Consider the following 518,087-nt stretch of genomic DNA (forward strand, 5'->3'; position numbering starts at 1 on the left):
TAATGTGAACGGGGTATAAGGAAATCATCCGAACTTCGACAGCATATTGTTAAAGGGCTCGAACAATACAATAATCAGTCGAAGTATTGCGGATGTTTTCGTTCAGTGTAGAGCATGTGTATAAGAGTCACGTCAAATGAAAAACAGTGCAACTCACATCACGGTTTGCGAAAGATTCCTTCCCTTTCACTTGGCAACAGAGGACTTTTGCATCAACTTCAAATGACTTCTAGCGAAAATGCAAATTTTCGGCTGTAATAAATCATTATACCAGTGATTTTGTCGAATTATCAACAAAAAATATTATAAACTCTCATCACTGATCATTACCAAACGTATCCAATGACAATTTAAAGCCCACTGCGTGTTTATGATCAGTTCTTCGATTATGTCTTATATTTTTTGCAATACCTTTCGTGGAGCTTTCATAGCATCGTAATGTTTGTTTATTTTGCACGATAGGTAGCTGTTGACAGTTATTAAAACAAAAAGTCACATTCCCTACATTATTTGTGGAAATAATAAATAAATAAAAGTAACGTTTTTTTTTATGCCGTATGCATAAGGTACACTGAGGCAAAATATCTTAAGTATTTCATGTCTTATGAATCTGGACAATTTTGATTTCATAAGATATTTATGAATTTCATAGGTATGAGATATTCATTTCATAAGTACGACTTATAAATGATTATCGTAATACATGAGGTACTACGAGAGGTTCTTATACACCTTTCCTATTATAATACCCAAGGGTTTATAGAAGTGGGAACAAATCACGGAGTCAACCATCTGAACGCTCAGAATTCGATTCTGGTCTGCTATATCTTATATTACTTTTTTAAGTTTCATAAACAAGCGGTGCCGGTGCTGTAGAGGTAAGCGTGATTACCTCTCACCCCAGCAGGCCTGGGTTCAATCCCAGTCGGTGCCGCCGGGATGTTCTGAGGCATAACATCTCTGATCACGCCTTCCTTCGGAAGGGAAGTAAAGCCGTTGGTCCCCGTTGGCCGTTGGTAATCACCACCGGCGCTGGTGAAATTTCGTAAGTAGTTCTTATAGGATTCTAACGTTCCTTTGTCTAAGAAATTAGAACATGAATAAAACAACAATTAATATATAAAATGTTGGCTGAAACCCTTACCCAGCAGAGACATGCAATTTAGCCGCTATTTGCCTAATTTTTGCCCACACCCTCCCCTTGACTACACTGAAACAAATTGACATGTACCGTTTATTGGATCCATCTTATAACATAGCAATGTCAGCAGATTTATTCATTCTATGTGATGATTGATAGATTCCATTAAATTATCACTTAAAAATTATGACTGCGATATGGAATGATTTCTATCGTAATTTCACATACTTAGTACTTGATAATACTTTGCTTCGAGCGTGGTTAGCGATAGATAAATTGTATATGAATATTGTCTGATATATTTCATGGTGAAAAACTAGTGATATGTAAAGGGTGGGAACAGACATCTAGAAACTAATGGAAAATCATATAAGTTTGCACTATGAGACAATTCAGTAAAATATACCTGTTCTCATGATGAATATTGCTCACTAAAAGATATATCTTATAAGATAACTATGTTTATTTTATTGGAGTTGCTTTTAACGATTTTTGACGTTTGTTGATATGTCGCGTGTAAACAGACATGTAGAAACTATTGGACAGTCATTCAACTTTGCAGTATAGGAAAACATGTATATCTCATTGTAATAGCTTCCTTTGATTTTTGACTTTTATAGATTGTAAACAGATCTATCCCAATCATTATATAGTCATAGATTTGCCTTTTAAGAAATCCAACAGCAAACATTTGTTTTGGCATGGTTTTCTGGGATGAATATCGCTCCCAATAAAATGATTGTTCTTCATAAATTATTGAAACAATTTTCAATGATGTTATCGTACACTCATTAAAATGATTAGTCGAACTAAATATAGCTGGCAACAATGATACTGTATTGAATAATCCTTGTTTGTTATTGTTCCATAAGATAAAGGGTTCCGGAAAAATATGTATTGAGATTGAAAAAAATGATTCTACTGCAATATTTGCTTTGCTAAGATTCTATGTACGCCTTCTACATACGGCTAATTCTTGAACCAGTTCCATGAACTCATATAATGTAGTCGTTGTTTTATTGCACACAGGAGCATTAAGAAAGATTTGAATACACGACACCACCGAAACGGAGCATAAATTTGTCAGTGCTGTTTTTCTTCACTAGCAAAACGAGCATAACGTTGCACTACATTCCATGTCGGGAGTGCTGTTCTTACTTCATGCTAATTGAACGAGCTCAATACTGAAGTCAGCCGTGGCCCAGTGGAATCGAGCGCAGACACCGAAAGCATCACACCTCAACAGTTTTTGATCGAATCCCAAATCAGCTACAATAAGAAAAGACACAACTGTGAAAGCTTCCACTGCCTGATGTTTATTTTTCGATTTATTTTTAGAAATCGATTAAATATATGTGTCAAGAGAAGAAGTAAATTTCATTTGATTTTTACATAAACTTTACTTCGATTGATTAATGGCACATAGGGTTAATTACCCCATTTCCGGTCTATTAAGCACAACCTGCACTTAGTCTTTCTTAATCTAGCGCAGTTTAGCACCAAAAGGAATGTTATTACTACTGATGGCTTCCAAATTTATTTACCTTTCCGTACGTACCGTAAGATTTGATAAAGAAAAACCAATCGTTGAGATATTGTCAAAAGTCTAACACTGCTTCTTGACGCCAAACTCGGCCACATTCTAAACTCGGTCTAACGCATTCAACCCGGGGGCAACTTGACAAGTCCAGTACATTTCCAGTGTACTCCGAAAATTTGGTGCTGATGGTTCTGTCAAACTCACAAATTTCAGAAGTGTTATCTGAATAGGGCGAATGCAGATATGTAAATAAAGTAAATAAAATACTGAACATAAAAACAGATAGCCTCATCTGTTTCTTGAAACTTCAAGTTGGTGGGGAACAATGTTAATTAAACGGACGGGTGTAACAAAAGACAATCACTGAAATTTATTCGTTTTAGAAGCTCATTATGAATATCTTTTGTTGAGAGACGCTTATTTTAATTTATTTTATTTATTTCTTCATGTTTGAATGAATATACGAAATGTTAGTGTTCACACAGCAAACATGCTACTCACCGCGAATAAGAATCAATTTTGTATTTTTTTCACCCCTCAATAGAAAGATGGGGAAGTAAACTGTTTTTAATAATACGGCTTTTTATTGCAAGTCTTCACCGCACAAGTATGCTCAGAAACATTATTCTCGAGACTGATAATATTCAAGAGCAAAATATAATAGAATTAACCAATGTGTTTTTATTTCTATTTGATTATATAAGAAAAACTTCCATCAATCTGTTCCAATTTATTTGGATTTATTTCATTTCACCACGAAAATCATAAATCGCTCTTTTCACATGGCATTCTTGCTTGTTGCTTGACATCCACACATGGTGAAACAAAAAGTTGCCTTCCCATAGAGAAATACCATTGCGGCGGTGAAGGGCAGTCCCTTTGTTTACGTTGTGTGGCGACATCTACTATTTGCAAGTGGGTACGTGAAACTGAGATTATCTGTCACCTTGCCGGGGAGTTGAACGCATTGAAACGCCAATGAATTCACTTCGGCCTATCGGATGAAGATAAAAATTGATTTGGTAGGAGCGCTTCTTTTGTTTTTGGGAATTATGGGTGCAAACTTTCATATCACGCGTTCTCATTGACTTCGTTCGGTAGCTTATTAACTAAAGAATCGCAACAAACGCATAATTGACTTGTTAACTCTGAAATCATGTATTTATTTGAAGTTTTCTGGTCGATAGGCCCAAAATGGGCGACTAAGCCGAAGTAGTTCTCTACCCTATATTATATTGTGGTGAAAAGTGAAGCTTTTGCTTATGTGTTTCAAATCCATTTCAGTTAATTATTATAATTTGACCGATTTTCATTTATCATATGACGATCATATAAAAGTTACCAAATTATCAGCATTGTAAATGTATCAGATATTCATATAGAATTTACCTCACATATTTTCAATCATATCATTTTCATTGGATTATCTTATAGCGCAAATTTATTAGACTTCCACATAGCAGGAATATGTCATATTGGTTCAGTGTAGTTTTTGCACCATGCTGCCGGTGGGCGGGCTATTTGTACCATAGAGCTCCTTCTCGAAACGAGTGTATTGTTAATGGACCTACGGACCTTTGAATTGTCTACGATTCAAAGTTGGCTTCTGTGATAATAAGTAGGGGAAATGGGTGTAATGTCGACCTAAATGCCCCTAATTTGGGCCCATACATAAATTCAGCAATCGACTAAATTTTCAATAGCGACCAAAATATCCATGAGTTCCATGAGTACCGTCCTAATGACGCGTTCATCTAGATGAAACTGATAAATAGTAGATTTTTAGTCATGGGCCCAATCTTAGATCCATAGGCCAACATTAGAGCAATTTCCCCTATCACATAAAATGTAAAACAGGTAGCATCATCTTCATCGAAATGTAAGCATTATTAACAATAATCATAACAATCGACTCGCATAAGTGATGATTCATTCGAGGATTCATTATATATATAACATATACATAAACATTTAAATACATATACAAAAGGGAAGGAGGGTCCAACAGGGCACCCGATTGAAGTTATTTGGACGGGGAGAGTGGGAATACCAACTCCCTGTTGATAACATTTCGTGGATAAAGGTCGGGCTTCTCCCTACTCAATGAGGCATCTTCCTGTTTGGGGGCTCGTCTTTTTGACCAATTGTGCGATCATGTTGCCGGAAGGAGATTCTTAATTTTATGCTTCATAATGGAGTGTTGGAGACTGAAGGCCGGCGTTGCTGGCTCATGCCGCGATAGATTGGCGACATGGGTAGGCGATGGGGATTACTAAGCTTCCACTCTCTGGTGAACCACTGTATGAGAGAACCAAAGATCTAGTCTGGCACACACCAAGTTGTTTTTACAGTTGTCGGTAAACATTTTACTGACTTTCAAACAGCTGAACATTCGGTAATCAGTTCGGTAAAAGTTTGGTTTACTGAACGATCAGTAAACTTGCAATGTATACTCAACTGTCAAAAAATACCGACTAGCTCATCACTCAATACCGAAGTTCGGTAAAATTTACAAAATAATCGGTAAAAATAGAAAGCTCGTCATCTGCCAAAAATTACAGTTCTTTCGATAGTTTTTACTGAAAAACCGTGAAATATAGGGAATTGTTCCGTTCAAATCATGCACAATATATTGTTTATATCTTTTATTAAATGCAATTCGTCAATCTGTTTATCCAACGAGTCAGCGGTCGCCAGCCATTTTATTTGAGTGCTAAAAAATGAAAACATTTAGATAATATAAATGGTACTTAATGAAAAGATCCCTTACTTCCGCATCGGGCCGCTAGCACATCTAATCTCATCGAACACGTCTTCCATTTCAATGGTTTACAAGTTTTTTTTTCTGCTAATATGCGCACGATTTTCTTAAAATTTATTTACACTTGAATTTTACACCGCTTAACATGTGAAATTGACGAAGATTTGACAGGCGTGATTTTAACTGAAGCGTTCAGTAATAATTACTGAACTCCTGTATTGTTTACATTTTTCGTCAGTATTTATAAATTGTTCACTGGAAATCGGTAAAACTTTTACTGAACAGTTTAGATTAAATGACATTTCATGGCTTACAAACTACATCGGTAAAATAGAAGCAAATTTTCAGTAATATTTTCATGGGAATTACCGAAAACTTGTATTTATTTGACAGACAGAAGAAAATTAAAGCAATTTTACAGATCACTCAATAGAAATTAAATTTTACAGATCAAAACCGTAAAAAAAATTACCGAACATCAAAACTAGAATTTGGTGTGCAGTGATAGTATCACATTTGTTACTCCTTTATTTGAGAGCCGCTTCGTAGTACGCTTACGTATAGGCACTGACATTGGGTGCGCCGCAAATCACTCTTATTTTATTTTCTTTTATGTTATTTATTTTCACACATATAGATTTATTTGGTTTGCAATGGAATTATGCTACTGAAATATTTCAGAATATGTCCAACAGTGCTCCTTCTAAATGCGTGACAAGCTTTCATTGTTGTTTTCATTGAAGTATTACTCAGGGAACAACCATTTTTGTGCATGGTATTGTAACTAATCTTATTTATGATTTATTTTGATTTGGGATAAATGTTTGTACTATGGCTCCACTGTGGTGTGCTTCTATTGTGAATTGTGACATACCCATACGTATTTTTGTGGTGCGACATAGTGGGAACGTGTGAGCGTAGTTGGAACATATACCTTAGACTGATGCAAAATTTGACTTTTTCGCTCCACAGTGCTTAAATGGTTTCAAATCGGGTCCTGATTAGCCTCCCAAAGTTATAACTCATTTGGTTAGAAACAGACTTCGCACAAGCCATTTGAAGTTTACATGTAAATTACTATGGGAAATCTCAACTTTTTGTTGATTGCCTTCTAGTCTTTTTTCATATTGAGCTGCGAAACAGTTTGATAGCCATTATTAAAGAAAATTTTCTTAGCTACAACTTTGCTCAAGATCGTTTCTATGTAAAACGAGACAGGAAAAAGTTATTAATTATTTAAGAGATTGGTAAACTTATGACATGATCAAGCAGCTGCTCTGTAGGGAACACTGTATTTTGCAGTGTGACATAGTAGCCAAGATTTTGGTGTCCTATTCAACGCCCCAGAAACACCAATGTTGCCTGCTGAGCAGTTGATTGAGCATGATCATAAGACATCAGTGCATTGAACCATTGATAACTTTCGATCCTTGCATTTAATCAAAAAGTAAAGTTGTAACTGGGAAAATTTCCTACAAGTACAGTTGAAATCTTTTGAAGCAGACCGATATGGTGAATTATTAGATAGACATGAACAAAAATCTTGGTTTTACCATAGTAATTCCCATATAAACTTCAAATGGTTTGTGCCATCTCAGTTTCTCACCAAAGGGGTTCAAATTTTGAGAGGTTAGTCAGGATCCGATTTGGAATCGTTTAAGTATTGTGGAGCGAAAAAGTCAAATTTTGCATCAGTCTAAAGGGCGAACACGAAATTATTGCGACACCGAAAATGTCATGCCAATTTTTTTATAATGTTTAGAATCAAACCAAAATTTTAGGGTAGTTTTATACATATATTTACTTCAAAAATCAAAAGAAAAGTTAATCGATGGAGCCTTGAGTGTAAAATTGAACGCATTTTCGCTTGATGCCCTCCATCAAAGTCTTTACAGTGTCATCCGGTACCAGTTTCTCAGTTTTTTTTTCCATTTTCTTAACATGTCCTTCTCGTATTTGACTGTCTTCTTGCTCTTCCGAAGTTCCCGTTTCATTATTGCCCAGTACTGCTCCACCGGGCGCAGCTCCGGACATTTTGGCGGATTCATGTCCTTTGGAACAAAATGGACAGAATTGGCCTCATACCACTCCAGGACACTTTTAGAATAGTTGCATGATGCCAAATCTGCCCGCATAAACGCGAACCATAAATTGACCTTACCTAAAATGGTTAAAAATTGTTTATAATCCCTGCTAAACTTTAACTGAAATGGTTATGGAACTTTACATGAACGTTTAATGATAAAGTTTCAACCTTATGTATTATGGTTTTTTGGAAATGGACCTTACAAATAATGGGTTGTTAAGAACCATTACCATTCCAAATTCTTGTTTTCTCCATACATTTTCAGAAAGAGAACTATATAAGAACGTTTTTACTTATGATTTGAGAACATTAATGGTAATGGTTATGGTAGTCAGTAAGGTCCATTAATGGTTTTGTATTATCGCTCAACTTTACGTGGAATATATCGTGAATTGGTAATCAGTAAATTACAGGCAACCAATTCGCGATATATTCCACATAAAGTTGATCGATGTTACAAAATCATTCGTGGACCTTACTGACTACCATAACCATTACCATTAAAGTTCTCAAACCATAAGTTAAAAGGTTCTAATATAGTTCTCTTTCCGAAAATGTATGGAGAAAACAAGAATTTGGAACGGTAATGGTTCTTAACAACCCATTATTTGTAAGGTCCAGTTCCAAAAAACCATAATACATAAGGTTGAAACTTTATCATTAAACGTTCATGTAAAGTTCCATAACCATTTCAGTTGAAGTTCAGCAGGGATTATAAACAATTTTTAACCATTTTAGGTAAGGTCAATTTATGGTTCGCGTTTATGCGGGTGGCCAAAATAGCGGAGCTTCGTCGTGCTGCTGCAAGAACGGCAAAAGGCGCTTCTCGTGGCACTCAGATTTGTAGATCTCGCCATTTACTGTGCCCTTTGTCACGAAAGGCTCACTCCTCAGTCCGCAAGAGCAGATGGCCTGCCAAATGAGATATTTGGAGGCGAACTTCGATATTTTCTTCTTCTTAAATTTGTCGTCCACATCGAACTTGCTCTTGCCGGTGAAAAACTCAAACCCCGGAATTTGCTTAAAATCGGCTTTTATATACGTTTCGTCGTCCATCACACAGCAGCCATATTTTGTCAGCATCTTCTCGTAGAGCTTCCGTGCCCGAGTTTTAGCCGTCGATTGTTGCCGCTCATCGCGGTTTGGGAAGTTTTGTACCTTGTATGTATGTAGTCCAGCTCTCTTCTTTGCATTCTGGACGTAGCTCTGCGACCTGCCGATCTTTTTAGCCAAATCACGGCTTGAGACGTTGGGATTTGCTTTAATCATCCGCTTCACCTTTCCCTCCGTCTTTTTGTTCTCCGGTCCCGGTTTTCTTCCAGCTCCTTTGCCGTGGTCCAACGTCAACCGCTCCTGGAACCGCTTCAACACTCTGGAGACGGTTGAATCATAGAGGTAACTCTAAGACCACTGGGTCCCGAAGAAAATCATTATTATTTTTGGCTCACTCAGTACCAGAACAACGGTCCCAAGCAGTCCCAAGCTATTTCACTCACCCCTGCATGTTCTGCATGAATCCACACACCCCTGATGTTATCTGTCAAACTTTCATAGCGAATCAAAACAAACATAGTGTAGTAATAGAATTTCAACTAGAATAGGGTACGTTAATCGTTTGCTTGGGACCAATAGGCTACTAAAGTGGTGAGCCAATTTAAAATCGTTAGTTTCGTATTGATTGTTGGTTGAATGGTGAATGTTCAGCATTTTTCCCAACTGCCGGTGCGACAGGTCAGGAAATTCCAGGTGTTTGGAAAGAATTTGTTCTCTCAACTCGCGTTGGTTCACCTCCATTTTCGTTGAATCGAAAAACACGATTTCGAGTTTGACAGCATGTACACAATACACATAAATGAGAAAGTGTGCAAAATTTGGTTGATTTTTACCCAATGGTAAAAAAGTTATGCCCTGAGTGGTGCGAAGTGAAATTTTCTTCATGTTGGTAGTGTTGAAATAAACGTTTCATCACCGTCGGTTGGTAGAGAGAAGTGTCAAACGGCTTTTTGTGCAGAGCCGATTCGTGACTTTGTGATTGTTTGGTAACATTGTTCATAGCTGGAGTTTTTACGGAGTGGAATAAAATTCAGAATGAAGTGTTTTGCTCACTTTTGCAATTATAAAGATGTACACGACGAAAAGCGAAGCCTATTCAGGTTTCCCAAGGATTCAGCAGTACGAAATATACAAAATATACTTTTCATTTCAGGGAAGTCAAGAAAGAATAAAACCCTGACACATCCTCTACCTGACTTGCAATCAAACATAGTAATTTTTATTTGTATAAATTGTTGCAAATCAGATGCAAATTTTATGTGGCCGACGATATCTATGGAAGTGCTGTCGAAATTCCCTGCGACCTCCAATGGCAACGATTTGACTTCCCTCCAAATCGTGTGAAACTCGCTGGCAGCAACTAAAATATCCACTGAAACCTCTTCTGTCGCGGGAAAAATCTGTTGAAATTTCCTGGAACTTTTGTACTATCATCACAAATCTCGTTAGAACGTTCTCCGAAGTCACAGTCGTTCCTGAGCGAAAAAAAATCGGAGGGGTTTTTTTCAGCGCAGGAGTCTACTTTGGTCCAAAATACGCAATAATACTGTTATTTTTAATTGTTTGAGTCGTTTCGAATCACGTTTTTAAAAAGATCAAAAACATTACTGAAAAATATTTATTTTTTATTTTGAACGATAACAATACTTCTATCTATTTCAACGAACCACAATGATAAAAAAGTGGTTCGATTTGACAGCTCGAAAGTGGTTCGATTTTGAGGTCCGTCTTCGCACCACTCAGGTTATGCCCTGTTGAATGTGTCGCAATAATTTTGTGTTCGCCCTTTAATATACCTCTATACAATTTAAAAATCAGCTAGGATACTAACTTCAAAGGGAAGCATTTTAATCACTTGAAGGTGTCACCTGGGATGAAAAAAGACATAATAAATATAGGTCAAGGTCAAAAGTACTTGAAACTTGTCAAGTCATACAACTCTCGAGCTGAATGCATTTTGAGAACATTTTCGGGTTTAACAATTTTTTTACATTTTATTTTTATTCAATCAAAGTGTTTTGTTACTTTACACGTAAAAAGTTTACGATTTTAAAGGTTAGGAGGGAATGCTATACTACACTTATAAAAATTCAATGATTATTTTTATGTGAACCACACATGAATTTTCGCAATGTGATAAACAAATGATATATATATATACATATATGTGTCGGACAAATAGTTCTTATGTGTAGACATAAAATTTATGTGCAACAACATACTGTTCATTTGACTTATAAATTTCATGTATACTTCTCAGTGGATTCTGTTTATGTGTGGACACATGATAATCATGTATAATTTTACATAGAAATTCGCCAATAAAAATGTGTCGAATTGTATGAGTGTAAGATCAATATGAAGCTTTATTGCGATAATTTATTAGCTAGATAAAGTTCTGAAGATAATAGATTAATAGTTCCGCTAGAGTGTGAAAATTTACTAGAGAAGCAAACCAATAGTTGAATAAAGAAGAGTTGCATTATTACACATCATCGCCTGGAAATGCTTTCGGCAACGTGGGAATTTAGGTAGTGATAAACGTCGCTAGAATTATTCCAAAGCCGCAGAAAGTATACGAGCAAGTCAATCGCGCACTCTTTTGCCTGTGTATTTGAGGACATACCTTAAATCCCCTCATCCATCAATGTATAAGCTAGTGATCGCATTAATGGCTCTTCGCTCAATTTCAACTTCTGTTCAATTTTCACACTGCCGCACAGTGGGGCAGCGAAGCCATTCACATGGCCAAAACCTCTAGCTTTCTACAGCGATACAATGTTCTACAAAGTTGCTCAATATTAAAAGCGCCATCTTTTGAAAGTTTCATATTAGTTCGAGTCTATCTTTTGAACGGAGCATCCTAGCCGAATGGTTTTTACGGCAAAGTTGTGTAATTTGAAGTATTGAGAATATTGTGGCAGACATCGAAACTCTATGACTCACATTAAGCGAGATATCGGGCAATTAAGAAAACTAACCTCCAAAATTGCGTTTTTCCTTTTTTTTCACCTATACACGTCAAATGTATGAGTTTTATACTCTGCTAATTATCAAAATGGTTTGACTCATCCAATAAATACCCATTATTTTATATATCATGCTTTATTATAAAGTTATTAACTTTATAATTTATAAAGTTTATAGTTATGCTTAAAAATGTCAATTACTCAAAATATAGCAAAAAGTAGCAGCCATTTTTTTTACAGTGAATAGTGTAGACCTCAGGCAACTGCAGGCATTTTCATATAACATCACTTGAATATTGCATATGGTAAATTCTTTAAATTTTGTTGAAATTTTGCTTTGTGTGTAAAATAAAAATATTTTTAAATTACCGAACAAGGGGCCGTCACTTTGTATGTACGGTAATCCATTGACATAGAATAATAGGGTTAAGATCTAATTTCCGTCATACTAAGCATAAAGGTCCAAACGCAATGTGGGCGGCTTTTCCGCTGCCGCTGCCGTTCCGCTTCCGCTGTCTTTGCGCTTGGGCCTTAACCCATAATTCTCTTTTACGAACGGGTTTGATAAACAATTCATGTTTCTATCAAAGATGACTTCTTAAACTATTTACTTTTCCATACGTATCGCTGGATTTTTTTCTGTCGATCTTTTTTTCCGTACACGAAACGAAAATCAATTATTTTATTCATGTGTTTCATTTATACATTTTTGCAAAATATCATCCTTATAGGGAAAATGGCTCTAATGTTGGCCTATGGATCTAAGATTGGGCCCATCGCTAAAAATCTGCTATTTATCAATTGTATCTAGATGAACGCGTCATTGGGACGGTACTAATGGATATTTTTGGTTGCTATTGAAAATTTAGTCAATTGTTGAATTTATGTATGGGCCCAAATTAGGGACACTTAGGCCGACATTACATACATTTCCCCTACATTCCATAAGACAAACCACATATGTCCTATGAGAATGCATAAAAGGTATGTGTGACTGCTCATACATTTCATTTGACACATGATCTTCATTAACTTTTTGCAAGGCGTCTGCTAATTAGTTGACTTATACATTTTATGAATAATCAGCAATAGAAATTTACCAAAAGGTATAAGGAGATTTCTATCCGTGTACTGAGTACCAATGCTACCGACGCCAGGGAGAGACAGAAAATCCCGGCTGCGCCGACTGGGGTTGAGAAGCAGTCACGCTTACCACTACACCACCGGCGTCGCTATCGCTGGATTTGATAAAAAGTCATAAATTGTTGAGATATTGTTAAAAATCTAACACTGATCCTTGATTCCAATGCCGTCATACGAGTTTCAATTTCGTCCAAACACATTGAAGCGTCGTTGGATACGCTTCGGCATACGGATGAAGGCATTAACAATGGATTCGCTAGGAGCGTCTCTTTTGTGTCTGAGAAGAATTAATGTAAATATTCATATTATGCATTCTTATAGACCGTGTTTGAACTAAACTATCGTACCAAACGTATGATTGATTCGTTCACGTCGAAATCATTTATATAGGTATTTGATGTTTCTGCTCGTTATGACGGAAATGGTCACTTATGCTTAAGTAGTTCTCTACCCTATCACCATAACACGTGTACTGCTTTCAAACTACAATGTGATTTTCCTGTCCTGTGTCCTTGTCATGCTTAGAAGTACTGCATAATGCTGATTAAGGAATTGTTAGTACTAGCAGTGTTGAATTGAAGCTGATTTAATACTGGGCTACTTGTAATCATCGATTGCAAATATGGCTTTCGGATATATCTGCGTTGAACATTACACATGTCGGGTAAATTACATTTTATATTGTCGCATTGGAACTTAGGAGCAATACATCATTCTTATATAAGTAATTTCGGTAAAACCTTATTGCTGTGATTATATCTTATAGTTTACTACCGCCTATGTGGTAATTTGTCGAAGTAGTATCATACCCAATAATATAGTCAATTTATATAGAATAGACAGAAAAAATCGAACAAATTTACATTTTTGACAACTTTAGGATTATACTGCGTTCCGATTTGATTTTTTTATACTAAAACATACTATTTACAATGAGTCATTGACAAGAGTTTGCAGAATGGTGTTCGTTCTATAGCTAAATTGCTACATATCTAAAATATGACTAATATTATTGAAAAGTTACACTACATACGTGGAATTTATTTGTTCGTAATGTTTGTGCTTTGAATAGACGGGTTTTAGCTACGCTTTCTAGAATATACAAAAACTGATGGATTTTCGTATAAATGCATGATATATATTGCGATCATTGATCTACTGCTGTGATTGTTGCGTACATTTTAATGCTTACGTTCTGATTATATGTGTATACTGATCGCTGTCTAAGCGAAAAAGTTTTATCAAAAATACTTATACTGCAAGTTTTACAAAAAAAAAGTATCTAAGGGACTGTTCATAAACTACGTAGACAGTTTTTAGGATTCTTGACCCCCCCCCCTCCCCCTACGTAGACAATTGTTCATACAAAAAATTTAAAATTTGTATGGGCCGTGGATAATTGTCACCCCCCCCCCCCCTAAACTGTCTACGTAGTTTATGAACAGCCCCTAATTGTCTGATAAAATGTGCTCTTTCTGTTGCGTTTTGTGTGCTGAATCAGTCAATGAGTTCTTTTTTATTTATTTAAATAAGTATACAAAAGGATGTTTCTATTTCCATGTGTGGGTAATGTTGAGACTAATAGGCGTTATTATTATAAGTTTGAGCTTACTGCTTTTCGATTGGATGTCAAATGTATTTGCTTCTAACGTTTAATGCAAATTGGTTATTCTATAGGTAGGGAAATATGTGCATCTTTTCAATTGATGCGTCAAATCAATGACTAGACCAGCCTTAACTGTGGATTTAGTTCCGTGAAATTGAACAGAATGTTGTTAAAAATTTCGTAAGGATAAAATTGGTAGAATATATACATGGCCGCTATCATGGCTGATTGTAGAAGCCAAATCAGCCATGAAAACTAAAAAAAACTAGATAAAAATCGACCCCAACATTTCAAAAGAACGAAACTGCTGTTGTAAACAATAACTAATCGCCGATTTCTCGCAATAAAAAAATCGCAAACTAACAAAATCACCAGATGGATGAATGTTTACTTTATCATAGTTATAGCTTGTTTGTGATATCGTTGAATGAAAACAATGTTTACAAAAACAGTTTCGCATATCATATGAAATTGGTACTGAAATGTTAAAAAATGATGAGGATAATTTGCACGTAAAGGTCAATGTTGATTTATCTTTTTCTGTAATATTTAGAAGACTGCAAGTCTTAAACCGGTGAACGGTGATGATCATGCACAACAAATTTTAAACCTCAGAGGCAAGTAGGTTTGGTAAGTTTTGTAGGGGCGGCAGCACTAAACCGAAGTGCGCTAGTCGGACTAACGATTTTCGACGTCATTAGCGACATTAGATGCATAGGGTGATCAGTGATGCCAGCGAGAAATGTCACTTTGATTTTCAGTCAGTATCTTGTCAAAGAACTTATATTTCTAAACGCAATGATATTTGTTCGCACTCGAAAATGCTACTTTTATCTACATCAATATATTTATAGCGCACGTTTACGTCAAATCATTTTGTTGTCTCCGACGCACTTATTCCTTACGAAGCAAAAAATAAGTGTTCCGAAGTCAACAAAATGATTTGACGTAAACGTGTACTTTTATCACACTTTAGTTGCAACCAACAATACAAGATTTTGTTTTTACGCGGTTGTTTTTGGTACACGATTTTCACGAAATAATGCAGTAGGGCAAAATGCGCCCCCTCTTTTTTTATATTTTAGCTGTTAGTTGATAATATGAGGTGTAAAAATTACAACCATATGGTGAACTTTAAACGTACCGTAATTCAAACGCAAATTGATCGCTTCATAATGTAACATATAGAAAAAAATGTTGAAATTCATAAAACTGGAAAACGATTTTAGTAGAATATCATTCAAGAATACTTATTTCTTAAAACAGCTGGTATCTCTTAACACTACCAAAATTAACAATTTGATTGATGCAAGATGTTAGGTACATCCTTCATATTTCGGCTCGATTGAATGGCATGGCAGTTATTTTCAACATTACTATTTGGGACTGTAAGTGGGGAATAATGCGCTCCCGGAATTGTAGTGTGGAAAGCATAATTATCAGGCGTGATCCTTTGAATTTCAATAAAGAAAGAAAAAAAAATGCATGCTCCCGTGGCATGAAATAAGTAAGTGCATTTTGCCCCGCAGTATTTCGAAAACAGTGTTTACCAATTTAAACAAGAATTTAGCAATAGTCTAGTCCCATCCATATGTTGGAGGATGGGATTGCATTTAAATATCAATTCACTTTGGCATGGACATTTTACACCCATCATCCCTACGATTGCTGGATTGCCCCCCCCCCCCCAATTCCTGTGCTTGACATTGCAGCTTTCTATGGAGAAGGAGATGAGAAAGATGGAGTCTTCCAAGAGGATGAGCCAGGAGTTCCCGACAAACTCAATACGACTCATGATGAGATGGTCGAGTAATATCGCCTCCTGAGCCTCACTCCTAATGCAAAAGAGGCCCTTGTATATCAGCCGTTTATATGAGTTGGGAATTCGTCATAGTGACTTCCAGAAGCACGAGCATGGTGTGACGCCGAGCCAGTATTGAGCTGACGCACCGTCCACACAAAGTAGGATCATATCTGAACTCTCACCCTTCCAGGTTCTGTGGACATGCTGTACACGGCTATCATCTCTCTGGAAAAAGAAATGTTCCTGGCCACGGAGGAATCAATGGAGAAAGCTGTTAGGAAGATCTCCCTTCTTGTGGACAATATAAACACTACTGCCCAATAACATTCAGAGGCCTTCGAACTACGAGGAAAATAAATAGAAAGCTTTGTTGCCCAAGTCAACTATGCTTCCAAAGGAACATATGAGACCCAAAAACAACTAGGAGTTACACTTCTCCAGTTTAACGATCTGTTATTGCGTGCTCCGGCTTCTGATAGAGAGGCAAAATACGCCCCCTCAGTCACATCTATTAGTTCACCTGTGCACCGCCGCCCTCAAAGCTGTCGTAGTGCTCCCATTGAGATAAGAACAATTTCGCCTCTTACCAGGGTTTCACAAAGGAAAAGCCCGAGTGGACAGAAAACTGAGTTCTGTATGAAAGAATCAGGCATTTACTCTCACCCCGATTTCGAGCTTGCGGTGATGAATGGCCGAGTCACCTCTTTGACTCCGATTCGGTGCAAACTGGAATCCTTGTATCATCTTTCTGGACTGAAATTCAAGCTTGTTGAGGACATCTAGAGAGCCAGCGCTGAATCTCTCTCTGCTGCCATAGATACCACTCTTCACTTGTTCGAGAAAAAAAAAATCAAAGATGGATGTTCCAGGACGAAGGAGCTTCTTCAATACTCATTTTCTTCAATACGCAGACAACGAGATCTCATACACATTTAAAAAAAATCCCACCGATCTCGACTGAGATTGAACACAGATCCATTGGGGTGAGAAAGCAGTTACGCTTACCCCAACACCACCGGCGCCGGCGTGCAGACTCATGCAAACACAAGAGTAAGAGCAGAAATTTTTCGCGATTTTCTTTGATACAGCTTGTCCCATTCGCTAAAACAGCAGGCTGAGAAAAATGCTGTTTAAGATTTTTTTTTTCTCCATGGGCTCTTTTGGATGGGACAACATAGTTTTGGTATTTAACGCGACATTTTCTGAACAAAGTAGTAAACTTGTCATGTTGGGGACATGAATGTAATACCGGCCTAAATGCCCCTAATTTGGGCCCATACATACATTCAGCAATCGACTAAATTTTCAATAGCGACCAAAAATATCCATTAGTACCGTCCCAATAATGCGTTCATCTAGATAAAATTAATGAATAGTAGATTTTTAGCGATGCGCCCAATCTTAGATCCATAGGCCAACATTAGAGCCATTTCCCCTATATTGTAAAGTGATGGTTCTTGACAATTGATTCCAATGTATTACTCATTTTCGCCAAAAAATGCTAATGGGACTGTTATGTCGCACAGGGCAGTGAAATATGCTTCGGCTCAAATCACATCACTTCCAGATCCAGATCCATAGGCCAACATTAGAGCCAATTTCCCCTACCTAATGCTTATCGAAATCATAAATCAGCGCCGTTTTGACGTCGCACCGTATCGATGCCCACACCATGGGTATTTGCGTATTTGTCTATCATAGGATAAACGATGTATTAACTTGCTTGTGGTATCAGCAGATTATTAAATCCAATAAACAAATTTCTATATTTTTTTTATCAATTGCGGAAATGTAACCCCAGTCATAGTAACGAGTAAGGTCAAACTAATTTTAGCACCGTAAAAGCAATTAGCTGATACATCTATTCTTCGATACTGGATGCAGTGCTTGGCTACGCTGACAATGATGATCTTCTCTTCCGTATAGATGAACACATGCAGATCGTGCGATGTACATTCTTTTTAGCAGTAAATGTAAGATCGCTTAGATCCGCTTATTCAACCACAAGCAACGATCACTTTCCGTACGTCTACTGCCTGCGAGTGTCTCATATTTTTATTATTATTTACGAGTCAATTATCCAACCAATCCAGTCGTAGTCGTAAGAATGTGTAGGTAAAGCGAATAAAACATAAAAAGTAGTTGAAAACAACCCACTCCAAGTCGTTATTTCATTACTGTAAGTATGCACGCAAATTCTCAAATCATCGCACACATTTCCCCAGTTCTGTCTGTTTTGTGTAAACATGCACCGGAGAAAAAAATCAACACCAGGAGGGGAAATTAGAAGATGATCTTGTACAGAAGCCAATTTACTTAATCGAAACGAAAACGAAAGTAAGCATTCTTCTTTCCCTTGTTTCGTGATGTACGATTTATGCAGGTATAGAAAGGCCTCTCACGTCAGGGTTTACAGAAGAATAACGGGAAACATGCATGAGTCACCCAATTTTCGTGTGCCTCTAATGACGTTGGTCTATCTTATCATTTGTAGCGCTTAGAGCATACGGGCAAATTCATCTTTTGTAACGGTTTATAATGCATTCAAAGTGGATAAACGCTCGAAGAGCTTATTGAAACATAAATGCTTTGCCAGTTGCTTGAATCTGTTCTCTGCAGAGATTTAAATGATATCAAATATAGTTAGCTGGGCAAAAGTTGGACCTTAGTTGAAAAATTAAAATATTTCAAAACTTTATGCACTTCAATTAATTCGTAGCTATAATGATTTTTTTCCGAAAGTGTTCAAAACGATTCAGCAATATGGCAATGGCTCACAAACTTTTACCTATAATTCTTTGAAAATAAGACCATTTTTTGTGATTTTTTAGAGGAAAATCTGGCTCCAAAAGACCTTTCAAACAAGTGCTAAAACATTGAGTTTTATTTTGTGCGGGCTTCGAAACCTCAAAACGAACTTTTGCCCACCTTACTCTATTTTTTTTTTGGCCTTAGTTCTAGTAATTGATTTGAGTTTTTTTTTTGCAATGGCATACAATCCGGTGAATTCGGGAATGTCAAAGACGGTTGCGGTTCGCATTATTTTAGTTATATACTACAGTCATTTCTTTTTCTTGCACTTCGACTTCGCTACACATTTACATGTTCTTATCTTCAAAATTTCTTCCAACACACAACACACTCTTGAACATACTGGACGATATGACATATTCTATAAAGTATGACATGTTAAAATACATTTCCAATCAGTTTTCATTTTTTCCATTCTTGTAATCTTACTTGTCTTGCCTTTGAAACACGGGCTCTTATCATAAGAAAAGTGTCGAAACCTTATCTTTTGTTCACACTTCACACACGACTTTCGTTTCTTCCTTCATTGAAAATGAAGTTCGGTAGTAAATTTAAGGCACTTTATTTCACAGCCATATCGGCACATGTATCATCTTTTTTTTCTCTTCATTGCACGACCTAACTATAGTTGTCCCGTTTCAGTAAACGTCGGGCAGCTTTGATCAATGGTGTCAAGGTTCGCAGCTCCATGCAGTCCTGCAGGAACGGATGTTGTAGCAGTTCGTCCGCGGATGCTCGCTGATCCACTTCCACCTGCAGGCAGCAATCGAGGAAATCCTTCAGATTGTCTGACAATTTATCCCAACTCTTGACGTCGGGTCTCCCATTGGCGGCAATCAGATAAAGCGCTCGCAGAGGAGCTTGGTTTAGGTATGGCGGTTGCCCTTCAATCATTTCTATGGCCATTATTCCCAGTGACCAAATATCAACCTTTTTCCCATATTGCTTGCGTGTTACAACTTCCGGTGCCATCCAATAAGGAGTACCCACCATAGTTTGACGCTTCTCGTCCCCTTCTATGTTGGCACAAAATCCAAAATCAGTAACTTTGACTGAGCCGTCCAGCGCGAGGAGCACGTTGTCTGATTTGATATCTCTATGGATGATTCCTTTCGAATGAAGAAAACTGACCGCTTGCAGAACCTCACGACAAACTGCTGCAATCTGACGATCCTTCATCACTGTCTCTGTCACCACATCCGTCAACGGTCCGCCGTCCATATATTCCAGAATGACCCACAGATGATCTTCTGCTTCAAGGTAGTAAGCCTCGAGAAAGTTTACTAAATTTCTATGATTGAAATCCTTCAGTACATTGATTTCATTGAGGATGGATTCTTTGGACGATTGGTTTTTCATATCTATAGTCTTGATCGCGACTTTTTGAGACGTTTGACGATCAAGCGCTATAAATACTACTCCGGATGCACCTTTACCTACTTCAACAGTTTTCTCGTACCGTTGCAGAGGGTCATTCATGTTGCAAATCCGTTTCAGCTCTTTGTAAACTTGCATATCTGTTTTGGGCATACGGGCATTCTGTTCCTTTGGCCGCAATATAAGTTCGTTCTCAGCGTCCAAGTCGACTTTATTGACCAACTCGTAGGCGCTTTTATGATTATCCAATGCCGTGTTATTACTATGTATAATCATAGTCTCTTTGTTTCCACTTTCCATCAGGTTAAGGTTTTGAATTCCCTTGGAGAGCCTTGGATAGTTTGTGGGCTTGGGCATAACCTGTGGCTTCGGTGGTAGGGTCATTGCCTTCTTGGGCAATGGAGGTGGTGGCGTACTAACTTCTGTAAAATTTTCTTCACTACTTTCGATTGAATCCTCGCTTTTGTGAGCATTTTTCATATCCAGAAACTGGTTGATTGATTCAGTTTCTTCATGGATGGCATCCTCAGTGATAAATGGCTTGAATGGTTCTGCCTGTTCTTTCTTCTTGATGGAGTAGTTGTAAAATTTAACTGCCTGGTATGCCGCCTCAGGATTTTTACTCTGTTCATCATGTGTGATGGATGCATCCATGATCCTGATCCATGCTTTCGGCAGCCCTTCCAAATCACCGGTAAGTTTATTCTTGCTGACATGAAGTCCATGCACCACATTGGTGGGCAACCCAATCTCCGATATTTTGTTCCGGTCATTATCTTTGGCAGTTTTCCTGCCGAATAAGCTTTTCATCATTGTTGTGAAGTAGCGAGTGGATCTGCGATCCTAATATCACTGACTGTTCTTTAATGTTTTGCGAATGAAAAAATCCGGTTAGCACCTAACGACTTTCGCACGAAATTAGTGTAAAGCGAACCACTCAAAAACTTCCGACATCAGCGAGACACAATGAAACAGGAGTGGCCCTTTCGTTCTTCTTCTTCACACACTTTCTTCACAGCAATGGAAACTTCCGTATCTTTGCAGGCGCTAATCGGACGCACTGGCCACGAAGCATGTTAACGCGTTTAACAATTGGTTACTAACGAAACTGGTTTTACCATAATATCAACAATCAATTTGGTTAGACACAAGGACGAAACGGAAAAGGCAAAATATTCGTAGATACATAAGGATACTCCAGACTAGTGCTTGCTCTTTGGACGAATGACGAATCACCACACGATATGGAATGCACCACTACTATCATGCGTCAATTTTAATTTTGGTGACACTCATACACTCAAACCTTGTTCGATGTTTTTTTTTCTCTGACAGCTGGAGAAGGGTACACAGTAGAAAAATATTGCTGAAATTCTTCATCAATATGTCAAAAAGGTGAAAATGCTTTTGTAAAGAATTAATTTTGCCGTAGATTTCCCGCGAATGAAAGCTCAATATGCAAATTAACTGTACCAATTATGTTTCTCTATCAGCTGGTATGGTTAGTTTGTATGGCTACCAGCTGGTATGGTTGAAGCCATTGTTTTCAAAAGCAGTTTCGCTCTTTCATTCTAATGAAAGGTTGACATCGAATTGTTGTTTACGTCTATTCTAATTGGAATTTTACGTTCACAACACTGAGGTAGAAAACCAAGTTCATTTGATTAGCCAAATAATCAAATAATTGCAGAACAGAAACCACCATCAAGATAGCGCTATAACATCCCGCATAAACAATAACCATAAGAAGCGCCTAACCACCAATTCGGGATATCATTCCAACTTTATGTGGTATGTTCGAACCATCTATGATATCGTTAGTGTATGGTACCAGTTTATTAGGGATGTTATAACTCTGTAGTCTGAACGTACTATAATAGTACCACAAACGAAGTGACAGACGACTAACTGGCGAAGAAATCCATTAAAATAATGTGGTTCGCTGTAATAGAGTTTTCTTAGAAGTTTGTGCCATCATCCACCAGATGGGATAGTATTTTTGTTTTGGTTTTGCTCAAAGTTGATTTTGTGTACAATGATTCTTTGACAGTGTGCAAAGAGTGTATCATTTTGTCATTTTTTTATGCATTTAATAGTACGTTCAGACTACAGAGTTATAACATAGAGGTAACTCTAAGACTAGTAGGTCCCGAAGAAAATCATTATTATTTTTGGCTCACTCAGTACCAGAACAACGGTCCCAAGCAGTCCCAAGCTATTTCACTCACCCCTGCATGTTCTGCATAAATCCACACACCCCTGATGTTATCTGTCAAACTTTCATAGCGAATCAAAACAAACATAGTGTAGTAATAGAATTTCAACTAGAATAGGGTACGTTAATCGTTTGCTTGGGACCAATAGGCTACTCAAGCAGTGAATCAATTTAAAATCGTTAGTTTCCACCCTCTGGTTATAACATGTTATAGTGCTATCTTGATGGTGGTTTCTGTGTTGCAATTATTTGACAACCGTTATAACATGTTATAACTCTCCAGGCTGTACAGCGTTTTATACAGCGTCCAGACTGGAGAGTTATAACATGTTATAAAGGTTGTCAAATAATTGCAACACAGAAACCACCATCAAGATAGCGCTATAACATGTTATAACCATAGAGGTAACTCTAAGACCACTGGGTCCCGAAGAAAATCATTATTATTTTTGGCTCACTCAGTACCAGAACAACGGTCCCAAGCAGTCCCAAGCTATTTCACTCACCCCTGCATGTTCTGCATGAATCCACACACCCCTGATGTTATCTGTCAAACTTTCATAGCGAATCAAAACAAACATAGTGTAGTAATAGAATTTCAACTAGAATAGGGTACGTTAATCGTTTGCTTTGGACCAATAGGCTACTAAAGTGGTGAGCCAATTTAAAATCGTTAGTTTCGTATTGATTGTTGTTATAACCATAGAGGTAACTCTAAGACTAGAAGGTCCCGAAATAACGTGCTCAACTTTTTGGCTCAGCTCTGGTACTCTCTTCGGTCCCAAGCTTATCGATTCACCCCTCGAAACATAGGAAAAACCAATAACCCCTCATTTTATCTGTCAAACTTTCATAGCGAATCAAAACAAACATTGCGTAGTACTAGAATTTCGACTAGAATAGGGTACGTTAATCGTTTGCTTGGGACCAATAGGCTACTAAAGTGGTGAGCCAATTTAAAATAGTTAGTTTCGTATTGATTGTTGTTATAACTCTGTAGTCTGAACGTACTATAAGACTACAGAGTTGAGCACGCTATTTCGGGACCTTCTAGTCTTAGAGTTACCTCTATGGTAGTACGGTAGTACTAAGATTTCGACTAGAATAGGGTACGTTAATCGATTTGTTCAGGTATGGGAGCTACCTCCCTAGCGTCGGTAGTATTGGTACTCAGTACGGAAAACAAGATCGACGGAAAAACAAATAAAAAAAAGACAACTGCAGCATACTTACTTACCTCAAGTCTCAATATTTTCGGAAATCTTGTACTTCTTTCCCAAAATTCACAGTTTAAAACAATATTTACGTGGAACGCGGAATAGAGCTGAATTAACACGAGAACAGTTTTGTGTTATTATTTACATTTTTGTCCGGATGAAAACGAGGGAATGGTTGGTAGTTATTTTTGCATTCATACGTTACGCCCGGAGATTGGACACAACAAAACAACATGAAATCCTGAATGAAAACTAACTATTGTTGAATAAATAAAAGAATTTTTTTTTACTTTAGATGCAATTGTAAAGTGACTTATTAAAAACAAAAATAATCTTATTTTGAATTTATATGAATAAGTATTATCGAAACAATAAAATGCAATTTAATTACATTCGGAATTGTTTAAACAAACTACAACTAAAGTTTTTTTTAGTTCAATGCAAACAATTTTCTGTCCGTGTATGAGGCTGGCGACGTGTGGCCATGGATCGAGTAGAGTGGAGACGACTTCACCGGACAGCAGAGGACATCAAGCTCTTAGTTTAATTGGGAAGGTAAATACTAGAGTCGGTGTATAATGAGTCACGCCAAGAGTGAAGCCAAGCCTACCTATTGAACTGTCAAACCGGCTACCTATCGTGCAAAGTAAATAAACATTACGATGCTATGAAAGGTCCACGAAAGGTATTGCAATAAAATATAAAATATAATCGAAGAAATGAGCATAAACACGCAGTGAGCGTTAAATTGTCATGGGATACGCTCGGTAATGATTAGTAATGAGAATTTCTACTATTTTTTGTTAAGATAATTTGACAAAATCACTGATATAATGATTTACTACAGTCGCAATATTTTTTCTCTCGCTAGAAGTCATTTGAAGTTGATGTAGAAGTCCTCTGTTGCCAAGTGAAAAGCAAAGGAATCCTTCGAAAACCGTGATGCGAGTTCAACTGTTTTTCTCTTGGCGTGACTCATTATACACCGACTCTAGTAAATACATATTTTAACCGCTTAAATGGATCGTGATTTCTCGATGAACATTTCAAATGGTCCTATCTGCTTTGATCGATTCTCTTCATCGACTTTCTCTTTTCATAACCACTGCTATGCAAACAGATTTCGCGCTAATTCTACCACATAGTTTGATAAAGGAGGTTCTTATCTAGCGTCCAAAACGTCAAATACAACAGGGAAAGGTTTTGCAGCTGAGTTATTAACGAAAGAGAAAGTCGATGAAGAGAATCGATCAAAGCAGATAGGACCATTTGAAATGTTCATCGAGATTTGCACAATTTTATTAATGTCAATCGCTGTGAATAGTTTTGGAAGCAATTTTATTAAAGCTCAATTAGTGAAAATAGGTTTTAATTTTCCATCAAAGTTTCGTAGTTTAGTTTGCATGGGTCCCTAGGGAAGTACAACTTGATCTGAAGTAATATTTGGTGTTAAAATTGCTCAAATTAATAATTATTATAGTTTTTAATATAAATATTAATGATATTAACTGTCAAACGGAAAGCTACAAAGTAAACAATTTTAACAGTGTAGCTATAACGAATACACTCAATCACGGTATATATAAACAAGGTAATATACTCTCGGTTGTAAACATCAAGTTTGAATGTCGACTAATGACGTCATTGCTATCTTTCAATAGTTTGCAGGGGAATAACTCAAATTGTACAGTGTAAATACATTGCAGACACAGCAAATCACTTTATTTTGTTCAGCAAAAGGCTCTCCTACGCTCTCAAAGGATAGGAATAACATCACTATACAAATGTCATTTACCGGAATATCTTACCTTATATAGCGTACACTGTGCACTTAATGACGTTTCACCGTTGTTGTTATGTTTACTGATGCAGCTTTCTGTTTGTCGTCATTTTTGCGTAATTTTTCGTTTTTGGTTTCGGCATTGGCCGTTCGTCCATTACAAAATCCGGCAGCAAATCTCACTAGGCTCATGGCAAATCGACCAAAAACGACCATGGTTATCATATTGATATCATGTACCAAGGAATGTCGAATTTAGAAGGACAAGGAGTGGATTTCGGTGGTGACGACCAGCAAGATCAAGTGTTGTGTTTCACGATGCACGGAGGCTTAGGCGTGTCGATTTTTTTTTTTAAATTTCGTTTCGGGTAAAAGACAGACTACAGTTATCCCACCCAGATAACACACCCGCCCCATTTTTCAACTTCGATTATTTTTCCTTGTTTAACATGTGCATCTGCGTGTTCATAAATAAATAGGGAATAATAATTGAGAACTTGAGAAATCAGGTAATGCTTGCCATTCTGTATCCTCGACAGAGATACACTTGCCGATAGATTTCCGAGTCCGGGAAAAAATTTGACATTCAATTGGAATCAATCAACACAGATCCACAGCATTTGATAAATAGTTGGACAAATAATTCAAACAAATGTATACCGTTCTTTGAAGTATGATTGGATTCTTTCTAACACTTCCGTTTCAAATTAATCTATTGACTCGGATTTCGAATTGTTCGTTTTGCTGGATGGCATGAATTGATCCAAGCCTGCATCACGAATGGTGTTGGCCAGCTTCAGAATTAGTTTTTTCTCCCCTCTGAGAAAAGTAAATTTTTCCGGGTTTTCTGCGTAAATCCCGTATATTTCACGCATTCAAGTTCTTTTTATCAAAGAACCAAATTCTCAAATTAAAAAAAAAACTATTAGAATAATAGTGAAGGGAATTACTTGCCTCTCGTGTGAAATCCATTTTTCATTAAACGAATGTCAAATGTACACTTAAAACCAAAAATAGTCAAAAACAAAAAAAAACTGTCAGACTAAGTATGACATTCACAAATATCACAAATATTAAAATATTTAATATTTCCACCATCGGTATTGATGCTTATACTTGGAGCTGGCCTTCCCCTAGATGGGTCCATAGAATGAACATTTGTTTTCATTTTGAGGAAAGTAAAAACATATGACATCCGCAGGCTAAGTAACATGCTGTGGTTGTCAGTAAACATAAGATCACCAGTCACCGCTCACTGCATACTTATTCTCATTATTTCTGTAATTTATTACCACAAAACCCAACATTATAATTCAACATCACATGCTTTTGATATTTGTTGCTATAATTGGCAAGTTCTTAGAAAAATAGTGATAACAACGCTTGGACGCTCATTCCTAGTTGAACACTCAGTCGGTTAACAACGTCCCGGTCTCAGTCGCGCGGCATCTAATTTTTTTCGGTGTTTTTTCCGCCCGAGCGGTTTTTTCACCCCCCCATTGGGTGCCCCAAGTGACCAGTGTGCAACAGAGGAAGTGGAATTCCATGGGCCGAGCCCCTTGGAGTTGCCATCCAGCTTTAATCCACCCCGGTAATCCATCCGGTCGTCAAGTCATTTTATCATCATCGTGCCGACCCACCAACACCAATCATCACCACCAGCAGCAGCAAACGGACCATCTAGCTGCAACGGCTGATAGGTTGTTTACAACCGGCATAAGTATTAGACAATACATTTTGCAAGTCCATTGCCTCCCTATTGTAGTTTAATTTTGCCTCGTGGCGCGTGACTCTGTCTCTCACCCCTGGTAGGGGAGTATGGGTCATAGTGAGACAACTTTTTGCAAGTAGATATAAGTTTTTTTTTGTTTCGATTTTTTTTTTTCTTTTTGATTTGTTCGTACGTCGGGCAAAAAATTTAATTACTAGTAATTAAAATTAATTAATTAGTGAAGGTTTTAAATTTTTTTTTTCCTTCTTAAGTGGTTGCGCACCGCTTTTGCGCAACACTTATGGCATCTTCCGATGCCTACGTTACGCGAACCAGATACTATGAACCGTCTTCGAAAGGACCATGGGTTGTCTTTTTTCGGCCCAAAAATAAACCTTTGAAAACTCTCGACATAACGAGAGATTTGCTGCGTAAGTATCCGGGAATCTTGGTACACAAAGAAAGATTCAACAAACTGCGTGTAGAAGCACCGACTTATGATGTGGCAAATAAAATTGCTGATCACGAGTTGTTTAGTGTTGAGTACAACATCTACATCCCTTCTCGAGATGTGGAGATAGAAGGCGTGGTCTCCGACGCGAGTCTGACTGTCGAGGACTTGAAACATGCCTCGGGAACTTTTAAAAACTCGACATTCGCTACCGCGCTAGTGAAGATACTGGATGTAAGGCAACTGCATTCAGCATCTTTGCTAGACGGTAAAAAAGTTTATAAACATTCAGACTCGTTCCGGGTGACTTTCGCAGGTTCAGTTCTCCCAAACTTTGTTAAAATTGATGGTGCTTTTTTTCCGGTGCGGTTGTTTGTACAGAGGGTATATAATTGTACCAACTGCAAAAGGCTGGGACACTCGGCCAGCCATTGCGGCAACAAAACTCGTTGTGGCAAATGTGGTGAAAACCACAAAGAGGATTCTTGCCACAAAGAATCAGTAAAATGCGCTTACTGTGGCGAGAATCCTCACCCCTTGCAGGAGTGCCCGATGTACAAACAGCACTCCGATAAAGTGCAGCGTTCAATCTCTGGACGCTCCAAGCAGACATATGCTCAAATGTTGAAGGCTGCATCAGCCGTCCAAGATGCAAACCAATTTTCGGTTTTGTCAGTTGAAGAATCGGACTCTGACTCATCCGATGAAGGTGATTCTACGGTGGTACACGCACCTTCAAAAATAGACGGTTCCTCAAAAAGAAAATGCCCCTCCCCGAAAGTGCGCCGTAAGAAAACTAAAGTCACCTCCAGACGATTGCCAAATTTCCAGGGTAATGGGGATGAAAAAACAAAACCGAAGGCTCCTGTTGATCCAATCCCTGGATGCAGCAAGAATTTTCCGCCATTGCCCAACAAAGATAAAAAAAATAAAAAAGCTGCTCCTCAAACTTCCCAAAAGAAATCCAAGTCCGAACGAGGTTTGCTAGCTTTTTCGGACATTGTGGAATTCATATTAAACATGTTCAACATACAAGACCCTCTAAGAAGCTTAGTTTCTGCCTTGCTTCCAACGTTAGAATCATATCTTAAGCAATTGACTGTTTCATGGCCCCTCCTTGCATCAATCATATCTTTCGATGGATAATTCGTCGAACGAGGTTGAAGATATGATCACTGTGCTACAGTGGAACTGCCGTAGTCTAGTGCCTAAACTAGACTCGTTCAAATTTTTACTTCACAATTCTGATTGTGATATATTTGCTCTCTGTGAAACATGGCTTTCTTCCGATAAAGAACTCAACTTCCACGATTTTAACATTATACGCCTGGATAGAGACGATTCTTATGGAGGAGTACTTTTAGGGATCAAAAAGTGCTACCCTTTCTACAAAATTTCCCTTCCTGCTCTATCCGGCGTCGAAATCGTTGCTTGCCAAATAAATGTGAAGAACAAAGATCTTTGCATAGCTTCAGTATACGTTCCACCAAGAACCTCCATTAGCCGTAGTCAACTCTGGAATCTAGTTTCGATTCTTCCATCCCCAGTATTAATTCTGGGTGATATGAACTCCCATGGTACTGGGTGGGGCGATCTATATGACGACAATAGAGCGGCTATTTTTTACGATTTATGTGACGATTTCAATTTGACTATTTTGAACACTGGTGAAGCGACACGTATAGCAAAACCTCCGGCTCGAGAAAGCCGACTCGACCTATCTTTGTGTTCAAGATCGCTATCATTGGATTGTCAGTGGAAGGTTATCAATGATCCCCATGGTAGCGATCATTTGCCAATCATCATTTCAATAAAGTGTGGCCCTCACTCTGCAGAACCATCTCGGGTTCCATTTGATCTTACAAGGAACATCGACTGGCAGAAATATGCAACGGCGGTGACAATCGGTGTCGAATCAATAGATGCGCTTCCACCATTGGAAGAATATCGATTCCTAGCCGATTTGATTTACAAAAGCTCACTGGAAGCACAAAAAAGAAAAGTTCCAAGTGCACCCTTTAAAAGGAGACCAGCCACACCTGGTTGGGACGAAGAATGCACAAAATTGTATGTAGAAAAATCTGATGCTTTCAAAGCTTTTCGTAGACACAAAACCTCCACTTACTTCGAGGAATATTCAAAGCTTGAGACAAAGCTGAAACAATTAATCAAAGCAAAAAAACGCGGTTATTGGCGCAATTTCGTCGAGGGACTCTCACGAGAAACCTCAATGAACACCTTGTGGAGGGTGGCTCGCAACATGCGTAACCGCTCATCTTTCAATGAGAGTGAAGAATACTCCAACCGATGGATATTCGATTTCGCTAAAAAGGTCTGTCCGGACTCAGTTCCAGCACAAAATATTCTTCGAGAAGCGTCTCCTAGCGGCGGCTCTCTGGATAGACCATTCTCATTGCTGGATTTCTCTATGGCTCTTCTTTCATCGAACAACTCCTCACCGGGAAGCGATATGATTAAATTCAATCTTCTGAAAAATCTCCCAGATATCGCTAAAAGACGCTTGCTAGATTTATTCAATTCCTTGCTAGAAAACAACATTGTACCGCCTGAATGGAGACAGGTCAAAGTAATAGCCATTAAAAAACCTGGCAAATCAGCGTCTGACCATAACTCATACCGTCCGATTGCTATGCTTTCGTGCATTAGGAAATTGTTGGAGAAAATGATCCTTCGGAGACTCGATCACTGGGTCGAATCAAATAAATTGCTATCAAATACACAGTTTGGGTTCCGCAAGAGCAAAGGAACAAACGATTGTCTAGCGCTGCTTTCCACAGATATTCAACTGGCCTTTGCACACAAGGAGCAATTGGCTTCAGTATTCTTGGACATTAAGGGGGCTTTTGATTCAGTTTCCATTGAAATTCTGTCAGACAATCTGCACAGATGTGGACTTTCTGGAATTTTAAATAATTTCTTGTACAATTTGTTGTCAGAAAAGCAAATGAACTTTTCTCTTGGAAAACTGACAACTTCCAGAATTAGTTACATGGGCCTGCCCCAAGGCTCATGTCTCAGCCCTCTTCTTTATAACTTTTATGTCAAAGATATCGACAACTGTTTGGCAGAACAATGCACGCTAAGACAACTTGCAGATGACGGTGTGGTTTCCGTAAGAGGTCCACATGCCGTGGACTTGCAAGGACCATTGCAAAATTCCTTAGATAACTTGTCTTCTTGGGCTATGAATCTAGGGATCGAATTCTCGCCGCAGAAAACTGAACTGGTAGTGTTTACTCGAAAGCGGTACCCAGCCCAAATGCATCTTAATCTTTTGGGCAGAAACATTACTCAATCATTGTCTTTCAAGTACCTTGGGGTCTGGTTTGATTCAAAGTGCACTTGGAATGCCCATATTACGTATTTGAAGCAAAAATGTCAGCAGAGGATCAACTTTCTCCGTTCAATTTGCGGCACATGGTGGGGTGCTCATCCGGGAGACCTCATAACGCTTTATAAAACAACTATTCTCTCTGTTCTAGAGTACGGCTCTTTCTGCTTTCTCTCGGCAAGAAAAAGTCACCTAATAAAATTGGAACGAATTCAATATCGTTGTCTGCGTATTGCTCTAGGCTGTATGCACTCAACGCATAACATGAGTCTCGAGGTTCTGGCAGGAGTAACACCCCTCCAGAACCGTTTCTGGGAGCTCTCTCTCAGAATACTAATCAAATGCGGAGTGACGAACACACTTATAATTGAAAATTTTGAAGAAATTCTTGGGCTGAACACACAATCTCGATTTATGAGAATCTACCAGCATTACATATCATCAGATATGTGTCTTCCTTGTTATACTCCAGACCGTGTTCACTTCACCAATCACAGTTCCTCAATTGAATATGATCTGACCATGAAACAAGCAACTCATGGGATTCCCGATCAACTTCGACCTATTATTATCCCACGTATTTTTACTGAAAAGTACCAACAAGTCAATTGCATGAAAAGATATTTTACAGACGGGTCCCGTCTCAATGGATCCACTGGCTTCGGTGTCTTCAATGAAAACTCTAGCGCCTTCCGCAAACTTCAGGAACCTTGTTCCGTTTTTGTTGCTGAGCTGGCAGCAATCAACTTCGCATTGGGGATGATTTCCAATTTGCCCACAGACCATTACTTCATCTTCTCGGATAGTCTCAGTTCGATTGAGGCTATTCGGTCGATGAAACAAGGTAGGCACTCATCTTATTTCCTTTCAAAGGTAAGGGAGCAGATGTGTGTGCTGCTCGAAAGATCATATATGATTACCTTTGTATGGGTCCCCTCACATTGCTCAATCCCAGGCAATGAGAAGGCGGACTCTCTCGCAAAGGTGGGCGCGCAGGAAGGCGAATTGTATGACAGGCAAATTTCACACGATGAATTTTATCATTTAGTGCGTCAGAGTACCTTTTCGAGTTGGCAAACCGATTGGGACACTGGAAATCTTGGACGGTGGTTACATTCAATTATTCCTAATGTTTCTTCGAGAGCGTGGTTTAAAGGCTTGGGCTTAAGTCGTGACTTCATTCGCGTGATGAGTAGACTTATGTCCAACCACTACTCGCTAGATGCTCATCTCAATAGAATAAACCTCGTGGACAGCAACATCTGTCGGTGTGGAAACGGTTACGATGACATCGAACACGCAGTTTGGCAATGTACGGATAATGACGCCGCCAGAGAGCGACTTTTGAATACCCTCGAGGCCCAAGGAAGACAACCCTATGTTCCTATCAGAGACGTGTTGGCAACCCGTGATCTCTGCTATATGCAGTCCGTTTATGTTTTTCTTCAAATGTCTAGTATAAGAATTTAATTCCTTTTGTCTTTTGTCTCTCTTTATTAGTTTTTGTTTGTCTTGTCCCCCCGTCTCGATGAGTCTCATCGTCGCCCACTGGTCACCCACCATAGCCGGTCGAACTCCGGACGAAGCTAGAACAGCACTACCGTTCATACTGGCGACAACGTTCTGTTGAGACAACGAAACCCTACCCCAAGCTCCTCCCCTGATCCTATCCTTCGAAAATGTACCCTTCTAACCTCGAGTAAGCCGCGAGTAATCGGCCCAACTCCTACTAGACATAGAATTAAGTGAATTTTGTTACACACAGTGAACAATGAATTATCGGCTCCGTAAAGCTAACGCGATTGAGCCTCCCAAATAAACGAACTAGATAAAAAAAAAAACGCTTGGACGTATAACCCAACTAACAATTTCAGCTGCAGATTAGCTTATACAGCTAAAACTTGGCTTATACAGCTAATGTTTGCCTGTAACTAAAATTGTTTGTTGGGAATTCATGATACAGCAAGGCCTCTAGTGCTCGGCTTTGGAATGTTTTGACATCAGCTTGTTTTGAAAGAGCTCCTCTTGCAATGCTGAAAGTGTCACCACGATTCGTACTGATTAAATCTAGAGTCGGTGTATAATGAGTCACGCCAAGAGTGAAGCCAAGTCTACCTATTGAACTGTCAAACCGGCTACCTATCGTGCAAAGTACACAAACATTACGATGCTATGAAAGATCCACGAAAGGTATTGCAATAAAATATAATCGAAGAAATGATCATAGACACGCACCGAGGGGGGCGACTCTATCTACGATGCAGAAAAGATTGTGTTTTGATGTGACTAGCTGCACGCACGCTGAGTAGATAGAAGGAAGATTTATGTCGATTTTGAAGATTTCCTACAAAAAGATTAAGCACGATGCAAGTAGATGCGAGAAATTAAAGATGATTTTTCGAAGATTGATTTGCTAGTGTGAGATTTTTTGAGCATCTAGAATTGAGATTTAGATGTGTCGCCCCCCTCGACACGCACCGACTCTAATTTAATCAATTTAATCAAGCTGAACATTGCATAAGGTCCTAAGTAATATTGACAGATTATCTTCGTCGTCTTTCTCTTTGTATTCCCACGGCCATGTAAATATATTCTCAGGTATTTTCGGCACACAGATCGATAAAAGAAGCTTTTATCTAGCATCTAATACGACAAACACAACGAGAAACAGTTATGTGCTCAAGTTATTAACGAAAGAGAAAGTCGACGAAGAGAATCGATCAATGTTACTTAGGACCTAATGCAATGTTCAGTTTGATTTAAAAATAATAATAATACTAGATGGAAGACGAGAGAAGAAAATTTGATTTCAAGAGCAAATTTTCATTATGTCGTAAGTAACATTCGCACCGATCCGAGAAAAATAAAGTTTTGTTTTGATGACCGAAAAGTTATTCCTATTTCCAATTAAACACATATAATCTCATAGTGATAGCAATGTTTAACATATTTAGCCGGGTTTTAATCATACAAAGGCAAATCGCTAGCTTTCATGCTAAGAAATACTGGTTTTTGAGTCAAAAGTTATTATACGTCGTTTGGTGGCCCCTATTGTTACTTAAGTCAAAGTGTATTTACCAGGATATTCGGGAGAATTATCAATTACGTCTCCTTACGTGCAGCCCATTCATCATTTTAGGACCACCGAAATCATCTTAACAACAAACAGTTCGATTTATTCACTTTAATAATGAGAAAGCGAAACGACGAAAGTACACTTTTCACGGGTTTCTCAGTGCTGTTACTTAAGGCAAACGGCATCTCCATAGAAATTGGGTGACTTAAGTAACATCGAAAACTATTTTGATCGGAAGGTGATTACGTCAAAAAGCAATTTGACTGGTAAATAAATTTAAAAATGGGATGTGATCCTATATTCAGACAGTATATAGTGTAATAGCAGGAGCATCGATTGACACTGATAGCTCGACTTTGTTTACCTTTGTTACATTCGACGTAATGAAAATTTACTCTTGATTTACAAAATTCGTGAAAAAGTTTGCGGGGGTAGGGGGTTAGAAGGAAAGGGGTTTAAGTGACTTTGATAGATTCTCTTCATCGACTTTCTCTTTCGCTTATAATTCAGCTGCAAACGCATTCCTTGATTCGTATGCCATTCTGGATGCTAGAACCTGTGGCTATCAAAAGAGAAAGTCGATGAAGAGAATCGATCAAAGTCACTTACATCCCTTTCCTTCTAATCCCCTCAATTGGTAAAATAAAGGGAAACGGGCACGGCCCAAGTACCGTATGCGTGAAAATGTTTGCACCATCGTACAAATAAGATTCCCGTTTTACCTGTGCATACAATGCCTTGGTTTTCTTTGCATGCACGTAACCTATAGCTCATACCGTAGTAGGCTGTGTATAAAAGAAAATGATTTACTTAGTTTGAAAGTTGCACCATGACGAAGCGGCAGCGTATTCGTGATTTGTGCCACGCGCAAATGTCGCAAAAAGTCATTTCAATCGTCGTTGGAGTGTTCCGGTGGACCGTCAAAAGGGTTTTAGACCGAGAAAAGAAAGGACCACTATCGGCGAAGGTGGCCGCAGGTCGTCCGAGGTCAGCTCGGGTTCCGAGGGTTATCGCTGCTATCAAAAGAACATTTCGGGTGAATCCAGTGCGTTCAATAAAAAAAATGGCAAAGGAACACGGGATCAGTGACTTTACGGCACGAAAGATCGTAAAGGAAGATTGCGGGGCGAAGTCGAGGGCACGGAAAAAAAAACTCACATGATTACCAACCGCATCCGGGAGCTACGAGTCGAACGATGCAAGAAAATCTTGAACTTCCTTACGCGAAAAAATCCGGTAATCCTGTTCACCAACGAGAGCCAAATGTTGCATTTCAACAAGATGGGGCTCCGTGCCACACCTCGAACCGCACTCAGAAGTGGTTGCAGGAACATCTTCCGTTCTGGGCGAAGGATATGTGGCCGCCATCCAGCCCCGATCTTAATCCGCTGGATTACTCAATATGGCGCGTCATGAAGGCCAAGGCTTGTTCTAAACGCCACCCGAGTACAGCAAGCCTCAGACAAACATTGACCCGTACCTGGAGAGAAATGGATCCAGACTACATTATTAGAACCTGCCGTGCATTCCGGAAGCGTGTGGAGGCAGTAATTGCAGCAAGTGGAAACTCGATCGATCACTAACATAGTTTAAGACTGTGAGAAACATCCCTTCTACATATGAATAAATAAAAAAACTCAAAAACGGAATTTTTGAGAATTTTTTTTAATTTTGACATTGCTCAATGGTGCAAACTAGAGTCGGTGTATAATGAGTCACGCCAAGAGTGAAGCCAAGTCTACCTATTGAACTGTCAAACCGGCTACCTATCGTGCAAAGTAAACAAACATTACGATGCTATGAAAGGTCCACGAAAGGTATTGCAATAAAATATAAAATAAAATTTAAGAAATGATCATAAACACGCAGTGAGCATTAAATTGTCATGGGATACGTTTGCTAATGATCAGTAATGAGAATTTCTACTATTGTTTGATAAGATAATTTGACAAAATCACTGATATAATGATTCACTACAGCCGCAATTTTTTGTTAGCTAGCTAGAAGTCATTTGAAGTTGATTTAGAAGTCCTCTGTTGCCAAGTGAAAAGAAAGGGAATCCTTCGAAAACCGTGATGCGAGTTCAACTGTTTTTCTCTTGGCGTGACTCATTATACACCGACTCTAGTGCAAACATTATCACGCTTACGGTAGATGTTCCCGGTAAGTTTAAGTTCAACTATGGCCCTTTTAATATTTTAATGTAATTTTTAATTTTTTATGGTTCTTGGCTCCGTGGAGTGCTTTTGGACATTTGAGCCTAAACTATTGAAAAAAAAAAGTTTAAGTTCGTTTTCGTCGACAAATTTTCCCGAAATATGGCAGTAGATAAGCAGTTGTGGCCGCAAAATTATAGACTGTCGCCATAAAGAAGATGATGAATTTGATCAGATTATATCTTACATTAAGCCACACAAACAAAATGTGACGCTTTGGCCAGGTTTGGCAAGCTGTCACTATAGCTGGGAGGTATTTTAGTGTTACCGTGAAAACGGAGTGGATTTTACCGCAAAGGACATTAATCCAATCACCTCTAATTCTGCCCAGTTGAATTTTTTTGAGCAATTATTAAGCTGAAGTTGAAGAAAACAGGCAAAGCTTCTCAAGATGGCGCAGATTTGCCGCTGAGGCATGCAGAGGTTGACCAGAAGAGTGTCAGCAGTGTTGTAAATGGTCACCGTTGTCGACACATTTTATGTAATAATCGGCCGCCTTTGCATCCGACACTTGCAAAACAAGCTATCAAAGTTCAGTACCAAACAAAAATAGCATTCGACACTGCCGCCGAAGACCGTCACGTATTTATGTATTTAGTTTTTCTGATAATAAGAGCTGCTAATGCTGTACTTGTGTTAATTCTGAAAATAACAAGCAACGATGTAATAGTATTTCTGATCATAAATGGTTTAATTTACACATAACTGAAGAATTAGAACAAAATCACACATTGTAATATGACAGTTATTTGGTAATTTTCTTTTTGCTCGAATGTTGTTCTACCGTTTGTGTTGCGTGAGAGAGGGGACGGTAGAGCATGAGTATACTAGCATGAGTGTACAGTCTGTTGTGCACGAAAACGTAGCGCGTGTAATAAAGTAAGCCGTTTCAACCCCTGAATGTGAGTAATTTTTTTTTTACGAAAGTGCAACAAAAAAGCTACAATTTTACCACTTAAAATTATTCTTACGTCAAACATACCCTGAGATAGTTGATTTCATGCTGGTTCTAAGTGGACCATGCTTTAAGCACCGACAAACCGACATGAATGATCATACAAAGTACCATCAAATTTCTGATCAAAGCGCAAAACTGACATCTGCCGTGTTCGCTAAAAATGTGTATGTGTAAAAATGTATATATAAAATTTCTATGGTTTTGACAGATGGGATCGATGCACATTTGAATCCGCCGTTATGGATTCTCGATGAAGAGTTAAGTTTAAGTTTCATGTCGGTTTATCGGTGCTTTAAGTATACAGTGAGCGGTGAATGGCGAACTTTTTACGTTATAGTAATGCTTTTCTGAATTTTATTGAAAATACACAACTCAAGCTGAACATTTCATTAGGTCCTAATTAACATTGATTGATTATCTTTTGACTTTCTCTTTCGTTAACAACTTGACCACAAATAATCGTTTCTTGTTGTGTTTGTCGTATTATATGCTAGATAAAAGCTTCATTTAACGATCTGGGTGCTGAAACTACCTGTAAGTATCTTTGCATGGCCGTGGGGATACAAAGAGAAAGTCGGCGAAGGTAATCTGTCAATTAGGACCTAATACAATGTTCAGCTTGAATTGATCAATACCCAACAAACAATTTGAGTTGATCAACTGCTGAACAAGCTATTTTTTAGCTGAAGAAGCTTGTTTTTGCCTGATTAAGCTCTTATTCAACATTCAATGTTTGTTGGGTAAAGAATATGCAATTATGCATGCCTTAACATATTCACATGGGACCATCCATATTAAGTAGTGCCATACGCAGAGAATTTATTATTTCAAGCTCCACGAGCTTATGGGTCCTGCCGTTGTGGGGATTCATCGTCCTCAGGAGCCCATATATCTCTCGTACGAATCATCATGATACTTGATTTCAGAGAGTAATCCCCTAACCAGGGTTCCCATAAGATACCGGTTGACATATGGGACTTGGGGTTGTCAGAGTAGTAGATTCCGTTTAAGTTCGATTCCGCGCAACTAAAATAAAGTTAAAGTGATCAGTCATCATGTTCAAGTTGATTATACAGCCGCCTCATACCTATTGAACCACCATCCACTGCCATACGTTAGGGCACACGAAAATGATCCATTCGATTTGTCGCTAGATTGATCGTAAGTACTGAAATCTTGATCATTGTGGTAACCCATCGCATCTGATGCGTTTCCCTGGTAATCGGAGATCATTAAATTGAAGTTGAATTTTTCCGTATCTATTCTGAACGTCTTATACTCGGCAAATGCAAAATTCCCCTCAAAATCGAACAGTTCAATTCTCAACTCCACATTGTCGTCGTATGTAAGCCTGAAATTGATCATATGTGTGAAAATAAATCGCAAGCAGACAAGCATATATTTACATGTGTATGAAATTGTTCCCAAACCAGAATTCGTAGCTCAAATCACCGAAACCGTTTTTGTACTCGTTCCAGGATCTGTTGAAGTTTTCCTGCAAATCGTGGAGCTCACGTCGTTGAATAACTGTCCAGGCGGGGCCGTCTGTCGCAAAATTACAATACCGTCTGTTCAAATCCCGGTTAGCCTCGTTCAGTTCGATTGTCCCGAACGTGTAAACTCCATTTTCCCTTATGGTTAACTGGTGGCACCCTTGTTTCTCGGGTTGATGAAACTCCACTGAAAAAAAGCTGGTTAGCAGTGTAAAAAGGCAGAGTTAATCCATAGTAAACTAACGTTACCTTCTAGCTCATTCTCGTCTAAGTCTATTTTTGAAATGCTGAATTCCTTTTCTGTCGTAGTTACAATTATATCACCGCTGCCTAGTTCAGTAGTTATGTCCAAAATATCTCCAATGCTCGAGGGTTCAATATTCCCTTGGCACTGTATATTGTTTCTCTTCTCTATTTTATCATCCACATTGATTACTAATCGTTCGATTCGCTTCAGTAGAATATCCGCGCTGTTAGTGAATGTAGTGATTTCATGATCCGTTCTCTTGCAGCAGCTCAAGATCTGTTCGAATTGATTCGCTTCTAGATCATATATTCTTGTCGTGCGTTCATCCACCGATCTTATCGTGTTTGATAGACTTTCCAGTGATCGTGTATGCTTCCGATTGGCTGCCAAATCCTTCAACTTTTTTGTGGCAAGTTTATCTAGAAAGTCGTCCAACTCGTCATCCAATTCCTGAACCTCTTTCTTCGGTTTTCCGTTCCCGTTCCCATTCTTTTTAGGACAATTGGAAGAGTTCAGTTCTAAGCGATTCAACTGCTTCTGCAGACTGCTAATTTTAGTCATCACTGCATTCTGATCAACCGGCTCACGATCGTTGCGCCGAGATCTGTAGCTACTCGATAGAGCGTACACAGTTTTTGTAATATCATGAAGCTTCTCATTTATGACATCCACTTTATCGAAAATATGCTGTATTTTGAAATCTAAATTTGATAGTCGTGTTTCCAAAGGATGAGGGGTGCTATCTTGGCTCCTATAGTGGAAAATACTCAACAATTGTTTGCAAGAAAAACCACACCAAACTCACTTTCTTATTAAATCCAGCTTGTGATCAACCGACTTCATGTGGTCGGTCCACGCGCCAATGTGATGCTGGAAAACATCCCAAATCTGTGACTTCTCCTGAAGCGTTTTAACATTGCTATCAATACTGGTCATCGTCGTCAAAACGTTCAACATTCGCTGCTCTAGATTTATGAGATAGTGCGTATTAAATTTCTCCAACTGTGCTTTAACATCTTGCAGCTGCTTTTTGAGATCATCTCTTGATAAATTATCTCCCAACGAATCAGTAACGGATGCGCCGTATGTGCCGAATATCATACATGGCAAAAATGCTAAAAGTAAACTCTGGAATTCACAGTAAAGTAAGTGATAAAATACACAGAAACATTCAATAGATTAAACACAATCAATCACAAATGCTCGCCCAAACTCAACGTCTAGTTGTCTGTGTTTGGAACCGGCAAAAATAGCATGCTAAATATAGACACCAAAGAAATTGTCTCGGAAATTGTTTTATGCAGTATTCCGGTGACGAATGTCATTGCCATGGTCCTTCTTTATTTTTATCTCTTAGTTTGCACATTTTTAATGTATAGTTCAATCAATCACATAAAAGCCAACAACGGCATATTCACTCAATTAACTTTTCAAGCAAATAATCCAAATGTTCATATAGGAATTACTTACTCGAATGAATCCACAACGCAGCATCATGATTTATGTGAACTGAAACCTCCACGCTCCAGAATATAGATCCCATCGACGAGAGTGCTACACAGAGACGAAGCGATGTGCTCAGCTTCAACGATACAACCCGACTAATGCGTGTACGCAAAAACCCTCACATGTGGCGGCATGTGCGGAATGAGAATGTTGCAGGATTCCATGCTTCATCGCATACGCATGAGCAAAGTAGCGTGCGCCCATGTAAATATTGTCCATTGCAACATTTGTATGATACATCTCGTGTACCTACATATCGCTGTTGACCCGTTTTGCATCGCGAGTATTCCGGTATTGTTAATACATAGTTGAAAGGTCGCGTCACGGAACAAAGCTGATAATCTATATGACGGGATTATGGAAATGTTTACATGTGGTCAACATTTGCTAACAGATTTTTTTTCCTTGATTTGTTTTCCGTACTGAGTACCAATGCTACCGACGCCTGGAAGGCAGGTCCCACACCTGGACCCTACCTATCGACCCATCAAACTCATAGACCGGGGACCAACGACTTTACTTCCCTTTCGAAGGAAGGCGTAATCAGAGATTGTATGTCTCAGAAAATCCCGGTGGCGCCGACTGGAATTGAATCCAGGCCTTTTGGGGTGAGAGATAATCACGCTTACCACTACACCACCGGCGCCGCTATTCTAACAAATGCTTATGCCTTGTTCAGACTACAGAGTTGTAACGTCATGTTGTAACAATTAGCCAAATACATCCGTAGACCATAGGTCCACCGTTGTATAATTGGCAATGCAAACGTGTACTGAATGGGAATTGTGGGTTCGAATCCCACCGGTGCCCTTAGATTTTTTCGCAAATTTTCTCACACGCACGTCTCTTGCCGATGATATGTGCTAACCTCTCAGTATCTTCTAACTGTCGCATATAACACATAAAAATTGACTTTCAGTCGCTAACCTAAATCGAGTAATAATTATCGACATGAAAAATGTCATCAAGGTAGCCCTAATAAAAAATAACCATAAACGAACGATAACCCAAATCATCGAACTATTCCACAAATGGTTTGTATGATACCCAGAACACGTCGTTAAGCAAACTAACCATACATTTTTTTATTAGGGAGACTGATAACATGTTTATAACTATAACACAAAAAATAAACGTTACTAGAATTAAAAAAAACCATTGGTAGAACTAAAAGTTTGCATTGGTTCTTTTTGGTAGAAAGCGGTTAGCTTTCAAAACAAAAGTTAGCCAACTGTTAATTCAAAAGTTACCCATTCCCTGCTTTTGAAAGTTGAAACTTTCAAAATGAATTGTAGTACTGTCAAATGAAAAGCACGAATTCAAAACAAACTTTTGGCATGAAAGTTGGGATTAGTTGAAATAACGTTCACTGTTTCAAAACAAATAAAACTATTCTCAATTTAAACATCAGAATTATCAACATAACAGTTTTATTTTTCATTTTAATTCTAATGAATATCAAATTCAATGTCTTAATTATTCAATTGTAAGCTATAAAAGTATATTTTTCAATTATTATATATCTTTTGATTTATGAATAACCATATATTATTCTTTGATCTCGTGGACACTTCAAATTCCTATATTTGTTTTCTTCAACTGAACATCTTTTTCGGGATATTATGCTCAGGTACTTGGCTACACCTTCCGACTCGAGATCGTTCAACGAGAAGATTGAGCATCACCAGCTGAGACACGACTCTCCAACGACTCGGTTACTCAGTAGATCGTTTTGGTGATGGTAACAATCACCAGATGCGATGATGGAAGCGCTGTGGAGACAGTAGAAAACGTATTTAGGGCAAAAATTATAAATTCAGTACATTACATTACATACCAATACACGGCTGGACTTGGTGATTGCCTTCTACTGTATTTACATTTGGCACACTCTTCCGTATGATTGGGCATTGGTGAGATCTTCCTCATCTCGAACCAGATGATTCCACAGATGGTCAAATCGTGAGAACACTCCTTTATCCTCTCGATTCCCTTCTTGTCCGGTTAGGCGACTGCCGGGAATAACCAGTGGAAGCAAAACAAAACTTTTACGGGCGTATTTCATCTCCATACAAATAATTAAACACTCCGTGAATGATTGTTTTTCACCTCCCGGTTTGCGCGTTTTTCTGTGAGTAAATAACGTTATTCTAAAGCTATCCAGAAATGAGTAAAAATCTACCGCAGAAGAAGTTATTTTGACAGTTAAACAATTTTTGATTTGAAAATTTGCACTTTTACAACCACAAGTTAAAATCAAAACATCTACTTTTGAATTGAAAATTCCCTTGTTATTTTAAACATTTTCATTGTTGAAGTAACGAATTTTTGGGTACTATTAAATTGAAAGGTCAATATTTTTATTGATACAATTTTCGTTTTTTGTGTGTAGTTAAGTGGTTTATAGTACGTTCAGACTACAGAGTTATAACATGTCATAGCGCTATCTTGATGGTGGTTTCTGTGTTGCAATTATTTGACAACCGTTATAACATGTTATAATCAACAATCAATACGAAACTAACGATTTTAAATTGGCTCACCACTTTAGTAGCCTATTGGTCCCAAGCAAACGATTAACGTACCCTATTCTAGTTGAAATTCTATTACTACACTATGTTTGTTTTGATTCGCTATGAAAGTTTGACAGATAACATCAGGGGTGTGTGGATTCATGCAGAACATGCAGGGGTGAGTGAAATAGCTTGGGACTGCTTGGGACCGTTGTTCTGGTACTGAGTGAGCCAAAAATAATAATGATTTTCTTCGGGACCCAGTGGTCTTAGAGTTACCTCTATGTTATAACTCTCCAGTCTGAACAAGGCATTACATGTTGATGGGTTAATCACAGACAAACAGACATAACTCTCGCAAGTTGTTCATCGAACAAGCATTTAACGGACAATTTAAAAGTATCGTAGTTGGTAGTACCGCCACCATATAGTCAATTCCCTTGCGTTTGACGTTTACACACTACTGCCATCTGTTCAGCGTAGTGCCCACCACAGTGTACTCAACAGATGGCGGTAATGTTTTAGCGACGATGTTTTACAGTGAGAAATATTCAATGTGTTATGTCTGTTTGTCTGTGGGCTAATGTTGCAAGTATTATTATTATTTATCTTTATTAGGGAGGCTTTCAAGGATGTTGCAAGTATTTTCCGTGATTCAAAGCTTATTTTTAAGTGATTTGATGTCTTCGGAGCACTTATTCTTTATGAAGCAAGAAATAAGTACTCCGAAGACAACAAAACGGTTTAACATTAACATGCAATTTTATCACACTTTTTGTATTTTTTTAGCAGTTCAGTTTTATTTAATGGAAAGTCAGTTGTCGTAAGGTCGCCAGTCACCGCTCATTGCATACTTATTCTCATTATTTCTGTAATTTATTACAACGTAAACCAATATTATCGTTCAACATCATATGCTTTCGATTTCTGTTGGTACCGTGGACCCCATTAATCTGACCGTTTTTAATCTGAAAACTTTTCAGTTTAGTAACTACTTCCTCACCTCAATGGTTCAATCGTTCAATCCCAGCCGAGGTCGGTGGGATTTTTCTGAGGCATAAAAATCTCTGGTCACGTCTTCCTTCGGAAGGGAAGTAAAGCCGTTGGTCTCGGCCCATGTGTGTTGAAGGGATGCGATCAATCAATGCGAAAGGGAATGAAAAAGAAGAAGAAAGGGTTACTAGAAGTTCAAACTGAAAATGAACCCCGTTAATATGCATGAAGTGTTGTTTAGATTAGCGGGGGCCACGGTATAATTGGTATGTTTTTAGAAACATAATTAAAAATGCGCTTTTTTCAGTTTGAATCTGGACGCACAATTTATTTTATATCAGCGCCCCTAGTGGTTAGTTCTGGAATGTTCTGACAGCAGTTTGTCTTGAAAGAGCTCCTTTTGCCGTGCTGAATGTGTCATCACGATTCGTGCTGGTTTAAACAAGTTTTTTTTTTCCAGGTACGAGGCCAGATGGAAAACGATTGAAGAAAGTGTATTTTGCGGGAGTAGACAAGCAGTTGTGGCCGCCAAAAACTTAGACTTCCGCCTTAAAGAAGACGATGGATTCGACGGAAAAACAGATTGTGTATACCGTTTATTAAGACACACAAAGAACGTGTAAACAGCTTATAATCCCATATCAGTCCCATATGGAAAAAGTAGGCATTTAGAAAATGGCCATCGAAGTTAAGAAGTGTGATACTCATGTAAATATTTGAAAAATAATAGTAAATTTATTAAAAAAAAAGCATGTTAAAATCAGTTGCATTGAAGCCTCGATTGAAGCTTGCATTTCATTTTATATCAGCGAAAAATATGGTTACTCGAAAAGCAGAACTGTAACTTTACCTCTGAACGATTGAATTTAAAAATGGGAATGATATGCGATTATTTTGCTTGATGGGAAATTCTGACTTTATGTTGTTTTCACATTTTTCATGATCAAAGCCGGAATTTAATCACATATTATGAAATTAGTTGCCAATTGATAGTGGATTGTGTTGTTATCTCAAAAGTCTAGTCGAAATTATCCACGAACCCCTCATTTTATCTGTCAAACTTTCATAGCGAAACAAGACAAACATAATGTAGTACTAGAATTTCGACTGGAATGGGGTACGTTAATCAATTTGCTTGGGACCAATAGGCTAGTCAAGTCACCGATTGGTAATACCAACAATCAATTCTAAACTAACTATTTTAAATTGGCTCACTACTAGACAAGCCTATTGGTTCCAAGCAAATCGATTAACGTACCCTGAGTACTGCGGACTCACTCAAGGTGCTTGTCACTTGGGAGCCAGTGTGAACTGTCAAGCGGGAGCCAAACATTCAGAAGCAGCAAATGCAGTTACTGTTCTTATCTACCGTCAAGCATTGTAATCTCATAAAAATGTTCTATACTTTTTCATAACACATTCTTAATTTTAAGATAAAAACCAACAGGCTTAGTGATGAAAGTATAAAAACCAGCATAGTTTTTATGAGGCAGCTGAGTTTTCAATTACAGTAAAACATACATTGGCGAAACATGTATGTGAACAAACTTTGATAGAGTCATGGGGGCTCGAGCACTCCTGGCTCAGAGCTTTTGGCGGGAATCAACTGAGAAAGAGCAAATCAATTTTAAACTTGAGAAAATTTTCAAGCAGTTTTCCATTGGCTTGCAAAATAAAATTGGTCGACTCCGCAGTACCCAGAACGTACCTTATTCTAGTATAAATTCCATTACTACACTATGTTTGTTTTGATTCCTTAGAAAGTTTCACAGATAAAATGAGGGGTTCGTGGATTTTCCTATGTTTCGAGGCGTGCATCGATTAGCTTGAGACCGAAGAAAGTACCAGAGCTGAGCCAAAAAGTTGAGCACGTTTATTCGGGACCTTCTAGTCTTAGACTTACCTCTATGGTAATACCGTGCTTTAACTGGCAGGAAGAGGAAGGATTCCGTCAATCTAGTTGGGAAAGATTAAGGCACAGACAAACAGACATAACACATTTGATATTTCTCACTGTAAAACATCGTCGCTAAAACATTACCGCCATCTGTTGAGTACACTGTGGTGGGCACTACACTGAACAGATGGCGGTAGTGTGTAAACGTCAAACGCAAGGGAATTGACTATGCGCGCTACATGTGGCGGTACTACCTACTATGATACTTTTAAATTGTCCGTTAAATGCTTGTTCGATGAACAACTTGCGAGTGTTATGTCTGTTTGTCTGTGATTAAGGTACACCAGAGCAATTTGAAACGCGTGCGGAAGTTGAAACTGTAGGTGTATCTCTTAGCGAAAGTGAAAAATCACCTAGATCAGTGTTTCTCAAACTTTTTTCGTTTGCGAAACTATTTCTCATTCATTCAGGGCTAAATTTGATAATGATGAATATAAATGATATAATTTTTGAGATCCAAAAGCCATTTCTGGCCCGCGAGCTGCCTGTTGGGCAGCGCTGTTGTAAGGCCAAAATGTCCTTAAAAATTTCAAAATTACTTTAAAACGCGAAAAATCCTGCATGATTGTTCATAATCCAAAAGCAGAATAGCATTGAAATGGCATAAAAATGCCAAAATTGTGCTCAACCGAAAATTAAGTCCAAACATGGTTTTAAATGTGCGAAAATGAACTAAAACACAAAAAGAGTCATCCAAATGTCATGCTAGTATTAAAATTAATTAAAATTTGCAACACCAAAATAGTCTAAAAAATAAATTATTTGTTCCCTCTAAAATAGTTTTACAGTTCAAAGAACAATATTCTATTTGTAAAACAACTGTATACTTATATCAAGATGGTAAAAATAACTACCTCTTTAAATTATTCGTTAAATTCAATTGATAATATCCAAGTTAAAATAAAATTATACTATCAACTGAACCATGTAAATTTAGAGCGCCACAAGAAGCTCGGAGCGCTTATTTTCTTCCTTTCAACATTACGTTGGACGATGAAAATATTGTGGAAGAGTTAATTGAAGTACCGTTAAACGGGGTAACATTGATTGCTTTTTAAAGTACATTCTTAATAATTTCTTCAGCAATGAATGTTTTTCAAATTTTATATTTTTAAAACAAGTACTGAGGATCCAAGAGTAAATTCGTTAGTAATATGTTTAACGGAAATTAAAGCATTTGTACTATTTTTTAGTTTTGTGACCGAACTTCAGTTTTTTGATTTGAGGTTACTTTGATAATGCTCGATGAATGTAGAAAAAAATGTGTGAAACTCAATCAATTTAGTTCTTTAAATATGAAACTTTGAATGAGTATATAATCAGAAAACATCATAAGCAATAAGAATACAACATTGAATTTGTGATGGCTATATCGGAAATATATTTCATAAGTGATCCCTAATAAAAATAACCATAAAAGATAGCTTAACAACGTGTTCGAGGTATCATCCAAACCATTTGTGGGATAGTTTACCCCTCCGGGTTACAGTTCGTTTATGGTATTTGTTTATTAGGGATGGTTTGAGTGCTTTTTCAAACAGCCGAAAACCACGAAAAAAATGTATTTTAATATTTATCTAGTTCGTTTATTTGGAAGGCTCAATCGCGTTAGCTTTACGGAGCTGATAATTCATTGTTCACTGTGTGTAACAAAATTCACTTAATTCTATGTCTAGTAGGAGTTGGGCCGATTACTCGCGGCTTACTCGAGGTTAGAAGGGTACATTTTCGAAGGATAGGATCAGGGGAGGAGCTTGGGGTAGGGTTTCGTTGTCTCATCAGAGCGTTGTCGCCAGTATGAACGGTAGTGCTGTTCTAGCTTCGTCCGGAGTTCGACCGGCTATGGTGACCAGTGGGCGACGATGAGACTCATCGAGACGGGGGGACAAGACAAACAAAAACTAATAAAGAGAGACAAAATACAAAAGGAATTAAATTCTTATACTAGACATTTGAAGAAAAACATAAACGGACTGCATATAGCAGAGATCACGGGTTGCCAACACGTCTCTGATAGGAACATAGGGTTGTCTTCCTTGGGCCTCAAGGGTATTCAAAAGTCGCTCTCTGGCGGCGTCATTATCCGTACATTGCCAAACTGCGTGTTCGATGTCATCGTAACCGTTTCCACACCGACAGATGTTGCTGTCCACTTGTATTTTAATGTATTTTAATATGTTTGTAAAATATGTAACACATATTATATGAAAACTATATACGATATCAACGGAAATACCTTAAGCTACAATATGGAACCAATGTTTCTAATTTGGAAAAAGCGCAGCGAGTAAATTTAATCTTTACATTACACTATCAAAGTTACCCGCATTATCAAACATACCCCGTTTTACGGTACCTATAAGTTTTTTTTTAAATCGGGATCCAACCGAGGATCCAACTAGACTTGGAAAAATCATTTCAACTTTCGGATTTGGCTATTGAACAGTTTGTCAGTAAGTAGGAACATACATATTCATCTCGTATACTTTAGTATGGTTTTCAGATAACAATATTTATTTTTAGAAAATGGCTACGATACCGCTTCATTGAAACTTATTGAACGAAAGAAAGTGGAGGCTTTGCTTCTGCAGCCATTACTAGCGGACAGAACGAAATCCATTGATGGACTGAATAAATGACGAATGTCTCAAGTAAATCCATTTATAAGAAAATTCTTTCTCTTTCAATGGAATAATAATGTTTTCTTCAATAATTTACTGGGTCTACGACCGGTTATGCAATCCCTAAAAGAAAATAATCTGCCCAATACTTCAGCAACAAACGAATCGTTATTGCGAACTCCACTTGGAGTACGATCGAGAAATGAATGGACGTCCCAAAATCTAATCTGCCGATCCAAAAAGGGAAACAAATATTGGAGAACTTCAGACATTTTGAAACCGATGGTTAATTCGGTAACATGTGCAGGTACAGGCAGGTCCATTAAATTCGTATCGCAATTCTCTAATAGCGAATTCGTTTATTAGGTTTTGCACCGTCGGGGTCAATCTGATGACAGTTCAGTGGTACTGTTTACGTGGACTTAGTCGATTTTTTCTTGGGTGGATTTTCTCGATAATTTTTCAGACTGCAGTGAGATGTAAACCACACTTCTGCAATGTCCACGACCAACATCATTTCAACGCGCTGTTCCTCGACAATTTTCAAGTTAAAATTCGGAAATTTTAGAATATTGTTTTTCGAAAAAAAAACGACTAAGGCTGTGAACCATTTGCCGAGTTAAATTTAACTCGTGGTTAAAAGTGACATTTCGAAAGTTATTTTCTATGTTCGAAAATCCCCGTGCTGTCGATCGACCGGTTTTCGAGCCACAGTTGTCAAAATTTAACTTCTTGTCTGTCAGAAGTAACCACGCTCGGATAGCAGGGTTAATCGATAACTTTCCATCTGTCAAATTTTAACCAAAAGTTACAATAATTCGCCAAATGGTTCAGAGCCTAAGTGCTTTTAAACTGTACCACTGAACTGTCAAAAAGGTTCAGCCGATTAACACTGAGTTCATTTGTGACGTCACGCTGCAGAACCTAATTATCGGGGTTGGAACCAGTTCCAACCCAGTGCGAAACCGAACTTTTTGTCAGTGCGAACCTCAACCTGAGCTAGGTTTTAAAAACAAACGAGCAAACTGACGTTCGTCAGAAAACAAGCAGACCCAATCTTGATACCCGCCCGCATAAACGCGAACCATAACTTGACCTTACCGATAATAATTATAATTTGTTTATAATCCCTCCTAAACTTTAACTGAAATGATTATGGAACTTTACATGAACGTTTGTGTGATAAAGTTTTAACCTTATGTATTATTGTTTTTTGAAAGCGGACCTCACAAATAATGGGTTGTTAAGAACCATTACCATTCAAAATTCTTGTTTTCTCCATACATTTTCGAAAAGAGAACTATATTAGAACGTTTTTACTTATGGTTTGAGAACATTAATGGTTATGGTTATGATAGTCAGTAAGGTCCATTAATGGTTTTGTATTATCGTTCAACTTTACGTGGAATATATCGTGAATTGGTAATCAGTAATTTACAGGCAACCAATTCGCGATATATTCCACATAAAGTTGATCGATGTTACAAAACTATTCATGGACCTTACTGACTATCATAACCATAACCATTAATGTTCTCAAACCATAAGTTAAAAGGTTCTAATATAGTCCTCCTCCCGAAAATATATGGAGAAAACAAGAATTTTGAATGGTAATGGTTCTTAACAACTCATTATTTGTAAGGTCCGCTTCCAAAAATCCATAATACATAAGGTTAAAACTTTATCATTAAACGTTCTTGTAAAGTTCCATAACCATTTCAGTTGATGTTTAGCAGAGATTATAAACAATTTTTAACCATTTTTGGTAAGGTCAATTTATGGTTCGCGTTTATGCGGGCGATCCAGGTTGGAACTGAATAATAAACGAATTCACTATAAGCAAGGTTCGCTATATCAGAAAGGGACAATATTTTGCATTAGACAGAAATTGATGAGTAATGTCTATGAAATTGAGCCAATGATTTTGATCGATGATAAGGAGCGATCCATTTATTATGTCACACTAAATTGAGGAAAAATTAACCCCCCCTCCCCCTTTCATGACGTTTTTCCCTTTTTCCTATACCTAATACATTCCCGAAAAAAAAATTACTACAATAAAGCAACGCAATTACTATGACTTTAACTGTTTAATTTCAAGTACATTAAAATTTATTGTTAAATTATTGTACGGGAGAAAAAATAAATTTCGATTTTTAACGTTACAATCTTCAATGCCCAAACAATGAAAACTAGTGTTCGAGAAAAATCAGTTTTTTTTATTGTTAAGATGCTTAACAACCCCCCTTTTTTACTGTAAATTTCTCATATACCTACCATGATTTAACGCAGTTTATGCGAGAGAATGTATTTTTCGCTTCTTTATTTAATTTATGGTAAACATTATTGTTTTCAAATAAAAATTAAAATTGTCTCAGGAAGGTCTTTTTTTTTATTATTTAAAAAGTACTTACAATTTCGATGTTCATTAAGATGAACTCGTGCTCACGCAGTCTAGCTGCCAAGCAGATCACATGCGCAGTAGAAATCCGCCGGGACGAAGCTCTTCACCAGCACGAAGCTCCAAAGAGAATCCGGATGTTCTTTTTCCTATCATTTTAGTAAACACTGATCGAATTCCACTCCGTTATTCGGACTTAGTGTAATTTTGACGAAAATTTGAATAGAACAAATGTATAAATTTTGAAAAACTATAAAATGCATAACATTTTATCTATATTCGTTTTGTAATATTTTTGAGTGCTCATTGCTGTGTGTTTGAAGCTATATATTTTGACATTTGCTATTGCGATCTTTTTCGATATTCTGTCGATATATCTCAGCTGTCAAATCCAGTTGTCGGTCTTTTCGTTCATGTGTGCTTTTCGCTTCAGCATTTTGTGAAATCCGTAAATTACTGTTTAATTATAAGATTATTGATTAAATCCAGTGAATTTACCCACGTAACATCGAAAAAATGGTAGGTGAAAGAATTTTAATCAAATATATCGGTTGTACGGTTCAATAAACTTGCTATTTGTGTATGAAACTGAGTGAAAAAAGTGTATGCCGGAAACATGCTGTTTCACACCCATGACCAAATGTTAGCTTTATGTGCCGTTTCTTGTATCCAGGGCTATTTGTGGTAAAATTTCTTCATGTAAATTAAATAGTACTTGTTTTAATGCAATATAATCACGTTAGATGGTATAATGGACATCGATTCGACAGAAAGTACAATTTCTTCTGGAAATTTCAATCAAACGGTGTGGGCGCATACTTGTCATCATTCTTCGGGCACTCACACAATCTCATTTTGTTTCCTACATACGCAGTATTATACGCCAGAATGATTCACCGATCTCTGCCGGCAAATCCGTTGGTTTAATATGTTTTAATTTATGTTCGTTTTCTTTATTTTCTTGTAGCAACCACAAATTGTACTGCTGAAAGAAGGTACTGATACCTCACAGGGAAAGCCTCAGCTCATATCCAACATCAATGCCTGCCAGTCGGTCGTGGATGCAGTAAGTACCTATCGATAGATTCCTTGAAGGAGAAAAGGAGAAAGTGGGGCAAGATGGCCACTCTAATGAAACTCGAGTAATATTCCACAATTTTTGCCAAAAAAATAATTCTTTATAAATGAAGATTCAAGGGTTGACCTTGCTTGAAAAACAATCATTCAAACTTGTTTAAATTCGTTAAAATTCAAAAGAAATTTCAATTCTATAGGCAAATTTTTCTATTTATGGGGTTTGATGGTTAGTCATATAGGACAAAAAGAGCACCAATATAATTGTAGGCATAAATAGCCTTTTTGTCGAAAATAAAATAACTACTATTAAGTCCCTATAGGGTAAAGTTATTTTTTTTTAACCTTGGTTCATTAGAATAACACATTCTTTCAATAAGTTTCGTGACATTTTACTTGAAGCTGGAATTTTTCCTAGCGGTGCCCGTTGTGTAGTAGTAAGCGTGATTGCCTCTTATCCCATACAGCCTGGGATCAGCCCCAGACGGCGCCGTCGGGATTTTCTGAGGCATAAAATCTCTGATCACGCATTTCTTCGGAAGGGAAATGAAGCCGTTGGTCCCCGGTCCATGAGTTGTTGGGTCGATGGGTATAGGGTTCAGGTGTGTGACATGCCTCCCTGACGTCGGTAGCATAGACCTTTTTGACGTTTAATCGGCGCACACTACTGCACCATTTAAATCGAACGAGTGCGAGCAAGAGGGAAACAGATTAGTGGGAAAACAAACCGTGCATTCATCCATGTGTGCTAGATAGAGAAAGGCGATTAAACGTCAAAAAGGTCTATTGGTACTCAGTACGGAAAACAAATTAAGGAAAAAAGAGAATTTTTCCTATGTTTTTAAATCTTTTGTCATAAATTAGTCTCAACTGGGCTTTATTTTAAACTTTAATGACCACCTTGACCAGTTTCGTTGTTTGTTGGGTATGGAATGAATTTAGAATGAATTTTGAATTGATGATTCTCATCTTGCCCCATTAAATATCAGATTTTCTAATCCTCATAAAAAATTGATTAAAAGCAAATTTGGAAATGGCACCTGCACGCAATATTGAACAAGGGTAACATTATGCTATTGTACTATGCGAGCAGATTTTTGAGGAAAAGCGAGGAAAATTCAACACGGCGATGAGTAAAATTTGTCTCATGGTTTCCTGTGGAAAAATCTGCCGGAAAATGAGGAAATTGACGAAAATTTTATTCAGTCTCGGAGTAGTACCAATAGGTACCAAACCAATAGACACAGTGAATTCAATCTTTACTTTTCTCAAATTCGGGAATTTTTCCCTGGAAAATCCTGGGAAAACATGAGGCAAATTTACTCATCGCTGAGTTCCTGCACTTTTGGCGATTATGAGTGAACTGAACTCAAATTTGAGTCGTTCTCATTCGCCGTGTACGCAATCTATCAGTGCCCTACGTTTTTTGCGATTTTGAGTGAAAACCCACTCAGTTGTGAGTAGATCTCATTGGCCGTGCACTATGTTAACCGATATGTAGGGTAGAGCACTACTTCGTCGTAATCGCCCATTTCCGTTCTGTTTCGGACGGAACTCAGCGGTCAAAATAAAAAATGGACTGTATAGTTTTTTTGTTTTTTACATCCGTACTCTACGGTAACTTTAATATACTGATCCTTTCTCTGCTGCCCTGCTCCAACCGGAAGACGCGTAACAAGAAAATCAAGTTAGGGAACTGTCAAAATTGCGCTTGAGGGATAGGACATCGACCTACTCTACACTGAATCAAAAATACAGGTTTAGAATTTTCACTTAACATCCTCCCCCAGGAGCCGGATGGCTCAACTTATCCGTTTGGCTGGTCCGTTCTGCATCTTCTATGGGTAGAACAGCAATTTGCGTTGTAGATCGCTTGTACGTGCCATTGTTAGTTCGTACGGTTACTACCCGAACAACGCCATCATTTCCAGGGTGAGTTTTGATAATACGCCCCAGTTTCCAAGTTTGCGGTGGCAAATTATCATCTTTCATTATCACCAACAGTCCTTCACGAAGCAACGTGGGAGTTTTGTTCCATTTGCTGCGTTTCTGTAGTCCGGTTATATACTCACATGACCATCTTCGCCAAAACGATTGCTTTCGTTTTTGGATCAATTGGTAACGAGACAACGTATTTTCCTTGAGACCATCGTAGAACGGTTCGGCTATAGCTGTCAATTCTCGGCCAACCAGGAAATGACCAGGACTTAACGCCTCATAATCCATCGGATCGTCGCTTTGTGGTATTATTGGCCTTGAATTTAGGATGGATTCAATCTGAATCAGCAATGTTGTCATCTCTTCATAGGTGAAGTACGATTCGTTCATCACCTTATACAGATGACTCTTCATACTTTTTACTCCGGCTTCCCAAAGTCCACCTTGGTGCGGAGCCTTCGGTGGATTGAAACTCCACGAGATTCCACGAGGCTGACAAAAATCTTCAAGCTTGTTCTCCAGCAATTGAGATTTCAGCAACTCTCGCAATTCGGCCAATTGTCGCTCAGCGCCGACAAAATTGGTTCCATTATCAGAAAACATCTCACTGACGTTCCCACGGCGTCCAACGAAGCGGTGCAATGCCCCCAAGAATCCCTCTGCAGATAAGGAACTCACAAGCTCAAAATGTATCGCCTTAGTAGTCATACAGACGAAAACACTAACGTACGACTTGATCGGTGTCTTCGACCGACCTTGCTTCAACAAAAAAGGGCCTGCGTAGTCTACTCCCGTTCTAGCGAAAGGCTGAGCAGCGGTGACGCGTGCAATCGGCAAATCACCCATAAACTGCTGTACATCCTTCGGCTTTAGTCTGAAGCATTTGATGCACTTCCCTAGGACGCGTTTGATCGTACGCTTCGCATTTACTGGCCAAAATTGTTGCCTGATTTTAGCCAATAATCCATTTAGACCGACATGTAGTTCTTCACGGTGGATTGCTTCGATGACAATATCAGTAAAGTTGTTCTTCTCCGGCAATATCAATGGATGTTTCTGATCGAGCGGTAGTATGGCATTCCTGATTCGACCACCCACACGCAGCAATCTCTCCGTCTTATCAAAAACAGGATTCAAATTTCGTAACTTACCCTTCACCGGTTCACCTTTCAAGACGCTTCTAATTTCATCGCGATACACTGCATTTTGTACAATCTTCACCATAGTGTACAGTGAGTCACGAAAATCTGCAATGTTCAATCTTCCACGACGAAATTCTGATTCGTTTCGCTTTGCACGACAATTACGGATAAACCGGGTTACGTAACCGAACACTCTTTGTAGTCGGCGAAAGTTACTACTGTTCTGAATCACTTCGTACAATCCTTCATCGGGCACTGTAACTACAGTCACTGAAATCGTCTCTTCACTCAAGTCTTCGGTTTCTTCATTTACTGTTTCATCAACTACACTTGATCGAAGAAATTCCGGTCCATTCCACCACAAGTCACTTTTCGTTAATTCCAAAGGTAGTACACCTCTCGACACCAAGTCCGCTGGATTTGCTTTCGTTCCAACATGTAACCAATCAGCATCGATGGTCAGTTCGCGAATCTCCGCAATCCGATTGCGGATGAACACTGGTTGGTTAGGCTTCGATTTCCTAATCCAACAAATCACTATACTCGAATCGGACCTTAGCACGACACGCGAAATGTCGATACTCAAGGTTTCGCGCACTGTTTTCATTTGTCTAGCTAGTAGTACAGCTGCACACAGCTCCAATCTCGGCGTGGTTAATTCTTCCGGTGGTGCTCCTTTCTTCTCCTTACGGTTCAGCTCCTTAAGCGGTGCAACTCTCGATTTGCCGCACAGTAGCTTTACTTCAACGATGCCATCAACGGTCACGCTACGCAAGTACACACAGCAACCATATGCTGCTTGCGAAGCGTCCGAAAACCCGTGCAACTCGAACACCGACGGATTATCAACGGTAACGCGACGAGGTATCTTCATGTTGTTTATTGCACACAACTCGGATCTTAATTTGTTCCACACCCTGAACTCTTCAATGGGAATCGGCTCATCCCAATCGATTTTCTTCCTCCATAGTTGTTGCATTACTATCTTCGCTAACACTATTGCTGGACCCAACACACCGAGAGGGTCAAAGAGTCTTGCGATATCGGAAAGCACTTGTCTCTTGGTTTGCGGTGCCGCACACTCCACCATCGGTTTCACTCGAAATACAAAGTTATCACTCACTGGGTCCCACAAGAGTCCGAGGGTTTTTATCACACCGTTCACATCACTTTCTTCGAAGCGCAGTTGCTTCTCACGGTCTTCTGACGGAACTCCTTCAAGAATCGCAGGATCGTTTGCACACCATTTATGTAGTTTGAAGCCTCCTCTTCCCAGTAAAACTTGTAAATCTTCACGCAGCTTCCGTGCCTTCTCTAGCGAATCTGCTCCGGTAAGTGCATCATCTACATAGAACGACTTCAAAACAACCTCACAAGCATCCGGAAAATCATTCTGTTCATCCTTCGCCAGTTGTACCAACGATCGCGTGGCCAAGAATCCAGCTGGACCAACACCGTATGTTACTCGGAGCAACTCCAAATCCAATATTGGTTGCGTCCGGTCATCCCGAAATAGACATCTCAAGTATTTCGTATGAGCAGCATGCATCACAACTTGCCTATACATCTGCTTAGCATCTCCAGTGAAAGCGTACTTCGGCAATCTCCACCGCAACACGATGTCAAACAATGGGCTCTGCACGACAGGTGCTTCCATCAACACATCGTTAAGCGATAAGCTCGTTGTGGTTTTTGCGGATGCATCGAACACCACTCGTAATTTCGTCGACGAACTATCTGGCTTCAACACACAATGGTGCGGAAGGTAATATGCTCCATTGACCTTAATCTCATCTTCATTCAAAATCTTCGCGTGTCCGAGATCTAGGTACTCATGTACGAAATCGGAATACATCTTCTTCATTTCTGGATTTCTATCCAGTCGGTTTTCCAGTGCTTTGAAGCGTTTCTCTGCTTGGTTACGAGATTCTCCTAGGCTACCCACACCTTCACGAAAAGGTAATTGTACCACGAACCTCCCGTCTTCCGCTCGAGCATAAGTAGCTTTGAAGTGACGCTCGCAATCATCGTTCTCTAACGGATCGTACGTTTGATCTTCAATCGTCCAAAAACGCCTCATCAATTCTTCCAATCGTGTCATAGGCCCATCCACAGATTCAGCTTGGTAACCCTGAACGCTAACAACATTTGGAACGTTGTATACTGGTCCGGCAACCAACCATCCCAACAAACTTTCTTGCAACAACGGAAGATCTGTTGACATAAGAATCTTCCCATCCTGAAGCAACTCATAGAATTTCTCGGCTCCGATCAGCAAATCAATGCGACTCGGATTGAAAAACTTTGGATCCGCTAGCTTCAACTTTTTCGGTATCGGCCAACTAGTTGCGTCTAGTTTCAACGATGGTAATGCTCCAGTCACTCGAGGCACCACCAGGCAATCCAGGGAGAAACTGCATTCTGTCGTTCTGGATTTCACAATGGCATTAATGTTGAACCTCACAATTGTCTTAGCTCCGTTAACGCCAACAACTGGAACGTTCACGCATTCCTTGCGCAAACCCAGCAAATCACACGTTCTTTCTGACACGAAACTCGCCATCGCACCAGAATCAAGCAACGCACGGCACCTGTGCGCTACACCTCTACTATCGAAAATATCAACCATTGCAGTCGCCAACAGTACTTGCTTCACCGAACGATTCGGAACAACAGGAACTTCACACTTAGCCACAATTTGTTCTCCACCTGATGAACCGGAACCTTCAGTTACTGATCTTGTCTCAGCATTGCCCGTCGCCGTCTCAGTAGACTCCTTCTTCACTTCGTAGTGCATGAGCGGATGGTGTTTCCTTTTACACAAACACAGTTTGCTGCTATCGATCTTACAGTTTGCTGTACGATGTCCTCGTTTCAGGCAAGCAAAACATAATCCAATTTGTTTCGCTTTCGTGTATCGATTGTTGACATTCAACCCTTTGAACGTGTCGCACATCTCGATCAGGTGATCGGCATTGCACACCAGACAACAGGTTTCTTGATGAACTGTAGCTGTGTGCACCTTGTTGGTGACAGCAGGAATCCGAGGATTAAGCGCGACATTCTTTGTTTTTCCTTGTCCCAACGACTGTTCACACCGCTCTAGCATATAACAATGCTGTCGAAGAAAATCCATGGTTTTTCTGTACTCTGGCAGCTCACCATGCTCTACTGTCGCTTCCCAAGCCTTGCGAGTGTCAATATCGAGCTTGGAAATAACCAAGTTTACAATCAATGCCTCTGATAATTTGTCATGCATTTTCAGATTGTGGAACTCGAGTGATTCCAGTCGCTTTTCAACGACATCAAGCAAACTTGTCAGTTCTGCATGAGAACCCTTAACCATCGACTTTAACGATAGCAACTGTCCAATATGAGCTTGGACGACCATGCGCAAATTCTCGAACCTTTTTGCGAGTATTCTCCAAGCTCCCTCATAGTTATTATCGTTCAACGTCTGTTGATCAATGGCTCCTTTAGCTTTCCCTATTAGAGCCTTGTCGAGAAAGTGCAACTTCGTGGCAGGAGAATCCCGGTGCATTTGTTCACTACATCTGTGAACCGATCTCTAAACTTATACCAGGTTTCATAGCTACCATCAAAGGTTGGTAGCGGAGTTTGTTGGAGTAAAAGAGATGGCAATAATTGAACTGGAGCTGTCGTTCCACTGCCGCCAAGTCTGCTAATAGAGTTAGCCTTTGCACTTTTCAGTTGTTTAGCCGCGACTAGATCAGCTACAGATTTTTGCTCATCTTCATGCTGCTGTATCATTTCCGACAAAGAAATACGCACAAACTGATACAGCTCCTCGAAATCTATAAACTTGGGCTCAAACGTTTCCCTTTTCGTCGGATCAACTAGGTAGATCCGATTGAGGAATCCGTTGAAATCATCATATGCTGTGTCCACGGTTTTAACATATAGTTTAAGGGCATGAATGTTAAACTTACCGTGATCAGCATCGGCAGCATCAATAGCTTGTCGTATTCTATCAACCTTACCTCGGGTTGACGTCAAACACTCGTCCAAAGCAGCCACCGTATCAGCCATAATGATTTCTCGTAGCCGAGCTTCTTTTTCTTCTTTTTGCTCGCGCACACTACGGATCGGTGTCGGAACTGCCCCTCTGGGAGTGAAAAACAAAGGAGAACCAAGTGGAGAGGCAACGGGCGAGGAGAACAAAAGCTTCTTCAATTTCCCGGAACGCAGCTGCATACCACTAAAAACTTCCTTATTCTTTTTTTGTTTTCGTTTTCTATGCTTCACTCAATCACCGGATCACCGGTGTCGAATTGTCAATCACTAGTCGCATGGCACTTTCCAACAAGCTAAATTTCCGTGCGACACTTTTTCTTCTTCCCTTTTCAGCAGGGATCACTCAATTTTCTCGGAAGCCGTTTCAAAATGGCTACCACAACGAATTCACGGAACGAAAATCAACTTTCGGCTCTTCCAGGCCTTTCAAAATCGCACCGCGTGGTTCGTCAATTGATAAATTTTGAATAGCCGTCTCAAGATGGCTGCCACAGCGAAAATCCACTACGCAATCGGCTCTTCTAAGCCGTTTCACATGCGCACCGCGTTATTTTCATCGACCGCACCACCCAGACGCCATTTCAATTCAACTTCGGCCGCTTATCGGATGGAACAATTTTTCAGCCTGCCCCTATGACTGGCTCAAAACACACTTTTCCAGCTTCTTCAAGAGCCAGAAATCTTTTATTCCACCGATTTACGATCGATCACTACTATTCCACTATTTTCCGCACGATTCATCATCCGGGACGAATGGACCAAATGTTTCGGACGGAACTCAGCGGTCAAAATAAAAAATGGACTGTATAGTTTTTTTGTTTTTTACATCCGTACTCTACGGTAACTTTAATATACTGATCCTTTCTCTGCTGCCCTGCTCCAACCGGAAGACGCGTAACAAGAAAATCAAGTTAGGGAACTGTCAAAATTGCGCTTGAGGGATAGGACATCGACCTACTCTACACTGAATCAAAAATACAGGTTTAGAATTTTCACTTAACATCCTCCCCCAGGAGCCGGATGGCTCAACTTATCCGTTTGGCTGGTCCGTTCTGCATCTTCTATGGGTAGAACAGCAATTTGCGTTGTAGATCGCTTGTACGTGCCATTGTTAGTTCGTACGGTTACTACCCGAACAACGCCATCATTTCCAGGGTGAGTTTTGATAATACGCCCCAGTTTCCAAGTTTGCGGTGGCAAATTATCATCTTTCATTATCACCAACAGTCCTTCACGAAGCAACGTGGGAGTTTTGTTCCATTTGCTGCGTTTCTGTAGTCCGGTTATATACTCACATGACCATCTTCGCCAAAACGATTGCTTTCGTTTTTGGATCAATTGGTAACGAGACAACGTATTTTCCTTGAGACCATCGTAGAACGGTTCGGCTATAGCTGTCAATTCTCGGCCAACCAGGAAATGACCAGGACTTAACGCCTCATAATCCATCGGATCGTCGCTTTGTGGTATTATTGGCCTTGAATTTAGGATGGATTCAATCTGAATCAGCAATGTTGTCATCTCTTCATAGGTGAAGTACGATTCGTTCATCACCTTATACAGATGACTCTTCATACTTTTTACTCCGGCTTCCCAAAGTCCACCTTGGTGCGGAGCCTTCGGTGGATTGAAACTCCACGAGATTCCACGAGGCTGACAAAAATCTTCAAGCTTGTTCTCCAGCAATTGAGATTTCAGCAACTCTCGCAATTCGGCCAATTGTCGCTCAGCGCCGACAAAATTGGTTCCATTATCAGAAAACATCTCACTGACGTTCCCACGGCGTCCAACGAAGCGGTGCAATGCCCCCAAGAATCCCTCTGCAGATAAGGAACTCACAAGCTCAAAATGTATCGCCTTAGTAGTCATACAGACGAAAACACTAACGTACGACTTGATCGGTGTCTTCGACCGACCTTGCTTCAACAAAAAAGGGCCTGCGTAGTCTACTCCCGTTCTAGCGAAAGGCTGAGCAGCGGTGACGCGTGCAATCGGCAAATCACCCATAAACTGCTGTACATCCTTCGGCTTTAGTCTGAAGCATTTGATGCACTTCCCTAGGACGCGTTTGATCGTACGCTTCGCATTTACTGGCCAAAATTGTTGCCTGATTTTAGCCAATAATCCATTTAGACCGACATGTAGTTCTTCACGGTGGATTGCTTCGATGACAATATCAGTAAAGTTGTTCTTCTCCGGCAATATCAATGGATGTTTCTGATCGAGCGGTAGTATGGCATTCCTGATTCGACCACCCACACGCAGCAATCTCTCCGTCTTATCAAAAACAGGATTCAAATTTCGTAACTTACCCTTCACCGGTTCACCTTTCAAGACGCTTCTAATTTCATCGCGATACACTGCATTTTGTACAATCTTCACCATAGTGTACAGTGAGTCACGAAAATCTGCAATGTTCAATCTTCCACGACGAAATTCTGATTCGTTTCGCTTTGCACGACAATTACGGATAAACCGGGTTACGTAACCGAACACTCTTTGTAGTCGGCGAAAGTTACTACTGTTCTGAATCACTTCGTACAATCCTTCATCGGGCACTGTAACTACAGTCACTGAAATCGTCTCTTCACTCAAGTCTTCGGTTTCTTCATTTACTGTTTCATCAACTACACTTGATCGAAGAAATTCCGGTCCATTCCACCACAAGTCACTTTTCGTTAATTCCAAAGGTAGTACACCTCTCGACACCAAGTCCGCTGGATTTGCTTTCGTTCCAACATGTAACCAATCAGCATCGATGGTCAGTTCGCGAATCTCCGCAATCCGATTGCGGATGAACACTGGTTGGTTAGGCTTCGATTTCCTAATCCAACAAATCACTATACTCGAATCGGACCTTAGCACGACACGCGAAATGTCGATACTCAAGGTTTCGCGCACTGTTTTCATTTGTCTAGCTAGTAGTACAGCTGCACACAGCTCCAATCTCGGCGTGGTTAATTCTTCCGGTGGTGCTCCTTTCTTCTCCTTACGGTTCAGCTCCTTAAGCGGTGCAACTCTCGATTTGCCGCACAGTAGCTTTACTTCAACGATGCCATCAACGGTCACGCTACGCAAGTACACACAGCAACCATATGCTGCTTGCGAAGCGTCCGAAAACCCGTGCAACTCGAACACCGACGGATTATCAACGGTAACGCGACGAGGTATCTTCATGTTGTTTATTGCACACAACTCGGATCTTAATTTGTTCCACACCCTGAACTCTTCAATGGGAATCGGCTCATCCCAATCGATTTTCTTCCTCCATAGTTGTTGCATTACTATCTTCGCTAACACTATTGCTGGACCCAACACACCGAGAGGGTCAAAGAGTCTTGCGATATCGGAAAGCACTTGTCTCTTGGTTTGCGGTGCCGCACACTCCACCATCGGTTTCACTCGAAATACAAAGTTATCACTCACTGGGTCCCACAAGAGTCCGAGGGTTTTTATCACACCGTTCACATCACTTTCTTCGAAGCGCAGTTGCTTCTCACGGTCTTCTGACGGAACTCCTTCAAGAATCGCAGGATCGTTTGCACACCATTTATGTAGTTTGAAGCCTCCTCTTCCCAGTAAAACTTGTAAATCTTCACGCAGCTTCCGTGCCTTCTCTAGCGAATCTGCTCCGGTAAGTGCATCATCTACATAGAACGACTTCAAAACAACCTCACAAGCATCCGGAAAATCATTCTGTTCATCCTTCGCCAGTTGTACCAACGATCGCGTGGCCAAGAATCCAGCTGGACCAACACCGTATGTTACTCGGAGCAACTCCAAATCCAATATTGGTTGCGTCCGGTCATCCCGAAATAGACATCTCAAGTATTTCGTATGAGCAGCATGCATCACAACTTGCCTATACATCTGCTTAGCATCTCCAGTGAAAGCGTACTTCGGCAATCTCCACCGCAACACGATGTCAAACAATGGGCTCTGCACGACAGGTGCTTCCATCAACACATCGTTAAGCGATAAGCTCGTTGTGGTTTTTGCGGATGCATCGAACACCACTCGTAATTTCGTCGACGAACTATCTGGCTTCAACACACAATGGTGCGGAAGGTAATATGCTCCATTGACCTTAATCTCATCTTCATTCAAAATCTTCGCGTGTCCGAGATCTAGGTACTCATGTACGAAATCGGAATACATCTTCTTCATTTCTGGATTTCTATCCAGTCGGTTTTCCAGTGCTTTGAAGCGTTTCTCTGCTTGGTTACGAGATTCTCCTAGGCTACCCACACCTTCACGAAAAGGTAATTGTACCACGAACCTCCCGTCTTCCGCTCGAGCATAAGTAGCTTTGAAGTGACGCTCGCAATCATCGTTCTCTAACGGATCGTACGTTTGATCTTCAATCGTCCAAAAACGCCTCATCAATTCTTCCAATCGTGTCATAGGCCCATCCACAGATTCAGCTTGGTAACCCTGAACGCTAACAACATTTGGAACGTTGTATACTGGTCCGGCAACCAACCATCCCAACAAACTTTCTTGCAACAACGGAAGATCTGTTGACATAAGAATCTTCCCATCCTGAAGCAACTCATAGAATTTCTCGGCTCCGATCAGCAAATCAATGCGACTCGGATTGAAAAACTTTGGATCCGCTAGCTTCAACTTTTTCGGTATCGGCCAACTAGTTGCGTCTAGTTTCAACGATGGTAATGCTCCAGTCACTCGAGGCACCACCAGGCAATCCAGGGAGAAACTGCATTCTGTCGTTCTGGATTTCACAATGGCATTAATGTTGAACCTCACAATTGTCTTAGCTCCGTTAACGCCAACAACTGGAACGTTCACGCATTCCTTGCGCAAACCCAGCAAATCACACGTTCTTTCTGACACGAAACTCGCCATCGCACCAGAATCAAGCAACGCACGGCACCTGTGCGCTACACCTCTACTATCGAAAATATCAACCATTGCAGTCGCCAACAGTACTTGCTTCACCGAACGATTCGGAACAACAGGAACTTCACACTTAGCCACAATTTGTTCTCCACCTGATGAACCGGAACCTTCAGTTACTGATCTTGTCTCAGCATTGCCCGTCGCCGTCTCAGTAGACTCCTTCTTCACTTCGTAGTGCATGAGCGGATGGTGTTTCCTTTTACACAAACACAGTTTGCTGCTATCGATCTTACAGTTTGCTGTACGATGTCCTCGTTTCAGGCAAGCAAAACATAATCCAATTTGTTTCGCTTTCGTGTATCGATTGTTGACATTCAACCCTTTGAACGTGTCGCACATCTCGATCAGGTGATCGGCATTGCACACCAGACAACAGGTTTCTTGATGAACTGTAGCTGTGTGCACCTTGTTGGTGACAGCAGGAATCCGAGGATTAAGCGCGACATTCTTTGTTTTTCCTTGTCCCAACGACTGTTCACACCGCTCTAGCATATAACAATGCTGTCGAAGAAAATCCATGGTTTTTCTGTACTCTGGCAGCTCACCATGCTCTACTGTCGCTTCCCAAGCCTTGCGAGTGTCAATATCGAGCTTGGAAATAACCAAGTTTACAATCAATGCCTCTGATAATTTGTCATGCATTTTCAGATTGTGGAACTCGAGTGATTCCAGTCGCTTTTCAACGACATCAAGCAAACTTGTCAGTTCTGCATGAGAACCCTTAACCATCGACTTTAACGATAGCAACTGTCCAATATGAGCTTGGACGACCATGCGCAAATTCTCGAACCTTTTTGCGAGTATTCTCCAAGCTCCCTCATAGTTATTATCGTTCAACGTCTGTTGATCAATGGCTCCTTTAGCTTTCCCTATTAGAGCCTTGTCGAGAAAGTGCAACTTCGTGGCAGGAGAATCCCGGTGCATTTGTTCACTACATCTGTGAACCGATCTCTAAACTTATACCAGGTTTCATAGCTACCATCAAAGGTTGGTAGCGGAGTTTGTTGGAGTAAAAGAGATGGCAATAATTGAACTGGAGCTGTCGTTCCACTGCCGCCAAGTCTGCTAATAGAGTTAGCCTTTGCACTTTTCAGTTGTTTAGCCGCGACTAGATCAGCTACAGATTTTTGCTCATCTTCATGCTGCTGTATCATTTCCGACAAAGAAATACGCACAAACTGATACAGCTCCTCGAAATCTATAAACTTGGGCTCAAACGTTTCCCTTTTCGTCGGATCAACTAGGTAGATCCGATTGAGGAATCCGTTGAAATCATCATATGCTGTGTCCACGGTTTTAACATATAGTTTAAGGGCATGAATGTTAAACTTACCGTGATCAGCATCGGCAGCATCAATAGCTTGTCGTATTCTATCAACCTTACCTCGGGTTGACGTCAAACACTCGTCCAAAGCAGCCACCGTATCAGCCATAATGATTTCTCGTAGCCGAGCTTCTTTTTCTTCTTTTTGCTCGCGCACACTACGGATCGGTGTCGGAACTGCCCCTCTGGGAGTGAAAAACAAAGGAGAACCAAGTGGAGAGGCAACGGGCGAGGAGAACAAAAGCTTCTTCAATTTCCCGGAACGCAGCTGCATACCACTAAAAACTTCCTTATTCTTTTTTTGTTTTCGTTTTCTATGCTTCACTCAATCACCGGATCACCGGTGTCGAATTGTCAATCACTAGTCGCATGGCACTTTCCAACAAGCTAAATTTCCGTGCGACACTTTTTCTTCTTCCCTTTTCAGCAGGGATCACTCAATTTTCTCGGAAGCCGTTTCAAAATGGCTACCACAACGAATTCACGGAACGAAAATCAACTTTCGGCTCTTCCAGGCCTTTCAAAATCGCACCGCGTGGTTCGTCAATTGATAAATTTTGAATAGCCGTCTCAAGATGGCTGCCACAGCGAAAATCCACTACGCAATCGGCTCTTCTAAGCCGTTTCACATGCGCACCGCGTTATTTTCATCGACCGCACCACCCAGACGCCATTTCAATTCAACTTCGGCCGCTTATCGGATGGAACAATTTTTCAGCCTGCCCCTATGACTGGCTCAAAACACACTTTTCCAGCTTCTTCAAGAGCCAGAAATCTTTTATTCCACCGATTTACGATCGATCACTACTATTCCACTATTTTCCGCACGATTCATCATCCGGGACGAATGGACCAAATGTTTCGGACGGAACTCAGCGGTCAAAATAAAAAATGGACTGTATAGTTTTTTTGTTTTTTACATCCGTACTCTACGGTAACTTTAATATACTGATCCTTTCTCTGCTGCCCTGCTCCAACCGGAAGACGCGTAACAAGAAAATCAAGTTAGGGAACTGTCAAAATTGCGCTTGAGGGATAGGACATCGACCTACTCTACACTGAATCAAAAATACAGGTTTAGAATTTTCACTTAACACGTTCCATCGATCAGAAAAGATCATATAATATCAATGATTTCACCGTGCAGAAATAAAAAAAAGGTTTGTTTCGATGCGTTGGTTCATTACTTTCCCTTATTTAACGTCGGTCTCTGTTCCGCAATCTAGTGCCAATCACCGACGGACATCGATTGTCATCCATTTGACGGTAATCGAATGTGCTGGAAGGCAGCTTCCACCTGCGTAGGATATCGCACCCATTCATCAACACACATGGGCCGGGACCAACGGCTTTACTTCCCTTCCGAAGGAAGACGTGACCAGAGATTTTTGTGCCTCAGAAAAATCCCACCGACCTCGACTGGGATTGAACCCAGACCCATTGGGGTGAGAAAGCAGTCACGCTTACCACTACACCACCGGCGCCGGCTAACGTTGGTTCATTAGCAACAACATAAATCCTGTTAGCGCATTGTATGAATATTTACGCTCATTGTTCTCAACAGTGTTGTAAATTTTCATATCATTCGATTGAAGATGAACCACTACAACCATTCAATCAATTCTGTGTAAACGAATTCTCACAAGACCATAATTTGAAGAGCCCCTTTCTCATTCGAAGCTCATTGTCACTGTCAATTGAGTCACTCATGGTGGTAAGCTCCAACCCGTATTATCCTCGGATTAAATCCCGATCAAGAATGTCCGGCTGGTATGATGTCGACATCAGAGTTAATCAACATAACTCTGAGCAAACATTTATCAGATCATACAAACAGGGACGGTATTAAAAGTTAATCCGAGTTGGAGCTTACCGCCATCAGTATCATTTGATATACGACAGTGGAGTATGGAAGAAATCCAGGAAAATGGTCCCGAACAGACATGTCGACCCGATGTCGGATCAATGTAAGGCTAATTTAAGGTCGATGTCGACCCAATGTCGTGTTAATGTCGGGTCAATTTTGGGTTTATGTCGGGTCAACATCGGGTTGGGGTTTGATAGAAGTCAGGTTGGTGTCGGGTTGGCTTAACTTTTTCGCCGGAATGTCGACCAGAGCTCCGTTTGTGTATAGGTTACACTCAATCGAATGATATATCAAGAGCCACATGTGAAAAGGGCATACAAGCTTTTTGTAAACAAACCTTTGTGGGCCCTTTTCTCACCAACCGAGGGTCGCTTATGCAAACCAACAATATCATCGGGAAGGGGCAAGTTTCCCCTACCCAGTGATGTTGATGGTTTGCGTTGGTGTCATATGGGTGGCGAGAAAAGGGCATAAGAAGATTTGTTTACAAAAAGCTTGTATGCCCTTTTCACATGTTGTTCTTGATATAGCGTTTCTCAAATGAGAATGATCCATGCCTTCGTCAAATGACTAAGCAACTGATATCACCCATTCGGAGGAGGTCCCCTTTGATAGCGAATAGCTACTTTTCTCATTTCCATCAAAAATGTTCAAATGATTTTGAGAATTTACAGCACTGCCCGTAAAAAAAAGAACCACAGAGGCACAATGAAATGTATTGTAACCATACAATAGAATTTATTGTATTTACAATAAATCATATTGTCTACAACGATAAAATAACCATAGAATGTATTGTTTTCACTATAGAATCTATGGTAAATGGGTAAATCTACAATAGAACAAGGGGGTTGTTATGTATCTTAACCATAGGAAAAATTACTTTTTCCCGAACAAAGATAAACCATTTACCATTAATTGTATTGTTGTTCTATTGTTGAAAATTATTACCATATGGGACGTATTGTAAATCGATTGTTATGACAATATGGTAAAATTTCTTGTACAATATGTGTACAATAAGATCGATTGTTGGCAATAGATTTTGATGTAATTGTATTTTATTCTATGGTAATTGTATTGTTATTTTTTTCCGGGTGGTTCTCAAAACGTAAGAAGCGCTCCTAGCGAATCCCCTTTTTCTACGTTTATCCGTAGGACGAAGAAAATCTAATGGCGTTTCAATGCGTTTGGACGGAATTGAAACTCGTAGAACGAATTTAGAATCAAGAAGCAGTATTAGATTTTAAACAATATCTCAGTGTTCACTCGGCTGTCGACAAAAGCAGGCCACTCTCGATGTGTGCTACGCGATCGTCTGTTTTCTCGGCAGCAACCATTGTGTGGTCCTCCTCATTGTTCTTCATCAGCAGTTCTTTCGGTCGATGCGTCGTCGACTTTGGAAAGCAACCGTTTCGTGATGAGTGTGTGAGTGCTGACCACGTTTTGCGTCCATTGCTACAATGGACTCGCTCTGACCCTCGTTGGCGTATAACAATTTGCCATACAATGAAACTACTGGAAGCGGCTCCAGTTCTGATGGAGGAGGCTTTTTGGATAGCGGAAGATAAAGTGTTTATTGTGTTGTACCTTTTGACTATAGCTTTAAGATGTATTGTATAGTGACCATGAATCCTCGGCTCTGTTAAGTTAATTCGGTTGAGCCTTATCAAATAAATTAATATACAAAAAAAAAAAAAACAATATCTCAACAATTTGTGACTCTTTATCAAATCCAATATCACCAATATGGTGAATAAATTTAGAAGTCATCTGTGACAGAAATATTCCATTTTTCGTTCAAACTCGTTCAGAAAAGAGAGGTAAAGCGCGGGTTGTGCTTAGTAGGACGGAAATTACCCTATTTGTTTTTCAGATGTTTTTCCGTAAGCAGCATAAGAATTAACTAGTGAAGTGGTTTACACACATTTCTACCAAATTTACTTTCAAAAGTTGTGGTTTAAAAACAATATTCATCTTGCCATTCGTATGGCTCTCTCACCCCGCATTCCCCTACGTTTTTCGCTGCAATTAATATTGTTAATAATGAAATATACTTCATTAATTAATCTTTTCTCCCCTCAGGTCCGTACCACTCTAGGTCCTCGTGGAATGGACAAACTGATCGTCGAAAACAACGGTAAGGCAACGATCTCCAACGATGGCGCTACGATCATGAAATTGCTGGACATCGTACATCCGGCAGCTAAAACGTTAGTCGATATCGCCAAGTCTCAGGATGTTGAGGTTGGGGATGGAACCACCAGTGTTGTGATGTTGGCTGGTGAATTCCTCAAGCAACTTAAACCATTTGTTGAGGAAGGTGTTCATCCGAGGATTATCATTAAGGCAGTGCGAAAAACTCTGACCCTGTGTGTCGCTAGAATCAACGAGCTGGCATTCAAGATTGAAAAGCACGACAATGAAAAGCACCGTGCGTTGCTGGAGAAGTGTGCTGCCACGGCGATGAATTCGAAGCTTATCCACCAGCAGAAGGATTTCTTCTCCAAAATGGTTGTTGATGCCGTGACTACGTTAGATGTCCTACTTCCGCTGAACATGATCGGTATCAAGAAAGTTACCGGTGGTGCCTTGGAAGAATCTATGCTCATTGATGGTGTATCATTCAAGAAGACCTTCTCGTACGCAGGATTCGAAATGCAACCAAAGTCCTACGAAAATGTAAAAATTGCCCTCCTGAATATCGAACTCGAATTGAAGGCTGAGCGCGACAATGCTGAAGTTCGTGTGGATAATGTCCAGGAATATCAGAAGATTGTCGACGCTGAATGGCAAATTCTGTACGACAAATTGGAGAAAATTCACAAATCCGGCGCTCAGGTCGTTCTGTCCAAATTGCCAATTGGTGATGTTGCCACGCAATACTTTGCCGATAGGGATATGTTCTGCGCTGGACGCGTTCAGGAGGAGGATCTCAAGCGTACGTTGAAAGCATGCGGTGGAGCTGTTATGACCACTGTTCAGGATATTGATGATAAGGTGCTTGGAAACTGTGACCACTTTGAGGAACGTCAAATCGGAGGCGAACGTTTCAACATCTTCCAAGGTTGTCCGAATGCCAAAACGTGCACTCTGATTCTGCGTGGTGGAGCCGAACAGTTTTTGGAAGAGACCGAACGATCCCTACACGATGCAATTATGATCGTTAGGCGTACTATTCGAAACGATTCCGTAGTAGCCGGTAAGTTGAATTTGTTCTTTCATGTTCATATGACAATGGATGAACTCGTTTAAATTAAGGCACATTCAAACAAGTTCTTCAACTCTGGGAACTAGTACAGAGTTTTGGGTAGGCTAGAAGAGAGTTAACGAATATGATACATCAAGTGACACTTGAATACATTGTTGTAGGGCTTGTAGAAGATCACTTTTTCAAGTCGGTCGTCTTCTAAAAATAGCTTTTTTATTACTAAATCCGACAAAAATGTAGTGGCTTAGCAAAGTTGCAATCACAATGGGGCTAAACGGAAACCGTGAAATACGCAAAAAATAATATAAAGGGTTCAATTTAGACTTGAAAGTAGGTACCATGCATATTCGAGAGAACCCGCGACTGCTCCTAAAATGTGTATATTTTTTATTCTTTATAAGTATCTGTTACTAATGAATGAATAATTTTTACTGATTATTGTAGTAGAATTACTCATACATACGTATAATTTTAGTTATTTTATAAGTAGGTAGTCCTGTTTTCCTTAAAAAAAAATGCGTACTTTATATTTATAAAAGGTTTTTTTGCGGTTACCTTGTAGTAGGATTAATGTCGCTTTTTGTCGAATTTGGCAACTCCTGTAAATACGCTGAACTTTGATCACGAAACCAAGCCAACCCAATCAAGAATACGGAGTTAACTTTTGAAGAAATGTTTAGCTTTCGACAAATTACACATAGACAGAATTGACCTTAAGTAAGGGTTTAGTAAATATATTGGGTATTTCGTTATTATCATATTTTTTTCGCATCAATTGGACGTAAGATTCGGCGACAATAGATGCCCTTTATTGGTTGCAGAATCAAGTAAAAATTGACAGCTGAGCATGCCTTGGAAAATTGCTGAATTGTTTTCAAGAACATTTATTAGAAACATGTGGCTTGGTAGATTGATTCATTTGCTTACTAAGTAGCTTTAAACACAATTTTGATACAGAGATTAGTACTATATTTTAGAAGATATAATTAATCCAATCTCTGGAATCTGCACCAAAGACGACTTTAATCTTCAATCTATCATTTTCGAGTTTGCACTCGATGAGAACGTTTTTAAATTGTTTAACAGCATGAAAAGCCTAAAAAACATGAATAGGGTAGAGCGCTACTTCGTCGTAATGGTCCATTTCCGTTCTATCGAGCAGAAAACATCAGTATAATCAATGATTTCACCGTGCACAAATCAGTGATACGTTAGTGCCTATGCGTTAGTTCACAAGCTACAACACAAAGCCTATTAGAGCGTATTGTGTGAATATTTACAATCATTGTTCTCAAAACAAAAGAAGCGCTCCTAACGAACTCGCTTTTTCTACCTTCATCCGTAGGACAAAGAAAATCCAATGGCGTTTCAATGCGTTTGGACGGAATTGAAACTCGTAGGACAAATTTGGAATCAAGAAGCAGTGTTAGATTTTTAACAATATCTCAACAATGTTTGGCTCTCTATCAAATTTGGAATCAAGAAGCAGTGTTAGATTTTTAACAATATCTCAACAATGTTTGGCTCTCTATCAAATTCCACGGTACTTATGGATAGGGGAATATATTTAGAAGTAATCTTTGATAGAAACATTTCATTTATTGTTAAAAACCCGTTCAAGAAAGATATACAACGTGGGTTGTGCATAGTAGGACGGATATTAAAAAAAAACCTATCTTAATCACAGAAACCTATTAATCAGTGGCGTCACCCTAACCTCAATCTACCTGTTCAACAACTCCCAAAACGTAAACAAACAAAACAATATTGGTTCCAATAGATACAAATCAGTGAAACTAGAAGATCCCATGCTTTTTGAAAGTGAATTGAATGTAAACATGACCCTAAATAACGTTTTCAAAGTTGTTGAACAGGTAAAAAGTGAGGTTACGCGACGCCACTGCTATTAATAAGTATGACTGAATTAGAAACATTGGTTCCGTATTGTAGCTTAGGGCATTTCCCTTGATATTGCATACAATTTTAATATAGTTGTGTTACATGTTCGTTAACCATATTGAAAAACAAATGCAGGGCTGTTACAACAGACGCGGATTTCGCGATTTTCGCGGATTTGTCGCGGATGTGAACTTTCAGTCGCAAAAATGATGTCGCGAAAATCGCGAAGGGACTGATGTGCTGTCACAAAAATTGTGGAATTCACTGTAACCTTTCCGTCTCGAATTATTTTGCTGTCATCAATTTTGTTGTTCATTTGGCTCTTATTTTTTTACCGGTTCAAACCAAACACCCTGCAAATAATCGAGAAATGATCTCAATTCCATAAGTCATACCGGATTTACACGGAAATACTCTGGGTCTGTCTAATGTGAGACATTTTCATGTTTTTTATTTCCAATATGAACATAACATTTTTCGTTGCCAAATCATAAACGAATCGTATATATGCGAGTAATTGCCATGTATACCGGATATTCTAGGTTCTCCAAATCGTCCTGGAGTTCAGTTGGTTTGTTCTACTATATCAACCAAGACTGCAATAATTGCTGTAGTATCGAAATATGTCCAAACAGATTCAAAGTGTCTATGTGGATCGTTCCCGACCTATTGCTACGTATACAATATGTCATAGGTCCTGACATCATTATGGAGATCAGATTTTTTTTCTCTACTAGATCACCCAAGACTAATGCAATATCTGTAGTATCGAAATATGTCCAAACAAATTTGCAGTGTCTATGTGGATCATGCCAACCTATTTCCGTGTATGCCAAATGTTCTAGGATTTCCAAATCGATTTTTCGATACTACAGATACTATCCCAGTCTTTGTTGATCTAGTAAAACAAATCATCTGAACTGCAGGACGATGTGGAGAACCTAGATCATCTGGTATACGTGGAAATAAATTATACATTATCCATATAGACACTGTGCATCTGTCTGGAAATAATCAATACTAAAAACAATCTACCAGTTACACCAAATCGACGATCAAATGCATTGTTTACAAAAGCTGATACGATCCTACGAAAAATTAATCGAGATATATCAATACAACTTACCTGAACAGGCGAAAAGCAGTATTAAAAGTTCTTAAAATCTTCCTGGAGTTTATATCTTGAAGTTCTATAAGCCAAAAAAACATTTTCTGGGATACAAAGATGTGTGTGTGTATTCAATCTAACCCCCACTGGCCGGCAGTGTTATTATGGAAGAACTCTCTCTACAATGTCGCATTTATGGTCATTGTAGACAGCTTTTGTCCGGGAGTTAGAAGGTGATAGCTCTATTGCAGATTCAGCAACCCATTTCAGAATGTCTGGAGAGTCACGCCCATTCCGAGGTTACTTTCACTTACAATAAGCCCCGCATGTATGCATCACCGTTATCAAATGGATATTGGTATTACATACACGCTTCCAGATTCGAAAATATATTTTTTCAAACCTGGCATGTAGGGTAGAGAACTACTTCGGCCTAATCGCCCATTTTGGGCCTATCGAGCAGAAAACTTCAAATAAATCCATGATTTCAGAGTTAACAAGTCAATTATGCGTTTGGTACGATACTTTAGTTAATAAGCTTCCGAACGAAGTCAATGAGAACGCGTGATATGAAGGTTTGCACCCATTATTCCCAAAAACAAAAGAAGCGCTCCGACCGAATCAATTTTTATCTTCATCCGATAGGCCGAAGTGAATTCATTGGCGTTTCAATGTGTTAGGCCGAGTTTGGCGTCAAGAAGCAGTGTTAGACTTTTGACAATATCTCAACGATTGGTTTCTCTTTATCAAATCTTACGGTACATACGGAAAGGTAAATCAATTTGGAAACCATCAGTAATAATAACATTCCGTTTGGTGCTAAACTGCGCTAGATTGAGAAAGACTAAGTGCGAGTTGTGCTTAATAGGCCAGAAATGGGGTAGTTAACCCTATTTAGTTTAATTTTGATATATTTTTTTTTTAATAATTGGAAAGCTATCACCATATTCTGCTCTTCCGCCGTCGTTGATTACTTCTTTTGGAATCCCTTGGACTAACATGTTATAACTGCTCAGTCTGGACAGCGCTTTACTTGCCTTCTAACTTAGATCACGTGTATTAAAAAAATAAGTATAGGAAAATAAAATTCTCATTCAATGATTTATTATTATAAATACTTAGAAATTACTTAGATTCTGTGTGCTTATTTCATGAAAGCAGGACGTGCGTTTCAACTTGGTATTCGACATAGATCTCATCTCATGTTTTTTTTTCTGCAAATCAATTCTTATGAAAAATAATATTGACAAAACAAAATAAAACGAAGCAGACTGGAACCGAACCATGGACGTTGAGATTACGGGGTCTGTGTGTTGACCACTCGTCTTTCAACGCTTGGGAAAATGAAATGGTTAAAGGCGTATTAGACCTACCTCATGTTAGACAATCATTCATAAGTTTTGTCTTAAGAAATTCATATGTGTCGTTCATAAGTTGAGCCTTATGAAATTATTATGTTTATCGTAACCCTCAGTGTATGTCAAAAGAACAAATTAAAAACCGACCAAAACATAATATAAATAATGCATATATAGCATACCTATTAGCAAAACATTGTAACCATAGTATGTAGTCTACTTTTGCTTGACGTAATAAATAAATAAGCCATTTAGTTGAATTATATATGTTATAGGTAATGTTTCCTGTAATTGAAGATACTTTTCCCACAAATAACATCTAAAGTTTGCTCTTGGTCACGTTCATTGAATATTTTTGTTCTTTTTTGCTGAAATTATAAACCGGAAAATGTTTGAGATTTTAATCGGGGAAACCGGGAATTTCCAAATGAAAATTCACTGGCCAGCCTGAGTAAAGCTGTTGGTTGGCGGATTTAGATTTAATTAGGAACGCTTATTATTGCTGTGGGAAATAAACTTCTTCGTTCCCCTAGCAACGGTCTATACATCCTACATGTAGTTTAACCAATGCTCTTAATACTTCACGAAAACAATTCCTTTAACACCGTGAGCCCTTTCTTTTGATATTTTCCTTAGTATTCCATAAGCGAGATCGTATGCGTAATAAATAGGAAATATTAACAATAGTTCCCAAATTACTTCCAAATAAAAACAGCAAATATCAATTCCTATTGTTTTGCTTATTTCCCTTCCAGGTGGTGGTGCGATTGAAATGGAGCTGTCGAAAATGCTACGTGATTATTCGCGCACAATCGCTGGCAAGGAGCAACTGCTTATCGGAGCTCTCGCCAAGGCACTTGAGATCATCCCTCGCCAACTTTGCGATAATGCCGGTTTCGATGCAACCAACATCTTGAACAAACTGCGCCAGAAGCATGCACAAGGTAAGATTATTTTCAATATGAGCTGTGTGTATTGCTTCGGTCAACGGCATAAACAATCATTAACATCTGCTTGACCATGATTTTATTGTAAAGTATTAAAACACCGTATTGATCTCTTCCTACAGGATGTCAGTGGTACGGTGTTGACATTTTGAAAGAACACATCGCCGACAACTTTGAGGCTTTCGTCTGGGAACCATCGGTAATCAAGATCAATGCCCTCACTGCTGCCTGCGAAGCGTGCTGCATGATCCTTTCGGTAGACGAGACCATCAAGAGCCCTAAATCTGCCGGCGGCGAAATGCCGCAGGCTCCTATGGGACGCGGCATGGGACGTCCCTTCTAAGAGGGAACAACAAACTAAATAAATAAGTCCATAGCCTTTAACTTGAACACTCGTAACCATTTTCGTATCTAACATCTCCTTTTTAGTCTACCTATCAGATAAAAATAAAGATCGTTCATTGTAAGGCCAGGTCCTTTGCAATGTCATTCCTTTAACCATCATTATCGTTTCATGCTTCATGCATCTACCTTGTTTCATTCATACACAAGTGCATTGCATAAGCATACTTAACGCTCACTTATAAAAAAAACGGCTTTGCAAAATAACTGTACGAATTGTATTACCACACTCAAAAGAAGAAATCAATAATAAAAAGACGAAGCCGCGCATTTGGTTGCACATTTTCTCAACAAAACAGTGTTTCTTTTCTTCTCGTACCGTTGCCGCACCGTCTGCGTAGCTCATACGCCCCATGACGTCCTACTTTCGGTCCTCCTTATTTGCTTGATTTGCATGCGACTTGTATCCGTTTCGTTAATTGACGCTGTTTTGGTTAGTTTGTTTGAATTTCTCTGATAGCGATGAAGAAAACCAAAAGCTAGCAAAAACGTAAAGACCAAAATAAATATGTATACCTACAGCTAGGTGGTACCTATCTACAAAATGTTAACGACTTTTATTTCCATATTCTATTATTTTTCTGGTTTTCTTCATGGCAGTCCACCACACCGCAATATACGTAGGTATGTCAAACGATGATCCCTCGATACACAGGCGTCTCACGAACTCTTAAGGTATGTGTGGACGTTTTATGTACTCATGACTATTATAATACATGTGCACAAGCAAAGACGCTCCGGTCAAACCAGACGATAAACAAAACGTGAAAAGTTAAAACGCAATAAGCGAAGCCAAACAGGCGTCTACCTTCGAGGTGGGTAGCTATTTCTGGCTATACGATGTGCTGTGGGATATTCCAGGGTGCTGGTAGAGATAAAGCTTCGATTTCGTTAAACATCATATCTTGGGTGAATCTATATTCCACAGGATATACTTATCTTCAGTAAAAATATTTAATTTTTATTATTAAGTTGCAATAATACTCGTACACAGTTTGGTCATGTGCGATTTCAGACATGCGCGTGTTTTTAAGGTTTCGTTGACCTTGCTATCAATGTTTTCGCTTGCTTCTACTTGCGTGATTTGCCTTGCCGATAAGGAAAAAAAATGTGTGCTTTGAAGCAAACAAATGAAAATGAGAATATGTTTTTGTTTTAACATTTTGGGGTAGTTAAAGTTAAATTTTGTAGACTACATGACGGCACTACCCGTTCTACCAATCTCTACAATACCAAGCGTATCCATGAAATTACTGCCAATAATGGGTGTTGTGTTCGATTAAACAACCGTGTACTAGCACTGGTGGATCCTTCGAGGGAAGGGAAAAAGGAAGAAGAAGAGGAGAGTGTGTGTGACGCAACGCGAATAAGGCGAATAAAGACGCATTTTGTATTCCGCGATTGCCGGCGCCGGTGGTGTAGTGGTAAGCGTGACTGCTTTCTCACCCCAATGGGTCTGGGTTCAATCCCAGCCGAGGTCGGTGGGATTTTTCTGAGGCATAAAAATCTCTGGTCACGTCTTCCTTCGGAAAGGAAGTATAAAGCCGTTGGTCCCGACCCATGTGTGTTTGAATGGGTGCGATATCCTACGCAGGTGTGGAAGCTGCCTTCCTGCACATTCGATTGCCGTCAATGGATGGCAATCGATGTCCGTCGGTGATTGGCACTAGATTGCGGAACAGAGACCGACGTTAAATAAAGGAAAGGTAGTAAAGTTATTCCGCGATTAAATTCGTAGTATTATTGAGAATATCTCGGACTTAACATTGGCGATCGAGGATCGGGTTTCGAGGACATGTATGTGATACGTTCGGTGATTGAATTCGCGATCGAAAATAAGTGATTCCTCTAAGTGAAAGAGGGCAGCGAGCAAGTTTTGAGGAAGGAGAATTGCGCAGCAAAAAGCAAAACAGCAACGAAACGAGTCGAAGATGAATCCAGTAGGAGTTGGATTGCCACCGTTTGATCCAGACGATACGACTAACGTCAGTTCCCGGAGGAAAAAGTGGAAGCGTTCATTCAAGATATTTTTGGATGTTAATCCAGTATTTTACTCCTTTAAATTTGTCGAACCTCTTAACGGAATCCCTTTATGAAGAGCTTTGAGTGGGTTGGTATATTTCCTTTTAATTCCGTTATAATTGCTTATCTTTTGACAGATACGCGTATTTCGTCTACTACTTGCAGACTTCATCAGTGCCAAGTACTCAACACCACTGAAGAATCCATCTTTAATCTACGAGTTATATACTAATCAATAGGTACTAAAAATCAGCAGGTATCCACTGCCATGTCAAAATTTACCTAAACAGGTACCTAAATTCAGTCTCCAACAGGTAGAGGCATGCTACGATGTGTTGTTTTAGGTAGCATGCTAAAGAGTCTCGAGTATCCGTTTCCTTGATCTCTATTAAGCAATGTTGATGGATTATGTTTAAATATTTCTAGACTTTCGGCTACGTCTAGTTTCCAAGGTGAAGATACAGTCCGCAGGATATTAATGTTTTCCTTAGTCAAATTGTGCCCCTTTTTAACGATATGTTCTGCAACCTTGGATTTAAATTCATAATGAAGCCCTTTATCCATCTCTTTGTTAGCCTTTTTTACCTCTGCGATGTGTTCCTTAAACCTTGTTTCCAAAGTCCTTTTCGTCTGACCAATGTAGATTTTATTGCAATCTGGACAAGAGATTTTGTAGACTCCGGCTTTCCCTAAGACATTTATTGAATCCTTAGTTGATCCTAACAGTGACTTCAGCTGATTTATCCTACTGCTGAATACTAAATCGAGGCCAAAACTTCTAAACTTTGAAATCAATGGTTTGGTAATGTTTTTGTCGAAATTCACCGCTACCCGTTTTAAACCCTCAGTTACTGGAGTAAGAGTTGTCGAAATACGCCTAAAATGATCCCTTGTTCTTTTATCGATTACTGCTTGAATTGTTTTTTCTTGATACCCATTAAGTCTAGCGATTTCAAAAATGTGAGCTACACTGATAGGCAAAATAAAGTGCCCACCCCATCATTTTTTGAATTTCTCTCATTTATTTGGTTCAAATTAAAGTAAATACACTGTAGTATTTTTTATATCTTATTCTTTATATTCTTTTTAAGTTTCACTTATAGAATACCAGATAAAAAGAAGAGACTGACTCGAAGAAAAAAAAATCAAAATGGGTGTAAAAAAGAACAGTGACAAAAAAAAGTGCCCACTGCATTTTAACTCCAGAAAACATAAAATAAAGTAAAAGAATACCAGCCTAATAGTTAATGTGTCCTCCTTTGGCCTTCAGGACCAGCTGCAGGCGCTTCGGCATGCTCTCCACTAGATTCTTCAGGTGCTGTGGATCTAGTTCTTCCCAGGCGCGCTCCAGGGCTTCAAAATAGTTATTTTTATTGGTAACACCAGTTTTGTCAACCCTGGCATCGAGAATCGCCCACAAATTCTCGATGGGGTTGAGGTCCGGGCTTTGTGGAGGCCATTCCAGTGGTTTAATTCGACATGACCGGAAGAAAGACTTAGTCTTCTTGGCAGTATGCTTCGGATCGTTGTCCTGCTGGAATACGAATTTCTCCTCAAGGCCCGTCTGGATCAGCGAAACTTCCAGATTTTCCCGCAGGATGTCGATGTAGGAATCTGCCGTCATTATCCCGTCGATTTTCACCAGGCTTCCCACTCCACCCCACGAAAAGCACCCCCAGACCATCACATTTCCTCCTCCATGCTTCACCGTGCCTTGTATGTGGCGCTCCTGAAGCTCCTCACCCGATCTACACCACACACGAACCCGTCGCTTCCGGTTGAACAGTTCGAATTTTGATTCGTCCGTCCAGAGAACCGTTTTCCAGAACTCTAGGGGCTTATCAGCATGCTCCTTAGCAAACTTAAGCCGTTTGACTTTGTTTGCCTTGCTGATAAATGGGCGCTTCCGAGCAACTTTGCTGTTCAACCCCTGTGCTACGAGACGGCGACGAACAGTTCGACTGGAAACTGTTAGCTGAAGAGCCTCCTGGATCTCGCGGACAGTTACCTTCGGGTTCTTCTTCACTTCACGCATGATCTTGGTGTCCGTTCTCGCATCCGTTTTGCGCATCCTGCCTCTGCCAGGGCGATCCACCACTGATCCGAACGATTTCATTTTCTGCAGAATTTTCCCGACCGCTGTTTTGCTGATATTGTACTTCCTAGCGACAGACCGGTGCGATTCACCGTTTTGCACATCACGAACAACCAATTTTCGGATACACACGGGAATTGCTTTCGAAATCACTACGTCCTCCATTTTTTTCAACTGATTCAAATGCGATCACGTGTACAAATGCACCAGTTCCACCCGTTTGCTTCAATACATGTCAAACTTTCAAAACAAAAACAATCGAGGGGTTTTCCGATGGAAACTTATCGAAAACATACCGATTTTTGAAGTGGGCACTTTTTTTTGTCACTGTTTTCTTTTTCAATCCAAATTGATTTTCTTTTACTTCAAGTAAAACTTTATATTTTCAGTATTCCATAGGTGTAACTTTAAAAGAATAATAAAGGTAAGACATCGAAACAGACTACGGTGTGTTTATTTGAATTTGAACCAAATAAATGAGAGAAATTTCAAAAATGATGGGGTGGGCACTTTATTTTGCCTATCAGTGTATTTCCTTTGATTTGCCTGTATCACTAAGAGGAAGAGTTTGCATCCTGTGAACCATGTGGTGAAAAGCGGCCATTTTGTGTTGATGGGAATGGTTTGAAGTGCTTGGTATTACTCTCTTTGTGTTTGTTGGTTTCCTATAGATTTCGAAATTGAACGAAGACGTTTCCCTGATGATGAGAAGATCTAAGAAGGGGAGTTTACCGTCTCTCTCTTCTTCGTGAGTAAATTTGATGTCCTTGTGAACGTTGCTTATGGCCTCCAAAGTTTTTGATAAATCTTCCCTTTTGACAATGCTAAAGATGTCATCCACGTACCTATACCAACATTTGGGCAACAAATTCCTATCCTCCAGAGTATTTTCTAGGTTAGCCATGAACAATTCACATAAAAATGGAGAAAGCGGATTGCCCATAGGAGCGCCTTTGGTTTGTTTGTAGAAATTTTCTCTGAAAATGAAATAATTTTCCTCCATACGAAGACGAGTAAGCTTGAGATATGACCGAACTTTGTTTTTCCAAGTAGAATCCTCACGTTGCTTCAGAAGCCAGTCCTCTAAAAGGCTGATGGCTTCCTTTACTGGTACACTCGGAAAAAGTGCTGTGACATCAAATGAAACCATGACTTCATCTTCCCGAATCTCTCCTGATGCCTGAAGCTGACTTGCGAATTCCTGTGTGCTGTTAACTGAGCGAGTGGAAAAGGGTTTAGGCATATTTTACGATCGTTTATGGCCGCCACAATCTAGCTGATTTTCTGGTAGGGAACATAAGATTTGAAGTTTGGGTTGTGTCGTTTGACGTTTGAACGATCAAATTTGATCGTTTACACGTCAAACGACACAACCCAAACGTCAAATCATATGTTCCCTACCAAAAACTCAGCCAGATTGTGGCGGCCATAATTGTTCGTGAAATGCTGGATAATGTGGCACTTCCGTCGAGAAAGAAATCGTACTTGCTACATTATGCCGGCGAAAGTGTGCAGGATATATACGACAGTCTTGTTGGTGATGGAAACCAAGAAGTACCTGTAGGTTCGGATGCCTACAAGGAGGCTATAAAAGTGTTGGATGACCACTTTCTGCCTATGAAGTGCTTGCCGCAGGAGCGCCATATCTTCCGAAATTTGCAACAGGAACCCAATGAAAAAATTTCGAGGTTTGTGCTTTACTTAAGGGAGCAAGGAAACTTGTGTGAGTACGGTGATTGCCTTGAGGAGAACATCAAGGAGCAAATTTTCGAAAAAGGAGCATCAGATGAACTTCGAGCTAAAATACTAACGAAGCCAGGAATGACCTTGGCAGAGATAATAAAGGAAGGACGGTCTCTCGAGACAATCGAAAAAGTTCGTCAGCAGCTGAAGCATTCGGCTGATATCAACAAGGTTTCAATTTCCAAAAACGGGTGTTTTCGTTGTGGCCGCGTAGAACACTATGCCAACGATGAATGCTGTCCTGCTAAAGACAAAAGATGCGAAAAATGCGGACTGATGGGACATTTCAAGCGTTGCTGTAAGATCGTGAGAGTGAAAACCATCGCAGCAAGCAAAGGAATCGGCGAGTCCGTCAGGTTGGTGAGGAAGCATCCGGTGGAACCGAGAGCGTTTATGATTCGGATGACAGTAGCAACGATGCAGTGGAGCCTCAAAATGATGTGAAGTATATTTTTGCAGCGGATACGGATGATAGATGATACCCAAGGAGAAAAAGTAGTTTGCAGCGTAGGCGGAGTGAAGATCAAGTGGATCGTCGATTCAGGGGCTGGAGTAAATGTGATTGACAGCAAAACATGGTCGTATTTGAAGCAACAGAAGGTTGACGTCCTCTTCCAAACCAAAAAAACCAAGCGAACCCTAAAAGCGTACGGAAACAACAATTTGCAAGTAATCGGAGAATTCACGGCTGACATTGCAACCAAACATTGTAGTGTAGTTGCTGAGGTCGTAGTAGTAAACGACTAAGGAGCAAGCCTGCTGATTCGTGATACAGCCACCGAACTAGGGATCCTCAATTAGGTTTTGCACCGTCGGGGTTAACCTCAATCTGATGACAGTTCAGTGGTACTGTTTACGTGGACTTAGTCGTTTTTTTCTTGGGTAGATTTTCTCGATAATTTTTCAGACTGCAGTGAGATGTAAACCACACTTCTGCATTGTCCACGAGCAACATCCTTTCACCGCGCTGTTCCTCGACAATTTTCAAGTTAAAATTCGGAAATTTTAGAATTTGTTTTTTCGAAAAAACGACTAAGTGCTTGTAAACAGTACCACTGAACTGTCAAAAAGGTTCAGCCTATTAACACTGAGTTCATTTGTGACGTCACGCTGCAGAACCTAATATCAACACGGACGTTTAGAAGGTGAATGCCGAAGAAAACAAAATAGGCAAAATAACGGGATTTGAGGTTTCACTCGAGGATTCACTTCAGATCAATGGTGCCGTAAAAGCAGTTCAACATACGAAGTGCCATGTCCCAATTCCGCTTCAAGAAAAGGTGCCAAGGGAAATCGATCATTTACTGGACCAAGATATCATTGAACCAGCTCCCAGAGATTCACCATGGATATCTCGTCGTGTCGTCAGCCCGAAAGCAGGTGATGCTTCTAGTGTCCGGCTGTGTGTGGACATGCGTGCTGCAAATAAAGCTATAGTACCACAACACCACCCTCTGCCAACATTCGACGATATTGTACCTGATTTGAACAATTTATTGCAAATGGTTTTCCAAAATCGATTTGGTCAAAGCGTTTCATCAGGTAGTATTGGCGGAGAAATCAAGATTCATCACCACGTTTGCTACGCACCAGGCATACTATCGCTATAAAAGGTTGACTTTCGGAATGAACTGTGCGTCGGAGGTGCTCCAAAGCATTATCGAGCGTATTCTAAAAGGAATCAGGGGTGTACGAGTATTCATTGATGACATTCTAGTGTCAGGAACAACAAAGCATCAGCATGATATTACACTCCGACAAATCATGGAACGATTGGAGGAGTACGGAATAACGGTGAACCCTAAAAAGTATCAGCTGGGAAAATCTGAAGCTACCTTTATGGGACATATTCTTTCATCGGAAGGAATCAAGCCAACATTGGACAAAGTGGAAACGATAAGAAAACTCCGAGAACCTGAAACTGTTGAAGAGGTGCGTAGCTTTCTGGGAACAATCACCTATCTTGGTAGATTCATACCGGATGTCGGGGACCGTCCCGACCGATTGATGGTGACTTCTACTTGCCCTTGAACTTTTCATTCCAGTCCGTATCCTTCCTTGCTCCAACCAAATCCCGAGCCAAATCCTTCGTCATCCGTAGGCCAATCCCTTATTCTCGCATGCAGAACACAACACGTCTTATCCACAAAATACTGTTTATTACAAGAACACTACATTGATTTTATTAACAACAACACTACATTTATTCTTACTAAAACTAAACAATAATTTCGTACGGGGTTCGCCCCCGGTCGGCTACTCGCGACGGTGTACCTTTTAGACTAATTAATTTCCTCTATTTACATTTCTATCGCATAATTCTACTTCCCACATTCTTCGGCGAGAAACTCTCTCCTTCTCTGTGCAGTTCGTGCGTAGTAGTGAGTGACCACGGCGAATCGGTTCACTACCACTAGCCACCACACTCAACCGATTTTTAGCACCGTGGAGTACCTAAACTTAGTCAGTGCGGTTGGCTGCATCCGTAGTTTGCTGCTCGCAGACATTCTCACCCACCCTGAAGTTACCGGGAAAACTTCTGAAAATAAAGAAAAGAAAAGAACTCCTTTCGACGCACTGGACCACCGATTCAATTTTGATCTGAGGTTTGGTTTTGCTCTGGTGACGGTAGTAAACACAATTTTGCTACCGGACGTTTCATCGAACCGGTTGATGTTCGTACTGTAACCACTCTAGTGACTCCATCATCACCTGGGTGAAGTTCTTGTATACGACCCATCTTCCATTGTGTGGGTGGTTGATTTGTGTCAACAATAACAACAAGTCTGCCGATTTGCATTTCTGCTGCTGGCTGCCAATTTTTTTGTTCGTGATTGAAGCTGCGTTAAATATTCACGACGCCAACGTATCCAGAAATCTTGGAGCTGCCGCTGGACTAATTGCCATCTGGATAGACGATTCATCTGAACATCGCTCAAATTTGGATCTGGCATAGCATGTAGTGAACCTCCCGTCAGGAAGTGTGCCGGTGTTAATGGCTCAAGATCAAGAGGATCATCCGATAATGATGTTAATGGCCTTGAGTTCATGCATCCCTCCACCTGTGCTAAGAGAGTGACGAAATCTTCTTGCGACACTGGATTTCCACCGAGAACTCGTAGAAGGTGGTACTTCGCAGAACGTACCGCTGCCTCCCATAATCCTCCGAAATGTGGGGCGCTCGGGGGGTTAAAATGCCAAAAAATTCCTTCATCCGCACATTCCTTAGACACCTTCTCACGATGTGTTTTATCTTTCAGCATCGCGAATAGCTCCTGGATCTGGTTTCTTGCTCCTACAAAATTCGTCCCGTTGTCCGAATAGACATCTGTGCATCGTCCTCGGCGGGCAAAGAATCTCCGCAAAGCCTGTAGAAACCGTTCCGTCGACAAATCTGACACGAGTTCCATATGAACCGCTTTCGTTGCCATGCACACGAAGATCGAAACGTAGGCTTTGGTTGGTTGTCGTCCACGTCCTGCTCGAATGTATACTGGTCCGAAGAAATCGACCCCAGTCTTGGAAAACGGTCTCGAAACCGTAACTCTAGCAGCCGGTAACTCGCCCATTTGCTGCTGGATGATCGACGGTCTCGCTCGAAAACAACGCTGACACTGACGAACAACCTTCCGCGCAAGATTTCTACCGCCTAGTGGCCAATATCGTTGCCGAACCGTACCCAAAAGTAGTTGGGGTCCAGCGTGGAGATGTTTGTGGTGATGATAGCGTAGAACTAATTCCGTGAATGGATGTCTAGCCGGTAAAACCATCGGATGTTTCATCTGCTGTGATTCCTCAGAGTGCGCTAGTCTACCACCAACTCGCAGGATGCCGTTTTCGTCGATTCGAGGGTTAAACCATCGCAAGGGCGAATTTCGACGAACAGAAGAACCTGACGACAGATGCTTGATCTCCTCCGAGAATGACTCCGCTTGCACCTTCCGGATGATCGCCCATTCGGCTAGTTTCAGCTCGCTAGCGGATAGAAAACCTGTCCGTCTTTGTTCTTCTGGACACCGTAAGTTGTCCATGAAGCGTAGCCAGTAAGCTGTTGTACGAATTAGCCTAGTAAACGATGAGAACTTCACTAAGTAATCCGAAACGAACTCCTTTTCCATCGACGAAGCGCAAACCACCACATTGCGTCGTCGTTCTAATTCTCCTTCTGGTGGGTTTCCAGCTCCTTTCGGCCATTCTTCAGGAGGATCCTCTAACCAGGTAGGCCCATGCCACCATAAGTTGTTCTCGACAATGTCCTTCGGAGCGATTCCGCGTGAAATTAGGTCAGCAGGATTGGTGATTCCCGAAACATGTCGCCAATTGTTTCCCTCTGTCAGCGCTTGAATTTTGGCGACCCTGTTCGCCACGAAAGTGGTCCACGTACCTGGAGGAGAACGAATCCAGTGGAGAACACAGGTTGAGTCCGACCAGAAGTGAACGCTGCCGTCTGCCTTCAGAGATTCCACTACCCTTTCCCAAAGCTGAGCCGCTAGAAGCGCACCACATAGCTCCAACCGTGGTAGCGATTGCACCTTGAGAGGTGCTACCTTCGATTTAGAAATCAGAAGGTGCACCGAAATCGAACCATCTTGTCGTTCACTCCGAACGTAGATTGTCGCACCGTAAGCGAGAATTGATGCATCTGAGAAGCAGTGGTATTGCACGGACACCGCTCTTGGTGCTACGACACACCGTTGTATGCGAAGCATATTCAGTGCGGGAATTTGCTTATGAAATGCTCGCCATTCCTCACCAACCGTTCCAGGTAGTGGGTCGTCCCATTGCAGACATTGCCCGTGTTCGCCTTTCAAACACCAGAGTCTTTGCATGAATATTTTTGCTGCTGTGATCGTCGCACCGAGCAGTCCCAGTGGATCGAACAATTTCGCAATGAAGCAGAGCACTTGTCGCTTCGTTAGGATCTGGCCATCCGTTAGTGGTGGTATTGTGAACGAGAACTTGAAACAGTCCACGTTGGGAAGCCAGGTCAAACCCAATGTTTTCACCTCTGCATCCTGGTCCCAGTCGATCCCATTAGAATCCGGTAGCGCCAAATTCTCCTTGGGAATGTCTTCAAGAACAGCTGGACAGTTGGAGGCCCATTTTCGCAACTTGAATCCTCCACTGTTCATCATTGCGTCGATTTGTCGCCTCAATTCGACCGCAGATTCGACGTCGTCCGCTCCAGATATAACGTCGTCCATATACACGTCCTTTTCTACCGCTGGTGCAGCCAAGGGAAACTGCTCTCGTTCGTCACTTGCCAGCTGCTTCAACGTACGAGTCGCCAGGTACGGTGCTGATTTGGTGCCATATGTCACCGTCAGCAGTTCATACGCTACAACGCTTCCATCCGTTCCCAACCAAAGAACGCATTGAAGAGGAGTGTCGATCAAGTTCGTCCAAATCTGTCGGAACATCTTCTCAACGTCGGCTACAACCATCACCTGACGTGTACGACTGCGGAGAACAATCGACCGTAAATCCTGTTGTACCACAGGTCCAGCATAGAGCGCATCGTTCAGTGAAATCCCAGAAGACGTCTTGCACGAAGCATCGAAGACCACCCTGACTTTGGTCGTGGTGCTTGACTCCTTGATTACAGGATGATGTGGCAGGAAACATCGTTTAACTGTCCCCTCCTCTTTATCGTCCACTCTTCTCATGTGACCGAGCTCGAGATATTCGGTCATGAAGTTGAAGTACTGCTTCTGAAGGTCTGGATCCTTTTCCAATCGTCGTTCCACAGCTCGAAGACGTCGTAGCGCGATGTCTCTCGATTCGCCTAGTTCCGCTAAAACATTGTCGTTCTTAGGGAGAGTAACGGTGTATCGGCCTTCCGAATTCCGTTCGACAGTGCGCTCGAATTGCTCTTCGCAGCGCGTCTCGTCCGGAGATAACTTGTTGACGGCTCCCACTTCCTCGCAGGACCAAAACCGTGTCATTAGCTCCTCCAGATTGCTCGATACCGACATGTTGCATGAATATCTCACACCATGATTTGATGTAGCGACCTCGCCTGTCACTATCCATCCGAAAACTGACTCGGTGAGTACTGGCAGACCGGTTCCCAGCGGAATCTCCCTTCCGGATGGGAAGAAGCTGAAGAAAGCTTGGATGCCCATGACCAAGTCGACCTTTCTCGAGCGGAAGAATTCAGGATCTGCAAGTTCGATGTCTGCCGGTATGTCCCATCCATTTGCCTGCACTGTAGAAGTGGGCAGACAAGCTGTGACCTTCGGCAAGACGAGAAAATCCATCGGTCTAGAGTACGACGAGACTCGAGACTTGACGACGGCTTGAATCTTTCGTGTGACCCTCGTTCCGGATTGTCCGATGCCCAATATCGAAATATCCACCTTCTGGCTAGCAACCTTCATCAACTGACTCAGACCTTCAGAGATGAAGTTGCATTCCGACCCGGAATCTAATAGCGCGCGTGCCGGATAGCGAGAACCCTGGTTGTCCTCGATTACAACTACTGCCGTAGCCAGAAGTACCTGCGATGTCAGAAGCTGCGCCGTGTTTGACGATGCTGTCTCGACCGATGCTGCATTCGCTGCCTTGGGATCAAAACTCGAGTCGTTCCGGTTGCCAGTTTTACCCGAATTGGCCTTCTCGGGTGATCCATTCCTACTGCTTCTTCCTTCGCCCTTGAAGCACAGCAGTGTGTGGTGTCGAGCCTTGCAGTTGCGACACGAAAACTTCGACGAGCAATCTCGAGCTAGATGTCCTCGTTTGAGACAGTTTCGGCAGAGTGACTGTGCTCGTAGAAACGACTCCCTGCTGGACAGCGACATTTTCAGGAAGGCTGGACATGTATGTAGTCCATGAACCTCCGTACACGATGGGCACTTAGCGGTGTTCCACTGTACGGCGTTGTGGCTAACCTTCGGTGAAAACGACTTCCGTCTGGGTTGTTGTGGCTCGTTTTTGGGTTCTGCCTTCGCTGGTAGAGACTCCAGGATTTGAATTCTCCGATGTAGGAACTCCTGCAAGTCCTGTAGAGTGTCTTGCTCCTTAGCGGACGTGTGTTCCTCCCAGAAACGTCGAGTGACTGGATCCAGACGAGAACTCAGCAATTCTACCAGCAGCAAATCCTTGTATTCGGCTGGTTCGATTACTTGATCCAATATCTGAATCGCACGGTCGAATCCATCAGCCAATCTGTGGAGATCTGTAACCGATTCCTTGGCAAGTGAAGGTAGTTTGACCAGCGCTTGTACCTGTTTCCTCTTTAGTAGCTTACTGTTGTTGAAACGTTTTAGCAACGACTCCCAAGCAATTTTATAATTGACGCTAGTTATCTTTAGCGGATCGACTAGCGCCCTAGCTTCGCCTGCTAAGCAACCTTTCAAATAGTGAAATTTCTCCACATCCGGAAGTTCTGGCTTCTCATGGATCAAGGACGTGTAGAGATCCCTGAAGCTCAGCCAGTCATCGATGTCTCCGTCGAAAGTCTGCAGCTTGATTTGCGGCAGGCGTACACGGTCCATTGTACCATGTGTACTGGCGGCGTCCGCACTCCGTGTTGACTGATTTAGTGCTGATTCTTCCTGGAACTTCATGGCCTTCTCCATCAAGAACGATTTCGCATCGTAGTAGCGATTCTCGAACTCAAATTGCTCATTTTCGACACCTTCTTGCTCTTCGTAGTCCTCATGCGATTCGATTTCCCAAGAAGTCTCACTAATTTGCTCCCACAACAAATCTATACGTTCGAGGCGGACATTGACCTGACTAGCTGTTGTACCCTCTTTATAATACCTAACGAACTGACTAATGTTGTTTAACGACGCTCGAAGACCCTTGAGTTTTGACTTCAACACCTTCAAGGAGTCGGTTGACCTGGTAATCTTCGTTGACATGGTTGTTGTTGGAGAATCACGGTACGGAAACGAAGAACCAAGAGCCAGTCGTAAGTTGATAGGTACTAGTGATGCGTTGCTCCACGAGATGTTTGGCGAAACGTTGAAAGATCCGAGAATCGAAAGGAATCGGCGATGTAGTATGCAAATTGTCTGCTTCGGCTGGACATATACTGTTCAACTCACCTGTGAGAAGAACCAGTGGTGCTACCGAAGCCAGATAGCAGTAAATTCCAAAACTGTACACCTCAAAACGTTTGATCAGGAATCTCGGTATTCCAATTCGAGCCAGTGAAGAGCGAAGGAGTGGAAAAGCGAATGTAGTAACCAATATTTGAGCTTCGGCTGAACATATACCGTTCGGCTTACCTGTGCAAACGACAGTTTGTGCTGACAGCCGAATCCAAATTGCCTCAAATCACGATAACTATCCTTTCGAACCACGAAGATGTAAAGCCTTACGGTAACAAGTCGGTAGATCGTATCGAAATCCAGTGCAGCGAAGGAGAAATGTACCAATGTAGTATCACAAGAGAGCCTGCTTTGGCAGGACATATACTTATTCTCACCTGGAGAACTACAGATGGTGCTGAACGTCACGCAGTGTGCAAAGTAGCAGTCCGAAAACAAAACAAAACCTCAGGGCTTGCGTTCGTGAATGAATTGACTCCAATAGTCCACATAGCATCGAAAGGTTGAATATTTATTAGGTGTAGGATCAATAAATTCCAGCTTCAGCCGGGCATATACTGTATTTATGTATTTACCTGGTCAAGATGACCGTTGCACGATGCCCGAGCCTGAAATCGTGATGTGATGCCGTCTATTGTCTGGTCATAAGGAAGTAGCACCAGAATCGTCGTCGACCGTCCTCAATCGCCTCCGAATTCCTCGAATGGTGCCCGAAACCAAGTTCTTCGAGAACTGATTCACCACTTCGACGTCCGTAAGTACTCGTCGATTCGCCAACAATAACACAAGTCGAAATGTGGGTGTTAGTTGAGAAATTTTGTCACTTCGGCGGACATATACCAGTTCTTACATACCTGAGTGGTAGCAGAACAACGCTCTGGTTGTCCTACAATCCTGATGGTTGTCGAAAGTGTCCGAGTAGAGCCAATATCCACTTATGAAAACTGGTTGCACTAGCTGGAGACGATTCTGTTGAAGGACGATGGCGACCTTCCTCTCTGTTCCACAGCTAGTCGATGATTTTCAGCGATGGTGGGTTTCCCGATGTAGGATAATAGGTGATGTTGTTTGGTTGCAACAGATCCTTTCACGTAATTGACGATGGCGATCGAATCCTTTGATCCACTTCAAGGATGGCGATTGGTCTTTTGTGGCATACGAGGCTGGCGGTTTGGTGCTCGTACGATGGCGCACTTCGATCGTACCTTGGTCAAATCGTAGAGATTTGGCCGATCCAAAGTCCACCGGCAGTAGAAATCCGGCTCGAAGGACCAATTTATGTCGGGGACCGTCCCGACCGATTGATGGTGACTTCTACTTGCCCTTGAACTTTTCATTCCAGTCCGTATCCTTCCTTGCTCCAACCAAATCCCGAGCCAAATCCTTCGTCATCCGTAGGCCAATCCCTTATTCTCGCATGCAGAACACAACACGTCTTATCCACAAAATACTGTTTATTACAAGAACACTACATTGATTTTATTAACAACAACACTACATTTATTCTTACTAAAACTAAACAATAATTTCGTACGGGGTTCGCCCCCGGTCGGCTACTCGCGACGGTGTACCTTTTAGACTAATTAATTTCCTCTATTTACATTTCTATCGCATAATTCTACTTCCCACATTCTTCGGCGAGAAACTCTCTCCTTCTCTGTGCAGTTCGTGCGTAGTAGTGAGTGACCACGGCGAATCGGTTCACTACCACTAGCCACCACACTCAACCGATTTTTAGCACCGTGGAGTACCTAAACTTAGTCAGTGCGGTTGGCTGCATCCGTAGTTTGCTGCTCGCAGACACCGGATCTGTCAACATTAACTACTCCAATTCGTGAGGTTTTGCGGAAGGACTCTAAGTTCTTATGGGGTATGCAGCAAAAGATCGCGTTTCAGAAAATTAAAGACATATTAATGAAACCGAAGTCGCTGGGATACTACCACAGACGAAGTGACAGACGACTAACTGGCGAAGAAATCCATTAAAATAATGTGGTTCACTGTAATAGAATTTTCTTGGAACCTTGTGCCATCATCATCCAGTTGGGTTAGTTTTTTTGTTTTGATTTGAACAAAGTTGATTTTGTGTATAATGTGCAAAGATAGTGTGTTATTTTGTCATCTTTTTATGCATTTCAGTTTTAAGTAGAGTGAAAGAGATAGAAACAAAACATTCTAATACATTTGGTGAAAATGCTAGTACAATCCAGTAGTAGCATAGAGGTAACTCTAAGACCACTGGGTCCCGAAGAAAATCATTAATATTTTTGGCTCACTCAGTACCAGAACAACGGTCCCAAGCAGTCCCAAGCTATTTCACTCACCCCTGCATGTTCTGCATGAATCCACACACCCCTGATGTTATCTGTCAAACTTTCATAGCGAATCAAAACAAACATAGTGTAGTAATAGAATTTCAACTAGAATAGGGTACGTTAATCGTTTGCTTGGGACCAATAGGCTACTAAAGTGGTGAGCCAATTTAAAATCGTTAGTTTCGTATTGATTGTTGACACTACTACCAACAATCAATACGAAACTAACGATTTTAAATTGGCTCACCACTTTAGTAGCCTATTGGTCCCAAGCAAACGATTAACGTACCCTATTCTAGTTGAAATTCTATTACTACACTATGTTTGTTTTTAATCGCTATGAAAGTTTGACAGATAACATCAGGGGTGTGTGGATTCATGCAGAACATGCAGGGGTGAGTGAAATAGCTTGGGACTGCTTGGGACCGTTGTTCTGGTACTGAGTGAGCCAAAAATAATAATGATTTTCTTCGGGACCCAGTGGTCTTAGAGTTACCTCTATGGTAGTGTTGCCATGTGGTACAATCCAGTAGTAGTGGTGTTGCCATGTGGTACACTAAAAATTGAAATAGCAGGTTAGTCACCAAAGTTTTCGAGCCGCTCCGTCTGTCACTTCGTTTGTGATACTACTTTCCACACGACAAGACGGTCTTGATTGCGGACGCCAGTCCAACGGGCCTTGGAGGTGTTCTTTTGCAAGAGAAAGGTGGTGTAAAAAAGGTGATATGTTATATCAGCAAAGGGTTGTCTGATGCTGAAAAATCGTATGCTCTAAACGAGAAGGAGGCCTTGGCGTTGGTCTGGGCAAGTGAACTACTACATATCTACCTCAGAGGAATGGAGTTTTTGCTGTTAACGGACCATGAGCCGCTCAAAGTAATTTTTGTACCGGGGCACATTTCTTGTCCGAGGATCGAAAGATGGGCAATGAGGCTGCAGTCGTTCCGTTTCCAAATTGTCCACATACCTGGAAAAGTTAACACTTACGATTGTGTTGGAGAAGAAACTATATTAAACATCATGGAAACTGCGAAACCTGTAGTTTTGCCCATTGAAGAGCTGTCCAAGCACACGGAGAATGACTCAACATTAGCAGAGGTCAGAGAAGCAATTCGTACGGGTCAATGGAGTGATGCAGTTAAGAAATATACTCCCTTCAAGGATGAGTTCTACTGTTGTGGTGAAATGGTTCTACGAGGTGAGCGTTTGGTGGTACCACTAAGCCTTCATAAACGTGTTTTACGCCTGGCCCATATTGGTCATCCGGGGATTGAGCGTACAAAACAGCGTCTACGGTCAAAAGTGTGGTGGCCGTCGATGGATAAGGATGTGGAGAATGCTGTAAAAACTGTCAAATTGTCAAAGTTCAACTCTAAGGCATACTACGATGGGAAAAAAGCAGCAAGAAATTCAAATCTTGAAATCGGTGATCTAGTCCTAATGAATAACTTGAACCCTGCTAATAAGTTGGCGGTTAATTTTCATCCGGAACCTGCAAGAATTGTCCAAAAGCAAGGAAATTCTGTTCTTGTTGAAACACCTACAGGCGAGAAATATCGGCGTAACTCAACTCATCTGAAGAAGATCCAGGGTCATGATGGAATTGAAGTTGAAGCTGAAGCGGATCAAGCTGTTGAAAAGGATAACGACGAGGCGTTTGAGTGGACTACTCCTCCAGAACAACAACGTGAATCACCAAGACCAGGAAGCAACTTGGGGAGTCCCAACAATTCTACAGGTTTTCCAACAGAGGAGCCAACCTCCTTAAAGCTGAGGCGCAGAATTAGAAGGCCACTGAGATTTGAAGATTAAATACTCGATGTAAACCGAATTCCGGAGTAATGAATCAACTTGCAGAAAAGGGAAATTGTTGTGTTCGATTAAACAACCGTGTATTAGCACTGGTGGATCCCTCGAGGGAAGGGAAAAAAGGAAGAAGAAGAAGAAGAAGAAGAAGAAGAAGAATAGGATGAGGAGGAGAGTGTATGTGACGCAACGCGAATAAAGACGCATTTTGTATTTCGCGATTAAATTCGTAGTTTTATTGAGAATATCTCGGACTTAACAATGGGGATGAACGGTGTTTACTACCTACATAACGTAAGGTCGCCATTCACCGCTCATGCTCCCTTCAACGCTCACTACATACGTATTATAATTATTTACATACAATTACAAATACTAATAGTATAATAACAATGAATACCAGTAATATAATTGATCATCATTTGATACAATGAGTACCTAAGTTAAGAGAAAATAAATTTACATTGAGTGATGACGGGAGACTACGTCAGCGGTGGATGGCGACCTTACGCTACATACTATCTATTTGTGCATCATCTTATGAAAAGAATCCTAAAATCAAGTTCAAAAGAGTTTGTTTAAGTCCTACGAGAATATATAAAGGACTTAGATTACAGTTGATGCGTTTTCCAGTCATTCAAATCTAATTTGTTTTTCGACGCATCATTTGAGATAGCAACGTTTTTTCTTGTTGGCGTCATTTCTGTTTGATATAAGGTAGGTATTAAAACCATTTTTGTAAACGGAAATGGAAAATTGAAAAAATATAGTTTCATTGGCAACAGCATTTTAACGTAGATTATTGAACCGGTGACATACACTGACCCCAAAATTATGGATTACCAGAGATGTAGTTAGGGTTGGCAGCGCCCTGGCTAGCCGTTAACATTTTTATTTGGCTTAAGCGCCGTAGGGATATTCTGAGGTACAAAATCTCTCATCAAATCTTTCTTCGGCGAGGGAAATAAAGCCGCTGGTCCCCGGTTCATGAGTTGATGGGTCGATAGGTAGGGTCCAGATGAGGGAGCTGCCTCCCTGGCGGCGGTAGCATTGTACGAAAATTAAGATGTATTTTGAACGGATACATGGAGGCAAAGAGGAGAAGTCCAACCTACACCTAGGACCATCCTCTTGGAAGATAAAGGATGCCCGAATTGATTTAGAGTGCCTCACATTTGTTTCAATTTAAGCATTTTTTTTACAAAAACATCAAAATGCTAGGCGTTTTCCCGGAAAAGCACAAACAGGTCATGCACAAATGGTGTATTATTTCCAACCTATCAGTAAGGAAGTTGGCGACAATACATTTCACAGTGGTCCAGAATGCAGATTTAGGTGGAATGATATGTTTTGAGCCTGAAATTGAAACTTTAGACTAAAAGTCTCTTCTAGAAAGTTGTTCCTTATAGTTAGGCCCCCATTTTTATGACAATGAATTCTAGGGTGGTTCTTATTATCATTAAAATCTATCTTTTTTGTTTGAATAAATTAAGGTATACATTCTTTGGCAAAGCTATAGTTGAGCTAATTTCAAGCAACTTTGTATAAAAAAACTTTTTTGTATCTCTTTAATTGACCGATTTAGAGCTATTTTCTTGAATTGAGTTAGGGTGTCTCTAAAAAAAAACAGTTGTTTTGCTCTAATTTTCTTACATAAAATTTCTCAGCAAAGGTGTCTTGAAATAACTTTTAGATCTTTAGAAGGCGCAAATTTTTGCTGCACAAAGCTTCCCAACTAACAATTTTCACAATGTAAACGCTTTACTCATTTCATTTATACAGTCTCAAGCTGTATTCAAACGTTATACGATATGAGGAAACCTTTACTCAACCTCTATACAAGCAAATCTGGCGAACTTAGTCAGCTGCTTATGGCTGTTGGAACGGTCGGGAGAAGCTCTTATTTCATATCCATTAACGCTTCTATACAGCTGTTATCCTGCTGTTTAGTTGTGTGTGAACTTGAAAGGCGCTTATTCAACCTTTTCCCGGTTATCCAATAATCACTACACGGCTTTCTCTTGAAGCCGGGTTAAATACTGTTTACGCTTTTTTATGAAGGAATTTATTGAGTTTATTTAGCTGTGAATCAAATTAATCGAAATTAGTTACAAATCATCACCAAATTATTTACCCTGCTCCAGAACCTGGAATCGAACTCGAGACGACCTCATTGGCAAACCTTGACACTACCAACTGTGCTACGCCAACACTTTGAACTTATGTAAACAAATCAACATTCCCTTCTACAACAAAATCGCTGAGTAGAGGCTTTATAATAGTGCACATGAATCACTTTTCTCGACTAGTTATAAAAGAGCAGAGTAAAAGCTGTAAAACTGCACACGTCTAAAAACAAACCTAGTAGACTGTGAAAATGCTTCCAAAGTTGCTCTAACACAGTTTATAAGCTGAGTACAGGTTGTTTAATTGTTGAAAAAGCACTTTTGATGTTTATGTTATTCAGCAAGAGTGGTTGGTTGTGTAGAAGCCATCAAATGAGTAATATATTTACTTTGTTAGCTTTGTTTTGCAGCTACAAGTTGAAAGTAGATTAGTGAGTGTATAGAAGTGACATAAGCGTTTATTGGCTGATGTTATTCAGTGCGACTGACAAATTGAACAATGGTTGTGAGAAAGTTGAGTAAACGTTCTCCAAAAATATTTTGCTAGCTTTTGCTTGTAGCTGTATCTGCAGCTTTTTTTCAGCTACTTTACAGCACAACGCTGGAAAAGTTGGCTTACAAAGCTGAAAATGTTAGTTGGGTTGTCAATATCTTTCACCGATCAAGAGTTATTGACGTTTTTCTACTAAAAAAAAACCCCCTTTCAAATGTTAATATCTCTGGTTGGGGCAAACAAAAAAAAAGTTTTTTTACGGCATTTGAAATGGCGTATTCTCAATAATATGAAAAAATATAGGTATGTAATTTTTTTAACTCGTATAAAATCAATTTGAATTTATTCATAATTTTTACTATATTTGGGTGTTCGAGATTTGACCAAAAAGCTGAGAATATCGAAGAGTAATGTTCAACGTGCCAAGCCAAGAAACGGGCTGAAAACGTTCAAGAAGCAGAAGAAGCCGAAACGGAGTCATAAACAAGCCGCATCAGTCCAACCGAGGGCTCGGAAGCTATAAGATAGCCTGCGGTGTGGAAAATTGGCATGTGTTATCATGTGCGACGAAACATACGTCAAATTTGACTACGAGACGCTTCCGGGAGACCAATACTACACAGTCCGTGAAGGCCAGGAAGTTGACGAAGCCGATAAGTCCGATTTGGTGTCAATGCACTACTCGAAAGACACGGTAGCTTGGTATAAAGCAAACTAAGTGAAATACGTGCCAAAAGAGATGAATCATACGAGTTATCTCGAGGCCCGGTCAATCGAATCTTTTTAAATCTAGACTTTAAGGCAGCGAATTCAATCGAACAATTTGAAAAAGACTGGACAAAAGTGGCCAACATTATCGCCAAGGAATCTGTGCTGAAAATCATGCGTAGCGTCAGATCAAAAGCTCGGTCCTTGACATGCGATTAAAGAAAACGAGGATTATTTTCATCCCATTGAAAAAGAATACTAAAGAGCACATATACTGCCAATAATCGCATATCAGTCCCATAAGAATTTTCGTCAATTTTGAGATAACAATACTCTCCACTATCAATTGGCCATTACTTTCATATTATGTGATAAAACTACGGACTTTGATCATGAAAAATGTGAAAACAACATCAAGTCAGTTTGTCCCATCAAGCAAAGTAATCAGTCCCATCCTTAAATTAAATTTTCCAGTTCTTCTTTTTTAGTTGTCATATTTTTCATTGAGATAATAAAAATATGCAATATTCAATGCACCTGATTTTAACCTGAAAAAATATTAATAAATTTACTATGATTTTCCAAACATTTACATGGGAATCGCACTTCGTAACTTTGACTGCCATTTTCTATTTGAGTTCTTTAACATAACGTTGTTTTATTCCAATAATAAACTGTTTTTATACTTTCTGTGACACCCTGTATCAGTAAATCTGTTTGAAAGCTCTTTGGAGACTCAACTCAATACAATGCTTGGTCGATTATTTCACCCACCCGAGCTGTTAATGATATAAATTATATGCAACAGAATGCAACCTACTTGTGTATTGGCGATCTTATTTTATTTTATCTTTCCTACGGTGCTCAAAAAAATTACGTTTAAGGTGTTCGGGTCATATTGATCCGGATTTGACCCAACGATATCTGAGGCATTCTCTAACCAAATTTTAAATTCTTTGCACACAAACTCATCTTAAATTTTGTGATTCCTGCCACAAATCTAGGTTTGGCCGGAATTAACCACTTAGAATCGGTGTCAGAATGATCAAGGTTTGGACATTTTTGTACGGGTGTGTTTTTCATAATCAGGTTCCGGAGGCACCGTAAATGTGGCCAACTAATAATTTTCATAGAACCAATTCGTACGACACCTCAAAATTAGCAGAATTTCATGAAGAATTCATCAGAGGCCATGTCCGGGGAAACATTGGCTATCCGATGGTTTCGAAACAGGCTCCGGGAACCCTGGAAAGGTGGTCAATTCATAATTTTCATAGGAGCAAATCGTGCGACACCTCAAAATTCGCAGAATTTCATTAATCAGAGACTATGCAAACTATCTAACGCAACATTGGTTACCAGGTGGTCCCGGAATAGCTTCCGGAGACTCCGTAAATGTGACTTCTGTGACTAATTTATCACTTCCATAGAACCAAGCTTGTGGTACCTCAAAATTTGGAGAATTTTATGAAGAATTCGTCAGATAATATGTCAACCATCTAATTCAACACCGTCAATGGGAACTTACATGAAATGCATTTGATTACCGTAGAGTGGGAGTTTTTAAGATACGTTGCCACCATTATCGTTGCTTCACATGAAAGGAGGTTTTTGAAGATATTAATAAAATGATCATTGATATATATAATGGAAAAATCTTACTGCATATTTTATAATTACTTCAAATCCTGGTTCTCAAAAATATTTAAATGAATTGAAAATTTCAGAATAACTGTGTAAGAAGGATTATTAGCGGCATAAAAAGCAGTGGCGAAACGTCATTCCGCGAAATTTTTGTCGGCAAAATAACCTTCGTAACAGCAGGGCGGTCAAATTTTGATGATTTTTTAAATTAATTTGAAGTGGCAGGAGATCTGAGGAGAAGTTCTATTGACCTCCTTTGAAAATTATGGGCGTTTGTACTGCAACAACATGACGTTTGTGGTGTATATAGAATAATGAAGAATTTGAGGCTGGATGAGGGCTACAGAGGCTACAGATGGTAGTTGATGAATACAGATCGCCAAAATTTTATCGAATGATTTTTATATTGCAGGAGGAGTTCAAGGAGGGTGTAAAGGATGACTTTTGAACATATATCAACATTGTGGGAGATTGATCTGCATCTTTAGAAATTTCATGATTTTTTTTTTATAGATCTCCTCCCAATTGTTAGGAGGCTGATCTGCAACAGCAGGACGTTAAAAGGGTCTATAGAAAATTGCTGATTTTTTGGATTACTAGCAAACAATTATTATAGTTTGATGTGTAACAGCAGGACGTTTGAGGCGTCTATAGAAATTTGAAGATTTTTTTAAAACGATTTTGAAGTAGCAGTGACTATTGATCCCTTTTGAAATTTTGGTAGATCATCTTTTCGTGGTACGTTATGAGATATAAGATCTACCACCGATTCCTAGTCCTGACTACTTCAAACTAGGGGAACAGGATTTTTCAGTGATCAAAGGAACACATTTTTTTTTTTAATCCTTGTCGGGTGTTTTCATCACTGCGACCATTTTTCTGATGTATCGTGATATAGGGGAAATAGCTCTAATGTTGGCTTATGGATCTAAGATTGGACCCATCGCTAAAAATCTGCTTTTTATCAATTTTATCTAGATGAATTTTTGGATTTTTAGGACAGTATGAATGAATATTTTTTGTCGCTATTGAAAATTTACTCGATTACTGAATTTATGTATGGGCCCAAATTAAGGGAATTACATCCATTTCTTCTATTCCCCATTTTGTTTTTGTTTTTTTAGCTATATCAAGATGCCGTATCACTATTATTAGGAGTGATCGCCATTGTTTGACTAATAGCATTATCTCTGCTGCCATACTGGGAGTTGTTCTCCAATTGTCAAAGGGTTCTATCAGCCCCTTGTGGAAGAACTTATGCCTTTTATTGAAAATTGCCGGACAGTGACATAGCAAATGTTCCAAGTCTTCCTTTTCTATGCCACAGAAGCGACATACATCATATTGAAGTTTTCCAATCAGCTTTAAGTGATAACGGATCGGACAATGACCTGTTCTAAGACCTGTACATATACTAAGATCTTTCTTAGAAAGTTCCAGGATTTTGTGGGTCACAGAAATGTTTGGATTAATGAATCGCTTTGACTGCCTAGCAATGGAAGTGTTCTTCCAGTTTTCCTCCACTTTTGAAGATTCCCACGCTTTTAGCTCCATTTTCTTGTCCTATGAACTTATGAGAAGATCCGAGTCTTGCTAGTGCATCAGCTCTTTCATGTAGCAGGAGGATGACTATTAAACTAATACCATAATTTTGAGAAGCTAAGTTAAGTTTTCTTTATAAGGAAGGCCTCAGGTTGAAACACCTTCGATAGTTTTGGGAAGTTGATCTGCTCCAAAAGGGCGTTTGAGGTGTTTTTAGAAACTCCATGACTTGTATCAGATGGGCGCTTAGGAACACTACAGATCTCCTCAATAATTTTTTTGGAGGTTGAACCGTAACAGCAGGGCGGTTAGGGTGTCGATAGAAACTTAATGATTTTTTGGATGATTTTGAGGTATCAGGTGGACGTTCTAAGTGACTATTGATCTTTTTTGAAGACTTTAAGAGATTGAATTGCAATGACAGGGGGTTTGGGATGTCTATATAATTGTTTCGATAACTTAAACGATATTCTCTATACACACTTAGAAATTGTTCCCGGCTCCGGTAAAACTTTGACCCTATTTTAAAGCCTATTTTTCTAAAAAAAAAGTTGAACATTATGGTGGGTCACCGCTATATGGGAAACGCAAACTTATCAAGGGATAACAACTGTGCAAAATTTGGAGATGATTGGTTGTAACCCGGCTTTTCGCATTGCGTTTGAAGTTAGTATGGGAAAACCTACTTTTTTGCACTTTCATCCCTAGAGACCACAATTTTGCTTGAACCATGCCACTAACTATGTACAAATATAGTCCAGGAAATGTCTAACAAAGTTTTCCTAAGGATTTACGGTGCTAGAATGTATACAGCTGTTCATATATGTATGAATTAAATGCCAAAAATCACTTTTCCTGCCAACGCTGCCGGTGTACCAATGGCAGGCAGATTCCAAACTGATATAATTTCGGGCTTTCTTATCTTATCAATTTGGTACACAGCAAAAAAATAATTTTAATATCACATCAAAGTGGAGGCACTTCAATCGTGTCAAAAATATGGTGCAATATTACTTGCCAAAAAATACAAAATTATCAGTGCATGAACTGACATTACGCTGATTTTACTGCATTTGTTTATTTTTGTGGCCATAATAATTAAATGAGATCTTCGACATGATTAAAGTGCATCATATTGGATGTAATATTAAAATTTAGTTCTTGCTGTGTATGTCCAGATGAATTATTCAAAAACAATTGCTCATATGCGTAGATGATGATTGAGGGAGGGGCTTACTATACCCCTACCCCCCTCACTCATATCAATGGAAGTAAAGTTTGAAACTGAAATACCTCCGGGGTTTCTTATCTTATCGATTATATACATCGATATGATCAGATTAATTATTCAAAAACAATTTCTCAAGCTTATAAGCGTAGTTAGAGAGGGGAGAGGGGGTCTACTATACCCCCGCGATCTCACTCATATCAATGGCAGTAAAGCTTCAAACTGAAATAACATCGGTATTTCTCATCTTGTTGACTCGAGAAGATGGGAAACTCCGAGTTATTTCAGTCTGTAACTTCACTTTCTTTGATTTAAGTGAGGGGGCGGAGGGGATTCTGTAAGCCCCCTCTAATCTAGCTACGCCTATTAGATTGAGAAAATATTTTTGAAAAACACATCTGAACATACCAACTTTACAAACTTGACTTGAGAAACACCGTAGTTATATCAGTTTGAGACTTTACTTTGATATGATATGATATGAGTGAGGGGGACGGGAGGGTGTAGTAAGCCCCCTCCAACAACAGATATGAGTTAGAGCTATTTTTTTTTAAATAATTCATCTTAATGTTGTGACATGTGCATACCACATGTCATTGCTATTTCTCCTTCATGCACTTTTAGCAGATGACACTTGTGAGAATATGCTGCATAGCTAAATCACACCCGGCATCGAACCTTCAGTTCAATGCTTGTTCAAACCTACTCAGCATTTATGACAAACTCTTGATACATGCTGTTACCATGTGTACAGTCATGGCTTTCGGATACTCTTCCCTTCCCTTTTTAGCATGGACACTGATCGCAGTTTATATACTCGGTGCATCAAGTGTCTCAAATTAAGACTCTGTATGAAATTTATGAAATAGAATAAATTAATTACATTTCAACCAGCAAACGCGTCGTGTCATGTGTAGAGAAGATATCACGGTCATGAGTCCACGGAACAGAACTTCACAATGCACCACCAACTCGATAAGATAAGAAACTCGGAAATTATCTCCGATTGAAATCTGATTTTCATTGGTACACCGGCAGTATTGGCAGGAAAAATGATTTTCGGCCTTTAACTCGAAACATCGATCTTTGAACAGCCTTAACTTTTTTTAGAGACATTTTAGCACCGTACCTCCTTGGGTAAAGTTTGTTAGGCATTTTCTGGATTATACTTTAACATGTTTAGTTGCATGGTTCAAGCAAAATTGTGGTCCCAAGGAATTAAAATGAAAAAAGTAGGTTTTCCCATACTAATCCCAACTAACAATTTTAGCTGCAGATCAGCTTATACAACCAAAAATTGGCTTGTACAGCTAATTTTTGTCTGTATAAGGTAGTCTGCAGCTAAAATTGTTTGTTGGGATTTCCATACAAATTTCAAACGCAAGGTTTTTTTTTTTTTTCTTTGGTTTGTTTTTTCCGTCGATCTTGTTTTCCGTGCTGAGCACCAATGCTACCGACGTGCCAGGAAGGCAGCTCCCACACCTGGACCCTACCTATCGACCCATCAACTCATGAACCGGGGACCAACGGCTTTACTTCCCATCCGAAGGAAGGCGTGATCAGAGATGTTATGCCTCAGAACATCCCGGCGGCGCCGACTGGGATTGAACCCAGGCCTGCTGGGGTGAGAGGTAATCACGCTTACCACTACACCACCGGCGTCGTTCGAAAAGCTGGGTTACAACCAATCGTGCTCAAATTTTGCACAGTTGCTTGGGACTCCAAAAAAAAAAAAACATTGTTCTGAAATAATGATCATGATGAACCACCCATTACTTTTAGCCCTATTCAAATATTAGAATCTTGTAGAAATTGTAGTGGAGCTTTTCTTGTTTTGAAGCTTTAAAACTAATGAATTGAAATGTCAAAAAATTTCCGAACTGGTTAGCTGTTAAAAGATTGGAAAACAAAATAATATTCCATTGATTTGAAGGATTTTGACGTACATACTATTTCACTAACACTATCACAAAAAGCGTAGTTGATAACAAAACTGTTGATACAACGAAATCGTTCGTTTGATCCACGAATACATTTGTTTCTTTCTGCGACGCAATAGATTCGTATCACACTCACCTCTAGTTTTATTTCGTATTGGGAACGAGTGATTCATAATATAAATATGAAGAGTTGGGAGGCAATGCAATAGTTATGTCAACATGAAGCTTTAGTGCGATAATTTATTAGCTAGAAATAGTGTTGAAGAGGATAAATTGATAATGACGTTAGAGCACGGCAGTGTGAAAATTGAACAGAAGTTGAAATTGAGCGAAGGGCCATTAATGCTACAATACTAATCAAGTGCGCACTCCAGACAGCATATAAGCAAGCCAAACATGCACTCTTTTGCCTGTGGATTTGAGGAAATACTTCAAAACCCCTCACTTATCAAGTGAGCTAGGCAAAGGAGTGCACATTGAAAGTTCTGAATTGGGTTGTTAGTGGAATACTCACCAAGTAATCAACAAGCCCGCTAATTCGCCTTTTTGCAATATAAGGCTGATACACGGCTAACATAGGGCATGCCAAGCTTTATATTAGACGCATATTAGCTTTATATTGAAAAAAGGCGAATTAGCGGGCTTGTTGGTTACTTGGGTCACAAAAGCAAAAAAGGTGATTATTTTCCTATTAAATTCCACTTAGTATTTTGTATCCCACAACTGGGAAAGACCTTGAAGAAGACTGCACATTGTACTCGAAATACGTATCTGTCACGGATACAAAGTACTAAGTCGAATTAAATGGAAAATAATCCCCTTTTTTGCGCACGCACATAGGTTTTTTTTACCGAGATTGGCACCACCGACTAGCTCGGCATTTTATTTTACTGGATCTCAGCTAATAAACAGAAATTTTGCCGAGATCTCAGTACAAATACATGCCGAGCTGCTCGGCGATGCCAATCTCGGCAAAAGATCTAGGTGTGTATGTAACTGTGTACTTTTTCGAAAAGAATATGGATGTGATATTTTTACACTAGACCACTTTATTCATTCATAAGCTCCACGATCCTGGTTGGTGAGTCCTCCAATATGTCATCGTGCTTTGTTCAGCCCTCTCTTTCTTTCAGTGGGTTGCAGAAGTTCTAATATCAACTCTTTTCAATATGTTTAGGTGGTCTCCACGCGTCGAGGGGAACGGAATAGGGGCAGGGGTATTAGGAAGGGGGAGTCACGTGGAGGCCGTGGAGGATTTATGGGAAAGGGAAAAGTGGACTTGGGAAGGGGTGTTTTATTGCTTTTAATTGGAAAGGATTCGTGCCAAGGCACATTTGTGGGATTGAGGTGGTTGTTTGGGGGTTTGTTGTATATTTTTTCTTTGTTTGTTTTTTTGCAGAGTAGAGTTGCTTTTTTTCTACTCTGATCTTTTCGTTGAATGGAATAGTTTTTTTTTCCATTCGTGGCATGATTTTTTTTTCTTTACAAAAAAATAAGGGATCACAATATTTGTTTTGTTACAACTTGATAAAACAAATTAACTGCACCTGACTATTTTAGACCAATTGAAAAATTTACCAGCAATTGAAAATTAGATTCTGAAGGAATTACAAACTTGTTAGGTATTGTTTTCTTACAAGCGTTACAATTTTTTCGATGAGTTTGAAATCGTATTCCAAATGGGACATTTTATAGGAAGCTTTGAGATATATCAGGACTACAGTAATTTATGATTGTTGATACAGTACATGGCGATTTTGTGTCTTCTTGTAAGGAATTGGTTCAATTTTACTTATTTGTTCGTTTACAAAAGTCTAGTACAGAATAATCGTTGAAGTGGTTGGTTAATTTAAAAATTCACCAAGCACAAGTTTAATCGTTACTGCTTTTTACCAGTACTAGCGATTCTTCTTCCTTTTTTTTGTGAATCCATCCAACAATTAAAAAAATTCCTCCTCATTACATGTATGCCTCTCGAAAAAAGCAGTAACATTAAATGAATAGGGATCACAGAACAATTACGAACATTTCTACCTTTTTGTCTCGTTTCTATAGTTTATAATCTAATATTTATTACGCTTATGATTCTAAAAGATTTCCTCCTTCGTTTATCATTACAATCTCATTTTTCATGCGTGTTTGCCTTTCCATTTGCCTATTAGTCTTTACCCATTAAAGCAAAGCAACACTCACGCGCAGCACACTTTTTCCACTAAATTCTGCCTTGGTTAAATTCTCCACCTTTGTAGGGGACCATTCTACGCTTCTGTAATATACAGAAAAAAATAATTGAAATGCGATATCTCGTATGTGCGTGTGAGTTTACATGACTTCCACATTCTAGTTGAAAAACGAACAGCACAAACTGTAGGTGCCATCACTCACGGCTTGTATCCTGCTGCTGCTTTTGCTTTGTCTGCCTTATTCTTCTTCTTCTTCTTCTTCTTCTTCGCTCCTTTTCATTTTACATTGTTTTTCATGTTATCGTACAGCTTACTTTTAGTGTGTAATTCATTTCAAAATAATGAGAAAAAATATTTTAGCAGTATCGGCTGTATGTTTTCATATATCGCAGATTAATGTTTTTCCATTTTCGTTTCTTCTTTGCTTCTTGTGTTCCGTGTGTGGAAATAGCATACTTCCAGAACAATGTGTGAGTGTTTCTGAATTTCTGCATGTTGCTGGGTCATATCCGAGAGTTCATTGTGTGATCAATATTTTTTTTTTTGTGTGATTCTAAAATATTTTACGTAGAATTTGAAATATTGAGCAATAAACTAATTTATTCAGGCAAGTTGAAGTGTTTTTTGTTATTTTTTTTATTTTTTATAGCTTTTTATGTTAATTATAGGAATACAAATTAAAATGTAATGTGTGAGCCAGGTTTTGGAAGTACTTTAAAACAGGAATGAGAACAAAGTTTTATCACTGGTGCCGAGTGCAGCTAGGCCTAGCTTTGAATTTGCGATATCCTCGCAACTGTCGAGTACTCAGAATTGAGGTAAAATTTAAGATGGATGTTCTCATTGACCAGGTAGAATACAACCTTCTGTTTTAGTTTTCTTATCCGGAAGGTCGACAAAAGGTTCATGGAAGATTTTCGAAGGAGGACAAGCAATGAGCATCGTCCTACTTTCCAACTGTTGTCAGTTGTTTTGAAGGGTAGAAAATCATAATGCAAAGTAAGTTATAGTACCAATAAACCAGAGTTGTCTTTTGTTTTCATTTTGCCTAAATCAGGAATATTTGGGAGAAAATATAGAAAGTAACTAAAAGCGTATTTTTTGCACCAAACTTGCCTGAATAAATAAGCCCATTTAGTAATGGTTTATACCTGTAAACTGAAGGTTGCGATACTTCGTACCGCATAATTTACTTATTGTTCTTTTTGTTTTAACGAATAAACACTCAACATTAGATGTTTGCCGGAAATAAAACGATAAGTTTTCCTCTTTTTCAAACCATTTACTGGATCGAAAATGTACCTAAATTTGGTATGTCGGCTTCTCTGCATTTGTCGCATGAATAGGGGGGAAATAGCATTGCTGCAAGTGTGTGAGAATTACTATCCTGTAGTTTACGTGTTCAAAGTCTGGTAATATCTGTGATTATGTTTGAATTTCTTTACGCTGCTTAGTTGCTATACAATATTTACTTCTTTTGCTCAATTATTTTGCTATGGTAGATTAATTTTGACGCTTTTGTGACCCAAACTTTAAGCTAATTAAGCAAAAATAAAAGTACTCCAAATAAATTCTCTACGGCTTCACTCGAGTGCACGTGTTTATTGATTGTTTGTCAGCAGCGTTCAACAATAGGCAGCTGTATATATCGGTCAATGGCTTTTACACTTGCATTCGCAGTGCAGGCCCGGCTACACATACGGTTGCATATTGTCATGCTGTTCACGATTTCAATACTACACGCATCATAGGTGAAATTTAATATAAGAAAAAAAAAATAATAATTAGGAGAGATATGAGATCAAACGAATTTTTGCAGCTGTGTAGTAAAAATCTGATTGAAAATACTAATTTATAGATAAACGTAAAATCTAGATTGCAAATATTAACTTTTTGTTATGTTGTCACAAAAATAGCTCTCGCTGTGATAGAAATACGTGTGTACTTATTTTGATCGGATTGGAAACGAAAGATCAATCAACTGAACAATGTGCTTTGTTTTTGATAACAGTGAGAGTATCAAGTTTATACAATTTCATTCCGAATCGGCGTTATTGCACTGGGGCTAAAGACTATTCTGTTTTAGATTTGCTGCAATTTGGAATCAATTCCTGACAATTTCGAAATGTTGCGATCAAGAATGAATTTGTATGCACCAAAAATTGCTGTCAGTAAAAGTAAAATAAGAAAATAAAATTCCTTCCATCACCAATTTGGTGGCCACCAGTCGACTGGTGTTCCTTATCATTGATAGCTGATGACCTCCAGCTAAGTAGTGATGTCCTGTTTTTAAAAATTCAAGGGCGGAGTTGTCTTGTCATTCACAAATCTTAATTATCTGCGCTTGATGTAGGGTTTTTCGTCTACTCTCCGTTTGTAAAAGTTACTAGAAGGCACACTCTCTTCTACCATATTACGGGTTTTTAAACTGTGCTATTTACAAGAGATTAACTCCTCCAAAATGGTCAACTAAGGTAGGAATTGTTAAATGCACGTAAACAGTGTGAAAATAAGGATTCAACCGAAGAAAATCATCTTTTGTTGGCAAAGTTTTTAAACTCCGCCCCCTGAGAGATGGCCCGATGTCGCATTGATGTGTGTTGCCGGCAAACTATCTCTCCTGCAAATCGGAGTCCAGCTTCGGCCGAGTAAACGTGAAAGCTTGTCCACGTGTATGTCAACATCGTCGACGAACTTTCGACTAACCCTCATCGTAAGCTTCCAATGTTTTGAAGTTGTTTGTTATCAGTAGTGATAAGTCTTTCGATTCTCGTTTTGTTTATATATTGTCACACACACTTGTTCATTCTCTCCAATTCTCGATTTCGCTAATCATCGTTTCTTGCAACTCTTGTCGATTACCCTCTTTGCCTAACTGTCTCATATTGGTGTGTTGTTTCTCTAACACGTATTTTTTGTTTTCTTGTTTGTTTCATCCGTCAATGTTTGATTTGCTTTGCTGGTTATTATTGTAAAACATACATTTAATAGTTCGATTTTGTACTGTATTTGTTATTTTTCTCCGTGTATCCTTTTCTCCGTTGCTTCAAAGTAAACTGCGCAGTTTACGAATTCACGCATGGTTGCCCTATCGATGAAAACTCAATCACAATGTGCAATTAGAGAGAGTGGTTGTAAGTTTTTCGCATTTTGTGTGTGTTCTATGTCAATGTGTTGTGCACGATTCCATGCCAAATGCGGAATGAAGTGTGAAATATGCGATGATTTGACAAATTCAACATTCGGTTTCTGGAACCGAATAGTGAATTTCTAACATCATCACACCAAGTTTTAAAATATAATCCAAATTGAATGTTTTCAGCAAACCAATAGGCTACGTATCGTGTTCCTCTCAAATTGCACATGAGCTGGAGTTTTGTTTTGAAAAATAAATCTTCGATAGCTTCGACAGCGCGTTTTTGGTCTTTGAGATATCGTACATTCTAACTGTTTGTATTTTAATTAGTCATCGCCTCTTTAAGAAACGAACCTCAATCCATTTTCCTTATACTCAGTGAGGCTTCGTACACATATATATTAAATTGAAAACAATGAAAATGACTATATGAATAATGCAAAAGTAACAATTTTCCTGCAACATTTTGTGGCATTGCGACGGTCGACTCAGGGCTAGGACCGCTGCTCACTATCCTGATCTTCTTACTACAATACGAGAAAGTGTGATGAAATGAAACTCAAATTTGGATTTTTTTTTTGATTGACGAATCGAGTGCTTGATTGTATGAAAGTCTTGAAAAATACTTATTTTTGCTTGGAATGGAATGAATATGTTTGTCCACTACGGATCCCTTCAGTGCAATCGTAGCAATGCCGGAAAATGAGGCTTACAAAAAATAATAAATTTAGGATACTAATTTGCAATGGCCGATGAATTGACCAGAAAATGTCACGCTTCAAATTAAAAATAAAACATTTAAAAAAGGTTATACATAAACTAGATTTGATAATCAGAGTTTAGTTCATAAGTTTTCACTCACTGTAGTCGTCCCATTCAGGTTCGTGACTGCTTGCGATCGTTGGTCTGTATGAAGTTTGTTTTTTTTTTGCGATTGGTATACAAGTTTGATTTTCTTCTAATAGGTGGTATGATTTGAAAGAGCAAAAATATATGCTGACTCTGATGGAGACTGATTGATTGATTGAGAAAGATCTATCCTTCATATACAACGCAATAGTCATTGTAGCTTTTTATGTGGTGAATTTTGGTACGACGACGCATATTTGATGGGATCGGATGATGTGATCTTGGCAGCACAAAACGCAATGGTTCGGCAGATTGAATGCACGTTCCGTTTAAGCTTGCACATTGAGTACCATTTTGAGGTTGTGCGTGAAATCAACCCTACGATTGGCTTTGGCCGCAGCCGCAGCACAGGACATTGCTGGTTTCACAGCAGATTTTACCTTGAGCCTAGACGATGACATTGCATTTGAGGAAACTGCCGACGGAGCCTTACTGTTGTAGGCATTTCTAGCATTGACGACGGATGCTGAGGTTGGCTTGTTGATGGATGATTTCGAAGTGTTTAAAGCTGATGATATCGTGATATTGGATGAAGTAGACGACGAAGACGTCCAGTGAACTGGTGGTTTTGGTAAAGCGGTGGGTGCTGGTGCGTCGTAGCACTTGCTACCAGCAAAATGGGAAAAATTTGGTGGCGAACCAGAAAGCGTACCGGGATACGATCCGGTCGAATTGTTGAAATTTGTGCCACCAACACCACCACCACCACCACCACCTGGACTTGATCGTTGACCATTAAAGCTATGATGCCGTCCACTTGGCGAGCTGGAGCTGTAGTAGCTTCCACCTTTACTGCTAACTGGCGACGTGGACTGTTGCACTATCGGTATAGCATTCGATGTTGAAATACTCCTGAAGTAGGTCGAGCTCGGTGACTTTTGTCCCCGACCTCCATTGCCTCCGGTACTGTTAGCAGAATTGTTTCGCTTACCACCGCTACCACCACCACCACCACTCAGCTGCTGTGGACTGTGATTGTTGAAGTACCGTTCAGCATAACTGCCGTTTCTGCCATTCCGGTTGTGCGAGTTCGTCATCTTGGACTTTCACTTTTCTCCCGTTTTTCCTCAGCTCTGAACACTCACTCTGACGTATCAGTCAAATGTTTACGGGTACGAATCCTTGTTTAAAACTATTATCACACTTTATCATTAATTTGTTAAATATAAACTATATTTACTTTGTATTCTTCAATTATACTGCTTCAGTTGATGATAACTGTTTCCTTTTAGTGCAATTTTTCTCGTTTTGATATTGTTTTATTATAAAAATATCTCGATACTAAAAGAAAATGCAGGATACACAACATAACCGAGTGCAGATACACGAATTTATACGTGGTTTTCGTTCCACTTGGCTTCACTGATTAACACTTCAACTTCGTTGTTCGCCTTGAAGTGTTTCACGTATTTATTTTTCTTTCGCTCCAAGCAAACACCAGTAGATCTCTCGTCACAGTGTCTCTTCTGGTACCTTTCACTTTCAACTTCAGGGATGGATATTCAACTTTTCACAAATACTTTCCACAGAGGCTTCCTTTGCACTGGTGCAGGAAACCCTATCACAGAAATTGTATGGAATCGGTAAATACCTCCCTTGAGCACTGCAGCTATCCAAGAACACAATCGTCTTCCCTGTTATATTGACGCTAAAGGTCTGTTTCTTTGTTCTCGCCAACACACTGCTCACATCTATATATGTACATGTGTGCAAATCCGCGCGGGATCGTGACTTGTGTGCGTCAACAGTATAGGTTACACTAAGCGTTCTTCTCCGCAGGTTTGTCCACTGTTTCCACAGCACAAATTTACGTGATGCAAAATCTGTAGGAAACACTTTCAAAACTCGTAGCAAGTGCGTGTGTATTTGTGAGGGGGCCGTTGTCGCGCTCTAGAAAGACGAAAGGAATAAAAAAACAACGTTAAACTCGTTTTGTATATTGAGGTTTGATTGAAGGCTACAGTGAAAAAAAAAAAAACGTTCGAATCTACGTTGGTGTGCGTGAGCTGCTGGCATGTTTTGCTCGGAGGGGATAGTCTACCGTCCATGTTAAACCATCTACGTTGTTTCACGAACCCCCTGGTGTGTTCGAATTTAGCAGCGATATGGTGACGTAAAAGAAACAAGATGGCGTCCACGCTGCTGAACGATTTTCTACAAACAAGTAGCCTCCGTTTTCAAATTTTAGAATAGCTTTCAAAGCTATTGCTCAATTCAAGGGAAAACGCAAAAAAAATTTGGAATTACCTTTCAAAAAATGCGAGCAAAGAAACATGCACTGAAACGACAAGATCAGAATGGCGTTTTCCTTTTGCGCTTCGGGCTATCACACTCGCTCTGACTGGATTTTCCAATTTTGTTTTAATTTGAACATCAAATTACGTAGATATTACTATTTTATCTCCTCTTCGTCAATCACATTCAATTTTAACACAATCAGAACTTCTAGAATTACTGTTTTTCGCCTCTAATGTTGAGATGTTAAAAACTACACTTATGGAGTTAAGACTTTTTCTTAGACGTGACTCCTCGAGATGCATTTAAAAAATCGTTTACCAGACCAACAACAAGCAAACTTTCTAAAATATTTCCAAATTCACGGTTTTCACTAGATCTCCTAGACACTCACTGACTCTTTTCCAATCTTTTCCTACTGAACTGGACGAGGGAGGCCTCACGATCTCTCCACTCTCGCTCTCGTTACTGTGATCTGTTCACATTGACTCTCTTCTTGCAACTGGCAAGGTTGTGAACGGACGAGCTCAATCGACCCGTTCTGCTGGTGGGGATCTGTTTTTCGTCTACCTACTGCTTGGGATTGCCCGATTCGAGTTGGTGAGTAAATTTCAACACCAGATGGTGCATAAGTGGTATAAATGATAACGTTTGATTTGGATTTCCAGTCACTCCTGTTAGCTTTTTAGATTTACTTAATTAGCAATTAACAATCCACGAAAATGTATGAATCAAATTAACCTACTAAACGCCAATTATCGACCGTTAATGCTATGCTACAACTGTACAATTCAATATCTTCAATGGGATATACTCACCAACATCTTGTTACGGCAGGCGTTAGCAGGCGTTAGACGATGGGCGTATGAACGGGCGAAAAAGCTCGCTCGCGCCCCACCAAACCCGTACATGGAGCAGCGAGAGCTTTGCAATTTATTGATGAAAATGAAAATTACATCTGTCATTCATTCAGTTCGCAGAAAACACAAAGAGAGGTAATGGTCGTTCGCTTTCGTCGACATTTTTTCAAAAAATGGCTATTTATTCTATTCCAAACTGGGCAATCCTTGTCGCAAAGTGTAACTAAAGTGTTCTGCTTTCGTTTGAAGTTGCTTAAAGCCGTGGAAAAGTTCTGTTAAGGTGTGAAAATTGCATTCGAAAAATTCCGATTCAAGCTGTGGAAAATAGTGATCCGCACCTACAAGTTTTGTCAGTGGATCAATATATTGTGTTTCCCCTATGTACATAAGCTGCTGGCGAGCTCTGTGTTGCAGCCTTACATGCCTCTATACATAAAAGCTGTCTTAATAGCTGTTCTGCTGTATGGTTATGTAGCGTGTAATCACATCGATGACGACAACATTATGTTTGTGTGAGCGTATGGAAAATTAAGCACGGTACAAATTAAGTCACATTGTTTTTATAAAACCCAAATACCCATCACGAGAAAAAGAAGACAAAAACATATTCACTTCCTTGCTCTAGTATTTTCCGAAGTTTCTGTTTACCGAATGCATGCGAAAGTGAAAATCACGAAATTTGTTTAGCGCTTAGAAGAAGAATGATCGTCTAGCATGAAGACCGTGAATGGTTGAAATACGAATGCAATGGAGAGAAGAAATTTCAATGGTAGATTTAAGGCCGCAAGTTCCAAGGAAATCGTGTGATGAATCAGAAACGTATAGGAAGAGAGAGGATACAAAACAGTAAGTTACTTGAATTTGTTGTTCACCATGCTGTTTCTTTGTTGAGTGAAGGTATCCTGGCAAGCGTCTGACAATAAAATGGTCGGATGGAATATAGCCGCTGAGCTTTGTTCATTGGAATAATGTTTTACTTTTACGGTCACTGAATTGAGGGTTGTTGTCGAGTAGAAGAATATTTTAACCTTGAGTCTTACCAAACTATTTGGGGTGCTTTATTTTTCAACAATTCCAACATTTTAAGAAAAATTTGAAACCAAGACTTACAGTTTCAAATGCATGGGTTTTCCTCGGCATTTATCGTAATATTATAGTCATTTCAAGAGGTATAATCAACGTTTCCCGATTTCGCCATTATAAAATGTTCAGCAGTTTTGTTCGTTGATTCCATGCACATTAATTCTGCTTTTAGTAAGCCTGACATTTTTGAATTTCGGAACTGTTTTTTTTTAATTTTATTTTAACAATCTGTAAAAAAATCACACATTTAAATATTAACCCTGAACTTTTACAGGCTGGGTTCTGTTGACACCATTTGATAATACTAAATAAAATAAGTACATTTTGTTGATTTATTAGCAACCCAACAAACTATAAAAATAGCACTTAAGGCAACTATTGTAAAACGGTTTACACTGTTTGACGACAAATAAAATAAAATAAAACATTGAATGCTGAATTCAGGCAAAATTATGCTTCTTGAGTTATAAAAATGGCTTATTCAGCTTTTAATCAGTCCAAATTTTTCACTTGAAGTTTCAACATTTTTTCTGCAATTTAAAAACCCAATTAAATTTACTGACTCCAGTAAAATAATCTAAGTGTGTGTGGTGAAATTATTGTTAATTTATAAACGGGGTTTTTCCCTGGATGCAGCCCAGAAAACTGATCAAATGAATTCTTTACCATTTTGATTGTTTTACGGAAAACTTATAAGAACAAATAAGATAGGGGAATTTATGAAGTCTCGTCAATTTAAGCAGCGTCCGCATTTCTATGGCGATTATCCCTGCGTAGTGAATAAATATGAATGTGTTCGTGTGATTCCTTTTACTTGCTGCTGGCAACTCTCGTTGTGCGAGATATATACTGCCGCTCATGGCAAGTTTGTCCCATAGCACAAATAAGCAAACCGAGAAAAACGCGTTTTAAGTTTGCTTTGTACCATTACTTTTTATGTGATAGGACAACCAGTTTGGCTGTTTTCCAAACTTTCTCAGAACAAAGTTGCTGTGCTCATCCAGTATTATTAAAATATAGGTCATTAGTTACCATTTCCACTAATGAACTCAGTTTTGACAAAAACGCAAATAAGACCGACTTGCGATAGTGGCAGTTTAGGCCATCAAAACGTTGTCTCTCTTTGTACAATCATCGAAAAAAATAATAAAAAAATTAATGAGAATTCAAAGCATTTTATCATTACAATCCCGTACCTTATCAGATAAGATTTGGAAATGTGCATCATAAAGACGTTTTTCAAGATGGCCGTGATGGCTGTAGCTGAACGGAGAATGACGGTAAATAAAGGAAAGGAGTACTATTCCATTACGGGTTGGTTTGGTAATTCAGTGCGCAGTACCTAGTCAGTGAGCAGATGGTCATGGGTTCAATTCCATGTCGTTCACTTGAAATGTTTGTACCTTTTATAAAATGCCAATAACGTTTATCAAACGGATCTTACACAGCAGAAAGACTGTAATATTCATCAATGTAATTAATGATGATGTATCAAATAATGATGTACATAATAGCAAAAAGCAGATAAATAAAATACCAAAAAATGTTCGTGTATTCTGTGTTCATTGTAATAAACGCCTACATCACTCGTACTTGTACCACAAACAATTTGTGCACTTGGTTAATGTGAATGTGAATTATGTTTCACTGCGACTAGAAAATCATCTCGTGATGGTTTTGTACCAAAATATCAATTCTAGAAAAGCTTGCTTGTATTGTAAGAGCTGCCATTCTATTTGTTGCAAGAAAACATACTGTGGATGTAAGGAACCGACTCTTTCATTCGATGTTCATGCCATTTGTTTTGCGTGTATGGGCACCACTTTAAAATCCACAAAAACGAAACGGGAGATCGCGGAAGTGGGCTCCCGCAAATAACAGATCACATTGGCTCTCGTCATTGTCTCCACCAGACTATGAAAATAGTGACTATACTCAAATTTGCTTCCATTTTTCAAAAAAGCACTACACAACATCATCGTTAATGTTTGATAAATGTCTGTTGAATGGCAGCAAAACAATAGGGTGTACGTTTGTCTAAAAAAAAATTAAATAGTGTTTTTGATCTAATTTCCGTCCTACTAAGCACAACCTGTGTTTTAAAAATGAAATATTTCTGTCAAAAAAGACTTCTAAATTTATTCACCTTTCCATACGTACCTTTGTCAGTGTTCACTCGGCTGTCGACAAAAGCAGGCCACTCTCGATGTGTGCTACGCGATCGTCTCTTTACTCGGCAGCAACCATTGTGTGGTCCTCCTCATTGTTCTTCATCAGCAGTTCTTTCGGTCGATGCGTCGTCGACTTTGGAAAGCAACCGTTTCGTGATGAGTGTGTGAGTGCTGACCACGTTTTGCGTCCATTGTTGCAATGGACGCGCTCTGACCCTCGTTGGCGTACAACAATTTGCCATACAATGAAACTACTGGAAGCGGCTCCAGTTCTGATGGAGGAGGCTTTTTGGATAGCGGAAGATAAAGTGTTTATTGTGTTGTACCTTTTGACTATAGCTTTAAGATGTATTGTATAGTGACCATGAATCCTCGGCTCTGTTAAGTTAATTCGGTTGAGCCTTATCAAATAAATTACTATACAAAAAAAAAAAAAAAAATACGTTCCTTTGGATTTCATAAAGAATCACAAATTGTTGAGATATTGTTTAAAATCTAATACTGCTTCTTGATTCTAAATTCTTCCAACGAGTTTAGATTTTCTTCGTCCTACGAATAAACGTAGAAAAAAGGGATTCGCTAAAATTCGGTGAAATCATTGATATTATTGTTCTTTTCTGACCGATAGAACGGAAATGGGCGATTACGACGAACTAGCAACTGCACCGTTAGAAAAATCAACATTATACACGCAGAAAATTTTTTTTTAAACGTAATAATATTTGACGTAAAATCAATAAGAATTTCATTTTGTTTTGGCTGCAAAAAGAAATTATTATTGTTTCAACAATCCAGTATTGTTGTTCCGTAAAACCCATGGATTGTTAAATCAAAAAAATTTTTTTTCGGATTTACAAGAGCTTTTATGGTTATGACGTAAGCTGTCAAATTTGACAGCTGGGTCAACAACACATGTTTGTTTTTAAAAGAGATTTATTGTTGATTCCATCATATTTATTTTATGAAGTATGACAATTCACGCAGTCGAAATAAAAATATGTTTATTGATTCAATTATAATATGGCGATTATTTTTATGTTTTGTTTTCTTTTTGCAACAGAATTTCAGGACTATCTGAGACATAAAATCACTGATCTCGCCATCCTTCGGAAGGGAAGTAAAGCCGTAGGTTCCCGGTTCATGAATTGATATGTCGATAAGTCGGGTCCAGGTGTGGGAGCTGCCTGCCTGGCGACGGTAGCATTGGTACTCAGTACGGAAAACAAGATCGATGGAAAAACAAATCAAGGAAAAAATAAAATAAAAGCTGTTTATATTTAGCAACTGCAGTATACTTACTTACCACAAATCTTAATATTTTCGGAAATATTGCACTTATTTCCCGAAATTCACAGTTTAAAACAATTTAATATTGTGGAACGCGGAAAAGAGCTGAATTCAGTTTTGTGTTATTGTTTACATTTTTGTCCGGGTGGAAACGAGGGAATGGCCGGTAGTTATTTTTGCATTCATGCGTTGCGCCCGGGAGTGAACACAACATATATGCAACTAATCATTATACATAATAACCATCCGATATCCGCAACCTATGACCTAGCAGCAATGCTACCCTGAGACCTCACTTACTCAAGCGGTACATCGAAAACTCACGTGAAGCTTCTGAGAAAATGAATGACACTCATTGCTTACGAATCACCCGCACAAACCACACTTAGTTTTGTTTGCTGAATTACGGTAATTTTGGCACTTTTGAGCAGCTTTGCAAAAGGTTTAACTGAGATCTCAGCAAAAGTGACGTTTGGTTACTGAGTCTACTCGGTGCTTCCAAATTTACCGAATCAGTGCAAAACCAAGCATTTTGTCAGTGCGAACCATAATTTAAGGTAGGATTTAAAAACAAACAGACAGACAGACCCAATCTTGATACCAAATCCAAGTTGGAACTGCATAATAAACGAATTCGTTATAAGTGTGTAGATGCTGTTGATTTACGTGGGTATGTAGATGTAGATTCACGATAAATTGATATTTGAACACATTGCTCATCAAAATGTTCAAGATCAGCAGAGCAATATATTGCTTATAGTAGGATTAATGTTCCTAATGTCCGCTTAACATTCCGAACAATGGTAAAATGTGTAACGGTAAATTAGCAATGTTTGAAAAATCATTGCTCAGCAATTTATCGATAGCTTTTAAATCTATTGATGCTGAATAAATGTTTAAAGTATGTAGTTTCAAATGGCGTCAATAGATTTGAAATTCGCCAATAAATGGCTGAGCTTTGATTTTTCAAACATTGCAAGTTTGCCGTTACACATTTTACCGGAGGCATCGTATTGCGATAGTTAAGTATCCCTAATATTGGGCTCATACATATATTTCGAAGGAAAGCATTTTTTGACAATGTTTCACTAGCATGCATGTAGAGTAGAGAACTACTTCGGCCTAAGCGCCCATTTTGGGCCTATCAAGCAGAAAACATCAAATAAATCAATGATTTCGGCGTTAACAGGTAAATTATGCGATTGGTACGATACTTTTCCTAGCTGCACACTTGTCATTTAACAGTTGTGGTTACTTGTATGCACCTTATTTCAGTCACAATCAAGTTGCAGCAACCTATTTTGATAGATGTGTGTTGCTTGGGTTACTTCAAATGCTAGCGAACTAAGTCAATAAGAACGCGTGATAAGAATGTTTGCACCCAATATTCTCAAAAACAAATGAAACGATCGAATCAATCTTTATCTTCATCCGATAGGCCGAAGTGAATTCATTGGCGTTTCATTGGCGTAAGGCGAGTTTAGAATCCGTAGGCCGAGTTTGGCGTCAAGCAGCAGTGTTAGACTTTTAACAATATCTCAACAATTTGTTTCTCTTTATCAAATATTACGGTACGTACGGAAAGGTAAATAAATTTGGAAGCCATCAGTGATAATAATATTCCGTTTGGTGCTAAACTACGCTAGATTAAGAAAGACTTAGTGCGGATTGTGCTTAATACGCCGGAAATGGGGTAGTTAACCCTATATGTATACATCATATCTCGAAGCATCCTTCAACTGGATTCTCGATCAGTATTCTTGGGAATAACAACTGCGTTCATAGAGTAGGGAAACGATGAGAATGACATTGAAAATGAAAACAATGTCATTCTCATCGTTTCCATCGAAATAACATTCGCGCGATTACGCACTGCTGTGATGCAGTTCAGTGCAGATGAGAATTTTAAGGAGAGTGTTTATGGAGGCTGGATGGATCTTGCAGAATATCTGGACTCCAGAACGATTTGGAGATCATTGAGCATCTGATATGTATGACAGTAGGTTATGAATGATCCACTTTGACACTTTGAATCCATGTTGATATATTTTAATGCAACATGTAGAAAAAAAAAATCGAACTCCAAGACGATTTGGGGAACCTAGAACATCTCATATATGTACATGACAATAGGTCATGCGTGGCCCACATAGGCACTATGAACGTATTTGGACATATTTCGTTGATCTTGAAGAACAAATATCTGAAAGCCATGACGATTTGGAGAACATTGAACATCTTATATTCATGCATGATCCACTTTGATACTATGAATGTATATATACACATTTCGATGTAGCAGACATAGTCTAAGCCATGGTTCATATTGTACAACAAATTATCCGGACTCCAGGACTATTTGGAGAACATAGAACATCTGATATACAGGACAATAGGTCATGCATGATCCACATAGGCACTTTGATCGTATTTGGACAAATTTCGATGCAGCAGATATTATTCTAGTCTGGGTTGATATTGCAGAACAAATATCTGGGCTCCATGACGATTTGGAGAACATTAAAAATCTGATATTCATGACAGTATATGGACATATTTCGATACAGCAGATATTACCTAAGCCTTGGTTGATCTTGTACAACAAATTATTCGGACTCCAGAACGATTTGGAGAACATGGGACATATGATATACAGGACCATAGGTCATGCATGATCCACATAGGCACTATGAATCTGTTTGGACATATTTCGATGCAGCAGACATTATCCGAATCTGGGTAGATCTTGCAGAATAAATATCTGGACTCCATGGCAATTTGGAGAACATTTAACATTTGATTTACATGATAATAGGTCATGCATGATCCACATATACACAATGTAATCTGTTTTGTCTTTATCGTTGGTGTCTTTATGTGTTTGGATTCGCTGTTCTGAATTCTACTGGTGAATTAACAATCCTTTCCACGTAAACTTGCAACTTGCATGAAATGTCGATATAGTTATTCCTGATCGATCTTTTGACATTTGTTATTACAGGTTTTAATTTCATAATCATGGTGATTCTTTAGTCTTTGTCAATAATTGAGCCAGTGTTTAAAATGTAGAGCTTCTGCTATAACTGTTGACAGAATATCACTTTGTCGAAACGTTGTTTCCTGGATACAAATTTGCTCTCCTTTCAGTACGAATTCATAAACTTTTCTGATCCGTTGGACATTTTTTAAATTATTCAAATCTCTTGTACATATTACAAAATGTTTCAGTCATCCTAAATGTCATGAAAGGCTAGCTTAAAATTTCGAGTCCCTAAGCTCTGAAATTCAATCCGTGCTATTCAAACCACAAATGACAAACCATGGTGTACAATCAGCTTCTACAAACTTTTAACTGGCAAGTAACAGTCCCATATAAAAGGACATATGTACTACTATAACGAACGGTGATTGACTGGGAAGTGACAAAAGACAACCCAACAGGAAGTCAGCAAAGTTCATGTTCATGGAGTAAGGAAGATAGCCGGACGATACAACCACCACTACCTGCCTGCAATGGTGGTGCAGACGTGTCAACTCAACCAAACATTTCGTAAGCTTGGGATTTTTTTCCAATGCAATGCTTCATCATCGTGTCGAACCACTTAACCCGTATCGAGTGGACGGTGATGACGATTGCCGCGAATGAAGTTGCAAATGCTCATACAAAGGTACCTACCTCTATCGGCGCGCATCCACTCGTCTGTCGATGTGATGAGGCATTTTTTTTTTTTATATATTTGGTTGATTCCGCGTGTTGAAACTCCATCATGTACGAACTATGCTGTAACAATGTCTAGCAGTAACACACGCGCTCGCGTTTGGCTAGCAATTCCCGGCCTCCAACCGAACTGTGAACAAGTCTAGTCAACTCGCCATGTGTTATGGCAACGGTTATATACCGATGTTTCGGCAACAAAGCAAAAAATCTTTTATTTCATCTCCACGCTTAATTTTATGCTGGCTGTTGATTGTCATTGAAAATGTTGTGTTTTTGCTTGCTTCTTTGTTTCGTTCATCTGTGTGCTGCTCGGTGGAAGTATTTTTTTATCATTGAAATATTTTATAAAGCGGGAAACGTCTGAATGTTTCATTATTATTTAAACCTGTCTGGTACTTATTTTGCTAGCGTATGAGTGCACCTTCTACACATTGAACACTTCTACAGTACAGCTCGAAGTGAAACCTCTACCAAGGTTATGTGAGGAGCTGCACCCGCTCAACACCTTTGTTTCAATCGCCTCCGAGGAGTGGTATAACAGCAACAGCAACAGCCGACCAACAGTAGGTACATCAACAGCAGCGAGAACTTAGCTTGCTTCCACCGTCCGACCGCTCGCTTAGGTAGGTAGGTACCGACAGGCAAAACCGTATCGTATAAATCGGTTGTTGGTCATTGGCGGTTGCTACTTGTTGAAGAATCAGTTTAATGCGAGGAGAGCAATTGTGATGTAAATTTCAATAGCATCAGAAGCTTCCATCCGTGTTAAATAGAACAGGCTTTGAAGCATTATTGAAATTAACTGTGTGGGAAATTATACTACATTTCAAATAAATATAGCAACTCCATATGCAGTGGAGCGTTGCTCTCGAATTAAACTATCCAGAAGGACTCACTAATCTGATAATTGTATGCCTTAAACTGTTCGTCTGTGCAAAGCTTGAAATGGAGTACGCTTTCGAACTGAATAGGTATTTTTTATCAGCTGTTGAAGTCGTCATGCTCTTACCTAACTGGAGGCGAGCGATTTGGAATGTTGAAGAACAGTAGTCTCAATCATTCCGAGCTGTTTGAGTATCTGAAAAGCAACTTCATTCTACAAACTGGAGTTTTTTTTTCGAATATTGTTATGAGAAATCATTTTTGACCCATTATTTTTTTTTTGTAAATGTAAATGCTTAGGTAATAACAAAACATATCAGATTTCTCCACCAAGGGAAGACCTGGATGGAGACAGTCATAAACTTTTGGAATATGCCGAAATTTAGGCGGTACAATAGGTTGAAATTACATCTGAGGCCAGGGACGTAGTGAGGGTTGGCGGTGCCCCTGGAAAATCAAGAAAATTACGCTCCATTTCAAATAGCCATTTTTACAATTGTGGGTCATTTGTGACTTATGTTGACGAAAGTGTTAGTATTGTTAATATTGTACATAAATTAATTTACAATATTTGATTTACATCAATTAATTTGTATTGTTACATATACAAGTTTGTGATATGTCAAATCAAATAGATCGATTCAGCAATAAAATCTGTTTTTATCAGTTGCAATAAGGTTGATTCACATTTGTATTTGTTGTCAGTTAAAATCAATTCAAAATTGCTCCTTACGTGCCTTAGCTGAAGCAAACTGATCCACAATAACATCTAAATCAAGTTCAGGAGGATTCCTTCTCTATCGAAAGAATAGCCAAGCCAAGTCTTGGCTCATTTAGGAACGAAGATAGTTTTTTTTTTATTATTTGAAGCTACGTTCACACGATGCCACTACTGGAAACGTAAAAAAATAATCGCCGTTTCAATGATAGGATACACTTTTTCGATACAATATCCAAGGATACAGTTCAAGATGTGTACACACTATTTTTATATCGCTGGAAACCAGCAAGATTTTGCTGGATTTTGCCGAGCTGTAAAACCAGCAATTCTTCCAGCAAAATATTTTTGCTGAACGACCAGCAAATTGACCCTACAGAAAAGTGACAGCTGTTTACTGGAAATTCAGCAACACGTACTGGATATTCAGCAAATTAGAGTGGCAATGATGTTGCTGAAAGACCAGTTATTTGAATTGGAATTGGTTTTCAAACTGATATAAAACTCAATTGTATTTGGTATTTGATTACACGCATGAACATTTCACATATCAATCACATTGATTATTCACTTTTAGGCGTTGAATTAATTTCAAAGTGATTCATTTTATTGGATTTATTGACGGTTTTTAAACTCATTTGATGTTCAACCCGGCAATATTTGCAGCTACAGATATACAGAGAATCGGTGTTATCCATATAAATATTGAGTTCACTATACATTTGCGAATATTCTAATTATATTTTACCTGTAATTCATGATTAGTTGCTCTCTTCAATAGAAAAACAGAATACGCGGGAGAGTGAACGGTGATGATTTTGACGTCTCATACAAGTTACTGAGCATCCAGCAAAATATCTCAAATTACTGAACATGCAGCAAGATATAGTTTTGCTGGAAGCCATTCAGCAATGTGTTTTGCTGGAACTCGATCCCAAAATTTGGTGTGTAAGGGAGTCAAAGAGCTCAGGTCAGGCAACAGCTCATTAATCTGTGTTTTAAAAACTTCTACCTCAGATACAAGCTCTACTACATCAATACCAGTAGAATACTTTAGTCCAAAGTCTGCCGCGACCTTCTTTAATGTATAGCCATAGATGCGAGTCCGTGTCCTGTCAAAAAATAAAATTCAAAAGCTATATCCGCCGTTGCTCCTCGCTGCTCCATCTGTTGGAATACGGAGCTAACTTCCTGCTTAAATCTGTCTTCACTCGATAGAGGAGCTTGATTATCTGTGGTTCCATGTTCATCGATCTTTTTCATTTTCCCCTGACGTGAAAATTGAAAGTTGTTGTCGATGCCAAGTACAATGGATTTTTCCTTCACATACTGTATTGTACGATCAGCTCCACCGTTTTTCATTTCCTCAAATGTCTGTAAAACTCCGAAAAGTTTACTGGCCACGTGATGGTTTTTTGCTGCAGTGATTTGTTCACTTAGACGATATAATTCAAGATTCTCTCTCATAGTTCGGAAGACAAAGAAACTTAAAATCAATTTGTTTTAAAAGAACTTGAGCACCGTACACCGTGGCACTATTATACTTTGTCAACTCAGTTAAGTCGGTTAGAACGGAAAACATGGAACAAAGACGAACATCTTGTATCGGAATGCCCTTTCAACGATACTCCCTAAGACTCTTTAAGAACACTCCATCACGTAGTTGAGTTACTAAAATATGTGAACATTTCTTGTACAGTTCCGAAGAAGGTTATTGTTGTAGGTGCAGTACTGGCTGCATGAACTTCGACAAGATTTTGACTATGGGCAGCGCAAGGAACATAACGGGCTAAATTGTTAATTTGGTAAATTTTGGCTTGTTCTTCATTCTTTTTCCGCGCCATATTAGCACCGTTGTCAAAACTTTGCCCACGGGATTCAGCTATGTTGATTCCGTTGTTTTGCAGTTTATGTAAAATATCGTTCAAAAGTCCTGATCCAGTTTTCTCGGCCGTGTTGATAAAATCAATGAAGCATTCTCTGATCTGGCATTTACCATCGGAAGCGGATTCAGGAAACGGATTATCTGACTCATTTGCTCCATATGTCCTTGATCAGGAGTGCAATAAAAATAATTCAAAAGTATTTGACTCGCTTGACTTTTTGCAAGTTATTATTTTTAGGCGAACTACCCATTATGTTGATAAGTTCGTTTTGTATATCTGGGGAAAAATAGCTTAGCGTTTTATTATGCTATCTTGTAAGCGGTCACCGTAGTCGACACGTTTTCTGTGATAATCGACTGCCTTTGCTTCCGACACTTACAAAACAAGCTATCAAATAACAGTACCATATTAAAATGTCGTATTTTATTTTTTTTTTCTCATTATTAGAGCTGCTGATGTTGTGCTTGTGTAAATTCTGAAAATAGCAAGCAACAATGTCCTAGTAATAGCATTTCTGATCAGAAATGGTTTAATTTACACATAATTGAAGGATCAGAACTAAATCACAGATGTCATATGATAATAAAGTAATGAAATTGGATTGCAAAAAATGTTATCTTCCATTTAATTCCACTTAATTAATTTTGGTATTCATGACAGATACGTATTTCGACTACAATGTTCAGTCTTCATCAGTGTCATTCCCACCAAAGAACTTATCAAAATCTAACCGCCTTAAGTACTAATCCCCTAAGTAAAAAAGTCAAGATCACAGGGGTTAGGGGGTTAGATTTTTATAAGTTCTTTAGTGGGAATGCCACTGATGAAGACTGCACATTGTAGTCGAATTACGTATCTGTCATGAATTCCAAAATTAATTAAATGGAATTAAATGGAAGATAACCTCTTTCGCTGTTTTATGTCATATGATAGTTATTTGATAATTTTCTTTTTGCTCGAATATTGTTCTACCGTTTGTGTTGTGTAAGAGAGACGACGGTAGAGCATGAGAGTACGAATACAAACAGACTGTCGCGCACGAAAACAAAGCGAGTGTAGTAAAAAACGTCAACCGTTTCAACCCCTGCATGTGATCTACAAGTTGAGTATGATAATGACTGATCCACCCCAATGTGGTCATAAAAACTCCTTTATCAGATTCTTTGCCTCGCAACGGTAAATTATTGCGAGCACAAATCAGAATAACATCAACCACAATTTTCAAAATGTTGCGCTATTTCTCCGTTTCTTTTTGAATTCAACCGTTTTTTCCGAGTAACATCCTGTTCTCAACATCTTTCCACAGAAAGAAACATTCTCTGTGGCTCGATGGATTCTCATGCGTTCTCATATAGGGCGCTTGATGCAATGACAGTAGTAGAACATTGACTTTGAGCATCGATGGGCATAAAAAAGACGGGAAAGTTAAAGGAGGCAAGGAGCGTACCCAAGGTGACTACATATAGGTGTTCTAATGTGTCAAATTCATGATTCAGCCATGTTGGATTTTTGTATGAGACAGCGACCGAGTTTGTTTACAATTTGCACTAAAACCGCACTTTTCCTCCCCGCGACCTCCTCGCCGACAAAGCTGTATCACCATGTTCATTTCTGTGCTATTAATTTTTGAAAGTGAATTTGTGGAAAAGTTTATCACTATAAAATCTTGGATTTCACCACCCCCTCACTACGCCCCTGTCTGAGGCTATCAAGTCTGCTTACCCTAATGCTCGTGGATATTTTTTTATATCTCTAACTATTTACGGCTGATGTCGTCTCACAGTAGAAGTATAATACAGTGCGCAGGGGATATTGTCCAGTTATGGACACTTTACTTTGAGTGCATCACCAAGGGGCTGCCTTTACTGCGTTATAAATAAAAATCGTGTTTTTGGCAATCCTCTGGCACTGTCATTGGTTCTTGAAGCCGCTGCCTATGCTAATGGTGGCGCTGTTATCGACATGAGTTTAAGCTACGTACATATACTTGGAATCTTGAACTGATTCCGGAGCTATGGTTATAATAGGTTCGGGTGAGTACGTATTTGGTATAAACCAACATTCCTTGCAGTCGCAATCGCATTATGCTGGTTGCTCAAATTTGTAGATGATACAAGTCCTAGACCATTGTATGAGAGTAGTGCCACCTCCGTCCGTTAACAGGTAAACCGGGGGTTTCGGCCCCTTAAACGGAGTTATTACCCTCTACAACAGTCAAGAATTATCCTGGCCACGCCCACGCAACACTTACTTAAGAGAGATGCAGAGAACTCTACGACTTCTCATAATTGATACAGGAATTTGGGGGCTTGTTAGTGGGACAGGTAAAGCCACAGGATACGTTTGGTTAACGTTGCGGGCTGAATACGGTAGCAATAAATCATTTATAATCCGTTAGATCTCACCAATTTCGTGTCTGAAATACCACTGATCTGTTCTAGAACACAGCATCTTTTAACAAACGTGAAATTGCTGAAATCTCTTCCGGGTGGCAACAATTGGTCAGCCAGTTGTAGTAAAAAATGAACACAGATAGTTGCAACATTTTTTTTTTCTTGGTTTGTTTTCCATCGATCTTGTTTTCCGTGCTGAGCACCAATGCTACCGACGCCAGGGAGGCAGCTCCCACACCTGGACCCTACCTATCGACCCATGAACTCATGAACCGGGGACCAACGGCTTTACTTCCCTTCCGAAGGAAGGCGTGGTCAGAGATGTTATGCCTCAAGAACATCCCGGCGGCGCCGACTGGGATTGAACCCAGGCCTGCTGGGGTGAGAGGTAATCACGCTTACCACTACACCACCGGTACCGCTATAGTTGCAACGTTGAAGATGCTCTTATATACGTGATGTTTGGTACTGCAGCGATGAAATGTTAGATGGCGGGCCAATCAACCCAAAGAGATGGATTCTGCTGTGCATCACAACAACCTCTCTCCTCGTGCTATTGTTCCCGTAGACTAGGTTTTTTTTCGAGTAACCACCACGAGAGTAGCCGGGGCCTCCCTTAGCTCAGTCGGTAAAGGCGTAGCTACAAAGCAAGACCATGCTGGAGGTGGCTGGGTTCGATTCCCGGTCCGGTCTAGGAATTTTTCGGGTAGGAAAATTTCTCGATTTCCCTGGGCATAGAAGTATGATTGGACTTGCCACACAATTATACCAATGCAAAAATGGTACAGGCATCGAAAGCTCTCAATTAATAACTGTGGAAGTGCATCTAGAACACTAAGTTGAGAGCACGCAATAAGCTAATATGCGATATGCAATAAGCTTGAAATGCGAAGAAGAAGAAGAAGAACCACGAGAGTAGCCACTTGGTTAAAACTTTGACAGTCGACTCTATCTAACAGAGCTTACCTTCAGAACAGAAAATCAGCCTCGCAAACTTTCGAAGCAATTGGATAGAATTTCTAGTTGAAGAACACTATTTAAATTACCCATATTGCATATTTTTCAGCACCTAAATCCTTACACAAACTCACTATATGGAGAATTTCACGTCCGGTTGTATTGGTGCGATATGTGAGAGAGTGTTAGTGAAAATCTATGGAAAATACATAAGACATCGCTGCCGAACTCATTTTGACAGATCTAATTTCATATTTTTTTAAGGTTAGCCAAAAGAAAATAATATACAACTATAAACGGCGATGCACCCGCTAGTGTGTGCGCGTTAAACGTCACTAATATCTCCCTTTTTATGGCACAGACCTGTTGGTCCATAGAGATTGCTGACATTTATCGTACGCACACTATGTCACGTATACGTATACGCAAAATGTTTTCATCGGGAAGAAAACTTCATAGCAATCTCTATATTGCAGTCACTAATCTCTATAACAGGTATACCTCGATATAACGTAACTGTCACTTTTGACCGTCATGGTCGATATCTCTCAAATATCAATTCAATCATATAAATCAACATTACCAATGGATGGAGGTTTCTCTCGACTTTACGATGGAATCATTACGTTATTTGATTGAATTATAATTTGCGAGAAATCGGCGATGGAAATCAAAAGTGACAGCTACGTTATATCGAAGTATACCTGTATATGCGCGGTCATCTGTGTATGCATGGGAAGACGAAACGAAATAGATAAGTTTGTTAACAATAATTCTCATGCATTTTCACGCACTTACACTTACAACGCCAAAAATTAATTCCCCGGTAAAACTCATGAACTCCACTCAATCGTCAATTGATATCATGCTCATTAGACTGAACTTATTTGGTAAGAAACTGACATGGAAATTACTATGGGAAAACCAAACTTTTTGTTCATTGTCTTCAAGCCTTTTTTTATACTGCAAAAGTTCTATTGTTGTTCTTGTGGGAAGTTTTCTCAGCTTTGTAGAAGATCGTTTTTCAGCCAAACGTCATTTAAAATAGCTATTAATTGTTTAAGAGGTTGATAATCTGTGCCATAATGTCAGCTGTTTTGTGGGCAACACTGTATTCTGCCGTGTAACATAGTTGCCATGATTGGTGTGCTCCATTCTAAGCGCCGGAAGCACCAATGTTGCCTGCTGAACAGTTGATTGAGCATAATCATAAAACATCAGTGACTTGCATCATTGATAACTTTTGTTCCTTACATTTAATCGAAAAGTAGCTGAGAAAATTTCCTACCATTTTTTAATGCAGAGAAATATGGTGAATTTTGAGATCGATATGAACAAAAAAAATATTCCCATTGTCATATCCATATAAACTTCAAATGGTTTGTGCCAGGTTTGTTCTTACTAAATAAGGTCAAATTGTGGACTAGATGCGCTTCCACAATTATTGATTGAGACCGTTTTATGCCAACCAATACATGCATTTGTATATTGTGTGGCGAGCACAATGATACGCTATGTCCAGGAAAGTCAAGAAAATTTCCAACCCAAAAGATTCCCTCGACCGGACCTGGAATCGAACCCGCCGCCTCTGAGTTGGTAATACGATAGAGGTAAGTCTAAGACGAGAAGGTCCCGAATAAACGTGCTCAACTTTTTGGCTCAGCTCTGGTACTCTCATCGGTCCCAAGCTAATCGATGCCCCCCTCGAAACGTAGGAAAATCCACGAGCCCATCATTTTATCTGTCAAACTTTCATAGCGAATCAAAACAAACATAGTTTAGTGCTAGAATTTCGACTAGAATAGGGTACGTTAATCGATTTGCTTGGGAACAATAGGCTAGTCAAGTTAGTTTCCACCGTGCCTTTAGAGGAAAGTGAACACAATTGATCCCCTCTTTTAATATTGCATATACCTTGTCGGAAAAATGTAAAAATGGATGAGGTTTGGGCACAGGCTCAAATTAAAATATATTAGGAAACTTTATGAAAACTTTGAAGCCTCAAAACTTATATAAATAATCAAAAAAGTATGTTTTTTTGTTCAGAGAACTCTCCAAAACCGCATACTAATAGTATATTACTTGAGAGCTTTAGAAGCTTGAAACAATTTTGTATTCGAAAATTGCCTGGTAAACACAATGATAGTATATGTCCAGGAAAGTCAAGAATTTTTCCAACCAGGAGAGAATTTCGACCAAACTGAGAGTAGAGCATGTCACTATTATTAGTATGGTCTGCTTACATCGTTGTCTTTTCCTTTTTCTGTTTAATGGAAGGTATTAAAACCACAATTTTTATAGGTGTTTTTACTATAGTAATTTTGACTGGTCCAGTGGAAAATGTACCCAACCTGAAAAATAAATGTTAGCATGGAGCAAAAACTGCTGCTGAGTGCTTATAAACTACATCTTATCTATAGCTTGAGGCACACTTTGCAACTTACAGTACTGGCCATGAGTATATATAACATATTTTCTTACGTGCGTTAAGAAGTTCATATTGTCCTAATGTGTACCAAAATTGTTAAGATTTAGTCCATTTGGTATATATTCAAGATTCATCGATACAGTTGAGAGCTTTATTGCTTGAGTGTGTGTACAGTTTTACCATTTCTAATGAAATGTATTTTTAAGTGCCTTGGTATTGTTTTATGTTTAACGAACCAAATAAGCTGAAATTTCTCTCAGTGCAAACATAAATTTTTTATCCAAATAGTACTCACTTTGATCACAACAAGTTGCAGCTTCTTTTGCGTTCGTGACATAACCACTGTGACCTAGAGGGGGCTACATTAATTCTAGGTGGAGTTGGGCTGTAGCCAGAGAGATGTCTTCCTCACCTGAATCTTATTGAACCCTTCAACAAATGGGCCGGACCAACGGTTTTAATTCCCTTCCGTAGGATGATGTGACCAGAGATTTTTTCGGCACCGAAAAATCCTAATGACCTCGGCTGGGATTGAACCCCGAAACACTGGGGTCATGCAATCACGGTTACCTCTCACCCATCGGCACCGTCAGTCATTAACATTAAATGTACATGAAATATCGTTAATTACGTGTGCGCTAAGTATCGCAGTAATGTACATGAATTTTTCAAACGGTGCAGTAAATATAGCCTTATTTTCCCAACAGATTTTTATGGGACAATGCACTTAGAAGCATTAATTACATATTTACAGAGTAGCCTAAAATAATAGGTTGTGAATTCAGCTAAGGTTTTAGCAATTATCATGCACATCTAAAAATGCAACAGTTATATGTTTTTTTACGAGTAAAAATGATCGATGTTATGTTTCTCTGGCTGATACTGTACATCCATGAAATTCCCATCAGTTTCCTTCGCACATCAGTAGCTATGGAGTACATTTTAATTATAGAGATTCGAAATCAAACTACCCATGCAGAGAGAACGCAATCGTTTAATAACTGTAGCTAGCTACATACTATATTCTCATAAAATCACCCTTAGGGAAACTTCTTCGCTAGGGTCTACCATAACGAATTCCGAAGGAAAGTGTGTGCTTCTGCGCCTAACGTGCCCACACCATCAAAGGGGAAAAATCAGTTTCAGTCATGAAAAATAACCTCAGCTACGAAGCACCATGAATGCAACCTTTTCCCTTCCCTCTACGTCGGCGTCGGCTACATTCTACAGCAGAATTCAAACAAGGGAAACTTGTAGAATTTTAGTTTGTAACGTTGACGGACAACAACGCAGTTGTCGGTTCCGATTCCGTTGGAAGCCAAATTAATGTTCCCTTTTTTATACGGTAAATGTGAAACCGGAGTGGCATCTATCCACTTTGGTGAAATGACCAGTTTCGTAGAGTTAGTACAATAGCGAAGCCCCGCATAATCGTAATCATAAACGTGATGTCAATAGGGGGACAGTGTTGCTATCACTGTGTTGCTGGAGCATGGGACCATAAAAAGCTCGCGGCTCCTAAAGATTCGATGCCTTTGGGTATAGACAGACAGAGCTGTGTTAATGCAAGTACGGTGGATGAAAACTTGTGAAGTTCTCGGCAAGAGTTTGTCTCATTGACTTTGTCAGCAGTTTCATTTGAAGCGGCAAGCGATGAAGGTTAGCTAATAAATAACTAAGCATTCTTCGAATATGACCCAGCAGTGTGTTTAGAAATGGAAGTGACTAATGGCGGTAAGCTGCAACTCGGATTAAATTTTAATGTTTGGATGATCTACAAAATGTTTGCTTAGAGTCGTGTCTGATGTCAACATCAAGGCAGCCGGACATTTTTGATCGGGTTTTAATTCGAGGATAATACGGGGCCTCAGATGGCCTAGTCAGATAAGGCATGGTCGGAGGCGACGGGTTCGATTCCAGCACGGGGCTAGAACATTTTACGGGTTGGAAATGTTCTTGACTTTCCTGGGCATAAAGTATCATTGTGTTTGCCACACAATAGGGTAAACGCTTCTATAGTTGCGCTACGTTAGAAACGTTAGCTTCCTATAGTTGTGTATTGAGTCTACATGCACATGAGTCTAACTGTGGAAATGCTTCAAAGAACACTAAGTTTAGAGTAAGTGTAAGCATCAAAGTCAGGATGTTGAAGAAAGGCTTCGAGTGGCATGAATAGTTTGCAATTTTCGTTCTTAAACCACTGCATAGTGGGATTTCCAAGAAGAATAATTCAATATCAATTGAACGAAATATCGAAACTGACAGTAACTTCGATAATGCATGGAATTCTGGTTACAAATAATCATGTTAACTTAAACGCCAATGATAATGGCTTAGTGTTTATCTCCTCGGCCATCAAATTACAATATATTATTTCAAAATACAGTATGTCTCTAAATTGATCGAGGACAACTTTTTGAAACATATTTTAGTAAAACGCTCGATTTTCAACTTTTTACCTAGTGGACGAACTTTGATAAAATTACCGGCTAATGATTGATCTTTACTACGACTAAAAATGAGCAAAACTTCAAGAAGTTATGTTCATTTTATTTCAAGAAAATAAGTTTTTTCAAGAAAAAGGCATTTTTCTTCAATTGCTCTAACTTTATGTAAACTCAACCAAATATGTCCAATACTGAGCCAATAATTGATAAATGTCCGCTGCGTCAGCTGCCAAAAATCCAGAGACGTATCTTGTTAACTTGGAGTTTTAGAGCCCTTTTTCTAAAATTTAATTACAGCTGTACGTTAAATTTTGAGTTACACTGTATGTCAAAAAGGTGCAAATGTATAACCTTGTTCTGTTTAAAATAAATGTGAACACTTTGAATAAAAATGACAAATATTTAAGAAAAAAAGAACGTCATTATCACGAACATTCAGACAAATAGAGACTTTTTATTCTAAAACATCCAGAGTTTTTGAAAAACCTCTTGGCAACCCTGGTTCAAGATTGACTCTGCTAAGTTTGCAGTCCGAGTGCAGACGAGTTCGAGTTCGAGGTCGTGTAAAAAAATGAAGAATGAAAGAACAGATGTAGGTTACGACAATCTAGAATATACAATACGGATACAACGTAACATTTAAAAGTTATGCGCTCTTTTCGGCGTCCGTTTGGGGGTTTCGCTTTAATTTTGGGCCTATTAAGCACAACCCATAGATTACCTATCCTTTTTTTATGAATTTTAACACAGCATGGAATGTTTTTGCAATAACTAGATGATTTCTAAATTTATTTACCATCCCATACGTATACGTAGCACGCTTGTCATAAACCGGTTGAGTTAATTTATATAGGACTCATTTTAGTCACAAACAAGTTACTGCTACTTTGTTTGACAGATGTGTGCTACTTGGGCTATATTCGTCCGCTCGATTGCAGCCCTTTTCAAATGTTACGCGAGACATATAATTCTAGCGTTCAGAATCATATGGGCCTAACTGCTATGATTGTTTCTCTTCATCGATTTTCTCTTCGCATTACCACAGTTAAGTGAACCAATTTACCGAAATTGTTTCAGTGCAGTGTACTAAAAGGATGTATTACATAGCTAGCAAAACTGCCGAGTTATTAACAAAAGAGAAAATCGATGAAGAGAAAAGATCACCGCAGTTAAGCCCTTATGATTCTGCACGCTAGAACTGATGAAATTTTATATAGGGTTGAGTACTACCTCCTCATATGAGACTCATTTCCGTCATAGGGGTCAACAACAATGAATACAATCAGCTACAATACAATACAATTTTACTCAGTCACTAAGTAACGGCCTTTGACGTGCAGAATTTTATATTTTTCTACCAATTGAATCGAGCCATCTGTTGGTGCCTCATTATCGTAAAACACCTGAACCATCAATTCAATAAGGTTGATGGACATTTCCTGAGCTAAGATAGATAATGTGCTTTTTCTGAGAAATCCATACTGCAAACAACAGAATGTTCGTTGCACGTTTTACACTCACTACCTACTATTTACTGCAAGATGCATTATTCAAACTAAATGTTCATCACCGAAAATCCAATTGTGCCAGGATACCAATCGCATACAGAAAATCTCAACAAAGAAACACGCCCATATGGGAGAGCAAGTGATTCAGAGGAAAACGATCGCATCATCGCCGTCGGTCTATAACGGTAGGAGGGACGTGATTTGCATGCTTGTTTTTTGTTATCCGGTAAACACAAAGATTATTCGGAATCCTCGGGACACCGTCCTATAAGTATGTTATACTGATGGGAGTGTGGAATTCGATGCTCACAACAAAAACAAATCGTCAGCAGAACTTTAGTAGTTTTTTTTTTTATTCTGTGTATGAATGACTGACTTGTGCAGATTGTCCTATATATATATATATTTATTTGTCGTAATTTGTGTTTGGTTTCGGGAGGTGTGATTCATATAGTTGACCATAAGCGCAGCTACAACAGCAGCTTTTTGCATTTTACACGATACTATTTTAATCCACATAAAGGGTGATACGGTCAAAATTTGGTCAAGGGAAAACGCGTGTAAATCGGTGAAATCGTTTATTTAAAAAATCAAATTAAATTTCTTTTTCAAGTTCAATTAGTATAAAATTCAGGAAAAATATTCAGTTAGGCTTCCGCTTTCCCAAATCCGAATTGCCGGGCCTTACGCTTGACCCCTGCCATCAGATTTTGTACAGCCACCTTGTCCACCTTCTTCGCCGCAGAAAGCCAGTTTGCCTTGAACTGCTGCTCTCCCTTAGCAGTTTTTTTGGTCTTCTTTAGGTTCCGCTTGACAATAGCCCAGTATTTCTCAATTGGGCGGAGCTCTGGCGTGTTGGGAGGGTTCTTGTCCTTGGGAACCACCTGCACGTTGTTGGCGGCGTACCACTCCATGGCCTTTTTACCGTAATGGCAAGATGCCAAATCCAGCCAAAACAGTACGGAACAACCGTGTTTCTTCAGGAAAGGCAGCAGACGTTTATTCAAACACTCTTTCACGTAAATTTCTTGGTTGACAGTCCCGGAAGCTATGAAAATGCTGCTTTTCAAGCCACAGGAACAGATGGCTTGCCAAACCAGATATTTCTTTGCGGACTTTGACAGTTTCATGTGCTTGAAAACATCTGCTACCTTTCCCCTTCCTTTTGCCGTATAAAACTCCTGTCCCGGAAGCTGCTTGTAGTCGGCTTTGACGTAGGTTTCGTCGTCCATTACCACGCAGTCAAACTTCGTCAGCATCGTCGTGTACAGCCTCCGGGATCGCGCTTTGGCCGTCGTATTTTGTTTATCATCGCGATTTGGAGTCACTACCTTCTTGTAAGTCGATAGTCCGGCTCGTTTTTTGGCTCGATGCACGGTTGTAGACGATACACCCAGCTTATTTGCGGCATCTCGGAGAGAGAGGTTAGGGTTTCGCTTGAAACTACCGGCAACTCTCTTTGTCGTCTCAGCGGCTTCCGGTTTTCGATTTCCCCCCGATCCAGACTTCCTGGCTGTCGACAAACGTTCCCCAAACACTTTAATTACATTTGTAACGGTTGATTTGGCAACTTTTAGCGATTTGGCAACTTTAAGCGATTTTGCCAACTTTGCGTGCGAGTAGCTCGGATTTTCGCGATGCGCGAGCAAAATTTTGATACGCTGCTCTTCTTGCTTGGAAGGCATTTTGACAACTGAAGAGTGAATTCCAAAATCAAAATAGGAGCAACATTCTACACACACACACCTTCAAAATGAGGGGTGTTCAGGTTTTTTAAATGCAAAATTGAAAGAAATACGTCAAGTTGATATTGACCAAATTTTGACCGTATCACCCTTTAGTTTGACTAACAACCAATGTTTAGCTTAAATTAATATTTTCACATCTTTGTCAAAGAACATCGCCTTAGGCTTGAAGTAAACGATATGTTAGCAAACATCAACCTACTGGATTGTGAAATGATGGTTTTCTTTTTATGTTTTTATGTTTGTGGGTAGTAGTTTCGATTGTTCATTTGCGATTCACAGTCCGGTAGTACATAAGGAATGGTAGCCATTTACTCTTTTCACTTGGAAAATTTATCCCGGTATTTTGCAATTCATGAGTTCATCGCATTTTTTGTACATATATTCATCGTTTTTTAAATTAAATAACAAATTTCCCTTTTCTCTTTCTCTTTGTTTATCTGTTTATTTTTTTTGTAGACTAAAGACTTAACCAGATGGCGTTCTATCAAAGTTGTGTGTCTCTCTTATTGCACTTCTGACTCTATATATATCTGTCTCGTTCTTCTGTTTCCCGGCAAGGCAATATTGCAAAAAAAAAGTGTTGCATTGCGTAACACGTGTGCCTGTTATAAGTGTACGCGAGCAGGGCTGCAGCTGAAATGCAGTGCACAAGCAATGAACTGCAGCTAGAGGAGCCTATACTATAGGAAGTAATAGTCACATCGCAATTTGTGTGTTTTCTCTTTGATAAGAACTTACAGTCATACGTTTACACATTACCTCGCATATGTATATGAGTAGGGCAGAACAGAACAAGCGAACAAACAAACAATCAAAGAACACAAAGTCTGATATGGTAGAAGTTCGAACACTCTGTGTGCGTTTCAATATATTTACTTTAGTAGTCGTGAATAAGGCATTATATTAACCACATATGGAAATGAGCACTGATTAACCTTTTATCGTCTTCGGTTTGCTTTCGATTCAGTTCGTCGGTATTTACATTGCGCTGTTACAATATGTGTGTCCCACATGGTTTATGCTATCAGCTTACGAAAGGGGCTGCATTTAATTTTTGAACAGGGAAACAAAAATTCGGGCAATGTGTGTCAACTCGTAGATAAACATGCTTAGCTGTCATTTTTTTTTTAAAGCGTGGTAAGTAGGATTGTTTACTAGAATCGGTAAACTAGAATCCAGGCTTTGCACTCCATTTTTTTGGTCACAGAACAATTATACTATGGCTATACTATGGTTACTGTAGGAATATTTCAGTGCAAGTTTTCTTTTTCTTCATCTCTACTGGAAATAATGTCTGTGTTCAACATTGTGTTCTTTTTGCGCTTTCAAAATCGGTATATGCAAGAATACCTAGAACCTCTGAAGAGTACTGAGATTTGTGTCAACGTATCTTTGAAGTAATTGTTAGAATCTTTTTTTTATTGAAAGTCGTGATGTTTCAATAACATTTTGGATGAATATCCTAGAGCAGTACATTTTTTTACTATAGTCACTTAAACACATTCTAGGTCATGCTTGGCTTGTCTATGGATGAGATTTGAACTTGTTTGCATCTAGCGTGAAAAGCATGGATACTGGACCTGTCCCACAGCAGTAGTAATTAAACAATGTTAACTGCAAGAGCAGTTTTAAAGAAATTTAGAAAAGACTGTCTCAATCTATTGTGTATATAATATGTATGAAATTTTTTTGAAGATGATTTTGAAATTTAGGGTCATGGCTGTACGTTCTCATTGATTATAGTATCTTCCTATTATTATATAAGAACATACCACAATAGGTACGTATAGTCATGACTGGTTTATCTACCCTATTTTAATTGAATTCCGTTTACTGCTTCGGAAATATCCAGTTTTTTTTTTGGAAAGGATACCAATACATTCATTTTTCATGAAACTATGATGTTTTGTTGGATCGACCTCTCTAACTTTCAAAATCTTTAAAAAAAAGGAGCAAATGCTTCACAGTTCTACCACCGATTGGTGATCAACAAATAGTTATATGACTTAATCGCTGGTATGGAGTTTTCATTTGGCGTAGATTTCGCGTGATTTGGTAGCTCTTAACCATTGTTATCATTGTGTTTTTGAACTATCAATTCACTTTTTATTTAAGTGGTCATAACAACCATTAAACATTTGTTGTTCCGCAAGTTTCTGACCGATATTGTAAAGATTGAATTAATATTTAGAAGTACATGTAAACATATTTTTGAAAATGATTAAATTAAATTAAATTTTTAATCGATTTTATTTTCTAGATTCTTATAACTATTATTAAATCTCATCTTTCTTTTTCAGCTAATTTATGAAAGATATTTCGTTGCAAAAAAAATCATAGGACTTTAAGTAGGTTTCTGTAATTTTCGAAATAGATGATCCTCTGGAACTTCCTAGAAATTTTACTTACACTTTAATACCCGATTCAATTTTCAATTCTCTGTCAATCCACACACTTAGTTTTTTATACCGAGCTCAGCTGGGCAAATCTCGGCAAAAAAAGTTTTACTGAGATCTCAGCAAACATTTCATTTTTTGCTGAGATTCAGCTAAGCATTATCCGAGACTCAGCAATCAAATGTCACTTTTGCTGAGATCTCAGTGAAACTTTTTTTGCCGAGATTTGCAGAGCCGAGCTCGGTAGAAAAAACTAAGTGTGCAGGTTATCTGGATTATCTTAGGTTTTCAGAGTTACTGAGGTCAGAAATGAAGCATTGTCTTGAATCCCACCAGCTGGTCTCTAGAAAATCCGGAAAAAATAGCAAGTTTTGAAGCTGGCCCTAGAGCTCCGAGATTGGTTTGAAAACACTTGTAGTTGTGATATTAGATTTAATTTGAGATTGTGATATGAATATCTAATAAATAACAGTTCCAGATCAACATTTAAAGTGGTCATGGTCCCAATTTTTTTAAACACTTTTAGTTGAGAATGGTGTGGACTTGTGCCCTGAATATAGACTCTGGAAATGAATGGATTAGTTCTGTAAAAATCCTGAAATATTCGTACTACCAGCATGACAAATTCAAATTCTTACGTTAAAAAATTAACAGTTTTTTTAGGATCAGTTTCTATAGCAAAATTCCAAAACCATAAGTAATTGAACAGTTCTGGTTTCCCGGAAAATTTAAAAATCTCAGATTTAATATAAATATTGGTTAAGATTCTGCTGACTGTTAAATAAAGGTATGTATATTTTGTTGAAATTTCAGGCTTAGAACAAATTTTAAGATCCATAGCCAAGATTTCCAGATTCTGTCCCATTCTACGAAAACATTTAAGAATCTCAGACTTGTAGATATGTTTACGAACTGGTACTTTTCATGATTCTGAATGGGCACTAACATTTTCTACTGCAAGTTTTTCGACTTAAGTCACATTTTTCTTAATTTGGAAAACGATACAAGGGGGTAGTACATTTTGAACGTCCAAAAAGTAAGGCATTTTCGTTAATTTTTTTAAGCAATAAAACACTCAGAGAGGGCAAATATGTTATAACCCATTTATTAGTCATCCTTCGAACTACAATCTGTATTTTTTTGGACTCGAATGGCGTCTCCCCGTAGCCGGTGCACCAGTTCGCGCGGGCGTCCTCGCGCGGAAGTCGGAAAACGGCGTGGGAAACTACTCCTTTCCATGTGATCCTGGAACATAAATCGAACAAAAATCCTGATTAGTAATGAAATTTGGGTTAGAAATACGTATTCCGTTTTTTTTAAATTAATTTTTTCAAAAGTTGTGGCCTTAGGAAAAAAAAGTACATTTTTTCACCCTAAAAATGCTTACAAAATCGTGGATTAAAAATCAATTTTTGACAAAATCGAAAATGTGGATACGTATTTCTAAGCAGAATTTAATTTTGAACAAGAAAACCTAGGTGATATCCAAATTTGATGATAACTGGTTTGAGTTATTTCCAACGCCAGTTTGAAAAACCCCGTTTCGAGATAAACGCGTTTAAAGATAAAAATGCTCTCTCAGCGCGCCGGTACATGTTTTAGGAAATCGCTTCGTAGAGCGGTAAGGAATATTCTGGCGGACTTGGAGTCTTTTCTAAATTAAAGTATACATCTCAATGAACATTTTTTTGGCTTAAAATGCATTTTTTTTGAAAACTCAAATTGTACTCCCCCCTTAAGGCAAGAGAACATGCGCCTTGATAAAAAAATTGTTTGCAATAATAGCCAAGAAAAAACGTCCACGGCAAACAACCGAGAGCATGTGGCTCGACGATAGTGTTTACGAACGAGAAATTAATTCCGCGTACTAGGTGGATCGGACAGTCTCTATCACATTTCCGCTTCGGAAGCTTGATGAGGGTAGCACCGAATCAGTACTGGAGAGTGCCCGTCTAGCGTACTGGGAGGTGTGGGCTCGATTCCCTCCGGAAGGCAGTGATTTTTTTTTCTTGATTTTTGCAAACAATATTTTATCAAAACACACACACTTAGATTTTTTTGCCGAGATGGGCACCACCGAGCAGCTCGGCATTTTATTTTGCTGGAAATTCAGCAAAAAATATGTTTGTTAGCTGAGATCTCGGCAAAATTCCCGTTTGTTAGCTGAATCTCGGCAAGTTTTTCACTGAGATCCAGCAAAATAAAATGCCGAGCTGCTCGGTGGTGCCCATCTCGGCGAAAAAATCTAAGTGTGCATGTTCGTTTTCAAATATTAAAATTTTCGTGTTCCTACTTTGAAAAATTTCACAGTTCTCACAGGCCTTGCAAAACTGCTTAGAATTATTTTCAAAGATTAAGGCTGAAAAGCTTTTGGGATGGATTGAGTAATTTCCTTTTCATTCCTTTAAAATTGCCATTATTTTGACAGATACGATTATTTCGTCCATTAGATGTAGACTTCGTCAGTGCCCAGTACTCAAGCACACCTACTTACACTCAAAGTCTTTAATGCTGTATCCAAAATTGTTGAATGTATTCCTATTTTTTTAAAAAGGGAATTTGATAATTTTTTTATGGCATGGATTTGGCATCTTGGTGTGGTTAACCAAATGTCGTGCAGATTCAAAATCAGTATTTCTGTAACAACCCTGTTAATTTATGTTGTATTTGATTGATTACACTTAGGAGTTGAATTAAATCAGAACAAAATTAAAATGGCTGAATTTGTGCACAAATGTGAATGATTAAAAATAACAAACAATAATCTAAAATTTCATGCAAATCAGAGAATATTGACCCACATTTTTTTTGTTTGCTTTTGGCTTGGACTGCTTCATATAAGAATTAAACGATTTGCCTTATTTATCAACTGCGGTAACCCTTGAAGCTTTTGTTTGGCAGTTTTTTTTTAGTATTGCTGCATTCCTGTTGAAATTATCCTGCTTTGCATAAACAAATAAAGTCAGTTGCTACACATATATTTGTAGTAATTTTAATCTTAAATTTTGAACCTCCCTTACGATTTTATAAATTAATTTTAAACCTCTTCTGCCTGAATTATGGTTTGGTTTATGGTATAATTCTGCATGTTTTCTTTCGAAAGGCCTTCAAGTCAATATGAAGAAATAATTTCTACAATTATTTTGCTCTGAAACAATTTATCTTTTCTAGAACAGTTTTTGCTAAAATCAATTAGGCGGATGCAAATATTTTTTAAATTTTATGTCCGACATCATCCAACAACTCATTTAATTATAAATCAATAAATTAATAATATCTATTTTGTTGCTGTTTATAAAAGGGTAAATTATTTTTTGTAACTTCAATATTTTGAAATTTTTGACAAAAATTGGGTGACATATATTAAAACAAAAATCAGCATCAGCCTTATTTAAATTTTCGCACGAGCAAATTCTGTCAAATATAAAAAAAATACTGATCAGATTAAATTTCATTAAGAAGAAATTTTCGTTTGGAAGTTTAAAGCATATTTTCAATTTTACTGAAAATCATTGGATGAATTGTTTCAACATAACATGGTTATACAACCAAATAATGCAAATGTTACATAAACAGTGTATCTTTTCAATCATTGGCACGCCGCATTTGTTGAAAAATATATTTATTTTTGTCGCAGCTCTTCGAATTTACCCTGTCAAAAAGCGTTGTGCAGTAAAATTTGATGCAGCTAAAATTGACAAAAACTCTTTTTCCAGCACCTTAAAATTATTGTTGCTGTCCGTCTTTATTGTTGTTGTCCGTTGACGATGCACCTCCAGTCACTAAGCCAACGTACGTACTGCTAACGCTTTGTTTTTCGTTTCGTTGTTGGTTTTCTTCTTTCTGTTCTTGTTGTACTGGCTGCTTCTGGGCCTTTCGCTTGGGGCACCAATTTCTCCGGTTCCCATCCTGCTTACATAAGATACGCATACTTTTGTTCCCTTGATAGAATACACACTTAGATTGTTTTGCCTAGATGGGCACCAACGAGCAGCTCGGCAATCTGTTTTGCTGGATCTCAGTGAAAAATTTGCCGAGATTCATTTAACAAACGGGAATTTCGCCGAGATCTCGGCTAACAAACATAAATTTTGCTGAGATCTCAGTATAAATAAATGCAAGGCCTGCTCGATGGTGCCAATCTCGGCAAAAAACCAAAGTGTGTATGTTCTCCTTCCGATTGAGGAAATGCAACGAGATGCGAATATCCTTTTTTATGTTCATATATACAGCCCGTACACTTGTTACATATCGAGGCCCAAACGTTAACCTCGCAGCCGACATGCTTACCTGCATAATGGAAAAATTAATTGCTCCTAGGAATGCAACAATGTAAGAAACATCGATTCCTCTGACTTGAAATTTATTACGGTATGTAGTAATCTGAACGAGATCCGCGTCCAGTGTTTCATGAAATTTACAATTTCACCAATGGTGGATATCGCACTTCCTTTTCCGAAGCTAAAATTGATCGTCAGCTTTTTTTCATCCGACGAGGAACACGCAATAGCCTTTAACTCCAACAAGAGCTGTAATTAAATAATTCTAATAATTACAAGTTTATCTACTCTAACTACTCCCTGCAGACTACTACTATTAAATCCATTCAGTCGTGCTTTTGTAATTCAAGTCCGTTAACTACATTTCAAGTACCATTTATTAAATTCGGCAAAATAATTTTCATTGCTTGCATTACAATTTTAAATGCATTAATCACGTTAAGTACTTTTGCGTTCATATTTAACTCTAACGCTCCGACCCAATGAATTGCGTGCCCCTCGTGGACATCTCCAGTTGTTTATTTTCAAATGCATCGACAAAAGCGATCGAAAAACACTGCTGCTTCTGTGGACAGCTAAATGCACACTGGTTTATCGGTCACCTTTTAATTATGTAAGTACAATTTAAGGTAATTTATTAACAATTTCAAAGAGAATTTTGCCAGTTTTGAATTTTCAATTGAACTTATCAGATTTTTATTGAAAATTCATCAATTATTTATAAGATTTTGCTGTTTTATTTTATGGTTCAACTGTTGATAAATAGATTTTCTATTGCAACTTTTTAATTGTTTATTTAAACTTTTCCATAATTTATGGACATTTTCCATTATTTCATTGCTTCTCAGCAAGCGGGTTTATTTGTAAAACTTAGAAACGTCGGAGAGTTGAAGCAACAAAACGTTCTTACTGCGTAAATTGACTGTAAGAGCCTCATACAACCCAAAACAGACCCTTTTATAGAAATTTAGAAAACAAATAAATCTTTTCTCAGAGAAGCTCCATACTCTTCCATACATCTTCCTTCTCTTTGGAATCGGATTATTGTTCAAGCCCCTTTTTTGAAAATGTTTTATAATGTTTTATGAAACCCATTCACTTTTCCAGTGGTCTTATTGCACCAAAGTATACTTTACCCATCCATCTTGAAGATGAATGAGAAATATGTTTATGCACCACGAGAAAAATTAATGTAAGGGATCTCATGTGGGATGAATACAATATTTTTCATTTAAAATTAATTCATAGATTGTTTCTTGAAAAATACGATGTTTTTAAAATTAACATACAACGTTGACTTATAGAGATATTTAGCTAGTTCATCTCTTAATACAATGTTGAGAATGTATGATTTTTCCTAAAAGATACGATTCAAATGGAATGCTAACCAATTGAACCATCAACTTATATTTCCATCTACATCAATCGAAGGGAAACTGTCCTATTAGTACTCTATGTTGTTGTCTGTGAAAGGGATTTATAGGTTTGTTCATTGCACTATCCTCTGTGAACATCTAACGGAAAACAGATTATGCGTAATTTCCGATGTATGTCACCGCAAAAAACTGCGATCACCGTCACAAATAAGCGAATAATAAGAAACTATCACAATCCTGAGAGACTTCCCAGTTTGATAAACTCATTTTTTTACACATTTCTAAACTTAGACAATATCCAAAACCTGACATATGGAACATGTTCTAAGTCACTGAATTTAGACTTCTTGAAGTCAGGGTTTATAATTTGTAGTACGGGAAATGGATGTAATGTCGGCCTAAATGCAATCGACAAAATTTTCAATAGCGACCAAAAATATTCATGAGCACCGTTCCAATGACGCGTTCATCTAGATAAAATTGATAAATAGCAGATATTCAGCGATGGGCCCAATCTTAGATCCATAGGCCAACATTAGAGCCGTTTATAGAGCCCCTATTTGAAAATTTTTGGTGCTATAGATCTCAATGGTCGAACATTCAATCGTGTGGGAAATAAATTGCACAGAAGAAGTGTTGTTGGTGTTTTCATTATTGTTTGTGCAGTTTGTTCCGTAATTGATTAAACTATTCTATTCTGCAGACATTAGGTAGTTCAAAATTGTTAATAATGATATTATTTATCAAAGTGGTTGCTACTAGTCAAGGACAGCAGAATGCTAATCAGTGCTTCATTTCCATATCACATTAAAAATTAATAATATCTGTGAGGGTAGGTGCATTCCTTACCTAGTACTATTCAGTTATACATATTTATTCCTGTTTAACACCATAATTCGCTCGAGTTGCATGATTTGCTTTCACACCTAGGCATAGACAATCTAGCAGAGTTTTGTATATACATGTATTATTTAATCGATTACCAAAAAAAAAAAAACAACAAAGCAATGTACCTCTGTATCAAAAGAAAAAAAAATGGAAAATCGAATAAACAGTGTTCATCTTGAATTTGGGCGTTTTAAATAAATTCCGTTTGCATCACTAATCAAATTCGCTGTATTTGCAACTGGTAAAAAGGTTCCTTCCACTTCTTTACATGTTCGTAATAACTTGCGTCACGCAGATAGGAGCTGCCTTGTCCTTGCTGGTTGTCGCAGCCTTAGAAGGGAAAAAGAAAATGATCCCACCTGAACGCCCACAACAAGTTGAGTGCATCACTACTGAGCTGACTTCCACGAGGACAAATGGCTCTAATCCGCTAGGCTTGCGTGCTTTTCTCCGGTAGCTATTCCTTTGCTTTTGTGGTTTTATCTTAGTTTTTGGTCGTGAATGTGCCATTTTATATCAGTGTTCCACGCACACCGACAACCTGGGTAACAGCATTCTCTGAATTACTGTATGCAATCGCTTGACCTCCATCAGTAAGTAACGGTTGAGTATAATTGACGATACGTATTTTTGTTTTTAATTCCTAGATCCTAATATCACTAGTCCACTGTTTTTCATCTTGTTTTTTGCAGGTGCATTGCAAAAGAAAACTGCTGCAGAGCTTTTCGTATCCGCACATCCGAATCACTCTAACTATCTATTTCTAACATTTGCACTGTAAAAACTCAAATGTTTCAAGCTGAAACAGCATATCATCTTTAACTCCAGCGAATCCTGCCTGCATCCTTGTTCGATATCACAGTTGCATTGCAAGATGCCAGTTTTAGCTCTTATGTAGTTGAGAACAGAGGGAATACACCTTTATTTGTAATGTTGTTTGGTGGTGTTTGGTGTTACGGTAGATTTCAATCATCTATGCATTTTTATCGCTCGCGGTGACAGGTTGGTATATCATCGTTTACTAGTTGTCTAATTTGTCTTTATAATAACTGATTGCTCATGGATGATAATTTTAAATAGTGAATGACTGACTGATAGCTAAAATATAATGTTTTAATTATTGTACTTTATGCACTTGTGTTCATCACATAACGTATCATGTTCTTACAGTTATACCCGCAACTTTTGACAGTAGTTTGGTTTTTTACGCAAAGCAAGAAAGTTGACCAGGTACAGTGCTACGAGTTATGAGGCTGCTGCTGATTATTACAGATTTTACATTTTTTTTTAGCATATTTGATTTTATTAGATCACACGCTTTCTATGAATTTATTAACTCTTTTCTTCCCAAATTTTGGCTCACTTTTTGCGATGGTATGCAATGGTAAACTTAAGGCTGGTGAAAAATCAGAAAAAAATCTATACTGAGTGCAAATCCGTTTGAAAGCGTAAAGATTGAATTTAGAATCAGCGAATGAACCACTATTTGCATGACACTTTTACTGTTATCTGAATCAAAATAATAATTTTCTATTCCCTTATAAAGACCAATTTAAGACAGCCCAAAGAATACATTTTTCAAATTGACCAAATGATCCATACAATACAGCTATTCTATGGATGTTTTAGCTTTTATAAACAAAAGTAAATTTGATGTTTACAGCTAGAAAACAAATGAGATAATCTCTCTTCAAATCGCTTATTCACTTTCACGAAACGATTTTTTCCCATGCCAGATCTAGTGCAGATTTTGCTAAAATTTTGAACTTTTTTCTCGCTAAAGATTTTCCCATTTTCGCCAAAATTAGGCCAGCTGAAACTGGAATTCAGAAGCCAACTCTGGTTCAAACTTAGGAGAACAATATTAAGTTTGTTATTACGTTTCCTCATTCGGTATTTCTATGATCACAATGTCGAACTATTTTTGAAATCGAGCTCACGTAAAATCTGTCAAGCCCGAGGTGTCAAACATTATGACAAACGGGAACTTGAATAATGAGAGAGAGAAGGATTAGTATTTTCCATTTAATTCCACTACTTTAGTGGAATTAAATGGAAAATACTAATCCTTCTCTCTCTCATTATACAGGTATTCCACTAAGACGCCCACATTCATCAGGAACTTGAATATTTATCTAAGTGTGAAATCCCTAGTCTGGGATCACATGGAAAACCCCACATTCAAAAATAAAGCCACTTTATTTTCCACACATTAATTTCATCAATGAAATCAAAATTTCATCTTAATATTTCTATTCTTATTATGTTTCCTTCAAAAATATTATGCTGAAATCCAGCTACTGCATCATGGCTTCTTCCCGAAATACTTCCTCGAAGATGTGTTACAAGTAAGGAATCAAATATATCTCCAGATGATAAAATGACAAGCGATCAACGAGCCGAAAGATAACGCTTTGTCAGAAATGGAAAGCAATAATGATATATTTCATGAAAAACAGCTCCTTCAACACAGCTCGTTCGGGCTGGTAAAAGGAAACGACCAAATTGTTGGCAAGCTGCTTCACGAAGTAAAGCCGAGGATGATACACATGTGTTAAAGTTATGTCTTTTCCCGATTCCGATCAAGCTATGTCCTCAACTATGTATATTGCAACAAAACAGGCAAGCAATATATCATTATCCTTCTACCACTCCGATCGAGCTGTGTTGCAGAGAGAGTTTGTCGTGGTAGTCGTAGCAAGCGTTTTATCTGTATTTTAATTTATCTCTAAACGTATATAAGACTTAAATTTTGAAATATTGTACATCACGAGAATTTTAATAGAATTATAAATTGCGTAAATACCTGTAAGCTCAACAATTTGATGAAGTCTGGATAAAAAATTAGGTCCGTTTCCAGTCTTCCGAAATGGAATTAAAACAGTTTCCATGATATGGATTTTAAAAATTATTATAAAATATTTTGTTAAGCTGGACATCCTGAAAATTCGCTTTAATTAGTGATCTTAATAAATAAGTTCAATTCCTGTTGTTTCCTCCGGGATTTGGATTTGTTCAATGTTTGAATTCTAAATTGTTTTATTTCTATTTTTATTTATTTATATCTATTACTCTGTGAATGAGTCAAATTTCCCTCGACTTTTCAGGAAAGACTTCTTGAATATGGGGAAAATCGAAAGATATTTCACTCAGTTTATCAGTAACTCCTAGACTGAGTAACATTTTTGTCGATTTTCCTCATATTAGAGCAGTTTTTCCAGGAAAAGCGAGGACAATTTTGCTCATTCATTGAGTAATCCACTTTTTGCAATGTTCGAATTTGACTCAGTTACTGAGTTATTCTCATTGGTCGTGGCGTTGTTCAGATATAAGGCCTATTGGATGGTGAGCAGTTCAGTTTTGAATTCGCCTTCCAGGTGACATAAGTGTGCAATTCGACATCTTATTGCTTGCTTTAAATTGACAGCACGACTAGATATAAATTTACTATCTTGAGTAAAGCTGTTCTGAATGACAAGCTCTATCGTATGGTGGGCATCTCAGTTAAAAATACACATAATTCAAATGGATTGCTAAATTCGACATCTCGACAACATAGAAGGTTGCTGCTTTCAGTAAACTTGTTCAAATGAACAATATGCCCACTGGTCACCATAGCCGGTCGAACTCCAGACGAAACTAGAACCGCACTACCATTCATACTGGCGACAACGCTCTGATGAGACAACGAAACCTTACCCCCAAACTCCTCCCCTGATCCTATCCTTCGACAATGTACCTCTCTAACCTCGAGTAAGCCGCGAGTATTCGGCCCAACTCCTACTAGACATAGAATTAAGTGAATTTTGTTACAAACAAAGAACAATGAACTATCGGCTCCGTAAAGCTAACGCGATTGAGCCTCCCAAATAAACGAACTAGTTAAAAAAAAAAAAAATGAACAATACCTATTGAACAGAAACGCGCAATGAAAATTTCTGTCGAAACAGCAGCACGGTTTTTGAGGGATCTTTTGGCAATGTCATATCCCGTGTCCTTAGTTTAGTGCATGTCGTATTACTCCATCACTATTAAGAAATGATGAAGTATTCGGTTTTGATACAGTTTGAGGAATCGATTCTAATTGAAAGTTCCGCTATTTATACCCTTCGGAGTGTTGGAACACCCTCTAAAGGGCGCGCCCCTTTGTCAGTCAAAATTGGATTCCTTAGCAACAAAAATAGCAATGACCGATATTGACCATGCATCAGAACCCTAGTCTTAACCACTTCAAATTATGGAACAACGAATAGAAGATTAGGAATCACATAGATGAAGACTAACTAACTCATTTTTTCCTTGTTTTGAGATCATCCTCTGTGGACAAAGCCGAGTCTTATCACTATCAAAAAGGCATAACAAGTAACAAGAACTAAGATGTGTTCCTTTGATTACTGAAAAATCCTGTTTCCCTAGTTTGAAGTAGTCAAGGCTAGAATCGGTGGTAGATCTTACATCCCGTAACGTACCTCGAAAAGGTGATCTACCCACGTTACAGGGTGATCATACCCAAGTTTACTCCTAATAGCTACGTTATATTTACATATTTTAACCAAATGCATGTTTTGGCACAATGTCACCCGCCATAGGGTTTTACATTGGTCTATTTTCTATCATTGAGATATCAATTTTAATCAAATATTTTCATGACAGTTGTAAATAAATCATTGTTGAATATATTCACATGCCTAATATATTATTCCTTGGTAAAATCTGAATGTTGTAAGGTAGGGAATGACAAATTTTGTTTTTTTGGACCAATGTCTCTACCACTTACGGTACCATAATTTTTGCAAATATAAATAAAGCTTTATACCTTGGCTACTCAACTGGAAATACCGGAGAACCGGAAATTAACCGGGAATCGAAGCCATCCGGGAAAAAACTGAAAAATTACAGGGAATTTGGTTGCAATCTCAAAATATGTGTGTATTTTAACCAGCATTCAAGAGATTTCAATATGGCTTCAGGCATGGATTTCCGGTCTCCATTGAATATTCCTAAGAATTTCCTTGCAGTTCATCTCGGAATTGTCTTTGAAGTCTTAATAGAACTAGGAATTCTCTGGATTTTTTCAGGGAATTCCCTTGAAATTCAGCTTAACATTTTCAAATCATCCTTCCGAAATACCCTTTAAATTCCGTTAAATTCTTCTAAAAATTTGTTAATGGTTCTCTTTACAATTTCTTTGCATTTCTCTTCTGAATTCTTTAAAAACAACGAATTTTCCTACAACTGCTGTTAAGTCAGACTGCATTACTTATGGTCCAATTTAAAGATTTTCTAAAAGTTTTATCATGCTCTTGTAGATCATGATTTAGGCTTGAAGAATGTTTTAAAACCTCGATGGAACTTGTGATGCTACTTGGGGTTTTTTACCATATTTGTTTCTAAAAAACCGGGAAAACTAAGTAAGGCAACCGGCAAAAAACCCGGAATTCACCCTGTTTGTGTAAACGTGGATAGATCAGTTTGTTTGTGAGTTTAAAATGTAACACCATGAAAGAGAAGGTCCATTAAATATGTCACGCAAATTTGGCCCATTCTGAACCTCCTCCCTCCTTTGTCACATTTTTTGTATGGACCTTATTTTTTATTGTATAACTCGTCACAGTTAACAATACTCCCAAACCACCCCCCCCCCCTTCCCCTAGAAGTGTGACATAATTAATGGACGATCGTAAACATTCAAATTAATTTTTAAATAATTGAATTATAGCGTTCACTATTTGATAGATTTTTATTTGAATACAGATAAAAGACAACATCAAAAGAGATTTAATTGATCAACATCAAAATGTTATATGGTTTCAGATCCTTATATTGAATGATATAGCAACTAAACTTTGAATTTTAAATATTTAATTCTCAATTGAATGTCTAATTATTTAACAACGTTGAATATTGCATTGAATGTTTGATGAATTACTTTAATACATTAATAGTTTGGTAATTATTATTGAATGGAGGAAGAAAAATAATATCGTAGTCCTACAGTTCTTTTTTTTTGTGCCAGTTATGATTAATGCCCAATATAATCATATTTCGAATTAGGTTTCAGTCATGAGACTAGATAATGGATCACAAGAGCAGCTGCTTAAAACGTGAATAAGACTGTTGATAGCTGAAAAAACTAAAAAAAAATCAACCAATATTTAAATGATTTGCATGCAGATGAGCTAACGTTATGTGAGGAAGTGATTTGGAATCGATCCCAAGGGGTGGAGCAAAATGGATTATCTAAAAAAACATGTTGACGCTACAGCAAACTTGTGCGACTTACTTTGCAGGAAGTCTTTTCTATACAACCAAAGAGTCAAGTGTAACCATGCTCGCCAGAAATAGCCGACCCACCATTAATTTATTCAAAACATGAAATATATGCCTACGTTTTTCTCTTGAAAGAACAGAACACTGTTGAAGCCCATGTTGCCACATGAGCATACTGCAACGCTATAACCCCTTATGCTCAAGTGTATTCATCTTCGCACAAAAGGCATAACGATGTGTTATTGTTTCCAAACAAATCCTTGTCATCGTTTGCTGCTGGCGTTCTATATGAAGATTTCTCTAAAGTGTACCGTACCGGATGGCAGTGTTTGTGGGTTGAAGCATGACGCATGAGCACAACCACGGGACCACCGCCATGCGCGTTAGCAAGGCCACTGCCTTGTGGTGTCCCGGTAGCAGCAGCATAAGACCTCACATTTCGTAGCACTGTATCTCTGCTGGGCAGAACGCGAGCGGACATAGCTGGAGTGAATAAGCATATTTCTTCTCTTTTTCCCCGTTTGAGCCAGCTGTTTGTTACTCCGCAGAGGCTTATATTTTCCGAATGTTTTTATTTACGCTCTTGTTGATAAACAGTTCAATGTAATATAACGAACGATGTTTGCGTACGGTCGATAGGAGAAACATGCAGACGAAGAAAGAAAACGCAAATCTATCTTCGGTGTCTACTTTGTGCGTCGGTTTTAAGGTTAACTCTATGCGTTTTCTTATATAATAATTACAGAAAAGCTTACCGCACTCATACGGCAGACACATTGCACATTGAAATCGAAAGTTCAGGCGGTGAAATTAACATTTTCCCATCGTTTCTCTCCATCTTCTTCTCCGGTTTTCTTCTGTAGACTTTTTGGCCAGCGCCATCTTCGCCCCGAATCAGCCCACAGTGTGTAAATGCGTATCGATTCGTGAAGCAGACAGTGCAGCAGTAGCAGCGTGAAGCAGAAACGAAGTTCCCAACTAGTTTGGTTTGGACCGATACGGCGCTGGACAGAGTAGTACCAAGCAGCGGCATCATCGTTTTCGACTTGCCCTCCCCTTGTTCCGGAAGCAAACAAACAAAGCTGGAGCGTTAAATTACTGCAGTAGAAACACGCCAAGTTTTCAGCGTTGAACGTTGTGTCGCTTGCAAACACCATCGTTACATGCGTCCAGCCCTGTACGGACGGGCGCAGCATAGAATAGCATAAAAGAAAACGGAACACGTTGCCGCACACATTTTCCTCGTCTCTCGTGGTTTCCCACATTTTCCCTTTTGCGTCGTTATTCAATCTATCACGTGTTTGCTTCGAGTTTTCTTCTATTGTGAATGTACAAATTTGTAGCGTCCATGAACACTACTCTGCTGTGACGCCGCCGAGCTCTACAGTTATCGTTGTGTAGTGAAGTATCCGTATGAATGTAGGTAATGCAGGCCTCGAGAAATATAGGTTTACCTCATGAATGAATTAAACAACTGTATGCCGCTAAAGCGCAATAATCAAACCGTGTTGTGAACCGAGTCGCGCAAATGTGTGTGATCTATTCTTAAGGCCTTTTCAATCAGGCAAAGTGTTACGTGAAAACAGAACAGACCATTTTCAATATGCAATAAAAGCTGACGGTACCGTTGATTGCGAAGAAAGAAACATCTTCGACGAACATAAGCCCTTGTGCCAGCCCGGTGTAAAATAAACACAGAAAGAAAAATCAAAGGAGCTTGGAAAATAAACAATACAAAGAGAGAAAATATTCAGATCGTTCCAACCGTCGCCATTCATTTTCCTCGCTTGGGGGGAAAAACTGCAACGAAGAAAAGATTCGGTATTGCTATTTGAATAAAAATCAGTGCCGCAGCGAGGTAAAACAAAGACGAACTGCACACCGTGTGCTATAGCTGTGTGTAGCAACGATACTTTTTAGAGTGAGCAAAACAAAACGAAAGGGATATAGACGGGAGAAATAGCGGTACATTCAACGATGAATCCAGGCCATTCAGGAACGACGAGGCGACCCTACTCACGCGGAGCCGCCCCAAGGAATCGCTCTCGTATGCCGTTCTCGCCTCACCATTCACATCATTCCAATCGCAACCATGGCGGCCACAGCCAGTCCTGGTACAACAAGGACATGGAGAATAGCTTCAACTATGGGTGAGTGTTTTGGAATCAAAAGCATGACCGCGCCTGGAGAGCTTCCCATCGCTCTCTTCGCCATGGTGTCGTAGACTTAAAGTAGATTAATATGGAGAGGAATGAAGAGATTCGTACTAAATGAGGGAAGAAATCATACCTTTCCAGGCGGTCGTTGATTGACATGTTTGTTTTTTTTTTGGGGAAGACTGTCCAATGCTGCATGATAAAAAAAATGCTTGAAAACATTACAGGAATCTTCCGCAGTTCTAATAGTTTATTTCAGTATGGTACACCGGGGCAAGTGGGGCCTAACAATTTGATAGTTCAGCTTTCTGCGATTGTGTAATCTACAATAATCTATATTTTTTAATTTACAATGCACAGTAATTATCTACTAACATCGCTGCACAAGTTTACGTACATTGAAAGCTAATTATTAACTTTAAAATAATCTTGAAAAATGTTAACTTTACAAAAATGCGCAATAGGTCTCACGTTTCTCGTACACCGGGGAAAGTGGGACCTATTTTGGATTTGTAAAAACTTACCAAACATATAAATAAAAACTGTCGCATATAACAAATAAAAATTGACTTTCAGTCGCTAACCTAAATCGAAAAAAAAAGTCATATAAATAAATAGTAGTAGATCAACAATATATACATATAAATAATATGCTCCAAAAAACTCAATCGATTCAAATCAGGTCCTGATAATCCTCCTAAAATTTGAGGTCATTTGGATGAGAACTCATACTGCACTGGTCCTTTGAAGTTTATTTGGGAATTACTACTTATTGTCATAGACACCATAATGATTTACGGAACAGTTTGCTATTTGTACTGCCTATAATCGCATGTCAGTTCCATATGGGTTTTCGTCAATTTTAAGATAATAACGCTATTCACAATAAATTAATATCTACTTTCATATTATATACGTGATCAAACTACGGACTTTGATCATGAAAAGCGTGAAAACAACAGCAAGTCAGTTTGTCCCATCAAGTAATGTAATCGCATATCAATCTCTTCCTGAAATTGGGATTTAAATTGATGGGCAGATCAAGCTGAAGTATTTAAAAAAATAACCTGAGGAGTTTTTGGAGATCTGTGAACATCTGAAGACCGTTTTAATAATTTCTGAGCAACTTGGCATATGAGAGAATATCTGGAAGATGTGACTTGAAATGGTGAGCCGTTCCAATTTTTCAGAACGATACCTGATCAAACTGAAGTCTAAAACAAATATATTGTGGTTTTTTTTTTAGATCTATGATCATATTTTTAATAATTTCTGAGCAACCTACTATTTGAGAGAATATCTAAGATATGTAATATGAAATCTTGGGCAAATGCAGATCTTCAGACTGACTGAGCTGAAGTCTTGAACAAATATTTTGAGGAATTTTTGGAGATCTATGATCACCTGGAGATCTTTGGAATAATTTCTGAACAATTTGGTATTTGAGAGAATCACTGGGAGATGTGATTTTAAATGTTGGGCAGTCTAATTCAAATATCTTGAGATTCGGAGATCAATGATCATATGAAGTTTTTTGAATAATTTGTTGGGCAGTTGAATGATGCCTGTTTTGCGATGCCTGGTCAAACTGAAGTATTGAACAAACTGAAATCACTCTGTATTCTGTAGATTTGAAGACATACTTCAAATCTCCGCATACATCGTACGGGTTAGGCAAAGGGTGTGCGTTTGACTTTGTACTGTCGCATTAATGGCCCTTCGCTCATTTTCAACTTCTATTCAATTTGCATACTGCCGTACTCTAACGGAACTCTCCTAAAGACCATTCTCTAGCTAATAAATTATCACACTAAAGCTTCATGTTAGATAGCATTTCCAAACAACTCTGAAAATCGCAAACTTCGCGTATGAAGTAACACTTTGAATGTCATAAATATTGTTGATATCCCCATCATTTGAATGCAGTCTTTAGTTATATGTAACATTAAACTAGTTAAACGCTGCTTTATTTGCAATTATTTGGGAAATAGTTTGTTTGGTGGTATCACATGATCATCATAAGTATACTACCCATAATAGCATATCAGCCCCATATGGATAGGAAACCAAGCAAAGATGGGAAGTTTTTGAACAGAACAGACTACAAATGTACGCAATAAGTTCTAAAGAAGTGATAACTTTGATTTCTATAACTTTGTTTTAATGGGTTCAACTAAAAAAAAACTGCTAAATTTTGTAGCTTTTTTCGTGTTTCTTCTAAATACTTGATCACCAGCTAAACAAACTCTTTCTCAAATAAGTTGATTCGCTAGTAAAAATTTACATGTTGAGTTAAACTTGAGTTCTGGCGATGGGGATAAAAACAAACATCATTTTATTGTATCCAATGTAAGTGTTAGCACTAAACTTTTAACCTTCAGGCGTGTTTGAATCTAGAAATTTATGATAAAATTAGTTCTATTCACCGTTCGGGTGTGCCTTGGGTGCCTGGACCCCTGCAGAATGATTCAGGCCCTCTCCATATGTTGTATGGTGATTCTAATACCGACAATTTAAATTTCATTAAACTTCAAACAGATCTAGAGGGAGCCTAGATCATTTGAGACGAGACCTGCCAGCCCAGGCACTTCCATTAGATATGCCAATGCAATTGCCCCGGTGTACCTTATCGTAAATATTGGTAGACAGACAAAATAGAAGTAAATACTTCATATTTATAGCATTTCCTAAAATTCCCATTAAACATTTCTAACAAATTTTATAAGTATTTTGTATTTTTCCTTCCCAAATTTTCAAAAGATCCTCAAATTTATTTAATTTTAATTTTATTTTTTACGATCTAAAATGTTTAAAACTCAGGTATTGAGATCTACTATCCCCAATAATCTTGGCATTTCTAACAAACAACTTTCCTTAATCGTAATCAATGACGCATATGTAAGATGTAGCAATCTTACATTTATGCGTCATTGATTCCGGTTACGACAGCCATCTGCGCACTTTTCCTGTTCATGAAAGGTATGATTTCTTCCTCACAAAACGTATTTTGTATGTAAAAACCACATAAAACCAAATATTACCTTAGAAAAAAAAAAAACAACGTAAGGCTTAAACCAATTCTTGCCAAGCTCACTCCACCAGAGACGATTATCCAGTGATATCCTCCAAACCACTCAAACTCTAAAGCCAGCTCTGATCCACACAGTGGTTTTGGTTCACGTTGTGTTAGTGTAATGCCATTGACTATGCTATGCATTAATATTGGAATACGGAATTATACGAAAAAAAAAAAACCCTATCAAAGCGCAACACCATTAATAATTTACAAATGCATCCTAGTAATTGTTTGGAAAATGGAATATTTCTCATCAGTGTTATTTTCTCTTGTGTAGTCTTGAATTCACCCATATTTGCAGCCAACATCCTCTTTCAAATAATACAAAGTGGACGAATGGTTCCAGCTTGATTGTTAAAACCTTTCGCCGTAACATGCAACCTTATTTGTATCATATATATAGATTAAATGGTCCTTTTATTTCTCATTTCATACACTTCACACATCTTGGTTCCTAATTGAACGCCTCTGTTTCGGATTAGAAATGTTCACATCAGATACTGTGTGTTTAATTTCTCATGATATGCAAAACGAACCCCTTAAATGCACAGACATTATAGTTTGGCTCTTTAAAAATGTCTGTTTTTATTTTGATACTAGTTTTGTTTTTACATTTAAAACTTTCACCCTGCTCTATGTTTTACTGTTTTCCTGCTTTATAAAACAAAATATTTCTCTTTTTAACTTTCAATTCTTTTATTTTCATCTAATTATCTACTTCTGTCTTTTTGTTCGTCTAGTTTAAATAGTTCCAGAATCCAATCGCTTTTAAGGATAATTCTATAAGTTTATCTAATTGATGCCTCTGCTCTATCTAGCATTGTGAAATGTTTGTGTGATAGCGGGTACGATTAGCAGGATCATATTTTGGCAGGCTAAGTTACACGTTCTGTCGCTTTTCACTCATCTTTCAACTTCAATAATACACAGTTCGGCCCTGATAATGCTTGAATAGAATCATCTGGTGTTTGTAGTACAAATATTGTCAAATTCATGTTGCCACACGTATGTACAGTATATGCAAAATCTAGTAGAAGATTTTGAGAACTGCAATGTTTCGTTCAGCCTGGCGTGATGTGTTTAGTCAACTATTTAATTTTTATCCCAGGAAATCAAGGTCACAAATAAATATGTGATCGACACCACACAGGAATAGTTTAAAGTTGTCAGAGACATTTATAGTAGAGCACGATTGACTTTTTATAGTGTATGTTTAAGGACATATAGGAAATGGATGAAATGTTGGTCTAAATGCCCCTAATTTGGGCCCATACATAAATTCAACAATCGACTAAATTTTCAATAGCGACCAAAATACCATCTAGATAAAATTGATAAAGAGCCGATTTTTAGCGATGGGCCCAATCTTAGATCCATAGGCCACCATTAGAACCATTTCCCCTACAAGGTGGAAATTTTTTGTGATAGTTGCCATGAATATATAGATAACAAGAAATAGGTTTAGCATTGTTTCAATCTACTATTTTAGTTTACGAGTAAAACTAGGTAACACTAATCGAAGTATTTATATATAACAAATCTTCGTTCATACTTGATGGGTTGTTTCTCTGTTCAACGTCAAATTTACTTCTCTTTTTCTGCGAGTCTTGTGGCCAATGCGTAAAATTATTGACTGCTTAGGCTGAGTGTGAAAGCACTGCACTATTCAATCCATTGCTCTGTGCAGACCGTTTGTACCAAACGGTAAAGGACGAGGCAATGAAAGAGTCAACAAAAATATTCAGTCGCTCACGAACAGGCGACTCACACCGCTTGCCTTCGCTCACACAGTATGTGATTGAGGCATTTTTCCATAGAAAATGTACACTCAGTAATTCAAAATAAGTATTGGGTACCATCCCGGAAGAATAAACATGCGGACTGAGCTACTGACTGAGTGCTCGGCTGTCAGTGACTCGTTTACCTCTCAATCATTCAGACTCTCACGAGGCAGTGAATGATGAGGCAGATAACAGTTCATATTCATATAAAAATTACTCATTGAACCTGACTGTTTTGCGCACTGCTTGTGACTCTCTGTCGTCATTAGTGAGATCCTATTAGCACGGAGAGTCAGGTCACACAACGTGACTTTTGTCCATGACTCGCAGAATAGGTGAAATATAGGGTGGATATCTCGTATTTGACAGATGCTAAATTGAGCACACCTGTGCCAATAGGGACCTTGGTTTATTGTAAACAGACGTGCAACATTTAGCTTGAATGCGTTCGCTTGTAGTGCTACAACAAAGTCAACTCGATTACGTAGTGTAATAATCGAGCTTTACAAGCAAGGAAATCCTCGGGTTTGTGTCGCTAAGATGTTGAGAATACCAATACGGATGTACAAAAAACATTATGATAAGCTTAAAAATTTGTCACACACACACACACATCCTTGGATCGTCCAGTCTGGACAAGTTCTGAAACGCTATATCTGTAGAGGAACGACTTTCTAAACGGTTGAACGCGTGTTTGGCAGCCAAAAGAGGACATTTCTAGACATCCATGGAAATTTTACGAAGCACGTTAATGTATCTATTTCCCAAAATATATTGTAGATCAATGTATTAGTAATACAATTTTCAAAATTATGACTACGACATTGACGACGGATAATTTTTCTTCAATCTGTATTTAATAAATCCATACGTTTCTAACCATTTCTCTTATAAAATTTTTATTAGCTCCCATTCTGTCGGTTATTGACCGATTTTGATGAAACAGCTTCCAATCGAACAGGAGATGCTTTTAATTTTTGATTTTGTGTATAGTGTTTGCTCGTATTAAAATCAAACCCTTTGACCCAGCAATTTAATTTAATAATATTAAAGTAAGACGGAAGCAATTTTTGTATGACTCAAAACTATCTTTTCAAAATTGGTTAAATAATGGTGAAATGGAAGCAATATCATATTTTTATTAAGGAAAAGGTTCACCCAAACGGGAAATGTAAGACTCTATTTCAGATTTGCATACACGGTATAAGGACTTCATCGCATGAAAAGAGTGGTCGTCGGACGGATTTTTATTTTTTTCTATTTTATTTTTATGTTAGTAAAAATTTAAAAATACACTGAGGCTTGAAAATCATCTTATTAAGGTTTTATATGAAAATATTCATTCTGATAAAACTTTCTGGTACACTACAGTCCACTTTAAGAACTGACATAACATTTGTTGCAGAGGATGTAAGAAATAAACACTTACATTTGATGTTCATGCCATTTGTGTTGCGTGTTGGGTACGCAAAGGTTAATACAATCACTGGACATCTCATAGGCTGCCCCATAGGATGCGTATATTATACTGCTTAAGCTAACTAAATGTGAAAACTGAAGTCTATTGGTGAGATTTCGTCAAATAATTCACTTTTTTTTAAATTCCGTAGGCTAGTTCATCTCTGTAAAAGGTGGGAAGCCTTAGAAAGAGGTCCCCCAGCCACAATGCTAGAATATCATACTACTTAAACATTTCATAATCTACTCAGCTAAGGGTATAAACAGCTAGTACAATACTGCCTATAATCGCATATCAGACCCATATGGATTTTCGTCAATTTCACGATAACAACGTTTTCTACTATCGATTGTTATCTACTTTCATATTACGTGATAAAATTTCGTACTTTGATAGTGAAAAAAGTGAAAACATCATCAAGTCAGTTTGTCCCATCAAGCAAAGTAATCGCATATCAGTCTAATCCTTAAATCCTTCAGTCCAGAGGTGAAGTTACAGTTCTGATTTTCGAGTTGCCACATTTGTCGCTGATATAACAAAACATGCAAGCTTTAATGCAACTGATTTTAACTAGAAAAAAAAATTAATATATTTACTATGACTTAAATTATTTACATGGAAATCGCACTTCATAACTTTGACTGCCATTTTATCAATGCCTAATTTTTCCATATGGGACTGATATGCGATTATGGGCCTAATAACACAGTAGACAGCATACGAAAGAGACAGAGGTACAAATTAAAAAAATAATTACCGACAATCTATATTAGTAGCTTTTGAGATCTTCAAATGAATTTTTTTTTTATGGCGTGTTTGGTATAGACTTTGAATGCAATGTATCACTTGTCTGGGACTTTAATTTTCAAATGATAGCGCAGAACGAAATTTGATATCAAATCCAAGCCTGAAATGTAGAAGAAATATTTTTTTTTTTTTTTATATCTTTATTAAGGAGACTTTCAGCCGTTGGCTAATGAGTTCTATTTTTTTTTTTTTTTTTTTTTTTATCTAAACCCGAATCTTTTTAAAGACCACCCCGTAGCATACGGGTTCCACATTCCGTTCGCAGATCCTTAAACTGCGATAAATGAATAAATCAGTGGACTACTGCCGCTAGTTTTCCTGGATCAACTTCTAGCAACACCATAAGGGCTGCTGCTGAAGTACGGTGACGGAATTGGCTGCACAGGAAGCTCCACTATTAACTCTTGAGCTAGACGAGGTGGGCGTCGTAGTCATGCTGGATCCCAGTACTCTACTTCACCGGCTGCGTTGACTAGGCGCTGCTATCGTCACGACCGCTGAAAATACTGCCGCCCACAGCTTGTCGTCCGTAATTGAAAGAAGCACCTTTGGTTTACACTGTCACCCTGCTGCAACTGCCGGAAAATTTCGTCTTGCTGCTATGATAAACTAATTACTCGCACATTGCTTACCTTACAATAATTCAAAAATGCATGTATTGCTGGCATTAAACAGTAAACAACCACTGAAAATGACAGCTGATGATTCAAGTTCACGATTGCAGGAACGAAAATCACATTTATGGGTTTATGGCATCGTATTTTATGCAGCGTTACGAATTTGACCAGTGCCAAACAGGCGTGAACTAAGTTCACAGATTTGGGATTAAGTTGTTGAAAATACGATCTACTTGATCACGTTTACGGGAACTGAGTCTGAATTCATATGAACAAGCAGTTCAGGTTCTCATGATATTTTGTTCACGAATATTGGAACGGTTTTTTGTGCGTGCACTCATACAGTAGTGTGATTGATAACACTCGTCGTCATCGTTTGTCAGCCCAGGGAAGACGAGAAATTTACTACCCGAAAAATTCCTAGACCGGGCCGGGAATCGAACCCAACCACCTCAAGCATGGTCTTGCTTTATAGCTGCGCCTTCACTGACTGAGCTAAGAGAGGCCGTTACAGCAGCAACTCGATCATACTTGGTGTTATGTGATATGGCTCGGTGGCCTAAAAGCAACTGTTTTTGCTTACTGAGTAGATTATCATGGATTTAATCTCATGCCATTATGTGTCAAACATGTCAATATCACTTTCAGAGAGTCACAATCAGTGGTTTTATGATAGTGAGCGTTCAATCAGAGAGAGAAAGCGATCTAAATCAGGTCTCCCTTAGCGCAGTCGTCAAAGGCGCAGCTACAAAGCAAGACCATGCTGGAGGCGGCAGGGTTTGATTCCCTGTCCAGTCCAGGAATTTTTCGGGTTAGAAAGCTCTCATCGAAAGCTCTCCATTAATAACTGTAGAAATGCATCTTGAACAGTAAGTTGCGTGCTCTCAAATAAGCTAATAGGCCATAAGCAATAAGCTTGAAATGCAAAGAAGAAGAAGATATAAATCAGAATAGCTTTGACAAAATCTTCACATTCGGTCCGCGTGTTGTTCTATTCTCGTTCATCTCTATCAAACAAACACTTGGAATCATGTTTGCGGATTTCGGTAACATTTTCTGAGATCAATATACAGCGAGTGTTGGAGAACAGCCAACAATTTCAAGTTTCTCATTAAATCACTCATGCTTAACTTAAAACAATAATAAGAATAAATAAAAAGACTTATTTTAAAACATTGCTAAAGATCGTTTCTTTGTTGTTGTATATAATTAACAATTTTTAATGCTTGTTAAATGAGTTAAATATTTCTGATTTTATAAAAATGTGGAAACCGCGTAAAAACCTTGATTGATCGGTCAGTGATAAATTCACATGCTTAAACATTTTAAAATGTCTGAGATCTATAATTTTAGCGTGCTTCGATAAATTTACACATTTTTATTAATTTTCTGGATTTACACCAATAATTGATACAACCATGCTTGGCACACACAGTTGTACACACCAACTGCTCATTTGTTAATAACTTTTCACTCAGTTGTTGAAATTTGTTTTTATTTAAAGTAATTGATAGTTTAGGATCATAGTTTACTATAAATATGCAAAGAGTAGGTAAATCTTAACATTTGAATCAACGCCAATGATTTTTTACTATGTTACGTCAACTGTGTGCGAAGTTATTAGCAAATGAGCAGTTGGTGTGTACAACTGTGTATGCCAAGCATGGATACAACTGAATACTTTTGGCCCAAATCAGATAATGCTATTGTAAAAACGTTAAAACGTACATTAAAAACGAAACTAACTCAACGGGTGAGTCACTTTTACTCATCCGTATGGGAAATTTATTGTAACGTGGGTCACTCAGCGCATGAGTAACATACGCTTCAAGATTTTTTTTTCCATACGAATGAGTAAAAGTGACTCACTCTGTGAGTAAGATTCGTGTAAAAAAAAACCGGCTCCAGTTTAAAATTGAAACTTATGGCCAGCCAGGTGATATGCACTTGGCCCTTGACTTAAAAACGTTGGACAGGCCTCTAAATTGAACAATTGCGAGCGGTCTGCATCAGGGCGTTACAATATCAGCTTTTATCGACAAAATCGATGTGACAAAGAGACTGCTAGCTTTCTTTTTCTGTTGAAGTCGAGCATCTTCGCAGCATTCCTCCGTCGGCGTCTACAAACAAATTTCAAGCTTCGGTGAAGCGGACGATTGAAAGAGCGCTCGACTTTGATAGTTTCGTTTTTCATGAAACACATCAACCGAGGTTTCATGACGTTCATGTGAAAAAACTTGAAGATTACATGTAAGATGTTCGATTTATTTCCCAACAACATTATTACCTAAAAAAAAAAATTACGAAACAGGACATAGCGCATATGAAATAAATTAAAAAAACGGTGATATTTCGTTTCAACTCGAAAATCGACGTTACTTTCACTGAAAGGGATGAGCAAGCGTGTTTCTTTTTCATTTTCGTTTCGTGCTGATAGTCTAGCTAGGCATTATAGAAATAATGCGTTAAACACATTAGATGAAATAAACAAAACTCGAGTTCATTTTAGAGCTTCAAAAATGTAGATGTTTGTATGGATACAAACTATGGGGAAAATTCATTTCCATGTGCTAGATAAAGAAAGTCGATTAAACGGCAAAAGACTCTAGAGTGCAGTTTGTAACATTTCTCCTTTCATCCAAGTGATCATAGCAGCATGAACGTGGAGAGTGTAGGGCCTTTAGGCCGAATGACATTAGGCCAAATGGGTAACTAGGCCGAATGGGTCGTTATACCGAATGGGTCATTATACTGAATTTGAATAGTAAACTATTGAACTTAAAGAATTCATGAGAACAATTTTCATTACTCTCGGACTTTGCAAAATTTTCAAGATAGCTATCTCTCTGCTGATATATTGGAAACATTATTATATATTTATCTAAAACAATGGCCTGGATTGAAGATCTTTAAAAATAGTTTAAAATAAAACATTCGGCAAAAACAGATGAAATCTGCAGTACTTGAAAAAATTCTCATCATTTTGCGACTAAAATTACGACCTTACGTTGAAAAGCGAGCAACATTTAATATTTTTGCCTAATAACCCATTCGATGTCTCGAACAGTCAATTAAAAAATAAGGCTTAAAAATATAAACATTTAGAGATAGAAAAAAACATGTTTCTGTCTTGAGATGCACCTCATTAAAACTTTGCCGAATATTTTCAAAAATAAGAAAATTAGTTTTTGATTAATAATTTATTTGAGAACCATCCTATGTTTTAGAATAACCATAAGCAGGAGCTTTTTGAGCCATAAATAGTCACTAAATGTTTAAAACTTAAGACAAAACCACTGGGACTTTTGTCTTACTTAAATCCCATTCTGCACCACTGTGCATTTGAAAATCCACAAACTGCCATATTATTTATTTTTATCTAGGGTAGGTGTACCAGTTATGGCTATACGTTCCTATTATGCTGTGTACCGATTATGGCCTATGGTATTCCACGTATAGCCATAATTGGTACATCTACCCTAGTTCGTTTATTTGAAAGGCTCATAAACTGCCATATTGTGATCAACAGAGAAAGACAATATGCAAAATACCACGTTATGAATGTTCAGGTTTAAGGTTTGAAATAAGAGGTTTTAAAATAAAATCAAAACTAGCTCCGTATTTCCACATGCTGTGTGTCCATCTCTGAAAACATTATCCCCAACCGATAGCAATAGAATTCTGTGAACAACATTTGAAACCAATGTTCCAGTGTAGGTATAATTGGAAAACAATTCCTTTTGTTACTTGGCTTCAAATGTTGTCCTTTCGCTTACATATATCAATAAATCTGGTGTAATTTTTTCTATAGTTATGTGGTTGATAGCCATTTGTGATATAAATAATGCTCCACGCAAGGTAGACAGTAATCGTTTGAATGGGTTCAGAATGTTTGCACATCTTCAACTAACATTCATGCTTTCCTTCGAACCACCCCGCATTTAAGGTGTACGGTTGCGTAGTCGCGAGTCGATTGATATTATCTTGCCGTTTCGCTCTAGTCATTCATTCATGTTTTATATCACAAATAGCTTTCCGATTCGATCGAACGTTTCCAATCTCTTCATATAACAGTTTTGTAGGCAACGAATATTATACATAAGCTTATTGTAACTGTAATTTATTTTCTAATTAATATATGATTGTTTTTTGATTTTTCTTCCGCATGCTTTTTGTCCGTTGTGGTAAATAAATTGCAAAAAAAAAAATGTTCAAAATACACACGTACTACTACTTTTTCTTCTACTGCTACTACCACTACCACTACCACTACTACTACCACTATGCAGTGATAATAACGGGAGTAGTCCTAAAGAATCCTTCACATACTCACCAAAATCCCCACCAATGCAATTACATTCCCCTCCAATCACCAATCGTCCAATCTTAATGCCTTACGGTGCTACTGAAGATGGTAGTGTTAATAATAGATCTCAACAAATTCTTAGAGCTGGACCAAGCCATAATGACCGGCGAAATAACATGAGTATGCAGGATAGAAACCGGCATACCAATAGTGCATCTACTTTGGATCGTCATTCGGTATGTATATTCACATAAATACAGATTTTTTTTTTCAACAATGCTTCCCAATCCCTTGCAGAATCATTTCGAAGGACCTTCGAATTCATCCAGAGGGTCAGACCTACATCTGGATGCAAGGTCTGTCCTGTCGTTGGATTCGATGCGAAATAGTCGTGAGAATAACAGGGAACGCATCAGTCCGCCATATCATCAGGGTAACAGTTCGCATACGAACAACCACCAAACACCAAGTCCGTCGTACAACTCCGACGGAAGCAACGGAATCAAATCGGATAGTCCATCACGCAAAAGACGTCGTGTTTCAAGAATGCCTAGTCAATCTCCACCGGCCATTTGGGATCATCGAAGATCACCTCGGAACAATAACAACCATCACAGCAACCATCACAGTCATCCTCCACAGCAGCAGCTGCAGCTACAGCAACCACCCCATCTGAGTCAACACCATCAAAACCAACACAACCATTTGCACTTGCCTCAGCATCAGCCCGGTCTGGTGCCATTGCAACAGGGAAGTCCACCGATCCGTAGACCAAGATTCCGTGAACAGCCACGTCCTTGGGAGGCAATGCCACAGGTTTTCCAACAACCGTCACCACCTCAGCCACAGCATCAGCATCCCTCACTGATGGTTGACATCAATCAAGTTCCTGTTAGCCTTCCATTGGGTCACCATGAGCAACTGTGGACGTACTCAGCTGGACCACACATCTCGATTTGCTCAGGTCACCCAGCCGCACCGCACATACCACCTTGCCAAGTAATTTTTTCAAACAATGTTATCTTGTGCGTTACTAAATAATTGTTTTCTCCAAAGGTTCATGGAGTCTATTCACAACCGTTTGCTCAAACCTGTAACATTGGAGGACACTTCGGAGCCTTCGCATCTACACCTGCTGCTCTTGCAGTACCGCATCCGCATCCACATCCACATCCACATGCACATCCACATCCACATACACATCCACATCCACATCCACATCCTCATCCGCATCCCCATCCGCATCCACAGCCACATCAGCCTCATTACCAGCATCCTCACTTAGCTCAACAGGTGAGTTTTGAAAAAAACGGGCTTATATTTAACTTACATGAATGATATCTTATTGTCTCCCTTTACCATGACAGCGACCCGATGGGCTATCCCTTGACGGGCTGGATCATACTGGTGCTTCTCCGTTGCATGTGTCTCCACTTGCCGCAGCACATATCCATTCCTCGCCACAAATGACTCAGATATCGCCACCAACTCCAATCTATATTTCAACGGAAGTAAGTATATTAGATAGCAAAGGAATTGGGCGTTTCAGATGTTTCATATTATTTTCCAAATATCGACCGTGTTGAATATTCTCCAGGGACGCACGGGCCAATTCGAGCTGCTGCATAGAACGGCTCGCCGCGCTATCACCGCTCCACGCCGGAACTTTACCCGCTTCCATTGGCCAGCTCCACCGCCACCGTCCCATCCACATGCCCATCCGGCTCATCGCCATCCAAGTCTGCAGCATCAAACGCTAGCTCCACAGCCAACGCAGGTATCCCTGTCGGCTACACCGTCCGCATACTCCGGCATTCTGCTAAATTTCTTGTAAGTCAATCTGCTTCTATACCGTATTCATTAGCATAAAAATCAAATTGCAATTCTTATCTCACAGAGCCATGTTCCCGCTGTCGATGTATGAACAGCCGGACCTCAACTCACCCGACTCTAACGAAACGGAGAACTACGAAGCGTTACTTAGCTTAGCAGAACGCCTGGGTGAGGCGAAACCACGTGGTCTCGCACGGCCGGAAATCGATCAGCTGCCTAGTTACAAATTCAACGCGGAAACACATACAGGTTTGGTCTCAAAATTTGAACTGTTTGGAGCTTTTCGATGGATTTAATTATACCGAAATTTGTTTTATCGTTTTAGGGGATCAAACATCCTGCGTGGTGTGCATGTGTGACTTCGAATCTCGTCAAATGTTGCGAGTGCTACCGTGTTCGCATGAATTCCACGCGAAATGCGTTGATAAGTGGCTGCGGGTAAGTGACCGTGTCGGTACTTTGTTCCATTATATCGTCGTTTCGGATTCCTCCACCGAAATCATCTTCATCAACTTGCATGCAAAAACGGGTGGGAATCTAGCACCAGTGACTTCATTCAAGGTTTAGTCTCATGTAACACAAATTCATAGAATTATGTTGAGTAATCAGCTTTACAACCAAAACCAGTCATTTAAAGGTTACATAAACTGTCATCGAACATATGTGTGGTAGAGTCAGTGTATAATGAGTCACGCCAAGAGTGAAGCCAAGTCTACCTATTGAACTGTCAAACCGGCTACCTATCGTGCAAAGTAAACAAACATTACGATGCTTTGAAAGGTCCACGAAAGGTATTGCAATAAAATATAAAATATAATCGAAGAAATGATCATAAACACGCAGTGAGCATTCAATTGTCATGGGATACGTTTGGTAACGATCAGTTATGAGAATTTCTACTATTTTTTATTGAGATGATTGGACAAAATCACTGATATAATGATTTACAACAGCCGCTATTTTTTTGCTCGCTAGAAGTCATTTGAAGCTGATGTAGCAGTCCTCTGTTGCCAAGTGAAAAGAAATGGAATCTTTCGAAAACCGTGATGCGAGTTCAACTGTTTTTCTCTTGGCGTGACTCATTATATATACCGACTCTAGTGTGTGGCTTGAGTAGTCAACTCTCACTTAGGGTCGGGTGGGGCAAAAGTGCCACCTTAACAATTTTACGTTCTATATATGCCAAATAGTGGATATTTATAGGAGTTTCTACACCGTATTGCAACTTCATATTATTGCCTTCATACAGCAGAAATGTAATGCAAATTATATCTCGTCAAAAGATGTTTACGATTTTTTCAAAAAGTCATCTCAAATCTTTTTTGAAACTGCAATGGGGCAAGAGACCGAACTAAGAACCCTCCCTCAGGATCGATTCCAGGGAAATGGCCATATCTTGGTTGATTCTGAGCCAATTTTAGCTTTTGGTGCGTCATTCGCTTTAAAAATGGTTCTTTTTTCGGCGTATGAACAAAAAACACAAATTTGTTACGGACACCCTGAGAAAACTTATCACAAATTTAGCAATTTAGACATGCTTTCCGGAAACCCGGAATATCTCCGATATCCGGTAACCATGGTCACTTCCATTGCCACACCATGAAATTTGATTAGTTTTTCAGTCGAATGCTTCTTGAAGATTAAAAATCTAACAACATTCAACGAAGTTACAACAGTCCAAAGTTGCACAAAATTTTGCTAGTACCCTATAATTCGCACAACCCCTGTATTGCATTATGGATTTTGACCAAGTCAGAAACTGGCCACTTTCCGGGGTTCTTAAAACATTACCAGATGTGGCCACTTTAAATGACTACTTTTGAACTAGATTTTGAATTCTGAGGTGTTACATGATGGGATTTATTCGTTTTAGGACAGATTTAGTCTCATGGCCCATACAAACCGGATCGTGTCTTGGTCATATCTCCCGAACTAGTTGACCTGTTCGAAAAATTTTAAGAAAGTTTTTTATATGATCTTAGTATCCATTTGGTGGTATCCTATTCGGTTCAATGGTCAATAAATCCGTGGCGGTTTATTTGGCGACTGTTGCGTCCAAATAGATTCTGTGGTTGCCGAGAAGCATTACATAGTTTCCAAAAAATACCAAACCAGGTCTATCCATAAGTGGATATCGGAAGACACCAAATAACAGTGAAACGAACCATAGCAACACAAAGGTACCCAGCGTTCATTTTCCGTTCAGGCAAACCCACCTCGAATTCTTTCTTATGAATAGCACGGGCGTTCATTCTACTTGACTGCAAGTGCGGATCTCAAATTGAGCCCGTTCAAATGCATCACTGGACGATGGAGTCGTGGTGGAAGGGAGAGAGCTGCATACAATACTGCACTGACAGACTGAAACAGACAGGTTGGAAGACCTTCTCTCGACATCCAACAACGGGTCCGGAACATCTGTGAAGAGCACAGGCAGCGATAGGCAGGCCCGTGTTAGAGAGATCAAGGGCTTCCAAAGTCTTTTCAACGATGCTTCCCAGGACTAAAGAGAATCCTGTGGTCTAAGTCCCATTGACGGATGAGGAGTGGGAGGTCCAATGTGGCAGGTAGAATGCGCAGCAACATAATAAGCAGGCCAACTGTGGAATATGAATATGTACTGATGCTATTTAATATTATACGAGAAAGCACTTGTAACCGGTAGGTGGATTAATCAAGGTTTTCACTTTCACTTTGGGAGCCTCAGATGGCCTAGTCAGTAAAGGCACGGTATTACGAATCCCAGAAATCATTCGGGTTAGACATTTTCTCGATTTCTCATTTTCTCGATATCGTTGTGCTTGCCACACAATATTCAGATTCATTCCTTGGTATTGACATAGAAAGCTTTCAATTAATTTTTGAATAGGTTCTATGTCCATTTGTTCATCAAACAATTTACCAACTTAACCCGCCCTCACCCTGACCGGTGCGGTATTTTCGCGATAATGCTACGTACAATATTTCAGGGAGTAGCCTACTAAGCACAACCGAGCCGTTTTTCGAGCGGATTTTTTTTCACAAGATGGAATTTTTTCGTTGCAGATGACTTCTACCTTTCCGTACGTATCGTAATATTTAATGAAGGAAGAGTAGCTAATTGTTGCAATATTGGTAAAAAATCTGACACAGCTTTTTGACTCCAAACTGATTCTGAATTCGGCTTAATGCATTAAAACGCCATTGAATCGACATTGAATTCACTTCGGCCTATCGGAATTGTTTTTGAGAATAATGGGTGCAAACATTCATATCACGCGTTTTTATTGACTTCGTTCGTTAGTTTTTGAACTAAAGAATCGTACCAAACGCATAATTGACTTGTTAACGCCGAAATCATGGATTTATTTGATGTTTTCTTCTCGATAGGCCCAAAATGGACGATTAGGCCAAAGCAGTTCTCTCACCGACAATAAAATATCTGACCAAAGCACACTACTGACATCTAGCTCTGTGTTCGCGGGACATATTTAGCTAAGCCATGAACTCGCATGCAAAAGTTATAAATTGGTTCGTGCCTGATCTATTCTGGACAAATTATTTATATCTAGATCAAAAAATCCTATGGTTTTGACAGTTTGGATCACTGTATATTTAAATCGGCCGTTTACTATTTTCAGAAATAAGTCAGAATTAAGGATCATGTCGGTTTGTCGGTGGTTCTCTACCCTATGCATTAAGTATGTCACGTGATTGTTTTTGGAATATCAACCCCCTTCCTCCCATTTGTTTCGTTTTTCCTATTTCTAATGCATTGCGGGAACATGCATTGCAAGCGTGATTAGGGATGCTTCCTAATTCAATATTTAAACTTTTAATGGTAGTTTTCAACATTATAACATTATAGTATTATAACAATATAATACAAATCCATCGCTTAATTCGCGGTAGAAAGCGAATCAAGTCAATCGATTTTTTGATCGACAAATGGACATATGACCTTTTCAAAAAGGACTCCATGATCGGCGTTCTACCGGTATGATCGGAACATCAAGTCATAAATCTTATTCTAGAACCATCCATCTTAGTAAGCAACATTTCTTGCAAGTTGCTAGCTTACGTGAAAAGGAAGTTTACATGGATGCATTTGTGCATGCATGGATGTTTACTCACCATTTAAAATTCAGGGTTTTTTTCTGTGAACCCTTCAAAGGATGAGAGCACCCTCCAGAGGCGTGCCCCTTTGTCAGTCAAAATTGGATTCCTTAGCAACAAAATAATGCATTGACACCGATAATAACCATGCATCAGAACCCTAGTCTTTACCACTTCAAACTAGGAAACAACGAATAGAAGATTAGGAATCACATAGATGAAGACTATAGTGAATGCCCATAGAACGCTGTTTTATATTTTAGAAATCGGACAACTGGTTCTGGATAAATGGCCGGGACACGTTCCGGTGAATACGAGTCGTGAGTCTATAATTTGCCGGAATCGTGTTAAACCCATAATGTTACACCTCCAATCATATTGAGCGTCCAGGACCAAATTAACCACATCTGGACATGCTCCGTATAACCCTTGGGAAGTGTCCAGTTTCTAACTTGGATCAACATTTATCATAAAACAAGTGCAATTGTGGTTATATCAAGAACCCAAGATCACATTTTGACATTTTGAAACATGTTCGGGGAACACCTTGGGTCGTTTCCAATTCCTTTCAAGGGACAAAACCCATCATGCCACACATAACATCAATACGTAAGAAGGGTCAGATCTCACCATTAGTGGATAAATTCAGGTTTTTTAAATTGTGAAACTTTAGTGAGATCGCTGCGGTGTTATAGCTAGATTTCGATTTTCGAAACACATAGTTTTTGTAAATAAATGTTATCTGCTTTCAGTCTTTTAGCGAGTAAAACGACGTTTTTCCTCTACTCCCAACGTTTCAATGGTATATTCCATCTTTTTCAAGGGATCTACAAAGAATTGTTACATAGCTTAAGATGTTTCACAATTTACAAGTTTGGTGACTTACAGAAAATAACGTTTTTTGTCAGGTGGTCTGTGATTAACAGTGCTTATCGTCACTTGATCGAAATCTTGCATCAATTTAGTCATTTAGTTGTCGGAGTCTAAAAACACATATTCTATAGTCATAATTACTATCAAACAGGAAAAACGAAAAAAACGGAAGAGCTATCGGTCACTATACTTTCTTTGCGCTAGTCACTTTGGTTTTAAACCGTCATTTTGTATCGTTCTAGTCAAGTGGGTAACATTTGTGGGTCTGTTGGGTGTAAGTTGGTTGGTATTTGTCAATCTATTTGTTTGGTTTGTTTTCGTTTTATAGATCCCTTGAAAAAGATGGAATATACCATTGAAACGTTGGGAGTAGAGGAAAAACATCGTTTTACTCGCTAAAAGACTGAAAGCCGATAAAATTTATTTACAAACAGTCCACCAGTCCGCAGGTTTTATTATAAGCAAATATTTAAGTCCATCCTCCAAAGGCTTACACAAACAAGATACAAAAAGTATTTCTTCTAGCGGTGATGTGATGTAAATTTCGGTGTGCAATTCCAAAGGTTTTAAAGCACCAAATCCGTTAAAGGCTAGGCACATTGAATACTATCCTAGCTATTCCCGGTGCACTTCTAGATTCTTTGTGAAATAAGTAATTACATTTTATTTTTGCTTTTTTTTTTAATAATGTACCATCGGGGCAGGACGTACAATGACAATAATTAAAAAGAAACCAATTATAATGTTGGAATTTATTTCGCATTTTGTACCACTTTAGACTCCTGAAATTAAACAATTTAAAGAATTTAAGAATCTACTTATTTGAAAGTGACAGCAGCAGCTTTAGAACAGTACTGAATAGCTATACTATTGAATTCGAGCTCTAGAAAAGTATAAGAAGCTCAATATTTCAGTTTCATATCCAATGTTACTGTTTGCTTATTTTTAGCACAGGAGTCTAATCAAAATCTGCAATACTTTATGTTATAGACCATTGCTGTATTAAAACAGATAAATTTAGCTTTGTTAGTATAATCCAACATCATCACAATAGAGAACATAGTATTGCGCATTTCACCAAGTTGGACTAAGAAGTGCGTTTTTTATAATTAAAAAGTGTGATAAAAGTTCTCTGAAGACCTGATGATAATTTAAAACTACATGTGCACTTTTATTACACTTTTTCATTATTGGAGTAGTCCAATTTTCGATGCAAGCAGCAATATAAGCTTAGAAACTTCAATCCACAAATCGCATTTTAATCCAACTTTATTTCCTACTATTCCAGTCGAATCGAACTTGCCCTATCTGCCGCGGCAACGCATCGGAATACTTTGAGAGTAGCGAAGAACAGTAGACACAGTTTGATCGGTAGCAGCCAGGGTGGAACCGCCAACGCCGTTAGTAATATCCGAAGCTTTACCCTCCGTGTTAGAAAGATTGTAATCCTTTTAACGACTTCTGTTCCGGTAGATAACAATAGAATGATGCCGTCGCTTGCGTACTGTGACATGGATGCAAAACATCTAAGTAGTAAGAGAAGGAAAATATCAAATCAAAGCAGCTAATCTATCATTAAAACAGGACATAAATGATAGGCGGCTGAATTGTGGAACAAAATATAACAATATTACGTATACGTTTTCTTCGTTTCGCGTAAAGTTTTTGGCTATCACACGAGTTAATCGAAGCATTTCAGAAATCTACTGACTAAGAATGCACCTAATCAACAAATTACACGTTAATGGTCTACTGTGAGAAGCGTTTATGCACTCGTACATGGTTTACGACAGTATGTGTTAGAAGTTTAACATGCAACGCAAGGTCACTCGCGGGCATACAAATAGGAAATATTTTAAGGAGCATTATGAATTTGAAAAATATTTGGAGAAAAAAAAAATAACGTCGAAACATCGTCGTCTAAAGCATGATGCACCAGCCTCGAAGACATTCTCAAGTAGCAATAAAGCAATTTTATACCCTGAGAACCATATTTTTAGAGCAAAGAAGTAGTGTTAAGTGGTTCTTACAAGTAAACATTTATTCATCTTTCCTTCCTAGTAATAGAAATTCTAAATTTTTCTATTTTCGAAGAACGCTACAGAAAAGCAACTACTACAACTAATCGCAAAATATATCGTGTGAGAAATGATACAACGCATACTGTTAGCTTTATTTTTGTAACCATTCAATGTATAGTCCATGTGACAACGTAAGCAAACAAACAAACAAACAAACAAAAAAGTAAACAAACAGATATATCGGTGTGATTGAAGCGTTAGTAGTCATTTCACTATCAACTTTTCTAGCGTGCATACTACATACCTACCTACTAGTAGGTTTTCAAACTTTTTCCAACCTTGCTGTGGTATTCCAATTGGTGGAAATTTTCCTCCGCTCAACCGTATAGACCGAACCCATGAGGAAATGAATGTTTTGGAAACAATGGGTATCTGCTGTTGAAGCAATGAAGGTACAATTCATCCAAAGATCTTGAAAGGTGCTTCATTGTTGTTCCAGTAGATTTTAGTAATTGACAAAGTGCTTTCCGTATTACTTTTTTCCCCGGTAGATTTGAGAATTAATTGCTTGTTTATTTTTATACAGGATTTTTTTTCACGTGGTATAGAATTTTGAACCTTATGCAATAAAGGAGCTTAGTGTTTCCTAGGATTAAAGTTGAGAAGTTTGTTAATTTTTTATTTTGTTTTTGTTTGTGTGGTCGATTTAATGCAAGTTGCGTTAAATCTATTTGAACATGGCAGTCAGATTATTCTTCTAGACAAGCATAAATTTTTTAAAAACTAGTGATTTAAACAATCTTTTTCGAGTGCACACACTAAAGATAAAATTGAAATTCTGACACTCGCTTCGCTTGCATTCAGTTAATAGATATAAATTCTATACGTTGACATACTTTTAGCTTCGAAGTGAGGGTTATTGACCAATATGTACGTATAAGAGGTGTGCTATTCCCCTAATGTGATAAAATTGCTGAACATGAATTATATATGTGTAACCGAATTTTGTGATGTTTGAAAACTGACAAAAAAAAAGGATAACAAGTAGTAATCGTAGTTTTGAACTATATATCGGTCCAATACAATCTCTCCTAGCGTTTCTACTTACAAACACAAGTCTCATACTATCGAACCAACGACTGAGCCCTCTTACATCTAAACTGTCATGAAAACCTTCTTTAGCTTTGAAATGTCTCCTCTCGCGTAGTACCACGCACTATTATCGATGGTTAGATTGGAAGAATTCCAGCAGTAATGGAAAAAAAAGTCAAATCAATACCAATATATGCAGCTAACAACAACCAGAAACGTTTTCGAAATTTGATCCAGGAAACGTGTCTTCCTACTTTGTTTTCGGTCTTCAACGATTGTACTGTTTAATTACTAAACTGTGTCAAACTTCGGAAGCGTATCCACCGGAACTCACTTTTAATAGCAGTATCAGAAGAAAACATATTACAAAGCATTGTGTGCCATTTTTTACTTCGATAGTTACAGGAAATTCATACCAGCTCTGAAATTTGAACAAACAACGCACTAATCAAAACAACAAAAGGTTATAACTTTTTTTTCAGCGATGTAGCTATTGAAATAGAAAAAAAGAAAAATGGATGACTTAAACATATATAAATGTGAAGTTAATTTGTCTAGATTTCTTATAAGTGGTAATTCTCTGAAGTAATACAGGAATATAGATTTCTAATGTCAAAAAATATTTGCTTATTGGGAACTAACGTAACACAAGATAAACAAAAAAAATCAGGTTTAATAAAATTGCATAACCTAGAAACGATTTGGTTTCATTACAAGTATACACAACTCAGCAACAGCGCGCGAACCGACATCGAACGCACTCTGTGAAACGGTCAAATTCAAACCAGGATGAAGAAGTGAATCATTGTTCCGAATCCTCGTTACATATCAGTAAGTAAATTCGATTGATTTATTGTTTCCATTACTGGATTAATTTGAAAGGCTTTAACTTTTTGTGATAATTATTAACCGACAAGAAATTGTCAAATTTCGATAGGGAAATTTTTCGCATTAATTGCATTCCGTGTTTTGTTACACCATCTTTAACAGTGAATAATGGATTGCAAAAGTTCATATTTAGTAGACTTATGTAGGTACAACTATTGTTTGCATAAAAAAATCTCCAGCTTAGTCTCGTTAGCAGAATAGTGTATTGATAAAATCTGTTTTAACTATGTATTTTGTGATCAAAAGGCAGATAAAACTATGTTACCATAGATACATGTGATGTAAAAGTTGTGATAAGTTTGGCATCTAATAGGAAATGAAGATTGAAATCCGCTTGTTGGTCTACCGTCAATTTTTTTAAAGTAAGCTATTTGACAAATAATTTCTCGACCAACATTAGAAGATTGATTTGCTGGTGTAAAATTTGTTGAGCATCTAGAATTGAGATTTAGATGTGTCGTCCTACTTGGGTTACTCCGTGGATGATCGACGATAATTTTACTTGGTTTACGAGTATACTGATAGACTAAATAAAATATTCATTCATAAAAAATAAAATAAAAATAAAAAAAATAAAATCAACTTGCGATCAGGCATGCGATAAAGAATCCACTTACGAAATTGCGATCTATTTGACAGTTCCCGTATTTTACTGATCATCCAGCAAACAAACATGTATGCTTGATTCACAGTAAATCTTAATTTTGCTGGACTCTGTTCAGCAATTCGTTTTGCTGGAAGGCTGATTCAAAATTTGGTGTGTACGGCTACGAAAGCCCTATATCTGAGCATTGTGTAAGCTGTACACCAGCATTCTATTGCAAAAAGAGAAATTAGTGGGCTTGTTGGTGACTTGCTGATTGTAACAGTCACAAAAAGTGTTGAGCATTTCCGCACCAACTGACGAATTGACCAGACTCGACCTCCTCCGATTTCAATTAAAGTTTGCTGTTAACTGTTCGATATTGGCAATCATTCATCAGCACTAGAACTGACAACTAAAAAGCGGTGAGTGTGTGAATGATCGGGTGTTCATTATAAGCAGCCAACCCTGATAACATTTGTGTGGTTAGTAACGTGCTCAGGTTATCATCCAAAGTATTTGAGGAATAGCTCCATCATTTGGGTTATCGATCGTTTATGGTATTTCTTTTATTAGGGAAGTTTCAGTCCAGACCTGGATTTAATTGATTTCTTGGGCAGTCAGTCGTCTATTACTTCGTTTGTGATACTCTGTATCTGTACATTTGTCGATGGAATAATAGGTCTGTTCCTGTACTTACTTTTTTTTTGCTTTTGATATAAGTTACTGTAAGGAAATAATATGGTGTAGAAAGTACAGGAACATAATTTTACTTTTTGCTGTACATAATCTTACAGAAAAGCAAGCCCGGGAACAAACCTATTAGACCTTGTATCGACATAATAAGTAGTGCTAGACCAGAGTCGATGCTTTTAGGCAAGAGGCGATGTTTTAAACGCCTATAAGAGTTCCTCAACGTGTGAAGCTACTGTCAAGGAAGGTATTAAAAGAGTGAAGTAAATAAATGTTATTGAAGAGCCGTTGAATCTTTATGTTCAGTATTGAAAATAATTCAATCGCTTTGCATAAAAATATTATTACACTTCATTTAGCAATATAGCTATATTGAAAAGTGTTTAGGTTGAAATTGTTTCAGGTCAAGGTTATTATCCCCAGAAGCATTGTTACCGACATGACAGTTTCCAATTCTAAATCAAAATCATTCGATGTTAACGGAGAAAAATGTGGCAGCCGCTAACACTGTTGAAAAATCAGTCAGATACCGTTCTGCATGTTTGGCAATGTTTCTCGTTGCATGCCTCTTAAGAAAGATGCATAAATGTCGTAGCATTTTAGGGTGACCAGCCAAGTAGAAAATTACATTATTAGGGAGAGGGGATCCAATGTTGATGTTTTATTAAACGTAAACAAACGTTAATCTTTTTTTTTTTTCATGAAGCACCTACTTTGATCTCCGTCCTCTTTGTAGTGTATTATCTACCTGTCTGGTCACCCTAAAATGCATCTTCACATCTCTCGTAGTCACCTTGAAAAAAGGCTTGAAGATGCAGATTAAAAAAATCACGTTGATGTATGGAGAGAAGCTTTGAAACGCTTAAAAATATTAAAAAGGTTTGTTTGAAAAAAAGAAGCTTTTTAAAATTTCAATCCCATACCTCACCGTTCAAAATTTTTTTAGAAGTGAAGCAGTGAAAATGGAGCAGCTATGTAATAGTCTAGATGGCGAAAGCTATCAGCAGCTAATTAGTGAAGTATATCACTCTAACAAATAGTTTATTGGTATCAATAGATACAGAATTATCATTTTCATAATGTTTTTTTAATATTCTTCCTGGACGAAATAATTTATATGGGGCATTCATTCGTTTCTATTGAAATGGGTAAGGTTTACTCAGTTGAATAATGGCATCAATCCTGATGAATGTGGGCGTCTTAGTGGAATACCTATATAATGAGAGAGAGAAGGATTAGTATTTTCCATTTAATTCCACTACTTTATTTGCTTATCCTTGACAGATACGCGTATTTCGTCTACAATGTGCAGACTTCTTTAGTGTCTTGTACTAATACTCGACAGTCGAGTATTAGTACAAGACACTGAAGAAGTCTGCACATTGTAGACGAAATACGCGTATCTGTCAAGGATAAGCAAATAAAGTGGTGGAATTAAATGGAAAATACTAATCCTTCTCTCTCTCATTATAATGTCATCATCTGAGTAACCGTTACCCAGTTTCTTCCATAGGCACGGTTACTCAAATTTGAGTAAAAGCATGTTTACCCATTTTTGGGAAACTTCTCTGCTGGCTGGACTGAGTGATTTTTGACTCCAAAATGAGTAACCTCAAAATACTACTGCATCAGTTGTTGCCGCATTTTGCACACCTTTTCTGTGTAAGTTTGCAAAAATCCGCATATCTCCTTTGACATGCACTAAACAATGATATGAACAAATGCTTTTCTAAATAATTATGTTAATTATTACCATACCATCCACTCCCTTGAAAATTCCATGTGCCAACAGTAGTCCTCTTCCCAAAATTGTTTTTGTCTCACTGCATGCTCAAACATCGTCTGTTCACTTTAAAGTTGTGCGCCATTTTGAACATAGGAAAAGTTGCTATCAGAATAATTTACCCAGAATCTGAGTCATGAGCCAGTTTACTCATTTTTTGACAACTTCATACATTATGCAAAAATTTAATGTGGTCTACCCAGTCACTGAGTAGCCTCAAAATAGCGTGTAGTAAGATCAATCAGAAATAAGGTTTCCAAATTTCCACATTTACCTTAATTCTGCGATCAGTGCGGCTAGCACAAGCCGTTACTTGTTTCTGATGTTGTATGCGTGTGAGTAAGTATTAAATGGAAACTGAAACGATTTTTCTCATGCTTGATTACACATTAACAAGATTGCATATGACTAAAGTTAGGAGAACGGGGCCGAATATTTACGGCTTACCATTCAAAACACAGGTGTTTACACCTTCTTATCATCACCGAAATCCTTCAATTTCTGAAACGTAACATGAATTTGCAATTTAATTTCCAGTTAGCACGATTTGTGGTGATCTTTCTCATAATGTTTGCAGGAAAATAGTTTTATTCTTCAAAGGTTGGGTTTGATTTTGACTCGACCGCGATTCCACAAGTGAAGTAGAGGAAGTCCATAATTTTCCGCTGGTTTAAAAAAGCCACACGTTCAGTATATGGTTGATTTACCAGTCATAGCCTATCATTGTGTGTTCCAATTATGATCTATGGAACTCCCATGCACCATAATTGGAACACATCATATTAGGAACGTATGCCATGACTGGTACATCTACCCTACTTAAAATAGCATTTCTGCACATAAAATCCCAGAATTAGAAATGGGAAAGTAATAAAACAACATGGGGCCATTTTATCATCCCAGGGGTGGATTATGGACTGCTTTCCCCTACATATCTATATTTGACCCTATCACTCTTGCCGTGTATCTCGTTAATTCTTGCAACCAAATATTGAGCTGATGTTGTTCAGACACTGTCAGCGCAAAGCAATTTCCGAATAATGTCAAGTGAAATAATTTTATCTGCCTCTTATCATAAAATGTCTGCTCGTTTAGTCACAAATCTAATTCTATGTTTTACAAGGTGTTTTTTTTTGTTTGTTCTACACTTACCTCTAATCACAGAAATAATACCCAATATAATGTGAGAGTCGTGCTTTCTGGACCAGATTAGTTAGTACATAATCAAATTTATTTTAACGAGATTTTCGATAAACCCAAGCTTGCAATGTGATATACGCCTCAAATATTAGTTAATTTTATAACAAATCTTTCGGTTATGGTGTGTAGCTTTAGGAATTCAAATTTATTCGTTTTATCCACCATTTTCATTCAGCTAAGTATTTCCAGTTATGTCTTTAGTTAAGAATTGATTATCAATATGTTCAAATTGTCCAAGTAACGCATGGATGCACATTTAAGTTCTAATCAAATATCGAGACATTTTTACTCCTATAGAAAGCATAAGCGTGGTCCGACAAATTTTCCACAACAAAAGCCATATCCTCTGCCGATTATGTTCATAATTACCACTTGATCTCGTTTCGTTACAAAAAAAATCATAATTCCTACGCTAGACGTTTCTTTCAGGCGAAAACATGTCGTTAACTTTCTGTTCGAGATAGTTGTTATTTGATTGTTTTAAATCTGGTAACTTTGCGCTGAACGTTCTTGGCAATGGTTTCTAACTGTGTATTATAGATTTAGTTTTATGAGGGCAATTTACCGAAGCTTATGTTGGATTTTATATTTTGCTAACAAGTTTACCATAGGCACAATAGACTTATATATTGGAAAACTTGCACAACCGTGTCTTTACAAACTAAACTAAAACCATAGTATGTTAGGTTTCCGCTATCCCATACATTCCACCGCAGTTGAAATTTGACTACGGCTTTTCAAACTAAAATGCTTCACCTATTGCTGTCAAAATGTAAACAAATTTTAGTGTAATGGTTTCTAATTACTTCATGCATTTCACTCCTGAATGTGATACCAAAATAAATTAAAAAATTCAATACATAGTAGACTATATAACGAACCCGTCACTCAGAATGTGTACTTTCGCAATAGATGAGAGCTTGTTAAAACTTATCCTCGAAGAGAGAAGCAGTAAAGTATATTTTTAATATTGTGAGTAGTTGGTTTGCCTTGTTTATATTGATACACGTTTTACTGTAATCACCATGAAAACTACTGTTTGCCATTGATACAGATAGGAAAACTTCAGTGTTGTTGCCACTGTACATACAATCCTAAGTGTTTTAGCCCGATAGAATTTTCATATAAATGATAATATACAAAAAATAACAAAACAACAATAACAGCGCTAATGTAAGCTAAAAAGAAGAAAAAAAAAAGACAAATGAATCGATCGAAAAACAACGGATTGTATATAAGCTAAATCCAAACGCAATAAGACATTTTAGATACTAATAACAAAGTTTTACAACAACAACAAAATAAACGTAACTTCTAGATCCAAGTAACAAGCAAGATGATGCAAAAGTAACGACTATTTTGGGTGTGCCTTTTTATACATTGAACAATTTTGAATGTGGCCACATAATTGTATTGAATTGATTAACCATTAACATTTAGAAACTTTGTACTATTCCTTACTCTGCATTAAATCAACTTGGTTTCATTTGATTATGATTTGCCTAACCTGTGTAATGGAGCCGCTATTTTGTTTTCTCTAGTTCTATTATTATTAATATATATATATATATATATATATATATATATATATATATATATATATACACACACACACATCCATGCAAGTGCATTGTGCCACGTTCAATGTACACGATATTCTTCTACTATATTATTCAATGGCGTGCAGGCGTGAATAAAGGCAAAAACAGGTTCAATGGTGTAACACGCATGCATGTGGTTTATTCACGTTGTACAGCAGATCAGTACGAACTAAAACGAACCCAATAAAACCAAACAATAACAAAGAATAATCTAGTGAAAACATAATTTTTATTATATTTTAACAGTATCAACTATAATTATACACAATAAACGATTATTGTAATAAAATAAGCTTTTTGTACCTTTTCCATATAGTAACAATGTGTTGGTTACATTAAATAATCGAGAAATTCATGGTAGTACTCTGTTACCTGTCATATTTTGCATTCTTCTATCTACTTTTACATTTGCTGCGGCTAAACCAAAGAAAAACAATCCAAACCTTCATCAAACGTTGCTACTGTAGGTTTCAGCCAATGCAAATATTTCTATTGTTAATAATAACATCTTGTTTCTCCTCTGTGTGTTCTATTGTGTAAACTATAGCTTCCTTAGCACTGGTGATCGTTTAAAGTGTGATTCTGAAAGAAAACTTCATTATTGTTCGATTTTTAATTCTTTGCTACTGAAGTTTCAGTTCTCCCTGTTTTATTTTCTGTTCCCTTCAGCATGGTGTTTTAATTCTCGCTTTACCTTCGATAAAACTATGGAGCACTGCTGTGCAAGGTCATGTTTCCATTCTGTGTGTGTGTTTTATGGCGATGAAAATATAAGTTGATTACCGTTTAAAATTGATTCCATTAATTTGATATCAATATCCGAATGCCGTTAACAATCTACTTCTTATTCCTGACTTTCGACACTTCTTATGTGAGCGTTTTTCCTGTAATCAGCTTAGTGTTCTTGTAGAACTTCTATAGTTATCATAAAGGGTGTTAGAATCAAAATTTGGTCGACTTAAACTTGACGCATTTCTTTTAATCGAGCATTAATAAAACCTGAACACCCCTCATTTTGTAGCTGTGTGTGCAGAATGATGCCTCTATTTTGATTTTGAAATTTGCTCTTCAGTAATCAAAATGGCGTCCAAGCAAGAGGAGCAACGCATCGCGAAAAACCAAATTAGACGACTAAACCTACGTCAAGGCAGACTTCAAACAGCTTCCTGGGCATGAGTTAAGAGGCTGAATTTATAAAAAGACGGCATGTAAAAATTGGAACAATCGATTGTCTGTCAAAGTAATAGGAAAAGTCATTCCAATCGAGCAGAAGACCTGTCAAATGGATAAGACGTCGCCTCTTTATAAATTCAGGCTCTTTAGGCAGGAGTTGTATGCAGCAACTGGAAGGGTAAAGATGACAGACATTGTCAAGCATATGAAACTGTCGAAGCTTGCTAATAAATATCTGGTACCTGTGGATTGAAAAGCTACATTTTTAAACGGGACCGTCAACCAGGAAATTTACGTGAACGAGTGTCCATGGAGTGGTATGCTGCCAACAACGTGCAGGTTGTGCCCAAAGACAAGAACCCTCCCAACGCACCAGAAGAGCTCCGCTCAATCGAAAAATATTGGGCCATCGTCAACTGTTGAGCCAAAAAACTGTTGAAAAGGAGAAGCAGTTTAACCCGTAAAGTACCAGGATGAACGAATTTTTTTCAACAAACTCGTTCTCTGCAATGCCTCATTCTTGGGACATATAAATATGTCTGTGTTTTTTTTTATACTTTTTTAACCAGTTTGACCAAATGTTTTAAATTTTCACGCGAATCGGTTGTCTGGTGCAGAAAATGATATCAGATAGTAAGATAGTGATTAGTAAGACTGAATTTAGATATTTCCATAACGAATGGCTACGATATTATCGGTACCCGTAGTCCCGGAAATCGATTCTGTAGGACATAGTAATATCAGTAATATGGTAATATCTCAGGCAAAAGTATCTTGTGGCATGCCAAATCATGTCAAATAGGTAGAATCAAGTGAATGAAGATGATTTGAGATGATTTTGGCCAGTTTGGCATCGGTTCCGGAACGCGGATCTATGAATTCCGGCGAACGGTTTGTTGGAATATAATTTCATTGAGGTTATGATATCATATTATGCCAAAATGACAAGCTATGATCACTGAAATCAGGTTGTATCTGATGACATATGGACACATTGGCATCGGTTCCGGGAAATCCGTGGAATCCGGCTTAATACCACACAGTAACATTCACGGTATAATAATCATGTTGCATAACAAATCATAATAAGATAAGGTCAATAAAGATTATTTGTGGTTATTCCTTTGGCATATGGTCACATTGGCATCGGTTGCGGGATTCCGGAAATTCATTTCATAGATTCCGCAATACGATACGGTAAGGGGGGATCTTATAATCCGGTTCTTTAGGCCAAATTCATATTTGAAGCAAATTAATCATACTGCATATCAAATCATAGGATATGGGCATGAACGATTATTTCAGATAATTTCATTGTCATATTGACACATTGGCCTCTGTTTCAAGGCTTACATTATCTGGTTCCGTAAATTCTGGATTATGACTAGAAATGATATATTTGAAACTACTATATCGCACGGTATGTAAAATCATGCATGTTCCACAAATAACTCTGAAAATCGCTAACTTCGCGTATGAAGTAACATATAAACACTTTGAATGTAACAACTCAAGGCGGGAGTAGCCGTCAACAATGCTGATGATGGTACAGCACGCAACAACCACCCTACTGCCTGAGATGACCAAGTTGGTCATGACGAGAGGAGCAACACAATAGTTGGGTAAAGAAGAAATGCGTTATAACACACCGTCCACTGGAAATGCTCTCGCAACGAGGGGCTTTAAGTGGACCCTACACGATTGCTTTTATTGACAATAATCGTATTGTCAATACATTCTATATTGACGTCAATACATTGAGATTGACAATATTTCTGAATTCACATCATCAATATTATTGTCAATAATTCCCCTTCGCGTCGCTAGAACTATTCCACAGCCGCAGTCAGTTTATGAGCAAAAGGAGGACGCACACTTTTTGCCTGTAGACTTGAAGACATACTTCAAGTCTCCGCGTACATCGTACGGGTTAGGCAAAAGATGTGCGTCTGACTTTAAAAACTGTCGCATTAATGGCCCTTCGCTCATTTTCAACATCTATTCAATTTTCATACTGCCGTACTCTAACGGAACTATCCACCTACCCTCTTCAAAAGATCATTCTCTAGCTAATAAATTATCACACTAAAGCTTCATGTTAGCATTTCCAACCAATTCTGAAAATCGCTAACTTCGCGTATGAAGTAACGTAAAAACACTTTGAATGTTAGTAAACTGGTTTTGCTCCGATGAGTGGCATCTACCCAGATTCTGGGTAAATGGCTCTGATATCAATTTTTCCTAAGTTCAAAATGGCGCACATTGTTAACAGGCGATTGTTGTGCAGTGAGGTTTTTAGAAGTGAAGCAGCTACGTAAAAGTCTGGATGACGAAAGCTCAGCTAGTTGGTGAGGCATGCAACTCTAATATAAATAATTCGTTGGTATCATGAAGTAATGAAGTTGGGTTGTTAGCGGAATGCGTAAATAAAACAGCAAAAAGGGATGGAAGATAACCCTTTTTGCTGTTTTATTTAAGCATTCCGCTAACAACCCAATTTCATTACTTCATTATGATGGCCAGTGTTGGCAAAATCAGAAATCAATTGATATTTTTCCGCTCTCATGCGCTCGCAATATCACGCGTGATATTGGAACAAAATATCATGCTTGATATTGATTTTACAAGCTCCTTTGATATTGCGAGACTATTCACAACGCGCAAAAATCAAGCTGAGAGTTGACTCAACACAAAAATGATTCCATTGCCCATCGTTTTTTAGAAAGAGAAAGCATAGTTTGCTATCTCTTTATAATCTTCACCGATGGCAGACGCGAAGGGACTGCTCCAAGCCGTTATGGAAGTTTCGATTGCATTCGGGAGTAAAGAAAAAATCATTAAACTCAATCTCACCACAGTTTGGTGAGATTTGCAGTTGGTGAGTTTTGTTAGCTTGATGTTTCGAGCTGCGATATCACAGCTTGCAAAATCAACCACAGTAGTTTGCTTGTTGATTTTTGTCTACGAAAATCGAGCGTGATCTTGAGGCGTTGGTGAGATTTGATTTTTTGATATTTTCCCAACACTTATGATGGCTACCAAGCCTTTGGGATTTTCCTTATTAAAGAGTTGTATAGATTTTTCTCCTTTAGTTTACTTAAATCTTTGGTTTTTATAAGTTAGGTAGGTTCCGATTCAACACATTGTAGTTTCATTTTTATACCTGTGATCTTGAGTTTTTTTTTACCTAGGAATGAGTACTTAAGGGGGTTAGATTTTGATAAGTTCTTTAGTGGGAATGACACTAATGAAGACTGCACATTGTAGTCGAAATACGTATCTGTCATGGATACCAAAATTAATTAAGTGGAATTAAATGGAAGATAACCCTTTTTGCTGTTTTATCGTTGGTATCAATAAATACAGAATTATAATTGTCATGATGAGTTTCTAATATTCTTCCTAGACGAAATAATTTATATATAAAGCATTCATGGGGCATTCATTCGTTTCTATCGAAATGGGTAAGGTTTACTCAGTTGACAAATGTCATCATCTAAGTAACCGTTACCCAGTTTCCGCCATAGGCATGTTTACTCAAATTTGAGTAAAAGTATGTTTACCCATTTTTGGGTAACTTCCCTTTTGGCAGAATTGAGTGATTTTCGACTCAAAAATGAGGAGCCTCAAAATAGCGTATTGAGTTCTCCAAGCAGGATCTCACGAACACTACACTAATAACATAATTTTACACACACTAGCGTATACTGTCATGTGCACGGTAAGAATCAATCATCCATTTATGAGTAAAAGTGAACCCATTGTCAATAAAAGCGGCACCACTAATTTATGAGTAAATCATTATGCCAATTAAGTAGTATTTGTTAGCTACTGTTAGCTGAAACTCATTGTTGTTAAAATAATTTACTCATTAATGAGTAAAGCCACCTTTATCAAAAATGGGTTAACACAAAAGGGTACTTGACTGTTACCGTGCAAGCGTAGGGTTTGTTTTCGTTATGTTGTTCTTACAGCAAACAAAAAATTTCTCACAGCTAACAAAAAATTTCATCTCACTAACACACGCAAATCGCACCAATACGAACCCGCCTGGAGAGGACTATATACTTCACAAACACTACGACATATCATTTGTAGCCTGTATTGAGATTTTCACGTCCGGTTGTGTTGGTGTGAGAGCGTGTTAGTGAATATCCGAGGAAAATACATAACAAATCGATATCAAATTCATTTTGACAGGTCTACTTTCATACATTTTTTATGTTAGCCAGAGGAAAATAATAAACAACTTTACACGGCGTTGCTTCCGCTAGTGTGCGTGCGTTAAACGTCACTAATCTCTATATATAACTCGTCACTAATCTCTATAACAGTGGTCGCACGAGTCCTGGAGTTTAACATTTTTTCCTTAACATTTGATACTTTTTGCGATAACCATTTTGACGACACACAAAAACAAACTGGCAAGCGGCAAAAATGTCATGACATTTCTAAACTGTTTTCTGCCAGCGACAGAACATTTTCGCACAAAGAAGCAGACAAGACCGGCGGCGCGCGCGACATAAATTTATGTCGTGTAGAATTTTGCTGATTTCTGGCTAATTACTGCATTTATTTGATGTTTATTGCATGGAATTAAAAGATAAGAATGAAGACTGACCACTCATAAGCATTGATGTTAAAATTATGTGTAAATAAGGGAGTTGGTAATTTACTGTCACACGCAAGCCTGCAGCTAAAATTTCATTACAATAAACTGTTTGGAAAAATCAGGCTGCGAGATTTTATTTATTCTCTATCTCCGCTGTTCGCTTGGAATGTAGTTATAAACGGCCGCCCGTGTGCTGGCTGTTTTGTTTCGCTCTGGACGATGGTTTTTCAAAAAATGTACTGTTGCCACCTCTGCTCTATAACTCCATAACTGCATTCCATCCGAGGGGTTTCTACCCAATGTGGTACAGAGAGAGGTGAAGCAGATCGTGAAATATTGTTGTATTAGTAAACCAAAAAATCAACGTAAACGCAAGTAGTGACGTCACTAATTGCTTGTATCGTACAAGGGTTTTACTCACACAACTTAACCGATTGCTTCACCACGGTAATGCAGCTCATTGGTTTCTACCAGCGCTAACTACCGGTCAGTAGCCTCTTAGGTCAGTAGCCAGAAGTACCAATCGAACTGTCAAGCGGGCTACCAAACAAGCAAAGTAAATAAATATTATTGTTCCCACAGCCTGTGAACTACAAGTATTGCATTCAATACTGACAATATTTTAGTAATTTTAGCTGAAAAACATTTCTTCGCTTTATTTAACACATTGTGGTATTTATATGTTATACCAAGCACTTGTTTGAACATTTTTCAGGTTCTATAATTGTTTTTGTCTCCCAGAAGCTCCGTTATCGACATGAAATTTTTCACTTCTGAATGAAAGTCATCCGATGCTAACGCAAAACAAATCTGGTTGCCGTTTACTTTTACGAAAAATAAATCACAAACAGTGCTGCTTGTTCGCAACATTTTCTCTTGGAGGGACTCTTATTAGAACATCGACTCTGGTCAGTGCCAGTCACCCGCATAAACGCGAACCATATCTTGACCTTTCCGAAAATGGTTAAAAATTGTAAAATCCCTTTAACTGAAATGGTTAGGGAACTTTACATGAAAGTTTATGTGATAAAGTTTTAACCTTATGTATAATAGTTTTTTGGAAGTGAACCTTACACAGCAAAAAAAAAATGTAATATCGATCAATGTAATTCAAGCTGATGTATGAAATAATGATGTAATAGCAAAAAGCAGATACGATATTACATCAATGGATGTAATTTTGTTCGCAAAATCGATGTACATCGTACAACGTTGTATTACACAACCGATGGATTGACCTGGTTGCAGCAGTTTGGATGTAATATTCAACATCTTTTTTTTTTTCTGTGTACAAATAATGGGTTGTTAAGAACCATAACCATTCAAAAATCTTGTTTTCTCCATATTTTCGGACGAGTATGTACGAGTTATAGAACCATCGCGGCTCGGATTTCAGGTTCGAAACGAAGCATTTTGAATCGCTTCATATGGACGCATCATCGAATGGTTTCGGTGGTATTCTTGTACAGCGTCAAACGTACGATAATCAGTTTCATCCGACTATGTTTTTCTCGCGTATAAGGCTCGCGATGTAATTGTACCGGTAAATAAACTTGCGAAAGTAACTCATCAACCCTTAGAACCGTTGAAGCGTTTTATCACCGACAAACCGACATTTTACCATGACATTTCTGATCAAAGCACAAAACTGTCATCTGCCGTCGTATTAACGGAAATTTTTTATCCTAGCCACGAACACGCGTAGAAAATGTATGAGTTGGTTCTAGTCTAATCTATTCCGGACAAATTATTTTTATCTAGATAAAACAAAACTTTGGTTGTGACAGATGGGATCGCTGCACATTTGAATCGGCCGTTATGGATTCTCGATCAAGAGTTAAGTTTCAGTTTCATGTCGGTTTGTCGGTGGTTTTAGCGTTATTACACACTACTTTTTTTCTTTTTCTAGGACTGAAATATCTATCCATATTTGACTATACAGTGTGGGTCTGATTTTGGCGCCATCTAATTTTTCCAAGTAACCGAGCACTTTCGGGCAGGAACATTTTCTTTTTGCGTTTCCGTTCGTTTTTGAAGGTGCGTGTACGATTGTACGACTTTTCCCCGAAAACCAGTCCCCCGAAAACACTTTCCCCGAAAAACATTTCCCCGAATGTAACTTTTCCCCGAAAAACATTTCCCCGAAATACAATTCCCCGATTGGAACAGTTCTCCGAAAATAATTTCCCCGAATGTACCATTTCCCCGAATCTGCAAATCTTCGCTGGTTAACTACTTGTTCCGAACAATACCACAATAAACATATTAATGTGTGTCGAATAAAGACAATAGGTCGTATGAATAAAAGCGTTTACTTTACTTTTCTTACGGGAAAGTAAAGTAAACTCTTTTTATTCATACGGCCCAATAGTTTGACTTTCGTTAAAACAAAATGTAAAGGTCAAGATCCATAAATCGGTGTAATCGGTGTAATCCGGTTCTATAACATTCCCCAGAAAACCATTCCTCAGAAAACCATTCCCCAGAATGCACCATTCCCCAGAAGAAAAAAAAACATTCCCCAGAAAAGCATTCCCCAGAATGTACCATTCCCCAGAATGTACCATTCCCCAGAAAAGATGATGAAATTAGTAATTTTCACTTTTCTTTTTTTTTACTATTGATAATACACTATGTTTACTTTTATGGAACTATGTATTTATCAATTCAAAACCATTTATTAGTTCTTTATAAAATGACAACCTTCAAGTTGTCGAGCACTTCGTTCATCATTTAATAAGTCAAAGGGTCTATTATGCAATCCAATTCAACCAGTCGGAAACTATTAAACCTTATCGAAGAATTCAGTGCTAACATTTGAAAACGGCACAAAAGCCATTTGTAAACAAATGGTTTGTGGGCCCTTTACTCACTACTTGGAGTACACCCACGCGACACAACAGCAACATCGGGTAGGGGAAATTTTCCCCTTCCTGACGATGCTGTTGGTTTGCGTGGGCGTTCTTCGGGTAGCGAGTAAAGGGCCCACAAACCATTTGTTTACAAATGGCTTTTGCGCCGTTTTCAAATGTTAGCACTGAATTGTTCGACCTGAGTTGAAGAATTTCTCGTGATGGATTAAAAAATCGGTGCATGGAACGTTGAACTACCGATTACAAATTTATAACATTATTCCACTCGTTATTATCCCAAATGGTCATTACCCCGAATCCCTTACGAAAAGCTATTGATTATATATTTTCCTTATTTATTAAAAGAAGGGGATATTCCCTTCTTTCTCATACATCCAAAGAATTAATTATTTTCTCTTTTATATATTCAAAGAAGGGAGTATTCCCTTCTTTATCGTGTATCCAAAGAATTAATTATTTCCTTTTCTTATATTTTCAAAGAAGGGAATATTTCCCCCTTTATCATATATTTAGCAAATTAATGATGTTTTCTTTTATATATTCAAAGAAGGGAATATTCCCTTCTTTATCGTATATCCAAAAAAATAATTATTTCCTTTTCTTATATTTTCGAAGAAGGGAATATTCCCTTCTTTATCATATACTTAACGAATTAATGATGTTCTCTTATATATATTCAAAAAAGGAAATACTCCCTTCTTTATCATATACTTAACGAATTAATGATGTTCTCTTATATATATTCAAAGAAGGGAATATTCCCTTCTTTATCATATATTTAACGAATTAATTATGTTCTGTTTCAAATATTAAAAGAAGAGCATATTCCCTTCTTTATCGTATATCGCGGTATATTATATATATTTACAAAGTTTTTCTAGCGAAGTCTTCATTATGAAATTATTCGATAGGAACCACTTTGTTCGTACACTTAACACACTGGTCAAACAAATACGAATGCAAAGTTTTAACGAAGGCCGTCGCCAAATGTCATAACAAGTCATAACCACAAACTTTATCTAGGGTGTTGAACGACGTTGTACTGTTTATCAATATTCAGCAGAGATATTTTTCTGAATTTCATATAGATAAGTTGTAACAAACCCTAGGATCATATTTAAATAGATCGTACAGTGTAAATTGTATCTTTCGGGGAAATAGTTTTCGGGAAAACGTTCCTTTCGGGGAACTGGTTTTCGGGGAAACGTACACGTACAATCGCGTGTACCACCGATTTTGGAAAGTTAACCTAAGTAGCCAACAAACCCGCTAATCACCCTTTTTCCAATATAAAACTGATACAAGTCTCTAGGGGCACGCAATAACCCTTAGCTCTGACGCAGGAAACAGCTGTAATTAAATCAGTCCCATGACAACTACATTACATTAATTACATAGTGCATAATATTAACTACTTTTTTGTACATTAATTTACAGTCAAAATTTCGTTTGGTCTTAAATTTCAATGCATACTTTATTAATTCTACGTGGTAAAGGATTTTAAAAGCGATCAACTAATTGAATAATGTATGCTTGCTCTTGTTCTCGCCAGTCGGAGTCCCCGGCATCACCCAAATTACCGGCATATTCGCGCATGACATGCCGGATGGTTTTCATCGAAGCATTTCTCAAATTCAAAATTTGCAGAATGCGCTGTTTAACCACATCGGTTGAGCTGACTTCCAGTACGATATAGTCAATCAACTGTAGGGTGAACAATCCTCCAGAAAGTCGTTTTACGTAAATGACATCCTCATCTTCCTCCTCCTCGCCAGTGGTCTAGAAAGATAAAGGATTTCTCGTGAAACACGAAAATCATTACAGCTACATAAAACCAAACATACAATTTGTTGATCGATTTCACGGTCGACGACTTCTACCTTCTCCAAGTATTTGAAATGAAGTTCCATGAGTCTTTCTACCTTCTCGAACTCATTTTCGGTGAATTTAGTCAGCAGTCGTTGTCTTTGACCGCCTTTACAATTTCGCAGCATGCTAGCCACAATCGATACAACATGTTCTTCGTGTTCGTCAGTGCTCAATATACGCTTCTTGTTACGTTTCGGGGTCTTCATAAACAATGGAAAAATGGTTCGCAAACCTAGGATGTCAACAAACTTGTTGCAATTGTCTCGCCCATCTGGTCCGGACATGGCATGATCAAGAACCTTGAGAGATCCGTTTCGGGAGAGTTTCTTCTCGCGCAACATTAGGTTCATCAGCTGAAGTCCTTCTCCTTTGAGAAACTTTTCGCGATTTTCTGCTGCCATTAGAGCCGAGCAAAGGCTGTTGAACAGATTTTCCATAAACTCTTGCTCTTCAGTCGAAGATGGATCATGTCGCTTGTAGGCCTACAATAAAGAACACCAATTTGTGAATTATTATCCTATTATTTAAACATTTTCGACCTACCGCCAATTGCTGCAGAAGCACATCGATTCCATCCAAATTCCCCAACAGGATCCTATTTTCATTGGTATCTTGTAATAGAATGGACATAATTTCGCTGCAGTACAACTTGTTCACATCAAAAGGCATCTTCATCCGCAAACGTTTCAGGATCCACTGTAGCAAACCTTGTTCAGCTATTTCCTTTGCGATTTCAGACTTGATCTCCATCAAATTCTCAAAGATGGCCAAAGTATTGTGAACACCATCAGCTTCCTCCTTAACGGTCTCATCTATTCGTTCGAGATTTTGAACTAACAGACCGGCAGCCTGTTGGTTCCGCAATGCTTCAATCAATGTTTCAGCTCCCTCCAAGCTTTCATGCAATATATCCACATCTGTCAGCTCTTGAAGCAAATCTACAACCGCAACACTAACGTCCGTATTCTGATGCGATAAAAGTTCTAATAAACTCGAAACACCATTCAATTCGACCAGCAAGGAGTAAAGATCCGGGACGGTAGCCACGGCATGAAGTTCCTGTATGACATCGTTCAGCTCGATTTCACTTTCCATAAACTTTTCAGGATTATCAGGAAATTTGATACGCATTTCCTGATTCTTCAGAACTCGCTTCTCGAAAAGCAAAAGAATCTTCTTCAAACTCGTATCGTCCAGCACTTCTCCTTCAGCTTCTTCTGATTCAACATATTTGAGGATGTCAATTCGTTCCTGTTCGCTGATCTGCGGTTCCTTCTGAGATACTTGTGGTTTTGCTTTAACGTTCGGAGTATTGTGATCTTTCCTCACCTTTGGTGGAGGTTCTGCTGTTGCCACAGTTCTGTGTTCCGGAGAATAATCTTCGTCGTCATCAAAATCTGAAGGGCGTTTCGGCGTCTGCTCAGGCTAAATAGATAAAATGATTTATTCGACTGGTAAGTGCGATTTACATTAGCTTTCATTACCTTGAATGAAAGAAGCTCTCCTATATCCATGACTGCACGATTTCAACCGGAATAATTGAAAATATTATGAGAATATCCGGTAAAATACAGAATCGATTTCCAAGTTGACGCCACACCACAACGGCACAACATAACGTAAACAAAAATATGATAATTTATGACTTTTTGTGTCCAGCATTGGGCGATCTTATATAAGATTGATTTGAGCGAGGGGTTTCTATACACAGAAACAAAATCCATTGGCAACAATACTATTGCGCATTTCACAAATATATTGATGCTTTAAATTGGGTTCTTTAAGCGTATTGAGGTAAATGCATAATCGTAATCTGCATTAAAAATGGAACCCAAACCCAAAATTTCATCAATTTTGGTACACTGGAACTATTTTAAATAAGCACGATTACATTTGCAAAAATCACCTTATTAGCGCCCCTCTGTGTCACTTTGTATGGGAGCGAGCTGTCAGTTTGTTAGTTTAGTGACAAACAGTGAAGTAATTATTTTGCTTTAAATCTTGATTTAAAAATCGAGATGAAAGTGTGTGGGTTCGAAAAAAATATCGCTGTGCTCAGAAAACGAAGCGTTTTCAGATGATTTATAATAAACGATACATTTTTCAAAATTAAAGAACCCAATTAAATATTGTCGCGCTTATGTTAAATTCTCATTTGGTTAAGGCCCTCGCACATTAGATCCGGATCGGACGCGTTGCGGCAAAATGACAGCTAAATCTATTGTCTAACTGTCAAACTTACGTCAACGCAACGCAAACGGATCTAATATGCGTGGCCCTTTACGGTCGAAGCGCGCCCGAAAATAAATGATTAAAATAAAACAACGAAATTACAATGATTTTTACTGTTGAATTTCGTGTACATTAATATTTATTGTTAAATTATTGCACGGGAGAAAAAATAAATTTCGATTTTTAACGATGCAATGCTCAAACAATGAAAATTAGTGTGATGAGATCAAATTTGTTCCAGAAAAATCACTTTTTTTTATTGTTAAGATGCTTAACAACCCCCCTTTTTTACTGTAAATTCCTCAAATACCATGTTTTTCATTGTTGTGAACCATGAATTTCGTTATGATATTATGGTAATGGACAAAAATGTCCAATATTTCGACAGTAAATATCATTGTTACAATGACAATGAAAATCATTGTATTTTTATTGGATTTTTTTTACGGGCACAGCTCATAAGCGCGATGCAACCCCGCCTATAAGGATTATACACAGGTGTGTAACTTTGATAGTATTTAATGGCAGCGGCTTGAGGAGCGAATCCTGGATAAAGAGCCGCCGTGTGTTAAATCAATGGGCGCAGTCGCACGGCCATAAACAGAAAACAGGTGGTATAATCGTATAATCTCTTTTGGAGAAATTATCCTGCCACACACAATATACATGATATATATGTGTCGGACACATAGTTCTTATCACTCCGGTGGCAGAAACGTCATCCACCAACATTTTGCTTGAAGCCAAAGGTTTTGGCTCTTTGGTTTGATTATCTGTCAATCTAAAACAGATGATGAAAGTGTTCGCAACAGCGAATAGATTGGTACCACTGCCGTGTATCGATTACACCGCCACCGCTAACCACTCCACGTTTCCGATGTTGGCCGCAGAAATCAGCACAGCAGAAATATTTCCCTATCCTTTTTTCCCTTCCTTGCATTTTGTTTTACTAACCCCGAGAACGCCGCGGGCAAACGGCTTCCCTTACTAACACTAGCAATAAGAACAGAAATAAGTGTAAACATCCAATAAGAATCTAGCTTTTATGACATTGTACACGTTCATTCCGTTTTGCGTAGTAGATTGTTAGACCAATCATCATCGTCATTTAATTTCTCTTTGATTCAAAAAAGTATAAAACCAAGCGAATCACGCATTCACATTGTCAGTCGTTTCCGAATTGCCAAGCAATATAGAGATAAAGTGAAGAAGCTGAAGTTATCCTATCCAAGAAAGAAAATTCCAGTTTTCCCGTCGATTCGATATCGATGCAAGGGGTCCCTGTTACCGTCCTAGTTTTGTCGGTGTTCCTGCTCAGCGGAGTTCCTGTTCCCTCTACTTCCGAAATGGAGAGTTGCTGTTCCCACCGTTGCTTGTTGCCGTCGCTGCTCTAAAAAGAGTTTTACTTTCGCGGTGTTCTTTTAAGAACTACCGATTCCGAGTAAGCGATGTCGGCTCGCAGCTGGTGCAGCTGGAATTTGTCGTCATCTGTTGGCAAGGCCCAACGAGCAGCCGTTTCAGATTCAAGTCAAACATCACGTTGGCAGTCGAGCCAACATAGTGGTCCGTTCCGAACCGGATAAAAGTGCGAAACATACAGTCCACGAGTGAATTGTTTTCCCGTGTCACGGTGGTCAATACGGAAGAAGAAGAACAGTGTACAAAGTGAATTGCTAGAACGCAAAAAGAACAAGTTGTGAAGTTTGCTGGATTCCCAGTATCCAAAAAGTGATGTTCCTGTGAAGCAGTAAAGTACGAAGTGTTCCTAACTGGTATCATTTTCCTCGAGAGTTACTCTTCCGAAGTAACAACATCCTTCCTTCGTGATGCCAGTGGATTATACCCCAACCAAACCTGTGAAGTTGACCATGGAGGACATCAAGCCACTCATCCACCAACGTGGTCAGGTAAAGGCCAAGGTCACTGCGATTGCAAGTGCCTTGGAAAGAGCCGAAGACGATCCAACTCAGGTGAGTCTACCCATTCTCAAAGTTTATGCGAAGAAGCTCGAAGCTCATTACAATGAGTACAATAACTTGCACAAGGAAGTTCTTTGTTCCATCCCTCCTAACAAAACTAATGATCAGGATGAAAAGCTGAATGAGTTTGACAAGCTTCACACCGAATCTTTGATTCGGTTGGAGCTTCTGATAGAAATGTTGTCAGTTTCCAAGATTTCCCCTGTTACATCCAATACACCAACTAGTGCTACATACGTAATCGTGCAGCAACAACCGCTCAGAGCTCCAATCCCTACCTTTGACGGGCGCTATGAGAATTGGCCCCGTTTTAAGTCCATGTTCGAAGATATAATTGGTCGAAGCTCTGATTCCGATGCAATCAAACTGCATCATCTAGAAAAAGCACTAGTTGGTGGAGCCTCTGGTATACTTGATTCCAAAACTCTTGCTGACAACAATTACAAGCATGCTTGGGAAATTCTTACTGATCGTTATGAAAATCCCAGAATTATCATTGATACTCACATTGATGAGCTTCTAACAATGAAGAAGATGTCAAAAGAATCCCATAAGGATCTTCGAGCTCTGGTAGATACGTGCACGCGTCACGTTGAGGGTTTAAGGTTCATGAAACAACCAGTTGAGGGTACAACGGGATTAATAATCAACAAAATTTTGACATCCTGTCTCGATGCTGCCACTCGTAAGCAGTGGGAACGATCCCTTTCTCATGATGAGTTGCCGAATCTCAATAAGACACTGACCTTTCTGAAGGAACAGTGCCGTATCCTTGAACGCTGTGAAGCCGATACTCATACAACCGTGAAAGCGCACCCAATGAAACCATCCCAACAATATGTTAAACCTACCAGCGTTAAGGTTCATGCGTCAACATCCAGTACTAACAATGAACCATGTCAGTTGTGTGGCAAGGGCCATTTCAACTATCAATGTCCCGACTTCTCAAAGTTATCAGTGGCTGATCGAGCTGCCACGGTAAGAGAAGCCCACCTATGTTTCAATTGTCTGCGTCGTGGACATCGGTCCATGAACTGTTTGTCGAAGAAAAGTTGTAGTAAGTGCAACAAGCGTCACCATTCCCTTTTGCATGATGATGCAACCAAAACCGTTTGACCATTTCATTAAGGGACTCAATAGAAACTGCGTTAACTTGTTGTGGACTCACAAACGCAACTGATTCATCCCGAATCTCACCTGAGACCACCCAACCCAGTTCGGTTTCTCGCAATTCTGGAAGACCGTCACCAAGTAAGCGATGTCGGCTCGCAGCTGGTGCAGCTGGAATTTGTCGTCATCTGTTGGCAAGGCCCAACGAGCAGCCGTTTCAGATTCAAGTCAAACATCACGTTGGCAGTCGAGCCAACATAGTGATGGATTTAGCAGAACGCTCGCTTTGGGATTGTGTAACAACTGGAAGATAAGCAGGCCCATTATCACCCTTACTCTGATTGGACGAATTACCTCAGAGATTCGGGATGAATCAGTTGCGTTTGTGAGTCCACAACAAGTTAACGCAGTTTCTATTGAGTCCCTTAATGAAATGGTCAAACGGTTTTGGGAAATCGAGGAGGTAAATAACACTTCTCAGCGCACTGTAGAAGAAGAAGAATGTGAAAAAATCTTTCTTCAAACTCATCGTCGTGATTCATCCGGTAGATATGTCGTAAAGCTACCATTCCGAGATAATGTATCTCAACTGAACGACAACCGCTCTTTGGCTCTGCGTCGTTTCTTCTTCCTTGAAAGACGTCTTCTCAGAGATCAGGAGCTACATGCGCAGTATTCTGACTTCATTAAAGAATATGAGTCACTAGGACATTGCAGAGAGGTTCGAGAGTCCAATGATCCCCCTGGTATGATTAAATATTACATTCCGCACCATGCTGTTATCAGACCGTCGAGTTCTACTACCAAACTCAGAGTTGTTTTCGACGCGTCAGCGAAACCTCCTTCTGGAACCTCCCTAAATGATGTTTTGCAGGTCGGAGCAGTTGTCCAAAGCAGCCTTGAGACTGTGATTTTAAGATTCCGTAAGCACACGTACGTGTTCACTGCTGACATTGCCAAAATGTTCAGACAGGTTTTTGTTGACCCCCTCCAGGCGGCTTTCCTTCGAATTTTCTGGCGTTCGAAGCCTTCGGACGCTCTCAGAGTTTTGGAGTTACTTACTGTAACATACGGCACTTCCTGTGCTCCATTTCTTGCTACCAGAACTTTGCTTCAGCTTTGTGTTGATGAAGGAGATGAGTTCCCTTTGGCAGCACATGCTATCCGGGAAGACTGCTATGTTGATGACATTCTTTCCGGTACAGACAGTATTCAAAGGGCAGTCGAATGTCGGCAGCAAATTCAGGAAATGCTGAAAAGGGCTAGATTTCCAGTGCACAAATGGTGTGCCAACCATCCGGATATTTTGGAAGGAGTTCCCGAGTCCGAACGTGAAACTTTAGTCCAGCTGAATGAAATGTCAGCCAACGAAGTAATCAAAACCCTTGGTCTTCTCTGGAATCCGCACGATGATGAATTTCTTTTCTCAATCCATCCGAATCTGTCAGATGCAACACCTGTCACCAAACGAAAGATGTTCTCAGAAATCGCAAAGCTATTTGATCCAATCGGCCTCGTTTCACCCGTTATCGTACTTGCAAAGCATCTGATGCAGACAACTTGGAGTCTGAAGATTGGGTGGGACACACCTCTCGACGGAGACATTTTGCAATCCTGGGTAAAATTTCGTTCCTCATTGATACAAGTCATGGATATTCATATTCCGAGACATGTGATGGTACCTCAATACGAGTACGTCGAACTGCATGGGTTTGCAGATGCTTCTGGTATGGCTTACGGTGCCTGTCTTTATGTTCGTTGTATCCAAGCTAATGGTTCAGTCTCAGTAAGGCTGTTATGCAGCAAATCTAGAATAGCTCCGCTTCAGGAATTGACAATTCCACGCAAAGAACTCTGTGCTGCCTTACTCCTTTCCAAGTTAGTCAAAAGGACTGTTCCCGCGATGCAAGTTGAATTTTCGTCAATATTTCTCTGGTCAGATAGTCAAATCGTCATCGCATGGCTTCGAAAGCCTCCCTCAATGCTGCAACCATTTGTCCGCAATCGGGTTGCAGAAATCACCAATGACAATAATCACAAGCAGTGGAACTATGTTCGATCTAGGGAAAACCCCGCAGATGTTGTCTCTCGTGGTCAATTGCCTGATTCGTTGAAGTCAAACTCATTATGGTGGAATGGCCCAGAGTTTCTTAGATCCGTTTCATTCGATCAACCCGATATTGAGGAAGTTCCAGAAAATCAACTTCCGGACGTAAAACCCACTCCACTCGTTGTAATGATCGTGTTGAATTCAGATGATCTTCCCGTTTTCAAGAGATTTAGCTTCTTTCGCAAATTGCAACGGGTGCTTGCCTATGTACAACGATTCATTACCAATTGTCGAACAAAAGAAGTTGAAGCTCGTGTTAAGGAACCTCTACCTACCATCCAAGAACTAAGATCTGCACTTCACACAATCGTAAAGGTCATCCAGCATGAAACACTTCTTGATGAAATTCAGAGAGTTGAGGATCAGGAACCCTGTCGAAGGATTGGTATGCTAGGACCCTTTCTGAAGGATGGTGTTCTACGCGTAGGAGGTCGGATCCAACATTCTCGTGTCCCTTTCTATACGAAACATCAGTATATTTTGCCTAATCATCCTTTGACCGATCTCATTATTCAAGCATATCATGTAGAACACCTTCATGTGGGACCATCTGGTCTTTTGTCCACGTTACGCCAACGCTTCTGGTTACTCGGTGCCCGATCTGCAGTACGAAAGATAACACGACGATGTGTTCGATGCTTCCGTGTGAAGCCTAGAGGAACTGCCCAGTATATGGGTAGTTTGCCAGAAAGCCGCGTAACGCCTGCCGCTCCTTTTGAAGTTTCCGGGGTAGATTATGCAGGACCGTTTCTGATCAAACAAGGATCCCGAAAACCGACTCTCGTTAAGGCATATATAGCGGTGTTTGTTTGTTTGGTGACGAAATCTATCCATCTCGAACTCGTGTCTGATATGACGTCTGTTGCCTTTATTGCTGCTCTGCAGCGGTTTGTAAGTCGAAGAGGGTTGATTCGAGAGCTACACTCGGATAATGGTAGCAATTTCCGGGGTGCCCAGGCAGAACTACATGACCTTTTCCTCTTATTCCGTGACCACATTGCTGTCCACGACCTTGAAGCCTTCTGCCGAACTAAAGAGATTGTTTGGCATTTTATTCCCCCAGAAGCTCCGGAATTTGGTGGTTTGTGGGAAGCTGCGGTCAAAAGTACGAAATACCACCTTAAGCGTATTCTGAAGCAAACACCTTTGACTTTTGAGGAGTTTTACACATTGCTCACACAAATTGAGGCCATTCTTAATTCTCGACCGCTGTTTTCGCATTCTGATGACCCAACTGAGGGTGAAGTTATAACTCCTGCACATTTCCTCATTGGAAGGCCATTGACCGCTGTCCCTGAGCCTTCTTATGAAGGTTTGAACGAAAATCGTTTGTCAAGGTGGCAACACCTACAACAGATGAGGGAACATTTTTGGAAGTCATGGGCTCATGACTATCTCGTAAACTTACAGCCTAGAGGGAAAAATCGGATTCGTCTAGAGAATGTCGCCCCCGGCACCGTCGTTTTGGTTGAAGAGAAAAATCTGCCACCACAGCAGTGGAAGTTGGGAAAAATAGTCCACACATATCCTGGGGAAGACGGTTTGGTGCGTGTTGTTGACGTTAAGGTAGGAGATTCGAGTTTTCGGCGCTCAATAACAAAAATATCTGTTTTACCGTTAGATAAACAACACATCGCTGATCAATCTACGACTTCTGGCAACCCATCTCTTTGCGCCGGGGAGGATGTTCGCAACAGCGAATAGATTGGTACCACTGCCGTGTATCGATTACACCGCCACCGCTAACCACTCCACGTTTCCGATGTTGGCCGCAGAAATCAGCACAGCAGAAATATTTCCCTATCCTTTTTTCCCTTCCTTGCATTTTGTTTTACTAACCCCGAGAACGCCGCGGGCAAACGGCTTCCCTTACTAACACTAGCAATAAGAACAGAAATAAGTGTAAACATCCAATAAGAATCTAGCTTTTATGACATTGTACACGTTCATTCCGTTTTGCGTAGTAGATTGTTAGACCAATCATCATCGTCATTTAATTTCTCTTTGATTCAAAAAAGTATAAAACCAAGCGAATCACGCATTCACATTGTCAGTCGTTTCCGAATTGCCAAGCAATATAGAGATAAAGTGAAGAAGCTGAAGTTATCCTATCCAAGAAAGAAAATTCCAGTTTTCCCGTCGATTCGATATCGATGCAAGGGGTCCCTGTTACCGTCCTAGTTTTGTCGGTGTTCCTGCTCAGCGGAGTTCCTGTTCCCTCTACTTCCGAAATGGAGAGTTGCTGTTCCCACCGTTGCTTGTTGCCGTCGCTGCTCTAAAAAGAGTTTTACTTTCGCGGTGTTCTTTTAAGAACTACCGATTCCGAGTAAGCGATGTCGGCTCGCAGCTGGTGCAGCTGGAATTTGTCGTCATCTGTTGGCAAGGCCCAACGAGCAGCCGTTTCAGATTCAAGTCAAACATCACGTTGGCAGTCGAGCCAACAGAAAGCATTGAGCAATTGAGCTCCGTTCTCATAAATGTTTGATTTGTTGATAGAGTACGTTCAGACTACAGAGTTATAACATGTTATAGCGCTATCTTGATGGTGGTTTCTGTGTTGCAATTATTTGACAACCGTTATAACATGTTATAACTCTCCAGTCTGGACAGCGTTTTATAGTACGTTCAGACTACAGAGTTATAACAACAATCAATACGAAACTAACGATTTTAAATTGGCTCACCACTTTAGTAGCCTATTGGTCCCAAGCAAACGATTAAAGTACCCTATTCTAGTTGAAATTCTATTACTACACTATGTTTGTTTTGATTCGCTATGAAAGTTTGACAGATAACATCAGGGGTGTGTGGATTCATGCAGAACATGCAGGGGTGAGTGAAATAGCTTGGGACTGCTTGGGACCGTTGTTCTGGTACTGAGTGAGCCAAAAATAATAATGATTTTCTTCGGGACCCAGTGGTCTTAGAGTTACCTCTATGGTTATAACATGTTATAGCGCTATCTTGATGGTGGTTTCTGTGTTGCAATTATTTGACAACCGTTATAACATGTTATAACTGCTCAGTCTGGCCAGCGTTTAAGACTAGAAGAAACGTGCTAAACTTTTTGGCTCAGCTCTGGTACTCTCTTCGGTCCCATGCTAATCGATGCACCCTTCGAAACATAGGAAAATCCACGATCCCCTCATTTTATCTGTCAACCCTAATAAAAAATAACCATAAACGAACGATAACCCAAATCATTGAACTATTCCACAAATGGTTTGGATGATACCCAGAACACGTCGTTAAGCAAATTAACCATACAATTTTTATTAGGGAAACTTTCATAGCGAATCAAAACAAACAGTGTAGTACTAGAATTTTAACTATAATGGCGTACATTATTCGATTTGCTTGCACACAAAAAATAAAAATTGTTCCTTCAAAAATAATGCATTTTCAAATTAAAAGTCTCCCAACTTTGGTTGTTTCAACTACGACAATATTTAACATGAAAGCATTATTGTTATTTTAAAAGTTTGTCTTTCACTTTATACTTGTTATTTTAAAAAGGCATATTTTCAAAATGAAAATTGTTAAACTGTCAAAAATACCATTGACTAAATGTTGGGTTGTTTCGTTTTTTCGTGCACCACAGGCATCACAAGTGAAAAAAAAAACAAAGAAAAACCGGGGAAAAAATCTACCAGTCTGATTTACTTAAATGTAGCTTAAAATATTAAAATACATATGAATTCGCATGTTCAGTGGAGTGCAGTGCGAGCATATGGAAGTGCTAGAATCAGGTTTGGCCAAGAGTAGGAAGCTTATTTTGGAATGTGCAACTGGAGTTGAATAATAGGTAAGTTACGTTGGGGTTAGCTTTTAAAGGTGAATTATTTAAAGGTGGTCTTATCTTGTTGCAGATATTGACTCGTTTCTTGAAAGTACGAAGCACTTTGCACCATCTTCGGTGTCCCGCATAAACGTGAACCATAACTTGACCTTACCGATAATAATTATAAATTGTTTATAATCCCTCCTAAACTTTAACTGAAATGATTATGGAACTTTACATGAACGTTTGTGTGATAAAGTTTTAACCTTATGTATTATTGTTTTTTGAAAGCTGACCTCACAAATAATGGGTTGTTAAGAAACATTACCATTCAAAATTCTTGTTTTCTCCATACATTTTCGAAAAGAGAACTATATTAGAACGTTTTTACTTATGGTTTGAGAACATTAATGGTTATGGTTATGATAGTCAGTAAGGTCCATTAATGGTTTTGTATTATCGCTCAACTTTACGTGGAATATATCGTGAATTGGTAATCAGTAATTTACAGGCAACCAATTCGCGATATATTCCCCATAAAGTTGATCGATGTTACAAAACTATTCATGAACCTTACTGACTACCATAACCATAACCATTAATGTTCTCAAACCTTAAGTTAAAAGGTTCTAATATAGTCCTCCTCCCGAAAATATATGGAGAAAACAAGAATTTTGAATGGTAATGGTTCTTAACAACTCATTATTTGTAAGGTCCGCTTCCAAAAAACCATAATACATAAGGTTAAAACATTATCATTAAACGTTCTTGTAAAGTTCCATAACCATTTCAGTTGAAGTTTAGCAGGGATTATAAACAATTTTTAACCATTTTTGGTAAGGTCAATTTATGGTTCGCGTTTATGCGGGGTTGACACCACAGAAGCCACTACGGATGCCATTGACGGTAGTTTCACCGGGAAAGCATTCCTCTAGCCGATCCGATGTATCCTCCGGAGCGAGAATTGCAAGAACTGACAAAGGAATGTTATTAGAAGTATCCGGCGCTCAGCTTGGCAAATATGAAACGGTACATCGAAGGAATATCGGAGTCTATAAAACCTGCGAAAAATATCGTAGTATATAAAACCTTCTCTTGGACCTGGAGTACTTCCCTAAAGATTACGAGTAACTGGGATATCAATAAATATATATTAATTAAATTATAACAAAAACATTATGAATTAAAAAAAAACTGATATTAATATTTTATAGAATTTAAAATGAAAATTATGTGTTATAATATTAAAATTGCATATTTTTAAACTGAATTTTTATTATTCTTTCAAACGCAAAATTACCCCTCTTATTTCATTCATACCAAACTTTCAAGCCCAAAAGCATGATTTTAATTTAAAAAATCCACTTTTAATTTCAACCCAGTCGAGCTTTTCTTTTGACAGTAGAACAATTTATTTTGAAAGTTTCAACTTTTAAAAACAGTGACCAGGCAACTTTTGATTAGAAAGTTGTCTGACTTTTGTTTTGAATGCTAATGACTTTCTACCAAAAAGAACCAATGCAAACTTTTAATTCTACCAATGGTTTTTTTAATTTTATTAGCGATAATTTTTTGTGTGTGGGAACAATAGGCTAGCCAAGTAGTGAGCCAATTTAAAATCGTTAGTTTCCACCGCCCTAATAAACGGGTACCATATACTGACGATATATTAGATGGTGTGACCATACCACATAAAGTTGGGATGATATCTCGAATTAGTGGTTAGGCGCATCTTATGGTGAATGTTTATGCGGGCGGTTGTAACCTGCGTCTTACAATTTATCCCGTTTTGTATAGTTTTGCCGCCGAGTATAATTTAGCCGTGTTTCACACGAGCGTTTGCCGTGTTTTTTATGCTTTGGTTTTGTTTACATTACACGGCCGGCGACATATTCATCACTATAGTCCTCTCCAGCCGGTTTCGTATTGGTGCGATTTGCGTGTGTTAGTGAGATGAATTTTTTTGTTAGCTGTGAGAAATTTTTTGTTTGCTGTTAGAACTGTCATTCTAAAGTAAAAATAAACAACAAAACGAAAACAAACCCTACGCTTGCACGGTAACAGTCAAATACCCTTTTGTGAGTAAAGGTTAACCTAGTTTTGATAAAGGTGGTTTTACTCATTAATGAGTAAATTATTTTAACAACAATAAGTTTCTGCTAACAGTAGCTAACAGTTACTACTTAATTGGCATAATGAATTACTCATTAATAAGTGGTGCCGCTTTTATTGAAAATGGGTTCACTTTTACTCATAAATGGATGTTTGATTCTTACCGTGCACATGCCAGTATACGCTAGTGTGTGAAAAATTATGTTATTACTGTAGTGTTCGTGAGATCCTGCTTGGAGAACTCAATTCCTTCGTGTATAATTTTAATCTGGGACGGGACTTGACAATCGGGTAGCGATTTCGAGCCAATTTTCTGTCAAATCCGAGCCAGTTTCTGATTGGTCGATTTGACAGTAGCAATCGTGGAATAAAAAGGAAGCAGGGATCGTATCAATCTGGCTGGCAGTGATGCCGGAGTCAATGTTGACGTCAATGGCGTTGTTAATTATTTATATTTACGAAAGGAAAGTTGAAAAATCCAGTGCACTGCCTGTTTTAAGCAATGGATATTGTTGTTGGTTTATGGTTGTTTTTATTGTGTTGAACAAAAATGATGTACAAGCTGCTAAACTGCGGTAGAAACTCCGAATAAAATCCAAATTAAAATAGAATAATATTTTACATTCCTGGCATCATTGGTCAACTCCGTCAAACACCACACACAACTTTCCGAAGGGTATTCTTCAAAAACATTAAGAAGAGTGAGAAGCTCGATTGTCAAGTCCCGTCCCGGATTTTAATTTGTAAATTTTGCACTTTATTTTATTCGGTTTTTTATGTTGTTAGTTTAACTAGAGTCGGTGTATAATGAGTCACGCCAAGAGAAAAACAGTTGAACTCGCATCACGGTTTTCGAAAGATTCCCTTTCTTTTAACTTGGCAACAGAGGACTTCTGCATCAACTTCAAATGACTTCTAGCGAGGAAAAAAATTAACGGCTGTAGTAAATCATTATAATCAGTGATTTTGTCGGATTATCTTAAAGAAAAATAGTAGAAATTGTCATTACTGATCATTACAAAATGTATCGCATAAAATATGTAATGCTCACTGCGTGTATATGATCATTTCTTCGGTTATATTTTATATTTAATTGCAATACCTTTCGTGGACCTTTCAACCTTTTCACCTATCGTGCAAAGTAAACAAGCATCGTAATGCTTGTTTACTTTGCACGATAGGTAGCCGGTTTGACAGTTCAATAGGTAGACTTGGCTTCACTCTTGGCGTGACTCATTATACACCGACTCTAAGTTTAACTAGATAGGAAAAAAATATTGTTTTAAGTTGTATCGCGTCCAAAATAAAGTTAGGTCCCAAAAGCTCCTCCCGCTGCAAAGAAGGCGAAATCATAAAAAAGCAACATAAATGTATCGAGCACGGTTGCAGGGGCGACGGCGGTTTTGTTTTTGTTTTGTGACGTGAAAGAACCGGAGAGAACAGTTTGAACCAGTCTTGTAAGCGGTCACGGTAGTCGACACATTTTCTGTGATAATTGACTGCCTTTGCCTCCGACACTTGCAAAACAAGCTATCATAGTACAGTACCAAACTAAAATGTCGTATGACAGGCTCTGTCATACGACACTGTCGCCGAAGACCGTCACGAATATATGTATTTTAGTTTTTCTCATAATAAAAGCTGCTGATGGTGTGCTTGTGTGAATTCTGAAAATAGCAAGCAATGATGTCCTAGTAATAATATTTCTGATCAGAAATGGTTTGATTTACACCAAATTGAGGAATTACAACGAAATCACACATGTCATATGATAGCTATTTTGATTATTTTCTTTTAGCTCGAATGTTATTCTACCGCTCGTGTTGTGTGAGAGAGACGACGGTAGAGCATGAGTGTTCGAATACAAACAGACTGTCGTACACGATAACGAAGCGAGTGTATTAAAAAACGTCAACCGTTTCAACCCCTGGTTTGAACCACGAAAGGAATAAGACGCGTTTTTTTGCCCCGTCCGGTGATTTTCCGCAAAAAAGGAAATTTGTGCCGTTTACCGTGACGCGCGTCACCTGATCGATGTATTCCCAGCACCGTCGCGAGTGAAACAAGTAGAGATCCCCCGAAAAGTGCCGGCCGTGGTATCGGAACGAGGAACAGTAGATCATAGGATCGCCTTTGCTGGGAAGCTAATCGTCAAGGATCTTTTCGCTTCCCCGGCTAAACGACAAGGATCCGGAATACGCTCGCCGTTCTCGCAACAAAGGGTAAGCCGAACGAGCCAGACTCCCCTTTGTTGCTAATAGTCAAGGAGAGTGAGACAGGTGGAACCGAAGGAGCGTTCCCCTGGATAGTCCACTGCGGTGGCTATCAGGACCGTCTGCATGGAGTTGATCGGTTCGGTGATTCGTCACCATCGTCGCGGGGGGGTTCCGAAAAAGGAGCCTAGCTCATCCCCCCCGCTAAAAGTAAAGGACGGCTGCTAGGCAGCCAAAAGTGAAGAAGAAGAGGGTACGTTGGCACAGTCCGTGCCGACGTGAACGTGGAACCAGAAACAGCAACCGCCGCTGCCACCGTCATCGAAGGGCCCCACCGAAGAGCAGCGAGGAGGAGAGGGCAAAGTTAAGTAGATAATAGATTCTAAAATTGATTCCTTCTTGTTGTTTTGTTGATTCACCCAAATCCGAACGTCTTTGGGGGAAGTACCCTTGCTCGGGGCCGCCCGGGGTAAAAACGGGCCAGCTATAGGCTGGCAAGTAAGCCGTAGCTTACACGGTTGGTTGTAGTATGCATGCGCTCAAATCTACGATGTGCACCCGTGGAAGTCAAACGCCGCGACCCAACATTGAGCAATTACGGGATGCCAGGTGGCTGGAGGGACATCCATTCCGCCATAGGTAGTACTGCTGTAGCGGCTCTAAGTACTGCGATCCCGAACCAAAGAAATTACTGGTTTGACGGCGAATGCAAACTGTTGGTAGAGGAAAACAATGCAGCACGGGCGAGAATGCTGCAACACCGCACGAGATTGAATGTGGAGCGATACAGACAAGCGTGGAACAGACAAAACTTGTCCACACTGCAAAAATTGGGCGACTACGGTGAGCTGTGCACGTCGTAAGAATGCCGTACGACGATCCAGTGAAAATGGTTCTCGAAAGCGACCCAACAGCGGCGCGCAGCTGGCATGGTGGATCGCCCAAGTAGAATTTTTTTTTATATCTTTATTAAAGAGACTTTCAGCCGTTGGCTGCCCCCCCCCCGCCCAAGTAGAAGGCGTCCTGCGGACCCATCGCAGACTACGAGGCTGGCGATATGTGTCCATGGATCAAATACACCTTTTTAATAGAAACTAAGCGATCGATTCAACCTCTGGTGGTGAATATGAGAACATCAAAAAGAGTGTTGTGAGTAGAAATTTTATCCGTGAGCCATTGGAAGCGGAACACTTTTTCACTTTTCCTGATAAATTAATTCATCTAATACCCTGGACAGACTATGGCTTATATCATGTAATATAGGCTGTCTTGCAACATTGGATTTCCAGTGAAAACTAGATGTACTAGTGTTCATTGCAAGACAGCCTATATTACATGATATAAGTCATAGACTGTCCGGGGTATAAGATGCTCGAAAACTTGATCTATAGTTGAAATTTTTTATTTTTTATCTTTTTTGCAAGGATTCTGCTAGCGTTCAAGAATATTTTTGCTGAGATAGATGCTAAATTCCAATAGTGCCTTAGTGGTTATGACCTTCCGGATTTCTTGTGTGTGAATAGTTTAGGTGCAATTCAGTTCAGATGTGTGGAAAATCGTAAAATAAGACAATTACCGATGGAAATCGGCAAGAATTTCAATGAAAAACGCTGTAATTTGCGTTGTGAAAAATCCTTATTCTGATGTAAACAAACGGTTTGGCTGACGTTTCCTCTCGAGCTCGCGTGTTGCCCTCTACGTTGGTGGTGCATTAAGGGGTTACGCCTACCTGCAAGACCGAAAAAAAGCGAAAGTTTGGATTTTTTTTCTCGAAAACGACGCAACATATTGAAAATCGGTTTTCTGCCGTTTATTGAACACACATTAAATGGTACATTTATCAGTCGATGCTGTAAAAACGAGGTCCTGGTGCACGGCTGCTCCCCGTGGACGATGTTCTAAAAAACGCTTTTTGCGGTGCCAACTGCGGTTTGTGATGTAATCATCTGAAATAAAAAAAAACATGTCAAATCGTTAAGCATGTGTTAAACTAGTCCTTGATCGTTCGGTTTTTTTTTAATTTTTTTTTGACAAAATGGCGGCCTGGCAAAGTTGAAGTGCCGATTTTTGATCCTTAAAATTTTTCTTTGATCGGCTGTAAAAAATCGAAATTAAATGATAGACGAAATCCGAACGATCGCACAAAATAGTAGTGAACAGAAATCAAAACAAATCGGACGAATCGAATGTATACATTTCGAGAAATTTTTGGCACCGGTTTTGAAAATATGATTCCGAGATAATCGCGTTTAAAGTTTCAAGTTGGGTTTAGTCCACTATAAGTGAATATTTTTGTACGTCGCATAACTTTCACAATTTTCATCGGATCAACTTGATCTTTTGAGGAAATATTCTTGACTTTATATACTTTCAATTAGGACAATAAAAAAAATCGATTTTTTGAAAGTTTGCAGGTCGGCGTAACCCCTTAAAAGGCCTATAGAGTGGAGATTTTTTGTACAGTAAAATATTTTGATAATTTTTTCAATAATTAACGACTACATAAACTTGAAAATTTCTTCGACCTCGAGGCTTTGCATCCCTGGAATTTCGATGTGTTTCCAAGTCCGTTTATTTAAATAGTAATCATGGATTTCTCATTCTTACTCTTATTTTATTTCAAACAGCGGGGTTTATATTTTTAAAATTGTGTATTATTATTTCCTATACACAACATTTACATTTAACAAAGCATTATATGTTTAATATATATTCATTTAGTTTTTGTTATTCAAGGTGTCAATTACTTTTAATTAATTTAAATACATTTTAATTCTATTAGTATTTGCCATTTCATTCCGTTCTCTTTCTTCATACTTATTAGTAGGGTTTAGTTAGCTTTCTAATATGTATAATCATCATAAATCTATTGTAATAAATAATTAATATAGCAGAGATTTCTTACCTTTTTGTATAAGAAGAAATTGGTAACAAAAATAAACTATTTGCTTTAATTTAATAAAACTTTATTGATTTTCATTAGCATTCATTTGTTTATTCATTTTTTTACTCATTAATAGCCCGTACATTTCATGTGTTTGTCATCATTCCGCATTATCAAGTAATTTTTTAAATCTTGCTATAGGTTTTGTTTTCCGTTTTGGTTTTAGAAGATAAAGATTAGTTGATTTCCTTTTTTTTTGCTTACTAGGTTCATCGTCTCTACTTAATGAAAGCTTGAATAAGGGGTAATATTTTGGGTTTGTTGAGTGTGGAGATTTCTTGTTTATCGTTATTAGGCCAAATATATATTACGCTATTATTAAGTTGAAAGGAATTCGCGGAAAAGCGATGGGAGCGCTGCGTGCGATGCTTGATGACAAAACCTATCACATCTTTGAACGGCATTCGATGAACAATAACGAATACCTTTGCACGCTAAGATGGTAATGGATTTTTGCAACATTCTATTTGTAATCATACAAAATAATCAGGAACATTCCAATGACATGTAGCAAAACTAAAATCTTTCGAATAACCATTCAAAGCTTTGCGCCATAAATTTAGTGAATTTGGCAACTAAAACCGCGTCTTATTAGATTAGCACGAATTGCTTGGAGAAATAAAAAAAAAATTACATTGAGCAATTGGTAAGCGCAAATATATTGATCTCGTTCCGTGAAGTGAATAACATCCTCCACTCGAAAATATAATGTATCGAAAGCTAAGGTTAAACATTCATTAAACGTTCATTCTAAGTGATTGTGATTGGTAACGAATGCTTAGTGAGAGCCAGAAGTAACTGCACTCATCATTGATATAGAGAAGCATTTCTTCAGCATGCCTTTAGTGTTACATGGCGTGGTTCATTACTCCCACATCTCCGCTATTTATGTTATATTTATTCAATAAAAATATGTCTCCTAAAATGATTATACATTCTAAGATTAAATGATATGTATTATGAACATTTTTCCATTCCCATCTCGTTCTCTTGTTGTTATTCTGATACTAAGCTAAGCTAGCTTTTTCTTTTAAATTTAGTTGTTGTCCATTACTTATGTATTAAACGGTGTTTATTGACTTATGCTCAACTTACACTTTAGTTTCATCTTAATGTCTTAATTTTAGCGATCGTTGATTCCGTTGTTTTTAAAGTGATTTTTTTCTTCATTTGTTTGACAAATTGATTGGTGAGTGCTATAAATTTTACTCGCGGGTTCTACAACTACAAAAAACCAAATGGCAATACATACTATATTTTCAGTTTTCACGCTTCACTTGTCCTGAAACTGGTTTTCTTGTCATGGGTCATCATTCTGTGCACGGCTTCTAAGAGACATCAAAGTGTAATTTCTCGTGTAGAATCTGATTTCTATAGGTTACTCCAATTGTCCAATTACTTAAAACCGCTTCTATCGATACTAATTTGTGAAGGTGTTTTTCTGCAATTTTGTACTTTTTGCCATTTTCTTCTTCGCACATGGTTGTCACAGAAAAATGCCGCGTTCTAGTCAATGGGTTGTTTAGTTTTTGTTTTGTTTTGTTTCTGCGCTGAAGCATTACATCCATTGGTCTACTAAGCTAGCACGCGAACTAAACATTGTTTTTTTTTTTACGTGAGGGCTAAGTTTGAGTACTACAATATCGAAAAACTGAACAAGAATTCCAATTGCTTCGAAGCGTTAAATATCAGCATTGCACTTTCGAGTAACACAGATGTTTTATGATTTGTTCTTTAATCTTCATTTCTACACATAATCAGCTCACAGATCATTCACAGGTTTAGCTTATATTGTTCGAAAATTGGTCCTTGCTCGCCGAAAGATGTTCGAAATGAATCAGGGATATTTTAATCATGTTAAGTAAATTTAGAAACAGGTTTTGCTTTTACCAATTAAAAATGCAGATAATTCTCAGACTCTATGTTTCTCTTGAATATTACGCTATAAAATGCTATTTCATTTAATTTTTACGTTATCCAAAATAATACGTTAGATTCTGAGCGACTCCGATGGTCCTTGCAGAACCCAAAAAAATGGCTGTCATTATGGCTGACACTTAAAATTTCAAGAGCGCACATTTTGGACACTGTTACGTTGTCGTATGCATTTTCATGCGAATTTTTAAATGTAGGGCAGTTGTTCAGGGGATATTTTGTAGAAGGGTTCATGGATCAGTGAATTGTGTTCTGAAATCTTCCCACAATGTGTAGAGCATGGTCCGTCGTCCGTCAACACGTTTACCATTACTTAGTTGAACACCAGCTTTCATGTCGTAAAGTAGAGCGAAACCGACCAAGAAGACCTTATAAGGTGCATTCCATGAAGTTTTTGCACCTCGCACAAGCAGACTACAGCGTTAAAGTTACAGCCATCTAAAAGTAATAAAAAATGTTCTAGCATATATCGTAATGCTGCGAATACCGAACGGCTCGTTAATCCTGGCATTTTATTTTCAATTAATTATTAGGTCTACTTTGCAACATAATAAACATTTGTGGTGATTCTTCACAGACTGGTCTGTATCAGCAGGAGTTGCCAAGACGTTACACCATAGTAAAATGTACGGTGTCTTAACCTCACTTTTTCTTCATAGGAATTTGGCAGATTGGGGTGGTTTGTTTACATGGTTTTGACAACAATCTTTAAAATTTTTAATTTTTTTTTATTTAAAACATTATATTTTAGATGTTTAGCCGTAGGCTATTTCATCTCTTAATCTGTCAAATTCCTAGAGGAATAGGGAAGTTGAAATATCGTGCACTTTTATATTGCCGTTACACCACCATATTGGGATACCATCACACCTACTTCTCACTGTTTAACCGCTCAGATGTAAAAGATTTCGAGAATGGCGTCGAGGGAGTCGTCATTGCTATTGTCTTCTTCTTCTTCATTCCTTTATTTAACGTCGGTCTCTGTTCCGCATTCTAGTGCCAATCACCGACAGACATCGATTGCCATCCATCGATGTGCAGGAAGACAGCTTCCACACCTGCGTAGGATATCGCACCCATTCAAACACAACACACATGGGCTGGGGCCAACGGCTTTACTTTCCTTCGTGACGTGACCAGAGATTTTTATGCCTCAGAAAAATCCCACCGATTTCGGCTGGGATTGAACCCACACCCATTGGGTGAGAAGCAGTCACGCTTACCACGACACCACCGGCGCCGGCTGTCATTGCTATTGTCGATCCAATAAACTAAAAGGAGATTAACGCCTTCAGAGTTACCAAGACTTAGCATCGTTCACTGGACATTGAGTTGAAGAACTGGACCTCCATGGACCACATCAGTTCTGGCGTGACTTTCTAAAAGGTTTATGAAAATAGGCTTTCAAATATTACGATTGTTTATGTACGGCATCAATTTTAACACATTTTCTTCGAGCGCTAGTAGATGAAATTCCAAACGACTCGAATATTGTGATTATTTGTGGGTATTGACGGCAGTCCATGACGACGCGTTATTACGTATAATTGCATGTAGGCGTTTAAAATTAGGCCTCTCGTGGCCATCTTAAAAAAAAGCTTGGAGAGGCAGATTTTCCACGGTGAGGTATAGGATTTAAATTTTCCACAAATGGCCGCTATTTTGGTTATTCTACCTTACCACTTCGATTCTTGATGGCATGAATCTCAGAAACTATAAAGATTTCGTGTGCGAAACTATTATCACTATTTTTCTGCACTGCATACATACATATAATTACAATTTCCTAAACGAAATCTTTATAGTTTCTGAGATTCGTGCCATCAAACATTTTAAGTGGCAAGGCAAAATATAACTAAAATCGCGGCAATTTGAGGATTCTATCAACTTTTACCTTAATGACTTACTGATACCTATTAATGAGTATCTGTTCTCTCCCTCTCCTGCTCCCTGATCTTCTATTCATTGCATTGAGCTTATCCAAAGTTTACTTATCTTTTATGAAGTGCCTAGAACTTGTGGGAAGCTCCTCGAACTTCTGGGATAACTTTCAGTAAGTTCTATTGAGTTTTTTTTTTAATAATTTCTCTGAAAAATTTCAACGAAGATCTCTAAACTGATTCAAAGATCCCTGAAGTTGTAAGAAGTTTCCTGAACTTCTGCAGTATTTCACGAGCTATCCCTAGCTCATTTCAACTTTAACGATATTCAACTATGCCCACTGACTTTTGTTGATGTCCTTGAATTTTAACGAAGTTTAATGAAGTTATAAAAAATGCTAGAACCTTTAATGAGGCTCCCTGAATTTCTACATAATTTTCTAAGTTCTCTAAATTACTACAAAGTTTAATGATATGATCACCGAACTTCTTCAAAATTGGTCGAAGTTCTATAAAATTGTCTACACTTGTACGAAGTTCACTAGGCTTTTACAAACTTTGCTGAACTCCTACACAATATGCTGCTGTTCTAGAAAGTATGCAGAACTTTAAGGAGTTTCCTGATCTTCTACGATTTTTTTTTGTAGTTCGACAATGTTCTACAACGTTTACGAGATTTTACGAAGTTTCACGAAATTTTAAAGAAGTTTCCCGAACTTCAGCGAAGTTCTCCAAAATTGAATGATGTTTTCCTAAACGTGTACAAATTTATCTTGGCTAAAGACTCATTTATATACACCTGAAATATTGAACACCTTCACCCGACCGTAAATTGATATAAATTTCTTCGATCTCGTTGAAGATTTTTTCTTAATACACCAATGGAATCACCACTCAGTTAAGATGATTGCAAGTCCCAAGCATTGACTGTTGTTTCTCAATATAATTAAAAGCGATCTGATAATAACGGAGTAGCAACCACGGGCGGTCAATCATGCACATGCTAAGTGTTAGGGAAATCATTCTCGAAACGTTAGAATCTGCAATCAAACCCCATTATTTGAGACTCAAACGTCAATTGATAGCATGCTCATGTATGTTTCGTGAGTTTTCTATCGGATCTTACAAAAATGAACACTAAAGACATTTTGTCAAACCATAGAGCAATCCATTTTTGAACCTGAAATTGTGTGATTATTAATCATTTGAAATATTCAATGCAAAACTTCAAGCATTAGATTTGAGTTTTTGAGATATTAAAAACACTGTTATGCTAATCCTTTTAATCACTACATTAAAGCAGTTTATAATGACATTCACTACTGCTCAAACCTTGAATCATGATCAAATTATGAGAGCTTATTTGCCTAAAAATGTGACTAAAATAGTTAAACTTTGTTAAAATCACTGGTAGACATTATTGGTGCGTTAATAATCGCTGAAGTCATACATGGCCGCAGAGTTCATGTCAAATTTGAGTTCCATATTCAGTGGAATTTATATAATAATTCATTTCGATTGATTCTTCAATAGGTCATATCACTTTTCATCGATTAAAAATTGAATTTTTACGATTACTACTGCGATTTGAGCAGTGGATTTGCAATATTGATGCACACAAACACCAGTTCCAAGTGTACATTCAAGATTGAATGGATGATTATTGCAAAACTATTGCTCTGGTCATGGAAGAAAGCGAATTCAGTTAATCGATTTTTGATCGACGAAACCTATCCAAAAATTAATCCACTTCGAGTCGTGCAAATTAAGAATCCGTGAAAAAGGTCAAGCGCATTTTAATGTGTGGCATGCACATGCGGTGAAATCTCGAGCAAATAGTCAAATCGACGTAAGTTCATCAATAAATAATAGCCTCAAACGACAATTTATCAATGCCCACGTTAAAATTAATATCACCAACGGGAAATTTCACCTTCCTGAAGGCGCGATGTAATGTCGTCTCTTTCGTTCTCTTTAAATTTTAGATACTTTAAATTCACATTGCCTTACCTGGTTACATACCATTGGTTTTCGCTTGCGTGGGCTCTATAGTCGCTATATTCATAGTCTGGTGGATAGAATTTCGATCTATCAAAAAGCGGAATCAATTCAATATATTGTAGACCAACAATTGAAAAGGTACTTTCAACTTTTATAAACACAACGTTGATTATTCTTTCCTCGCCAAACGAACGCAAACTGCCGGCATCATCGGATAGGGGAAACTTTCCTCAACCCAAAGTTGATGGTGTTAGTTTTCGTAGGCGAGAACGAGAAAATGGTTTCCGAAGTTTTGTTCACATTGATTCTCGATTGATTCCGCTACTTGACAGCTCAATTGGTTCCCGAGATTCTATCCGCCAGACTATGAATATAGCGACTATAGTGGGCTAGCAGTCAGCTTCAATCAGCCCAGTGGCAGGCTGGTAGGCAACATGTTAGACGGTGACGCGGGCCCAGCACAGCAAAATAAACGATTTGAGCCCGGGACATGCTGCCTACTGTCAAACGCTGCTGTTGGTATAGGCCTTGTCACTGGCCTGGTTTCAATGAATTAGCGTTTGAACTATAGATACTCATAGTAATAGACCTGCTACTGTGCCGCCTTGCCAACAATCAATTCGAAACTAACAATTTTAAATTAGCTCATTGCTTGAATAGCCCATTGGTCCCAAGTACATTGATGAGCGTTCCCCATTCTCGTACTAGAATCTGTCAAAGTTTGTTTTGATTTTGATTCGCTGTAATAACTTGACAGAATAAATGAGGGGTTCCTGGACCGATGATGTGTTACTTTCTGAGCCAATAGATTAGGCATGTATGTTTTTTGGGATCCCCTGGTCTCTAAAGTTTGAAGCCATTGATTGTAAATGTACTTACGTCGATTTTACTATTTTCTCGAGGAATAATCTACACGGTAAAAAAAGAACCCACACAGAAAAAAAAGCTGCACAGAGGTCATTCCGCTGGTTGTGTAATATTACGTTGTACGATGTACATCGTTTTTGCGAAAAAAATTACATCAATTGATGTAATATTGACCTACTTTTTGTTATAACGTCATTATTTCATACATTAGCCTGAATTACGTTGATCGATATTACAGTTTTTTGCTGTGCAGACAAGTTTGTCTCCTTTTCTCCTTCTACACAGTGAAAAAAGGAAATATCGATCAACGGAATTCAAGCTGATGAATGAAGTAATGGTGTAATAGCAAAAATCAGATACAATATTACATCAATGGATGTAATTTTATTCGAGAATTACACAACAAAACATTAATTTTATCGAAAAGGATGCACTTCAATAGTGTCGAAAATATGTAATATTACTTGCCAAAAAGGACAAAGTTATCATAAATACAATGCATTAACTGACATTACGCTGATTTTACTGCATTTGTTTATTTTTGAGGCCATAAAAATTACATGATTGAAGTGCATCCTCTTGGATGTAATAGTAAAATTTATTTTTTGCTGTGTAGTAGGCTCTGCTCGAGAGTGGTTGATTTTCGATTTGGCTGTCACGTTTTCGCTTCGGTAAGAATTTTTCCTTGGGGCCGTTGAATTTAAGTAAAAGTTTCTTATATTGCCGCGTGTAACCACCATATCCACCATATGTTCGGTAGTTGGTATAGTCATCTACGTGAAAGTGGTTTTTAAATAACCGGAAAAAAAGGATCCATTGTGTGCTAAGAAGGATGTGTTTGGGAAGTGCAATCGAAATCAGGCTTGTTACAGATCATTCCGGTCAATCACGAAATGAGATGCAAAACGTAGAGAAAACCAAAACTACGGAAACCATGATCAAATTTACATGGTGAGGTCCTTCCAAATAGTTTTTGCAATTTAAAAAATAAATAAATAAATAAAGGTTAATCAAATTTAAGTTGACAGTTTCGCAACATTATTCTGATTTGGATGTCATTTCTCAGATTGGGCAGTTAATCGGTAGATTAAATGTCAAATTTGTGGAATAGCCATTCTCAAATTATTCGTTATAACATGTTCGTCCTTTCTAGAATTACAGATACTTGACGTCATATTATGTTTGAGTATATTCTGGCATAAGATAAATATATTCCAGAGAATCTTTGTGTAGTCATTTCAGTAGATATGGTAGTCAACGCTTTAATCAGGAGCGCATATTTTCATCAGTTGTTAGTCAGTCCAAAATTCTAAGTCTCTCATATTTTTATGAACACTAAATGTGGTAAGTGGTCTGGAAATGTGAAGCCAGCTGACAGTGACATAATAATAAACAAAGATTTGATATCAAGCTGTATCAATAATTGCTTCTGCTACTGCGATATTTATTTGTCGTTTGTCCGCGAAAATTATTTTGTATTCTCGTATTCTGCAAGTAAGTTCTTGTAGATCAAAAGAAGCTTATTCGTATCCAGATATATGCAGTTTCGTTTACACATTGCTATCAATTAAATACACCCATATTCTCGTTTACGTTCAAACTGTATTTGAAATACCAAAAAACCTTTTTTTTGTATGAAAAATTCGGTTCGAAAGAAATTGAGAATATGGGTGAACTGATTCCAACTGGTCCTCTACCGTATTACGACAACAGATTTTTAAAATCAGTTTTCCATTGTTTATGAGATACTTTAGCTAAGTTCTTAGTTATTAACCTTGTTACCTTTAACGGTCAAAGTTATCGTTCTAGAGTTCAGAATGAGCTTAAATACCAGGTTATTCAAAACGTTTGGGATGTTTGGAAATTTGCGCCATACCATAAGTAATTGAGAACCATTAAAAAAGTTACGTGATAATTCTAGCAACTGTGATCCTAAGCTGAAGCTTCACAGATCCATATTTGTTAAGTAAATTAAATAAGATTTTTGTAAGAAACTACCATCGATTGTTTGCTTTTGGATAGCATTTGGTTCTGTTGTTCAACTCAAGCAACCTTCAGCAGTCTTACGATGGAATTAAATTTTGAATGACGAAAATCCCGTCGCAGAAAAAAAAAAATGCATAAGAACAGGGTAGAATATGAAATTCATGGATAATGAAGCTTTTCTTTTCTGCAGAATTGACGTAGGAACATTTTCTAAACAAAATTACTTATCAATCCTGAAAATCATTAGACAGGGGACAAACTTTCGGCGAGCTAAATTTTGATATATATTCTTTTCGTCTTGAATTTTCTTTAAAGGAAATCATCACAATGGTTTTATAGTTCATTTTTTTCCTGGGCAGAGTTTCACATTTTGGGGGAACCAAAGACTACACTTCTTTTCATTATCGATTTTTTTTTTGTTCATTTAGATTCTAGTGTTTTTCGTGAGAATGTGTGCAACTAGCAAAGAAATTTTACATCCAAACGTCGCAGCCTAAACACAGTCGCATTGGTTTTTTGTTTTAATATTTATTTGTGTTTTCTCTTTCGTTTTTTTGTTATTCCTCCTCTAATATGTGGATTCTACGTTACTCTTAGTCTTAATATTGTGTAGAAGAATGGCTTATTCTTCTTTTTTGCAGCTAAAAGGAATTCGGTAAACAGCTGGTTTCCCTAATCCACTTCACATTTGTTCTCTCATTAGTTGTGTTTGGGCTTTTTTTCTCTTGTTTAGCGCTTTCTGCTGTTTTTATCATATTAAAATTGGCCACCATAAATTGTATAGAAATATTTAACTACACTTGGGTGATTTCATTTGTTTTTCTCTTTCTGTCAATAGCTTACAACGGAGTTACATTATATAATGATATGTTTTCAGTTTTTCCTCTTATTTCGATTACTTTGAAGGTGTCATTTTCATCATCTTTTTCAGTTGCTGTTTTAGGTGTAGGTTATCTAACATTAACTATTGTTTCCTATTTTTTTTTGCAACGGTCATCTACAATTCCATTCCATCGACGATCGGATGTCTCGTGTAAGTGTGTGTGTGTCTTTGTGTTTAGCAATGGCGTAGTGTGTGTGTATCTTAAATAGAAAGTTTGTTCAAATTTCAATAAAGTAAACAGTTGATTGTTAGAATTAGATGTTTGGGTTTATTGTATCATTACACTCTTGCCATTTTGTTTTTTTCTCAAGTTTATAAGGGGATTCTGCTAGTGTCATAAATCGTTTCACTCTTTCAAAATAACCGTTTTCGATTTAATGTCTACTTGTCTCTAGCAGCTGTTGTTTTAATTAGTTTTGTTTTATATAAAATTCTTGTTAATATTTGAACTTAAGTAACGTTTTACTGGTGTAGTTTAAAGCGAAAATCTCATCACAATTTATAACAGGAAATACTTTGTTTTATTGTATGAGTAGTAAAATATCGATGATATCACCTCTGTCTTACATAACGTTGCTGGGAAATAATAAAACACAATTGTACAATACGTTCACCGTGGAGCGAGATGTTTACTTAGGATCGATAAACTGTGGACAAATTCAGTAAAATCTAGCTTTATTGTTCCATTTCATTTATTAATTAGTAGCATTAGCATTAATAGTAGTATTGTTGTTATTCTTCAACCATCATTCTACTTTGAACCGACCTAGAAAGCCTATCGAAAATAGAAAATTTTATATCTTGAAACGGGTCACTAACACTAGCGATACTATCAAAAATAGAAGGGGTCGATAGGATGCTGCGCTGCTTTCGCAGGGTTCGCTAGGTGCAGGAGTTACTTGTAGATTAGCTGAAAATCCAGAAAACATGAGAAAATCATTGCACAATAGATGCACAATTTGTTGTCACTTACAGGTAGCTGCTACTAGTTGCGGCAAGTATTTCTTCCAGAACGCGCATTGCCGCAATCGTGGCCCACGGCCCACAAAGGTTGAGTTGAGTCCAAGTTCTAGATAATGTCTACCATGTGCGCTATGCATCGGCCACTCCGGAAGGTCAGAATTTGGAGGACTTGGATTTGGATTGCTTCGGGAGTAAGGTAAAAGTTTAGTATTAAAATCTTTACATCACCTAGAACTTACGTAAAAACCTACCCAGTTTTAGCAAAGTTGGACCAATATTTCATGATCTTTCGACTGAATTCCTTCTCTTCCTCCATGTACCCGAGGGCAGAGTTCAGCGGCTCACCAAACACATAGTTGATCTCATCACCGTGCATCACACCGGTCCACCTAGGCCAAGGATTGCCTTTGCTTCTGTGGGTGTATAAATACATGAACACGTCGTTGCCTTCCTCGGCATACCGTTGGGCAAATTCGTTGACGTTGCACGTGAAGTGATAATCTCCGACCATCTTGTCCAGCGCATCCCGGTTGCTGTTGGGGTTCTCCGGCTCAGTCCAGTCGGTGTACTCGAAGACAATCGCCTGTCTAGCGGCTCCATTCACGTATGGATTTAGCTCTCTGACCGCTTGCAGGAACTCTTCCCGTGTAACTGTGACGCCTTCTTCTTTCCTCAGAAGTTCAGTCAAATAGTAGATAATGAAATAATAACCCTCCTCGGTGTTGCTTCCAGTCAGGATGTCCGTTTTCTTGAACCGGCCACTAGCCAGCGATCGCTGAGGTGTTTCATCGAGGAATGCCCCATCAACGACTGGAACAAATGGAAATTCGCAGATTCCCAGGGTTCCCCATTCGTTGTCGACCAGCACGTTGGGATCTTTGGTACGAAGACACTCAACAGATTCGCTGAGCTTCGTCGCATCATGGGGACAGTTGACGGCTTCGGCCAAACGAAGAGCTCTGTTATATAGAATTATCAGTTTAAGAAAATCCACAACAAACCATTTAATTCCAAGGACACTTACCTGAGCGTAGCTTCTTCGCGTGACACCAAAGCCCACGGGGCAGTGGGAGATCCACTTTGGAGGATGGCTCTCTGGAACAGATCTCGTGATAAGGCCGACAATAAGTGCAGAGACACGGAAACTGCACCTGCACTTTCACCGAACAGGGTTACTCGGGATGGATCACCGCCAAATTTGTGAATATTGTCGCGTACCCATCTGAGGGAAGATAAGGATTATTCGTCATATGGATTTAACGTAATGAATGGAAACTCCTTTCGATTTGATTTTCAAGTTTAATATTTAAACTGTGATTGTAAGAATGGAAGCATAAGGACATACGGGTTCCGTGGAACTCCGCAGTAGAAGAGTTTGTGCCTTAAAACTCTTTAAATATTGCAATTGGTAGCCGATTGTGAGAAAAGGGCCGAATTGATGTACGAAATGGAATGGATACCAACAGTATAGCAAAACCGTTAAGAAAGGCTGCCATGTACCTGACGGCAATTGATGATTATTTGAACCTGTACTTTCAACGTTGTTTTGTGCCATCATATTCTTTATGATAATATAAACATTGAACACAGAATTGAACAAGAATGCAATTGTATCGGTAATTTACCATAATCTTTTGCCTAGATTGATGGTAAATCGAACATGCAAGCTTGGTAAAATCATCACGTCAGTCGTAGTTTACTTTGTGAAGTAAGGGTGAAAGTTTTATGGATTCTGTTCTCGTCTTACGTAAGGACCAAATCGAAACAACAAACGTTGCGTAAAAGTAGAATTTAATGAAGACAAGCGCTTTTTTGTCTCCAGGTTTAAAAGATCATCGGTCGTAGAGGCTTATTCTTATGTAAAGGGCACCGCCGTCGAGTTTGAGTTTGAATAAAGCCCAGGTCCTATCATATTAAGGAGACTTATAGTAACATTGCTTGATTATCGTGTGTTATGTGAAACTTAACATCGCCATCAACGTCACCGTCGCGGCCGGTTTTGAATGGTTACAATAACAACGCGATCGTAGCTTGTATGATGTTATATGAGGGGCTTGGTGGCCTTAGCGCGACCATTTTGCTTACTGAGTAGAACAACTTGAGTTTAATCTCAAGCTCCTCTACATTCAAGATTCGTTAATCGCTTTATTTGTTCATGTGAATACATTGGAATAACAGCAAATCCATTATTGGTGTGTTGTAATAAAAGGAGCTCGTTTGTCTAGTGGCAAACGGTTTTGGTTACAGAGCAGAATATCGGTAGGACATCAATTCAGGTTATCGTTTACCAAAACGAACCCTGCTGCAATCCCAACCCTCTTACCCAATATCCCAGTGATTCCTCGTGGAAGTGCAAAGGTGTTCTCGGCTTCCATCAAAGCGAGTGTCACGTCAACACATTCCTACCCATTCCTTTCTTTACCTGCGTTCGGGTGCGGCTAGTGCTGGTATTGCCTAGTTTTAGATCACCAGTTTTTACACATTGAAGATGATTGCTAGTCCCAAGCATCGTCTATTGGTTCACTGTGTAATCACAGTTGATCTGGCAATAACAGAGTAGCAACCGTGGGCGGTTAATCATGCTCATGCTCATGTTCTTTCGTCTAGATTGATGGTAAACTTAAAATTACATTTCTATCAGTTTTTTGACAATAGTGTCTATGTTTTCATTACCTTAAACTTTATATTATTCAGCAGAAAAATGTATAACAACTTTTTGTGTGTAGAACCAAATCATAACCAAAATTTCCACTTTGAATAAGTAGAATCAAATGTAATCATTGCATATGTGTTATTAATTTGATCTATTGACCCATTCCATGAAATTCTCCGCTATGTTTAGGTTGCGTTGTGACGCACTGAAGTATTTTACTTCTAGTACACACTTAGAAATATCCAATCCTACACGTGACGGAATCCATCTCTGACATAAAAGGTGAGACTTTAACAACCCAAGTAACAATTTTGGTTTTATGAGGGTTCTGTAGACCATGATATATACTTGAAGCATGCTTTAAAACCTCGATAAAACTTGCAATGTTACTTGGGCAAACATATCATGTAAAATTAAATGCCTCGAGACTGAAAAGTTCGAAAGTACGTTTGATTGAGTTGAATTTCACGTCTATTATGATTCAATTTTATGTCAAAATTGACGCTCGCACACACTTAATTCAGATCACCGAAGTCGGTAGGAATTTACCGAGTTTTTGAACAGCAGAACAAGTCGGTAAAATTTTCAAATGACCGTTACACGTGAGAAATCAAGAAAATTTATAAATTTTATTTTTCATCAATAAATGGGGTAAGCCGAACAAATTCTGTACAAGTTCCGAATAAATTTTCTAATAATTGGATTTTTCACTGATTTTTAAACTTTTACCGAACAGTTCTGTACACAGCAAAAAATTAATTTTAATATCACATCAAAGTGGATGCACTTCAATCGTGTCGAAAATATGGTGTTATATTACTCGCTAAAAAGGACAAAATTATCATTAATACAGTGCATGAACTGACATTACGCTGCTTTTACTGCATTTGTTTATTGTTATGGTCATAAAAATTACATGTGGTTTTCGACATGTTTGAAGTGCATCCTCTTGGATGTAATATTAAAATTTATTTTTTGCTGTGTAGTTCAAAATTTACCGAACGATGGAGGCCTGGATTAGTGTGTATATGTCAGTCTCAGAGCACCTAAATTTACATCAATTTTTCTAAGTGTGTAGCATGACAACAAAGTGAGTCAAGGCCAGTCTTGAAGCCAAAGCTAAGTGGAGCGAAAAAGAAGCGGTTCAAGAAATTGCTGCTGAGTGGGCATGGTCGAGAGGAAGCGCTTTCGATGGTACTATTGCCCCCAAATGTGTCTACACCGAAGAGACCAAGGAATATCAACAGCAGTAACAACAGTGACGGAAAACCTATCCCCAAAAAGCAAAAGGGGCAGGTTCACACGTCTGTGAATAAAAGGATGGAAAATATTAGGCAAGAGCAATCAGTTGGTCAAAATCCGACCTACAGTGACGTGGCCAAATGGGTAAGGGTAGGAATTATGCCAAAGAACTATCCACAAATCCAATTGACGATGGAACAGATGTACGTCGTGCAGGAGGCCATACTTCAAAAGGTCACACAGCAAAGAAGAGAGTCCTTCAAACCGAAATTCATCAACTGTTGGCAACGAACTGGACATCTAGTGATTAATTGCCAAGACACGGAAACGGCGGATTGGCTAGATTCTGTAGTTCCTATGCTTACTCCATGGGAAGGCGTGGAACTAACGGTAATCGACGCGGACGACATCCCAAGATTAGACGTGATGATTGGCTTTTTCCCTCAAAGCGTGAACGACGATAATGACACTATCCGGGTTTTCATAGAGAGCCAAAACGATGGCTTGAGCACCAGCAAATGGAGGATAATTCAACGTAACACTCTCTATGAGAAACACGTTGAGTGGTTCTTCACTGTGGATGAGGCGTCCATGCAACATTTTAAAGCATGTAATTTCCTCATCAACTTCAAGTTTGGGCAAACAACTCTACGGAAAAAAGGTATGTACAAACCCGATTCAGAGGGGATGGTTGATTCGAGTGACGATCTCAAAGGCAAGAAGCCGGAAAGTTGCCAGAATTCTGGGAACAAAGACGATCTTAGTGTCCCGGGAACAAGTGGAACTGACGGAAACTTGCCAGGAGTAATGTCCTCCAAAACCAACCAAAATCCTGATCAAAACCTTCAAGAAAACTCCAAGGACTTGAATCACTCTGGGCATCCGATGGACAGGAACCCATGTGGGCCTCCAAATGACCAGATAATTTCTGGGCCTCCTAAAGACCAGAATCTTTCTGGGCCTTCAAAGGACTGGATTTTTTCTGGGTCTCTAAAGGACCTGAATATATCTGGGCATGCAAAGGGCCGAAATGATTCTAGGCCTCCACAGAACCGTAAGTCATCTGGGCTTTCAAAGGACCGGAATTACTCTGAGTCTCTAAAGGACCGGAACATATCTGGGCATCCAAAGGGCCGAGATAGTTCTGGGCCTCTACAGGACCGTAAATTCTCTGGGTCATCAAAGAACCAGAAGCAGTAAAAAAAAAAAAAAAAAAAAAAATTAAAAATGAGTACTAACTTAAAATTTATTCAAATAAATCTTCATCATGCCAAAGGGGCAACCGGAGTCCTTTGTCGAAGATTCGTGAAGGAAAATATAACCGTGGCGCTAATACAAGAGCCGTGGGCTCATAAACACCGAGTTCTTGGAATAGGCACACAGGCAGGTAAGCTAATTTATGATGAAAGCAATCCAAAACCTCGGACAGCGATTTTAATAAAAGGGGGGATCAAATTCGTACCTATAACACAATATATTACCAAAGATTTAGTTGCAATTCGAATGGAAATTCCCACAACCCGGGGAAAAACTGAAGCCTACATAGCTTCGGCTTACTTCCCTGGGGATGTGGATACAGTTCCTCCACCCGAATTAGCAGCCTTCACTAACTTCTGCAAAAAGAACAACAAACACTTCATCATTGGATGTGATGCAAATTCCCATCACATAACTTGGGGAAGCACCGATACTAATAAAAGAGGTGAAGACCTCTTTGAATACATATCTTCGAATAACATCGATATATGTAACAAAGGAGATCAACCTACATTTACAACAAAAAGAAGACAAGAAGTATTGGACTTGACAATTTGTAGTCCTATGCTTTCGACAAATATTAGAAACTGGCATGTCTCAGATGAACAATCTTTATCTGACCACAAACATATAGTGTTTGAGTACAATGCTGGTGAATTATTCAAAGTAGCCTACAGAAATCCTAGGATTACCAACTGGGAAAGTTACGAGTTGAAAATGCGATCTGTAGATATAAAATTGGACGATAAAATAGAATCAATCAGACAACTGGACAAAGCAGCAGAAAATATCACTGGAAAAATCATACAAGCGTATGAAGCGAGCTGTCCAGTCAAGGAAGAACTCTCAAACAGAGATGTTCCTTGGTGGAATAGAACTTTGAATAAGCTAAGGAAAACAACTCGGAAACTTTTCAATCGAGTAAAAGTTTCTGGACAGTGGGACCAATATAAAAAGGCCCTTACCGCATACAATAAAGAATTAAGGAAATCACGCAGAAGAACCTGGAAGTCTCACTGTGAAAACATTGAGAAAACTCCAGATGTAGCCAAACTACAAAAAGTACTTTCTAAGGACCATTCAAATGGTCTTGGAAACTTAAAGAAAACAAATGGTAATTTTACTATTGATACAAAAGAAACCCTTGAAATAATGATGAAAACTCATTTCCCAGGATCAAATTTGGTGTCGAGTGATAATGTAGTAGGTACAGAAGAGAATTGTAGGCCATCCGGGACTACGACCGTAAATTCAGCCGTACTTAATACCATCTTCACACGAACTAAGGTTGAGTGGGCAGTGAACTCCTTCGAATTATTCAAATCTCCTGGAAAAGATGGTATCTTTCCTGCATTTCTTCAGAAAGGTGGAGAAGTACTACTTGATTCCTTAACTAATATTTTTAAAGCTAGTTTAGTGCTTGGTCATATACCAAAAATATGGACCCACGTTCGTGTTGTCTTTATTCCTAAAGCAGGCAAAAGAGACAAAACAAATCCAAAATCGTTCAGACCAATAAGTCTAACATCTACCATGCTTAAAATCATGGAAAAGATAATAGACGAGTATATAAAATCAAAATGTTTGCAAACGAGCCCTCTTAACAGATCTCAATTTGCTTATCAATCAAACAAATCTACAGTCACAGCTTTACATAAACTAGTTACAAAAGTAGAAAATACTCTTGACAAAAAAGAAATTGTCCTCGCAGCATTTCTCGATGTAGAGGGCGCTTTTGATAATACATCTTACAAATCTATAAAAAACTCAATGGAAAAAAGGAACGTCGATCCTTGCATTATAATTTGGATTATGAAAATGCTGAATAATAGAGAAGTATCGGCTGACTTGGGAGAATCATCAATAACAATAAAGACCACTAGGGGGTGTCCTCAAGGAGGTGTATTGTCACCCTTATTATGGTCACTTGTTGTTGATGATCTTCTCAATAAACTAGTGGAAGAAGGCTTCGAAGTTATCGGGTTTGCTGATGACGTGGTCATAATAGTTCGTGGAAAATTTGATCACATCATCACAGATAGAATGCAATCTGCATTGAACTGCACATTTCAGTGGTGCCAAAATGAAGGGTTAAATATAAACCCATCCAAAACAGTTTTGGTCCCGTTCACTCGCAGAAGACAAGTAACACTCAAAAGTTTGTCAATTGATGGATCTATTATAAAATACTCGTCAAACGTAAAGTATCTGGGAGTCATTCTAGATGATAAACTTAATTGGAACTTACACTTAGAGCAGGTAATAAGAAAAGCCACGAATGCTCTCTGGGTTAGTAAAAAAACATTTGGAAAAAATGGGGACTTAATCCTAAAATGATACATTGGATCTACACGGTTATTGTAAGACCTAGAATAGTATACGCTTCATTGGTTTGGTGGCCTAAAACAAAGCAAAGCGTGACCCAGAAAAAGCTAGAAAAATTTCAACGTTTGGCCTGCATGGCCATAACAGGAGCAATGCACAGCACGCCATCAAAGGCCATGGAGGCAGCTCTCAATATGCTGCCACTGCATCAATACGTGCAAATGGAAGCTGGAAAGAGTGCACTAAGGCTACGCAGAACAAACGTCTATCTTGAAGGCAATCTTTCAGGGCACCTTAGTATACTGAAAGATTTTCTCATTAATCCATTAGTAGTAATGAACGAAGACTGGATGGAAAAAAGGTTAAACCTAGGTATACCGTATAAAGTAGTTAAATCTAACCGCGAAATATGGGAATCAGGAGGGCCAATAATTCCACCAGGATCAATAATTTTCTACACAGATGGTTCAAAAATGAATGATAGCACTGGAGCTGGGATCACAGGCCCGGGGCTTAACGTTTCAATACCAATGGGAAGATGGACAACTGTTTTTCTTGCAGAAATTTACGCTATCTTAGAGTGTGCATATATTTGTCAAAAAAGAAATTATCGACACACGCGAATCTGCATACTTTCAGATAGCCAGGCAGCATTGAATGCACTACAATCTTTCACATGCCAATCAAAACTGGTGTGGGAATGCATAATACTTCTGAAGCAACTGGCAGTCAAAAACCAGGTTTATCTGTACTGGGTACCAGGCCATTGCGGAATCGAAGGAAACGAAAAAGCCGATTTACTCGCTAGACAAGGCTCAAGTGTCCAATTTATAGGACCAGAACCTTTCTGTGGGGTATCTAAATGTGTAATACAAATGGAAATGAAAAAATGGGAAGACAATATGATACAGTCAAATTGGGCTGCTACGAATACTTCAAGGCAATCCAAATTGTTTATTACTCCAAACAAAGGAATTACGGAAAAAATACTAAATTTAAATAAAAAATCACTAAACATACTTATTGGGCTACTTACGGGACACTGTCCCGCTAGATATCATTTGAAAAAGATAAATCGAAGTCAAACAGATATCTGTAGGTTTTGTGACTGTGAGACAGAGACCTCTCAACATTTACTCTGCGAATGTTCGGCACTATTCGTGCGCAGAAGACAACATTTCAACAAAAGCATACTAAGTCCTTCTGAGATTTGGTTTAAAAATCCCAAAATGGTGGTTGAATTCATTCTAAGAATGATACCAGATTGGGGAACTCTGCATTATCAGGCAACAACGGCAGTTACCCTAAATGGTAACTCGTCGTCCTGAACAGATGCGATACTAAACAGGGGTATACCACAATAGATCAGCTTAATGGTCGCAGTGGTTCAAATCCCAAAAAAAAAAAAAAAAAAAAAGTGTGTAGCAATCATTATAAAGGGTGTCCACGATGAAATTGCCACACACAAAATTGATTCGCAAAATTCGAGTTTTCATCCGATTGCCATCAAATTTTCAGGGATTGAGAAGTAACTATTAAACTTCATTTTACCATTTTACTCGTATTTTATTTACAGTCCATACGCAAATGCCCGCACCTTGGCCTTAACCCCGGCCATAAGATTCTGCACAACCTGTGAATCAACCGTTTTTTGCATGTAAACCCATACTTTCTTCAGTTCCTCGACTGTCTTCACTACCTTAGGTCGTTTAAGAAGGTGCTGCTTCATAATCGCCCAGTACTTCTCGATGGGGCGGAGCTCCGGAGTGTTGGGAGGGTTGAACATTTTCGGCACGAAATTGACCTTATTGTCCACATACCACTTCAGCACGTCCTTGGAGTAGTGGCATGAGGCCAAATCCGGCCAGAAGATTGTTGGGACGTTGTGGGCCTTCAGGAGAGGAAGCAGCCGCTTCTGGAGGCACTCTTTTATGTACACCTGTCCGTTCATCGTGTCCTGGGTCACGAAAGGTGCACTCCGCTTCCCGCACGTGCAGATGGCTTGCCAAACCAGGAATATCTTCGCAAATTTGGACATCTTCTGAGTGCGGACATGCTCCGGAATGCTGAGCTTATCCTTGGCCGTGAAAAACAGGTTGCCGGGGATCTGTTTGAAGTCGGCCTTCACATATGTTTCGTCGTCCATGATGCAGCATTCAACTTTCGTCAGCATGTTGAGGTACAACTTCCTGGCACGGGTTTTGGCGGACTTGTTCTGCTTCTCGTCGCGATTAGGGGCCTTTTGTACCTTGAACGTTCGAAGCCCAGCCTTAGTTTTGGCCTTCTGGACAAAACTTCGGCTTAGGTGCAGCTTCTTAGCCACATCCCTAACGGAGGCGTTCGGATTTCGGTTGAAGGCCCCAACTACGCGGTTGTGATTTTTGGTGTTGTACGGAATACTTTTTCCTTCACTTCTGGGCTTTCGATCGGTGGTCAACCGTTCCTCGAACCGCTTAATCACTCGCGACACCGTGGAATTCGCGATTCCCAACGTTTTAGCGATGGAACGATGCGGGAGATCCTTGTTCTCGTGATGAATGCGCAAGATTTTATCACGCACGAGCTGTTCTTTCGACTCCATTTCTGCGAGTTCACAGGACTTTAAAACTTGCAGGATGTAAATAATGCACTATGAACTAAATCCACCCAAATTTTCATTAAATTCTACCCAACGGTTAAAAAGTTAGAGCAATTTCATAGTGTGGCAATTTCATCGTGGACACCCTTTAGTATATTGACAGCTATTAATTTAACATGCCAAATGAGTCATAATAGATGATTTTCTGTTGAAAACTAAAACAAAAGGTTTAGCTGTTTCAACATGAATAAAAGTTTTGAGAGGTATTAGAAATTACAAAAAAAACCCAAATTACACTATACAGCACAAGATGAAACAAATTCTATTCGACTTCTGTATGGGTCTGATTTTGGCAACATATCAATTTTTGACTTCTAAGTTTTCCACAGGTTTAAATAATTGCTAAGCGGATTATCTGATCACGTCCAACGCTTCAAAATTATCCGAAAAATATTAATTTGAGATTATTTAGATCGTTTATTTGGAAGGCTCAATCGCGTTAGCTTTACGGAGTCGATAATTCATTGTTCCTTGTTTTTTTTTTAAATTCACTTATTTCTATGTTCTATTTCCATGACTTGGGCCGAATACTCGCGGATTACCCGAGGCTACGAAGACAGTTTATCCATTGATACGGGACCCATCTGTAAAATATCTTTTCACGCAATTGACTTGTTGGTACTTTTCAGTAAAAATACTAGTAAAAGTAAAAGTAAAAGTTGCTTGTTTCATAGTCAGATCATATTCATTTGAGGAGCTGCGATTCGTGAAGTGAGCATGGTCTGCAGAATAACAAGGAAGACACATATCCGATGATATGTAGTGATGGTAGATTCTCGAAAAAAATCCAGATTGTGTGTTCAGCCCAAGAATTTCTTAAAAATTTGCAATTATAAGGTTGTTTGTGAGCTCCCAGAAACGGTTCTTGAGAGGTGTTTCTCCTGCCAGAACCTCGAGACCCATGTTATACGTTGAGTGCATACAGCTGAGAGCAATACGCAGACAACGCTATTAAATTCGTTACAATTTTATTAGGTGACATTTTCTTGTCGAGAGAAAGCGGAAAGAGCCGAACTCTAGATCAGAAAGAACTGTTGTTTCATGAAGTGTTATGAGGTCTCCCGGATGAGCACCCCACCATGTGCCGCAAATTGAACGGAGAAAATTAATCCTTTGTTGCCATTTCTGCTTCAAATACGTAATGTGGGTATTCCAAGTGCACTTTAAATCAAACCAGATCCCAAGGTACTTGAAAGACATCCTCGTAAATGCGTAAACTTCCATTACACTTCAATGGACCCTAATACCCTAATACCACAGTGTATATGTTTACAATGTTCGTAGTGAATACCCTTATTGATTGAGCAATGTTTCTGCCCAAAAGATTAAGCTGCATTTGGGCTGGGTACCGCTTTCGAGTAAACACTACCAGTTCAGTTTTCTGCGGTGAGAACTCGATCCCTAGATTCCTTGCCCAAGAAGACAAGTTATCTAAGGAACATTGCAATGGTCCTTGCAAGTCCACGGCATGAGGACCTCTTACGGAAACCAAACCGTCATTTGCAAGTTGTCTAAGCGTGCATTGTGCTGCCAAACAGTTGTTGATATCTTTGACATAACATTTATAACATGGGGCAGGCCCATGTAACTAATTCTGGAAGTTTTCAGTTGTTAGTTGTCCAAGAGAAAAGTTCATTTGCTTTTCTGTTCAGCATTTCAGAAAGAATTTTAATCGAAACTGGAAAATATCATATTGTAAGGAGGGATTCATGAGAATTTCAAAGAGATTCCCAAGAAAATTCCAAGAAATGCTCTCGAAGCCATTTGGAGTTCTTACAATACAATACCATACAATTCTGAAGTAAAATCCAAGAAAATTTTGGAAGAATACTTTCTAATTTCTTAAGAACATACCAAAAGATTTCTGATTATATTTAGGGGAATTTTGATGAAAAATGGAGATACATTAATGCAAATTCTCGTGACAACAGCAATTATAGGCTGTACAGTTTCGATGTTCTAAAATTAACTCGAGATTTTTTTCTTTCATACGTGTTTAACGCATCATTTCTATTACACCTAGCTAGAGTATCAGCACGAAACGAAAATGAATAAGAAACACGCTTATAACCAAATTTCCCGTATTTGCTCTGCTCACCCCTTTCAATGAAAGTAACGTCGATTTTCGAGTTGAAACGAAGCCTCATTATTGCTTTAAATCCCTTTCACCGACTCTGTCACCTGCTCTTTCAATTTGTTTAATATGTGTTATGTCTCATTTTCGTTACCTTTTTTTTTTAGCTAAATATGTGGATGAATGATAAATTAAACATACCAAGTGTAATCTTCACGTGAGAGATGCTCTAAATATATATTTTCGGTCATTGATGTGTTTCATGTATCATTAACCACGTTTGTTGCAGACTAACTTGCAGATAATTTTCCCTCGTTGTTGTGCGAATTTTTATTTGTTTTATTATGTACACTTTACATCTTATGGTGCTTCATGCGATATGTTTGTATATTTTCTAATATAGTTCAACATAAGAAATTTGAGAAGCGTACTTATTATTTATTTAGCCATTCCATAGCAAAACGATAATGTAAGTTTTTTACACAACATATCAAAATATCAGCAATATGTTTTTTTGTCGTTTTAGGGTTATGTTTTTTTGAAGTTATCAAGTTTTGGGTTTTCGCTCAATACTTCTATGCAACTAGACTACCATGCGTCGTGGAATGTACAAGGCTGATGTTTTGAAAAAATGTATGTGTATCACCACGAATAAAATGAAGAATTCGTGCAGGGAATTCTTGCAAGTATTGTTTAGTAATGGCGAATTACATTTAGAGATTGTCCAGATTTGAAAGTAAAGTCTGAGAAATTGTAATAAAGATTGTATGTTATTTTGACCACAATTTCATGCTAGTTCCGACATGAATTTCTAAAGAATTTTAAGAGAATCTTAATCTGAACATAGTTCCAAATGGAATCTAATAAGAAAATACAGTTTAGCAGATTCCCATGGATAATTTCAACTGAATTTATATGAAAAGTTCATTAACAAAACAATTGTTACATAGATGCCAACATACACTAGAAGTCATAATTTTTAAAGGAATCATTCGGAATCGTGATCACATTTTTCAAACTTAAGCTTATTCTATAGTTTGACCCTAAAACTCATTTAGAAATCGCATTTGAATAACCACTAAGCAATCGAGGGTATGAAATTGTATTTAAAATCAGATTGACTCACCTCAGTGCCAGATTTTGATCGAACAATCCGGCATTACCCGGAGCATCCGGAGTGCCAAGGAACAAAAATCCCAAACTGGCAACACGGTACTGCAGCGAAACTACGATTACGTTTTCCTCCGATGCGAGCGTGCGATGATCATATACGTCTAGGGTAGCAGTACCGGAATAGAATCCGCCCCCGAAGATCCACAGCATAACGGCGCAGTTCTTTGGCCTCGGGCGCGGCACAACCACATTGATGTAGAGACAGTCTTCGGATAGTGGTGTGTTCGGGTTCCACATGGTGGCTCCCGGGAAGTCGCCAAACACCGTGTCCACGATCTGGACACACGAGTTCGGTGGCTTGGTGGCATTGAGCACTCCCGCCCATTTCTCGGCCGGTCGGGGGTGTCGGAATCTCAGAGGCCCTAGTGGAGGCTGTGCATACGGAATTCCTAGCCATGCGTCCACTTTCTTTCCGCTGGGTGCTTCGAGTGTGATACCTCGGACTTTTCCTTTATCGGTGTTGATAACCAGTGGATCGCTGTCGGTGGCATCTGTATCCGATGAAGTTTGTTTAAAAATATGCATATCCCATGTGGAACGTGTTTTCTACTTACCTGAGCTGGATTCTCTTCGCGTCAAACCACGCCTTCGAGTGGTGGTGCTGTGAACATGCTCTCGTTCTAGGGTACCTAATTCTGCATCTACAATTCGAACAGAATCTCCGTGACCTATATATGGTGTAAAAAATGCATCTGAAAATTGAATTACAATACACTTATTTAAGAAAACAACAACCAACAAGGAATCGATCAAAAATGCATTCATAAGGAGCTATCGATTGAATGGTTCTCAAAGCGGGGGCCCCACTCGGTAAGCTAGGTGTTCTAGAAGGTCTCTGGAAGGATTTTGTGGCTAAGGTTATTATTGGAAATAATGATGTTGAAAGAACCATAACACGTTTTAAATGATACAGATGTGGAGTGGATGTAAATGGAAACAAAGTAGAGCAACGAATGGAGAAGATTGGAAAAATACAACTTTTAATAGTAAAATGGTACTATTTCTCAGATCAACCTATGCTTCCAGTTTTTGTGTTATTAAATTTTGCCGCATTTAATCCAGAAGCATAGGATGATGATAACGAGAAAACATTTACTCTCGAAGCCATATGGAGTAAGCTTTGATTGAATTGGGAATGTTGTACCATGAAATGATTCCTATTCATGAGCGTAAATTTCACGAGTAATTGATAGTTTATCAAATATTTTTATCTGCTTTTGAATCTGTAAATGTTTTTGGGCAGCTAAAATTCAAGATACGTTGCATTTCAGGGTCTAGTACAAAGGATATGATTATTGTTTTTGTCCGTGTCCGGGACATAAAACCACTGCGACCAGTGCTTTGATCTTTTGTAGTATATCGCATGTCCTTAGTTTAGTGAATGTCCTATTACTTCATCACTATTGAGAAATGATGAAGTATTCGGTGTTGATACAGTTCATCACAAGAAATCGATTCTAATTGAACGGTCTCGCTATTTACACCCTTCGAAGAGTGAGAGCACCCTCCAGAGGCACGCCGCCTTTTCAGTCAAAATTGGATTTCTTAGCAACACAATTAAGCAATGACACCCATTTTGACCATGCATAATGACTTCAAACTAGGAAACAACGAATAGAAGATTAGGAATCATATTGACGAAGACTAACTAACTCATGTTTTCCTTGTTTCAAGATCATCCTCGGTCTAGGCAACACGAGGAATTATCACTATTAACAAGCCGTAAAAAATAGCAAGGAATAAGATGTGTTCCTTTGATTACTGAAAAATTTGGTTCTTCTACATAGAAAAAAAAATCTGAATTTTAAGTATCGCGTAAAATCTCCCTTCGTTTAATTTTGTGCTAAACTTGGCATAAACAGCAAAATCGTTTTCAAGCTTGCATACAATATTGTTAATTTATGCGATATTGCGCTTAAATTTACACGAAATATCGTGTAAATTTACGCCAAATCTAGCGGATTTGAATTTTTCAAACGGTGTAGTATGAAGTAGTCTGGACTAGGAATCAGTGGTAGATCTTACATCTCGTAACGTACCACGAAATGAAGATCTACCCATATTACGGGGCTAAGATCAGGGTTGTTATTCGATAACGTCACCGTTAAAGTCTGCAATGTGAATTCCCATAGCAGACGTTATCTCAGACGGTATCGAATAAGGTGCATTTCCGAAAGTCCTGGTTAGCCATTTTTTTAAGATTTGCATTTGAACATCACATTGTACACATTTCTTGATAGAACATGTTCCTTTTTCGATTACGCAGCGAGTTGGCAAAATATTTTTACGTTCATAAATACACCCCGTACACCTGTGTATTTACATGTCGAGGCCCAAGTCCGCAGGGAATTTTTCCCGACCGACACACTACACATCACCGTATTTCTCCAGCACCAACGCTAGCTTGTTGGGAGCTCTGGTGGTCGATCGTAAATGCGTACCTCAAATGCCTTTGCCGATTTTTCATACATGAACATTATGAAAAGTGCTTTCTGATATGTTTAAGTTGGTAAGTTGGGAAGCTGGTAGCTTGCTTCCATTTGATCAGGATTAGCATCCAGTGCTGATTGGGGCCTGAGATAGCCTAGTCAGTATAGGCACGGTATTAACAAGCCGGAGGCGGTGGATTTTGTTCCTGGTTCGGCCAAGGAAATCTTTCAAGTTGGACTTCAGAGTATCATTGTGCTAACTCTCGAAAAAGGTGTTTGAAGAAGAAGAAGAAGCTTTAACGTAATTGAAGAAGAAGAAGCTTTAACGAAACGAACGCGTATAATGAGTTCCGCACTTGGGCTACAAAATGGTGAGTTGACAACCAGGAAGGAGCGGAATACCTAGACACTCCCTAATCTCACAAGTTCCTAGCCGGGTCAGGCCCATCGGGTCCTCGGTACTCGCACAAGGTACCGTTGCAGGAAGTGGACGGACCTTGCAAACCTGCGAGATCAGAGGATTTTTTCCAGACTCCGGACAGGACACTCCCTAATCTAACGGGATTTCAGCGGAGGACCCTTCAGGAAGACCTGTGAATTCTGCCATATTCCTTCGACGGTGGAGCACGTGTTATGCGTATGTCCACAATTCGAACACCTTCATTGCCTCCACGGTCTGCCTGCCAGCGTACGGACACGCTAGCAGACGTGTCCCCATCTCAAGCAGCTGTACTGCGCTTTTTGAAGGCGGCGAAGCTATACTGCAGGATTTAGCACCATCGATTCTTTCGACCGTCCGGACATACCCGCTGGACGGAGCCCACAAGGACCTTCTAAAGTGAACCTATGTTTTGTTATTGGTTTTATTTTTGTTCATTTTATATTTTGTTCTTCTTTTTTTGTATCCTTTTAGTCTGTCTTTTTCGTAAGCTGTTTAATGTGTTATTGTACTGGCTGTCTATATGTTTAGCTAAGTAGATTATAAAAGGTTGAAGTAGCATGATACTCAAGCAATGTGGCTGGGGGACCTCTTTATAAGGCTTCCCACCCTTTACGGAGATGAACTAGTCTACGACTAAAAATCTTCTAAATAAAGAAAAAAAAAGATCCTATTTCACGCGTCACCGAGTCATATGATAATACAAGACTAACAGCTGAAACATGGACACAGCTGGGTGGCGGCAATGTTGCCAGTCCGGCAATAGCAAAGTGAAGAGCTGCGATGCGAACACTGGCGTGGTAACCATAGTACGGTGATAGAGGAAATGTTTCACCAAACCCGAGCGTCTGTTCACCATGGAGGTGCGGCTTGAAACGGCGTCTTTTCTCCATGTTAGGAGCGGCTGATCACCCTGCTAGTGCCAGCGTAGGACTCTAAACAGAGCTGTGCACGATGGTCCCCCGGCGAGACAGGGAGTTGGAGCAGGCCCAACAAGCCGCCCTGAAAAAAAACATAAAGTTGCAAATACTGAAGAAAGAAATGCGGATCAGAACAATCGGCACAGACCCACGCGATGAAATAAGGACTACGATTGGAAAATCGGAACATGGCACAACAAATCGCTCGGCTTCCCAGGCTGTGATAGATTAATCTATGACGAACTTCAACCACGCAACTTCGAAGTCGTAGCACTGCAAGAACTTTGCTGGACGAGACAAAAGGTATGGAAAAGCGGGCATCAAGCGGCTACTTTCTACCAGAGCTGTGGCACCACCAACGAGGTGGTAATCGACTTTATAGTGCTGGGTAAGATGCTCCAAGGCGTGATTGGTTGGCTACCTAGAGTACTATGACGAGCACCTCAACGGTGATGCAGCAGAAAACGAAGGTGGCATGGCAACAGACCTTGGAGCACGCGCAGAGACGACAGGCTACTGCCCCTGATATTCAAGAAGTTGAGGAGGAGATCAGTCGGCTGAAGAACAACAAAGCAACTGGTGTAGATCAACTACCAAGTGAGCTAATAAAATATGGTGGTGAAGCACTGGCTAGAGCGCGGCACTGGGTAATTGCCAAGATTTGGGAGGAGGAGATATTACCGTTGGAGTGGATGGAAGGTGTCGTATGCCCAATCTACAAAAAGGGTGGCAAGTTGGATTGCTGCAACTACCGCGCGATCACACTGCTGAGCGCCGCCTACAAGATACTCTCCCAAATTCAATGCCGCCGCCTGTCACCATTTGCAAGAGAGTTCGTGCGGCAATACCAGGCGCGATTAATGGGTGCCTGCGCTACAACGGACCACATTTTCGCGATTCGGCAGGTTCTGCAGAAATGCCGCGAATACAACGTGCCCTCACATCATTTGTTCATCGATTTCAAATCCGCATACGACACAATCGATCGAGATCAGCTATGGCAGATCATGCACGAGTACGGATTTCCAGATAAACTGACGCGATTGGTCAAGGCGACAATGGATCGAGTGATGTGCGTTGTTCGAGTGTCGGGGACACTCTCGTGTCCCTTTGAATCTCGAAGGGGGTTACGGCAAGGTGATGGACTTTCGTGTCTGCTATTCAACATCGCGTTAGAAGGTGTGATCAGAAGAGCTGACGCTAATGGCACGATCTTCAAGAAGTCAATCCAGCTTCTTGGCTTCGCCGATGACATCGACATTATGGCACGGAACTTTGAAACGGAAACGTACATCAGACTGAAGGCTGAAGCTAGGCGGATTGGACTTGCCATCAACGCATCAAAGACAAAATACATGAAAGGAAGAGGTTCTAGGGAAGACAATGTTAGCCTCCCACCCCGAGTTCAGATTGACGGTGACGAAATCGAGGTGGTCGATGAGTTCGTGTATTTGGGCTCACTGGTGACCGCCGAAAATGATACCAGCAGAGAAATTCAAAGACGCATTATGGCAGGGAATCGTGCCTACTTTGGACTCCGGAGGACGCTCCGGTCGAATAAAATTCGCCGCCACACGAAGTTGACTATCTACAAGACGCTGATTAGACCGGTGGTGCTCTACGGCCACGAGACCTGGACTATACTCGTGGAGGACCAACGCGCCCTTGGTGTTTTCGAACGGAAGGTGTTGCGTACCATCTACGGTGGAGTGCAGATGGATGACGGAACGTGGAGGAGGTGAATGAACCACGAATTGCACCAGCTGCTGGGAGAACCATCCATCGTCCACATTGCAAAAATTGGGCGACTACGGTGGACTGGGCACGTCGTAAGAATGCCGCACGACGACCTAGTGAAAATGGTTCTAGAAAGCGACCCAACAGGAACAAGAAGAAGAGGCGTGCAGCGGGCAAGGTGGATTGACCAAGTACAAGGCGACCTGCGGACCCTTCGCAGACTACGAGGCTGGCGAAGTGTGGCCATGGATCGAGCAGAGTGGAGACGACTGTTTTGGATGGAACAGATGACAACAACGCCTTAGCCTGATTGGTAAGGTAAGGTAAGAGTTCCACACGTCCATTGGCGAAGCTGATTTTGAAAATATTTTCGGAATTATCGGATTTTTTTTATTAGAATCATTAAGGTCGTCAAATTATTCTAGAATTTTGACCCTCATACATTAAGGTTCAACTGAGGCGAATAGGATATTTGATCCAAAGATGTGTATTCAAAAATGCTCGTAGGTTTGAATCACATCATATGAAAAACTAAACAGAATATACAAGGCATATTAAGTCCTCCAAAACATCCTGGCGAATTAATCTCTTAGTTTTTCGTACTGAATTATATTTTGCTGGATGTCCTGACTAAATGATTGAATCTGTAGAGTTTCGTAAGATCTTATATTATCATCAGAGAATTGTAGGTTTACAAAGTTGAAAGGAAATACTTTACTAATATCAACATTTCAACTTTGTAATCGTCAACTTCACCGCATTAGCCCGGTGGTGTAGTGGTAAGCGCGATATCCTCTCACCCCAAAAGGCCTGGATTCAATCTTAGTCGGAGCCGCCGGGATTTTCTGAGGCATAAAATCTCTGATTACGCCTTCCTTTGGAAGGGAAGTAAAGCCGTTGGTCCCCGGTCCATGAGTTGATGGGTCGGTAGGTAGGGTCCAGGTGGGGGAGCATTGGTACTCAGTACGGAAAACAAGATCGACGGAAAACAAACCAACTGAAAAAAACCTTAACGTGCTTGGATCTCAAGCATGCAACAACTTCAGCTTGAATTAATTTTTGCATTTCAAATGTATTGGGAAATACGCAAAATTCAACTTAATATATAGTTATCAAACAGCTATTGAAAAATGGGCCTGAGCACGACTGTTCTATAGTATCAGCAAAGTATTCTTAATCCCCGCATTGCACTGTCCCGGTATTCTACATAATTGTCCCGACTTCATTTTAAACCTTTAGAGATTCATGGAGCCTCATAATATCATGTGAGATTTATTGTTTTGTTATTATCCTGGAGGTTAAATCTTGATGTTTTACGTCCTCTACAAAGTATATTCAATGTCCTGAGTTAATATAAAAATTTGAATAGGTTCGTGGGACTCCATCATACAATTTGGAACATAATTTATTAAAAAAATGTATATTGAGGACCATCCAAAAGTCTGGAGTTCAGCTATTGAAGTTCTATAGAGTTCATATGTATTGTACGATGTTCAGACTAAATTGTTAAACCCATATTGCTCCACGGAGCCACATATAAACATGTGTGCTATATAGCTATAATGACAATGCGATCTCATAATTATCCTGGAGTTTCGGTCTTGACGATCTACAGGCTCATCAAAGTCTTGTACGATGTCCTGGTATATTATACGAATCCGTAACGCTTCGTGTGACATAATTTGTTCTGCAAATGATCTTAGATTCACCAAAGTGCTTGCAGTTCAGATCTTCAGGTTCAATGAACTTTTCCATTATGTTTCGATGTACTGAACGAATCCGTAGAGCTTCACACAATGTAGGACATTTGTATTTACGACATATCTTAGGTTCTCCCAATCGTCGAGAAATTCTAATCTTGAAGATCTATAGGCTCAATAAATTCCTCACCAATGCTTCGTTATCCCAGTATTATGGGCCAGCTAGTAACTATTATGGGTCAGTCACTAGTGCATGGTAATCAAATGGAAGTGGACCATAATTGTAGTTGGACTATAACACTGGGGTGCCTGTAAGAACCTATAGAACTCCTTGAGAACATATAACATAATGTAAGATAACTTCTTCTTCTTATTCGCATTTTCAAGCTTATTGCTTAGCGCATATTAGCTTATTGCGTGCTCTCAACTTAGTGTTCTAAATGCACTTCCACAGTTATTAATTGAGAGCTTTCGATGCCAATACCAATGCATGAATTTGTATATTGTGTGGCAAGCACAATGATACTCTATGCCCAGGGAAGTCAAGAAAATTTCCAACCCGAAAGATTCTCTCGACCGGACCGGGAATCGAACCCGCCGCCTCCGGCTTGGTAATACCGTGCCTTTACTGACTAGGCTATGAGGCCCGCTAATGTAAGATAAGGTCATTGGCATAACAACAAGGGGGCTAGCGTGGCAGCCCATCAAAATTGTTCGCTAATTGCCAAATTGAGAAGTTTGAAAAATTAATTGCAAGAATTTTCCTTTAGTTGCGCCAATGGATAAGGTACACCGGGGCTAGTTGAAATGCGGGATAAGTTCAAACAGAAGGCGTATTATTATGAATGAATAAATTACGAGACACGCTGAAATGGGTTGCTGGACCTGCAGTAGAGCTATCACATTCCAAATAGCCGACTAAAGCTGATTTAAATTGTCAGATTATTGCTAGCAGATTTCTTTCATAATACCACTGCCGACCAGTGGGTGTTAGATTGAATGGTGAACGTCAGATTCTCAATACAGACATCATTTCAATTTCTTGTAGGATAGAGATTGCTGACGATTATCGTACGCACACTACGTAGCGTATACACAGCAAATCATATTTTTAATATTACATCCATGAGGATGCACTTCAATCATGTTCAAAATCTCATGTAATTTTTATGGCCACAAAAATAAACAAATGCAGTAAAAGCAGCGTAATATCAGTTCATGCACTGTATTAGTGATAATTTTGTCCATTTTTATTTATTATTTTTTTCCTTGATTTGTTTTCCGTCGATCTTGTTTTCCGTGCTGAGCACCAATGCTACCGACGCCAGGAAGGCATCTCCCACACCTGGACCCTACCTATCGACCCATGAACTTATGAACCGGGAACCAACGGCTTTACTTCCCTTCCGAAGGAAGGCGTGATCAGAGATGTTCTGCCTCTGAACCTCCCGACGGCGCCGACTCGGATTGAACCCAGGCCTGCTGGGGTGAGAGGTAATCACGCTTACCACTACACTACCGGCGCCGCTTAGTGCATCTACTTTGATGTGATATTTTTTTTTGAATTTTTCTGATGAAAACAAATCACTGATGCAATCCCATTTTACCAATCTCTACAGCCGGGAAATAGAGATGGGTGCCCGCAAATATCCACAATATAAAAACAACAGAACCTACTGTTTTTACTATCGATAAGATAGGTCGAGCTATCCTATATAAAATCGATTTTATAATCAACAAACTTACCTAACGGCTAATTTTGCTGGGTAAATGTTGAACCAGCTTGTCTTTAGCTTTTCATTGATTTAAATTTTAACGATCGTAAACTGGTGTTTTTAATTATTATTATATGTGTATTGCTTGTAATCGGCGTTGATATTATTTATTAGTTAATTTATTGTTATATGTTTGAATAACCATGGGGTTTTAAAGTCTCTTTAAGCCCAACAGTGAATGGTTGGCTCATAGAGGTTTTTTCTCATCTAAAATTATATGAAGTCCGACGAAATAAATAAATAAAATAAAATAAATAAAAATCCTTCAGGTTATGACAGTGTCAGTGTCTTAGTAAACTCAGTTTTGAGTGACAACTGAGTAAACATTCCGTTAGATTGTTGACAGAAATTTTTATGTGATTTTTCGCTCATGATCAGGAAGGTAAGTTGATGGACTAGGAAAGCATATCGATACCTGCTCCATGGATGACATCGAACATTAGTAATCAAAACCAAATTGTAATCAATGCAGACTTGAAACATATAAGAGCTGAAGAAGTTTAAGCTGAAGGTTGACGTAACCAAATGGAAAACATGTGCAGGCACAAATAGATCGTCAAGATAGTAAACCGGGAACGAAAAGTAAAACTGCAATCGCAAAAGGATATCGAAAGTGGAAAACATACGAAGACAAGGAAAAAGTACAAGGCAAAAACTTGAAGTAGCCGAAAGCAAATGTTGAACAAAAAATTATAATTACCTGAATCTTTGTTCAGCGCCGGCTCTTCAGCTAATGATGACGACGACTGCGAGGATGACGATAACGAGGATGATTGTGAGTATTTCGATCCTAGCTGATGTGCCACTGAACTACCGATGTCATGATGTCGGCAATGGACCGACTGCACCAGGATGGAGTAAATTCCCAAACTGCACAGTATCAGATGTCGGATGTGACATGGACCCAGCAATCGGGTTATTAGGCCTCGGATCTCCATGGCTTGGAGAAATCTGCAAATGGCGAATAGAGAGGTTATTTTTAGTTTAATGATGTGCAATTGTTAAATCAGGTTGAATTGGCTAAGTATTGAAATTTGATGAAACAAAACTCAGTATTGACCTAGAATCGCAGTTGGTAGAATATACTCATTTTATGCGAGGTTCCCTAGGAGCATGATTGAAGGTACACAGCTACATAAGTTATTGTTCCTGCGAAGCCGCCGGTAGGGAAGCGTATCTTGGTTTTGGCATGTATTCATTGTCCATTTTCAATCAACCGAGTACGAAAGAGAAACTCTTATGCTTTTTCTACTGGTGCGTTAATGGTGGACGAGTTGATTGGAAAAGTTTGGAATGAGTTCACCTAGATTTACTAGTGCTGTGTTAATTAACTTGTAGTGTGCCGTTATATTTGGTGTAAATAAGCAACTTTTTGTTGCTATGTCATATGACTAGCTCGATTTCGTATGACGCTTGAAACTATAGGAATAATTTTAGACATTGGTATGTATCACATTGCAGGGATTCTTTAGGCCGTAATTGAGGTAGTTTTGTAAAGCAATATCTCTAATCAGGAATAGGTACAGGATCTGACCAAGACGTAAAACACCAATTCAATATCTAAGAATGGGCGCATTGATAAAAAATATCACACCCAGTGTGCATGTGGTTGATTTGTTTTTCTTTTTGTATCAGGGAAGAGTGGGCTCACTTGATCCCCTGTTCTAATTTTGGACATATCTTGCACCCTTAGAATTTTTTAAATAAATCTGTAAAATTTTGGGAGAATGTCAACAGCTGAACGTTAGGTTACTTCCCATCATTTTTTGTCAGAATTTCCGAAATGTTCAGAACTTTTTACAAATAAATCTGGGCCGTTCGGCGCCAATGGCCGAAAAAAAAAATACAAAAGTGAAATTGAGCTCTTCCGATTAGGACCAATTTTAAAGGAGATGTTTATTTTGGTCTCTTTTATGAATTCAAATTTGTGTGCCGATCGAAGCACCCCTCGGTCCAGGGGAGTATTTTATATTTTTCGTGATTTTCAAGAAAGCACTACTTTCTTTTATCAATATCTTTGGAACAAATAAACCTACAATTTACAATAGAGTGTTTTTATGAGAAAATTTGACAAGAATTCTTAATATGAATTTACTATGTTTGTACAGTGTTGCCAAATATTTTATATTAGCGTTTTACAACTTAAAACGGAAATTTCTCAGAATGAGTATATTTAGATTTCCATTCTGACAGCACCATCGGGGACTAACGGCTTCTTGTGGATATAATTATTTGATTTAAATATTTGCTTTGATAGCATCATCGCGTTCCACAGACTTTTTTTTATATATAAGATAGATTAAACAAAATAAGCTCAAAGTATAGTTGCTGTGATATAGAATTTAGAATAGAGAATTGAAATCCATCCGTGCACTCGTCCATGTTGCCTCTATTTTTATTTTTGCCATTTTCCATTCAGTTGTCAAAATGGCGATGGCCAAGGCGGATTTCAAGCAGCTCCCAGGTCAAGAGTTTACACGGCTTCCGTAAAAGGAAAGGTACAAGATAAGCTTAAGCAAAAAAAATGGCAAAGTTCCCGAAAAATACTTGGATTGGCAGGCGATTTGCACCTGTGGGCTGAAATGTGCAATTTTGGTGACATTGTCAACTAAGATATGCCTTTTTTTTTTAACATACACAGTTGTTCCGTGCTGTTTTGGCCAGACCTCGCTTCCTGCCACTACGGGAAAATGGCTCAGGAATGGCATACCGCCAACAACGTGCAAGTCTTACCCAAGGACAAAAACCCTCCATACACGCCGTAGCTGAACCAAATTGAAAAATATTGGGCAATCGTTAAGCGGAACCTCAAGAAAACTCAGAAAACAGTTTGAATGAGAAACAGTTCAAAGCAAATTGACGTTCAGCATCAAATAAGGGTGATACAACAGCGGTACAAAATCTGATGGAAGGTGTGAAACGTAAAGCCCGACAGTTCGTGTTTCGAAAATCGGAAGCCCAATCAAATAATTTTCTTGTACTTTGTCGCCATTGAACTTCAAAATGAAATAAAGTTTGATCATTTATGCAGTATTTTTATCTTTTTTTAAAATATGTTTAGCCGTAGGCTAGTTCATCTCTTCATTGATACAATAACATAATCAGTGTGCACTTAATCATGATTGACCCATTTTTGACCGTTCCACCCTTTAGGTCTCACTTTCCCCGGGTTTTGCAAAATACCGTGGCTTCTAGGACGCGTATACTATTTATGCAAACTGTCTAAAACTTATAATTTTTTACATGTACATTTCTTCAAAATGATCACCTGCTACCAACAAAAAAGGTCTCTTTGGTAAATGTTTACAAAACGCTGCAAAAAGATCAGTGTTCCCAACATTATTTGCTAGTTAAAAGTTATATGGGGACAAAAATTGCATCCTGGTAATAGGGATGAAAACAATAATACTGTTTTTGTATCCAATGTAAGCGTTGTTACTAAAACTATCATTGTCAGATGAGTTTGACCCTGGAAATTGTTGTTGAAATGTGTTATACCCACAGTTCCTACTCACCCCGTATTTGCACTTGCCTATATGAATTAATTATGCAGTTCCTTAAAACAAGGTGTTTTTATTTAAATATCAAACTGTATTTAAATTTCCTGGGCACCCTATAAAAGATCTTTTTCAAATGTTACGCATGAATTTATTCGTGATCGCTTTTGAAACTGCAATTGTGGATAAGTAACCTCCTTAATACGTTGTCATTTAGTGGAACGTTTGGAAACGGGTACATAAACCTTTTTGGCGTGTAATCGTCTTTCTCTATCACAGCACACAGGAATAAAGGAATGATTTGTTTTCCCACTAATCTGTTTCCCTCTTACTCGCACTCCTTCAATTTAAATGGTGCATGAGTGTCAAAAAGCTCTATGCAGATTTTTCCTAGCATGTGTTCCATATACCAATTTGCCCTTCAATATTTTGCAAAATCATCATCATTTTGCAAAATCACATCGATTTCATAAGCACTATTATCACTCTACTCACCCTCAATACAATAAACCCATATTCCATTTATAAAACAGCCGGTCTTTCGAGAGCACGCTGATGAAACTACCCCCAGTCACGGCTGGATGGGTTCGATCAACATCGAATTAATCGAATGATTATCGTGTGAATGACAATCACATTTTCGAATAATGGACCATTTGAGGCGTGAAAACTTCATGAAAGTTAATTTAATGAGCGCCCACAACACATGAATGAACGTGATTGCTGGCCGTGATAATTATATTTAGCCCCAGTACTTCGTCCGCTTTTCATCGTGCATACATAAACGGTAACGATCACAATGTGTTTGCATGTAGCAGGTTCAGAGCAGGATGAGAAGACAAGACTTCACACGTGTATTTCAATCGAGCTACACGGGCTTACAGTACGCTACTAGGCACCTCGATGTCTTCAGATGGCCCCATAAGCAATTACGTGTAAACCGAAAAGGCAACATCGCAAAATGTTCACTCTTAAATCGCTACATGTACCTACGATTGTTCTAAGTAGGACTACCGGCGATTTTCGTTGTCTAGTTTGAAACACTTGTTTTCTAGGAAAGCACTAGCCTTTCCGGCAAATTGTACGTTTTATCATTCAACTATGCTTCTTCTTAAGTGGCCTAATTCGAAAACTTCTCTACGCTAGTTGTCGCAGTGCACAACAACTGCATTCAGTTGAGAAAAAATGAACCTAATGAAAGGATACAATTTCCGCGAATCTACACCAGCTATTTCACCGTTGGAGCCGTCGGTACATAGGAAAGGTTAACTACTAGGATTCATTAGTATTCCGTTCACTCCGATCATTCCTGGAATGACACACATGAATTTCCCTCTTCTTTCATAAAAATAAAAATCGATACGTGCCAAAGAAAACAAGCTGAATAATTTATGATGTGACCATATGATATTTCTAGTGTGGCACCGCATTCGTCCAAGATGTTTGTTCTAGAAAATAGAAACGTCTACGTGTGCAATCGGTAAATCTCTTTCATTCGGGTGTCGAAAGTTCATGTCGCTGGCACTTGCCTGGCCGAAAATCAACGCAGTGGAAAATCTAGGGAGATTTATAATGATGATGGTACCTTCTTCTAAGTCGGTTTTGTCTTGTTTTAGAAGAATAAATGATATGATACTGGTGAGTTTATTTTGTTTTCCATGTTTTTCAAGGAGGAATTTCCATGCCAACTGTTGACACGGCGGTAGAAATTTGAATAGATGAAAAACGGATTTTTATTTGATGTGGAAAGTTCCTCAACTCTCACACTCAAGAAGTTGACCGCTAATGTTGCTACACACCTAGAAAAATTCATTTAAATTTAGGTGCCCTGAGACTGACATATACGAGCGTCAATTTAGGCATAACATTGAGTCATAACAGACGTGAAATTCAGCTCAATCAAACATACTTTTAAACGAGTACCGAACTTTTCAATGTGTATTTCTTCTCCTTCTTCGTAATTCCTTTATTTGACGTCGGTCTCTGTTCCGCAATAGAGATTAGTGACGTTTAACGCACGCACACTAGCGGGAACAACGCCGGGTAAAATTGTTTATTATTTTCCTCTGGCTAACCTAAAAAATGTATGAAAGTAGATCTGTCAAAATGAGTTTGACATCGATTTGTTATGTATTTTCCTCGGATAATCACTAACACGCTCTCACATATCCCACCAATACAACCAGACGTGAAAATCTCTATAGACGAGTGCACGGATGGATTTGAGTTCACTCATTCGACAAAAAGTGACACAACAGCGGGGCCCTTTTTACTAAAAATGAACACATATATGTTCATTTCTAGTAAACAGGGCCCCGCTGTTGTGTCACTTTTTGTCCAGTGAGTGAACTCAAATCCATCCGTGCACTCGTCTATTGACCAATGCACGGAATGAACAGCATGAACAAATTTGACGTTTGAGCGGTGCCGTGTTTACTAAAAATGAACATATGAATAATACTCGTGTAACTTGTTAGACATTTTTCCCGCGAACCGAAGTACGCCCATGCAAACCAACAACACCATCGGGTAGGATGAGTAGTAACTGTACATTGGACCATTTTTGACCTATGATTATCTTCAATAAATAACATGTAAATTTGGATGGGTGTTTTTGAATCACATACAATGAAAGAAGAGCAATAGTTTGTATCGATTAACTCGATTTGTTTATATTTGTTACCTAGGACCTTTTGAAAACTTATGCGAAAATTGGATTGAAATAACAAGGTCTTGGACTAGGTAATTAAGTAATTAAAAGTGGTAAATATTGAATACTTATTTACCACTTTTAATTACTTAATCATATTTAAATTCGTGTAATTAATTCAATGTCGGTGTAATCGGGCTAGCGTAATTAACTTTAATAAAATTTAACGAGGTGTGATTAAAAGCTTGTAATTGCAATTCAAAACGTACCCAGATCCTTTTTAAGGAACCTTTTAGAAAATCCTTCTTGAAGAAAACTCTGAAGAAAACCCACAACACATGCACATATTTGAATGAATCAATTTATTCAAAAAATCTATAAACACATAACTGCTTACAATCGCATATCAGTCCCTGTTTCCATTAGGAGACAATCTACTAGATATAGGTATCCGACGATTCCATATTAACGGTGCAACAAGTACACTTTAATGCCTCTAAATTTAGAGCGTCGATGACACAGTTTATTTAGGGAAAAATTATAAGGATACGGTTACTTTAAACTTAAGGAATTCCGGATTCAAGTGCATACCGATCATAAAGTTGGTATACTTTACTCAGTCGTTTGTGACTCACTACACCAAAGAGTTCTAAAACGGCAAATTAAAGCAGTTGCTTAATTTTTAACTTTTTATTGAATCGCAGGAATATAACTTTTACGAGTAGATAGAAACTACAAGGGCTTGCGTTTACTAGATTCTTTTGATTCGAGCAATAGCTTACTTCTCATTACAAACACCTCCGAACAGTCTTTTAGATTTAAATTTTTTAGTGAGAAATTTCAAGCGAGAGAAATCAGTGACTGAATTAATTGTTTGCCGTGACTATGCCCGCTATGGTTACATGTTATTCGTAGAGACAGGGGTGCCACATCCTTGGTTAACCCGTACTAGAATTAGTATTAAGTTGTTCTTATTAAACATCAAACAATCGGCTATCGGCTCCGTAGAGCTAACACGAATGATCCTTCAATATAAATTAACTGGAAAAAATCCAACACGGGGAAAGAACATGCGGACTATGTTAGGAGCTTTTTATTTAAAAAAAAACTCACGAGGAAGTAGTTGTGAAAGCAGTTGGCTAGTAATCTCCTTTGAAATGCTGTGACTAAAGTTGAATATTTACCACCCTGACTTAAAAAAATTGGCTGTGAAACTTCTCCATACCTCTAAAAATGATGCCAGCATAAATGTTTCGATCATTAGCAGAGATCACAAAAGTATTCATCCTGTTATAAATCACAAAGGTGACATTCTCTGTTGTGGTCATACTCACTAACGAGCACCAACCGTAACATGTGCACATTAGGGTGCAAAAGAAAATGGTTATCTTGAATTTTACAAACAGGGGAGCCGCATGATCCTTTTTCATCTGAAAAATCTCCCGAGGTGGAATCAGTGCCGGGTTTAGGCTCTAGGAGCCCGGAGCTGCTATCCTTAGGGGGAGGGAGCATATTATCTTCTAAATATGTTAAAAAAAAATTAGCAGAAACTCAAACAAAGATATGGGGTAAAATTGCTAAATTGCTGGTGAAATATATCAAAAGAAATCTCGATAACATTTCATTGTAAGACTCCAACGGTAAAATTTAACCAGTTCTTATTTAAATATAACAAAGCAGATTTTTTTGCAATATTTTCAGTTTATTTTATTTAATTGACGTTCAATAGCATTCAAAGTCTGTTTCAACCATACGAATCATAGAGTTGGAACTATTCTTCTCCTTAACATGGAAGTATTTTTTTATTGGAATAAGTGTTAATCAATATATTTTTTAATTACGGTAAAATGTTTCCAATCTTTAAAATTAATGATTTTCTGCCAGATTTTCTGTGAAATTACCAGTGATATAAAAAATGCCTATATTTAGTTGAAACTGCATTTAAAAAAATCCCTAATATCATTTGGTACAAGGATTAAGGGATCCAAAATTTTTATTAGAATATATCATAAGCCCCAATATCTATATTTTCCAATTTGAGATTTCAAAAATGTCTAAGAGCTAAATAAAACAGTTAATACAATAAGTAATCATGCGGAACGATAGCATCATCATAGCCTATTGATTTTTATACCAAATTATATTATTTTTCTTTAGTGTTGGAATGAATTTCCATATTCACGTTTTGTGTGATCAATTAGCCCCCAAATTACGATATTCTATTTAGAGTTGCGTTTAATCCATAAAAACAATACAAATCAGTAAAATTAATTAAAAGCATTCATGAAGCAGTAATGTCTGAATTTAGCTTCAATGTAGATGCCAATCCTACAAAGTTAATCTTCTTAAGAACATTACTTTCGATGTTCAGCAATCAAAATGTCGATCGAATCAATCGATGTCCTCAATGGCCTTAATTTGCAATTAATCAAAGCTAATTGCTAAAAGATCATTTACCTCAACTTATCAATTAGTGACCAACAACCTCAGCTATAGTGGCAGACCAACGTATAAAATTAACTCAGAAGTTCAGAACTAAACTACATTAAATATTTCCTTAGCCTCCATAGCAAGGCCCTCCAGTCGGGGGAATTTACCACTTTGTCCCTCTCAAATACATACAATTTCGGAAATCAATTTTTTATGCCAGATAGAGATCTTTTTTTTTAACAAAACTCGACTTTCTGTGACTCAATGTGTACAATTAACTGTAAATTTCCACTAGCATCTGCTAAGTGATACTACACCAGGGTGGTTCACTGATTTTTCATTAGGGTGGATCTTTTAATATTAAAAAAATAAATAAATGAAAATACCGGCAACAATCATAACTTTTAGCCAAAGGCGTATAGAAATCATTTTTAAATCACACAACAAATAATTATAGAACTCCAAAAGGTCTTTAACTTCACAGATATAAAAATAACATTGAAAATCTGTTAATAAACTGTTCAAAATTTTTGTAAATAATTGTTAACCATCGCTACCATTCTTTACAAAATTATCTATTAGGATGATACAATTATTTTTTCTTTAGGTGTATTTTGTATTTTTTAATAATAAAGGCAAAACTATTAGTTTTTATAAGTTCCAGAAATTCGAGCCTTGTAAAACTTTTTTTTTCGGAAATATCATCAGGTCTTTAGGTCGTTTTATGCATTTTTAAGTCTTTGGCATCAAGCAAAATTTTTCTATTTCCAAAATTTCATGTTCAGATGAAAAAAGATCAATCTCTGACCACCTTGCGGCAACCCTAAATCATGTTCGATTGAGCCTAAATTTAGCATAGAGACCGTTTGTAAAATTCAAGATGACCGTTTTCATTGGCATCTTAGTGCACATGTTACGGTTGGTGCTCGTTAGTGAAAATTACCACAACAGGGAATGTCTCCTAAATCAGGTCCGAATGAGGCCATAGGGTCTTTTTTTTAACCCAATAAACATTTAGTGTATAGTCCGTTTGTAAAATTCGCAGGTCTCTTTTTTTCATACATTCATTGGCACCCTAATGTGCACAAAGCTAACTGACACTTCAAGGCTGAGAAGAGGTATGGAATTTCAGCGTTCCGAATTGTCGAAAACAAGCACACAGCATAAAGTTTCCAGCAAAGCCGAAACAAGCGACAGCATGTTCCAGCAACATCTCCTATGCATGTAGGCCGTGCAAATTTATCTTACCTATCATCAGATTCATTTGCATAAATGACAAACAATACTGCTGAATTTAAATGCCAAGCAGTCCATTTTCAATTGCACACACATACACGTTATACGTACACACATCAACGAGGTCAGAACCGTTGTCCTGCAGTTTCATCCTATGCAGATTCTGGATCGTATTCACTGCAGATATTGCAGTGCATAGCAACATACTTCTATGTATCCGTTTATATCCATGCAGCAAGTGAGAACATTCTGCCGGAGGCAGAGGTTTGCATCTGATGAGATTGAAGTTCACTTTGACTAACTACATACGGAATCTGATTAGGAATGGCTAATCAATATATACGAACGATGGGAATCGTCACCTGCCAGTCGAACTGTAGAGTCATAAGGGAAAAACTAACTAGTTGATGGATTCAATCATTGTTAGTATCACTCCAGATCAGAAAGATTTGTCTGAATGAATTTGTACCAAACGTGATCAATTAAATCAAATTTATACATCAAACATTCCTGTGAACACTCATAAGAGCTATTTTGTTTATAAAGGTTGTATCAGGATACAGGATGCCTGATCAAAGGTCATGACAAAATCCCATTCAAAGGATATGCAGACCTATGTCACTGTAATCCGATAATTTTTTATCAGTCAGATTCACAAAAACGTTACCAGTTATTCAAATAAAAAAAAATCGGAAAATTAAATGGAATGCAATCGAATGTAGAAACTATTTTTTAAGAATAATTTGTTGCTTTTCTGGAAGCAGATTTATTAATAGTTAGGTTGGGTTTGTTTTATTAGTATTATGTGAGATTTTAACTTTGTGATCTTATTCTACTCTGCCTAATGTAAAGCATAAAACCAATCAAAGGATGGTGGGGGTTGGCGACCCCGGCGTAGTGGCTTACATCCATACCTCTCATGCCAAAGTCACCCCCGGAACAAGTCACGAATGACCCATGAGTGTTAAAGTGACTATAATAATAATAATAAAAAAAAAAACAAACAAACAAACAAAGGAGCACTCGATGTGGCGGACAAAAAACATTTGATCTACATTTACTCAGCACTATTCTAATAGAAGGGATTCCAAACAGCAGCACCATACTCTAAAGCAGTCTCTGTCTGTGTCTGTTTTTATCATTTAGCATCACACGCAAAGATTAGCGCTTTGAAATTTTTGGTTTATTCTTGGTACTATTTTTTTGACGTAGGACTACGTCTGTGATTTCTATATGGGGGTACACTTTGTGAAAACCGAAAATGACTGTTTTCGGCAACCAAAATTTAAACGTTAATTACACTGTATTTTCCCATCAAAACACTTCCCTGAATGTATTTAACACTGAGTTCATTTGTGACGTCACGCTGCAGTACCTAATACGCATTTTTTATATTATTACTTTTTTGACAGTTCAGTGATACTGTTTACAAGCACTTAGTCGTTTTTTCGAAAAAAATATTTTAAAATGTTTGAATTTTAACTTGAAAATTGTCGAGAAAATGCACGGTGAAAGGATGTTGCTAAAAAAATATCGAGAAAATCTACCCAAGAAAAATTCGATTAAGTCCACGTAAACAGTACCACTGAACTGTCATTAGATTGAGACTAGCCCCGACGGTGCAAAACCTTATGGACCTGTGCACGGGTGAATTAAACACTTAGAAATAACTAATTTTACACGTGACGGAATCCATCTTTGACATAAAGGATGAGACGTAAACAAACATGTCATGTAAAATTAAGGGCTCCGACTCAATTTTATGTCAAAATTGACGCTCGTATATTTCAGTCTCAGAGCACCTTAATTTATATGAATTTTTCTAAGTGTGTAGAGTTCCCTCACTGGCAAAAAATGGCCCTGTTTACCAAAAATTATCACGCAGAACATTTGAGAAAGGCCTATCAAATTTAGTAAACATTACTTGATTTATTTATTTTTATTTGAATGTACTTTATTTAATTTTAACCATTATGTCAAAAAGCATTATATGATTTTTTTCAAATAATAAAAAAATGCAACGAAGATCATATGATGCACAGCGTTAGTAACAGTTACCTATTGCTAGCCGATATTCTGCATGTTTCTTCTAGACAAGAACGTCTAACGTGATTGATAGCGAAACTGTATTCAATCTCGTATACAGCTGGAGTGTGGTTCCGTGTCGCAATGCAGTTTTGCTTATGAAACCACAAAGCCCGTTTGAATTGAACCGTCATAGAACGGAGAGCCAAATTAATCCCCCAAGCTGCATGTCTTCAGTCAACTTTATGAATCAGAAATCCTTGACTCTGGAAAATAGAGAATATTCCCCTTGAAGCAACTTTCCATGCATGCACGAAACTGTAAATCGATAATTTTTGCTCTGTGTGCCACCGAGCTGAAGGCATCATCCTCGTTGACAACGATACCCCACGAGCACGAACTCCTCAAACTATTGAAAACAGACATTTGAATTAATGCTATCATAATAATTGGTTGATATTGCACTCGGAGCTCCAATTATCGCGTGACGGTCCTTTTTCGAACGAACTCGCTCCTTGCCAGTGCCACTCAAGTGGCAAAAGTCATCAAGAAGAAAAACTAGCTCCAGCACCAGCACAAATAGGCACTAGTCAGGTCACCAAATCAACTGGAGCTCGCGACAAAGGCTCGAAGTGTTCGCTCAAACACGGTTATACCGTATGACGACGATAACGACGACGACGGGTGGAAATTCGTGTAGCTTTTGGTCTGCTTGTTCGAAAGTATTCCACCGTAGAGTGCAAGGTAAATAGAGCAAGCTCGTTCCGTCCAAAAAAGGAGAATAAAACTGAAAAACTAGCGAAAAAGCATGGTTAAATGAATGTAGCGCGTAATTGGCCGTTCGGTTAGGGGAGGTAGGTGATCAGTATTGGGGAGCCATATTTAAGGGACCCCCGGTAGCCGTGTAAGCGTGAAGTGACATGACCATAATGAACCCCACGTCGCTGTATGATTCTTATTTCAGTCGAGTTTTTCTTAATTATTTTTTTTTATTCGACTTATATGGATATTGGTATCGTAGTGCTTATCACACAATTTCAAGCAATTAATCATGTCATTCGGGCAGTTTTAAATTACATTTCCTTCCACTCGAACATTACCACGAAGTCATATTTTGAGTTTTCTAGAATTTTGAGATAATTGTGTTTTATATATGCTTTATGCCTAAAAACGCTGCAATTTATTGCCTCATTTTCATAAAATCTCTGGTAGAAGGCTGTCCCAAAACTGCTCGACTAGGGTATTCATTCAATGGGAGGCTTTTAAAAGTTAAATGCAGACATATAGGAACATAATAAGCGTGGATGTGAAATTAGCTCCTACAGTGTCGGTGTCTTGGATAAAGCCCTTCTGTGGGTGACTGGCATTAGCTGAACTGTTGAATTGTGATCGAATCGAACAAAACAGTGCATTTGAGCTCTTGTGGAGTCGGAGTCTCAGTCATGGAGTTGGAGAAACAGTACCGACTCCGACTCCGGCTCCACTTGATTTTAAAGATCCTATAGACTTCTCTAACGTTTGTGAAATGCACAAGTATTAGTGCAGAACGTTGGGTAAATTAAAAGGTTTTCTTACACTAATACTCATAATTTACCTCAAGTTCTGCACTAATACTTGTGCATTTCACAAACGTCAGAGAATTCTATACACTCTTCAGCATAGTTGTCCCATTCACAAAAAAAGAGCAAGCTGAGAAAAACACTGTTAAAGATTTTTTTCTCCATGGGCTGAGACAACACAGTTTTGGAATTTTCCGCGACATTTTCTGAACAAAGTAGGAACCTTTTCGTGAACATTGTACATGGTACTTGACAATCGATTTCAATGTATAACTCATATTCGCCAAAAATGCTAATAGTCCTCTCCAGGCGGGTTCGTATTGGTGCGATTTTCGTGTGTTAGTGAGATAATTTTTTTTTGTTAGCTGTGAGAAATTTTTTGTTTGCTGTAAGAACTGTCATTCTAATGTAAAAATAAACAACAAAACGAAAACAAACCCTACGCTTGCACGGTAACAGTCAAACACCCTTTTATGAGTAAAAGTTAACCCATTTTTAATAAAAGTGGTTTTACTCATTAATGAGTAAGTTATTTTAACAACAATGAGTTTCTGCTAACAGTAGTTTAAAGTTACTACTTAATTGGCATAATAAATTACTCATTAATTAGTAGTGTCACTTTTATTTACAATGGGTTCACTTTTACTCATAAAGGGAAGTTTGATTCTTGCCGTGCACATGACAGTATACGTTAGTGTGTTTTATGTTATTAGTGTAGTGTTCGTGAGATCCTGCTAGGAGAACTCAATGGGACTGTTATGTCGCACAGAGCAGTATACGGTTATGTTGGTTTTTAATAAAGAATAAAAAAAAGTGTTGACATTTTTAACATACCGGGACATTGGGCCAACATTGAAATTTTTTTATTGATGCAAATATCTTGAATATACAGAAAATTATGACTAGAATATGTTTTTTGAACTCTTGGAGTAAATAATAGATAACATTAATCAGTTTTTTTTTATTAAAATAGTAAACAAGTTCAAACAAGTTTGAACATACTTTAATGTGGATAGACGACTGTACTCCTAATACCTACATTACATTTACATATTTTAAGATATTTTAACCAAATTTATGTTTTGGCCCCACTTAAGGTTTTACAGTGGTCTATTTTTTATTTAATTTTAGTAAAATGAGATATCGATTTCAATCTATCATTTCCATGACAGTCGTAAATATACCATTGTCTCTTGAATTGACGATTTGGAGTAATTTTCCTAGAATGAGTTAGGGTGTCTCTAGAAAAATAGTTTTTTTTTTAATTTCTCAGCAAAGGTATTTCCAAATAAGTTTTAGATCTTTTGAAGGTGCAAATTTTTGCTACGCAGAGCTTGTCGATATATTTCGCTGATCAAGAGTTATTGACGTTTTTCTACTAAAAATATGCCCTTTTCAAATGTCAATATCTCTGGTTGGGGCAAAAAAAAAACATTACGACAATTGAAAAGGCGTGTGTCATCCCAAGTAACAATCTAAATGCTTGGAAGATTTATTCTTATTTTATCATTGTTTTATCATAGCATCCCTTCCAGTCTGTGGTTGTATTACGGTTTTGTGTGCTTGTCATAAAATCAGGCCGTCAAGTCATCTATAAAACTGTTTTATGACTACTAAATTAAAACTCAGACTTCATAGTTTTAACGGTAGCTGTAAGGTGGTTCTGCATCACTACTTATAACTGAAGAATAAAACCAAAACAAAACATACAATTATGTTTTATGGTACACTTTTTATGACCGATATAAAACTTGAAGCAGTCTTAGACCTTAATTAAAGCTTCATTACAACTATCATCTTTATCAGAGGTCTAAGATTCACAGATAAGAAATATACTGCTACAACAAAAAATACTCTGAAATTTTTTGTCATTATAAAAAACAAATCTATTCAGATATATGAAATGAAAACCCCTTCAGTGCTTCTGAACACGATGAAGATGAGACGATCGACAATATGAAACTCCTGGAGGAACTACAGTTATACGATCCCTACATAAGGCACAGTGCGGTGAAGGAGCTCTTAAAAATATTGAACAAGCGGCTTTCCGATACACTTCCGAAAGATCCACGAACCCTTCTTAAAGCAACGCCGACTGTTTCACTAAATCCGTTTGGAGATGGCCAGTGATTGACATCACGGCTTTAAACCTTGTATTGAAAAAGCTTTTAGTGGATCCAATAAGCATTTCTTTCATCTTGATTACAAGCGAAAATAGGAGGATCGCTTGGAATGTTGACTTTTTGACAGGTGGTCATGGTTTTTGTTTTGTTTTGATTCGCTGTACCGAATAAAACCAGCAAGCTAGTTATATAGCTTAAATATAACTTAACGCTCTCAATTTGGACTACGAAATGCTAAGATACAATCATTAGGTTTATGTTATGCTATAGAATTCCAATCTAGGAGAATATGTTATATTGAGGTATTTTTAAGGAGTAGCAAGTTATAACGAAAAAAAATGTCGGCGTATGAACAAATTTCACACAGTATGAATAATTACGCTTTAATTGATAGGCAATAAAACACTTTCATACATCTATGTATAATTAAATAATATGTGACTGGTTATTGCTCAACAGTAGTAACAGTTTTGTACTAAATAGATAATCTTTGAATGACTCTTTAATGCATGGTGCTAATGCAGACAAATTAAAAATATCCCTATATTTTAGTATTCATATGGCGCACTAAATTTATGCTCCTATTTGGTATAATAATCACCATAAATATTGCACGGCATGCTGTGAAGCATATACAGATTGGTTTAAAATTATAATAAAGTCGTCTTATTTTCAATGTACAATAATATCAGCCATTATTACCATCTGACAAGGATCATGATTTCACATCAAACATCGAAAGAATAAAACCACAATAAAATATTTCTCAATATTAACTATCATCCAAAAACCCCAACTTAAAACCTTCAAAGTTGTCAAAATGTTTTGCGTATCATGTTTTATCAACTTCTTCAGGAGCGATTTATGCGGTTGAAATATAGTTTTATGGTAGTCATTAGAAGGCTGTTAAAACTTTCTGACCTGGAGGAGGTTTTATGTTTTCATTTTTAACAATCACGTCTAGAGTGTGATAAAACTGACATAAATCCTATGCTCCTAAAGTAGTTCGCATATCAAGTTTTAATGACTGCATTAAAACTGGGCCAATTGGCCATGACATGGCTGTATTGCGGTTCTCAGGAGATTGTTAAAGGAATGTGGTCGTCAGTGAAGGTTTTATAATTTGGTTATATCAACTGCTATAAAACTTAAATAAAACAAAAATTGTTGCTTGGGATCAACTGCTATAAAACTTAAATAAAACAAAAAATGTTGCTTGGGATGCTCAATAATATGAAAAATAGAGGTATGATATTTTTGAAACTCGTAAAAATCAATTTGAATTTATTAATTTTGTTTACTATAATTGAGTATATCTTTTTTTATTAGAAGAGATACAGACAACAATTTTTGATATCAAGCGTGTGTCTTAAAGAGCTTTAAATGACTTTCGAATATGACTTTCATGAGAAAATTGGACTAAATAAGTTATCGGCAAAATGTGGTTTTCATAGGATCACTCTAATGACAAATTTAAATCAAGTGTGCTAAATAGTACATTTGTATCAATATTTGAACATTTAGTGTCTTTGGGGGAATTTTTGTTCTTAAAATTCTCTTCGTTCGGTGTTTGCAAACGTTAGGGTGGTCCTCAAATTAGAAGATTTTTAGAAAATAACTTTTTTTGTTTTAGAAAATAAAGACTTGTGTTGTTCAAAAAGTTGTAGCTGAGTCAATTACAAGCAACTTTGACAAAGATAATTTTTGTCTAAAGAATAGGCAAAAATTATCTTCGATAAAGTTGCTTGAACGTTTTCATTTTAGAGTAATTTTTCGGAGCTGACTGAGGGTATTTCTTCAAAAAATATTTTTTTAGCACTAACTTTTTTTATATCAAATTTGTCATGAAAGTCAGATTTGAAAGTCTGTTAAAGCTCTTTAAGACGCACGTTTTATAGAAAAAAAATGTTATCTGTATCGCTTCTAATTAAAAAATAATATAGGGGAAATGCCGGCTTCGGAAATACCTTAACCTATTATCATGGGGGGGGTTTAAACAAAGTCCAAGATCACTCAAATTTGGCCAATAGATGCTCTGAAACACAATGTATCCACATGCCACATGTTTACCGCCCTGACGATAATAGGATAAGGTATCGACAAGCTCTGCGTAGCAAAAATTTACGCCTCATAAGATCTAAAAGTTATTTGAAGACATAATTGCTGAGAAATTAGAAATAAGAAAACTAGAGCAAAACAACTGTTTTTTAAGAGACCCTAACTCAATTCAAGAAAATATGTTTAAATCGGTCAATTCAAGAGACACAAAAATGTTCTTTTTCATAAAGTTGCTTGAAATGAGCTCAGCTATAACTTTGCCGAAAAATGTATACCTTAATTTCATCAATCAAAAAAGTTAGATTTTTGATTAAAATGATAATAAGAACCACCCTAGAATTCATTGTCATAAAAATAAGGGCCTGACTATAGGGAATAGCTCCAAACATATCCATCCACCTAAATCTGCATTCACCACATTGTCACCCCTCGTACGGTACATGATAAAATTCCCAAAGGATTGCAGAAGGAGTGTATTCAACATACCAGGTTATTTTGTTTCACTCATCGCTACTGAACATACCTTTAACATATTGATTAAGATCATTTATCGGTGATTTCTAGGAACAATACTATTGATTGGCGATTAAATCAAATCAAGTTTTAAGAAGAAATCGAAGAAAATTCCGAGATAAATTTCAAGATACTAGGGGAACTGTCTCTAATGTTGGCCTATGGATCTAAGATTGGGCCCATCGCTAAAAATCTGCTATTTATCAATTTTATCTAGGTGAACGCGTCATTGGGACGGTACTTATGGATATTTTTGGTTGCTATTAAAAATTTAGTCCCTACGAGACGAACCAGCTCAAGGCTGAAAGTCTCGTTAATAAAGAAAACTAAACTGAAAACTTAGTCGATTGCTGAATTTATGAATGGGCCTAAATAAGGGGTATTTAGGCCGACATTTCATCCATTTCTCATATAATTAACATTTGTGAATAGCAACAAAATCGCAAGATCAATTTTTAAGGTTCTTTTCAAGAAAACGCTGGGAAGACTTGCAAAATTATTCTTTAGCATTTACAATGGAAATCTATGGAACAGTGATGGAAAAGTTTGCAAAAAATCACTATGACTCGCGAACTTTTCCCTTGGAGAACTTCGTGAAATATCGCGAACTTTTCCAACACTGTTAAGGAATATTCCAAAGGGAATTCAAAAATATATTATCCAACTCAAAGAGAATTGTTGAGTGAATGCCAATGGTTTTACTGGTTATAATTTCTTCAAAGAAATGCAATAAAGTTGTGGATACATGTTCACTGGTACACCAGAGGAAAAGGGAGGATTATTTATAGAGAATTCTGAAATGATATGTAGGGACATTCTAGGATGATTTTCAAATGATATTTGCGAACGAATTCTGAGGACTACTCCAAGGGAAGTCAAAAATTGTGTTGAATAATTCGGATAAAAACAAAACGTTCAAGAGAGCTAAATTTAAGCAAATTCTTGCATGAATTTTGCATAAATCAAACAGAATTCAGTTTTTTTTCCTTGATTTGTTTTCCGTCGATCTTGTTATCCGTGCTGAGCACCAATGCTACCGACGCCAGGGAGGCAGCGCCCACACCTAGACCCTACCTGTCGACCCATCAACTCATGAACCCCTGGACCAACGGCTTTACTTCCCTTCCGAAGAAAGGCGTGATCAGAGATGTTATGCCTCAGAACATCCCGGCGGCGCCGACTGCGATTGAACCCAGGCCTGCTGGGGTGAGAGGCAATCGCGCTTACAACTACACCACCGGTGCCGCTATTGGTGTCGGATTGCCTTAGCTTTTTCGGGTTGCCTTAGCTTTTTCACCGGAATGTCGACCAGAGCTCCGTTTATGTGCACATGCAGGTTACACTCAATTGAATGATATCAAACGTTTCTCAAATGAGAATGATCCATGCCTTCGTCAAATGACTAAGCAACTGATATCAACCATTCAAAGGAGGTCCCCTTTGAAAGCAAATATCTATCTGTTCTGTACAATTGATTTTGAGAATTTACAGCGCTGGCTACGTCTTCTACTGAAATCAATTAAATTAATGGTAAATTGCTGCATTGCATTAGATTTCCATTTCGCTTAATATTAGTATACTCGATATTAAGATACTAACCGGTGGCCATGCTTTGCGTCATCATTGCATTAGAGAAATACGTCATACAAGTACAGAAAGAATCCGTTATTATTCTCTCGATTAATTATACACCAACTACTTCCAGCTTAATTTGCCAACCGATCTCGTACCGTTGACGCTAGTGTCTGGATCGCATTCTTCTTGAAATTAGCGTGGTAGCTATTATTAGATCCACTATTAAATATTCATAGCTCTCACTGTATGAATTATCGAAAGAGGAATACGGTGCCAACATTTCATTAGGGCGAAACTGCTTTTGTAAACAATTACTTCAACCACTGCTTTCTCCCAAATAAAAGCACACTCATGCACAATAACGATGCCAGCTGGTAGAGAAAACATTCCTCTACCTGATGGTGTCGTTACTTTGCATAATATGCGAGAAATCGACGGGACAGAATTGTTAAAATAAGGAACTGTGAGTCCGAAGTTAGCCGAAGGTTTGCTTTCCTTGTATTTCAGAGGTACGCATGCAACTGTTGTGATAACGTATGCCAGCCGAAAGCTGAATAATTTCCTGCACGTTTATTGTATCAAATGGCATTGTTCTTGTGACAAAAATCAACGTCATACTTCCGAACAAATGAATTTTCGCCAACTTGAAGCACATGAGTTCCTCTGCCATTCGAACTGTTTATCCAAGAAATCTATTTATAACAACTAGAGAAAATTCCGCCTAGTATATCTCTCACTGCCATGAAGCACATTATCCTGCAGCTTTCCACCCATTCATCATATCAGCCGTTGAGGGCGAACATTTCTCATTATTCATAGAAATAACTACACAGACAAAAGTGCTGACAAAATTTCGGTGAATCCTGATAGGAAGCAGATTTTTTCCTCCCAAGCGGAAAATTTGTACGTATAATCCTCTTCGGGAAGATACCATTTCGCGTGGTTTCAATTTTGAAATGAATTCACAAATTAATGGAATATGGACCATTTTTGATTCATCCCCTTGCCAAGGCTTAAGGCTTTTGTTGTTGTTTTTGTTGTTGTTGTTGGTGCTCTTCACGTTTGTCCCATCATCCCCATTTCCCATTTCGAAACAACACGTCCTACGTAGTTGGCAAAAATGTGGCAGCTTAGCTTTCCGTTTCACATCAAGCAATGGCCCTTATTTTGAAGTCGAGTGCAACCTTGAGTCATGAAAGCTGGAAATGTTTGGAACGAAGTTCAATGGAATGTTTTTTCCCCTTCTCAAACATTGCATCCGTTTGTGGCCATTTCAATTTCGTTGTACAGCACATGATGATGCATATGGAAATCATGCCCTCTGTTGGCCGATGCGAAGCGGCAAAAATAATAACGGAATGTGATTCTAAATAGCGTGAGTAAAACGAATAGAAGAAACGGGCCTTTGGAATCAATAACTAATTTTAGGGAGGGAACTCGTGTCAAACCGGAATAAAAACGAAATGCATTAAACGGAGAATGTTACCGTTGCAAAAATTGCTTTTGACCGGCGTGGAACATGATGAGGTCATTATTTTCATTTATTTGAATTGATTTTCCTTGACTATGACTCCGAACCCGAGGGTACGGCTGTTGAGGATTTCGAAAGTGAAATCTATGCAAACTTTGTCATGAGTACATTATTTTATAAATTCGATAGATAATTTTATTCTTGGTACGGCATCTGAAAGACCACACATAACGAAACATTTTTCGATAACATTATGCGTTATAAGTCGCCTTGCATATGCCCTATCAAGAATAAAATTTTCTATCCAACAAATTGAGATATCAACATTTTAAGGTCGCATATTTTTTGGATTAACATTACCCATAACATTATAATGTTAATTTATACCACAATATTTTTTTAAGCAAAAATATGCGCCAGAATTTTTCCAACAACTCTTTAAAAGACTAAATTTGATAAAAAAAACATCTATATAGGCAATAACCTCCTAAAATGAACAGAAACGGAGTAAATATTTTTTTTCTCGCTAAATTGCCAATTCGGACCACAGTGAATGTACTCAACACAGTGGCAGTAGTGTTCTAGCAACGATGTTTTACAGTGAACAATATTCAATGCAGTGTTGGTAAAATCAGATATCAATTGGTATTTTTCCGCTCTCATGCGCTCGCAATATCACGCGTGATATTGGAACAAAATATCATGCTTGATATTGATTTTACAAGCTCCGTTGATATTGCGAGACTATTCACAACGTGCAAACATCAAGCTGAGAGCTGACTCGACACAAACATGATTCTATTGCACATCGTTTTCTTAGAAAGAGAAAGCATAGTTTGCTATCCCTTTTTAATCTTCACCGATGGCAGACGCGAAGGGACTGCTGTAAGCTAGGCTGCAAGCCGTTATGGAAGTTTCGGTTGCATTCGGGTGTAAAGCAAAAATCATTAAACTTAATCTCACCACAGTTTGGTGAGATTTGCAGTTGGTGAGTTTTGTTAGCTTGATATTCCGAGCTGCGATATCACAGCTTGCAAAATCAACAGCAGTAGTTTGCTTGTTGATTTTTGTCTACGAAAATCAAGCGTGATCTTGGGCGTTGGTGAGATTTGATTTTTTGATATTTTCTCAACACTGATTCTATGTGTGATGTCTGTTTGTCTGTGTTTATAGTACAAATCAGATTCTGTCATATGTTTGGTAAAAAAGCAAAATTCCAAGCATGGTCTGTTCCCGTACTTGATTTTCTGTAAGCAAAAACATGTTCCCGTACTTGCTGTACCATATTATTTTCTTACAGAAAATTTCAGTAGTCTACAACAAAAGCAGAAAAGCAAGTACGGGAACAGACTTAATGTTATTCACAAGATTATGTAATGCAATTAAATTGGTACAACAATGGTGCCAGACACTATATTATAAATTATAGACAATTTCAGTAGTATCTCAAATATTTAGAAATGATCTGTGGGAAGCATAATATTTATCCAAAATTCCTAAAAATAATATTTTGATCATCAATTCTGTTTGTCTGAAAACCCTTCTTCAACCTTGAGTTGTCAGACCAAATTTGCATAAGCAAACGTTATTTACCTAGTAATACTGATCACATGCTAGATGTTTATTGAAATTTAACAATCACTGATTCTGTTTCAGCATTATCTATATCACATTACATGAATAAACGGCAAATACACAAAAACATGCAGTGTTTTCGCCAGACATTATTGCACCGTCCCATTAAGCTAGAAGAACGATACATTAAATCGAGCGCTTTTTGATACTTGTACACGCAACATAAATCTCTCTTACATCCAATGTAAGGTCGGATATATTACATCCTCTACATATGTGCCATAAAATAAATGTAATGGCAGTTATTACAATGGTTTGCAGCGTACAAGTAAGTTTTTCCTGAATGTATATTTTCGTATAAAACCATCACGAGATGATTTTCTAGGCGTAATGCATTTGGGAAAACAAACTTTGTCAATATTTGTTCTCCTTCAAGAGCACACATGTACACAGCGGCGCATATATACAATGCAAGTCATGGAACATTCTCATAGCTATCTACAAAACCCCTATAAAGCAAATAAAAAAATCAACTGATGCTTATACTATTTTCACTTATGGAAGGTTTTAGGATTGCCTTGAAGTATAAAAAAAGCAATATAAATTGCCTTTATAAAACCCAAAAATAAATCCTTTTATTGCTTTATAAGTAAGCGCAATAAAACTAGCTGGCCATGAAACAGTTATTTAAAAAACAATTACAAGCATTCAGTTGCAACTTGTCAGAAGTGTAAATGGGCGGTTTATTTTTACAACATAGAAAGAATCAAAACTTTCCGGTACTTCCAAGCGGAGCGCAAAGAAAATTAACAAATTTTTTATCATGAGCCCGTTTATTTGCTACAGTCAGCCGCAAACCTTCGTGAATAACTCCAACAAAGAAAAAAAAATGCCGCATTTTCTGCGGATGTCACAAAGGAAGCTGTAAAGAGTGTGCCTCCTCACCATTCTTCACTTTGAATGGACACATTGCTACACCAAAAATGACTCATGAAGAGGGAGTCGGAGGATGATACCTATGCCAACATGCGTCTCTTATCAGATTTACAGTCGTGGATGGTCACAACAATTCAACAAATAAGCATTGAAATTTTTTTTTCCTTTTCTTTCCTTTTTTTCATGGGGTGACACTGTCGAATCATGGTCGAAATACATAGAATGGTGACAGTTCTAGGACAAAAAAGTTGAAATCACGCATAACTTTTCATAAAGTTTAATGTACCATTCAAAACTTTTCCCAAATGTTTGTAAAATTCATCGGTTGCACCCGTAGATTAGGAATATACGTTTACTCTCAAATAAAAAAAATGAATTGCTCTTGTAAAAAGAAAATAGTGCTCGAAATAAAATCATGCATTATGCTTTTCTGTATGCTGCTGCCATCCAATGTAAGCATTAGGGAAAATCTCTCTAATAAAGCAAAAAAAAGTAAGCATTATACATTTTAAGAAATTGCGCTTGGTGTTTTTCTTGTCTGCTGTCCTCTGTCGCCATATTGTCATTATGAAAATCCCATCAGTCATATATTTTCTTTAAGATTTTCACTAATGTCGCCATGAAACAAAATTGATTGTATGGTGATCCTGACACCAACACTCAAACATATTTTTACAGCTAAAGATTACCATATGAAAAAAAAGGTTCAGCAGAGCAGAACAACAACAAGCTAATTTATGGCGGATGCTTTGATGCAATAAAAATTAAATTGGATTTAGAACTGATTTTCACCAAAGCGTAATAAAACTGCTTGGATACAATATTACTCTTATAGAGGCTATGAGAACCTTTTGTAGAGTATGGGGCTTTCTTACAAAAGGTTTTAAGACAGCTTTATTGTGATTCTCAAACATGCTTTATAAACCTTATCAAGAGTGGTCCACTAAGCTGGAAGACGATCTTATAGCGGTTATCAAAAGGTTGTGCTGAAGCTATTAATTTTATTGACGGTTTTATAAAATTGATCTCAAAAACCACTAATAGAGTGCAATAAAACAAGAAATGCTACTTGGGTATCATTTGTGACCTCATTGAAAATAATCGGTCGGAAGGTCTAGGATTCAGGCAGGACTACTAAATAACTCCAAGTTCCATATCTTACGCTTCCATGTTCCAGAGTTCTGCAACTTTGTACACACTTAGAAAAAATTATGTAAATTTAGGTGCTCTGAGAGTGACATATACGAGCGTCAATTTTGACATAAATTTGAGTCGTAACAAATGCGATATATAGCTCAATCAAAAAACTTTTCAGTCTCGGAGCACTTAATATTACTTGACTTGTTTGTTTACGTCTCATATTTAATGTCAAAGATGAATTCCGTCACGTGTAACATTAGTTATTAGTGTGTAGGATCATGGTTGGGGCTATATAGTGAACAGGCGTGCGAAACTGTTCATTTTGATTTTGGACTAACATGGCAGAAGATGAAAGTTCCAGAGACGTCAGAACATTACGATGATCATTTGCTGCGTTCTGTGATTTTATACAACAGTGCTCATTTGTAAAAAATATAGTATATCCGAACAACATATGATTAATCTATATTTGATATTTGATATTTCCCAAGGCTGAAAATCTCTCTAATAAAGCAAAAAAAATGTATATAAATTTGATATTTAAATACACCTTTAACTGCAAATAATCATAAGCGTAATATTGTTACTTGAATACATTCTTTTAATTATATTTAATCGAAAAGCCTACTTATACTCCGACTTCTCTACTTACCTCGGCTTCCCAACTCTTCTATTTTACATGTTTCCACCGCTCTGCTTTCCCTTTTTTAATCAAAAAGGGGGATGAGGGCTCTTACTACCAATGTCTTGGATATTCAAAAGCTACCATTATAAAACCATAGTTTAGATGCTAAAAAACTTAAAGAAAGTTGCTCTAGACCGATTATTTCAATCGAGGTCGCAAATGATAGGTAAAAACCTTTTTTTCCTTGATTTGTTTTCCAATGCTACCGACGCCAGGGAGGCAGCTCCCACACCTGGACCCTACCTATCGACCCATCAACTCATGAACCGGGGACAAACGGCTTTACTTCCCATCCGAAGGAAGGCGTGATCAGAGATGTTATGCCTCAGAACATCCCGGCGGCGCCGACTGGGATTGAACCCAGGCCTTTTGGGGTGAGAGATTATCACGGTTTCCACTACACCACCGGCGCCGCAGGTAAAAAAAAACTATTCTTACATGTGTGCAAATATCAGACTTGCCGAATTTTTTATGTTGAAGTTTTTCTACTACAAAACACATCGTGCTTGGTTTGTCCACCGAGGATGAAATGAGTTAGTTAGTCTTCATCTACCTATGTGATTCCTAATCTTCTATTCGTTGTTCCCTAGTTTACATAGTCATTATCGGTGTCATTGTTTAATTTTGTTGCTAAGGAATCCAATTTTGACTGACAAAGGGGCGCGGAGGGTGTTCCAACACTCCGAAGGGTATAAATAGCGGGACCTTTCAATTAGAGTCGGATGGCTGTCACTCTTTGCTCGACTGTTGAGCTGTTCAGTTCGTTTTCTTTTTCGCTCGAGTTCTCGCTTCGATTCGGTTTGTGCTGTCGCGTTGCGCCGTGGAAGCGTCGCCACCTTCGCGCGTTCTGGCAAGTTTACTACAACTTGCCAACACGAAACAAATGGTGCGTAAACGTACCAATGATTCAGCAGCGGGCCCTTCAAAGAAGGTGGTAATCCAGCACAGCGCGTCGCAGGATGACGCCGGAAAACGGGTACTGCAAGCCAACCAGTTTGCGGTGCTCCCCGAAGAAAATGACGATGGTGACGTCGTTCCCATCGCTGCAAGAGAGCGGATTCCCCCGCTTTTCACGCCGGAGAAGGATGTTGCCAAGCTGCGTGCCGAACTGGCAAAACACAAGCTGCTGCCTCGCTTCAAGCTTTGCAGCATCGGCACCAAAATCATGTGCTCCAGCCTGGAGGAGTACAATCAAACAGGATGTTTCCTAAAGGAAAACAACGTTGACTTCTTCACGCACGATCTGCCATCGAGCAAGCCACTGAAGCTGGTATTGCGTGGATTACCGTCGTTCGAGGCGGCTGTGGTTAAGTCCGAGCTGGAGCGGCTTGGGCTCAAACCTGAGGCGGTGTTCCCAATAAACCGGCGTTCCAACCACAACACCAGCTTCCGTGACCAGTTGTTCCTGGTGCACTTCACGAAGGGATCCACCAGTCTAGCGGCTCTGAGATCCAAAATCCGGGACCTGTTTCAGGTCATCATCAGTTGGGAACATTACAAATCCCAACATCGTGATGTTACGCAGTGTATGAACTGCCTCTCCTACGGCCATGGCACCAAAAACTGCCATATGAAGACTATCTGCGGCAAGTGTGCTGGAACTCACTCGACTGCGTCCTGTGAGCAAGATGATGACATCGAGCCAACGTGTGTCAACTGCGGTGGTAACCACCAAGCCTCCAATCGCGGATGTCCCAAGCGAGTGGAGTTCATCAATATCCGTCGGAAGGCTACGATCAATAATCAGCCCGGTAATCGCCTCCGTAATCATCGTTCGCCTCCTGCACGCACGGAAGTCCAGTACCCAGCTCTCCAACCCCGTCGACATGTTCCGAACTTAGAACCACTTCCGCTCAACAACCAACAAGTCAAGCATGTGAGTATTCCTAACAATCGAACAGTCCAGCATCGTCTCGCTGCTGCTGCTGCCCAGCCAATGCCAGGTCCCTCCACCGCCCCTGGTTTATCATACGCTGGTGTTGTCTCAGGTGAGCCTGTCGACGATTCTCCGTTCACCTCGGAGGAACTTGTGACGCTCGTGGCCGAGGTCATCATCATCTTGCGCACCTGCAAGACTCGATCTGAACAGCTACATGCTGCCCTGTCCCTTGTCACTAAGTATGGACCGTGAAGCCATCAAGATCGTAAATTGGAACGCTTGCTCCTTGAAGAGCAAAAACATCGAGTTTGTTGAGTTTCTCAATGAACGAAACATCGACATTGCCATCATAACTGAAACCCACCTGAAGCCTGAAACAAACGTCTACCTTCCCGATTTCCGGCTCGTGAGGCTAGATCGAACCAACTCTGGAGGAGGAGGAGTGGCTATTGCAATAAGGAGAAACATCTGCTGTCGACTGATGCCCAGCTTTCAGCTGAAGATCATCGAAGCCGTAGGGGTGGAAGTTTCTACTCCTATCGGCCCCATCACCATCGTCGCGGCTTACTGCCCCAAACAAGTCAACATCAGGGACGGATCGGCAGCAGATCTGCGACGAGATATTATCAAGCTAACACGACGACGGGAAAACTTTATCATCGCTGGCGACCTGAACGCCAAACATCAAGCTTGGGGCAACAATCGGCGCAATCAAAACGGCACCATCCTGAACAACGACCTGCAGGAAGCGCAGTACAACATCTTGAGTCCGGAAACTCCCACCCGGTTGAGTCGGTCCGGTATTCACGCTACCATCGATATCTTCATCAGCAACATGGGCAACAACATCGCTCAACCTATCACCTATCAGGAACTCAGCTCGGACCACTACCCGGTGGTGACTGAGGTGGGATCCTCCGTAAATCGATTTGAAGCTTTCCGGCGCAACTATCATCGTGTTGACTGGGGTCAGTTCCAACATTGCGTCGACACCGCTGTAGACTACGATGTCCAACCGGAATCGTCCGAAGATGTTGACCGGTGTCTGCGCTCCATCGATCAAGCAATTTCCCGGGCCAGGGAGCTACATGTGCCAGTATCCAGACAGGTGAGTAATACTCTGAACCTTGACAGGCCTACTAAAGACCTCATTAGACTCCGCAACACGATTCGTAGGCAGTACCAGCGTACTGGGCTGCCTAACCTGAAGACCAATTGCAACCGTTTGAACAAAATCATCCAAGCCAGGATGGTGGATCTCAGAAATATCGATTTTGCAAACAAGATTCGCTCTCTCCCAGATTGTGCTAAGCCATTCTGGAAAATGGCAAAGATTTTGAAAAATAAGCCGAGGCCCATTCCTCCCCTTTCCTCTCCTAACCAAAATTCGGACCCATCTTTACTAATAACCCCATTTGAAAAGGCCAATGCTCTTGGACAACACTTTGTAAATTCACATAACCTTGGCCACGCCATGGTGAGTCCCCACGAGCCTGCAGTATCACAGGCAATGGCTAGTGTCGCTGCCACCCCCGTAGTTGTCCCTGATGAAAGTAGAATATCGGCTGATGAGGTAATAGCAGCGATTAAATCAACAAAGAACATGAAGGCCGCTGGTGTCGATGGAGTGGTCAACCTCGAGCTGAAAAACTTGAGTGTTGACTTCTTCAAGCACCTTGCAGTGGTCTTCAACAAGTGTTTAATGCTTGGCTACTTCCCTGCATGCTGGAAGTTAGCCAAAGTTATTCCAATTCACAAACCTGGCAAAGACCCTACCAGTGCCAAAAGCTATCGCCCCATCAGCCTCTTGTCCTCCATCTCGAAGCTATTCGAAAAATTGATACTCAGCCGTCTGCTGGTGTTTTCAAATGATAATAACATCTTTCTCAAAGAGCAATTCGGGTTTAGGAAAGGCCACTCTACCATCCACCAACTCGCACGGGTTACTAACATCATCAAGCGGAACAAGTCCGTTTCCAATACATCTGCCATGGCATTGTTGGACGTCGAGAAGGCGTTCGACAATGTCTGGCATGATGGTCTAGTGTACAAGCTGCATCGATACAACTTTCCGATCTACCTCGTGAAGATCATCAAAAACTACTTGTCGGGCAGATCATTCCAGGTCTACTTGAACAATGTCTCCTCTGATACGTTCAACGTTGATGCAGGGGTCCCTCAGGGTAGCCTGCTTGGGCCTATCCTATTCAACATTTTCACGTCAGACGTTCCTCCCCTGCCGGGTGGTGGTATCCTGTCAATGTTCGCAGATGACACCTCCATCATCTATAAGGGTCGAGTGATCCGTGCTCTGGCGAGTAAACTACAATCAGGCCTGGATGTTTTGTCCGACTATTTTAAGAGCTGGAAGATTTGTATCAATGCAGCTAAAACACAAACCATTCTGTTTCCACATTCGTATTCACCTCGGCTTGTTCCGCCTGCTAACGTCAAGATCCATCTTGATAGCACTCCCATTGAATGGTCGAGTGAAGTAGTCTACCTTGGTCTCACCCTCTATAGCAAATTGCTATTCCGATCCCATGTGGACAAGACATCCACCAAGTGTAACATCTTGATCAGGTCGCTCTACCCTCTGATCAACAGGAAGTCCACCCTGTCCCTCAAAAACAAGCTTGCTGTCCACAAGCAAATCATTCTGCCGGCTATTGAGTATGGTATGCCAATCTGGGAGAGTTGTGCTAAGTGCCACCACTTAAAGCTTCAGAGGATCCAAAACAAGATCCTCAGAATGATCCTTAACAGTCCACCGCGAACTCGTAATTCTGAGATTCACCACCTGGCCGGTCTTCAAACACTCGAGGAGCGAAAGACTTCCACGCTGGAAAGGTTCAGAGTCGCCTGTCTGCGATCAAACCACCAGATCATTCGTGATTTGGCAACCTAGTTTAAGTAGTTAGGTGCTCAAGTAGGTAGGTTATCAATTTTTTTTAAATTCAAACCAAAACAATCCCACAAAGGGTATCCTGTAAATTAGCGCTAAACGCAATCATCACATTAGAATAACCAATTAACTAGAACAAAGATGAAGAGCCAAAGGCTAACCAATTGAAATGTTAAATCAAATGTTGAAACATAAAACCCAGAAAATAAACGTAAATTTTACTACTTACATTAGAGTCGGATCCTTGCGATAAATGCAAGAATGAGAACTGTTAACAAAATCGAATACTTAGTGATGGAGTCATATGGCATGCATTAAACTAAGGACACGGGATACACTACAATAGATCATATTACTGGTCCAAGTGGTGTTAGGTCCCGAACAGAGGAAAAAAAAAACCTTTTAAAAGTCATCCGTATCATTATTTGGCAAATAAACTGAACAGTAAGCGTATTGCCTATTAAGGTTTTCAACGGTAACATCAATTGTAACAGCACAAACATCTCTGGTTGTTGTTTCAAAGCTTTGCGAGGCGTGGAATCGTCATTCCACTTTTGTTAAAAGTAGCAAAGGTTGGGTTCACGAATTTTGCTAGATAAAAGTTTGCTTTACAAAAGTAAGGTTCTTGTACAAGAGTCACATGGGATGTGCTATTTTGCATTAATTTACATAGATATATCGTTGCTGTTCTTTTATGCTGGGGATTGATTTGTGTTATCTTAACAGTAGTCATAATTCATAACTACTCAAGATATCACAAATCCATCACCTCCAGCATAAATTGAACAGCAAAGTAGACACCAAATTGGTAATGATTTCTAAATTGCTAAGGGTGAACCACAGAGCTGACCCTAGCAGCACACTTGTCGCAAAGTGGTTGTAGCAACTCCTATGTGACTTATTCCGGTCACAATTAAGTTACCGCAACTTTTTATGACGGAAGTGTGTTGCTAGGGGAGTAAAACGCAGAAAACTAATCCATATAGGTACATTTTTTTTTCATTCAAGTATCATCATATCTATAATCCCACCCTTGTTTAGCCTCGTACTTAAGACTTAAGACCGAGTGCATCACCGAAGCAAAAGTCCGCTGCGTCATTGCTTCGGTTAGTGCAGTAAGGGTTCCATACTGTGGAGGGCGCCCTGGTACTCGACAGGCTCCGTTAGCGATTGATTTCTGACCCCTTAACAATTCATTCAAGGCACGGTAGGATAAAAGCCATATGATACCGTGAATTAGTGGTCACTTGTGTGATAGACTTCTACCATCGGAACAGGTGTTCTGTAGTGCTATTCTTAGCAGTGCTTCACAATCTCGACAATACACGATATTCAATAATGTGACTCAGAATACACGAAATTACACTTTTGGCTACAAGGTGAATCTTTACCATTGACGGAAAAATGAATGAGATTTTGACAAAAGTTTTTTTTTTTGAGGATCAAAGCTATCAGTGACTATGTAAAAAAAACAATTTTGACAATATCGCGCAAAAGTTTGTCAATGACAATGACAATTATCAGCACTGATTCTAAGTAGGTCTTAATGACTCTTACCGACACTAATTGAATATAGAAAATTGAGGAAGTTCAGTGCTTTTGGTAGCAGTTCTGGGATATTAATAAAAACTCAGCTCAGGTTTATTAAATTTCAGCATACCTCTTAAATCTTTAGGATTTGATTTGGTGCCTTACCGGTAGTTTTGGAAACTTTGTTTTGACCTAGATTTTTGCGAAATTTCTAGAAATGTTTCAATGTTTTTCCTGGAATTTGGAGAAAGACAAGTATGTTATGAGATAAATAAGAAGAAAAAAAAACATGATGGTGCTTGGAAAATGTTGACGGAACTTTTAGGAATTAAGAATAATTTCAAGAATTAAGGATAAGGGGACTTTGTAGATATTCAAGGCAATAAGAGCGACTTTCCAACCCTCAGGTTTTGTTGTGTGGCAAATGCCACCTACGCCAATTGTAGAGTACGGTGCTGCTCATCGTACAGCAGAGAAAAAGTACAAATGTTTTGTAACATACCATATCAAACAGATAATACACTATTTGTAAAGACGTCTTTTTTTAAGACTTCAAGGGGAGGGCACATCGTAATTTTAGGGAGATTTATATTTTAAGGGCACAGGTCAATATTAAGTGCGACTACTTAGCTTCAATCTTACGAATACAGCACTGGATACAACTTTCAATTAGGAATTGTTACCTGTGCACTAGTACTGGTTTAAAAAAAATCAAATAACAAATAAGCTACAAACAAAAAAAAAACAAGTTTTTCTAAACAACTTCATCAATTTACCTCCGGTTTACGGTACACCACGGAATTCACCTTTTACTTACCAGATCTGTCATTATATTCAAGAGGAATCAAATTTAGCTCCGTGTATCCAGAGTAACAGATGCAAAATCATGCAAAATTAATTAGCGAGGCTGCACAATAGAGTAACATTCACATATGCAAATTAGTACACAGCAAAAAAATAATTTTGATATCACATCAAAGTGGATGCACTACAATCATGTCGAAAATTTCATGTAATTTTTATGACCACATAAATAAACAAATGCAGTTAAAAGCAGCGTAATGTCAGTTCATGCATTGTATTAATGATAATTTTGTCCTTTTTAGCAAGTAATATTACACCATATTTTCGACATGATTGTAGTGCATCCACTTTGACGTGATATCAAAATTATTTTTTTGCTGTGTATGTATGGTGTTGCTTTTTAGCTTCACTTTTACTAACTGAGCTAAGGGAGACTAGTGTGTCTACAAGACGTACACATCATGCAGAAACAAAATCCGAGTTTTAACCTATGACGTAAGATCTCTCCTCGTTTAATTTTGACTTTAGACAACGACATCGTTTTCAAGCATGAATGCAACATGGCTTATTAATGCGATATTGCGCTTAAATTTACATGAATTATCGTGAAATTTTGCGCCAAATCGTGTTCACTTGTAGAAATGTACATAATTTTTTAACCAGTGTAATTACGAGTTACCCGCCCATTAAACTTACCATCTACCACCATTACCATGCGCATTGCCTTTATCTCACATTCACTCCAAATTCCAGGTCCAATAATCAATCTTAATGGCAATTTATTACAGCTCTTCCAATCGGATTTACCAAATCAACCGTCGTCATCGTTGTCGCCGTTTTGCTGCCGCAGCAATTATTCCGGAATCGTACACACAAACTCGTTGATGTTGGGTGGCGTGAAAAAAGTCAGGTGGCACCGTATTGAACGATTTATTAGAACGAAGGACTGAGTTTCCATTCGTTCGACGTGTTGTTAGCAGAAGCGGTACATAATACGGTACACAAGCCAACATCGGCGACGACGCTGCACGCATTCCGCTACGTGCGACCGACCGTGCCTCTACCGTACAGACCGTGGGAAAAAGCTTTTCCATCAGGCGCTCTCTGTTTTCACGTTGCCTTCAGATTGATTATATTTACATACTTAAATGTTGTGTGAAATCGTCGCACGAAACATCGTTTATTGCTTTAGGGAGTTTTCCGTATCATGGCCTTACTTTTGCATGTACACAACGTGGTATTCGCACTGGGGGATAAGGATCGTGATGAGGAGCCCGGCCTTCCTGCCTTGTGCGGCACTGAAGGTGTGACGTAGTGGGTGGTAGACGGCGTAGACGGGGACGAGGGAGGGAGGTGGGTGATATGGCACGATTGAGAGGAAGACAGGCCGAGAGCGCTTCACAAGAAAAGCCGAGAGCATGGCGTAATGTTTTTGTTGGGAGTAAAGTAAAGGACTCCACTAGAGTGTTGTGTCCGGAGTGAGAGAACGAGGCTAATGGAAAAGTTTTCCTTTCTATGTGATGCAATGCAGATAATTATTTAAACGCAAGGTTACTCGAGAGTGTTTTCCGTTTTTCATCTCTTTTTTTTTGTTGCGCTGCTCTGACCTACGATAAAAAAAAGGTGAGAAGCCGTGTTTGTATATAGTCGCACGTGAATATCTGTGGTGGCCATACAAACGGGGTCTGCAGGAAACGGATACACTGCAGGACGTTTAAAATAATATGACTAATTTGTGCCGTCACATTAACAAATCAATAACGAGTAATATGAAGGAAGGTGCTATTAAAATATTATTCAATTGGATGGGATAAAGTTGGTGCAGTGGGCAGAGCTGTGAAGAACGTTCAATTGATTCGAAATAGTCTAACAGACATTAACAATATGATTCATTTCGCATCATTTTACGTATATCAGACTCTTGAACTGAAAATAATCCCTCATGGAACAATTTAAACTCAACATCATTTAATCTATGTTATATGCCCACTAAGAGTGATCCAATTGTCATGTATGTTCCAAGTCCAAATCCACTGCGGCTAAAACCACAACAATCTAGTATGCTTTTTGCAAACATATTCGTTGCTTTAAAGGAGTGGAAACTAGAATTCCGACATCATTTATTGCTTAAGATGGTTTTTACATCAGTGAGTGGTCAGAAAAGATACCTTGATTTTGAATGAAAATATGAAAAACAAAAATAATAACAGATATAGTTCAAATTTTGGTTTATGGATCTAAAGATTGGGCCCATCGATAAAAATCTCCTGTTTTTATTTTTAACGTAGGACTACGTCTGTGATTTCTATATGGGGGTACACTTTGTGAAAACCGACAATGGAACATGTAACAAAATTATGAAAGATTTTGAACGTTAATAACTCAGCTGCCCCTGGACCAGTTTCAATAATTTTATCACCAATCGATCAGAAATATTCCTATGCATTTGTTAAAGTTAAAACTTCATTATTTTTCAAAATTACAATATTGAAAATTGAACGAATGTACAACTGTTGTTATGATAATTGAAATAATCACCGATTGCCTACGAAAATCGATTTCCCTAACACAGATTTCAAAGTTGAATTCCTTCCGGTCTCACCAAACGGTGTTTATTCAATCACCGCGTGGGGAGTGGCAGTGTTCTCCAGTTCACAACGAAAGGCTGCCTGCAAGCAGCGAGCTGCAGCCTACATTATCATCCATAGAAGGTGGAAGAAGCCGCACAGCTATTGATCGGAATCAGTAGCTCTTCGTGAGTCGCTGTAGGCCGTCTATGCCAAGCGCTTCATCCTAAAGAGTATAAACAGAGAGAACCCCGCTCAAATTCCTATTCCTCCACAAAACACAAGCTCCTGCTGCAGTTAACAAATACGATTCATCATATAAGACTACGTAGTCCTACGTCACCATTGCGGACAACCCCATAGGGCTGTCCCTTGTAGTTTTTTCTTGGAACAATACGTCATCTGGACAATATGAAAGTTAATATTTTTTGTTGCTGATGAAAAATTATCAAAAAATGCTTTCCTTCGAAGTTTATGTATGGGCCTCTTAGGCCAACATTAGGGGCATTAAGCCTATTGAAAATTTATAGTTTTTATTATTTATGTTTTTCAGCGGCGCCGGTGGTGTAGTGGTAAGCGTGATTACCTCTCACCCCAGCAGGCCTGGGTTCAATCCCAGTCGGCGCCGCCGGGATGTTCTGAGGCATAACATCTCTAATCACGCCTTCCTTCGGAAGGGAAGTAAAGCCGTTGGTCCCCGGTTCATGAGTTGATGGGTCGATAGGTAGGGTCCAGGTGTGGGAGCTGCCTTCCTGGCATCGGTAGCATTGGTGCTCAGCACGGAAAACAAGATCGACGCAAAACAAATCAAGGAAAAAATTTTTTATTTATGTTTCTAACACTTTTTTGCCAATTTGTCTTAACGTGTATATTTATGGTTTGCTTAACTTAGACTTTTTTTTCCTACAAAACGTCAGCATTTTCCTGAATAATATCAAATACGCTAATTTAGAAAAATTTGCAGGATTCAAAATGGTAAAAAAATTCCACAAATGTGAATGATTGCTCAGTTCAAACAATTGTGCAAACATTTTTAGAAAAAAATCTCCAGAACGTCACGTCGGATCGATTCTTCTTCTTCTTCTTCTTCTTCTTCTCCTTCTTCTTCGCATTTCAAGCTCATTGCATATCGCATATTAGCTTATAGCGTGATCTCAACTTAGTGTTCTAGATGCACTTCCACAGTTATTAATTGAGAGCTTTCGATGCCTGTACCATTTTTGCATTGGTATAATTGTGTGGCAAGTCCAATCACGCTTCTATGCCCAAGGAAGTCGAGAAATTTTCCAACCCGAAAAATTCCTAGACCGGACCAGGAATTGAACCCAGCCACCTCCAGCATGGTCTTGCTTTGTAGCTGCGCCTTTACCGACTGAGCGTCGGATCGATGCTCAATATGAATATTTTTGGAGAGAGAATGACAATTGAAAGCCAAAAAGCATTGCCGGGTGCCATTTTCAAACAAAAGATAGTGGCTTCTAGTTTCAAAATAAGTCTCCGATATTTTTTAATACACCAGTCAAAGTATCCAATTTTTAGATGATTGGTAGCATAAGGGCTGTCCATAATAAATTTACCCGTTTTTGAAAGATTTTCAAACCCTCGTTTCTGTTTCGTAGATCCCCTTAGTTAGACGATTTAAGGACGTCACTCAAACACTGAAGACATTTATTTGACATTCAAGCACCAGAGAAATTATAGAGGCCACAAAACATAAATATTTACAATTTTACAGTGAACACACCTCCAACTGGCCTTTCCATCAAATAACTTATTGTGACTTGAAAGTCATCGGTCACAATCTTACCGGAGTCGGGGTAAAAAATGAAGTTTTTTTTTCAGTCAAAATCGAGATGGATCACCGAACAATTCATTGCTATGATAATCACAATGTCAGTGTCGAGATTGTTTTGTAGTGCGTCAGAAAAAAAAAACGCGATTTTAGCCACCATCTCAGTTGTTGAGTTCATTTACAAACCATTAAGTATCACCTCAACCTTTTGGGATGATTTTAAATGATTACTTTAGAGACCAAACTGCCTTCTTCGTCTTTTTCAATATCTACTGTCACAAGAATCGCCTTGGAAAACAAAACTCCTACCATACTACCTCATTCATGTTCATCCATTCATACAAATGCATTCAGAATCTTCCTCACTCATACTTACATTAATTTACTCTATTTTACAAACTAATTGGCTTTTTAATATTAGTTTGTTTTGAGCTCTGAGGTATATCTAGAATTTACGATTACGTGTAGGTCGCCCTATAACTAATTTATCAAAATATCACTCTCCTAGGATAGAGTGTCACTGATTTTTAGTTATAATAAATTTGAATGCACACATTCAGTTCGCATTTCATTAAACTCTCTTGCTTTTGGAAGAGAAAAAATATTGAAAATGTGTTAAATGACGTAATACAAAATAAGAGTGCTTTCATTCGGAAATCCGACATGTGGTTGCGTATGTTCATTTTGACACACCCCTACACTCTGGGTGCTGTCATAGATGAGTGCACGGATGTATTTGAGTTCACTCACTCCAATGAGCTGGATTACTGAGGTGAAGCAATCGGTTAAGTTGTGTGAGTAAAACAAGCAATTAGTGACGTCACTACTTGCGTTTACGTTGATTTTTTGGATTACCAATACAACCATATTTCACGATCTGCCTAACCTCTTTCTGTACCTCATTGCACTCACTCGACAAAAAGTGACACAACAGCGGGGCCTTGTTTGCTAACAAAAGAATAATACTCGCGTAACATTTGGAACGGGCCTATCAACTTTTGTACACAAAACTTGTTAAGCTCCTTCGCGCGAACCGAATACGCCCACGCAAACTAACAATACAACAAATTCTCCCCTTCCTGAAAGTGCTCTTGGTTTTTTATTTATTTATTTATTTATTTATTTATTTATTTATTTATTTATTTATTTATTTATTTATTTATTTATTTATTTATTTATTTATTTATTTATTTATTTATTTATTTATTTATTTATTTATTTATTTATTTATTTATTTATTTATTTATTTATTTATTTATTTATTTATTTATTTATTTATTTATTTATTTATTTATTTATTTATTTATTTATTTATTTATTTATTTATTTATTTATTTATTTATTTATTTATTTATTTATTTATTTATTTATTTATTTATTTATTTATTTATTTATTTATTTATTTATTTATTTATTTATTTATTTATTTATTTATTTATTTATTTATTTATTTATTTATTTATTTATTTATTTATTTATTTATTTATTTATTTATTTATTTATTTATTTATTTATTTATTTATTTATTTATTTATTTATTTATTTATTTATTTATTTATTTATTTATTTATTTATTTATTTATTTATTTATTTATTTATTTATTTATTTATTTATTTATTTATTTATTTATTTATTTATTTATTTATTTATTTATTTATTTATTTATTTATTTATTTATTTATTTATTTATTTATTTATTTATTTATTTATTTATTTATTTATTTATTTATTTATTTATTTATTTATTTATTTATTTATTTATTTATTTATTTATTTATTTATTTATTTATTTATTTATTTATTTATTTATTTATTTATTTATTTATTTATTTATTTATTTATTTATTTATTTATTTATTTATTTATTTATTTATTTATTTATTTATTTATTTATTTATTTATTTATTTATTTATTTATTTATTTATTTATTTATTTATTTATTTATTTATTTATTTATTTATTTATTTATTTATTTATTTATTTATTTATTTATTTATTTATTTATTTATTTATTTATTTATTTATTTATTTATTTATTTATTTATTTATTTATTTATTTATTTATTTATTTATTTATTTATTTATTTATTTATTTATTTATTTATTTATTTATTTATTTATTTATTTATTTATTTATTTATTTATTTATTTATTTATTTATTTATTTATTTATTTATTTATTTATTTATTTATTTATTTATTTATTTATTTATTTATTTATTTATTTATTTATTTATTTATTTATTTATTTATTTATTTATTTATTTATTTATTTATTTATTTATTTATTTATTTATTTATTTATTTATTTATTTATTTATTTATTTATTTATTTATTTATTCGTCAATCAATCAAATCGTAGACTACATATTAACATTAGGACTTATGTTCTATGACTTCCCAGGCTTCTGAAATATATTTTTAATTCTGTTGAGGGCATATTTAGGTCAATCATTTCACAATGATGATTATAAACAGTCATCATCTAATTTACAGGTTCAAATTTAGCGTAATTGGTCCGATGGTGATCTACTGCGAACAAGTGTCGATTACGTAATTGTCGGGAAGTTGCACACAAATTTAACCTTGACAATATCTTATACAATATGTTTGCGTGGGCGTCCTTCGATTCTCGTGAAAAGAACTTAGCAAATTGACCACTTTGTCAAGCAGTTTTGGCGGGACTTTCTACCAGCGATTCCATAAAACTGGACCAACTAATTTCTTTTTTTTTATGAAACGCACAAATGATGGCTACTTTTCTCGTAGTTCTAGAAGAAACAATCTCTAAATAATGTTTTATTTCAAAGTTCGAGTGGTAGTAAACGTCATTATCACTGCTCGAATGAAGTGGTTAATTGTTTACAAAAGTTGGTAGGCTCTTTTCAAATTTTACGCGAGCATTATTCATGTGTTCATTTTTAGTTAACAGGGCCCCGCCATTGTGTCAATTCATTTATGTTTCATTTTGTCATCAAAAAAACTATTTGTCCTAAGGGAAATGGCTCTAATGTTGGCCTATGGATCTAAGATTGGACCCATCGCTAAAAAACTGCTATTTATCAATTTTATCTAGATGAACGCGTCATTGGGACGGTACTAATGGATATTTTTGGTCACTATATAAAATTTAGTCGATTGCTGAATTTATGTATGGGCTCAAAGTAGAGCATCTAGGCTGACATTACATCCATTTTCCCTAGGTGCCAACTGATCAAAACATAGCTCAATGTTACATACGACACCTAACTTCTATGGGGATGTCATTCGTCGTATGTAATAAATTTGACAGAAACGTAAAAACTATACATACGACCTGTTATTTTTCCAAATAAATGTTAAAGTTTTGCAAATATTCAATGTAAAACTGTTGTTGGTGGTCCATAAAATGATAACTACACTTTCCGTGAGACATTACTCATTATAATACATTTTTAAACCACTAAAATGCGCTCGGTCGAATGTTACACCACTGCATGAAAAAGGTCACAAAATATTGATTGTTAAAAAAAAAGATTGTTCTAAACAGGAACGCAGGAACAAATACCTTGCTCAGTTGATAGCAGCACACGTGAGATATAATTTAATGATAAATTTTAAATAATTATAGCTCTAATGTTGGCCTATGGATCTAAGATTGGGCCCATGGCTGAAAATCTGGTATTTATGAATTGTATATAGGTGAACGCCTCATTGGGACGGTACTTATGGATACCTATTTTTCGTCGCTATTGAAAATTTAGTCGATTGCTGAATTTATGTTTGGGCCCAAATTAGGAACACTTAGGCCAACATTACATCTATTTCCCCTATCTTATTGAAAATGAAAAAAGCATTTTTTTGTTCACCAAATCAAAACATCTCGTTTTTAATTCACAAAAAGTTACATACGACCCAATCAAAAAGGACTCTAGAAAACTGATGATGCACTGGAAGATGGTGCTGGTAACTATGTGATGCTTACCAGATGCGGTTAATCCCATAATTTTGTTAAATTTTTAAGAAAACCTGACGGAAACTCGATGATGATCCAACATGCGATGGATTATTTGTGATCTAAGCTTGAAGATTGCGTGAACATTCAGTTGCGGCTGTGCTATTTATATGTATATCTAAGATGACGAAATAAACCTGTGTTGAATGCGGCAATCTCGGTGGCAATAGTGTTCGATGTTTGGCTACAAGCAACGAAAAGCGATGAGATCCTGGGGCAATTATCCGGGTTTTGACCATTTACCAAGACGTTTTCTGTGTTTTTTTTTGTATTTCTATGTGGCATCGGAGATCTTCATGTTTTTCATGTACACAAGTTGATCATCTACAAACAGTTCCTGGAATGTCAGGGAAGTTCAGACAACTTCAGAGAACTTCTTTAGCAATATGTCGGGAACTTTACAGAAGATCAGAAAACTTCAGGGAAGTATAAAGGTTTTCAGGACAGTTCCGTATATTTCAAAGCAGCACGAAGAACTTCAGAAAAAAATAAAGTACTTCTATTCGAGAATGGATTGGCCTATATTCACATGGGGAAAATTTTATATATTGATTTTTCAACCACATTATTTAATCCTTCAGATGAGAAAATTGTTTTCTAGAAGATTCAGCTCATTTGGATGTAATACGAGCTGGCGCTTTTAGTTTATATTTTATATAGGAATTTTGGTTAAAATTCATGAATGAGAAATTTAACAAATAATAAATTTAAAGACTATACTCGAAAAAAAAAAAAATGCAACAGACAAAAATGATCACCAAAAACTCATTTTAAGTCCGATATTTTTGAAACTCTCAGGGAATAAATACAAACATATTAGCTTTGTTTTTGCAAATTTGGTTTATTCAACCTCCTCTCTCAAACGCCCGCACCTTGGACTTAAGGTTCTACAAAGGGTAATTATTTTGTTTACTTCTTCTTTTTGAAATATTCTTCGATCATCATTTTCTAAATGTATTGGTAAAATTCATTGGAAGTGCATGTCCCCACGCCAAAACTGCCCATTTTTCATAAATATCAACTGGTATGGTGAGGAACACTTAACCATCTCTTTTCTTCCTTCATTTCAATACAACAGCAAATGTGATGTCACACTATCTAGTGCATAAGAATGTAGCAGACAAAACGTTCACACTGCCAGACTTCGCTGTATGCAAGTTTGTTTACACCCCTGAGCGGGAAAGCGAACGTGCACTGCTGCCATCAACCCTGTTAGTGTTGAATTCAATCTTCTGTGACTTTTTTAATTGGACCCGTAAAATGTCTAAAATGGTCATTTATGTTTTATTTAATCAGCTTTTGATATTTATCCACCATTAAATACATCCACCCACATCCACTCATCTATGTTAATACGTCAGACTTCGCAATTAATTGTTTTAATAAACTTAAATTCATTGCTAGAGGCAATACATCTGGCCCGCTGTTTCAATGATACTTTCACGATTGCTAGCAAAGCAATAAAGTAGAAATGGTTTTCTTTGTGATAAATTTTGCTCACCAAGAGTTTTGTGAAGCAGTCGTTTTGAGTTTCGTGTATTCGATTGCGTTTAATTGTGCTATACTTCGAAGAACACAAGTAAGCAAATACAGTGAATGAGTTTTACCCAGGAAATTTTCGATCTAAAGTCACGAAATACATGTTTTAAATTTTCGTATTCATAATATATGAATGTATGTGTAAGCAGGTGTAAACTAATGATGATGATTTTATGATATTTAAAAAAGAAGAAGAACACAAAATTACTTACCCTTTATAGAACCTTAATGCAACCCATCAAATCCTGTGCTACACTTGCGCCATCTTTCTTATATACTTTATTGCACGCTTTCTTCAAATCCTTGTCATTTTTGAAGACCTTCCCTGTTTTCCGGAGCTTGCCCTTCATAATCTTCCAGAATGTTTTTTATTGGGTGAGTTTGGCGGATTTTCCTCCTTCGGCACATCGTTGGCTTCGTACCACTCCCACCCCCCTGGATTTCCCACGAACGCTCCCAAAATTTTTGTTTCGAAGCACTTCTTGCTTGGAACCCATCTCGATAACCATTTGACAGATTGTGACACATTTTACACATGTTAACATTATACTCTAAACTAATTTTATTAATAAGTAAAAGATGATAATAATTGGATTACAACTGTCTAGTAGTAAATATTTAGAAAATATGTTGACCAATAATATGAATTAATATTTATAAGCTCTGGATTTCATGTGTGGATCATTCGTTTTTAACTAACAAATTGCAATTTTACAATATTTATGAGAATTAAAAATTTCTATGCTTCAATTATTCTGGATCATTATTTTTTGAGCTACTTTACTGCTAAATAATCATCAAAAATGATTTTGCTATTTAATGCTTATTTTTCCCCAACGCTTGTCCATTTAACCCACACCGAACAGAAACAATATTCAACAAGAAAGCGTCTTTGTATTTTATTTGCAGACATAGAATATAAACTGAAAAGTTAATATCTGTATTTGGTATCCATGAACATTAGGGGTATTCACAAAGCGCATCGTAAACGTATACACACGGGAAAAAATGCGATCTCCGAAATAAGAAAAATGACTCATGATTTCATGAACACAGCGTATTTTCATGTTATGAAAATACACCATGAATAATATTCATGATATCATGAGCAACTTTTGCGTAACGCAGCAACCATTCCCAAAATCATGAATCATCATAGTTGAAATCATGAGCAAAATTCATGGGTTTAACTTTTAACCAAAAAATGTAAAAAAAATAAAATAAAGCATCAGACTGGATTCGAACCAAGAACCTTGAGATCATTAAGCCCATACTTTGACCACTAGACTATCAGTAGTTGAATAAGATGGAAGACAAAATGCGTATAAGAGATACCTATGTAGTGCGGTTTGCAAAGTACGTGTAACGCTTGTAGCGGTCTTGATTCCACTGCATTATGAAATCATGAATTTCCAAGACAAAATCATGAATCATTGTTACGATTTCATGGGATGGCAAGTTTTTTCATTTCATGATTTTTTATTCATGAAAATGGAATCTGATTTGTTTCCGTGCACACTAAGATTTTGGTTCCGTATTCGGTAAATTTTACCGCAATCAGAACAGCTGAACGTCCGGTAAAACTTTGACCTTCATTTTAAAGGCTATTGAATTTGAAAATAATTTGAAAACATGTTCAACCTTGTTTAAATGATCAAATCTTGTCATTTTAGTGGAGATTTAGTTTCAAAGTAGCTGAAAAGCAATTGAATTTAATTGCATATTTTTTACCGAACAGTTCAGCTGTTACGATTTCGGTAAAAATTACCGAAGTCGGCGATAATTTCTAAGTGTGCAGGCTTAATTGGGTTCTTTAAGGGTATTGAGGTAAATACATATTCGTAATCTGCATTAAAAATGGAACCCAAACCCAAAATTTTATCAATTTGGGTACACTGGAACTATTTTAAATAAGTACGATTACATTTGCAAAAATCACCTTATTAGCGCCCCTCGTTTCACTTTGTATGGGAGCGAGCTGTCAGTTTGTTAGTTTAGTGTCAAACAGTGAAGTTGTTATTTTGCTTTAAATCATAATTTAAAAATCAAGATGAAAGTGTGTGGGTTCGAAAAAAATATCGCTGTGCTCAGAAAATGAAGCTCTTTCGGATGATGAATAAAAAACAATACATTTTTCAAAATTAAAGAACCCAATTATCGGCTCATCGGAGGTACATGAGTTAACCCGTAAAGTACCAGGACGAACGAATTTGTTTCAACAAACTCGTTCTCAGCAATGCCTCATCCGATTTTCATAAACTTTGATTTTTATTCAAGGGGAATAGTTGAACTAACTTTTGTCGTAGGTACCGCCCCCTTAGAACCCTCCTAATTCTTGGGTCATGCAAATATGTCTGTGTTTTTTTGTACTTTTTTAACCAGTTTGACCAAATGCTTTAAATTTTCATGCGAATCGGTTGTCTGGTGCAGCAAATGATATCCGATAGATGAAATATGATTAGTAAGACTGAATGTAGATATTTCCATAACGTATAACTACGATATTGTCGGTTCCGGGAGTCTCGGAAATCGGTTCTGTAGGACATTGTAATATCTCAGGCAAAAGTATCTTGTGGCATGTCAAATCATGTCAAATAGGTAGAATCAAGTGAATGAAGATGATTTGAGATGATTTTGGCCAGTTTGGCATAGGTTCCGAAACGCGGATCTGTGAATTCCGGCGAAAGGTTTGTTGGAATATAATTACATTGAGGTTATTTATGATATCATATTATGCCAAAATGACAAGTTATGATCAATGAAATCAGGTTGTAGTGTATCTGATGACATATGGGCACATTGGCATCGGTTCCGGGAAATCCGTGGAACTCGGTTTTATACCCCACAGTAACATTCGCGGTATAATAATCATGTTGCGTATCAAATCATGTTAGCATGATAAGATAAAATCAATAAAGATTATTTGTGGTGATTCCTTTGGCATTGGTTCCGGGATTCCGGAATTCCATTTCATAGATTCCGCAATACGATACGTAATCCGGTTCTTTAGGCCATAGTCATAATTGAGGCAAATGAAACATACTGCATATCAAATCATAGGATATGGCCATGAACGATTATTTCAGATAATTTCATTGGCATGGTTCAGTAAACTCTGGATTATAACATGAAATGATATATTTGAAACTAATATATCGCGCGATATGTAAAATCAACCGAGGTGAATATTATAAGGGGTGTTGCATATATTAGGTCACATTCTAAGGGAGGGGGGAGGGGCTTATGATTTTGTGACAAGCAATGCATTAGGTATAGCAAAAACGGCTCGAAAGGGGGGGAGGGGTTAGTTTTTTTTCTCAATTTAGCGTGACATAATAAATGGATCGCCCCTAATGCAAATAAACTGAGGACAGTAGCCACCATCTATAATCTGATCCTGGTGCTCCGGAAGTCATTATGAACTAACGTTCTTAGCTAAAATATTCCAAAGAATATGACCATCCGCGATCCAGGTTCTCCGGAAATAATTCCAGCCCAGTAGAGGCTAAAATATTTCATAGAGTGCCAAAAAACAAATTACCATATCAAACCCATGTGAATATTACAATGACAATCATTCAGAAAATTATGAACACATTCCTCCATACGAAATCTGATTCAGGTTCTTGGAAGAAATTTTGAACTAATGGTCCTGGCTGAAATATTCCATGGAGTGCATTGCTGAGAACGAGTTTGATGAAAAAAAAAAATCATTTTGGAGAAAAAATTACAAGATCCAAAATGGTTGATTTTTGACGTAGGACTACGTCTTTGATTTCTATATGGGGGTACACTTTGTGAAAACCGAAAATGGAACATGTAACAAATTAAGAAAGATTTTGAACGTTAATAACTCAGTTGCCCCTGGTCCAATTTCAATAATTTTATCACCAATCGATCAGAAATATGGCTACGCATCGATAACAATGCTTCCGAATGTTGATTTTCAACAAGAAACTATTGAAAAACTGGTAAATGTCCAGCATTGTCCAAAAGCGTCGAATTAACTAACAAATCCACCAATTACACTAGTTTACAAAACAACATAAAAAGTGTGAACTTTAGTGGTTGACCAACGTTTCTAATGCAAAATCCTACGCTGAATTCAATGCCGTGGTCAGAAAAAATTAAAGTAGAGCCATTTTTGAGATATAAAAAAATTTTGATTTTTTGAATTTTGGACAAAAGTACGATTACTAAAATGTCAATATCTTTGGAACTAGTGCACCAATGTTATATGTTTTTTTATGAAGCTAAATAAATTTGCTATCGTTCACTAGAATATTATATCTTGATTAAAAATTTAATTTTGAAGTCATTTAAAAATTTACAGCATTTTTTTTTTATTTTTCCTGCGAATTTTCCATAAAAATCTTGTTTTAATCAACATTTTTAATGGGATAAAAAGATTCAAAAAATCATTCCATAATTTATTCTTAAAGTCCATTAAAAACTGGAGAAAATGAGCCTTTAATGGATGAAATCGGTTGGAAATTGTCGAAGTTATGAAATTTTTTGTAAAATCATGGAAATTGAATGTTCTAAGATTGGCCGTTGTCCCGCTCCTAGGTTCATGCACCACTTCCAGTAAGCCTTTCTGCGGACGTGTACGCATACGGTGCATTTCACTAACACTACCAGCTGTCACGCAAAATTAAATGGGATATTTTCAACAATATAATTTACGCTAGTGTTTGTGAGACCGCTCGGCGAGAACCTAACGCAACCAACTCAATTTGACAGCTTTCTTTCTTTAACATTGCTTAAAACGTGAATTCAAGTGTAAAAATGATCCTCAAAAGTTTTGTTACGCGTGTGGCAACTATATATTTACAAAATCGTTCAATTTTACTGCTTCGTTGCAAACTGCATACAGGCTTTATTTTAAAATTGATCCTGGAGACTTTGACGAACCGTGGATTCCAAAAGTATTATGTAGTTCGTGCAAAACGTGCTTGGCTAGGTGGATGTCAGGCGCAAGGTAAATTGATTTTTTTGAATAACTTTCATATAAACAATTTATGTACAGCATGGTAGTGCTTTGTTCTTTCCTGATCGACATTATCTTACTTCATCTATTTTTGATAAGTGTTAATGTCTTACTTACTAACTCACTTATTTGTTATCTGTCAGTCGCTATTTGTCCTTTGACATGCCCACCATATGGCGTCGACCGTTTTGTCATGCAACGGATTGTTATTTCTGCTTGACAAAAGTTAAGCAACAAGGACGTCACAAAACAGTTGAGTATCCACAAGTGGCTTCTATGACAAAACCTGTTCCACATTCAAGTTCGGTCCCGTATCCTGTTTATCCAAAGCGGAAACAAGCGCCCTCTGTTGAATCGACCGTTACAAAAAGTGAGGAGGAATTCAAGGAGGAATGCGAGGAAGACTTCGAGGTGGAATTGGAAAGAAACCCAAAACTGTTTACACAATCCGAATTTAATGATTTGGTGCGAGATCTCGACTTATCGAAGGAGAAATCCGAATTGCTGGCATCACGCTTGAAAGAACACAACATGCTGAGCAAGGAGGTCAAAATTTCTTGTCACAGGAATCGTCACAAGAAATTTGACAAATATTATTCTACAAAGGACAAGGTATGTTTTTGCCATGACGTAAACGGCTTGTTTGAAGAGTTTGGTGAGCCATATGATCCAGCTGAATGGCGTTTATTCATCGATAGCAGCAAGTTGAGCTTGAAAGCCGTTTTACTGCATCAAGGGAATGAGAAATCTTCTATTCCATTAGCTCATGCCGTTAATATGAAGGAAACGTATGAATCAATGGCTCTATTGCTCAATTTGATAAATTACAATCAACACAATTGGAAAATTTGTTCCGATCTTAAAGTGGTTGCCATGTTGACTGGATTGCAACAGGGATACACAAAATATATGTGTTTTTTGTGTAAATGGGACAGTCGAGCTCGTAAGGAACACTACGTCCGAAAAGATTGGCCAAAACGGGATAATTTCACAATTGGTAAAGACAACGTTAAAAATGATCCTCTTGTGGTAAAAGAACGCATAATACTTCCACCACTACATATAAAACTTGGGCTATTCAAAAATTTCGTCAAAGCGTTGCAAAAAGAAGGGCCGGCATTCCAGTACTTGAAATCAGTATTTCCAAATTTATCTGACGCAAAGATAAAGGAAGGTGTATTTGTTGGCCCACAGATCAAAAAACTGCTCAATGATTCCGCATTCAATACAGTTTTGACACCAGATGAGGAAGAAGCGTGGAAATCGTTCCAGCGTGTTGTCACAACCTTTTTAGGAAATTTCAGAAGCCCAGATTATGAGGAAGCCGTCGATGAATTGCTCAAAAATTATGAGAAAATAGGTATAAATCAAAAATATTGTGTTTGTTACATATAATTAATTTCAAATCCTTTTATTTCACTGAACACAGGTGTGAATATGTCTTTGAAGATACATTTCCTACATTCTCACATGGATTTTTTCCCGGAAAATCTTGGTGACGAGAGTGATGAGCACGGTGAACGTTTTCACCAACAAATGAAGATGATGGAACGTCGTTACCAAGGGTTTTGGGATGAAGCAATGATGGGTGACTATTGTTGGTTTCTGATTCGAGAAACAAGTTCAAAACATCGAAGACAAAGTCATTCGATTCTCAATCATTTTTAATAAAACCTAAATAAATTTCTTTTGTATCAACTCGGTTTTAAATCCTGATACCGTTCCGATTCAAATTTCGGACGATTCAAATTTCGGACACTTTCATTTTTAATTAAATATTACATCCAGTTAGAAACAAAGTAATAATGTTAGATGATCGTGGAGGGCACTGTCAAAAAAATTTAAAATTTACAAGACATGTGGATCATATTCGACCGAGATAATCAACTTTTAAAAGTGTCCGAAATTTGAATCGGCACGGTATGCCTTAATCAAATTGATATGTAGAGAAAAGAATCTCCCATGAAAACTTTACATGCGATTTGGATGCTTACAACGACACCTAGAAAAGGAACTCTAAAGCTGTTGTATTTCAGCAACATTTTTAAGTGTTTTACAAAAATGCTCATAACTTCGACAATTTCCAACCGATTTCATCCATTAAAGGCTCATTTTCTCCGGTTTTGAATGGACTTTAAAAATAAATTATGGAATGATTTTTTGAATCTTTTTATCCCATTAAAAATGTTGATTAAAACAAGATTTTTATGGAAAATTCGCAGGAAAAATAAAAAAAAATGCTGTAAATTTTTAAATGAATTCAAAATTTATTTTTAATCAAGACATAATATTCTAGTGAACGATAGCAGATTTATTTAACTTCATTTTCATAAAAAAAGATTTAAAATTGGTGGACTAGTTCCAAAGATATTGACATTTTAGTAATCGTACTTTTGTCCAAAATTCAAAAAATTAATTTTTTTGTATATCTCAAAAATGGCTCTACTTTAATTTTTTCTGACTACGGCATTGAATTCAGCGTAGAATTTTGCATTGGAAATGATCATCACCTTACCGAGTTCAAAAATGCTGTAAACTAGTGTTACCTACATGCATATGCTGCTTCCCCAGCACAGTCGTCAAAGAGTAGTAAGTAGACGAAACAAGTCCAAGTGGCATTTGCCTCCGATCCTCGGGCGCGTGCGAATAGGGAGGATGGAATTGCGTAATATTTTGCACACTCATCGCCATATTCAGAACCAAACGCAGATTCTTCGAGATAACCACCATCCGTCGTCTGGCTCGCCGTGGTGGTGTCTGACGTATCTCCGGTCTGATTAACGAGGTGTGCTGAAGGTGTTCCAGAAAAATGAGATCCGTGATGCTGTCATCTACACTAAACACGCCAAGCGTAAGCGGCCATGGATGTCATCTACGTTTTGAAGTGACAGAGGCGCACTCTGTTTGGTTTCGGAGGTTAAATCATCACCAACTTTGGCAACAAAACGGCTCTTTTCATGGCCACCAAACTTATTACAGTAAAGAGTAGGAATAGAATTCATCTGCCTGTTTGTCCATATTCAGAACCAACGACCACACAAAATGCTCATGTAATCAAACTGGAAGCAAGGGTACAAATTATTTTGATCAACCTTGATCAACTTTGAATTGCCACAGCCGGATATTTTCGATGGAAGAAGCAACAATCTAGCATCTAATTCGACGAAGACGGCAGGAAACATTTGTGAAGCCAAGTTATTTACGAAAGAGAGTGTCGATGAAGAGAATCGATCAATGTAGATAGTACCTATTGAAAAGTGACGCGAGATTTGTTTTCCGTACTGAGCTCCAATGCTACCGACGCCAGGGAGGCAGCTCCCACACCTGGACACTACCAATCGACCCATCAACTCAACCGGGGACCAACGGCTTTACTTCCCGAAGGAAGGCGTGATGAGAGATGTTATGCCTTAGAACATGCCGGTGACTGAGATTGGACCCAGGCCTGCTGGGGTGAGAGGTAATCACGCTAACCACCGATGCCGATATCTTTCAAGGTGAATGAGATCGACCCAAATTTTAGTTTAGTTATCTCAGAAATAAATAATAAAGTGCAGGAACTCAGCGATGAGTAAATTTGCCTCATGTTTTCCCAGGTTTTTCCGGGGGAAAATTCCCGAATTTGAGAAAAGTAAAGATTGGATTCACTCAGTCTATTGGTACTACTCCGATACTGAATAAAATTTTCGTCAATTTCCTCATTTTCTTGCAGATTTTTTAGGTTTTCCACAGGAAACCATGAGACAAATTTACTCATCGCTGAGTTCCTGCACTTTTTGCGATTATGAGTGAACTTAACTCAAATTTGGGTCGTTCTCATTCGCCGTGTATGCAAAAGGAAAAGAGCCAGTGTCGCTACTTGATAGCAAACTACTCATAATGGGATGAGTCTTTGTAGCTTTTATACCACTTGGTTGCACATCATTCTGCTTTAACCTGAAAAGATATAAAAGAGCGCTGCTGTATGGCATTAGCTCAATTTCGCTTCGGGCGGCGTGCTGAACAGCAATAGCAGCAGTAGGTGGCTAGTCCACTCCTTCACACCTAACAAGCAACAATTGACTCGTCGTGGCAAAGGAGGAAAAGGTCTGGTAAAGGAGGCGCCAATCGTCATCGCAAAGTTCTTCGAGATAACCGCCATCGGTCGTCTGGTTCGTCATGGTGGTGTCAAACGTATCTCTGGTCTGATCTACGAGGTGTGCTGAAGGTGTTCCTGGAAAATGAGGTCCGTGATGCTGTCACCTACACTAAACACGCCAAGCGTAAGTGGCCATGGATGTCCTCTTCAATAAAACGGCCCTTTTTAGGGCCATCAAGCTTACATCAGTAAAGAGTTGGAATATAATTTATCTGTGCTTGTTTGTCCATATTCAGAACCACAAGCCCCCAACGACCACACAAAATGCTCTCCAGAGTTGTAATCTTGTAACCAAACTTGGAAGCAGGGGTGCAAGTGATTTTAAGTGATTTTAATTGAAAAAAAAAATACTACAAATTTGGTACGCCTACAATTCAAAAACGGAAAAAATTGAGATAATAGATAATTGATCAATTAAAAGAACTAAATGCTCATCACATTTATTCCGTCCACTAGCGGTCCTACGTCAAGCTTCCGTGTGTGCCCCTAGGCACAGACCCTTCTACTTTTTTTTTTTTATAAAAATGTGAATAATTGGCCATAACGCCATTTGAGCATAAATTAATCGATTTTTAATGCTGGAAAAAAAAATTAAAATTTCCTATTGCATAATTTTTAACAAACCATAACTTGAAAACATAATTTTCAATTGAAATGACATCTGATATTAAGATATAGGAAAAAATATTCTCATTTCAGGATAATATACACGATAAAAAAGCCAGTAATTTTGGGCAAAAAAACCAAAATAGGTTTTTAAATTATATACGAAAAAAATATCCTCTTCAATTTTGTTTTAATATTTTGTATTAAAAACCTTATGAAAAATGCTAACCTTTCGGAAAATTTCAATTTGAACATTTAAAAAATAACAACAGTCATCGAACAACACCTTTTGGTCAATATTTTGAACTTTTTGATTGTATAATTTTTTGTGAAATTGTACACAGAAAACGATTTTGAAAGTCTAAAAATAGTTTCTGTGGAAAATTTCATAGAACATTTGAAAATCGAAAAGTTTTAAAATCTGATCAAAAGTGATTGATCCATGACTATGTTCTGTTGCTTCATATTACCTCAATGGCAGTGATAAAATATGGGTAACAAACACATGCTGGGATTAACCGATGAACCCAAGTTATTATTAGGAATATACAGCCAAAAGCTTTCGTAAATAAGAATAAATTATTCAACTTGTGTAGCACTTTTACTCCACCTTACTGTATGGATATGTAACCTACTTGTTCCATCGAAAATATCATTTCACATTAGTTGTTAAGCTCCTGAAACTTAATTCATTTAAAGGGACCTTGCTGTCGTTATCGAAGGTGAAGGTACATATGACTACCATTGTCATTAAATTTAACTGACTTTTATTACATCCACCATAAAAGTCGTCTAATTGGAAAACCACTGCCACTTGAAACTGTTCATAATTCACAAAACGCACGCAAGCTGGTATCCCGTGTTGCCTTAAGAATTTTCTGGTGCGTCATTGGACCTCGGGGGATATTTTTCATTTGGAATCACGCGCTGTAGTATGTGTGTGCCTCTTCTATCTGGTTCATGATTGGCGTTATCGATGTTCCTAGCGGATTAAGGATGTTCGATGCCCGCAAACACACTTGTATACATATCGAACGAACGACCATTATGGCAATGAGCACTCTCAAACTTGCTAGTCCCGCACGAGGCAGAAAGCTGGATCATCCCTCCAGGTAAGGCTTTTCGTGGCCGAGCTTGCCCACAGCATTTGTGCGTTCGTCGGCTGGGAGGCTAGTGATTCTTTCTACAGAGCTACATTTGTGTGTCTGCTACGAATTTTGTGGTGCGGTTTATCCTAATCTCATTTCCCAGGGCGCTCGTATATATGTATCGTTCTGCATTACCTATACACAATGCTAACCCCCTATCGTTTGTGTCTACTGAAAGCTTTCAGCCAAACGTACACGTAGGCCTTTCAGGTTCATGGAATTGTTGCTGCCACCCCAGTCATGTTTTCTAGTGACCACAGTTAGAGTACAGTTGGAAAAACCGAAAGGATGCCAACACGCAATAACTAGCTAGGACGCCGATTACGTTGAGCATTTCAACAGCAGCAGCTGGCACTGATCAAAAGAGAGACACACGTGCATCCTTGGCCAGAAGCATATGACCACTCTGCCGCTGCCAAGCCCGTCGGGCTTGCACGGGATTAAAGATATTAAACGAAGGCTTTTAATTTAAATTCTCGTATTACAACCAACGTGTGCCACGGACATAAAACCATGGTTTCATGGGTTTGTTCTCCGTTGCCGGCTTTATTGCAACTTACGTCTGCTGAGAACGGAGCTTTTGAAAATTCACGGTGGGGTTATGCTTGTACATTTGAAATTGCTAGTCTATTTTGATTGAGGTATTAACCTTCCAAGCTGCTGAAAGCCGGGAACGGTCGATTACGTGAAAACATATGGCTTTATATGTGCCACAATAAAGTGAGGAATTCGTTTATTAATGCATACTTTGTCGCTATGTGCTACATGTACGCGGGTAAACTGAGTCAAGAACCATGGACGATTGTGACAGAGGTGCGGTGAAAAATTCAAACCTTAGCCGAAGAATTTTAATTTCTCAAAATATGAATATGGATATTTCATTTTTAATTATTTATTACATCTACTTTGCTACACAATAAACATTTGTGATGATTCTGATCGATGACATAAGGTCATGTTGAAATTTACGTGATATTTATAGCATCGTAGGCAATGATTATCAACTTTAAAAAGTATTCGGATTTATGGAGTGTCTGGATGTAGGTACATTACGTTACTGCCCAATTTGTGAATACTTTTTCGAAAAAAGCAAATAGTAGAATCTCTAATTTGATTTTCATTTTTGTTGGGGTTTGAAAAGTTTGTCCAATCTGGGATCATAACATTTTTCATTTTGCCAGTCTGCAATACTACATTTTTGTCTACAATATTTAAAGTTCATTATCCAACCGGGAAACATTTTTGTATAAAAAAGCACATACTTTTTTACGTAATATATTAAAAAATTTGGAAGGAGTGAATTTCGGCAAATTTCAGTTTACTGAACTGTTACCGTAGAATATTTTACCGAGGACAAATTTTGATTTTAAGTTTGTGTAGTAGCCGAGAAACACGACTTATTTCCCATAATCCATATACACCGAAACTTATTCAGATCATATCTCCGGAACCGGAATACGGATATTAAAACTATTCAACAGCATTCTATGAGATTCAATTGTTCAGTGGTTGCCGAGAAACACGGCTTAGTTTCCGAAATCCGTGTTTATCGGATCTTGTTCCAGCCAAATCTCTGGAACCAGTTTACCTATTCTAAAAATAATCAATAGAGTTCTATGAGACTATTAGAACTTTTATTTGGTAAAGGTTTGGTCCGATTCGGTTGCTGAATAATTGATCTCGGAATTTTTTCCACATACACAACCTGCCAAAAGCGAACATTCATTGCCTATATTCTGTGGCAGGATAAAGCGGGCGAAGCCATAGTTGACCCTGTGTTAACCGTTATGTGCGCAACGGGGTACCCGAGCACCCGAGCACCCATTTCCCATCCCAACATCACGCACATAAGGGTTAAACTTAGCGGCGCCGGTGGTTTAGTGGTAAATATGATTAACTCTCACCCCAGCAGGCCTGGGTTCAATCCCAGTCAGCGCCACCGGGATGTTCTGAGGCATAACATCTCTGATCAAGCCTTCCGGGAAGTAAAACCGTTGGTCCCCAGTTCATGAAATGATGGGTCGATGGGTAGGATCCAGGTGTGGGAGCTTTCTCCCAGGCGTCGATAGCATTGGTGCTTAGCACGGAAAGCAAGATCGACGGAAACCAAATCAAGGAAAAATATAAGGGTTAAATAAAAATTATACTTTCGTTATATTTTGATCGATTAACTATCGCTAAAATTAAAAATATGACCATATTCATGATTACCGTAATTTTGTTACTGGAACCAATTGCAAAACACTGTTTGACGATTAGCGTAACGCGACGCTTACGAAGTGTTTTTAATAATATTTCGTAGAATTCAATTTTTTCAAAAATTCCAATACACTGTTTAGTTTTGATTGGTGTCTAGAAGAAACGCCTAGAATAAACAAGGATTAAAAAACGTTTACCAGAGTTAGTATATGCACATTTATAACTGACGGTCGAGCAAAAAATCGATTTAATATGATCAATCCAGTTGTACAACCCTGCGCTTTGGTCAGGAATCAAAAATATCTCCAAATGACAAAATGACAAGCGATCAACGAGCCGAACGATAACGCTTTGTCAGAAATGGATAGCAACAATGATATAATCTTCTTTCATTTTTTCATGACAAGCAGCTCCTGCAATTCAACTCGCTCCGGCCGGTAGAAGGAAACGACAAAATTGATGGCAAGCTGCTGCTCGAAGAACGCCGAAGATGATACACGTGTATTAATGGGAATTTTCATCAAGCTATGTCCTTAACCATGTAGGGAAAATGGCTCTAATGTTGGTCTATGGATCTAAGATTGGGCCCATCGTTAAAAATCGATGAATGCGTCATTGGGACGGTACTAATGGATATTTTTTGTCGTTATTGACAATTTAGTAGATTGCTGAATTTATGAATGGGCCCAAATTAGGGGCATTTAGGCCGACATTACACACTAAGATTATTTTACCGAAATGTGTGAAATTTTACCGAATATCTGTGAAAAATCCCAGAAAATCTGTGAAAAATCACCGAACTGTTTACCGAACGTTCAGCTGTTGAGATTTCGGTAAAATAATCTTAGTGTGTACTTCCATTTCCCCTATATTGCAACAAAGCAGGCAAGCAATATATCATTATCCTTCTACCACTCCAATCGAGCTGTGTTGCAGAGTTTGTCGTGGTAGTCGTAGCAAGCGTCTTGTCTGTAGGATCGTTGCTTTGTGTGTTTGGATTCACTGGTCGTGGTACATTATGAGTATGAGAGAGTAATTGCAGTTAGATAAAAAGTGCCTGAGAAAAATTCAAATACTTTCGCGAATTACCCGAAGTTGTGATAGTAAGGATATCACAGACAAGCACACATAACACTCTAAATCAATTCCCTTGCGTCATTCCTAGTTGAACACTCAGTCGGTTAACAACGTCCCGGTCTCAGTCGCGCGGCATCTAGTTTTTTTTCGGTGTTTTTTTCCGCCCGAGCGGTTTTTTCACCCCCCCATTGGGTGCCCCAAGTGACCAGTGTGCAACAGAGGAAGTGGAATTCCATGGGCCGAGCCCCTTGGAGTTGCCATCCAGCTTTAGTTCACCCCGGTAATCCATCCGGTCGTCAAGCCATCATCGTGCCGACCCACCAACACCAATCATCACCACCAGCAGCAGCAAACGGACCATCTAGCTGCAACGGCTGATAGGTTGTTTACAACCGGCATAAGTATTAGACAATACATTTTGCAAGTCCATTGCCTCCCTATTGTAGTTTAATTTTGCCTCGTGGCGCGTGACTCTGTCTCTCACCCCTGGTAGGGGAGTATGGGTCATAGTGAGACAACTTTTTGCAAGTAGATATAAGTTTTTTTTTTGTTTCGATTTTTTTTTTTTTTTTTTTCTTTTTGATTTGTTCGTACGTCGGGCAAAAAATTTAATTACTAGTAATTAAAATTAATTAATTAGTGAAGGTTTTAAATTTTTTTTTTCCTTCTTAAGTGGTTGCGCACCGCTTTTGCGCAACACTTATGGCATCTTCCGATGCCTACGTTACGCGAACCAGATACTATGAACCGTCTTCGAAAGGACCATGGGTTGTCTTTTTTCGGCCCAAAAATAAACCTTTGAAAACTCTCGACATAACGAGAGATTTGCTGCGTAAGTATCCGGGAATCTTGGTACACAAAGAAAGATTCAACAAACTGCGTGTAGAAGCACCGACTTATGATGTGGCAAATAAAATTGCTGATCACGAGTTGTTTAGTGTTGAGTACAACATCTACATCCCTTCTCGAGATGTGGAGATAGAAGGCGTGGTCCCGACGCGAGTCTGACTGTCGAGGACTTGAAACATGCCTCGGGAACTTTTAAAAACTCGACATTCGCTACCGCGCTAGTGAAGATACTGGATGTAAGGCAACTGCATTCAGCATCTTTGCTAGACGGTAAAAAAGTTTATCAACATTCAGACTCGTTCCGGGTGACTTTCGCAGGTTCAGTTCTCCCAAACTTTGTTAAAATTGATGGTGCTTTTTTTCCAGTGCGGCTGTTTGTACAGAGGGTATATAATTGTACCAACTGCAAAAGGCTGGGACACTCGGCCAGCCATTGCGGCAACAAAACTCGTTGTGGCAAATGTGGTGAAAACCACAAAGAGGATTCTTGCCACAAAGAATCAGTAAAATGCGCTTACTGTGGCGAGAATCCTCACCCCTTGCAGGAGTGCCCGATGTACAAGCAGCACTCCGATAAAGTGCAGCGTTCAATCTCTGGACGCTCCAAGCAGACTTATGCGCAAATGTTGAAGGCTGCATCAGCCGTCCAAGATGCAAACCAATTTTCGATTTTGTCAGCTGAAGAATCGGACTCTGACTCATCGGATGAAGGTGATTCTACGGTGGTACACGCACCTTCAAAAATAGACGGATCCTCAAAAAGAAAATGCCCCTCCCCGAAAGTGCGCCGTAAGAAAACTAAAGTCACCTCCAGAAGATTGCCAAATTCCCAGGGTAATGGGGATGAAAAAACAAAACCGAAGGCTCCTGCTGATCCAATCCCTGGATGCAGCAAGAATTTTCCGCCATTGCCCAACAAAGATAAAAAAAATAAAAAAGCTGCTCCTCAAACTTCTCAAAAGAAATCCAAGTCCGAACGAGGTTTGCTAGCTTTTTCGGACATTGTGGAATTCATATTAAACATGTTCAACATACAAGACCCTCTAAGAAGCTTAGTTTCTGCCTTGCTTCCAACGTTAGAATCATATCTTAAGCAATTGACTGTTTCATGGCCCCTCCTTGCATCAATCATATCAATCAATCGAAAGGATAATTCGTCGAACGAGGTTGAAGATATGATCACTGTGCTACAGTGGAACTGCCGTAGTCTAGTGCCTAAACTAGACTCGTTCAAATTTTTACTTCACAATTCTGATTGTGATATATTTGCTCTCTGTGAAACATGGCTTTCTTCCGATAAAGAACTCAACTTCCACGATTTTAACATTATTCGCCTGGATAGAGACGATTCTTATGGAGGAGTACTTTTAGGGATCAAAAAGTGCTACCCTTTCTACAAAATTTCCCTTCCTGCTCTATCAGGCGTCGAAATCGTCGCTTGCCAAATAAATGTGAAGAACAAAGATCTTTGCATAGCTTCAGTATACGTTCCACCAAGAACCTCCATTAGCCGTAGTCAACTCTGGAATCTAGTTTCGATTCTTCCATCCCCAGTATTAATTCTGGGTGATATGAACTCCCATGGTACTGGGTGGGGCGATCTATATGACGACAATAGAGCGGCTATTTTTTACGATTTATGTGACGATTTCAATTTGACTATTTTGAACACTGGTGAAGCGACACGTATAGCAAAACCTCCGGCTCGAGAAAGCCGACTCGACCTATCTTTGTGTTCAAGATCGCTATCATTGGATTGTCAGTGGAAGGTTATCAATGATCCCCATGGTAGCGATCATTTGCCAATCATCATTTCAATAAAGTGTGGCCCTCACTCTGCAGAACCATCTCGGGTTCCATTTGATCTTACAAGGAACATCGACTGGCAGAAATATGCAACGGCGGTGACAATCGGTGTCGAATCAATAGATGCGCTTCCACCATTGGAAGAATATCGATTCCTAGCCGATTTGATTTACAAAAGCTCACTGGAAGCTCAAAAAAGAAAAGTTCCAAGTGCACCCTTTAAAAGGAGACCAGCCACACCTGGTTGGGACGAAGAATGCACAAAATTGTATGTAGAAAAATCTGATGCTTTCAAAGCTTTTCGTAGACACAAAACCTCCACTTACTTCGAGGAATATTCAAAGCTTTAGACAAAGCTGAAACAATTAATCAAAGCAAAAAAACGCGGTTATTGGCGCAATTTCGTCGAGGGACTCTCACGAGAAACCTCAATGAACACCTTGTGGAGGGTGGCTCGCAACATGCGTAACCGCTCATCTTTCAATGAGAGTGAAGAATACTCCAACCGATGGATATTCGATTTCGCTAAAAAGGTCTGTCCGGACTCAGTTCCAGCACAAAATATTCTTCGAGAAGCGTCTCCTAGCGGCGGCTCTCTGGATAGACCATTCACAATGCTGGATTTCTCTATGGCTCTTCTTTCATCAAATAACTCCTCACCGGGAAGCGATATGATTAAATTCAATCTTCTGAAAAATCTCCCAGATATCGCTAAAAGACGCTTGCTAGATTTATTCAATTCCTTGCTAGAAAACAACATTGTACCGCCTGAATGGAGACAGGTCAAAGTAATAGCCATTAAAAAACCTGGCAAATCAGCGTCTGACCATAACTCATACCGTCCGATTGCTATGCTTTCGTGCATTAGGAAATTGTTGGAGAAAATGATCCTTCGGAGACTTGATCAGTGGGTCGAAACAAATAACTTGCTATCAAATACACAGTTTGGGTTCCGCAAGAGCAAAGGAACAAACGATTGTCTAGCGCTGCTTTCCACAGATATTCAACTGGCCTTTGCACACAAGGAGCAATTGGCTTCAGTATTCTTGGACATTAAGGGGGCTTTTGATTCAGTTTCCATTGAAATTCTGTCAGACAATCTGCACAGATGTGGACTTCCTGGAATTTTAAATAATTTCTTGTACAATTTGTTGTCAGAAAAGCAAATGAACTTTTCTCTTGGACAACTGACAACTTCCAGAATTAGTTACATGGGCCTGCCCCAAGGCTCATGTCTCAGCCCTCTTCTTTATAACTTTTATGTCAAAGATATCGACAACTGTTTGGCAGAACAATGCACGCTAAGACAACTTGCAGATGACGGTGTGGTTTCCGTAAGAGGTCCACATGCCGTGGACTTGCAAGGACCATTGCAAAATTCCTTAGATAACTTGTCTTCTTGGGCTATGAATCTAGGGATCGAATTCTCACCGCAGAAAACTGAACTGGTAGTGTTTACTCGAAAGCGGTACCCAGCCCAAATGCAGCTTAATCTTTTGGGCAGAAACATTACCCAATCATTGTCTTTCAAGTACCTTGGGGTCTGGTTTGATTCAAAGTGCACTTGGAATGCCCATATTACGTATTTGAAGCAAAAATGTCAGCAGAGGATCAACTTTCTCCGTTCAATTTGCGGCACATGGTGGGGTGCTCATCCGGGAGACCTCATAACGCTTTATAAAACAACTATTCTCTCTGTTCTAGAGTACGGCTCTTTCTGCTTTCTCTCGGCAAGAAAAAGTCACCTAATAAAATTGGAACGAATTCAATATCGTTGTCTGCGTATTGCTCTAGGCTGTATGCACTCAACGCATAACATGAGTCTCGAGGTTCTGGCAGGAGTAACACCCCTCCAGAACCGTTTCTGGGAGCTCTCTCTCAGAATACTAATCAAATGCGGAGTGACGAACACACTTATAATTGCTAATTTTGAAGAAATTCTTGGGCTGAACACACAATCTCGATTTATGAGAATCTACCACCACTACATATCATCAGATATGTGTCTTCCTTGTTATACTCCAGACCGTGTTCACTTCACCAATCGCAGTTCCTCAATTGAATATGATCTGACCATGAAACAAGCAACTCATGGGATTCCCGATCAACTTCGACCTATTATTATCCCACGTATTTTTCAAAGGTAAGGGAGCAGATGTGTGTGCTGGTCGAAAGATCATATATGATTACCTTTGTATGGGTCCCCTCACATTGCTCAATCCCAGGCAATGAGAAGGCGGACTCTCTCGCAAAGGTGGGCGCGCAGGAAGGCGAATTTTATGACAGGCAAATTTCACACGATGAATTTTACCATTTAGTGCGTCAGAGTACCCTTTCGAGTTGGCAAACCGATTGGGACACTGGAAATCTTGGACGGTGGTTACATTCAATTATTCCTAATGTTTCTTCGAGAGCGTGGTTTAAAGGCTTGGGCTTAAGTCGTGACTTCATTCGCGTGATGAGTAGACTTATGTCCAACCACTACTCGCTAGATGCTCATCTCAATAGAATAAACCTCGTGGACAGCAACATCTGTCGGTGTGGAAACGGTTACGATGACATCGAACACGCAGTTTGGCAATGTACGGATAATGACGCCGCCAGAGAGCGACTTTTGAATACCCTCGAGGCCCAAGGAAGACAACCCTATGTTCCTATCAGAGACGTGTTGGCAACCCGTGATCTCTGCTATATGCAGTCCGTTTATGTTTTTCTTCAAATGTCTAGTATAAGAATTTAATTCCTTTTGTATTTTGTCTCTCTTTATTAGTTTTTGTTTGTCTTGTCCCCCCGTCTCGATGAGTCTCATCGTCGCCCACTGGTCACCATAGCCGGTCGAACTCCGGACGAAGCTAGAACAGCACTACCGTTCATACTGGCGACAACGCTCTGATGAGACAACAAAACCCTACCCCAAGCTCCTCCCCTGATCCTATCCTTCGAAAATGTACCCTTCTAACCTCGAGTAAGCCGCGAGTAATCGGCCCAACTCCTACTAGACATAGAATTAAGTGAATTTTGTTACACACAGTGAACAAATGAATTATCGGCTCCGTAAAGCTAACGCGATTGAGCCTTCCAAATAAACGAACTAGATAAAAAAATAAAAAAAATAAATTCCCTTGCGTTATACATTTACACACTACAGTCATCTGTTGAGTGTTATTTTGTGTACGGCAGATGGGGGTAGTGCTTTAGCGACGATGTTTTACAATACGAAATGTTCAATGTTTGTCTGTGATATAATATTGAAGTAACGTTAGGATATAATCAAAACATTGAGAAATATAACGCATAACTCTCAGAAACACTTCACTTCGCAACCGAAGAACCATTCTGACGGCCATCGGAGTACTAAAGTAGCCATATAGTCGCAATATAGCTTTGAATATACTTACTTTGCTTGAGTATGGTTAGGGGCTGTTCATAAACTACGTAGAGAGTTTAGGGGGGGGGGGGTGTTGACAATTATTCACGGCCCATACAAATTTAAAAACATTTGTATGGACAATTGTCTACGCAGGGGGAGGGGGGGTTAAGAATCCCAAAAAACTGTCTACGTAATTTATGAACAGACCCTTAGTTGGAAAATACGATGAAACTATCACTTCTTGAATCTAATCCCTATCATATTCCTATCATTCTCTTTTCGTACTTTACATATAAAACCCTCTTATGCTTTGATTCAATAATGTTCGGAGCGCTCATTCCGAGTGCTCGGTGGACTAGTGACTTTATACGCGAGCGTTTTCTCAGAACCGACCCTGGGCGATCTACAAAAGGAAATTACCGGTGAAGTACGGAAAGAAATACGAAGCGTTAGGATTCCAAAAGAAGAAATCAACGGTGGCAGGCCAGCGCACGCTGGGCAAAAAGTGACAAAACCGCGACTAAATTGAATATCTCGGCTGCCAAACGGTTTCAGTCATTGACCGGAGACTTTTGCGTACCTAGATAGAGGGCCGGGATCACCCTGAGTTCCCGGTAATGTAGGAAATGCCACTATCTATCGACATAATTTTAGACTTTACTTAACGTATTTGACTGGAAATTGATAGTACTAAGTATATATGATGTAAAGACACCATATACGCCCTCAGAAAAACTCTACTGACCTAAAGGAGGATCCGGAACGACCGATAAAGGGGCCACATTATAAAAAATGTCCTAGAACCTTGCGATTTTTTCTATGTTGTACAGAATCAAGAGATCAAAGCGTATTTAACTTGGAATACATATTTTGGAATATGGTGGCCACATCCTGGTTCACCGGATAATCTGGATTGACCGATAAAGTGGCCACATTATAAAAATTGTGCTAGAACCTTGCGATTTTTTCTATGTTGTTCAGAATCAAGAGATCAAAGCGTATTTAATATGGAAACTATTCAAAGTGTTTTTATGTTACTTTATACGTGAAGTTAGCGATTTTCAGAGTTGGTTGGAAATGCTAACATGAAGCTTTAGTGTGATAATTTATTAGCTAGAGAATGATCTTTTTTAGAAGAGAGTAGGTGGATAGTTCCGTTAGAGTACGGCAGTATGAAAATTGAATAGAAGTTGGAAATGAGCGAAGGGCCATTAATGCGACAGTTTTTGAAGTTAGACGCACATCTTTTGCCTAACCCGTACGATGTACGCGGAGACTTGAAGTATGTCTCCAAGTGTACAGGCAAAAAATGTGCGTCCTTCTTTTGCTCATAAACTGACTGCGGCTGTGGAATAGTTCCAGCGACGTTTTCATCACTACCTAAAGCCCCACGTTTGCGAGAGCATTTCCAGTCGATGGTGTGTTATAATGCAATTCTTCTTTACCCAACTATTGTGTTGCTCCTCTCGTCATGACCAACGTGATACTGCCGTAGTCTAACGGAACTATCCACCTACAGTGTGCCTTGTTCGCTGCGTTTGGTGTTTTCTATCGAGCACTGGTACGGAGCGTTCAACTCAATGCTCTTCGTGGTGTGTAAAAGAAGCAGTACGCAGTGTAGTGTTGCGTTTAGACATGCCTGCACCTACTCTCTTCTAAAAAAGATCATTCTCTAGCTAATAAATTATCACACTAAAGCTTCATGTTAGCATTTCCAACCAAGTATGGAAACTATATTTTGGGGTGTAGTGGCCATATTCTGGTTCTCCGGATAATCTGGATTGACCGAGAAAGTGACCACGTTATAAAACATGTCCTACATGCTTGCGGTTTATTCTATATTGTTCAGAATCAAGATATCAAAGCGTATTTAACTTGGAATACATATTTTGGAATATAGTGGAACCAGGATATGGCCACTATATTACAATCAGGAGAGTTTTTCCTTTGAGAATATGTATAACATGTTGACTGAAACTGTTTGGCAGCCGAGATATTCAATTTAGTCGCGGTTTTGTCACTTTTTGCCCACTGTGCAGCGGTGCGACCGGGCCAATTATTGTTAATAAATTAAATATCAAAACTAATCTAAAAACGCACTAGGTTTGAATATTTTCGAACCCTGGAAGTGTGTATGTACCGAGTAGCACACTTTCATCACAATAAGCTAGAGCAACTTGTTTATGACTGAAATAAGTCGTATATAAGTTTCCAGGCAGTCTGAAATGTTTAGCTGAATCTGCAATAGAGCTATCACCTTCTAATTCCCGGAGTAATTACCGCGAACAAGAAATTGCAAAGAGTCTTCTTCCATAATACCACTATTGGCCAGTTAGATTGATACACATATACAGGTTGGCCGGACACAAACTTCGGCACTTAAAGCAAAATAGGATGAACGTTTTGCAGAGTTTGTTATTTCAAGTACGCCAACAGATTAGTAATAGATTAGTAAAAAGACTAAAGCAAAATGCAATAATTTATTCAGATTTCTAGCCTACACCTTGACTATTCAAACATCACTTTATATCAATTAATAATTTGATCTAGAATACTTAATTTAACGTTTCTGAACCATTCCATGCTGAGCATGAACGTTTTCTATGAATATTTTATATTTTCCTATACATACATGTCTTTACTAATCATAAAGGGTGGGATCTTCTTTCCATTTATTGGGGCGTCCCACTTATGCATCCAATCAACCCGTTTTTAACCGTTCATACAGCAACATGCTGACAACTTAGGATTAAACGATTTTTTAGAGGTGCGAACCATCATACATTGTTTTATTTCAGCAAAAAAAAAGACGGCCATCAGACAAGCATTCTCAACTCCTTACTTCCACACTAATAGGAGGCCGGGTCGTACTGTCTTCTGCATCTACCTTAATAAATTATCGTATTTCAGCCTTTGGCTGCAGTATTCACAGATTAAACTAATCATATGTGGGAAAAGATACATTTTTAATGCATCAGTAGCATGATATGACGACCCAACATCAAATTTCATTTTTTAAATGTATTGTTCATTCCCTAATAAACAAATACCATAAACGAACTGTATCCCGGATGGGTAAAATATCCTTCATATGGTTTGGATGATACCCCGAACACGTCGTTAAGCTCTCTTTTATGGTTATTTTTATTAAGGTTGCTCATACAACATTCATATCTCAGTATGCACCAAATAACAAACAATGCTGCACAGTTCGAAAAAGTAGTGTAGATTTCTGTTCAGTATGATACACATAAATGGAGCGTCACATATCATATAAGTTTACATTATATATCATGATAAAGTCTAAGACATTTCATGCAATGTAGCAAATATTGTATACAAAAGCCCATGGTTGTAAACAACATTGTTTACAAGTTGATCAGTTGGGTGAAATGAAATACAAATTTACGTGAATGAATGTTTACATCACTATTAAAATTCAGAATTTTTATCTGTGTGGGCACCAGATTGATGCAATTTGGACGGGGAGTGCGGGAATACCAACTCCCTGTTGATAAAATTTCGTGGATAAAGGGTGAGCTCTTCTCCCCGCTCATTGGGGCATCTTCCTCTTTGGGGGCTCGACTTTTTGACCAACTCTGCGATCATGTTGCTGGAAGAATAGTCTTTACTGTCCCGTAGATGCGTATAGGCTACTTTGCCTATCGATCCAACCAAAACGTTTTTGGCCCTTCATACATGGGGCGACATGTTGAGGACAATCAGAGGTTATTAAGCTTCATCAAGACAAACAGAGAAGAGAGTCCACTGCTATCGGACTTAGTTTCCGTTCTACAATGTTGACCAATATCATGCATCATCATGCATCATTCGAAATTGATTCACCTAACCCAATTTAAGTACGGGTACATTTTTCCAAAAAAGAAAAAAATAATTATGTGGTGATTTTAGAAATTGTTTGTAGGTAGCATATTTTACTGATTTTTTTAAATCAGTTGCATCAAGTTTGGTTTTATTTGAACATCGGAAAAAGGAAAATAAGACCGCGTAAAACAAGGGTTGCGTGTAATCGTATCAAAAGAATCGATTTTCTGAGGTTTCTACTCAAAATCCCCATTACTGATCCAGAAAGTCGCAAAAACAGGAGTTGTATAATGGGCAGGACACACGTGTTGTAAGATGCTGTTGATAACCTACGTAGACAGATTTCAAGTGGCTTTAGATTTTCCCCTCCCCTGCTTAAACAATACAGTTCGAAAAAGTAGTGTAAATTTCTGTCACTATGATGCACATAAATGGAACGTCACATATCATACAAATTCACATTACAGATCGTGTAAATTTATGAGTCATTTCATGAAAAATTCTAAATATTGTATGCAACCATTCATCTTTGTAAGAAATATTTCTTGCAAGTTGCTAGTTTACGTAAAAAAGGAAGTTTACATGCTTCAATTTTAGCATGCATGGATATTTACATCCCCATTAAAATTCATAATTTTTTGGTGTGAAACCATTCATACCGTAGACACTCATCAACACCGGACAACCCAACAGTACAGGTAGGGTTAGGGATAAAGTTGTTTTTGTCAGTGATGGCATAATATAATAGCAAAATTATATTTTTTCACTGTCTTACGCTCTCAATATCACATAATATTGGATCAAAATTTCATGCATGATATTGATTTTACAAGCTCCTTTGATATTGCGAGGCTATTCATAACAAGTAAAATTGTAGCTGAGAGTTGACTGGACACAAAAATGATTCCGTTGCACATCGTTTCAAGTACATCTAGAACAGGATTGTTGTCATTAACAATTCTGATCTAAAACACTTAGTTAACAGCAGCCACCAACCAGCTCCTGTACAACCATCAAAGTCAGGTAGAAGCATGTTTGCTAAGATTAAATATTAACTTAAAACTCAAGAGTACCGAAATGATTCTGCTAATTTGCATTAACAATCAAAGGATGTACAAGATTGATGGTTTATGTTTACGGTAGATACAATAGAGAACAAATGGAAGTTTAAAACTTCCATTAGCATACCACAAATTGAGATTGAAATTGGCGGCAATTACAATTCATTCTCACACGGCAGCACGAATTAACAGTTCCGTTGCTCCATTGCGTTTCACAGCAATACCCTAGTGCTGCTGAATCATTACTTCCACGTGTTCGACGTAAACATTAATCAAGCCACAATTTCAGCCCACCCCCTACTTCGAACGTGTTTGTACCGATTGACATTCTGTTGACTTTTACTAGGTATTGCTTTGGTTTTGCCGTGACAGGAAGACTGAAATGGAGAATAGAAAGACTACTCCAATGGTTCTAGGCCCTGAACGTGGATCGCGTGTCAGGCCTTGCTTAATCTATATCCATCATAATTGCTAAGCAAAAGGAGAAGCATTTAGTGGCTAATTACCATATGATAGGTTCAATGGGTGCTGGAAAACGTGTCACCTGCTGTACTGGTCGGTCGTGCAACTTGCCGCTTAAAAAACAGTTGCAGTCTATTGTTTACATCGTTAGCACGCTTGTTCCAGCTGATCATTGACCGTTTGCGGTGCGCTGTCTCGGTACACTTTGTGGTGTGGCGATGGGTTCGGTGGTTGACCTATTAGGCTGTCATGTATTTTTTTTAAATTTTATTGTAGATCGAGGACAATACGATCAGCACATTTTTTAATAATAGACTATTATACCACACTCTTATACAAGTTTCGAATATAGACGTAGTTAAGTAAAATATACTTTGCAAATTTTTTAAGAACTAGATTCGAATTAAGCTAACCCTTGTTTAGTAAGCCAGCTCAAATTAAAGGTATTGGTAGTTGTAGCTATGAGTGAGCTAAATTTTGAGCTTGAAGAATTGAAGCATATTTGTGGGTTCTTTTTCCTATATATCGAGTATTTCATATCAACCTTCAACAGTTCAATAATGTATACCACCATTTTGAAGGGTTTTTGATGTAGAGTGAACAAGAATAATCAAAAAAATTCATGTTATTCAAACTAGATAGCATTTCTAACCAACTCTACCGTAGGTATCCAAAGGACTCTTTTTATTATTACGGATTTTATTATTTTTTAAGATTTTGTCCAGAAATTCTGTCCACATATTGGAATACCTATCAAAGAGATGTGTTATGAAAAGGAAATGGATTAAAAATACAGTGAGATGAGTGAGTACAGGCAATTTTGAACTTAGCAGCCGGAAAATCACTATAACTTTATTTGTTTGTAGTAGGGGAAATGTAGCCATGGAAGTTAATAAACTCGTAGAGTGTTAATTTTTGTAAAACGATGCTCTGAAAAATTTATTTTGTCAAGCAAAGTATGCATTATTCCGATATCCTCTTAGTCGAGTTTTTATTTGGTTTTTGGACATAGTGATATCATTTTTTTCACAATTTATGTTATACAGATGCATTATAAGATTGATGGGTCCATTCTTTGTAGAATTTGTTTTGAATGTGTTTTCATAATTATTTAGATTAATTTTCGAGTTCTAATAGGTCGAAAGGGCGCATAAAAATTAATTGTGAGTGTATTGCTGCAGATTCTATGTCTCATCGCATAATGTCATAAAGAAAAGCATTGCAAATTCACTCCGTTCCTTTAGTGTTTGCAGATTGATGAGCATGCAGCGTGCTTCATAGGATGGTAGAAGAAATGCAGTCCAATTTAGTCGTCGAAGGACATAGGGGAAAATGGATGTAATGTCAGCCTAAATGCCTCTAATTTGGGTCCTTACATAAATTCAGCAATCGACTAAATTTTCAATGGCGACCAAAAATATCCATTAGTACTGTCCCAATGACGCGTTCATCTAGATAAAATTTTAAATAGCAGATTTTTAGCGATGGGCCCAATCTTAGATCCATAGGCCATTTCCCATACAAAAGAAATTGCGTTTGGACAGATTAAATGCGTTCTTCGTGTATGGGCTCCATACTATATGGTAGTATTCCAGAATAGGTCTTACATATGTAGTGTACAGCAATTTTTTAGTGTATGGGTATTTGATTTGCATATGATAGTGGTTTAATGTTCTGCAAATGTAAGTATGGTGTTATACTACAATAGATCAATTTATTGGTCACAGTAGTATTAGGTCCCGAACAGAGAGAAAAAAAAATCATAATCATAGCATCATAATATGATATATCTAAAAGATACACTGGGGCAAGTGGGACCGTGGGGTAAGTGGGAACGGCGATTTGGAAAACTGAATGCTTTAGTATGGGTGCGATAAAACGGGAAACTCCATAGAGCCAATAACGTCATCAGTAGTATAGCCAGAATATCATTGTATACCTTATTATGTTGTTTTTTCCTTTAAATTCTACTACTCTTTTATCACTTTCTCTTTCACTATTTACTATTTACTTTCGCTATTTACTATTCACTATTTACTTTCGCTATTTACTTTCACTATTGCTTTAATAAAAACTATAACAGATACGTATTTCGTTTGATATTTGCAAACTTTCCCGTTTTATCGCACTCACATTTAAGCATTTAGATTAGAAAAGGGCTTTTGCAACTTCCCTCGCGGTTCCGCTTGCCCCGGTGTACATTATTTTGATTCAATATATTGCTGGTATCGATATTTAGATTCGATAATTGTATCGAATAATATATCAATATTTTGTAATACCGGAGCTTCGCTATCATCTCTTACGGGAGCTGGAAGTAAAATGGACAGGCGTGGTAAAACAGACAGGTGCTTGTTTCGTCGGGGAAACGTTATCAGTTTCATGCATCCTACAATGCTGTCTTACGACGATCGGAACATTCAGTGATCCAAAAAATATCAAGTGATGCAAGAATAAACATGTGTTCTGATGTGGTTTTTACAAAGTCTAATTTGCCAGGCAAAAGTGCACTGTTATAACAGTTAGAGGAAGTTCACCAGTATTGGCCATAGGTGCCTCTTAACAAAACACACCCACCAATAGGGGCACAACTAGTTGAAAAACGCAAATATTAAATTAGAATATCAAATTAAACAAAGATGAAGAGACAGGTAGGCTAATCAATTAAAATGTTAAATCAATGTTCTATCATAATCAACAGAAATAAACATAGTTTTACTACTACTAGGTTCCTCTTTTAGCCACACCGAAAACCGATTAAGAGGAGGTTCATTTAGATTTTGTCGAAAAAAACGATTTTTTTTTTTTACATAAAATGAAAACTACACCTGTGTAGAATAAATGTGTATGTGTTAAAGGATATTCCAATACAATACGTATTTTTCGAGTTAGAGCGTCTTGACCGGACCCATGTCACGAACGGCCCCATGCCACGAACGGACCCATGTCACGCCAAAAACTTTAAATGCGTTTTTCTCGGAACCATGTTTTGAGAACTCTTGTCAATGAAAAGTCTTGTTCTATTCATCCGATTCACTTCATTCAAACATAGTTTTAAAGTGAGTACTTTTTTTTATGGCTTATACCTATTATTGGCATGAAAAATTGTTTTCTTTTATAATTTTTAAACGAGATCAAAGTAAAAAAAGAGAAAAAAATAACTTTTTTTTAATGTCCAAAAAGTTAGGTTTTTTCGTTAAAAATTTGTTTTGGTTAGGTTTAATGGCCTAGGAAATTTTATGTATTTTCATAATATATGACAGTTACTCATTTCAGTTTACCACGGAAGGCCCTACAATTGACAGCAGGGGACATTGTTTCGTCCGCAGAGGCTAACGAGATCCGCCATTTTGAAGCCGCCATTTTGAATTTTTCAAAAACAAAAAAACATTTTGTAGTCATCAATGTATAACGCATTAAAACTCAATAGCACAACTTTGTATGTCTTTTCGTTTTCCCACAAAAAATTCGCAAAGTTTGCACGATTTTCGGCCAAATCCAAATGAACCTCCCCTTAAATTACAATATTCGTGCATTTTGTGAAATGTGAAATGTCGTCTGAAGGTAACCAAAATAGGAACATGGCCAATAGACTGATGCAAAATTTGACTTTTTCGCTCCACATTGCTTAAATGGTTTCAAATCGGGTCCTGATTAGCCTCCCAAAGTAACAACTCATTTGGTTAGAAACAGACTTCGCACAAGCCATTTGAAGTTTACATGTAAATTACTATGAGAAATCTCAACTTTTTGTTCATTGTCTTCGAGTCTTTTTCCATATTGAGCTGCGAAACAGTTCTATAGCCATTCTTATAGAAAATTGTCTCAGCTACAACTTTGTTTCTATGTAAAACGAGACAGGAAAAAGTTATTAATTATTTAAGAGATTGTTAAACTTATGACATGATCAAGCAGCTGCTCTGTAGGCAACACTGTATTTAGCAGTGTGACATAGTAGCCAAGACTTTTGTGTCCTATTCAACGCCCCAGAAACACGAATGTTGCCTGCTGAGCAGTTGTTTGAGCATGATCATAAGACATCAGCGCATTGAACCATTGATAACTTTCGAGCCTTGCATTTAATCAAATAGTGGTCTTGAGCAAAGTTGTAGCTGGGAAAATTTTCTACAAGTACAGTTGAAAGCTCTTTTGAAGCAGACCAATATGGTGAATTATCAGATAGACATGAACAAAAATATTAGTTTTACCATAGTAATTCCCATATAAACTTCAAATGGTTTGTGCCATCTCAGTTTTTCACCAAATGGGTTTAAATTTTGAGAGGTTAGTCAGGATCTCCTACTCAATTTCAAAAGTTTAGGTCTTCAACAACATATCGGCTTCAAACGATGATAATAATTGGATTAAAACTGTCTAGCAGTGAACATTTAGAAAATATGCTGACCAATAATAATATGAATTATTATTTATAAACTCTGGATTTCATGTGTGGATCATTCGTTTTTAACTAACAAATTGCAATTTTACGATATTTATGAGAATTAAAAATTTCTATGCTTCAATAATTCTGGATCATTATTATTTTTGCTGTCGCTTTTTAAGCTACTTTACTGCTAAATAATCATCACAAATGATTTTGCTATTTAATGCCCATTTTTCCCCAACGTTTGTCAATTTTACCCCCACCGAACAGAAACAATATTCAACAAGAAAGCGTCTTTGGACTTTATTTGCAGACGTAGAATATAAACTGAAAATTTAATATCTGTATTTGGTATCCATGAACATTAGGGGTATTCACAAAGCGCATCGTAAACGTATACACCTTCGTAAAGACATCACGCATAGACATCCATTACACTCCAATGGACACTGGTATTTTTACAATAGTGTATATGTTTACGATGTGCATAGTATGTTTAACGCAGAGTACACTAATTTTAATAATCATAAACATCAATCTCCTAAGGGTGCACATTTTAAACCCGCCACCCCTAGTGTTTAGAGCTTTTAGTAGGCCAAATAGTAACGGTGCCAGTCATGTACTCCTCTCTCTCTCTCTCTCTCCAAAAAAGATGGCTGCGCAAATAGTAAGCCCATATACCTCACTTCACCTATTTTTTTTTCTTCTTCTGCTTCTTCCGCTTACTCTTCTGTTTTCGCTGGTTCTTTCACTAAATATCACTATGGTTTCTTTGAAAGAACCACTATGAACCCCTCACTTGGTTCTCAAGCCGATCGCGTACGTGTGTGCTTACCCCGATGGCTCCTCTCTCTCTCTTTCCAAAAAAGATAGCTGCGAATTCTCGTGGCGACTACCATTTGGGGTACTCCCGGATGGTGTCTTAGACTACGGTCGTAGTCCTTCGGGGTTGACTACGCCGTAGGTAGAAAGGGTGCACTACGGGGTCTGACTGCGCCGTTTGGTATTACTAATATGGCTTGTAATTAAACTTTTGATTTTTTTCCACTTCGTTTTGGTCTCTGTAAAGTGAACCTTTAGCATTGAAACGTGCTAGGCTAATCCCATTATACGATTCAAGTCCCCCAAACAAGACATCATATCAAGAAGACTGCCAACTTTGCCAGAATCCAAGCGACAAATACAAAAGCGCTGCGCTTGAGTGAAGGTGGAGGCAACGCATTGAAAAATGGGCAAATATACAAATCGTTCGAAGCATTTATCTTTGAGCGGCAGATGACGTGATTGTACCTGTCTCATAGCGTTCGTATGAGAAAATGGAAGAGTTGCCAGTCTTCTTGATTTGTTCTTCGCCCAAATCGCCACCCCTCAATGGCTACCAAACGTGTCTAGCGGAGCTCCTCTTCTTGTGGCTCAAATTCTCGTCCAAGACGCCATATTTAAAATACGTTAAACACTACCCGAGCAGCACACTTCGATCGAAATAAGCTGCTGCAACTTGATTGTGACTGGAATAAGTGGCACACAAGTAACCACAATTGTTCAATGACATGTGTGCTGCTAAGGTACCGCCATCTAGTCATCCGATCGCGTCATGAGCAAGGAAACGAACACACGTAAAATGTATATTGACTTGGTTTGCGTCTCACCTCGTTTGACAGATCTGGTCGCCCGTTTGACAGGTCAGATCGCTCATTTGACAAACTGAATTGCGGACAAACGAAATGCTCCAGTAGCATGTCGGTTCGTCGGTGGTGTGGTTGCGTGCTGTCTAGTGGGTGAAATTCAAACCTCTTCTTGGCATTATTTTAATCGAAACTCTACATCGCGACAATCTCACTCATTTTGAACAGTCAGACGAATGGTTTTTATCTTTTCACTTCAAAATATTCATGTTGAAAGAAGGTACGCCTAATTACACTAGTTTACAAAACAACATAAAAAGTGTGAACTTTAGTGGTTGACCAACGTTTCTAATGCAAAATCCTACGCTGAATTCAATGCCGTGGTCAGAAAAAATTAAAGTAGAGCCATTTTTGAGATATACAAAAATTTTGATTTTTTGAATTTTGGACAAAAGTACGATTACTAAAATGTCAATATCTTTGGAATTAGTGCACCAATTTTAAATCTTTTTTTATGAAAATGAAGCTAAATAAATTTTCTATCGTTCACTTGAATACTATGTCTTAATTAAAAATTTAATTTTGAAGTCATTTAAAAATTTACAGCATTTTTTTTTATTTTTCCTGCGAATTTTCCATAAAAATCTTGCTTTAATCAACATTTTTAATGGGATAAAAAGATTCAAAAAATCATTCCATAATTTATTCTTAAAGTCCATTAAAAACTGGAGAAAATGAGCCTTTAATGGATGAAATCGGTTGGAAATTGTTTGCAACAGGGACAGGGATACACAAAATATATGTGTTTTTTTGTGTAAATGGGACAGTCGAGCTCGTAAGGAACACTACGTCCGAAAAGATTGGCCAAAACGGGATAATTTCACAATTGGTAAAGACAACGTTAAAAATGATCCTCTTGTGGTAAAAGAACGCATAATACTTCCACCACTACATATAAGCGTTGCAAAAAGAAGGGCTGGCATTCCAGTACTTGAAATCAGTATTTCCAAATTTATCTGACGCAAAGATAAAGGAAGGTTGGCCCACAGATCAAAAAACTGCTCAATGATTCCGCATTCAATACAGTCTTGACACCAGATGAGGAAGAAGCGTGGAAATCGTTCCAGCGTGTTGTCACAACCTTTTTAGGAAATTTCAGAAGCCCCGATTATGAGGAAGCCATCGATGAATTGCTCAAAAATTATGAGAAAATAGGTATAAATCAAAAATATTGTTTTTGTTGCATATAATTAATTTCAAATCCTTTTATTTCACTGAACACAGGTGTGAATATGTCTTTGAAGATACATTTCCTACATTCTCACATGGATTTTTTCCCGGAAAATCGTGGTAACGAGAGTGATGAGCACGGCGAACGTTTTCACCAACAAATGAAGATGATGGAACGTCGTTACCAAGGGTTTTGGGATGAAGCAATGATGGGTGACTATTGTTGGTTTCTTATTCGAGAAACAAGTTCAAAACATCGAAGACAAAGTCATTCGATTCTCAATCATTTTTAATAAAACCTAAATAAATTTCTTTTGTATCAACTCGGTTTTAAATCCCGATATGCCTTAATCAAATTGATATGTAGAGAAAAGAATCTCCCATGAAAACTTTACATGCGATTTGGATGCTTACAACGACAACTAGAAAAGGAACTCTAAAGCTGTTGTATTTCAGCAACATTTTTAAGTGTTTCACAAAAATGCTCATAACTTCGACAATTTCCAACCGATTTCATCCATTAAAGGCTCATTTTCTCCGGTTTTGAATGGACTTTAAGAATAAATTATGGAATGATTTTTTAAATCTTTTTATCCCATTAAAATGTTGATTAAAACAAGATTTTTATGGAAAATTCGCAGGAAAAATAAAAAAAAATGCTGTAAATTTTTAAATGACTTCAAAATTAAATTTTTAATTAAGACATAGTATTCAAGTGAACGATAGAAAATTTATTTAGCTTCATTTTCATAAAAAAAGATTTAAAATTGGTGCACTAATTCCAAAGATATTGACATTTTAGTAATCGTACTTTTGTCCAAAATTCAAAAAATCAAAATTTTTGTATATCTCAAAAATGGCTCTACTTTAATTTTTTCTGACCACGGCATTGAATTCAGCGTAGGATTTTGCATTGGAAATGATCATCACCTTACCGAGTTCAAAAATGCTGTAAACTAGTGTTATTAACAACGAAGGATCTTAGCTTAACAGCTAACGGATTCTATTGAAACAATGTGTTGATCACAACGTGTTCAATTTATTTTTGTTTTGTCTTTAATAACCTACAAAAAGCTGTAAGTTTTCGACAGTTGCCCTCAACATGCATATAAGGTAACATAAGGGCCCATTCAAATATTGCGTAACGCAAGAGGGGGTGAGGGTACTCTGGAAATGTGTTACCACCATGTATTAGGTATAGGAAAAGGGTGTGACAAGGGTTTTCTAGATATAAATGGTTCGAGAATTATTTGTTTGACAAAACTCATTCGACTGTTTTCAATAAATGTGTTTCTAGTTCAGTTGGGAATCATCGTGGAATACCTGAGGGAAGCGTAGTTATTAGACCTTCATTTATTTATCATAGATATCAATAATATCCGACGCATTTTTCCATTATGCTATAGGGAAAATTGGAACAAGATGGGTCACGGGGCATCATCGATTAGCTGGACAATTTATTAATTAATCTGTTTGTCAAAATCAACAGGTTCAATAAAACCCCAATAATGGTTTCCTTTTTCAAAATAGCATTGGGGCTACATTGAGCCTGTTGATGTCGACAATCATAAAAAAAACAAGTAGGTGACCCATCACAATCGATAGCTACTCGTAGGATACTCGTTTTGCAAATAAGTGCGAAGTTGCGGAATATTTTATTAACTATCGATTTTTCACATACTGGTAAACTGCTTGACTACCACGGAGTGGTAAAAAAGTGGTAATACGGAAAAAGTGAAAGAGCTAGCAGCTTCGGAATTGGATAATTGTACTGTTTTTTAATGTTATCTACTAACAAAAAAAGGGTGCAGCATTCTCAAACTATCTGAATTTTGGCAATACATTATTGTATTTTTAAGAAATATGGCAATAATAGACCACAAGAAGTATAACTGTATAACTTTACTAAAAAATATATAGAAATTTGGAATACATAAGAAGACAGTGCCTAGACAAAATCTTACATCATGTCTAACATATCAAGAAGACTGGCAACGCTTATGCTTCCTTATACAAATACCAGACTGACGAAATTTCATCAGCTATCGCTTAGAGGTTAAAGTTCAGATCAAATTTGATACCTCAGATGCTAACCTCGAAAGAATCTACTCATTTTTGAATCTACTCATTTGAGAATCTACTCATTTTTCTTTCCGGTGATTTCTCCTTTGTTCATGCGCAGGGATTTTGTATTTGTACCTTAAACCGAAGACAACATATCAAGAAAACCATTTTCTCATACCACCGGTATGAGACAGGCACAATCGTGTCATCTACCGCTCAAAGGTAAATGCTTCAAACGAATTTGATAACCAAGGTTACAACCTGAGGTGGGTCCTCCCTTAGCTTAGTCGGTAAATGCGCAGCTACAAAGCAAGACCATTCTAGTTGGGTTCGATTCCCGATCCGGTCAAGGAATTTTTTGGGTTGGAAAATTTCTCGATTTCCCTGGGCATAGAGTATGATTGTACTTGCCACAAAATTATAATAATGCAAAAATGGGACAGGCATTGAAAGCGCTTAGTTAATAACTGTGGAAGTGCATCGAGAACACTAAGTTGAGAGAACGCAATAAGCTAATCTGCGATAAGTAATAAGATTGCAATGCGATGAAGAAGAATAACCTGAGAAGGAAGGTTTGAGAATTTGCAAATTTTCCATCTTCGCACAAGCGCAGCCCTACTGTATCTGATATGATGTCTTCGTTCAAATCCCAGCACACTTGTCACTGAACAATTGTGGTTACTTGTGTGCAACCCATTCCAGTCACAATCAAGATGCAGCAACTTATTTCGATGGAAGCGTGCTACTTGGGATGCTGGCAGAGCTACCAGTCTTCTTCATAGTAATAGAATATAACTTCAGCTATGATTGATAGGCTTCTTGATTGTCTTCGATTTAAGAACCAATTAATGAAATTACTTTGGGAAAATTACTTCAGCAATAATGTTGTTATGCTTTGCATTATGAACCATGTATACAGTAAATGTTGTTAAATAAAAAAAAGTTTTTTATTTTTTTTACCGTGATAAAATCGAAACTTTGCTGTAATAAATTTAATTGTTTTAACAATTCGCATGAACAATAGCAAAATGATTGTGGAGAGCACGGAATAACAAGCGTGGAATAACCCACCTTCACGGTATTTTTTCTTTTTAAACTTTTTTTTTATAAAACATCTAACGGGTGTTCAATAAAAAATGAGAATGATTTCAGTGCCGTCCAGCGCTCTTGTGAGAGCATCGTGACTAAGTTGCGTCGTACGGCTGACCAGGGCCCCTTCTGCAATATTTATTGTCGTTTTTTTTTGAAGAATAAACATTATGTTTTTAATAAAAAATACTGAATTCGTTGAAATTTTTTTTTACTAGCTGTATGACTGAAAAAAATCTTATTTTTTATTGAACACCCGTTACAACAACAACTTGCAACAGACAGCGTTAATTTCCCCTGAAAGTCATGTGCGGAGAGTTATGTCACTTTGAGATGTAGTGTTCGCTCTCGTATACATATTCATTTATTTGGCATAGACCGAGCCGACTATTATCAATGCACCTAAAACTAGAGACAATGCAAATTCTTGTCTAAAAATAAAATACTATTTTTACAAGTGGTGCAATTATATTAAGAGATCATCGCATTCACCAGCTGACTGAACATGGAAATTGTGCGCTAGGCTAAACCTTGATTGACAGTTGTCCAGTGGTCCAGCTTGCACCGTTCCATCCCAGCTCCACGAGCCTTGTGCAAATGGAAAACTAGCGAACCACCTTCATTATTCATTTGTACCATACGTCTATTTTTGTACCTATTCTGCACATCTCTTTAGACATAGACAGGGAATTTTTTTCTCCGACTGTTGGTTCAACCATAAATTGCAGTCGATCCTGCAGTCGATTTAGAAGCGACGACTTTTTGCGCAATATTTCACTTGTTTGGGCCATTAACATTGCGCCCACGTCTTCCTTCATCTACGTTTCCGTTTTTCTTTTGTTTATATCTCGTCGCATCTCCCTAGCCTATCCTTTCCTTTCAGTTTTGTTCGTGGTAAACTTTCCTTCCCTGTCTCCTTATATTCTTTTGTTATATATAGTAACTGTCATCAAGGAAATTGCGAGGCTTTGTACGTTATCAACCGTATAGCCTTCGCTGAAATTGTTTAAATGAAGTGCCCGCAATAAAATATTAATAGGTTTCCCAAAGTTTTTCTTCCGTTCTACGTGGAGCTGCCACCGTTGTCGACCCGAGGAAGATGGAAAATAAGAAGGGAAAAAATAGCTCTGCTTCCTTCCGATACGTGTGTTTGTGTATATGTTTGGTCACCGGGTCGAACTTTGTTGGAACTAGCTGTGGATGGGATATGAAACTTTGGTAGAAAAAGTAACATGAAATCGAAGGAAAAAATCTATCCCATTATTTCTAGATAGCATCTGAATGTATTTATGCATTACACATACATAAGCCATACATTACATAATGTATGTTTTATTGATTTGATTATAAAAATAAATGGTCCTGCTCAATCCACTCGCCAGCACCTAAACCAGTAAGTACCAGCAGAGAGAGGACAGCCGTTTAGACAGAAAACAATATCCATCCTATTGCAGAAAATGGTGTCGATTGCTATTCATGTGATCGTTTGGAACGAGGAAAAAAAAAGAACACAACAGCAGACCCGTAGGTACTGAAACGAGGGACACAACGACGCATTTATGATGCGTCCACCCTCCTCCTACTCACTGTACTGAACGACGACGACGGCTCTATGAAATTGAGAGGAAAAAAGCGACCAAGTTAATGATGCGAAGGGATTTAAATTTTCATACGGCATTTCATTACATGATTGGCTTTTTAATGGCTTGACCCTTTTTTGGGGAGGATCAGGAGGAAGTAAACTGATCGCACAGTTTGGCTTTAAGTTAATTAGAGAATTTTGGAACGTTGTTGATGGCAAATAAAATGTTTTTGAAATTGTTCCGCTTCATATACAAGAACAAGAAACACTAGGTGGAGAATGTTCGTACACCAAAAAAAACGGCGACGTGCTTTTTCAAATATTCCGTTTCATTTTATTGAGAAGCACGGTGTCGCATTCCAGAGGCAATGGCAATGGCTTTGAAATCAGTACTCTATGAGGAGCGTAGCGTTGATACATTTTCCAATTGGAAGTTTCGGGGACCATACATTCATTTTGATGGACAGAATTCCTTGAAAATGATTCACTAGCATCTGCAAATATCTATTTGTTTTGCCCAGATGACGTATTGTTCTTGGGAACATAATAATAAGAGCCCAATCATTGGATCCATAGGCCAAAATTAGAGTCATTTCCCCTGCTAAATACACGCTTAAAAATAACTAATTTTACATGTGACGGAATCCCCTTTTGACGTAAGGATAAAACGTAAACAAACATGTTATATGGAATTAAGTGCTCCGAGACTGAAGAGTTCGTTACTCGTCGAAAAGTACGTTTGATTGAGTTGAATTCAATTTTATGTCAAAACTAACGATGGTCTATGTCAGTCTCAGAGCACTTAAATTTACATGATTTGTTCTAAGTGTGTAGATTTTAGCACTAATGCGTAAACGGCGCCGGTGGTGTAGTGGTAAGCGTGATTACCTCTCACCCCAGTAGGCCTGGGTTCAATCCCAGTCGGCGCCGCCGGGATGTTCTGAGGCATAACATCTCTGATCACGCCTTCCTTCGGATGGGAAGTAAAGCCGTTGGTCCCCGGTTCATGAGTTGATGGGTCGATAGGTAGGGTCCAGGTGTAGGAGCTGCCTTCCTGGCACGTCGGTAGCATTGGTGCTCAGCACGGAAAACAAGATCGACGGAAAAAACAAACCAAAGGAAAAAAAAAAAAAGCACTAATGCGTATCGCTTCGTTAAGCAGTCACAGTCCAACCTCGATCTATATCTCTACTTTGGGTCTATCGTTAAACCCAGGATTGAATTATTTTTGTATGACAACGAGGTAATGCTATCAAATTTATCCAATTCGAGTTTAAAATTTAGAGGCGATGTTTTAAGCCTAACCTAACGGAGATGTTAAAATCTGATACCCTGAAAATAAGTATTTTGAAGAAAATGGAAAAAGTCGCATAAAATCACTCCAATTCGTTTTTTCCCCTATTTATTCAAGCTTAATCAACTTTCATGTTATTTTTGTGCTCTAAAGGTACAAAATAATAATAATAAGGAAAAAACGTTAAACTGTATGAACAGGTGGGCCAGCAACCGGCCGGACTGTAGGTCAAGAATAACGAATTGACCATTATGGCCAATATGACTACGATGGCTAACGGCGAACACAGTAATCCCTCAATTTATGCGGTGGGTAGTAGCATCCACCTACCGCTATTTTTCGATTATCCTTTTAATCAATTGAGCTGATTTTCATTAGATAACTAGTACACTCAACCGGACGATGTAAGATTTGCTTTCAAGAATGAGATATTCGTCGGGATCATCGCAGGATGTTCGTGGAGACCGCATGAGAACAGAGGATGAGATATACCGAGCTGCGGTTTAATGAAAGTAAACTGGAGACCTAAAACTTTGGAGTGTATTAGTGAGTGGAATCAATTATGTCGAAAAAAAAAGGATGCCGACTAGACTCGAACCCCGATTAGCAGTCCTGTGTTTTCTCCACTGCTCTCGCAATGCTTCGGAATATGGATAGGCTAAAACCGAATGAGAAGCTCTCATTTCCTCTCATACTCTCATAAACAAACAAATTCATCATATGTGTGCGTGGCGCTGAGAATTATTTTGGTATAACTCAACATTCAAAAGTGATGGGTAATTTTAACCCAATCATCATGAAATAATCAAATCTAGAATATCATTTGAAATGGCCTGACCAAAACGTAAACAAAACGGGCTTTGATACCATTCTATAGTACCGCTAATCGTGTAGGAGAGATCCGCATAATTGATACAAATAATTAAAAATAACTCGATTTCCGAAACATCCGATCAAAGGAATTTTTCAATTAATTAAAACGGTCAACCATTCATTTTTGACGTAGAACTACGTCTTTGTCGACTATACTGGAGTGCATATCAAAAAATATATGTGGTGAAATAGTGTTAGGTTTTGAACGCTTGTTACTTTATCATTTATAGATGAAAATAAAATCCAAATACGCCAATCGATAGGATATTACGTTACAAATCTGCTAAAATATATTTTTTTTTTCAATTTTCCACAAAAAAAAAACATTTGAAAAATGTACAAATGAAAATTTTATCTCTGTTTTCATACAATTAACATCCCCTCCCCTCCCCTCCCGCCTTAAACGACAACCCAAAAAAGGCATGGACTTATCACTTTGGAACTAAATTATAAGCAAACTACAAAAGTAGTAAAAGCAAAAGTTAAATTCCGTTAAATTTTTAACCGCTTACCATAGAGCCAAAACTTTCAAATTTGAGAAAATTTTGTTTAAAAAGGCTTACATTCAATTCTGTTGGTGAATTCTCACGTCACTTTTCAAAAGGTCCTAAGTAACAAATGTAAACAAATCGAGTTAAGCGATACAAACTATTGCTCTTCTATCATTGTATGTGATACAAAAACATCCATCCAATTTTACTTTCATTTATTTAAGATAATCATTGATCAAAAGTTGTCCAATGTACAGTTTGAAATGATGGTACATGATTGTTACTTCGATCATTCGGACTGCCTAACATGATTGGTGCTCATTTTCCAAAGGCGGGGTCAATCTAAAGTTAGGTACTATACTCTGAAATCTGTGAAAGGGAATCTAGTATCATGTAGACAAAACGTCCAATGTAACACTCATTGATTATGTCGTTGAGAAAAATCGTCCAATGTAACATGTCCGATGTACAACTCGACTTGTCAAAACGTCCTATGTGGTTTTTTCTATGTTGTAGCATGAAATTCAAAGTAAAATTGTGATTTTACCGTTTCTTCTGAATTTTCAACGTTATTATACACTGACTACATTAAAAATAGTATTGCAAAATGTATTGCTTTTAAACAGTTAAAATAATAATCTGTCGAGCTTCAACTTCGATTTTCTAGAAATGGTGGATATGTTACATTGGTCTATATGAAGAGAGAGAATTACCAAAAACTGACTGAAAACATATCTGGTACCTCTATACGACCCATTCATAAAAAACGGCGGGAAATTCTATCAGGTGCGGTTGCACATCGTTCTGCTTGAACCTGAAAAGATATAAAACAGCGCTGCTGTCATGCTTTTGCTCATTACCGCTTCGGACGGCGTGGCACTTGGTCCTGTAACAAGCAGGACCAAGTCAGCGACTAAAGGTGGACGGCGTGATCACCTTTCACAATTAGGAATGAGCCTTGGGTCCCGTTTCACTAAACCGAAACGCGGAAAAGTTATATTTGCCAAACCGGTTCATGAGTTGATGGGTCGATAGGTAGGGTCCAGGTGAGGGAGCTGCCTCCCTGGCGTCGGTAGCATTGGTGCTCAGCACGGAAAACAAATCAAGGAAAAAAAATTAAAGGGTTGTGTCCTAGACACGACCGCAGTAAGACGTAGAACCACACAAAATAGATGTTTTTCATGAATTTTTGACTATTACACATCTTAAAATTTTCAAGTATTTCAATGTTTCGGTTATGGTTCACTCAAAACAATTTAAACATTTTTCTTGACAAATATATTAATGTGAAATTTCACATGATTTTCATTTGACCACACATAAACAGAATCCACTCCGAAGTGCACATGAAATTTATACGCAAGTGAATAGTACACGCAAACCAAAAATCTATTACAATGAATGTTAGTTCCGTTTCCTATCATCCTCTGTTCATGAACATCGCAACGAATGTTAGAAATTGACCATGCAGGCGATGTAATGGTTTTTTGTCTTTTTTTATTTCGTGTTCCATCTACGCTTTCGACTATACCAGTAAGCTTGTAGAACGACGCACATTGTAGAACATTGTAGAACGACGCACACACTTATCTCGAATCTCTCCAGCAGAAAAAGCATACGAAGTCGAGCATGCGAGAAAATGAGCGCTTCATGTTTGCTTTTAGGCTGACCATATTCAGAAGCATGGAAAGAGCAGTGGAGAAAACACAGGTCTGATAGTCGCAACGTCCGTGGTTCGAGTCCAGTCGGCAACCTTTTTTCTATTTTTTTCGACATAATTAATTTCACTCACTAATACACTCCACATTTTTCGGTCTCCAATTTTCTTACATCGGACCGCAGCTACACACAAAGAACAAAAATTGTTGGTTTAAAAATAATGCACGATCAAATTAAAAGTTTCCCAAATTTCGTAGTTTTAACTATGAAAATTTTCAAAATAAAACATATTTTTTTGGTTTAAAAGTGTTTCTTTCACTTTCGGCTTGTAATTTTACAAGTGTATGTTTTAGAATAAAAGTTGAAAAACTGTCAAAAACCTCTTCATTGCAAAGTTTTTGACAGTACTGGACCACGGTTTCCCGCCAAATTGGACATGTGAAAAAAACGAGACCAGCAGCTAACATGAGCAGCAGCAGTTTTTTCAAGTTTCCCACATTTTCATCCGCCGGCGCGCTTGTTTCTCTTCTGACGCTATCGAGTGGAAGGATCGGAAGGATATTCCAGTTACGGGATTTGAAGGTTACGTTGATGAAATTTTCGAATACTTTCGAGCTTACTTCCGATTTTACTAATTTATGTGTTTTGAGCAGCCTCGTCAATCTTGCCGGAAAAGAAGGCTACTCCCACCATCACCATCACCATCACCAACTGTATCATTTGCGTAAAATGCTTCCCATGGAAGATTCCACAATGCAGTGCCCTTTCAGTCATCATCAAAAATATAAATCAACGAAAATATATTAAATATAATATTTCTATTGTTTTTTTTTAAAGCATATAGCAGTCGAATTAAAAATAATTCATATTTAAGATCAAAACGTACATCGTTGCGATAAAAATGCCCATCTTTTAAATTAAATCCTTTCGTGAGTCTATTTAAAAAACATGGATTTTTATTTTGACAGTTCTACAATTCGATTTAAAAGTTTCTACTTTTAAAAGTAAAAAACGAGTTATTTTTTAATTGACAGTTGGCTGACTTTTGTTTTGAATGCTAAAGACTTTCTACCAAAAAGAACCAACGCAAACTTTTAATTCTACCAATGGTTTTTTCAATTTAATTACAGATAATTTTTTGTGTGTACACGCAAACCAAAAATCTATTACAATTAATGTTAGTTCCGTTTCCTATCATCCTCTGTTCATGAACATCGCAACGAATGTTAGAAATTGACCATGCAGGCGATGTAATGGTTTTTTGTCTTTTTTTATTTCGTGTTCCATCTACGGTTTCGACTATACCAGTAAGCTTGTAGAACGACGTACATTGTAGAACATTGTAGAACGACGCACACACTTGTCTCGAATCTCTCCAGCAGAAAAAGCATACGAAGTCGAGCATTTTTATTTCGGGTTCAATCTACGCTTTCGACGATACCAGTAAGCTTGTAGAACGACGCACATTGTAGAACATTGTAGAACGACGCACACACTTAACTCGAATCTCTCCAGCAGAAAAAGCATACGAAGTCGAGCATGCGAGAAAATGAGCGCTTCATCTTTGCTTTTAGGCTGACCATATTCAGAAGCATGGAAAGAGCAGTGGAGAAAGCACAGGTCTGATAGTCGCAACGTCCGTGGTTCGAGTCCAGTCGGCAACCTTTTTTCTATTTTTTTCGACATAATTAATTTCACTCACTAATACAACTCCACATTTTTCTGTCTCCAATTTTCTTACATCGGACCGCAGCTAGGTATATCGCATCCTCGGTTCATGCGGTCTCCACTTACATCCTCTGATGATGAATCCAACATAATTGTAAGCGAATCTTACATCCACCGGTTGGGTGTATGTGTGGTCACGCATGGTTTTTATATGTACATATATTAAGTATGTGGCCGACACATAGATATTGATTTGTTGATCACGTTGCAACAATTCATGTGTGGAACACATAAAACTCCAGAACAAGATCCTTAGGATGATCCTAAACAGTCCTCCACGGACCCGAAATTCTGAGGTTCACCGCCTGGCTGGCCTTCAGCCTCTCGAAGAGCGACGAACGGTCTCCTTGGAAAGGTTCAGAGACACCTGTCTGAGATCAGATCTTCGGATCATACGTGATCTGGCACGTTAGTTACGTTAGACTCGTAGTTAGGTAGGTTATCAAATTTTGCAATTAAAACAAAACACACCCCCCAAGGGGTATTCTGTTAACTAGATGAAATACGCAAATACTAAATTAGAATATCCAATGAACAAAGATGAAGAGCCAGATAGGCTAATCAATTGAAATGCAAAATCAATGTATACACCATAATCAACAGAAATAAACGAAATTTTACTACTACTACTTTTACAGTAATAATATCATCGAATATGTCTTCCAAGCAATTTTTTTTCTCAAATTTGAAAGTGTTGGTGCGGAAAGAAATTAAGGGAAAAACTTTTGTTTTTACTAATTATTGTTGGGGGGGAGAGGTTGTTGTGAAGGGGGGGGGGGGGGGAGGTGTTTTAAAAACATTGCATTTTCTCATTCCTCATTGTGTTGCATTCCTCATTGTGGTCACGCCGTGATCCACCTTTAGCCACTGACTTGGTCCTGCTTGCTGCATGACCAAGTGCCACGCCGTCCGAGGTGACAATGAGCAAAAGCACGACAGCAACCGAACCTGATAGGATTTCCCGCCGTTTTTTATGAATGGGGCGGAGCAGAAAGTTTCTTTTGTGCAGAATATGTAAAATAGGATGAACCTTGGATGTTAATATAATTGCATATATAGAGGTACCAGATATGTTTTACAGTCAGTTGTTGGTAATCCATCGAGTGTATGTCCCCTGTTATGCAATTGTGTTTTGAAAATGTTGGCTCTGCATGTAAAAAATTAATTGTTTATACATAATTGTGGTTTGCATAAAATTTATTTCCCGAAAAAAAAAATCGTCTAAGTCCATGTCTTTTTTGGGTTATTGTTAATGGAGAGGGGGAGAGGTTGTTAAGGGGGAGGGGGTTTTACATGCACGTTTTTTCAAGTTTCATTCCTCATTGTGGTGGACACGCCGTGATCCACCTTTAGCCGCTGACTTAGTCCTGCTTGCTGCAGGACCTAGTGCCACGCCGTCCGAAGCGGGAATGAGCAGAGGCAGGAGAGCAGCGCTGATTTATATCTTTTCATGTTCAAGCAGAATGATGTGCAACCAAGTGGTATTCGTTTATGATGACTGGGTTTGGAAAAAAAAAGGCTTATTTCATGAAAACAGTGATAAAATTATCATTTGTACATTATCAATAGTTTAATTACAGAAAAATCGGAAAAAATATTTATTTCAGCAGGTTCGTAATGTAATATCTTATCGATTGGCGTATTTGGATTTTAATTTCATCTATAAATGACAAAATTACAAGCGTTCCAAACCTAACACTCCTTCACCACACATATTTTTTGATTTGCACCCCAGTATAGTCGACAAAGACGTAGTTCTACGTCAAAAGTGAACCATAACCGAAACATTGAAATACTTGACAAAGTTAAGATAAAGTATAATCATATTATCTCATTTTATCTGTCAAACTTGCATAGCGAATCAAATCAAACATAGTGTAGTACTAGAATTTTGACTAGAATGGGGTAGGTTAATCGATTTGCTTGGGACCAAAAGGCTAGTCAAGTAGTGAGCCAATTTTAAATCGTTAGTTTCCAACCGGTGGTATAATAGTCAAAAATGCATGACATACATCAATTTGGCGTGGTTCTACTTCATACTGCGGTCGTGCATAGGACACAACCCTTTAATTGTGGTCATTACATTGATAAGTGAAGTAGAAATAATTGAAAATGTTCAAACCAAAGCTAGGCCGTACTGCTTGAGGCAGGGCCGATGATTTGTTTGAATTTATTTGACGTTGCGAAAAGGCTTAGGAAAGGGCGTACCATTTCTGATGACAAGCATAACGGCTTAGCAAAAAGGGCCTGTCAATTGAAAGATTCACAAAATGGCTTATTAATTTATGAAATTAAATTCTTATCGATTTTCAAATGTACATTTTTTTTAAACTTTTCGTATATTTTATACAGTTACTATTGGTATTGTAAACAATATAAATGCCTAAAATACTTCAATTTTCTTATATAAAGGGCGAACACGAAATTATTGCGACACCGAAAATGTCATGCCAATTTTCTTATAATGTTTAGAATAAAACCAAAATTTTAGGGTAGTTTTATACATATATTTACTTCAAAAATCAAAAGAAAAGTTAATCGATGGAGCCTTGAGTGTAAAATTGAACGCATTTTCGCTTGATGCCCTCCATCAAAGTCTTTACAGTGTCATCCGGTACCAGTTTCTCAGTTTTTTTTTCCATTTTCTTAACATGCCCTTCTCGTCTTTGACTGTCTTCTTGCTCTTCCGAAGTTCCCGCTTCATTATTGCCCAGTACTGCTCCACCGGGCGCAGCTCCGGACAGTTTGGCGGATTCATGTCCTTTGGAACAAAATGGATAGAATTGGCCTCATACCACTCCAGGACACTTTTAGAATAGTTGCATGATGCCAAATCTGGCCAAAATAGCGGAGCTTCGTCGTGCTGCTGCAAGAACGGCAAAAGGCGCTTCTCGAGGCACTCAGATTTGTAGATCTCGCCATTTACTGTGCCCTTTGTCACGAAAGGCTCACTCCTCAGTCCGCAAGAGCAGATGGCCTGCCAAATGAGATATTTGGAGGCGAACTTCGACATTTTCTTCTTCTTAAATTTGTCGTCCACATCGAACTTGCTCTTGCCGGTGAAAAACTCCAACCCCGGAATTTGCTTAAAATCGGTTTTTTATACGTTTCGTCGTCCATCACACAGCAGCCATATTTTGTCAGCATCTTCTCGTAGAGCTTCCGTGCCCGAGTTTTAGCCGTCGATTGTTGCCGCTCATCGTGGTTTGGGAAGTTCTGTACCTTGTATGTATGTAGTTCAGCTCTCTTCTTTGCATTCTGGACGTAGCTCTGCGACATGCCGATCTTTTTTAGCCAAATCACGGCTTGAGACGTTGGGATTTGCTTTAATCATCCGCTTCACCTTTCCCTCCGTCTTTTTGTTCTCCGGTCCCGGTTTTCTTCCAGCTTCTTTGCCGTGGTCCAACGTCAACCGCTCCTGGAACCTCTTCAACACTCTGGAGACGGTTGAATGGTGAATGTTCAACATTTTTCCCAACTGCCGGTGCGACAGGTCAGGAAATTCCAGGTGTTTGGAAAGAATTTGTTCTCTCAACTCGCGTTGGTTCACCTCCATTTTCGTTGAATCGAAAAACACGACTTCGAGTTTGACAGCATGTACACAATACACATCAATGAGAAAGTGTGCAAAATTTGGTTGATTTTTACCCAACACACAAAATAGCTTACCCCTTACATAATTTCCCGCCGTTTTTTATGTATGGGCGGGACAAAAAGTACCTTTTGTGCAGAATATTTAAAAAAGGAGGGACTTCGGATGTTAATCTAAATATAAATATAGGTACCAGACATGTTTTGTAGTGTCAGGTACTCTATTTTGTAATGTGTGAAAGGGAAATCACAAATCGAGTGTCATCAAAATACATGGCATGTTGAGAGATTGAGCTCGTGAGGAAGAATTTTCTCTCTCAAATTTGAATGTTTTTGGCTCTCTGGAGACTGGTAGTAAAGCGGTTTAAAAATGTATGGGAAAAACCCTTTTTATTCAATTGTAGCATGATTAAAAATAACTCCTATTTTTTAATATTCTGTGCAAAAGATACTTTCTGCCCCGCCCCATACATAAAATTGGCGGGAAATTCTTTGAGGGGTGAGTTATTTTTTATGCAGAAAGTTTAAAAAGGGAGGGACTTCGGATGTTAATCAAATTGCATATATAGAGGTACCAGACATGTTTTGCACTCCACTGTCCTCTGTGAACAATTAACGGAAAACAAATTATGTGTAGTTTCCGATTGATGTCACTGCAAATAACAGTCACTGCTGATGGAAAATGAATGCATAAGCTTGACAAAATGTTTAATTAAAAGAACTAAATCAGGCATAACATTTGATAACGGCACAAAAGCATTTGTAAACAAACTTTCTAAGGCCCTTTACACGCGAACCAACGTACGCTCACGCAAACCAATACCACTTTCGGAAAGAAGATAGTTGCTCCTGTCCGATGATGTTGTTGGTTTGCGAGGGCGTACTTTGGTTCGCGTGTAAAGGGCCTTAGAAAGTTTGTTTACAAATGCTTTTGTGCCGTTATCAAATGTTATGCCTGAAATGCTCTTCACATTTGTTCTGTGCACTAGTGGTCCTACGTCAAGCTTCCGTTCGTGCCCCTAGGCACAGACCCTTCTACTTTTTTCATTTGTTTTAGCCAATCTATAGATGTGAGTGAAGATAGGGTGGCCCCTTTGGTTAAAGAGCTCTAAATATTCATCAACTTTTAAGCTATTTCTGGTAGAGTTGAGCCCGTGCACAAATTGCGTAACGCATGTTGGGGGGGGGGGGGGTCTTATTTTGGGAATGCAGGACTTCAGAGAAATTCGCTGAACATCAGCGAAGTTTGTAGATCTTCTCACAAATCAATAGAAGTTCAGGGAAGGTCGTAGCTCTTCTCAGAAATTTTCAGAAATTCAGGGACGTTCGATGATCCTCATCGATATTTTCAATGCTTTAGGAAAGTTCATGGATCTTTAGAGAAATTTGCAGAACTTCAGAGATGTTCGTAAATCTTCGAGAACATTTTCAGTACTTTTTTTTTTTTCCTTTGGTTTGTTTTTTTCCGACGATCTTGTTTTCCGTGCTGAGCACCAATGCTACCAACGTGCCAGGAAGGCAGCTCCCACACCTGGACCCTACCTATCGAGCCATCAACTCATGAACCGGGGACCAACGGCTTTACTTCCCATCCGAAGGAAGGCGTGATCAGAGATGTTATGCCTCAGAACATCCCGGCGGCGCCGACTGGGATTGAACCCAGGCCTGCTGGGGTGAGAGGTAATCACGTTTTTCAGTACTTCACAAGAAAGATCCTCAGAGAAATCAAAATAGGTTCACGGAAGTTCATTGATCTTCAGAATAGTTTGCAGAAAAGCAGCGAAGGTCGTAGATCTGGAGAGAAAGTGGTATTACTTCAGGGAAGTTCGAGGATCTTTTATTTTTTAAAGCTTTATTTGCAAGATTTTCAGCTCGATATCTAAAGAAATTCAGGGACGTTCGTAGATCTTCAGAGTAATTTGCAGAACTTCAGCGATGTTCGTATATATTCAGTGCATTAGGAAACTTTTCAGAACATCAGTTAAGTTCAAAGATCGTCTTAAACATTAACAGAACTTGAACGATGTTCATAGATTTTCAGAGTCCTTTGCAGAACTTCAGAGATGTTAGTAGAGCTCCAGACAATTTTGAAGATCCTTAGGGTGATAAAAAGAACTTCAGGGATGTTCGTGGGTCTTCATAATAATCAGAGTTGGTTGGAAAGAAAGAAGAGAAGAAAGAGGAGAAGAAGGAGAAAGGTCTGAAGAGGGTAGATTGATAGTTCCGGTAAAGTACGGCAGTATGAAAATTGAATAGAAGTTGAAAATAAGCGAAGGGAAATTGATGGGCTTTCGTTAAATTCCTACTTCTATTATATTTTCATACTGCCGTACTCTAGTGGAGCTATGAACTTACCCTCTTCAGACCTTTCTCTAGCTTATAAATTATCAAAATTAAGCTTCATGTTAGATAGCAAAACTGCGACTGAAAATTTTATAAATGTTGATCACGCAATCGATCAAAGATAAATTTTGAGGAGATCTACTAGAAAATATGGATAATAATTTTATGGACAATCACTACTTAAAATAGCTCAACACAATCTTTGCAGAATTCCATGCTAGTTTGAAGACAGTTTCAAGAGAATTCCTAAGCAAATTTATATTATTTTTTAAAGAGTTTCATTACTTCTCCGGGAGAGTTTCCCAAGAAATTTAGAGCATATTTCCAAACAAACTTCCAACTTCAAGAGAATTGCAAGATAATAAATTCCATGAAATCCTTCTAAAGGCATTGTGAGCAGAATTCTGGAGTGAACTCCAAGGAAATAATGGAAGGGTAAATATCTCAGTTCTAAATGGCATACCATTCAATTTTCCAAAAATATTCCTAGCGAATTCTAAAGGAAATTAGAATCCTGTCATAGTACAAAAGAAGCTCGGTGCAGGTGGCAGTGTCTTACCATCGATACGCATTTAGCAGGTTCGGTGTTATGGCGTTAAACAAATTCTCGCGAGAATGATTAAGTACGAGAAGATACATTAAGAATGAATTTCAAGAGCTTTTAGGAAGGTGTTCTTAAAGTGATCTGCACAGAATTCTGAGACTGTTATGGAGAAAATTTCTAGATAATACCGAATAGAATCATGCGATTACTGAGGAAAATCGTGAAAGAAAAAGTAATTCTGAAAGCTTTTTGGGACGATCCTATGCAAATACTTTACAAAATCCAGATATGAGTTCCAAAGAAATTTTTTTTTTTAATTTCAAACATTGAAATCATTTCAATCCAGGAATTAATAATAAAAACTTAATATTCTGAGACATACATTTATTTTATTTTTTTTAGATCTTGGTATATGAAAACTGAGAAAGATTATGAAGCTAGAAATATCAGAAAAAGCGTAAAATCATCAAAAATATTCAAAATGCCGGACTCTGGGACGTTGCCATTATTTAATTTTTTCAATCTGAAACATAATTTTTGGTATCCTGTACTAGGGTAGAGCGCTACTTCGTCGTAATCGCCCATTTCCGTTCTATCGATCAGAAAAAATAAAAAATGTCAATGATTTCACCGTGCACAAATCAATAATGGGTTTGTTCCGATGCGTTAGTTCATTAGCTACAACATAAATCTTATTACAGCGCATTGTATGAATATTTACGCTCATTGTTCTCAAAACAAAAGGAGCGCTCCTAACGAGTCCCCTTTTTCTACGTTTATCCGTAACTCGTAGAACGAATTTAGAATCAAGAAGCAGTATTAGATTTTGAGTGCGCAGTAGGCTCTGCCCGCAAACGGTCGGTTTTGTTCAAACCCGTTCAAAAAAGCGAGGTAAAGTGCGGGTTGTGCCTTGTAGCACGAAAATTAGATCAAAAACCCTATGTATTTTGGATTTATTAATTTTAAGGACAATCCAAGAGAGGCCATATAACCTTCCAAAACAGGTTTCGGAAGCCCTTGAAGAATTGGTCAATTTCGCATTACATCAGAAACCTATCGAGCGACATATCATTGTTCTCAGAATGTTGGTAAAAATCCAGAAGACGCCATATCATCTTTTAAGGATTTATCCATCTGGTTGCCGCGGACAGGTTCGAGAAGTTCTGCGGCAAGCCGTCTCACTTTTTTGGATCAAATTGGCCATCTGGTGGTCTCAGAACAGGTTCCGCAAGCCCTAGAGGAACTGGCCAATTTTTGTCACTTAACCTATCGAGCAATTATTGTTAGGGGGAGGGAGTATTGGGAGGTTAATCAAAGTGGAAAAAAAATCAGAACCAAACAATAAAATTTGCTGTTAAATAAGTCCACGCGACCCTTGCATCATACCAGAATAAAAATTTGTCAAACTGTTAATTGAGATTTTTTATTCAATTTTGAAAAAAAGCAAGGCGAGTGAGTTTGCGTCACGTAATTTTAGGGGGGAAGTCTTGTCAAGCGTTACTTATCCAACATCTGGATTTTTTGCGCTACGTAATTTATGTACCGCGCCTAACTTTGCTCAAGACACCAATTATCTATCTTTAATGTTTCATGCTTTCCGCTCATCGCAAGTCGGTCCCATTTGTGATTTTATCAAAACTGAGATTTTCAATGAAACTGGTAGCTCATCACTCATATTTACGTAACACTGGATGAATTCAACAATTTTGTTCTTGAAAAGTTTGGAAAAAGAAGCAATGGGGCGAAGCAAACTTAAAACGCGTTTTTCTCGGCTTGCTGATTTGTGCTATGGGACGGATTTGCCATGAGCGGCAGTATATTACAGGGTGATTCAGAATAACTGTAACCGATTTCACAAATATGCAAATCTCAATAGTAAAAATAGTAAGTAGTAAAAATATAATCAAATTGAAGAATAGTTTGAATGTATTCAGCGAAGTGTTTTTCTCAAGAAAATCCAGTGAAATTAGCGTTTCAATTTGGGTTGCCGACAATAGTCTGGCATGCCGAAGCCGTCATTTCCCCTACATGTTCAAGTATTTTCATTTTAAAGTGTGTACAAATATCAGCTTGTATTGATAGTAGGATTTTAAATTTCATTCGTTTTCGATTTCAAGCAGCGATGGACGTGACAATGGAGTAAGCCATACATTTGTATCAATTCGTGTGTAATCTTGTAGAAACTGAAATCTGATCGAAAGAATGAAACATTTATTGCTTGCATCACTATAAAGGTAAAAAGGAATCATGCGTGGAAAATCTGTTCAATATCTGAGATAAGACTCATTACCAGGACTCCAAAAGTGCTGAAACTAAAACGTGCGTGCCAGCTGTGGATCATTTTCGTGACAAATGTGACTGATAATTCAAGGTAAAGGGAGAGATATTTGAATTAAAGTATGCTTAGATGAAGGTTATCACCTCTATTCTGCATTTCGTTCGAAAAGAAATCCTCATACAAAAAAAAAATATTTTTTTGTATAGGAATTTCGTTTCGAACGAAATATAGAATAGGGGTATATATATATGTAATATATCTGGGATGTACTGATATCAAAATATCATTCTAGCGCTTCATCGCTATGACCATTTTCAAAAGTGACACGTATTCCAAATCACCCTGTGGTATGTAAAACATATCTTATGATAACATTGAGTTGTTCTAAAAACTTTCAGAAGTCGTTTATTTTTGCTGAAGATTCTAATTTGATGTATCTTTTTATTGAATAGCTATAACTGGTCTTGGAAAAAAAATAAGACACTCAAACGATCACAGCAAATCCAGCCGCAGAAATGTGCAGCTAAATCATAGTTTAAATTGGATTTAGTGTTCTTAAGAAGGAGTGAGTGATAAGAATCGAGAGGAAAGCCAAGCTCTGGTATGTCGAACATTTCAGCATAGATTTTTTAATATTGAAAGAAATGCTTTTTGATGAGCCTTCACTGTTCAAAACTTAAATATAAACGTTTACATTCACATAAAACATAAAGTTGAATACTCGTCAAATTACTATAGCTGACGAAAGAATGTTCATTCGATTTACCAAATTCAAGGGTAAATTTTGGACCAACCAACATGCTCACGTAGACGGTCTGTTTTCGAGAAAGTCTCTTCAAAATTAATAAAATCAAGTATGAATCATTGGAATATGCATCTAAGACCAAATAACGACGAGCAAGAAAGGTGATTTTCCTCATGCCAACCACTGTTTGGAATAAATTCTCGCGTAATATTTGAAAACAGTGCAAAAGCTTCTGTAAACAAAAGTAGTTGGACCCTTTATACGTGAACTGAACAACATCATCGGCTAGGGGAAATTCTCCCCTTTCCAATAGTGGTATTGATTTGCGTGTACTTCGGTTTGCATGGAAAGGGCCTTACCATTTTTGTTTACAATAGCTTTTGTGCCGTTTTCAAATGTCACGCCTGAAAAAAATGTGTTCTTAAGTCCATAATTTAAATTCCTTTGATAAGAAATTTATTCTGAATAGATTTTTTTTATAAATTGAATTATTTTTTCAGTTGACCGAAACCGTTCAATCGATCGAGATAAAATTGAAAAAAAAAATACTGCAGTAGAAGCTTTCATTACGACTGAGCCTTTATCCTTGAAAGATACGAAGATTTCGCTTCTATGCGAGAGTTTAAGCCCGTGGCCCGAATAAGAAAATAGTCCGTGAATATATTTCATAATCCAAAAACGATTTGAATCTGGATTTAATAACTTAACCTTGCGGTTCGCTAAAACTGTCAGAATTTGATATATTGTGGATTTGATAGATCCAAGCCCCATTTAACGTATGAAAGGAAAACAAAATATTACCCTTAATGGAGCCAATGCACACTGAAATCCGGTTGTAGAATCGCTAGGGCTATACCATACAAAGTATGGTTGTACAGTATGTACAGTTGTACAACCAGATGGCAGTGATGGTTAAGTAGGACGAGGATAACTGATTTCAATACGCTGTCAAAACAGACAGGTTCTAATTTGAATGTTTTTTTTTTGGTTGGCAAGAAGGCAGACGTTTTCCAATTTCCGACTATTCCAAAGAGTTGCATAATACTTGTACTATAAAATAAGAAATTAAAAAAAAATATAGACAATGGTACGAAAAAAATGCAAACACATTTCAATTTGGTCAACTTTTATAGTTTTTCCTGTTATCTCCCAGAGGAAACCAAAAGGTCAGATGACAAAGCAGTATCATTACTCACCGCAAATAAAGCTATAAGACCGTAGAGAGGAGCATTTAACGATGATGACACCAATTTCTCAAGAGGCGCTCTTCTGGCTGCGTGGTTCACTCAACTGTGTGTTTTCCGACTCCTTTTGTGTGAAATTCGCTAATTGCCACTGCACATCCACTTAGTAAAGAGCAACGAAGACAATAACAGGCTCCACTTGTGCGCTCACTCACTACTGTAGTACGTTACTCGCGGGTTGGGGTTTATTATCTACTTAAATTTTCTGGGGTTAGCTTTTCTTCATCCGAGTGTTTCTTCTTCCTTGTGTTTTCCGGTAGGTGACAGATGATATTTCTATCTCGTACCTCTTCGGAATCAATTCGTTAGCGTGAACTATGAAAAGCACTCCCTTATGTGCCAGATACCACGGATATGGTGTCAGAGGTCGAGAATATATTTGTCTTGCTGTATGGTTTTATTTGCTTACACAATCTCGAGAGATGAAGTGAAGAGCGGAAAACACAGTCACGGTTATGCTTCTACACCGCACCACACTCACCGACGGCTGCTACTTCACTTCACGGCTCCTGAAAAGAGGATAATTTCCAAGGATGGGAGAATCTCTGACTGACTGCTGTGAAGCAGTTCCTCACCAATAATGTTGCCTTCAACCTCAATGAGAAAACACAGGAGAAACCGCGAGAGATTTCGTCGTCCGCCCTCTCGGCGTTGCTAGTTCGGAATACGAGGATGTCTACAGTAGCTGATGTGTGTTTTTTTTTTATATTGTAGCTACTTCGCTTCAAAGCTCTACGAATTTTATTTCTGCTGATGCTGATAACGTGCTACTGCTTCTGCTACTGGCGCTACTGCCACTCTGCCAATGCTTTCAAAATAAGTAGCACAAACGACGGATAGTCAACTCTGTCCTGCTCTGGCTCTCACGGTTTTCCCTATCACCCTTCGCGTTGCTTCCTGCTTACAACCCTTCGGCGCCAGTCAGTGGGTAGGAAATGGTTGGTGGGAGGAGGAAGGCCCTCGGTCGACTATACAACAAACGGATCACCCTTACGAGCAAAGTTCACCGAGCAAGAAAAGCTGAACTAATTTTATTTGAGTTTTTGATTTCCCCTTCCCTCGTGTCAGACGTAGCCACTCTCTCCTGGTGTCACAGCTGTCACCGAAATTCAGTTTCCGATCCCGTTAGGTCCAAAAGTTGTTCGCTTTTCCGTATCGTAGTCTAAGCAGCAATTGGAATATCTACTCACTCTTCGTTTTTTTCTTCTTTCTCTCACGGTTTCCTTCTCTAATCTCTGCCTTTTGTATCTTACGTGTGTTATTTTGAAAGTCAAAAATATCAAATTTTCGTCTGTTCCACCATTGATTTTCCTACAGCAGTGTGCTAGTTCCTTTAGCGCTCACCTTTTTTTTTCGCTACGCTGAGGTTTTCCTATCCGCAATATAGTTTTTTTTGCTTCTGTTTTTCCTTCACAGTATCTTCAGCTTCTCACTATTTTTCCATCGATGACCCACCACTGCATCGCAATCTCCTCCAATGCAGTGAAAACCGATGAAATTCCGCCACAGACAGTGCTGCAAAAATCACTTTACCTCCAGTAGACTTTTTTTTTGTCCTCGTTTTCTTCTCAAGGATTTCGAGCTTTTCCGCAGCTAGTGAACAGAAATTAATCCTTCGCCAATGTCCCTTGTCACACGTGAATAGATTGAAAACCCAACGAGCTAGCGAATTGGACACCTCTTCCACTGTCAATGGTTATCACAGGAGAAAAAGTTAACACTTTACAGCACACTCAAAATGGTATTATCCTTTGAGACAGCTCATTGCGGCACAGACATGCGACTCGGAAAAGTTTCAGGCTCACACTACCAGCAGCTCCGCACGGACGAAAAGCTCTGAACTGAGATGGAAATTTCTTCGGAAGGGAAAAAAATAGTCGCATTGAACGGCAGTTCCGCTCACCAACACACACGCACGACGACGGCACTCTTGGGGGGTTTTTATGTTATTTTTCTGCTATTTGTTGGATGCTTGCGCTCCTGAACTTTGCTTGGCTGCCAAGGTAGATTCGGCCCCGGAGTAGGGGTGTCGACAACGTGCAAGGACTGCTTTCGTCGTCCTTTAGCGCGCGAGAGGCAGAGAGGATTTGGCGCATGATTTTATTGTTTTTGATGTTGTTGTTGTGTTGCATGTTGAATTGTTTCGCCACCACCGCCACAGGAGGATATATACGCTCAACCACACACAAACATCCTCGGTATAAATTTATGTGGCTAAATCAATGCTGAGAGACATTGGGAGTAAGAGAGCGAGCCACTCGTTTGGAGGCAAACATCCTGTATCGGTATGCATGGTGGCCCGCGGCATAAAACAACGTGCCAATAAAAATGAGGGGAACATCGTCAGACTGCTCAATGACGTCATCGCTCAAGCGTAGTCTTTCAGAGAGCTTTGTCCAGTTGGGAACACTGCTGCGTGAGAAGCTTTTATCAAAAACTTGAATTTATAAAAGCACTCCTGTAGGATATCGCAAGTTGATGGATTATCGAAAATAATGAATACCTCGAATGAAATCCTTACCAATAGCATCAAATTCATTCATCAAATATTTGGAGAAGGTATAGCGTGGACAAGGGGGTGGAAGTTAACCCCCCATTTTATATTTTAGGATTTATTTTATATTGAACATCAATTTCTAGTATATGCACCATCCTGAGGTAGTTCATCAACTCAAAATTTGCATTCAAAATAACAATTTGGAAAAGGATGAACTAAATATCCAATATCATCACATAGACGCCTTTATTCATACTCACTATTCGGGTAATAAACGGTACCGCAATATAAAACCAATGCAATTAGATGCTTAGGAACCAGACCATAAGGAAATATCAAGATTATATCACCTTGTGTTATTTTGTTCGACAGATTTTTGTAACAACGGTTGTTATAATTCAGATCCCGGATTTAGTTAAAATAACAAAAAATTCAACTGCTTGGTAGCCACATTATTAGTCTAAGAGAAATATCATGTTTCATAAATAGCTTGTTTGAAATTACACGTTAGGGTTATTACTAAATAGTTTTTAAACACATTTTTATGTATCATATTTTTTTAGTGTTTTCCATTTATAGATAGTCATCAGAGCAATAACTCCTCAAGATTGATTAGCAAAATTTAAAAAAAAAGATCTGCCACCGGGATTTTAACCCAGACGTTTGAGAATTACATAATTTATTTATTATAATCTTTAAACATAATTTATTTATTATAATCTCAGCTGAAAAATGCACGTTTAGTCACTTATAAACAACTCATTTATAACGAAAAAAGCGCTTGAGATGGGATCAATATACAGGGGACACTTAAAATAACAAGGATTGGTAAATTTTTGGTCGACTTTGGAGTGTTGTAACTTCGTCAAATGTGGTCCGATTTTAATTTTCCAAAAGCATTCAACTAGACAACTAATATGATGAAGCCACGAAAATAACCATGGATACCGGATACTGAAGATAATTTGGATTTCCGCGGTGCTTGTCTAACTTGGTAAATTTGTGATGTAATTTTCTTTACGATGCTAAATCGGCATTTCAAGTAATTACACAGAAATAAGAACCATTTCCAAAACTAGTGATACGCCAAGCACTAAAATCGACCAATAATCAATCGAGATACGGCCATTTCCCTGGAATTGGTTCTAATGGAGGATTCTGAATGCGGTCAGATCTTTTAATCACTCAAAACCAGGCGCCAGCTCGTTCTTCATGGTTTTTCACCAAAAGGCTTTCGATAGACTTTCAATGGATCATTGACCACATTGGCCGCTCTTGGAACCACAGGGATGCCTCCGGGAAATCCGTAGCAGGGGACAACTGCAAACTTACACCAAAACGCCAAAAACCAAAACGATAGATTTTAAGTGGATATTGGCCACATTAGCCGCTCTCTGAACCACCAGGATGCTTCTCGGGGAACATGTAGCAGGGACGGTTATCGCAGAAATTTACATTTATTATATTTGAAAATTAACGCTCATTTAATTTGAAAAGTAGCTGAATAGATTCAAACATAATGCAATATCGCACACAAATTTCTATTTCATAAGACTGACATTGTGAAAACATTATATCCAACTTGCAATTAGATGCATTCTTATTTAAATTTACATGACTAGTTTAAATTTCACCGGAATACGGTGTAGTTTATCGTAAGACATACAATCCTCCATAAGCGGCGCCAGTGGTGTAGTGGTAATCGTGATTACCTCTCACCCCAGCAGGCCTGGGTTCAATCCCAGTCGGCGCCGCCGGGATGTTCTGAGGCATAACATCTCTGATCACGCCTTCCTTCGGATGGGAAGTAAAGCCGTTGGTCCCCGGTTCATGAGTTTGATGGGTCGATAGGTAGGGTCCAGGTGTGGGTGCTGCTTCCCTGGCCTGGCGTCGGTAGCATTGGTACTCAGCACGGAAAACAAGATCGACAAAAAACAAGCCAAAGGAAAAAAAAAAAAAGAATAAATCGCTATCACTTTGTTTTATGGATTAACGACCATTTTTATAATTTTTTAACACTATCTTTAAGGGGTATATCTTGCAGGTTAGCAGGTTTTAGCACCTAATGTCAACATTATTTTATTCAGTATCTTATAGCCTACTGTTACATATGCAATTCATAGGGGGATCCAAGGGGATGCCTAATGAATTTTCAAATAAAGAACTTCAATGTTTTGTTGTTTTCATGACCATTTTTCCAAGTATTTACATTAGGGTGGGTTCCCCACTGCTCTTTCAATGCTTAGGTTGGAGGTTCTGGCACAACTCGGCAAAATTGTAACAAATTTGGCTATAATCTCGATTTGCGGGAGAATTTTAAAATTTGAATGGGAAAATTTATCGGAAACGGAACGGTCCTATTCATTTGCTTACTAAAAATTCAAATATTGTCTAAATTTCACCAAAATGGTGAATTTAATTAAAATGACACACACATATTTACTCACAAAAATTAAACCGATTATCGGATTTTCTTGAAACTTTCAGGGAATGAAAAACTATTAATGAGTTATGATTAACAAAATTTGTCCTTTTCACTCCACCCATCAAATGTTGTACAACCGATTTCTTCAACTCCAGCTCTGTTTTAATAGTTTTATGATGTGTGCGAAGTTTTGTCTTCATAATTGCCCAGAATTTTTCAATTGGATGAAGTATATTTTGGCACACCCGTGGCTCGGTACCACTCCAACACGTTTCAAGCGCATTGGCAGGATGCTAGATCAGGCCAAAACAGAGTTGATCCTTTGTGCTTCCTTATGAATGGCAACAGGCGCTTCTTAAGGCACTCTTTCGTGTAAATTGTACCGTTGATTGCTCCGGAAGTGATGAAGGGAGCGCTTATTTCACCACACACTAAGTTTTTTTTTCACCGAATCTCGGCAAACAAATTGCCGACATGGGCACCACTGAGTGCTCGGCAACCATCTTGGCAAACAGTAAATTTTCCGGGGAGCTCGGCATTCATAAAATTCACAGTTGTCAATTTTTGCCGAAAATCTCAGTAAACAAATTTACTGATTGCTCGGCTAAAGCATCCCTACGGTATTAAAATATACTGAATATCGCCATTTTTTGTTTTGTTTTTTGTTTCGAGTTAAAGAAAAAGAGGAAAAATATATTATCATGTGAAAAATAGTTTTTTTTTTCATTATTTAACGTCGGTCTCTGTTCCGCAATCTAGTGCCAATCACCGACGGATATCGATTGCCATCCATTGACGGCAATCGAATATGTGCAGGAAGGCAGCTTCCACACCTGCGTAGGATATCGCACCCATTCAACGCACATGGGCCAGGACCAACGGCTTTGCTTCCCTTCCGAAGGAAGACGTGACCAGACATTTTTATGCCTCAGAAAAATCCCACCGACCTCGGCTGAGATTGAACCCAGACCCATAGGGGTGTTAGAAAACAGTCACGCTTACCACTACACCACCGGCGCAAGCTATGTGAAAAATAGTTGCAACATAAGAAACACTGCAATGAGATTATCATTCTGTATTTCATTTAAAATCGTCACAAAATCATACATCACAGGAAGTTATTCGGGATTTACATTTGAGGAACAAGCAGCAGCAGCAGAGAATGCGTATTCCGAATATGAATGTGTATATGGCGCTAAAACTCTTCGACATTGGCTGACGGCAAAACAGGTGATAGTAGACGGCCTACGAAAAATAATACTGACGATAATAACAACAATTGTGTACTGACGAAAAAGATCGTAGATCCTGCCATCCTCATTTCGCACTTGAACACTTGATTCATTATTCCGCGATTTACAGCCAATTTTGATTCACAAAACGAAAATGGCGGGGGGGAGGGGGGATGTGACAGCTGTATTACCAAAATTCGGCAATGGATGAGGTCAATACCGAAATCTCAGTAAACGCAATTGCTGATTTCGGTATTATCTCTATTTACTGATGGGCTCAGTGAATTACTTTGCCGATTTTTTTGTAAAAATAATAGATCGCTGATATTTCATTAATTTTTTTAAATTAATCTCGGAAAAATATGTTGGTTGCCAACATATCAGCAAAATAATGAACTACCGTGTCGGATCAGTATTTTTTCTGCCGAGCACGTGAATCTGTTTTAATTTCTGGATTTTGATTGTTAGTGCACTTTTTTTCCACGGACATTTTCTTGTTTCGACGACATGACTGAAACTGTATGAATAACTATGAAAACTGACTGATGTAATCAATACACTCGTGAATTGAATAAGAATAAAATGAATAAGATTTACTAAAATTTTCATACGGTTCATAGTCACAAAAGAGTTTCGGTGTGGCATTTTTATCGAATACACCCTTTATGAATCAACTTTCATCTTGTAGCTGCAAAACAAAGCTAAAAATGTGAACTCATACTCATTTTTTGACTTCTACACAACCAACCTTCTTCTTCTTCTTCTTCTTATTCGCATTTCAAGCTTATTGCTTAGCGCATATTAGCTTATTGCGTGCTCTCAACTTAGTGTTCTATAAATGCACTTCCACAGTTATTAATTGAGAGCTTTCGATGCCAATACCAATGCATGAATTTGTATATTTTGTGGCAAGCACAATGATACTCTATGCCCAGGGAGTCGAGAAAATTTCCAACCAGAAAGATTCCCTCGACCGGACCGGGAATCGAACCCGTGCTCCGGCTTGGTAATACCGTGCCTTTACTGACTAGGCTATGAGGCCCCTAAACACACAACCAACCACTCTTGCTGAATAACATAAACTTCAAACGTGCTATTTCGACAACTTAACAACTTGTACTCAGCTAATAAACCATGTTAGCGTTAAATTGGAAGCATTTTTACAGTCAACGAAGTTTATTTTTAGACTTGTGCAGTTTACAGCTTTTACTCCCCTCTTTTACAAAGCTGAACAACTAGTGAAAAGTAATACATGAAGGACATGTAGATCGCTGAGTAACCGCGATCTTATGAGTACCACAGTACATTGCTTATGAGTAACTGCAGTTTTTTTAATTACAAATATGAGTGAATTTCGTTGTCCTAGCTCGCTATTCTACTATCTATATGCAATTTTCACACTGCCGAACTCTAACGGAACTATCAACTCTATACTTTCATCTACTCCATCTATCGTATAAAACTTACCACTACAGTCTGTTATTTGAAATTAGCATCTTCAACTAAACTAATGGGGTGTTTACATCTGTGCGGATTTCCTAGCGCTAGTGTACTCGCCAACTAGTACGAATTTCAGTTGCTCCTGAAATCTAATGCTGGTAGACGATGATGCCCTGTTTACATTTTGCTAGTGAGCTTTTTTTGCTAGCAGCTAGCTCATTAGCGCTAGTGAAATAGCATAAGTGTAAACACCCCATAAACAACGGACGACAAACAACACCCAGTACACCACTAGGGAAATTTCCATTTAACGAATAGTTCCACCGGCTGGAGCGGGAATCAAATCCTCATTTCTTGGCACACACAATACGCCAGAACGACGGGTGATGCCACTAACCGCACGATATCAAAGCCCACAAACTCTGGGACGGTCTGCCGGAATATCCGAAACAACAGTACACCCCAATGGGTCTGGGTTCAATCCCAACCGAGGTCGGTGGGATTTTTCTGAGGCATAAAAATTTCTGGTCTTCGGAAGGGGAGTAAAGCAGTTGGTCCCGACCCATGTGTGTTTGAATGGGTGCGATATCCTACGCAGGTGTGGAAGCTGCCTTCCTGCACATTCGATTGCCGTCAATGGATGGCAATCGATGTCCGTCGGTGATTGGCACTAGATTATGGAACAGAGACCGACGTTAAATAAAGTAAAGAAGACTACCTCTAGTAGGGAAGGACCGATTAATCGCGGTTTACTCGGGGTTAGAAAGGATAACATCTTTGAGGGAAGGATCAGGGGAGGAGCATGGAAATGGGATATCGTTATCTCATCACAGAGTTGTCGCCAGTACTATAATCAGTAATGTCAAAGTGGTTAAAACTGATGGCTCTCCACGGTAATCAGTTATTGATTTTTTTTTTGTTTTCTTTATTAAAGAGGCGCAAAGAGGAATTAACCAGTTACAAATTTACTATGACATCAATGAGTATAATAGCGGCGGGCAATGTGACCAGGGTAAGTGGTCGACTTATAAAACTGATCCTAGGACCCCGTGATTAGTTTTTGTTCCGAAAAGACTTGTCCTTTGCTGGTTATCTCGATTTTTTTCTAAAGTAATTTATTAGCGAACATTTCCAGACCGGTACTTGATCATATATGATCTCAATTTTTTCAAACTCTCAAAATTAAAACATTCGAAGTCACATTTTGAACATTTTTTTTTTGATAACAAACCTAGAAGAAGAAGAAGATGATGATGAGGATCAAGTCTTTAAAAAATGGTCATGCCTACGATTTTTTCTTCGCTTTCGAACGTTAATTCAATAGCGATAGCAGTACACATAAGATTACTGCTAATCTTTTCTTTCCCGGTTGCTATCAAACATTGTTGGGCATAATTTGACCACCTGTAGCCTCATAATCAGTGATATTATTGTGCAGATCTTATACTCCCCCGTTTACTTTGGGCTAGATTTGCACTACGAGGGGAGAGGTGGTTCATTATAATCTGTTGAGCGGTGGGATTTGGAAGTTCTTCGTACTGAATACTAAGTGGCTGTAGCAGTTTAAAAATGAAGACTGGAATTGTTTCAATAGTAATTTTGGCCATTATGGCCCTAGGTATTTCAGGTGAGTAAGGTTGGCTTTATAAATTTAATCGGTTTTCTTCACAATGCTGTACACTTTCAGATGTATCTAGCCAAGGAATCATCGTAGATGCAGCCTTGCGAAGAATTTTGGAAAATTTCCGACAGTTGATGAGAACAGGAAATCCAGAAACTGGAATGCCCGTCTTGGCACCATATTTCAATGAGAATGTATTGATGAACGTTTCATTCGGAGGACTCTTTGAGTGAGTTAAATCGGATGTAGAAATGCAGTAAGACACTTCCTAACAGCCTTATTTCAGGTTTGATGCGCGATTCACGCCTATTCACATCGAAGGGTTGGATGCCTTCCAAGGACGATTGCAAGTTGATCTGTCAACCCTTCAGTTTCCTTATGAGTTCCGTTATGATGATGAAATAGTGATGAGTGGATTTTATGACATGAACGGTCGGATGTACGGCTTGATTCCGATTTTCGGGATGGGTAACTTCTTCATTCGACCAAAGGGGGTGCACATTAATGGGACAGCTACCATCACCGACGATGGCGAAGGAATGCTTACTCTGGCTGATTTCACTATTCAGTTGATGATCGATTCCCTGGAGGTATGCGATGATTGTCAAGATCTTTTTTGTTAGTTACTTATGTCATTCCGTTTTCGAATTTCCAGACAAATATCCAAGGAATGCTGCTCGGTGGAGACTTATCGGATTTACTGAACGAAGTAATTCAGGATATCGTTCCTTCGATTTTCAGAAACTTCCCAGAAGGTATGACAAATCTAATGTCTGCAGCCATACTACCGATGGCTAATCGATTCCTAGCTACAAGAACAATGGAGGATTTATTGAGTCTTCTGTTTCCCAGAGCTAGCTAAACCACTAAACCACCCGCAAATGAGTGTTTGTCTATACAGTGAACAGTTCAATTATAAATGTTATCTTTTGCATGTTTACGCTACTGGTTTTATTATTCCAAATGCACAGTTTAGGCTACATACACATTTTTAATGAACATATTTAATCGCTGGTAAGATAAGCTGAATAGTTGCCAACGAACCACTGTTTCTTACTTTTAATGCATAATCTTGTAAAGATTTAGGCAGCCAACTACTAAATGGCTCGCAAAAATGAAAAGTTGAACCTGAACCCAATCAATCATTATTCTCTATGTTCTTTTTTTTTTCAAATACCGAGACATGTCGCGTTAGATACACGGTTGATGTTTAACGTATAAGGTTAAAGATAGCGCCAAAATGTATGCTCTAACTTATCACAGTATTGAATGCAATAAATATTGTATGCAATAATCTATAACGGTTGCCAAAACTAATTCACGCGTAACTATTCAAATAAACGTATCTGCTTTTGAAAACAATAACTTCAATCGACGATTTATCTTAACTGCTAACTCACCTACGCAAACAAACACCATCATCAGGTAGATGGTGTTATTAGTTATTGTGAGTGAGCTAGCAGTTGCCACAAATCGTCTATTGAAGTGATTGTTTACAAAAGCAGATACGTCGATTTGAATAGCTGCGCTTGAATTATTTCACGGTGGATGAAGCCAACTCAGACAAAGAGAAAGCCAATAATATTCATAAATTTCCATATTACGCAGTTCACTCAGCGCTAAGTATCCTGCGTTTTTAGACTTCTCAAACAACTGAGTAAAACTGACTCTTTCACTCTGAGCTAGTCTCATCGGCCGTGTAAATCTTAAACTTCAAATAAACATTAATGGCGGTAAGCTCCAATCGATATTATCCTCGGATTAAATCCCGATCAAGAATGTCCAGCTGCTTTGATGTCGACATCAGAGTTATTCAACACGATGCTATGCAAACAATTCGCAGATCATCCAAACAGGGACGGTATTAAAAGTTAATCCGAGTTGGAGCTTACCGCCATAACAATTGTAAAGGGCGCACTATAGGAAATCAGGCGGACAAAAATAAGAAAATTTACTTTTTCTGATTCTGGAATACTCTATCAATAGCAAACACTTTGACTAAGACGTTCCCAAAACTTCAGGTGTCTACGATTTGTAGTTTCAGAGATATTCAACAGAGAAATGCTGAAATCATACACTTTTTGCATTAAAAACAAGCCCAAATTAAAATATCATTTTATAATGAATTTAACCGTTATTCCCATCAGAGTTGGTTGGAAATGTTAACATGAAGCTTTAGTGTATAATTTATTAGCTAGAGAATGATCTTTTGAAGAGGGTAGGTGGATAGTTCCATTAGAGTACGGCAGTATGAAAATTAAATAGAAGTTGAAAATGAGCGAAGGGCCATTTTCGCGATGAAACTGTTTTGTTATATTGAAATATATTGTTGAACAACGGACTCAATTTAATTTTTGATTTAAAAAAAATTAAAGGGTTGTGTCCTAGGCACGACCGCAGCATGACGTAGAACCATGCAAAATTGATGTTTGTCGAACATTTTTGACTATTATATTTATTATTATGAATGGGGCGGGGCAGAACGTTTCTTTTGTGCAGAATATGGATAAAGGATCGACTTTGGATGTTAATCATATTGCATATATAGAGGTACCAGGTATGTTTTTCAGTCAGTTGTTGGTAATTTACCAACATAATATCATCGGATGTATGTCTCCTCTTAGAGCAACCGTAACGGTACGCTGCTAAACTCATTTTAGCAGCCCTCATCATAGCGCAACTACCGTATCGGGGGTTGCCATACGAGTAACTAAAATAGCAGTCGGCTTCTCGGTGAGAGGCGCGCTACCAAATTTAGCAGCGCGGGAGAAAGGTTGCTATTCGTAGAAATGTCAAAATGCTCACTACCGGTACGGATAAAGGCGAGTAAATTGATAACCGCGATAGCAGCGACCGGTGTGGAGAAGAGTGACTAAACTAAAATGAGAGCGCTGTGCGCTGTTAAAATAGTCGCGGAAATGACAACGACCGTTACGGTTGCTCTTAAGCAATTGTTTTGAAAATTTTGGCTTTTGCTTTTACTTATATGAGATGAATAATAACTAGGCACGCCATGACTTTTCATACACATTTCCTGACAGTTGGTAAAAGGCCATTTGGATTGAAGCTGCTGCACGGGTAAGTTCAACATTCACTAGCTGCGTCGTGGGTGATTTGCCCATAACCAATATCGGCGGATTTTCACATTTCTGGCGATCCTGCCAGGAGGTAATAAAGGGTAAATCACCCACTTGCAAGGAAAATCGTAAATTTGAACGCGACCGGAACGGCCGTTTTGAATGCGAGTGAGGACGGATTTTTGCAAAAATCGTCTCCTCGCCGTGGCAAGGCCACAGGAAAGAACGCGACCGAGACGACCGTTTTGATGCGAGTGAGGACGGATTTTTGCAAAAATCGTCTCCTCGCCGTGGTAAGGCCATAGGAGAGAACGCGACCGGGACGGCCGTTTTGAATGCGAGTGAGGACGGATTTTTGCAAAAATCGTCTCCTCGCCGTGGTAAGGCCACAGGAAAGAACGCGACCGGGACGGCCGTTCTGAATGCGAGTGAGGACGGATTTTTGCAAAAATCGTCTCCTCGCCGTGGCAAGGCCACAGGAAAGAACGCGACCGGGACGGCCGTTCTGAATGCGAGTGAGGACGGATGTGCAAAAATCGTCTCCTCGCAGTGGCAAGGCCACAGAAATAGCACGCGACCGTTCAAAAAAAAAAAAAAAAACAAAAAAACTGGTATCATTACCATGGCAACGAAAACTAATGAGCATTTTATGGCATTTAACAGAATTTTCGAGATGGCTGACGAGGGAAAATACATCCGGGAGCGGAGAAACGAGGAAGAAAATCGCAGACGACGAACGCCGTTTGACGGGTCTGATTCGGATGAAGACGAACGCAGCGCGGGATTGGACAGTGAAAGTTGCGACAGCCTAGAGGACGGCGATAATCCGACGGATCACGAAGGAGCATCTAGCGAGTTTGGCTCGGAAGATGACTGCAACACGCCCAAGTAGCAATTTTGGTTTTATGAGGGTTCTGTAGACCATGATTTAGGCTTGTAGAATGCTATAAAACCTCTATAAAGCTTGCAATGTTACTTGGGCGGAATCAGATAGCGGAGGTGGCATGGAACATCCTACAGAACAACCGATTGACGAAACTGACGCTCGAGAAAGGCAAGCGGACTTGTTCTCAAGCACAGCCATTCGGTCGGACAACGCCCTGGAACAGCGGTAGGCAACGTTACTATTGACCAACTTGAAAAATTAGAGCAAACGCTTGAAAAGCTTCTGGATGCGTTCAAAGAACCCACGAGACCAGCGAAAACTGCCCCACCCGCCCGCGATGCGGATTTGACATGGACCAGCTCCCACGCACCGGTATCCTCTGCAGTCGAGTATGGATCATGCAGCGTTCGTTGGGAAAGCATTAAACCTTTTCCAAAAGACATCCCATCAAACAAGATGTGGGAGGCTTGGAATTCTTATATTGAGAATTTCGAGATTGCCCTCTCCCTCAGCAATGCTCGGGACCCAGTGCGCAAAACGCAGCTACTTTTCTTCTCCATGGGGGAGCAGCTGCAAAACATCGTTCGAGCGGCAAAGCTTCGTCCCAGCTTATCCCGGCCGGATTGTTACGAAGAAAACGTTGACGAATACTTCAGATCGATGACCGACACGGCCGCAGAGCACGAGGCATTCTCAAATATGAGGCAGCAAAAAGGAGAGTCAGCAGTTACATTCCCCTGGATTCGATTTCCCCTGGGTTCGGGTTACAGCGCCATCATGTTGTCAAAGAGGGTTTTTAAGTGGGGAAGTCGCCGTTAGTGGCGCTTAAGTCGAATAGGAATCTTTACACAAGTTTTTAAAGAAATTTTGTTCGAGCCTCCATGTCTGTTCTCTGTGTGCAAAAGTGGAATACGGGTTTTAAAATAAAAATTGACAGCATTCAGTAATTCATTATAACTTGTATAACTTTTATACCAAAGGAGAGGGAAGATATGAGATGGATAATAACTAGGCACGCCATGACTTTTCATACACATTTCCTGACAGTTGGTAAAAGGCCATTTGGATTGAAGCTGCTGCACGGGTAAGTTCAACATTCACTAGCTGCGTCGTGGGTGATTTGCCCATAACCAATATCGGCGGATTTTCACATTTCTAATTGTAGTGTGCTTAAAATTTATTTCCCGGAAAAATAGTGATCGTCAAATCCATGTCTTTTTTGAGTTGACGTTATAGACGGGGGGAGGGGAAGAGGGATATTTTGCATATCCAATTCTCATTCCTCATTATGTGACAGGTGATCACGCCGTGAGCCACCTTTATCCGCTTAGTTGGTCCTGCTTGCTACATGACCAAGGGCCACGCCGTCCGAAGCGGTAATGAGCAGAGGCATTTTGACATTTAAATGATCTTTATTTCTTGTATTTGTTTGGTTTACATGTATGAATTATCAAGTGACACAGATGCGTCTTTTCAACTTTAGTACATTTGAAATTTTAATTATTATTTACAGTTCCTAGTCCTATTAGGCCTGTTATTAGAGTATGACCACCTTGGTAGGATTGGTTTGTTTTGAATTTGAAAATGGAGACTACTTATAACTACTATTTACAACTACAATTAACCTGTAACTACTATATACACCTAACCTACTATATACAAATTGCTTATCAAAGCATGTTCTGATGTATTGCATTTCTGCATAAACCTAGTCTTAATTTCATCAATTTTGAAATCTAATTTTGGAATGTTCGCCTCTTGGTGGAGGTCTGAAATTCTTGTGTCAAAGGGACGATCAAGGATCATCCTAAGCACTCTGTTCTGAGCAACCTGGATTTTGTTCCTGTGAGTGATTCCCACACCGGAGCTGCGTAGAGGATCGCAGGTGCTATGATTTGTTTGTAGACAGCCAGTTTGTTCACCCTTGAGGGGCGGGATCTACGGCAAATCAGCCGATACAGACACCTAACCAAGGCGGAACACTTGATTACGGTTTTCTCCACATGGGAGCGGAATAAGAGCTTTTCGTCAAACAACATCCCGAGATAGGTTACTTCGGCGGACCACTCAACCCTTGTGCCATCCATGATTACAGTACAAGAGGGAGCCGGTTTTAGTTTGGGTGATTGCCGATGGTGGAACATGATTGTTTGTGTTTTGGAAGCATTGATTTTGATTTTCCACGTGGTGGCATAATCAGCAAAGGCGTCAAGGCATCGTTGAAGCTTGTTTGTTATTTCACGAGGCATCCTTCCCTTGACGGTTATAGCAGTATCATCTGCGAACAGAAATAACACGCAACCGTTACCCAAGGGAGTAATGTCGGAAGTGTAGATGCTGTATAGCAAAGGGCCCAACAGCGTCCTTGCGGAACACCTGCTGGGATAGAAAATGTGCTTGAATTGCAACCATTCAACGATACCCTGAACGACCTTTGCTGAAGGTAGTTACGGGTGATTTTAACAAGATGCAAAGGAAAGTTGAAGTTACAAAGCTTGTATACAAGCCCATTGTGCCAGACATTATCAAACGCTTTCTCAACGGCTAACAATGCCATGGCTGTAGACTTGGATACAGCCTTGTTACTTCGGATTATATTCATCACCCGTACTAGCTGATGATTTGTGGAGTGCCCCTTCCTGAACCCGAACTGTTCCGGTAGGAGAATGTTGTGTTCCTCGACAAACTTGAGCAAACGATTTTGAATAAGTTTCTCGAACAATTTGCTCAGCGCTGAAAGGAGGCTGATTGGTCTGTAGCTTGAAGCTAGCGTTGGGTATTAGGTATGATTTTCGCTGTCTTCCAGATACTTGGAAAGTAGTGCAGTTCCAAGCATCTGTTGAAGACAGCATCCAGCAGAGAGTGAACCTTCATGCTGAGATTTTTCAATACTAGGTTGAATATTCCGTCAAACCCGGCGGCCTTCATGTTTTTGGTGCATTTCAGCGTTGAGCAAATCTGTTCCACTGTGATTGTATCCTCCGGAGGGATAGAACAACGGGGAGGAATCAAGGTTGAGTACGCATAACTCAACCTGAACTTCTAGCGGACTTTGGATGTTGAAGCCAAGCAAGTGCGATTTGGCAATATGCTCACCAATCGCATTTGCTTTCTCCTGAGGGGTGATTATGAGCCGATCGCCATCATTTTCATCTTTGAGTAGAGGAATGGGTTTGGGGTGCGTCTTTAGGACCTTGGCAACCTTCCAGAATGATCTGAAGCGGTCGTCCAGATTCTGGATGAGCCGCCCGAAACTTTCGTTCCGGAGTGAGACCATTTTGGAAGCGGAACGGAGTACAGCCCATGTTGCGAATGGTCGAACAGCAGACGACCGTTCTGGTTCTGCTGGTAGTTCTGCCAGGCCTCATGGCAAGCATTCAGATCTCCTTCAACAACGAAGCGGGAACCGGTACGGGTGATGGTGGCCAGGTCTTTCTTAAATTTAGCCGCTAGTCCACTGCTGGCGGCACACTGTCGAGGGCAGTAGACGGCGATGAACTGGACGTATCCAGTCGCCGACTCCAGCTCCACACCAAGGGCCTCGATGATAGAGGTGCGGATATGGGACAGACTGCGGTATTTTATCCCTTTTCTGACGATGATCGCAACACCACCCCCCCCCCCCTGGAGCTGGTACGATCAAGCCGAATGATGTTGTGGTCCGGTAACCAGCAACTGTCGCCGGACTTGAGGTGGGTCTCGGTGAGGAGGTATGCTTGTGGAAGAAGTCCGCAAGCTCGATGGTTTTTGCTCTTAAGGATCAAGCGTTTCATGTAACTATGCATAGTGGTTTAGACGCCATAATGCATAGCCAGTTTCACGATAGTTTCGAACTGTTCGTTCTTGTTGGTGCACTTGCGGAAAGCGCTTGTAACATGGACGAACATGTTCCAACACTCGTCCACCGAGTACATACCTTCTAGCGTTGGCGGTGTTCTCCAGGATCCAGAGGGGAGTGGAATTTGTTCACCGGGCGTTGGTTGGGGGGGGGGGGGGAGTGGGTTGCACTCGCGGTTGCTGGTTGGTTCGAAGAGGCGGAATATCGCCTGGCCCGAAAGTCGGGGTCTTATTTTTCTTACGTCCTGGTTGGTTGGAGGTCGATGCATCCTTTCGGATACGCTTGAACTCCTCGCGTTTGGGGTACTGCCTGTCAGAGCCCTGATGAGCACCGCCACAGTTGACACACTTGATAACCTCAGGACTGTCATCTGGGCAGTCGGAAGAGGCATGGTCCTTGGTGCAGAAGCTGCAGCGTGGGTTGATGTTGCAATTTCGGGTGCCGTGTCCGAAGTTGAGGGAGCGCTGACACTGCGTTACATCGCGGCAGCCACCACGGTAGGACTCCCAACGGATGATGACGTTGAAGAGCGAGCGCATTGCAACGCATTAAGCGTCACCGTCCCCTTCTTGTAGTGTACCAGGAAAAGGCAATCCTGGTACTTCCTCTGGCTTTCGTTCCTCTTCTTGATCCGAAAGACGGCGATGGGGGCTAGCTTGTACCGATCTTTAATTTCAGCTTCGATCACCTTCGTTTCGAAAGTCGGAAGGCCTTTGATGACTACCTTAAATGGCTTATCGCCCGGGACGTCGTGTGTGAAAAATTCCACTTTGGAATTCTTCAGCGAAGCCAAAACTTTGTTGTAGTCCGCTTTGGTGTGGTGGATGATTTTTGTGCCAATCCCGCACAGCTTGTACTCGGCAGCGACGCCAAGGGATGCCATCTCTTGAGCCAGCTTGTCGAGTGGTACTGACTTCACCACTAGAGGTGGAAGTTTCACTTTCGGTCCGTTCTGGCCGCCCGTGGCCAAGTTTTCAACGGACCCGCCGAAATTACCGACGTCACTACCATTGATTGCTGTGGCGTTATCCTGGGGACCACTATTCATTGGGGTATGGACACTTCCACGGTCGGATGCGTCTCTCTTTGTCTTTTTGCCGCCTTGGGCAGTGTTAGACTGGGTTGCAGGGTTCGAGCCTGTCTTCTTCTTCCGCTTCGACATCACACGCGATGCACCGAAACGACCGAAAACGTGAACAAACGCGAAGCACTATTAATATCACTGGCACTGAGCGAGCGAATCAAACAACCGACTGTACTGCACAACGGTATGATGCAGAATGAGCCATCGGTCTCGGTCCTAATGTTGATGAGCAGAGGCACGACAGCAGCGCTGTTTTATATCTTTTCAGGTTCAAGCAGAACGATGTGCAACCGCACCTGACAGGATTTCCCGCCGTTTTTTTATGAATGGGGTGGGGCAGAAAGTTTCTTTTGTGCAGAATATGTAAAAAAGGATGGACTTTGGATGTTAATTCAATTGCATACATAGAGATACCAGATATGTTTTACAGTCAGTTGTGTGTAATTCACCAACATAAATCATCGAATATGCCTTTCAAGCACATTTTTTTTTCCAAATTTCAAAGTTTTGGTGCAGGAAGAAAATGGAAAAACTTTTGTTTTTACTAATAATTGTGGTTTTGTTTTAAATTTATTTACCAGAAAAAAAGTGATCATGTCTTTTTCGGGTTGTTGTTAGGGAGGAGAGAGGGTTTAACATGCACAATTTTCCAAGTCTCATTCCTCATTGTGGTGGACACGCCGTGATCCACCTTTAGCCGCTGAATTGGTCCTGCTTGCTGCAGAACCTAGTGCCACGCCGTCCGAAGCGGTAATGAGCAGAGTCTGGAAAGCAGCGCTGTTTTACATCTTTTCAAGTTCAAGCAGAATGATGTGCAACCAAGAGGTATTCGTTTATGATAACTGGGTTTGGGGAAAACGATTAGTTCATGAAAACAGTGATAAAATTATCATTTGCGCATTTTTCAAAAGTTTATTGATTAAAAATTGGAAAAGTATTTATTTCAGCAGATTCATTAAGTAATATCCTATCGATTGGCGTATCTGGATTTTAATTTCATCTATAAATGACAAAGTTACAAGCGTTCAGAACCTAACACTATTTCACCACACATATTTTTTGATTTGTATCCTAGTATAGTCCACAAAGACGTAGTTCTACGTCAAAAGCTACGTGCTTTTATGATCATTTATATTTATACTTGTTATTTATGGGCTTTATTATGTATCAAAGGTAGAATAAAGCATCTGCTACCCAGTATTCATACCTATCGTTCAAGACTTGTTGACGCTACCTATATTACTCATTGAGTTCAAAATCGTATATAAATCGTTATGGGCTGTTTCTAGTTTCATTGAAGACGGTTAAACACAAGTGTGCACATAGATAAAAAAAAAACTATTATTTCACTTTTTGACGTAAAGCTAACGCATACCGAAAACGTTCATAGCCTTCAAGTATATTTGTGAAAAATATAATATCCACGAGGAAAAGCAAACACGACTGCAGGATAAAATTGACATACTTGCCAGTAAATACAAGGAAAAGTGGAGTCAATCTCAACGAAAAAAAGAGAGATTTGATTGAGATGATCGGAGTTTTCTCGAAAAATAAAATTCCTTCAACATCAAAACGAGGCAGACCTTCAAAGCAGTTTGATGAGCTGAGTGAAAGAAGCAAGCGTCGTCTCGTCGACAGCGAGGAAGTAAATCCAAAGGTGGACAGCATCGAGAAGGCCTTATTTATTGCGCGACGGGCTGCCTATAATCGACGGGACTTCAATCTGGTTAAGGTCATTGGACACCTTATTAAAACCCAAGAAGCATTTAGTATGTTCATTGAAGCTGGCTTTTGCTTAGTCAATACGAAGTAATACATCGAGAGGCACCATCAAGATTTCCACCATTCAACGTTATCGGGACATTCAAAAAAGTATGTGCCCCTCCAACTCAATCCATTGAGGAAACCACGTCCACAATAAAGGTGAAACCACCGACAAACCGACATGACACTTAATTCTGACTTATGCCCGAAAATCATAAACGGCCGATTTAAATGTGCAGTGATCCGAACTGTCAAAACCATAGGATTTTTTATCTAGATAAAATAGTTTGTCCAGAATAGATCCAACATGAACCAATTAATAACTTTTGCATGCGGGTTCATGGTTTAGCTAAATATCTACCGAGAATACGGAGCCAGATGTCAGTAGAGTGCTTTGGTCAGAAATTTTATTGTTTTTGCTATGGTCATTCATGTCGGTTTGTCGGTGGTGAAACTACAGGCTCTGTTGGAGCAAACAGTCCAACGAATCATCAAAGTTATTGAGAGGGAACTCGACGAGTTTATGACATCAAATAACCTGGAATATTCAGAATTGATTCTATTGAGTAGTTGGGGCATGGTTGGTTCAACCGGTTATTCCCAGTATCATCATACACTGCCAGACGAATGTCAAGATGATTCTGATGTATTATCATCAACACTATCTCCAATGCATTGGAATCTGTCGACGAAGTTAAAGAAGATTTTGCTAGTGATGATAGCAGTGCCGAATAATAAAAAAATGTACAATATCGTGAAAACAATAGAAAAAAACCCGAATTTATCCACCTATGGTGTGATCAGACCCTTCTTACTTATTCAAGTTTATTTATTTTATTGTCATTATCAGTGAGCAAGCCCCCCACCCCCGTGTCATCCAGTGACGCTACGCCACTGCCTGGGGGTACCCGGAATATATCCGGGTGTAGTCTATTTGGTGAGGCTACCAATCACCTTATCATCGTATTTTAATGTGATTTAATGGGTTTTAATTCAATTCCTATTCAAGCAACTTCCCCGGGGTACCCGGAACATGTCCAAGTGTGTCCAATGTGGTCTGGAACACTTAACACGACTTGCATTGATCTTATTTTTGAATTCTGTAGTAATTTGATGTGTCGCATGATGGTTTTGATACGTTTTCCGTTAAATCCAGCGTGAAGGCCCATATTCACCGGATCTTATTCCGGCCATATCTCCGGAACCGGTTCACCGATTCCAAAACCGTTCAATAGCGTTCAATGGGACCCTAAGACCTATCATTTGGCGCCGAGTTTGTCCAAATCGGTTGAGCGGTTGCTGAGAAACGCATTCATTTCGTTACATACACACACACATACACACATACACACGTACACACACACACACAGACATGTTCCGATCTCGTCGAGCTGAGTCGAATGGTATATGACACTCGGCCCTCGGGGCCTCGGATCGATAGTCGGTTTTTCAAGTGATATCTATACCCTTCTTTGTAAGAAGGGTAAAAAAAGATTGAAAATTTATACCTTTTCCACAAGTTATTTTTTTTATTATAGTGACTTAAACACTCTTGGGTCATTCGTGACTTGTCCGGGGTGAGATTTGAACACGTAACTTTGACGTGAGAGGTACGGATGTTAACCACTACGCCGGAGTCGTCCCCGCAAAAGTTAATTTTAATCCCCCATTTTTTCACTCATTCTGTTACCTATCTTATAACTGAAATAAACTAGGAAGAACGAATAGAACCATTCATTGAAATGGAAGCTATGTTGTAAAATTCACAATATGTTGTCCGTAAATAAATGTTACAGAAAAAGACTTGAAAATATTATCATTAAAGATCAATTTAAAACTAAGCCCTTATAAAAAGTTGTTCGTGAATCATCAAAATGTGTTCCTCGTCACTTAGTTAATAATTACAACCATTCAACATCTTACATTGAAGCAAAAATGGGGAAAATATTTTTGTCCGCCTGCTTGTATGGAAATTTCCCATAGTGGGGCGGATCAACCTTTTCTATACAGAGTTGGAAAAGGGTCCTATCTGCTTTGATCGATTCTTATAATCGACTTTCTCTTTTGATAACCAATCGTTTACCAATATTCGAAGTTTGGCTAAATTTGAGCCATTTTTAAATATTGTTTTTACTAGTTTGTTTATTTGGAAGGCTCAATCGCGTTAGCTTTACGGAGAAGATAGTTCATTGTTCTTTGTTTGTAACATAATTCACTTAATTATATGTCTCGTAGGAGTTCAACGGAATACTCGCGGCTTACTCGAGGTTAGAGAGGTATATTGTCGAAGGATAGGATCAGGGGAGGAGCTTGGGGTAAGGTTTTGTTGTCTCATCAGAGCGTTGTTGCCAGTATGTACGGTAGTGCGGTTCTAGATTCGTCTGGAGTTCGACCGACTATGGTGACCAGTGGGCGGCGATGAGACTCATCGAGACGGGGGGACAAGACAAACAAACATTATTAATAAAAGACAAAAGACAAAGGAATTAAATTCTTATACTAGACATTTGAAGAAACACATAAACCGACTGCATATAGCAGATATCGCGAGTTCCCAACACGTCTCTGATAGGAACATAGGTTGTCTTCCTTGGGCCTCGAGGGTATTCAAAAGTCGCTCTCTGGTGACGTCATTATCCATACATTGCCAAACTGCGTGATCGATGTCGTCGCAACCGTTTCCACACCGACAGATGTTGCTGTCCACGAGGTTCATTCTATTGAGATGAGCATCTAGCGAGTAGTGGTTGGACATAAGTCTACTCATCACGCGAATTTAGTCACGACTTAAGTCCAAGCCTTTAAACCACGCTCTTGAAGAAACATTAGGAATAATTGAATGTAACCACCGTCCAAGATTTCCATTCTCCCAATCGGTTTGCCAACTCGATAGGGTACTCTGACGTACTAAATGTTAAAATTCATCGTGTGAAAAACGTACACAAAATGTATAAAAGGAATAGTAACAACAATAATTTGGCAAACTATTTGGACCTTTGCGACCAACTAAATAAGGTCATTGATATTGCATTTGAGGAGTACGGAACTTGAAATAAATATCATGTCCAAAAATGTGTACCGTAAAACGGGGTAACATTGATAGTTTTTAAAGAATATTCTAAATAATTTGTACAGCAATGAATGTTTTTCAAATTTTATATTTTTAAAACAAGTACTGAGGATCCAAGAGTCAATTCGTAAGTAATATGTTTAACGGAAATTAAAGCCTTTGCACTATTTTTTTAGTTTTGTGACCGAACTTCAGTTTTTTTTTGATTTGGGGTTACTTTGATAATGCTTGATGAATGTAGAAAAAAAATGTGTGAAACTCAATCAATTTAGTTCTTTAAATATGAAACTTTGAATGAGTATATAATCTGAAACCATCACAAGCAATAAGAATACAACATTGAATTTGTGATGGCTATATCAAAGATACATTTCATAAGTGATGGTTTGAGTGCTTTTTCAAACAGGCGAAAAACATGAAAATTGTTTTTAATATGTTTGTAAAATATGTAACACATACTATATAAAACTATATACGATATCAGCGGAAATACCCTAAGCTACAATATGGAGCCAATGTTTCTTATTTGGAAAAAGCACAGTGCTTAAATTTAATCTTTACATTATACTATCAAAGTTACCCGCATTATCAAAGATACCCCGTTTTACGGTATTAACTACTTACCTTACCAATCAGGCTAAGGCCTTGTTGTCCTCTGCTGTCCGAAGAAGTCGTCTCCACTCTACTCGATCCATGGCCACAGTTCGCCAGCCTCGTAGTCTGCGAAGGGTCCGCAGGTCACCTTGTACTTGGTCGATCCACCTTGCCCGCTGCGCGCCTCTTCTTCTTGTTCCTGTTGGGTCGCTTTCTAGAACCATTTTCACTGGGTCGTCGTGCGGCATTCTTACGACGTGCCCAGCACACCGTAGTCGCCCAATTTTTGCAATGTGGACGATGGATGGTTCTCCCAGCAGCTGGTGCAATTCGTGGTTCATTCGCCTCCTCCACGTTCCGTCATCCATCTGCACTCCACCGTAGATGGTACGCAACACCTTCCGTTCGAAAACACCAAGGGCGCGTTGGTCCTCCACGAGCATAGTCCAGGCCTCGTGGCCGTAAAGGACCACCGGTCTAATCAGCGTCTTGTAGACAGTCAACTTCGTGCGGCGGCGAATTTTATTCGACCGGAGCGTCCTCCGGAGTCCAAAGTAGGCACGATTCCCTGCCATAATGCGTCTTTGAATTTCTCTGCTGGTATCATTTTCAGCGGTCACCAGTGAGCCCAAATACACGAACTCATCGACCACCTCGATTTCGTCACCGTCAATCTGAACTCGGGGTGGGAGGCTAACATTGTCTTCCCTAGAACCTCTTGCTTTCATATATTTTGTCTTTGATGCGTTGATGGCAAGTCCAATCCGTCTAGCTTCAGCCTTCAGTCTGATGTACGTTTCCGCCATCATCTCAAAGTTCCGTGCCATAATGTCAATGTCATCGGCGAAACCAAGGAGCTGGATGGACTTCCTGAATATCGTGCCACTCGTGTCTATCCCAGCTCTTCTGATCACACCTTCTAACGCGATGTTGAACAGCAGACACGAAAGTCCATCACCCTGCCGTAACCCCCTTCGAGATTCAAAGGGACTCGAGAGTGTCCCCGATACTCGAACAACGCACGTCACTCGATCCATCGTCGCCTTGACCAATCGCGTCAGTTTATCCGGAAATCCGTACTCGTGCATAATCTGCCATAGCTGATCTCGATCGATTGTGTCGTATGCGGATTTGAAATCGATGAACAAATGATGTGTGGGCACGTTGTATTCGCGGCATTTCTGCAGAACCTGCCGAATCGCGAAAATTTGGTCCGTGGTAGCGCGGGCACCCATGAATCCCGCCTGGTATTGCCCCACGAACTCTCTTGCATATGGTGACAGACGGCGGCATAGAATTTGGGAGAGTACCTTGTAGGCGGCGCTCAGCAGTGTGATCGCGCGGTAGTTGCAGCAATCCAACTTGTCGCCCTTTTTGTAGATTGGGCATACGACACCTTCCATCCACTCCTCCGGTAATATCTCCTCCTCCCAAATCTTGGCAATTACCCAGTGCAGCGCTCTAGCCAGTGCTTCACCACCGTATTTCAATAGCTCACTTGGTAGTTGATCTACACCAGTTGCTTTGTTGTTCTTCAGCCGACCGATCTCCTCCTCAACTTCTTGAAGATCAGGGGCCGGTAGCCTGTCGTCTTCTGCGCGTGCTCCAAGGTCTGTTGCCGTGCCACCTTCGTTTTCTGCTGCTTCACCGTTGAGGTGCTCGTCATAGTACTGCTTCCACCTCTCAATCACCTCACACTCGTTCGTGAGAAGGTTACCGTCCAAGTCCTTGCACATATCGGCTTGCGGCACGTAGCCTTTGCGCGAACTATTTAGCTTCTCGTAGAACTTCCGTGTGTCGTTTACGCGGTACAGATTTTCCATCGCCTCGCGATCTCGATCTTCCTGCTGACGCTTCTTCCTTCGGAAAACCGAGTTTTGTCTGTTCCGCGCTTGTCTGTATCGCTCCACATTCAATCTCGTGCGGTGTTGCAGCATTCTCGCCCGTGCTGCATTCTTCTCCTCTACTAACAGTTTGCATTCGCCGTCAAACCAGTCATTTCTTCGGTCCGGGATTGCAGTACCTAGTGCCGCTACAGCAGTACTACCTATGGCTGAACGGATGTCCCTCCAGCCATCTTCAAGAGAAGCTGCGCCAAGCTGCTCTTCCGTGGGTAGTGCAACTTCCAGCTGCTGCGCGTAGTCCTGGGCAACTCCGGTGTCCCGTAGTTGCTCAATGTTGGGTCGTGGCGTTCGACTTCGACGTGTGTTATGCACCGTCGAGAGTTTTGAGCGCATGCATACTACAACTAGGTAGTGGTCCGAATCTATGTTCGCACTGCGGTACGTGCGGACGTTGATAATGTCGGAGAAGAATTTCCCGTCGATTAGAACGTGATCGATTTGGTTTTCTGTGTGTTGGTCAGGTGATCTCCAGGTGGCTTTGTGGATATCCTTGCGGGGGAAAAAGGTACTTCGAACTACCATACCCCGGGAGGCTGCAAAGTTCACGCATCGTTGGCCGTTGTCGTTCGATACGGCATGCAGGCTGTTTGGCCCGATTGCCGGTCTATACGGTATTAACTATGTTATAACTAAATAACTTTCCATCAAGAATGCATCTGAACGAAAATTTTAGTGTTAACTCGGGAGAAATCTGCAATCTCTGCAACAATCTTTCCAGAAATCTATACCATATTTTCTGAAAAAGATCACGATTGTGAATAGTTTTGATTTCGGCCCAGAATTTACTAAGGACATTAGTATCAATCAAGTCAAAGTGCAGCGCATTATGGAAGCTTTAAATAAATTAGATGTCTCCAAATGTTCTGGACCTGACGGGATCCCACCTTTTTTATGAAAATCATAGCATTGATGTTTACAGCTCCATTGTTTTGGGGTTTTAATATGTCGATAGTATCGAGAAACTTCTCCAGAAAATGGAATTGCTCCTATCAAGTACCTATATTTAAAAGTGTCAAAAATCCGACATAAGTTATTACAGTGGAATTGCCATTACTTCTTGCATTCCTATACTTTTTGAAGCAGTCCTCAACGAAAAGCTGTTCTATCAAGTCAAAAACAGAATAATAGAGTCATATCTGAGCTGTACGATTCCCTTCGGGCTCGAGGTAGACAACCTAATGTTCCAGTTCGGGATATTTTGGCAAGACGCGATCTGGAGTTTATGAAGCTCGTATATGTTTACTTTAAGAATATTAACCTTAGACTGTAAGTTTGATTAACCTTGTGTTTAGTTTGTATTTTGTACGTGTGGGTTTTTTTTATGTTTATTTTCAAGATGAATAGAAATAAGTCCATATTTTAGGATTAATTAAATATTTGTATCGTAAACCACATTTCAAACCTCCTTCTCTCTTTTCCCATCCAAAAAAATTGTAAATCTCCACTAACCTCGAGACAACCGCTCCGTTAAATATAAGACATCAATAATGTATAACGAAAATGATAACTCGGCTCTGTAAAGTCAATTGTATTGAGCCTGTACAAATAAAGTAATTAATAAAAACAAAAACAGAATAACTAACATTTCAACATTCAACAAATACAAATTTTCTCCATTTCGTCAACTTTATTGCAATGGACAATGGAAACCATGTAGAAGCTCTCTATGTAGACTCAGCAAGGATTTTGATAGTATTGAAATACCCATGCTGCTATTCAAATTGCAAAACTGGGAATATGGTCAGAACTTCTCAAATGACTCGAATATTATCTAACTAATCGTCAACAAATAGTTAGATTCAAAGTGAGGAACTCAAATCCTATTCAGGAGGAAATCATTCCTATTATATTATTTGTTAACGACATTTCCTTCATTCTTAAAAACATAAAATTCATTATTTATGCCGACGACATGAATCTCTTTTTAGAAATAAGGATCAAAGAAGTCATCGATATAACCCAGAATAAAATACAGATTTTCTTTGTTTGGTGTAACAAAAGTCTTTTACAACTTGAGGTACACAAATGTAATTCAATGTCTTTTAGTAGGAAACTAAACACACCAGACATAACAATGGCTCTAGGAAATCAGCCCTAGAATCAGCCCTAGAATCAGCCAAACGAAAAATGTTTAAAAGAATTAAGGATTTAGGATTTATCTTAGGTTGAAAACTAACATTCATTGAGTAATACATAATACAGTGTTCAACAGAGAAAATATCCTGCTTGGATATATAAAACGTTTCAGTCACAATTTTTTGAACCCGTACACAAATAAACATTGCTTGAAGTTGATTGACGCCAATGTCACTTGAAAATTCTGGACAAAATGCAAAATAATCGCGGTCTTTTACAGAAAATATCGTGTAGATTTTTTGAAAAAAAAAATTGCAAGTAGGGGAATTTACGTATTCTCGTCAATCTAAGCAGCGTCTGCACTTCTACTAGCATTTTCTCAGCGTCACGCACATATATGATGTGTCTGTTTGTTTACATTCATCTGCTGCTTGCTTCTCTATCCATTCCAATCGACAGAATTTTTCAAAACGTTTTGAAAGCGTTTTTACAACGCTCCAAACTTCTCAGGTGAGTGTGACTATTGTCGGCAGTCGGCAACCTTCCCATTAGAACTGCGTGTTAACCAGCTGTTTTATTATCGGCAACTCGAAATCAACCTCATTTTGTAGTGCGTATGCTTTATTTGAAGAAAAATGTAGCATTACTGGATTGCTCGATCGTTCAAATATAATCAGATTGAAGCTGAAAGGCTAAACAATCGTTTGGACACATTCAGGGAAGTGCGTTGATGGGAAAACATAGTGAAATTAACGTTTAAATTTTGGTTGCCGAAAACAGTCAATGGGTGCCGAAGCCAACATTTACCCTAGATTACAGTTTTTTCCGGAGTCCTGTTTCGAACCCCTTCGGATACGGTTGTGTTGTAAATTTACTCTCTGTTTTGTGCGTGCGTTTGTTTTCATAGTTTTCGGGTGCCTCCCGGACGGTTATACGTGTGTGATTGGTGGAAGTTTTAGAATCGAGAAAGAAAACGTGTTTGCAAGCATCACAAGAGATGTCGTTATCTACGTTGTTTGTTTTTTTTTCGCTTGTGCTACCGGAACAGAAATTTGAGGCATCTCGAGGGATAGTTTTTAATTTCAGTTTTGAATAGTGTTGTGTCGCAGGAGCGATAATTTGATTGGAACGGCGCTGATCTATTGTTAGGGTTTTGCAATGTGCATTGCTTTAGCACAGATTGACTTGAAAAGCGAAGAAAAGTGATATTTGGCTATTGTGTGGTTGGAATCGCTGGAGGAGGAATTGTTTAAAAATTACTAGAGAAAAATGTGCGTGGAAACATAGGGAATGCGCTCCTGGGTGAAGTGATTTGGTGAGTACGTTCCAGTTGAAGATTGTTGACAAGTGTATTTGTGGTGATGCAAATTATGGTTTTGATAACGCATGGCTTCAAACATTTTGTGTATCCAAATAAAACATATTACATACTAAATACGCACAGGGCATCGTCTGCTGACCATTGCCGCGGGTATATTGTGGGAGTCCCAGGTACCCGGTTCAAGCTTTAGTTGTCGGCGGTGGCTCTTCTTGACCTTCTACCCCCTGAGTAGTTAGTGTGAATAAGGGCGTCTATGTGATGTTTTGATGTACCTGTTGTGGACATCTAGTGCATCCTGTTCCCTTAACGTCTTGCCTCAAAAGTTACCCTTTTTGAAGTACTAGTCTTCACTACATAAAGGGGGTAGTTTTCTCGTTTTCCGGGAAGTTTTAGAATAGAGAAAGAAAACGTGATTCAACATGTTTGCAAGCATCAGAAGAGATGTCGCGATCTGCGTTGTTTGATTTTCTCCCGGACCAGAAATTAGTGGCATCGCGAGTGATAATTTTTAATTTCAGTTTATTTACGCGCTGCAAGGTGCGTGAAAGAGCTCGGCACAATCGGTGTTGATGTTGGCTCGCTTGTAACTTTTGTTGTGTTTTCGAAAGAAATTGATCGAAATTGTACCAAAAGTGCTTCTGAACGTGTTTTGCAGTTGGGTGTGGTGAAATTCGTCACTGGAGCTGCAATAGAGCTAACACCTTCTAACTCCCGGACTAAACCTGCTTTAATTTAAGGGTAATAAAAGGCAGTTTTCTTCCATAATAACACTGCCGGACAGGCTGGGTTAGATTATACACACACACACACACACACACTAGTCTTCACTACATAAAGGGCACCATTACCGAGCATGAGATTTGATCAAATTATTCGCAGTTCTACTTGTCCAACGCCCCTGGCTGGGTGAGGGATAGAGGATGACACACACACACGTACACAAATAAACATTGCTTATGTTAGGTCAATAATGGACTATTGAAGCGTAGTTTGGTTACCATTTTCAGTCACGCACGAATATCGAATAGAATCAGTACAAAGGCATTTTTTATTTAGTTGGAGACACTTAACTTCAAATATCAGACTTAGTGTGGTCATTTTATACGATAGATGAGGAGATGAAAGTATAGAGATGATAATTCCGATAGAGTACCGCAGTGTGGAAATTATATATAAACCGTATGAAAAATTAATTTAAATTTCTGCGATATATATAGCGCACACGTTATTAACGCTAGATTTAGCGTAAATTTACACAAAATTTCATGTAAATGTATACGCAAAGTTGCATAAATCAGTAATGTTGTATACAAACTTGTAGATAATTTCGTTTATTTAAGGAGGAGATTTTACGCGGCAGTCAAAATTCTAAATTTTGACTATCGCGTAAAATCTCCCTTCGTTTAATTTTGAGCTAAACTTGGCATAAACAGCAAAATCGTTTACAAGCTTACATACAATATTGCTAATTTATGCGATATTGTGCTTAAATTTACAAAAAATATCGCGTAAATTTACGCAAAATGTAGTGTTAATTTTATGTGCGCTATGTTTCGCAGAAATTTACATGAATCTAAAAAAAAACATTCAAGTTCAATAGTTCAGTCCACGAATTGTAAAATTTATCGCAAATTGCTCTGGAATTCTTTTTAAATAGATCCTTCGTCGATATGTCGATTCGTAATAAAGATACGTACACTATTTAATGTAATCTTTTAACCTTTGATTTCATGTATCACTATTGCTTACTAAGTCACAATAGAAAGCAAATCAATTTAATCGATTTTTTGATCAACAAATGAACATCAAATTTTATAAACAAAACTTGCTAGGGCCTATAAATTGCAAACCAACAACATCATCGGGTATGGATGGTTTGCTTGGGCGTACTTCAGTTAGCAAGTTTTGTTTACAAAAGTTGATAGCCCTTTTTCAATTGTTACGCAAGAGGACCTATTTAAAAATGGCATTTGATGTACGGGCCCCTACAAATCGTCCTCGTTCCAAAAATACCGATATTGTAAGGTATTTCATAGTTTTTTTTTATAAAACCGGATGATTCCATATTGGATATCAATAAGGAGTAAATCATTGATTTCCAGCCTTCATATGTCACCCCCGTCATAAAACATATTGTGAGTACACAGTATACATCGATATAACGTAACTGTCCCTTTTGTCTATCATCGACCATTTCTCACAAATAACAATTCAATCATGCAAACCAACATTACCAAAAGATGGGGGATTGTTTCATCTATCTGATGGTGTTTTCACTGTGCGAGATTGAACGGCCGTTTGCAAGAAAATGACGATGAAAGTCAAAAGTGATAGTTACGTTATATCGAGGTATACCTGTACTTAAATTATTAAATTTTGACCACCGAAAACCACCATCTTTGATTAATGAATGCTGTTTATAATCGATTTCTGGTCTCTAATCGTTGTGTTCGTTTCGAAAACACCCATATTGTGTTTCTTAAGCCAGGAGTCAAAATGGCGTAAATAATTGATTTCTGGCCTCTAAACGTCATTTTCATTCCAAAAAATACCCATTTTGTAGGGTATTTGACAGTTTTAGATTTTAGAAAACTGGAAGGCACCATTTTGGATACACATCGTCCCCGATCTTAAAATACCTTTTTGATCTAATTTCCGTCCTACTAAGCACATCCCGCACCTTACCTCTCTTTTTTAAAAGGGTTTGAACAAAACATGGAATGTTTTCATCAAAGATAACTTCTAAATTTATTCACTTTTCCATACTTACCGTTGGATTTGATAAAGAGTCAAACAATTTTGAGATATTATTAAAAAATTAACACTGCTTCTTGATTCTAAATTCGTCCTATGAGTTTCATTTCCGTCCTAACGTATTGAAACGCCATTAGATTTTCTTCGTCCTACGGATGATGGTGGAAAAAGTAGATTCGCTTGGTGCGCTTCTTTTGTTTTGAGAACAATTAGTGTAAATATTTATACAATGCGCTAACAGGATTTATGTTGTAGCTAATGAACCACGCATCGAAACAAACCTTTTTTTGATTTCTGCACGGTGAAATCATTGATATTATTGATCTTTTCTGATCGATAGAACGCAAATGGGCGATTACGACGAAGTAGTGCATCCTTCGATGATGAATCCCGCATAATTGTAAGCGAATCTTACATCCCCCGGTTGGGTGTGGGAGCGAGTTCCAGGGGGGTCTTTTTTGATCCGTCAATTCACAATGTGTAACTTTTTGCTAATGTATTGGGAATGTTAATAATCTTCCTTTTCAACTCTTATGCTTGAATTAAAAAAAAACTCTCTTTCCGCATATTCCGGGAATTCACCGGAAAAGAGTTTTTCATCTCGCGATTCCCGGTTAATTTGAAAACACTACTTGCCGCACGGAAGGCCATTGCACAGTGGTCCAGAATGCAGATTTAGGTGGAATGATATGTTTTGAGCCTGAAATTGAAACTTTAGACTAAAAGTCTCTTCTTCAAAGTAACTTAAAATAAAAAAAAAAATCATAAAAATCAGGGCCTAACTATAAGAAACAACTGTTGTTTCTTATAGTTAGGCCCTGATTTTTATGACAATGAATTCTAGGGTGGTTCATATTATCATTAAAATTTAACTTTTTTGTTTGAATAAATTAAGATATACATTCTTCAGCAAAGTTATAGCTTTCAAGCAACTTTGTTGAAAACTACTTTCTTGTATCTCTTAAAATGGCCGATTTAGAGCTATTTCGTTGAATGAAGTTAGGGTGGCTCTAAAAAAACAGTTGTTTTGCTCTAGTTTTCTTATTTAGAATTTCTCAGCAAAGGTGTCTTCAAATAACTTTTAGATGTTTAGAAGGCGCAAATTTTTACTGCACAAAGCTTGTCAATATCTTTCGCCGATCAAGAGTTATTGACGTTTTAATACTTAAAATATGCTCTTTTCAAATGTTAATATCTCTGGTTGGGGCAAAAAAAAAAGTTTTTATACGACATTTGAAAGGGCGTATGTTATTCTCAATAATATGAAAAAATTGGAGGTATGTTAAAGAGTTTTAAAAGTCTCTACAAAATGACTTTCATGAGAAATTTCAAATAAAAAAGTTATTGGCAAAAGATGGATTGGACCACTCTGATGACAAATTATAATAAAATGTGCTAGTATATTTGTTTCAATATTTGGACATTTAGTGTCTTCTAAGAAGTTTTTGATCTTAAAAATTCACTTCTTTTGGTGTTTGCAAACGTCAGAGTGGTCCTCAATTTAGGGAATTTTTCAAACTGACTTTTTTGTTTTACAAAATAAAAGTAAAAGGGTCTGTGTCTAGGGGCACGAACGGAAGCTTGACGTAGGACCGCTAGTGGACGGAATAAATGTGAAGAGCAGTTAGTTCTTTTAATTGATCAATTATCTATTATCTCAACTCTTTCCGTTTTTTAATTGTAGGCGTACCAAATTTGTAGTAATCTTTTTCAAAGAGAAAGTTGATTAAGAGAATCAATTAAAATCACTTGTACCCCTGCTTCCAAGTTTGGTTACAAGATTACAACTCTGGAGAGCATTTTGTGTGGTCGTTGGGGGCTTTTGTATGAATATGGACAAACAAGCACAGATAAATTCTATTCCAACTCTTTACTGGTGTAAGCTTGATGGCGTGTTTAGTGTAGGTGACAGCACCACGGACTTCATTTTCCAGGAACACCTTCAGCACACCTCGTAGATCAGACCGGAGATACGGTTGACACCGCCACGGCGAGCCAGACGACGGATGGTGGTTATCTTGAAGAACTTTGCGTTTGCTTCTGAATATGGCGATGAGTGTGCAAAATATTACGCAATTCCATCCTCCCTATTCGCACGCGCCCGAGAATCGGAGGCGAATGCCACTTCGACTTGTTTCGTCTACTTACTACTCTCTGACGACTGTGCTGGGGAAGCAGCATATGCATGTAGGTAATTGGTGGATTTGTTAGTTAATTCGACGCTTTTGAACAATGCTGGACATTTACCAATTTTTCAATAGTTTCTTGTCAAAAATTCGGAAACATTCGGAAGCAATGTTATCGATGCGTAGCCATATTTCTGATCGATTGGTGATAAAATTATTGAAATTGGACCAGGGGCAGCTGAGTTATTAACGTTCAAAATCTTTCTTAATTTGTTACATGTTCTATTTTCGGTTTTCACAAAGTGTACCCCCATATAGAAATCAAAGACGTAGTCCTACGTCAATAACATGTAATGTTTGAAAAGTTGTAGCAAAGTTAATTGTAAGCAAGTTTGTTGAAGAAAATTTTTTTCTATCTCTTAACGTTCTCATTTTAGAGTAATTTTTCGGAGTTGACTTAGGGTGTTCCTGGAAAAAATAGTTCTTTATCACTAACTTTTTTATTTGAAGTTTCTCATGAAAGTCATTTTCTTAAGACTTTTAAAACTTTTAAGACGAATGTTTAATAGTGAAATTTGATGTCTGTATCGCTTCTAATAAAAAAGATACACCAAAATATAGTAAAAATATGAATGAATTCAAATTGATTTTATAAGAGATTAAAAAATAACATACGTCCAATTTTTTCATATTATTGAGAATAACATACGCCCTTTCAAGTGCCGTAAAAAACTTTTTTTTTTTGTTTGCCCCAAGCAGAGATATTAACATTTGAAAAGTGCATATTTTTAGTATAAAAACGCCAATAACTCTTGATCGGCGAAAGATATTTACAAGTTTTATGCAGCAATTTGCGCCTTCTTAAGATCTAAAAGTTATTTGAAGACATCTTTGCTGAGAAATTCGAAATAAGAAAACTAGAGCAAAATAACTGTTTTTAATTTATTCAAACAAAAAAGTTAAATTTTAATGAACCACTCTAGAATTCATTGTCATAAAAATCAGGGCCAAACTATAAGAAACAACTTTGTAGAAGAGACTTTTACTCTAAAGTTTCAATTTCAGGCTCAAAACATATCATTCCACCTAAATCTGCATTCTGGCCACCCTAACTTAATTCAAGAAAATAGCTCTAAATTGGCCAATTTAAGAGATACAAAAAAGTTGTTTCCAACAAACTTGCTTGAAATTAAGCTATAACTTTGCCCAAGAATGTATACCTTAATTTATTCAAACAAAAAAGTTAGATTTTCGATTTTAAGGGGTTACGCCACCCTAGGATTTTCAAAAAATCGATTTTTTTTACATATAAAGGTACTCTGAAGTGTCAAGAATAAGGGACAATTGGTTCCATGTCGAACAAATTAAAATTCCGAAAGTTATAAGCGAAATTACAAAACTTTGCATCACGCACCTGAATCTGTCCCTCAAACTTCAACCGCGTTTTTTTTTTCGATACAACATTTCTCTCCGCGGCCCACACGATAGCATCTGCAATTTTGACTCAATTTGATCTAGACTTTGACGATTGCATTCTCTGATTAATTATTATCTAGAGAAGTACATACGAACTTTTCAATTGATCAAAAAATGCAATTGTGGTAAACAATTTTAGAAACAAATTTCAGGCGAAAAAACTGATTTTTTGCAAAAACAAGTCCTATTTGCGTAAAATTCAAAAAATTTTCATCTCCGTATGTACTTCTCTAGGTATTCTCATATAAAATGAGAAAACCCACTCGTTTTTGTTCTAGGTTCATATTTACGACGAAGAAAGTGTGGGCCGCGTAACACTACACGGGAAGCAGTGGCAGGAACTCGCAGTGCTGCCAACTGCCACACATGGTTTCCCCTTATGAAAAATACTGTAAGCACCCCTAATTATGTGTACTATAAGCCCATATAAGTTAATTTAGTATGTGACTTTATTAAATAACAAAAAAAATAATGAAGTTGGTGCATTTTTCTGTATTCTAGGGTGGCGTAACCCCTTAATGATAATAGGAACCACCCTAGAATTCATTGTGATGAGGGCCTAACTATAAAGAACAACTTTGTAGAAGAGACTTTTAGCACAGACAAACAGACATAACACTCGAAAGTTGTTCATTGAACAAGCATTTAACGGAAAATTTAAAAGTATCGTAGTTGGTAGTACCACCACCTGTGGCGCGCATAGTCAATTCCCTTGCGTTTGACGTTTACACACTACCACCATCTGTTCAGCGTAGTGCCCACCACAGTGTACTCAACAGATGGCGGTAATGTTTTAGCGACGATGTTTTACAGTGAGAAATATTCAATGTATTATGTCTGTTTGTCTGTGCTTTTAGTCTAAAGTTTCAATTTCAGGCTCAAAACATATCATTCCACCTAAATCTGCATTCTGGACCACTGTGCATTGCATCAAGTCGGCTGGCATGTGCATGTCGGAATAAACTTCCGAAATTATTCAATAGAACTTCCTGCAATGCGCACTATTAAACCCAATTCACACTAGCCCATGACACATCCTATCCTACGTGGCATTTTTATCACATCACCACTTCGGTCAGCGCCGCCGGTGGTATACCGGTAAGCGTGATTGCCTCTCACTCCAATGGGCCTAAGTTCAATCCCAGTCGGTGCCGTCGGGATTTTCGGAGGCTTAACATCTCTGATCACGCCTTCCTTCGGAAGTAAAGCCGTTGGTCCCTGGTCTATGAGTTAATGGGTCGATAGGTAAGGTAAGGTATGGGAGCTGCCTCTCTGGCGTCGGTACTCAGTCCGAAAAACAAGATCGACGGAAAACAAATCAAGGGAAAAAAACACTTCGATCATTCATGCTAATCAACCAAGTTCCAGCCCCAACACTGCATCCTTAGTGCTATATTGATTCAAAACTGCCCCTTCGCTTTTACAAGACCCTGTGCACGTAAGTGAAGACAAGTCTTAACTGTAGTCCTTCCGCTTAGTGCCTTAAGTGGGATCACCAATTGCGGCAGCCAAGTGTATCATTTGAGGATAGCTAAATATTGAAGTGCATTTCAGGGAAAGCTTGCAACTTTAAAGTGTTACAAAGCAACCATGTTCCCCATCGGAGACTCTTTGTAGTGAAGAATCTATAAATAAGGAGGTACTTGATGATTTGCGTTTGTTCTTCTCAATTAATTTGATTCTTTTGATCACTAGCTTCATAGAGAATAATCATGTCCTAGGCATCCAAAGTTGGATTAGCCACTATAAAATCTCTAAAACCTGTTGTCAGTAAGCAGATCGCGTGTTTTTATCTCAAGTACTTCACATGTTCCATCGAATATTCCACCCAACCTGGAATGCCACTTGTTTATGCTATTTCAAGTGGTTGGGATAATTCACAAAGGTTAAAATACTATCGAGCCACAGAGGCAAACTTATCAGCAGAGATTAAGCACTTCACTTCAGTGCTCTCATATCAATTAATATAGAGGCGATAAACTCGTAAACTATTTAAGTAACAGCCGTGAGAGAAGTCAGTTTAAAGTTGTCGGTTGTTTCACCCAGTGCAAATAGTCTCCATAGAAAATGAATTTTCTCGTAGGACTTTCCCTTTTGTTCTGTCTTATTTCAATCGTTAGAACAGCTAGCATACAAAGCGGCAACGATGAAAACCCCGACGTCGAGCAAATGGAGGGTTCCAGTCTAAATGAAGTAATTATCGATTTGATCGAACAATTCAAAGCGATTATGCCATGCGGTATTCCTGACCTTGGGGTGCCTACCCTAGTTCCGTTTGAGTTAAACCACACAGCTTTCAAAATTGATCAGCCTGGTCTGTTGTTGTAAGTACTGAATGTTATGCAATGTACAGTTTAATAGTTTATAATCTCGATTTATTTTTCTTGCAGCTTCGACGCAGAGATCAACGATCTATTAATCGATGACTTGAATAACTTTGACATCGTAAACGTAGATTTGCAGTTGTTCAAGTTTCAACTAGAGTTCAGTTTCTTTTTCCATTCCATCAAAACGACTGGGCAGTATAAGGCAAAAGGAAAGGCGCTCAATTTCATTCCATTTAACAGAGGGGGTAAATTTGGCTTCAATTTCAATGGTGAGTTAAAATATTTTCCCTAATGATTTTTTGTTCTCTTACTGAAGTCCTCATTTCTAAGGCCTAACACTGACTGGATTGATCAAGATTGCATTGAACGGTGATAAACTCGCTATCGATGAATTCAAGCTGGGACCAATCGTAAACTCAGTGGATTCCAAATTTGAGCACGTATTTTTGCTCCCACTCAATACCCTCATCTTCAACAAAATTGTGGAGTCTGTTGTCCCGAATTTTCTGAGAGATAATCAAGAAAAGGTAACTTCGTTTTTGGAGAATCTCATCAAGCCCGAAATCAATGACCTTCTGGATGACTACACGCTACAAGATCTCATAGGGTTATTAGATGGCAGTAATTCAACCCTTCCAACTACTTGCTAGATAACTTCTTTAACCATTAACAAATACATTCATTAGTTGAAATCAACACGAAAATAAACTGTGGTGTCAAATAATATAGTCGAGTCGAAATAAAAATGTTTACTCAAAAGAAATGATTTGCTACTTTCTCAAGGATTATCCATGGTTTTGGAAACAAGGTAGATTGAAAGCTTTTGTCTTCTGCTCCTCTTTCTTTTGTTGCGCATTTCACCGACAAATTCTCGGTACAATCAATGTTCTTTTGGGAAATCTATTTCATCCCACAAAGCAGCAAAGAGCGAGGCAGCAGCAGCAGCAGCAGCGCAATTCCCTGAAAGAGGAAAAAATCGGAGAATAATCTGAAACGGGTAGGACGGCAAAATCGGGCATAACGAGAAGGACCAATTTAGTTATCCTGTTTCTATGTTTCTTTTTACAATGTTTCACCTTCACTGGCACCCCAAGGTGATGCAGTTCGAATGTTTTCGGTTCTGCGCGTTCCTGCTCCTTTGTCAACTGTTCACCGTGATGAGCAGTTTGAGTGAGGTGTCAGATGGTGTGGTATTGTTGGCACAATTGAGAGATTTTTCCCCGGTTAATAAGCGCAGTGCCTTTTTGCTTGCCATGCACGTGGATTTGGTGAGGGTTATAGGATGGATTTTTTTTTTATGATGTTCCGAGTTGTATGTGCCGGAGATTGAGCTCAGAAGCTCATCATTGATATACTAGGTGGCGAGTAGAGATAGTCTTAACATATGTGCATCCGAATATCTATAATAGCTTTAGCGTGGACTTAAACTAAAATCTCATAGGTGAATTAAAATCATAGAGTATACATTTTTTTCATCATCGACATCAATATCCGACAAATATAACATAGCACTAATGTTAACCAAGTTAACGATTTACATACTTGGAGATGCTTAACGTCAAATATCAGATGAATGGATGAAAGTATAGAGTTGACAGTTCCGTTATACACACTTAGAAATAACTAACTGTACAATTTTGAGTTTATTATGACTCAATGTTACGTCAAAATTGACGCTCGTATATGTCAGTCTCAGAGCACCTAAATTTACATGATTTTTTTTAAGTGTGTAGTACGACTGACTGTGTGAACATTTTATACAGAAAGTTAAAAGCAAGCAAATGACAAGTGATGTTGCTGTGCAATGTAAGTATTTTCGAAACAGGAATGACATGTAGAGGTCAAAAATCGATGTTGGACGCCATTTTGGAAACCAAAATGGTGGCCATCGGTTTTAAATATGCTGTCAAATACCCAGTAATATGAGTGTTTTCAGAACGGGGACGACGTGTAGAGGTCGAAAATGGATGTTGGACGCTTATTTGAAACCCAAGATGGTGGCCTTCGGTTTTATAAAAACTGACAAATACCCTACAATATGGGTATTTTCCAAAGTCGGACGACGTATGGAGGTAAAAAAACCGATCCTGGACGCCATTTTGGAATTTAAAATGGCAGCCATCGGTTTTAGAAATAATGAGTGTCCCATATCAAATTACATCACGGAAAAAAACGCTGTAGAAAATTACCTACACGGATAGAAATCTCCTTAAACCTTTTGGCAAATTTATTTTGCTGATTATTCATAAAATGTATAAGTCAATAAGCAGACACCTTGCAAAACAGTTGATGAATATCATGTAAAGATGTCAAATTAAATGTATAAGCGGTCACACATACTTTTTATGCATTCTTATAGGACAAATGTGGTTTGTGGCTGATGTTTTGGAAAAAAATTATAAGTGAAAAACATGAATAAAATAATTGATTTTTGTTTCGAGTAGTTGACCGATCCTTTTTGAACTTTCAGACAATAAAATATAACCCTTTTGGCATATTTATTTCATTCAACTTCAATACCATAACCGTACGCTCGCACCTTACGCTTAGCTCCACCAATTTGGTTCTGTACAACATCTGGCTGCAGCTTCTTCTGTACGGAAACCCACTTTTTCTTCATGTCTTCCTCAGATTTGACCTCCTTGGGATGCTTCCATAGTGCCTGCTTCATAAGCCCAGTATTTTTCGATGGGTCTTAGTTCCGGTGCGTTGGGGGTGGGTTCATGTCCTTGGGTACGAAAGTGACCCCGTTGGCTTCGTAGAACTCCAGGACAACATTTGAATAGTGGCACGAAGCTAGATCCGTCCAGAAGATCGTAGGGCCCTCGTGTTGCTTGAACAGAGGAAGCAGACGCTTCTGTAGACACTCCTTGAGGTAGATGTCCCCGTTTGCAGTTCCGTTAGTCACAAACAGCGCACTCCGTTTGCCACAAGAGCAGATCGATTACCAAATCATGTATTTCTTGGCAAACTTTGAAAGTTTCTGCTTCCTTACATCCTCCGGAACATCAAACTTGTGCTGGGCGGTGAAGAACAAGAGCCCCGGAAGCCCACCTTGACCGAGGGGGGCGACTCTATCTACCATGCAGAAAAGATTGTGTTTTGCTGTGGCTAGCTGCACGCACGCTGAGTAGATAGAAGGAAGATTTATGTCGATTTTGAAGATTTCCTGCAAAAAAATGAAGCACGATGCAAGTAGATGCGAGAAATGAAAGATGATTTTTCAAAGATTGATTCGCTAGTGTGAGATTTTTTGAGCATCTAGAATTGAGATTTAGATGTGTCACCCCCCTCGACCTTGACGTAAGTCTCATCATCCATGATGAGACAATCAGGCTTCGTCAGCATCTGGGTGTACAGTTTCCGGGCCCGTGACTTTCCCACCGTACTTTGCCGTTCGTCGCGATTTGGAGCCTTCTACACTTTGTACGGATGCAGTCCCTCCCAGTCCTTGGCTCTCTGAACGAAAGACTTATACAGATTCAACTTTTTGGCCACATCCCTGACAGAAGCATTGGGATTCCGCTTAAACGCTTTCACGACACGCTTGTGATCCTGCTCACTAATAGAACATCCATTCTGACAGCATTTCTACTTCCGTTTGATGCTTTAAAAAAAAACTGACAGCGATAAAAATACCCAAATTTTCAGGAGAAAAACCCAATGGGTAATTTTCTACAGCGTTTTTTTCCGTGATTCAATTTGATGTGGGACACCCTTTACTGTCAAATACTCAACAATATGGGTACTTTCGGAAAGAAGACCACATGCAGATGTAAAACTTCGATATTCGCCGCCATTTTAAAATCCAAGATCGTGGCCATAGGTTTTTGAAAAAACTGTCAAATCCTAAAATATCGGGGACGACGTGTAGAGGAAAAATATTTATGTCCGCCGCCAATTTGGATCCCAAGATTGCGGCCATCGGTTCAGCAAAAAAAAAATCAAATACCATACCAATATTTTTTCCTTAAACCAATGGCCTCCACCTTGGATTCCAGACATTGATATTCGATTACTACACGTTGTCCCCGTTCGGATAGCACCCATATTGTAGGGTATATGACAGATTTTTCTTAAACCGATGGCCGCCAACTTGGGTTCCAAATTTGCAGTGGACATATATTGCACATTTCAGACCAAACTGGACAAATATGCGCGTTTTCACTTATTAAAAATTGTGATGAAAGTTCGAGTTTTCGTCTAATCGTCTTTGTGTCTTCGGAACACTTATTTCTTATCATACAAACAATAAGTGCTCCGAAGACATAAAAACGATTTGTCAAAAACATGCCCTTTTATCACATTTTTTGCATTTTTTGAGTAGTCTAGTTTCAGATGCAATCAGCAATATTTTCTACCTCTGCCGATGGCCACGATCTTGAACTCCAAAATTGTGGTGGACATCGAATCATCGACATCGGCATATTTTTGAGTATTTGACAGTATTTCTAAAACTGATGGCCACCATATTGGATTCCAAAATGACGTACAACATCGATTTTCGACCTCTACATGTCGTCCTCGTTCCGGAATACCCATATTGCACAGCAACATACGGGGTACACAGATAAAAATTCTGAATTTTAATTGTGATGTAAACATTCATTCACGTAAACTTAAATTTCATTTCACGCAGCCGAGCAACTTGTAAACAATGTTGTTTACAAATATGGGCTTTTGTATACAATATTTGCTACATTGCATGAAATGTGTCAGAACTTTACATGATATATAATGTAAACTTATATGAAATGTGACGCTCCATTTATGTGCATCATATTGAACAGAAATTTACACTACTTGTTCGAACTGTGTAAGCTTCGATACATAGCAAATTCATAAAGTTCACATGCATACTAGCGCCTTGTAGTGAGATAGTTCTGAGCTAATATGAACACCATCCGGAAGACCATGATCATAAGTAATATGATAGTGAAGCGCCTCTAGTGGCGTAGTTCCCAAATAAACCTGTATCCAATGGTACCCAAATCAGCTACTTTGTTGACAACAGTACAGTTTTATATTTTGAAATTTATGAGATAATCCATCACAGCCCTATTAGTGGAAATCCCATAAGGTGTGGGTATCCTAATTCGGCGTACCTTATTCATGCAACCTTTTAACCGGGAATACGCATTCCTGCTTGTAATTTCCACATGCTTTTAATAAAAACATTGTTGCAAGACCTTCCAGCAAATAAATCCATGGTTACAATGACAATGAAATTAATTTTTTTAATTGCATTTATTTTTACGGGTGCTACCTAAAGCTTCAATAAATATAAACAGCACATTTCGGTGCTCAACCTGAAAAATTTCTACCTTATTTGACTCTTATTCCTCTTCGATCCTTGTTTGGACCCTACCCGAGGTATTTCTGCTAGGATATCGATTTGTAAAATTCTTCTTAGATCCTTCGGATTCTTATAGTAATCTGCTTGGAAGTCGACTTGGAGAAACTTGGTTCTGCCACCATGGCACCTAAGCGCAAAAGAAAAGGGCAATCCTTGATCCCCTTCTGATGAAATTCAATTGAACAAGGAATTTGATATGCTTACGGATGATGAGAATGATCCATCATCCAGGCAAAACTCTAGTAAACATTCCCGGTTTTATTGCTAAAAATGAAAAGGTTCCCCCTATTGTTGTAACCAAATCCGATTTCCATGATCTTCGCAAGGAACTTTTGCGTTTTCACTTCAAATTGGCCCTCGGGGTGAATACCGTGTATTGGCTTCCTTGGACGGATTCAAACGACTTCTCAACCAATTTTTTTTTACTTACGACACAAAAATTGAACGCCTGTTCAAGGTTGTCTTGAAAGGTCTACCTAGTGGTGAATCCCAAGATCAGATCAAAGATGAATTGACTAAATTGCTTGAAGTTGAGCCTGTCCAAGTAATCAAAATGAAAATGAAATCCAGTCTTTGCGATTCACGCAACAAGATTTTCAATGATTTTTATTTAGTTCACTTCAAGTCTAGTGAACTAAACAACCTTAAGGTCTTAGAAAAAGCTAGCCTTATGCTCCATGTCCGAATAAAGTAGGAACACTTCAGGAAGACTGGAGGAAATTTCCAAAACCTTACCCAGTGCCGTAAGTGCCATGGATGAGGTCACGGAACAAACAATTGCTACATGCCAGTGTTACCAATTTAATTCTTTCAATCAAATCTGAAGGCTGCTCAACTGGAGTTGCTCTTCTAGACATAGAAAAAGCATTCGACCGTGTTTGGCATGAAGGTTTGATTGAAAATTGAAAATGTTTAATTTTCCACTCTTTATCATGAAATTATTTAACTGGCAGAACTCTGCAGGTAAATTATCAAAATTCTAAAACTGAACGACTACCTGTTAGAGCAGAAGATCCTCAAAGTAGCATTCGCCGATGACATAGACATTTCCACTAAAAGAAGAATTCTTCGTGTTATTTGCAGCAGACTGCAGAAAAGTTTAGATATTTTCTCTTCTTATTTACAAAACTGGAAAATTTCTCCCAACGCTTCCAAAACTCAACTTATAATATTCCCACATAAGCCTAGAGCTGCTTTTATGAAACCTAGTAGTAGTAATCCTATAAAGGGTGTCCACGATGAAATTGCCACACACAAAATTGATTCGCAAAATTCGAGTTTTCATCCGATTGCCATCAAATTTTCAGGGATTGAGAAGTAACTATTAAACTTCATTTTACCATTTTACTCGTATTTTATTTACAGTCCATACGCAAATGCCCGCACCTTGGCCTTAACCCCGGCCATAAGATTCTGCACAACCTGTGAATCAACCGTTTTTTGCATGTAAACCCATACTTTCTTCAGTTCCTCGACTGCCTTCACTACCTTAGGTCGTTTAAGAAGGTGCTGCTTCATAATCGCCCAGTACTTCTCGATGGGGCGGAGCTCCGGAGTGTTGGGAGGGTTGAACATTTTCGGCACGAAATTGACCTTATTGTCCGCATACCACTTCAGCACGTCCTTGGAGTAGTGGCATGAGGCCAAATCCGGCCAGAAGATTGTTGGGACGTTGTGGGCCTTCAGGAGAGGAAGCAGCCGCTTCTGGAGGCACTCTTTTATGTACACCTGTCCGTTCATCGTGTCCTGGGTCACGAAAGGTGCACTCCTTGGCCGTGAAAAACAGGTTGCCGGGGATCTGTTTGAAGTCGGCCTTCACATATGTTTCGTCGTCCATGATGCAGCATTCAACTTTCGTCAGCATGTTGAGGTACAACTTCCTGGCACGGGTTTTGGCGGACTTGTTCTGCTTCTCGTCGCGATTAGGGGCCTTTTGTACCTTGAACGTTCGAAGCCCAGCCTTAGTTTTGGCCTTCTGGACAAAACTTCGGCTTAGGTGCAGCTTCTTAGCCACATCCCTAACGGAGGCGTTCGGATTTCGGTTGAAGGCCCCAACTACGCGGTTGTGATTTTTGGTGTTGTACGGAATACTTTTTCCTTCACTTCTGGGCTTCCGATCGGTGGTCAACCGTTCCTCGAACCGCTCAATCACTCGCGACACCGTGGAATTCGCGATTCCCAACGTTTTAGCGATGGAACGATGCGAGAGATTCTTGTTCTCGTGATGAATGCGCAAGATTTTATCATGCACGAGCTGTTCTTTCGACTCCATTTCCGCGAGTTTTGATCACAGGACTTTAAAACTTGCAGGATGTAAATAATGCACTATGAACTAAATCCACCCAAATTTTCATTAAATTCTACCCAACGGTTAAAAAGTTAGAGCAATTTCATAGTGTGGCAATTTCATCGTGGACGCCCTTTAGTCACTATGAATGGAGTTCCAATTTCTTGGTCAAGTCAAAATAAATATCTTAATAGTCTTTTTTTACACGGTTTTTTTTACGCGGTTTTTTTTTACACGGTTTTTTTTACACGGTTTTCCACGATTTACACGGTACGTTTTTAACGATTTCTCGACAACGATACAACCTATCGACTTGATTCCAATCACATTATCCGCATAAGCTATTTGTAATCGAATGGCATACTTAAAAAAATCACAATTTTTGGTGTAAATACAGAAATTTTTAAAATATGTCTATATGGACCATATCATGCTTTAATTACAAATGGCATCAAAATCCGATTTTTTAAAAACATTAAAGCATGCGAAAAATCAAAATGTCGTAGGTTTTTTTTACGCGGTTTTTTTTACACGGACCGTATCCTCCGTGTAAAAAAAGACCTGAGTGTACTTGAATAAAAAATTTACTTTTAAAAGTTCGCGTTCAGGGCATTCAAGTCAAATGTAATAAATAGGAGAAATGGCTCTAATGTTGGCCTATGGATCTAAGATTGTGCCCATCGCTAAAAATCAGCTATTTATCAATTTTATCTAGATGAACGCGTTATTGGGACGGTACTAATAGATATTTTTGGTCGGTATTGAAAATTTAGAAAATTGCTGTATGATTTATGTATGGGCCCAAATAAGGAGCATTTAGGCTGACATCCATTTCATCCTCTTATAAACAGAAAATCCAAACTTTGCCTGAATAATGAACATCTAATATTTAAACAAGTTTTTAGACCGACCTTGCTTTACGCTGTACCAATATGGTCTTGTTGTTCATAGGCGTAGCCAAGGGAAGGGGGGGGGGGGCACGGGGTCCACTGCCGCCCCTAACTCAGCCGCAAAATATATTTGTTAAGAGTTCAAGTATCCAGAAGAAAGTTTAAATTATAAGTTTAACTAGCCTTTGTCAATTTTTGTTAATATACAACTTCCACATTTGTTTGAGTTTCCGAATCAGATTGAAGTTTGATTCATTATTGGAAACTCGAAAAAAAAGCAACATTGATTTATTCTCTTGATAAATAGAGACTACGAAAATCTTTATGATTCTTGGTTTTTCTTGAAAAACTGAGAATTATTACTCAAATTATAAATTTTTTAAATATTTTGTTGTTTAAATCCCATTTGTTTGATTTTTTTTTCTTTTCCATGAATCTCCAATGACTCTAAAACTTTTCCAAGAATCTGACATTTTGAAATATTTTCAACATTTTTCTAATTAGCGTGTTTTTTTTCAACAGTCTGGCACTTCAAAGACTGACCATGTTGGTTAGAATTCTAAAGAAATGTTTTGCTCGAGAGAAAATTTCAATTGGCTCTTAATAAATCTTAGGGAATTTTAAGGAGAAACCAAAGGAAATTTTCAGGAATATTCTTTGGAATCTTAGGAAGGGTTCAAGAAAATTGTTAGCATGACGATGAATTTCAAAAGGTTTCTGAAAAATGCTCTGAAGAAATTACCAAAGTTATTGCAATGAATATAACAAGAGTAGTTTATACTTAGAATAATCTGAAGTGCGAGGTTTCATGAGAATACCAACAATACTGTAGAGTGAATTAAAAAAAAAATCAAGAGAAAGTGAAAATTGTAAGGGAATTCCAAAAACTAGAACACTAATTGTTTCTAGTGTGTCAAAAATTTTACTTGTGCATATATATTTTTAAAATCACCACAATTGGAAAACAAAATAAAATTGTAGATTTTTGCGACTTTTGTGAACCTAATTCAAGGATGGTCAAAAAATAATCATAAGTGCCAATTTTTTTTATCTAATCCTTAACAGATACACATATTTCGTCTACAATGTGCAGACTTCTTCAGTTTCTTGTACTAATACTAAAGAACAAGAGTTATGTATGATTCAAGGAACTATTTTTGTTGACGTAGGACTACGTCTTTGATTTCTATATGGGGGTACATGAAAATGGAACATGTAACAAATTAAGAAAGATTTTAAACGGTAAGAACTCAGCTGCCCCTGGTCCAATTTCAGTAATGTTATCACCAATCGAGCAGAAATATGGCTACGCATCGATAACAATGCTTCCGAATGTTGATTTTCAACAAGAAACTGTTGAAAAACTGGTAAATGTCCAGCATTGTCCAAAAGCTTCGAATTAACTAACAAATCCACCAATTACCTACATGCATATGCTGCTTCCCCAGCACAGTCGTCAGAGAGTAGTAAGTAGACGAAACAAGTCGAAGTGGCATTCGCCTCCGATCCTCGGGCGCGTGCGAATAGGGAGGATGGAATTGCGTAATATTTTGCACACTCATCGCCATTCTCAGAACCACACGCTCCCAACGACCACACCACTGTGTGGTGGTGTTCGGTCGTCGAAATTAGTAGCAGCAGTAGCAGTGCTTTCGGCGTGTGGCGTTGAAAATTGTTCTCCAGTAACAACGAAAGGCTGCCTGCAAGCAGCGAGCTGCAGAGCCCACATAAGCAACCATCAAAGGAGGAAGAAGCTGCACCGCTATGCTATGGATCGAAATCAATAGCTCTTCGTGAGTCGCTGTGGGTCGGTCATCTATGCCATGCCTGTCACCCTCGCTCCAAACGACATACAGCTCGACAGCCTCATCCGTTTTGAACACCCAGCTCAGAATTACTTAACCATCACTACAAAACGGTCCTTTTCAGGGCCACCAAAAATTTGTTAAAGAGTATTATTTAGACATTGGTCAAGGTCATCAGTTGCCGCAAGCAGCTAGCTATCAAGGCGCAACCTGTCTATAGAAGGTGTGGAATTGTAGGCCTGAATATATTGGTGCAATTAGTTTTTCCTCGGCTTTCGTTCCACACGATTCGTTTCTTTCGTTTAATCAATCACCTTTGTAGTGACGTCGAAAAGATTGTTTCAATCGGCGCTTACATATGAAATTTAATGTGGATTATAGAATTTTTTGTATGTTACCAAAATTTATGAATGGTTTGCCACTAAATGTTGAGATAATTTATTGATTATTGAATTATCACACTGTATACCATGAAAAACCAGCCTGTTTGTGAGTTTCTGCCTGTTTTCAAGTAAGGAGTTATCATAAAAAAAAAAATCGTATTTCCCGGCGACTTTACAAATAAATAAAATCAAACTAAATCATCATGCAGAACTAGCTAGGATTTGTTTTACTTCATATTTCACAAAATTGCTTTCGAGTGTTAAGACATCGTCTCCTGCAAAGTTTACATTTTTTCCCTCTACCAACACATACATCAGGGCAAGAAAAACCAAAATGCACAGCATTACGAAAAGAGGTCAGGTTTCAACCAATAGCAGATAGATTTTAATTCTAAACAAGCCAAACGATTGGAAATGTATCTACCAATCTGCTAAAATGAACACCTAGTTAATTTTCAATAGGTCACTATTGAAAAATACCAAATGTACAACTGTTGCAATGGTGATCAAAATTATCACCGAATGTCTGAAAACAGCGCATTCCCTAACACAGACTTAAAAATCGAATTCGATGCGGTCCCACTGAACGGTGCTCATTCAATCACCGTAAGTGGTGGTGTCCAGTCCAGCAGCAGCAGTAGTAGCAGCAACAACAGCAGCAGCAGGAGTGCTTTCAACAACAACAACAACGAAAGGCTGCCTGCAAGCAGCGAGCTGCAGAGCTCATATGAGCAACCATAGAGAAGGAGGAAGAAGTCCCACCGCTAGGCTAGGACCGGAATCAGTAGCTCGTCGTGCTCAGCTCAGCATTACTCAACCATCACTACAAAACGGTCCTTTTCAGGGCCACCAAAAATTTGTCAAGAGTATTATTTGGACATTTGTCAAGGTCATCAGCTCCCGCAAGCAGCTAGCTATCAAGGCTCAACCTGGTCTCTATAGAAGGTGTGGAATTGTAGGACGAATGTATTGGTGAGATTAATCATCGTCCGACCATTTTCCAGAACACGCTGGTAGGATGTGTTAAAAATCCATATAGAATTTGAGAGAAGTGGGAATAATTCGCTTTGGGCGTATATTCAGTCCCCAGAAAGCCAATAAAATCAAATTTGTGAGAAAATTAGCTCTCACGAGTTCAATCTCTCGAAGTTACTCCTTTTTTACATATTCTGCACAAACGATACTTACCGCCCCGCCCCATTCATATAATTCGGAAGGAAATCCTGTGAGTGGTGAATTGAATACTCTTTAATACCAAAATGCACAAAACTTAAAAATTCATAAATAACAAAAAAAATCAAAATACACCTTTTAAAGTCGGGTAGATGAATCGAAAATACTCAAGTTGACAGTCCCTTGGATTCTCTTCATCAACTTTCTCTTTGAAATAAATACTACAAATTTGATACGCTTACAAATAAAAAACGGAAAGAGTCAAGATAATTGATGATTGATCAATTAAAGGGGGAAGTACAATTAGAATTTTTTTTTCGAAAAAATTTTTGTTGGCTTAATTTACTCTATATGTATCTGGGAATGAGTCTTTAAAAGCATAAAGCCGTCCGGAACTTATTTAAAAAGTTATACGCAATTCAGTGAGTGCATGTCAAATGGCTGAACATGTCAAAGTTGAACTTTAAATGCTTCTACTGAAAAGTAGTGTTTTCAAAATCGCCGTGCAATGTACAGGTCAGAGTTTTCATTCAAATCGATTCCGGTTTTCTGTTTTATGTTCATAATTAAATTCTCCACAACATGAATAGAAAGATTTTTTAGATTTGTTTGTTATAACATGTTTTTTTATAAACAAAGTCGAAAAAATAGGGTTTTTAAAATTTTTTTTTTCAACTTCAAATTTTTTTGTGAAAAAAACATTATTTTTACATACGAATTAATTCATGTTGTGCGCTGTACCTTCAAATTTAATGTCCTGTTTTTTTTTGTTTCAGACGTGATCATGGACGTAGGGACTGCACGGCGTGAAGTGCTGCTTTAAAAAATTGACTTCACATTATTTATAATAATTGGGCTAAATTGCAAAATTTTAAAAAAATGTCACTGATAATTAATCTTCATTAAATCATTAATAACATACATAAAGAATCGCTAACATTCATTTATTTCCCTACTCGCAATCCACTCTCAAAGATAGGCCTCATTTTAGGCCTTCTAATTGTACTTCCCCCCTTAAAAGAACTAAATGTTCACATTTGTTCCGTCCACTAGCGGTCCTACGTCAAGCTTCCGTTCGTGTCCCTAGGCACAGACCCTTCTACTTTTTATGATTATGCTCAATCAAATGCTCAGCAGGCAACATTGTGTTTCTAGCGCGTAGAATAGAGCACACATATCACTCTTAAACAAGTTAAACTCTTTAACTTGACGATCTTGATTAAAGTTGTAGCTATGAAAATTTCCAATAAGAATAGATATAGAACTTTTTATCAGTAAAATATGGAAAACGCTAGAAGACAATGAACAAAAAGCTTGGTTTTTCCATAGTAAATTTTTTTCTTTAATTTTGTTTTCCGTCGATCTTGTTTTCCGTACTGCGGCGTGATCAGAGATTTTATGCCTCCGAAAATCCCGGCGGCGCCGACTGGGAATGAATCAAGGTCTTTTGGGGTGAGAGGCAATCACGCTTACCACTACACCACCTACGCCGCTTCCCATAGTTATTCCCATATAAACTTCAAATGGTTTGTGCCAAGTCAGTTTGTTTCCGAATGAGTTTAAATTTTGGGAGGCTAAGCAGTACCGATTTGGTACCGTTTGTGCATCGTGGAGTGAAAATTTTAAATATTGCAACAGTCTACTGGAGCACCTTGGTTAAAATTAAATGTAATTTAATTTGAACTTGGAACGAATTAAAAAAAAACCAAAGGAGATTTTACGCGACAGTTAAAATGCTGATATTGTTTTTGTGTATGGGATTGATGTTCTACAACTCGATAACTCTATAACTCGATTGTCCCTTCAAACTCGAGTTGTAGATAATTGACTGAAAATCGGAAGAAGCACACTTCCGTCACAATAAATTTGATCATAAAGCCGACTGAATTAAGCTTCTTCACAATTGATCTGTGGCTAGTGCGCCCGGCAAGAGAAACCAGAAATCAAAAATATTTAGACATTGCAGTTGTTTAAGAACAATACAAACAAAGTTTGGAAATGGGAAAAAGAGACTTTTTTGACATGAAAAAATTGTAAAATTTACCTTAAAGTGATTATGCAACTAAAAAGTGACGCCCTGTTAACTGTGCGAACCTCGAAGCTGACAAGTTTCCTCCACCATATATCACCACGCTGCTTGTTCCACCACAAACACCACAAGCACGCATATTCACGCGAATGCGTACAAATTCGAGCGCATCTTGACGCTTGCATCCAGCTGGAGCAGCTGATGAGGGTCTGCCTGCATGATTGTTGATTTTCAAAGCATGTAACAACAAAACAACATCGCATTCACAGTCCGGTTAGAATCAGTGTGGTCAGTTCTACGGGTTTATCCGTGGGAACTCCATGGATTTTTAGATTTACTACGGACCTACGGACGATCCATAAAATTCTGCGGATTCTAAAATTTCTGACTCACCCCCCACTCATCACTTTAAAAAATACAGTTACCCCTCCATATGTGTGGTGGTTTAACCAATTACGCTTTTTTGTATTTTAATAAAGTCAAGCATAAATTAGTTATCATTAGAAAATCAGCTCAATTGGCTGAAGGACAACCGATAAATAGCTGTGGGTGGACGGTACCACCCACCGCATATATGAAGGATTTACTGTATCGCCTTGAATGACTGTTTTAGGAAAATGGTCATTAAATTTAGCAATAATTAACGCAGTGAAAACAAATTTATCTATCCATGGATCGTACTCCATGAAAAGTTAACAACACTGGTTAGAACCAATCATTAGAAGAGTCGTTCAAATATCTCTCTCTCAATAACAGTCTAATTCAGTTTTGAGTGTCGTCCTTCGCCGATATCACATGCCTTTTGGAGTGGACGGTAGATGCCTACCACCGACAGACTGTCGACCGGTCGTTGCTTTCCTTACCTTCCTGCTCCTTCTTGTCATCATCATCCGCCCTATCGAAGAGGAAAGTGCCCGAAAAGTGGTTGCTTACTGCGCTCACCATGCACGGTGGTAGGTAGGTAGGTAGGTAGGTAGGGGAGAACAGTCCATAATGCACTCCGGGGGTAAAATGGCCTCGCACGGTTTTACGTTGCTTTCGTATTACTAATTTTAAGATTTTATTTGCCATAATGCCAGATCCAGTGATGAAATTTGTAATTGGCGCTTGAAGATTTCGCGCAATATTGACAACATTATTTTTGACATTGTCACTGAAGGAATTGACTCTCACTTAAGGGGAAACGGGACATTATTAATTCGTGGAAATTAAAAAGCAGTTTTTTCGTTCACTATGTTCCAATAGGTAGGTAAGTAGAATGCAATGAACACATTTTCATCATCATAATTTTGGTTTTGAACGAGAAAACTGCTTTTGAATTTTTGAAAATTAATGACGTTCGCTTTCACCCCAACATTCGTCAAAAGCTCATTAGTTTTTTTGTCAAAGACAAAGATTCACCTGGTAAAAAAGTACTTTTTCGTACATTCTTCTTACCATTTATGTTATCCAGGCAGCAAACGTTCTCTTTGACGGCTCCATGAATACTTTTTGCTTAATTTGTAACGTGATTTAGCTAATAACATAAATTGCACATGTTTGTCACTGACTACATTGACACTGTCTTTAGTTTTGAAATATATATCTGATACTATACATCATCTGCAAGAGCTCCGTTTTCTGTGCACAACGATATTTTTGATCGATGTCATTTACTTCCATCGCGATTTTGAAATCAAGATTAAAAGCAAAATAACCGCTTACACTGAACTAACAAAATGACAGTTCGCTCTCATACAAAGTACCTCCGAGGGGCGCTAAGACAGTGATTTTTGTTAATGTAATCACACATATTTAAAATAGTATCAGTGCTCCACAATTGATGAAATTTTGGATTTCGGTTCCATTTGACATGCAGATTACGCATATGCAATTACCTCAATACCCCTTAAGATCCCAATTGGGTTCATTAGGGGTATTGTGGAAATTGCATATTCATAATTTGCATGTCAAATGGAACCGAAATCCAACATTTCTTCAATTCTGAGGCACTATCCTAAATAAGTGTGATTACATTAGCAAAAATCACCATCTTAGCGCCCCTCGCTGGTACTTTGTATGGGAGCGAGCTGTCAATTTGTAAGTTGAGAGTATGTTGTGAAATTCACGAATTGACAACCGGAAAGTTATGAAAAGCATCGTGGGGCCATTTTACCCCAGGGGTGCATTTTAGACCATCCTACCCTACCCAGAGGCCCAAGCTGATCAATCAGACTCAGAATTCGCAGAATACATGGGTGGGTCACCAATACCAAGCAGAGCGGCATGGCGTTTTCAAGAGCCGCATGCGCTTTACCTTCCTCATGCAGTTTGTGCAAAACAAAAAAGAAGAACACATTGATCCCTCTAATAGTGATACGATGCTTTCTCGTAATTTTATAGCATGGCATACATTCCCCAATAAAAATGTGTATGGATATTTTGCTTAACGGCAAGTTCAGGGTATCATCCAAACCATTTGTGGAATAGTCCTATCGTCTGGGTTATCGTTCGAGTATATGTAATATTATTTTATTAGAGTTGTTAATTGTATAAAAAAGCATGCATATTGTTCTGATTGTTTCCCAGTGTCCAACGAGTCCAAATAGGACATGTATCGGGAACTGGCGGTTTTTGAAACTCTGCTAAGCTGTGTGAGACGGAGTGGGTCAATTTCATAATTGTGCACGTATCTCAGGAACCATCTCTAGTAAATGAGAATATCAAATCAATAGCCTGTTTTAATATTGAAACTGGGTAACAGAACATCAAAAATTGCTAAAATTAAAAAAAATATCAAACATTCTATGGGACCGTACCTGAATAATAGCAAAGTCAGTTGTTGCCATATCCAATGAAAAGCAGAAATCATTAGAAATTCATATCCTGCTATTATATTTGATCAAGCTATTGGTATGTTGTTTAAATTATTTAAATACACATTACAAAAAAGTCATGTAAATTTCAGTGACCTGAAAGCGACACTTGCAAGCGGCCGTTTTGACATAAAAATCAGTTGAAAAGGACGAGAAAATCAATTCAATCAAACGTTCTTTTCGTCGAGTTGCATATGTTTCAGTTTCAGGACACTTAATTTTACATGGCATGTTTGATTACGTTCCATGATTTACGTCAAAGCTAAATTACGTCCCGTTTAAAATTTTTTTTTTAAGTTTGTAATATCATAACACTATAAAATTATGCTTTGATAGCAGACCTACCAATAACATAAGAAGATGTTGATAGTAAAATTTGGTAATAGTTTGCTCTGGTTTTGTTATCCCCTCTATCCGGGATGCGTTCAATCCGGATAATCTGCTATAGTCGTCCTGCGTCGATTAGTTTCTCGTGTGATGTTAAAGCTTTCCGGTGTGACCAAAATCCAAAAAGTGGTTGAAAGCTGTCGAGTCGGGGAAGTATTAGAATCTTATCATTTAACTTCCGAATTCAGTTTCTTCAATTAAATAACCATCATTGGATATAAATCCGCCAGCAAAACTAATGAGTGATGAATGCTTTGCTCTTGCTCCTCCCATTGTTCAATCTTAACAATGTTGAAGTCATTTAAAGTCTCAGTTAAAACACATTTTCCTCCATTCATGCCGATTCTCATAACCAATATTACTTATACAGCTTGGCTAGGGTCACTTGAGAGGTACATTGTGCGTCACCAATACACAAAACACTCCGTATGCCGCACCGGATAATCTATACCATCATCGCGTCGTATGGGTATGGCGCGCGGGTTCTCTTGAACTACCATCACCATCGTCACAAGCGTTATAAGTGAATTCCTAGTATTTTGTTTACAATCATCCCCTACTGCACACTTGCCGTCGCCTTGTTCCGATGGAAGCGATGCATGCTGCCGTTTGGTGTCAGTCTTAAGTTAGCACCGCGTTGAGGTAGACGTTCTATCAGTTCCGACCAGTTGACTCATACGCAGTGTGTTCCGTGCCGGTTAGGTTCTGTGTTTTTCTTTCGTTTCGCTTCGCGCCGTAGGCTCAATTAATGCCGATTGACGTCGTGTGTCCGGATCTTTGCAGCAAGGATAAACAAATTGTGACACCCAACCGTCGATTCCTGGAAGTTCGGATCGAAACTCAGGATCGACATTCACGTCGTATGTAAGCTGTCAAGGAGAGAGGTGAGGTGAATTCAGTATCGGGGAAGACGATAAAGCAGGATGGAAAATAGATTTCCCCAAACTGTGCGAATTCCACGAATTCCAAGGGTGTTGGAAAAGTTTTCACTGAACATCGTTGTGCGAGGATGAACGAAATTGCCAATGAATGTTTCTTAAATACATACACTTGCTGGAGGAATGGGTTTTCCGAAGAGGTGATTACCATGCGTAAGCATTGTACCGCTTCCAAATTCCCGCGAATTGACCCAAGGGGGAAGATAAGCATTGCTATCTAGCGACTGTGTGACGTCTAAATGTGTGATTCAATCGGGTATTGTGCGAGTTGAAAGTGATATAACATCGGTACGACCGACATACAAACAAAGCGTGGAAAAGCGACCGGTGAAAATTCGCCACCGTTCGTGTGTGCAAACAAACACTGCTGATGATGAGAGCAACTGAAGCATTACAGACTTACCAATGAATATGAGACGGCTGTTGTCGTAACCGGCTGTCATGCACACTGTGAAGTTATACATTATGGATCAGAATGGTTTGTGAGTGGTAGCTAGAAGGAAACGTTGTGGAAATTCAATTGGGGATGCTGTTTTGGGATGAATTTCTACATGGAGTGCCAAATAGAATATTTGAAAAGCACTGATAGCATCAAGGGATATAATGGAATCCTGTAGGTTTGAGTTACAATATACAAATCAAAGACTGACTAACTGCCATCAAGAGGAAGTATTGTTACACGCATTTACGAATATTTCATAAATGGAGAGTGCCTGGTCTGGAATTTTCCTTTAATCCATGTTGATTACTCTGTTGAAAATTATATTTGAAGTCTTTATGTGCGTTAACGGACAAGGTCCAGTTGTTCAGCATACGAAGTATCAGGTAAAATGTTCAGTGCAATAGTGGCAGGAAAAAAAGCAAATCAGGGGTCGTCCATTAATTATGTCACACTTTTAGAGGGGAGGGGGGGTTTTAGAAACTGTGACGAGTCATACAAAAAAAAATTAAGTTCCATACAAAATATGTGACAAAGGGGGAAGGGGGGGTTGAAAATGGACTAAATTTGCGTGACATAATTAATGGACCTTCCCTCAGTAGTAACGAAGATTTCAAATGAATATGTAAATTCAAGCTGTTTTATTCTATTTATCGTTAAAATTTTAAGTAATTTCCAGAAGATCTTAGGTTAGAGCTGTTGTCGTAAATTTTTTGCTAAGTTATGGAAATGTACCAGTTATGGAACTAGTGCTCCGCTAATTGTCATACTTTAGCATAGTTTGCCAACATTTTTCTGAAGCGAGAAAGTATAATGTATGTTTTTCATCTCAAGAGAAGTGAATTATGTTACAGTTTGAGACACATACAAACATGTATTGCTTAAATGAAGTATCGATCAATAAATATACTTTTTCGCTTATTTTATGTCCACCACGATTTGCTCCTTCCCCCAGGGCTATTGTGTGGCCACTTCATGGCCTACTCCATCGAGAAAAGATGATATGGCCTCTTCTGGATTGTCCATTAAAATTATGCGAATATAGATATGATTTACCACTTGCTCCAGGGGTTCCGGGGTCACCACGTGATCAATGAAATCCAGAAAATATTAGATGGCCTCTTCTGAAATGTCCAAACAATAATGAGAACAATGATATGTCGCTTGATGGATAATTAGGTACTAATTTTCAATAAATTCGCACATAATAGCTTTTTTCTTAAGTCCAGGCGTTCTCAAGATATTGCGAATTAATAATTATAGTAATAATAGTTTTCATCATTTTATACTATCTTCATATTTCATACTTCATATTTATTAAATTTTATATCGTATTTGCCTTGCTCCACATGCATGTTCATTACATAAATAAAACAATTAAAAAAATTAAAGAATATTGCTATCGACCTTTTTTACAGGGTTTTGAGGTATTTTCTAAGTGTACACACTAAGATTTTTAAACAGAAAATTTGGAACAGCTGAAAATTCGGCAATCGATTCGGTAATTTTTACTTTTTACAGTACGTTTAGCTGAGCTGTCAAAATGTATCGATCCACACTGCAAAGTTTGCATTTGAAATACTAGTCTGTAATTGTTTACCGAAAATGCTGTAGAACTTTTACCGGCCAATTAATTTTGTTTGGTAAAAATTACCGATTGTTTTGTTACTCATAGTGCTGTTATCGATTGGAAAACTGTTAACAGCATTCTGATTTGGAACATGAAGGTACCCAGAGTTCATGTTCCTTCATTCCCTGAATTCGGTGGGTGCATTTTCCCGATGCATCTTTTCACTTCTGCAGGGAACGCAAATGCTGATAGCGCATGGATGGTGATGGAGGTGGTGCCCGAGCTGACCGCATAAAAAACAAATGGTGAGATCTTCATTCATCACTTGAACCATCTAAAAAATATAATACAAATTAATAATAATAATAGCCGGCGCCGGTGGTGTAGTGGTAAGCATGACTACTTTATCCCCCAATGGGTCTGGGTCCAATCCCAGCCGAGGTCGGTAGGATTTTCTGAAGCATAAAAATCCGTCTTCCTTCGGAAGGGAAGTAAAGCCGTTGGTCCCGGCCCATGTGTGTTGGAATGGGTGCGATATCCTACGCAGGTGTGGAAGCCGCCTTCCTGCAAATTCGATGGATGGCAATCGATGTCCGTCGGTGATTGGCACTAGATTGCGGAACAGAGACCGACGTTAAATAAAGGAAAGAATAAGAATAATAATAATAATAATAATAATAATAATAGTGAAAATATTTTTTATTTTACTTACTTACTTACGGAAAAGATCTTCTGTTCCTCCATCGAGAGCTCAAATATGTTGGAGTATTTCCTCAATTTTTAAATACTTACCAATTGCGTACTTTATAACACCGGAGAACCGAGTCATAACCAACTTTAAAATGGTGAGTAAATAATAAGTTGGACAGCACGTAATTTACCAATCGTTCGGTACTTTTTCAAAAATATGGTGCCTATCTGTACATTTTGTTGTATAAAACAATAGTTTTGCAGTACATTTGTTATAGTTTTAACAGTATTACGGAATTGCAGCCACTTATAGTTTAATTCCGTAGTTTTGATTACAGTTTTCGATAATTTTCTGTAAATTACATGAATTCGTTGTTTTTAAATGCTGAAAAGCGGTAAAACACTGTATTTTACAGAACAATCGGTACAGACAAAAAAAGTACCGAACATAATTTAAGAAGTCCACCGCCCACTCTGTGATGATTTATTAGCTAGAGAATGATCTTTAGAAGAGGGTAGGTGGATAGTTCCGTTAGAGTACGGCAGTATGGAAATTGAATAGAAGTTGAAAATGAGCGAAGGGCCATTAATGCGACAGTTTTTAAAGATAGACGCACATTTTTGCCTAACCCGTACGATGTACGCGGGGACTTGAAGTATGTCTCCAAGTCCACAGGCAAAAATGTGCGTCCCTCTTTTTGCTCATAAACTGACTGCGGCTGTGGAATAGTTCTAGCGACGTTTTCATCACTACCTAAAGCCCCACGTAGTAGTGATGAAAACGTACATCGTACGGGTTAGGCAAAAATGTGCGTCTATCTTTAAAAACTGTCGCATTAATGGCCCTTCGCTCATTTTCAACTTCTATTCAATTTCCATACTGCCGTACTCTAACGGAACTATCCACCTACCCTCTTCTAAAGATCATTCTCTAGCTAATAAATCATCACACTAAAGCTTCATGTTAGCATTTCCAACCAACTCTGAAAATCGTTAACTTCGCGTATGAAGTAACATAAAAACACTTTGAATGTAACAACTCAAGGCGGGAGTAGCCGTCAACAATGCTGATGATGGTACAGCACGCAACAACCACCCTACTGCTTTCTCTCTGAGATGATCACGTTGGTCATGACGAGAGGAGCAACACAATAGTTGGGTAAAGAAGAACTGCATTATAACACACCATCGACTGGAAATGCTCTCGCAACGTGGGGCTTTAGGTTGTGATGAAAACGTCGCTAGAGCTATTCCACAGCCGCAGTCAGTTTATGAGCAAAAAGAGGGACGCACATTTTTGCCTCTGGACTTGGAGACATACTTCAAGTCCCCGCGTACCCACGTACGGGTTAGGCAAAAATGTGCGTCTATCTTTAAAAACTGTCGCATTAATGGCCCTTCGCTCATTTTCAACTTCTATTCAATTTTCATACTGCCGTACTCTAACGGAACTATCCACCTACCCTCTTCTAAAGATCATTATCTAGCTAATAAATCATCACACTAAAGCTTCATGTTAGCATTTCCAACCAACTCTGATTGTATATGAAGTCATTTTAATAAACTTTGTCCAAGAGGTCAATTTTCTATCTCTCAAGTGGATGAAGTTAATGGTTGAAATGGAGAACAAGCGCTTGTACTCCCTTAAAAACCTTTTTTCCATAACTTTTTAGTTTGATTTTTTTTTAATATTTTCAATGTTCTAGTAAGTTGTAAGTGCTCCTAAAATTGCACATTTGCTATCTCTTTGTTTCAAAGATTTAAGTCCCTTTTCATCTTTGTATTTGAAATTTTTCATGAATCAAAAAAAGGTGAATGAAGATTTAAGAACAAGTGAAAATTATGCTAAATGTCTCGTTAATTGTGTATGCGCTAGAAATAGCGTAAATTTACATGATTTTTTGAACTGTGTAGTATAATTGCTAATGGACCCGTGTGGATTTGTGGGTTCAAATTCCACTGGTGCCCAAATTTACCCAAACGCACGTGTCTTGCCGATCTTGTATGCTTTGCTTCTCAGTATTCGAATTTTTCCAAACAAAAAAAGTAGTGGTTGGTATCGGTAATCTGTCACTAGCGTGTGCAGGGGCAAATAACTTGAAAACTGACACCGTCAATTGATAGGTGATGATGGGCATGTGAGACGTTTGTTGTTTACCGGTCATTTCGCTACTGTACGTATTTTTATTTTAAAATCCAATTTATAAAGCCCTAAACATCCAAATGTGGTTTTAAGTGATTGAGATTGATAATTAAAATTAAGTTTTGCTAATTGGACCTTTTTTGATTTGAGATTGGGAGCTTACGAACTCCATGACCGGCCTGATTGCTGAAATTACCGGCTTTTTATTTGATTCTAAAATAAAAACACAAGCAGTACCGAAATTACCGGTAAACAACCCTATTTGTGTCACCATAAATAGAAATACACGACTTTACACCCCCCCCCCACCGCCTCCCCCGCCTCTGCGGATTCTAGACTAATCGATGACCGATTACCATGTATAAGTGCTACCTGAGTTTTTTATAAATAGCCATACCGGCGATAAACTGATAACAATGTATAAAACGAGTAAACAATAGTCCATGCATGTTAAACAGCCACCGTCCGAGATTTATTACACATTTAAAAATCATTTGGTAAACATCAAGTGCTACTTTTTTCGTTTACTGATAACGATCCTAAGAAAAAAAATGAGTCAGTTCCCCAAAATGATAACGCATCGGCATGGGAATTAAATCCATTTTTCGCCATACTAAGCTCAACCCGCACTTTATCTCTCTTTTTCAAACGGGTTTGACCAAACAAATTTAATGGGTTTATGATAGATGGCTTCAAATTTTGTTATCAATCCATACCGTTGAATTTGATAAAAAGTCACAAATTGTTGGGATGTTATCAATGCTTGTTGAAGATGATGGTCCCACATTTTACCCCTATAAAGTTTTGAGCTGAACGATTTATCTTTAAGATAATTAGGTATGGCATCTTAACCAGATCAGCAAATAAATATGAACTGTTTACAGTTGCTTCACAGTAATATACATGCGAAAAAGCATAGGCGTTCACCTTTTCTGTACACTAGCAACTCTGTAATCTGATACTTTCATAATTTTTAGAAATGTCAGGAGTGCTCACGAACCCTCAACATGCAGCTTAAAAACTTCAAATATCTTCCAAAAAAGATTAAAATTTATTTTTTATCAAATGTTAAAATCAGTCATCTATATCTGTACAACGCGTGCGAGGCTCAAACATTTGTAGACTACTAACATTTTTTTTTATTAACTACTAATATTAAATCAAACAATCTATCATCACCATCGTGGCGAACAAAAAATGTTTTGGAGTTCTACAACAATTATTGAAAAGTCGTTATGACAGCTATCCATACAAAATAATCCGTTAGATATAACTTCGTCAATTTGTCAACTCTTAATAAAAATCACTGGATAACAGTTTTAATGTGTGAAATGCAGTGTATCTTAAATTCTGTAGGTGTTGCTGAACGATTGATATGTCTAGGCATCGAATTTAAAACATTTATTGCTTTAAAATATAATGATGAATATAAATGAATATATATGACGCACAAGTCAAGAAATGTGGTGTTCTTATATCAACCGTGTTTCTAGTATTATATCTACGAAAATGAACACCGTAGTCAAATATACAGTTCTTTGCTTCACCGACAACCATTGTAAGGCGTCCAGCATCAAAGTTGAAGAAGTGAATCTGTTGCACTCAAATTCAAACGCATTATTTTACTCTGCATGCGCTGAAATCTCGATATTTGTGTTTCATTGGCCGCAAATAAAATGAAAGGGCAAAATTCTAGATGAGGAGAGACGATTGATTTTAAGAACTATATTTTACTGGCAGTTAAGTCGTTTTTCAGTCGACAGAGAATTCCATGCTTCTTGGCAATTTTCTTGATGACATTGTCAATGTGAGAGTTGAACTTTAGTTTGTCATCAATAATCACGCCAAGATATTTAATCTCCCGAACGCGATCAATAGTCTCATCATCAATTACAACAGAGACATCATCACCTACACGATTCCGCGAAATTACCATTATTTAGTTTTACTTATATTCAATTTCAATTGTTTATACTTAAGCAATGTACTTGAAGAACGCAAATCTTCATTCACGTGTGAAACGGCTTCTTCTTAATCTTTAGCTGCAATGCATAACACAGAATCGTTAGCAAAAAGATGAATATTGCAAAATCGTAAAACTCGTCGTATGTCATTAAAATACATGATTAATAAAAGGGGCCCTAATACATTTTCCTGGGGCACTCCAAGGTTATTCCCCACGGGACTGGAAATAGAATCATTAAAAAAAGTCCTTTGAGTTCTGTCACACAAATAGCTTTCAAACCATTTATATGCAGTACTTGTAACTCCAAAGCGCTTGATTGATCGTAACAAAAAGGGCTAGAAATTGTTTCAAAAGCGCGGTTTAGATCCAAATAACAGCAACAATCGTATCTTTACACTCCAAGTTATTTTTCCACTTCGCTAATATCAAATCCAACGTGGTTTCACAAGAATGACCTTCCCGGTATCCCGATAGTTCCGGTATCAACAAACAGTTACTTTTTAAATATTCTAACAACTGGCCTTCTACAGCAACCTCTAAAATGTTTTCTAATGTGTGCAACATGTTGATGGGACAAAACTCGTCGGCTTTAACAGTCCCAGCAACTTTTTTGCATAGGACCAACTAAAGATTCTTTCCAAATTTTTGGCACGTGCTCAGATTGCAATGATTGATTATTAAGGTCTAGCAGCGTGTGTCGAATGACATGAAAGCTGTTTTGAATAACTCTAGCATTAACATTATCTACTCCAGCCATTTTTCCTAAAGAAAAGCAAATATTTTTAAGTTCATCTAATGTAATTGGGTGGAAACCATCAAATCTACTGTTACTATTAATCGGCTGTTTTATTTCGTCCCGTTCATCGACCAGTTCAATAGATTGATTGCTCAATGAAACAATCTCCACGAAATAATCATTAAACTTAGCAGCAATTATTGGTTCTGACTGTTCTAATATGCCATCAAAAGCTATGAACCGCTTCATCAAAGATTTCAAAATTTGTTGTTTTGATGCTGTTCAATTTTCCTCTGAATATATTCACATCGAGTTTTCTTTATTGACTGTGAATATTTATTAAGTGCGACCGTGTACCTATTTCAATGATTATCACTATTAGATCTATAAAACTTTTTGTACCATTTGTCCCTCTTACTTTTACGTATTATTAGAGGTCCAAATTGTACGAGCTGTTCGAGTTTTTCAAAGAAACAAACTTGTGTTCAACTAATTGATTGGTACAAGTTTTCAAAACGGTAGTAAGAACAGCTGCATGTTCAACCAATTTCCCGGTAACTGATGGAAAATCCACGCTTCTCTCAACAAGATTCGAAACAGCTTGCTTCGATTATTTCCTCCCGCACTTCAATTTAAAAAAAATCGTTATCGTTAACATGCTCTTAAACATTAATCGGATGGATCTGAACCGCTCTATTGGAATCTGAAGAAGGAAACACGTCTCCAGAATAATATTTCTTAATTCAAAATTTTTTTACTCCCCATCTTGATTGCAAAGTAACTATAATTATGGCCGTAATTTTTTGCACTTTTCACTGCAGAAGAGACAGAGATGTATTTGCAGAACAGTGTATTTTTGAAGATTTTGGCAGATGTTTCATGCGTGATGCAAACATAAGTATGTTAAGTAAATTTGTACAAATGTTCGGAAACAAAATGATAAATTCAAATTACCCGAGTTTATAGATCAATTAAGTAATAAAGATAGCAGATCATAACTTAAGAATGTACTGGGCTCCAGTATGTCGTACTACTGTGTTTGGTATTAAACTTGTAAAAAGCCGATCGCGTTGCAATTAATTAGCTTTGCTATATTGGCTTAGCCTGCAAAAATACCAAACAGCGAGTATGTTATTAAGTGTGTAAGTCCGAGATATGGGAAAATTTCATCAATATTTTGATTCTAGGTAAGCAAATGAATTGAATCGTTCCTTTCTCCATACATTAAAAATTCTCCCGCAAATCGAGATTATAACCCAATTCTTTCAAATTGTGCACAGTTATTTGGGATCTCAATACGCATTGGGGGGTTGTAAAGTTGAGCCACCATAGTGACCATAATTAAAAAAAAAAACATATATTTGGGATCGCTGTCATATAGTATTTAAATTATGTCGTGCTATGTTTCCAAAATTGCAAGATCTACAATGTAAAGCTGTATGATATATGACTTATGTACATTAATAACATATCAAAACAACAACTCAACTCAAACTGTGTAGATCTAAAATAGGTTCAGCCGCTGGAAAATAGCATGCTGCAAATAGAATAAAGTTGCACAATTCTTCCGACCATGTCGCGCCCCCGGCTATTAGGTATGCCCATGCAGCTTCGGTTGAAACATTGTAATTCAAAATGGGTTGTTACGGAGAAGTGAAATCATACAATCATCGTTCCAAAGGCAGCTCATAAAGCAGCAACGATTTCTCAGGAAGCATTTCCTTTCCCCACCCGGGCTCGTTACATTCCTCCACCCGCGTGCTCTACTCCCGCAGTCAACCGTTCCTCACTCTTCATTCTTTTCTTTATTTCAGGTACTAATTAAACCGGCAAACCTTGGCAAGCTTTCTTGGAAAATATTGTCATAACACGACGGTGGCCAGAGAGCAGATCGAAAACTCACATCAAGACGAAACCCACCCCCACCGCCGTCGCCACCGACTCGGTCGCTCTACATGGGTTTGTAATAACTTTTAATTGATCTTCGAGTGTCGGACACTTTGTACTGGGACCGGAGAGCCGAGTGAAGCTTTTATGAAGGTTTTCCAGCTAAGCAATACGTGAGATGTGTGTATTCCACTGACGTCGTCACAGCAGCAGCAACAGGCGTCCGACGTGATTCATTAGCAGACGTGTTCGAATATCGTCATTAACAGCACTAAACTGGCACAAACCGAAACCCAACAAACCGACAGTAGTGACTCGCGGACGGTTTGGGAAAAAGGTTTTGCAATCGATTCGCCAGTAGTCGCGTACAGCCATTAGAAGAGGATCAACGGAGAGATAGCTCTACGATCAAGATTCCAACTACAGTGAATAGAAGACGAAGAAAAGAGGAGGAAGGTTGAAGTTGTCGTAAATGTCTACTCGTCTGGAACAGGGCAGCGCCGGCGAGAGAAGAGAGCGAGAGGTCAAACAGGAATGTTTATGAGGCCTCATGGGTGTATGTGAATAAATGATATTATTTTTTAATTACTAGTTGTTAAAAGAGAACAGAAAAAAAACAACAACAGTGTAAAGTGCAGCTTGATGATCGTCCAGCCGGAGTCAACGGCGAACTAGTTATTTTTATAATTAAAACGTCTTTCGAATTGTAGTGTTGGTAGAATTACCGAGAAAAATTGATGAAAAAAAAACTGCTTGCTCACCAGCAGTTCTAGTTTGATGAAGAACAAGTAGCGGTGGAAGTCGCCAGTCCCGGGCAGCAAGTTGGTAAATTAGCGTGCAATTTCCGAGGACCGTCACAATTCGTTGGTAAATCAGCGGTACCTGGAATTTTGGTGTGGCACCGCTTATCCGGTCCGTTCGTCGCGACCAGCGAAGTCGCAACCACATCGAGCGGAAGTAAACGGGCCAGAGGGAATAGATAATCAGTCAACGAAAATCCATCGATTACAAACGTGCAGCGCTGGGTTGTAAAGCTTTCGACAAACAAGCTCCAAGAAGAAAGAGACACCGCTTAGTGGTAATGGGAAGGTTTTAAAACCACTGCGGGGTGGCGGCCAAGTGACAAAGCGCTGTTCCAAAGCGTGTGGCCCGAAAAGAAGAAAAGAACGCGTGAATATATATCGTTACAGAAAAGTTGGTTATTTGATTAATTAATAAGCATATTAGTGTCATCGTTTGGTGTACAATTTCCATTACTGTTTGGTGTTCCGCGTCGCTTCATATATCAATTAACATAGTTGTAACTAGTACGCTGTTTACACTCATATCAACGCTTCAAAACAGCAACCGCTCCGTCACATCACCGCAGCGAGGTGTGTGGTATCAACAGGAATATCGAGCTTAAATCAATCAACATGTTGTTTCACAAGTGCATCTCGTCCCCTAGTATGTTGGCGGCAACGACGATGCCAACGACAACGACGACGAGAAGGAGGAGAAGGTGTCACTATGTCGGTGATGTTAAACTGCTGACAGTTTTGATTACTGCCTGTCTCACGGTGGCAACCGGATTGATTGGTAGGGCTCACGGCGAAGATCACTGCAGTGAGCATCGTTATAATGAGTCCCTTGTCAGTGATTACATGCAGTTTACAAAAGAGGTAGCCGAACGGGAGTATGGTGTTATAGGACAGTTCAAAAGTATGCACTGCTGCGCCAAAGGATACAGGAGCATTGAATGGTAAGTGTTGGTTTCCGATTTTAACAATAGATAGACTAAATGAAACGTTAAGTGGCAGTTTCACCCTACAGGACTCAATCAGCTAATCAATTCCAAGCCGCATGCTATTAATACGTCAAAAACTGACTCGTCGTCGATTATGATAGCTTATAAAGTTATAAACTCATTATACCAAGCCTAGCTGTATGAGAATGTTTTGTGTGTACCTTAAATACAAATTACGGATTTATCTATACGATTTCGGATAATCAGAGCCCAGATCATCCGAAGTCAAGATATCGTTAACAGATCCTCGTAAATATTTGCATTATAAACTTAAAACATTCCCCGAATCATTGATTCTACGGCCAGTGTTAATCGTTTCCAATCGATCCATCGCCATCACGGACCAACAGCGTTGCATTTCGTTTTATCTCATTCATGATTCGCAGAAGATAAACATTTGCTTCTGGTGCAATATTTTTGCAACATTTTCCTCGGAATTCATAATTTATCTTGGAGCATATTTATATTACGACTATGGGTTTGTTTACTTTAAATAACGCTCTGTGGTTTCCTGCTGCTATGTGATAGAAGAAATCTCGCAAAAATTAACATCAATGTCTTCCCAGAACACATGCTAAATTAATTTCATCGGTTCTGCAAATTCTTACATAAAATTAAAAACCATTTGACGAAAATGAGGATAACAGCGATCCGCTGTCAAAAGGACCTCATTTGAATGGATGATTTCAATTTGCTTTGTCAATTGACGAAAGCATGGATTTAAAATCAAATAGTTAGACATGTTTAACAAAAAATCTGTTATAAGCTTAAGTCTTGAATCCTACTTGAACTATTGGTTTTTATTTTTGTCTAAAAAAAAATTACTTTCCTCAAGTGCGAATATTCAAAAAATGTTAGACTAGCTCAAAATGTAAAAAATGTTATAGGGAAAATGTCTCTAATATTGGCCTATGGATCTAAAATTGGGCCCATCGCTTAAAATCTGCTATTTATCCATTTTATCTAGATGAACGCGTTATTGGGACGTTACTAATGGATATTTTTGGTTGCTATTGAAAATTTAGTCGATTGCTGAATTAATGTATGGGCCCAAATTAGGGACATTTAGGCCGACATTACCTGCATTTCCCCTATCATTTCTGCATCATAAAATATGGTTTATTAGTACTTTCTTATAACTTATCGTTAATATTCCTTCAGCAGCTGTGTAAATGGTCATTGTTTTCTTATATGATACGTTATTTTTCTAGTTTTCAATAAACATAAAAGATTTTTATAAATAAAATATTACTTAAGTCCATTCGGGGCTATCACATTTTCAGTTTACACACTAAGATTATTTTACCGAAATCTGTGATATTTTACTGAAATCTCAACAGCTGAACGTTCGGTAAACAGTTCGGTGAATTTTCACAGATTTCCTGTAACTTTTCAATGAATATCTGTGAAAGATCACCTAAAATCTGTGAAAAATCACCGAACTGTTTACCGAATGTTCAGCTGTTGAGATTTCGGTAAAATTTCACAGGTTTCGGTAAAATAATCTTAGTTTGTACATTCATTTATTTTGCATGATTCCTGTTCTAAATATGACTGTATCATATGAAATCACGGTTTGCATCAGCAGGTAGATAATCAGTCAAGAAAAAATATAGCCATAAATTGGCAGTACTTCTGAAATTTAATTAATTCTACAGAAACTAATTAACTAATCATGTTTGTATTACTTCATGCGAGAAATTAAGGAGTTACATAGTTGGATATGTTTAACGTCAAATATCAGACTTAAAGGGAACATTTTAATTATATAATTATATAAAGTTTTGGAGATAATTTTTGGGCAGTTTCGAGGAAGCTTCTGGGATATATCTTAAGAACTTTGGGAACTTTTCTAGGAAAGTTATTGATTGCTTTGAAGGGTAATTCTATGGGTAATTTTATGAAAAGCTTTGAGAAAGTTCTGAGAGAACATTACAGATCATCTGGAAGAACTTAAGGCATTAAGCAACGACGGGAACATCTACAATGCTTCAAAAGCACTTTTGAGAAGCTTCGTGGCTATACTTTTTGGAAGTGCCGAGAAATCTTTAGGTATATTCCGAGGGAACACAATGTTCTGGGGGAGCCTTTTAGACAACTTCAGAGAAACTCGAAGAGAACTTCACGGAAAAATCCAAAGGAACATCAGGAAAGCTCGGAGAGAAGTTGAGTCAAACTTGAAGAAAAATTACGAGAGAACTTTAAGAATGTTTCGGGGAAACTTCTGTCACGTTCCGAGGAAACTGCATGGATTATCATAGGGAACATGCTCCAAGGGTGCTTAATGGAAATTCGGTAAGAAACTCATAGTCAAATTCTGTGAAGTTTTGAGGAAACTTTCGGCATTTTTCGAGAGCGTTGTTGTAATTCTTAAGAGCCACCCACATTAGATCCGTTTGCGATGAGTTGAGGTATATTTGACAGATAGACAATAGATTTAGCTGTAACTTTGCGCAACGCGTCCGATCCGGATCTTATGTGGGTGGCCCTTTAGAGAACTAGACAGAGAATCCGAAAGAACTTTAAACTTTTAGCAAAACACGTTGCAAAGTGGACATGTTGTTCAAGTCGCTAAACTCAAAATAGAAACCAATGGTGGGAGAATGCGGTGCTAAGCTAAAATAGCAAATAAGAAGGAGCATTATAATAGCGATAGCGATAGCCGGTTCCCGTAGCGGTGCTCTTATAAGCTGTTCTGCAGCTAAAAATGTTGATTGGGTTTGGGGATAACACGGAAGAATCTTTCAAGATAAATCAGAAAAAAAAGTTTCAGAGGAAGATGGAAAAAAACGGTCATGGGCGAAGTTGGAATATTCTACCAAGGGAAGTCAGAGGAAAACTTCAGAAATCGGGATAAGCTTCCTAGGAGGTCGGCAGACAATTTCAGAAGTCAAAAGTCGAAAGAAACATCCGGTGGAATCCAGAATGGTTCACGTTGTTGCCAGGGAAAATGAATTCGTCTAATTTTACTTTCATAATGCTATTTTAAATTAGACGTTATATCTACCAATTCCTGAAAAATTGATAAAGAGTAAAATTGCTGAGATATTTATCTTCAATCATGTTTATGGTTGTATCGGATACGACGCACAAATGAAAATGTGTTGATCTTATTAAACTAGTTTACAGCATATTTGAACTTTGTATGCTGATGGTCATTTCCCATGTAAAATCATGCGCTGAATCCAAAAATGTAAATGGAATGTAATTAATATTATTATTATTATTATTTGAAACTGTAATAGTAATGGGTGCTATCGACTGAGAAAGTTTACCACAGGGGGCTTATCGGCTTGCAGTCACTAAACAATTGAACAATCACATATTTCTCCTAATCCGACGTTTCAATGTTAATTTCATCTTCTTTGGGATAATGTTCATATCAAACTTCCAAAACCTGAATTGATAAAAAAATATTATCAAAATTAGGTCCCCAATACTCTTTAACCGCCAGATAATTCAACAACGATGTTTCAGCATTTTTTAAAATATGAGTGACTAAAATCAGTTTATTCCTTACGAAATGTTTTGTGTTCAGTGTATTTACAGGAGAAAAAAAATAAACTTACATCGTTGTTAATGATAATATCCAAATAGATTGGAAACAGTTTTTCCAAAATTTACTTTATTTATTTTTTTCATATAACTTGGACACAGAACGCTGTGGCATTTTGACGTCTATAATTATTTTGATAAGATGAACAACTTTGTCGAAGACGTCAAGTCTCCAGAATGTCAGAGTAAATAGATAGATGTTGGTACCATCTACTCGATTCAGTATTGAACTATCTGTTTATGTCAAAAGATGGTTCTTAGCATTGTGAGAAACTTCGCTTAAGACACCAAATCATGAAAACGCTTCGTTTTTGAGTTATTAATTTAGTTCCACTGGATTGCATTCCAGGTTTATCATTTGTAAAAGTTTTGCATTTGTGTATGCTATATGCATTTATATAAGATAAAAAAAATTAACATACCATGGTTATTGATTTTTTTACCGTCGATCTTGTTTTCCGTACTGAGTCCCAGGGAGGCAGCTCCCACACTTAGACCATTCCTATCGACCCAACAACACATAGATCGTGTACCAATGGTTTTACTTCCCTTCCGAAGGAAGGCGTGATCAGAGATTTTATGCCCCAGAAAATCCCAGCGGCGTTGACTGGGGTTGAACCCAGACCCTTTGAAGTGAGAGGCAATCACGCTTACCACTACACCACCGGCGCCACTGATAGTTATTGATGACAATATCGAAAAAATAATGGAAAAAACGCTTTTTGCTCATATTTTTTTGTTTTCCAAAACACTCGAAAACACTGGACTTGAAAATTTTGACGTCTTCAGCTAAGTTGCTTTTTTATTAGATAAACAGCTTTGTCTAAGATGTTTAGTCTCTAGAATGTTAGAGTTAAAAGTAAGATTTTGAGGCCATCTATGCGAATCAGTTTTGCACTATTTGATTATACCAAAAGATTGTCCCAATACTAATAAGCAACTTTGCTTAAGACATCATGTGCCGGAAATGCTTCGTTTGGGAGTTATTAAATTTGTCCCGCTAGATTGCTTTCCTGGCCCACTGTACAATGGCATCAACGTGTAGAGGAAATTTTCCCCTACCCGATGATGCTGTTGTTTTGCGTGGGTGGCATGCGCCTTGCGAGGAAAAATCATACAAAGATTTCTTTACAAAAGCTGATAGACTGCTAGTGTACTAAAACTGTACTAAAAATATGGAAAAACCCGTTAAATAGCATCCAAAAGTTGACTGAATGTTTATTTAGGAGGTGTAGAAAATACAATGTATATTCCCGTTTCTTGAATTCGTCACTTTTTGGCAACCAGGTTTTGTTTCACGTCCTGTTGGGATGTTTGCTGGCATGGTACCACCGGAAACCATCTTGCATACAGATTCGCCGAACTGTACAGTGTGCCGCAATGAACCTTTTCACCAAATCAGGACCGGAGATCCCAGGATTCTTTTGGACTGCCCTTATGACTTTCGCTCGTAGTTTCGGTCATATGTTCCACTTCTACGTTTGTTTTGTTTTGCACGATCCAACGTTAGTGTTTCCCGGTAACGTTTAAATACGGTATTTATAGTCGATTTTGGAAATTTGAGAGTCTTTGCAATCTTTCCTCCTAAACACGTTGGATTTTGAACGTGAGTGTGCAGAATTTTTTCACGATAACTTTTGATGAATCCTGATGAAATTTTCACTACTAAATAAACAATCCTTCCGGATCAAAACGCTGTCAATAGTTTCTTGCTGCGACAACTAGAGGCGCTACAGTAATTAAAAAAGAAGCGTCCAAATACTATCTGGAACAGACTTTATAAAGATGGTTCAAAATCGAGCTCCACCAAACCCTATCGATTTCAAATCAGGTCCAGGTAAATATCCCAAAATTTGAGCTCATTTTAATGCAACCTCAAACTGCACTGGTTCTTTGAAATTTATATGGGAATTGCTATGAGGTAAGTGAACTTTCCGTTCTAGCCAGTCGCAGTAATGATTAACGGGAAAGTTTGATACCCGTACTAATGTGAAATTTGATCAGCTGCAACTTTGCTTAAGTTTGCATTTGAATTGAACAGCTAGTATGTTATAAGTGCAAGATGATCTTTCAGTTTTTAGGCCTACCAAAAATAGATAATGGATTGGCCACCTAAAAGAGATATTGGATTGGTATTAGAAGTTCTTTTAAATAAAAAAAATTTGGTATTCTAGCATAAAAACCATTGATTACATGAACAGGAGAAAATTACTTATGAAAACCTAAATCTGACCTGTCCCCTGCCCGAGCAGGAACCGATAACTTACCGATAACATATGAATATCTTAATGTGGTATGATACCTTATGCTGGTATGCTTGTTGTATAAAGCCTTGATTTGATATTATTCAGTTATCGAAATATTTTATAAAATATTGAATTAATACCAAAATAACAAAACGTGTTTTTTTAGTTTTCAGACAATAAGACCTAAAAAAGTTATTGGATTGGTATTAGAAGACCTTATAAATAACAAATTATGGTATGCTGGCATCAAAAAAACCATCTGTTATCTGACATTTATTATAATAACTAAATTATTTATTAGTTCGTTATTCGTAGAACTTTTTTGAGGTATTATTTTTGGTATTTTACCACTTATGCCAGGCTCGTCAATATCATATTCAGGTTGCCGAGTATGCTATTATCATACCTGAATTTGGTATTCATAAGTTATTTTCTCCTGCTCGGGTGGTGTTGATCACCCGAGCAAAGTAAAATATCAAATTGATAACAAGTTCTATTATTCGGTTATCACTTTTTGATAACTGAATATGTTATCATTATAGTTGGCTGTTAGCATAACAAAAATGATAACAACAAATTCCTCGTTAGATATCACAAATATAACTAATTTTGTTATCATTGATAATATCTTGATAACAAATTCTGTAAGCCATACAAATTTATTTCATAAATTTCAAATCATGTTATCATTTTGATATCAAAGCCTTACGTTGATAACTGAAATATGATAAGGGATTAAAAGCACTATTTTTTATTGGTTGAATGCGTATAATATCAAAAGTTTGAATTAACCTTGCATCGTTAATAAATATATAGTGATTTTTTTCATAATAACAAATTTATCAAGGCTGATAACTAAATAAGTTATGCAATAACAACTGAAAACAAAATGATATCTGGGCTAACAAGGCTTGTTATCTAGATGATATCGGGTTGTTATTCTACTTTGCTCGGGCAGCCTGACATAAGAGGTAAAATACCAAAAATAATACCAAAAAAATGTTCCGACAAAACAGTTCCAATACCAAATTATGCAAATGCAATAGCAAAACAAATCATCCACACATGTATTTATGTTTTTTGGTATCCAAACATCTAGTTTTGTTATTTATAAAGTATTTTGCATGCAATATTTTGGTATTATTCTTTGCTATTTTACCTCTTATGTCATGCTGATCAACACAATTTTTTTATCAGGCCAGAATTAGGTATTCATTAGTAATTTTCTTCTGCTCGGAAAGTAAGTGATAAATAAGGGCCAATTTTCTTAATGTTCGTCACTTATCTTTGGTCAGATTTCAGGTACTTTTACTTATAGCTAGGACGGTTACAGCACGGATAACTTAAGACTAAAGCCTAAAGACTAATAGCTTAGGTGGCGTTTTATAATTGTCCAAGACTGTCTAATATGGCGGATCAAGAGACGAACATTAAAAAAAATTGCCCTTGGTTATCACTTACTTTCTATGCAATATTAGTTGTTCGATAGCAGGTCGGGACCGCTCGATTTATGCTTTAAAGTAGAGTAATTCTAATGTGATAATGAAAATTTCGGTTGACTGGCACAAACAGTATTATGTTGGTATTATATTTACACAATTGGGTACTGGAATGGAATTTCGGGGACAGTTTATTTGTATTTTACTTCTGATACCGATCAGGAACGAATATATTTTATGTCAGGCTCGTCAATACCATATTTAGGTTGCCAACTATGATGTAATCATACCTAAATTGATATTCATTAGTCATTTTCTCCTGCTCAAGTGAATCCTGCTAAAATTTGGGTAGTTTTGAAAAAGCGTGTGCGTTTACTCCCGATAAAGCTATTCAGCACGCCAGCTACTCTAAAAATAATCCAAACATGGTAATTTGTGCGAGTTCTCTCGTCAGCAAAAAAATAAACAACATACTTCGGCAAACGAATGGTACTGCTGTAGGCTGTGATTAGTGCTGCAAATGAAAATAATGCGTACTGAGAATTTTCGCACGATGCTCTATATTTGCTCAGCATGCTGTTAAGGTGGATCCCTAGAAATATCTTGATGCATAATGAGCTGCTACTATAGAGACATGGCACCCACGTACTGTTAGATATCATTTTATGGATACCAAAAGCACCTGGAATCGTACGCGTGCACACACACTAACAAGAGCCGATTGGAATTTAGTGCAACACTGCATATCTTAGAAATCCGTTGAGGAATAATGTAGATATTTTCTCCAGCAACATTATTTGCAACATAACAACCATCACCGTAGTGAGAGGGTGGTGGCAAAAACGGGCCAAGAGCATCAAGCCAAAGTTTGCTTGCTGAGATTCAGGAAAACATTTATCGAAATTCAGCAATCAAACATCACTCACCGTAAAACTTGTCAATCGGAGCTTGACTTTGAGAATCTCTGCAAACAAAACTCAGACAGATAACGTAATAATGTCGAAAAATGAAACTTTGAGAGCCAACAGTCTATTATGCTAAACATTATAAGCATGTCTTTTGGGAATAATCGGGTAAAATGGACAACTTCCTGCGCTTTGCACAGGATGGGACCATCACCAATCGATTCCTTGTATTTTTTACATAGATATGCACAGTTCGAAAAAGTAGTGTAAATTTCTGTTACTATGATGCACATAAATAGAGCGTCACATATCATACAAATTCACATTACAGATCGTGTAAATTTATGAGTCATTTAATGAAACATTCTAAATGTTGTATGCAACCATCCATCTTTGCAAGCAATATTTCTTGCAAGTTGCTAGTTTACGTTAAAAGGAAGTTTACATGCTTCAATTTTAGCATGCATGGATATTTACATCACTATTAAAATTCATAATTTTTTGGTGTGTATGTATCTTGCAGGCCATCAAACTAGCGCAATCTATTTAAGTACGATTTCGAGCCCGTTTCTTTCCACTGTACATTGTTATGCGAAGGCACTGTATTTTCTTCAGCTCTTTTGAGTAGCAAACACAAACATCACGTCCAGTATTGAGTGCTATTAGCCCTGAAAATTGTAGGAAGCAATTTTTTGCGATTACGCAGATATGACTTTTGAAAGTTATGTCATATTTAAAAGTTTTTGTTCAATATATTTGAAATTATGCGGTAACGGTTAAAGTTTTGTTGGAATACGTTAGTATAAAATATCAAACCATAACTAATTATAACTATAACTAACTATACCATCAGTTATTTGTTGATATTATATAAAAGTTAGTTAGTCCTGGTTCGAGGAGGTGTCCCTGGTAGATTCAAATATGTTTTTTGCGGATAAATTCGCACGCAAATATATGATCTGACAAGAAATTCGCAGCTGCGGCCAAAGGACAAAGGTTTCCGTCACTGAGAAAATGATAAACTCGTAGATTTACAAAACCGAATGTCTCCTGAAGTGAATTCTGCCCTTCACGATTTTAAACAAACTGTACAATGAAGGTTAATTTTAAGTCACAATGATAAGTTTTTTGCTACGGCTTTAAATTATGGAAAAAATTGCATCAAAAATGTATCAAAAAATTAAATAGGATTATTTACATGTTTACATGTACTTCTTAACTTCAACTGCCATTTTCTCGTGAAAAGCGCGCAGTTCGAAAATGTAGTGTAAATTTCTGTTCAATATGATTTAGTTAGTATGACAAGTTTACATTATAAATCGTGTAAAGTTCTGAGATATTTCATGGAATGTTGCAAATATTGTATGCAACCGTCTATCTTTGTACGCAACATTTGTTGCAAGTTGCTGGTTCTCGTGAAATTAAATACACGCACCAATGTTTACTTTACAAGTAAAATTCAAAATTTTTTGCTGTGCATTTGGGACAGATACGCGATTAAAGACACGTAGAATGCTTTCATCAAACAATTGCCAAAGTCCTTCATGAATCATACCAGCATTCACTCCAGCTCACACATTCAAAGCCATAATGATCAAGCTCATCCCATTTAATTTATTAGTTGCATTTATTGCATTCCTTCAGTGGACAGTTTTCTACAATCGCCAACGCCGAAAGGCACTCAGCATACAGCCGGAAAGCTTCGGAGAATATCCCAAGTTTTTCAAATTTACCTCTTCAAATTACTTCTAGCTTCCCTATGTACCTACCCAGTGTGCTTCCGTTGGCTTTTTTTTCCATTCGCAGAAAAACTTGGGTTAGGCCTAAATTGCTCGCGCGCCATCTGTGTTCGCCTCGCATTGAAAGCAGCGCCCGGGACTTCTAAGAAGGTAACGGAAAAATCTCGGAGCCGGTTTTGTCAAAACTTCCTCTACCGCTGGCTGCTGCAGTGTCCACTTCTCCTGCAGAGGACCACCAGAATGTCGTACCACTACATCCAATTTTCATCACTAGGAGAAGCAAAACACTATGTATACATCGTTTTCCCGGCACGGGCAGGCACCCAACTTATGAGAGCACCATGCAGGATTGTTGGATATATTGGGAAAATCATCGCAGCGTCAGGCTTCGGGGAAGCGAAAATTAATTTTCTCCTTCGTGGAAATGCTTTTTCTAACTTTTCCTCGCATTTGGTTCTAATGCGGGGTGGTTGAATTGCTGACTATGCACGAAAAGCAAACTCGTGAGGCATGATGATGGGGTATTCTTTTTTATCAATATCACCGGTTTGCACGATTATGCGTATAAATCTTGCAAAAATAACGGCTTCATTCTCAAACTGCGCAAAACTTAGTAATTCATTTCCTCTCTAAAACTCTGACAGCATCCTACGGAGCATCCATTGGCAACTAGTCGGGGCGACCAGACCATGCAAGGCTCTTGAAGCTTTCGAAGTATTTATCGATCCTGTTCCAGCGAAGGATCGATAATCAGTGGAGCAGTGTACTTTTTTTTTTGTATTCAGCCACTCGAGAGGGAGAGGGAGAGAACCATAGTAGATGAAGTCTAACGAATGGAAAACTCTGACTGGTGATGATGGTGATGATGTTTCGCCGGAATTTGTCTGCACCAGTAGATTGCGAATTTCCCAGACCTGTTTGCTATATGTTTTAGTGGAGGGGATTCATAAAAGAGAATTTATGGGGTTTTCGGCGGCTGCGTTGATAAACAATACGTACATGGAAATAATTAATGAAATTGCATGCCTAAACACTGTAACCGCATGGTACTTCTGCGAAAACTGGGGCAAAAAGTTGGTTCTTGATCCTAGAGTGCGGATCATAAGGCCTGTTCAAGCTGTAAAACAGATTGTTTTGCTATCCGAATTGTTTGTTTAGGATATGTATAGATTATGATCCATACAAAAATATACATTGCTTTAATTAATGATAATCAAACGCATAAGGCCAGAATGAACCATCAAAGCAATTATGCTCAAACAATACATTTACAATATATATATATATATATATATATATATATATATGTATATATATATATATATATATATATATATATATATATATATATATAAATAAAAACAAAAATCAAAATTTCCATATTTTTGTTTTCTTGCATATACAAGTAATTTATTTTATTTATTTTTTAATGGGATCCACTCTATACACTTACGTAATAGCCTTTAGGTAAAATACATTAAGCATTACATTTGTCACATCATTTATTTAAAAAAAATATGATAACAACTATGTTGACATAGTTAATACTCATAACGGCATTTATTAAAACTGTATCAAATGAGTATATTTACTTTAAATTTAATAAAAAATTGTCATTGAAAACCTTAAACTTACTTAACATGTTTTAGATATTTCAATCAATTTTCCAAAGTTGTAAACGTGTAACGAAAAATGTCACCGAAAATTATAAAAAATTGTGCAAACATTTTGTACTACGAAATTCATATTTATTTTAGTTGGTGGTAATCTTTTACCTAGAAGAGCTGAAATATTGGCAGAATTGTAAAATTTATCCTGGTGTTTAAGTTTTATTGAAATGAGTATTATCATTGCATTTTACGGCACAATCGATGTAACATTTCCTAAAAATTACATGCTGCTTCAAATGTACTGTTAATTATTTTTTCTATGTTGCTTATAAGTAGCACAGCAAAAACATAATTTTGATATCTCATCAAAGTGGATGCACTTCAATCGTGTCAAAAATATGGTGTCATATTACTTGCCAAAAAGGACAAAATTATCATTAATACAATGCATGAGCTAACATTACGCTGCTTTTACTGCATTTGTTTATTTGTATGGCCATAAAAATTACATGAAATTTTCGGCATGATTGAAGTGCATCCTCTTAGATGTGATATTAAAATTTATTTTTTGCTGAGTGAGCTTAAAACTTGCCAAAGAAAGCATTAATCTAAGTAGTCAAATAGAAAAGTCAGCGGCGCCAGTGTTGTAGTGGTAAGCGAGATTACCTCTCACCCCAGCAGGCCTGTGTTCAATCCCACACAGATAAACACATAAAATTCCGAATTTTTATCTGTGTAGGGTCCAGGTGTGGGAGCTGCCTCCCTGGCGTCGCACTGTGGGGAGAAGGGTGGCCACACAGTTCGAAAAAGTAGTGTACATGTCTGTTAAGTATGATGCAGGGTATGATGGAGCGTCACATATCATATAAGTTTACATTATATATCATGTAAAGTTCTGATGCATTTCATGCAATGTGGCAAATATTGTATACAAAAGCCCACTGTTGTAAACAACATTTTTTAACAAGTTGCTCGGTTGCGTGAAATGAAATACAAGTTTACGTGAATGAATGTTTACATCACTATTAAAATTCAGAATTTTTATCTGTGCATTAATAGAAAAATTTACTATTTTTAATTTCACATATTGATATGCCAATTGAGAGTACATACTCTAGTTAAGAAAAGCTGAAAATATTTCAACTTAATATATTGGCTAACGGAGGATACATGCTACCAAAGTTGAAACAAGCGGAAAACTATAGAAATCTAGTGTATTTTTAATCTTATGTTTCCCATATGATATACAGTAGTATAAACCTATTGAAACATATCATTTTAAAGCTTGAAATCTAAACTTTCCATTGGGGTTATCTACATTAAAAATCGATCAAGTTTTTGGATTGTCACATGAAAAAATACTTAAAAATTACGATTTTTCAAAACTAAATCATATCGCAATAAAAAATTCCACCTCGGTTCGATCAACTGTTCATAAGAGAATAAAGTACAATCCTAGTGCTAAATTTCAGCGAAGGTTACATCTGCACTTACTTGCTCTGTCTCGAGAACGCACCAATTGAAAATTTTGTGTTTTACCGAATGGATTACAAATAAGTCGATTATGCACTCTAGCGCTCATTTTTGATATGAGGGTACATCATGATAATCATCAGTTCAACGTTTCAACTTTTGGCTATATTACCTAAATGCTATCGCACACATCAAGGGTAACAAAAAAATAGTTTTAAAGACCGACATATTTTTGGCCACCTGTTTGTATGGGACCTTCCCATAGTGCGTCTGTAGCATTGGTGCTCAGCACGGAAAACAATACCGACGGAAAACAACTCAAGGAACAAAAGAAATGTTGGAATATGTGTGTTCGCTTAATAACTTGAGCCGTCCTTATAACGAACAAAAAATGTGTATTTATATCTGTTTTGGTGATTAGTACAGAAAAACAAAATGTATGGCTTTCAAAATTGGTCTGTAACAACTTCAAAAGACATTTCTAGACTGATCAGCAGCCGGCAACCTTTTTCGGGGGGCGTTTTGATACATAGTTTCGGGTATGTAATGGTACAGGCTTAGAAAACTCTCAATCAGTGCTGCAAAATCTCGACAATACACGGTGATGTTGACAATTCTGCTTTGGTCACTCATTTGAGCTAACAATCATAGTCAAGACATACCATGTCAATTGTCAATGACAATGTTGTCAGTGACAAACATGTGTAGATTTTTATATTAGCTAAATTGTTTGGAGGCGAACCAGCCTAAAGCTGAAAGCCTCCTTAATAAAGCTAAATAATAATAATATTAGCTAAATTTGAAACGAAATTAAATGACTTGAGTAAAACAATTACATGGAGCCGTTAAAGTCATGAACTACTTGGATAACAATAATGTGACCCAGAATGTACAAAATTACACTTTTGGTTAGGGGCTGTTCATAAACTTCATAGACAGTTTAGGGGGGGAGGGGGGAGTTGGCAATTATTCACGGCCCATACACATTTTATAAATTTTGTATGGACAATTGTCTACGCAGGAGGAGGGGGGGGGGGTTCGAAAATCAAAAAAAACTAGTAGTTAATGTTAATGAACAGCCCCTTACCACGGGGAATCTTTGTCATTGACGAAAAAAATGAATGAGATTTTGACGAAAGTTTTTTTGAGGATCAAGTCTGTCAGTGACTATGTGAAGAACAATTTTGTCAATATCGCGCGAAAGTCTGACAATGACAAATTTCAGCACTGCTCAATTAACAACTGTGGAAGTGGTCAAGGAACCTAAGTTGAGAGCTGGCGTAAAGTAACAATGAGGACGTAATATAGCAAAAGAAGAAGAACCTGTTCCCGAGTGTTCCGAGCTGCTTTCTGTGTTTGTAAGAAGAGGTTGTGGTGATTGATCGCTGTAGGCACAGTTTCACGATTCGATGTTGGAGATTTTTGTACTGGCGACAACATTCGCACGCAGTGGTCGATAATCATATTGGCATTTTCGGAAATTACCTCTTGAAGTCTGGAACCGCAGTCGGTGTCTCGTTCACTGCAGCGGTATCGACCGTTATCGATACTGGTTTCCAAAAACTTGCTTTTTGACGACGTTTCAGTCGAAGGCGATGGATTTGAAGTCAGGCGACTTCTGCTATACAAATTTAAGCGAGGTAACATCGTTACAACGCGGAACATGTTAAGCCACCATCAAGTCATTCGTTTTTAACTTTGACTGCTCCAGCTCGATGACTTTGCTTTCGGGAACCTCCAGCAAAATACCTGACAAGTATAACCAAAACATGCCAGGATCTTGTTATGAAGGCAAAATGGCAACCAGACTGTGAACTCGTTCCGATGCCGCTAAAAGATCTGTTTGACCATTAGAAGCAGAAAAGCAATGCTATCATCACCGTATTCTTCCTGAAAAGGAACTAGTATTTTTGCTACAACTTTGTCGTAGGCGTCATTTCGAGTGGAGTGGACGTTTACGAGCGGTGATTTGTTGAAAAAATATCGAATACGCAATTTTTAATTCTAATTTATTTCGTATTCATGTTTTCTACAGTATTTTCTTACAGTTTATCGTAGAAAAACCGAGATCCGATCAGTCGTAAGCCAAAGAGCGGGTTTTTGATCTCACGCTACTCATTAGCTTCAGCACAGATGCCTTTCTAACAATTTTGGATACTTTTGCCCACTCTTTCGCAAACTTTGTAGCGGAATCCGCTGCCTTTACATGTTTTCGCACATATGCTTTGGTCAGAGACCAAAAAGTTTCGATTGGACTGGCCTGGGGACAGTTATGCGAATTCATCTCCTTGGGTATGAATTGGACCTTGTTGGCTTTATACCAGGCTACCGTGTCCTTGGAGTAATGAACACATACTTATTTAAACACTCACGCACGTTAACATCAGTTCTCATTGTATCCGTTGTCACAAACGATTTGGAAAGCATACCACACTCACAAATGGCTTGACAAACCATAGCCTTTTTACCAAATTTTTCGGTAATAATCGACTTATCCGCGTCGTAAACACTTCGGCCATCACGGACGGTGTAGTACTGATCACCAGGAAGAGTTTTGTAATCAAATTTAACGTATGATCCATAATCACGCACACCGATTTTCCGCAAAGCAATTGATCGTAAAACTTTCGAGCCCTCGGTTTGACGGATACGGTTTGTTTTTCACTCCGCTTTGGCTTCTTCTGCTTCTTATACGTCTTTAAACCCATTCTTACCGTGGCCTGCTGGACGTTACTCTTCGAGGATCCAATTTGTTTAGCCACTTCTCGAACCGAAGCACTTTTCTTGCGAGTGAAAGCTTGCACGATTTTCCGGTCCAGATTTCGGTCAACAGGGCTCGGTTTACGTCCATATATTTCCTTGTCCCGGAAAGTTACTTCATCACCATACTTTCGAATCGCGTTTCGAACTGCTCCGATGGTTACACCTTCCAATTTCGCTAATTGACGCAGAGAAATTTTGGGATAGTACACCATTTGTGTACGATCTGTTTGCGCTTTTCCGGAGAAACATATTTTGTAATATATCAAATAAATACTAAAATAACTACTGGCGTGGACCCCCATAACAGGGAAATGGTCACCCTAATGACATCATAAAAATACGGGTCTAATATTTTGCGATAAGGAACAAAACTACCAATTTTTACGAAATTTTGAGAACCACTATATCGTTTTGGCTGAATAACGAACTATGGTATTCTGGCTTCTAAAAAGCGTTATAATAATACCTTAATTATGTATTAGTTCGTTATTCATACAACATTTTTGAGGTATTATTTTTTTAATATTTCACCTTTTTTTATCAGGCTCGTCAATACCATGTTCAGGTTACCATTTATGCTGTTATCATACCTGAATTTGGTATTAATAAGTTATTTTCTCCTTCTAGGGATCTGCCATACACTATGCCCACCATATAGTATGAATAAAACAATTGCGGCATGTTGCGGATACCCGCGGAACAGTTTTTAAGTGATGCATTTTCCAACAACTGATTAAGTTATTTTTTATTTTATTTTGTATTATTATAGTCACTGTAACGTTCTTGGGTTCATTCGTGACTTGTCTGAGGGTGAGATTTGAACTCGTGACTTTGGCGTGAGAGATATGGATGCTAACTACTACGCTGGGGTCGCCCTATTTATAATGTATAAAAACATTGCCTTCTATTTGCATTACTCTAGGGAGACCCATTCAAAACAATCGTTCCACCATCTCAAAGTGTGATTTCCGACAATTCCAGCTAAATTTATGCCTCACTTTCGTTTGTCACCTTTATGACTAATGTTTCGTTGGGGAATTCGTTGAACAACTAAGGTGGGCTCGATGCACTTTTTCCCGCATTCATTCTACCGTCCCGCCCTGATTCCGTTTGTACATGGGAGCTCCAGACCACTCTCATGGGGGATAGCAGCCTATGGGACATACATTCTCATGCCACTAGGGACAGTGGAGACGGCGGTGGAAATGGCGGAACGATGACGGTGCGGTGCATGCATGTGTGTGCTGCCCTCTCTGTGCTCCTTTTGTTTCGAGCACCAGCACCAGATCAGAGGGCATTGTATGCAGGTAGGTGGGTAACGGGCGCGCGCGCGTCCGGTATAGTTTTGGCCTTTCCCGCTAAAGACAGCACACAGAAAAAGTCTCGCACCGAAAGGAGAGATAATCACTTCTTGGAAGCCTGCCGTTCTGCCCACAAGAGAGGACTCTTGAAAGTTCTTCACTCGGTTTGCGGAGATAGCAGTCGGTGTAGGGTACCTTCTACTCTCTACGTCTTTATACGAAACCTTTGCTCTTTTTGTTTTCTTTGTTCACTGCTTTTGATGCACGAATAAAGTTTTATTATTTCCCAGCATCGTTTGGCTCGTTATATTTTAACGACGATAGGCTGCGAATGTGTGGTGGACAGTGCCGCCACAGACTATATGGCTATTGCGCAATTCGATGTCTTTGTTTGCATCCGGCCTTCCTGGGAATTTGCTAAGAGAACGAATTTCTCCTTAGAGGAATAAATATATGAATGCAATTTATAAAGAAATGACAGAATATTTATGTAAAAAAGGAATGATGACCTATCAAATATGGATTGAAATATAATCGGAGCAGCAGGGGTTGTTTGGAGATTGTTGTTGGTACACCACGAAGGGATAATAAATCCATCCTCAGTGCATCACTCCATATAAACACGTATTAAATTTGAGAGTCAATATTTCAGTTGAAAGTAAATTGACTTAATTGCATCTATTGTTGGGTTCCAACGATAGGTGCAAAGTAAGAAGGAGCATGGCACTTTTGTCCCCTTCCCCAATAATTTACAATAGAAGCAAAGTAATAATTTTCAAACATTAAAAAAAAAATGCCTTGAGGTATGAAATAAAAATATATTCTTTAAAAAAAATGCTGAGCCTGTCTCTAGAAACTTTAAAATTGCAATCCAACCTTCAAACCTGAAAATTTGAATCTCTGAGAAGCTTTTAAAACAATGTCTATGTCTAGGATCTTGATCATTTTTCATAGTCCGAGATTTGCATCAAGTTGAAAGTTTTAAAAACTTTTGGCTTATTTTCGTTTTAGTATGTAACTAAGCCACTGAATCCTGAAATTTTGGTTCAATCCGGCATCTTTGCTAATTTTTCTTATGAGACCTTGAACTGTTTCTGAATCCAGAATCTGCAAATTCAAGTCTATATGCAATATGGGTATTTTCCGAACGGGAACGACATGAAGAGGCTGAAAATCGATGTCCGACGCCCAATTGGAATCCAAATGGTGGCCATTGGTTTATAAAAACCTGTGAAATATCTAAAATATGGGTATTTTCGGAAAGGGGGCAATGCATGCAGGCCAAAAGTCGATGTCCGATGCTATTTTGGATATCCTGAATTCCAAAATGACGTCGGAGCATCAATTTTCGGCATCTACACGTTATCCCTGTTCCGAAAATACCCATATTGGAGGGTATTTGACACTTCCTGAACCCAATAGTCACCATGTTGGATTCCAAAATGGCGTCGGACATCAAGTTTCGTCATCTACACATCGTCCCCGTTCCGAAAATACCCATATCGATATTTAACACTTCTTATGAAATTTGACACTTCTTATACAACTGAAAACCGCCATCTTGGACTTCCAGACATCACCCCGAATCCAAAAATATTGATTTTTATAAAACTGGAAGGATTTGGACGACGAGGATCTCGAGAAAATGTCTACAGTTTCGCAATGGATCAAAGATGCGGAACGCGGCGGAGTAGTTCAAGACTCTGGAGTCGAAGAAGAGAATCTTTCGGAAGAACCGAGGTTTCCACCTGGACTCGCCGATCAGTCAGTAGTGGTCGACCAACGACAAGTAGGACAGCAACATCGTTCGCAAGGAGGGCGGCGTAACACCATACCAGATTTCGCTCCCGAACAACGTTCTACGCCACAGACGTGGCATCGTCCAACGGATCCTACCTCTCAGCGTTACTCTACGTTCCCGGCATCCATGTTAAGACCGCAGTTTCCCCCGCGACCATCAGTGACCGGTACAACTGTAACCGATAAGTGATGGCAGCACCGCTACGAGCAGAGCGGTCGGTGTTGAAACTGAACACATAAAAACAGGTACAACAGAAATTGAGAACTCCCGTAGATTAGCCTCGGATCGTACTACTTTTTTGATGGTTGTAATCTTCGCTAAATATTATTGTTTCACAATTTAAATTTGTGAAGCGCAACATTTTACCCAATCAGAGCAGGACACGTAAGAATTGTATTCAATTCTCGTACCCACGAAGTGGAAGATAATTGTCCTGATGTGAGCTACATTTCAGGTGAGACCTGTGCGAGCGATCGGATCGTTAAGCAGATTTTCTGAAGTCAGTAGAGAATACCGTGTGTGCTTTTGACATTTGCCGCAAGTGTAGTATAGTGCGGTTAAGTGAAGCCTAAAAGGCTATAGGCAAAAAGGTAACAATATACTGCAAATAGTTAGACCGACAGGTTTCCCTAAAAGTTTTCGTTATCGCCTGAAGAACCGAAAGGTTTTTTTATTGGGCTCTAGAAGTCACCATCTTCGCGGTCATACCGAGCACCCTGCGCTCCCAGATCTGCGCGTGCCACGTGCGGCTCCGAGTAGTTCCTCGGCGGCGTCCGAGTCGAACTAGGCCCACGTGTGGACTTGTCGACCATCGACCGTTTGTGTGATGACGAAATCGAGCAGTTGCGATAGTCCCACCATCGACTGTGTGGTATCCGGAACGCTACGCTCCCAGACCAGCGTGGGAAACGAAAGCATACCAGGCACCCCACGCTTCAAGATCTGCGCGTACCCCGTGTGGCTCCGAGTAATTCCTTGGCGGTGACTAAGTCGAACTAGGCCCACGAGTGGAGTTGTTGTCGATAACAGCACCGTCAACTGCGATCCCAGACTAGCGTTTGAAACGTGGTTGCTCCGAGTAGTTCCTTGGCGGCGACCAAGTTGAACTAGGCCCACGTGTTTCATCGAGTGCATCTACGTCGGCGATCGCGGCGTCAACAGCGAGCACCGTCGGCAACGGTAACTGCAGCAGTAAAGACCAGGTTCAATCGAGCCAATTTTATATTTGAAAAACGTGCACGTTTAGGGCCTTAGGACAAAAACCCCCAGAATAAATTGAGTGTCAAAGTTTAGTGCTTGCTTCACATTTTTTTGTCGACCGCTGGGTTGATCTGTGGAAGAATCTAGACTATATCAGGAGATTTTGGTTTTGTTCGCGTTTTGGGTTTTGCCGGTAATTTTTGGTAGTTCTTACCTGACCTGCCCTGAGAGGACTGGCCGGGTACGGTATTTTAACACGCCCTCTCGCAGTACGATTTATCGTACTGGCGCTTAAGCGAAAGGGTTTTCGAAAGGGTAGTTCGTTGAGGAGCTTGCCGATTTTGCGGACATAGTTCGAAAACATTCTGCTGTTAAAATAACTATGGTTTAGTGAATTTATCTGCTGTTTTCTGCTGATTCCGCCTTGCCATCTACCCTACTGTTACAAGCGGCCATCTTGGATTCCAAAATGGCGTCAGATATAAATTTTCGGCCTCTGGGTCTGGACACCACCCCGATTCCAAAAAGATCTATATTGATGGGTATTTGACAGTATTTTCCACTTTTAATTAAACCGGAAGCCGCCATCTTGAATTCCAAAATAGGATCGGATATCAATATCTGACCTCTGGATATCACCACGATTCCAAAAATACTCATATTTATGGGTATTTGACAGTACTTCACACTTTTTATGAAACTGGAAGCCACCATCTTGGATTCCAAAATGGCGTCAGATATAAATTTTCAGCCTCTGTGTCTGGACATGACATGGCCTATTAAGCACAACCCGCACTTAGTCTTTCTTAATCTAGCGCAGTTAAGCACGAAACGGAATGTTATTATTACTGATGGCTTTCAAATTTATTTACCTTTCCGTACGTACCGCAAGATTTGAAAAAGAGAAACCAATCGTTGAGATATTGTCAAAAGTCTAACACTGCTTCTTGACGCCAAACTCAGCCTACGGATTCTAAACTCGGCCTAACGCATTGAAACGCCAATGAATTTACTTCGGCCTATCGGATGAAGATAAAAATTGATTCGGTTGGAGCGCTTCTTTTGTTTTTGAGAATAATAGGTGCAAACCTTCATACCACGCCTTCTCATTGACTTCGTTCGGTAGCTTATTAACTAAAGTATCGTACCAAATACATAATTGACTTGTTACCTCTGAAATCATGGATTTATTTGAAGTTTTCTGCTCGATAGGCCCGAAATGGGCGCTTAGGCCGAAGTAGTTCTCTACCCTATGATGAGTAATAAACAGTATTTCCCACTTTTTATGAAACCGGAAGCCGCCATCTTGTATTCCAAAATGGCGTCGGATATCAATATCCGGTCTCTGCACATCATCCCTATTCCAAAAATAGTCATATTGATGGGTATCCGGATAATTGTAACTCGGTTATTATCCGTTTCAAAATTATTTATTTATTTATTTATTTATTTATTTATTTATTTATTTATTTATTTATTTATTTATTTATTTATTTATTTATTTATTTATTTATTTATTTATTTATTTATTTATTTATTTATTTATTTATTTGTTATTCATCTGACATATGTGGTCTTAATGAATATGAGAATACATTTTCAAAACAGCTACAAAATTGACAAACTAGTAATTCTATTTTTAAAACGACCAGAAGTTTCACCGAACTCAAAGAGATCCTCCACCACCGAAAAAGCTCAAATCATCGACGATATTGGTACATTATATCCAAACAAAGTACGGTGAAATCTGTCCTGTAGTAGTGACCGCTGCCGAAGAGGACGTTGAGCAGCATGCGGATGGGGATAGGGATTATATCCAATGATAGATTGGATAATGGAAAATGGATAGGTATAATTTTGATGCCTGCTAATGATATCAGAATGTTTAATCGAAGTCAATGTGGTTCAAGCTGGTTTTATATCAGACGACATTTATTTTTGCATGATTAACTTGTTTTTCAGTAGAAGGCTAGTTAATCACGACAATCCGACAAACCATTTTTTTTCTCAAGTCCGGCTAATCCTCTGCTGGCTCACGCGCGCATATTTAAACAGATATTTTCCGATCTCGATCGTGTTTTTAAGAAGCTTCTTTGTAAAAACGGTAGAAAAACACAATGTTTGGTGTAAACTAACATATCTTATATGTTGAAGATACGTGAGACAATATGAGTTTTTACACTTAAAAGAAATACAAATTTTGAAATATACGTGCATTTCGGAATTTACGTGGTTTTTTTACGTGGATTTCAGAATTTACGTATCCCCCGCGTAAAAAAGCGACTCCAGTGTATCTTTTCCTTGTTCCCCTGCCTAGGTACTATTAATAGATTATATCCCGTAGCCTCAAGTAAGCCACGAGTATTCGGTCCCTTCTTGTATTAAGAATTATTGTATTGTAAAAAGTTCAATGGAAATCGACTTCGAAATTGAACCTTTATAAATAAATAAATAAATAAATAAATAGTTAAAAAAGTATTTCAGCTAAAGAAAATTATCTCACCTTTCGCAAAAAATCATATAATGCTGGATTGATAATCGTTGCCCTAGAGTTTTATTTAGTAAATTCATATAGGCATACAAACATATAGGTATACATACATATAGGCATACATACATATAGGCATACATACATATAGGCATGATTTAAACCAAATCGATTCTCCATTCCTTGATCAACTGAACAACTTTTCCCAAATCGACATCCCGCTAGAACTCAATTTAGCTAATATGATGTTTTCAAATGACTTTGTCGAATACTCTCTAAGACTTCATTTCGCAAAGATAGACTATAGTGCCATATCTGTAGCACAATCTGGAACTAATCTGATAACATAAAATGGCAATATTTTACGAACTGGCAACGGCAACTCTCTTGACTTCACTACACTTCAGATACAAGACCTATTGGATGATGGACTGCTCAGTTCAGAATTCAGTCTACATGTGATGATAGTGTGCAATTCGACATCTTATTGCTTGCTTTTGCTTGACAGTACGACTAGATAGAAGTTTGCTGCCTTCAGCTCTGAATGACAAGACCCATCGTTTCTCACTCAAAAAAAATCACTAATCGCTAGAGCCATTTGATACTAACGGTTTGCTTAAGTCGACATCTCGAGTAGATAGAAAGTTGCTGTTGATACGACCTATTGTATAGTTGACAGCTCATTTCTAAATCCTCAAACCACGCCCGGCGAGTATACGATTTGACTTACAATTACTTCCTTTAACTTGAAAGCTCAACTAGATACATGGTTGCTCTTTCTTACAAAGTTGATCAGATTTATAAGACCTATTGTATGGTGACCAGTTTAGTTCAAAATTTATTCAGCAGTGTACAAACTGACTTGCTACCTTAGACCGAGATGTTCAAATGCACAATACCTATTGGATGGTGCACAATTTAGTTCAGAATTCTGTCACCTTCCTTTGGAATAATGATTATTGAATTTGAAATTCTGATAATTTCTTTTAATAGTAATAGTTATTACGTCCCAACTAGAACTTTGATTTTGTCTTCAACTTTAATTGCATCTGCTGTTTTGGTATTGATACGTATTGATTTGTCAGTGTACGATTTTCATGACATACATCCAAAACAAAGCCGGACAAAGACTTATCAAAATGGTACCAAAATGTTTGCATGTTTTAATACAGCCCTATGCCTTGTGTAAACAAGGATCGATCAGTTGAAACTCACAAAAATTTGTTAATTGAAACAATGTTATTGACGTTAAATTTATTGAATTACAGCATTCGCTATTTGATAGATTTATTTTTGAACACAAATAACGGACCAACTCAAATGAGATTCAGTTAATCTGTCATAATTTTGCAACATTAAAATTTAATAATATGGTGTGACGTCAATCATGTAAATTTAGGTGCTCAGAGAGGACAAATACGAGTGTCAATTTTGACATAAAGTTGAGTCATAACAGACGGGAAATATAGCTCAATCAAACGTACTTTTCGTCGAGCAACGAACTTTTCAGTCTCGGAGCACTTAATATTACATAATATGTTTGTTTACGTTTCATCTTTTATGGCAAATATCGATTCCGTCACGTATAAAATTAGTTATTTCTAAGTGTGTATGTATTTTAAACCGGTTTGTCATATGAAATGCATTTTAAATAGCGAATTTTCACCTAATATCAATTATTTTATTTATTATTATTTTTTCATCCATCATTGCATTGTTTAAGGAATGTACCTTTCAAATAAAATAATTGTATGAAACATTGTGTTTTGGTTAAAATTTCACATTTCTACGAGTGGGTAACATCCGGGTCAATATGAACCTAATGTCTAAAGTGGTACTTTTTCTTAATATCCGAAGAAGGTTAAACATTAAGATATATGAAGGAACGACTGTACTTCTATCCGACCACTACATACGCCATAATCATTCAGCCAGTGCGTTTTCTGAAAGAATATGCTTACTAGTCCCATCTCAATGTTTTACATTCGGCAGAAAAAATTCAGTAGAAAACTATCTCAGTCGAATGTTTTATGCACCTGCACTCGCTATTAACTCTAATTGAGTAAAGAGTTTCCGGGAAATCATGCACATTGTCACACATTGTGACAATGAACAAACGACCCATGTGTACTGGAGACGAAATTCAATTCAACACCAATGCCAAGAAGTAATGACGACACTGTCATCAATTTCCAAAGAAACCAATGATACAAAAGAAAACAAGACGAATTACTTCACAACGAAAAACGATTCTCTGAGTCGATTGCATGTCGCGTCGCTCCGACCAGCTCCGCTGTTTCCTCCTCCCTCACGTATTCACGAGCTTTTCAACTTGACAGATTGACTACCCAAGAGCTACCACGCCGCACGTACCGCGTCTTGGCATAATGAGACAAGCATCATGAGGAATGCAACATAATTGGCGAATTGGGTTCAATTAATTTAATTTGCACCATTATTGCCAGGTTGAGCTTCGATTTTTTGTTCTGTTCACCGGCAGTGATTGCTTGTCTTGCGTGTTGTACAGGAATGTGAATCTGGATCACCTTCAAGGGATTTTTTTCGATTCATAATTTAGCTGAACCGTATGAACAACAATGCCTCGTAAACTATTCATAAAAAAAGCATCATGGCAATCTTTTTTTCGATAGCTTACATTGTCACTTTTCTTGCAGCCGCCACGCCGGAAGGCATGCCTTTTGTGCGAAAATGTAGGAACGACATTACCCATTCCAGTATGAAAGCAACCGTACCTTAACCTGTAATAGCTATATGCATGTGAGAGAGCCTCACCAGCTCACCCCGACTGATCCATCAGTCATGAATTTTTCGTTCCTCGCTGACCAAGCATTCATCCAAAGGAAACATTGAAAGGAAGCGAAAATTATCTACTGCTCCCTGGCAGTTGCTCCGTAATTTACGTACGAAAAATTTATTGCGGCTTGGAGCGATCATTACTCCGTATATGCGCCTGTTGTGGCAAACAACATCAGCCAACTGCTGACGGTAGTGTTTTATTTGCAATTTTTGCTCTGTTCTCGCTTTAATGAGAATGAAACATAATTCGATTCGTACATGATTGCATACGGAGCCCATCCATCCATACATGATTTACGGCTGCGGTGGTGCGGTGCGGAGAAACTTTCAAAGGCCCGAAACACAAAAACCGCACCACAAGAAAGGAGAACAAATTGACGCAAGGTCAATAGTTTGCAATCTTTCGATGGGAAATGGAAGGGGAAAGGAGGGACCGTTGATTGGCACATATCATATGCCCTGGGGGAAGCGACATTTTCCTGCACAGTTCGTGGAAAAACTGATCGCATGGATGAAGAGAGATGATATATTGCCAGGGATGAATGGAAAATATTGCACGTACGGTTGATTTGTGCTTGGTGGGAAACAGGCGTCCAATAATGGTTGGAGAAAGAATCGAACACTTCATGATATGAGAAGCCCTGTAGGAGTTTGCAAAAAGTGGTTGCCTTTTTTGAACCTGTTGGGGTGCATCACATCAATTAATTCAAAGGTCCAAACACTTGAATTATGGTAAATACACACTGAGAAAAATTAATGTAAATTTAAGTGCTTTGCGACCTTTGAGACTGACGACGAGCGTCGATTTTGACATAAAATTGAACCATAATAGACGCGAAATTCAGCTCAATCAAACGTACTTTCGAACTTTTCAGTCTCGGAGCGCTTAATATTACATGACATGTTTGTTTACGTCTCATCTTTTATGTCAAAGATGGATTCCGTCACGTGTAAAATTAGTTATTTGTAAGTGTGTAGACCGCGTGTATTAAGTATGTCACGCAAAATTTAGGGTAAAATCAAACTCTCCCTTTCGTCACGTATTTCCTATACCGTTATACATTGATTGTTTTCTTAACCTTCGAGGCTTTTGTAGCGAGTGTTTTGTCGACTCTCAACTTAGTGTTCTAGACGCACTTCCACAGTTATTAATTGAGAGGCTTCTATGCCAAACAATCAATGATTTTGTGTATACGAATTTCACGTCAACTCGACTATGTGGTTGGCAGCAGCCTCTCAGATTTGACACTTTGTGGGTGTAAAGATATCTTCTATTTAAGAAACTTTGCATACGTTTTTTATTTAAAAAAAATCAAGACCACAATTTGAAATGGGCAGGCAGCGCTGGTGGTAGTAGTTAGCAGGATTGCCTCTCACACCAAAAGACCTGGGTTCAATCCCAGTCAGTGCAGCCGGGATTTTCTGAAACATAAAATCTCTGATCACGCCTTCCTTCGGAAGGGAGGTGAAGACTTTGGTACCCGGTCCATGAGTTGATGGGTCGATAGGTAAGGTTAGTGAGCTGCCTCCCTGGCGTCGGTGGCATTGAGTTCAATAAAAATGAGAATGATTTCAGTGCCATCCAGCGCTCTTGTGAGAGCATCGCGACTAAGTTGCGTCGTACGGCTGACCAGGGCCCCTTCTCCAATATTCATTAACGTTTTTTGAAGAATAAACCTTATGTTTTTATTAAAAAATATATATTTATATATATTTTTTTTACTAGCTATACTATATGACTGAAAAAATTCTCATTTTTTATCGAACACCCGTTAATCTACGGCATAATGTGTGTAGATTTCGTGTAGATTCCATAGACCTGTGCAAAAAAATTGAGGACGATTGGTTGTAGCCCGGCTTTCTGCATTGCGTTTCAAATTTGTCTGGAAAATAGTATGGGAAAACCTACTTTCTTGCATTTTTATCCCTACACGGATAGAAATCTCCTTATAGCTTTTGGCAAATTTCCATTGTTGATTATTCATAAAATGTATATGTCAACTAATAAGCAGACGCCTTGGAAAAAGTTAATGGAGATCATGTGTCAAATGAAATGTATTCTTATAGGACCTATGTGGTTTGTCGTATGGAATGTATAAGGCTGATATTTTGGCAAAAATGTATAAGTGAAACACATGAATAAAATAATTAATTTTCGTTTTGTATAGATTACACAATTTTGATTGTACCATGTAACCAAAATCGTACAAATATAGTCCAGGAAGTGCCTAACAGCTTTGCCAAAGAAAATACGGTGCTAGAATGCCTCTTAAAAAAATTATAACTGTTCAAATATTTATGGGTTGAATTAAATGCAAAAAATCACTTTTTCTGGCAACACTGCCGGTGTACCAATGAAAGTCAGATTCGTAACTGGATTTCGAAGTTTATTATCTTATCGATTTGGTATGTTCAGATGAATTGTTCAAAAACAATTGCTCTATCTGATATGCGTAGTTGGAGAGGGGGGGGGGGGGGTAATATATCATCCCGCCCCCTTTCACTCATATCAATAGAAATAAAGTCTCAAACTGAAATAACCTCGTAGTTTCTTATGTTATCGATTAAGTATTTTGAGATAAATTATTCAAAAACAATTTTTCAATCTCATAAGCAAGTTAAAGAGCGGGTAAGGCCCCCATTATACTCAGTTTTTGAACCGAAAATTGTTGTATTGTAAATATTTAATATCCACTTTTCGGTAAAGTTGTTAGTGAGGTAATGTTGTTTAAATTATTATCAGTTGGAAAACTGCCATTAGGGCCACCCCCATATAGAAAACACAGAAGTAGTCCCACGTCAAAAACCAAAAAAAGCGAGAAACTGGCTTCCAAATAAATGAATTTGAAATAAAATGTTTCGACCACATTTACGGATGTTCCGGAGAAACATTCTACACATCATTATTTATTATCGTTATACCACATCGACAAAAAGTGTTTTGAAAAAATCAATCATCGGTTTAAATAATTTACTACTTTTCAAAAAAATTCAGAAGACCACAACCGCGAAGTTATTTGTATCACAAAGCTACATCCGTCACCCATCTGCCGTATTATGTGTACCATGAAGTGAAGGTTTGATTCCAGCTCCAGCTGGTGGAACTTTTCGTTAAAAGGGAATTTTTGCCTACTGGTATACTGGGTGTCGTCCGTTGTATAGTGTTATTATAAGTGTTCAGTCTGTGCAACCTCTGACCGGGGGGTTTTAGGAACAAAAAAAGTAGAAGGGTCTGTGCCTAGGGGCACACGAACGAAAGCTCGACGTAGGACCGCCAGGGACGGAACAAATATGTAGATCATTTTGTTCTTAGTTCTTTCCGTTTTTGAATTGGTGCCCCTGAAACGGGCGGTTGTTTTTCAAATAGTAGCCACACCAGTGCAAGCCGATGCCGACCGAGTGACAGCGGCCTAGTCATGCTGCTTATTGCAGGAAGCCTTTCCTCCGGTCGATGTGGGTGTTTTCGTCGTCGTCTCAGTGATGTCACATATACAGATTTATCTGTAATGATACAGATTTCTCTCAAAATGTTGATACAGATATCTCTTCTTCTTTTTCTTCTTTCCTTTATTTAATTTCCCTTCCGAAGGAAGACGTGACCAGAGATTTTTATGCCTCAGAAAAATCCCACCGACCTCGGCTGGGATTGAACCCAGACCCATTGGGGTGTTAGAAAGCAGTCACGTTTACCACTACACCACCGGCGCCAGCTGATACAGATATCTGTATGTACAGATCACAGATTTTTTTTTAAATATACAGATTTTTCAGGGTTTTCAAATATGTGGAATATATGTTTTACTCTGGATTATATATATTAATATCCATAAATAATCCTTTCTTCCTTTTGAGTAGGTACGAGCACCTAACCAAATCCCAATTTTTCACTTTTTATTTTATTATCTTCGTTAACTTTGAACGGATTTTGGATGCTCAGATGTTTTGATTTCTGATTGATCGTTAGAAGCGATGTTAATTTTTCATTCTAATTGTTCAATCACATGGTGACACGAACTATGATTTTGTTTTGTTTTGGTTTGTCGAATCGGTAAACAAGCCGTTTTAACAATCCACAAGCTGATTGATTACATTTTGTGAGTGGGTATTTTGACATTTGACTAGCGTAGTATCAGAAATAAAGAATATTCTATGCAATTCTACTAAACATCCAAATAAAAGTTATGTGCTGTGACAAAATAAAATAAAGTTGATAAAACATATAAACACAATTACAAATAGAGAAATACAGATGATGCCATCCTAAAGTTATTCACAAAAAATACTGAGTAGTCTTAGGTATATAGGTTCGATCAACAGCTAGCGAATTCAATATCCTTTCAATCTGCCAAATGATTAGATAAAGTTGAAATTTGGTTTGATTAGAAGTATTTGAGAAAATTAAACATCGAGCATAACATTTTACAACTAATACTTCATACAATTTAAATGCTTATTTTTAAGTGAATTTTTTTTATTTTTCATCGAGATTTTCGTAAATATATATCAAAAAAATCAAGATTCAGGATTTCAAAGTCTTTTACCTAGATTAATTCTTTAGAAAGAAAACTTAAGTCATTCTTCAAGTTTTTAAACTATGAACAAACTATTTCTGAACTTCAAATGTATATTAAAGACGATCCGCAATAAGATCATACTATAGAATTTATTCAGATTATTTTACAGATTTTTGTCAGCCAGAAACAGATTAACAAGATTTTTTTTACGGTGAAGATATAGATCGATATGGGAAATAATGTGGCGTCGTCTTCGTATTGGTGCAATGCGTGCTGTTCCATTCATACGTTGTGTCCGTCGTGACGAAGAAATCGATTCAGCAAGCGTTTTTATTATCGCTGCTTTTCTCCTCCCTTCCTTTCATTGGTGAAAAGGTGAGCGATCAACCGAGCTCGCTCATGTGAGCATGCGCAATGTGTCGTTTGTTCGATTTTCACTCTATCGTTGCGTCCGTGTTTGGGATTTTTCGTTACATATCTGAATTTAGATTTTTTTTTTAATGTGACCCCCAATATAGAAATTAAAGACGTAGTCAAAAGGATTATAATTTGTTGCCGCTGTAATCCCAAATATGATATATGTATGAGGTATGGAAATTTACGTATTCTCGGCAACCTCGGCAGCAGCGACCATCTTTCTATAGCCTTTTTCTCTAAGGAACGCACACATATGCAGTACTGGTTTGTTTAAAATCTTTTGCTACCAGCTCCTCTAACAATTTCAGTCTAAATAATTGTCAAAAACTGTTTTGAAACGCTTTAACAAAGCTCCAATCTTCTCTAGTGAGAGTGACTATTGTGGGCAACATCTTTTTATTCGACAACCTTTCTATTTGAGCTGCGTTTTAAACAGCTGTGCTTTCATCGGCAACTCGAAATCAGCAGCATTTTGTAGTGCGTGTGTTTATTTCAAGAAAACCCTGCTCGATTGCTTTTTCTCAGTGGTAAAAATATATTCAAATTGAAGCTGAAAACCTAATGAATCGTTTGAATGCATTCAGCGAAGTATTTTCTTAAGAAAATCAAGTGAAAATAGCATTTAAATTTAGTTTGCCGAAAATAGTCAGTCATGCCGAAGCCGTTATTTCCCCTATATGCTTTCTTAATGTAAAAAGCCAAAGAAATAGATTCCGCTTGCGTGTACGCTACGCTAACTACGTGTTTTGGCGCATATTTCGCTCCATGCTCCCGTATATTAAAGATTTTTATTTAAACACGTTTGATAATCTCTTTAGTCAGTACATTTTAGCCAGCTTTGAAATTTTATAAAAACCGATTGACATTTTATTTAGTTATCGCCTATAACACAAAAAATCCTCATTTTGGTCTCAAACTACCTGAAAATGATTCGTGCCGTGAACTACCATCGAAGCGATTTATAGTCAAAAAGCTGACTTTTAATGTATAAATATGCCATCATATCCAGCGGCGTTTTGAAATATTAAATTAAATGCCTTTTTAAAAAAAAAAAATCATTGTGCTTTACTTCTTTTGAAACATATTAGACGAGAAGAAAAATAAATACATTGTTGTTGGTTTTACATAAATTATGCATTGAATTCTTCGCAGAATTGAAAGGAACTGAACCATACATATTTGAGTTCTGCACAACCCTTCTGATTGAAATCATACATTCCTAATGGTATCTCAGCCCCCATAATAAATAAGCTAAATCTATCCTTTTCAGATGTAAAGCGTCAAAAGCAGAACCACCGAACCCGTCCGCTTGATCGCCGGTTGTCAGTTTTTCTGGTCACGTAGACATAACTTGCGATAACTTTATTATATACCCCTTTTTGGCAATCCGGTCTTCGCCCACCAAGCACGGACTGGTGTCAAAATAACACCTCCCATTTCGGGAAACTACGGACAGCGCGCCACACGCTACTGTTTTATTTATGGACAAACATTCTCGATGAATTAATCATTTCCACAGGGCGCGGGCTATAATTTGGCTGGATTTAGTTGGGAGGCTACGTGTTGGTTGACTAGTTGAATCCCCCATAGTCTTTGCATCACCATCATTCGGGACTGCTAAACGAGTGTGTATGGACATGCGGGATCGATTTATGAATTTTATTTTCTTATGCCAGGAAGACGTTGGATATGATGGTACATTGCTATTGTTACATACGATGGTTAATGCATATTGATTGGAATTAAAGTTTCGCATCGATTGTTGGCGAAAATTATTGTTTTAACTTCAATTACTTACTATGTACGACAGGTGATAAAGATCTTTAAGAGTTGCAAATCTAAATAAAAAATTTTTTCGATTTCATCCGGCTCTGTCCACAAAATATAAAATCTTCTTATTCCTTACCTTGACGCTCTTATACGAGATTTCTCCTGCTCTAAACTTAGCGTTCTTGATGCACATCTCAGTTATCAATTGATGGCTCCTAGGCCAACCAATTCGTGAGTTTGTATATTGTGGAGCTACGCTATGCCCAGGGAAGAGGTTACATTTTCAACCCCCAAGATTTTCTCGACTGGACCTGGAACCCGTCAACTAGGCTATCTGAAGCCCCCGAGATATCATATAAAAAACTTACGCGTTTTAAAGAGCAGAGTGAAATGTAATATTACGATTATCATAGGCAAGCGAAGCTGGCAAGGCATTTTACAAATTTTCTTCTAGTTTATTTATTCTATTCCAAAACTTCAACAATCCTTGATTGTTACGATATTATTTGTATTCCTGACAACCAACTACCAAACCCTGCATTTATTTTTCATCAATCAAGCTTCTCCTTTCTCCGCATGCATGCAAATTAAATGGATGACCTGTGTTGAACTTTGCACTCCTTTTTCGCTGCCGTTATCGTCTTCATTCCTGGCTCGGATCGACAACGGATATGGAGAGACGACGATGTGACGTTTGCCCCGTTTTACGCTGATCATCATTAATTGAAAGCGAAATTGTTGTGTGTAGCACGTGCAGAACGCGATTCGTTTCTTTGTAATTTTGCCTCTGGTGTGTGACTGGTGTTTCTATCTTTAATAGGTATTAAGTTGTAGTCAAACCTGAGCGTGCTTGAGTGGAGCGAAGTTAGATTTGCATTGGTATGAGATAGTCAACTAGTTCTTTTCTCTCTCACTCTCTCTTACCAACGCAAATCCCGCCCCGCGCACACCAAGCACGCTCAGGTCTGAAGACACCTTTGTACTGGGCATTACGTGTGGGTTTGAGAGGTAAGTAAGAAAAAGTCACGGCGGCAATTTTTCAAACACGAACAACTGTATATACATAGGGTAACCGCTCATATAGTTGCGGTACGTTAGAAGTGTTAGGTTTCTATAGTAGTGTATTGAGTCTCCATGCACAACTATAAGTACCTAACGCTTCTAACGTACCGCAATTATAGGAGCGTTTCCCCTATGTAACGGCTGACTTCAGCAGTTTGTTAGCGACGGGAAAAGTTGTCTTGCAGTGGGTTTAATTTTTAAATAATGTCAGGGAATCTTCCTACCGACATGTGTGCAATTTTTTAATTGTGTATGCGCAATGTGTTTGATAAACCATTTTCTGTTTGTTTACTTTCAGGTAAGGATAACTAATGCAATCCAGGTGACAGCTGTAAGTGGCTTGAAAGTTTAAATTACTTACATACTCGTCATTCACAACTGTAGTAACAACACGCAAAAACACAAATGCGTGAAAGCATTGTATATTCGCAAGATTTTGTTGCATTTTTCTGAATTTGAATATAAAATACGGAACCTATCCTATGTCAATTGACATTGTTGACAGCATATTATTTTCTTACAACAACTTTCAGCAAAAGCTAAAAATCAAGTACGGGAACAGATCTCATGTCTCGCTGACATATTGCACTACAGATTTCACCTTTAAGTTGAACACTCGGATTTAGATGCGTTGACTAGTCTGGATTGATCTAAAAAGGTTTCGTAAACTCTTGCTCTTGGTCTCCCTGTGTCACACTATCGGCTTTCTCCGCTCCTTGTTCAGCTTTCTACAAAACTAGAAGGGTTGTCCATGTTGTCTTTAAAATTAACCAAATCGAAGTCATTGAGGTGCTCCATAGTGACGTGCAAACACATAGATTGGTGTGTTTACTCGACTGTGCGGTTCTCTATTCCTGATCCCATGTGAATTCTATCGGTTATTTGTGCAACACCAATTGATATTTGCAGCAATGGAGCAGCAGCTAAGGCCGGTCGATCATGCTTATGTCCATGCTCAATAATCTTTGTTTTTTCATTGTGCAATTTTCAATTGGGCACTGAGACACATTCAAAAGATTAATTATACGGATTGTGTTTACCGATATAAATTGCTGATGAGGTCTGGAAATCCTCCATGAATCACATTCAAAGGTTCTTGAGCAATTCCTACTTCAAAAACGTTTTCAATTTCATGAAAACGCAAAATTTTGAAAAGCACGTGCTTAGCTGTGCAACAATAGACAAATCGCACTACTTCAAAACAATTCGGAAAATAGACCATTCAAATCATATTTTTAACAACTTTTAACAAAATTGATCATAATTTTTCACTAATTTTAGCTTTTGACCACAGCTTCAGGAAGCACCGATCATAATTTTCAAATAAAATGATCATGATGTTCTTCCAGAAATTGGTCAAAAATGTTAATAAGATTTATAAAAAAATGTCAAGAAATTGGTTGCAACTTTGAATGAAATTGATCACAATGTTTAATGAAATCCTCAGCTTTATTCGGATTTAAACTCAACTTCCAACACAATTGAACGAAAATCTGGCGCTAGTACGACAGAAATTTTCGCTATTTTTGACCATTTTTAACAAAAATAGACATTGCTTATGAAGAAAGAGATATCCATTTTCAAATGATGTTGGTGTTCCGAAAGAACCGTTGGATGATGATAATGATTTTTGTCCCTCTTAATCATCGTGATCGTCAAAGTCCATGTCATCTTCGGGTTGTCGTTATGGGGGGGCGTTTTGCATATATAACTTTTCCGCGTTTTATTTTAGTTAAACGTGAACCAAGTCTCATTCCAGCCCATCGCTGGTTGTGAGAAGGTGATCACGCCGTAATCCACCTTTACCCGCTGACTTGCTTCTGCTTGCTACAGGATCAAGTGTCACGCCGTCCGAAGCGGTAAGCAAATAACCATACAAAATTTATTAAAGTAGTCCTATCAGACCTGTTTTAGAGTATGACAACCGTGGTGGGATGGTTTGTTTTGAAAGAAGAAAAGGAGACTACTTATAACTACTAACCTATAACTACTAAATTCACCTAACCTACTATATACAAATTGCTTAGCAAAGCATGTTCTGATGTATTGCATTTCTGCACAAACCTAGTCTTAATGTCATCAATTTTGAAATCTAATTTTGGAACGTTCGCCTCTTGGTGTAGGTCTGAAATTCTTGTGTCAAAGGGACGATCAAGGATCATCCTCAGCACTCTGTTTTGAGCGACCTTGATTGTCAAACGCTGTTTCAACGTCTAACAATGCCATGGCTGTGGACTTGGATACAGCTTTGTTACTTCAACTTTCCTTTACATCTTGTTAAAATCACCCGTAACTATCTCCTGCAAAAGTCGTTTAAGGCCCCTTGCTTTACAGCATTTATACTTCCGACATTCCTCCCCTCGGAGACGGTTGCGTGTTTTTCCTGTTCGCAGATGATACCGCAATAGCCGTCAAAGGAAGGTTGCCTCGTGAAATAACGAACAAATTTCAACGATGCCTTAACGCCTTTGCTGATTATGCCATCACGTGGAAAATTAAAATCAATGCCTCCAAAACACAACATTCCTCCATCGGCAATCGTCCAAACCGGCTCTATTTTGTACTGTAATCATGGATGGCACAAGGGTTGAGTGGTCTGCCGAAGTTACCTATCTCGGGATGTTATTCATCACCGTACTAAAGGGTGTCCACGATGAAATTGCCACACACAAAATTGATTCACAAAATTCGAGTTTTCATCCGATTGCCATCAAATTTTCAGGGATTGAGAAATAACTATTAAACTTCATTTTACCATTTTACTCGTATTTTATTTACAGTCCATACGCAAATGCCCGCACGTTGGCCTTAACCCCGGCCATAAGATTCTGCACAACCTGTGAATCAACCGTTTTTTGCATGTAAACCCATACTTTCTTCAGTTCCTGGTCTGTCTTCACTACCTTAGGTCGTTTAAGAAGGTGCTGCTTCATAATCGCCCAGTACTTCTCGATGGGGCGGAGCTCCGGAGTGTTGGGAGGGTTGAACATTTTCGGCACGAAATTGACCTTATTGTCCGCATACCACTTCAGCACGTCCTTGGAGTAGTGGCATGAGGCCAAATCCGGCCAGAAGATTGTTGGGACGTTGTGGGCCTTCAGGAGAGGAAGCAGCCGCTTCTGGAGGCACTCTTTTATGTACACCTGTCCGTTCATCGTGTCCTGGGTCACGAAAGGTGCACTCCGCTTCCCGCACGTGCAGATGGCTTGCCAAACCAGGAATTTCTTCGCAAATTTGGACATCTTCTGAGTGCGGGCATGCTCCGGAACGCTGAACTTATCCTTGGCCGTGAAAAACAGGTTGCCGGGGATCTGTTTGAAGTCGGCCTTCACATATGTTTCGTCGTCCATGATGCAGCATTCAACTTTCGTCAGCATGTTGAGGTACAACTTCCTGGCACGGTTTTTGGCGGACTTGTTCTGCTTCTCGTCGCGATTAGGGGCCTTTTGTACCTTGAACGTTCGAAGCCCAGCCTTAGTTTTGGCCTTCTGGACAAAACTTCGGCTTAGGTGCAGCTTCTTAGCCACATCCCTAACGGAGGCGTTCGGATTTCGGTTGAAGGCCCCAACTACGCGGTTGTGATTTTTGGTGTTGTACGGAATACTTTTTCCTTCACTTCTGGGCTTCCGATCGGTGGTCAACCGTTCCTCGAACCGCTTAATCACTCGCGACACCGTGGAATTCGCGATTCCCAACGTTTTAGCGATGGAACGATGCGAGAGATCCTTGTTCTCGTGATGAATGCGCAAGATTTTATCACGCATGAGCTGTTCTTTCGACTCCATTTCCGCGAGTTTTGATCACAGGACTTTAAAACTTGCAGGATGTAAATAATGCACTATGAACTAAATTCACCCAAATTTTCATTAAATTCTACCCAACGGTTAAAAAGTTAGAGCAATTTCATAGTGTGGCAATTTCATCGTGGACACCCTTTAGCTGGTGATTGGTAGAGTGCCCCTTCCTGAACCCGAACTGTTTCGGTAGGAGAATGTTGTTTTCCTCGACAAACTTGAGCAAACGATTGAGAATGAGTTTCTCGAAGAATTTGCTCAGCGCTGAAAGGAGGCTGATTGGTCTGTAGCTTGAAGGCAATTCCGGGTTTGCGGATTGGTAAGATTTTTGCTACCTTCCAGATGCTTGGAAAGTAGTGCAGTTCCAAGCATCTGTTGTAGATAGTGCTTAATGAGCAGAGGCATGACCGAAGCGCTGTTATATCTTTTCAGGTTCAATCAGAACGATGTGCAACCAAATGGCACACGATTATCACGACTGGGTTTGAGAAAAAAAGTTTAATTCATGAAAATAGCGATGAAAATATCATAATTTCACAGTTTTGAATTGGGGTTTTATAATAGAAAATTGGAAAAATATGTATTTTAGCAGATTTGTTATGTAATATCCTATCGATTGGCGTATTTGGATTTTAATTTAATCTATAAGTGAGAAAGTTAGAAGCATTCAAAGCCTAACACTATTTCACCACACATATTTTTTGATTTGCACCCCAGTATAGTCGACAAAGACGTAGTTCAACGTCAAAAGGATTTTATTGTTGCACTCTGGGTTCACTTTCTGTATTTATTCTTACATCAAGAGAAAATCTAAAATTACGTTAAAACAGAATTCAATTTATATAAATAATGGAAAACACGTGCAATTTACCTAAAATACCTCCGCAGATCTTTGTCATAAAAAAGTACTCCAATTTTCACATGCAAAACCAATTTAATTTTCAAAATTCACGGAAATCCCAAAATATAGCTCACAACGCTATAATCTCCCACCGGGAAAACGTCCCCCCCCCCACACCCTGGTTCGGTCGAACAGCCTGTGTCATTTGGCAACGGGATGCAAATTGCAACAGGCAAGAAATAATCAACTAATAAGCCGGAAAAAAACGAACCAGAGGGGAAATAATAACCAACAAATTGCTCGTCGTATACTTGGACAATCCGATGCAATAACCGGGCATTCCTCGCCCAACCAGCCACTCCACCCGGTGCATAATGATATAAAATTCTTATAATAATGCAAAACGTGATACACGAAGGAAATGTCCGAAGAACTCTCTGCCCCTCCGTCCGAAGACGTCGCGAAAGGGGCGAAGGAAGACAGTTCATTAAAAGAAATCAATAATAAGCACCGTTGGTTGAGGTGCGTTTCGTTTCTTTGCCAAAGTGCAGTGCTAGGCTTCAGTTTTGCCCCCTCCCCCCTTTCGTTGCAACACGGATCGAGCGGGCTAAGTGGCAGCCAGTGCTTGGAAGCATAATTGGCACACTGCTGTACAGGTAGAGGAAGACAGGAAAGCATCAGATTTCGAGAGCCGAGAAGGAACGTCACAAACCGTCAGAAGAATGAATATTATTATCGTGCTGTTCATTTTATGGTTCCTTTTTTTTTTGCTATTTTTGAGCAGTTGAATGGGCGAATTTTGCTTTCTCGCATCAATAGCCAAAGCGGAAGAGGAGGGGGACGAGGAAACGTGTCGTTCTTCACCTCGCTGACGTCTTAGTCAGCATAAAGGGAATTGATATTCCAGGAAAAAAACTACAAGGGACAGCCCTATGGGGTTGTACGCAATGGTGACGTAGGACTACGTGGTCTTATATAATAAATCTTATTTGTTAAGTGCAATAGGAGCTTGTATTTTGTGTACACGCAGGCAAAAGAACGTAAGAATTCTATAAGAAACACTTATGAAATTTAGCCCTCAAGAAATCAGTATGAATTTCATTGATTTGCTTTATGAAAAATAATGTTGGCAAAAAAATAATTAATTCGGAACAGAGATTACGGGGCCCGTGTGTTGACCACTCGTATTTCCACGCTTGGGAAAATGCAATTGTTAAAGCCGTATAAGAGCTACCTCATGTGACCCGAAAATCATTAATAAGTCACGCTTATGAAATTCATATGTGTTGTTCATAAGTCGAGCCTTATGAAATTCTTAATTTTATTTACCTCAGTGTAGGAATAGGAATTTGAGCGGGGTTATCTCTATTTATACTCTTTAGTATGACGCACTTGACATAGATGGCCCACAGCGACTCACGAAGAGCTACAGATTCCGATCAATAGCGGTGCGGCTTCTTACTCCTTCTATGGATGCTCATGTGGGCTGCAGCCACGCGCTGAAAGCACTTCTGCTGCTGCTAATGCCGACGACCGGACACCACCACACACGGTGATTGGAACTGAATCCGATCAGCGATTGAGGCCAGCCTTGATAGCTAGCTGCTTGTGGGGAGCCTATCGTTGTGTTCTGGAGAATACCACCGCTCACCACGCGGTGATTGAATAAACACTGTTTGGTGAGACCGGATGGAATTCAACTTTGAAATCTGTGTTAGGGGAATCGCTTTTCGCAGGCAAACGGTGATAATCATAGCAACTGGTACATATTCGTGCAATTTTCAATAGTTACATTTTGAAATATGATAAAGTCTTAAATTAAACGGATGCGTAGAAATATTTCTGATCGATTGGTGATAAAATTATTGAAATTGGTCCAGGGGCAGCTGAGTTATTAACGTTCAAAATCTTTCATAATTTTGTTACATGTTCCATTTTTGGTTTTCACAAAGTGTACCCTCATATAGAAATCACAGACGTAGTCCTACGTCAAAAATGGTTTGTTGTTTGCGTGCGAGGTGACTCAATGGTACGGGAATGATCTCATAGATAGCAATGGAGATTGACGGTGTCCTGAATGGATAGTTCAAATTGGGGTTAGCTCCTCGCTCCCTGTTTTTTAATCAAATCAGAAAATTTGTCAGTACTTTTTTTTTTATAGTCACTTTAGCACTCTTGGGTCATTTGTGACTTGTCCGGGGGTGAGATTTGAACTCGTACTATTTGTATACGGTCAAAATTGTAGTAAAATCTTCTTTTCGGCAATTTTGAGTTATCCTATTTTACAAAACCAAACTTGCCTCAAATAACCGCTATAACCCTTTATGGTGTTGCTAAATATCTACGTTAGATTTTGTTTAGCAACACTGTTGGCTCGATATAAAGAAATAACAGACCAGCTACAGTTCCCCCTCGTTAATTCGAGATAATCGTGGTCGGACTGTTGGGGTTATCATTTTAATCCGATGATGTCACACCCTGCGAACTGAAAACATGAACAACTACACTAAGCGTTCGTCTGTTTGATTTTTATATAAATCACATCTTCCTTCATCCCTTTTTGACAAGCGTAAAAAATAGGCGCTGGACAAACAATTTTTAACAGTGATCAACATTTTTTCTTCGATAATCTGATATTTTGAACATATTCAAAAAGTCCCTTTCAAATAGCGAACATTTAGTGTACATTGATGCTGACTGATGGCCTACCAGGATTAGTTTTCCAGTTATCAAGAGTCGAATTAAAGAGTGTCGATTTATCGAAGGGATACTGTAATATGATATTACAGTATTCTTTTTTATCTGATTTGAACACCGTGAATCTACACTGTGGGCAATTTTAAAATTAGTCAAACGTAATTTATGGGATGAAGTAAACCGAAATAGAATATAGTGAAACGGAGCATAGAATCAAAATAAAATAGCAAGGCTACCAGAGAGTTTCTTTCATGATGCTCGTAGGGCTAGTAGAAGTTTAAATTCGATCTTTCGAATTAGCGGGGGTCTACGGTAGTTGTCCCCCCCCCTGGGGCCTCCCTTAGCTCAGTCGGTAAAGGCGCAGCTACAAAGCAAGACCATGCTGGAGGTGGCTGGGTTCGATTCCCGGTCCGGTCTAGGAATTTTTCGGGTTGGAAAATTTCTCGACTTCCCTGGGCATAGAAGTATGATTGGACTTGCCACACAATTATACCAATGCAAAATTGGTACAGGCATCGAAAGCTCTCAATTAATAACTGTGGAAGTGCATCTAGAACACTAAGTTGAGAGCACGCAATAAGCTAATATGCGATATGCAATAAGCTTGAAATGCGAAGAAGAAGAAGAAGAAGAAGAAGAAGAAGACGAAGAAGAAGAAGAAGAAGAAGAAAGAAGTACGGTAGTTGTCCCTGTAACTTTTTCACTTTTAAATAGAACAGTGTAAGTGTTCTTTTAGCTGTTGACAAAAGCAGCTGTGTTTCTTGTCGGTAGCAGCCAGCAGTACTCCTCGTGGTCACAACCCATGGCTGCTGAAACGTCGGACACATCACATCATAGTCGTTGGAGTGTGTAACGCTGTGCGTTTGTTTCCAATTGAGTTGGCGGTAAATATTGTGGAAAAAAATGAATTTTTAAATAAGTTGTCATCTGTAAACATTAGGTAACATGTGTTGTCAAATAGGATAATCTTGTGCGAAGAAGCTGGTTTGTGTCTAAGCTATGTCAAGATTTAGTTTTGTTAACACATTTGTAATGTTTTATATAAAGCTAGCGTTTTTATGGAATAATAAATAAGATGGTTAAAGAGGAAAATTGCTAAATATGCGAAAGAGATAGGACTCAAATCAACACATAAATAAGATGGCTAATGGACATGTTTTCGCGCCATATCCGATCCTTTTATCTTGAAGAAATTTTGTAATTATTGAATGCATGAATATAGTTTGTATTTTGTTGTAAAGTATATAGTTTTTTTTACGTAGGACTACGTCTTTAATGTCTATACTGGGGTACACTTTGTGAAAACCGAAACTGGAACATGTAACAAAATTATGAAAGATTTTGAACATTAATAACTCAGTTGCCCCTGGACCAATTTCAATAATTATATCACCAATCTATCAGAAATATTTCTACGCAATGCTTCCAACTGAAGATTTTCAACACGAAACTATTGAAAAAGTGCTAATGTCAAGCATTGTCCAATGTACAAATAAAAGCGATAATTTTATCACTGTTTTCATGAAATAAACGTTCTTCCCAAACCTAGTCGTCATAATCGAGTACCACTTGGTTGCAAATCATTCTGCTTTAACCTGAAAAAAATATTTAAAAAACACTGCTCTCTAGCCTCAACTCATTCGGACGCCGTGATGAGCAGGCAGAAGAAGCAGCAAAAGCAGTCGTTTGGCTCGCCGTGGCGGTGTCAAACGTATCTCCGGTCTACGAGGTGTGCTGAAGGTGTTCCTGTAAAATGAGATCCATGATGCTGCCACCTACACTGAACACGCCAAGATAATTCCGCGAACATGACATTCGTTTTTATATTATTCGAGGGTCACAAAAAAGTTTCATGAAAACATTGTCAAATACCCCATAATATGGGGGATGATGTGTAGGACCCGGAGATCCATATCTTACGCCATTTTGATATCCAAGCTTGGAGCTTCCGCTTTTATAAAAACTGAAAAATACTGTCAAATACCCCACAGTACACTGAAGCCTCCATTTACGCACCAAACCGGAGGCTCGTAAGTCCAATAATTCCCCCCGTAACGTGGGTAGATCACCTTTTCGTGGTATGCTACGGGATGTAAGATCTTCCACATCGAACTCTGACCCAAAGCTCTTCTTTTTGACGGTTATGAACCTTGGTTTTAAGATTGTATACAATAAAAGGTTGGTTCCGATGCATGGTCAAATATCAATATCATCGCTTGTTTTTCTCACTAAGAAGACCTATTTTGATTGCTGAGAAGGTGCATATTTGAGGAGATCCCAGAATTTTTCAAATGATGCCGAACATCGCCATTAAATGAGAATTCATGCAAGACCTATTTTGATTGATGAGATGGCGGGCGCGTCTTTGGAAAGGTCTTTGAACGCTTTGAATATTGCGAAACATCACAAATTAGTTAGCTTCTTGTGAGAAGAGCAAGTATGTATGACTTAACTGTTTCGATAACGAATACTTTATTACTTTTCCATAGTAATTAGGTACTACGACATGCACTAAAGAAAGGACACGGACATATCACAAAAGATCAATGTTTTGGTCGCAGTGATTATGACCCGAACAGATAGAGAAAAAAAAATAATTACAATAAGAGCGTAAAAAACTCTTTATTTTAGATTTACTTCTTAAAAAAATAACTCGTTCCAAACTAACACTCGACGGGATTAAAGAAATGCTAAAATAAATTGGTCTTCTTCTTCCTTGCATTTCAAGATTATTGTTTATTGCATATTAGCTTATTGCGTGCTGTCAACTTAGTTCGACATGATGCTCTTCCACAGTTATTAATCGAGAGCTTTCGATGCCTGTACCATTTTTGCATTAGTATAATTGTGTGGCAAGTACAATCATACTACATGGCCGTTATTACGAGTGTCACTTCATGGTGAAAACGAAGTGAAGTGACCACTTGTTGCTCCCATTTGATTTACACGGCCATCACTTCACCGTGATTGATGAGTTGTCACTTCACCGTGAAAACCGTGACATCGATAAGAAGAGCATATGCCCAGGGAAGTTGAGAAATTTTTCAACCCGAAAAATTCCTACACCGGACCGGGAATCGAAGACAGCTACAAAGCCAGAAAATGGCCTTACAAGGTTTGTTTACAAAATGGAGTTAAGGCCATTTCAATTGTTGGTCTTGAAATATCCATATTGTGAGGTATATCACAGTATTTATCAGTTTCCCAGAATAGCATAAAAACTCGATATTTGGAATTGGCTTCGTATTTGGGATTTACTTAGTACAAAAAACAGTGCCGTAAACTGAATGCTGCGTAAAAAAAAAAGACTTTGCAAACGGAGGTTCAGTGTTTTGCTATAGTAGGTTTAGAAGTTATTTCCAAAATAATCTTAATTTTCATCAGAAAATGAAGTCCACATATTTATATTAAAGATGAAATGTTATAAATTAAGAATATCAATTTTAAGCAGTTTTTTTTTTAAAGATTTGTCATTTCAATCTTTATCACCTTAGAAATGTTGTCCTCGATGGCACCGCCCTCAATCTACCTGTGCAACAGCACTCAAAACGTTCACAAATCTCAGAATATTATAGTTGAAGATGTTAATCAACCCGATTTGTACCTCCTCAAAGTTGTCCTTGCTTGCTTTTTACTCTCTATATATAATTTTCACACTGCCGTACTCTAACGGAACTATCATCTCTATACTTTCATCTCCTCAGCTACACAGCAAAAAAATAATTTTGATATCACGTCAAAGTGGATGCACTACAATCATGTCGAAAATATGGTGTAGTATTACTTGCTAAAAAGGACAAAATTATCATTAATACAATGCATGAACTGACATTACGCTGCTTTTACTGCATTTGTTTATTTATGTGGTCATAAAAATTACATGAAATTTTCGACATGATTGTAGTGCATCCACTTTGATGTGATATCAAAATTATTTTTTTGCTGTGTAGATTATGTGCATTTTGCAATCGATTTGAATGTAATTATTGCTAGATATCACGTTTTTAAAGTTGATGCACGGGTAAAAAGTAAGATAACGCGACGCCCCTAGTTGTCTCATTGAACTACATATAGCAAAAAAAAAATATTTTGATTGGATGCACTTCAATCGTGTTGAAAATATGGTGTAATAAAACTTGCCAAAAAGGACAGAATTATCCTTAATACAGTGCATGAACTAACATTACGCTGCTTTTGCTGCATTTATTTTTTTTGTGGCCATGACAATTACATTTGTTCATTTTAACCATTTTTTTTTTGCTTTTCGACCTTTTGTGCTTTTGACCATTAACTCTTCTACCTTCTCTCATTCGAACTTTTCTCGTACAACCCATCAGCCATAAGTAACATTCAAATAATATGAACTGTATATTACCCGAATAACAGCTTTACATTAAAAAAAAGCTACCCAGCGGCCTTCTTTCTCTTTGGATATGCATCTGTATCTGTTGAACAAAAATATTATAAAGATAGTTTTCTTGCCGTTTGTGACAGCTTGTTAATCACGCTGTGTCCAACTCACTTTTGCCAACATCCCATTGCAGCCCTTGTGTGATATTATCAAAACACTTTTCGAGAACCACTTTCATTTCAGCCCAGTTCCGCGATATCGGATATCCATCGCCAATGACGTTTACATAAGGTCTGGGCCAAAGGGCTTATTGGTGTTAGTGAAATGTGCAAATGTTTAGTGGTGTTCGTATTTTATTGCATTGTTTATCTTTTTACACGAAACAGCTGTTGGCAGTGACGTATTTCTGTCTGTTCTCAGTATGTTGGCAGTGACGTATATCTATCTGTTCGCAGATGTTCAGCAATGTTTACAACATTTTTGCTTCTAACACCAGCAAGCTGCCTGTTGGCCCGGACCTTATATAAATGTCATTGATCCATCGCGTCGTCTATTTAAATGTTTTCTCGTTTATTGCTGTTCGTAACAGTTCTAAACCAGCAACGAACAATAATGACAATGACGTTTCCTTAAGTGCCCACCACACGAGCAAGAATATTGTCGATACTGAAAAGTATTATCAATAATATTTGTCAGGAAAGCTGTCATTGGTCTCGGAATAGTCAAATGGATATAACAAATCTAGTTTAGAGTAGCCTAGTATTGAGGACCAAGCAAAAATATTGTTAGAAAGATAGACGTGAATATTTTGACGGAAATATTGAAGAAACTTCTGTCGTATGGGGTGCACTTTAGTCTGGACATTCATTCTGCTTCACTCTATATGTTTTCTCCTTCAATGAATTCGAACCTTTTAGCTCGGCTGCGGGCGCTTCCCGCTGCTGGATGGATGGGTCGGTGGAATATTTGAATGAAAAAAAAAGTCACTCTTGGAGCCCGATCGGATCGATGCGATAAGAGAAAGGTGTCTCTGAGAGATTATTGTTTTGTTCGTCCACTGTATCCTGAGTTTGGTTTTCAACCATCTTTATTTTTTGTTCGCCAAGTTTTAGGATCTTCGTGAGTTTCTTCTTGTGTGTTTTGGCCGGTCGATTTGTAGATACACGCGCAAACAAGCCACAACTTGTTTACGTTTGATTTGATGGTCGGTCCGGAAATTTGGATGATTATTTTAAATTTAATTAATGGGACCAGCTTTCTGGAGGGTGACTGCTAAAAAGTCTCTTTTAAATAAAATAGATTGAGCAAAATGATAATTAACTTTTTTTTTTGCTGAAATGGGGAACAATTCAGAAAATAATTAGTTTTCGGTAGGTATAAACCGTAGTTCATGTGCCAACAACCGGTCGATGGAAGGCTTCCATCATTCGTAGCCAGTATTTGTAATCCAAAAATTCAAAAATTGTTTGTAATTAAGTGTGTGTGTGTGTTTTTTTTTGTAATAAAGTTCTGAAGATGACCGACATAAAAAAGTTGGTTGAAACGTAATAAATATTCTAGCTGTGTTCAGAGGAAAATCAATCATAATCCGACAAGACCAAATAAACGGTGACCATAAGCAGTTCCAACGTAGCCAGTATTATATAGGTACTGCACTCTTATAATGGCTATACCGAGAAGCAATAAAAGCACCGCTCGTAGATTCAGGGGTGAGATGGTGTCAGGGTGGGAAGCACAAAATACGAAATAATCATTATTCGCAGTAAACAATAATATTCCACTTTCCGAGAAATGAACCGCGTCACAACAGACAGTAATGACAAACAGACAGGCGGATATGCGCGCATGACGAATATGCAGCTGTACATCAACGGCAGCATTGCGTGAGATTATGTCAGTGGGTGCACTGTAAAACAGGGAATTATTTATACTCGATGTTTTATTTTGAAAAAAAAAACTCCGTGTCATCAACCAATTGGATGATGACAATGGCTACAAGATACATAACAGAAGCTGTTCACTAAATAATAGGGCTACGGGATCTATTGTCAGAGTACATACTCTGATTTAAGAGCTATTGTTAAGACTAAGACCTAATTTTCCTCACTAAGATGGGTCGAAATGGATTGGATACCTAACTCAACGAGCATTGACTATTAAATAGAAGTTTATCCAGGCAAACATTGATCCATGCAGCAAAACATTGACATCATCATTAAGCTTTGAATCAACTAAAATGTTCGCTAAGAATTTGATAAACCCTGTGGTCAAATATATGCAAAGGCTTAAAATACATGCTGTTGCCCTGCCGATTTCCGATACGGAAGCTTTTCCTTAGTAATTTAATCAGCCAATAATTGAATGCGCCATGGTATTAAATTGAAATTCCAGGTTATGGAATAATTAGGTTGCATAGAAATTCGCACAACGATGCCATAAAATCGGAAATACAAACAGCTACATGTCAACGTTTATCGAGAAATTCAACACGTGTCTAGTAACGTTGACATGGAAATATACAAGCATGAATCCATACAATTGATAATGATAGCATTTACGTCAATCCAGCCAGATCAGGGGACTGTAATGATGAGGTTGCAATTTCTTGAGTAACTAATGATTTTCTGGATTTGATCAGACAATTTGCAATGTGGGATTTACTTCTCATTAAGATGTAGGTACTGATATTTTTTCAGCTCATAGGTTGGAAATCATAGGATTGATGCATTAGGTTGTACAATTTTCAGTATATCCAATGATAAACAATAATTCTTCGAATATCATTTATATGCTAGAGTCAATAATACAAAATGGCGGTGAATATCGATTTTATCGAACCCATTCCGTAGAGGCAGCCATTTTGAATGTGGGCCCACCATCTTAAGTTTTTGGACCAAAGATAGTATATTCGTTATTGATATAGGTAGATCGAACACTCGTAGGTATTGAATGTCCTCAGGCGACATGCGTACTTCCACTGTCTTTCCATCAGCATAAAGGAAAACAAATTGCTTGGGGCTATGCAGCAATTCATAATGGTTTGCTTATTCCGACTTTAACTTGATGAAAACAGGTTTTTCTGCAGAAATCCTCCATTAGATATGCATCCAGTGTCCTAAAAAAAAAAAAATCAAATTTAGTCTAATTCAATGTTTTTAAGATCCACTATCGTGATTTTTTCTATGCTTTCAACACTTACAACAAAAGGCACTGTCCAAGCTGCAGGTAATCGCGTGAACCACACCGAAATGTACAACTGCAGTTCGAGGCAGCTGTGTGTGAAGTGATTTTATTTATGTATAGGGCTTAGATCTAATTTTTAGCCTACTAAGCACAACCCGCTCTTTGCCTCTATTTTTCGTGTTGATTTCTTTTTCACAAAATGGAATGTTTTCACTGCAGACCTTTATTCACCTTTCCGTACGTACCGTAAGATTTGCTAAAGAGAAACAAATTGTTGAGATATTGTTAAAAATCTCACACTGCTTCTTGACTCCAAACTCAGCCTATGGATTCTAAATTAGTCCTACTGCATTGAAACGCCATTCAAACGCCATTGAATTTACTTCGGCCTGTCGATAATAATATCAGAGTGGTCAACATATGTTTCAGGAACTTTAAAGCAGATCCGAGGAATGATGGTAAATATCGAGGATTTCGGGGAACATACATGAACAGACTGCGGGATTATAAGGTAATATCTGAAGTTTCTATAAAACTTCGGCCACTTCTGAGAAGTTTCAAGAATTTCAAGGTTGTTCAATCAGCTTCAAGGGAACTTTTGGAACTTTTGGAAAACTTTTGAGAAGTTCTAAAAAATTCATCGAGGTCATGAAATCTTCAGAGAAGTTAAAGATGTTGAGATAAACTGTGAATACTTTATAGGAATTCCAAGATGTCCAGACAACTTAGGTCCAGAGATCTTCAGACAAGCTCAGAGATCTTAAAAGGAAGTTTACAGTTCCGAAAAAAAAAATCATCAAATCAATAATTTTTTTTTCTTATTTTCTAAACAAAATGCATGTGCAATAACATTTTTTGCAAGCCATCATGGCATAAAGTTGGACTCAAAAAAACACAAAACATCGATCTTTCGCATCTGTTGAGAGTTCAATTTTGATTCATGATGAGATTAAAAAGAATGTACATGTAAATCTTCTCAGAAATCTAAGAAGACAACAAATTTTCTTGGCTTATTGATACTTTGAGGAGTGGAAACTTCAGGACAGTCCCAATAACTTCAGGACAATATTTCGGGGAAGTTTTATGATCTGTACAGTTTAGTTTGATTAATTCTGTGCAGCTCCATGAATCCCAGGAAAATTTCGAGAAACTTTGAGAGTTATGGTTATTTTAGAAAAGTCCAGACACCTTCTGTGAAATTTAGAAAGCGTTATTCATATTTAGGGAACTTTGCAGAAGTTCAGAACATTTAATTTACATGAGAATTTTGCGAACTTCCGAGTAGCTTCGAGAACATCAAAGATGGTCAATGAACCTCAGTTCAGTTGAATTAACTTAACTAGAAACTCTGGAAATTTCCAAAAACTGCAGCTCTGAGATTCTCAGGCAAGTCAAAGTCCCAATTACTTAAAGTATGATCAGAGAACTTCACAGAATTACACATTCTTAGTATTTTTCAATCCTACATATTAAAAAAAAAACAATATTATTTTTTCAAAATCTAAGATGTTTTTATAAATAACAGATTGTGAAAACAAAATTCATAGTCTAATGTTCCTAGCAATTTTCATAAACCCATTTTTGAAGTTTTCTGTTAGTACACACTACGGAGTGTTCAAACAGTTTTCCCTCACTTGTATCAAGTTAAAGGTTTCTTAAACAATTTCCTAATTCAATCTCTCTACTTTCGTTTTTCACTTTTTTACTAATATAAACCTTTTTTTTAGATTTGAACTGGAAAAACGCTAAATTTGTTCACCAATAAAGTGATCTGATCCTTCTTGCTTATTCAAATCCAGACAAAAATAGCTCAAGACCGCATTTAGAAAAAAAACAAGATCGATTTTTTTAAATTATTTTGTGTGTGTATGTAGTTTAATGCACATCACACAGTAATGACGTTTTTGTCAGCCTCTCTGCTCATCAGACTTTTATCTTTCAATAATTTCACGAAACCGGTTCATCTTCAAGATGGATGTTTAATTTATACATTGGTGTTATAAGACCACTAAAATGCGTATGGGTTTCGTAAAATATTAGAAAAGATTTTCAAGACAGGGCCTGACAAAATGGGATCATTACAGTATTTAAATTGCTCTCCCATCGGCACCAAAGTGTTCCCATACATTTAATATAACCAAGAAATACGAAACTGTTTTGCCCATGGTAGATTTTACGATTATTAATGGTGGTATTAAGATTATTATTTTCTTAAATAGTTTTTCGTTTTTCTTTGATTTGTTTTCCGTCGATCTTGTTTTCCGTACAAATGCTATCGACGCCAGGGAGGCAGCTTCCACACCTGGACCCTCCCCTATCGACCCATCAACTAATATACCGGGGACAAACGGCTTTACTTCCATTCCGAAGGAAGGTGTGATCAGAGATTCTCATCAGAGATTCACATTCCCACAATATCTGTAATGTAGACACACAAAACAAACTTTCCCCATATGCCTTTCTATGATTTCCGATAGCCATTTGGTAGCATCCAAACATAAATCACATTTGCCGCGACTTTTCCTATCCTCATTCCGGTTCCCGGTTGTCGAGCGCGTGAATTCGCGGAATAAACGGATAACGAGGAACCGAAATTAAATCGATCATCTGTGCCTTTCGGTTCCTCTTATGACCAGCTTCCAGTCGGCTAAAGGTGCTGTGCTGCGCGCGGTAGTGATAAAAGGAAACAACAAGCGAAAATCGATGTTCACTCCGTTTAGGTTTGTTCTCCACCTCGTTCACTTGCTGCCTTTTTCCATCCACGCAGGAAGGTGAGTATGTGAGTGCTCTTCTGGCTGTTGGTGGGCTTTTGGTCTGCATGGCAGGTAGGTAGGTTGGTACCTATATATGCCGTTCGGAATGAAAGAACGTGAAGGTGATCGTCATCTCCACAGCTTTCGGAATTTCTTGACTTTCCAGGAATCTCAAGTTCTGAGTCTCTCTGCCCCATCTCGTTCTACCTCGTCGAGCGGAACGTCGATTATTCAATTTCAAAATTAAACAGCAACCACCAAGGCTCTTGTGATTCTCGTAACTGGAAACGAAGGTAGACTCCCAGGAGAAAATATACCGAATTCCTGTTCGTCCGCTGGTTCGACTTGATCCTGATAGGACTTGTACGTTCCACAGGCCAACAGAAACCCTCAAGGAGTGCCCGTTCAGTCAGTAAGTGGAAGAATGTTTTCTCTTGCTTTGGATGGCGTGTATCTTTCAGACGTTTGGTTATTTTCATTTCTACGAAAATTTGCTCGCATCGCCTTGGCTCGTTTCTTTTTTTATGTGGGGTCGTCAAATTGGGGCATCATTAGAATTGAGCCAATTCCTGGGATTTTCCTTCGACACAACATAATTAGGCTGTGCAATTTGCACAGCGGCCAATCTCCGGTCTGCATTCGAGGAAATACTTCATCACATCACTAATCAGATTTGTCTCGTGTGCGGGAGCTTACGAAAGGCTTCGTACTTCATTAGTTGTGACAAATAATTTCAGCGATGACGGTAGTAAGTGTCATGCGCTATCGATTTCTATTGAGGAGTGTTTATTTCTTCTTCGATTGAGCCAAGTCAACAGAACAAAGTGACGAAAGAAAAGCGTGAAACGGTCAGCCGGTAATAAACGAAGACGCCTTTGCCCGAGAGGCGAAGATGTGTCATGCTGTGGGCTGTGTGCAATTTCTTGAATATGACTGCTTGAAAGGTTCAAAACCAAAAATAAATATATTAATATTTTGAGCTTTAGGGTTTGAAAAAATCTCTGAATTCGGGATTTTATTTTTCCAAATCCCAGGAAATTATAATTCATTTTCTAAATTTACAAAAATCAAAATAAAAGTGCGTTAATTCTAATGAGAAAGAGCATTAAGACTAAATAATAGTGAATATTTCGGTTTTACAGGCAGTTTTCTTAAAACTAACCCCTTGTAACATTCTAAGTTTTATGATGTACTACAAAGCTACTATAAAACAACATTAATAAATCCCTGGTGAAGGCTGCTTTGCCATCAATGCATCCACCTAAACCACATTACGACTAGAATCTGTCATGTTGGCTCATGCTGGAGAAGATTCAGAAGGGTATATTCTCGAAGCTCTTCAAGATTGATTTACTGCAAAAATGAAGCATCGAAAACCATTTGAAACCCGTATTTAATCTACAATAAATGGTAGCGGCGCCGGTGGTGTAGTGGTAAGCGTGATAACCTCTCACTCCAGCAGGCCTGGGTTCAATCCCAGTCGGCGCGCCGGGATGCTCTGAAGCATAACATCTCTGATCACGCCTTCCTTCGGAAGGGAAGTAAAGCCGTTGGTCCCCGGTCCATGAGTTGATGGGTCGATAGGTAAGGTCCAGGTGTGGAGCTTGCCTCCCTGGCGTCTGTAGCATTGGTGCTCAGCACGAAAAACAAATCAAGAAAAATAAAAATAAAAACAATAAATGCTATATGGCAACAATAAAAACCATTGTCGAGCCATTTTCCCTTGCTGCTTGCTGAATCCACTAGAAACTGTATCAATCAAGGATTAATAAATACCATCCGATCTTATCACAATAATAAAAATAAAAACTGATCGTATCCTATTGAATTTACAAAATTATTAAAATAGTTCCCAGAAAGTGGCCTAGTTTTAGGTGCCATATTAAATAAAATGGGACATGTACTTGAAAACTAGCAGAATGAATTGTATTTATCTAAAATCATTTAGTTTAATCCTTACTCGTTAAAAGTTGCCTATTGAAGTTAAACGTCAAAGTTTATTAATTTTGCATTGCAACGAGATTTTACTCCAGCGTTCTTCCAGCGATTTTGTCCTGATGGATTGGAAGTAGATACCCAGGAAGTGTGCGATATTGTTTTGCGACATTTCGCAAACAAAATGGAACAGCTGAATGCTCAATCGTTCCCGAAAAATATTCCCTTCTTCCGGATGGTTCCCGAAGTACACCATCAAACGAAGCAGTACGCTTGAATGAAACTTTTCGAAGAATTGACCCTTTCGCCGAATTAAAATCGCTGCTATGGATCAGCTACAGCCAATCTCAGCTAACTGACAGCCTCATTTTGTCGATCCGAAGCAGCGGAAAAATGTAAAGAAACATCACGTCATGTGTGCGTGACGCTGAGAAATTGTTAAAAGTAGTGCGAATGCTGCTCAGATTGACGAGAATACGTAAGTTCCTGAAACACAATGATTTTGGTATTGTTAACTATATTAATAAATTGAGACGAATCATTTTAGTTGATATCACCACCCTTTAATTATTACACTGATCCATCCCCGCCATTCATATTTTAAACATTTCAACCCACTGTGTGGCTATGCATATGATTTCTCACAAACGAAACTAGCAGCGCGAGCGCTTCCTCCCCAACCGCATCACACCTTTATAGTTGCGGTACGTTAGAAGCGTTAGGTTCCTATAGTTGTGTGTGTATCTCCATACACAACTAGGAGCCCAACGCTTCTAACGTACCGCAACTATAGGAGCGTTTACCCTACGTACCTGAAGGCGAAGATTGATAAATAAAGCGAAGCTGAAAATCGACTAGTGAATCCTCCTGGAAGTGCAATCGAATTATTCTGATGCTGTATCTGATCGTGTGTGAATTATTTCATAATAAAAACGTAATGTAATATTTTTTAAATATGATGCACATAAATAGAGCGCCATAAATAACCCATGTTTACAATGCGGGCCATGTCAAGGGATGATAGAATATATTCAAATATTTTAAATATCGTATGAAATCTTCCATATCGCTTACGTAATTGTAAGCCACATTTCTTATAAGTGTCTTATTTATTGTAACTCTGTACTTCGCAGTGGGTATTTGGTGATCGATTTTATGAACGGTTTTCGGCTCAGGCAGTCAAAAAAAACAGCAAAAACGTTTAATGCTTGAATATTCGACGGTTTCGGTTATATATTTAGATCTGTACATTCATTCCAGAAATCATTTGATATAATCACAACTTTCAATAACGTTGTTTTATTCATTTACAAGTGCATTGCATGAACTGTTCTTCTGTACAATAGCATTTTAAGCTACCTTGCGCCGGAGATCGCACACTTGCTGCGAGGGATGTTCATACCCTTCCTACCCTATGCATAGGAAAGGTTAAGCGCTGGAGAAGTGAACGAAGAATCAAACACGAAAACCGTTTTGTAAACATGACGCTTGGTTAGTTGGGCCTTGCCGCTATTCCCCACATTCGCACACGATCCCCAATATCGACGAGCTCACGCTGCTGCGCTGCCCCTGTGTGCTGTGAATGACATAAACTGACATAATATTTTTATATCGCTTAATTAAAGGTGTCATATCAAAGGTGTGTAGGGAAATCTTTCGGTTCTTTGCGGTTGTCTGAACCGAGACCACGCAACGTGCATACATTTGTTTATCATTAGGGCGATGATTTTTTTTATTATTGGCTTGATTGATCGGTGTAAACACCAGCTAGTTTAAACAATGTATTTTTGATCTTTGGTTTTTGGTTTAAGTATTTTGTGTCAGTTTCTGCCATAAGTAATAATTTCTTCGCCACAAACCGAGATTCCTGAATTCTCAATCTTAGCCATACAGCGTCATGTCATTTTTTACCTGACATTCTGCCGATGATTTGTGGGCTCAATCCCAGCCGAGCTCGTTGGGATTGTTCTAATGCAAATCTCTGATCACGTCTACCACTTCCGGTATCGAAAGTCTAAACTATATATCGGTATCTTAGTATTTTATCCGATTTGTTTTGTACTATTAATTGTAAAAAGGTAAAAAAGGAAATTTCATGATAAAGAATCTCTGTAAATTGAGACATTTAATTCGTTATTTAACAACGTTAAACATTTTCAGAATCTCTTTAAGAAAATTTGAAAAATTCTAGACTCAACTAATATGATAAGCTCGATATTATAAGAGATAATATCTATAAAGAAAGCACACACCAAAAGTTGGTCAAAACCAACGAGATCCAATATTTTTTTCCGAGCTCACACAAATTTCATATCAATCATAAAATAAAGTTCAGGATCTCAGCTTTCGATGAAAAAGTAAACAAAAATGTAGAGTTTGATTCAGTTTTTGTGAAATGGCGTTAAAAAGTTTAAAAAAAAACAAATGCGTTTATCACAAAATGGTAAAAATTGCCTAGTTTTGTATTACAAATAATAAAAAGTTAATACATTTAAAAGAGCAGTTTCTGGCTCAAATAGCGAAAAAATAAACAAACTTATAGATTTTACCTCTCAAATTACCGTTAAACTTCAATGAACGAAGTTTGTTGTAAAATTCGGTCATTTTGACTCTCGCGTATTTTTTTATTCGATATTTTTCAGTAAAGCATAGTACGAAAACGTCTCACATAATTGAAACGATGCCTTTTCAGAAAAAAAAGAAATACACACTGATAAAAACTCACATATTCTCGTCGACAAATAAAAAAAACTGTTAAAAGCTCCAATAACAAAGAAGTGCTAACGTTTTTGACACGCAATATTTTTTTTTTAAATTAGCCTATATTGTTGATCAACAACTTTTAGAACAAAATATGAATTTTTTGCCACACATAGTTTTTCATGTAGAAAACATATTTTTTATCGCAGCATATCGTTTCCAATGCACAAATCACAAAAAAACATTAAAAAAAAACATTAAACATTTTGACTATAAGATGATGTTCTATGATGTTTATCAATTTGAAACTGACCCTTTTATCCAATATAAGAAAAATTGTTATTTTTGAAAATAATTTTATAAATCTTCACCCCTCACCATCCCTCTCCAAAGGGGGAGTTTGGTAAAGAGAGATGAAAAAACCGATTTGTACCTTCCTTTAAAGTTGTTCTAGCTCGCTATTTTAATATCTATATGCAATCTTCACACTGCCGTACTCTAACGGAACTATCAACTCTATGCTTTCATCTACTCCATCTATCGTATAAAAATTACCACTACAGTTAGTTATTTGAAATTAGCATCTTCAACTGTTCAAAATGTCGTTTTTTTTTTATTTAAGATTTTACAGTAAATTTTTTAATTTTGTTGACGAAAATTTGTGATTTTTTTCAATGTGTATTTTTTAAGAAAAGTTTCCTACAAATTTGTAAAAGGCGTCATTTAGTTTAGATGAGTCGTTTTCGTGCTCGAATTTGAAATTCTAAAACAATAGGCTAGAGTTAAAATGATCGATTCTGGCACATTCCGCTAGCGATCAATTTTGCGAAGTTTTACGGAATTCGGAGAGAGAAAAATAAAATCGATTCGTCAGCTGGCGTGAAACTGCTCAATAGAGTAAATAAATTGTAGAGCGCGTCGCTGTTCAAACATCTTTTGCTTGTTCCTTAAAGGGATACAAATATCAAAGCGAGAAAAAGCTATGAAATTGGATCGTTTTATATCCGCCATGTTTCCACACCAGAACAAAGGGAACACCACCGCTTTTGTCACTATAAAGTTTATTAACTCTATTGCAAAATCCTTAAACTTACAATAACTAATATTCTAATAAACATTTACATCGCGTTTTGATATAAAGATTTTACTCGAAAAAAGTGAGATTTGTGTATCGCCAATGAGATGTAATGATCGCCAACATTTCATGTAAAGCCGGGTTTTCTTCAAACTTTCAAGTAATAAGCTTCAACATTATGGTTAGGCAGTGGCGTTTCCTTAACCTCAATCTACCTGTGCACTAACTCTCAAAACATAAACAGTTATCAAAATATTGCTAGCAATGGATAGATATCGAGTAAACTAGAAGATTAAGTGTATTTTTCAACCAATTCGAGTATGAATATGGCATTAAATCTGGTTTTGAAAGTTGGTGCAGGTAAAAAGTAAGGTTACGGGATGTCACTGGGTTAGGTTTCTACTTCATTGCTTTAATGGATCTCTGCTCCATAACCGATTGCCCGCACCATGCCTTGACACCAAGCATATGGTTTTGGGCAATGGTGGGGCCGACTTATTTTGATACTTTTACCCAGTGTTTCTTCACCTTAGGTGTTTTACGAAGTCTGGCCTTCATGATGGCCCAAATCTTCTCAATCGGACGAAGCTCCGGCGAGTTCGGTGGGTTGACGTCTTTTGGTACAAAAACAACATTGTTCTCTCTATACCAGTCTAACATCGGCCTCACGTAGTGGCAGGATGCCAAATCCGACCAAAACAATGTCCTGCCTCCGTTGGACCGCAGGAAGGGTAGGAAGCACTTCTGGTGACACTCGATAGATTTTCCCGTTGATGGTACCCGTCTGAATGTAAGGCTGGTTCATCTTGCTGCACCCACAGATGGCCTGCCAAACCAAGAACTTTTTGGCGAATTTGTCACCTTCTTCTTCCTTACCTCCTCAGAAACGGCCAACCGAGATGTGGCAACGTAAACCTCCTGCACCGGCAACTGCTTTGTGTTCGCCTTGATGTAAGTCTCGTCGTCCATCAAGACGCAACTTGGTTTCGTCAGCTTCCTGGTGCGGGTTTTGGCCATCGTGTTTTGTTTGTCGTTCTGTTTTGGTGCCTTCCGGACCTTGGTACGTTGCATTGTTTTTTTAACAAACCAGATGGAAACATCCACCTTCTTCACTCGAAAGATTCGGCCGACGCTTGAAGAGACTCAACACCTTCCTGGCTTTCACCGGGTCAGCTGTCTTCGGTTTTCTGCCGCAGCCTGCCCACCGCTGGGTTGTCTGTGCAAAGCAGTCAGATTTTCCTCGATGGTGCACAAGATTTTCTGCCAGCGTTAGCATTACACGCTTATCTAGTTTCAGTCAAAATTGCATCAATTTTTAACTCACACGCTAAAAACTTTCAAACTAATCAACGTGTCTCACTTTTTTTGAATACAGTCTTCATCATTACTTTGCCAACCGGAACAGCTCAGAAATTTATGATTAAATGTACAATAGGCTTATCTTTTTTTTTACTTTTGGTCATTAGTTTAAAGTCAGTAATAGGACTGATCAGATATCGATAATTAAGCTTTTTAACATTTATATCGATGTGCAGCAACTGTTATCTCTAGAGGGAATATAATTATAACCAGTTCGTTTTTGTTGCCTAACCTGGTTCAAATGTTATATTTAATTATCTTAAAGATAAATCGTCCAGCTCAAACCTTTGTAGGGGTAAGAGGTGGAATCATCATCATCATGATCATCATCGATACTATCGGGTCATATTTATCGATACGATATCCGATATCTTTCAAGCCGATATCGATAAAACATCTACGCTCAATCGGTATTTTGAGTAGCTAGCTAGTAGGAAACACAAATAAAACACTGATCAGCATCATCTGGTCATCGGGCACCATTACATTTCATGAACTTTGACAAGCGGCAGCTACCTATCCATTGATAGGCAAACTGGCTCCTGTCAGAGTTTTTAAGCCGTTAAACCAAAATTAGCCAATAATAATGCTCAGGTATGCAGTTCTGGCCTATACAATTCCTTTGAACCAGACGAAAATCGTTGGAGATATGGATCTGAAAAGTGTGTATTTTTAAAAGAAAAATTCAAAAAGTTGTCAATCAACTTTCTTTTTTTTAATTTTGAGTTATATTTTAAATGTTTTAACTAAGGTCGAGCACTTTTTCCATTTAATTATTGATTTTTACATACCTTATTATTTTAATTCTAATGCAGATTAGAATATTTTAATCTCTTATCGATCTTTTGGTTTGAAAAAAAAATGGAATAAATTTTCAATCCTAGGAATGTAACATCAGTGGTCTTTCTATTCAATGTCATTTACATGAATCTATGAAAAAAAAAGTCTAAAGATAAAAAGTCGAATGGACTTGGTCGAATTGAACTAAGAGGGACAAAAGCTCCAATGGAACCTAGAAGGACTAAATAATGTTTAGAAAATATTCACTCAGAGTTTAAAGGATCAAAAAAAAAATTATGCAAATACTTCCAAAGACCTGCTCATGATTTAAAGACGGAATATATTCTAGAGAAAGGCAGTTATATTGCCGTGACACGCACAGCAACTATTTGTTATCTTAATTTTCCAAAAAATTGCTCATGATTTAAAGAAAGATAAATATATGAGAGTCACTCACCCATTTTATCTTCCAACAATTTGACCCGTTTATACAGTTGGACCTTTCGTTCATTCGACCTGTTGTCCATTTCGAACTTTTGTAATTTGACCTTTTGTCCATTCGACCTGTTGTTAATTCATCCTTTTTTCAATTCGACCTTTTGTTCATTCGACCTTTTGTGCATTTTTACGTTTTGTTTATTTGACCTTTTGGCTATTCAAACTTTTTTACAATTTAACCTTTTATTCATCTAAGATCAATTCGAACGAAGCGATAACCCCCAACCAATTTCTATTTCGATCTTTAGTTCATTCAACCTTTTGTTAAGTTGACCTTTTGTGCATCACAGTTAAATTGGATTTTTTTCCCTTTGACATTTTTTCTCTTCGACGTTTTGTCCTTCCGACCTTTTGTCCTTTCGACCTTTCGTCCTTTCGAATTTTTGTCCTTCGACTTTTGAAACCCACTTAAATGATTCCAACATAATTATTCTTCAGAAGGTAGCAGGATCAGAATCTCTTCTTCTTCATCATCTTCTTCGAATTTCATCCTTATTGCTTATCGCATATTAGCGTGCTCTCAACTTAGTGTTCTAGACGCACTTTCACAGTAATTAATTGAGAGCTTTCGATGCCGGTACCATTTTTGCATTTGTATGGTTGTGTGGCAAGTACCCAGGGAAGTCAAGCAATTTTCCACCCGAAAAATACCTAGGGAATCGAGCCCGGCCACCTCCAGCATGGTTTTGCTTTGTAGCTGTGCCTTTACCGACTGAGCTAACCCCTATGCGACTAGACTACCATGCTTCTCCTATGATACATAGCTAAGTATAACTTCGTTGATACATAGCTAAGTATTTTTTAGAGGAGTTTTGAGCAAAAACCCAACACTTGATAACTTTAAAATATATATATATATAACTCAAAAACAAAAAAAAAAAAACTCATGGCTGATTTTTTGATATGTTGTGTAATCAAATCTTATTTTCAAGGAAAAATTTAAAAACATAATGCACCCTTCGCCCACAAACCATGAAAACCATAAAAATGAAAACAATCAATGTTTTTCAATACAAAATCACAATTTTTTTATATCTTTGTTTTTTTTTTTTAATTACCTTTTATTTTATATTTGGATCTTTGAAATCGGCTTAGTAGTTATGATTTTTTGGACCACCTTAACATGGAAATGGTCACTGACAAAATAACTTGAGGTCCGTTCAACCTTCACCCAAGCAAGTTTCTTTTCGAACTTGTTAGAATATTTTGAGGAGAACTAATCCCCAGCAGTCCCCGAAATTTTCACCTATCTACGTATTTTCGAAAATAATCATAAAAATTAGATTTTCCTCAGAAAATCATCCACTTCATCCATTTAAACTTGAGCTACGTTCAACCTGTACACATGATAATTTTCGAAACTTTTGTGAAAAGTGTCGTGCTGGATAGATTGACATAGAATACACTTAAGTACACTAGAGTCGCTTTTTACGCAGGTGATACGTCCCGCGTGAAAAAAACCGCGTAAATTCCGGAATCCGCGTAAAAAAAAACCGCGTAAATTCCGAAATCCGCGTAAAAAAAGACCGTGTAAAAAAAACCGCGTAAAACGCGACTCTAGTGTATAACGATAGACCGCGTAAATTCTGAAATCCGCGTAAAAAATACCAAAATCCGCTTAAAAAAACCCGCGTAAATTCCGAAATCCGCGTAACAAAAACCGGGTAAATTCCAAAATCCGCGTAAAAAAACAACCGCGTAAAAAAAACCGTGTAAAATAAAACCGCGTAAAAAGCGACTCCAGTGTATAATGTTTTTATTTTACAAGAAATCGAGCTAAACTTTTCCGAGCAATCAAAAACCAGTCACGATGTTTGTCCCGCTGGATAGATTGACGTACGATAAAGATTTTTCAAATGCTGGTTCCACTACGAACAAAGTTGAAAATTGAGTATTTTTCTAGAACTACTCAAACTTCATACAGGCTCTGCAAAAGTAACTATACCGATAAGTCAATAAATAGTTGTTCATCCGCCAGCCAACATTTCAAAAATCTATCTAGTCACAGTGTATCTAAAAAAATGTCTATTCAGGTGTACGCTCAATTTCTTTCAGTTAAAAGGCATGTCAATTAAAATTCTTTCAACTAGCAAAAGTCTAGTGAAATAACTGAAGAGATCTGCTCCCATCCCAGCGACATTATCCGACCGATGCATTGTATGTTGCGGCATATTGGCACAATCGGAGCACCCCTTCGCTAACCCGCCAATTGACGAAGTTATCCGGCCCAGGAAGTGCCTGGATAGGATTACACCTTCTCCTAGAATTCATTAACTCAACTCTACCGTTCATCCAGGTGAAGGCGGCATGGTTTGTTGAGCCGTTTCGTTTGCTTGTTTTTTCCATGTCATACCAAACACGGTTCGGCGAGATACAGAGGTGGTATGGAAAATACCTTACACAGTGCGCTAACCGCAACCGATGATGACGGCGATGATGGAAGTGTGAGAGTGAAATTCAATCTGGCATAAAACATGGAACGCTGCGGCCTCTAGATCGATCCCAGTCAGCTTGGCCATATGACGCCCCACATTCGAGATAGTTGCTTCACCGTAACATTGAACGAGTCTGCGCTGCAATCCACCAAATTCTAAAGCAATCAGATTTACAAAATGGTATGCGTTTCATTAACCACCCCTCACAATCTCGCCTCATCGTACGGTAGGAATGATAGTACCCTTTAGTAGTGCCTCCCGGTGAAGAATTGGTCAGTTTTTTTCATTGGTTTGTTTTGCAACGTCAGTTTCTGCAACCGTGCAATTCTACGAAAAATTACGAGAAAGGCGGCAAAGAGAAATTCGATAGTGTTGTACACTCCAAACTGCACCATTACCGATGGCAGACACTTTTGAAAGGCTTCCCCGACTACGGTAGTGGCTGGCTCGTTGACATCTGCCTCCCTTTCCGTCTTGATTCTTATCGCATGTCGGCTGGTGTTGGAGTATTGGCAAAACATTTGTGATACTTGTACGTTGTGGGTACAAAAGTGGTGCACTCGTTTCAGCTTACCTGAGCAGGAGTGGTTGACGGTGGAAATTGTAGGCATTTAGAGGACATCTTTGACTGCGTGAATGAGAGATACAATGTTGCAACATGATTTTTACGGGATAACATATAAATTGGAATGGAATGAGACAATGTTATCACATGCCTGGGGTTTTATGGAGCAAAACAAATGATGGGAAATTTGTTTGGACCCGTTGCATGAAATTGTGGTTTTGATCAACTTCAATGTTTCATCATTCATCATTGGTTTTATGGAACACTAAGATTGTAATCAGAATGCATGATGAGTGTTTTGATATTATCATTAAATATATCGATTTTGCTACACCAAGCTCAATCGATTTCAAAATCAGATCCTCGTAATTCTCCCAATATTTAAGCTCATTTCGATACGAATTATGGGAATTACTCTGGGAGGTTGCAAAGGGTTGATTTTATCTGCAACTCTGATGATTTCCCATAGTGAAACAAATCACCTTCATAATGCTTCAGTATGCCTCAAACGATTAATTCTTGGTTGTTTTCTCTCTTCATTTATAATCTTTCATGAAGTCTTCAGAACTTCTAAAAGTTCCTATGATTTTCCAGGACTAAATGGAACTACTTTGAAGTTTTCGAACCTACCCGGATTCTCACGGAACTTCTCTTACACCGGAGCATCGAGGCCATGCACTAGTCAGAATAATTGCACCTCTTTTCCACTCAATTCTAGCACTATTTTCAGCGTGATTTCTACTGCGAAGCACTTGATTAATTTTACCCTTCAGCAAAAACTTTGCACTTGTTCATTCGAAAAAAAACCCTGAAGCGATAAGAACACTGCCTCTTAGACTTCAGACTGCACTTCATAATAACATGTTTACAAAACATTAGAACTTTCTGTTTATCAACTGAGAAAGATCATTTCGAAGGTGAGCGTTCAAAAGCGTTATTGCTACCACACTATAGGACGATGCAATTGCTTCATTATAAGGGTAGAAGTTTATAGAAAACACTTTTCTCCGTTTGGATTCAATCAAAAACAAAACGGTGAATGTCACATTGTTTTGAATTTCTTAATAGGTGTGTCGAATACGCCCTGCTTCTCCATGCAGTGGACCAATGGGTTTTTTTTAGCTTTTGTAAATATCCTTTAATGATACCAATTAAATGCACACTTATTCTTTGGTTAACAAACGTAAAGCTTCAAACCAAATGGATTTTTCTAAAATTTAGAGGCTTTTGGTGAGCAAACTACGGTACATGAGCAAAACGGCGATATTTACAAAGTTTCATGGAAAATAGGCGAAAGAAGATGAAAACAAACAGGTGAAAAGTAGAGGCGAAATGCCTGTCCTGACGCATAATTTTTTTTTTATTATTATTTTGAAAGATCCGAATAAATCCCGAAGTTTAATTAATAGTGATTTCTTAGTTCAATCGCATCATTTAGAAACCATTAATGGAAATAAATCACTATTACACTGAATTTATAATTGAAAAATCTCCATCGAAATTTCAAACTCGTTTTTTCTCCGTTTAAGCATAATGCGATATTGGCCCTTATGAATGCTCACTCTCGTTTTGTTTTCATAACAAAACACTCCTCCGACCGATTATGGTGTTGGTGTCATGCTGAACCGACCCTGTACGATGCACACTTAGAAAAAATCATGCAAATTTAGATGCTCTGAGAGTGACATATACGAGCGTCAATTTTGACATAAATTTGAGTAATAACAGACGCAAAATATAGCTCAATCATCGAGCAACAAACTTTTCAGTCTTGTATGTGTGTGTGTGTGTGTGTGCCATCCTCTATCCCTCACCCAGCCGGGGGCGTTGGACAAGTAGAACTGCGAATAATTTGATCAAATCTCATGCTCGGTAATGGTGCCCTTTATGTTGTGAAGACTAGTACTTCAAAAAGGGTAAATTTTGAGGCAAGACAGGGTGTCCTCAACAAGTTAAGGAAACAGGATGCATTAAATGTCCACAACAGGTACAGAAAAACATCACATAGACGCCCTTATTCACACTAACTACTCAGGGGATAGAAGGTCAAGAAGAGCCACTGCCGCCAACTAAAGCTTGAACCGGGTACCTGGGACTCCCACGATATACCCGCGGCAATGGTCAGCAGACGATGCCCTGTGCGTATTTAGTATGTAATATGTTTTATTTGGATACACAAAATGTTTGAAGCCATGCGTCATCTAAGCCATAATTTGCATCACCACAAATACACTTGTCAACAATCTTCAACTGGAACCTACTCACCAAATCACTTCACCCGAGAGCGCATTCCCTATGCTTCCACGCACATTTTTCCCTCCACTCCAACCACACAACAACCAAATATCACTTTTCTTCACTTTTCTTTTTCAAGTCACTCCGTGCACAAAAGCAATGCACATCGCAAAACCCTAACAATAGATAAGCGCCGTTCTCATCACCGCGTAAATGAACAGAAATTAAAATTTTCACTCGCAATGCCACAAATTTCTGTTCCGGGAGAAACAATCAAACCACGCAGCGCCAAATCTTCTGATGCTTGCAATTTTGCAAACATGATGAATCATGTTTTCTTTCTCGATTCTAAAACTTCTCGGAAAGCGAGAAAACCACCACTCACACACGTATAACCGTCCGGGAGGCAGAATGCTAGCGCTAATCCGGCAAATGCAGCCGAAAACTATGAAAGCGAATACACGCACAAAACAGAGAACAAACTTAACGCACAACCGTATCCAAAATCGTTCGATACTCCAGCAACAAACTTTTCAGTCTTGGAGCGCTTAATATTACAAGACATGTTAGTTTACCTCTCATCTTTTATGTCAAAGTTGGATTCCATCACGTGTAAAATTAGTTATTTCTAGGTGTGTGGTATTGGTGCCAAATAGCCGCCAACGACGGTCCCGCAAGAAACATCAACAGGAAAACGACAGCAAAGAAGCCATTGAAATGAAATGACCTCCCAGGAAGGGTTCAATCATGATTTTCGGCTCGGATCGGGCACTTTCCAGGCGAATTTCAACACGTCCCACTGCACCGTTAGTAACACTTCACTTTCGTACCGGTTCCGACAGGATTCGATCCCGTTATCAACGGTTAATCGAACACACTCCATTTTTTCTCTCTAAAAAAACCTATTGAGTTCTCCAAGCAGGATTTAACGAACACTACACTAATAATATTATTTTACACACACTAGCGTATACTGTCATGTGCACGGTAAGAATCAAACATCCATTTATGAGTAAAAGTGAACCCATTGTCAATAAAAGTGGCACTACTAATTAATGAGTAACTTATTATACCAATTGCGTAGTAGCTGTTAGCTACTGTTAGCAGAAACTCATTGTTGTTAAATAATTTACGCATTAATGAATAAAGCCACTTTTATTAAAATTGGGTTAACTTTTACTCATAAAAGGGTATTTGACTGTTATCGTGCAAGCGTAGGGTTTGTTTTCGTTTTGTTGTTTATTTTTTCTTTAGAATGACAGTTCTTACAGCAAACAAAAAATTTCTCACAGCTAACAAAAAATTTCATCTCACTAACACACGCAAATCGCACCAATACTATTTAGGTCCAATTCATTATCATCTTAGAACTTCCTCAGAAGTTTAAACTTTCCTGATATTTTATGCGTTTTCCTGATATTGTTCAAACTGCCTGAAAGATCTCTGAATTTCTTTTAAGTTCTCTAGATTCCTCCAAAAATGTTGATTGTTTTATAAAAGTTCCCAGTATTCTTTTGAACTTAAGTGAATTTCCATTTTCCTGAAGTTTCGAAAAGTTTGATGAAGCTCACGTAAATTTCCCCAAATCTTCTCCGAACTTCTATGGACTTTCCTGAAGTTTCCTAAATTTTCTTATGATGCAGAAATTTTTCTGAAAAGTACTCGGAACTTCGCTGAGTATAATTAAACTACCTTAAGATCTATGATATTCTTTTAAATTACTGAATTTTTTAAGAACTCTCGCAGTTTTCTTGATATTAATGGAATCTGCTATTAGAAACACGGAACTCTCCTTAAAATGTAACACCCCTAACGTTTCCAAATTTTTCATGAACCTCTCGGAACTTTGCTAAAGTTTTCATTAAAGTTCCAGCAATTTTCATTGAATCAATTTAACTGTCCTGATTCTTTCAGAGTTTCCCTGAAGTTCTCTCAGATCTCCTGAAGTTATTGGTTTTCTTCTTCTAGGCTTCTCACGCTTTTGTAGCGAGAGTTTTGCCAGCTCTCAACTTAGTGTTCTAGATGCGCTTTTTTCCAGAGACCCTTTTCAATATAAACAACAACAACAGTTCTAGATGCACATCCACACATATTAACACTGGCATTATATGCCAGCCAATGCATGAATTCGTATATTGTGCAGCAAGTACAATGATACGCTTTGCCCAAGGCAGTCGAAAAAAATTCCAACAAGATTTCCATGACAAGACCGATAATCGAATCCTACTTTGAACAACTGTGAAGATTCCGTCATATTTCTGATATTTTCTTAAGCTTGTGGGGTTATCTGGACTTTCTTGAAATTCTCGGACCTTCATTCGAAATTTTACAAAACTTTATATAACTTACTGATCTTTAAACTTACCAGAATGTCTGGACTTTCCTGATGTTTCTAGAATATCCCTGAACTTATTGGACCCACCCTTCAAAAATTCTCAGATTTTCTTAAAAGATCCTGTAGTTTTCCTGAAGCTAATGGACCCACCTGAGAACTCTTGGTGCTTCCCTGACAGGCCCAAAATTTTCCTAAACTTTTCGGAACTTTCCTTATGTTCCCATAGTTGGTTTATTGAAATTCTGTGCAATTCTCATTCCTCGGAACGTTTTAAAGTTCCTATTTGTTTTATGAAAATAATGGGACTGTGATGAGGCGCTCTTATCTTTCCTGAACTTCTCGCAATTCTAATGATCATGTTCCAAGAAATGCCCTGAAATTAATGGAACTGCCCAAAAGATCCTTAAATTTGCTTGAATTTCTATGGACTTCCGTGAATATCTTGGATCTTCTGTAGAGCTTTTAAAACTTTTGACGTAGGACTACGTCTGTGATTTCTATATGGGGGTACACTTTGTGAAAACCGAAAATGGAACATGTAACAAAATTATGAAAGATTTTGAACGTTAATAACTCAGCTGTCCCTGGACCAATTTCAATAATTTTATCACCAATCGATCAAAAATATTCCTACGCATCTGTCAAAGTTAAGGTTTTATCATTTTTCAAAATATCACTATTGAAAATTTTATGAATGTGCAATTGTTGCTATGATAATTAAAATAATCATCGATTGCCTGTGAAAAGTGATTTCCCTGACACAGATTTTAAAGTTGAATTCCATCCAGTCTCACCAAACGGTGTTTATTCAATCACTGCGTGGTGAGTGGTGGTGTTCTCTAGTACACAAAGAAAGGCTGCCTGCAAGCATGACCATCCATAGAAGGAGGAAGAAGCCACACAGCTATTGATCGGAATCAGTAGCTCTTCGTGAGTCGCTGTGGGCCATCTATGTCAATCGCGTCATACTAAAGAGCATAAACAGAGAGAACCCCGCTCAAATTCCTATTCCTGCAGAAAACACAAGCTCCTGCTGCAGTTAACAAATAAGATTTATTATATAAGACCACGTAGTCCTATGGCACCATTGCGTACAACCCCATAGGGTTGTCTCTTGAAGTTTTTTTTTTAAGATCACTAAACTTTCCTGAAGTTCCTTAAATTATTGGAACATTATGAAGGTTCCGGTTATTTTCCTGAAATCTGTAAATATACCTGCCGTGAAGTTTTCATAACTGCCTTGAAGTTCACTGAAAAAAATGTAGCAGTTTTCCTGAAGTTAATGGAACTGTACTCAAGCTCGTTGATCTTTACTGAAGTGAATTGCCCTGAAATCTTTGGGACTTTCGTGAGGCTATCGGATCATCTTGGAATCTTAATAAAACTTCAATGAAACTCAGAACATTTTAAAGGTCCTGAATTTAGACTGACGTTAACCCAAGTAACCATAGGCACGTTATTTCGCCTTTTTGGCTATATACAGCTGAACAACGGCTATACCAGTGTTTGCAAGTTCTGATGAGGCACGTATATAGCCAAAAAGGCGAAATAACGTGCCTATGGTTACTTGGGAATGGCACTATCTATGAAAACCAACCAAACAATCACTAGGTTAAATTGTTTAAATATGTTTAGATTATGTTTGCTCGTGGCTTTTGTTTTTTTTTTTATTTGGCGGAGTTTTTCTCAAAAAATTGTTTACATCACTACACAGAAATAAAATCGAAATATTACTGGTAATGTAAACATCCATGTGGGTAAACTTGTATTCCTTTTCAAGCAAAATAGCAACTTTCAAGCAATGTTGCACACAAAAATGTCCATTTTCATACAATATTTCAAATATTCCATGAAATGTCTCATAGCTTTACACGATTTTTAATGTAAACCTATATGACATATGACGTGCATATGACATATATGCATCATGTGGTCGGATTTGGAATGTTTTGACAGTGATTTGTTTAGAAAGTACACGTGTTTCAGTGGTGAAAGTTTCGTCTCGATACACGATACTCGAACAATGGAAACTTTAATATTTCCAAAAATCGTAGATCATCAACTTTTGGTAAAATTAATTAATTTGTTTCTTCACGTAATAGCTTTCAAATACTAATAAGAGCTGCATGAAATCCGTAGCAGCACGCTTGTCGCTAAGCAATTGTGGTTACTTGTGGGCAACTTATTCCAGTCACAATCAAGTTGCAGCAACTTATTTCCATGGAGTGTGCTGCTTGGGATATAAGGTACTGTTCTTAGAATTTCTTAGAACACTGTTAGTATTAATAGCTACACACTAAGAAAAAGTTCATTTGATGTCACGGAATCCATCTTTGACGTATAGGATGAGACGTAGACAAACATGTTAAATAAAATTAAATGCTTCAAGGCTGAAAAGTTTGTTACCCGACGAAAAGTACGTTTGATAGAGCTGAATTTCACGTCTGTTATGACTAAATTTTGTGTTTAAATATATATGTATATGTCAAACTCAGAGCAGCTAAATTCGCATAAATTTTAAATGAAATAAGATATTTTTTCAGTTGCCATGAATGTCACCTATGTATGCTATTGGAGCACACCTTGACCTACCGCCAAAGGAAAGGCAGAAAGCGCATATGCTCAGCGCACTGAGTAATATTTCCAGGAATCATATTAATTGCTAAAACATTGTTAAACAGCGACTAAGTATAATGGAAATGGGACCGCTAAAACGTAAAAAGACGTAATAGTCCGCGCGGTGTCTTTAAAGCAGTGACCAGCCATTTAAGTCACACCTCAAGCATATTTGGAATGCTGACTTCTCTAGCCGTATTGGGAAGATTCGTCGTCTTTCTTTATGCTTTGCCCCGTTGGCGAGCGAAAGGTGTAAATGAAGTAATCTTTTAAATCTTTCCGCTACAATAAGCGCACATTTTACAAACGCATATATGGAAAGTTGCTTGACTCACTATGCACCTGAGGTGAAACCGGTAGGTGTGCTTTAATAGAGGAGGGGCACTTATCAGCGATGAGCTAATTTTTTTTTGCTCTAGTCACCATGTGAACCAGGTTTCCCTGGAAAGCTGCGATCATTTTAGTTCGACGACGATGACGACGGGAGTGCTGTGTGTAATCGATGCAATTAAGAGCAATTGTTAATTAACACCGTACGTGTATTTCTGTTCGATTGCAGGTTCAAAAACGGCCAACCATACCCATGGGGAGGTGATATATCGTCACTAATTGTGTACCCGGAGGCGGCCAACCAAACCATCTACACTCATCGGATATCGGAAACGGATATTGGCAACTACTCATGCGTACTGCGGAACGACACCAGCATTATTCGGCACGACATTGAGCTACGAATGCAAGGTAAGCCCATGACGGACGTTTATTTGGTGATAAGAGAACCTAATCTACTTATGGTGGTTTAAGGTGATAAGAGTGGCGACTTCATTCAGTGCAGTTCTTTTAAATGATTTATGAAGGTAAATTGAGCATAAGTGGCTAAAACCAGTGCTGTTTTTGTGAGTGGCAACGAGTACTCAACGAATTCTTAGAAGTAAATTTAAAAAAATCAAATTTCCTGGGAAACACCCTACATTTAATCTTACCAAAGTATGCCACATGGGAAACGCCAAACACTAACGATTACGGAAAGTGAAATAATCTTTTGAACGGGAAAATCGTATCTGTGCTGTGGTTGTGAGTGGTCGTGTCCTTTGGTCATTTACTACTTAGCGCTAAAACCAATAAAAATATGTTTACCTTGGATGCGCCACGGCTTTAAGATTATAAAAAACGAAACAAAAAAAAAATACCTGGAAAATCTCACGAGTGCAGCACTGTGGTTGTGGGTGGCCGTGGGTAGTAATTGGCTACTAAGCACTAAAACCAATAAAATTCTAATAAATTATTTATTGCGCTGTTACGTGATATTTCTATTCTGATTTACATCGAGGTGTTTTACTTCACAATTAATATATTCTAAAAGAATGCAATCAATCTTTAGAAATCAATTTATTCAAACTTTTTGCTGGAAAACATTTACGTTCTGTTTGTACAAAACGTGTGCAACTACCCTACCCAAATACTCATATCAACACACAAGTGCCGCTAGCGTTTTTTTTTTTTTTTTTCTTTATTTTTTGTGATTTTTAGCCGTAGGCTAGTTCATCACATGCCGCTAGCGTAGTGTTATCATGCCTACTGTTCTGTTGTAAGATTGTAAATAAATTCAATAGTTCGTTCATCCATGGCTGGTTGGCTCAATAAGCAACCGTGTTTTATTTTCACTATCTATTAATCACACAACGTAGGGAAGTTCTGCCCGTGCGCGATTACTCTCTATAATTTTTTTTATGAGACATGAGAAGACACACATAAAATTGCCTGAGCTTTCCAGAACTTTAATAGAGGTTAACAATAAGAAAGGTTTTGTTTTTTTAATGCGTTAAAAATATAATATTTTTGATAACACTAAAAAAACGAAACTAAACATAATCGTGTTTAGGATATGACAATCCGTTTTAAAGAAACTGCTGATTGTAAAAACTCATTAAATTTTGAAGTTTAACATTTACTGATTTTTAGTAAGTCGATTATCCCTAAATATTCAATGCCTTGATGTTTCTTATTTCAAGTACAAGATCAAGATATGGAAAAAATTTAAAGTGCCATATTATGGAAAAAAATAAATAAATTATTTATTTCAAGTTTGTATTAAACTTTATGAAATGTAAGAGATGTTAAGTAGAGTCCCATTAACTTCATATCAATTGTAGGAACTTTACAAACGATCTGAGGAATAAAAGGAAATTTATAAGAGTGTCAGTGAAGCTTAACCCTTCGTCTGTACGAAAAAAATAAAAAACTTACGGTGTCTGTACCAATTTGACCCCAAATTCAAACAGTCATATCTCAGCAAAGCTCCAACGGTTTTCTGAAATTTCAAATGTTTTCTAAAGTAAGGGGCTGTTCATTAACTATGTAGATAGTTTTTTTTTTAAATTCTTGCCCTCTCTCCCCCTGCATAGAAAATTGTCCATACACATTTTTTTTTAATTTTTATGGGCCGTGGATACTTGCCAACCCCCTCCCCTCTACTAAACTGTCTACGTAGTTAATGAACAGCCCCAAATTTTTATATACTTTCAGTTTAAATTATCAAAGTATATTTTAGGAGGCGGATCTCTAATTTTTTTTTAATCCTTGTCAGGTGTTTTCATCACTGCGACCATTTTTTTTTGATCTATTGTGATATATTCCCTCTTTATTTTAGCTTGTTCAAGATGCCGTATTAACGGCGCCGGTGGTGTAGTGGTAAGCGTGATTACCTTTCACCCCAGCAGGCCTGGGTTCAATCCCAGTCGGCGCCGCCGGGATGTTCTGAGGCATAACATCTCTGATCACGTCTTCCTTCGGATGGGAAGTAAAGCCGTTGGTCCCCGGTTCATGAGTTGATGGGTCGATAGGTAGGGTCCAGGTGTGGGAGCTGCCTTCCTGGCACGTCGGTAGCATTGGTGCTCAGCACGGAAAACAAGATCGACGGAAAAAACAAACCAAAAGGAAAAAAAAAAAAAAAGATGCCGTATCACTATTATTAAGAGTGATCGCCATTGTTTGTCTAAAAGCATTATCCCAGCAAGGCATTACACTTCGAATAAAGTGCACTGCAGTACTGGGAGTTGTTCTCCAAATCTCAAAGGGTTCTATCAGTCCCTTGTCGACAAACTTACGCCTTTTTATTGAAAATTGCCGGACAGTGGCATAGCAAATGTTCCAAGTCTTCCTTTTCTATGCCACAGAAGCGACATACATCATCTTGAAGTTTTCCAACCAGCTTCAAGTGATAACGACTCGGACAATGACCTGTTATAAGACCTGTATACATGCTAAGATCTTTCTTAGAAAGTTCCAGGATTTTGTGGATCACATAAATGTTTGGATAAATGAATCGCTTCGACTGCCTAGCAATGGAAGTGTTCTTCCAGCTTTCCTCCACTTTTGAGGATTCCCACGTTTTTAGCTCCATTCTAAGAGATGCAGCCGATAAGCCACAAAAGGGCAGATTTGAGTTTTTGAGTTTTTCCGACATGACCAATTTATTTGTTTCGAACCATAATAAATCCAAGGTTAAAGCACAAGAAGCTCTCTATGCCCCACCTGTTCACTATGCCTCACCTTCCCCTAGGTCTGTAGGAGCGAGCGGTTCATCTTCGCCTTTATTTTTGACCAGCACGATCACTCCATCAACGAATACAGAAGGAAATTATCCTGCCAGCACCTCGTTTAAGATTAAGTTGTGTTCTCGATGGATGATATCGAAAGTCCGGTGGTAGAATACATCTGACCTTTTCGAACTGATTATTGATTTTTAATACCACTAAACATATACCATGAACATGTTTTCATTGTTAAGAGCAACTCAGGCGAAAAAATTTACATGAGAATATTAGCTTTTTACTCCCCTTCAAAATTAAACCTGTTGTGATAAAATTGGTTCAAAATTGATTGTATAACAGGTATTGCAAGTAAGCCTTAACTGTTTGGTTTTTGAACATACAAATCATCAAAATCAGTTGACTTAGTTGTTGTCAAAAATCGAAATCTTATCGCGAAAATGTGAGAAAACGTTATTTAATATGTGAGAAACCTATAAAAAAAAATAAAAAAATAAAAATTATAATTTATAGAAGTTTTCTCCTGGCTTCGACCACTGTGCCTCAGTAGCATTGGTATTCAGAATGGAAAAAAAATAAACAATGTCATGAAGAACAGATCGGTCAATGCGAACATGTTGCCTCCTCGACTCTCCCGCTGCGCTCATGTAACATTGAGTTTAACGTCGCAAGAAAAGCATGAGAACAAAAGAGACGACAACCCGCATCGCCAGACACTCCGATCAGCCAAAGGCCAAGCATGATCCCATCATCGCAAAACCCGAACAATAAATCAGCGTAGTCGTGGTCATACCGGGTAACAAAGGGAAGTGAGAGCACACTAAGTACTTCAGTAACACAAGATAAAACATCTGCAAACACTTATTCAATCAAACCAAATGATCGCGCATGGTACACAAAACTAAAAAAAATGCCACCACCGCGCTTCTAAAACACATCGGATAAATCCCTATTAGATCAGTGTTCACTCGGCTGTCGACAGAAGCAGACCACTCTCGATGTGTGTTACGTGATCGGCTGTTTACTCGGCAGCAGCCATTGTGTGGTCCTCCTCATTGTTCTTGATCAGCAGTTCTTTCGGTCGATGTGTCGTCGACTTTGGAAAGCAACCGTTTAATGATGAGTGTGTGAGTGCTGACCACGTTTTGCGTCCATTGCTGCAATGGAAGCGCTCTGACCCCTGTTGGCGTAACTGTCATACAATGAAACCACTGGAAGCGGCTCCTGGAGGAGGCTTTTTGGATAACGGAAGATAAAGTGCTTATTGTGTTGTACCTTTTGACTATAGTTTAAAGATGTATTGTATAGTGACCAAGAATCTTCGGCTTTGTAAAGTTAATTCGTTTGAGCCTTATCAAATAAATTAATAAACATTTTTTTCCCAGCCGGCTCCCTCATCACTATCACTTGCTTCAACCAGCCAAGAGACAAGCCCAAACACTGCATGACCAAACGCGACCGCTCCATGCTTCTTAAGCACACACACGTCACACTACCGCGTAAACAAATGTTGACATATCACACCGCCTCCACCAAACAACACATCACAAACGATCAAGGCCAGGGAAACAAAAGGGAATGTGGTATCAACCCGAGCCAAGTCTGAGATCAAAATGAAATCTAAATTTGATGTTGTGATTTTGCTGATAATGATTACTCAGGTTGTTGTCGTTTTGGTCGTTTTAACGGTTAAACTATCAAAATTGAGAGCAATTAAGGGAATGAAAACAAAATATGGTATCAAATCTGTCAATTGCGTAAACTGATAAACAAATTATGATTTCAGTTTGATGTTGATATCATTTTGATGCTGGACTTTGCTCGGGAAGCTATCGCCACGGGACCTGAAGAGAATTAAATTTGGCCACGCACCAGACCCAGAGCTAACACTCTCGACCGATAGCTCCGGCTCTACCTACAGCACTTCAATAGATGTATGAACTTTTGGCAAATTTGGTTTTGAATGAAAACCTGCTTTTCAATTTTTGAAAATTAATGACTTCCCCTTTCACCTTTATTGTGTAGCAACTCAGATTTACTGTCTTGTTCTTGTTTTTCTTAGTCAGAAGCAGAGCTTCAAAATGAAGCTTATTTTAGAATCTTCTAAAAAAATGCTTCTGTTAAAATTTTCTTTTCTGTCTCGCAAAATCAAAATCAAAATTCTTAAAGGATGTATTCGATAGAAATGGCACACAGAAAATCTTCTGTAACTTTTGAACCGTATGAGTAAAAAGCCTGAAAATTTGAGTAAATCTTATTCATAGTGTATTGTTTACATCTGTCAAGTTTCATAGTTATTCATGCAGTAGTTCCAGTCAAGTTGTCGAAACAAGAAATTGTCCGTGAAAATTTTTGTGCAGTTACAATCAAAATCCAGATGTGTCCCTCTGATGGATCGCTAAAAAAAATTGGATTTGCAAATACAACTGTGTTTCGTGCGATAAGAACCTTCAAGGAGCGTCTGAGTGCGCGAAGGAAGGAAGGGATTTGTCATAAAAGTGGTCCAACAGTAAAATGGCCAGGAAAGTGGTGCAACAGTTCAAGAACCATCCAAACATGTCAATTCGAGATGTCACTAAAAAGTTCAACGTGTCAGCCGGTTTTGTGTAGGAAACCATGAAGCGTGCTGGGTTACATGTTAACAAGGTGCAAAAAGCCCCAAACCGACATGAAAAGCAAAACATCACTGCGAAAACTCGCGCCTGGAAACTTAACACGAAGTTGCTCACCAAATCGTGTTGCATCGTGATGGATGACGAAACTTACGTCATGGGCGACTTTCGTCAATTTCCTGTGCAAGAATATGTCGTTGCCAAATCTAAGTTCAATGTTCCGGAGGATGTTCGAAAGAAGATATTATCAACATTTGCAAAGAAGTTCCGATTTGCGGATGTGGTGAAATAAGCGCTCCCGTCATCACTTCCGGAACAATCAACGGTGCGATTTACACGGAAGAGTGCCTTAAGAAGCGTCTCATAAGGAAGCACAAAGGATCAACAACTGGTACCGAACCAACGGAGTCAATTTTGTGCCAAATTCACAGGAACTTCACCCAAATGAGAAATTCTGGAAAATATGAAAACGGATCTTTGCAAACATCCCAAAACTATTAAAACAGAGCTAGAGTTGAAGAAAATTTGGGTAAAAACAACAAAACACTGGGAAATTCGGTTGTATACAATTTGATGGGTGGAGTGAAAGGTGAAAGCATTCGGGATGGGAGACGAAATTTAATAAAACAAATTTTGTTAATCATAACTCATTAGTAATTTTTCAGTCGCTGAAAATTTCAAGAAAATCCGATAATTGGTTTAATTTTGGTGAGAATACATGTGTGTGCCATTTTTATTGAATACACCCTTTATACGTCCAGACAATTTAATTGAATTCTGAAATTGTTTTGTTATTCCGTTCTGGATGGATTTCTGAGAAAAAATTTATGTGCACCCAGATGAATATGATCAGAATCAGCAATGTTAGCTCAACTTAAAATCTGATTTTTTAAGACAACGTGAAACTCAGTTGAAAATAAATACTTTTCCCCTACATATATTTATAAAATAAAGTCAAAGCATGGCTCTCTTTTAAATATAATATAAGGTAATTGTTATTTCTCTGATAATAAAATTAGTCACTTTCTATTGGTACAAGCTAATCCAAACATGTTATCATTAGATTGAAAATACATATAACTTTAAAACAGCAACTCAAAGAGAAAATCGATGAAGAGAATCGATCATCACAGCTAGGCCATTAGGATTCTGAACGTTGGAAATGTAATGGACAAAACTTCTTTTTGTGGCCTGATCAATTAAGCTTATGTTAACTATATAAATTATATAAATTAACTATGTTTCAGATGAATGTAACAGTTTGAAGTGGTGCTCTTGTCCTCTTCTGCAATGGTGCTCACCTTAGCCACGTTATATTTACTGGTGTGTGTTTTTTTTTTATCCCGTTGAACCACAGTAGAACAACTCAACCGGAACAATATTGCACGATAACCTTGTCCATTAACAGCCAAAAGTCAAGCTCAACTTTAGGGAGGTAATTTTATCACTTCCTATCTCAACTTGTTGCTCCATAGAACATTTAATCTCATTGATTTGAGTTAAAAATAAACAACATTGGCGCATTGCCTCCCCTTGAACCACTTACCTTTCTCTGCAATGAAGGCAGTCGTTATTTTGCGTTGATTCAATTTGGGACGGTTTTATACCTTTGATCAAACCGGCACTACCGTTTCCTACGCCTCCGCCACTATTTCGTCGCTATGAATTTCTTTCAGCTCACACTTTCCACCCAAACGAAGCACTACCTCATAACCACTAATTCGGCGCAATAACACAATTATTAGACCAACACCGGCTTCACTTCCACCATTCTTGCCCGCGCTCTGATAACTGATCACTTTCGTTGACCTTTCCACAATTATCTCCTCTCCGCAGAAGACAAACCAGACTACCCGCTGCCGACGTTCAAACCGAAAGATGTGATCATCAACCTGGGCGAGACGGCACGATTCTACTGCGAGGCGTTTGTGGGAAAGCTCGATCTACCGGATGCAACCAATAAAATCGTGTGGACGCAGATGTTCGACGACAAACCAGCTTCCATAATGGATGCGAATCAGTTGAACGTGACGAGGTGCGTGTGTACTGCACATTTATTCATTGGCACAGTTTCGTGTCTATGAACAGCTGACTAACTGATAACATTCTTTTTCAACTACCGTAGGGAGGACGGTCAGATTGTTGGTTCCTATCTGTCAATACCGAAAATTCAGCAGCATCACTACGGTCGATATCGTTGCCAAATAACGTCCGGAAATCTCGAGCGACCACTGGAGCTGAGCATGGAACTTTCACCGGCTCAGGTGACCGCCGTCGCAGAATCGGAGTTTGAGTTCCGAATAATGATAACCTTTGTGTCTGTGGCGATCGTGCTCTTAGTATTCTTGTTGTTAATCTGTAGGACAAATATTCGAAAGGATCATAATGACAATCGCTGTTCGGCACAGTTTATCGCAAATAACGAGAATGTGTAGACATTTGTTGCTGTGTTTAGAATTTAAGGACATTCTCCTTTTCGAAATTAATTTATTACTCCCGATTAGAGCTATGAGCTGCAATTGTAATTTATTTGTTCAATAATCCTCATTAGTGTTAAGGTCCAAAATTAAGCTTAAATTTTTCGTTTCGTTTAGTTAGACAATGTAAATATTTTCAGTACAGCCCAAAGGTGAATCGTTTAACTCGATATTCCGCTGTTTTGTGACCGAAGCGAAAGTGGGTGGATCCGTGTTTGGAAATCCATTTAAGAGACTGACTTTTGTGATTTTGTAGAGGTCTATTTTTCTGTACATGCTGCTACCGTTAGATGTATAAGTTCATTTAAGCAACGGTACAAATATGCATTCGAGTAAACGATTCAGTGACAAATAGTCACTTGAAGAGATCGTCTGATCCGAGCTTAATAATCTATTACACAGAAGAAAATAAAACATATACAAATTGAAACTACTGGTATACACGTTAAACGTCAAACAATGGTGATTACAAATGAGCGAAAATCAATGTTGGCTTTCCGATAACTAAACCGTATGTTTTATTGTTGTTAAGTTGACTAAAGCGTCGGTTAGCTAAAAGCAATAAAAATAAAACTTTTTGACTTATAGTATTCATATGATTCAAGCGTGTTGTCAGAGTTTGTTCAAATGCGCCCGAAATTTGAATCCCTAGATTGTACCAGTGACAGGAAGCACAAATTGGTGACCGTTTACGTTCTTCTCGATCATTCCTTTTCCTTTCAAACCTAGTTTGAATCTAATGTAACGCAACGTAACGTTTCTTCATCCTCAGTACGTATAATTTAGGTGGTAATACCATTTCTGTGTCATACAATCAACCGATATTGATATATTCATGTATGTACTAGCAGTGAAGGATATGCGTACTTCTGCTGTAAATTTAAACGCTATCATTTGTAATGAAAATAACCTAACAACAGGATGTTGTTTTGAAATACCTGTGAAACAATACATTTGAGAAAAAAAAAACATGTTGTAGAATTACAATTCCCATAAAGGCTAAGCCCCAATGGTGTTTGAATGTTGAAAGAAATCTTCCCAAGTTTACAAATGACGTAGCCCTTCGAATCCTGTCCAATTTTTTCTCCACAGGTTAAACGTTTTTCAATAGTCAGGCATTGCCTATTTCATAACAAGTTTCAGCTGCCACTTTTCCATTATCTAATCTCAAAACTGCCACCTAATGCTAGTAAGTAAAATTATGTTGTAGTTCCCATTGGTTATTATTTTCATTTATCAAAGATTTCGATTGAAATCTCCATCTTTTGACGTAGAACTAAGTCTTTGTCGACTATACTGGGGTACAAATCAAAAAAATATGTGTGGGTGTTAGGTTTTGAACGCTTGTAAGTTTTTCATTTATAGTTGAAATTAAAATAGAAATACACCAATCCATAGAATATTACTTAACGAATCTGCTGAAATAAAAACTTTTCCAATTTTAAATCAAAAAACTTTTGAAAAATGCGCGATATTTTTATCACTGTTTTCATGAACTAAACGTTTTCCCCAAACCCAGTCATCATAAACGAATACCACTTGGTTGCACATCATTCTGCTAGAACCTGAAAAGATATAAAACAGCACTGCTTTCCTGCCTCTGCTCATTACCGCTTCGGACGGCGTGGCCATGACCACCACAATGAGGATTGAGACTTGGAAAATTATGTATGTAAAACCCCCTTCCCCTTAACAACAACCCGAAAAAGACATGGACTTTGACGATCACTTTTTTCCGGGAAATAAATTTTAAGCGAACCACAATTAGGGCTGTTCATTAACTACGTAGCCAGTTTTTTAGGATTCGTAATCCCCCCCCCCTCCCCTGCGTAGACAATTGTCCATACATTTTTTTTTAATTTTTATGAGCTGTAGATAATTGCCAACCCCCCCCCCCTCCTTAAACTCTGTTTACGTAGTTTATGAACAGCCCCTTATAAGTAAAAACACTTTTTTACACTCAGAGTCAAATTTTCAAAAAAAAAATTGCTTAAGAAGAGACAAACATTCGATGAATTACCAACAACTGGCTGTAAGACATATCTGGTACCTCTATATATGCAATTAGATTAACATCCAAAGTCCATCCTTTTTTACATATTCTGCACAAAAGATTCTGCCCCGTAAAAAAACGACGGGAAATCCTGTCAGGTGCGGTTGCACATCGTTCTACTTAAACCTGAAAAGATATAAAAAAGCGCTACTGTCGTGCCTCTGCTCATTGCCGCTTCGGACGGCTGCAGGACCAAGTCAGCGGCTAAAGGTGGATCACGGCGTGTCCACGACAATGAGAAATGAGACTTGGAAAATTATGCATGGAACGGATAGCCTCGACAGAACTGAGACTATCCGTAAAAATAAAGTAGTGGTCTGGAAGAAGTGAAGCAATAGTTTCCAAAGTGTAGTGAATTGCTGCCAGTTCAGCCATATACACAGAACAAGGAGCTTCAAGTTTTCGAGAGGCGCTATGAAATTCATTAAATACACCAAAACCAGCGGACTCCTCTATTAGAGATCCATTTGTGAAAAACGTTCTTGCAGAATCAACATGGCCAAACTTTGCAGCGTATAATGACGGAGCAATCATAGGACGATGATGCTCTGGAATTCCGCGGATTTCCTGCGTCATAGATAAATCAAAATTCACTGAATTGCCGACATCGGAGCAGACTACACGATTGGGAATATTTCTTGAAGGGCTGACATCCTGTGTTAAATATAGGTAGTACAAAGTCATAAAACATGTTTGAGGATTTAGCTCCAGAAGCTTCTCAAAGTTTTCGATCTCCAGTGGGTTCATTACTTCGCAATGGATGAGGAGCCTCAGAGATAACTCTGAAAAACGGACAGATAGTGGCAACATGCCCGCCAGCACTTGGAGACTCATAGTATGAGTCGAGTGCATGCATCCTAACGCGATACGAAGACAACGATACTGGATCCGTTCCAGCTTGATGATGTGCGTTTTAGCTGCCGACTGGAAACAAAAACTACCATATTCTAGAACCGATAAAATCGTTGTCCGGTACAACGTCAGAAGATCTTGTGGATGGGCTCCCCACCACGTTCCGGTAATTGATCGAAGAAAATTGATCCTTAGTTGGCATTTTCGTCTCAGATACTCAATGTGGGATCTCCAGGTGCATTTGGAATCGAACCAGACCCCGAGATATTTAAAAGATATGGAATGAGTGATCGGTTTACCCAAAAGTTGAAGCTTCAGTTGTGCTGGGCTATGCTTCCTAGAAAAAACGACCAACTCAGTTTTCTCCGTGGAGAATTCGATACCTAGCTGAATAGCCCAAGTAGACAAATTGTCCAAGGTATCCTGTAAGGGTCCTTGCAGGTCAACCTCTTTTGGCCCTGTGATAGACACTACGCCGTCATCTGCAAGTTGTCTCAACGTGCAATTGTCACTAAGACAATTGTCAATTTCTCTAACGTAGAAATTGTACAAAAGGGGGCTTAAACATGAGCCTTGGGGGAGACCCATGTAGCTACATCGAAAAGCTGTAGAGTTTTCATGAGAAAAGCTCATATGTTTTTCTGACAGCAAATTGTACAAAAAATTATTCATTAATGGAGACAATCCACAAGCGTGGAGTTTCTCTGAAAGAACTTCAACGGATACTGAATCAAAAGCCCCCTTGATATCCAAGAACACAGAAGCCATTTGCTCTTTCTTAGCAAAAGCCAACTGAATTTCCGAGGAAAGCAACGCTAGACAGTCGTTCGTTCCCTTACCCCTACGGAAACCAAATTGAGTATCTGAAAGAAGGTGGTTCGTCTCAACCCATTTGTCGAGACGAAAAAGGATCATTTTCTCCACCAATTTCCGAATGCACGACAGCATCGCGATGGGCCGATACGAATTGTGATCCGACGCGGGTTTATCAGGCTTTTTAATGGCTATCACCCTTACTCGTCTCCAATCGTCGGGAACAATATTGAGCTCCAAGAACTGATTGTACAAGTTCAACATGCGCCTCTTAGCGACGTCTGGGAGGTTTTTCAGCAAGTTGAACTTGATTCTATCAGATCCCGGGGCAGAATTGCCACACGAAAAGAGAGCGAGTGAAAGTTCCACCATTGAAAAAGGCTGACTGATTTCGTCTACCGAATTCGCGGTTTCGCGAGGAATCAACTGCGACCGCACGGAATCTGGACACACTTTTCGCGCGAATTTAAGAATCCATTGATCCGAGCATTCCTCGCTTTCGTTGTTAGTAGACCGGTTACGCATTCTTCGCGCCGTACTCCAAAGCGTATTCATAGACGTTTCGCGCGACAATCCGTCTACAAACTGCCGCCAGTAACCCCGTTTTTTGGCCTTGATGAGGCTCTTGAGTTCGCGTTCAAGAGATGTGTATGCGTCGAAATGCTCGCGTGTTCCGCGTTTCCGAAAAAGTTTAAACGCGTCGGACTTTTTACGGTAAACCTCCGTGCATTGTTGATCCCACCAGAGCAATGGTGTTTTCTTACGGATTGACGATCGCGGCACCGGTCGTGTTTGTGCTTGAAGTGCGCTGTCGACGATGAGATTAGAGAGGAAATTATATTCCTCCAACGGCGGAAGCTCTTCCACTGACGATACTGTATCGTCTATCGCGGATTGGAACTTAGTCCAATCGATGTTACGGGTTAGATCATACGCAACGTTAACGGATTCTGACGAGTTGAACCCAGTGGCAAACGAAATTTTGATCCGCAGATGATCACTACCGTGCGGATCCTGGATTACATGCCAAGTGCAATCCAACGATAGTGAATTGGAGCAAAAGGTGAGGTCTAATCTGCTACCATTCGAGGATGGACCAGCCAAACGTGTTACTTCTCCATTGTTAAGTATTGTCATGTTGAAGTTGTCGCAGAGATCATAAATCAAAGTAGAACGGTTATCATCGTACAGCTCCCCCCAGCCTGTACCGTGGGAGTTAAAATCTCCCATGATCAACCATGGAGCGGGACTGCGGAAGATAAAGTGTTTATTGTGTTGTACCTTTTGACTATAGTTTTAAGATGTATTGTATAGTGACCAAGAATCCTCGGCTCTGTAAAGTTAATTCGGTTGAGCCTTATCAAATAAATTAATAAACAAAAAAAAAAAAAAAACCATGGAGCGGGAAGTACCGCACATATTTCGAAAAGTTGTTTGCGATTAACAGAGACTCTAGGAGCAATATATACAGAAGCAATGCAAAGGCTCTTACCTTTAATGGTAGCCTGACATGCGACAACTTCAATACCGGAGAATTCAGGAAGATTCACTCTATTGAAGGAATGGCACTTTTTGATCCCCAAAAGTACCCCTCCTCCACGTGAATCCTCACGATCCAATCGAATAATGTTAAAATCATAAAAAGGGAGATCAATTTCTGAAGAGAGCCATGTTTCACAGAGGGCAAATGCATCGCAATTATTGTTATGGACTAAATACTTGAACGAATCTAATTTCGGAATAAGACTTCGACAATTCCATTGTAGAACAGTGATCAAATCCCCGACCTCGTTTGGAAAATTATCCATCGAAGGAGATGATAGCTGCAAGAAGGATTTCACAGTGGGAAGCAATGTGAGGACAATGCTTTTCAGAGGATCAGAAATGTTGAGGTATTTGAGAATACCGTCCACAATGTCATCAAATGAGAACAGCCCAGATGAAGAAGGGATTTCTGTTCTTAAAATTGGGGCATCAGGGGTTTTGGATGTCCCCGGAAGAGGTGGAAAATCCTGGGTATAGTCAGTTCTGCGGAATCCAGGAGGAGTAGAAGCATAGAGGTAACTCTAAGACCGCTGGGTCCCGAAGAATATCATTATTATTTTTGGCTCACTCAGTACCAGAACAACGGTCCCAAGCAGTCCCAAGCTATTTCACTCACCCCTGCATGTTCTGCATGAATCCACACACCCCTGATGTTATCTGTCAAACTTTCATAGCGAATCAAAACAAACATAGTGTAGTAATAGAATTTCAACTAGAATAGGGTACGTTAATCGTTTGCTTGGGACCAATAGGCTACTAAAGTGGTGAGCCAATTTAAAATCGTTAGTTTCGTATTGATTGTTGGTAGAAGTCTCCTTTTTTCCACCACTCCTTGATTTGGGCAAGCTGATTTGGGGTTCTTTATTTGCAACAATCCGCGAACGGATGCGCTTTCGTTTCCGTGCAGAACCTTCCGGAAAACTGAAAGAAGTTCCCTCCTCAGCCAAGTCAGAGTCAGTCTCGTCATCTGACAAAAGCGAAAAGGGATTTTTGTCATTGGTCGATGGCGTGGCTGTCTTAAGCATTTCTGCAAAAGACCGCCTGGAACGTTCCTTAAGGGAGCGTTTCATTTTGTCCCCGAGCTGTTTGTACGCCGGGCACGACGAGAGAGCATGAGAAGGAGTTCCGTTGCAGTACACGCATTTTGGTGCAGTAGCTGCGCAGGCGCCATCCTCATGCTTCTCCCCGCATGTGGAGCAGCGTGCCTTTTTGCTGCAGTAGGAGGCCGTATGTCCCAACCGCTTACAATTCTGGCAGTTCATGACCCGAGGTACAAACAACCGCACAGGAAGACGAAGTTTTCCCAGCTCGATGTATTGAGGAAGGGCAGATCCAGAAAAGGTCACCCGAAACGAGTCTGTGGGGGTAAAACTCTTTTTAACCTCGCTGAGCGATACTGACTTCATTCTATGAACGGCCAGTATCTTTACCGGAGGAAGCAAGGGGTTCTTGAATCGGCCAACCGCTTGCTTCTCCAGTATCTCGGGGTTCAGGCTCGCCTCAGTGACCACGCCTTCGATCTCCAAATCAGAGGCTGGAATGTACACCCTATATTCCAGTGTGAAAAACTGGGAAACAGCAATTTCATTGGCCTGTTTCAGGTTAGCGACGGTCACACGAAGTTTGTTGTGCCTAACCTTCGTTATTTCGGTCACGGCAGAGAATCGCTTTGTCAGATCATCAGATATCTGAACAACATTCAAGGGTTTGTTTTTGGGCTGAAAATAGACAACCCATGGGCCAGTCGAGTCATTCGGGTAGGCCCGCAATCTGGAGCTTTTCTCAGCCTGCTCATTGACAAACTGAGACGACGAACCATGGATGACATCATCATTTTTCTGAGATGAATGGTCATCCATGTCGTCTTCTGACAAAACATCCATTTTGTTCAACTAGTGGGAGCGCAAAGCGCTCTCCCACTGAACGCACAGACACAATACACAGAAAACACTACAAACACAGAAATACAAAATGAAAATTTAACTATTGGGGGAGGAAAAGAAACAAAAAAAAACCAAAAACTTATCTGATAATTCTATACTACTACCACCGAGCGTTATATGTGTTTACACAGATGGCTGGAAGAGACGCGCTGCGTGGATGACCTTCGTTGCGGTGCACTTGATCGAGGCTCGGTACTCAGCGCACACAGGCGCACGATGATTGATGAACGATGTAGATGTAGAAACGTGTGCTCACACTCGATGATGATGATACGTGAGCGGGTATGCGTGACCACGCAACGATGATACCCAAATTGGTTTGCGAATTACCAATAGCACGGATTAATCGTTCCGAAAATGACACTTTCTACTAAAAAAAAAACTCACTTTTCGATCAATTTACCGGGAACTATGCCAGGAGTCACTTAGTGAGAAAAAAACTGATAATTTATATCAAGCGAATACCGAGAAAACTTCCAAAACAATGGAGCGCGAAACAAGTCGACCGTACTACTTGCTAGGACGCAGTGAGATGATTCGGTATTCTTTTGATGATGTTTATTTAGTTCTAGAACTTTTCTTTGCACTAAGAGCCTGGTAAGCTCATACAAATAGTCGTGGAGTGTTGTTAAGAGATAAGTTTAAATAATTAAAATTACTGGATAAATTCGAATTTTAAAGTCGGAGCTACCTTAAAGGAAAATGAGTACCAAATTACGTGAAAGAAAATTTTGTGAATCTAAGATACTTCAATGAAAGATGATTTAGTAATTTGATGCAGTTTTGATTCTGAATTATACGAAGTGATTGTTTTGTAGTCGGACTGAATGGATAATGGAAGATGAATTAGTAATATGAGATCTTGATTGAGGGTTTTGAGAAATTTATCATAATGAGTAATAAGAATTAAGAGTTTTGAAGTCGGAGATGCTTCAATCGAAGATGAATTAGTTATTTATGATGTTTATTTAGTTCTGGATATATTTTTTGCACTAAGAGCCTATTAAGCTTATACATTTAGTCGCTGAGAAATGAGAAGTTTTAAGTGGGAGTTACATTAAAGAAAAATTAATTAGATACGATAGAAGAATACTATCTTAGATACAAGCCGATGGTAATACTTATCTGATGATATTAAAAGTTCATGTAGTTATTATAGTTGGTGATATTTATGATGTTGAAGTCGGTGTTAATGGTTAACTTGACAATATCGTAGAAGTTGTCATAAATGTGAATGTGTATGTTCATGGAAGTATATGGCTGTGCTGAGACTAATAGATATGTTGAAGTAAAGGATATTGTCAAAATTGGAGAAAATTGTGAAGTAAATAAAAAATTGTCAAGGATTATAAAATAAGATAATGAAACTTTGCACTTGAATCTGTTGAGCTTGTTAACGTCAGTAAATGCCAGACTGCATAGCCAAAACCCCCATAATAATAATAAAAAGAACTTTTATTAGTACTAGTTCTCCGTGTATACACACTTAGATTATTTTACTGAAATCTGTGAAATTTTACCGAAATCTCAACAGCTGAACTTCAGTAAACAGTTCAGTGATTTTTCACAGATTTCCTATAATTTTTCAGCGAATATCTGTGGAAAATTACAGAACATCTGTGAAAAATCACCGAACTGTTTACCGAACGTTCAGCTGTTGAGATTTTGGTGAAATTTCACAGATTTCGGTAAAATAATCTTAGTGTGAATTATTCGTCGCAGTTTTGAAGAAATTCTCGAACTTTTCCCTTGATATGACCCACCAAGCGGCGCACAACAGTCTCGTCCACTGTTTTTGGCAATTTTATCCCACCCATTTTTAATCTGAGCTGCCATTTTGGAAAATGAAAGTTTTACCTTCAGTCTTTTTTTCTTCATAATTGCCCAGTAGTTTTCAATGGGCCTGAACTGGGGGCAATTGGGCGGATTAAGGGTTTTCGAAACAAACTGGACTCCGTTGTTATTGTATCATTGTTGTACATCCCGGCTGTAGTGATAAATCGCAAGATCCGCTTAAAATGCCACCGGGCCATCATGTGACTGGATGAAGGGCAGATTTCGCTGCTGCAAACATTCGGTTCAGTGATCCGCCGAGTTCATCATTTTCTCAGTGACGAAAACCTTTGTCTTCTGGCCGTTGAGTATTCACAAATGCAGCATCATATCGTTGCATAGTATGCTCAAACCGATCACGCACGATTATCTTATTGATGGTATACCTCTTATGCGCGTTCATCCAGTTCGTGAACTTGGCGTCATCCTGGATTCAGCGCTGACCTTCCGATTACATTAAAATGATATCATCTTCAAGGCGAACCGATAGTTGGGATTCATGTTTAAAATATCCAGCGAATTTAACGATCTAGTACGATCGATGTTGAAATCCAACTCTGTAAGTGCCTATACATGTCAACTTGGTCAGCTAGAATCGAAGCAAATCTGAGAAAATTTGTGAGATATGTCCTACGACGACTTCCGTGGCGTGATCCGTTGAACTTACCACAATACGGTGATCGACTGTTAGGACTACAGACCAGGGCTGTCTTGCATCAACGTTGAGAGAGCAAAGTCAGTGATGAAAAATATTGTATTACTATCTTCGTCGCACTCCAAACAGCGCATGACAAATTCCTTATGAAGGCAGTCCTCTTTCATTAACGTTGTAAAAAAAACTATCTCAGTACACACTTAATTTAGCTCGGTAAAATCTCCAACAGCCGATTACCTCGGCATTTAATTTTGGTGATACCTCTGCAAAATATCTGTTTGTTAGCTGATATCTCAGCAAAATGTTGTTTGTTAGCTGAGTCTCGGCAATTGCTTTAAATTGCAGAACTGCTCGGCTGTTGGAATCTCGACGAAAAAATTTAAGTGTGTACGTTCTCTCTCTCTCTCTCTCTCTCTCTCTCTCTCTCTCTCTCTCTCTCTCTCTCTCTCTCTCTCTCCACCTCCCTCCCTCCCTCCCTCCCTCCCTCCCTCTCTCTCTCTCATCAGAATCAAATTCCAAAAAGACACGTGAATTTTACGAGAAATATAAAATAATCTGTCACCATACGAGGCACAAATTACCCAAATGCGTCACATTTCGAATCAATAATATTCAGACATGGTTTATAGCATAACCTTGGCAAATGACATGGATGTGTTTCACAATTAGTGCGAAATTAAGTGTAAGACACATGATGGTGACGTGTTGATTTTTTTTAACTGTACACTCTGAAATATCTTTGATTAATGTTTGATATTTTTGGGAACACAATTTTAGAGTTTTCGTAGTTGGCCCATTTTATTCGTCGACACCCTTTAATATCAATATCGTGAGTCACCCAAGTAACAATCATCAACCGCTAATTTAAAATGTGCAATGTAATGTTGGAATAAGGCTATTAACGGGACTAGTGGCTCAGTCCTGCTATATCTCGACCGTTTACGACGATATTGATAAAAAATGACTTTTCTCGATGATTTCTAGAGCTCACCTACGCAAATCAACATCGGGTGAGGGAAGATTTCCCCTACCCGATGGTTATTTTGGTTTACGTGGGCGTGCCTTGAATTCCTATAAACAATCGAGAGAAGTCATATGTTTACAAAAGCTGTTACGCCCTTATTCCAGCTTTATTTTGCAATGACCTTCAAAGGATGTCATGTTTATCAGCGTCATGTCATTTGTCAATGACGAAAATGTGCACGTATTGTTTTCACCTAAATTTCTGACTCAATTAAATGAATTAAGTAATATTAATCCATAGAGCCATCAAAGTAAAAATGCATCTTCGTCCACAACTGCATTTATAACAATTATGTTAACGAGAATGCATTACATTACACTTATTGTTTCCAGGTGAATCTTTGTCACTGACAAAAAGTAAATGAAATTTTGACGAAGGTTTAGGTGAGATTAAATTCTTCCAGTGACAATGTCAAAACTAATTTTGTAAATATCACGTGAAATCTGTCAAGCGCTGACCGAGAGTTTATGAAAGACTAGCGTTAGTACATGCACATAATTAAGATCTGGATCTAAAGCAGACGTAATGATTTTCGAACCAATTTTAAGACCATGACTAAAATCTATTAAGATATTGTATGTTGATGCCGCTTACTTCATGTCACACCACGCGCTGTTGAAACTGGTGATTACATAAACCAAAACCAGTAGTCAATCCAGTAGTAGCATAGAGGTAACTCTAAGACCACTGGGTCCCGAAGAAAACCATTATTATTTTTGGCTCACTCAGTACCAGAACAGCGGTCCCAAGCAGTCCCAAGCTATTTCACTCACCCCTGCATATTCTGCATGAATCCACACACCCCTGATGTTATCTGTCAAACTTTCATAGCGAATCAAAACAAACATAGTATAGTAATAGAATTTCAACTAGAATAGGGTACGTTAATCGTTTGCTTGGGACCAATAGGCTACTAAAGTGGTGAGCCAATTTAAAATCGTTAGTTTCGTATTGATTGTTGGTAGTAGTGTTGCCATGTGGTTCAATCCAGTAGTAGTGGGGTTGCCATGTGGTACACTGAAAAATTGCAATAGCAGGTGCGTCACCAAAGTTTTCGAGCCGCTCCGTCTGTCACTTCCTTTTGTGGTATAATATGGAATAAATTGAGTAACATTAATAGTCAATTAAATTGTATTGAATAATTAAAAAGTTATTTTATCCTATCAGTATCCTTCGAACATCGACATGAAAAACATTTACACTAGAAATTGATATTATAGCTAAGACTTACTATGATCAAAATATCATCAATGTTAACAATATTTGAAAATATTTTAAAATACTTAAGAAAGATTTAATAACACCATAGAGCTAACTCTAAGACCAGAAGGTTCCGAAGAAACGTGCTCAACTTTTTGGCTCAGCTCTGGTACACACAAAGAATTATCGTTGATACAATTAAAAAAAAACATTGGTAGAATTAAAAGTTTGCGTTGGTTCTTTTTGGTAGAAAGTCTTTCGCATTCAAAACAAAAGTCAGCCAACTGTCAATTCAAAAGTAAGCCGCACCCTATTTTTAAAAGTAGAAACTTTCAAACCGAATTGTACTACTGTCAAAATAAAAACATGGCAGTTTTTAATTTGAAAGCAGATTGTTTCTAATCCACTACATACTTTTGGCAGAAAAGTGTGATATAGTTAAAAAGATATGGTCTATTTTGAATCTACATCAAAATTGTTTTTAGCATGAAAAAATTTACTTTTAGATGAAATACTTAAATCTTTTAAATAGAAAGGTTATGTATTCAAAATAAATGTTTATTATATCAAGCGAAAAGTATAGCAGTATGAAAATGAAAAGTTTTCTCAAATATCACTTTTAAAATGAATGTTTACTATAATTAAAATGATTTTTAAATCTTTCATTTTAAAAATTGGATATTATTGATATCACTATTCTTGTTTTCAAAATAAATGTTTATGGATCTTAAAAAGTTGAGCTGAGCACAGGACGTGTGACTCTAAGAATATACAAGCCTGTCCAATCCTGAACAATTCTGTTTTTATCCTTACACGACCCTCACAAGCTTTTTTTTTTCATGATCGTTCTCATAGGGATAGAAAAGCAATGTTTGGATTTGGATTGGATGATTGATTTGTATACTCTTAGAGTTACACCCCTTGCCCTATTTGCTGTATCTAACATAGCTTTTTTGTGTATCAAAACACACGTATGCAAATCAGCATTATTGACATTAAAGAAATATCTTACAATAAGGGATCATTCTGTTGGTTTGCATGTGTTTAGAGACTCAAGAATTTGGCTAGTCATTGTTGATAAAGGCAAATAGGAAATAATGTGAGAATACCTGATTTATTAAACGGATAGAATGGAAAATACAATGCAGGTTTTGTACCTAGTTTGAAACAATGCCTTCATTTTGAATCAAGTTTGAATGATATATTAATGACTGTAATAATAAGCCTAAAAAATGCGTTTCAATGCTGTGGCCCAGTGCGACTGGCTCATTTCCGGAAACGAGCTTGTTCGCAGCACTAACACCCATTTTGCAGGCTAAGTATGCAGGCTTTTTACAATGAACTCAAAATGGAAGCACAGAGTCCTTAATGATAATTAACTGTCAAACATAGTTTATTTGAAGATATTCAAGATTTATTACATTCATATTCTGTACTAATGATGGTAACGCTTAATGGAAATATTTTTTCAACCTAACGTAGCATTTCCCGTTATTCAGAAAATATAAATGTATCGGAGGGCCATCAAAACAGTCAGGCTCCAGAATTACGTAATGATCCGTTTTTTTTTTCCTATTTCATATGATACATAGTGTCTATCGTACCCTAGAACCTCATATTCAATCCCAATTACATGAATTTTTTCTTTGTCAAATATAAGGTCATGGATTTCGTACAGTTTAACATTCTGCTTATTGGTAATGCTTAAAAAGTATTCGCGTTTATACAACGTTCCTTTGAAAGTTACTTTGTCACATACAATGATTTTCTGTTCATTAAGATCTAGGTTAAGTTTTTTAGAGTAATGAAGATCGGACCAGTGAACTTCCATAAGACAACAATATTCAAGGTCTGGCTTAAAAAACTGATTATTATACAAATTATTGGAAAATTTCAACGAAGCTTTAACAGCGATTGTATGTAAGATATTTCTCCTAGTTTTTACGCTTCGTGCAACAGTTTTGTGTTGCTGGTGCTCTTCCTCGAATTTAAAACACTTCATAAATCGAACAGGACCACTCTTTCTAATAACATCGCAATAATGCAAAAGTAAATGAAACTTTGGTTTTAGCTTAGATTCTGGAAACAGTTCTAAGTAATTACTGTGATGATATTTAATTTCGTTTTGTAGCGTTGCGAGAGAATCGTTATCAAAACTTGGCAAGAGTAGTTCAACTATTTTAACAAGGGAACACAAAAAGTCCCATACGGGGTCATCTGCTGGTATCATGTTTCCAATAATTAACGGAAAAAAATGTATGAAACTCATCATTTGTCTAGAAAACATCTTGAAATTGCATTCTTTTATGTTATTCATGGTAATTGGTTTTGAAAGGTACTTCAGCTCTGTTTCACCTAACTTAAACATTTGTTTTCTGTAGTTTATCGTTTCAAGACTTATATTTAGCGTGTTCATCAAATGTCCGAAAACTTTGACTAAATCGTATTTGCAAACACCTGATAAAAACAAATCATGCATGAGATCAACTCCTGCATTCTGCGTTACATGGAAATGTCTTAAAATATGGAAAACAGATTCACGCTTTACACCGGTTTTTCTAACATCGTTAATATCAACATCTTCGTCGTAGTTTTCTACGTTTCTTACCAAGCTAGAATGAATGTGGACATCCTGTTCCATTGTACTCTTATGTCTTTTACAAAAACGGCAATAAAAAAATGAGTTGAACGAAGTAGTGAAATCCAAAAGCATGTTAATTCCTAAATTGTCTCCTAAAATAGCTCCTAGTACAAAGAACACGTGATGTACGTCTCCATCTACCTCTAGATCAATTCCATCATTTTCCAACTTACAAAAAATTTCGATAATCGGTTTCACTGATTTTTGAACTCCATACTCGGAAAAATCGTTTGAGTTTACAAATGCAGCTACGAAAATATTTTCTAACCGTGATAAATGATGCGACGGAATTGTTGGAAAATTGTAATAAAACCCACATATCTTATGGGTTCCAGCATTCGATCCCAACGGATCACAAATTTCAACCTCGTCCGAATACAGGAAATATGGAATCAAAATATCATTTTTACGAACTTCTTTGACCTGTCTCCAGAGTGAACCATTTATGAAATTATTAATTGAATTCGATTTTTCTATGCTCCTTATGTTTTCCATTGTCTTATGGAAATTGGATCCACTTTCAAAATACTTTTTAATTTGAAATTCAATTGGCATGAGACATCCTCGTACATGTTCAAGATCTATCGTTGGTTCACCATGTAAAACCATCTCTACCAATTCTTCATTTATTGTGTACATTGTTGGTAGTTTCATCAGGTCGTGAGAATTAAGCTGCTTGAACAGGCGATGTTCGGAGGAAATAAAAGAAAATGGTTGCCTCAACTCCTGTACAACTAACTGCAGATCTTTCTTTCTGGTTGCATCTGTCATGAAGGGTATAGTAGCTTCTGATATAATATTCAATATAGGTTGGACCACCTTCAAGGTTACGGCATTCTGAATGCTTATGACTTCTTTTCGTGTTGTTCTGCTATTATTATGTAATCCTAATGTAAATTCAAAGAGCGAATTTCTTACTCTGTTTATTTCTTCACTCAGATTGTCTCGTGGCTTAGCTTCTATCGGATTATCCTCAAACTCTGCTTGAGTTGTATTACTGTTATCTAGATTTACGCTGTTTTCAATTGGTGCATTTTGCTCTACCGTTTGCTCGTGACGATTTTCTTCGACAACCTCATGTTTATTTTTTATATGCTTTCCGTAGCTATACACGTTCTGGAAACTCAAATGGGGATCACATTGAACACATTTGAATGTGAAATGGCTGGGGGTGCCATGTATTCTTTTTAGATGCCGGATAATTGAGGATGCTTGATTAAACACTGCTGAACATATGAAGCAATTCATGATTTCAGAACTTTCTGAAGTTGCACAAGTGAACTAGTTTTAGAATATTTTACATGGCGTTCTTGCATGAAGAAATCACGAACAAACGTCCAGAAAAGCTCATTGTATGGTGAAAATTGAAGATCGAAAACCTTGCAGCTTTTCACAACAATATCAATACATTTTAGAAAAGAGCAGGGCTTCCAGAACAAGTCGTCCTTCACCACATAAAACTGGGTGATACAAGCGTCCTCAGCACCGACAACGATGATACTTGGTTGATAACAAGTTTTCTTCTCTTTCAGCTTTTCAAGTGTTGGACCAATATCGCTTGCTGTTAAACAGTGTATGAGAGAATCCGACTGCGCTTGTGCAATTGAAGGAAGGGTTCTTCCACCAATACGTTTTGGTTTGATGACACCGGGGAACAATTTATAGATGAGAAAATTACGAGAGCCTAAAGGAACAAAAAATACAAAAGTAAATAAATTGGGCCAATAGTAAATCCTAAAATCCAAACTTACACACTGAAATGTCCGTCCGATGCAGTTTATCAATAATTTCTAGGCAAGATTTCTCCCGTGGTTCATTAGCAGTGACGTATTCCATAAACTTTTCAGAAAACGAGGGCCAACCAACTAAGAGTCCGTTTCCTTTTCCGTCCGTTAGAGCATTGTAATCAATGTCCAGCTGCCGAAGAAAAAAAAAACATAGAATGTAGATATAAATATAAATAAGAACTTTTATCACATGGCAACACTAAATGTACTAGAATGTTTTGGTTCTATCTCTTTCCCTCTACTCTAAACTGAAATGCATAAAAAATGACAAAATGATACACTCTTTTCACACTGTCAAAGATCATATTGCTCACAAAATCAACTATGTTCAAATCAAAACAAAAATAATAGCCCATCATTGATTTCTTTGCCAGTTATTCGTCTGTCACTTTGTTTGTGGTGGAAGCAACAATCAATACGAAACTAACGATTTTAAATTGGCTCACTATTTGACTAGCCTATTGGTCCCAAGCAAATCGATTAACGTACCCCATTCTAGTCGAAATTCTATGACTACACAATGTTTGTTTTGATTCGCTATGAAAGTTTGACAGATAAAATGAGGGGTTAGTGGATTTTCCTATGTTTCGAGGGGTGAATTGATTAGCTTGGGACCGAAGAGAATACCAGAGCTGAGCCAAAAAGTTGAGCACGTTTCTTCGGGATCTTCTAGTCTTAGAGTTACCTCTATGGTGGAAGTGCATCTAGAACACCAAGTTGAGAGCACGCAATAAGCTAATATGCGATATGCAATAAGCTTGAAATGCGAAGAAAAAGAAGAAGAAACTTTAACTGAAATGGTTATGGAACTTTACATGAACGTTTGTGGGATAAAGTTTTAACCTTATGTATTATGATTCTTTGGAATTGAACCTTACAAAAAATGGGTTGTTAAGAACCATTACCATTCAAAATAGTTGTTTTCTCCATACATTTTCGGAGAGGGACTATATTAGAACCTTTTTACTAATGGTTTGAGAACTTTAATTGTAATGGTTATGGTAGTCAGTAAGGTCCATTAATGGTTTTGTATAATCGGTCAACTTTACGTGGAATATATCGCGAATTGGTAATCAGTAATTTACAGGCAAGGTATTCGCGATATATTCCACATAAAGTTGATCGATGTTACAAAACCATCCATAATACCATAATATATAAGGTTAAAACTTTATCCCACAAACGTTCATGTAAAGTTCGATAAACATTTCAGTTAAAGTTTAGCAGGGATTATAAACAATGTCTAACAATTTTTGGTGAGGTCAATTAATGGTTCACATTTATGTGGGTTTTTATTTGCTGTGGTGTGCTGTTTTCATTTTGTTTCACCTTTTAAAGCGTTTTTTTTTTTATTTTTTTCAATCACAAACATCTACAACAGCGTTTATTTTGCTTTTCTTATGAAAAGTATTTCATTTGATATTGATAGTAACATTAAAATCTAAAGGATTTATTCTAATAGGGTCCCGCGCTACTTCGACATATAGAGCCTATCATGTGTTGAAATGGAATGACACATTTTAGAAGTGTATGATGAAGAGAAGTGTGACGCTAAATTCTTCGTAATAGTACGTTCAGACTACAGAGTTATAACATGTTATAGCGCCATCTTGATGGTGGTTTCTGTGTTGCAATTATTTGACAACCGTTATAACATGTTATAACTGCTCAGTCTGGCCAGCGTTTAAAACTAAAACATTGTGTCTAAGAGCCTTGTCTTTCATCACAACATGCAATGACATGCAACGAGGGTTCGTACCATAGACCTTTTTGACGTTTAACCGCCTTTCTCTATCTAGCACACATGGATGAATGGACGATTTGTTTTCCCACCAATCTGTTTCCCTCTTGCTCGCACTCGTTCGATTTAAATGGTGCAGTAGTGTGCGCCGATTAAACGTCAAAAATCTCTATACACAGCAAAAAAAAATGTAATATCGATCAATTTAATTCAAGCTGATGTATGAAATAATGATGTGATAGCAAAAAGCAGATACAATATTACATCAATGGATGTAATTTTGTTTGCAAAATCGATGTACATCGTACAACGTTATATTACACAACCGATGGATTGACCTGGTTGCAGCATCGTCATCCTCAATCCGATTTATCCTTGCGATTACAAACCAAAACATTCAAGGTGTCAGAAATACCGGGTTGCCGGTATGGGTATTTTACAAACAATCGCAGCTTGCTCTATTACCGGCACAATCGGCACACCTGCGGCACATTTGAGGCACACTTACAAAAAAGATGACCCAAGATTGGTGTGCGGAGTGACCTACCATAGAGGTAACTCTAAGACCACTGGGTCCTGAAGAAAATCATTATTATTTTTGGCTCACTCAGTACCAGAACAACGGTCCCAAGCAGTCCCAAGCTATTTCACTCACCCCTGCATGTTCTGCATAAATCCACACACCCCTGATGTTATCTGTCAAACTTTCATAGCGAATCAAAACAAACATAGTGTAGTAATAGAATTTCAACTAGAATAGGGTACGTTAATCGTTTGCTTGGGACCAATAGGCTACTAAAGTGGTGAGCCAATTTAAAATCGTTAGTTTCGTATTGATTGTTGGTACTACCTCCTTCCTCTTGCGTTTCATAACATTTGAATGGGTGAAAGAGCTCTACACCAGGTCAGACGGGATAAGGTGAGACCCGGAATCACCCATCGAAAAATAAATTAACTATTCCAAGTTATCTTGATTTACTCACATAAACTGCTCCTTCGCTATCCTTAAACCGAGGCCACACCTCCAAAAGCTTCTGGAACTTATTTCTTTCGTTCTGCAGATCTTTGATACTATCAAGACGAAACTTTACTGTTCTTCTCCAACGCTCTTTAACATCTTCGACGGGAACATTATTATTCATCAACCAGGCATGATCTTCCTTCAGGATAACTAAATCTGGATATAAATTTATGCAGGAAAATACCATGTAAAAATCATGTTAACATTAAATCTGTTGAAAAACTTTTGTTACCTTCTTGACTGAAATGTTGATGAGCTTCACTTGTTCTTGGATCGTCGTTGGGGTTTTCCAGTTTGCGTTTCCTCTGAACTGGTGGCTGGAATGCTTTCCGATCTCGCGAGTTATAGTACCGGTTATATATCAATCCAGACGGGTTCAATTTGCCAATTTCTTTATCACGAGCACATAGATAAGCGTCCTACAAAACAAATAAAGGAAACAAAACTACTTGTAGAAGAACACAAGCAATAATTCTTATTTTTGAAGCAATAGATACTTTTGTTTCAGAAGAAAATTTTGCGGAAATAAGTTCACTGAATTTTTCCATATCTGATTACGGGAAGGGCTTTTCTAATGAAATATATGAATCGCAGATGATTTCACTCAATTGCTTTCGCATTAGGTTATTGAGTGTCTGAAATTTTTCAAAATATTTCGAAATTATTTTTCCTTTCTCATTATTCTTCAGCAGTTGTTCTAAGTCCTCAGACTGAACTTGTGACTTTGAAAAGTTCAAACTTCTTGAGCATCCTTCTTGAGGTGGTTGATATTGTTTGGACTCCGACCAGCAGCGCAGTTTCGATCGCAATCGAATTTTTTCTCCAGTCCTGCTGGGACTAAATACGTCATCAACGTCGTCCTTCGAGAGTAATTTAAGATCCTCGTATGTCAAGCCTCTTTCTGAAAAAAAAAGTAACAAAAGATTTATAAACTACTGGGAAAATTAGGACATGGATCTTTTTGCTATTTGCTGAAGGAAGTGTTACCTAAAGCTACAACAAATTTAAACAGCACTTTTCAGTGCTCAATATAACCACAAACGAAGTGACAGACGGAGCGGCTCGAAAACTTTGGTGACTAACCTGCTATTGCAATTTTTCAGTGTACCACATGGCAACACCACTACCAGTGGATTGTACCACATGGCAACACTACTACTGGATTGAACTAGCATTTTCACCAAATGTACTAGAATGTTTTGGTTCTATCTCTTTCACTCTACTCAAAACTGGAATGCATAAAAAAATGACAAAATGATATACACTCTTTGCACACTGTCAAAGAATCATTGTACACAAAATCAACTTCGTGCAAAACCAAAACAAAAATACTATCCCATCTGGTGGATGATGGCACAAGCTTCTAAGAAAATTCTATTACAGCGAACCACATTATTTTAATTGATTTCTTCACCAGTAAGTCGTCTGTCACTTCGTTTGTGATATAACCATAGAGGTAACTCTAAGACCACTGGGTCCCGAAGAAAATCATTATTATTTTTGGCTCACCCAGTACCAGAACAACGGTCCCAAGCAGTCCCAAGCTATTTCACTCACCCCTGCATGTTCTGCATGAATCCACACACCCCTGATGTTATCTGTCAAACTTTCATAGCGAATCAAAACAAACATAGTGTAGTAATAGAATTTCAACTAGAATAGGGTACGTTAATCGTTTGCTTGGGACCAATAGGCTACTAAAGTGGTGAGCCAATTTAAAATCGTTAGTTTCGTATTGATTGTTGATATAACTGTGAATTATCTACCTTCTTCGAATCTTATTATTTATTATTTTATTTAGTGTAAAATAGCAAAAATTATAGAATGACGCGAGCTTTTTGCAATCAGAAAAAAAAACGCATTTGAATTTATCGAAATGTATCAAGATCTTCAACCGTTTTCGAATTATAGTTACAATGTCTTTCTGTGCTTCGGAACAAGTACTCCACCCCACCTCTCCTAACAACCCAATTTTGTCAAAGGAGTGGCGAAGTGGCACGTAACCCTTACCGATATAGTAAAAAGCATTTAATTTTTCATAATATGGTGCCACGCCATCTCTTCAGAGCCCATTTCATCCTACCGTGGACGCAGCTAAAGAAATATAAAAAAATCAATGTTTTTTTTAATCACTTCTTGATTAAACTCTTAAAAAAGCTGCGTGTCACTATTTGACATATCAAAGAAAAGGAACAAAAAATGTAAGAATGGTCAAGTCGAATTTATTTAAAAAAAATGGAAAAAATAGCTTTTGATATTGTTTACGCACTATTGTTCTTAATGTGACGCAAAATGTTTCCAAATTAAAATGTTATGAAAAATGTACATAACAGTATAATATTAATTAATGAGTTGGGCCGGAACATATATGCACCAATTAGTAGACATCCATTAATCAATCAAGCCTTGCCATGTTTAACTTGCATTCTGGTTTTTCGAGAATATGTGAGAAGGTTTGCATTGTCCATGAAAGAACTATTTAATCAAATCAGTTCATACTACTATTGAATCTTAAAAATAGTAATGTGTTGTCAAGAAAGATTAAAAAAATAAGGTTACCCACAAACAGTTTTTCGTGACGAATGTAAGAGTTGAGTGTTAATAAATAAGTGGGAATGACACTGATGAAGACTGAACATTGTAGTCGAAATACGTATTTATCATGGATACCAAAATGAATTAATTGGAATTAAATGGAAAATAACTTTTTTTTTTTGCTGTTTTATATAAGCATTCCGCTAACATCCCAATTTCATTACTTCAAAATAAGTACCGGTTATTAGGATTGTTAGGAGTAATTTCGTGAAACACATGTCTGTGTGCGAGCATAATACAGAAGTGAGTCAAGTTTGTAATTGCGTCTAATATGATGCATCCACGACATGCATTAATAAAGATGAAAACAGCTTTAGATATTAATTTGCCATCAAATTCTAAAAGCACAAACGAAGTGACAGACGGAGCGGCTCGAAAACTTTGGTGACTAACCTGCTATTGCAATTTTTCAGTGTACCACATGGCAACACCACTACTACTGGATTGTACCACATGGCAACACTACTACTAGATTGAACTAGCATTTTCACCAAATGTACTAGAATGTTTTGGTTCTATCTCTTTCACTCTACTCAAAACTGAAATGCATAAAAAAATGACAAAATGATACGCACTCTTTGCACACTGTCAAAGAATCATTGTACACAAAATCAACTTTGTTCAAATCAAAACAAAAAAACTAACCCATCTGGTGGATGATGGCAAAAGCTTCCAAGAAAATTCTATTACAGTGAACCACATTATTTAAATGGATTTCTTCACCAGTAAGTCGTCTGTCACTTCGTTTGTGCTAAAAGGTACATTATGTGCTAAACCCTATATTGCAATACAAAAAATGTAAATACAACAAACAACACAGGCATACAAATTGACTTTTCCCCTATGTAATACGTGTTTAAGGACATTGATATAAGTGAAAAAAAAGATAGATTACCTTTCAACAATACGTATATACTAGGAGCCAGTTTCCATTCAATCGTCAAGATCTGTTTTAGAGGAGAACCAGTAGATGGATCCGTTGACATCTCAGACGTTCTGGGATAGAAGTTACTGGGAACGGTTGCTGGAGCTACAGAACTGATTAATGTTTCCACAGCCTCATGCGGCTCCAATCGGTGACATGACTCAGGAGCTGCCACGGCCGTTTCAGTGACCGGTGTGGATACGTTTTGTTCAGCTGTAGAAGATAAAATAATAACATTTAAAACAATATACAAAGAGAAATAGAAATCTATCCAAATTTATAGCAGAGTTGTTGCAAAGTTTAATATGTCTCGATCGATTTTTATTTTGAATTTTTGGCTTACCACGGATATACAAAACAAACATTCAAGCGTAACTATTCAAATCGACGTAACTGATTTTGTAAACAATCACTTCAATCGACGATTTGTCTTAACTGCTAACTCACCCACGTAAACACCATCATCAGGTAGGGGAATCTCTCTCCTACTATCTGGTGTTGTTAGTGTCTGTGAGTGAGCTAGCAGTTGTCACAAATCGTCGATTGAAGTGATTGTTTACGAAATTAGATACGTCGATTTGCATAGTTATTCTTGAATATCAATAGAAATTGGATTTTTTTTTCATCATGTTTTAACTTTATGTATGTACACAGCCAATGAGATCAAATCAAATTTGAGTTTTGTTCACTCAAATTCGCCAATATGTCGTTAACTAATAGACTGAGATAGTTTTCTGGTATTTTCCTCAAAAATCTGCTCGAATGTGAGAAAAATCGTTGAAAATTTTACAGTCTAGGTGTACAAAAATAACTTGCTACTTACCTTTCGGTATGAGCTCGGACCCTATTTGAGTTTGTTGTTTGATAATAACAGGATCTGATGGTCGAAGTCCGGTTGGCGTGTCATCTACTGTGAAGTAAAAAAAAATAATAAGAGAAAAAAATGAGGTTATGCATTTTTGTTAATGGCTGCTTTGTCTTAAAGGTTATGTCAGTTATTCTTTTTATGTTCTAAGTTCAATATTACTCACCAGCTAATGTATCGAAGCTTGGATCATCCTCCTTAAGGGGTTCATCTTCGTCCCCGAAATCTTCTGATATATCGGAATCATCTAGAGATTCCAAAATTTCAACCTCTTCCTCCTCACCTACATCTTCTTCTTCTTCCGCTTCCTCTTCATACATCTCAACGTCCAGAAATTCTGGCTGAGGTATCATATTTCTTTTCACTTCTACTCTTAATCTAGCACTGAATGTATATTTACTTACTATGAATCACTAGACGAAACAGCCGCAACATTTAAAACATCCGAAACGCGAAAACATCCGAAACGCGAAAACATCCGAAACGCGAAAACATCCAGTTTCAATATCGACGGGCACGAAATACAACCACTACAAACGCCGACCAAAACGACTCGCTTGTATTGTTACAGCACTGGGCACTGTGAGTTGTTTGTCCCTTTCATTCCTATGCTGTTCTTATGAGCCAGCTAATGTGATGTCGTACACTGCATATCAAATAAGAAGCAGAGGAACGAAAGAGACAACGAATTCCATACGGTCAAACCCGAAATATGTGATATTGTGGTTGTGTTGTACGATTTGACAATTCTACAATTTTCACGTTAAAAGAAAACACTTTCAAATCGACAACAGAACCGATGAAAAAACACTGTTAAATCAAACAAATCACTTTCATACTAAAAATTTTCCCTTTTATTTCAATAAAAACAAACCACTTCTTAAAACAAAAGTGCAAAATATTCAATAGAACAATTTTTGTATTTTGTGTGTACTATCTTCGGTCCCAAGCTAATCGATGCACCCCTCGAAACAAAGGAAAATCCACGAACCCCTTATTTTATCTGTCAATTTTTCATATAGCGAATCAAAACAAACATAGTGTAGTACTAGAATTTCGACTAGAATGGGGGTACGCTTATATATTTGCTTGGAACCATTAGGCTAGTGTAGTAGTTAGCCAATTTAAAATCGTTAGTTTCCACCGATTGATAATACTTAATGAGTATTGGAACTAAAGTTTAGAGTGAGATGCCCCTAGAGTCGGCCCTTTGAACAAATTTACTCGAACCGAGTCTCAGCTTTGTGCTCGCGGCCAACTTCGTCTAAAGCCTTGGAGAAGCTAACATACACGATGTTTACGAAAGCTAAAGAATATTATTGACGATTACATTCACAAATCGTGCCGATTTAAATTACCTGTTTAGCGCCCATTCTATCAGAATTCCATTTGTATTTGGATTCACTACATAGATGGCCATATAAGTTCTAGTTTCGCTATCAGACGCCAGGTGGCATGCTGCAGTTATGGATTAATGATGAGCATTACATTGTCACACAGTGCATGACGTTACGTTCTCTTTTCAACAGGACAGCTCATTCACAAATGTCAAACATTTAGCAACATAGTGAGTCTGATGTCAGTACAAACACATACAAAAGTTTATGCACACTATGCCAACGGTAGCGGCACATTGCTGGACTAGCCGTCAAACATTAACACAAAGGCAAAAAGTCTATTCCCCAGTCAGTGCAAAATAAGTACTGAAGAAAACACAACATGGTGCAAGAGCATCGGTCAGGACACTTGAGCATCAATTCTACTCGATGGTGACATATTGACAAACAAGCGAAAAGTAGTCACTTTTTATCATCTCAAAACGAGTGATTAGCATTTATTCTGTTTTATGTTAAGCAGTGGCAATTGAGTTTTCGCGTTTGTGGTTATCGAAAAAACTTGAATGAAATTATTCTGAATGTGAGCCAGACAATTCAATCGCATTTCTACTTCTAGTCTAGGCAGTGCTGAGTTTCGTCGGGATCACTGCAAAGAAGAACAAACTATTTTTACCTTTCATCGGAGATTTTTCTCACACCATTTAGCAGATCATTAGAAGGAAGTGAATTTGTCGGGAACGAACCGCTTCTCTAATTTTAGCAATCCACTGTGAATGCAAGTTTGGTGTTCTTCCCGAGCTGATTAGTGAAAGTAAGTCCCAAAAAAAAGACAGGAAAGTTTTGGTTCAATAATCTGAAAAGCAAGAGAACGGCACTGCGCTTACGCGAAGGTCAACTTTGGAAAATGGAATCTGACGTTCCCTAACAGGCGATGGGACAAGTGTTCGCGGAGTTCCAAGAACCATATCCGACCAAAAATCGATGTACGACAACCGTAGAAAAAATCGAACCGAAACAGGAAGCATCCATTATTTCGCTGGAAAGTGTGAAACGCTAGAAGGGATCAATTTTGGTGATTTATGTGTTGCTATGCCCATTGAGTCCGTCGTTAAAGAGTGTGTAGCTCGTTGCATCCAACAGTGGCGACGAGAGGGTTGTGCGTTGATTGAATAATGAAATAGGTAAAGGCTGTGGACCGCCGTAGAAGCAAGTGTAGATCAAAACAGAATACACATATCTACCTTCTCTACGCACATATCGTGGTTTGTACTTCTTAGGAAGGAAAAGATATACATACTAGTTACTCTCTGTACAACTCGGTGACTTAAAATTGGTGTCGTTTTCGGTGCAACAGTAGACAACAGAAAAGATAGCTCCAATGAAAAAAGTAATGATACCTTCGTTGGATATGAAAAAGAGTGTTTCGGTCAAAGTAGATAGTGATCTGACATTGCTACTATCCAGTGGAGTGTACGAAATCAAAAAAATGGAGCCCCGCAGGCGGCTCCGTCCAATTGTGATAATCTGCTTGTTTCTCACCATTGCCGGTATCATCGGGTTTGGATACTTTTGCCCGGATCAGGTACGTTCGGAACGTTGCGTTTGTAGCAAGGTACTTTGTACATCGTAGTAACAGTAACCGATTAGCATTGGAATAAATCAAGACCGTTGAGGAGATGTTCGCTAACAGCGATGGAGAGTTTGCATTGTTAACTTGAAAGCGAACCCCACACGTATCAATATATTGACGCGAAGGAAGATTATTGATAATAATATGAATGATGTGAATACAGAAATATTGTCAATATCGATGCATTGACGTCAATAATGAATGTATTGACAATACGATTATTGTCAATAAATACAATCGTGTAAGGTACACTGAAGGCTTTGAGACGAGCCTTAAAAACATTAACCGAAGTGTTAATTACGCAGAAAAGAAACCCATCCATATTGTCTCTGTTCAAAATATTCAGCTCATAATTTAGTACCTCAGGAATTCTGAGCAAATTCAACAAAAAGATGACCGCGCCACAGAATTCTATTCGATGATGTTTCCACGTCTGGCAACGGCGGAGCGGAACGATCTGACTTGTCGAAGACAACATTGTCTGTATCTACAGCCTTGATGAGAACTGTTGAGCTTTACTACATAAAAAGAACTTTGGTTCTTTGTGGTCAATCGAGGTTATTATTTCATCGGTTGAAAATTGTTCAAAACTTTTCAACAAAAAAAGATAGCAACTTGATTGCTTTCAACAAATCGCTCATAAGAAATCAATGTATACATAGCTATTGTTGAAAAACCGATTCAATAGGTTCCACCCTAAGTTACTTATTAACGGAAAGCATATAGCTAAAAAATATATTACGTTAAAAAAAAATTCCAAGCATAAGAACACAATTTCTGGATCATTAACTACTTTTTGAAAAACTGTCGGTGTCTAAATTACAGTGACAATTTCATAGTTGGAGATACTTAACGTCGAAAATCAGACTTAAAGTGGTCATTTTATACGATAGATGAGGAAATGAAAGTATAGAGTTGATATTGATAGTTCCGTTAGAGCACGGCAGTGTTAAAATTGTATATAGAGAGTAAAAAGCGAGCAAAAGCAAGGGGTAATCAACTCTACACACTGTGCCGACACACAGCATGGCACACTGTTTGGCATGCTAGGACACACGTTGACAAGTAGGACACAAACATTATAATATAAAACGGCATCATTGTCGAGTGTCGATGTTTTGCCAATCGTTGCTAAGGTTTGCTCCATTGGGCTTCACAATGGGTTCAAGGATCATGCCTTGCCACTTTTCGATAAAATGGAAAATCTGTTAGTATTTTATGAACCATGAATCTTCTCAAAACCTACAAATCTCATCCGATTCGTAGCGAAACTCTCAAATGGTTTCGTCCAGAACATCTTCTATTCGGGTCTCATGCGAATAGTCGGTAGAGAAGGTCTTGTCGATACGGCAGTTAAGACAGCCGAAATGGGTTACCTTCAGCGACGGCTAGTCAAATAACTGGAAGATGTGGTAGTCCAATACGACGGTACGGTATGGAATTCGAACGGCGAACTGTATGGACGAAAATCATCTAAACGACGATAAAATTGTGGCGACTGATGATTTTTTTAAAGTCTGGTATACAGAATAAAAAATAAAGAAAAAAAGCTCATCAAAGGGGGTTGGGGAGGGGAAGGGGGTCATTTAGGTTCAAATTCCGGTCTTGCCAAGGGTCTTCCGGGATAAAAGTTTTCTCGTTTTCCCCTGCGTTTTCCCTCAGATATTCCTGCCAGTCATTGGTTTGAATTGGGCATGGACATCGATGATAAATCAACAGCACTTTATTAGGATGTTCATAGAAGCCCCTGTACTGCTGGGGATGTCGATATGTTAACCTAACATATTCCGTCAGATCTGGACCCATGTATAGTTGCCTTAGTGCAGATCAATGCAATTACATTCCATTCCTTGAGTTCGTCATCAAGCATATACCCATCATAAACGATCAGGTAATTTTTCAGTTGTATCTCTGTCATTGCCCTTCTGTTGAACTAATTCAAGAGGCCCCGATGCGATGGGTGGCCTACCGATCAGTTCATGTAAGGCCAGTAAGGCCTTGCTTAATCTCTAAACTTTTTCGTGGTGGAAGGGGTTTCGGTGGGGTCAACGGTTTCCGCATGACGAAGCTAAGCAACTTGCTGTTTGGCACGAGCCAATGGGCGTGCAAATGAGCAACATAAACTACAGGGTCCTGTCTACTGTAGAACTCCAGATGCGAAGCTTTTTTGGATCACAACCCGAGCAAAGTACAGCATCAAAATGACAGCAAATTGAAATCAAGTTTTGATATCAACATCAAACTGAAATCATAATTTGATTTCAGTTTACGCAATTGACAAATTTGATACCTAATTTTGTTTTCATTTTGCTGTACATTTGCTCTCCAGAAATATGCTGTTGCGGGTTTGTTTTCATTGCCTTAGCATAACATCAAATTGAATACTTGTTTTGCTATCAACAGGAAAAATGGATATCAAATTTGGTTTTCAGTTTGCTCTCACTGATAGCAGAAATAGTTTTCAATGTGATGTCACAGGAAGATTTTTTTGCTCTCAATTTTGATATTTTAACCGTTAAAGCGACCAAAACGACAGCAACCTGAGTAATCATTATCAGCGAAATCACAACATCAAATTTAGATTTCAATTTGATCTCAGACTTTGCTCGCGAAACCATTTCAGAAGTATGACTGATCTGGAGTGGGGGGATTTGATAGTTTTCATCGGTGGTATATTGGCCATTGCTTTTCATTGGTAGTATATTGCGGAAGATATCATAATTAGCGATACGATGTCGTCGAGGATTGAACTTTCGCCCGTTCGAGTGTTGGTTTTGGTTTTATCGGGGAGCATTTAATAGGAAGCTGGAGGTAATTTCGTCCAGCATCAATAGGTTCGTTTCTGCACACGTTTCATTTGAACGGGTCGAAATTGCTGCAACACCGTATAGGTTGAATGGCTTCCAGTTCCTCTTCCACTGTCCGCTCCGCTCACGTTCAAATGAGAAGGAAGCTTAATGTTTGCTATAAACCATCAAAGAAATTTGAAATGAAAACACAATCACAACAGTCAGTATAACTTCAGGGTTGCCAAACTCATGTGATATTGACACCTTGATTGGTACACTTCGGCACTTTCTGAACAGCGTTTGGCATAGCTTTAGGCACAGCTAAATCTCACGGTACAGATTATGATGTACAGAGTTGAATACCCCTTGAGCAAAAGTCAATTTTGAGGAAGGCACGAATAGGGTTGATCATCTCCTTTACCAAACTCCCCTACCACTGGCAAAAGAGATGATCACCGATTTGCTCACGTACCTTCGAAGTGCGGACGAAGTTCTATCGATTGTTTCACAATCGGGTGCTGGTGGTGTAGTGGTAAGCGGGATTGCATTCTCACCCCAATGGGTCTGAGTTCAATCCCGAGGTCAGTGGGATTTTTCTGAGGCATAAAAATCTCTGGTCACGTCTTCCTTCGGAAGGGAAGTAAAGCCGTTGGTCCCGGCCCATGTGTTGTTGAATGGGTGTGATATCCTACGCAGGTGTGGAAGCTGCCTTCCTGCACATTCGATTTTGTCATTAATAGATGGCAATCGATATCCGTCGGTGATTGACACTACCTAGATTGCGGAACAGAGACAGAGTGCACTGGTGTGAAAGAGTCAAGTAGCGCTAGTTGTTCTTTCACAACAATTCAATTCAATGCTGGTCGGAGCACGTCTTGGTCTGGTGGGAATATTTCCATAGTAACCCTGCTCTAAAATAATACACCATAAGTACGCGAATAACATATTCAGTTTCTTTCTTTGTCCATCTGCTCACGACACATACACCTATATAATCAGTGTGATCAGAAATCACACAAACTGTTATGCTATTCCCGTATAGTTCAAAAATAATACATGGTGTATTATTTTTGAGCTATAATTTTATTGCAGCGAATGTTCAATATATTAAGTTTTCTATAAAATCAAGAAAATATGTAACAGCGTAAAGTTGTCATACTCAAATAGGAGGAGGGGAGGATGAAGTTGAATCTGCATAGCTTTTTGGTACTTGGGCTTCAAGAAGGCTAGATGATGTTGTGTTCCCATTGCCACATTCTCCCATATAAACAAAAAATAAAATAAAGCAAAATAAAGTTAAAATAAGCTATACCTTTGCAATGCATTATTGTAGAGACTAGCGTTCTTCTAAAAATACATGTGTTTTTACTGTTTTAAGATTATTTAGAACATTATATACTGTAAATATAAAAGAGTAATAAACTAGCTTATGAAGTAATGAAAAAAAAAAAGATAAAAAATGTTATAACTTTACAAGGAGTAATTGTAATAAATCATGATCTTCAGCGTGTGTTTTGATTGTTTAAATAATTGTCTAGAACATTGTTTACTTAAAAAATGAAATTTAAAGAAGTTAAGTATGAAAAACTAAATTTAAGGGAACTTCCATAGAAAAAGCTCCATAACTCTGAAAATACAGGATTTAAAATGTTGACGTCTTGAGTGAAGTTGCTTGTTTTTACATTGTCTACAACTTTGCTGAAGACATCGTTCCCGTATATCCTCAAAGAAAAAAGTTAGTGTTTTTATTTTTTGCATAGTAAGACATGACTAATTTTTGACAGTTTTATATTATGTAAAATATGTATACAAACATTTTTTCCGAAGACACTATATGGCTAAATTGTAAAGGCTAGGCTCTAGGAATAAAGTTCCACTTTTTGCCGTATTGGACCACAGTGCAGTGCAAGTCGATGAAGAATGGATGAAGGTGGTCCAGTCATGCTGCATCCGTGCATTCGTCGTCGTCTTCGTATTGGTGCGATGCGTGCTGTTAAACTCATACGAAGTGTCAGACGCTTATCCGTCCATTACTCGAAAGTAAATGACGAAGAAAACGATTTGGCAAGCGTATCTATTATCACTGCTTTTCTCCTCCCTTCAATTCATTGGTGAAATGGTGAGCGGTCAACCGAGCGATGCGCTCGCTCATGTGAGCATGCGCAATGTATCGTGTGTTCGTTTTGCGCTCTATAGTTACGTCCGTGTTTGGGATTTTTCGTTACATGTCTGAATTTAGATTTTTTTAATGTGACCCCCAGAATATGTGCAAAATCAAAGCTCTAACTTTTCCCTAATGAAATGATATTTTTCCGCTCTCCTACTATCTCAATATCACGCGTGATATTGGAACAAAATATCATGCTTGATATTGATTTTACAAGCTCCTTTGATATTGCTAGACTATTCACAATATGTAAAATTGAAGCTGAGAGTTTACTCGTTACAAAAATGATTCCGTTTCACATCGTTTTCTTAGAACGAGAAACTATATTTTGCTAACTATCTTTACTCTTCACCGATGAAGCTACTGATGCTAGCAGTGACAGAAGTTTCGGGTCGCTTTCGGTTGTAAATTAAAACCATGAAACTCCATTTCATCACGTTCTAATTGTAGTTGGTGAGTTTCATACACAGTAAAAAAATGATTTTGATATCACATCAAAATGGATGCAATTGACCACTTTGTCAAGCAGTTTTGGCGTGACTTTCTACCAGCGATTTCACAAAATTGGACCAACTAATTTCTTTTTTTTTGAAACAAACAAATTTTGGCTTCTTTTCTCGAGGTTTTAGAAGGAAAAATATCAAAATAATGTTTTAATTCAAAGTTCGACTGGTAGTAAACGTCATTTTCAGTGCTTGAACGAATCGTGTCAA

At 38.4% G+C, this 518,087-nt stretch overlaps 13 protein-coding genes across 18 annotated transcripts in view; 6 read left to right on the forward strand and 7 right to left on the reverse strand.

Moving 5' to 3' along the window:
- Window positions 1-18,812: 18,812 nt before the first annotated feature.
- Window positions 18,813-21,577, reverse strand: LOC135712864 (serine/threonine-protein kinase PAK 1-like). The gene has a single exon (XM_065235932.1). The coding sequence runs from the start codon at window positions 21,102-21,104 to the stop codon at window positions 19,533-19,535; it is 1,572 nt and encodes a 523-aa protein (XP_065092004.1). The 5' UTR covers window positions 21,105-21,577; the 3' UTR covers window positions 18,813-19,532.
- A 16,515-nt stretch (window positions 21,578-38,092) lies between these two features.
- On the reverse strand, window positions 38,093-40,595 carry LOC135712862 (angiopoietin-2-like). The gene is made up of 6 exons (XM_065235929.1): window positions 40,478-40,595; window positions 39,813-40,135; window positions 39,010-39,758; window positions 38,674-38,947; window positions 38,355-38,618; window positions 38,093-38,293 (listed from the first exon to the last, which is right to left on the reverse strand). Exons 1-6 carry the CDS (start codon window positions 40,502-40,504, stop codon window positions 38,110-38,112), a joined length of 1,821 nt encoding a protein of 606 aa, XP_065092001.1. The 5' UTR covers window positions 40,505-40,595; the 3' UTR covers window positions 38,093-38,109.
- Window positions 40,596-51,380: 10,785 nt separating this feature from the next.
- Window positions 51,381-76,519, forward strand: LOC135712879 (T-complex protein 1 subunit eta-like). Its single transcript, XM_065235966.1, has 5 exons — window positions 51,381-51,517; window positions 51,966-52,064; window positions 69,384-70,500; window positions 75,630-75,818; window positions 75,944-76,519. The coding sequence occupies exons 1-5, from the start codon at window positions 51,515-51,517 to the stop codon at window positions 76,162-76,164; spliced, it is 1,629 nt and encodes a 542-aa protein (XP_065092038.1). The 5' UTR covers window positions 51,381-51,514; the 3' UTR covers window positions 76,165-76,519.
- An 8,332-nt stretch (window positions 76,520-84,851) lies between these two features.
- Window positions 84,852-89,951, reverse strand: LOC135712883 (uncharacterized). The gene has a single exon (XM_065235969.1). It carries the CDS (start codon window positions 89,949-89,951, stop codon window positions 84,852-84,854), a length of 5,100 nt encoding a protein of 1,699 aa, XP_065092041.1.
- A 16,463-nt stretch (window positions 89,952-106,414) lies between these two features.
- Window positions 106,415-112,912, reverse strand: aqz (aaquetzalli). Of its 2 annotated transcripts, none has more exons than XM_065235922.1 (2): window positions 112,803-112,912; window positions 106,415-112,063 (listed from the first exon to the last, which is right to left on the reverse strand). In XM_065235922.1, exon 2 carries the CDS (start codon window positions 111,208-111,210, stop codon window positions 110,443-110,445), a length of 768 nt encoding a protein of 255 aa, XP_065091994.1. In that variant the 5' UTR covers window positions 111,211-112,063; window positions 112,803-112,912; the 3' UTR covers window positions 106,415-110,442. The 2 variants fall into 2 exon arrangements, with proteins under 2 accessions (XP_065091994.1, XP_065091992.1); XM_065235920.1 differs by having other exon boundaries at window positions 112,421-112,912.
- A 39,791-nt stretch (window positions 112,913-152,703) lies between these two features.
- LOC135712868 (RING finger protein 44-like) lies at window positions 152,704-182,172 on the forward strand. Of its 2 annotated transcripts, none has more exons than XM_065235949.1 (9): window positions 152,704-153,854; window positions 165,890-166,142; window positions 166,204-166,905; window positions 166,963-167,199; window positions 167,274-167,417; window positions 167,504-167,736; window positions 167,804-167,988; window positions 168,065-168,177; window positions 173,996-182,172. In XM_065235949.1, exons 1-9 carry the CDS (start codon window positions 153,682-153,684, stop codon window positions 174,062-174,064), a joined length of 2,109 nt encoding a protein of 702 aa, XP_065092021.1. In that variant the 5' UTR covers window positions 152,704-153,681; the 3' UTR covers window positions 174,065-182,172. The 2 variants fall into 2 exon arrangements, with proteins under 2 accessions (XP_065092021.1, XP_065092022.1); XM_065235950.1 differs by having other exon boundaries at window positions 166,049-166,142.
- A 10,483-nt stretch (window positions 182,173-192,655) lies between these two features.
- LOC135712857 (beta-catenin-like protein 1) lies at window positions 192,656-194,682 on the reverse strand. The gene is made up of 4 exons (XM_065235923.1): window positions 194,580-194,682; window positions 193,639-194,520; window positions 193,071-193,577; window positions 192,656-193,005 (listed from the first exon to the last, which is right to left on the reverse strand). The coding sequence occupies exons 1-4, from the start codon at window positions 194,607-194,609 to the stop codon at window positions 192,727-192,729; spliced, it is 1,698 nt and encodes a 565-aa protein (XP_065091995.1). The 5' UTR covers window positions 194,610-194,682; the 3' UTR covers window positions 192,656-192,726.
- Window positions 194,683-211,264: 16,582 nt separating this feature from the next.
- Window positions 211,265-485,129, reverse strand: LOC135712869 (acetylcholinesterase). 4 transcript variants are annotated; one of them, XM_065235954.1, is made up of 8 exons: window positions 485,028-485,129; window positions 245,154-245,404; window positions 236,008-236,121; window positions 235,407-235,944; window positions 223,116-223,313; window positions 222,343-223,050; window positions 222,102-222,274; window positions 211,265-222,038 (listed from the first exon to the last, which is right to left on the reverse strand). In XM_065235954.1, the coding sequence occupies exons 2-8, from the start codon at window positions 245,389-245,391 to the stop codon at window positions 221,923-221,925; spliced, it is 2,085 nt and encodes a 694-aa protein (XP_065092026.1). In that variant the 5' UTR covers window positions 245,392-245,404; window positions 485,028-485,129; the 3' UTR covers window positions 211,265-221,922. The 4 variants fall into 4 exon arrangements, with proteins under 4 accessions (XP_065092026.1, XP_065092024.1, XP_065092023.1 ...); XM_065235952.1 differs by lacking the exon at window positions 485,028-485,129 and adding an exon at window positions 341,187-343,025; XM_065235951.1 differs by lacking the exon at window positions 485,028-485,129 and adding an exon at window positions 341,187-343,025 and having other exon boundaries at window positions 236,008-236,145.
- LOC135712884 (uncharacterized) lies at window positions 269,755-351,311 on the forward strand. The gene is made up of 5 exons (XM_065235971.1): window positions 269,755-269,760; window positions 350,394-350,455; window positions 350,516-350,678; window positions 350,736-351,039; window positions 351,105-351,311. The coding sequence occupies exons 2-5, from the start codon at window positions 350,398-350,400 to the stop codon at window positions 351,309-351,311; spliced, it is 732 nt and encodes a 243-aa protein (XP_065092043.1). The 5' UTR covers window positions 269,755-269,760; window positions 350,394-350,397.
- LOC135712852 (uncharacterized) lies at window positions 378,461-379,472 on the forward strand. Its single transcript, XM_065235917.1, has 3 exons — window positions 378,461-378,743; window positions 378,810-379,015; window positions 379,077-379,472. The coding sequence occupies exons 1-3, from the start codon at window positions 378,487-378,489 to the stop codon at window positions 379,394-379,396; spliced, it is 783 nt and encodes a 260-aa protein (XP_065091989.1). The 5' UTR covers window positions 378,461-378,486; the 3' UTR covers window positions 379,397-379,472.
- LOC135712874 (fibroblast growth factor receptor 4-like) lies at window positions 396,506-486,961 on the forward strand. The gene is made up of 5 exons (XM_065235958.1): window positions 396,506-396,795; window positions 406,208-408,021; window positions 477,878-478,059; window positions 485,318-485,516; window positions 485,607-486,961. Exons 2-5 carry the CDS (start codon window positions 407,696-407,698, stop codon window positions 485,914-485,916), a joined length of 1,017 nt encoding a protein of 338 aa, XP_065092030.1. The 5' UTR covers window positions 396,506-396,795; window positions 406,208-407,695; the 3' UTR covers window positions 485,917-486,961.
- Window positions 486,962-500,536: 13,575 nt separating this feature from the next.
- On the reverse strand, window positions 500,537-505,615 carry LOC135712873 (uncharacterized). The gene is made up of 5 exons (XM_065235957.1): window positions 505,564-505,615; window positions 505,299-505,485; window positions 505,029-505,222; window positions 502,269-502,434; window positions 500,537-502,201 (listed from the first exon to the last, which is right to left on the reverse strand). Exons 1-5 carry the CDS (start codon window positions 505,612-505,614, stop codon window positions 501,762-501,764), a joined length of 1,038 nt encoding a protein of 345 aa, XP_065092029.1. The 5' UTR covers window position 505,615; the 3' UTR covers window positions 500,537-501,761.
- Window positions 505,616-511,137: 5,522 nt separating this feature from the next.
- The window catches only part of Hs6st (heparan sulfate 6-O-sulfotransferase), a 61,754-nt gene continuing 54,804 nt past the window's right edge, over window positions 511,138-518,087 (forward strand). The window contains exon 1 of the mRNA XM_065235956.1: window positions 511,138-512,370. Coding sequence (XP_065092028.1) covers window positions 512,167-512,370 — 204 coding nt within the window. The 5' untranslated portion in view covers window positions 511,138-512,166. The remainder of the gene's footprint in view (window positions 512,371-518,087) is intronic.

Source organism: Ochlerotatus camptorhynchus, unplaced genomic scaffold (genome assembly GCF_037179485.1).
Source record: "Ochlerotatus camptorhynchus isolate MF236.1 unplaced genomic scaffold, CSIRO-AGI_Acam_v1.1 ptg000510l, whole genome shotgun sequence".
Lineage (NCBI taxonomy): Eukaryota > Metazoa > Arthropoda > Insecta > Diptera > Culicidae > Ochlerotatus > Ochlerotatus camptorhynchus.

Coding starts and splice junctions, on each gene's coding strand:
- LOC135712864 (XM_065235932.1), bottom strand. CDS start 21,104: ATGATGAAAAGCTTATTCGGCAGGAAAACTGCCAAAGATAATGACCGG.
- LOC135712862 (XM_065235929.1), bottom strand. CDS start 40,504: ATGATGCTGCGTTGTGGATTCATTCGA. Junction 39,759..39,812: donor AAGCTGGATTTAATAAGAAA/GTGAGTTTGGTG, acceptor TTTCCACTATAG/GAGCCAAGATAGCACCCCTC. Junction 38,619..38,673: donor GGGAACAATTTCATACACAT/GTAAATATATGC, acceptor GATCAATTTCAG/GCTTACATACGACGACAATG.
- LOC135712879 (XM_065235966.1), top strand. Junction 70,501..75,629: donor AAACGATTCCGTAGTAGCCG/GTAAGTTGAATT, acceptor TTTCCCTTCCAG/GTGGTGGTGCGATTGAAATG. Junction 75,819..75,943: donor GCGCCAGAAGCATGCACAAG/GTAAGATTATTT, acceptor CTCTTCCTACAG/GATGTCAGTGGTACGGTGTT.
- LOC135712883 (XM_065235969.1), bottom strand. CDS start 89,951: ATGTCAACGAAGATTACCAGGTCAACCGACTCCTTGAAGGTGTTGAAG.
- aqz (XM_065235922.1), bottom strand. CDS start 111,210: ATGACGAACTCGCACAACCGGAATGGCAGAAACGGCAGTTATGCTGAA.
- LOC135712868 (XM_065235949.1), top strand. CDS start 153,682: ATGAATCCAGGCCATTCAGGAACGACGAGGCGACCCTACTCACGCGGA. Junction 153,855..165,889: donor GAGAATAGCTTCAACTATGG/GTGAGTGTTTTG, acceptor ACCACTATGCAG/TGATAATAACGGGAGTAGTC. Junction 167,200..167,273: donor ATCCTCACTTAGCTCAACAG/GTGAGTTTTGAA, acceptor TTACCATGACAG/CGACCCGATGGGCTATCCCT.
- LOC135712857 (XM_065235923.1), bottom strand. CDS start 194,609: ATGGATATAGGAGAGCTTCTTTCATTCAAG. Junction 193,578..193,638: donor TGCTTCTGCAGCAATTGGCG/GTAGGTCGAAAA, acceptor TCTTTATTGTAG/GCCTACAAGCGACATGATCC. Junction 193,006..193,070: donor GTGAAATCGATCAACAAATT/GTATGTTTGGTT, acceptor TTATCTTTCTAG/ACCACTGGCGAGGAGGAGGA.
- LOC135712869 (XM_065235951.1), bottom strand. CDS start 245,391: ATGGAGATCCGAGGCCTAATAACCCGATTGCTGGGTCCATGTCACATC. Junction 235,945..236,007: donor GCGAAGAGAATCCAGCTCAG/GTAAGTAGAAAA, acceptor CATCGGATACAG/ATGCCACCGACAGCGATCCA. Junction 222,039..222,101: donor GCAACTAGTAGCAGCTACCT/GTAAGTGACAAC, acceptor CTGGATTTTCAG/CTAATCTACAAGTAACTCCT.
- LOC135712884 (XM_065235971.1), top strand. CDS start 350,398: ATGAAGACTGGAATTGTTTCAATAGTAATTTTGGCCATTATGGCCCTA. Junction 350,456..350,515: donor TATGGCCCTAGGTATTTCAG/GTGAGTAAGGTT, acceptor GTACACTTTCAG/ATGTATCTAGCCAAGGAATC. Junction 350,679..350,735: donor TCATTCGGAGGACTCTTTGA/GTGAGTTAAATC, acceptor GCCTTATTTCAG/GTTTGATGCGCGATTCACGC.
- LOC135712852 (XM_065235917.1), top strand. CDS start 378,487: ATGAATTTTCTCGTAGGACTTTCCCTTTTGTTCTGTCTTATTTCAATC. Junction 378,744..378,809: donor GATCAGCCTGGTCTGTTGTT/GTAAGTACTGAA, acceptor TTTTTCTTGCAG/CTTCGACGCAGAGATCAACG. Junction 379,016..379,076: donor ATTTGGCTTCAATTTCAATG/GTGAGTTAAAAT, acceptor CTCATTTCTAAG/GCCTAACACTGACTGGATTG.
- LOC135712874 (XM_065235958.1), top strand. CDS start 407,696: ATGTTGTTTCACAAGTGCATCTCGTCCCCTAGTATGTTGGCGGCAACG. Junction 478,060..485,317: donor CATTGAGCTACGAATGCAAG/GTAAGCCCATGA, acceptor TCCTCTCCGCAG/AAGACAAACCAGACTACCCG. Junction 485,517..485,606: donor AATCAGTTGAACGTGACGAG/GTGCGTGTGTAC, acceptor CAACTACCGTAG/GGAGGACGGTCAGATTGTTG.
- LOC135712873 (XM_065235957.1), bottom strand. CDS start 505,614: ATGGAAAAATTCAGTGAACTTATTTCCGCAAAATTTTCTTCTGAAACA. Junction 505,486..505,563: donor AATTTTCTTCTGAAACAAAA/GTATCTATTGCT, acceptor TTTGTTTTGTAG/GACGCTTATCTATGTGCTCG. Junction 505,223..505,298: donor TCAACATTTCAGTCAAGAAG/GTAACAAAAGTT, acceptor ATTTATATCCAG/ATTTAGTTATCCTGAAGGAA.